Source organism: Lineus longissimus, chromosome 15 (assembly GCF_910592395.1).
Source record: "Lineus longissimus chromosome 15, tnLinLong1.2, whole genome shotgun sequence".
NCBI lineage: Eukaryota > Metazoa > Nemertea > Pilidiophora > Heteronemertea > Lineidae > Lineus > Lineus longissimus.
In genome coordinates this window covers 7,885,717-8,405,821 of record NC_088322.1, presented here as the reverse complement: position 1 = coordinate 8,405,821, position 520,105 = coordinate 7,885,717, and the positions used below count along the sequence as shown (strand labels likewise).

The window sequence follows — 520,105 nt, the reverse complement described above, 5'->3', positions numbered from 1 at the left end:
TGTCATGTTTGACGATCTACATATCCTGCTCGTGTGCCGACGAACCATTCGATAAAAACGAAACATGACCGGCCCATTAATTTAGTCATGTCTGTCAGAATCATGATCGCAAAAGACTTCTGAGGTAGTCCATTTGTCCTAATCACTCTTATGAGAGAGGTATCCGATCCACTACCTCCAGAGTGTTGACGATATGCAGCGGGTATATAATATAAATGAAAGCAGTATTCTGTCATCCACGCATGCAGGTTCCCTCCTGATGCCCAGAGACATTATAATTGCGGTGGCCGAGTGGAAGAGCTTCCGACTTGTAATCGGGAAGTGGGTTCGAGGCCTGGCCAGTGCCACTCGGTGCTTTTAACTAGTTTTGAGGAAATTCCCATGCAGCCTGATATTTCCCCTAGGGCTGACGTTACATAGGCCTCATTCGTTCACTTCCCACATGTCACTTACTTACTTACTTTTACTTATTTTCTAATGTCAATAATGATGTCGGACGTTGCATAGACCGAACGATTAAAATAGTACTTCAGTCGGTAATCAGATGGCGACTCCCATCAACTAACGGTATCTTGTCACTCTCATTGATCGAGCAACGAGAAATGTTAGTAATATTTATCTCCACATAGGAACTTTACGCAGCGTATCGTCGTCCATGACCTCTGCTAGCGGAGGTGCTGCGTTGCCCACGAACGGAAAGGGCTTGTACGACATACGTTGCGTTGTAAAACTAAGGTGAGAATAACGGTCACGAACTAAGTATCGTTGAAAATCATCATTTACGCCATTAAATAAAATAGGTCCTATCTACTTCTATTGCACACTTCGCCATCAAATAGAAAGAAAGGACGAATAGGCCGACTTCAAGGGCCAATTGGTACCTGTTACACCGTGGTTTTCCACGAAATAGTAGCAGCAATTAATATTGCAGCCATCAACTCACGGACATGCAAGTGACCTGAAAGGCACGGGTAAGTGAAAATGGTGATATTGTGTACTAAAATGCACGGGCAGTTTGTAAACTCAGAAGGCACGGGTAAGTTAAAGGGCGTTTTAGCACAGATTGCACTTGTGAATTCAGAGGCACGGGCATGTGAAATGGTTTGCCAAGCATTACCGGGAATACATTGGTGAGAATCCCTGGTCATGGTTGGCAATACATCATGCTTATACATTGTCTGCAGGCCGACATCGGTCGACATGGCGGTGTAGCTGAATAGATTGTCCCTCTAACTGAAGTCCAGGGTAGGTCTACAAACTAGATCTGCCACACCATGCATGCACTTGTGGTTTCAAAGGGTAGTCTCGTTCCTTTTTCAGGCGTCAGGCATCATTGCTCCATTAATGTCCTTCTTGCTTTGAACAATCTAAAAACTAAACTACACCGCTCTAATTCATCATCAGCACCCCCTGGTCGAGGAAACCTGTCTGTCGAACCCGGCACTGCCTCCCTGCTTTGAACAACCCACCAACACTCAACTACGCTGCACCAAATGCCAAGCAACTCATCTCCCAGGGTCGAGAAAAGCTCAGTATCATGTTCAAAATCATTAATCGCACCCTGAGAGCAACTTGTCTCTTCGGAAACCTGGAAATGGATGTTCCTCCGAAACCAAACAATCCCTGCTCATTTCTATACGGATCGTATGTGTGTAGCGCACCAGCCAACCCAGAGCTCTGACGTCAATGTGACGTCAGAGGTGCCTGGTAATCCGTGTGTGACGTCAACGCTAGCCTGGGAGCGTGAATCTCCCTCAATATGTACACAGAAGGCGACCAGGGGCCGAAAAACGCTGGAAAACTTAACTGTTAGGATCAGATGTGATGTTATAAAAATCTGTATTTATGACACGCAGGAAAATGGCGAGATTTTGCCATCAGCGCTGGCAATTTCTCTTCCAATGTTTAATCACCTGCGCTGCCTGGTCTGATTCATTCATGAATGTCTAGATGGGAATCGGTGGATGGTTCCTGATGCTGACTCTGTTGGTCTCAAGAACCAGTTTATGAATCAGAAGGATAAAACGACACTCTTTCATGTTTTTGCCGCTGCCTTCAGAACAGAATAGTTGACGATCGCATCATTTAAAATTTACTTCAAAAAACCCGATCGACCTTTGAATGTAACAGTCATCCTTCTGAGAAATGGCAAAGGAAGGGCAAAGGGGGCGGGAGGGCTGAGCATGTCAACAGGGGAATTGTTGACACGGGATCGTTCAGAATTGGAAGTTGCTCTCTGATCCGCAGCTTGTTGGGGCGGGTGGGGGAATTGACTCTCTAAAAAGGTCGAAGTCAATGCATTGCCCACACACCCTGGTTTTTGCTGTGATTCGGAATAGGAAGAAGGTGTGGCAGTTGATTGGTGTCATGGTGGATATCTCCTAACCTTGGGGGCCAAACCTTAATCGCCAAGTGTGGGTCCATCGCAAATATCACATACGTAAAGATGAACTCTACAAATCAAGTGCGAAAGGAAAATGGGGCGTTTGAGTGTGTCGGGGTGGAAGTCTCCTTTTCTGCGGGGCAAAACCTTCGCCAATTCGATAAAGAGAGGGCGACCTCGCTCTGCAATATTTTTTTCTACTCATCATACACACCAACATTGTGAATAGAATGCCATGGAAGGGCTATAGCTTTCTCCCAATATATCTTAGAAAGTATTAGTTGTTTTTCCTGTCAAATCAGACTTTGATCTCCATTTTGCGGTATATCATAAATTCAATGTGCACCCATAATACAGGTTAATGACGTATCTCCACAAATAAGAGGCTACTTTCCATACACAGGTCGCTTTTGAAGCTGGTGGCCCGAAATTGATTTCTAAGATTTTATCTATCTACTTTGGTTTCAAAACGGTTAAACCCCTTTGCTCTATCGCTTTGATATTCAATATTACAATATCAATGGGACGATGACACTAAAAACGTGGTAACTAATGACAAGTTAAGAGCATGGTACCCTATGCAGGTGAGGGCATGGTACCCTATGCAGGGTAACCTTCTCCAAAAATGTCATGGCATTTTAATCTATCACCGACTTCACGGTGTGGCAGCATCCGTTCTTTATAAACTAGGGCGAATCCGATCCTGTTATATGAAGGGGCTTATTATAAACCGCGAGATGAGAAATCGCGAAATCACGAGATGAGTAATCATTATTTTCTGCCACAAGATTTTCTACTTCACTGGACCATGACAATCACCATTTCTGAGGCTGCTGTCCATTTCTCCATTCAATGAGAGTAGAAGTAGTACGAAGACAATACAAAGGTTACATGCAACTGCATGTTCATCTTGACCACAAAGGTTTTTGCAACTTATCAAGATAAACTGTGAGTATAATACCACGAGGTTCAGGATGCTGCATGTATCAAGATTATTTTTACGTTACGCCTGGCGGCACAAGTCACTATGCACATGATTGGCCGATAACACAGGGCATGCAACTGGTGAACGTCTGGTCATCCCTAAAAATAGCGCGGGATGGTTTGACCATCGAAACTAGGCTATAAATTAGGTTAAATTCCACACATCGCACAGCAGAGTCTATTTCAATGGGCCAATCAAAACAAGGAGAGTTCCGTACTACAGCCTCGGTCTGATGAATGTTCGCGTTTTCAGGTTCCATATTTGCGGTATATCCTGTGGCGCATGGTACTCTCACCGAGGTTGACATCTCGCGATTTGGCATTCCGCATCTCGCGGTTTATGATAAGCCGCTATAAACAATGCGCTAGAACTGGGGGTATCCATGCGTTTCACAAGCCATGTCCAAAAATGCCTCACAACCCAAGCAAAAAAATCATTGGAGAGCCTAGTGAGAATTCATGTGATACCACAAGTGGCGGCGCATGGTGGCAAAGAGAGTCATTATCCTCCTGACTAGGTAAATCCAACACTTAAGGTGTCCCTTTAAAACCTGACGGATATTGAGGTTCAACAAGTGCAAATTTAAACAGCATAAATTTGCCCTTACCATCGTAAACACGCCTTGATTTTCGTTTTTTTTTTCGTTGAACGCTAATTTAACAAAACGTAATATTGATTGCTTCGATCAATAAGGTGGAGTTATGAATGAGACTTTTTTTATCAAAAAAGAACGCATACTAGTATATAAATATTTTCATGCAAAAGCCTGGATTAGTTTGTTATGGATCATAATTTCAGGCAAACCTTTTAAGACTCGGCAAGATATCCAGCAGTTATCATAACACTCAATACATTTTTCTGGGTAATGATACCGATGCAAAATGACAACAAAGGAAACAGTTACGTGGTTTGTATGATATACCAATATTGGTATGCGACTATCTATTCCATTTCACGAGAAAATGGCATCGCGTGCAAGAGCGCCGGTCAGCCATTTGACCTCGCGTGCAATGACTGCGTAACAAGACAAAAGGTCACCTAGTAACCGTTTGACCATGAGTGCAATGACTGCGTAACAGGACACAAGGTCACGCAGTAACCGTTGCAATGAACACGTACCAGGGCACGTCACCAGGTCAGCAATGAGCGTGTACCAGCATACCGGTCAACTGGGTACAGTTTGACCCGAGTGCACCCAGTCGAGTGGAGCAGACTCTTTGACCCCCGAGTGCAATGACCGGGTAGCATACCGGTCAACTGATTACATTTTTACCCCGACTGCTGAGACTACGTGATAGGACACCACCGCCCAGTTCAGCGCCGACTTCACCAAGTCCAATGACCTTCCCTACGATGGCCGCATGCCAGAACACGCAGTTTACCCGGTCATGATCATCATCGCTTGACCCACTTACACTGCACAACCCCCGCGGCGATCGATATCTCATAACAACGATCATGTGGCGTAGGCGTGGATACGTCCAGGGTCCCGCTCCTGAGAGCGCGATCAATCAAGGTTTAATTAATTGAACCATTTACTGGAGCTCCGATTCTCGGTGGTAGGTGATAAAGCTTGGAACCAGTGAAACCTTGAAACCAGTGATAAACCTCGGAATCAGTCCTAAAAATGCATAAAAACATGAAATAATGCCATTTGAACCTAAGGTGGTTACGAATCAATATTTAGAGATTATTTTTACATGATCAGATCGGAATTTGACGGTAGTTTTGACAGTCGCATATCCGATTCAATAATCTATATTTTAGAACAACCCAGTCATACCTCGCCTCCAGTGTACATTACTGATCTCCAAAATATAGGCATGCACGTCACGACACGCCCACCACACACCCATAATATGGACCAATCAGCGCTCCGCTTACTACGCCACCACACGGGGCCTATTTGAACTACGGAGCGGTGTGATCATACAGGGTGATACAGAGAAGATTGACTACATCATGCAGTACCGGCTGGCACTTATCCGTAGAAACGTAGATGAAGGTTTATTACCGAAGGTTTTAGCCGGGTTTGGAGATGACAAATGTGAATAAACTCCTTCGCTGTGAGCGATTTCGTACATATTCATGTACACATCGAGGGATGTAGAGATACTTTCGTGATGTAACCAGTTCTAAGCGGACAATTTTTTTTAGTGATTCCCGTGTGCATGTTTGTCATATCTACTGAGCTTTATCAGAGCATTATATATACAAATGATTCTTCTAATAAAAACGTTTTATTTTAGTATTATATGGAATACAAAACAATTACAAAAGCTTATTTTTGCTTTCATCGAAGAGCAATAATTAGATATTTGCAAATGGCGGCCCGTCATGAATATAAGTTTATTTTTTAACGACAACAACACATTTCCAATGCATTCAATGATGACGTCATCCTCCACAAAAAGGTTGATTCTGGAACTACTGGCAAATTGCTATCAATAAAATCAGCTGGGACGAGATTGGCAGTTGGGAGGGTATAAATCGTGGAAGGAACGCGCCCGATTTCACGCGGTACTTGCACAGTGATTCCACGGTTTAGTACTGACTATTCCAAGGTTTATCACTGGTTACATGGTTTCACTGATTCCAAGTTTTATCAACTACCATTCTCGGTCGCTGTTCTGTCTGCAAACGGTGACGTACAGGGCGTATCAACATGATGAAATCACTTTATAACAAACTAGCTTATCACCGGTAGATGTTTCTTGGCACCCACAATAAGACTGGTATACAATGAAAGCTCGTATGTGCACTGAGGCCATTCATCATCTTGAACCCGCAGCTCTACAGAGCTCAAGCCATCCACGAGTCTGCGCCGTCTTTTGCACCCTGTCTGCCACGTCTTACGTGCCCAACTTTCAAGGTCCACTGTTCTTCCCTAGGTTCCCTTCGTGGTCTGCATTGCTTTCTCTGTTCTCTAGACATGGTCAAACCACTCCCATCTTCTTTTTTTCACGTCGGTCTCAATGTTGCAGATTGTGGTCATTCCACAAGGTGTTCAAAGAGACCCCAATGTACCCCCCCCCCCCCACAGGTTCCTGTGTAGTACTCTCCTCACAACCCAGGCAAAAGATGGTTGGTGAAAGGATGCATCCTTGTCTGACCCTGGTCTTCACTCGGAGAAATTTCGAGAACGCTTGCTCTCACTGTCTAATCGCACAAAAGATTTGTTGACACGTTTCTTAGGGGGATTCTTCAACTTGAGTCGAACATTCCCAATGACCAAGCCGTGGTAACTGCCAACATCTGCCTCTTTTATTGCCCCCGTGCCAATTTCTCGTCATAACTTTCTGCACAACGACATCCTCTCCTAGTATTACAAGCCTTATAGAAAAATCATATCATCACCACATCAGCAATCTCCATCATATCATCACCACATCATCAATCTCCATCATATCAATCAAAATATTCACACTTACATTGTACACAAAAAAATCTAGAAGTATTTTTATTTCAGTAGACGACAAAAAGTTGCCTTAAAACCAAACTGGGAGTCAGATGTAGATAGAATAAAATCGTACGTCTTTAAATAGGATGTTATCGAGAATCTTGCCAATTATGCTGCTCAGAGAAATACCTCTTTAATTCTCTGATGAACATAAAGACTTCCTATTATTTTTAGGTATCGGTATTACCTTAGACCTTGTAAAATAGGACAGTAACCATGTGAGATCATCGAACTAAGCAGAAACGATATATACGTAGAAAGTTTAGGACCACCATTTATAAAATGATCAGATCTAATGTCTGAAATACTGTACTTCTTTCCCGCTTTAAGCTGTTTCACCCCCTGAATAACTTCCTGCACATTAACTCGATGATCATTTTGGCATTGACCAACACAGCAATTTTGTAAAATACTATCATTTAGACTCATTTTCATAATAATCATAATCAAATCAATCATATGAGCAACTTTAGGGTTTTCTGTTACCATGTCCTAATCTCTATTACAGTCAATAGCAACAAGAAACGCCTCCAAAGAACGAAAGCCATAGCTCTGGATGCAAGCCGTTGATGCCACGTCCTTCCCAGTCAACTGCCCATCCACCAAATACTCCATCCCGATCTTTTCCTGGCCCCAGTTGATCAATCTATCATGGACTGGAGTCGCTACCCCAGCAGCTAGAGCAAGTCCCTTGATATAGACCAGCGCTGGGATATCTTCCGTCGTAAAGCGATGCGTGAAGTCGGGGATAAAGCCTTTTTCGACAGCTTTCATCGGATGCCTTGCAAGACTGAAGGGCCTGTGCGTTGTCAAAACATGGTACAGGTCCCGTTTGTCGGTGATGTATTCGCTGTAGTTCTCGGAAAAAACCATTGATGTATCCCCTTGACTTCGTTGAGATCAACCTTCGGTGAAACTGTCATGATGGTTTTTGCCAGCAATAGACGTTCTTCGCTGCACTGCTCTATTGAGTCGGCGACCTCTTGCGTGATGCCCGGATAAAGAATCGGCGGTTCATCAACAGGTTCCCCATCCCAGTCCCCCCATTGTCCCTCCATCATGCAGGGATGGATGAACGAAAAATGTATCAATTCCAGTTCAAGGAAATGTTTTGCAAGGCATACCTTAGGCTCTGTTCCAAGCAGCGTCTGTATTGTGAATATAGGGTCAATGGTTGATGTCGTTCCTTTACTCAACACTACTGAACAGGTTTTCTTCGTCGCGAGAACTTCGGCTTTTTCACCGAACACTACAAACCGGCATCCCCATGGCATAACACATGCAAATACAGTTTTTATGTTCTCAGCCTTATCTCCGAGTATATCACGAACCTGAAGGGAGAAGCCAAGTTCTCCCGGGAGTGCTAGCAACAGGGCCCCGTCTTTAATGAAGGGTTTTATGGTTTGCAAGTACCTTCTTCGAGCACAAGCAGTAGCTACTGTAGTTAGGACCACAACATCAGCTCCAGCTACAGCCACTGCAGGATCTTTGGTGACGATGTCGGGTTTCGATTTGATCTCGGTCTGTGTACCATCTTTGTTGTTGACAACTACAGTAATGCCGCCAGCGTTCCCCATAGCCTTCGTCCAACGTTCAGCTTTATCGCCTGTCATGGTAAGGACACGCACTTCGACACCTTCTCGATACGCAGCCAGGCCTGCCATCACATGGCCGCCGTGGCCTCCTCCGCACACGCAAACTTTGAGAGACATCCTTTCAGATCTGTCGGTAGAATCAGGAATGAAATTGACCGATTGGAGCGAAAATAGATTTGCATCAATAATATAAGCTGCGCTTACACCACGAAATATTGGTGGACCAATTGCACTTACACCACCACATTGCCGCGACAAATTGGTTCGGCAATCCATTGCCGATACAAATTGCCGAGCGAATTTGTCCCACCAAGCTTGATGGTCCAAATTCGCCCGGCTTGTTAAAAGCTCGGCTTTGTCGTGGTGTAAGCGCAAATGGATCGGCAATTAGCTAGTTAGATGGTTCGGCTCCAGGCGGCGCTTTCGAAATGGCGCTTTCTGCCAAGGCTTTCCGCGTTCTGCTTATTGTTTGCGCGCCATCTGTAGCCGGATTTTATAACTAGCTGCAGCGCTGGTGTAAGCGCTTGGTGGATTTTCGATGGTGCGGCATTGGTTCCCGAACCAAGATTGGTGGTCCATTTTCAGGTGGTGTAAGTGCGGCTATAGTGATCGCAATAATTCATTTGGACTAATTGTTTCAATTTACAAAGATTATCTTAATTAACAATTAACATGATGCGGACCTACATACACGTATTAGGTATTCTGAACTCAATATCGAACCCAGCGATTACCGACACAATGCTGTACAACGTTGTAGGATTACCAGCAGATTCTGACAATTCTTATTGAAGAACTAAAGAGAGTTAATAAACAAGGCTGCGGGAGGAATATAATTGCCTCATTCTCATTTGATAGTTACACCAGCAACACTGAATGTCCACCGACGACTCAATAATCACTTCGGCATACTTTTCCAAATGCATCACTGGATGTACAAGGGAGTAATAGGTTCTCCCATTTGTTGTCGATATGTTTTTCTGTAGCCTTTTGGTGATAATGACTTGTCATCTCGAGAGTGCGTCTGCATCATCCCCCGACCGAACAATGATAGAACTAAAAATGTCCCCTTGTTGTCTTATCTGCTAGTTAGTTGTTGTTTTATTATGAAATAATTCAATGGCTGAAAAGGGAAGAAAGAGGAGAAAGACCAGACGTGTACATGTATATACTGATAGTACACCATTGTCTCTCTTGTTTGTTATAAAGGTTTGTTTGATCTTTGACGTGCTTTTAACAACAACAGAGCATTCACCAAGCCTGCACCCTCCCACAGCGAGCCTTTGAATCTTGTATTCAAGAGCCTACGCCGTTCGTTAAAAATTTGAAATTTGTTAATGAATTCGAAAATTTTCCATCGCGTAATTACGTGTAAACACACTACATATAAATTATTCAGCATTGTCGTTGTGTTGACAGCTACACAAAAACTATGAATACCAAGTTTCAGCCACAAATTCGGATGCATGATAACTGCACTACAGCATTCTGTATAACTGCATTTCTATTTTTCTGTAATTATAAACGGCGTACCCCTACAATCGGTCCAAGGGCCTGCTATAGACGGTGGTCTTGGTGAAAATCTGGGTGAATACACTAGCGATCATTTTGCGTTTTTAGTGATTCCAAATACTGCTACATGAACTTATAACCTATTCCGTCACCCTGCCAGATTTGCCCTCTATACCCGATACCTTACAATGAAAAAAACCATAGAACAAACTTTGTATGACTTTAAAAATAGGCTTTAACTTCAGCAAAAGACGACAATAAACCGTTGACTAGAAGAGTGTAACCGTATGCCTGATGAAATCGCAGCCATGTCAAAAATTGCCTCCGAAGACTTAAACAAATCATTATTAGATATTAGCAATAGTGTGACTCTTCTGTGGCGGCGCATAGTGACGAGTAGGCAAATTATCTCCCTTCCTGGCCAACTAATTCACACCACGCCCGAGCTGCCCCTTGAAAACCAAAGCTAATGTGGTCCACCCCTTCAATACTTGCAAGAAAACTTAGACCGGCATTGATTGTAGACTTAGTGTACATACACTACAAGGGCGAGAACTCGGCGACTGTATTTGCTGCAGAGATGAAGACATCCTGTCGGTTCCAGGGCCCTTATCAACCTTTAATTTACAGGGTGTGAAAAATAGTCTAGGTAGTCTTTAAATTATAACGGTTTTGAAGAAACTGTTCTAGCAATTATGCAGATTCTAACAGTGATAACCAGTAAGGGTAGTGTTTTGTAGGTTATTCCACGTTTAAAAGACACGACAGCCATTTTAGTTCATAAAATGGGCCATTTAAAAAGACACAGCGTAAAATATCATTTCTCCGATGAGCACGCCGCGTAAATTGGTCAGTTTTGTAAATTCATTAAATTTAACCGTGATTTTCAGGGCACAAAATGATGGTATAACTAAAATGTATGTGGAATTGATAGATAATTGGCATGCTGGTTATAACTTAGTTTGGCATGGTGGTAATTAATCTCATACAAAAATTAGTTATGATAGGTTTGGCAACGACACGTTGCGCTTTAGGGGTGACTTTTGGAAATGGGATTGCCTCCTCATATCGGTCATGAGAACCAAGACAATCAGGATGACAAAATACACTGCCCCGGGAGTCTAACCCGCGCCTTTTAATATGCCTATTTCCGGCCGGCCCGGCAGCGCAACGCAAACCCTTTGCTGTTGACAACGTCCCCTTTGGTGACATTGTACCCTTTGGGGACATTGTCCCCTTTGGTGACATGTGAGATTATTAGGAAAATGAAATACATCACTGTGTTGCAATAGGATGGACATAAGTGCATTAGACCATAGAATTGGCAGGAATTTACACAAAGTGCTGCAGCCTTCCTCAAAGGAATGTGCCACTCTTTGATGTCTTTCAACTCTCACGACCAAGAATGTCAGGGTCTAGTTTCGTATAAAAAAAACGTCCAATTGTCAACGGCGACCAATTTTGTTAGAAAGCATGAAATTCTTTGATGGTATGGGGACGGTTTGTTCAAGGTTTTTGTGAATTTCGGTCTGCTCTTTTGATGAAATTATCAAACCTAATGTCCCCATGGTTTACAATGTACGCCGCAATTTCCAAATTACTAGTTGTTGTAACATGCGCACAATGCCTTATTGCGTCATCAACAATTATTGCAATAATTCAAAAGTTTTTGGCAAAAGAAAAAATGGTTTCTTTTCTCTCTTTTCTTTTTGTTTTCTCATATCATTCTGTCATCGAGCGGGGCGTTGTTGAAGAAAATTGCCCCGTCTAGGACTTCATCCTTGAAAAACCAAGTCTCATTTTCTGTCTTGGTGGTGTCACTAGTGACGTCCCTTCATTATGGCACTTCCGATTGTCGATCACGACTCGGAGGGTTTAATTATCCTCCTTATATCATTGCATTGTTATTCCATCAAAAAGTTCCTGAATTAAAGTTTCAACTAATATTCAACATGTTATTTATCTCTTTTTTGATGGTTTTATAACTTCCGATATGCGTTCATGTAATTATCGTTCAAATTATGAGATTTTGATTGACTGATGTGACGAGACATCCAATAAAAGTTTGTGTACGAACAGCACGCTGCCTCTTGTTGACACTGAAGGTGCCGAAGTACCGCCAGAAGATCCCTTAGAATCAGTCTTGGTCCGTCACAGTATTTTGTAAATCTTGCAGGATCTGCGACGTGCAGAAATGCTGTCTGGTACTACGTCTTTCTTGTGAACTCTGACATATTGGGGACCAGGGTCTCTCCTCGTTTCGTCAGCGTCTCGATTTTACGGTCTAGCTTAAAGGGGTCCGCCGTTCGTAACTACTGGTGGTCCAGGGTGGACGCCAGTTCCATGTCCAGGAAACTGGCCGTGAAAACGACAAAAACAATATTTGGGATCGCAGTTTTTCAGTGTCTTCTGCACGACTCTGGAATAAACTACCTGATGACATAACGAAGATCGAAGATCCAGGTTTTTTTAAAAATCACCTAAAGTGTTGGCTGATCATGGGTATCTGTGATAAATCAGCTGTAGTGCTTTAACAGCAAATCGTACTGATGAGCGCTATACAAATGACAGACATTACTATTTTTATTGTTATTATTATTATTATGGTCTATTACCAGGAAAGACGATGCAAAACAAATCAACAGAAGGGAAGAAGATCGCTTTCTCATGTTAGAGCGGGCCACTTGTCGCTGAAGAAAAAAAGTTAACAGTTTATTTCCCAAGTTTGCCGCTTACAAAGTTTGCCTGTCTGATGCCAAATTCCTACCTGTTGGCATTTAGTAATTACCGCAGGATTTGAAGCAATCATCTGTTTATTGGCCGTCTCGGCTTTCCCACAAACTTTGACATATCGACAGCAGACAGATCCGGTAGATCTGGCGTCCCTTCGTCGGCGTCTAATACGGCGAACCAGACAGCAGAGGCGACAATATCAGAATATACTGTTCAAAAAGGCAAGGTATCTTACGAACTACGGGAGAACCTTTATATCCTAACAAGCTATCTCTGGCGCCGGAACGGCAGTGGCGTGTGTCATTTTTATGGAAACGACCACCAAAGAAAACCAACGATGTAAGCCTGTAATATGATGGTTCCATCAGTCGTTTTCTTCTTTCTCCTGCGCAGTTAGACAGTGCGTAGGGCAAAAATTAAAGTTGTTTTCAAAGTGCAGCGAAGAACCCTTCTCCATAAAACCTGCAAAAAAAGATGGTCAATGTCCGTTAGGATATTGTAGGGAACAAACTTGTTGATCTGTCTTTCATATCACAAGCGATCCTAATAATCGCAGGTAGGTAAAATTTGTTCGTTTGCGGGGCTCTTTAGTCATATTCAACTCACTCCATTGCATACAGCAATGTAGCACGCAGCCCGGCCGTTTGGCCTGGGACTAACGTGAAGGACTGGTTGTACAGCTGGCGGGACGACCGCATATTCATGATACAGTATATACGCCGTGAATAGAACCGATGTACTGTAAGATGGGTGGAGACGCTTATTGGCGACTTCGTGTATTCAATCGTGCCATCATCACTCCTGCCTTTAGTCTCCCTTTTAAGTTAAAGTTTAATTACCTGATATATATATATATACGTGACTTTAAGTTGTTAATGAGGGTTACCAAAAGCATCCAGTCGAGAGAAAGTCGGTCGAACTCTGGTAATGATCTGAAGAAATGACAACACTGCTGCCATATAATTCACAGATGATAGGAAAGATAAAAAATGTCATTCCCATACTCCCAGGGGCTTCTGCTCAACGGACCACTCAAAATGTCCCCGGTACCTGCGTGAAAAAACGGCGCCAAATCGTACATTTCCCGTATTCTACGTCACTGTCGCCTGGCAACATGTTTATCGAACTCATGCGGTGACGTCAGAGTCATCTTGAGGGCGGTATTGAAGATTATCGATCGAGGATGAAAGACATGAAGGTGCTTTGATTGAGACTCTTGGAACCCTGATGAAGGTGTCGTCTGCTCTGTCAAGGGGATGCAAACAAAGGGGGAGAATATTTACAAATCTGAAAACTTCGTACACCAGATAATGTGCACTTTATTCACCTTATAAAACATTAGAACAATACCTAGATGTTGGATACCGTACTGTAACTTCTTTTAAGCTGGTATCTGATGACAAGTTTGTTTTTCTTCACAAGGTTTTCAATGTCGACATGTTTACAGAATCCGGAGTTGTATTATGGCACTAACTGAGTGACCTTTCTGTGGGAAGCTTGCATCATGAGCTCCCATGTGTAACTACGTCATCACGGACTACACTACTTGAGAATGAAATCCAAGGCCACGAGTCGGTCAAGATATGGAAGTTTGCGACCTGCGAGTTGTTCAAAGCCAAGCAATTTAAGTAGGATTGAATCACTGTTGGCGCAGATCAGAACCCCAATATCGCTCAGTGCATGGGTCTTTGTCTCTATGTGTTTGTTTATATTTAATGGAATTATCAAACTCAATGTTGAATTGCGAACAAACCGCGTAGGGCTTTAAAACTCTTAAAACTATATGTAAAACCAAAAATACACTACTTTGAAGTAATGTGTTTTTGATAAAACTGAAAATCTGTATATGTACACCCGTCTCAGTTCACGCCACTTCGTCTCGAAGGACATTTGATCATCTAGGGTACTTAGCATTCTAAATTATGTTGCCATGACCCTGTGGATAAAGGTTTTTGCTACCAATTATTAAAAGCATGTCTCCTTTGCAAAAGGCTCATCCGCAGGTAATGTAAGAGGTATGAGACAAGACCACCATTGAATATTCGTAGGTTGGAGGTTCCAGACCTACCAATTAGACGCGAGTATGTTTTTAACTATCAAGTGCTTATTTGGAGAGGCATTGAAAGATATTTGGTGTGGCAAGTCTACAGATATAAAGAAAATATTTGATGAACAAAAATCAATTAAGAGGGGGCGTGTTTTGAGATTTTTCTGCCAGTTGGCTGAAAAGAGTGGAAATATCAACGTCTGTCCAATTTGTCGATTATCACAAAAATTCCGTGGTCGACTACCAGTTTACTTTTCACCATTTACTTGCCCGACTGTCCGGAATATCATATCAAAATTTCAGATTCACAACCCCACGCAGGATTTGATGCGACGCGGTCAAACATTGACAATTTAACTGCTAAAAGGCTTAAAAATCAATGGTGGTCTTGTCTCGTATACATTTAACATCGTCATTCGACCTAACAATTTACGCCAGCGTCTTGAACTCGTACACCACTCTTCACACTCCCCACCTCTGGTATAATCAGTATGAAGAAACTATTCCTCAAGAAGCATGGTCCCTGGATTCTGACCTGCGGAGCTGTCAATCCAGTCCTTTCATGGCGCACTTTACTTTTTAAATAGCGACATCCTCATCTCTTGTTGTGATGGACATAATGTACCAATTACGTCAGCAAATAGCGTAAGAAACTTTTCCCTCATCAGATACCTGGGTGACTTTTAGCGGCCGATGGGCACCTTTTAATTAGTAACTTTCCGCAGAAAGTCTCTCGAAACCAAATTGGCGCCCAACTCAAGTGGCAAGCAGAATGCTCACAAGGCCTGACGGTGTCCATCTCCCCTTGGCGAATGATTCATCCACATCCAGGCAGTTACAACACAGAAGAGGTAGGAGGATTGGAGGTGGAGTATGATAAGGAGGAGAAGAATTGGAGGAGAAGAAGAAGATGAAGAAGAAGAAGACGAAGACGAAGAAGAAGAAGAACGTTTTTAAAAACATCGAGTCAAACCTGGTGGATGATTGCCCCAGACTTTTGGGAATTTCGATGAAGGTAATATGGTTACAATAAAGGGTGGTCCAGAAAAAACGCAACAGGATACTTCCACTACCAGGGGGCTAAAATCATAGACTACAGTTGATGGGGAATCTCTCTAGGAGAGGAATGATGCCAAGATCACCCGATTTGGTTCAGTAGTTTTTGTTTTTGAGTCTATTTTGTGAAGCAAAGGCAGGCTTCATTCGCGCATTGGAAACATCGAACTGTGCCGGTAAATTGAACTTAGTAAGTAGGTGGATTAAATGTAACGTAATAATACTGATATGAGATAATGTTGACAAGGTTCCTAGTGACCATTTGCAACTGAGTTAAGGTCGTGTTAGCACGACCAGGCCTCAGCACACCACCGAGATGTTTGTAACCTACAACAGAAGCGTTCTGTTTTTCTGCATTGAACCTGGCCAAGGGACTTCAACCTTTCTTCAAAAAAACGTCTCTACAACAAAAACTACTGGACAGAATCGGTCTATCTTGGTATCATTCCTCTCCTAGAAAGATTCCCCATCTACAGGACGGTATCAATGGTTTTAACTTCATGGTAGTGGAAGTATCCGGTTGCATTTTTTCTGGACCACCCTGTATGTCAAAATGTGCCGAAGCAGTTGAAGGAAAAGGGCAGCCGTTGAATTAGGATACCACTGATCTTTGAAGAATACCCCTAACCTTTGTAAGAATAAACGTATAAAGAAATGTAGGTCAGAGGTGAAACAACCCGAATTTGCGCGGGGAAATATCCTGGTGAGTCAGGATGCGAGGCCTTTTTCGATAATGGCTGATGGCGAAAGGTTACACGCTCAGAAAGGCCAATGATGAGCAATCGCTTCTGATCTGATAGTCTTGATGTACCAGTGAGAGAACCCTGGATGATATGACACTATGGGTCACCAGTTATTTTGGTCATAAAATGTTGGAGAAACCCTAATTTGGTGGCATCCAGGGTGAGATTCCGTTGATAACGGAGTGAAGAAGCCAAAGAGCAAAGGTCCCCTCACAGACAAGATGAGTCACCACTTCTATCTGATTTTCTACGGCGCTTTGTATGCGCAATCTCCGATGAAAATAGAAATATTACGACTTGGAAAAACCAAGATCTCTATTGTCATTGTCGAGATGATGCTGGAATTGGCCATATAATCTTCACATTGTGCGGTTGCCACACCCTGATCTTTCCAAGAATGACGCAGCATTAATGCCATTTTATTCGTAAAAATCTTTCTCGCGTCCATTTTGCTTTAGTTGTTAACGTCACGATTTTTTGTTCTCTCGGGTGATGACGTCTATGCAAGTTTTTTCGCCATTTTGAAAGTGATGCTGGGTATGTTGAAAATCTTCAACGGTGGGAAGCGTTTTTACTGGTTTCGAGTTTCGCATCCTTGCATTTAAAGTTCAGTTACAGATTTGTTTAAAACATGTTCTGAAAGAGGTTCACTGTCAATTGCAATTTCGTGCACATTAACAAGAAAAACAACACGGTTATTATATATCAGATCTTGTTATCATAAGTGTGACTTAACAAATACATGTATATACATGTTCTAAATTATCAGCACATTTAACATATTGTATTTAGTATGGGGTTAAAATAAATTCAGCCGGCAGTAGCAATCTGAGATCAACGGTAAGGGCCGTGCAAGCGAGCGATTTTTGTCGCTGCGTCCTGCGTTTATAATCGCTGCTATGTGCGACAGCAAGATCGCTCGTCTGCAGATGATAATCGCTGGGTTTGATATTGAGTTCAGAATACCTAATACGTGTATGTGGGTCCGCATCATGTTAATTGTTAATTAAGATACTCTTTGTAAATTGAAACAATTACTCCAAATGAATTATTGCGATCACTATATTATTCATGCAAATCTATTTTCGCTCCAATCGGTCAATTTCATTCCTGATTCTACCGACAGATCTGAAAGGATGTCTCTCAAAGTTTGCGTGTGCGGAGGAGGCCACGGCGGCCATGTGATGGCAGGCCTGGCTGCGTCTCGAGAAGGTGTCGAAGAACGGTACGTGTCCTTACCATGACAGGCGATAAAGCTGAACGTTGGACGAAGGCTATGGGGAACGCTGGCGGCATTACTGTAGTTGTCAACAACAAAGATGGTACACAGACCGAGATCAAATCGAAACCCGACATCGTCACCAAAGATCCTGCAGTGGCTGTAGCTGGAGCTGATGTTGTGGTCCTAACTACAGTAGCTACTGCTTGTGCTCGAAGAAGGTACTTGCAAACCATAAAACCCTTCATTAAAGACGGGGCCCTGTTGCTAGCACTCCCGGGAGAACCTGGTTTCTCCCTTCAGGTTCGTGATATACTCGGAGATAAGGCTGAGAACATTTCAACTGTATTTGCATGGGTTTTGCCATGGGCATGCCGGTTTGTTGTGTTCGTTGAAAAAGCCGAAGTTTTCGCGACAAAGAAAACCTGTTCAGTAGTGTTGAGTAAAGGAACGACATCAACCATTGACCCTATATTCGCAATGCAGACGCTGCTTGGAACAGAGCCTAAGGTATACCTTGCAAAACATTTCCTTGAACTGGAATTAATACCTTTTTCGTTCATGCATCCCTGCATGATGGAGGGACAATGGGGGGACTGGGATGGGGAACCTGTTGATGAACCGCCGGTTTTTTTTTGCGAGCATCAAGCAAGAGGTCGCCGACTGAATAGAGCAGTGCAGCGAAGAACGTCTATTGCTGGCAAGAACCATCATGTCAGTTTCACCGAAGGTTGATCTCAACGAAGTCAAGGGGATACATCAATGGTTTTGCGAGAACTACAGCGAATAAATCACCAACAAACGGGACATGTACCATGTTTTGACAACGCACAGGTCCTTCCGTACTGCAAGGCATCCGATGAAAGCTGTCGAAAAAGGCTTTATCCCCGACTTCACGCATCGCTATATGACGGAAGATATCCCAGCGCTTGTCTATATCAAGGGACTTGCTCTAGCTGCTGGGGTAGCGACTCCAGTCCATGATAGATTGATCAACTGGGGCCAGGAAAAGATTGGGATGGAGTATTTGGTGGATGGGCAGTTGACTGGGAAGGACGTGGCATCAACGGCTTGTATCCAGAGCTATGGCTTTCATTCTTTGGAGGCGTTACTTGTTGCTATTGACTGTAGTAGAGATTAGGACATGCTCGGTGTTAAATGGTGATGGTTTCAAGGACATAACGGTATATACTATGTATATTTGTGAATTGCGGTGCCGACGGTTTTTGTATGGCTTTCATTCCTCGGAGTGTTTTATTGTTGGTAATGACTGTAAATATAGTGATTAGGACATGGGAACTGACATGACTGAGAACTCTGAAGTTGCAGATATATTTGATTTATGTACACATGGATTAAATATTGTGGCATCGACGGCTTGTTTTCCGAGCTATAGCTTTCATCTATTGGACAGTTTTTATGAAATTTATATAAAATTCCCTATATAAATTTGATATAGCAGTTTTTATATAGTGGTATATACACTGTCGGTGCTCTCATTCCATTTGATTATGTTTTCCGTTACATATATAGAGCTTAGGTTGTATGTTTGGGGGACGGCTGATGCTCCTCATTCCTGAGAAAAAGCAAATGAAAGAAAGAGAAGAAGAACTGAGAAGGCCGATGACATATCTCATTCATCACCATGGTGAGAGTGGGCGTACTGGAAAAAGCTCAATCCTATTTAGCATAATCGTATTTTACATTATCTTCAACCTCGGCATCAGATATGATTCCTTACCCAGTATACACCGTTGCTACTACCATTGAGCATGAGAACGAGGTTAAAGGGGACCAGAAATTATTTCCTTTCCTGGAAGATGGGCGATAAACTACGAACCTACATTATTATTTACGTCAAAACGAGGAACAGTGGGCACAGAGGGCATTGTCATACACTGTAAACTGTGGTTCATTGTAATCAAGGTGTTGAGAATATCCAGCGAAACAGGAGCTCACTAGTTTCCTGCGGGCCAGTTTCATTCCGGTGGTAACTTTACATGGTTTCTTCTCCAATAGTTCAGCTTACCGACCCGCTAACCTATATTTCCTTTCTGTCCTTGATAAAAAGAAAAATTACCAATACGTGAGTCTCATATCAAATACCAGTATATTGACATTTAAAATACGATATGAAAACTCGCAGGAGCGGTACATCGCAATGATAAAAGCATTCTACCAGTTGTTATTGTTGTTGAAATTGTCGTCATCACGATTGATGAACACGGCGTGTTTTCATAATGTGATGAGCTCCAATCATTTAGCTAAAGGTTGTGCACTGTCTTCCCCTCAGTTAACAAACATTATCCTGCTTACATGTAGCTATTTCTCTTTGAAAAAATTTCGTAAGGAGGTGTCCTCACTGGGTTACTCCGGTGCATATTAGAAGGTCTAATAGATCAGTGTCGAGTGCATATTTCATATCGTGTCAAATTAAGTACTGATACTCCCATTAGCATAACGACAGAATAGAGGGTTGATTTAAAAATGTTGTAAGTACAGCCTTGCAGCTCAGTGTCAACTTTAAACCTGATTTTCTCAAAACTAGATCAAGTCCACTCAGCATCTTTCTGCATGAGACCATTGTAGCTTAACAGTTTAAGCCGGATTCTCTCGAATTCATGCGCTTGCTTTGAAGTTCCTACAAGGTGTGCCTAAATCCGGGCTTGCTAGGGCCGAATGATGGGTATTCAAAAACACAAAACAAAAAGGGACCTTGTGTTTTCCCTCTTCTGTCTCCAGAGTCATCAAAGAAACACTCTTCGAGCGTGTGGTTACGCCCTGTTGAGTCGATCAAGGTCATATCTCGTCCTTGAAAGTATAAAGGTTATTTTTTTCTCGTTAGCCGTTCGTTTACAGAAAGGAGGGCCTACGCCTTCTTTTTTGCTCTATTGTAGTGTATATATAAGTTTAAAAGATGCTGAAGTAACAGCATACTGCGTCGCAAACATTGCAGGTGTAAGGGGACTTAGGAGGTATAGGTAAAACTTCCCCTCCCCCGGGCGTGTCCACGCGTCATATAGAAGTTGAAAGGAAGCAATCTGGGTTAATTGGCCTCCTTGGGTCTTCTCCGTCTTATGACTTGTACAGATGCCAACTTAGTGTCGCATGAATCCAGCCTCCAATCAGAGCTACCGCGTCCAGGCAATTTCTAGAATGTTATTTAGCCATCCCAATGCCTGGATGCCATCAAGGGCGTTTGTCTGGAACCACAGACCCACCTCACAGGAAGCCAACTGCGAGACTTACGATGTGTGTTTTCTGGCCCTTATAGTTTTGAAAAGTTGGCCGCAGGGAGTTGCGTCGAGAGGAGGTTATGACTCATACTGAATTATTGCCTCCGTAGCCTCCGCCCCTCGACGCACGTTGTCTGGAAGCTGAGCAATGTCAATACAAGATGCCTCGGCCTTGTCCATTGGGAGATCTTACCGCGACATGTCCGCACTTTAGTTGGAATTGTGCGTTGGTATCGTTCAGTGTAAATAGAGCATGCAATTACATTAATTTTGTATTAGATAGTTCATGCACGATTTATGTAGTCATTGCGATTCAGCTTGAAACAGGCCAATAAAACTATGTTGATTACCGACACGACTCGAAGAAGGCGACGACTGCAACTTGGAATTCAAGATGTTTGCTCATGCCGGAAAGGACACAGGGCCGTATTGACCTGTTTGGTCGGGGGTGGGGCAGTAGCCTCTCTAGGGAGGGGCGGACATCACTTTTCGTCTCAAAGTTGGCCAAAAACAGTCTTGGAATAACCCAGGCCATTACGAGCACTTCAACCTGCGACTTTTGGCACTATAGAGTTGGTCGTACTTGAACATTGACGGCACCGTTTCATAGATTTCGTACTATTTTAACGGATACCATAGTGTTGAACGTTCCTAGTTAACAAAATATAAGGCCTTTATCCTGGTACAAGTCGTATGCGACACCAAATTCCCGACACGTGGTCACCGTTCGCGGACCCATGCCTGACTGGTAACGGCCGGATTCCCAACGAAGATAGGGACGACTGTAGTCGAGACCTGTCTAAAGTATACATGTATATGGACCTTATCGTACTCTTCTACCAAGAACCTGAAACGACATAATGTATACTTTATAAAATATTCGTCTTCTATCGGGGACAACTTCACCAGCTCGTGTCTGGAATGAAAGGGCAGGCGCCTCTAAACAACCACTGCGTCTATAGGTTTTCCTGAGACGCTATACATCGCATGTTGCAACAACTAAACGTACGTGTACATGTCGTTCCGTAATCATGGTTATTGGCAAAAAAACTGGGGCTACGCCTCAGCCTTTGTCTTCTATCGGCGACAGCTTCACCTGACAGTTCGTGTCTGGATTACAAGACAGGCTCCTATAACACCCACACACACCTATACGTTTCAACAAGATTGTGCGAGAGGGGAGCTATAGCACTATAAAACCCCAATAGGTAATAAGTATAGCTTTTTATTTCCTCTGCACTGAAACAATTATTTAAAAGCAACAATTATGTTGGCCAGGCTTCATATACTAGTAGCTTAGTTTTAGCTTTTGAAGTTAGGATGCACATCGGGGACACCATCCGAGTTTCCAAGTAAAATCGGATAGGGTAAAGTAAAGTACATGACATTGTTTTGGCAAAGGCTACACACCACCAATAGATTTTAAGACATTTTCCTTCAGACATCACCTGCCATAACATTTTCCCAATATCTCACTCAAACCTAATATTTGTAGGGCAGAAAGACCTCATCCAGGGCATAAATCCATAGAATTTTTGACAAGTCATTACCATGATAATTTCAGGGTGTGTGGGTCTGAATTTTTTTCGGTCGATTTTGTCTTAATTTCACGCTGCAGCTTACAATGATACTTTCCTTCAAATTGCCCTGGACAAATCCACCCCCTGCATGGTCTTCTTTCCGTCATCCAGTCCAGGGACGCCATAGACTCCGTTCGCAAAAGACTGTATGTAACCACCTTACCACGGTAATGTGAAGGTTGCTAATTGAGGTTGAAGATTTCCTTAACGTATTGTCTGATCTGTTCACCAGTATTTTTGAATAGACAGATTATGACAGCTTCAAAGATAATGGTCTTCTGGGATGTTTTAGTGGTCTGTGGTATTGTAAGAATTAAAATTTGGGGTGGTGGGCGGGCAGGGCAGTACACTGCTAAAGCTGAATTCTCGTTTGCTGACGAGAGTCATAATCTGTCGTCTCCAATGTAACCTTGAACTTTATCAATAATGTACGAAGGGCTTGAGATCCTAACAGTAGGCAAATACGAAAAATTAGAAAAGATAAAAACAGTATTGAAGATCCTCCTGTAGTATAAGGAAGGGTAGCTATACCAACTGTCCATTCTGAGACATGTTATTGGAAAATGCCTTGATCCAGGGCCCGGTTGTTCAGAACAAGGACCGAATAAGTCAGGAAGGTTCATGTCCTTTAAAAGGATTATAAAATGTACTTGATGATAAGTTGAATTGAATTTTGTGGCAAACAATATTGCTAAAGGAAGACCTGATATGTATGTCTATTTCTTAACTGAGTTCAATTTTATTGTCAGACTATCCGGTACTTAAGTTTGGCTGAGGAATTAAAGCCATGATGTGAATTTGCGTGTACTTTCGCAACCAATTTTGCCCTTTAGCGTGAATTATCTTTGTGTATTTTCTGCGGAATTTGTATCATTGTAATATTATCGAGGGCACCACAGAAGGCTCTTTTTTAGAGAAAAGAATTTTCTGCTATCAATAGACCCATAAACCGAAATCCCACTTATTTGCCAATAAAAAAAACTTACACAAACGTTATATTGTATAACCCTGCAAGTATTTAGACTCGAAAGTTGACAGGTAGTGCGTTACATGTTAATTTTTGCACTAGAGTTCACCACATAGGATAAAAAAGCAGATACATCGTGCACTCGAGGTCACTAAGGCTGGGGATCTTGAATGTGCACTAGATTTCACCACATAATATCAAGGGGCAGCTAAAATGTGCACTCGAGTTCACTACAGAGTGTCAAGGAGCAGCTACAGCGTCAACTCGAGGTCACTAAGGCCGGGGGGGATATAGTATCAAAGGGCAGCTTCAATGTGCACTAGATTTCACCACAGAATATCAAGGGGCAGCGAAAATGTGCACTCGAGTTCACTACAGAGTGTCAAGGAGCAGCTACAGCGTCAACTCTAGGTCACTAAGGCTGGGGATATAGTATCAAAGGGCAGCTTCAATGTGCACTCGAGTTCAGCACAGAATATCAAGGGGCAGCGAAAATGTGCACTGGAGTTCACTACAGAGTATCAGGGAGCAGCTACAGTGTCAACTCGAGGTCACTAAGGCCGGGGGGATATATTATCAAAGGGCAGCTTCAATGTGCACTCGAGTTCAGCACAGAATATCAAGGGACAGCTTCAATGTGCACTCGAGTTCACTACAGAGTATCAAGGATCAGCTACATTGTCAACTCGAGGTCACTAAGGCCGGGGACATAGCATCAAAGGGCAGCTACAATGTGCACTCGAGTTCACTACAGAGTATCAAGGAGCAGCTATAGTGTGTACTCGAGTTCACCACAAAGTATCAAGGGGCAGCTAAAATGTGCACTCGAATTCAGCACTGGGACGTAGCAGACCTATCAAGGAGCAGCTAGAACGTGCACTCTAGTTCACCACATAGTATCAAAGAGCAGTAACAGGATCGCTGAAAAATCATTGAACTACAATTAAACAGTACACTGAAACGGAATGTAACGATAGGTCAATGAAATTCGCAAGCCATATGTCAAAAGTAGCATCGCAACACTTGCGAAAGTCACTATTAGGCCTACAGATCTGCGTCTGTTTGACATGACATCTGGCGGCACATACGGGTGTTTTCCTCCTGGCCATCTAAATCTCACGCCATGGTTGTACCGGCTTTTTTACACGCTTTCTTGGGTCGTGATGATACCGAGCTCTGATCGGCCTGGCGATGGGTTGTATCCTTGCCTGACAAAAGTCTAGGTCTGCCGTCAAGTTCCTCATATAACCACCTTGTCCAGTCAGGATGCAGGTTACGCCGTACCTGGGAAGCCTTAACAGGGGTCGGCGACCCTGGGAACTCATCACCAGAGGCTTAGACATTTAAGGACAGAGCACGGGATGGCAAGCTTATGTTGTCCATGTGTATCATGTCTGCATGGTGTTCTTGGTTCGAGCCACGTTGACTAGTCATCGGTTTGCTCGAGGACCAAAGTAAGCTCTTGACCCCTCCATTCTGAGATGGGGCTCATATTTACTTCTGTGTCGTTTGAAATGTCGAGAGGCGGAGTATATTGAAAACAACTAGTGCCAGGGTGTTGACCCGCTGATGGCTATATGGTCACTCCGGGGGTCACTCGACCAACCGGACTACACTCCATCGATGTGGGAGTTTCAAATTATTAATTTCATCCGACTCTATTATTTTACACTTCAATAAGTAATGGCAAAAACTTTGTTTAAAACTCTGTAAGGAAGACTGTTACCAGCCGCTACTGTCAAAATACAAGTTATTTTCTTTGTAGAACAAAGTCGGTGTAAACAAGCATCCAATAACTCAACAATATTTCGATCACACACGGATTTGCAGGAGGCCTTGGCAATTTCACGTAAACCATATGACCTTTGAAACAAAACGTCATCACGCAGTTAGTCAATACTCCAAATGCCACCGGGCAATAACCTTTGTCTCTTTGGCTGACATAGAAACGGGTGTAAAAGAAATGCAAGTCCCCCCGGAATCTAAGTCCGGTCATTTTGTTAAAGTGAATAGAGTCCTCGAGTTCCTTTGTTGAAGATTATGTAGCTTAACCAAACCATTAACCACATTCGTTGACAATACACAGCTATTGTATGGGGTCCTGCATTCCTAGGTCGTCCATTCCTTTTACACCGCTGTAGTGATCTTTTATGTTGCCCCGCCCCCCTCAGTCCGCGTGCACGCCCCAATTTTCTGTTTTGTGTTTAAATGAGGGGGTCAAATCCCCGAGGAAACGAAAAAACGGGGTACTGTTTCATAAAGATTTCTTGAAACTCGTCAAAAGTGTGACCACTTTACTTATATTATCTTGTTTCCAGTATAAAAACTCAAAATAATAATGATAATGACATGAAATAAATGGGTTAAAAAGGTGATTTCTTACAAAGAAATCCCCGAAAAAGGGGTTAACATTTTGATGACGATCCCCTGGAATATTGGTACGACCACTGCCCCACCCCTTAAATGTGTAGGGGGGGGGGGGGGGGGTGACGGCGGGTGCGAGTCCTTAATTGGCCCGTCTTGGATACGGAAACAAGAGTACAAACACCATGGCGAATTTTACGGCTTTCACCAGTGAAATGTTGTCAGTTGCTGTAGTCCCAGGGGTCTGACCGGTTGCGTACAAGAAACCTTGGTTACTCAAGAGGAAACTCAGTACAGATACTGCACCAAGGACGACAGGAAGGTGGTAACTGCATTCATCAGTCAGTGGTATGTTTTCCCACAAACTGTATCCGCATTTGTTGCACCCAGCGTGCAGTGACCACCGATTCAGCCACCGTACAGTGACATGTATGCTGTACCCATCCACCAATGACATGTTCCCGCGGGCATACTGCGCCTGTTAGGGGACTACCAGGACATGTTTTCCCGTCATATAGAATCTGCGATGGCCCGCCCATGGTAGAACCTACACGGCGCCAAATGCTTGAATTGAAGTGAGAAAAAATTCGTCTCAAAAATTTGTTTATCAAAAAAGCTTTTATTGAACCATCCAGAATCGAAGAACATTTCAATCTCTGCTTGTGGATAACATCGCAAATAAACTCTTAGTATCTTCAAAGAAAAAGGGAAATCCGCTGTCGGTATAAAATCTGTGCCCGGGAATCTAAGTCAACAGTCTTCTCCTCAAGGTCGCCGAGTCATTACCCTCATACAAGTACCGTGTGATACTGTCAACGAGATGAGCAGAAAGGTTCCTAGTGACGTCATCGGCGACCTGAACAACGGAATGTATTCCCTAGCAACGTAAGAAAATCACATGGAAGGATTTATCGGATGACGTCAGCAGGGATGGTATTCTTCACTGATGTGGTAGGCAGATTTTAAGGGCATCATTGGCGATGTGACTTTTGAAATTGGAACATGTCATTACTGTCTGCAGGATAAATTACTTCTCTTAATTGATTAGTGCGTACTTTGAAGTAAGTTGAGGTCATGTCATGTAACATGTCACAAACAGGTCACTGAGTGAGCAGTGGGAATATTTCTTTCCATCTGCCAGTGCCAGAGCAAAAGCCAAATTTTGAAATAAATCGGCCAAAACCAACTTACGAGATCCCTATTTCATTTACCTAAACCCCGCTGCAGGTCTTATCGATAGTGCATTTGGTGCATGCTTACTGCAAAACGGTCACAAGTCAAGGTCACAAGTGCTGCTTTCCAACCGTCAAAAAGCCCCTAAACGATAAAAAAACAACTAGAGGCCCATGGCCTTGGCGCTCAGCTGATAATTGCCTTGAATTGGCCTTACGAATAGATATCAAGCACTCAATATCGAGTGTGGGATATTGCGTCGATGTTGGTCTAGCTGTAGCTGGAGTATCTAAATATCAAACTCAGTCTAGTAATCAATGACTCGATAAACCAATAAGCGTGACATTGGAATTCTACAATTCCAGGTTTGACCAAATAACACCTCGCTAATGCTCTTTTAGCAATACATTAAATAACGACTCCCGTACATGCACACTCATATACTATTTCACGATTAGATGTGATCTTTCCTTGAAATAACCCTTAGCGATATTCCCTGGCTGTAAAGAGTTATGTTACCACCAACCAAAGTCCCAGAAGCCTGGCGGTACGACACTAACTAGCCCCATCACTGCCTCATCGTCTTGTCAGACCAAGGTGACCGTGTATCGATAACCGTGGAGTTCGGTCACTGGGCTGAAAGGAGGCCGAGGTTAATAACCCAACCTTCAACAAGCTACCCTGGTATACACCGTCGCCTCGAACATATGAATGAATCTCGCTTTTGACGTCATAACTCGCGAATGACCTGGGATGGGAAAATCAATACAGCACTTGATACGAAACAGCAGATTGAATCAACGACTGCTTCTCTGTTTATCAATGGAATTTGTTTGCAGTTACCATTGGTAATAAATGTGGAGAAATCAATCAATTCAGTTGGTATTTTGAACGTTTAAACATCAATATTCCAAGATTTATGTTTATTTTTTAAATTTCTGGTTATCACTCGCTGTCGCTGGTGCCTGTTTTGTCGGTGAATGTCTCGAATTTCAACGGCAATCATGAATCGATTCAATGGAAAGGGAATAACAAACATTTCATTAACAATGCCTAGAGCTATTAAAATATTGGATTCAGGTTCACGAATCTAAACAATAATATGCACCATCTTCTGCTGTGAGAAATCCGATGCATTTCACAGTTAACGGAAGAAGGCGGAGGCTACGATTTTACATTGAAAAGGGGAGCTTTGGCGTGGTATTGTTTACTCACTCATCCTCTGACAGAATAGAAGGTCACAAGGTAGGCCGATATCTCGTCATTTATAGCGGGCCCGCGAAAAACTGTCGCGCACAAATCGCATGACAAGCGATTTTTCACTTTCTCCCAACAGTCAAGACAGAGTATGTCTGCATGGTTCACTTTCGTTTTTTTACAGAATAGAAGGTCACAAGGTTGGCCAATATGTTGTCATTTACAGCAGACCCGCGATAAAACTGTCGCACCCATCGCATAACAGGCTATTCTTCTCTCCAACAGTCAAGACAGTGCATGTCGGCTTCACTTTATTCGCTATTTTTCTGTTATCGCTGGTCATATGTCATCTTGCTGCTTTTTAGTAGGTTTCACTGAATATGATTTGACACAAATTTACGTCAATTGCACAACTCATGTGCTATTTCTATCGTTTGAGTGCAGAGCGGCGTGCAATAACAACACTAATCACCATCATGCTGTCGTAAACCTAACTCTAAAAGTTGGGTATGGTTAGGTTTACACTGCAAGCGATTGCGACAGCGCATGCGGCTGTGCTTTTTTAATTCACCGGCCGCACTATTCTGACATCCAAACAATGCAATGTTTAATGTGTTGTTATAATTTACGCGAAATTAATTTGAATGTGTAAGGAAGGTTTCCGACCATTGAATGCACTGAAGCCCAAGCGATGAACTTGAATGGCACAACGCATGCGGTATTGCAAAACAACAAAAGCTTTTGTTGGCTCGGCCTTTCAGGTCCTTGACGCGTGCGTTCTCGCAATCGCACGCTGTTGAATCCTATATATACCCTGAAGGTTTCCACTGAATGCGATTTTGCTTGCATCGCACTGCGCATGCATGCGACATCGCAAATAAAAGTTTTTGTTGGTTCGCAAAAATCACCGCGCGGTGTGACTTCATGCGATGTCGAGCCCTTTGTTATACTCAAATCGCAGACAGTGAAAGCCTATCCCGAACCCTCCATTAAAAACCTATGTCGCATATTTTATCAAGATTTGCATGTTAGCTGAATTGTCGAACATGTTTGCAATTATTTTGTCTGGGCGCAAGTTGATTGGCTTCCCTATTGTTCATAAATTCCGGTCCGGCATCTTTCAATATTCCTTCCCCTCCACACTTCCTATAAAGTTCATTGGTAAGAGCCCGGCGACGAAAACTTGCCCTTTCGTTCCTATTTTTCCAACTATGTTAATTTGTATTCATCTGTAGATTCTTCAAGCCAATGTCTTCATTCCTCAAACAATAACTGTGTTACCCAGGAAACTGTCCACAGAGATAAAAATTCAAGGTCTTAGTCGTGCTGGAGATTGATTCTAGATCTAAGATGTTTGCACTGTATTTATTTTGACGAAGTAACCTTGGGATTTGATTCGAATGTAGAGACAGAAACAACTGATGACGTTTTCTCTGGGTTGCGTTCGTTAAAAATTTAGGGTTCTTTTTAATTTAAGCCTTGTGAAACAATGAGGCGACCCCACCATTCACTGAATTGAAAAACCCTTTGATGTTTTTCACAGGCTCAAAACACTTTGGATTTTTTCAATTCTCTGAAAAACCTCTGCGGGGTGCATATTCGTGCCTTGCTGAAAAACCCAAAAATTATTTCAAAAACTAAAAAATTCTTTAAGAGTGTTGGAACTTATGATGCACTCAGAAACAACAACACCGGATTTTACATTCTGGAGAAAGAGGAGAATCACGCCTTTCTATTGATTGGCTATATGACACGATTTGGTTATCTTTTTGCCAACACCCGAGGCGCTATACCTTTTTCCAATCTATAGGTGCTTCCTCCTGTTACAGAGACACGCCATCGACGCAACCTCGAGAAAACTCCCTCTTACAAAAATACCTCCCCGTGTTTGCTCCACAGTTTTGATGTCGCTGTCTTGATGACATCACATTTTGTGTTCCAAGGTGACAAGGTGCACGAAGCTGTGACCTTCATCACCAGAGCAACACAATGGAATTCAGACCAACATCAAGGAGATTAAGTTCGGCTTGTGTTGCGGCCCACCTTTACCTGGAGAATCAGCAGCAGCACATTTTTCGAGGGCATGTCGGTTCAGCTCGGTTCGAGGTAGGATTTCCCCGAAACTATATGTCCATGCCCGTTTGTATCGTAGTACGGCCCTGCGCCAACATTGTGCGCCTGCACGGGCTAAAAACACAAACGAAGGCAATTTTTACCTCGCAATTTCTCGAGTCTGAATGACTTCACATGCCAAACACTTTTATTCATACTGCAGTTTTGATATGGCTGACCACCAAATAGAAGTATTTTTCGAGCCATCTGATTGTAATTTTGAAAGCAAGGTTTTTGCATTTCTGTTCGTTAGATAGCTGACATTTCAGAGAAACCTTACCTACTGATCCTCCACGGGGTGACATTACGAAATGCACAAACCCAGTCGGAGAGTGCACTTTTGCCCGCCGCTGCATTTTCCACCAGACTTAGATTAGATATTGTCCGCGCAAGTTACCCTTAACTCACACAAAGAGATAGCTCAGAAACGATACCCCTGGAAATTAGGAAAAGCCGCATGGTAGCTGAAATTTGTTATGACAAGATTTCGCTGCGCTGATAAGGTGACAATTTCGCAATCAGCTATTAAGACCTCTCCCTCGTGATGTGATATCGGACTCATAAGCCGATTTAACCGCGCCGGCAAATGTTGCGTCAAAGCGCGTCGCACACTGGGAAAAATATGCCTACGCCACGCTGCACAGAGTGTGCGACGAGCTTTTTTGGCATGTTTTTGGGAGAAATCCGATATGTAGAAAAATATCTATCTCAAGCTGCATTTGTGTTGAAAAGAATATGAAATCTTGTAGTTGATTAACCTGTTTGTCCCAAGAAATTCAGTATAGATGATCGCAAAAAGATTGTTTACTCATGAAATGAATTGTGTCACGTGTCATAGTAAACAACTCAACTGCATAAACAACCCGCATGCCTTTCTTCATGACTAAACGCCTAATGTCAAGCCCACACTGACAATTGGAAACGCGCAGTTACAGGCACCCCCACGTCCCAGGCGACGGCATCCAAACACCAGCCAGCAGAAACAAATAAAAAGGGGAAATCGTAGAGATTATAGTTTATATTGCGACAATCCTCTCCCCGGGTAAGATGTGATACATCATTGGCCAGAGAGAACATCACTATTCCACGTGCCTGTGCCCTGATCGGGTCGCGCACTTTCTTTGATGACCCGAACTGACATCATCACCATAATATTGACGACGTCAGTGATATTTATCATTTCTGAAGAGAGCTTTATCAGGGAAGGACAGTTTGACAAAATAGCGCGCTACAGGTAAATATTTATCACTACAACGATTTTTAATTACTCTAAAACTTTGCAAAATTGCAAAATTACATTTTTTAGTTCGAGCCAGCGCGCATGAACAGATCAACTTAGTGCGAATCTGCGGCTTGCGACATTTTGTGAATCAACATGGCGCATTCTTTTGCGTGGGTGGACTGGAAAGGAAATTTAAATACGCTGTGCAGGCAATCTCAGATCAGTGTTCTGGTGGACAATCGTTCCCTCGGATCAGGTTTACTGTAAGGTTCATACTGGGACTTACTGTTGCAAGCTAACTGCTAGTGTTTTGATAGGAACAGCATATTTCTGCGGAGTTACCAAGTCTCTTCTAGACTCTCGCACTGCCCACGCACAATCAATACATTGCTCAAGCGTGCATTGCGTATGCAATACACAGGTGTACTCTCTGGTAAGTACAAATGCATGTGTCTGTGTTTACATTTTGTGAAGCCCTATTCCCGGATCTTTTCTTGGGTTTTGTCGTAATCGATATGATTGCGTGAATCAGTACTGATATGCAGTTTGTGGTTAGTTTTGTTTGTAGTTATGTGACTGATAAATCATACTGAACTGAGTGATACTAGAGGGTAGCTGGTAGCCTAATGCAATGGGGAGTAATGGCAATGCAGAATTTCATGAGATTTTTGTGTTGTCATGTGGTCCAGCTTTCTAAATGCTGGATTTTCCACAGGATATATAGTTATCCTTGCACCTGTCAGAGAGGAACTTCATAAAGCTCTTTGAAGACCACAAAAAACCAGCACTGGTAGCACAAGAGACCACATGCCAGTTGATTGCATACCACAATTTCTTTTGCTTGTTGTGCCAATAGGCCCTTTTCCAGATACGCCGGTACCACCTAGGGACGGCAAAACAAACTACATTTACAATAGGTTTTTACGATAAATTTTTTTTGCCGTGAAGATCTATTGTGAAGATGGTTTGTTTTGCCGACCCTAGGCGGTACCAGCGTATCTGGCAAAGGGCCTATATTTGGGTTTATTTTGGCTTTGAGTGACCACCTAACGACTAGCGTCTGCCAGGTGCAAGCTGTAGTGCCCCCGTGGCAGAGGTTATGAGAAGATCCTCTCCAATATTGTCCAACACGTAATGCATGCAATGCCAATGGACAGGTCTGACACTTGGCATCAGCAGTCTAAGCTGAATCCACGACTTGCATGCTTGGTCTTGTTTCCCATAGAGGACAAGAATTTAGTCAAAACTTCCCTGCTGGGGCCGAGTATTGCTGCTTAAGGGAAATATGGTCCTGTTTAACAAATGCATTGCACTTAGCAGTGCGGTCTTGTTGCTTAATGGTTGTGCAAGTGGAAGAAATAACATCACACAACCGAGACAGGACAGAAGAACGTTCTTGAAATTTGGCATGCAAGATACATATATATTCGAAATTGGCATGACTGTCAGATTCTGAATGATGTAGTACATGTAGTACAAGGGTTGCACTCTGCTCTCCAGAATGAGGCGTTCCGAATCCAACAGTTTGTGCTCAGCTTGCAGACCCTGCTGAGCTGTAGCGGATAAAATGAAGTACGTGTAATAATATCAACATAATTCTGCATGAAGTCTCTGCATGAAGCCTGAGTGAGTGTCTGCATTCTAGTTTAAATCACCTTCTCAATTCAAAATGCAAACAGTTTGCTTACATTCTCCTGTTGCAAACCTCCAAAACAATCAACCCTACATAACCCACGCTCTGTGAGGTAATGAACCCTTAGCAACCAACTTTGTTCTTTGCAGTTGTTTATCATCAGCATAGTGGTAACCCTTGCCAACGTTTTCAGCAGCTTCCTTGTTAGGTTGCTAAGGGCCTACACCTCCTGCAAAATGGTTTTAAAATGATATGATTATTCATTATTGTGCATTGTCGTCGCTATGATTTTAGTATAAAAATGCTAGACTTCCACTTCCAGTCCTTGTGAAAACAAGTCGGTGCTTGTGCAATATTCAGTTGGCGATTGTATGAGCTGCTGAGCACTATGTATGCACGACACAAGGATACCTAACATCTCGTGATTCATAATCATATGACATTTGTTGCATTTTGGTCTTCACGAAAAAAGTTGCTTCGTTTATGTGCTATGATTAGTAATTCAGCTATAGAAATCTGAAAAGGTAGGACGGAATGAATAGTCTGAAAAAGGCAGGGTTGCCAGTGGCAGTGTGTAGAACCTATTCACTCATTGCATGATAACATCCAACCAGAGTTTTTTGGAAAAGACACCGCAAACATATTCTTATCTTAAGCTTTTATAAATAAGTTTAAAACGTATACCTCTAACCCTGTCCTCGACCTGTGCATTGGGTTGGAGATCAACCTAGTTGAACTGCTGCCAAGTTTGTGTGGGGGAGGCACCACTTATTCACAATAGGCCTATTATAAAGGTAGACCTGAGAACTTTGTGTTGTATTGTATTGTACTAAAAATTGTAGGCCTATGAATGTACAGTAATTGTGCCTAGGGAGTTCAGCTTTTGTGGTTTTGGTTTGTGGTTTTATTTGCAGTGATAAAGAAAATGGTGCAATATTTACTGACATAACTGAGATACAGTTCAGGTCGGAAAGATGTGTTGTTGAGCGTTAGTTTCAGTTTTGATGCAGTGCAGGTCCAGCCAGTGTGTTGTTGAGCATAAGTTTGCTGCAGTGCTGGAAATTGTTGAGCATTGCTGCAATGAAGGTAGAAGGTTCGCTGCGACAACTTTATAAATTGCAATTGAATGTATCACATTTTAGTAAATTTTACAATATTGATATCATTCATAATCATTGTCTCTCACACTCACAGTGTCTGATTTTATGAGTTTTTTAAAAATGTCAAATTATAGGTATTAATATTTTTAATGAATGAATTATAAATCGCCAAGGCAGACGTGTGGTAAATGTACCTTGATTTTGCAAACTACATAGTGCACATGAAATTGCAGTAATAATCGGAAGTCAAAACTAGGGAAACGGCCAAAATATTTTCCCTGCTTTGGAGTGGTTATACTATCATTGTATCAAATGTGTACTTCATGGTCACATTCTGGTTTTACTCTTGTTGCTGGCTTTCGTCAAGTTTCTGTGGGATAATAAGAATAATGCTAGTCATTAGCGCTACATGCTATCGAGTTGGGGCTCGACTTCCGTCTTAGGCCTTGAACTTGACGAAGGTGGGTGTCATGGCATGCCTTGAAGTTGAACACGATAGGCTAGCCTAGGTATTGGATGAAAGGTTTCACCCTCTCCCAATACCCCAACTTGAACTGTTGAACCGATTTGCTGGCCTTGATTGAGCAAGATGATAGGTCTACTCAAGTCAACATCGGTATGATCGTGGGGGTTGATACATGTATTTCTAAGCGTTCTCCAAGCAGAATGTTGGGACAGTGTCTGTACGGAGACTTATTTCAAATCACGCAAATGCTGCACACAAAGAGATTTGACCAAAGAGATCACAAAAGTATCTGACTCCGAGTCTGTCTCTGAGTATGATTAACATTTATGCACCAGTTTGCGCCTCAATTGGATTTGTTGATAAGACAGTCATTTGGGGCTCTGATTACTCTACCATCATGATTGTGCATTGGCAACTCTTCAAGCCACTAATTAGTGGTGTTGAATCCAGTGAAAGTTACAGAATTCAGGTGGTGTGCTGTGACCTTGGCAAAGTTCTCCACTATGCTTTTTGTCCAGGCGCAGCACCCAGAGAGAATCTTTTTTCCCACTTTAGCACCCGGGCAAATAATTTAGCACCTGGACAGATTCATAGAGTTGGTAATGGTTTTACTGTTAGAGCACCCAGACAGATTTTGCTGCCAACCTGGACAGAAATGAAGTGCAAAATGCTGGAGGTTTTGTTTGGTGATATTTTGTGTTATATTCTGAAAGGGTGAAGACATAACGATTTAAAATATACATTGTAAATTGTTCATTGCATTTCAGTAATATCTTTCTCAGAATTTCATGCCTCATTCAACCTTTTTGTTGTGTATACAACATGGCTATTGATTTATTCTGCTTTATCTGCATTATCTCTTGATGACGTCGAGTCAATTCCAAGAATTTATTGTATACATCCTGGTGTGGTGGTTTCTGTCGCCACTCGTGCTGCCATCTTGTCAAGTATGGTATAACTATCAGCCAAAGCAAGCTCTAGCGATATCCAGATATATCAGTGCTCACAATGTTCAGGTGTTTTCCTTCAACATCTATACATGTAGGTGATTCCCCAGCTGACCGCCATGCTCTGTGGTCTTACTGATTTGACCTGCTTTGAAATCCTCCCTGTCTGACGTCACCAATTTAAAAGCAGTAGCACCCTGCCTGGAACCTGTATTAAATGCTATGTTGTTCCTTTCTCCTTCGAATCATCCATCGACAGATCAATTTCGTCGTTCAAGGGGCCCGCAAATCAGCAATTTAAAACACTACGTCCTGCAATGATGATCACATGCAACAAAACTTGCTTGTTTGCTGTGGGCATCACAGGTCCCTGCGATAAGTACATGTATCAGTGATCGAAGCAACTTGCGATCAATGTTAAACCCAGCATGACTGGTTTTACCTGCAGACGAGATCTTTTTGATGCGATTATAATTGCAGGTCGCCCAACAAAAATCGCTTTGGTGTTTAGTCCTGTTCTCCCCTAAATGTGGGATCGTTTGTTTGGTCATCAAAACTTGTGATTTCTGCCTCAACAGAACAGCCGTGAGCTGGGGATCCAAATGATGGTATATTTGGTATCAACTGCCAGGTGGTTCACTTTTTAGGGAGTTGGGTCTGGCTTAATTTGGCGATAAAATATTCCTGGTACATGCTGGTAGTGCTGGTGTACTGTGAGATATTTGAGACGCCTATCGGCCAGTTAACATCATAAGTCTCCTTTTAAACGTCATTTCACAACCCTTTGAGTTTAGCTAGGGTTTTAGTATAAGCAAGCACATGCAGAATCAAAGTGATATCACCCTGGGGCACATTTTAAAAACATGTTTCAAAAAGTACTTTGATAACTTTATAAAACCAATAACATTTTTTTTAATGTCTGGTTTCAAAACTTAAATGTCATCTTATAAAAAAATTATAGCGATGTCTGATAATTTTATTTGTCTCCTTTTGGGAGTGTGTAGTTTGCATTAATTTATACACTCCAGACCTAAAAACTCTTTTAATTCTAGGTGAAGGAAACTTTGGGTTTGAACCAGGGACCTCTGTCTGAGTGGCTATTCGAGAATCGAAGCCATTCTTCAACGGCTGCTCCCATTTGTATCCATCTTGGAGCGGAAACTTGCAAGCCAAGGCCGCCTCTCTCATCCTGAATGGAAACTTGCAAGCCAAGCTCACCCTCTCATCCTGAAAGGAACTTGCAAGCCAGGCCAACCTATCCCATCCTGTAGAAGGAGCCTTGCAGCCAAGCCAATCTATCTCATCCTGTAGAAGGAGCCTTGCAGCCAAGCCTATCTATCTCATCCTGTAAAGGAACCTTGCAACCAAGCCCATCTATCTCATCCTGTAAAGGAACCTTGCAAGCTAAGCCCACCTATCTCATCATGTAAAGGAAACTTGGAAGCCAAACCCCCGTACATTGTATCGCATCCTGCATTGGAAACTTGCAAGCCAAACCTTCCTCTCTCATCCTGTAGAAGGAGCCTTGCAGCCAAGCCCATCTATCTTATCCTGTAGAAGGAGCCTTGCAGCCAAGCCCACCTATCTCATCCTGTAAAGGAAACTTGGAAGCCAAACCCATGTACATTGTATCGCATCCTGTATCGGAAACTTGCAAGCCAAACCTTTCTCTCTCATCCTGTAGAAGGAGCCTTGCAGCCAAGCCCACCTTTCTCATCCTGTAAAGGAACCTTGCAAGCTAAGCCCACCTATCTCATCCATTAGAAGGAGCCTTGCAGCCAAGCCTAGCAGTATCTCATCCTGTATCTGAAACTTGCAAGCCAAACCTTCCTCGCTCACGGCTGCTCCCATTTGTATCCATCTTGGAACGGAAACTTGCAAGCCAAGGCCACCTCTCTCATCCTGAATGGAAACTTGCAAGCCAAGCTCACCCTCTCATCCTGAAAGGAACTTGCAAGCCAGGCCAACCTATCCCATCCTGTAGAAGGAGCCTTGCAGCCAAGCCCATCTATCTCATCCTGTAGAAGGAACCTTGCAGCCAAGCCCATCTATCTCATCCTGTAAAGGAAACTTGCAAGCTAAGCCCACCTATCTCATCCTGTTGAAGGAGCCTTGCAGCCAAGCCCACCTATCTCATCCTGTAGAAGGAGCCTTGCAGCCAAGCCCATCTATCTCATCCTGTAAAGGAACCTTACAAGCCAAGCCCACCCATCATGCCCACGTAAATCTAATCTCTCTTATATTCTCAGGAACATGATATTCCTTTACTTTAAAATCTTCCGTGTTCTCTTTTAGTTCTATTCTCAATGCAAATTTGGATACAACAGGTTGGCGGAGGATGGGCCTGTACACTCCTTGATTACCATAACCATCTTAATATCGGTTCTAAAACCAGACATAGTGTTACCAAAAATAGCTCTCATCGACTATTTTTGGTGCTCTCCCACCCACGCTTCATTACGACAATCTCGTTCTTGAGTTTCTCCTTCGATTGTCACAACAACGGTGACATGATGAAGTAAATACAGATTATACGCCCACACATTGATGAGTCACACGATGTCAAATAGTCGCGCTCACAGAAAACGTGTGCGCTGGGAGTAGAATGAGTGCATGACTCATAATGTGCCAAGTTACATCCCCCCTCACGTCATTATTTTACCAATAATCAATACAGCATGTATCTTGAGGTACGGGAAGGACTCGACGGCTGCATGCGAGTGCAAGATCATCAGATTGATTCTACTGAGAACATGAATGGGGGAGTCGAGTGTATGTTCATGGGAGAATTGCGTGGGCCGTTGGGAGAGATGACAGCATGTTATCTAATTCCTATGGTGGTATTACATGAAAAGCTTACTCATATGGTGGTATTACATATTGGCATCTAACGCCATTCTAACTGTCACATTAAATATTAAGATTTGTAAAATAATTGCATTAGTGGTATGGAAACGGGAAAATCTTGCGTCATATTGCTATCAAAGAAATTCTAAATCAATGATGGGAACCCTTTTTGGCAATACAAGATTTGCGTCGTCAATATTGTTCGGAACACCCTGCCTTCATATGTCTCTTTCAAAGAATCAACAAATGAATTAGTCTGTTGATAAAATCTCCCAAAATATTTTAAAGCCCCATCATATCAAAGGCTAATTTTCAGGAATTGATCAAGAGGTGAGCGAATAGGACTAGAGACCTTGATAATTAAAGACGATTTATTCGCAAGCAAAGTATATAGTGAACGCGCCAGTTAAAAGTTATGACAAGCTGTGGTGAACAATAATTAAAGTCCGATTTCAAAGCGTGGTGACATTCATCAAAAAACCATTCAAGACCACGTCCAGGACACTTCACGAAAAAGTGAACATCACAGATGCACACAAAAGGCTTGTGACCTGTTTTACAAAAAATAGATGTCCTGCATGTGACCTTGCAGCGCTCCCACAATATCAATCATCATCTTCTACCTTCTTTGCATCTGAAAAAATATTTTCTCATTGTTGGCTTCTGACCTGGGCATCTGCGTCCACAAAGACTTTTTCTCACACATGTCGTCCCCTTTCACACTTCGAGAGTCAACAAACAAGAAGCTTTAGATCCATTTTGGTCCGCAATATGACCAAATATCTCTCTTTGTCTGATACCTGAGTATTGAGTGATCTTTTTGGCCATGTAGTTTGCCAAAAAGAATGTTTGCAGATCACGTGAATTGATAATGCATCATTTTCATTGAAAATTCAAGCCCTCCCACAGTATCATATCCGTGTTTGAAAAAAAACCCACTGTGAATGAAATTTGATTTTTTCAATGTTGGTCATGTCAAGGTCCTTATTTTAACTTACTGAAGTTCGCAAAATGTATTATTCACATTCAAAGTCGCATGCTGTGTGGAGGCTATTTAGCCGGGTTTTCGTGCGTCAGTTTTACATGGGCCTATTACGTATTATAGGCCTTTTGTCTTTGCACTCATCAATCTGCTGAATAGCGTCATCACAGTATTTTGCATTGATGAAGACACTTCATTGATCTTGTTGGCAGGAAGATCCTCCCTTCTCTGCATTTCGTGGATATAGTGCATTGGAGGTCTTCTGTCATTTAATCCTGCCCTGCCCAAGGAGGAACAATTCTTTGCTCCCAAAGCTCCAACATAAACTAGGTTAATTTTTGGGGACAATAGAAACTTTTGGGGCTTTGACTGAGAGAGATGATAATTCAGTTGTGCTGAGATTATCCAGATTTCCTGGGGGTTGATTTCTCTCTTTGTCAGTAGTCACAGAAAGGAGCAGCAAGAACTATTGACATCCAGGGCCCGGTTTATCAAGCGGTGTTGTACTTGTAGACAAATACTAGCGTAGCGAGTACTAGCAAATTGCGCTAGCGAAGAGTATCGGCTCGATTGATGATCGAGTGATGACCCAGGTTCAACTCTCTGCTTAGTAGCTGCTCGGTTCCTCCACAGGTTGAGTTCAAATGATCACTTTGTATGTACTCTTTTTTGAAACCCCAGAATATTTCCTGTGGAGACCGGGAAAACAATAATCCCAAAGCACTTGAGAACGGAGAACGAAATAAAACCAAGACCATACCTCATATATAACATTGGCAAGTTCTCCTTATTTTGATCTTTGTGTGGCTATTGGATGTATTTCTGGTGTTTTCAGTAACAAGCTGAATTTTATCTAATCTCAAGGAGTTGTTTTGTATTTTCTGAAGTTAGCTTGCCCCCAAATGTGGAATTGCGGAGGGTTGGATCCGCAATTTCTGTCGGTGTCGGTATTAAATTATGTGCGGTATACGTAATCACACCACCATGGACGAGATTCAGCAAATTCATTCACTGCAATCACATAAATAAAAGCTCACACGGGCATAGATGAGTCAACATTGTAACTTCTGATACCAATTCCTCTTTACTTGACTTGTTAATGCTGTACCTAATAAGTGCAAAATGCCCGCATTCCCTGTCCTAGCTGCTATGCTGGAGCATACCACGACGCTGCATCAATGCTGTATCTTTTATTGGCGCTAATGTTCTTTAGTGATTACGCCTGGACGCTAACGTTTCATAACGATCTTGCTACCTGCATGTGCGATCAGAGTATTGAATGCGGGAGTGAATCATCCGCCACCCTCAATGAGATGGGGGTGGGATGCGTTTCTGTTTGTGTCTACGGCTGGGCGGCGTGTGGCGTGTGAGCTGATGAATGGGTACACATGAATGGGGACTGGGGCAGAGTGAACTGCAGAAGTTGTGCTGGCGGCTTTAGGTAACGTATGAAATTAACCGCATTTCATGAGTTGTGAATTCATTTTATATGATATTTCTGTTTCATTTTAATCTTTTTGCCCGGTCATGTAAAAATGCTGTTTTCCTTGAAATTGGGGCATGGGGGTTGGAGGCATGGAAAAGCCTAAAAGACACAGCCAAAAGGGGCATGCTCTGACAACTGCTTGTAATATCTTTTGAAACACTTCCTTCAGGGGTACACTGTTCATATTTACTGGTGGCTCAGGAAAATAGAAATGCAATTTTACCCAATACTGCAGTTCAGTTATTTTGGATACAATTTGCTAAAGTTTGATATTAATAATGTCAACGTGGCAGCATATTGCTAAAATTTAAATTCAGTACGTATTTGCGGAATTTGAAAGTTTCAAATTCAATCGCAAATGTTTAACTTTTATTGAACAGCGGAGGCCTTTGACACAAACAGACCTGCAGGCTGGCATTGGTGGGGACCTAGCTAACTTGAACATAAAAAATATACAGTGGCACGTCCCTTAGTGGACACCTCATTATTAAGGACAACTTCTCTATCAAGGACACTAGTTTTGGTTCCAAATTGGTAGTTTCCATTCAAATTGATCTCTCTAATCAGGACACCTCTCTATTTTAAGGACAGCACTTGCCAGTCCCGCAGGTGTCCTTAGAGAGGTTCAACAAACAAGTTTGTAAATGTCAGCCTCAACAATGCAGGCTATTTCCTTCAATTTTCCCCAACAAAACTGCAGGATGTGTTTTGCCTTGTTCTTGTCCCAGGGGCCAGATGGAATAGATGGTCAAGGGTGAGGAAAAAAACGGCTGGGGCATCCGAGGTAAAAATCTTTTTATCGTTGTTCTTTAGAATTCGACTTGATGACCCAGATAACACGGATTGAACTCTGCTGTCTGTGATATCAACACAATGTCGCCCCATTCCCCTTGTAACACTCCATGAAATGACACGTGTTTCATGAATGACCACGTGCTGCTTTTTGAGTCACAATATGATTGAGATACTGCGGCTTGTTGGGGCATCTGAGGTGGAGAGGATATTGTATTTTTTGGAGCATTTTTTTCTTGCCTTTGTGTGTGTGTGGGGGAGGGGGATTTGAATTCGATTTGATGTGCTTTGGTGATGCTTCTTTGCTAAAGCTATTCATGTAGCAGTTGGGCTCTTTACTTAACTTGAAGTCTTCCTTGATCATTAGTTCTTCTTGTTGAGGGAGGGGCGGGTATACTGAATTACTACCTATTCCCTGTGGATAACTGCTAACAAAAGATCATGCCCTGGAATTGTCTTTGAAACTGATGAATTGCCTTTTATGCCAATCGACGCAAATTTTGAAATGGTCATCGGTGCAGAAAAAAGTAAGACAATTCTAACCCTTTAATCATCAGAAGTTAATTTCCCTATAACTGCGGTCTCCGGCTTTCCAGGCCGGAGAAATTCAACTCATGCAATCTTGTGACTTGGATCACACATTCAAGCAGTATTCTCATCTTATTGTTCATAACATATCCTGATAAAACTATACAGGGAGTGTGATTAGTCTGAACTTTTCTTGACAGATCAGACTTCAAATAAGCAGATGCCTAAAGGCTTGTTTAGTTATCATTGTCTTTAGAGTTGTTGTCCTCGATAAGTAGGGCTTAGAGGGCTTGTCGTTAATATCCTTGACACATCATGTCAGTGGATGGTTTCTCCCCATTGCTGTGGGGTGTTTTGAATTGAAGCACTTCAAAATCTCATAATTGTCATACAAATACAACTGGTCAGCTCATGTCTGTCTGAAAAAATAATCTACGGTAATTGACCTAGAGCTACAATAATTGGCGTAGCGCTACATTAATTGCTGTAGAGCTACGGTTATCGACGTAGAGCTAAGGTAATTGACCTGGAGCTGTTTGAGACTGGTTACCGATCTCCTCAGTTGTCTTGCATTGAATGTGTGCAGAAGTCACAACAGAAGTCACAACAGATACTTAGATTGCCCTGACGAAGTTTGTATGTTCGAATAAAAACGAAAAATGAATTCTAGGATGAGGAGTGTCCCAAATAAATCACCTTCAAGTCGGTGTGATGTTATTATTTACCGACATGACACATGGCCACGTCAACCATGCACTCAACCATATTTTGCGTGGATGTCACCAAGTCCCTCAACACAGAAGGTTTTAAAATGAGTGCAACTCATTTCTTTCGCCTTGCTGGAGTTTTTTTTGCAGGAGAAAATATGTTTATCACAAAATTGTCTTTGATCGACAAAATATTCTGTGACCTCGCTCCTCACTGTACATGATGCATGCATGATGTTCTGTTCCCAGCCTCCTGGGTTCATCCGCTGAGATTTGTTTCCCCGCAAACACATGAATAGTCGACAGAAATCTATTATACTCTCTTGAAACTTAGACATATCTCGGGGGTATTGTTTCAGATTGTTGTACCAATGCCTGGAGATGTTTTTATGGTTGTCATGGAGAGCCATAGTACATGTTGTGATAGTAGTGCTTCATGATACACTCCCTGGTCGACCCTCGATTTTCAGACAGATTCAATGCCATTCATGATTTAGTCCTTACTATTTTAATACAGACTATTTTGAAGTGTACTTATATCATACTCCCAAATTCTAAAATTTAACATTCACATGACAAAACTAATGCAACTATCATGCACTGGTCAAGAGATTTTTCCTCTTTATTTTGTTGATTCCATAAACTTTTGCTGCGGAGAAGGAATAGAAATAAAATCAACCCCCGAAGGGTTGTCTCTTTTTAAAGTTGTTACGAATCCGTTGCGAAACATGTAATGTGCACAATAACTTTATCGATAACTTGACAGTTGAAATGTACATTGGACAGGTGAAATATGTTCGTTATGTTCTTTAGGTTCGTAGCCTGAAGCAGGGCCTGAAAGTTACCGGCATTTTACACAAAATCGTACCTAAAGGCTCGCATATGACATGTAACCATGAGAGCACCCCAACGTGAGCTGAATATATGAGCCTAATGGCTATTTGTTCCAGCAAAGGTCATTGAACCTTGGTTATTGTTGCATTATTTACTGCTGGCATGACCTTACCCCTCGCACCCAAAATGCGTGTGGCATGCTGCCGGCTCATCCTGAATAAACAAGGGCTACTTGGACTTCGTGCCATCCTACGAAAGAGCAGACCAGAATGGCATGACCTAAGATGCATGTGGCATGCTGCAGGGTCATCCTGAATAAACAAGGGCTACTCGGACTTCACACCATCCTACGAAAGAGCAGACCAGAATAGCATGACCTAAGATGTATGTGGCATGCTGCAGGGTCATCCTGAATAAACAAGGGCTACTCGGACTTCACACCATCCTACGAAAGAGCAGACCAGAATGGCATGACCAAAGATGTATGTGGCATGCTGCAGGGTCATCCTGAATAAACAAGGGCTACTTGGACTTCACTCCATCCTACGAAAGAGCAGACCAGAATGGCATGACCTAAGATGTATGTGGCATGCTGCAGGGTCATCCTGAATAAACAAGGGCTACTTGGACTTCACGCCATCCTACGAAAGAGCACACCAGAATGGCATGACCTAAGATGTATGTGGCATGCTGCAGGGTCATCCTGAATAAACAAGGGCTACTTGGACTTCACGCCATCCTACGAAAGAGCAGACCAGAATGGCATGACCTAAGATGTGTGTGGCATGCTGCAGGGTCATCCTGAATAAACAAGGGCTACTCGGACTTCACGCCATCCTACGAAAGAGCAGATCAGAATGGCATGACCTAAGATGTGTGTGGCATGCTGCAGGGTCATCCTGAATAAACAAGGGCTACTCGGTCTTCACACCATCCTACGAAAGAGCAGACCAGAATGGCATGACCTAAGATGCATGTGGCATGCTGCAGGGTCATCCTAAATAAACAAGGGCTACTTGGACTTCACGCCATCCTACGAAAGAGCACACCAGAATGGCATGACCTAAGATGTGTGTGGCATGCTGCAGGGTCATCCTGAATAAACAAGGGCTACTCGGACTTCACGCCATCCTACGAAAGAGCACACCAGAATGGCATGACCTAAGATGTGTGTGGCATGCTGCAGGGTCATCCTGAATAAACAAGGGCTACTTGAACTTCACGCCATCCTACGAAAGAGCAGATCAGAATGGCATGACCTAAGATGTGTGTTGCATGCTGCAGGGTCATCTTGAATGATCAAGGTCTCTCTGGTCACTTAGTCACTCGGACTGCATGCCATCCTATGAAAGAGTAGACCAGATTGGCATGACGGCATGCTGCAGGGTTGTGCTGAGTGATCAAGGTCTCTGGTCACTTCACCACTCGGACTTCACCCAATTCTTCGCAAAGAGCGGACCAGAATGGCATGACTTCAGATTTGATTGACCAAGATGCATGGCAGATGCTGCAGGCTTATCCTGAATAAGCAAATATTTTGATTAAGTATTTTTGTGACAAGCGATATGCAAATTTATTGTTATTTTGTGAGGGCTGATAATGATCTTGCAGCTGTATTTTAGATCAGTCTTGTAAAAAGTGGCTACACAAACCAGACGCAAACTAGTGACACAGACTACAGTTCCTGTTAATTTCTAAAATCTCATTTTATGAAAACCATAACCTCTGCCACACATCATCATTGGCATCGACTCTATGGACATCTTCATGCTATTAAAATCAATAATTGGAAAATTTCTGATTGGATTGCATGTGCGAATTTAATTTGTTTTTAGATTTCATATATCTTTACGATGCAAGCCACATGCAGTGCATGTATCTCTGTATCACTCATTATTCATTGCATGGGTAGCCTACCTTCATGTTAGTCGGCGCACATCTGGAGGCCTGGGCCACCCGGTTTGGTCTTTGGTGTTATATATTCTTTGTAAACAACAAAAAATATTCCGTGTTTATCATTCCTAATTCGTGAGATGTATGCGTTTGACACTGACAGTAACACTTCATCGTTCCCCATCCTACCTATGAAACATCCTAGCAACACTCCCAATTCCTTTCTCGCACATGCGTTACACCAATATCCCTTCCAATCCCTTTGCCCCCATGTGTCCTCAGCGAGTCACATGATTACCCGCCATCGACCTTGTCGTTTGCCGACCAAGATCCCGCGCTCTCCTGATTACCATACAACGTAGTGTCTGCCGTCAAAACGTGAATGGCAACGACGGAGATATGAATGAACCATTGATTTCTCCGAATGTAATGTTAATTTTCGTGCGAGAATCTTGTGGTTTTCCATTCATTTATTTCATATTTAAGAGCAGTCTTCAACAATTTTCAAACTGGGATTTACAATCTGGAGGATTTGGTAGGCTTCGTGAAATTCACGCAGGATTTTTCGTTGTGTTTTTCAGAAATCTTTACTGCCGGCCATGTGAGAAGCCTATAAGCCAGGAAAACGTCTGGTTGTCATGGTAACGAATCACCTCAGATATAGGGTCCATGCTCTACTAGCAAGTAAGGTTATTTTCTGTTGAGTTATTAGTGTTGTCTGGTTTTCTGTCTTGTCTGGTAGACAAGATAATTGGCAGTGCTTTCTTGCGAAATTTTGCGAGCTTGGTGTTGTTGAAATTGACTGAAGTGTAAACATCAAAATATATGCTGCTCTTCGTTTTTGCCAATCGTGGAAACTTCAGAAACTTCTTATCGAATTATCAGGTTTTTATTTTGGCAAATTGCTAAATTTCTTTCTGTTTTTTGAATCGGAAAGATTTTAATTTTTTTCAGATCTAGGTCATTAGCATAATGCGCAAGAATAATAGTGGGTTACATTTGAATTATACTACACTTAGAAGCCTATTCGGCCCTGTAACATGAGGTGATGTTAAAATCAAAAAAATAAATCCTTCTGCTACTTTTGACTTTCGATTCAAGCAAACACCTTAGGCTCTCGGTGCTCTAGTTTCATTCAACTTTTTTTAGCTCAGCTGTGAGGAGCTGGTATATACCATGAGGTTGTGAAAAATATGGCAATTGGTAACGGGGAAAAAAACGAAAGGTTATTCTGAGGGAATAATTGTTTAAGACTGATGGGGGCACCATGGCCAGTGGCCTTGCTCCTCTTGCTTAAAAGTATTCTTAGCCCTGATTTTGAAGTTTCGTTGGGTGACAATGATTAAAACGGCACTGAGTTGCGAGCACAAGAATCTAATCTTGGTAAAAAAAAGAATTATCTAATTTCAATCAATTTGTTTTTTCTATGCTTGCTATTGACACTGTGAGGGTTTCTTGCTTTCCGATGCTGGGGGCCAATTGAATTGGTATTATGACTCTCTCTTCGACAAGTAAAGTTTGCCCAAGTCTGTAAAGGGCACCAAAGATAAGTGACTTGCACATGGTTACAAGTGCTGTTTGTGTTTCCAGCATCAAACTAACAATGTTCAGACGACCAGTCTGAAACCTAACCAGTAAAGCATGCCGTGTCATATCACTTTCAATCGTGCTTTGCCACAAGCTGTTTGTATAATGGTATCGCCATCTATACAAGTTTTGGTCGACTAATGTTCTTCCATTCTCACTTGAGGTTCACCAAAACAACGTTATGTTGTCTCTCAATTGTCTCACGAGACTATTTACATGTTGGTCCATATCATGACTTTATAAAGTAGAACCTCTCCACTAAGGACACCCTCAGGACTGACAAATGCCGTACTGAATAGGTAGGTATCCAGATTAAAGAGGTTAAGATGAATGAGGACATCCAAGTTGTAGTGTTTCTTATTTCATAACATTTGATGGAAGGCTATACGTGTTCGAAAACAAATCACTTTAGACCTTTCACAAAAATTCTCCTGTTCTTAAATATGAATGAAAGACTTCCAAGATTTCAAAAGGCCTAATCGGGTATCTCAGGTGGTTAACTTTTTCAATATTTCATAGCGACTTGCCACATTCGTTCAATGTTCAAGGGTGGACCGCAGCATCACCTTCTACCAAACTGGCAGTGTTGGGAGACGTAAACTTTGAGCAATTGGCAAGTCAGTTGTTGTACATTGTATGTTGTCGGGCTCAAGAATGATGTCAGACAATTAACATAATGACGTGTCTGATGTCACTCGGGAGACCAACCTGAATTCACACATCACTTAATTTGTTCTTAGCGCGAAGTTAATTGATCTTGAAAATGCTAGACTTCGGCCGTGGGTGGCGTTTTGGTTAGGCCTTGAAAGAAAGTGATGAGCCCCTTATTTGAAGTTGCAAATAACTCCCCTGATATTTGTATATAAATAAGAATGTTTTTAACACATCCTTTTTGCCCTTGCATGGGCCTGTTACAGGTGTCTGAAAACAACCTCTGATGTTCATTGACCTTCTAGAAATGAGGAGTTTTATGCCTCGTGTGAGATGTGACAAAATTTTAGACGTGGTCCTTCGTAGACAGACATGAAAATGTCGCTAAAGATTTATGTTTAAAAATCTCCAAGCTATTATTAAAGCAACGAAAGGAACGCTATTATTGGAGATCTTGACACTTCCACCTCATTGGTAGACGATCACGTATTCTTATAGACTTCAGATCACGATTCTTAGCAACAGGCTTCATTCCATGACAAAATGCTAATGCAATATATATCAAGAATTAATAAAGACTAGTCTTTGATAATTCTAGCTAATATCTGTTGATTTTTGTTCTGAACATTAGTGGCACTTACATGAGGAAAAAACATGACAACATGATGCAAAAAAGTGAAATCACATCCACATCGCATTCTGATCCAAAAAACCACGCTGACCCATGCTCAAAACGACAACAACAACAAAATCTAGATTTATCCCAATACTGCAGACATCCAAAAGAAGGCACGATGGGTGTCATGCTGATCCAATTCTGATGTCCCCTTTCTCTTGTTGTGTCAACGGCACTAATACAAACACATTTATAAAGACGAGAAAATCAAGTTGGGATCAACAACAACGACCACAGCACTTCATCAACATTCGACAAAACCGTCAGGTTGTCACTACCCACCCAAAATTGGAATAGAAATGATGATCTTGTGTCCAATAGGATAGGAATTTGTCCTTTTCAAAAGTTGTTTACATATGTTACAGTATATTCTATTTTTAGCCCAGCTACATTATAGGTCCATATTTAGACTGGCATAATCTTGAAATTGTCATGTTGACCAAAATTTGTGTTTGATTCTTGACAAATTTGACACCAATATCCCCAAGGATATTACCCAGGTTAACATTACCTTATTTGGGTCATCTTTGTAATCCTTATGTTCGATTTTGAAGGTGTATCCAATGAAATTTCATGCCTTTATCACAATACTGCGCTATTTGCCCAGGTGGGGGAGGGCAGACCATGTAATGATGGTGTGGGATGGATTGTACTGGCTCTAAAACTTTGTATCAGAAATATTTCATAAAAGATTACTGTCGAACATCTTGACCACTATATCGGCTACGTGATCATAAAGTCCCTTTAAATGCAAAGGGCTGACCATAGGCACCACCATTTTAGAATCTTAAAGTAATTAGAGTTCCTTCAAAATGAAGTGAATGCCCATTTAAAACCTGGGAGGCTGTCCTTTGGAAAACAAAGAACAGACTCCCACCCTTGAAATTAACATTCACTTTGTTTTGAAAGAGATCTAATTGCTCAGGGAAATCAAATTCTAGCTAAAATGGTCCTGCCTTTTGTCAACCCTTATGTTGGGGATTGAACTTGATAATGGGCTAAGATGCTATCAAAAGACCATCCCTTTAATTCAGCAGACATTTTTTCGTAACTCTTCAAAAAGTGATTTGAAATCAGGTAAGGTTGCAAAAGAGAGATGAAGGAGGGCCCCTGTTTAGTTTTAGTAAAATGTCATCGGATTTCTCAGTTTCTCTTTTGCATCCAGGAATCAAACCCACAAGAATTACTTCTTGTGGGTTTACAGCAATGCCTGTCTCTCGCCATCAGATTCTGAAGTTCCATTTGTTGGATAGAAGTACACATGTGTACTGTGATTAAAATAGAACTATTGCACAAAAAACATTGGGTGGAGGAGGACCCCTGCTGTTGTGGCAAAATATCATCGTTGGATTTCTCGAATTTCCACCCGCATCAAGGGGATAAAATAAACGACCGATCCATGCAAATAGTACTTTGGCGCACCTGCTCCCAGCCTACACTGTGTTTGGCTGAATCACCCGAGGGCATATCGCTAGATTGTTCCCAAAATGAATAGATTGGCTAAATTTGAATATGATTTACTGGGCATCAACTTCAGATACTTTGTGTTTGGGTGTGAAATTTCATGAAAAATATTGGTTATTGTGTAATATTAATTTATTATTATTGAATGGCAGTAGTCACCGTTTACAACTGATGTTGGAGCCCACTCGAAACTTTGAATCGATTCTTGAAGAGAACCGACTCGAACATTGGCGCCAAAAACTATTTCTATTGACATCGATTCAAAAAGCTTTTTCAAAAAATGCTATTCAAATCAAACCATAAAATCGGCTACAAACATTCTTTATCACATAATTGAACTGTATAAAACGATGTGAAAAAAAGATCGAAATGTAAGATTATTTTGAGAACTATCTTGGCCAATTCACGCTACAACTGGCACAACCTCGTCACAATCGTCCTGTGGTGCTGACTCGGATTTCTCAGTAATTCAGTGCAGGCATCTTCCGAATATTTCAGAGAAAAAATCCTGCTTGCATTTGCAAATACATCAGGCACTGCCAGATTAAGAGATGCACTCATCATTGCCCTTTTTACATTATCATTCGGTTAATATTTCTGTGCAAAAGGTTGCAGCAAAATGACGTGACATATCCTCGACTAATCATCCCTCTGACGCAAGTAGCTGTTGATGCGGAATGTGCTCTACCACAAGATTCTAAAAGAATCAATTGCTTAATGATGTTTTGAATGCCAGCTTTACATTATCACAAAGCATATTGGGTTATTTTTGCACCAAATCGACAGAAAATAACAAAAAAATCATTAAATACCAGTATTTCCTTGGATTTGAGATATCAGAGTGGTATCGTTCCATCTAGGTATCGCATCCGACGATTCTGATCTTTAATCAGTGCTACAGTTACGTCAATTGTTTGTTTTTGTTGATGTTGGTAACCTTTATAATGAATGCGTGTGTTGGAGAATCCAGGGTTGAAATTGGTGATGAAAAGGATTTTCTGCTGTGGAGAGAATTGGCCATGTAGGGGTAGTTGAAAAGGCTATTATTAAGCCACATTTTTACTGGAATGAGTCTCTAAAATGTATGGTTGGCTGGTCGAAATTGAAAAAGAAATAAAGTTGAGACAAGTGAAAGTTGAGGGATGGCCCAGCTCCGTGCGAAAGTGTTCCTTTGGCATAGGTTGGAAAATTGTGCCATGGTTGATAGCCCAATGCAATTGCAAAAGTTCATGTTCTTTGGATGAGGCTTTGTTATCTGTGCCAATGAGAATGTAGCCAAACTCAAAAAGTGCAATATAAAACCCAGTGTTCTTTTGGAAACGCTTGGGTAAACTGTGCAATCGAGGATCAAACCCAACTTGAGTGCAAAAGTTATTAGAACTCTTTGGACAACACTTGGGGAAACTCCCCCCATTCAGTTGCAGAACTTAAAAGTGCAAAGCCACTGTTCTTCAGCAACGTTAGACAAACCGTGTTATCGAGTAGAACGTCGTGCCAAAGCCAGCATTCTTTCTCCACTGCTTTGCAAACTGTGCCATTGAGGACATAGCCCAGCTCTGGTGGGAAATTGTATCATCGAATCCTCATCTATCTTTTTCTCTAAGCCATGTCAGCGCAGTGATGCATTGTTTGCAGAAGGTGTAATATCGATCTTGAATAGCAATGACCTTTTGATGAAATTATCTGTTGCGATGCCTCTGTCTCCCGTTTCTCAACCCACAGTATGACATTTAGTCAAAGTTCATCTCGAGCTAAGAATGACCAGGACACTAGTGCATTGTCTACAGGGAATTGAGTTGAGTGCATTAAAGATGTAGGTCCTTATGATGACTATTAAGGTGAACTGTGTTATTATATTGATGACATCATCACTTATCCAGGGTTTAGAATTTTAAAGCTTGGTTACATGATATTTGGGAAAAATTGCGATCGTGATCATTATTGCTTGTAAAATCTGGGGACTCATCACTGTCTTCCCAGCATCAGTGAATCAAATGTCTTCAGCGTACCAATGCAATGGTAAAAAAGTTTATTGAAAGTTTGCATACAATCAACAATGTAATGTAGGATGAAACCGGAGCCCCAGAGGTAAAATGGTGCTGGTCTGGGTAATAGAATACACTTTTTAGGGGCAGAAGTTGCAACCAATTGAAAATTTTGTATCCTGTGCTGTACGTGCGTGAATTAGTTCAGGGGTATTGTTCTGTCACAGTATCAGAAAGGTTGTTGGTTTGAGTGAGTTCATCTTACACCTTTGTGTAGTAAGTGTACAGGTAGGCGTACATTGTGATCATGATGAACAATATCGTTTTGTGTCATGAAAACCATACAGCATAAACCTCCACTATCTATTTCCTTAAATTGTGCAGCATTATTTTACTCTTGCTCTTATTATTGTGAATCTCGTACAATATTATATGGATTTTCATGCATTCCGCAGCAAGGAAAAAAAATCAGCTTTATCGATATTCTGTGCACTTGCGTGGGTGAAAACACTCTGGTAGAATTGATGCAAAATATATCTTCTGGCGTACCTACAGGTCACATTGTTATTAGCCTGCATATTGCTCTCATGGTTGCCACTAGAGGTCAGGTCACAAATCCTAAAGGGTAGGCTGCTGGACATCAAAGGCTACTTACGTTCTACCAAAAGTTCTTGATGTTTTACTCCAGTGGTGTGTCACACTGTATATATGATTGCAAGTAACAATCTGACTTCCATCATCCCCTGGGCCGTGTTTTTTAAAACAGCATTTGCGCTGACTGGGTTGTTATCTTTAATTTGCAAAAATTTGTTAAATTGAATTATCTGAAACGAGAGAGAGAAGCCTTCTTCACCGTTGGGGATAATATGAATATTGTGATATTGAACAACCGGACCAAGATTGGTGCAGACTATCAATAAGGGGGTTAAGCAAGCAGTCGATTGAGTGAGGACAGCTTCATATATCACTATTTTAGAAATAAAGGTTTTTGAGCTTTTTAGGAAATGAAAAGCCCTAGGTTTAGGTTTATGAGATGTTTTTCATTCGCTGAAAACCATCTACGTTGCGCATATTTTTTGTTGTGTTCATCAAAAGCTCTGAAACCTTTCAGAGTGCAAGGTGCACTAATACGTAAAGGTCGGGGACAAGGCAAACCCCCCCACACTCCCCCTCATAAAAATGTGTTAATTTGATATATAGCACATATAGGTGTGAGTCTAAGGTGTTGGGTGACCTAGCTGTGGTAGCTGTGGCTCGTTGGGGCTTCGATGCGGGGGAGGAAGGTGAGGGGCTGTGAGGTGTGAGGTCGGGAAGTGGCGTTAAGTTCAAGGAGTTTGTTTGGTAAGCTCACAGGACCACTGAGACAAAAATATCAATCATCTGTCCAGCAGGGCCGGTTTTCCTGTGACGTGTTCCATTCTTTGGACGCATCGAAATTCTTCGGTGAAGTGGTTTTAAAATCATACCAATATAGGAACAACAGATGGTTTAACCCGTTCACTGGATCAAAGCGGCATAGTTGGCACAGAAAGGCCAAGTTGCAGGAGTGAGTGAGTGTTTAAAACCTTTAGCTAAAATGTCCAAACATCTCGTGAATAGACTGATGGAACTTTTTATCACGCTTCATTCCCACATGCTTATGCTTTTGAGCCGAGGTGATTATGTCTCTCGCAAATCATTTCCTTGTCGACACAGCCTCCCTGAGCTGTCTGCGGGGGTGGGTCATAATTACATGATACATGTTTATACACACTCCTTGCTCATGAGAAACATTGGTTAACCCACACCTAGCTAAACCTGTCCAAAATTAATGCCTGTCGTGGGAGGAAGAGCCAACACCGAATTAGTCATATTCAGATCCATCAAAGTAAACTCTGCATGTGGGAGGCGACACAACTATGCGGCATCACCCAATATGTAGCTATAATCAACCGTATTGATTCTTAACAATCGTGTTGATGTGAGCGATCATATTGTAAGAGGATCTAGTTGTATTATTTAAAACCTTGTAAATCTAGTAGGGGGTCATAGTAAAATAGATCTCACAGCCGTTAGCACCGCTTTGGAGTAACTGTTTTCGAGAAGTTGAAATTACCTTATGGATGCTTTGTCTATGGTATTTGTTATTGCATACTTCTTGGATTTTCATCTGCAGTCTCTTTTTCGAGATTGGGTTTTTGTGTCTGTGATCCAATCCAGGGGTCACGTTAAGTGTGAATCGGGGCCTACAGTTTGTATTTTGCGCATAATTAAGAAGAAAGTGAAATTTTGCACTTGTTCGTTTTGTGGATCAAGTCAGGCTGCAAAGACTGCAAATGTTAATATGCTGCAAAAATTGTCCAGGTTTATAGTACACTCCAAATTTTTGTTGATAAAAATTGAAGGTACAGATAAAATTGGGGTTGAACAATTTTTTAAATATCACCCAAGTGAGATTTGTCATCACCATTTCTCAGAAAATGTGCTGAATTTCAAAAATGTTTAGAACTTTATCAACATCCCTTAAGTTTCCAAAATCTGTCAGTGTCATGTTTGAATTGTTGCCCATGTTAATTGTGACGCATATAATATATTTTTCAAACAGCCTGGGGTGTCCCAGGGCTCTGTGTGTGGTTTGCGTATTCAAAGTTTATTCATAGCTCTGTTCTTGAGTGTGAATATTTTAAAAATACGGTTTTGTTTTGGCAAATGAATTTATGCAGATTAAACAGATTTTTTACAGTTATTCACTGTAGTGTAAAATAAGTGTCGGAAGAAATTCATTCGTTGAAACTTGCCCTGTCCTCTTGATGAAAAACAGCCCATTTAGAAAAGTGTACTGTAATCTGCTAAAACTGTTTGGCTGAAACGCTGTCATCAATAGTTTTGTCAACATTGTATTTTTGATATAAATAGCAAAAGAACAGGGGTAAATTTCTTATATGAAATCAGCCCAAAAAGGACATCTGCAAAACATTCTTTAAAATCATGCCAGCAATTTGTTGAAAGCTTCTTTTCATTATGAATTAAAAAATTCTTGCTTTTTTTTTTTTTCAGAAACTGAAGCCTAAAATATGTGATGCTTCTAAAGACGCCATTCATGCCTGGAACATCCATTCAATACATGCGTAAGTATACAGAAAAAGTTGAATGATATATTTGAATATATTAAGCCAAGCTGGTTAACCTATTTGGATAAATCTGTTGAAAGCTTTTGCAAGAGAGGCAACGTGATCGTGGGTCAAAAACCTTTAACATAATAAATTAACTTCACTCGTGATCTATGGCAAGTCATTTTACTTAAGATTGCCTCATCCCCACTCAGTTTCGTTGCTGTCACAAGCAAAAAAAGGTCTGTGTCTTTCCGAATGTCAGTGCACTTAAAGGCTTTACGTCATGGAAACTGTGCTGGTGGCACCTATAGCAATGCTATCTTATCCACCCAGGACAATATTCAAAAAAGGCCTGGCTGGACTTGGCTTACTATTCTCTTTTTCTTCTTTTACTTTCAGTTCAGTGGTAAAAGAAGTAAAAAAATTACGGGCAAAGTCTAAAGGCAAAGTTGGCAATACAAAGGCAGAAAATGTCCATCCTTCCAATGTCAGTAAAACTGGGACAAGCTCGGCAGATAGACACCAAGATGGAAACCAATCCGTTCAGCTGGCACCATTTAAATTCATAAACATCGAGACGGAAAATGTGTTCAGAATCTTATGGCTTTTATGCAGTAGAGTTTTCAGTCCACTATAGAAAGATTTTGCGATGCTTGAACTCGAAATGTGCTTGTCAGAACCGAGAGATCATTAGACAGACAATGTGAGAGTATGATGATGCGTATGTGCTTTTTAAACTATAAAACTTGTTGACTCGGAACACATGGTGAAATCTTTGATAACGATTTATATACTTGTCCATCGCTATGCGTCAGATGTGCTAACAGATAATAAAATCAGGGAAACAGGATGGCGTGGCACACGTGTGGGTCTTTCCGATACAGCCAACAACTTAGAATACATTGACTTTTTGTCGTAACTTTTCCATTAACTCACTATGATGGGTAACCAGGGTGATCCGCCAGAGAGCAATCAGAATGTCGTCGGGCCGTATCAAACACCCATACAGCCTGGTGAGGTGTTAAGGCCATGCGAGGGTGTTCCGGAAGGTTCTCAACGTGGAACAGAAACCATGATGCCAAGTGGAAGGGGTGGCTTGGGGCAGGAGAAGAAAGGTCAGTTGTCGGGGGTGCCATTCACGCAGCGACAACGTTTGCTATTGGAGGGTGCTCCTCATTCTAGTGAGCCGTATCGTGTTTTGTCTTCATTCGAGATCAGGGAGGCACAACAGTTCCATATGCAAGGGCAGTCGGCAGATTATTTATCTGTTTGGGAAAAACCTAGGAGTAAGTCAGAGACGGATAAGGAGACAGTGATGACGCCTGTTTGGGCCCGGCAGTCGCACACCGAGTTTGTGTTTCCCCCAACGCAGGAAAAGGTTGAGGAGTGTTATCCTAAACCTGAAAAGATGGGTTCTTTTCAAGGGCAGACAACTGTCGGTTATACTTTGCCAGAAAAGGTAATAAAGGTGGAAGAAAGCCAACAAGCAACGCAGGGTCTGTTGAGCCCCAAAATTGAACAAGATGAAATTGAAAAACAATCAGAATTAAGTCCCCTGCCAATGACACCAACGGGTCATAACCCACGACATCACAACTTTAAGAAGTACCTGCGGGCCAGGTATCTGTCCAGTCAGGAAAGTGCAGAAGGATTAAGTGACGTCGAAATGACAAGAGACGATCTTAGGGATGACGATGATGGTGTTTTTGAAATGGAAGGGAAGGAGGAGTTCCCCGGTGCTAAACGGCCAACATATTTGTCGGGGTCGCCAACTATAATGACATCAAAAGCGGGACATGTCTCAGGAGTTCAAATGGAACCTTTGGATTTATCTCGTTCACCTGTTACTCAAACGGTTGGACCAATGGACGTGCAGACCAATATCAAACCAACGCCCCCTGACCGTAAACCTCGTTGGCGGGATTTGAATTTGCGAGTTGAAACAGAAATGACTGCTGTCTCACCAGTTCCTATCAGTCCAAGATGGCGTACTCCGCCACGGAGCTCTCCGGTTAATATTGTTGGGCATCCGCAGTGCATTCAGTCACAGTTTCTGATGCCGGTTTCCTCTCCCGGCTTATCTCAATCGCCTGGCTTGTCTCCACGTTACTCTCCAACAACGTCCCCTGGACTGGCTTCTCCTACATTCCAATCCTATCTCGGTAGCCCAGGGATGGCCATCTTACAAGAGATGCCAATGCGTTGTGGCTCATTGACAGACCTCCGTTCACCCGCCCAAACTGGACAAGCACCACCTCACCGGTTTATATTCCCGCCTTCACCCGACACATTTGAAAGCTCGATCAAGCGTGACTCTAAGAGCCCATTTTCTTGCCCAATTTGCTCACAGGTTTTCCCGTCATATGACAATTTAGCTAAACACATGGCGAAGCATTTACCAACCGAGACGGTGCGTTCTCCTGACAATTCAAAGATACATTACTGTAAAGTGTGCAATAGGGCGTTCTCACGGAGTGACATGCTGACGCGACATATGCGCCTTCACACCGGTCTGAAACCATACGAGTGCAAAATCTGCGGACAAGTTTTCTCACGGAGCGATCATCTTAACACTCACCAGAGGACGCATACCGGTGAGAAGCCGTATAAATGTCCGCAGTGTCCGTACGCTGCTTGCCGTCGTGACATGATCACACGGCACATGAGAATCCACATGAAACGATGGAGTAAACGGTCGCCGTTTAGCTCGACGAGTTCTGACGACTCGGCGCGTCCATGGTCGAGTAGCGAGTCAGCAGAGTCGCACAGCGACCGGCATTTATCAGCCTCCTCGATGGAGAGTTCGGAACTCGATCCTAGTCCGCGTACCTGCTCAATGTCTAGTAACGAGGGTGTAGAATTAGAACTATCATCCCAGAGACCATGGCTTCGACACGACAGCGCGGATTTCATCGAATCTGCAGATTTTAGTGGGAGCGCCTCGAGTACGAGTCGGACATGGTCTGTGACAAGCCAGGATAGTGTCCTGGAGCCACCTATTGAGAGGTTTGAACAATGCTCAGTACGGTCTGACGACTCTCCACAGTCAAACAAGAGTTAATTTTAAACTGTTTGTATGATGTCTCTGGCAGTGCACAAGTTAACTTCATAAGGTCACCACACGTCTTTGATTTTAGCTCCCCCTTCCAAAGAAGTTCATCGTTCATTTTTTTAGCCTTCCTTAAAAAAATTCAAATAAGTTTTTTCAATTGACCATACTTTTGGTGTTTGTCCATAAATGATCAGGTACCACCACACTTTATTTATTATTTGGATCACAAATCGGTATTTGAAAAAAATTTGCCCCGCTTGGATTTTTGGAGTGAAAAAGGATAATCTGACTTTCTTTGAGATTTTTATCTTGTTCACTGCCATATTGACTTTTAGTGCCAACTAATAGAGCTTTAAACGGAACTAGTCTGGAAAGTTACAAGCTATAGAGGGACAAGAGAAAATGTATCTAGTGCTGACTCTAGTGGCAGTAAGATGAAGCTCAACTTTAATGACGACAAGACGAGGGGTTTTTAGATTAGGCAGTGCAAGGAGCAGATCGTGAATATAAAAAACGCACAAATTTTGGTGACATTCCTTGTTGCTAGGGCAACTTGACCGTTGCTGTAGCAACAAGATCGGTTGCTGTGTAACTGGGAGTGTTACTAAAACAATTGATAATGTACTGTTGTATAATGATGATTATTACTAGATGTTAATGGTTTTGATGTTTCGATGTTGAACATGAACATTATTTGTATCTTTATATGACACTTCCAGTGACGTTTGGAGGCGAGGCATTTTTTGTGGCTGTTATCAGGTCGAATTCACTAGCACAAATGACTTTTACTGTTTTCATGATTTTTGTACTGTCTTATTAAATGTACTATGGATAAGTAGTAGGCGGTTGTGATCATACAAGTTATGGTATGTTTTTTATTGTAAATACGAAAGGTGAATATTGTGTGTGCGTGTGTGTGTGTGTTTGCATGTCTTAAAAAGTCATCTGTCAGCATGGCCTCTCTGCACAAATTGAATGTTTTTGACCTGGGTTCAGTTTCAGGCCACTAGAGTGTGCTAAAATTGTTAAAATCATGTGTATACTTGCAAAAGTTTTGTCAAACTTGACATTTTATACCATCTCATGCAACTGATAACCTGGTGAAGTGAAATGTTTGCAAAAACAAAATGTGGTGAATTTGTTCATTTTCCTTCTCAAGGCAGGAGACTGGATTCCACTGCTGAGTTGAAATTTTCACAAAGTTTGATATTTGTGTTTGCTCACCTAATCGCAATGATAAACAGTTGCAAACAAATATTTCTCCTGAATATGAGGTTAACGCTTGGTTAAGAATTCGCTGTATCTCACTCCCAGTACCCTAACGGTTTAACATGTTGTTACATGTATAACTTCAAGAGTTAATAAAGACTAGTCTCTAATCATTCATAATAACATGTTATTGAAGCCCATCAATTCGTTCAGTTGTACTGAAAATAAATTAATAAAGCTACCAAATTGGTGTCCACTTTGTGAATTGCAAAATATATTCACCTATAAAGGTTCTCATATGAAATTTTTGTTATCTTAAAAAAGTGAGTGGTGGAATTTGTGTCATATTATGGTAGTATGAGGAGGATAGATTTTCCCATTGTTGAATTCTTTTTATTGATCAATTTATGAATTTTGAAATTTATCATATTTCTTGACCTTTCTCCCAATATTTCTCGGGTCAATATCCGGTTGCTATTTTTTTGCAGTAGTTTTCATTCTTTTGAAGAAGTGTATCCAAGGATGACATGATTTGGTCACATGATAACGATTGACCAATCAGCTACTACATAATGTGGTCACGTGACACTGATTGACCAATCAAGCAGCAGGATGCTCAATGTGTCTAATACTCGGCATTATCAATTGTTATACGAAATAAGAAATTATGAAATTTGTTTGGAAAAAAGATGGACTGCTGCAAAAATCGTATCGGATGTATTGTTTGGGATGAAGCTCTTGAAATAGTCCAAGCCTTTCAATGACAAAAAATTGAAAAATTAAGAAAATGTGTAAGTACCCTGTAATGTATTCAGAAATTTCAGAATTTAAACATAAATGTAAGCATTTGACCAGGGTGAAAACCACTATTAACCACTGTTAATAAAATCTATACTTTTGTGGAACATTCACGACTGAAACCTTTTTTTAAATCATATACTCTTACCCTTTCTTCGCTGCTGAACAAAGCTTCAATTTTTTTTACGTTATTTTTTTCATTATCACAAAGATATTTGTGCACATGCGCCCCGCCGCCTATTTTGGGCAACAGAGGTAAATTCTGAATTTGTAATTGAAAGGCTTGATGATGTTGGCATAATACACAGATGTCCTGATACTGTTTCTCAAAAAATCCGGTGGAATAAATTGTGTTTGTTATGCAGTTCTAACAAATTCTCGCGTGCCATGCCTACAATATTTGAAAAAGACTGTTGATTTTTGTCAAGTTGACCCTGTGAATATACTGAATGTATAAATCAAACTAAAATTACAATGAAAATGTGCTAATCAAGAGCTTGCCGCGCCAACAAACGTTTATGTCAAAATGTTTTGAGAATCATTGACTTTTGGAGAACTTTCTGATAAGTGGTCTTGTCAATAGGCTTTGGCAATTCTTAATAATTTGGTCAATTTTCATCTGGTAGAAGGTGGTTGGCAGAGTTCAAAACAGGCCTTTGTTCTTGTTTAAGTTATCTCTAGAGTGTGTTTCGACTGACCAGAGTGAAAATCATGGCGCAGTCTGTTCAAATACTGTTTTGGCCCAGAATTTGTCTCTACATGTAGTTATGGTGAAAAGTGCAGTGTGTGCTCAGTTAAATGGTGGTGATCTAGCAATAAATATAAGGATGGTTATATCTAAATTCTATTTTGAGTGCATTTGATGTGCATCCTCTGGTGGAACTAGGCCTGGCCTATAGGACCAGACAATACATGTAAATATTATAATGAAACTAGACATACTAAAAAAACACACACAATTTAACCGAGCTCAACCTGTAGTTACTGTTATGGTGAACCCGCACTACAATTGGTGGTCTGTTTGTAAAATGAATCTTTTTTATTGTTCAAAAATGTTTACACTTCCTCTGCGGTGGTTTGGTGCATCTACCTGTCTTGGTATATTCTTTTGCCAGCATGTAAAATCACTGCAGAGTTCTCTGTCTTTTTATAGCCCTGCTGTATGCCATTTCACCTTCAAATTAACTTACCAATTTCGAATTAACAAATCAAGTAAGGCTTCGACTTCAAAGCAGTCTGAATGACTCATTCAGACTGCTACTCTAAAATATACATTTGAAAAAAACCACACATTATTGAAGCAACATTTCCTAAAAAAGGGCTTGACTGCGTTTACATTTTCATACACTTTGGCTTTAAGAAGAACCTAAGGAGTTCATCTTGCATGGCTATCTTTATGAGGTTTGTGCATCTGCTTTATTTACGGCCCTACTACATTTGTTTTGATGTTTAGAGCCTAACCTCCTCTGAGCCCTGATAAGGTACAGAAGTGACACCCAACCCCCCCCCCCCCCACCCCGAGCGGCTACCATTAGCCATTTTTAGAGCCTAACCTCCTCTGAGCCCTGATAAGGTACACAAGTGACACCCCCCCCCCCCCCCCACCCCCAGCGGACTCCATTAGCCATGTTTAGAGCCTAACCTCCTCTGAGCCCTGATAAGGTACACAAGTGACACCCAACCCCCCCCCCCCCCACCCCCACCCCCAGCGGACTCCATTAGCCACTACCTCATAAGGGCCTGTTTTTCACACAATATGGGCTAAGTTTATGTTGAGTGTAGCTCTCGCCATCTCATGTCTGTCAATTTACAGACCTACATTTCAAACTATCAAAAATTGGTCAACAGATGTGTAGACGGAGGCTATGACCAATTAGTCGTGCCGATGTCATTTTCGCATTTGACTTTTGAGTTTAAATTAAAATTCAAAGAGCAGGATATAAACATTGTATTTTGTCGGTCTAAAGCTTTAATGTTATGTTTCAATGCTAAATACCGGTAAAAGTTTTTTGCTATTATTTGTAGGGATATTTTTATATAAACAGTGGCAGTGTTTTTTTTTTTCTCTCGTAAAATGAAAATTGGTGGAATTTTACTCTGGGAGTCTCGTATTTGTAATAAGGGATTGTTCTGTCAACATGTTTGCTGGTCAAACGGTCATTCTGTAATAATGTCATAATTGTGCGACGTTGTAAATTTGTCTGCGTTTATGTTTCGCTGCACCTACATCTCGGTAGTGGGGGGTTTCTAGGAGATTTTCACCCTGTGGCCAAGTTTACTGTCGGGAGGTGCCTGCACTTTCATAAAAGATCACATTGTATTCATGTGTACTTCATTTTGGTCTTGTTAAAGGCCTACGCCGTTCGTTTTAAATTTTGAATTTGTAATTAAATTTTGAAATGTCCAATTGCGAAAATACATATTAAATATAAATTTCAACATTGCCGTTGTGTAGACTGATATACAAATACTATGAATACGAAGTTAATTTGTACTCGTAATAACTGCACTACGGCATTGTGTACTAGTGGATTTCTATTTACCTGGACCACAAGTAATTACGAACGGCTTACCCCTTTAAAGGCCTTCGTCGTTCATTATGAATTTGAATTTTTGAATGTTTTTAGGGAAAATAATGGTACAACAACATTCAACAACACTGTTTTTATGCAGATATACAAATACCATCTACACCATGCTTTAGCCACAGGCCACTGAATCAAGTGTCAGTAAGGGGTCAAATCATTGTAAAAAGGGTTCAGGTAGAAGAGGGAGCAAGAAATCCAAAGAGATCGACAGCTAGGAAATTTCCACTTCACAAGTTCGCCTTGCATTAATGTACACGGGGTGAAGTTGTGAAGTGATAAAAATACTGAAGTTTCTTACCTTTCGGTCCCTTTCTTACCTTTCAGTCCTCTGTGCATTCCCTTTCCATCTTCTCCCTTAACCTTTCATGGACATTTTGCAATCTTTTCACCCCTTTATACTGACCCTTCATTCAGTGACGTGTGCTCCTGCAAATAACATAACAATGTGATTAAAATTAACCAATCGAGTTTCTATGTCGGTGTGTATTCAACGTGTATTTCAAAATAATTGAAAAATCTCAAATTCCAATTTCAAATTCCTAATTTTAAACGGATGTTAATTTGCACACAGTCACACTTAAAATGATAAAAATGTGACGTTACGTTTCTACTGTATTTTTGTAAGAAATTCTAAGCATATATTGATGGGGGGTACTTGGCATACGCCCCCTATCTGGTTCTGGTAAAATGCTTTACAATCTGATCAGCTTTAGTTGCACTAAAAATGTTTTGAGTGCTAAAATATGATTTGATAGGCGTCTCCATTCATAATGATCAGCATTTTCATGATTGCAAAGCAAAACAGGAGAGGGGGAGGATGCGCAGTGTATTCTGTATAATACTATGTTGCACACCATTTTCAAAAATCGGTATCTTGGGCCATGATATAAATCCAAGAGGAAAGCTGTCATTGACATGATTGATGAAAAAAATTGGGGGGAAAGTAAAAATGCTCTTGCCATGATGAATTGAATGCTGGTGATATCATCACTACTTGATAATAAAGTTTCCACCGAAATAGTTGCACGTCAACCGAATATACTGACTTTAATCAACTAATGGCAGTAGCAATTTTTTTTGATTCATCAGTTACGTCCTTGGTGCTGCTCACTTCAGTCCTGCCGCCTAGGAGGCAAATGATTATCTCAAATTGTCCCCTCAGCCAAAAGTTGTTGATAGGATTTTCTGGTTACTGATGTAAATATGTCTGGTTTAGGAACAACTTTTTTTGGAGGGAACTTTTGTCAGTCAAGCACCTCACTTCCCACGTTAAGAGCATTTTTACTTGGCACCCATTAAAAAACTAAATTTTTTTAGGATTTGGCCCATGGCCTATCTTCGAGTACTCTTTTGGGGGTAAGGGGGGGGGTCTGACATAGAGTCTAATGAAATATATATTTGTACTCTTTTAAAATGCTGTTACTTATTAACCCTTTCGCTGCGGGTGACGTGCATAGCACGTCAAGCCTATCTAGAATAATAATTCACCGACACTTGGTTGCACCCTCTCTAAACACGCCATACGCCCTCGGGATAATTATTTTTTTCCCAATAGTATAGATGGCAACACTTTTGAATACTTCTGACCGCTGCGATAAAAGTAAACTTCATTATTGGTATCGACTGTCAGTACGAGGTGGCGCTGCCCGAAAAATGGCTGCCGCAGCAAAAAGGTTAATAACCACATACTGGTAGTAATAAAATGCTCACGCCAGTTTATAATTACAACAGTTACTTTAGTGTTTTTACCCGGTCAGTTTCATTGTGCATAAGATATAAGAAAATAAGTGTGTTTTTTCAAAGAGCCAGTTCTCAATTTTATACCAATAAGCTTTTTATACATATATGCGTACTATGGCATAACTGAAATCCCTGGGCATTTTGTCGTGGACGATTGTTAAATTTTCACATTTAAAGATCATGTTATTTCATAAAAAATATGAGAATTGATTATTTTGTGTTGTATTTTTGAATGGTATGTTTGTTTCTGGAAAAGTTTAAAAGTGAATTTAGTGGATATTTTGTTTAGACTATATACTAAATTTGTCGGGCATTGTTTAAGTTGGATTTTATCATGCTGTACATTGATTTTTGTACCTCAGCACCCCTGTTGTCAAATAGTGGATTAATCCATGTGAAGCATTTTTTTGGATGGAGTAGTCCATTGTCGTGAACGAGGTATGTTAAGGTTAAGATATTTGGGTTTATTCAAACTCGTGAAAGAAATGTCAACCATTTTATGAAATATACAGGGTGTACCAAAAAATGCAGCTAATATTACCAATGAAGTGAAATAACGAAATACACCATTATTTCAACTCTCTGCAGTACAGGTATTATAGGTTTTACTTTCTTCATCATACTGTTTACTACAAGGCAAAACTGTCCTGCTGTATTTCTTTGGTGCACCCTGTAGATCTAACTGAAAACTATTATTTTACGTTACATTTTAAATCAGAGCTTTAAAAAATATCTGCCCATAGGAGTTTTGGGCAGATTGACACAAACAAGGAGGATAATACTATACTAGATTTTGTCTAGTCAAATACTTTAATAACCAACCTGGTGAATCAGCTCCCCAGCTTTCTGAGAATCATTCAGGCTTTCCTACTGAGTTAGCATAACCTGGGACAGGCCTGCACAAAATAGTTCATGCAAGAGTACACATAACTTCATTTCATTGAACACTCTACAGTCTAGAAACTCAGCTTTAATTGAGAAATGTACTCCCTTCCCAAGGTAGTCCTAGGCAGCAAGCTCGGTAGGTAGGTAAGTTGATTCGACATGGTGCGGGTCCCTTCTCTTCTTTCAAGGTTGAAGTTTCTTGGAAGAAATACATGTACATCTTTCACCAACTTGACTACACAACACTAACAAGTTCCTTTGTTAAAATCTTGATTTGCAGCACTGAATATTTTGTGAAAAATCTCATGCTGTTGTCGGTGTGAAAGCTATGAAATTTTTTGTAATTTTGTTTTGTGAAATGACAACATTGTTGCTTTACTTTGTTGGTTTTTATAAAGGGATGTGAAATATAAGGGTCAAAGAGGGACACCCAATAAGTGTGGCGGTCACATACTGGGATATGTACTGGGATATGTACTGTCCCTTTCTGCAGGAAGAACGCTTAATTATCATACGTGGACTGGGTCTAAGAAAAGGTTGACCTAAATTATTTCTACTGTATTATAAACTAAAAATTATGATTCCATATGTCCCCCAAAAAAGTCATTTGAACACTTAAAGTGTTTTTGGAGTCTGATATAAAACCATACTTTCATGCCTGAATAAAATGCTTGTATGATGATTTTACGATTTCTGGTTCATGAAAAAGTTGTGATGTCTTTTAAAGGGAGACTGTAAGCAGGAGCCAGGTGGGTCAAGTTTAGTTACAAGAAGTCACCAATAGGTGTCAAGTAATTTGGCATTACTCAAACTTAACCTAGGAGTATTCTGATCACTCAGTCAAACCAAAGCCAGTTCCCGCACTGGTTTAAAAATTATAGTTTCCTTAACTTATTCAGCTCCTGAAAACCACCAAGTGGCCCTGCTTACTAGCTTCTACCTGAAATAGCCCCCTTTAAGTGGTCCAGTCTCATCTATGATTTCATTTTGATTATATAAAGTGACTGCCTAGAAATTTCCAGAAAAAATTCTGCAGAAACTGTTCTTTGCAGTTGTGACAAAGTAACATGTATGTGTGACTACTTTATGGGTGGCCTGATGCAGTTTGTAATAATTAACTGTTAAAGGACTATACTTTGCTGTCTTGAAAATTTGCATTAATTTAGCGCCAAAACTGGGTTGAAATCTAACCCTGCACAGATTGATAATAAATGGTCAGTTTGCTCTTGAATGGCTGGGTGACCGCGTTCTGCTAGTGAAATGACTTTAGAATCAGAAAGAGAGAGAATTTTTTGAAATCGCTCTCACATTTATGGTTTGGTATACACCTTTCCAGAAATATGGGGCGCTGAATGTCCGAAATAGTGATGTCATAAGGGGAAACTAGGCCTTATGGTTGAGGGACAATGGAGATAGTCATGGTTGACCAACACACTTGAATGCCTTGAATGACGGACAAGGGGGAAAAAGTTAGTTCCAATGCAAGCCACCAATTTCGGGAAGCATGTATACCACCTTGGCAACAGGTAGACTGTATATCCTTTGAGGGTTATAAATGTGACTTGTTAAAATGTATAATATTGGTATTGGTCTGCTAATACATGTAGCTGGCCTATGGTGTTTTATAACTTTGTCGCATCATCAGGTAACCATATTAACATCAAGGTAGTCAGATGCTCAAGAAAAATTGTCAAAAGCACAAATTGACCAGAAAAAACATCCACTACAAAACTTTAGTATTTTATGGCTGGTTAATTTCTTAGAACTATCTTTGGTAATTGTTTTGGTGCATTTGCCTCTGGAAGTTAAGAATATGAGAGAGGGAAGTGGTCTCTGAATTTAAACAGCCTTATCATACAAAAATTGAGCAATTGAACTGCTGAGCTCAAGGGCCTAGGCCCTCAGAGATTGTCAACAGCAGCAAAATTTATATTGGTGTTAACAAGAATTTATAAAGACTATAAAGATTCTTGTCCTACGCCCACAACAAGTTGAACTACATTCATTTTCTGAACCCGTGACGTCAGAAAATGTGTTAAATGCCACCCACGAGAGCAGGGTCGAAATGACTCAATGCGTCCATTGCGATTGAGAAAAAAGCTAATTTCGTGCTAATCTGCCAAAATCCCAGGTTTACCGAACTGAAATGAACTCAAAGGAGGCTTGTTTTTGGAACACCCTGTAAAATAGATTGACCTTTGATTGAGTATCTTCTTTGAATTCATTGTGCCTCTTTTTGTATGACGCCTTGCAATAATTATCAGGTTCTTGCAAGAATGATAGAGCATTTACTTTCTAGAAAATATACTGGGTGTCTCAAAAACAATTTTCAAAACTTTGAAAAACAACAAAACCTAATGTTCTGTGCAAAGATAAAGAGTGAGTTTCCAAACAATTTCTAGTTTCCATCCCTTATTAGTCCCCCTCCCCTCATCCCCCTCACCCCCCCCCCCCCCCCCCCCCCCCAACACACTCACACCCTAGAAAAAGATAACCAAGTGAGTTCTCAAATCAAAGAGGGAAAATAGCCTGTTTTTGTAAACTTTTGGTTATATTCTCTGAAATCTGAGATCATGTGCTAATATTATTATACAGAGCCCTGAGCTTTGTGATGGTAGACTTTGGTATAGTATACTTTTTACAACTAAGTGGGTATTTTCTGGGATTTTTTACGGATTTTGATGAAAACTGCAAAACGCACAATTTTTGAAATGTGATGTGATATCTGTATGTTGGTAGTATTAAAGATGAATGTTGTATAGGAAAATGATATACAAGTTCGGTCTTGTTTTATTCTCAATGCAAAGCTTTGAGGTAGTTCAAGGAAACCCCAGGCAAGCCCCGTTCCCGCATTTGAATGTCCACATTGTCGGTTTGTTGTGAACCAGTCTGAAGGCAACTAGTAGGAGCCCACTTGGAGATAATGTAACAGAGGCCTGGTAAATCCTCTATTGATAAAAATAATGTTTTGTCTTGTGGAGTCGTCTAGTCTTAAAGGGACAACTTGGGCATGAGATATGTTGGTTTTTCATACAGGAACGACTTCCAGCAGGACCGTGACTTCTCCAAAGTGGACAATTAAAAAATTATTGAAAACTGCAATAAACAGTGCACTAGAATGGCGTGTTCCTAAAAATCCCTAAATATTTTTTTTCTCCCTGAAATGACCTAAAATTGAGACATTTTTTGGCATTTTCTATAAAAATCCCTAAATTTCTCTATTTTCCAGTTAAAACGTCGCTGGTGATTGAAGGTCTTTTGCTTGGAAGTGGAGTGTGGATCTTCCTTTGACCTTTCAAGTTCACCTACTGCAACAACACTGGAATCTTTTGGAATTGTCTTACATGTTCTGTACCATATTCGATCTCTGCTCCCTTAATATTTTGAAGACACACTCCTAAAAATTGACTTACCAGGTTCTGTACCATATTCAGTCCATCTGTTCCCGCATTTTGAGGACACACTCGTATATGCCGACTTACCAGCTTCTGTACCATGTTAAGTCTCTCTTCCCTCATTTTGTCGGCACACTCGTAGATGTTGGTGGTGCCAGGTGATCTTGATGGTTCAGATTCTGAAGACCTACAAGCCGATTTCCAAGCAACTGCCAGCAGACACTCACCATTTCATTATTTCATCTTACATGTCTAGTCTTATGCTGAGTTGCAGAGTAAGTAGCAAGAAACGCGCATATCCCAGGAAAGATTATGTACTTTAGTTGCAGCCAAGTCCAGAAGTATATCGGTTTTGGCAGTTATGGACCGATAAGGAACCGGCCAGAAACCGATAGTCGCCTCGTGTATTGCGCGGTTCGCAAATCGACAGCCGCGATGACCAATGGAGATGACCTAGATTTTGCAGTACACGAACCAAAATAAATTACGTTACGGACCTAGGTCATTTAGTGTACTGACCGACATAACATGCATCCTCGCGTCCAGATCAATCTAGAATCTGCATCTGCTTTTACCTACGCTATTCTCAACGCTTTCTTGATTTGACCTGGAATCGGGGTCGACCACGTGCGTCCCATTTTAGGAGTCGGTCGTATCAAATTTCAACATCTTGCGAATGGACTCGCCGCTATAAATCATCTAGGGCTATTTATCATTGTCAAAACTTTCTCGATCCCAGCGCTTTTGATCTTCATACTTGCCGTGGAAACTTCTTGGAGGGCGACAAACTCGCCCCAGTGTCATGCCGAAATTTAAAAATTTCAGAATTGTAAGGAACGAAATCTGCGCCTCTAGTGTCAAGATTGGGAGGGCGATTGCGCAGTCCGCTGTTTTGATCAATCAGCTTTCGCTGCTGATCATGACGTCAGGAGACAGCTGTCAATTAATGAGAGACTTTCCTTCTCTTTTGTATGGATTATCCATATCTAGTAACGGTAGTTAAATAATGAAAATTTCGCCCAATTATCTGAGATAAAATAATTTTGTTGACAAAAAAGAAGTAAAAACCGCAAGGCGCAAAGACTGGTCACTCCAGAACGTTCTCCACAGCGGACAGAGACTGGAGATGCAACTAATCAATATGCAAATAAACACCTGTTTCTTATCATAATGATGTGTGCCTCGGAGTAATCAACCTTTACTCCCATTTTGCCAACTTGGCCCATACTGATGAGATACCACTGACTCGGCCGCAACATTACTGTGATTTTGTCCGACCAATTCTAATTCTTTTAACCGATAGCCTTTTGCCGTTGGCTGTTGGTCGGACAGCACACGTCATCCCTTTCCCACAACTTACTCTTGACATCAACTGTCCGGCATCCTGAACCTCAGGCCAACACTCGGCACTTACGACCGAGCTCATGTAATGTGTGCGAAGGGATGAGCACACGACTGACTCTTGCTTTCGAGCATGTCAACTGTGCACCAACTCATTCACTCGCTCACTCCGGCAACTTGACATTTCTATGATGTCAACTGTGCCACCACATCCCTCCAGGCAGTAGGCCCTTCGGTCCTAGCCGCCTGCGCCATTAGCACTCTGCATGGCGGCTATGTACAACATCCATCCAGCTAGTCCGGCCTCGGCCCCTTTGCCATTTGCCTCCATGATTCTCCGGATGGCACTGGGACCCAGTACAGTGACATTTTATCCAATATTCTTTGAGGCTGTTGGAGAGGCTTCTTGTCTTAACAGTACCATTCTGCCCCCTCTAAGGCATACGTTGGTAACTAATGAATTGACTGCGAAATGAAAGCTGGTTAAACACAAGGTGTTTATTCTTCAGTCTTGGGTTTGGCGGAGAAAACTAATCTTACATAAGTCCCAAAACAATATCATATGTCTTTATGGCAATATTTATTACTGGGACCCAGTCCATGCAGTGACGTTCTATCCAATATTCTTTGAGGCTGTTGGAGAGGCTTCTTGTCTAAACAGTACCATTCTGCCCCTCTAAGGCATACATTGTTAACTGATGAATTTACTGCGAAATGAACGCAGTTGACCACAATGTGAATAATTCAGTCTCGGTTTCACCGAAAAGAAGGCGACATGTTATTATTTGATAATGTATAATGATCATGATAATTTGGAGACCGTGTGTGGGTGTTTGATCCAACATACGTTGATGTGATCGGAGATGGAAGTTTGCCATAGTGCCTTAAAAGGTAGGCTATAATAAAGTCAGCATTAGTATGCAACCTGGTGCTATTCTGATGGACCATATGGCCAGGAAAACTTAAGTGGCAGGTCTCTATAGTCTTAATTCAAGTTGCGATTGTCCAAGGTAAGGTAAGTCTTGCTGAAAGTTTATTGGAAGGAAATCTTGATCTTGGCGTTCCTGAGTTTGACTTTTAACTTGATCAGTCTCATGATTTCATGATTTTAAATTCAACAACCATTGAAATGAAGAAGAAGAAGAGCCACATGCATCAATTTCAAAGTATTGGTAGTTCTTTTCTATGAACAGCAAGGAATCCTTTTGGTTTGTAGTCAATGGTGGTGGGTAGCAGTGAAATGGCAATATGAATGTACATGTGGCACTTACTTGTGCCATTCTAACCCGACAGCCTGTTTTTAATCAAAATTCTCCATCTTTCCAGAGCCAAAAACAAAGACCTTCACTTGCCGAAGTATCAGACTCTAGTCCAGAAGAAGCACACCCATAACCACATGATCGAGAGTAGTAGTTACTTACCATCATTGTAAGACTATTTTGATAGATTGTGAGAACATTTTGCCAACTTTCAATGTAACTGAAAGCGAAATCCCCCAAAAGATCTTGTGACTGTCCTTGCTTGGATATCTTGTGCATGGGGATGCCAGTTGTGGAATCTTCCACCCAGCAAACTGCATGCAAGTTGTCGCAAAATGATAATCGTGGATCTAAAATGAGAACCCAGAAGATAAAAAATCTATGTGACTCACTTTTGCTTGAGCTGTTCAACCTGATTGGAGACTTCTCGTGGTTTCTGCACGGACTGCTTCGCCAGCTCGAGGGCCTCTTTTGATGTCTTGATAGCTTCGTCTGCAACCACCACGATGGCCTTTGAGGACTTCTCTTGCCTAAAAGAATAACACACAGCTACGTTTTAGTCCGACTATCGCATGTTCTGTGCAGCAACAGCTTCTGACCTTCACGCTTCAAACTACCACTGGTAACAGAAGCTGTAAATAGTCAAGTTCGATGCGGCAAATAGGAGAGGGTCACTGGTCCTGGATCTAAGTGCTCCAGATGGCTAGAAATCCTCCCTCATGGCTGCTAGTTCAGGGCATTTTGGACACTCTGTCGTATGTCACATCCTTCGAAGTACAAGGGACACACGATCTGCACCCTCGCAAGACGAGTTGCCCATACCAGGTAATGCCAAATCAGTTACCCCCAAGACTAACACTGGAGGAACAGGGTTGTCCGCTTCACTGCCCATACTCCCAGCAGTTTGAAAGTCCTGTGAATGTATTAGTGTCTTTTTCTCTCAAGGAGCTGCATTGGACACTGTGAGGTGTCACATCCTTCGAACTAAAGGGACACAGCTCATGTGCCCTTATCAAATAGCACTTCAGGTTAGTTATAGCTCAGTTATTTGTTTCATATCAGGTACCACTCAAGAAGTACTCGAGTTGTGTTAGTTTGAGGAGATGATATGAACAAACACCAGCAAATGCTTGGTCTTCAAGTGACGATTGCGGTTTACCAGTTACTCTAAGCACGGGTTACTCTGGGCAGAGATGGGGTGTCAGTGTCTCTCTCAAGAGCGTACAGCGGACTGTCTGCAGGATGCCTCATCCAATACTAAAGAGACAGGGCTTTTAGCACCTCTGCAGGAGCCTCATGGCCTAGTGGTTAACACTGCTGGCCACCACGCAATAGGGCCCGGGGAGAACCCAGGATCGTATGTCTGGATGAACCGGCGTGGCTTTCAAGGAACTACAATTCCTGGCTCTTCGCAGTCCTTCGAATGAGACTCAAAACCGAGGTTCCTTGTACCTGGTGTCTATGCCAGGGCAAGCTAAGACCCCACCAAGTGAGAAACATGAGTAGCTTGCGTGGACTCCATCTCTCTCGCCAAAGTCGGACCACTAGGCCAATAAACCCAATTGGCGCCTTACCGTAGTGGCACGCAGGATACGCTCATCCCGCCTTGGAGGAGGATTACTCGGAGATTACTAGGAGAATGACCCCTCCAAGTGCAGAGCGAACGCTGAAGAAGAAGAAGCACCTCTGTAGGGATAACCATACATCGTAAGGATAGGATACAACACAAGTTTGAATGTCCTGGAATAATTCGCGTCTCTTTACGAGACTAAATCGGACGCTCTGTAATGTCACATCCTTCGAACTCCAGGGACGCACAGATACACACATTGAGCGCCAGTTATTTTCCGTGAGTAGTGGAGAAATGGGACTTTGTCAGTAAAATTTTTTATTTAGGCAGATTTCGCAAGCCCTCACGAGCGAAGATGAATGAAAGATGGTCTGTGGTGTCATGAAATACTGCTTAAGTTCAGTTACGCGATATTCGTAAATCGGCTCAGTCATTGATACCATGATGACTATACAGCTGTAGGAAACCAGACAGAGCTCTTCAGAACTGTCGTCATACATAGACGTTGGTCTCCGCAAGGCTTGGAAAAACTGTCTCTTCTTCTCGATAGTCAACTGCTTACATACCAGTTGGCTATCTCATCCGGGGTTGAAACGGGATGCAAATTATTAAGTTACGGTACAGACTCTGGGCTATTTCGTCCTTGACCGCGGCTGTGAGGTATTTTTGGTGAAGAAGGTGCATTTTGTAAGTGCATAAATCTCACTTTTCGAGAGTGTCCCCCACGCTGAGAGACCAAAGGACAAGAGACAAAGGCTGATGATATGTCATTCTGGATTGAAACGGGATGCAAATTAAGTTAGGGTACAGACTCTGGGCTATTTCGCCCCTGTCCGCAGGCGCGAGTTATTTTGGTGAGTAAGGTGCATTTGGTGTCGTTTGGTAAGTGCATAAATCTAACTTTTCGAGAGTGTTCCCACGCTGAGAGACCGAAGGACAAATTAGAGACAAAGCCTGATGATATGGCAACTTTTATTGGGCGAGTATATAATATATACTACAAAACTTAGAATTAGTGGCCGGCATACGGAATCAGAAAAGGCTGACCGTAAATTGTTGCACGTGAAGAAAGTGTAGTGTGTTAATCGAACTTGTTTGGAGTGATCCGCACACTTATTGACCGAAGGACAAGAGACGAAGGTTATGATATGACAACATTTATTTGGCAAGTACATGTATATACATATGAATAATGCAAAACTTGGAATACAATAACACAACGTTGATACTGCTGACGCCGCTTGAGCCGCTTGAGCAAGCGTATCAAGGGATCAGTTGTTGGGTCAGTGCGCATGCGGGGCATGGGATGGAGGGTGGTGCACTGAGTGTCGATAAGGATGGGGGGGGGGGGGGGCAAAGACAAATGACAATAGCATAATAACAATTGAACAATGTACAAGTCGTAAGTAACCGTGACCGCTTTCAAGATGGCAAGAACGGATTGCTAACCAAAACAATGACATATTCTGATAACACCAATGGAGCATTCTCTTGTACTGTATTTTAGCCCAAAACCGCCCAATCAAAATGGTGCGGAGACTCGATTGACGTTTATTGTCTTCAAGAGGAAATTGATCTCAAAACTGATATGGGCCTAAAGTATAAATAATATCCTACCTAAAATATAGGCCTTCTGTTAAATTAGGCCTGCCTTAAGAAAAAAGAAAGGAAACCTACAACCAATTCCTCTTGAAAACAAATATGTAAATAAGGCTCATCCATGCATCATTTGAATGAAACAATGTCGAAACACATTTTTGCTGTGATCAAGAAATAGCTCCATTGTTGTAATGTTGCACTTCTTGTGCTGTAAAATAGCTCATATACGGTAAATGGATTGCCACATTGAAAACGGAACAAGAAATAGCAATATTCTGGATCAGCGAGTACATACATGAAGTGCTATTGAATTCAGGAATAAGCACATATTTTGCAAGGTTCACTTTTAACAAAGAGTAACAATGTTCGATGTTTAATTTTCAGGGTTGAAAACAGGTGAGTGTCAACCCATTCTGAGCCAACAGCATGAATTACAACAGGAAAAGGGTCAATTCCGTTGGGAACTGCTGTTCCCTGATCATGGCTCTTGACCACTGGCCTGGAATAGAAAGGGAAGATTTAGATACCAAGAAACATTGAAATATACAATTTAAGAAATTGAAGTATTAGATCATTTTTCGTGACGTTTTTGAAAAAAAATCTATTCTAGCATATCAGTAATAATGTCTATACACATGTTTATGTCTGTGACAGCCTCGTTCGCACTAATAAGATGAATCAATTCAATTGAATTGTCAGGCAATGGTGGTCAACCTGCCTCGGGTTTGTCCCAATATCAGTCACATGATGACGGACCTAAAGCCTCATTTCATCAACTGTAGCCAGCTTATCTAATTTTATCTCATTTACCTCAATTGTGTTCCACAAATCTGGCATCCTGAATATTTATCTCTCAGAAGTGGCCTCGGTCGCGTTGGCTCGATTCTTGGGACGGGACAGCGAAACCACACGAGATGGAGCAATCCACCTGAAAAAAATGGAGACAATTCGAATGCTGCTTCAGTGAACAATGGGCGATCTGTTCAGGAGACGTCTTTCAAATCGCCCATTGTTTCATAAACGAGAGCTGAACAGACAGTTCCAGCTACTCTTCGCAGATTTCCTTCTCCCAATGCATACATCGCGTTTTGTCTCGACCACAGTTGCATAGCTATTTACTTTAAGGTCACGTGCAGGTCTTATTGGTAATTGCTGGGGTGAAACTTGGTACTGCGGGACAGACTTACATGTCCACAAAACGAAATGTCACTGCTGGACTGATTTACAAGTCCACAAAACGCAGAATCGGACATGGACATCATTACCCTAGCAAGAACCCAATGTAACCCCACAAATAGGGCCGTTTATAATGTTTAAGACATGTTTATACAATAACAATGCTGAAGCTATTGCCTGCAGTGACCTTGCTAATGATTTTTATGTGGGAGGGGCCAGGGACCGTGACTGTTGATAAAGTCCTCACGATATTATGTTCGTCAACAATGGGGCACAGACTTTCAGATATTTTCCTGACTGACCTATATTACCAGTACAGTCCAAAATATATTTCTTTTTTTTGACTGACCTCTATTACCAGTACAGTCCAATATCGTTATATTCTTCTTGACCGACCTATATTACCAGTACAGTCCAATATATATTTCATTTTTCGTGACTGACCTATATTACCAGTACAATCCAATACATATTCTATTCTTCGTGACTGACCTATATTACCAGTACAGTCCAATATACATTTTATTTTTCGTGACTGACCTATATTACCAGTACAGTCCAAAGATACTATTTAGTCTGTATATTATTCTAGGGCTGGGGTGGGGGATGGGGAAATTCTCCAGTGACAAACTTTTTGATTGTCATTCTGGTAAAAAAAACACGTCCAAAGAAGATATTTATTCTCATAACTTTTAACAATGCTCGAAAAAAAACTTTTAAAATGTTCATGTGGCGAGTCGCCAAATGTACCGACTATACCTGTGGATCTAAATATATGTATCATCATTGAAATCCTCAGAGAAATAAAACCAAGACAAAAAAGGGTTCCATGCCCTTGGTTTCCATGTACCGCGAACGATGCTAACGATAGGATTTAGCTGACAGAATTTGACCACATGAACCCCTCCCTGTCCAGAAGACGCGGGGGTCGTCAGATCAATTTGAAACCGCCATGGACATCACTTCTTCCCCCTCACAAGTCGGTCGCGATGACCTCCATGTGCAAACCATTTTGGCTGTGGATGCCCTGGTAACCCATGTCGCCTAACCAGACATAGCGCGCTGCCTGACTAGAAGTTACCGCCTCTGAGACCCAGGGTTGAGACACTGGGGTCTGCCCCTAGCTGACAGGTGGCTGGAGATCCATATCATAGAGCATACCAACCGTACATAACCGGCTGGACTGGTACACCCTATCAGGCTCAGACTCCCCAACGGAGTCTATTGAGCGCAGCCGCAGCGCCAGTTAATATGGATGGATTTACGTCGTCAAATAACTGTCGACCTGATGAGCATTCGTTCACGGTACATAGAGTTTATCGGGGTTGGGGGCGAAGAGACAAGACCAGGAACTCCTATGGGGTCGCGGGCGCAATGCAACCCGAGGAACGAGATGCACCCAAAGTACAAACTCGAAAATAACTGGCTCATCCTTCGCCATAGGTGTCAAGTATGTACCACTTATACAGACAGGCGTCGTTAACGTTGGGTAACACCTCACAAGGAGCAATACCAAGCATTTTTAAGACCTCATATTTAGCTAAAAGGTGTGACAACAATGATAATATATCAGATCCAATACCAGTCCCTTGACCAAACCCAACCATTTCTTAAAAGTTCAAAGGACGTCGGGGCTTCTGAAAGAAAAAAGAATTTGCCATGACCGCTACGGTAGATAGATCGAAGTGATAGATGGGCTAACTGTCTATCTGAAAAGGGCGGGTAGCGATTTTTTTGTTGTTGAACCTTTTGGGCACTATAGTGTACATTTGTAAAGGGACTTTCAGCCAATCAGATTTCGACAAATACATGACGTCAGAAGTCTTAGAAACTTTAGAGCAGTTGGTGGAGCGCTCGTCAGAAATGGCAGAATACGATGTTCGATCCAAAGGTCGTGAGTTCGAATCCGGTTGTGGACAACATTTTTCTTTTTCTTTTTTACTCTTTATATTTTATTTTTATAATGCGTTTCTTTTCCCTTGTGATTTAGATTTTAGATATTTTAGTTATTTCTGCTGCCTGCAACATACCTACAGAAAGGACAATAACAATAGCCCATCTCCATGATCCAAGGGATAGTCCTTCAGATTATCATATTGAGCATGAATATACAATGAGACTTGTCTCATGTGAATGGTCTTCCTCCAGTAGGGATATGTTTCTCTGCAATGAGACTTGTCTTTCGATACTGCCTCGTGTGTATGGTCTTCCTTCAGTATATTTTGATACTGTATGCTTCAAATTTGATTAACAAGCACAAAACAATACAAGCTTAATTCTAAGTTTCATGATGACGCCCCGATGACGACACAGATTTATCAGATTCTGATTGGCTGAGAACCTACAAATGTACACTGTACTGCCCGAAAGGTTCAGAAAAAAATTTCGCGGGCGGGGCGATTAAGCAGGCGCATACAGTTAGATATTTAAATGGTAACAAAATGGCCGAAATTTATCTTCGCAAACCATCTTTATACTTGTATAGGAGCTATAGGTAAAACTCAATGGTGACGAGATTATTAATGCTCCCGAAAGATATTTTAAGTAGCCTAAGTCTTTTGTTTGCTGCTGGTTTGCTACGGCTTTCAGCAACTTCCTACCGACGGCACAAGGATATCTTTGAAAGCCACCACGTGACCGCAGGGCCAATGCAATTGTGTCATTATTCACATTTATCATCTACGTGACCACGCGAAAACATACTTAAAGCTGACATGCATGCATAAAAACCCAAACGACAAAGATAGAAAACACAAACGCCCGACCACCAAAAGACAAACTGCACTTGAAACATGATAGACACCCAGCGACAGGTCTCACTTGACTGCACAAACACAAGTTCATTGACGAGACGGGTCACAGAGAAAGAAAAAAATAAGAAGATATTCCTCGAGCGGGTTCGAACTCGGAACCCTCGCCATTTCATCCTTTCCGTCTTTTCTAATTTGGCCGTTAGGGTTTTTATGCATGCATGTCAGCTTTGGAACGAGTTTAGAATCCCCGATCACATCCCAAAAAAAGGTCATCGGTTGACTAACCAAGCACCACTGTTCAATGGATTTATAGTTGAATGCGATCAAACTACGTCATTTCCGATCGGGGATTCTAAAGTTTAGCCCATATGATAATTACCTCCCTCTAGCCTTTAGGATTTAGTGATCACCGAGACGATTGGTAATTTCTGCCATGTCTTCATGTAAATGTCTGAACTACTTCAATTGTATGCCTTTTCTTTCTGATCCGGTCAAGGTCCTCATCATACATATCACATGTCACAGTATCAAGGGCTGATTGGTTCAGAGATAGAATGTGTTATGAGCACGTGACACATTGCGCCAAGCAAGTGGCGTGTGACGTCATAAAACATGGCAGACATGACCGATCGTCTCATTTTCTTGCTGCCAGAACGATATAGTACCATAGATAGGGTATGGGTTAACAGTGTCCTCCTTTCAAAGGTCGGCTGAGCCGGCCGACTGTGGAAATAATTATTCAGAACAGCAGTGGCGGATTTAGGGGTCCCGCATGAGTCATCCCTCTTTGATATTTTATAACACCTCTCCTCAAGAACCCTCCCCCTCATTTTCAGGATTGCACCTTCGGCTCTATCATGAATTCTTATTGGTGGGGCAGCGCCCCCCCCCCGCTTCTTTCCCAAATTTCTTGATCCGCCACTGCTGCAGAGATGAGAAGTTTCAAAAGAATACATGTATGTGCGATCAAGGAAGTTTCGATAGAGAAAAATAACTCACCATGGTGGTGTTCACGTCGTATCTTGTGATAAACCGGTTGGGCAGCATTGGGTGTGCTAGACAGGACAACGTGTCTGGCGTCTGCAAGAAATGAAAATGAAAAGATAAGATAAGATTGTACATTGTATCAGACAATAGTCGCAAGATTTGGGGAGAAAAAGTTGTAGAGAAATCAAGCTGAACTCACCAATGCCTGAACCAGTGCTTCGACTTGGTGTCGACACAAGTGAACGCTTGTGTTCCCAAAACCGGTCTGTCATACCAGGAGCACAGCCAAATTCAACGCCCCCCGTATTGAGTACGTTACGTCAGAGAGGTTACCAAACCACTCATCTATTCAAATTGTGATTTTCAATCAAATTCATTGACCCATACACGAAAATGCTCACGATATAAAGCTGATTGGTCAAATACTGAGGTCACGGTCGGATGAACAGGAGTCGGACAACAAGTGACATAACTTCGCGGAACTTGGCTTTTGTGGTATTTTTAAACGAGTCTATATATACGTGACGTAACATGATTGTTGAAATTTATGGCCAGTATAGTATTCACACATGGTTTTTTTTTCAAGTTTGCGCACAGAGCGATTGAAAGTGGTCCGTTTTCGCGTACGTTGGGTGGTGAAAGTCCCTGTACAACTGTACACTGTACTGTCCGAAAGGTTCAGGAAAAAAAATTCGCTGCCCTGCAATCGATGTCTGGTTGTGACTTTGTCTTTAGTTTATGTAATTAGTTGGGTCTGTCAACTGTGCAATGAATGATGCTGCCCTAACCATTAGCATTATCAATGTCGTGTGGTTTGAAGATCTTCTTCTGCCACAAAAGAAATGATGACACTTGGAAAATTGGTTGCGACTGTCCCAAACGTGTCTTCGTAACATCATCTGACGCCACAGGGCGGACAAATGACTGTCCCAAACGTGTCTTCGTAACATCATCTGACGCCACCGGGCGGACAAATGAGGAACTAAGGAATCCAACATGTCAGCCTCCATGGTAACAAAAGTCCTTCGAAATATTTCATCTGAAACACTATTTTTATCGGATTCCTGAGCCTCAAAGTTCCAACATATCGATTCAATACAGTTAGTAATATACCTAGAAGTCAATGAGACCAATTAAGAAACCGAATATTCTGAATAGACTCTGTTTGTCAGCTTTTCTTGTGGAAAATATTTGCTTTTGTGTCCACTGCGCATTTCTGTGTGTAACGTGTACATGTATGCACAATGACAATCTATAGTATAGTTTTGTATGTGGTAATACTATCTTGGGTTTCACATTGTGTGGTGAAATCACCTACAATGCCAAAGGGAGACCATAGGCAGACGCCAGGTTAAATGTCCATATTATTACACCATTCCGCCATATCATGATATTACAATACATCTTTAAAATCATGAATAGCCATAGGCCGTCACGTGGTACTTATTGCTTATTAATTATTTAGTTTTACGGTTTCGAATATATCATGCATCTTTTTACAGGGTCAAATATTTTTCAACCGCAGAAAGTAATTAAGTGACAACATGTATGCGGTCAAGAAAAGTATGATAGGAATATCATGTAGTTCCAGCTTTCTTGTAGTGTAATATATAACCTTTGATAATAGGGCCTACCTGTGTCGCTGATGTAGCTAAAATTTCGACAGATTATCAACTTGGCAACTAATTCATAACACATCCATATTGTTCTAACAATACAATAACCACCCTAATACAATCGATGTACATAAGTAAATGCACCACAAAGGGTAAGGGCAGCAGTAGCACAGTAGAAGAGAGTCGGCCTCATGAGCAAGAGGTTGTGGATTCGACTCCCGACGGAGTCACTGCTTGGTAATAACATGGTATCCCAAAAAGCGCTTCGAGCAGGGAACCCTGGAAAAGTGCTTTTAGAACTCAATATTAGTATTTATATTGTATTAAGGGCTAAACAGTGGAGGACATTGATTCCACTTGTCAGTTGAGCCAGGTTGAAGTTTTTCAAACTCCAGTGGACGTGTCAATTCACTCCAAAAAAATTTACGAGGAGGCCAAGTTGACTATTAAAGGAGGCCTTTCATTTAGGATTTAAAAGTAGACCGAACATTGCGTCACTCTGACAGCCGAGGGCTATACTCTGAAAAGTTCATTTCACAAAATCAATGAGTTGTGGAAGTTGAAATGATAAAATAATTTGAAAACCAGTCGGGACAGAAATAATGGTTGATCATTATTGGCCTTTGATATCCGTTCTATTTCTGTAGGAGCTATTACTATAGTCCGTGAGACAAGATTGAGAGTGAACACGTGGAAGAGAGTTTGGGTCACGTTAGCCGTGATTGGTTATGTCCTCCTGTGGTATGCAGCGTTGTTCAATCATCGGCCTCGGGCGGTGTACACCCTGCCGGACCCGGCGGTTATCACCAACACGTTGGGAGACGATTCACAGAAAGAGTACTGTAGGGTAGATCTCAATTCATTAAGTAAGTAGTAGAAAAGACTACAGAACATATACATGTTAAACACAAAGTTATAATTTTTAAGTTGAGGTGTTATATGCCCAATGACAAGTTGATAATTGTATATGATTATAATACGAGGGTAGGCCTACATGTAAATTAATCTTGCCTAATTTGCATCTCAAAAATTCAAAACATAGAATAAGAATAAGAATGAATTGATCAGTTTTTACTTTTGGTCTCGGATAACACGAATAACAAGGCTGGCATCTGCAGTGAATCACAGGGCCATACTAAAAGTTACAGGGATACAATTTTCCCAGAGGTTTAATTCTGATGCAGGAGAATATCAAATATTGAGACAAGCGTACATGGTCGACTAGCACTCCCTTTAGCAGTTGTCCGCTGCTGCGGTTGTCAATATAAATAGAAAAGTTCCTAAATCTAAAATCTGTTAAGATAGCCACAAACATGATATGATAACCTATGATAACCTCTTTCAGGTAAGTGTGTCACACGCCAAAGGAAAAAAATATACATTTCTATTCTTTTTTTTCCAGCGTCCCAAAACATTGACATACTTGAGGACCCAGAGTATGACGACATCGTAAAGTCAAATCCGCAAGTCCAGAAGGGCGGTCATTGGGCGCCCAAAACTTGCTTGCCATTCCAAAAAGTAGCAATAATCATTCCATACCGCAATAGGTGGCACCACCTGAAGTTACTGCTGAAACGTTTACATCCTATGTTAGAGAGACAGCACATCGATTATAGGATATTTGTGATAGAGCAGGTAAGACATACTATGCTAAGGTGTAGTGGATTGGATTTTTGTCATTGTCAAGCGTGCAATCTGGCCATGTAAATCATGGCAGGTGATTAACAGAAAATGATACTCATCTGTTTTTGAGTACAAAAAATTACACGACTGCTTGTCTTGGCCCGGAAGCCCATGTGACGGCAATAAACTTGTATGTTTTTTTTTCTTATTTTGTCTCGATTGCTCATTTGTTTTTTAGTCCGGTACGAACTCCTTCAACCGCGGCATGCTCATGAACATCGGATACGCCGAGGCATTCCGTTACGGCTCGTTCAACTGCTTCATCTTCCAAGACGCCGATCTCCTTCCAGAGCACGACCGCAACCTGTACCTATGTGATAACGAGGCGAGGCATTTAGCATCCGCTATAGATGAGATGCGATACCAGTAAGTGTCGAATATAAACAATGACGAAAAGCAGAACAAAATGTTATAGCTAAATTTGATTGCATTCAAAACGGTTTATATCGTGACAGCGGATTCCTTACTCTACACCTAATCAATGTGATTATAGCCTCTCCCCTTGTTTCTGAAGTTTCTTTCAGTTTTCAATCAAATTTAAGGATCGCAAAGCCTCGCCCGCCATGGCATTTCCTCATTCATCAAAAATCCATTTCTGATCTAAAGCATCCACCATTCGTATGCTAGAGGTTCAAAATTGGTGTCGATGCTGTGCAGAAAAAAATGACTTTCCAAATTAGTGAGTTTTAACTCTAACTTTACTTTCACTTAATAATCTAATTGAAGATATATCTGCTTTGGCACTGAAAGTCCAACAGGGTTTCCCCTTATTTTCAGTGTGATGTACTACAACAATGCAGGTGGCGTCATTGCCGTCAATAAAGAAAACTACATCAAGGTGAATGGCTTCTCCAACAATTACTGGGGCTGGGGCCAAGAAGACGATGATTTTTCAGCAAGGTGAGGGGAATACTAGTAGATATCCTGAATTATGAGTAGTCCTACAATGCTGAAAAAGTGCTTTCATTCGAAGAGTTCATCGCAGATGAAATTTATCAATCCATTTTTGCCATTTTGAGAAAATGGGTTCAAAGTTCAAATTTTACAATGCGTTGCACCTTCAGTTGAAATTTATTGCTGCCTTCTTTTAACAGGACTGAAGCTGCTGGCCTAAAACTGACCAGACCGCCAGAATATATTGGTCGTTATAAAATGGTGCGACATTCCAAGGCTTCTAAGAGTGATTCAGGGTAAGTGAGACACAGTGTCCAGCATGGGTGTTCCCTATTCTTTCCAAGTGAACACCCTTTTCCTTTCGCTGTTCGGTTTGTTTAAAGCCCAAGGTTAACTCTGACGGGCAAGGCTGTTAATCTATGTTTTCATAAGTCAGCTGTTGACGGCCAGGGACATACATCTACGTTTAACTTTCAGTTCTCAAATTCTTAGTCTTTATGAATTCTTACTCTAATACCAAAAACTCATTACTTCAAACTATTGGTGAGTTGGGATGGCACGCACTGTTGCCAAGTAGGGTAGAATGGGATATTTGTATCCCTGGTTTAATTGTAACCCCTGCCTATGATATTGATCGATATCCCCATGCATCAAACAATGCAGGGGCTACAAATACCCCATTCTACCTTGTAACTGATACTTGTTGTTGCTGGTACCCAAAACATATGTAAGCCAGTTTAACTGCTCCTCACTTCTTTTGCAGGCCCAATTATTTCTCTTACTGGCGAGCTCGATGGAAAACCGATGGCATCAGCTCAATCAAGTCAGTCGGTTACAAGGTCTTATCAGTGTCAGAGGAGCCATTACATACAAAGATATTAGTCGATGTGGGCGATCCGCCCAATCAAGAGGATGTCATGGAATCTTTGAAGAATCAGAAACCGGAATCACTGCTCTGGTGGGTGTTTGACCTGGGATTGGAACCATTTTGAATCAGCTAGTTCAGAATGTGTAAAAGTTATTGTAAACCAATAAATGTTCGGGATGGTTCTATTTTCATGATTTGGGAGGCAACTTCCACTCTGATACATTACCGTTTAAATTTCGGCAGCAAACGCTGAATTTAGTCTATACCAAAAAAGGGGGCTCAGAAGGTAAAAAACTGACATCTGATGGTCAACCGGTGTGTTATTGGACATTTATTTTCAAGTAGAAAAAGCCAGAGCCCCTGCTGTGAACCCTTGGGCAAGAATCTGTATCGAACCTAAATTTGTTATGTGTGAAGTGGTATAACTGAATCAGTCGAGGAATTCATAAAATCCTTTTCATTTTCAGGTATTTGAAGTTCTACTTGCCTTGAAAGAGTCATGTCTGGTCAATTTATAAAGTGAAGGCGTCAGTACAGTGGTGTGAACCAGGCAGCATTTTTGCCAGCCGTGGTGTGGTGCCAGTCACATGGCTGGGTCTCGATGTGAAATGTGCGTTTCCACGCCTTTGTGCAGTATTAAAGGGAAGCTATGGGAATAAATTGATGCAGCAAAATCAAATATTTTTTATAACAAATACATACCAAGTTACATGACAAACAAATACTCTACACCAAGGATATGATGAATATTCCTAGATAGTGCAGAAAATTGCATTGAATGGGCAGTTTGCGGGGGTAGCCATGTTTGTTCAAATCTCCCGGGCGAATGACGTCATGGATGCAGTGGGGTTTTTTCATCAAGCCGAGTACTACTCGTTTCCACTAAGTTTCCACACCTTTTTCTGCCCTGGTACCTTGGCTCAAACGCATAGGGAACTAGACCTGCTCGTTCTTCTGCTGATGCACGGTTGTAATCGAAGGATTCATCGCCAGACGTCGACGAAGAACCCGAAGAAATCGAAGAACTGTCATCTGTCATTCCAAGCATTCGCCATTGTTCGAACAGCTGATTGTCACAATGGCTGCATCGATGACGTCATTGGCTCTCCGTTTGGAGGAGAGACCAGATTAAAATCCACCAAGATGGCGGCATACTTGATTCAAAAATAAGCAATTAAAATCATCCATTTCACTCATTAATGTTTGTTTATTTATAAAACCAAGAGCCACAGTTGTTTTTAAGAATACGCAGTTTACGTAGATGTTAAGGTTGTAACTGTTGGTCGAATGGGGAATCATTCCCATAGCTTCCCTTTAAATGTAGTTGGCATGGGAGGTTTTTTCATGCGAAGTGATTCAGACATTGATTTATAAAAGGAGGGCTGGTCCGTTGCAGGGTCTGTGTGTAGGTGCACATCTTCCATGCATGGAGCGTCAACCGACTGGAGCCTGAAGAATTGAAAAATCATTGCGACATCATCGCAAAAAGATGCAATTATTTTTGCATGCGGCAGCAATTTCAATTACTCGTCTGTAGGTGCGATAATCTTTACAGAACCAGGAGATGGCTAATTCTTCGAGAGAAACCTCAATTTGTACATATCCAAGAGAAGAGTACTGTTAAAAAGGGTATATGTAGTCAGGCGAGTGCATTGCAGATAAGTCTAAGAAAAACACCCAAATCATGGCTTTATCTTGTGACAAATCCCCTCTGTTTGTCTGTGCACTTGATGCAGACAAGTGTTTTTGATAGCATTAGGCATGAAGGATTATATTTCAAATTGCTTGATAAGATACCTGAGTGTCACGGGTTTCTTTTACGAAATTGGTGTAGCAGATCGTCTACTACAGTCAAATGGAATGGAAAGTATAGCCAGTCATTACGAGTATTGCAGGGTACCCGGCGAGGAAGTATTCTGTCCCCATACCTCTTCAACATTTTCTTGAGTGATATGTTGTCACTGGTTTCCAAGACTAGGAGAGGTGTGAGTATTGAATGATGATGAAGAGTAGAATTCTGTAGCGTTTGCGGATGATTTATCTCTATATAACCTAACCACTACACGCGTACTAGATTACAGGCACTTATTAATGTTTGTAACGGTCAAATCAGTAACATGAATGTGCTACAGGGCAATCTTATTAAACAATCTCTTGGCCTCAGTAGAAAATGCCCGATGACAAACCTGTTGAGAGCCTTGGGCATCCCAAGTATAGGTCGTCCTCGTGAATACCGGTATTATGTACCATTTTGAAGAGGCCTCTTGGGGTGCCATTTTAAATAGGCCTCTTGGGGTGCCATATTGCATGTATCATAATTGGCTATTTATACTCCATGAACAGTGTTATCTAAAAGTTATTGTATGCACAGGTCATCATAGTCGTTGGCTAAAGATCTGTAAGCCACACCAGCGGGTATTTCTAATGTTTTGTTAGTCAATGTTCCAGGGCAGCATGGGATGGGAAGCAGATTGTGGACTCTCTTCGATCATTCCTCCACTCCCCTACCTCTAATAATGGGAGCACTGAATTGGCCCTGACGAGGCTTTTAATTAAGAGTTTTAAAAATCTACTTGCCATATTTTATAAATGTATAGCCCTGACCAGGCCAGGTGTTTTCTTTAGTTATGCACATGTACCATTTTATGAAATGTATCATATATATGTTATTTCTCTTTTACCCAAATATGGGGTGCAATAATAACATTATTATTATTAGTATTAATGTCTTATGTTACTCTTTGAGAACATCATCCCTTGTATTGGACAACTGAAGACACCCCCCCCCCCCCCACATCCCTATTTTGGCAGCTTGCTTTGTGACATAAAGTAACATACTGTGTTGGCGTATGAGAGGTCTCTTCAACCTGTAAAGGCCTATGCAACATACGCACCTCAACTTAATGTTTCAGCCAGAAATCTGGAAAAGCAGGGCAGAAGAGGGCATAGTCTGAAAAAGGCAGGGTGTGTAGTGGGTTAATTTGAGGTAACAGGTTCGTGAGAAACAACTCTTAAACAACTTGGTTAATCTAAGACTAAATTGAATCTGCTTTATTATCCACAAACATATCATATATGGGTTACAAATATGTACAGGATGAATGCAATTACTCTGATTGGTTCAGAGAAAGGGATTAAAATCAGGAATGGTAATTAAGTCGTCTCATTGACTGCAAGAGGGAGGAGCTTAGCGGCAAGCTGCACTGCCTTATGTATGCTGACGATATTGTTATACTCTCAGAAACTGCCAGCGGTCTCCAAAAAGCTTTGAATGGCTTGAATAATTTCTGCTCCTCTTGGGGTATGACTATAAATGTTAAGAAGACAAAAGTTCTCATATTTAATAAGGCAGGAAGAATTGATAAATCTGTCTTCATGATTGGTCAACACCAGCTGGAAAATGTTGGTAAATACAAATATCTTGGTATTACTTTTCAAGCCTCCGGCGTTTTTGCTGAGGCAAAGCGTGATCTTCATAACAAAGCCCTTAAAGCTTTTTTTAAATTAAGGCGTATCTTTAGCTCTCAGCTTCCAAATGTCTCAACCTTACTCCATATATTTGACCACACTATACAGCCAATACTTTTATATGGCAGTGATATTTGGGGATGTTTTAACCCTATGTCCTCAAAAGTTAAAAGAGAGAGAGAATTTAAGATTGATAAGGGATTCGAAAATCTCCCCTGTGAGAACCTTCACATACTGGGTGTTAACACAAATGCCACAAATCTGGCCGTGTATGGCGAGTTGGGCAGACATCCACTGTATTTAATGATAGCCAAATCTATGTTCTCTTTCTGGCTAAGGCTTGAATCCTTGTCTCTCAACACAGTGGATGGGGAAATTAGTTCGAAGTCTATTTTAACCAGTGCCTTACAAGTTAGTAAGGATCTAGACAACAAAGGAAAACAGTCTTGGTTTTCTTGTATAAAATTTATTTGTGGTTGTCTGAATCTGGATGCAAACAATGCTGAAAGTGTTTCAACCTCCAGTCTTGTTCATAAATTAGGTGAAGAATTTTACAGAAAGTGGAAGCTAGAAATTTGGGATGATTCTCGGAATCCAAATGCTAAAAACAAATTACGCACTTATAGGTCCTTCAAAACGCAACTCTGCTGTGAGAAATATCTGACTTCAATTTCAAGTTTTTCTTTAAGAAGATCCCTTTGTTGTTTCCGCATTAGCTGTCACGATCTAGCCATTGAAAGAGGTAGATACAAAAAACTTAAAGTTGAAGAGAGGGTGTGTTCTTGTGATGGGACTTCAATAGAAGACGAGGTTCACTTTCTAACTGCCTGCCCAAAATATGATGCTTCAAGGAACGATTTTTTCTCAGTTATCAATGAGAACAACATCAACTTTTCAGGTCTCTCACCAGGAAATAAGTTTATCTGGCTTCTTTCAAATGAGGACCCTGGAATTTGTCAGAAGCTATCATCATTTTTACAGAAATGCTTTTCTGATCGCATAAAATAAGGACCTCCTCTCTCCCACCTACTAGTATCTACTCCAGGTTTGACCCCGGTAGTAGACTTTATATTGTTACTTTTGTCATGTATCCTTTGTATGTCTTATGTACTTTCAATCAAAATCATTGTATTTCTATTGTACCATGTGTACCTTTGCCCTCCGGGCCTCTTGATTAATAAACTAATTTGAATTTGAATTTGAATATAAACAAGCATGGTTACATACATAATTAGCTGGCGGCGACATTCTCCGGCCCAAAAAAGATGGATTCTTAGAAAATCTAATTAGAAAGTTAAGCTGATAATAACGTAAGTCCGTTGCGTTGTGTTTAAATAAGTTGTGAAGAATCTGTTGCAATCAACTGAACCGGGTAGATCAAAGCTAAAGTTATACCAGTCAAATTATAAGACGTCTGAAGTGGGCATCGAAACAAAGTACAAATAAATCTTAATCCCAAGATTAGTAAATGGAACACACAGTCTGGTCTGGTGTAGCAATTATCAATTAAGCTGTTAATCAAAGACTTGGCTACCTTGGAGTGAAGTGAGGCAGAATAACTACAAATGAGACTGCATGGTCAAAATGTAGAGTACACAATAAACAGGAAGTATACTGGTAGACAGGATGGTTACAGTACCTAAGACAAATTTAAAGATTAAGATGCATGAATGAAGAACACATGTTATCCACAGTTATTCCAGATGGAAAGAAAACATTGGTTATCCAAAGTAGCCAGAATGAAGTAATCCGTAGGAACCTGGGTGGTTCAATTCTTAGCAAGAGGAAACACATGTATAAATCCACAAATATGATACCGTATTGGCAAGTATTGGCTAGAAACTATTACTACAAACTAGATCATAAATGCAGTGAGTTAGTCCGAAAGTAATTATAAGTGACTAAATTATAAACACACTGAAATATATTGCAATCTTCAAACTCAGTGATTGATGCTAATAAATCCAAGATTGCAAGTGTCCAGTAGCAGTAAATCTACTATGTGTCAAAAAATTATGCATTAAGCGCACCAGACCAGTCCTTTATACGTTGTCGGGCTTCCAGAGCCGCTTTACGTGTTGGTCTATCTTTGACAACAGTGTCAGTGTCTGGAGTGTTACTTATATCCTCATCAGTTTTAATCTCAGACTGATTGTCAACGTTTACCTCCAGTGGGTACAGTTTTGTAATGGGTCTGTTGGTTTTGCCAGTGCGCGTTCTAATCTCGGCGGAACGCACAAGTCCATCATTGCCCTTGTTTAGGCTTTCAACAATGGCAAGTTGCCACTTGGGGCGAGGAAGTTGATCATTGTTAACCATGACGATATCTCCAGTGCGAATTCGGTTTACTAGTGCGCCTTTCCCAGAGAGATTGTCTTTTTCGCGTAATACTGCAAGATACTCCTGGGACCAGCGTTTCCAAAAGCTACAGTGGATTTTTGCCAGTCGTTGTGAGCGTTTTTGCAAGGTGTCCTGATCAAAGCTAGGGTCCTGTAACTCATCTATATCCATGGTGTAGTACGGTAATACTGTAATGGGGCGTCCATTCAGTAAATGTGATGGCGTTAATGGCGGAAGATCATTAGAGTCAGATGAGACATAAGTCAATGGGCGATCATTAATCACCGCTTCAATTTCAGCTAGAACAGTTTGTAGCTCATCAGCAGAAACAAAGGCACGGCCTAGCACCTTCTTTAGTGTCATTTTGGTAACTCCAATGAGGCGCTCCCAAAAACCCCCAAACCATGGGGCGCGTTTAGGAATGAATTTCCACTCAACTCGATGGCCCGCTAAGTAGGCCTGAACTTGAGGCGCTTTCATGAGTTTATGTAATTAATCCGCAGCTGAAAGGTACGTGGAGCCATTGTCTGAGAGCATTTTGCTAGGGAGAGACCTCCGGGCAGCGAAACGTCGGAAACAACGTAGAAAAGTTTCTGTACTAAGGTCCAATACTAATTCAAGATGGACTGCTCTCGTAACGGCACATGTAAACAGGCATATGTACGACTTGTGTTCCTTGCCTGCTAGAGTTACGTAACATTCTCCAGTGAAATCGCAGCCGGTAACAGTGAAGCTGGGGGCTTCATGCAATCTCATGGCTTGAAGTGGTGCGGGGATTGGCTTCTTGTAGGGTTTCCCGTTAACCCTTTTGCACATGACACAAGTCCTCAGTAAAGATTTTGCGTATTGTCTCAACTGAGTAATCCAAAACCGATGGCGGAGTTGAGTCATGGTAGCTTGTTGTCCTGAGTGTTTCACCATTGAGTGAGCGTCCATCACTAGGAGTTCGGTGAAGCGTGTTTTCGGTGGAAGTCGGATTGGAAACTTGGACCTGTAATCCAAAGGTGCGTTATGAAGCCTTCCACCCACACGCAGTATTTCATCAGCGTCAATGAAAAGGCGAAGTTGGCGCGACAATTGCCCAAGCGATTTCTCCTTTTTCCTCAGGGCGATGATTTCGCTCTCGTACGTGAGACTCTGAATGTCCTTTATCCATGACAGTTCAGCTTTACTGATTTCCTGAGCGGTGAGAACTCCAGTAGTTCGCTTATTACGATCGGTGCGGATGTTGTGTGTAAAACGCAGGACAAATGCGGTAACACGCAGCATGGAGGTATCACCTCCATGCACGCAGTAATTTTCCAATTGATGAGTGTCTGTTTGGGTCGATAATCTCCGCTAATCCTAGGCGCGTGGCTTGGCCTAGAAGGCACGTGGCCTTGTTGTCAACTTTCTCACGTGGTTCCTCGGCTACAGTCAAGGTATGCAGGATTTTGCTATCGCATAGTTTTGGTATGGGCCAGTTGCCTGTAGTTAACCACATAGGTCCGTGCCACCAAATGTCACTGGAGGCAAGTTGTGCTGAAGTTATTCCGCGTGAAATCAAGTCGGCAGGGTTTTCATGCGTATTGCAGTAATTGAACTCGTTTATGATACTGAAACTCTTGATCTCGGTGACTCTGTTCTGAACGAAACAAGGAAGTCTCTTATCACTTGCTAACCAGTGCAAAACGATTTGGCTGTCTGACCAAAGTACGCATTTCTGAATTTGCATCGGACCTTTCAGGCTGTTGTAAGCAAAGTTAATCAGGCGCGTGCCAAGTAAGGCTCCCATCAGCTCGGCGCGTGGTATTGTCAGCAGTTGTTTGACAGGGGTCACCCGGGCCTTGGAGATGACGAGAGATACAGTGTTAGTGTGAATTTGGCGTAGGTAGACCACCCCACCATACGCTTTGGCGCTGGCATCACAGAACACGTGTAGCTCATATGATGCGTCACTTGGCATGGAGTTGAAATATGGTCTGATGACGCAAGTGTTCCTGACAATCGATAGCTCTTGGCGTAAAGCGATCCATTGTTCACGAAGATCAGCGGGCAATGGCTCGTCCCAATCTAGCTGATGTGACCACAGTTTCTGGAGAAACATTTTTGCAGTGATATGGGTGGGGGACACATAACCCAAGGGGTCATACAGGCTAGATGTTAGTTTAAGGCATTCGCGTTTGGTAATCAAGTCACCATGGTTTCCGGTCAAGTAACTAGTCTCTTTGTTTGGGTACGTGATTACGTCATCGTTGGTATCCCACTGTAAACCTAGCACGTTCACGCTAGAGTTAGTGTTCACGGTGTGATCATTCGCGGCCAAATCGCGCAGTCCCTGGCTATTGCTGCTCCATTCTCTGAGATGGAATCCACTAGATTTCATGAGTTTGTTGGCCTCGGTGTAGTAATCCATGGTGATTTTATCATCAGGGCATCCACTGATGAGGTTATCGACATAAATGTTCTTTGTTATATCGTTTGCGATCCGATGCGTTTATCTCAAGATGGTGTTTGATGGTTGCGTTCAGAATGAATGGGCTGCACGACGCTCCAAAGAGGACCACCTTGAATTGGTAAACGTTGAAACTGCTTTCTGGGTCATCAGGATCGGAGAGCCATAGAAATTTCGTGTACGGCCTGTCATCAGACTCAAGCCCCACGTTCAAAAAAGCCTTTTCGATATCAGCTGAAATCGCTATGTTATGCGCGCGGAATCTTAACATCATATATGGATGCCAGATCATTCAGAAGTGGTGGCCCAGTCTCTAAACAGTCATTTAAACTCGGGTTTGCGCCAGTTTTGCAGGAACAGTCATACACTATGCGGATGGGCGTTGTCACAGAATCCTTAGCAACCGGGTGATGCGGCAGATAGTGACCTGTTTTGACATTGTCATCGGGAACGAGTTCAACAAAGTCACGAAAGAGCTGATCCTTGATTATCCTATCATACGTTTCCCTAATTTCGGGTTTGAGTCTACGTACCATGTTCCGTGTCCTCGCGTTGCATACGGCGAAATTAGTCGGCAGGGGTGGATGATCCTCTCTCCACGGGAGCTTGGCAGTGTAATGATTGTCTCGCATGCTGAGATGAGTTTCCGTATACGAATCGAACGTCATTTCCTTCTCCTTAGGGTTGTCTGTAATCCCGATGTTTTCAAGATCCCAGAATTGTTCCAATTTGGAAGTTTCAAGCGCAACATGACCACACAACGTATTTGTATCCTTGACAGTTGTTCGATGATGGGTATGCCCACAGAGGAGGTATCCTAATCTCGAAGATATAGCGGTGGGGCCTTTGCCGCGAACTATACGATCTCCAACGATTGAATAGTAATAATCCGCGCCGACAAGAACTGATATCTCGAATGGATTGGCCGTATTGACAGGGTGTGCCAGTTGTAGTCCTCTGAGGTGTGGTAAATCCGCGATGCGTTCATCGATGTAATTCCTGAGAGGCGTCGTTATTTTCGGGACAACTAGAGCGCGTATATGGACTGTCGATCCACAGGTCGTATGTACTGCAACCGTAACGGCATTTAGGCGTTTCATTCCCGTTGAGTTTGCGCCTAACGTCGAAATGTTCACCATCTCCGTATCCAACAGTGTACAACCTGGGTCAAAACTTATACAAAATAGGCCAAAGTCAGCCTCGTTCTGGATTGTCCTAGTTTGTGTACTATCTAGTGCATTCCAGTTTCAATGCACTATGATCTCAGATAGTGCTTTGATAGCTGGGGTCATTATTTGAAATGACTCTGACACAGCCCAAATCTTTTTTTACCTCAATAAACATGCTTAATATTGTTAGATACATACCACACTACAATCCTAATGCAACATGTATTCCATTTAAGCACTTTTGAGAGCATAAAATGCATTTCATTGTGAGTACTGTCCAACACACACCCCACCCCCAACTTCTAATTGGGATAGAAAAAGTTTCTATGTCTAAAACAAGAGACCATTGATGGGAGACCTTTGATTGACATCTTGGCTGTGGAATTCAACCACTTTTCTCAATGAATATGCACACCCCTTGATGTATGAGGCTTATGAATGGCTGGAGTCCACCCAGCACAGCCCCCTCCCCCTCAACTAAACTGTCAATAACATTCTTGGTGGTCAACTTGTGTATGGTATCATGATACAGCCTGGTACAGGGACCTTTCTGCTTGATTAATTACACACATTTGGGTTAATTTGTTTATACACTTGTCTGCTATAATCTCTCAAACTCAGCAGGCTGCTTGTTTGCAAGGCGGCATATTCCTTTGATCTTGTAATAGGGATAGATTTTGTTTCTGATACTTCAAGTGCAGAAGGTCAATTCCATGGTGTTGACCATGTCTTACTGTAGTGAATGAGTACAATTTACACCCTTTCTGGTCATCAACGAAGTGGCTATCACATTTTTGATGTTGCTTGTCCAGCTCATTATCAGCCGCTCATTAGCATATTGACCACAGTAACCATGATGAAACACGTGGTGGTGAAGATCAAGTGCTTCCTGCCTTGTCAATTTTGTTACATCTTTCCTGGTTCCAGTTCTTCTGAACAGGTTAAACTTATTTTGTTGTTCCTTTGGTGGATTATATTCTTACTTCTTTTGGATTATCAATGTTTCACCTTTGTAGGCCTATATTCATTCAGTGACCCTTACTTTGACTTATATTTTTCGACCAAAAAAGGAATATGGAATGAAATAATTGTTTGGATATTTGGATATTCTTGATTCAATGGATTAGGGATGTTGAGAGGGTGATTTTATTTATTGTACTGCAATAGTGAATTCAATGCACATTTCAGATGGACAAACTCCACTTTCCATGCATGGCACTATTATTGTTTACATTCCTAATATAGGTAAACTAGGACATATTATGCATGAATCTATGTCAGTGGGCGGCCAAGTTTATGCTAACCAGGTATACTAAACCGAGGCTATAATCTGCCAGCAACTGGGTCACTTTGGATATCAGTTACACTTTGGCTACCCAGAGCACTCACTGCAAGGTTTCGTTGATTTGAAATCCTAGTTTCGTGGCGGCCTCTGCTGTGATGAAGCTTTTCTGCGAGCCATCATCGAAAAGAAGTGCGACACTGGTTTTGTGTTTACTTATGGTGGAAGAAATGTCTGCTACTGCAGTTTTCAGACGGCTGATATCTGTTTGATGTGATTAACTGCAGTGTCATCGGGCGGTAAGACACATACGGCGGCCCGGAGGGGACATCGAGAAAAAAATAATAAACTCGCACTGCGACTTTTTAAACACGCACTGCGACTTTTTAAACTCGCACTGCGACTTATTAAACTCGCACTGCGACTTTTAAAACACGCACTGCGACTTATTAAACTCGCAGTGCGACTTTTAAAACACGCACTGCGACTTTTTAAACTCGCACTGCGACTTTTCCAACTGGCACTGCGACTTTTTAAACTCGCACTGCACGTTTCAAAACTCACACTGCGACTTTTTCTAATCTAATCACAGCCGTGCTTACAACGATACCCGTGTTGTTGAACTCCAACAAGGCATACTAAACCACTTCCTTCGCCTCGGCTTGGAAGCTATAGGAAGCTATGCACTACACTGCGACGTAGCCTATTCGCATCTATAGGGCCTCCTTTTCACATTTTATCCCATGGATGACGTCACACAGTTATATTTCCATCTCGGCTGGAATTATGCTGAAATTCAAGGCCTACTTTGGTATCGATATAACACCAGGATAAGTCTCCGCCACCTAAAACGGATACTCAAAAAGTTGGACCTTGGCAGGCGGAAAGGGTATTCTGATATATTGGAAGTTGCTGAATACGTAGAAGCACAGATCCGGGGCTCTGGTAGACAGCATGGGTACCGATGGATGCATCTGAAGAGCATACAAAACGTACTTCGCACCAATAGAGAAACTGTTCGGTTGTTATTGCTATTGCTGGACCCTATGGGAGTCGCTTCGAGAAGATGTGGTAAACTCGTTCGAAGAAGTTACTTCAGCAAGGGTCCAAACTATATATGGCATTTAGACTCGTACGATAAACTGAAACCCTACGGGTTCTGTATAAATGGGTGTGTGGATGGTTTTTCCAGAAATATTATGTGGTTAAACGTTTATACTACTAACAATGACCCGAGAGTTATAGCTGGATACTATTGACAAGGTAGGGGGATGCCCTTGCCGTATTCGTTCAGATCTAGGCACGGAAAACGGACACGTCGAGGCAATGCAGACATTCCTTCAACCAAACGACAACGAACTTCCCTTTGTGACTGGGACCAGCAAGCTAAACCACCGGATCGAATCATGGTGGGGTGTACTACGCAAAGAATGTGGTCAATTCTGGATGGATATCTTCCAACAGTTGTCATCTGACGGCTTATACGACGGAGACTTCATTAAAAAAAATATTCTCCAGTTCTGCTTTATGGATGTTATCCAGGTGAGTGCAGCGTTTTTAAGCGACAAGCGTAAAATAGAAACGATCCTATACTGCGGGGACCAAAGTTATATCAGGGAATGGGTGGTTCTTAACACGATTATCTAATGCTCTTGGAGAAGTCAAGTCATGTTTAGTACTCATCAGCTACCTTAACTGCAAATTTAGTATAGGCAGTGGTACATTGGCATTGTTGTAATACTTCAATCTGCTTCAATCTTTTCTAGACGGAGCTTGATGAAGTGGTAGATGTGTGGAACAACCACCTTATTCGACCAAGTCGGAACGCACACGTGCCGTCTGGACGTCCTCTTGTTATGTACAGTGTCCCAGAGATGTATAACGTGGATGTTTACTTGCAGGAAGTCGGCCAAAATGAGTTAAACGTGTGCATTCCTGATTGCATCTTTAAGGACCACAATGCGCCTTGCGATAGTGACATCTCTGAAATATGTAGCATTTTGATGGAGGAGAACAACCTTAATATGGACGATATCGACGCATACGAGAGATTAAATCTGTACACATGTTTGCGACGGCTTCTTCGAAATGAATTGCGAATTTAGGGAAGTAGGACCGACACCATTATGTGTTCACAATGCGAACACCATTTTTCCCTTTATTGGACAATGTAATTTGAAAACTGTAACTGCAACTCGAAATCGGCGGCAATTTTCGTCCCTAGTTCGATGAGGAAATCAGTAATGAATAGGGAAGTTTAATAAGTGTATAGTTACAATGTATACAATACATGTATTCGAATAAGTTCTGCTCAAATATGTTAGACTAAAGGACTCGACACCAATGTTTACACAATACATATTGTATTAAAGAAATTGAGAATTACTCCAGTAATTAATTTACTCTATATTTCCTATATACCATGTATACAGGCGCAGGGAAAATATGGACTGAATCAATCCTGTCCTTGTACATGTTCTATTGGTTTCAATTTTCAAGAACACAAACACGGCCATATTTGCTGAATTACAGCCACAAACAAATGGTGAATGTTGGCATGGGATAGCCCGTCGGATGTCGCCAGGAGATGACATTGGCAAATGAAAAGGGCTATATACCCGTTATCCTTTATTGTTGCCGAGGCGTCCTCTTCTGAGAATACCACAACGGCTACAATAGGAGTACAATGCTTTGAACTGTTTCCCCGACAGCCGACGGTTTATCCCGTGCACACAAAATATCATCAACGCTTTACGGCCAACAACTTTTGACCCTGTTTACATCTTGGGTACACTCTAGTAAGTTAACGTATATTCTAAAAAAATCACTTAACGGCCATCAACTCTGCGACCATATAGTTCCTGGATTACAATCTCTGATTAAGTATAAAAAACGATTAACGGCCACCAACTCTGCGACCATATAGTTCCTGGATTACAATCTCTGATTAAGTATAAAAAACGTTTAACGACCACCAACTTTGCGACCATCTGGTTCTGGATTATAGTAAAATATCAAAAAAACGCCGAAAGGCCACCAACATACTTTGCGACTCTATAGTTTGTTGGACTTCAAGACCACATTGAATTAGACAATGTCCATAACCCAAATCCCACTTTTAAATATGTTGGTAAAATCAGACCTGAAGTCTGGGAAGCTGTCGTAGTCTGTCAGAACACAGCCGCAGGTGTGGGCAACTGGGCAACGCGTATACCCCCCATTGCCGCTGATATCGACAATTACAGCGTCTGTAATTAGAAGGTCACATCCTGTGCAGAATCTGAGAAAATTCCCCATGTCCTGTGGGGATAACTCCCGAATGAACCGTTTGAGATGATTCCCAACAGCCGCTTGTGCAGGATTCATGTTTTCAGGCAGTTTGATTGTCGCGAGAATGGCCTTTGGCGTAGGCACCAGTTTCTTACAGATTTCCTTGTAGTTGATGTTACATATAAATGCCAGAACGGGCTTCCAGCATTCAATGATGAAGCTGGGCTGCTGTACAAGCTCCTTCAATGCTATTTCTCTTACGATTCGTTCAATGCTGGCGGCACATGGCATTCGGCGACACTCGTGTGCATCGAGTATGTCTATCAACTCCTCCTGGTCCACTGAATCAAAATTATCTAGCGCTTTGCGAAGTGTTTCACTCTCGCTGTCACCCACAAAATTCAGAAATACAGACACTACATCTGTTTCACTCTCGTTCCCGGATAGCGCAGCCTCCATGAATGTGGGAGCAATCGATGTTGGGAAGTAGCTGGCACTTCTATACCCCTTTACGGGGATTCTCGCTACTGCTCTCCATTCGTCCTCTTGGAAGTCATGCCTCAGAAAAGGCACTTTATACTTGGTTCCCAGCGTGTACTTGTCATAGAATTCCTTCCAGAACTCCGTTAAGGTGTCTCTTAGGACACCGACACCAACTGCAGACTCTTCTTCCCCATTCAGAAGAATTCTTTTGCATGTAATATCCTGCTCCATGATGCTACCATCTTTAAAGATGGTAATAAAGTCCGTCAAAACCAAGCTCTGGTGCACTTTGATTGTTGTCAGGCCATTAGAAGAGATCATCTTGCCTGAATTATGAACTCTTACAACTCAAGCGCAGCAACACATGTCGTTGTAAACACGGCTGTGATTGGATAAAAAAAGTCGCAGTGCGAGTTTTCAAAGTCGCAGTGCGTGTTTGAAAAGTCGCAGTGCGAGTTTGAAAAGTCGCAGTGCGTGTTTGAAAAATCGCAGTACGAGTTTAAAAAGTAGCATTGCGAGTTTAAAAAGTCGCAGTGCGTGTTTAAAAAGTCGCAGTGCGAGTTTATTTTTTTTTTCTCGATGTCCCCTCCGGGCCGCCGTAGACACATGATAGTCCTTTGGTGTCTGAATTGTTAGCAGCTGGTAGGTTTGGACCATCGGGTTTCTCTTTGCAAAGAGTAGAATGATGCTTTTGGCTACAGTGTTTGCATTTGTACTTGGATGTACAGTTACGGACTTGATGCGGTCCAAGACAGTTCCAGCACAACTGGTCTCTTTTTACGATATCTGCTCTTTTGTCAATGTTAGTAACAACCACACAATCCAGAGATCTGTGTGATTGTTTGCAGAACACACATTTGGATTCTCGGGCACCTCGTCCGGCATATCCAGTGGCCTGAGGTTTAGGCCTACGCTGTTTGAACTGTGAATTTGAATCACGCGTGAAAAACGATGCTGTAGCCATGCTTTCATTGAGTGTGTGCATCGTATCATTGGTCTCGGCAACGTCCATCGCCTCGATCTCCTTTGCCAGTGCCTCACGTAGTGACCTTAGAGTAAAGTCAGCTGTCTCGTTACTCCGGGTGAGCTGCTTCCTAGTATTGGGCGGGATTTTATCTAATAGCATTGGCACTATAAATAAGTCCCCATAAGAGTCTTCCGTTTTGTTGAGGGATTGCAGTCCTCTGACATAAGTTTCAATCTTGTCGACGAATGTTCTTAGTCCACGAATATCCTCCGACGGTCTGGGCAGCTCCCAGAAGGCGCGCATAAGGGCACTGATCACCTTATGTTTTTCCCCGTAACGTTTCCTCAGCAACTCCATGGCATGGGCGTAGTTAGCATCTGTTGAACTCAGTCCGGCAATGATGTCGGCGGCTTCTCCAGACAGTTGGGCTCGGAGGTATTGCAATTTCTGGACGTTGTCAAGGTTTGTATTGTTGTGGATCGCGGCGGCGAAGACATCGTTGAAGGTTTGCCACTGTAAGATGTCTCCCGAAAATGTTGGTAATGTCAGCTTTGGTAGCTGTACATTCTTCGTTCTTGGTGCGAACGTTGGCGCTGTTGGACTAGGTGGGACCGGTGGCTGAGGTTCAGGTGCGGGCTTTAGTGTCAGATGATCCGACAGTCGTTGTTCAATCAGTTTGAACGTTTCAGCCTTTCCCTCAAGTTCTGAGTTATAGTCATCGTACTCGACGATCACATCGGCGACGTGGTCGTCCTCGGTTTGTAGCAGGAGTTCTGCATCCAACTTCTTGATCGTTTTCCTTTTGGTTTCTAGGATTTGGAGTTTGGCGTGTAACTCGTCGAGGTCTTCTGGTGTGATCATAGCTCGATCCATTGCTTTTAGGGTGACCAAAATCTTATCAATTGCGGTGATAGTTTTGGTGGCTTGGCCCCTGTGGGCAGCTCGTGAGGCCTTTATCCGGTCGGCCATCGTGAATGTAATGTATCCTGGTCACGGCACCAACAATGTAGTGGGTTACATTGAGGTAACAGGTTCGTGAGAAACAACTCTTAAACAACTTGGTTAATCTAAGACTAAATTGAATCTGCTTTATTATCCACAAACATATCATATATGGGTTACAAATATGTACAGGATGAATGCAATTACTCTGATTGGTTCAGAGAAAGGGATTAAAATCAGGAATGGTAATTAAGTCGTCTCATTGACTGCAAGAGGGAGGAGCTTAGCGGCAAGCTGCAAGTGGTATAAACAAGCATGGTTACATACATAATTAGCTGGCGGCGACAGGGTGCAGCGCCCTGCTTCAAATGGAAATAAATTGGCTAATTAAGAAAAAAGCGGGGCAACAGAAGGAAATTTTAAAAAAGCCAGGGTACCGTGACAAGTTTTTTTCTATATGCCGGGGGGAAATGAAACTCAAGTTTTGCTATAAATGAAATTCAAACCTGACAAGTGTTTTCTCTATAACATTTGTGTCAGTGTCTTTGCACTGGTTGGTGGGTGGTGTAAAGTTTTTTTCCCCACATTGGGTGGATAAGTTCGTTGGCAGGCTGCTATCAAATATATTAAATTAGCGTGGCCTAAACCTGATATAATAGAGAAAGATTCATTTCTTTTTCACATAGGCAAAAACCGCCTGGTACCATGGGTACTCGCAATCCTCTGCGTCATAAAAATCCTGTTCTTGAACATCAACAAAGTTATTTTTCCTCAGGGCGTCAATATAGCGTGTTTGATCTGGGTCTCCATATTTCAGCGCTCCTTTTCCCGCTATCATTTTTACCTTATCAGGCACCAAGGCTGTAACCATGACGCCGTCTTTTCTCATCACCCTGTATATCTCCTTGGCTGCTTTATCCATATCTGGCCAGAAATAGTAAGAATTTGTATGGAATACTCTGTCAAATGTGTTGTCTTCATAAGGCATGCATGCCACGTCCCCAATGCAAATGTTGACCTTTTTGTCCTTGATTTCCTTTTGGAAACGTCTCGTCGTTCTTCTGACCATTTCGTCTGAGATGTCCAGGCCATGAACAGAACCGTCTCCTTCTGTCAAAACAAGACATAAAGTACTTGTAATATACCGATCCACTCGGCCTAGTGGTTAAGGCATCCGCCTCGTAAACAGAAGGTCAGAGGTTTAAACCCCATGCCTGGCACTTACAGATAGGAGTTTGGGAAATAAAGAGTGTCTAACAAGCCAAATCTGGCTGGCCATTTTATTAGGGGTGACACTGTACAAACTATATACATGTATACACTTTGTTGATGAGGCCATAGGGCGGGGGTCAGTTATATTTGCGGACAATAGAAAGCACGTTCGAATTAGTTTTGGTAATTGTATGTTTTGACTGGGCATTCTAAAACCTTATTGCATATTGGCCAACCATGAATGATTATCATCCTTCTAAAAAAATAATTAATACCTCTTATTAGAATTCCCTCATTAATGGCAGAGGCAAATTTTATCAGCAAAATACAGTCTCTTGGACAAAATTATGTATAAAGACCATGTTACCTTTAATGATATCGAGGACATGCTGGATTCCGTAACCGAGTCCAAAGCCGATTTCAAGGACAGTATGATTGGGCCGGACGTCAAGATGTTTGACAGCATTTCTTTCAACAGGCTGGTTGACTCTCTTTAGAAGGTACTGTTATGAGTGAATAATTAATACTGTAACTGTTAACTAACCTCCATGGAATCTCCCAGTATAAGGGGCCGTCCAGTTAGTATGTGTCTGAAGGGTGGGACCATGCAGGTGTCATTGTACATTTTAACCATTTAACTAAGGGGAAGAGGGTCAAAAGATCCACTTTCCTTCTTATATACTAAATAGATGGCTGAATTGTATATGAATGTTGGTTTTGCTCACAGTGATTCGAAGCAACTGGTGCTAATTACAAGAAAGAAAAAGTCCAGAGATACTATTATGTCTCCATGCAGGGTATGATAGTACATTAACCTCTGAATATTTTTATTGGTTGTAATTAAGGATATTTGCCTCAAAGTCTGTGGTTTTGCTGTTAAGATGACGAAAATTAAAAATGTCCGTGCACCTTAATCAATCCATCCCTTTTTTCAAGGGGACATCGATTGATTTCTATTCATGGAATTCATCTAAGGGGGATATGATGCCGGTGATAATTTGTCAAACCCATTTACCATGTTTGACAGGCTACTTTTTGGATAGGGCAGAAACTTGTCGATGCGACAATCATTTTTCACTTCTGTCCACAATGTTCTTTCGACCACCACGTTATTCAGACCACATTATGGATAGGACAGAAACGGGCTATGTGTATTTTTAACGATCAGTCTTCTCATTCGGCTGTGTCCCAACCTTACCGAGGTAATGGCTCCAAATATGCCACTTTCTGGTCTGCTGAGATTTCTTGCTATTCTATCTGTGGCAACCAATCTGTTTACAATGGTCTGAACAAGCCTATTCCACATGCCGAATGCGTACTGCTGAAAACGGACAAATGATGTATATTGTTAAGTTAAATTATGCCGTAAAGGGCCGGTGGCCTATGAATCGGTTAAGGGTTGGCAATAGGGACAACCATTTTGGCTTGGACCTGAGATCCAAAATCAATTATAACTCCTTCGAGATGAAGTGAATGCCGATTTTTTTGGCTGAGGGGCTGTTCTCTGGAAAACAAAGAACTGACCCCCACCCTTGAAATTGGCATTCACTTTGTTTTGAAAGAGATTCAATTGCCAGCCGAAATGGTGGTACCTGTGGTCAACAAACAAATACAGGTGTTCTTAGTTGTTTTGTTCATGCGGATGAAGTAAATCAGGTTACGAAACATACTCATGTCTTGTGTTGCTCTTTGAGAACATAATCCCTTGTATTGAACAACTGAAGACCCCCCCCCATCCCTGTTTTTGGCAGCTGCTTTGTGACTAAGGCCTACAGTAACATACTGTGTTGTCGTATGAGAGGCATCTACTAGCTGTACTAGGTGTTTGCAACATAATCACCCCATCTGCATGGCCGTCCAACACGGTTTGTTGATCCACATTCCAATATCCCTCCCAGGAAATTCGAAGTGAACTTGTCTCTGCAGAATGGTGTGACTTTGTTTTTAATGACCAAGGGAGGTTCTACTGTATTTGAATGGGTAGATAAGACCATACGGAATTAGTTAAAATACGTGCATGCTACTCACCTAACACTCACAGGCATAAAAGAAGCGGCAGAGCGTTGAGTGGTTGGATTAATATCGCCAAGTGGTCTGTTCAAGAATCAAATGAAAATAAATAATTTAGGTCATGAAAACTAAAATGAGATATTGTTGGCTTCCAGCTGATACATATGCCTAAACATTTGACTTGCATACATAGTTGCCCATTTTTTGCAATACACATGTACTATTCGTTTGTATTGAATAATTAGGTGATCTGTTTTATGAGGTTTATGGTTCGCAATATATACCTTTTGTTGTAGAACATTGCCATCGTCACAACAATGTAGATAAGTAAATAACTTATCCAATGGATTTTGGAACATTGATGGTCTGAATGAAAACATTTTAAATCTAAAGGCCTTTGTACACTAGTAAAATATAAGCAACATTTTTTGCAATATTTCCAGTTGCAACAAATGTTGCAAAAATGTTGCGAAGTGTGTACAGAGCAAAACGCGTCTTACAACATGTCGCAACATTGTTGTAAAATTGTTGCAAATTAATGCAATTCTTTGTTGCATGTTGTAAAAATGTTGCAAACTCTTCAGCCAATCAGAAATAGGATTTGCGTCATGTGATCCACCTGAGGTCATGTGACTTGAACAAGCGGCTGGTAGCAACTCTCAAGTGAGTGTCTTGCTTCGTAGCTGAAGACCCCCCCCCCCCCCCCGAGAGGCCTCTTCTACCTGTAAAGCTCTGTACACACTGACAACATTTTGGGAAACATGTTGGCCAACATGTTGTCCAGGTGTGATGTTATCGAAAATTTGGCCCTGTATACACATGACAACATTCGACAACATGTTGGGCAACTTGTTGTCGAATGTTTCCGTGAAATGAGGATTTTTGAGGGAATATTTTTGAGGTAAATTCATAAACAATGGAAGATTCCAAGAGAAGAAGATATATTGTCGGTGGCTCTGCCATAATTTTACGTATCCTGATTGAAAGACGGCGAAGAAGACGTAAAGATGAGAAAAGAGTGTGGACAAGACCATGGATTTATATGAGACACCAGCATGGGGCAAATTTTGTAGCTATTTCTAGAATAGCAGCTTTCTTTTTGTTCTTGTCTTTATATTCCCTGGATGTTACATCCCATAAACAGGCACAACTTTCCCATACTGCAATAAGTTGTTCAACTTTACTCAGTAACCATTCCTTGCTTGAGGCTGCCATTTTGACTACATCACATGGCTTAAGGTAGATCATGTGATTTGTGGCCTATTTCTGATTGGATAAAACTCGACAACATCATTAGCATCTCGGCAACAAAATTGATTTTGTATTATTTCGACAACATTTGAGCAACATTTGGCCAACATGTTACCGAATGTTTCCGAATGTTTCCGAACTGTACACACTGCCAACATTTTCGATAACATCGCACCTGGACAACATGTTGGCCAACATGTTTCCCAAAATGTTGTCAGTGTGTACAGAGCTTAAAGGCCTATGCAACATACGAGTGTTTCAGCCAGAAATCTGGAAAGGCAGTGCAGAAGAGGGCACAGTCTGAAAAAGGCAGGGTGCAGCGCCCTGCTTCAAATGGAAATGAATTGGCTAATTAAGAAAAATGGCGGGGCAACAGAAGGAAATTTAAAAAAAGCCAGGGTACCGTGACACGTGTTTTTCTATATGCCGGGGGGGAAATGAAACTCAAGTTTTGCTATAAATGAAATTCAAACCTGACAAGTGTTTTTCTCTATAACATTTGTGTCAGTGTCTTTGCACTGGTTGGTGGGTGGTGTAAAGTTTTTTTCCCCACATTGGGTGGATAAGTTCGTTTGCAGGCTGCTATCAAATATATTAAATTAGCGTGGCCTAAACATGATATAATCATGGAGGTATTATTCTTAATAATACCTCCATGATATAATAGAGAAAGATTCATTTCTTTTTCACATAGGCAAAAACCGCCTGGTACCATGGGTACTCGCAATCCTCTGCGTCATAAAAATCCTGTACTTGAACATCAACAAAGTTATTTTTCCTCAGGGCGTCAACATAGCGTGTTTGATCTGGGTCTCCATATTTCAGCGCTCCTTTTCCCGCTATCATTTTTACCTTATCAGGCAAGGCTGTAACCATGACGCCGTCTTTTCTCATCACCCTGTATATCTCCTTGGCTGCTTTATCCATATCTGGCCAGAAGTAGTAAGAATTTGTATGGAATACTCTGTCAAATGTGTTGTCTTCATAAGGCATGCATGCCACGTCCCCAATGCAAATGTTGACCTTTTTGTCCTTGATTTCCTTTTGGAAACGTCTCGTCGTTCTTCTGACCATTTCGTCTGAGATGTCCAGGCCATGAACAGAACCGTGTCCTTCTGTCAAAACAAGACATAAAGTACTTGTAATATACCGACCCACTCGGCCCAGTGGTTAAGGCATCCGCCTCGTAAACAGAAGGTCAGAGGTTTAAACCCCATGCCTGGCACTTACAGATAGGAGTTTGGGAAATAAAGAGTGTCTAACAAGCCAAATCTGGCTGGCCATTTTATTAGGGGTGACACTGTACGAACTATATACATGTATATACTTTGTTGAATAGGCCAGGGGCGGGGGTCAGTTATATTTGCGGACAATAGAAAGCACGTTCGAATTAGTTTTGGTAATTGTATGTTTTGACTGGGCATTCTAAAACCTTATTGCATATTGGCCAACCATGAATGATTGTCATCCTTCTAAAAAAATAATTAATACCTCTTATTAGAATTCCCTCATAAATGGCAGAGGCAAATTTTATCAGCAAAATACAGTCTCTTGGACAAAATTATGTATAAAGACCATGTTACCTTTAATGATATCGAGGACATGCTGGATTCCGTAACCGAGTCCAAAGCCGATTTCAAGGACAGTATGATTGGGCCGGACGTCAAGATGTTTGACAGCATTTCTTTCAACAGGCTGGTTGACTCTCTTTAGAAGGTGCTGTTATGAGTGAATAATTAATACTGTAACTGTTAACTAACCTCCATGGCATCTCCCAGTATAAGGGGCCGTCCAGTTAGTATGTGTCTGAAGGGTGGGACCATGCAGGTGTCATTGTACATTTTAACCATTTAACTAAGGGGAAGAGGGTCAAAAGATCCACTTTCCTTCTTATATACTAAATAGATGGCTGAATTGTATATGAATGTTGGTTTTGCTCACAGTGATTCGAAGCAACTGGTGCTAATTACAAGAAAGAAAAAATCCAGAGATACTATTATGTCTCCAGACAGGGTATGATAGTACATTAACCTCTGAATATTTTTATTGGTTGTAATTAAGGATATTTGCCTCAAAGTCTGTGGTTTTGCTGTTAAGATGACGAAAATTAAAAATGTCCGTGCACCTTAATCAATCCATCCCTTTTTTCAAGGGGACATCGATTGATTTCTATTCATGGAATTCATCTAAGGGGGATATGATGCCGGTGATAATTTGTCAAACCCATTTACCATGTTTGACAGGCTACTTTTTGGATAGGGCAGAAACTTGTCGATGCGACAATCATTTTTCACTTCTGTCCACCATGTTCTTTCGACCACCACGTTATTCAGACCACATTATGGATAGGACAGACACGGGCTATAATGTGTATTTTTAACGATCAGTCTTCTCATTCGGCTGTGTCCCAACCTTACCGAGGTTATGGCTCCAAATATGCCACTTTCTGGTCTGCTGAGATTTCTTGCTATTCTATCTGTGGTAACCAATCTGTTTACAATGGTCTGAACAAGCCTATTCCACATGCCGAATGCGTACTGCTGAAAACGGACAAATGATGTACATGTATATTGTTAAGTTTAATTATGCCGTAAAGGGCCGGTGGCCTATGAATCGGTTAAGGGTTGGCAATAGGGACAACCATTTTGGCTTGGACCTGAGATCCAAAATCAATTATAACTCCTTCGAGATGAAGTGAATGCCGATTTTTTTGGCTGAGGGGCTGTTCTCTGGAAAACAAAGAACTGATCCCCACCCTTGAAATTGGCATTCACTTTGTTTTGAAAGAGATTCAATTGCCAGCCGAAATGGTGGTACCTGTGGTCAACAAACAAATACAGGTGTTCTTAGCTGTTTTGTTCTTGCGGATGAAGTAAATCAGGTTACGAAACATACTCATGTCTTGTGTTGCTCTTTGAGAACATAATCCCTTGTATTGAACAACTGAATACCCCCCTCATCCCTGTTTTTGGCAGCTGCTTTGTGACTAAGGCCTACAGTAACATACTGTGTTGTCGTATGAGAGGCATCTACTAGCTGTACTAGGTGTATGCAACATAATCACCCCATCTGGCCGTCCAACACGGTTGTTGATCCAAATTCCAATATCCCTCCCAGGAAATTCGAAGTGAACTTGTCTCTGCATGCAGAATGGTGTGACTTTGTTTTAAATGACCAAGGGAGGTTCTACTGTATTTGAATGGGTGGATAAGACCATACGGAATTAGTTAAAATTCGTGCATGCTACTCACCTAACACTCACAGGCATAAAAGAAGCGGCAGAGCGTTGAGTGGTTGGATGAATATCGCCAGGTGGTCTCTGTTCTAGAATCAAATGAAAATAAATAATTTAGGTCATCAAAACTAAAATGAGATATTGTTGGCTTCCAGCTGATACATATGCCTAAACATTTGACTTGCATATATTGCACTCCAAAAATTAAATGGTGAAAACTAACTATTAATAGTTAAATGGTAACTACTTTGGGGCTTAGTATTGCACCGACTAATAAGTGGTTAGTTTAACTATTTCAAAATAGTTAATAAAATAACTACCATAAGTAGTTGATTTTTAACCATTTTATAGTTTCAATTTTAACCATTTTGATAGTGATCCTTACTACTTTATCCATCCAGATTTTAATCTGGATGGATAAAGTTAGTTAAAACTATTATGTACTTGTGGCTCCCTTTTTGGCGGATGGGCTAGTTAGGGTCATAATGAGGAAATCCGGGCTGTAACTGCTACTGTTTCTCTCAAGCCGACACCTATTCATCTACTTGAGATCGGCAGCAAGGAGGCCCGGATTTCCTCATTATGAGGGGTCCAAAATAACCAGTATTTTGGACAGTATGAGAACAATGAGTGATAGAACTAATGTCCAAAGAGCCTTTTGAAAGTGCATTTGCTACATATTGCCAGGGTCACATAGATCCCATCATTGGGTTGTATTTCTTAAAGGAGATAGCGTCCTACAACTAATTCTCAAAGAGATCAAGACTTATTGTACGGCGTTATCCTCTTTAAGCTAGGGTACACAACCATGTTGTCACTAAAAGAATTACCTTTTAATGAAAAACAAACACTAAACGCATTTAGTCTGATTACATCTACATGTATTTACAACAGAAATTTATCATTAACTATAGTTTTCAATTCATTACATTCAAATTTGTGACTGGCATTAAAAGTAGAAATCTATCAATGACAATTAAGTTAACAATTCATTTCACATTCATTCAATTTGAAAGCAGTAAAACGTTTTCAGGACAATAACCCCTTGATACATTGCCCCCTATACAGTAATCCCAAGATATCCTCACACTATAAATGGCCAGACCTTTGCAAATATCATAGGATCTTCCTCTTTATACTCTAGCAGATTTAGTCTGATTAACATCTACATGTATTTACAACAGAAATTTGTCATTAACTATAGTTTTCAATTCATACATTCAAATTGAATGCAGATTTAGTCTGATTAACATCTACATGTATTTACAACCTCTCCAACTCAGTCTCAGACATTGAGATATATTAAAATATCTCAATGATAAGAAATGTCTGAGACTGAGTTGGAGAGGTTCTATCACCAAAAGCCAACATTAAGGTTGCACAGTTACACTCATGAGAATGTCACACAGTCAGTAGGATATTCTATGTCAAGAACATACAAAGCCGAAAACGGGCCTCAATGGCCTTCAGCAGTGTCAGATATTCTAAAGCGTTCACTTCAATGATAAGAAATGCCTGAGTTGGAGAGGTTCTGTCACCAAGAGCCAACATTTAGGCTATTCTATGTCAAGAACATACTAAGCCTAAAACAGGCCTCAATGGCTAATATCCACCAATCACCTACCTTCCAACATCCACAGAAAACTTACTCAGCTAGTGTGACACCACGGGTGCTTAGGCAAGGAAAAAGCTCCTCAAACTGGTCACATTCTTACTCAGCGATACATGTCCTTTCTTGGATCTTACATCGAACACAAGCTCTTGAATGAATTGCCACACAATAATGCAGTTAGCAGGATATTCTATGTCAAGAACATAGAACGCCTTGAAACAGGCATCAAAGGCCTTCAGTAGTGTTGGATATTCTAAAGCGTTCTTCTCAATTATAAGAAATGCCTGCGTTGGAGAGGTTCTATCCCCAAGAGCCAACACGAAGGGCTGCACAGCTCCACTTGGGAGGTCCTGAAGGAATGAGGGGATATTTGTTGTCACCTGCAAGACAAAATAATAATGTAATATACATGTCAGCAAAGACCCCTCTAGACTAGTCACCTACTAAAAAACTATGGCCCTGTTAATTTCAAAATAATTCATCAGAGGACCACTTCTCTTGTTCATTTCAAACAATTTGACGCAAAATTATGAATTTGTTATAATACAATCAAAAATCTGTATGCAATATTCAAGGTCGCCATGCTCAAATCGCAAAAACTACATGTAGGCAATAACTCTATACCTGCTTGATACTGTATGAACGATGACATTGCCTCAGTCACGGATGGTCTGTGACCTTTTGTTGGCTTACTGGACTTTGCGCAATATTTCGCCAAAAAAGTATTCTACGCAACGGTCCCTAGGTGACTTTTCCTATTCATAATACACAGCCTGTCCATCCTAGATCGTGGTTACATGGGGAGTAATCGTTGTAAAATTAGGCCAAACGCAAAGACAGTTTACCCGAATACCACTATGTTTACGATGCGAACAAGCCGTGTAAGTCATTATCCAGCATTTTTTTCATTGAACATTTGCGGGTACACAGCGTCACAGGGAGCAGCATTGAACGGTAAACAGGTTCACGCCATATTCAGACAACGGCTTGTAACGGCCATACAGGAAACGATTCGTATCAAAAACCGACGATCACAACTTTTCGCTTGCTGATATTATACATTACGCGCATACATTACATTCAGTCATTTGAGCTTCCAAGCTTTGAGAAATAACAGGTCATTTGCGAATTCGGCGTGTAATTTTGGTAATTTACGTGAGTACATTTTCAACCCCGAAAAGTGTGATGAAGTTATGCTTTTATTTAGTAAAATTCGGTAGGCATGTCCAACAAGACATGTGTTTCAGCTGCCTAGGTGGGTGTGGGTAATCACTCAAAAGTCGTTCTCTGCAATGCATGCAAGCACTGCGTGTGTGTTTGATTTGTGTATACAATGTACGTTACCCTCTCTACTTCAAATGAATGAACCTCATAAGGGTTTGATTAATTAATTGTTTGTCGTACCTTCTTCGATCGACGTCCGAACAAATTTTTAGGCTAGAGTACCGGGGTAAAACATAATGGGCGCTCCCCCATTTCGCTCGTTTCGTTTCGTTGCGCAAAGTCCAGTAAGCCCCTTTTGTTGGCCTGGGGGGCAGCATGATCGGTAGAAGTTGCATTGCAACTACACTCTTTTCCGCTGGAAAATAACCATTATAATGTATTTTGGAAATGATACTCGGTTAGCAGTACTGGTTCCATTGGTCTGAATTCTAGTCCTCGGTGAAATAATTTCAATAAAACTGAATATGCTACCGTATGTATGCACTTATTAGCACACTGTCATGTGCTTATTAAAATAAGGTGCGCTAATACCGGCGCCTATACACCTTCATATAATTCCTCGGCTTATTTTGGAACTAGCATTTCCCTCCTTTGACGTCATAATACCCTTCATGGCTGCTGGTCAACCATGACTTTCACCTTTGTCAGTCCTCGACATAGGCCGATTTTCCTCTGATGACATCACTATTCAACATACAGCACCACCATTATAGGAATTGTGTATACCAGTATACAAATATAAATAGATGTACTTAACGATTATAAGCGAACATACGGTGACGTGACTAATGATTCCAATGAAATATTCATTCTTTTGTGTGAACGATTTCACAACCACGAGCTCACATGCACTGACCAGCATGCTGCTACTACAACTAATACTTTTATCAGACGCATTATTCTGAATTATCTCATAACAGATATGCACTCGGATTGGAGAAACTATGATAAAATCAATTACAATTGCTGAGTTCCTTCTTGACTGGAACCATCTCACGCCACGATGGCTTCGCGGAATTTGTGTAGCTGATTATTTTGGAGGCAAACACTGCAGTGTCCCATCTTCTGGTCATGAAATCATTGTTGGCAAACAGAATTTTGTAGATTGTTCGATCTGAAATAGACAACAAAGTCCAAAAACTAACAAATGAAATTGCATTTTTGGTGGGGTCAACATGTCGGCCCCACCCCAAGCCTGTCGGCTCAATGGTGCCCAATTGATCAAGCAGGATGTCATCAAGTATCCAATTTATATTCAACTACTTCTTTAACATAAACGGTTGACACTGCAGGTTTTGCTGGATAGTTTTGTGACTTCAAACAGGGATGGGGGGAGGTTGGCCCTGGGACTCAAAATGTTGAGATTTCAACACAGACGCAAAATTCTGTATTCACCAATTCGGCATTGGACAATTCCCAAAATATTGGCTTCGCGAAAGATTTTCCAGCCTACTGTAACTTTCAGACTCACCATTCCTTTATGTGTTATCAGCCTTGGATAAGCCTCGAGGACTGCTTTAACCGTCAAAGAGTCTTTAATCAAGTGCCCGTACCTCCCAACAGCGGTTTTACTCATAAAATCTTCTACCTGGGTGGCAGGGTTGCAATTGTACTTTAGCCATGCAACCATCTCTTTAAATTCATCCGATTCATCGCACTGAACATCTGTGGAGGTAAAGATGCATTTAAAAGAATGATGTCCTTTCATAAAACTGATGTGATGTCCCAGACATACTAGTTTATTATCCCCTTCGTCATTTAAGGCCGCCGTTCCAAGGCTCATTGCGCAGAGTTATTTTCATCGTGTATTTTAAGTTTCTAATATATTGGTCAGAGAAGTCCGGTTATATTTTTCAAAATAAATGGAAATTAACGTTAGCCTCGCTTTCAATGTACTTAAGTCTTACCAACACTTTCATCATTAACATCATCTTCAACACTGGTATCTTTTGCCTGTTCTGATGGGACTACGCAAACTCATTTCTTCTGGCTTTGGCCTCCCCTTTCCTGACAAGTTCAACATACAAAATGCCTCCTCATCAATGCCTTCATCTGAAAATAGATGTAGTCCTAAATGAAATGAAAATCATGCAAAAATGAAGGTTGCCATACCTTAAGCTTAATCTGGTGGTATTACGTATACTAAGTACTAGTAATTAATGACAACAGGCCAGCCAGTCAATACTGACATGCTTCCATAAAGTAATTCTTGGTTTGATCAGGATTCAATTCTACAAGAAAAAGAAAAAAAACCTCAACTCCCACAAAATGGACACAAAAAACGTTGTAGTCCAAAAGCACCACTCTTCTCAGCGGCCTACATGTAATAGAATAGTTTGCGGTTTTTGGAGTATTTTCAACATCCTGTGCAAATTTTATTGTAGCACTAGCCAATTTAGAATCAATAAAACAAATTTTGGAACAAAAAGATTCATCAACCACAATCATTCATCAACCACTGCTGCGCACTATCGCTAGCCTATGGTTGAAAAACCAGCACTTAATCTTGGCACACCCTGTTGTGAGACAAGCTTTTCAATACTATCAATACTACCAATTATGACCCCCCCTACTTTCGTCAAAGTTATAGAATTAACCCTAACCCTAACCCTATGCATTATAGAATTTCCATCTATCTAGGCCTACCACTCTTGTTAATGCAGGCACGCATTGTGTTCCTGCTAGGTATCCATACCCGGAACCCTGTCAAAAGGAAAGGATCATGCGGAGACCCTGCTGAGATCCGATATATCAATTCGATAATGTACCAGGTACTGTTATTCAATGTAATCTACAAGAGTACTCAATTTCGACCCGGCCATTTCATTCGATAAAAACCAGTTAAAAATACAGAGTTGGTAGATAATCATAAAGATATTTAGGAGAGGACAGGAAGAATTTGTGCATGAGTCGTGAGAACTAAAGGAAAAAGAGAACTAAAAACAGGTTTCGAATGGTGCGCGTTTTCTTTTTTGCCTTATGCCTCACAAAATTATCAAAAAATGTATTTTGTGCTGTCGGAAACATGAAAAAAAGAATATCTACAAAAGCTATATCTTACCCTTGAACACTTTAACCAGTTCTCCCATCCCCCATGAGGCCAACGTTTCCTCGACGTCCATTTCAAAGATCAGCGAAAACGAAGTTTGGCTTTTGAAGCGGGTTAAAAATGGCGGCGATCGACGCTGGACGTCTGCTGTCTGGGGGCGCATTCTGATTGGTCGAAGCTTACTACTTCAAGTGGTTAATTCACAAAATCAGTGATTCTGATTGGTTGGCTGATTTTACTACTTGAAATGGTAAAAAAGTATTCATGCTGTTTGGATTTCAAGTAGTAACTCTAACTATGAAAATAGTTATGTTAACTACTTATTGGTAAACGTATCGTTAACAACTTCAAATGGTAAATGATTTACTATTTAATTTTTGGAGTGTACATAGTTGCCCATGTTTTGCAATACTATTCGTTTGTATTGAATAATTAGGTGATCTGTTTTATGAGGTTTATGGTTCGCACTATATACTCTTTGTTGTAGAACATTGCCATTGTCACAACAATGTAGATAAGTAAATAACTTATCCAATGGATTTTGGAACATTGATGGTCTGAATGAAAACATTTTAAATCTAAAGGCCTCTGTACACTAGTAAAATATAAGCAACATTTTTTGCAATATTTCCAGTTGCAACAAATGTTGTAAAAATGTTGCGAAGTGTGTACAGAGCAAAACGCGTCTTACAACATGTCGCAACATTGTTGTAAAATTGTTGCAAATTAATGCAATTCTTTGTTGCATGTTGTAAAAATGTTGCAAACTCTTCAGCCAATCAGAAATAGGATTTGCGTCATGTGATCCACCTGAGGTCATGTGACTTGAACAAGCGGCTGGTATAGCAACTCTCAAGTGAGTGTCTTGCTTCGTAGCTGAAGACCCCCCCCCCCCCCGAGAGGCCTCTTCTACCTGTAAAGGCCTTTGCAGCATACGAGTGTTTCAGCCAGAAATCTGGAAAGGCAGTGCAGAAGAGGGCACAGTCTGAAAAAGGCAGGGTGCAGCGCCCTGCTTCAAATGGAAATGAATTGGCCAATTATGAAAAAAGGTAGGGCAACAGAAACTTGACGGGTCAACGAAAGATTCACACTCCACTTTGCAAACGACCTTCAATCACCAGCGACGTTTTAACCAGAAAAAGAGAAATTTGGGGATTTTTAGGGAAAACGCCGAAAAATTTCTCAATTTTAGGGCATTTTAGGGAGAAAAAAAATATTTAGGGATTTTTAGGAATCATATATATTATACATGATACATTATACTCTTGACTTGGGGACATTTTTTAAAACTCTTTATCACAATACTGAATAGTCTCACATGACCAAAGATATGACAATGACATTAGATTTACATGTACAGTACATGTATGCAGTTCCCCAACTGGGAATCTTTTCTTAATATTGCCTATTCATGACTGGCCTTCCAACTTATCTACATGTAGCAGCTTGCCCTGGAAAAATACGAGCGCCTCAAGAAAAACAGCAAAAATGTCATCGTTTTTATTGAAACATCGAGAGGTGGTGTGTATAGAAAATCACTTGTTATGTCGTCAGGATGCTAAAATGTATGCTTTCTGATCGATCTGAAAACTTGGACGACTTCATCCATCCCTCCATCCATAAATAACTATATAAATGGCCTTTGTAGACCTTTATCGCTCGTAGAAATACAAAAACGTGTAGGTCTGGTGCGCATGCGACTGACAAAGTGTGTGTGGTGTAGCAATTCAGATCCTTTGTGTTTCTTTTTTTCATTTTTCAGTGTTCGATATATATGTTCTCAATAAGCTCTCCCCCCCCCCCCCCCCCCTATAGTTTAAGTCCCGATTCCTCCTCAGTCTATTCAGCCTTATCTTGAACGTTAGCTGGGTCGGAGCACTGACGATGTTCTCTGGCAGACCGTTCCAAGTGTTGACTTCTCGCTGTCCAAATAAATCTGCCCGGATGGAGGTACGTGCTCTTTCCTTACCTAGTTTGTCCCATCATGTCCGTTCGCCCATGGGGGTACCTGTAACATCCAATCATGTCACCTCTTAATCTCCTGAAGGCAAGGATGGGCGGGTCCAATTGGCGGAGTCTCTCGTGATAAGGGAGCTTTGCTATTCGTTGCCCACATAGCATATCTTTGGTAGCCCTTCGTCGGATTTTCTCAATCGCATCAAAATCGTTTTGCAGCATTGGATACCATATGGAGCGTTTCCATACTCGAGCAGGGGCTCTACTAACGACAAATGCTGATTTTCCTGTTCTTTAGGGCCAACGTTCTTTTGATGATGAATAATACCCTGTTTGCATTTGCTGTTGTCTTTTCGATGTACAGATCCGGTTTTAGGTTCGATGCTATCCATACCCCCCAAGTCCTTTTCACCCGCTGTTTCGTTTAATCTGCTCACTGCTCCTTGTCTGTCAGTTATCGTATAGTTGAACAACGGTGGCTCCTAATACCTATCCTCAGTACCACACACGAATCAGGGTTGAACAATACCCCAATCGGTGGACCTTTTGGCAAGTGCGTTCACATCTTTTTGTAGATCTTCGCAGTCCCTTCTGTGTTCAATTACCTTACTAAAGGAGGTGTTGTCAGCAAACATTCCAAGATTGTTCCTAACTTGCTCCGGCATGTCGTTCACGAATAATAAGAATAAGGTTGGTCCCAATACTGATCCTTGTGGGACGCCACACTTTCCTACTGCATTGGTATCAGACACACAGTCTCCAACTCACACGCGTTGGCTTCTTCCTTCGAGGAAACTCTTCATCCAGGCATGGATGTTATCTGTGATACATTCTGAGAAAATCAGGAGTTAATGTTCGATTTTGGCCGAAAAATTTCAAGAAAGGTCATTTTGCCCCCGCCCCCTTTCCCCGATGGCCTTTGCCACCATAGGTTCTTGAAAGAAAATGGTTGTCCCTTTCCCGCAACTGGTCCCTCTTGACAACTTTACCATCTCTACGTCAATGTCAATGAATTGTCCGTTGATATGCCCGGCAATCGATGTCTGGTTGTGACTTTGTCTTTATGTAATTAATTGTCCGTCAACCGTGCAATCAATGCTCACTGCCCTTGCCAGTAGCATTATCAATGTCGTTTGGTTTGAAGATCTTCTTCTGCCACAAAATAAATGAATCACACTTGGAAAATTGGTTGTGACTGTCCCAAACGTGTCTTCGTAACATCATCTGAACAGACGCCACCGGGCGGACAAGTGACTGTCCCAAATGTGTTCGTAACATCATCTGACGCCATCGGGCGGACAAATGAGAAACTAAGGAATCCAACATGTCAGCCTCCATGGTAACAAAAGTCCTTCGAAATATTTCATTTAAAACACTATTTTTATAGGATTCCTGAGCCTCAAAGTTCCAACATATCGATTCAATACAGTTAGTAATATACCTAGAAGTCAATGAGACCAATTAAGAAACCGAATATTCTGAATAGACTCTGTTTGTTAGCTTGTTCTTGTGGAAAATATTTGCTTTTGTGTCCGCTGTGCATTTCTGTGTGTAACGTGTACATGTATGCACATTGACAATCTATAGTATAGTTTTGTAGTATATTTCAATATTATTGTCTTTGGTTAATTTGGCTAAATTGGCCACTCAGGTTAAGGTTTGTTGTTGCTGCACTGCAACAGGGCTTGCGTTGGTAACCGTATCCAGGCTGCTGGAGGCTGCATTGTTGCCTGTATATAATAATAAAGGGCAGCTCTCACAACAATCTGGGTCAGTTTCCAAGCCAGCCAGTCAGCTCCAGTGTATATTGAGATTGAGAAGTGATTATTCGAAGAGGTTTAGAAGAGTTAGAAGAAGTATAGAAAGGTAAATACAGTTATATCATTATTTAATGAGGTGTTCGTGTGTATTGTTTACCTTTGTTGCACAATCAGCTGACCATAGAACGAGACGGAGGTCAAGGACGAGTGACACAACGGACAGCGAAGTAGGAATATTACAGTTTCGTAGGCTTACTGGAAAAAACGGTATGGTTCCGCCTTCAGTGGAATAGGGAGCATTCATTGATGACTGAACTGGGTGCAAAATTTTGGCTGGCATGGATGGAACAAAATCCCTTAACGGAACCCATCCCACCATTCCAGGATAATAAGGATTAGGAATGACTCATGACATGTCAGGTATATCCTGTCAAAGTCTAAGGTCAGTCAGTTTGGTCTAGTCTGTCAGTTAATTTGTGTGATCATGAGAAATACACACAGTGAATTTCTCATCGAAATGACCATATCCGGATCCCAACCATAAACACTAAAAAGTCTTTTACTTTTCAGTTCAAAAGATGACGAACAATATATGAAATTCAGACTTGAACGTTTTTGAGGCAATCTAGCAGGAAAATCAGAGTCATGTACTTGTAAAGGTCAGTATACACTATACAGCACGTCTCCGAAAAGATCAGAACAAATTCGAACTTTTTTGCAGTCAGTCGTGCCATAATTCATTCTGCAACAAGTCTTGTTGATCTGTTGTAATATGACATTTTGATGTCTGTGTTAGGTCAGTTAAGAGGGTGGATGTAGGTTAGCTCGGAATACATGTTATTCAGCCCTTCAGGCATGCTGAACGTCCGGGCTGGTCAACCGCCATGTTCTGTTGCATTGGGCTGGTTGGCACATTTCGAGGTGGGCTCTCCCCGGTCTTACAAGATCATGGAAATGGCCACATACATGGCATCCAGGATCTCTGTTCATGATGTGACGTCCTTCCTAATGCCATTCCGCCATATTACGTCTTTAAAATCATGAATAGGCCATGGTACAAATTGCTATTTTTTTCTCTAGTTTTACGGTTTCGAATATATCATGCATCTTTTTACAGGGGTCAAAAATGTTCAACCGCAGAAAGTAATAAAGTGACAACATGTATGCGGTCAAGAAAAGTATGATTGGAATATCCAGCGTTCTTGTACTGTAATGAATAACCCTTTGTTTTCTTACTTGTGTTCTACTCAGTCAGATATAAAAAAATGTTGTCCATGACATTCTTGACTTGACGCCTCCCTTTTGCTTTCCCTGTCGTTAGAAATTTATACATGATAATACCAGCTAAAATTTTGACAATTTAAAACAACTTAACAACTTAATTCATAACACATCCAGATTGTTCTAACAATACAGTAACCACCCTAATACAATCGATGTACATAAAGTAAATGCACGGCAAAGGGTAAGGGCAGCAGTAGCACAGTGGAAGAGAGTCGGCCTCATGAGCAAGAGGTTGTGGATTCGACTCCCGACGGAGTCACTGCTTGGTAATAACATGGTATCCCAAAAAGTATGATTGGAATATCCAGCGTTCTTGTATTGCAATGAATAACCCTTTGTTTTCTTACTTGTGTTCTACTCAGTCAGATATAAAAAATGTTGTCCATGACATTCTTGACTTGACTCCTCCCTTTTGCTTTCCCTGTCGTTAGAAATTTATACATGATAATACCAGCTAAAATTTTGACAATTTAAAACAACTTAACAACTTAATTCATAACACATCCAGATTGTTCTAACAATACAGTAACCACCCTAATACAATCGATGTACATAAAGTAAATGCACCACAAAGGGTAAGGGCAGCAGTAGCACAGTGGAAGAGAGTCGGCCTCATGATCAGGAGGTCGTGGGTTCGACTCCCGACAGAGTCGCTGCTTGGTTCCCCTACTGGTCAAGTTCAAGTGAGCGCCTTCTGGTTACTCCTTGAAACCCCTGATTGATTTCTTGGGAGACCGGGGTCACCCAAAAAGTGCTTCGAACAGGGAACCGTGGAAAAGTGCTATAGTAGTCAAAATTATCAATTGATATTATTAGTATTATTGTCTAAGGGCTTAACTGTGGAGGACGTTGATTTCGCTCGTCAGTTGAGCCTGGTTGAGGTTTTTCAAATTCCATTGGACGTGTCAATTTACTCTAAAAATATTTACGAGGAGGCCTAGTTGACTATTAAAGGGTCCCTTTCTTTGAGGATTTAGTAGACCGTTTGTCCAGCTATGATAGCCTAATCCTGACCCCACTTTTGTTTGGCATACCACATTTACATGTACACGTAAATTCACAACTCCATTGACCTGTGTATGGTCGATTGTTATGGATTTTAAGATTCGCTGTCTGTGTGACGTGAAGGTGTGAACCTACCAGGAGTCAGACCAAACAAATGGCCTTCGAGGTGACAGGCGCAGATGCTAATTTTAAACATTGCGTCACTCTGACAGCCGAGGGCCATACTCTGAAAAGTTCATTGCACAAAATCAATGAGTAGTGGAAGCGGAAGTAATGAAACAATTTGAAAACCAGTTGGGACAGAAACAATGATTGATCATTATTGGCCTATAATAGCCGTTCTATTTCTGCAGGAGCTATGACATTAGTCCGTGTGACAAGATCGAGAATGAACACGTGGAAGAGAGTTTGGGTCACGTTAGTCGTGATTGGTTATGTCCTCCTGTGGTGTGTAGCGTTGTTCAATCATCGGCCTCGGGCGGTGTACACCCTGCCGGACCCGGCGGTTATCACAAATACGTTGGGACATGATTCACAGAAAGAGTACTGTAGGGTAGATCTCAATTCATTAAGTAAGTAGAAAAGACTACAGAAGATATACATGTTAAACACAAAGTTATCATTTTAAGTTGAGGTGTTATATGCCCAATGACAAGTTGATAATTGTATATGATTATAATACGAGGGTAGGCCTACATGTAAATTAATCTTGCCTAATGTGCATCTCAAAAATTCAAAACGTAGGAGAAGAAGAATGAATTGACTGGTTTTTGTCTCGGACTTTTAAAGAATAACATGGCTGGCATCTTAAATGAATCACAGGGCCATACTAAAAGTTACAGGGATACAATTTTCCCAGAGGTTTTAATTCTGATGCAGGAGAATATCAAATATAGAGACAAGCGTACATGGTCGACTAGCACTCCCTTTAGCAGTTGTCCGCTGCTACGGTTGTCAATATAAATAGAAATGTTCCTAAATCTAAAATCTGTTAAGATAGCCACAAACATGATAAAATCACCTCTTTCAGGTAAGTGTGTCACACGCCAAAGGAAAAAAATATACATTTCTATTCTTTTTTTTCCAGCGTCCCAAAACATTGACATACTTGAGGACCCAGAGTATGACGACATCGTAAAGTCAAATCCGCAAGTCCAGAAGGGCGGTCATTGGGCGCCCAAAACTTGCTTGCCATTCCAAAAAGTAGCAATAATCATTCCATACCGCAATAGGTGGCACCACCTGAAGTTACTGCTGAAACGTTTACATCCTATGTTGGAGAGACAGCACATCGATTATAGGATATTTGTGATAGAGCAGGTAAGACATACTATGCTAAGGTGTAGTGGATTGGATTTTTGTCATTGTCAAGCGTGCAATCTGGCCATGTAAATCATGGCAGGTGATCAACAGAAAATAATACTCATCTGTTTTTGAGTACAAAAAATTACAGAAGCCCATGTGACTGCAATAAACTTGTATGTTTTTTTTTCTTATTTTGTCTCGATTGCTCATTTGTTTTTTAGTCCGGTACGAACTCCTTCAACCGCGGCATGCTCATGAACATCGGATACGCCGAGGCATTCCCTTACGGCTCGTTCAACTGCTTCATCTTCCAAGACGCCGATCTCCTTCCAGAGCACGACCGCAACCTGTACCTATGTGATAACGAGGCGAGGCATTTAGCATCCGCTATAGATGAGACGCGATACCAGTAAGTGTCGAATATAAACAATGACGTATAGCAGAACAAAAAGTTATAGCTAAATTTGATTGCATTCAAAACGGTTTATATCGTGACAGCGGATTCCTTACTCATTACACCTACGGTAATCAATGTGATTATAGCCTCTCACCCTTGTTTCTCCCATGTTTGGATTTTGAAGTTTCTTTCAGTTTCACCTGATTTCTATTAAACTCTTTCATCCTGTACCGTCATCGGCCAGCATGTTTTCTTTTCATTTGTACCTTTTATACCCTAGTTCGTACTGTAATGCCATGTTGTTTTTGTGATCTACAGTTCTGCCCACATCACTGTACTATTTTGCTTGTTTGTATTTATTGCTGTGTAAAACCTTCCCCTGGCAGACCTTGAAGAATGGTAGCGTCAAAAGCTAGTCTCAACAAAATTGTATGTCGATCTACAAAAAATGATGTTATTTATACTTTCTATCTGATTTTGTCCATTATGAACAATTTCAAATACAGGAGAAAGTATATCGACCACTGTTTGTGGAAAAATCTTTTACTTTTACTCAGACTTTTGCTCAGATCACAGCATTGCCATTTGGAAGATTGGCCATGTTGGCATGTTAAAAAAAACAGTCGACTGGAAATGTTGGACCTGAGGCTATTGTGCTTGGTGTGACAATGAGTCTGGGGTTATTGGCAAATATCATGCAAGCAAATGTTCTTGGCCAATGGCATAAATTGCCTGACGTCATGTGATTACAAGTTATCACATGGTATCCGATCCAAAAAGCAATATCGGATTTTAAAAAATGTTTAAACAGATTTTGAAAGATTTTAATCCAATCAAATTTAATGATCGCAAAGCCTCGTCCGCCATGACATTTCCTCATTTATCAAAACTCCATTTCTGCTCTAAAGCATCCACCATTCGTATGCTAGAGGTTCAAAATTGGTGTCGATGCTGAGCAAAAGACATGACTTTCCAAATGAGTGAGTTTTAACTCTAACTTTACTCTCACTTAATAATCTAATTGAAGATATATCTGCTTTGGCGCTGAAAGTCCAACAAGGTTTCCCCTTATTTTCAGTGTGATGTACTACAGCTATGCAGGTGGCGTCATTGCCGTCAATAAAGAAAACTACATCAAGATGAATGGCTTCTCCAACAATTACTGGGGCTGGGGCCAAGAAGACGATGATTTTTCAGCAAGGTGAGGGGAATACTAGTAGATATCCTGAATTATGAGTAGTCCTACAATGCTGAAAAAGTGCTTTCATTCGAAGAGTTCATCGCAGAATGAAATTTATCAATCCATTTTTGCCATTTTGAGAAAATGGGTTCAAAGTTCAAATTTTACAATGCGTTGCACTTTCAGTTGAAATTTATTGATGCCTTCTTTTAACAGGGCTGAAGCTGCTGGCATAAAACTGACCAGACCGCCAGAATATATTGGTCGTTATAAAATGGTGCGACATTCTAAGGCTTCTAAGAGTGATTCAGGGTAAGTGAGACTCAGTGTCCAGCATGGGTGTTCCCTATTCGTTCCAAGTCAACACCCTTTTCCTTTTGCTGTTCGGTTTGTTTAAAGCCCAAGGTTAACTCTGACGGGCAAGGCTGTTAATCTATGTTTTCATAAGTCAGCTGTTGACGGCCAGGGGCATAGGTCTACGTTTAACTTTCAGTTTGAAATAAGGCCATCAGATAGCTCCCCAGTAGATATGATGTGTGACCCGTCACAGCAAAACGAGGTGCATAACGCACAGAAGATGAGTCTAAATTACACCAGGAGAAAATGGACGAATTTGATGTACTCAGAATTCACTAAAGGTAGACAACAGTGAAACGAACAACCAGCCTGTCTCAACCTGCCAAGCTCGGAGCGACCTGTGCCTGATTTTGCTGTGATGGGTCACACATGTGACCGTAAGTTGGGATTGCACTATACTGTAATCATTACTTATACCAAAAACTCATTACTTCAAACTATAGGTGAGTTGGGATGGTACTTACTGTTACCAAGTATAGTATAATTGATACTTGCTGTTGCTAATACCAAAAACCTATGTAAGCCAGCCTACCTGGTCCTCACTTCTTTTGCAGGAACAATTATTTGTTTTACTGGCGAGCTCGATGGAAAACCGATGGCATCAGCTCAATCAAGTCAGTCGGTTACAAGGTCTTATCAGTGTCGGAGGAGCCATTACATACAAAGATATTAGTCGATGTGGGCGATCCGCCCAATCAAGAGGATGTCATGGAATCTGTGAAGAATCAGAAACCGGAATCACTACTCTGGTGGGTGTTTGACCTGGGATTGGAACCATTTTGAATCAGTTCAGAATGTGTAGAAGTTATTGTAAACCAATAAATGTTCAGGACAGTTCTATTTTCACGATTTGGGAGGCAACTTCAACTCTGATACATTACCCTTTAAATTACGGCAGCAAACGCGAAATTTTGTCTATACCAAAAAAGGGGGGCTAAGACGCAAACTTTTTGCTTCTCAAATATTAGCCGACTACAGTACCCATGAATGATATAAGTCACGTACACTCGGTACCACTAGTCTAGGGCTTTCCAGGAAATGGACATGTGACATGTGTGAATAGGTTTTGTGCCTTTTTGGGAGACTCTCCGTGTCTCTTTTTGGAAATCGATCTCATCATGAATTCTTGTAAACAGGTAAGGCAAAAAACTGACATCTGATGGTCAACCAGTGTGCTATTGGATATTTATTTTGAAGTAGAAAAAGCCAGCTGTGAACCCTTGGGCAAGAATCTGTATCGAAACCAAATTTGTCATGTGTGAAGTGGTATAACTGAATCAGTCAAGGAATCTACAAAATCCTTTTCTTTTTCAGGTATTTGAAGTTCTACTTCCCTTGAAAGAGTCATGTCTAGTCAATTTATAAAGTTGAGGCCTCATTCCGGTGGTGTGAATCAGGCAGCATCTTTGCCAGCCATCGTGTGGTGCTGGGGAAACGTCAGGAGATGATGATATCGACCATGGAGTAGTCACATGGCCGGGTCTTGATGTGAAATGTGCATTTCCACGCCTTTGTGCAGTATTTATGTGGTTGGCATGGGAGGTTTTTTTATGCTAAGAGATTTAGACATTGATTTATAAAGCGAAGACTAGTCAGTTGCAGGTCTCGATGTGGAAATGTGCGTGTCCACGCCTTTGTGCAGTATTGAATGTGGTTGGCATGGGAGGTTTTTTATGCCAAGCAATTCAGACATTGATATTAAAAAGGAAGACTAGTAAGTCAGGGTTTCGATGGGGAAATGTGCGTTTCCACTCCTTTGTGCAGTATTAATGTGGTTGGCATGAGGGTTTTTTTTATGCGAAGAGATTCAGACATTGATATATAAAAGGAGGACTAGTCAATTGCAGGTCGCTGTTTGTAGGTGTGCATCTTCCATGCATAGATCGCCAACCGACTGGAGCCTGAAGAATGAGAAAAAAACCGTTGCGAAGAGATGCAATTATTATTGCATGTGGCAGCAATTTCAATTACTCGTCTGTAGGTGCGATAATCTGTACAGAACCAGGAGATGGAAATGCAGGACTTGTGATTCAATTCTAATCATTCCAGCTATTCCAAGAGAAACCTCTTGGTTAAGCAGTAGCGTCCATGATTGTGTGTTTTAATTTAAGAAAATCGGGATATTAATCGTCCTGTAAAAACCCTCTGTTTCCTGCCAAAAATATAATGTTTATATGATAGTTGAAATAATTTCAATGGAATATTTGCTAATTCAACTTATTTATGGTGTCTGGTGTAATTGTATTCTAAGGGGACTTTTCTACATGTAGATAAAGTGGTCACTAATAATGTACATTTAGGCATTGCTGCCTACACATACGGATCTTCCGTCGACTGTCATTGTGCGTACATGTATATCCATCCTTCACTGCCGATGAATTGCCCCCTGATTTGCCGTCAGAACGGCTTTTGTTATAGATTGCATGGTCGTCTCCTTGCATTCTCTTCCTTTCCCACTCGTCCATATTGCCGATGAATACCCCCCTGATTGGCTGTGCATTCCCTTCCTTTCCCACACAACATCACCTTGTGGCATGAGACACCCACTGAAAGCCATCATCGATGGTGGAAGACCAGGTGTTCAATGAGTAACAATGGTTATTGCTTGGGCCCTGTTCGGTCGGTGGTGAAAGGAAGAGACTTAAGGATTGACTGGTTGGCCCTGTTTTTTGTTTTCTGGAAAAGTTCGGCTTTTAAAGATGGTGTTAATTCTATGAAATACTTCCAAGCCAGTTTGGCAACAAATATTATCAAGTTCCTAGATGGCATCATGGTGCAGTTATTTTTAAAAACTAGTATCTGATCAGAAAAACCAAAAAAATCAATGTATGGGAATGACTCTGGCATTTCATGTGGAGCAGCGAATTCTGTCTGTGGAATGTAAAAGGCTATTTCAGACTTTTTGTTACGACAGTGAAACTTCGTAAAAAGTTATTGTCAGGGTGTTAAAACCATCCGGTCCGCACCAAAATTACCAGGGCAACAAACTTGTTATGTTGAGGAAAAGGTCATGGAAGTATCCCGAAGTTCTCCAATGTCCAACTTTTAAAAGTATGAGTTTATTTTTGGTAATAGCATACATAGGAAACAATATGATGAAACTGCTGCTTAGCTTGTAAATTCCTGCACTGTTTTGCATGAAAACAAGATATTGGAATATACATATCGCATGGCTTTTAATAATATGCTTGTTGGGATTTCATAATTCATTGAAACTGCTTCAAATTGACCACACACTGACAGATGTCTTTTGATGCAAGTATAAATATTTTTCATTTGAAATTTGTACATAACTATCCAAGAGAAGAGTACTGTACAGAAATATTCAAGGTCATTGTATTTCACAGTTCGCAAAACCAGTATTGAGGTGTATGAAAAAAAGTCAGTTTCAAAACCAGTTGTTTGTTATTTTCTTTTTTTGTAAAGATTTTGGAGATTGTGTCATACAGTCAACTATCTTGTAGGACAATCGAGGGTGGCCAATTTCTTGGTTGAAAATAAATAGCAATTCAATGGCTTGAATAGTGGACAACCATAACTTTCGGAACCAATGTGTTTGTTGATTTGCACTTGGTGCACCTGTCCAGGGAGGATGGAATAGCTTCTCATGAATATGATCCTTAAGTCAATTTAACTGTGCCCGAACAAGTAACTTGATAACTCGCACCTTAAGCTAGCACTCTAAGCTAGCACCCTAAGCTCGCACCCTTAGCTCGCACCCTAAGCTCGCACCCTAAGGTGTATGAAAAAAGTCCGTCTCAAAACCAGTAGTTTTTTTTTTAGCTCAGCTGACTCAGTCAGCCGAGCTTGTCAAATAAGTTGTTCAGTGGCGTCCGTCTGTCCATCCATCCATCCATCCATCCATCCATCCGTCCATCCTTTAAACACCTGGTGCACTTTTTGAATTGAGTAGAGCTAGAGGCCCTCAAATTAGCGTGTGAGTACATCAGGAGTAAGGGTACGTTGACACAAAAAATTGGAGCGATGCGCCTAAAAATAAGCATACTACGGCAATCGGAGCGTCAAGTTGAAATAGTGCAATTTCTCATGAATTATTCATTGGACAAACAACAGCTTATTTCCCCTGAAAGACAAAGATTTGCATATAATTATCACCAAAGGATTTTAAATTTCGACGAAGTTTAAGTGGTGTTATCACATGTTATGTAATTGGCAAGAAGCCAAGTGGTTTTCAAAATTCGCGGGGAACTACTATTATTACTATGCTCATTCAGGGTTTATGCTCGGTCTGGGCATTTGAGCTCTCGATTCGCGAAGTTTTAGACGATGATTTCGCCCAATATGGCTCAGATTTTTTAATGTAAGCAAGCACAAGGTGTTGTTGGTAGTAAACACCGCAATGGTAGACGTTATTGCTATCTAATTGGGCGTTTTAATCTAAAATCGCTGTTTTATTGTCTAAATTAGCGCTGATTAGAAGGAATTTCCCGCTAATGACGTCAACAGAATTCCCTTCTTCAATGACGGGTCGCTTCTGTCAATAACAATAAAACAACAGAAAATATGAAAATATGAAAAAATGAAAAAATGGCTTACCATTAGGGCCTATGCTAGGAGCGGAAATTATATTATTTTGTTTCTATTTGCAGGTTTTTAAACCTAGTCTGAGAGTTTCGTAAATAATTTATATTTCTAAAATCGATTCTTCGCATTTCTATATGTTCTGTTCACTTCTAAAGTGCAAGGTAAGTCTGTCATGTTTCTGTGATGCTGGTCGAAAAACGTTTAGATTGCGTTAAATATGCAAATATGCGTTTGATAATCAAGTGCCAGTGGTTCATTATCATGCACAGTGTGATGTATGGTTGGTAGTTTGTAAGGAATTCGGTAGCTTACACTCACTGACAGACATTTGATTTGTTCTGATGCTGTGCTACAGCTAGGCCTACTAGGGTATGTCTCACCTTGGATTTATTTCAATTGTTATATTTTGTCTTCGCTTTCGCGTAACCTATGCGTACCATAAATGACATAGGCCTAATAGTTTGTATTTTCCTGGTATCCACTATAAATCCATCCAGTGGGCCTGTTGGTATAGAGTATCAGACATGGTTGTGACTCCAAGACATGTAGAGACGAGTTCGTGACTCGGAGAGACGGGTTGTCCATAAAGAGATGAGGTTGTGACTCTGAGACAGGTTGTGCATATTGAGACAAGGTTGTGACTTGCAAGGTTGTGATTCTGGAGACAAGTTGAAGAATGTAAACTAGGGAGTGATGTCTGCTGTCTACTTTGTTATCTATTTTAAAAAAATTTGAAAAAAAAAGATTTATCTACATGTAGGCGTAGTGATTGTACAGCTGTTTGTATCAAGATATAAAGTAGTGACTGATGAATGATGAATCATTTATAATTTTTTTTTCTATTTTCAGATACCAGGTGCTGATACCCATTGTCTTCGCTGAATTTGGTGGCTGTTGTAGTATTGGATCGCAGGGTCGCACCTATTGGAAAAAGGTTGATTGCATCTAGGCAATCCAAGATCTATTGCCTCCGTGCAATCCAATAAACCTCTCAAAATCTATTGCCTAATCCAATAAGTCTATTTATGTTAACACTGCCTGTAATTGTAAACATTCATTTGTACGTATCAAAATATCATGCTTTTTACATGTCTGTTTTATTTAAGGCAACTCATAAAAAAGGTTATCCAAAACTAACCAGCTACTACTTTCACAAGCAACCATAATTTAAAGCAAAACCTTCTTCCTAAACATGGCAAATTTAATCTCGGATTACCTTTTTATTGACTCACCTTGTATATATTCTATTCCATAGCACCATCTTGATCAGGGATTCCCGTGTAATTTTTTTACTTTTACATTATATTCATGAATATATCTGATTCCCATGTGATTTTCTTAATTTTAATCAACCTTTTTAAGTAAATTCCAATCACCTGCTGGGCAGGTCAATCTTGAACAATAAAGTTTATTTTGTTTATCAACTCTTTGTTGTTGTCTTTTCTTCAGTGCAACTAACACCATCCCAAACATTTGACTGCATCAACACACTAGCCCTCCCTCCTGTTCACCAGTTCAGCTGAGCGCCAGGCCCTTGGGCCTCTTGTCTTTTTTTGTAAGCATTTTGATGATTGTGTCATACAGTCAACCATCTTGTAGGACAATCGAGGGTGGCCAATTTCTTCATGGTTGAAAATAAATAGCAATTCAATCGCTAGAATATTGGGTGGGTTGGCAGATGTTTCTTTCTTCTAATCCGAGTATACCCACTGATAATCTGATTCACATCGTTTGCATCAATATTTATTGTTACATTCTTCGATTTCATTACGGTTACAGCTATGATGTGTGGCACAGGGTCAAAGAGTGTTGGTTAATCTTATTTGTTAAGGCATCGGCATTAGTGTACAAACATCTAGATCTTAGAGTAACCTACTTAAGTCTAGATCGTGTATCGTCTTTTGTTTTATTAGTTCCAATCCACCATCAACGAACAGAACCACAGTTTAACATTAGCATGTGATCCATAAGCAGGGATAAAGGATGAATGTTGTTCTGTAATTGCTATTTCCTACTGCGGATGAGTAACTTTGTAAAACGTTTTTAAACCTCGCGTATTATTTTACAAGTGGTGACAGTAAAATGATAATGATTATGTTAATATATTTAGTACCGATTTCTGCCAAAGGAAGAATGAGTTAATTGTGATGGCGCTTCTTGAATCTTGAATGGTACTGTGCCTGACCGCGTTTCGCGTATTGATGGCACAGGGGTAGGTAGATATTACTGGTGGCGCTGGCTAGTTCCAGTCAACCACGGTTCGTGGAAAAAAGGAGTTTTTGAAGTCTTCCGTTGCGGTACGGATCACAAAAAGTTTGTTAGCGTTTTTTGCTCTAGTTCTTTGGGGTCCTGGTGTTATGTAGTCTTCCTTGTTAAGACCAGTTTCGTCGTTTACGATTTTATGCAGCATTTTAATTCGATTTTCTCTCCTGCGCTTTTCGAGGGTATCCTAGCCAAGATTTGTGTTCATATCATTTACACTGCTGTGCCTGCTGTAGTCACTGCATACAAACCTGGCTGCTCGTCGCTGGATTCTTTCTAGATCTTTTATGAGTTTTGCCTTGTGCGGGTCCCATATGATGCTGCCGTATTCCAGTCGTTATCTTACTAGTGTCTGGTATGCAATTGCCTTAAGTTCTTTTGGTGCGAATTTAAGTGTCCTTTTGACAAACCCAAGGGTGCTGCTGGCTTTTGCACGGGTTTTACTGATGTGGTCGTCCCATGTAAGAGAGCTCGAGAGGGTGAGGCCTAGGTATGGGGAGGAGCCGACTTCTTGCAGAACATGACCATTCAGTTCGTAAAGGTATTGTAGACTGGAGCGCTTGGAAGGGTTTGTTCGGATGATGTAGCATTTACTAGCATTAAACGACATCCCCCACTTGGTGGCCCACTTCTCTAGTTCAGCCAGGTCATGCTGCATAGCGTGTTGGTCTTCTATAGTCCTGATTGGCCTGTATAGGAGACAATCGTCCGCGAAGAGTCGAATTATTGATAGTACCACATCTGGTAGATCGTTTATATGTAGCAAAAAGAGTAAAGGTCCCAAAACTGACCCTTGGGGAACCCCAGAATCCACCGTTGCTATGTCGGATTTCTCTCCCTCTACCACTACCTTCTGCGTTCTACCCATAAGGAACTCCTCAATCCATTTAAAGATTGTGCCGTCTACCCCATAGTGGCTGAGTTTCTTCAACAAGCGCTTGTGGGGGACAGTGTCAAAGGCCTTACTGAAGTCCAGCACCGCTATGTCGACTTGAGTCTTTTTGTCCTTAAAGCCTAAAAGGTCGTGTGTTGTGGCCAAAAAAGCTGCGTTTCACATGAATGTGATCTCCTGAACCCGTGCTGTACCGGCGACAGCACATTGTGGGTGTCTAGGTGTTCCCTTATGTGCCTGCTGATAACATGTTCCATAAGCTTACTACACACGCATGTGAGTGAGACTGGTCTGTAATTCGACGCTGCATGACGGTCCCCTTTCTTAAACACAGGTGTGACATGGGCCTTTTTCCAGTCATCTGGGAGGACTCCTGTCTTGGCGGAAGTGCGAAAGATCGTTGTCAGCATTGGTGCAATCTCGGTTGCTGCTTCTTTTAACACTCGGTTGGGCAGTTGATCTGGTCCACTGGCTTTCTTTGGGTTGATTCTTTCAAGTAGTGCTCAATTAATCCCCTCCTCACTGATGTGTAGCTCCTCTATGCTTGGTTTCTTGTCCCCAGCTGGGGTCGGGATATCGTCTATTTGATCTTTGGTGTATACTGACTTGAACTGGTTGTTCAGTATTTGAGCTTTCTCTCTTGGCTTAGTGTGTAGCTTCCCATCCTGTCTTAATGGTGAGATTCCATTATTGTCATTCTTCTGTGACTTTACGTATCTCCAGAAGGTGTTTCTGTTTTCAAGGTTGAGCGTGTCAGTGAGGTACTTCCTGTGGGCTTGGTACAAGTCCCTCCTGGTCTTCTTCTTCTGCTCCTTATATTTTGTCTTACTGGCTGCAGAAGGTTTTTTCCTCATCTTTTTGAATAGTCTGTTCTTCTTCCTGATCGATCTTCTTGTAGCTTCTGTCACCCATGGTAAGTTCTTGCTTCCTGTCTTAACTGTCTTCTGTGGGACGTGACGTTTGGTTGCATCCATGATTGCTCCCTTCAAGGTTGTCCAGTTCTCGTTCACTGTTGCGCTGATGCATTTCCAAGAAATTTGACAAACTGGAACATGTTTACATTTATAGTTACTCCAAAACAGTATTTGCTATTTCTATCCTACTTTTATTCAGCTTCTACATCTTTTACATACATTTAATAGATAAAGTCTGGAATAAATTATGTGCTGGGGCTTTAAAATTATGAGTAGGGCTTTTATATAAGAATTACTGAAATATGTGCCCATCACAGTTCTATTCCCCATTGCAGTCGCAAATTAAAATACATGTACCTAAAAAACACTTAGGGTCAATTTCAAAAATCAATGGAATCTGATACAACTGTGTAATAAAAATTAGTGTCCGCGAAAAAAATTACTAATGTTAATGTCAGGCACCGAAATGACGGGCACTAACTTGTTGGGGTTATGGGGTAAATGAAACTTACGTTTTCTATATCAATGAAATTCAAACCAGACAAGTGTTTTTCACTATAAAATTCACGTGTTAGTGTCAACACGTGACTTTTGACACTGGTTGGTGGGTGGTATGAAGTTAGTTTCCCCACATTCAGCGGATAGGTTCTTTCAGGCCGCTATCCAAAATATTAAATTGGCGTTGCCTAAACATGATATAATAAAGAAAGATTCATTTCTTCTTCACATAGGCAAAAGTCGCCTGGTACCATGGGTGCTGGCAATCCTCTGCGTCATAAAAATCCTGTACTTGAACATCAACAAAGTTATTTTTCCTCAGGGCGTCAATATAGCGTGTTTGATCTGGGTCTCCATATTTCAGCGCTCCGTATTTCACTGCCCATTTTAGCTTATCAGGCACCATTATTGTAACCATGACGCTGTCTTTTCTCATCACCCTGTAGATCTCCTTGGCTGCTTCATCCATATCTGGCCAGTAGAAGTAAGAACATGTATGGAATACTCTGTCAAATGTGTTGTCTTCATAAGGCATGGATGCCACGTCCCCAATGCAAATGTTGACCTTTTTGTCCTTGATTTCCTTTTGGAAACGTCTCGTCGTTCTTCTGACCATTTCGTCTGAGATGTCCAGGCCATGAACAGAACCGTCTCCTTCTGTCAAAACAAGACACGAAGTACTTGTAATATACCGACCCACTCGGCCCAGTGGTCAAGGCATTCGCCTCGTAAACAGAAGGTCAGAGGATGAGCCCCTTTGGAGCTCTTTCTGTTGCGGCCCGTTGGTTAGCTTGTAGCTACTGATTTCTGCCAGGCGCTTGGCATTACAGATAGGAGTTTGGGAAGTAAAGAGTGTCGCATGAGCCAAGTCTGACTAGCCATTTTATTGGGGACGACGCTGTAAGAAACAAACTATATACATGGATATACTTTGTTGATGAGGCTATGGGGCGGGGGTCAGTTATCTTTGCGGACAATAGAAAGCACGTTTGAGGGCCTCCGTATTTAAGGTCTATTCATTTTTGGTAATTGTCTGTGTTGATTGGGCATTCCAAAACCTTATTGCATATTGGCCAACAATGAATGATGATCGTCCTTGTAAAATCATAATCAATACCTCTTATTAGAATTCCCTCATTAATGCAGAGGCAAATTGTATCAGCAAAATACAGACTCTTGGATAAAATAATGTGTAAAGACCATGTTACCTTTAATGATATCGAGGACATGCTGGATTCCGTAACCGAGTCCAAAGCCGATTTCAAGGACAGTATGATTGGGCCGGACGTCAAGATGTTTGACAGCATTTCTTTCAAAAGGCTGGTTGACTTTCTTTAGAAGGTACTGTAATGAGTGAATAATTAATATTGTAACTGATAACTAACCTCCATGGCATCTCCTGGTATAAGGTGCCGTCCAGTTAGTATGTGTCTAAAGGGTGGGACCATGCAGGTGTCATTGTACATTTTAACCATCTAAAGGGGAAGAGGGTCAAAAGATCCACTTTCATGCTTCCATACTAAATAAGTTGCACCTATTAAGCTGAATTGTATATGAATATGGCTTTGCTCACCGGAATTTGAGGCAAATGGTGCTAATTACAAGAAAGAAAATCCAGAGATACTATCATGCCTTCATACAGGGTATGATAGTACATGTACATTGTACCTTGTACATTGTCCATGCACCTTAATCAATCCATCCCTTTTTTTAACGGGACATTGATTTCTATTCATGGTATTCATCTTAGGGGATATGACGATAATTTCTCCAACCCATTTAGTTACCATGTTTACAGTCTACTTTGTGATTAGGGCAGAGACTTAAAGATGCGACGATTATTTTTCACTTCTGTCCAGCATGTTCTTCGGACCACCACGTTATTCAGACCACTTTATGGATAAGACAGACATGGCCTATAATGTGTATTTTTAACGATCAGTCTTCTCATTCGGCTGTGTCCCAACCTTACCGAGATAATGGCTCCAAATATGCCACTTTCTGGTCTGCTGAAATTTCTTGCTATTCTATCTATGCCATACAGTCTTTCAATCAGCATGGTCTGAACAAGTCTATTCCACATGTCGAATGCGAACTGCTGAAAACGGACAAATAATGTATATTGTTAGGTTCAGTCATGCTGTAAAGGTTCGGTGGCTTATGAATCGGTTAAGGGTTGGAAATAGGTAACACCCTTTTGGCTTGGACCTGAAATTCAAAATCAATTAAAACTCCTTCAAGATGAAGTTAATGTCGATTTAAAATCTGGGAGGCTGTTTTCGGGAATACAAAGAACTGACTCCTACCCTTGAAATTTGCATTCACTTTGTTTTGAGAGAGATTTAATTGCTTTTATATATATGTTTATTCGTACAAAGTACAATAAATACATGCTAATACACAAAGTGCACGGTGAAAACGCAGTGCGTTGACAACAATTATAGAGCCACAATTATTTAGCTGCTTTGTGACTTAGGCCTACAGTAACATACTGTGTTGTCGTATGAGAGGCATCTACTAGCTGTACTAGGTGTATGCAACATAAGCACCCCGTCTGGCCTTAAACAGTCCAACACAGTTTGTTGATCCAAATTCCAATATCCCTCCCAGGAAATTCGAAGTGAACTTGTCTCTGCAGAATGGTGTGACTTGTTTTTAATGACCAAGGAAGGTTCTACTGTACTTGACTGGGTAGATAAGACCATACATAGTAGGCTACTCACCTAACACTCACAGTCATAAAAGAAGCGGCGGAGCATTGAGTGGTTGGATCAATATTGCCAGGTGGTCTGTTCAATGATAATATTTTTAAAAATCGTTTAGGTCATGGAAATTGAAATTGGAAATTGTTGGCCTCCACCCGAAACAGATGCTTAAATATTTGACTTGCAAACAGAGTGGTCCATATTCATAAAGGACGTTTATCAGCTGATCAACCTATTTAGGTAAATAAAGAGCGCTTCAGTGTCGCGTTGTGGCAGATGTCTGATATGTATATCTAAATGCTTGTATCGTACTCCTTCTGGAACGAATATTTCAATACCCCTGCCTTTATCTAATTTCCTAATCCGAGTATACCCATCTATATTCACATCGTTTGCATCAATTGTTACACTATTCGGTGTCATTTCGATTACAGCTATGATGTATGGCACTAGTGTCTTGATTACCAAAGAGAGTTCGTTAATCTTGTTTTCAAGGAATCGGCATTAGTGTACAAACATCAGATCTTAGAGTAACCTACTCTAAGTCTAGATCGTGTATCGTACTCTATTATTCACAATGTGATCTTATTTCTGTTCCTGAAAAGTTGTTTTCAGTGTATTTTCTCCTTGAAATCGATCACTTCAGGTACTATTACTGTGCATACCTAGCTAAATTAGTGTCTAGTTTCGTCTCTGATGACATTTATTTCGTAAAAATCGCTGTTTTTTTCTAAAAAGGTGTTTTTGTGGTCATTTTGGCTGTTTATTTCGAGGGTACGGTAGGAGGTCATCGTTCACTCGATAACTCTTTTTAAAATGAAATAAAAGCGTTTTAAGATACATGATATGAATTGATATTAATATTCGTTAAGTGGGATTGTCGGTGGACGTTCATTGTTGAACAGTTGTGCTGGAATTACGAAAATATATCGATATCGTTGAGAGTTCATTCATTAGGGGCCTGTTCTCAATTTTCCTTACAACGCCTCTAGCACTGGGCAATTGCCACCATCTTGAAAAGCAGTGCCGCGGATGGCTATCGCATCGCCACTACGCATGAGAACACGATGGCTGCCCTGCGCTGCATTGATAGTTCGTAATAAATTCACATAAAAACACACCAGAAGATCTCCGATTTTATTTACAAAGATCATATTTTGTTATTTATTGATAAAACAAGCCATTTTACCACAGCAGGTGACACATATTAGGCCTGAATAAGACTTTAGAATTTGAAGTGGTGGTGACGATGCCGATATCCAAGATGGAGGAATTATACCAGTGGTCAAATCTCATCTATTTTGGGTAATTGCATCATTATTTCTTTTTGTGATTGGTGATTTGTAAAATTGAGAATGATTGAAAAATCAGTATTTTTTCACCCAAAGGCATGAGTGAACATTTGATAAGTTTATTGTGATTTAATTGGTAATTTGGTCGACATTTTGACAATTATAGGGAGCTCTTAAGCGAGCTTTATGGTTAAGGGTCGAATGCGTGTGTGTATACCGTCAACGAAAAAAACTTGACCCGGTTGACCGGAACCAGAAAACCTCTGCAACCAGGTGACATTTTTGCACGCAAATCGTATACGCTAATGCACAGCAATTTACCTGGGGAGAGATTTTCTTTTTCCAAACAATTCAGCGGGACGCTACGATGTTTACGCAGAGAAGCCGCTGTTCGGTTGAAGATTTCGTCAAAACAGGGCCGAATCAAAGTGTAACGATACCCTGGGGCGAATCGAAATGCATTAAACAACAAGCTGCATCGCTGCCAGAGATTATTTTTCTCTTTCCGCGACGAAATCGTGCTTTGAACTGGCAAAATTCCGCAAAAGATTTTCCGTCTGCTAACTTTTCCGTAGTTTCAAGCGCACCAACATGATCGGTCCGGGGCTGCCCGTTTCGACGACGATTTCGTCAATATCATGGGGTGTGACAATATGTCAACGGTCTGGTTCCATTAATAATGCAATAATCTTGAAAGTACATTGGTCTCAATGTCTATTTCCCCGTTTCCATGTCAAAATCCTACCGTGAAACCTGAAACCACTCGTCCACAACACTGGCCATTTTAATTTTCCGTAGAAAGCGCATGCGCACTTAACTCAAACGCACGCGCTACCCTCAGGTCTCACAAGCCGGTGCGGAGGCCAGGCCTACCTGCCTCCAAAAATGACGCGACGTCATTTCATGCATACCCCTGTTCCAGCGGCTGTAGACTTGGCAGTACGTTACTCTCACACAAACCAATACATTTCTGAATAGCATGTCTCTTGTATTGTAGAATACATCTGACCAAGTTTGACCAAGTGATCAGGTGTTAATCTTGAAGTTATAAGGCATAGAGGTGAAATTTTTTCAAATTTGCGTTATACAGGGTGTCTCATGCATTGTGCTACATCAGTCTATGCATGACTGTATGTCTAGGCGACGTTGGTCTTTTTGAATTAGAATATAAATCTTAATTACACTTGGGTCTTGGGATCATTATGCTTATCTCCGGGCAAAAATACCTATCCTTCTCCTGTTGTGTTTAGTTTCCCACATTCTCCCCACTTATTTTCTATACTGCGACAGCGTCTATTGGATCAACTGCCATGATGGCATCATCCTAACTATATCCCCCCTCTCCCACCCACCAACTACTCGCCATCAATCATTGACATTGTGTGCTAGCCAACTGCTTCTTCGGTAAACTGCCATGATGGCATCATCCTAACTATATACCCCCCCCCCCCCCCCACCGAGTCTTCTCGCTCACCATCCCTATTAACGAAGAGCTCCCTATCAAGGCCTGAGCCTTCCTCATATTATTTAGCAATATTTCGATAAATGCGGACCTGCTTCTTCCTCTTTTCGTAGTGACGGTGTTTCGATAACTCAGGTCAGTTTCACGGCAAAAATAAGTGGTAGTTTTGAAATTCGAATGTGCATTTATTGATGTAACGATAAAGTACATTTCCGAGAATAATTAGTGAAAGTTTCAGTAGGTGTCGATTTTTGTAAAGTAGTGTATAGGCGATGGATTGGCTCAGCCATGTGCTCGTGTGTCAGCGGGGCGCAAGCCGTCATGGGTATGGCAAGCCAAAGCGGAATTTATTCAAGACCGTGGAATTACTATTCAAGAAGTTAAATATATGTTCAAGACCAAAATATGTTCAATCCTGAATCAAATATTGTCAACCTTGAATCAAATATTGTCAACCTTGAATCAAATATTGTCAACCTTGAACAAAATATATTCAACCTTGAACAAAATATATTCAAGACTCACGTGACCATATTCAAGACGCACGTGACCACAAAAATTGATGACGTAGTTGCTCATGTTTTGATGCTTTACGGACTTTCCCGAACCCGCGTCCGGACTTTCCCGAACCCATGGTACTTGTGTTGCGTTTCGGAGCTCGAATTGTTCGCACGAGGTTTTGACACATGGTTGTACACGTACCTAGCCGCCTACACCTGACATGTACTGTAATCCTACACATCATGACATGGATGCCGAGTGAATGTCAGAGTCGATACATGTTTCACAGACATATCAGGCAAATTATAGGTTGAAAATGCGCAATGCCTGTCGTGAAACAGAACGCATCGGAAGTACCACAGATTCTACGCTCTACGTCATCAATTTTGTGGTCACGTGCGTCTTGAATATGGTCACGTGAGTCTTGAATATATTTTGTTCAAGGTTGAATATATTTTGTTCAAGGTTGGACATATTTTATTCAAGGTTGAACATATTTTATTCAAGGTTGAACATATTTTATTCAAGGTTGAAAACATTTGATTCAAGGTTGAACATATTTTAGTCTTGAACATATATTTCCTTCTTGAACTTATATTTAACTTCTTGAATGGTAATTCTAAAGTCTTGAATAAATTCCGCTTTGGCTTGCCATACATGGGGGATGTAGGCTACACTACAATGCACGTGATTGATGGTTGAACATTCACTCTCGTTGACAGTGTATTATTGAAATATTTGATTGTGATGATGGTGTATTGTACTAGGCCTTGCATGCTCCCAACGTGTGGCATATTTCACATTGATACTACCAGTATCAATTACAAAAAAATAGATTGTGAGTAACAATAGGCCTACAATACAATCAATGCTACATGTTATGAGGGTGGGAACGGGGAAGGGGGGGGGGTAACTGTCTCGACGTCCCGTTAGGAAAAAAGGCTTATCCCGTTTCCCAATATGCAATTTTAGCCGAATCGTGACGCAAAACACGGCTTGTCTCGAATCCCGCTAAAAAAGGGTGTCTATCCCGAATCCCGACAGTTATTTTCGGCCCATCCCAGTGTCCCGAAAATACCCGTTCTCCCCCTCATAAATAGTAGACCATATTGTCACATTGATGTTTTCTTTCATTGCAGTTAGACTTCGAGATCTACATTTTCGACAAAGGCCTGGTGTAATATTACGTACTTGATGAAGGTAATATTAATTTCTTCAAATTTGAAGCATGACGTTAATGGGGTACCAGCACAACTTCATTGACTGCTACGTGGCGCTGGTGGTAACTAAGGTATTGCATCGCTCATATCACTTGAAAAAAACATTTACCCTAGTTACGACCAAAGCTGCTTAGCAGAGGGCGATACCTCATCAGGAGCGCCACAATCATATCATTGGTGTGAAAGCATTTGTATGAAGTTTTTCAGTTCTCAATGTGTTCAAAACCTTAATTGTGAAATTGTGCACTTCGAATTCAAATTTACGTCACTACGTTAGTTTGACATCCATTGATGTCACGGTAATTTCACTGTTATGCTGTGCTGCTTTCAGGTTTAATGACACGAATGAGTACAAGTACATTACATTTTTCGACGAAGGCCTTCTGTAATTTCATACGCTTCTTACGGTTAGTATTGATTCATAATTTCTAGTAAAAAAGTTAATTTTGAAAGTGAAAAATATGTTACAATACAATAGACCTGCAAATACCATATACGCAAGTTTTGAACAAATATCACACATATTCCCCAGTTGACTTGTGATGATATTGATAATGGTGGTGGTGGTGTTATCATGTACATGGCTTCTAACGTAGTAAATGTTTTCTTTTCAGCAACATTCAATAGATTTATTTACTGTATTATCATTTCGACCAAGGCGAATTCGACACTTCAATTACACAAGGTTAGTAACTTTTGTTCACAAAATCCAAATTGAGGCAAATACAGAACAATCAAACTTAGTCATTCCAGTCAGTTACTGAAGCACAGTGAAAACTGTCGGGAGCAGTGCAACTGATGGCATGTCAAACTTCCAGTGACTGTCCCTGTCCATATATTTCAAGACCGTACAAATCTTGTAATCATTTTGTTTATGCAATGTACGTTATTATGTATCATTTCAGCACAATCAAACTTAGTCATTCCAGTCAGTTACTGAAGCACAGCGAAAACTGTCTGAATTAGTGCTGCTGATGGCATGTAATTACTCTACTACCACTACCAGTGACAGTCAATGTCCATATATTTTCAAGTGTGCGAAATTAGTACTCAGTAATTAGCAATTCTTTTTGTTCCCAATGCCCATCCATGAGAATATATTTCACGCATGTGACAATCATGTAATCATCCTGTTTTTTGTGTTCTATTCATGCAATAAATAAATTCAGTATTTTCAAATCATTGGTGCTACAAAACTATTCTCATTATAGATTATTCATATCTTATAAAATGCTGTCATGTCAAATTTTGTGTCCTATAAATCATTATGAAGTCGGCATTTTATATACAACTTTTGTACTCCTCCTAAATAAACATACAAATCTTGTTTTATGTAAACTTTGTATATGTGACCCGTCACAGCAAAACCAGGCGCATGTCGCTCTGAGCTTGGCAGGTTGAGACGGACTGTTTGTTCATTTATCTATTGTCTGCCTTTTGTAAAATATGAGCACATCAATTTCTTCCATTATCTCCTGGTGTCATTTAGGCTCATCTTCTGTGCGACATGTACCTGGTTTTGCTGTGACGGGTCACATATTCTATAGATATACAACACTCTAATGTCACAATGCCTCTCTCACTCGCTTTTATATAGCAAGATGTATGAATAAACATGACACACCAACTATGTACAAAATTGCTAACAAACTGCACCATTTGTCAGTACACCACATGAAATAGAGAGATATGTCTTAATTCTAATCTTTCATTAGCGACACCATTTCTTACCCGAGTGCCTCCTTCATTCATACATCTTGTACTTTAACTCAAGATACCCATCTTTGAATATTTTTAGTATACCAAGTACTACAATGTCAATGTATTGAAGTCATGTTCTTGTAGTGTTATTGGCTTTCTATTATCTTGTCAAAATACCACTTGGTTCTCGCAAAATCTCAATAAAAACAAATGCTATTGGATGTATTGCATATTCTAACAGCTATCCACTGTATCGATTTATCCATCATCTGTACTATTTGTCACAAAAATGTTATATTATGTAAATCATATTTCATTACATAATGCTCACTGCCAATTACTGCTGAACCATTCATATGTCATTTAAATAAATAATTTTCAACTTTTTAAAACCGTCTTATAGTACTGTTCTTGTCACTTAGCTGAACCAATTGCTCTATAGCATGAAATTTCCAGAAATGCCCCAGGGACTGAAAAGTGATGTTTTAACAGAGAGGTGTCCTAAACTGAGAAGTCGAGTTGAATGGAAACAACCAATTTGGAACCAAAAACTACTGTCCTTATTAAAGAGGTTGTCCTCAATAGAAAGGTGTCCACAAAAAGTAGGTCCACTGTATATGAAAGTACAAACCCTGGTACATGTAGTGACATCATCTACTGCTCGATGTGGACACCTGCAAATGCAGCGACAATGTCACATCAGTTATTTAATTCATCGTCCTTTGTGCAGATGGCACCACCCATCAAGCATGTTGGTGACGAATAGTGTCGCAGCATTTCGTCACCGAGCTTACACGAAAATGCACTGTCATTCATTCAGCCATAAGTGCAAGACTGTAGGGTTGTTTCCAACCAAAACATGTTCGAAATGTGTCAAGCATTCGGAACACCCAAAGACTGATTAGAGAAGTCAAAATTGAATGGAAACAACCAATTTGGGACCAAAACCAGTGTCCTTATTGGAAAGGTTGTCTTTAATAGAGAGGTGTCTACTAACGGAGGTTCCACTCTACATAATGTAGGAACCCTGGTTGTGACATTGTCCACTCCTCCAGCTGCACACCACCAAATCCACAACAATGTCACACCAGTTATTTAGTTCATCATGCTTATGGTCATTGTACTTTCATCTTATATAAAATGTAACTTTTTACACGGTTTCAATAAACGATTTGTAATTTGTAATTTGTAAATTATAAATTTCACTAATAATTTGACGCCGCCAATTCCACTGGTCTTCGAAATACGTAAGCTACACTGTTGACGACTATGACACTCCTCACAAACCACATTGTGAATCAGACGCCGATAGGCTTGTTGTTTTATTAGTTCCAATCCACCGTCAACGAACAAAACCACAGTTAAACATTAGCATGTGATCCATAAGCAGAGATAAAGGATAAATGTTGTTCTGTCATTTTCCTTCTGCGGATGAGTTACTTTGTAAAACGTTTTTAAACTTCGCGTATAGTTGTGACAGTAAAATAAAAATGATGATGTTAATATGTTTAGTACCAATTTCTGCCAAAGGAAGAATGAGTTGATTGTGGTGGCGCTGTGCATTTTCAGGAAATCATTCCAGGAAATTTGAAAAACTGGAACATGTTTACATTTATAGTTGCTCCAAAACAGTATTCTATTTGAAGAACTTAACACTATATGCTATTTCTATCCTACTTTTATTCAGCTTCTACATCTTTTACGTACATTTAGCTAAAGCCTGGAATAAATGATGGGCTGGGGCTTTAAAATTATGAGTAGGGCTTTTATATAAGAAATAAATATGTGCCCATCACAGTTTTATTCCCCATTGCAGTCGCCAATTAAAATACCTAAAAAAAACAAGAGTCAATTAAAAAAATCCATGGAATCTGATGAAAATTTAGTTTGGGTCAGGTCAGGTCAGCTACCTGCCACTGGTAACCTGTAAGCCAGTGCCACCTGTCTCAGGTGGGTGACTAGTCACCCAGGGCGGATGAGCTCATCTAGAGCCAACGGCCATCTATTTCTCCACTAGCATAGCCTAGTGGAAACTAGACACCCAGGCGACTAGACACACAAGTTACTAGTCACCTTGGGCAGTGGAGAAAGTTCTCCAGGGAGACTGGCCTCCTTATATCGGTAACATACTGTGTTGGTTTATGAGAGGCCTCTACTACCTGTACCAGGTGTATGCAACGTAAGCACCCCAACTGGCCTTAAACAGTCCAACACAGTTTGTTGATTCAAATTCCAATATTCCTCCCAGGAAATTCAAAGTGAACTTATATATGTATGTTTTTCTCGTAGATAATTGTTATGCAAAGTGCATGAACTTCAAACCTTAAGCGCAGCAATAGATATGACAGTTTACAATAGTTTTCTAAATTAATTTGTGCAGAGAAAATCTATAATATGTCCTATTTCTTCCTTTGATAGTAAATGATCACCGGACTCCCTCAATGTTAATAACTCTCGGATTTGCTGTGCGGTTTGATATGCGGCAGTGTTCTCATCAACTCTGTTTACAATAAGATACGAATAATTCATGCGTTCCACGTCATATTCACAAAATCCGTATTTCCGGCAAATTTGGATTAAACTTTTGCTAAGATTTGTTGCACTTCCTTTCAGTATTAAGTTCTCACACAATACCAAGTTGGTGTTATGGGATTTAAACATATTTTCAATATGCCTCATTGTCCTTCTTTCAAATTGCATCTCCATATTACATTCATTAATTATTAGTGGAATTAGATTGTTATGAGTCCTATACGGTAAACCCGTAATTTTCCTAACACTACACACTTCCTAATTATGCATTTTCAATATTAATAATGATATCTTGTGTCCCAGAACTGGAAGCCATACAGACAGGTTGCAAAACTCTTAAAAGAGAGTACGTGTATATCGAATTTCTGCATTTGCATGTCCGAAATACGCCATCACCATATTAGATATTGTTGTATAAGTCATTAATACCAAGGTCAACTCTTCTCCGCTGTACATCCGGACCTAACCAGAATCCAAGGTGAACCTCCGATTCCATTGCATATAACCTATTTCCGTCAAACATTATGTAGTCTTCTCGGGTATCTAAGCCTTTGGCAAACACACGAAATTTGCTCTTTTTTGCATTGAAAGTTATCTTATGATCTATCGAGAATGATTTGGCAATTTTTTTAACATCTTTGTCATCGACCAGATGGTGGGTGCAAGTATAATACTACGTCGTCTGCATAGGCGAATATACCAGTATAGATATGACCTATACGACACCCTACTTCTGATTCCTGCAAGCTTACTATGAGTTGATCTAAATACACATTAAATAGTAGGCCGGGTCTATTTGGCAAGCCGCTCGCCGAACAGGCATCTTTTTTTGTCCTGTTTGGAGAGCCGCTTGCCAAACAGCACTAAAAAGCCACCCTGTTCGGCAAGCCGGGCTTGCCAAACAGGGCAAAAATACTACCCTCTTTGGCGAGCCGGAGAGGTTACAACATGTTGGCCAATCAGAGAGCAGTGACGTCATATTCGAATTTATATGCGCATATTTAACAATGGTCGACTTCCCGTTCTCGATTCAATTTCTGTTACTAAACTCGGGTTTTGGTCAATAATCCATGAAGAAGCATGTACATGTACATCACTGTATGGATTTACAAAAAAAGTCATAAACGTGATTTAACTGATAAGCATGTTAAATGCATTAGTGTGCATTTCTAAAGGCGTTTCACTGTAACTCCAGTGTTGCTGACCGTGTTGCCACGAATGATAATGAGCTCCTGGATGGTTGAATATGCATGAGTTCGGCTCTCCATCTAGGGCAGAAAAAAGGAGCTGTTTGGTGAGCCGGGCTTGCCAAATAGTCACTTCCTAGTATTTTATCACTTCATTGACTACGGAACTACAGTCCGCTGTTAACATGACTTTCGTCCTTCTCCGCCAACTTAGTTTTCATCCCTGCAGACCGGTGTGACTTGGTCTTCAATGACCAAAGGAGATTCTACTGTAATTGAATGGGGAGATAAGACCATACGGAATTTGTTTAAGTACGTTAAGGTTACTCACCTAACACTCACAGGCATAAAAGAAGCGGCAGAGCATTCAGTGGTTGGATCAATATTACCAGGTGGTCTGTTCTAGAATCAAAATGTTTAAAAATCGCTAAAAAATATATAGGTCATAAAAAACTGTATTTGGATATTGTTGGCCTCCAGTCGATACAGAGGCCTTTACACTGGACTTGCACACAGAGTGGCCCATATACATAAAGGATGTTAATGCTATTTCTATCTTACTTTTATTCAGCTTCTACATCTTTTACATATAATTAGCTAAAGCCTGGAATAAATGAGGGGCTGGGGCTTTTGAATTATGAGTAGGGCTTTTATATAATAATTAAATATGTGCCCATCACAGTTCTATTCCCCATTGCTGTGGCCAATTGAAATACCTAAAAACACCAACACCAACTTGTTGGTGATATGGGGTAAATGAAACTTAAGTTTTCTTTCAATGAAATTCAAACCAGACAAGAGTTTTTCTCTATAAAATTTGTGTTAGTGTCAACACGTGACATTTGAAGTATGAAGTTTTTTTCCCCACATTCAGCGGATAGGTTCTTTCAGGCTGCTATCCAAAATATTATAAATTAGCGTTTTGCCTAAACATGATATAATAAAGAAAGATTCATTTCTTCTTCACATAGGCAAAAGTCGCCTGGTACCATGGGTACAGGCCATCCGCTGCGTCATAAAAATCCTGTACTTGAACATCAACAAAGTTATTGTTCCTCAGGGCGTCAATATAGCGTGTTTGATCTGGGTCTCCATATTTCAGCGCTCCTTTTTTCACTGCCATTTTTAGCTTATCAGGCACCACTATTGTAACCATGACGCTGTCTTTTCTCATCACCCTGTAGATCTCCTTGGCTGCTTCATCCATATCTGGCCAGTAGAAGTAAGAACTTGTATGGAATACTCTGTCAAATGTGTTGTCTTCATAAGGCATGGATGCCACGTCCCCAATGCAAATGTTGACCTTTTTGTCCTTGATTTCCTTTTGGAAGCGTCTCGCCGTTCTTCTGACCATTTCGTCTGAGATGTCCAGGCCATGAACAGAACCGTCTCCTTCTGTCAAAACAAGACCATTGGCCAAACATGAATGATGATCGTCCTTGTAAAATCATAATTAATACCTCTTATCAGAATTCCCTCATTAATGGCAGAGGCAAATTTTATCAGTAAAATACAGACTCTTGGATAAAATAATGTGTAAAGACCATGTTACCTTTAATGATATCGAGGACATGCTGGATTCCGTAACCGAGTCCAAAGCCGATTTCAAGGACAGCATGATTGGGCCGGACGTCAAGATGTTTGACAGCATTTCTTTCAATAGGCAGGTTGACTTTCTTTAGAAGGTACTGTAATGAGTGAATAATTAATACTGTAACTGTTAATTAACCTCCATGGCATCTCCCGATATAAGGTGCCGTCCACTTAGTATGTGTCTGAAGGGTGGGACCATGCAGGTGTCAGTGTACATTTTAACCATCTAAAGGGGAAGAGGGCCAAAATATCCACCTTCATGCTTACATACTCAATAGATGGCACCTAAGTTGAAATGTATATGAATGTTGGTATTGCTCACAGGGATTTGAGGCAAATGGTGCTAATTATCAAAAGAAAAAAAATCCAGAGATACTATCATGCCTCCATACAGGGTATAATAGAACATTGTACCTCTGGATTTTTTATTTTGTAATTAACACTATATGCCTCAAAGTCAAATCACTGTGGTTTTGCTGTTAAGATAACGAAAATTAAAAATGTCCATGCACCTTAATCAATCCACCCCCTTTTCTAGGGGACATTGATTTCTATTCATGGAATTCATCTTAGGGGAATATGACGATAATTTCTCCAACCCATTTACCATGTTTACAGTCTACTTTGTGATTAGGGCAGAGACTTAAAGATGCGACGATTATTTTTCACTTCTGTCCAGCATGTTCTTCGGACCACCACTTTATGGATAAGGCAGACACGGCCTATAATGTGTATTTTTAACGATCAGTCTTCTCATTCGGCTGTGTCCCAACCTTACCGAGATAATGGCTCCAAATATGCCACTTTCTGGTCTGCTGAAATTTCTTGCTATTCTATCTATGCCATACAGTCTTTCAATCAGCATGGTCTGAACAAGCATATTCCACATGTCGAATGCGAACTGCTGAAAACGGACAAATAATGTATATTGTTAGGTTCAGTCATGCTGTAAAGGTTCGGTGGCTTATGAATCGGTTAAGGGTTGGAAATAGGTAACACCCTTTTGGCTTGGACCTGAAATTCAAAATCAATCAAAACTCCTTCAAGATGAAGTGAATGTCGATTTAAAATCTGGGAGGCTGTTTTCGGGAATACAAAGAACTGACTCCTACCCTTGAAATTTGCATTCACTTTGTTTTGAGAGAGATTTAATTGCTTTTATATATATGTTTATTCGTACAAAGTACAATAAATACAATAAATACATTAATACACAAAGTGCACGCTGAAAACGCAGTGCGTTGACAACAATTATAGAGCCACAATTATATACAATAAATTCAAATTTCTAACTAGCTATGAACAAGTAAATTAATGAAAAGATATGAATTTTAGCACATTCCACATGAGGCACTTCGGCGGTAGACTCCCATCAACCAAGGAAATCACCTAAGATGTACATTTATCTCCTCGATTGCTAGGAATCCACCATCCGAATCCCTCATGTGGAGCAATTCCTGAATCTGAACGGCCAAGTTTGACGACGGAGATTTTAGATTTCAAGTTCTAGCCAAAATGGTGGTACCTATGGTCAACAAACAAAATATATGCGTTCTTTGTTTTTGGTTTTGTTCATGCAGATGAAGTAAATCAGGTTACGAAACATATTCATGTCTTATGTTACTCTTTCAGAACATAATCCCTTATATTGAACAACAGAAGACCCCCCCATCCCTATTTTTGGCAGCTGCTTTGTGACTTAGGCCTACAGTAACATACTGTGTTGTCGTATGAGAGGCATCTACTAGCTGTACTAGGTGTATGCAACATAAGCACCCCATCTGGCCTTAAACAGTCCAACACAGTTTGTTGATCCAAATTCCAATATCCCTCCCAGGAAATTCGAAGTGAACTTGTCTCTGCAGAATGGTGTGACTTGTTTTTAATGACCAAGGAAGGTTCTACTGTACTTGACTGGGTAGATAAGACCATACATAGTAGGCTACTCACCTAACACTCACAGTCATAAAAGAAGCGGCGGAGCATTGAGTGGTTGGATCAATATTGCCAGGTGGTCTGTTCAATGATAATATTTTTAAAAATCGTTTAGGTCATGGAAATTGAAATTGGAAATTGTTGGCCTCCACCCGAAACAGATGCTTAAATATTTGACTTGCAAACAGAGTGGTCCATATTCATAAAGGACGTTTATCAGCTGATCAGTCTATTTAGGTAAATAAAGAGCGCTTCAGGGTCGCGTTGTGGCAGATGTCTGATATGTATATCTAAATGCTTGTATCGTACTCCTTCTGGAACGAATATTGCAATACCCCTGCCTTTATCTAATTTGCTAATCTATATTCACATCGTTTGCATCAATTGTTACACTATTCGGTGTCATTTCGATTACAGCTATGATGTATGGTACTAGTGTCTTGATTACCAAAGAGAGTTCGTTAATCTTGTTTTCAAGGCATCGGCATTAGTGTACAAACATCAGATCTTAGAGTAACCTACTCTAAGTCTAGATCGTGTATCGTACTCTATTGTTTTATTAGTTCCAATCCACCGTCAACGAAGAAAACCACAGTTAAACATTAGCAAGTGATCCATAAGCAGAGATAAAGGATAAATGTTGTTCTGTCATTGTTATTTCCTTCTGCGGATAAGTTACTTTGTAAAACGTTTTTAAACTTCGCGTATAGTTGTGACAATGATAATGGTAATATATTTAGTACCAATTTCTGCCAAAGGAAGAATGAGTTGATTGTGGAGGCGCTGTGCATTTCCAGGAAATCATTCCAGGAAATTTGAAAAACTGGAACATGTTTACATTTATAGTTGCTCCAAAACAGTATTCTATTTGAAGAACTTAACACTATATGCTATTTCTATCCTACTTTTATTCAGCTTCTACATCTTTTACGTACATTTAGCTAAAGCCTGGAATAAATGATGGGCTGGGGCTTTAAAATTATGAGTAGGGCTTTTATATAAGAAATAAATATGTGCCCATCACAGTTTTATTCCCCATTGCAGTCGCCAATTAAAATACCTAAAAAAAACAAGAGTCAATTAAAAAAATCCATGGAATCTGATGAAAATTTAGTTTGGGTCAGGTCAGGTCAGCTACCTGCCACTGGTAACCTGTAAGCCAGTGCCACCTGTCTCAGGTGGGTGACTAGTCACCCAGGGCGGATGAGCTCATCTAGAGCCAACGGCCATCTAGTTCTCCACTAGCATAGCCTAGTGGAAACTAGACACCTAGGCGACTAGACACACAAGTTACTAGTCACCTTGGGCAGTGGAGAAAGTTCTCCGGGGAGACTGGCCTCCTTAGCCTTGGCCGGCAACTAGTCTAGGAGATGGAAAACTCTGATATAAAACCCGGGCAGATGCCGCTCGATCAGCCTTGGCCGGCAAGGCATCTAGGAGAAGGAACTCTCCAAAAAATAAACCCGGGGAGATGTCACTCGTTAGCCTTGGCAGGCAAGAATCTAAAGCGGACAGGTGGAGCCCGAGAGCCCTGACAGGCAGTCCACCTAAGGGTAGAGGAACCCCATACAAAGCCTAACCACCGAAGACGGAGGACACCAGCCGACACGGGGTGGGAGAAATCGGGTGTCCACGCGTAGCAGATGATAACCATGCAACAAACCTTAGATCGATGTGGTGTCGTCATTATGGGTAAACGACAGGTAATGACGATGCTGGGCCTCCAACCTCGAGGGGGCCCACCACCAGCTACTGGCACCTCTGTACCTCCCAATGTGACTGGGGGAGGGCAGAGTAAAGCTACTAGTCACAAGATGAAAATTATGCAATGGAATGCAGAAGGAGTACGACGTAAAAAAACCGAACTCCAATACTTCCTCAAGGCCCACGAAGTCGATGTATGCTGCATCCAAGAAACGCATCTCAACAGTGCACACCGGTTCTCTATCAGAGGATATGAATCCTACATGAGACAGGACAGAGAAAATCGCCCAAAGGGAGGGGCACTTACACTTGTGAGAAACAACATCGCGTCAGCAGAAACCAGAAGATCAGGAACAGCAGAAACCGAGTCGCTGACTGTAAGTCTAATCCTACCAAAGGATAACTTTACAGTATGTAATCTTTACTCACCAACTGACAAAGCAATGCTGAACGACATATCACCAGACTCAGAGGACTGGATCACTGTCGCAGACTTCAATAGCCACTCACCAAGTTGGGGATACCAGGACCTAAGTGGATAACAGACAACCAGTTGGTCCTCATAAACCAGCTAGACGATGAACCGACCTTCTACTCAAGAGCCTGGAGATCGACTAGCAGCCCTGACCTAGCCATAGCGACAGACAAGATACAGAAAATCACCCAAAGGAAGTCTGCGAGCAGTTAGGTGGCAGCGATCACAAACCTATAATCTTGACAATAGGCAAACAAGCAAAGCTAGAAGACCAGTATCTGCCGCCCGGCTGGAACTACAAGAAGGCCAACTGGCCTCTCTTCAAAACACTGACCAACAGGACAACACAGTCTCTCATACTCTCAAAGCGAAACGTTGACAGAAATGCAGCTGTCTTTAACTCCGCCATACTTGAAGCAGCAAAGCTTTCAATACCACGAGGGAGACGTAAGGACTACAAGCCGTATTGGAGTACTGCTCTGGACAACCTACACAAGCAACTGTGTGAAGCAAGAGAGATAATGGAGAATCACCCATCAGACCAAAATGTCGCCAAACATAACCAAGCTAAAGCACTTTTCAACCGGGAAAAGTTGCAGCAAATGCGCACTAACTGGAGTGAGAAAACTGCTTCCCTAAACATGGAGAAAGACTCACAAAAACCAAAACTCTGAATGATGACAACTGGAAAAGAGCCAAAATCACTCTACAAACTGAGCGAGGCCTAGTGACTGGTAAAGCAGCTGCAAACGCCCTCGCTCACAGCTATCAACAGGAGAGTGAAACCGAAGTCACCAGGGAGAGAACAAAAGAGCTGAGAGAGAAAATGGAAGAAATCAAAGGGAACACAACATCTAAGCCAGACGCATGCATGACTGAATCCATTTCCCTCCAAGAACTGGAATCAGCCCGAGGAAAACTAAAGATGAAGAAAGCCCCAGGCCCTGATGAGATTACCAATGATATGCTAATAAACCTCGGATCCGGAGCCAAGAACGTACTCCTCCAGATATTCAATCACAGCTGGAAGACTGGTCGAGTACCAACCAAATGGAAAGAGGCCAACATCACTCCTATACACAAGAAAGGCAAAGACAAGAAAAGCCCGAAGAGCTACAGACCTATACGCCTACTTAGTTGTGTCGGCAAGCTGATGGAGCGAATCGTCAACAAAAGACTTATTTGGTATCTAGAGAGCAAATCACTCCTTAACCATACACAGTCTGGATACAGGCAACACAGAAGCATTGAAGACCAGCTCGCCTACCTAGCACAATACATCGAAAATGCCTTCCAGGAGAAGAAACACGTCATTGCTGTCTTCTTCGATCTTTCGAAGGCTTTTGACAAGGTCTGGAAAGAAGGGCTTCTCCTGAAGTTACTCGAGATAGGAATCCAAGAGAAAATGCACAACTGGCTACGAAACTTCCTTCACAACCGCAGCGCAAGAGTGAACATTTATGGTAGCACCAACAACCTCGTGAATTTGAGAGAAGGAGTTCCACAAGGAGGAGGTATCTCACCCACCCTCTTTTTGGTGTACATCGATACCATCACAGCATCCTTTGAAGAACACATTGGCAACACACTCCATGCAGACGACCTTGCAGCTTCGACTGCCTGCTGATATGTATCAACAGCAATCAAGAGATCTCAGACCATGGTAAACCAAGTGGAACTCTGGGCGAAAAAGTGGTTCGTTGATGTCAACATTGCTAAGATGGCCAGCATCCTTTTCTCATTATCAACGAAGAAGAAAGAAATCAACCTTCACATGGGAACACAACCAATACCCCAAGTGGAATCAACCGTCTTCCTAGGAGGAACCATAGACAAGCGCCTGAGTGACATGGAACCCACACATCCAAGCAATCCAGGAAAAGGCTATCAAGAAATTATCACTGATGAAAAAGCTGGCAGGAACGACTTGGGGAGCCACGACCAAAATCCTCAGACAAGTATATATAGGGGCAGTAAGACCAATCATGGAGTACGCCTCTGCCACATGGGTAACTGCATCTGACACTACCAAAGCAAAGCTAGACAAAGTGCAAAATATGGGCCTTAGAACCATCCTTGGAGGAATGCGAAGCACACCAATTAGGGACATGGAGAAAACAGCTGCCATTCAACCCCTAGAGTTAAGAAGAGAATACAAGACTCTGACACAGGGAGAAAAAAGTAACCGGTTGAAGACCCATCCCCTACACCACGTGCTCCGAAAAGAACCGATGACGAGGCTGAAACGCAAGAGCATCAACACCATCACGAAGGCCCTGCAAAAGGAACACCAGGACATACTGAAAAGCGAACCTGATCTATGCGAAGACCTCACAATCTCCAACTGGTCAAGGGAACGTAAGCTTCCAGAGATAAAGCTCCATGTTCCAAGCCTCGAGCAAAAAGGATCCCAGACGCCAGAAGTCCAGAAGGTACTCACCCTCGAGATGATAGACAGAAAGTATCCCCATAGTACCTGGACACACGTCTATACAGATGGCTCATCTCAGAATGCAGTTAGCAATGGAGGAAGTGGTTTTTTTATCAAACTTCAAGACAGAAGCTCCCACTCCATATCCGTACCATCCTGCATTCTCTGCTCAAACTACAGAGCTGAGATGCAAGCCCTAAACTCAGCCACTGACTATCTGATCACCACCCAAGAAGGTGTAGGAGACAATCTCGTCTTGCTGACCGACTCTCTGTCTGCATTACAGGCCCTTATGGCTGCAACATCAGACCAACTGACGGAGAATCTAGTGAAGAACATGAGTAGTCTTCTTCAAGACAGAAGAGTAGTCCTCCAATGGATACCAGCTCACGTAGGAGTACCAGGAAATGAACGGGCAGATCAATTGGCGAAGGAAGGTAGCAAGCAGCACCAAACAAAAACCAGAATGACCTACCGGGAATCAAAAACATTACTCAAGACGAAGCTGAAAAACCAATGGAGAGACGACACTGATGGGTACCAGCCATGGAAAGACAGCATCCACCAACTTGACAGAAAAGGCCAAGTCTCCATCTATCGACTCCGTACAGGGCACTCGTGCAAACTCCACCAGCACCTGAAAAAACTCGGGCTCCATCCAACTGCTTCCTGCGAATGTGGACTCGGCGACCAAACGCCCAGGCACATTCTGCAGGACTGTCCCTTGATGAAAAGAAGACAGGAATTTTGGCCGGAGCCATTGTCACTGAAGACTAAGCTATGGGGAACAGCCGAAGACCTGCAACAAACAGCCGATTTTGTCGCGGCGCACGACTTGAGGTTTTAATGGTTATGAAAATCTGAACGCAGAAGAAGAAGAAGAAGAAATGCTGAAAATTTAGTTAGAGAACTGGTATTACGGGGTAGGACTGTTGAACTGAATGACATGAATGATGGTGTCTTACCACCTGCCCCTATGTATGCTTCAAAATAACCATTATTATTCTCCAGAAATCTGTAAACTGATACACAAATGCCTTTATTCTCTGCCGCTTTTGTGGATTTATATGTGACCCACCGTCATTGGATCTTTGATGGAATTCCCATTAGTGGTTCTACCATGGAACATCATAGGATGAATCTATGATAACCCATTATAGAATCTATGATGGGATCCGCTTGTAAAACATGGAGTGCGATAATCCACGGGAATTGTTATGTGAATCAAACCGGAGACAACCATATAACACTAGTCAATCCTGGTCGTTGAACAGCTGAATTACATCAACACAAGATGAAATTATACTTTCATCTCCATTACAAAGCGGTTGTGGCTGAGGTTAAGAAAGGCGTACACGACCACAAAATCGCCCAATCCTTGATATTTATGCCTTAAAGGTAAACCATTTATGTGACACATGATCGGATTCTCATATCGAAATAAGAAAGAAGCGCTTCTTTTACTATGGTATAGTGAAAGTAATATCATACTTAAGCCCACGATGAGAAGCTGTGACGTCAGAGCCATATCCAACATGGCAGCCGTAATAATATTTTCTCTCCATGTGCGCAGAATCAGTGATCCCTACGCAATACACGGGTATGGTTCAGCTCAAAGGACGACATCGTGGCCGAAGGCAAATCCACTGACCAATAAGTAGTTTTGTTGGTTCTATTCAATGTACAAATAACTTTCAATATGAAGAGATTTGATTGTGGCAGCAGTGTTGAGGTGACATTGACAGCCGAATACCCTAGGGCTGTGTCTTTAGCTTATTGACCCATCCATCTAATACAGATCAAGGAGATTCCTGCTTCAAGACCTCCAGCAATGTTTTACCCGATGCGACAGGTGGTGAACTCTCACGCCTTTACTGAGGGGACTAACTATTCCTCATTGCCTTCGCTAGACAAGATCAAGTTATTGGCTATGAGTACAGGCCAATGGTGATACCTCATCAGCAACTACTGACTTCGAGTCTGTAAATTTGTCAAACATTCATCATCTTAACAATTTCTTGCAAACATAAGTGCCTTTCCGTAAGGAACCACTTTGTACAGACATTGTACTCAACAAGCTAGTTCGAATTTAACTTCTATCAATTGCGTAAAAATGTGCTTCTTTCCAAATATTCCTGTCGCTTTTGTCTTTACATATAATAATGTGGAAAAAATCATGGTCAGTGGCGAGGAACAACTCCTTCAATCTTATTTGAAAGGGAGGAACGTAAATGTTAAGCACAAGCATTCCGGAAGTTAATTTAGTTTTGATGCGGTCTCGAGGGAGGCAAATAAATCTTAGAGCAACAAAGGACAAGGGCGCAGCCTTATTTCTAGTAGACTTGTACACAAGTATCACTAATCGCACAGGACGGTTTGACATATAATCGTAAAATATGGACCACATGTCCGGCAATGGAATTTGTATCTGTTTTAAAGGTTTGTAATCCGGATAACCCCAATAGCGCATAAATCGAGGTTCGTGTTTCCGAACCGGTGTCCTGAGCAACAGGAAATTTCCGTCAGCTGTAAAGGCAGGAATCGCAAAATCTTCAGACGAGAACATGGTGACCATATGACCCTTGCCGAGCTGAATAACAAAGTTCGATGAATTCATATGTATTATAGTATAGATCGACAATCTGACAATAAAAAGTCTTTCCTTGATATGACAACAAGTGACCGCGGTATTTGCGCTCAGTGCAGGCATTCTAACCTTTCTACCGAATGGGAATCTGCACTTGTCATCAGCAGCATGAAACAGCTGTCCATCAAATGTTCCAGTCACGAAATTAAATAGATTGTAAGTTATAGGTACTGTCCTGGATGCGGCAAAAACATACGTTTTGTACGATAAAGGTGTGCCAGTTCCCATACAGTACCGGTACCAACCAGAAACTATATGACTATACCTGATACGAAAGGAACTGTTGTGCATATGGTACACAATAAATCGTATATGAGGTTCTGTCACTCTTTTACTCATCACTGTTAATAAACCAGTTGTACTGCTGTAAGCCCATCTTGTAAAATAATATAGCTTAACCTTTGGTACGAAAGGAACGGTCTCCATTTTTCTGTAGTGCAAACTTCGTATTTCCTTCGAGAAAGCACAATGTATAGTTAGAATGGATAGAGGCGTACTAGAATGTATTGGGCCAGAAAGACGGACTTGGAAACCAATATGCACTGCTTATTAATGGCAACCCCAGATGCAGTGTCTGTGAATAACACTATAACTGACGAAATGATGTTACTTAAAAGATTAAAACAGAAACAAGATAATGTAATAGCAGCAGCATCTGCAGGTCAATTGAACTAGACCAGGTCCTGACCTAACGCATACACAATAATGTCGAAATCCTTCCAATGATGGTATGGACTTGCTGTGAAAGCTTGAAAATACTATAAGCTAGCTGTCAGCCTTTTATGCCATCAAGAAGTTTTTAAATCTATTCTATGAAATCCATTCGCATTTGATCTCCAAAAGAATGCATCTGATCGCATATACTAGTACTTTCTTTTTAATATTATTCACCTTGATCATGCAACACGGCAACTCTGAACAGAATGAAAAAAAACACTCTTCATTCGCGATGATAGAAGTGAACGACGACAGAATCACCTCTAATTTTTCGAAAAATACGCAAGTTATCGGTGGTAATGAATACTTTGTGAACAGTGTTTAACATAACGGCTGCAGCCGGTGGCGATGGAACTATCTCTAGCGGAGCCAAAACTGCGGTATATAAGGGGCCCATTCCTAATTTATTCACACACGGTATATGCACAGCAAACGAAGAGTAACCAAGTGAAAATCCGAAAAGAATATTACTTGGTGGGATGGTTACAAAAACGGACTTGATTGTTAGCATGAATATTGCCGGGTTCTTGATAAGCCCTTTGCCCACTCGATAATGATAAATAGAAACGTATTTGATCGAGGCGGAAATAAACAACATCGACTCCACCGAAAGAAAGAAATGATGCCACTTCTGTAAAGGCTTGTTCCTTTCACTAAATTCGTTAAAAAATACTAAGTGTAACGTGTCTTGATTCCCCTGTGTAAGATTATAGTTATAAAGCCTTAACGTTGTGGCGCCTTGTATTACTCTTGACCTACACATACGAGTTACATATACCGATATTTGAATCAGACTCCTGCCAAATTTAGAAGCGTCATGATCACACGGTGCTCTATCATGAATCATAACCGTCCCTGTGTATTTCCCTTTCACATAGCTATACATTCTAAATTCATTAATAAAGCTTAGGTGAAATATATAGAATACGTCAAGATAGCCTGCCCATGCTATTCCCACACGTGTGTAGAATGAAGAGTTGTGAGTAATGGTGTAAGAACACTGGTTTGAATTATAACCGTACACACAAGAAACGAAGTCTACTTGACCGATAAGTTGTTTTAAGACCAAAATACGACCAGTTTCTTTGTCCACGCGGAATTGTGTCGTGTTTTTTTCGTTCATAAGTAATGGAGGCACTAGTTTTGCTTCAGATTTCAATTGGAACCGAAAGAAAGGAGCCAACTAAATGTTATCATAAGTGTTATTCAACACTGTAACAGGCAGGAAAGAGTGTAGGGAGAGAGGGTGGAATTGCGGCGGAAGAATGGGTACATCCGGCGATCAGGGTTGACGACTGTCTGAGGTGTGAACGCGCATGATAAGAAGAAAATTCAGTCATGTTAATTACCAACACTTCTTAGAAAGATTGGAGACCTACACTCAGACAGAGGACACCATTGTATCATGACTGCTGCAACAGCAGGGCAGAAGGCTATGTCCATAAGGGGTGAGGGGAGAGGGGTTGGAAGTAGGAGGTAATGTGGCAAGTAGGTGCTAGCAACTTTCTCTATCGTTCTCCTCCTATCCTGTATTCCAATTTGACATGGAGCCGACACAACATTATAGTCTGCTTCTACAGATTTAGAAACTTTACACATATCGCCCTCATTTCTAAACTTTCTCTTGGATCAACCGTTGTGTCGGCTCCATGTCAAATTGGAATACAGGATTTAAGGACCCTATCTGAAACGAATCTGCACATCCTCTCCGGCCTTTTTAATCCATTCATAACTTCACTCCGTCGACAACCGCACCTGAAAGAAAGCCGAGCATACAGCGAAGTAAGCTCTGCTGAACAATATTTGTACATAGTTTAGCAAAATAAGTCAAATAATGTAATTCGTCACGCAAGCAACGTTAAAGTTGTGTCACTAACAACGTCACATGTCCGTCACACATTTTTTTATCAGAAACCTATCCTTCAAAAGTAATCATTTTCGGGAGCTATCGTGGTCGGAATGAAAGTTGTCATCATCATTGACGTCGTCCTGGTCCATAATTGGACCTTTATCATTGTCAAGAATCATTTGAGGTAGGTCTAAAACAATGAAATGAAATGAAATGATACATTTATGAAATTATGAAATGAGACTGACATGAAATTTTTCATCATCTCGAAGCTCACTTTAGAGAAACAGCTACGGGGTTATTTGATTTTCACCAAAAAGGAACCTCCTTCGAGGCAAGGCAAACAAACCTTTCTCTCAAAGATTCTACAAGATACACTTAAGTCCACCTCATAACTCCTAAAGCATGATATTCTCCTGTGGTTCAGTTTGCACGTGCCACCACCTACTCTCAGCATCCTAAGGTCGAAGGTGGAGCAGTTGGCTACCAAAACACACCTCACGGCACAGTCTAAAAGCGAGACACTAGCCACCTCCCCTATATCAGGTTTGTTGATTGTTTTTCCTTCAGCAAACATCAGAAATCCATTTGAAACCATTTTGAGATTCAGCACTGCTGATATAAGGAAAGCACCATTATAGTTACCCGGTATTTTGGACTAAAAGATAAGAAATATAATCAGTTTGATAACTGGCCTTAAAAAGTAAAGTAACCTTGGTTTGCTTTATATCTGCATTCATGGATACATATGGCACTTTGGAAAACAGACCCACCTGAAGCACATTATGTCAAAAAGCTATACGCATTCGCAATATTCGACTATTTGACAGAGAACAAATCAGTCTATACTTCAAAAAGGTAGTTGCTGCGCATGCGTTGCTGCTGGCATCATTCTTTCCAGCATGCTGCCACCAGCGCCACCTAGTCGTTTGAAATTCGCACTATCCAGGCATGGAAAAAGCCGAACGGTCCGGGTGATTCCGAAGATTGTAATTCAGTAAAATTGCTAAAATCACATATCACTGTAAAATGCAGATACGTTGCTTTAGACACTAGTTCTCACGCTAATGATGACAGTTTGCTGGCTGGAATTGGTTGTTTGTGGCAAAATTGGAGATTTTCATCATTTGTGACAACATATTATCAACCACACCGGGTGTATAGTTATTGTGATCAATCAGTTCAACCCATGCACGTTCACTGGGGAAGGCGAAAATATCGTTGTATCGATAAGGCGAGAATGAAATCAGTATACCTTATCAAGATAGCGTACAGTTCTATTTAAACGAAACTTTATTCTTTCATACTATAGTGTGGTATTGATTGAAAATCAATATACTGGTTTTGGGCAGCTTTTTCTTTAAGAGTTAGTGTTTGAACTAGATATCATAAACAAAAGCCACATCTGACGATGCAAAGTAATAGTTTTTTATATGTATAACGGTGAGATTATTATCAAAATCTGTGCGAATAACATTTGTCTAACAACTGGGCATGTTTAGGGTGAAATAACAATTGATGCTCGTGCAATAAGGTGGTTAAGTGACATTTTTTCATTTTGAGAAAATGGGCGAAACACGAGTTTACTGTATGAGCACCAGAATTGGAGAAGCCTACATAGTTGCTATTAAAATAGAAACTCTATTTTCACAAAAACAAAAGCTGATGTTGCTGATTGAACCTTCATCCTACAGCTCTAGGCCTACTGGAAGAAAGGGTCGCCAAACGTATGACAGAAATGACAAAGATGAGAAAAAAACACTGTTACCCTTCAAGGTCTATTACTATTATACCAGGAAACGGAATGTCTTTGTTAAATTCATGAATAAACAAAGACTGATATGCTATTGCCATTAGTGTACTGAATCTAATAGGGGCTAGGCCTACGCACTTCCTCTGTGTCAAAAAGGTCTACTCCGAAGGAAAGGGTCTCATGTTTGATGAACTGTTATTTGTAACCGAGTTCCTGATCCGTTCACTAACATTGGAGGATTAGGGTATACCATGACTTCAGGTTTGCTTGTGGTTCTAATTGTGTCTTCAGTCACAGAGAAAAATGATGAAGGGTGTAACATAGCAGTCTCTGATGATCAAAAGGCATCAAATAAGTTTCCATAGACTACAAATTTACAAAAGTGATTTACTAGGGAGAGGAAGACGTAGTGAAGCAACCTGGGTAGGTCGAAGACCTCATTTCTAAGATTGCAAACTGAGCCGATTTTTGTCCGCTATTTTCAGTTTTACCTATGTATTTAGTTGTAGAATAGAACAATTTGAAACATTTTAAGAGAAATTCCGACTTTTTAGGTTAATAGTGTCAAACGTCACGATTCAAAACATATCGCTCATGCCATTTTCCCAGAATTTTAAAAATGTGGTCGTGGCTGAGATTAAGAAAGGCGTACACGACCACAAAATCGCCCAATCCTTGATATTTATGCCTTTAAGGTAAACCCTTTATGTGACACATGATCGGATTCTCATAACGAAATAAGAAAGAAGCGCTTCATTTACTATGGTATCGTGAAAGTAATATCATACTTAAGCCCACGATGAGAAGCTGTGACGTCAGAGCCATATCCAACATGGCAGCCGTAATAATATTTTCTCTCCATGTGCGCAGAATCAGTGATCCCTACGCAATACACGGGTATGGTTCAGCTCAAAGGACGACATCGTGGCCGAAGGCAAATCGACTGACCAATAATTAGTTTTGTTGGTTCTATTCAATGTACAAATAACTTTCAATATGAAGAGATTTGATTGTGGCAGCAGTGTTGAGGTGACATTGATAGCCGAATACCCTAGGACTGTGTCTTTAGCTTATTGACCCCTCCATCTAATACAGTTCAAGGAGATTCCTGCTTCAAGACCTCCAGCAATGTTTTACCCGATGCGACAGGTGGTGAACTTCCAAGCCTTTCTTTACTGAGGGGACTAACTATTCCTCATTGCCTTCGCTAGACAAGATCAAGTTATTGGCTATGAGTACAGGCCAATGGTGAAACCTCATCAGCAACTACTGACTTCGAGTCGGTAAATTTGTCAAACATTCGTCATCTTAACCATTTCTTGCAAACATAAGTGCCTTTCCGTAAGGAACTATTTTGTACAGACATTGTACTCAGCAAGCTAGAAGCAGTTCGAATTTAACTTCTATCAATGGCGTAAAAATGTGCTTCTTTCAAAATATTCCGGTTGCTTTTGTCCTTACGTATAATAATGTGGAAAAAATCATGGTCAGTGGCGAGGAACAACTCCTTCAATCTTATTTGAAAGGGAGGAACGTAAATGTTAAGCACAAGCATTCCGGAAGTTAATTTAGTTTTGATGCGGTCTCGGGGGAGGCAAATAAATCTTAGAGCAACAAAGGACAAGGGCGCAGCCTTATTTCTAGTAGACTTGTACACAAGTATCACTAATCGCACAGGACGGTTTGACATATGATCGTAAAATATGGACCACATGTCCGGCAATGGAATTTGTATCTGTTTTAAAGGTTTGTAATCCGGATAACCCCAATAGCGCATAAATCGAGGTTCGTGTTTCCGAACCGGTGTCCTGAGCAACAGGAAATTTCCGTCAGCTGTAAAGGCAGGAGCCGCACGATCTTCAGACGAGAACATGGTGACCATATGACCCTTGCCGAGCTGAATAACAAAGTTCGATGAATTCATATGTATTATAGTATAGATCGACAATCTGACAATAAAAAGTTTTTCCTTGATATGACAACAAGTGACCGCGGTATTTGCGCTCAGTGCAGGCATTCTAACCTTTCTACCGAATGGGAATCTGCACTTGTCATCAGCAGCATGAAACAGCTGTCCATCAAATGTTCCAGTCACGAAATTGAATAGATTGTAAGTTATAGGTACTGTCCTGGATGCGGCAAAAACATACGTTTTGTACGATAAATGTGTTCCCATACAGTACCGGTACCAACCAGAAACTATATGACTATACCTGATACGAAAGGAACTGTTGCGCATATGGTACACAATAAATCGTATATGAGGTTCTGTCACTCTTTTACTCATCACTGTTAATAAACCAGTTGTACTGCTGTAAGCCCATCTTGTAAAATGATATAGCTTAACCTTTGGCACGAAAGGAACGGTCTCCATTTTTCTGTAGTGCAAACTTCGTATTTCCTTCGAGAAAGCACAATGTATAGTTAGAATGGATAGAGGCGTACTAGAATGTATTGGGCCAGAAAGACGGACTTGGAAACCAATATGCACTGCTTATTAATGGCAACCCCAGATGCAGTGTCTGTGAAAAACACTATAACTGACGAAATGATGTTACTTAAAAGATTAAAACAGAAACAAGATAATGTAATAGCAGCAGCATCTGCAGGTCAATTGAACTAGACCAGGTCCTGACCTAACGCATACACAGTAATGTCGAAATCCTTCCAATGATGGTATGGACTTGCTGTGAAAGCTTGAAAATACTATAAGCTAGCTGTCAGTCTTTTATGCCATCAGGAAGTTTTAAAATCTATTCAATTAAATCCATTCGCATTTGATCTAGATCCCCAAAAAAATGCATCTGATCGCATATACTAGTACTTCCTTCCTTGTATTATTCACCTTGATCATGCAACACGGCAACTCTGAACAGCATGAAAAAAAACACTCTTCATTCGCGATGATAGAAGTGAACGACGACAGAATCACCTCTTATTTTTCGAAAAATACGCAAGTTATCGGTGGTAATGAATACTTTGTCAACAGTGTTTAACATAACGGCTGCAGCCGGTGGCGATGGAACTATCTCTAGCGGAGCCAAAACTGCGGTATATAAGGGGCCCATTCCTAATTTATTCACACACGGTATATGCACAGCAAACGAAGAGTAACCAAGTGAAAATCCGAAAAGAATATTACTTGGTGGGATGGTTACAAAAACGGACTTGATTGTTAGCATGAATATTGCCGGGTTCTTGATAAGCCCTTTGCCCACTCGATAATGATAAATGGAAACGTATTTGATCGAGGCGGAAATAAACAACATCGACTCCACCGAAAGAAAGAATTGATGCCACTTCTGTAAAGGCTTGTTCCTTTCACTAAATTCGTTAAAAAATACTAAGTGTAACGTGTCTTGATTCCCCTGTGTAAGATTATAGTTATAAAGCCTTAACGTTGTGGCGCCTTGTATTACTCTTGACCTACACATACGAGTCACATATACCGATATTTGAATCAGACTCCTGCCAAATTTAGAAGCGTCATGATCACACGGTGCTCTATCATGAATCATAACCGTCCCTGTGTATTTCCCTTTCACATAGCTATACATTCTATATTCATTAACAAAGCTTAGGTGAAATATATAGAATACGTCAAGATAGCCTGCCCATGCCATTCCCACACGTGTGTAGAATGAAGAGTTGTGAGTAATGGTGTAAGAACCCTGGTTTGAATTATAACCGTACACACAAGAAACGAAGTCTACTCGACCGATAAGTTGTTTTAAGACCAAAATACGACCAGTTTCTTTGTCCACGCGAAAATGTGTCGAATTTTTTTCGTTCACAAGTAATGGAGGCACTAGTTTTGCTTCAGATTTCAATTGGAACCCAAAGATAGGAGCCAACTAAATGTTATCATAAGTGTTATTCAACACTGTAACAGGCAGGAAAGAGTGTAGGGAGAGAGGGTGGAACTGCGGCGGAAGAATGGGTACATCCGGAGACCTACACTCAGACAGAGGACACCATTGTATCATGACTGCGGCAACAGCAGGGCAGAAGGCTATGTCCATAAGGGGTGAGGGGAGAGGGGTTGGAAGTAGGAGGTAATGTTGCAAGTAGGTGCTAGCAACTTTCTCTATCGTTCTCCTTCAATCCTGTATTCCAATTTGACATGGAGCCGACACAACTTTATAGTTTGCTTCTACAGATTTAGAAACTTTACTCATATTGCCCTCATTTCTAAATTTTCTCTTGGAATTGTATCAACCGTTGTGTCGGCCCCATGTCAAATTGGAATACAGGATTGAAGGACCCTATCTCAAACGAATCTGCACATCCTCTCCGACCGCTTTAATCCATTCATAACTTCACTCCGTCGACAACCGCACCTGAAAGAAAGCCGAGCATACAGCGAAGTAAGCTCTGCTGAACAATATTTGTACATATACATGGTTTAGCGCAATAAGTCAAATAATGTAATTCGTCACGCAAGCAACGTTAAAGTTGTGTCACTGACGACGTCACATGTCCGCCACACATTTTTTCATCAGAAACCTATCCTGCAAAAGTCATCATTTCAGGACCTGTCGTGGTCGGAATGAAAGTTGTCATCGATTGTTGTCATCATTATTGACGTCGTCCTGGTCCATTATTGGACCTTTATCATTGTCAAGAATCATTTGAGGTAGGTCTAAAACAATTAAATGAAATGAAATGATGCATTTATGAAATTTTGACATGAGACTGACATGAAATTTTTCATCATCTCGAAGCTCACTTTAGAGAGAAGGCTACGGGGTTATTTGATTTTCACCAAAAAGGAACCTCGTTCGAGGCAAGGCAAACAAACCTTTCTTTCAAAGATTCTACAAGATACACTTAAGTCCACCTCATAACTCCTAAAGCATGATATTCTCCTGTGGTTCAGTTTGCACGTGCCACCACCTACTCTCAGCATCCTAAAGTCGAAGGTGGAGCAGTTGGCTACCAAAACACACGTTATGGCACAGTCTAAGAGCGAGACACTAGCCACCTCCCCTATATCAGGTTTGTTGATTGTTTTTCCTTCAGCAAACATCAGAAATCCATTTGAAACCATTTTGAGATTCAGTAATGATATTCAGACTTCAGCATTGCTGATATAAGGAAAGCACCATTATAGTTACCCGGTATTACGGACTAAAAGATAAGAAATATAATCAGTTTGATAACTGGCCTTAAAAAGTAAATTAACTTTGGTTTGCTTTATATCTGCATTCATGGATACATATGGCACTGTGGAAAACAGACTCACCTGAAGCACACTATGTCAACAAGCTAAATTATATTCAACTCATCTTATTTGACAGAGTACGAATCAGTCTATATTTCAAAAAGGTAGTTGCTGCGCATGCGTGGCTGCTGGCATCATTCTTTCCAGCATGCTGCCACCAGCGCCACCTAGTCGTTTAAAATTCGCACTATCCATGCATGGAAAAAGCCGAACGGTTCGGGTGATTCCAAAGATTGTAATTCAGTAAAATTGCTAAAACCACATATCACTGTAAAATGCAGATATGTTGCTTAAGACACTAGTTCTCACGCTAATGATGACAGTTTGCTGGCTGGAATTGGTTGTTTGTGGCAAAAATTAAATCAAGAAAAATGAATTTCATTTCAAGAATAGAACAGAAAATAGAGCACCGTCTAGGCAGCGTTGACGGCGGACCCTGGCCACCAAGACCCTGCCCTGCGAGTAGAGCTAGACTAGGATTTTGTACACACCGCCATTTTACTGCATTCAAACATAGAAAAAGATCTTCTTTTAAGGCATCATAAAGTTTGGATGCAGTAATGTCAACGGCCCAGATACTTAAAAGAGGTAAAATTGATACGTCGTAAGAAAACTCCAGTGCACAATGATATGAAACCGGTTCTGTAGAGTTCCAGATTCCGTCTTTCTTCTCAAAAACCCATTACGGTTTTCCTGAGCACCTGAAAAGGTATTCCACCGTTTAATGGTTCTTTAAGTAGCAAAATATAACTAAAAGACATCAACGGTGCGCGGACTGAACCCTGAGGTATACCATACTGCGAGGACTGAACCCTAGGGTATACCATACTGAGAGAACTGAACACTGGGGTATACCATACACAGAGAATTGACACAGCCTGGGGTACACCATAATGAGATGAATATACCCTGGGGTATACCATACCAAGAGGACTGAGCCCTTGGGTATACCCTTCTCAGAAGATTGAACCCTGGGGTATCCCATACTCAGAGGATTGAACGCTGGAGTACACCATACTGAGAGGAATATACCCTGGGGTATACCATACCGAGAGGACTGAACCCTGGGGTATACCATACTCAGAGGATTGAACCCTGGAGTACACCATACTGAGAGGAATATACCCTGGGGTATACAATATCGAGGGGACTGAACGCTGGGTATACCATACTCAGAGGATTGAACTCTGGGTCACACCACACTGAAACTTGCACTTCACATGTTGTCGTGGATTGCAACATGTTTTGTACGATAAAAACCATAAAACGGCTGTTACTGTATATTTTGAGCAAGTCCTTATTCTCACCCTATAGAATCCTATCAGGCTTGCCAAGTTACCGAGGAACCTGGCCTGGATAGCTGGGCTTGAGGCCTGGGAGCAATGACTGCCTCACAAGAAAAAGAGCTAAAATGTGCGCTAATTGATACATCTAGAAACATGGACAACTAAATTTTCAGGTAACTTATGAGCAAGTTACTCTGTGGTGCACCATGTCTATTTTCAATTCGTTTGCTATCCAATCTATAGGACAAACGGGTGGGGCATTTTTATTGATGCATGCTTGAAGACCCTTAATACCAGATGAGTACAACGATTATTTCGTTGAAAGATTCCATTACAATTTTCTCAACTTTATTGAATAACCGTTTCCTTTCCCAGGACAGGCCAGCTCGGCAAATTGGAAGGCCTGCCCCATTCCAGCAATCTGAGGAATTAATTTCCCAGGGTGATTCTGCCGTTTACAACTGTGTGGCCCATGCGTCGGAAGGCTTCGCGTAGAAGAACAAGCCGAGCGCACCCCAGTTGACCAAATGTACATGAGTGTCTCATGTTCAACATCCTTTTGTGGAAGAATAATGGACATTGGTACATGCATGAAAAGTATCATTGTAATTCCTCCAACGTACTCTTGATGTAAAATGTAGTTAGCTTTTGACGACTACCGTACTGCTGCTGCTACTGCTGCTGCTGCTATCCAGGAGAAACGTGGCCACCTCCATATGACCTCAACTTTCTCCTCAGCTTATTAGCTGGTGTTGATTCATGGCGATATCATATTTTTAGCTAAAATGCTTCTGTCAATCGATAACTTGGAGATTTTCATCATTTGTGACAACACATTATCAACCGCACCGGGTATATAGTTATTGTGATAAATCAGTTCAACCCATGCATGTTCAATGGGGAAGACGAATATATCGTTGTATCGATAAGGCGAGAATGAAATCAGTATACCTTATCAAGACAGCGTACAGTTCTATTTAAACGAAACTTTATTCTCCCATACTATAGTGTGTTTTAGTGATTAAAAATCAATATACTGGTTTTGGGCAGCTTTTTCTTTAAGAGTTAGTGTTTGAACTAGATATCATAAACAAAAGCCACATCTGACGATGCAAAGTAATAGTTTTTTATCTGTATAACGGTGAGATTATTATCAAAATCTGTGCGAATAACAATAACAATTGATGCTCGTGCAATAAGGTGGTTAAGTGACATTTTTTCATTTTGAGAAAATGGGCGAAACACGAGTTTACTGTATCAACACCAGAATTGGAGAAGCCTACATAGTTGCTATTAAAATAGAAACTCTATTTTCACAAAAACAAAAGCTAATGTTGCTGATTGAACTTTCATCCTACAGCTCTAGGCCTACTGGAAGAAAGGGTCGCCAAATGTATGACAGAAATGACAAAGATGAGAAAAAAACACTGTTACCCTTACTATTATACCAGGAAACGGAATGTCTTTGTTAAATTCATGAATAAACAAAGACTGATATGCTATTGCCATTAGTGTACTGAATCTAATAGGAGCTAGGCCTACGCACTTCCTCTGTGTCAAAAAGGTCTACTCCGAAGGAAAGGGTCTCATGTTTGATGAACTGTTATTTTTAACCGAGTTCCTGATCCGTTCACTAACATTGGAGGATTAGGGTTTACCATGACTTTAGGTTTGTTTGTGGTTCTCATTGTTGTCTTCAGTCACAGAGAAAAATGATGAAGGGTGTAACATAGCAGTCTCTGATGATCAAAAGGCATCAAATAAGTTTCCATAGACTACAAATTTACAAAAGTGATTTACTAGGGAGAGGAAAACGTAGTGAAGCAACCTGGGTAGGTCGAAGACCTCATTTCTAAGATCATGCAAATTGAGCCGATTTTTGTCCGCTATTTTCAGTTTTAACTTTGTATTTAGTTGTAGAATAGAATTTGAAACATTATAAGAGAAATTCCGACTTTTTAGGTTTATAGTGTCATACGTCACGATTCAAAACATATCACTCATGCCATTTTCCCAGAATTTTAAAAATGTGACTCGGTCACGTTTAACGCGAGGAGCAATCTGGATTACAAAATCGATAAAATAGTCTCATCTCTGACTGTCTGAGACACCTCGCCGGGGCATTCGAAGGTAAAACAAGGCCATGTCACTGCCAATTATGCTCATATCAAATGGTGAGCTCGTTATTTGAGCTTAAGTTATTTTTGATGTGGTAACAATTAGGCTATCCCTTCTTCAGGTATTACGATCTTTCCAACTTAGGATGCAATTAGCTTTTTACGGTTGAGGATTCTATATACTTGTGGATGACTGCTCTTTTAATGAACATTTGGCTGTATTCCAACTGCGGTACTCTCAACCTTGAAAGAAGTGTACATTGGAGAACTAATCAGTAAAAGGCGTGGATTAAAGGGTGCGATGAATTACCACTTCTGACAAAATGGGCCGGGTGATATGAACAAAGACTAGCAAATGCGTTTGCGATAATTTTGTACAGAAAGGCCTACTGTAAATGAACATGGAGTTTGAGATAAAGGCATTTGCAGTCTTTATTCATAACATCCATTGTGTACGGGCACGGACAGGCGTAAGGTTCGTGACCTTTGCTCATGTCGGCGCATTGATATCATAAAGGTAACAGCAGTTACTATACTGACATTTTGTACAATGTAATGACACTGATGATATTATATAGGATCTCTGTTTTGATACGAAATGGCACTTCCTCGCATACACCAGCTTAAAATTCAACAGAACCAGCCTATTCTCTAGTGTCGTTACACTAGTTAACTCAATTTTGGTCGGGTGCCTATTGTTCAACTTGGAACTTCTCGTTTACGACGATGCACAGTTAGAGTTAGCAGCAGTAGACCTATCATTCGACCATGGAACTGTACATCGCACTGTGTTTACGCTGTACTAGAAAAACATCCCAACGTAGGTTATTGTGAGCTGCATATTCCAAAAAAATTACAGTGAATTTACTTCACCAATTAATCATCACATCGTCTCATGAGATTACAAGCATCCTGTTCTTAAACTAAAACTAAATCTTTATCTTTATCTCATTGAACTAATCGCTACTAAACTATGTTATTTCGGAACTCCCTACTGGAAGTGGAATCTCTCGTCTTGAACCATCATACTCAGAAAATCGATTTCATCTCGTCAACACCTTTCAATCAAATTCAGCCCAAGCTTTTACTTGGGATCTCATAAGTAATCCTTTCAACAGATCAATGTCCTTTGCATGTTTTGCGTCACCAGAATGTTACGTTATTATTCAATCTCTATATGAAGGTGGTGTTTGGTGAGGATATAAGGCATGGGGTATAAGGGGCTGTGCAAGTTTTAATGAAAAGGCCAGGAGCCATTGTGCTCACCGTAGAGATATTCGGTGGTTAGGAAGCTGGTAAAGAAACATGCGTTTTGTAAAGGTTAAATCGAAAACCCGTAGGAGTTGTGATGTATTCTTGCTCGGAGTACCTACCACAAAAATATCATCGAAAACCCATAGGATATGTGATGTATCCTTGCTCGGAGTACCTACTACAAAAATATCATCGAAAACCCATAGGATATGTGATGTATCCTTGCTCGGAGTACCTACTACAAAAATATCATCGAAAAAAAGTCACTAATACATGTAATAAGCGAGATATCGCACTTCTAAATTTGTTAGATTTGGCCCCCTGGTGGCAAAGTCGAGAATCAGATCGGACCAAAATTCGTTTCAGATAGAGGTCACCTGACCTTGGGGGTCCTGTGTACAAAGTTTTAAGTTCCTAGTTCTATGGGTTAAGAAATGTGCAGACGACGGACACTGCAGTATTGCACCTATAGACTCTCCTACGGTGAGCCAAAAAGTCATCATCGACATCAGTGACATAACATGATTGCAAGTGTTTTTATCTGGATAGTTTATACTAGACAAGGTTGGATCCAACTTGGTCCTTGACAGGTATTCGAAAAAACTGGATCACTGGACGGCTGGATTTACTGGATTTTGACTCATGGATCACCACCGCCTGGATGGATAGCCCAGTTCCCTTACGTTTCCAACCATGTGCTTCATGTGCACACACTGCCACTGCCAACATGGATTCCTCAGTCTCAGACTCTTCACCAGATTGTAGCTGAAGAACCTCCTAAGTCAATTAGACAGTTATGACTCAGATGATAACAGCACGAGGCTGAGTATTGCAACGTGCATGGTAGGCCTACTGGTAGGATACACTACATTACACCATGTAGTGCTAGCTAGAGCAGCATGCGGCTGAGTATTGCAATATGCACGATAGGCCTACTGGTAGGATACACTACATTACACCATGCAGTGCTAGCTAGAGCAACATGAGGCTGATTATTGCAACATGCACGGTAACACTACAGTACAGCTGAAAGGGTGGATGTCGTCCTGGGTGCCGACAAATGGTACCCAGGTTCGAGATCGAATGGACAATAAGCACCCTGGGTGCCATTACACTAGACAAACAGCACCCAGCTTCTTTTTGCCTGGCTTACGGATCTTAGGGACGAGGACGTTTCTTGCAATTTCGTTTTATCTCGCGCCGTGGTACTTGCGGCATTAGCAGTGCGCGAAATAAAAAGAACAGATAAACAGAAAAAAACGCGTTTAGGCCTATAGGTCTTTGAAAGCACATTTCGGATGATTTATTCAGAAAAGGTATGAAGGAGGAGTATATCCAGGGAATGAAAAATTGTGTGATGACAAAATGAATGGATTTGCTGCGTATTTTTATTTTTATTTTTATTATGGTTATCGTGACACGTGACCTCCGTGAGCGTTGGGCCAACCTCGGTTGTAGGTATAGAAAAAGTGTAGAAGAAGAAGTTGGGTGCTGTTTTTCTAGTGTAATGGCACCCAGGGCGCTTATTGTCCAGTCGATCTCGAACCTGGGTACCATTTGTCGGCACCCAGGACGACATCCACCCTTTCAGCCTTACTATGAGTAGATCTAAATACACATTAAATAGTATCGGTGACAACACACCACCTTGCTTAACCCCATTTGTGGCGGTGAACGGAGTTGATACATTATCTGCCCACTTTAGGCTAATCTGTTGATTTGTATACGTGTATGCTAAAAACCGTGCTATTAATGGACATATTCCTCTACAAAGCAGCTTTCGAAATAGCTTCACAAAGTGCACACAATCAAAAGCATTGCTTGCATCCAGGGTTACGCAATATACCAGTGATACTCTTTTGTTATAGTATTTTATCACTTCATTGACTACGGAACTACAGTCGGCTGTTGACATGACTTTCGTCCTTCTCCGCCAACTTAGTTTTCATCCCTGCAGACCGGTGTGACTTGGTCTTCAATGACCAAAGGAGATTCTACTGTATTTGAATGGGTAGATAAGACCATACGGAATTTGTTTAAGTACGTTAAGGTTACTCACCTAACACTCACAGGCATAAAAGAAGCGGCAGAGCATTAAGTGGTTGGATCAATATTACCAGGTGGTCTGTTCTAGAATCAAAATGTTTAAAAATCGCTAAAAAATATATAGGTCATAAAAAACTGTATTTGGATATTGTTGGCCTCCAGTCGATACAGAGGCCTTTACACTGGACTTGCACACAGAGTGGCCCATATACATAAAGGATGTTAATGCTATTTCTATCTTACTTTTATTCAGCTTCGACATCTTTTACATATAATTAGCTAAAGCCTGGAATAAATGAGGGGCTGGGGCTTATGAATTATGAGTAGGGCTTTTATATAATAATTAAATATGTGCCCATCACAGTTCTATTCCCCATTGCTGCGGCCAATTAAAATACCTAAAAACACCAACACCAACTTGTTGGTGATATGGGGTAAAACTTACGTTTTCTATATCATTGAAATTCAAACCAGACAAGAGTTTTTCTCTATAAAATTTGTGTTAGTATCAACACGTGACTTTTGGCACTGGCTGGTGGGTGGTGTGAAGTTAGTTTCCCCACATTCAGCGGATAGGTTCTTTCAGGCCGCTATCCAAAATATTAAATTGGCGTTGCCTAAACATGATATAATAAAGAAAGTTTCATTTCTTCTTCGCATAGGCAAACGTCGCCTGGTACCATGGGTACAGGCAATCCTCTGCGTCATAAAAATCCTGTACTTGAACATCAACAAAGTTATTTTTCCTCAGGGCGTCAATATAGCGTGTTTGATCTGGGTCTCCATATTTCAGCGCTCCTTTTTTCACTGCCATATTTAGCTCATCAGGCATCACTATTGTAACCATGACGCTGTCTTTTCTCATCACCCTGTAGATCTCCTTGGCTGCTTCATCCATATCTGGCCAGTAGAAGCAAGAATTTGTATGGAATACTCTGTCAAATGTGTTGTCTTCATAAGGCATGGATGCCACGTCTCCAATGCAGATGTTGACCTTTTTGTCCTTGATTTCCTTTTGGAAGCGTCTCGCCGTTCTTCTGACCATTTCGTCAGAGATGTCCAGGCCATGAACAGAACCGTCTCCTTCTGTCAAAACAAGACACGAAGTACTTGTAATATACCGATCCACTCGGCCCAGTGGTCAAGGCATCCGCCTCGTAAACAGAAGGTCAGAGGATGAGCCCCTTTGGAGCTCTTTCTGTTGCGGCCCGTTGGTTAGCTTGTAGCTACCAGGCGCTTGGCATTACAGATAGGAGTTTGGGAAGTAAAGAGTGTCGCATGAGCCAAGTCTGACTAGCCATTTTATTAGGGACGACACTGTAAGAAACAAACTATATACACGGATATACATGTACTTTGTTGATGAGGCCATGGGGCGGGGGTCAGTTATCTTTGCGGACAATAGAAAGCACGTTTGAGGGCCTCAGTATTTAAGGTCTATTCATTTTTGGTAATTGTCTGTGTTGATTGGGCATTCTAAAACCTTATTGCATATTGGCCAACAATGAATGGTGATCGTCCTTGTCAAATCATAATTAATACCTCTTATCAGAATTCCCTCATTAATGGCAGAGGCAAATTTTATCAGTAAAATACAGACTCTTGGATAAAATAATGTGTAAAGACCATGTTACCTTTAATGATATCGAGGACATGCTGGATTCCGTAACCGAGTCCAAAGCCGATTTCAAGGACAGTATGATTGGGCCGGACGTCAAGATGTTTGACAGCATTTCTTTCACTAGGCAGGTTGGCTTTCTTAAGAAGGTACTGTAATGAGTGAATAATTGATACTGTAACTGATAACTAACCTCCATGGCATCTCCCGGTATAAGGGGCCGTCCAGTTAGTATGTGTCTGAAGTGTGGGACCATCAGGTGTCATTGTACATTTTAACCATTTAAAGGGGAAGAGGGTCAAAATATCCACTTTCATGCTTCCATACTAAACAAGTGGCACCTATTGAGCTGAAATGTAAATGAATGTTGGTATTGCTCACAGGGATTTGAGGCAAATGGTGCTAATTACAAGAAAGAAAATCCAGAGATACTATCATGCCTCCATACAGGGTATGATAGTACATTGTACCTATGGATTTTTTATTTGTAATTAACACTATTTGCCTCAAAGTCAAATCACTGTGGTTTTGCTGTTGAGATAACGAAAATTAAAAATGTCCATGCACCTTAATCAATCCATCCCTTTTTTCAAGGGGACATTGATTTCTATTCATGGTATGCATATTAGGGGACATGACGATAATTTCTCCGTCCCATTTACCATGTTTGACAGACTACTTTGTGATTAGGGCAGAGACTTAAAGATGCGACGATTATTTTTCACTTCTGTCCACCATGTTCTTCGGACCATCACGTTATTCAGACCACTTGATGGATAAGAGAGACACGGCCTATAATGTGTTTTTTTAACGATCAGTCTTCTCATTCGGCTGTGTCCCAACCTTACCGAGATAATTGCTCCAAATATGCCACTTTCTGGTCTGCTGAAATTTCTTGCTATTCTATCTATGCCATACATTCTTTCAATCAGCATGGTCTGAACAAGCCTATTCCACATGTCGAATGCGAACTGCTGAAAACGGACAAATAATATATACTAGCATTGTACCCGTGGCGCAGGCAGGTTCAAATGGGCTATACCTTGAATAGATTGAATTGCAATAAACATCTAATGCAATATCAAAGGAGCCATATCGAAGAGACAAATTAAACCAACCATTTGTCCACAGACTCGAACCTAGCTGTGGCGTGCTGTATGCGTGCATATAAAAGTATATCAGTTGGTCCGATAGAGATGATGAGGCAATGCCTCGTTCCTTAGTCAGCAATATGCGCCTTTTTATACGGAGAAGAAGGAGTACCCAGATAGGCCTTCACATGTCGGCCTATAACTTTAAAATGCGTGCTCATCCTACATGTAGCCAGGTCTCGGGCAAGGCACTTACTGGACAGGCAAGCTAGAAGTTCAGCACCGTGAGCAGCTCCCTGATAAGGCCATTTCAGGTTCAGCGCGCCTCTTCAGATCAAGTATTGAGAGCTGTGGTGAGCACATAAACATACCATGGTAACCTTCATTATCACGGGTTAGCTCTGGCTAACACAGCACCCATAAACAATAGACCACCAATTTGACCCCAGCTCCTTACTGCGGGAAAACCCAAGTCCAGCAACCGAAAGTACCAAAAATACATTTTTGTTTACATTTGAACTGCACACATACGTTTGTTTACAATTTCTTTCCCCGCGAAATCTCGAAGATCAGGTGACCTACAATCGTGGATTGAAAATAACATTAACCTTGGTTCAGCAGGTCAACGCGTGTACAGGCTGTTCCAATCACCCCCCTACAGCCAGCCGTTCAACAGGTAGTGTTAGTCACCCCACAGGGAGTGCAGGTGATTCATTAATCCCCTGCATAACTAAACAGCAATGACTTGGCTTCCGCGAGTGGTAAGGAGAATTGACTGTGTCCGATTAAAAATCCCTCATTACTGCTCCGCTGAAGTAAATTTCCGAAAATAAACATGACGTTGCATCAGGATAACATATCACCTGCAAACGTGCAAAATTTCGAGACGAAACACGACCCCCAAATGGCACTTTAGCGAGCCGCCTTATAGTATTATGATATAGATTGTTAGGTTCAGTCATGCTGTAAAGGGTCGGTGGCTTATGAATCGGTTAAGGGTTGGAAATAGGTAACACCATTTTGGCTTGGACCTGAAATCCAAAATCAATTAAAACTCCTTCAAGATGAAAGTGAATGTCGATTTAAAATCTGGGAGGCTGTTTTCGGGAATACAAAGAACTGACTCCTACCCTTGAAATTTGCATTCACTTTGTTTTGAGAGAGATTTAATTGCTTTTATATATATGTTTATTCTTACAAAGTACAATAAATACATGCTAATACACAAAGTGCACGGTGAAAACGCAGTGCGTTGACAACAATTAAAGAGCCACAATTATTTACAATAAATTCAAATTTCTAGCTAGCTATGAACAAGTAAATTAATGAAAAGATATGAATTTTAGCACATTCCACATGAGGCACTCCGGCGATAGACTCCCATCAACCAAGGAAATCACCTAAGATGTACATTTATCTCCTCGATTGCTAGGAATCCACCATCCGAATCCCTCATGTGGAGCAACTCCTGAATCTGAACAGCCAAGTTTGACGACGGAGATTTTAGATTTCAAGTTCTAGCCAAAATGGTGGTACCTATGGTCACCAAACAAAGTACATGTACATGTGTTCTTAGTTTTTAGTTTTGTTCACGCGGATGAAGTAAATCAGGTTACGAAACATATTCATGTCTTTTGTTACTCTTTGAGAACATAATCCCTTGTATCGGACAACTGAAGACCCCCCCCCCCCATCCCTATTTTTGGCAGTTGCTTTGTGACATAGGCCTACGGTAACATACTGTGTTGGTTTATGAGAGGCCTCTACTACCTGTACTAGGTGTATGCAACATAAGCACCCCAACTGGCCTTAAACAGTCCAACACAGTTTGTTGATCAAAATTACAAGAAATTCAAAGCGAACTTATCCCTGCAGACTTGTGTGACTTTGTCTTCAATGGCCAAGGGAGGTTCTACGGAATTTGTTAAAATACGTGTACTCACCTGACACTCACAGGCATTAATTAAGCGGCGGAGCATTGAGTGGTTGGATCAATATTGTCAAGTAATCTGTTCTAAAATAAAATCACAAAAAATGATTTAGGCCATGAAAACTGAAATGCCGAAACATAGGCCAAAACACTTGACTTGCAGGCCGAGTTGACCATATTTTGCAATACTATTCGTTTGTATTGAATGTTTAGGTGTTCTTTTTTATGAGGTTTATGGTTCGCACTAAATACTTTTTGTTGTAGAAATTTGCAAATGTCACAACAGTGTAGATATGTAAATATCTCATCCAATGGATTTTGGAACATTGATGGTCTGAATGAAAACATTTCAAATCTTAGACTAATAAACTCCACTATTCTGAAGTGAAAAAATCTCTTAAGAAATGTGACGTTGTTGGCTAATTTGAAACGCATTGTGGGCCAATTGAAGAAATTGCCCTTGAAGGTAATACAGCCTTTTAAAATTGTAGAAAGAAAACTCAAGCTAATACCCGCTTTTGTACCTGTTTAATCTGACCTTCTACATAGAGTGAAGATACTCACACCAACTACATCTGAAATCCAATGGCTAAAACTCTCTCAATCTGTATTTTATATTGATCAAGAAATTTACCTCTGTTTTGCATGCATCGCTCCCATGAGGTCAGGTTTCACACTTAAATAAAGCCTTTGGTAATTCATAATCATAAAGGATGTTGATCAGCTGATCAGCCAAGTCATCGCTGATCGTTTAATCAATAAAGAGCACTTCAGTGTCGTCGTGGCAGATGTCTAAATGCGTGTATTGTACTCCTTCTCGCGGCAATACCCCTGCCTTTATCTAATTTGCTAATCCGAGTATACCTATCTTTATTCACATCGTTTGTATTTATTGTTACATTCTTCGATGTCATTTCGGTTACTGCTGTAAGGCATCGGCATAAGTGTACAAACATCTAGATCTTAGAGTAACCTACTCTAAGTCTAGATCGTGTATCGTACTCTTTTGTTTTATTAATTCCAATCCACCATCACCGAACAAAACCACAGTTAAACATTAGCAAGTGATCCATAAGCAGAGATAAAGGATGAATGTTGTTCTGTCATTGTTATTTCCTACTGCGGATCAGTTACTTTGTAAAACTTTTTTAAACCTCGCGTATTATTTTACAAGTGGTGACAGTAAAGTAATAATGATTATGTTAATGCATTAGTACAAATTTCTGCCACAGGAAGAATGAGTTGGTTGTGGCGGCGCTGATGCATTTCCAGGAAATTTGACAAACTGGAACATGTTTACATTTATAGTTGCTCCAAAACAGTATTCGATTTGAAGAACTAAACACTATTTGCTATTTCTATCCTACTTTTATTCAGCTTCTACATCTTTTACATACATTTAATAGCTAAACCTTGGAATAAATTATGTGTTGGGGCTTTAAAATTATGAGCAGGGCTTTTATATAATAATTAAATATGTGCCCATCATAGTTCTATTCCCCATTGCAGTCGCCAATTAAAATACCTAAAAAAACCAAGAGTCAATTTCAAAAATCCATGGAATCTGATAATAATTAGTGTCCGCGAAATAAAATACTAGAGTTCATGACAGGGACCAAAATCAAAATGACAGGCACTTACTTGTTGCTGTTATGGGGTAAATGAAACTCAAGTTTTTCTATAAATGAAATTCGAACCAGACAATTGTTTTTCCCTATAAAATTTGTGTTAGTGTCAACACGTGACTTTTGGCACTGGTTTGGGTGGTATGAAGTTTTTTCCCCACATTGGGCGGATAGGTTCGTTGGCAGCCCGCTATCCAAAGTATTAAATTGGCGTTGCCTAAACATGATGTAATAAAGAATGTTTCATTTCTTCTTCACATTGGCAAAAGTCGCCTGGTACCATGGGTACAGGCCATCCGCTGCGTCATAAAAATCCTGTACTTGAAGATCAACAAAGTTATTGTTCCTCAGGGCGTCAATATAGCGTGTTTGATCTGGGTCTCCATATTTCAGCGCTCCTTTTTTCACTGCCATTTTTAGCCTATCAGGCACCACTATTGTAACCATGACGCTGTCTTTTCTCATCACCCTGTATATCTCCTTGGCTGCTTCATCAATATCTGGCCAGTAGAAGTAAGAACTTGTATGGAATACTCTGTCAAATGTGTTGTCTTCATAAGGCATGGATGCCACGTCCCCAATGCAAATGTTGACCTTTTTGTCCTTGATTTCCTTTTGGAAGCGTCTCGCCGTTCTTCCGACCATTTCGTCTGAGATGTCCAGGCCATGAACAGAACCGTCTCCTTCTGTCAAAACAAGACCATTGGCTAAACATGAATGATGATCGTCCTTGTAAAATCATAATTAATACCTCTTATCAGAATTCCCTCATTAATGGCAGAGGCAAATTTTATCAGTAAAATACAGACTCTTGGATAAAATAATGTGTAAAGACCATGTTACCTTTAATGATATCGAGGACATGCTGGATTCCGTAACCGAGTCCAAAGCCGATTTCAAGGACAGTATGATTGGGCCGGACGTCAAGATGTTTGACAGCATTTCTTTCAATAGGCAGGTTGGCTTTCTTAAGAAGGTACTGTAATGAGTGAATAATTGATACTGTAACTGATAACTAACCTCCATGGCATCTCCCGGTATAAGGGGCCGTCCAGTTAGTATGTGTCTGAAGGGTGGGACCATCAGGTGTCATTGTACATTTTAACCATTTAAAGGGGAAGAGGGTCAAAATATCCACTTTCATGCTTCCATACTAAACAAGTGGCACCTATTGAGCTGAAATGTAAATGAATGTTGGTATTGCTCACAGGGATTTGAGGCAAATGGTGCTAATTACAAGAAAGAAAATCAAGAGATACTATCATGCCTCCATACAGGGTATGATAGTACATTGTACCTATGGATTTTTTATTTGTAATTAACACTATTTGCCTCAAAGTCAAATCACTGTGGTTTTGCTGTTAAGATAACGAAAATTAAAAATGTCCATGCACCTTAACCAATCTATCCCTTTTATCAAGGGGACATTGATTTCTATTCAAGGTATTTATCTTAGGGGATATGACGATAATTTCTCCGTCCCATTTACCATGTTAGACAGACTGCTTAGTGGATAGGGCAAAGACTTAAAGATGCGACGATTATTTTTCACTTCTGTCCACCATGTGTTTGGACCACCACGTTATTCAGACCACTTCATGGATAGGACAGACACGGCCTATAATGTGCATTTTTAACGATCAGTCTTCTCATTCGGCCGTGTCCCAACCTTACCGAGGTAATGGCTCCAAATATGCCACTTTCTGGTCTGCTGAAATTTCTTGCTATTCTATCTATGCCATACAGTCTTTCAATCAGCATGGTCTGAACAAGCCTATTCCACATGTCGAATGTGAACTGCTGAAAACGGACAAATTATGTATATTGTTAGGTTTTCCTGTAAAGGGTCGATGGCCTATGAATTGCTTAAAGGTTGGCAATAGGTAACACCCATTTCGACTTGGACCTGAAATCCAAAATCAATTAAAACTCCTTCAAAATGAAGTGAATGCCGATTTTAAATCTGGGAGGCTATTTTCGGTAAAACAAAGAACTGACTCCTACCCTTGAAATTGGCATTCACTTTGTTTTGAAAGAAATCTAATTGCTTTTAGATTTAAAGTTCTAGCCAAAATAGTGTTACCTATGGTCAACAAACAAAGTACATGTATTCTTAGTTTTTAGTTTTGTTCATGCGGATGAAGTAAATCAGGTAACGAAACATATTCATGTCTTGTGTTACTCTTTGAGAACATAATCCCTTTTATTGAACAACTGAAGACCCCCCCCCCCCCCATCCCTATTTTTGGCAGTTGCTTTGTGACATAGTCCTACGGTAACATACTGTGTTGGTTTATGAGAGGCCTCTACTACCTGTACTAGGTGTATGCAACATAAGCACCCCAACTGGCCTTAAACAGTCCAACACAGTTTGTTGATCCAAATTCCAATATCCCTACAAGGAAATTCAAAGTGAACTTGTCTCTGCAGAATGGTGTGACTTTGTTTTTTTAATGACCAAGGGAGGTTCTACTGTACTTGACTGGATAGATAAGACCATACGGAATTTGTTAAAAGTACGTTAAGGTTACTCACCTAGCACTCACAGGCATAAAAGAAGCGGCAGAGCCTTGAGTGGTTGGATCAATATTACCAGGTGATCTGTTCTAGATAATAAAAATAATTTAGGTCATGGAAACTAAAATGATATATTGTTGGCTTCCAGCCGATACATAGGCCTAAACATTTGACTTGCATGAAGTCATTGCCCTTGAAGGTTATACAGCCTTTTCAAATTGTAGAAAGAAAACTCAAGCTTATAACCGTTTTTGTACTTGTTAAAACTGACCTTCTACATAGAGTGAAGATACTCACAGCAACTACATCTGAAATCCAATGGCTAAAACTCTCTCAATCTGTATTTTATATTGATCAAGAAATTTACCTCTGTTTTGCATACATCGCTCCCATGAGGTCAGGTTTCACACTTAAAGGCCATATATCAAGGTTTGAAAACATGCTTGATACTCATGAAATATGTTGAGGGTTAAAAAAACAAGATCCCAGACATTAAAAAAATTCTAATAATAAAGTCATTATTTAGTTATTTCAATTTTCAATTTTAAACTATTTGAATTTCCCACCACACACAACTTTAGATTAGTTCCACATGTGGCCGCTAGGGATTTTTTGATGACGTAGATCAGGCCAGTCAGAACAAAGCAAGATGGCTTCCGCATACAGTTCAGAGAGTGAGAGCAGTGAATTTGAGGATGTTTTGGTCGATACAGAAGGATATTTAAACGTTGAGCCGTACATGTTCGAGCCATTAATATCACTAGATCATAATGAGAGTGATCATTCGGACGAAAGTGATTAGAATTTGTGGTTAATCAATTTGCATGGCAGACCTGCCGATATAGCAAAGAAGACATTGATAGATGGTTGCAGATGCATAACATGTATGATTTTTGAACAGACTAATGTTGCACAATATTGTTTCACCTCGTCTGTGTTGTATCGCCAGTCTGCCAGTTATGTCATGACGCTGAACTACTATTGAAAAGTGACGGTATTATGCACAATCATCTTGACGTGACGATATAATGCCGTGCAACGTTAGATAGGCCTAGATGTCAGATGACAATATCTGTCATTGACAGTGGCTGTCAATGACACTGACCTGTGTCGCAGTCACCTTGCTATGGCTGGAACACAAGAAGACACTATGCGGTATCACAGGCCCCAATAGGGCCTACACATTATGTATAACAACCGACCTCAGCAGCCTCGGACATTAAATGCAATTGACATGGTTGGAACAGCCGTTTTTAACAAGTGGCATTTAGTATTAAGTTGGATGCAGATATCCGGCTTCATGTGATAATCCGTATCGATAAAGTGATCACTGCAAAGTTTGGCCGAAGGCCCAGGCTTCCAACACTCCAAACGTTTGCACTTCCGAATCCACAGCTTCCTCCTCTCTCGTTCAACTGGCTTTGGAAATTCATGAAAATGGGTCCCATCCGTCATTCGATTGTTCTTTGTGCTAGCCTTGACACAATTCGGAGCCACACAATACACCATAGTGAATGAAACACATTACTTCCAGGTGTGCATAATTAATTACGGCCCTCCTGCTTTTATGATTGCATGACATGTACAGATAGCCTGATCTACATCACAACTTTTGCTGAACCCGCCGCCTGGCTCTAACAAGCCAGTTGCTAGCCTGATTAGGTAATCAAGTTGTCAAACACATAATTGGCTATATCTTCAAAATGGATGGAGCTAATTGCATTTGGTTTTCTGTATTGTATAAAGTGTTAGGTACACTTTTGAAATCGTCTTACAGCAGAAAATGGCAAAAAACCTAGATATATGACCTTTAAATAAAGCCTTTGTTAAATCATAATCATAAAGGATGTTGATCAGCTGATCAGCCAAGTCATGGCTGATCGTTTGATCAATAAAGAGCACTTCAGTGTTGTTGTGGCAGATGTCTAAATGCGTGTATTGTACTCCTTCTACCCCTGCCTTTATCTAATTTGCTAATCCGAGTACACCTATCTATATTCACATCGTTTGCATCAATATTTATTGTTACATTCTTCGATGTCATTTCGGTTACAGCTGTAAGGCATCGGCATTAGTGTACAAACATCTAGATCTTAGAGTAACCTACTCTAAGTCTAGATCGTGTATCGTACTCTTTTGTTTTATTAATTCCAATCCACCATCACCCGAACAGAACCACAGTTAAACATTAGCATGTGATCCACAAGCAGAGATAAAGGATGAATGTTTTTCTGTCATTGTTATTTCCTACTGCGGATCAGTTACTTTGTAAAACTTTTTTAAACCTCGCGTATTATTTTACAAGTGGTGACAGTAAAGTAATAATGATTATGTTAATGCATTAGTACAAATTTCTGCCACAGGAAGAATGAGTTGGTTGTGGCGGCGCTGATGCATTTCCAGGAAATTTGACAAACTGGAACATGTTTACATTTATAGTTGCTCCAAAACAGTATTCGATTTGAAGAACTAAACACTATTTGCTATTTCTATCCTACTTTTATTCAGCTTCTACATCTTTTACATACATTTAATAGCTAAAGCCTGGAATAAATGATGTGCTGGGGCTTTAAAATTATGAGCAGGGCTTTTATATAAGAATTAAATATGTGCCCATCATAGTTCTACCTAAAAAAACCAAGAGTCAATTTCAAAAATCCATGGAATCTGATAATAATTAGTGTCCGCGAAATAAAATACTGGAGTTCATGACAGGGACCAAAATCAAAATGACAGGCACCAACTTGTTGCTGTTATGGGGTAAATGAAACTCAAGTTTTTCTATAAATGAAATTCGAACCAGACAATTGTTTTTCCCTATAAAATTTGTGTTAGTGTCAACACGTGATTTTTGGCACTGGTTTGGGTGGTATGAAGTTTTTTCCCCACATTGGGCGGATAGGTTCGTTGGCAGCCCGCTATCCAAAGTATTAAATTGGCGTTGCCTAAACATGATATAGTAAAGAATGTTTCATTTCTTCTTCACATTGGCAAAAGTCGCCTGGTGCCATGGGTAAAGGCCACCCGCTGCGTCATAAAAATCCTGTACTTGAACATCAACAAAGTTATTGTTCCTCAGGGCGTCAATATAGCGTGTTTGATCTGGGTCTCCATATTTCAGCGCTCCTTTTTTCACTGCCATGTTTAGCCTATCAGGCACCACTATTGTAACCATGAGGCTGTCTTTTCTCATCACCCTGTAGATCTCCTTGGCTGCTTCATCAATATCTGGCCAGTAGAAGTAAGAACTTGTATGGAATACTCTGTCAAATGTGTTGTCTTCATAAGGCATGGATGCCACGTCCCCAATGCAAATGTTGACCTTTTTGTCCTCGATTTCCTTTTGGAAGCGTCTCGCCGTTCTTCTGACCATTTCGTCTGAGATGTCCAGGCCATGAACAGAACCGTCTCCTTCTGTCAAAACAAGACCATTGGCCAAACATGAATGATGATCGTCCTTGTAAAATCATAATTAATACCTCTTATCAGAATTCCCTCATTAATGGCAGAGGCAAATTTTATCAGTAAAATACAGACTCTTGGATAAAATAATGTGTAAAGACCATGTTACCTTTAATGATATCGAGGACATGCTGGATTCCGTAACCGAGTCCAAAGCCGATTTCAAGGACAGTATGATTGGGCCGGACGTCAAGATGTTTGACAGCATTTCTTTCAAGAGGCAGGTTGGTTTTCTTAAGAAGGTACTGTAATGAGTGAATAATTGATATTATAACTGTTAACTAACCTCCATGGCATCTCCCGGTATAAGGGGCCGACCAGTTAGTATGTGTCTGAAGGGTGGGACCATCAGGTGTCATTGTACATAACCATTTAAAGGGGAAGAGGGTCAAAATATCCACTTTCATGCTTCCATACTAAACAAGTGGCACCTATTAAGCTGAAATGTAAATGAATGTTGGTATTGCTCACAGGGATTTGAGGCAAATGGTGCTAATTACAAGAAAGAAAATCCAGAGATACTATCACGCCTCCATACAGGGTATGATAGTACATTGTACCTATGGATTTTTTATTTGTAATTAGCATTATTTGCCTCAAAGTCAAATCACTGTGGTTTTGCTGTTAAGATAACAAAAAATTAAAAATGTCCATGCACCTTAACCAATCTATATCCCTTTTGTCAAGGGGACATTGATTTCTATTCAAGGTATTTATCTTAGGGGATATGACGATAATTTCTCCGTCCCATTTACCATGTTAGACAGACTACTTAATGGATAGGGCAAAGACTTAAAGATGCGACGATTATTTTTCACTTCTGTCCACCATGTGTTCCGACCACCACGTTATTCAGACCACTTCATGGATAGGACAGACCCGGCCTATAATGTGCATTTTTAACGATCAGTCTTCTCATTCGGCCGTGTCCCAACCTTACCAAGGTAATGGCTCCAAATATGCCACTTTCTGGTCTGCTGAAATTTCTTGCTATTCTATCTATGCCATACAGTCTTTCAATCAGCATGGTCTGAACAAGCCTATTCCACATGTCGAATGTGAACTGCTGAAAACGGACAAATTATGTATATTGTTAGGTTTTCCTGTAAAGGGTCGATGGCCTATGAATTGCTTAAAGGTTGGCAATAGGTAACACCCATTTCGACTTGGACCTGAAATCCAAAATCAATTAAAACTCCTTCAAAATGAAGTGAATGCCGATTTTAAATCTGGGAGGCTGTTTTTGGTAAAACAAAGAACTGACTCCCACCCTTGAAATTGGCATTCACTTTGTTTTGAAAGAGATTTAATTGCTTTAAGATTTCAAGTTCTAGCAAGAAAATAGTGTTACACGTGTTTATAATGAAAGGTAGTATTGTCGATGTTCCAAATCCAATACGCATGCCTGCAGGTAAAAAATTTGTCCAGATGAGACCGCATTAGGCCCGATCGCGTTTAGACGACCAAATTTGATCTGGATGCATCCGGATGCATCCGGATTAGCCCCGATGGAACCAGCAAAAGAGGTGGATCACTTGAAGACCCGATGGGACCACATGAGACCCGATCGGTTTGCGGACAGCATTCGGATTCGATCGGATCTCATCGGGCCTTTTTTCTTTCGTCTAAACGGCCCTCAGGCCCTACGGATTCGATCGGATCTCATCGGGCCTTTTTTCAGTCGTCTAAACGGCCCTATGATGTCTGGCACCAGTGTCTTGATTACCAAAGAGAGTTCGTTAATCTTATTTGTTAAGGCATCGGCATTAGTTAACAAACATCTAGATCTTAGAGTAACCTACTCTAAGACTAGATCGTGTATCGTCTTCTGTTTTATTAGTTCCAATCCACCGTCAACGAACAAAACCACAGTTAAACGGTGTATTCCTGTTCCGCCTATTCTTGTTTCGCCTAATTCCTTATTCGCCTATTCCTGTTTCGCATAACTCCTGTTTCGCCTATTCCTGTTTCGCCTACTCAAATGTATTGCTAACCTCCCCACAGACGTAGGAATATGAACCGTCCCTTACTATAGTGTTAAAGGCTATCATTAAGAATAAAATCTGAAATAATGGATTTAGCGACATGTCAATTATTTCAGTATTATTCGGAATAACTTTGGAAAATTATACATAGCTTACATAGGCTGATGTTTTAGCTTATTTTAAAAGGCAAGAAATAAAATAGTAAGGAAGTTTTACCCTTTCATTAGATTTGAGAAAGGTACTGTTGAAACTTTGCATTAAAGGTTTCCAGTAGTCGAAGAGCAAGATTTATATGTGGTTCATATTGATAGTACGTGGATATGTACTGTCCTAAAGAATTCACTAATTCGAATGATAATCTTTAAGTTTTGTTCTATTTGTCATTGTACTATGCCCTTTGGTGCGACAATAATTGGTCTTATGAATGACGATATCGTCATAAGCTGCACGTGAAATCATATATCATGATATGTATTTTCAACCTTGTTTGACTTGATATGAGCTGTACCTACATGTATATTATGACATGGGTTTTACAGCTGATTTTGATCAAATAATTATGAGAATGTACAGTATTATCTATTTTTATCAAAAACTCATGAATTCCTGTTTTTATAAAATAAACGACTGCTTTACTCTACTTAAAGGCCATATATCTAGGTTTGAAAACATGCTTGATACTCATGAAATATGTTGAGGGTTAAAAAAACAAGATCGCAGACATTAAAAAAATTCTAATAATAAAGTCATTATTTAGTTATTTCAATTTTCAATTTTAAACTATTTGAATTTCCCACCACACACAACTTTAAATTAGTTCCACATGTGGCCGCTAGGGATTTTTGATGACGTAGATCAGGCTAGTCAGAACAAAGCAAGATGGCTTCCGCATATAGTTCAGAGAGCAGTGAATTTGAGGATGTTTTGGTCGATACAGAAGGATATTTAAACGTTGAGCCGTACATGTTCGAGCCATTAATATCACTTAGATCATAATGAGAGTGATCATTCGGACGAAAGTGATGACAACCGACCTCAGCAGCCTCGGGCATTAAATGCAATTGACATGGTTGTGTAGCCACTGTACAGTGGATGACATGGCCATTTGGGTAGTATGAGTGTTGTGTGCATCAGCAGTGTATAAATCATGAAATAGTGTTCAACTCACTTCTTGATGTTTACGTTTTTTGGCTAACGAACGTTCGTTTGGAGGCTGTCGCATGTAAGTGGGGTTGGTCAAATCGAATACAGATGGAACAGCTGTTTTTAACAAGTGGCATTTAATATTCAGTTGGATGCAGATATCCGGCTTCATGTGATAATCCGTATCGATAAAGTGATCACTGCAAAGTTTGGCCGAAGGCCCAGGCTTCCAACACTCCAAACGTTTGCACTTCCGAATCCACAGCTTCCTCCTCTCTCGTTCAACTGGCTTTAGAAATTCATGAAAATGGGTCCCATCCGTCATTCGATTGTTCTTTGTGCTATCCTTGACACAATTCGGAGCCACACAATACACCATAGTGAATGAAACACATTACTTCCAGGTGTGCATAATTAATTAAGGCCCTCCTGCTTTTATGATTGCATGACATGTACAGATAGCCTGATCTACATCACAACTTCTGCTGAACCCGCCGCCTGGCTCTAACAAGCCAGTTGCTAGCCTGATTAGGTAATCAAGTTGTCAATCACATAATTGGCTATATCTTCAAAATGGATGGAGCTAATTGCATTTGGTTTTCTGTATTTTTTGAAATCGACTTACAGCAGAAAATGGCAAAAAAAACTGGAGTTATGGCCTTTAATCTATTAGTTTTTACTGTGTGTCAGCATGGTCCCATGGTAAAATAAGTCCAGGACTGTCCCCGCTTTCAAGGTGACTCTTTCAAAACAGTCATGGCATGGTTTGTTAACAAAGTTGATGGCATTTGATTAGTCAAATTGTCATCACATCGTTAGCATCATCCAATTGTCCCCTCACATTTTCCCCATAAAATGGACATGCATCCCTAAGGTTCCCCGTGGGAGAGTCGATTTATTGTAGGGGTACTGGAAAGTAGGCGAAACGGGAAGTAGGCGAAACAGGAAGTAGGCCAAACAGGAATAGGCCAAACAGGATTAGGCCAAACAGGAATAGGCCAAACAGGAATAGGCGGAACAGGAATAGGCGAAACGGGAATAGGCGAAACAGGAATAGGCGAAACAGGCATAAACCAGTTAAACATTAGCATGTGATCCATAAGCAGAGATAAAGGATGAATGTTGTTCTGTCATTGTTATTTCCTACTGCGGATGAGTTACTTTGTAAAACTTTTTTAAACTTCATGTAAAGTGGTGACTCAATAAAATTATAATGATTATGTTAATGTTTTAGCACCGATTTCTGCCAAAGGAAGAATGAGCTGATTGTGGTGGCGCTGATGCATTTCCAGGAATTTAACAGACTTTAGCATGTTTACATTTATAGTTGCTCCAAAACAGTATTTTTTTGAGGAACTTAACATTATTTGCTATTTCTATCCTATTCATATTAAGCTTCTACATCGTTTACATACAATTAGCTAAAGCCTGGAATAAATGATGGGCTGGGGCTTTAAATTATGCGTAGGGCTTTTATATAAGAATTAAATATGTGCCCATCATAGTTCTATTCCCCATTGCAGTCGCCAATTAAAATACCTGAAAATACTAAGGGTCAATTTCAAAAATCCATGGAATCTTATGGTGTGTTCACACTGGATGCGAATTGAAACCGAATTCCGTAGAGCGCTCTCCGGAATACGAATTGGTTAATCCAGTTTCAGAACGGTCGCGTCACACTGGTCCGAATACGCATTCAAATCGGTTTAAAACGCGCCACACTCAATGCATACTAACGACGCGCCATCTATTATTATTATCATTATTATTATTATTCATTAACCTCCCATATGAGGGAATAAAATTTCAAGTACAAAACATATAAGTATATAATATCACAGTATCACACAGTCATTATTAACAAGTTAAAATTGCGTAAGGTGCTTGACCATTTCCATCTCCCAGCCATGCCTATTGCCAAAGTTCGGGTCAAAGAGGGGTGTCCTCAGCGAGTCGACACCACCGTCGCTAAATGCGGAGAATCCCGGCCTCGCCCTCGAAAACGAGGCCAAAACCGGGGAAAACCGCGCCGCGACGATGTTGCTGATGTGTACCTTTGACCAACGAACCGGCGGCAACATACCTTGCCAGGAAATGGAAATGCAAGTCACGTGCAAGGGAGTTGATTTTTCCCTATTCTATGGCATAACGAAAAACGATTTGAGTTAATGAGATCATTTAAATACATCAGTTAACTAGTTCGGAGCACTAGTTCCCGCGGTCAAAGGTCACTTTCCATGCCCCGGGCGCATGCGCAGTGCGATCGAAAACCTTAATTCGTATCAAGCGCGTCACACTTGAAATCTCAATACGGTTTCGTTGATTCGGATTAGCTGATTCGCATTCAATTCGGTTTAAGAACCGTGTTGGTTAAAGCGGATTGAGATCGGTATGAACCGAATTGAGTGTGACGCCCCAATACGTATCAACGTTTTAATTCGAATTCAATTCGTGTTAAAACCCCAGTGTGACCACGGCATTATACAACTGTTAAATACAAATTTAGTGCCAGTGAAAAAAATACTAGAGTTCATGTTAGGCACCAAAATCAAAATGGCAGGCACCATAACTTGTTGGTGTTATGGGGTAAATGAAACTCAAGTTTTTCTATGAAATTCAAACCAGACAAGTGTTTTTCCCTATAAAATTTGTGTTAGTGTCAACACGTGACTTTTGGCACTGGTTGTTGGTGGTATGAAGTTTTTTCCCCACATTGGGCGGATAGGTTCGTTGGCAGGCCGCTATCCAAGGTATTAAATTGGCGTTGCCTAACCATGAGATAATGAAGAAAGATTCATTTCTTTTTCACATAGGCAAAAACCGCCTGGTACCATGGGTACAGGCCATCCGCTGCGTCATAAAAATCCTGTACTTGAACATCAACAAAGTCATTGTTCCTCAGGGCATCAACATAGCGTGTTTGATCTGGGTTTCCATATTTCAGCGCTCCTTTATTCACTCCGTCTTTTACCCTATCAGGCACCAATGCTGTAACCATGACGCTGTCTTTTCTCATCACCCTATAGATCTCCTTGGCTGCTTTATCCATATCTGGCCAGAAGTAGTAACAATTTGTATGGAATACTCTGTCAAATGTGTTGTCTTCATAAGGCATGCATGCCACGTCCCCAATGCAAATGTTGACCCTTTTGTCCTTGATTTCCTTTTGGAAACGTCTCGCCGTTCTTCTGACCATTTCGTCTGAGATGTCCAGGCCATGAAGAAATCCGTCTCCTTCTGTCAAAACAAGAAACAAAGTACTTGTAATACACCGATACACTTGGCCAAGTGGTTAAGGCATCCGCCTCGTAAAGAGAAAGTCAGAGGTTTGAGCCCCCTTGGGAGCTCTTTCCGATGCGGCCCGTTGGTTAGCCAGCAGCTACTGCCTTCTGCCAGGCGCTTGGCATTACAGATAGCAGTTTGGGTGGCAAAGAGTGTCCAGTCTCATTAGCCAAATCTGGCCGGCCATTTCTATTATGGGTGACACTGTAAGAACAAACTATATATATACACTTAGTTGATGAGGCCATTGGGCGGGGGTCAGTTATCTTTGCGGACAACAGAAACAAAGCACGTTTGAGGGCCACAGTATTTAAGGTCTATTAGTGCTTGGTAACTGTATGTTTTGACTGGGCATTCTAAAACCTTATTGCACAGGTCAAACATGAATGAACGTCCTTGTAAAATCATAATTAATACCTCTTATTAGAATTCCCTCATTAATGGCAGAGGCAAATTGTATCAGCAAAATACAGACTCTTGGATAAAATAATGTGTAAAGACCATGTTACCTTTAATGATATCGAGGACATGCTGGATTCCGTAACCGAGTCCAAAGCCGATTTCAAGGACAGTATGATTGGGCCGGACGTCAAGATGTTTGACAGCATTTCTTTCAACAGGCTGGTTGGCCTTCTTTAGAATGGACTGTAATGAGTGAATAATTAATACTGTAACTGTTAACTAACCTCCATGGCATCTCCCGGTATAAGGGGCCGTCCAGTTAGTATGTGTCTGAAGATGACGAAAATTAAAAATGTCCATGCATCTTAATCAATCCATCCCTTTTTTCAAGGGGACATTGATTTCTATTCGTGGATTTCATCTTAGGGGGATATGACTATCATTTGTCAAACCCATTTACCATGTTTGACAGAGACTTGGAGATGCAACGATTTTTTTTCACTTCTGTCCACCAATGTTTTTCCGACCACCACGTTATTCAGACCACTTCATGGATAGGACAGACACGGCCGATAATTTGTATTTTCAACGATCAGTCTTCTCATTCGGCTGTGTCCCAACCTTACCGAGGTAATGGCTCCCAATATACCACTTTCTGGTCGTCTGAGATTTCTTGCTATTCTATCTGTGGCAACCAATCTCTCAATTACGGTCTGAACAAGCCTATTCCACATGCCGAATGCGAGCTGCTGAAAACGGACAAATGATGTATTTTGTAGGTTTAGTCATGCTGTAAAGGGTCAATGAATCGGTTAATAAATTTGTAATTTGAATTTGATGAAGTGTAAAGAAAATATTCGTTAAAAGTTTCCAATTGCGGATATACGTAGGCTACTAAATACAAATTTCAACATTGCCGTCGTGTAGACTGATATACAAATACTATGAATACCAAGTTTAAACAAATTTGTATTCATAACGACACTACGGCATTGTGTATTAGTGGATTTCTATTTAACTGGCCCACCAATTATATCGAACGGTGTACCCCTATTAACGAGAGTGCTGAGTATTGTTCATTTTGGATGAAGTAAAGCAGGTTCCCAAACACGCATGTCTTGTGTTACTCTGAGAACAGAATCCCTTGTATTGGGCCACTGAAGTTTCCCTCATCCCTGTTTTTGTCAGCAGCCTTGTGAGTTACTATAACATACTGTGTTGAAGGCGGCGCCTGTACAGGAGGCCTCTTCTACGTGTTATGGCTTTAAACAGGCTGACACAATGCCGTAAAGCAGCTATTTATATACACGAATTTGCTGAAACTCGATGCTGATACTTGACCGGTAGTAATAGTATATTTGTTAACACAGGCATTACTGAAATTTATATCCAGTACGTATTTACACAATTTTAAATTTTCGAATTAAAAAACAAATTAAAAACGGCGTAGACCTTTAATAGGGAGGTTCTACTGTACTGAAATGGGTGGATAAGACCCTTATGAAATTTGTTACATGTCTACTTGCATAACAGGCATAAAAGAAGCGGCGGAGCATTGACCATAACATGTTGATGGTGAAAGTACTGTGGTTGGATCAATATAGCCAGTAAATACCACCGTTCTGGAAGAGAATATTTAAAAAGTCATTAAACTCATGAAAACTGCAATCCAAAGAACACAATTAGACATTGTTGGCCTCCAGCCCTCTCTATGGAGCTTACAAATCCTGTCCTTAACAGGGAGATGTCCTGATATCAGAGGTCAAATTGAATGAAATGACCCATTTTGGACTAAAATCGAGGTGTCTAAAAGGACTAAAAGGGAGGTTTCACTGGAGTGTGTAGTGAAACACAAGCACCAGTAATTAACCCAACAGTGCGGGTGTCCTGCTAACAGGGGTGTCTGTTAGGCAACGTACTCTCTACTATACAACAGTAGAGCATTTCACTGTTGTCGATATCGCATTAAACAGTGAACATTCTACTGTGTGTTTGCTTTTGCGCACATTCTCTGCGCAACGAAGAATACCATTGAATATTATATATATTGCATGTCAAGCCATAGAATAGTCAAAATTATTTGTCAGGTAAAAAATTATTTCACGAGGCTTAACTTTAAACCAAACCTTGAAGAAATCGGCCCAGCAGGTTTTGCACAGCGACCCAAACCACTGTCAAAGTGATTTTTAATCGGCGGATACGCTAATCATGTATGGAGCGAAGACGTGTACATTATGTACTGTAGACAGTGTGTGTTTACATTAGCAGACGATGTTTGTTTGAAGCGAGTCCAGGCCCAACTTGAATGCCTTGTACTTTCTGTTCGTGGATGTAACAGTCCCACCCAATGCAACCTACCTACTTTGTGGGTGTAATTCAAGACCCTGACAGTATCACTGTGCAACTTCCTGGCTTAAAACGCCGTAAATATGCTGTTTTTTATCGCCGATTTCGTCGAAATCTTAATGGCCGCCATTTGCAATATCGCGTCATCGATGACGTCAGCCGTGGAATAATGCAATAGGTCTCACTAGCCAGTGCAGTGGCCGGGCCTACCTGGCTCCACAAATGGCGCGACGTCATTTCATGCATACCCCTGTTCAAGTGGCTGTCGACCTTGCAGTATATCACTCTCACACATAAACTTATACATTTCTGAATAGCTTGTCGCTTCTAAAATACTTCTGACCAGCTTTCATTGTTATCAAGTAATTCAGTCATGAGAACATGGGGGCAGCACAATACATGAGACACCCTGTACATCGATGAAAATTTTGAAAATTTCACCTTGCCGCCTTATAATTTGACGATTAACATGGATGGTGAAATAATATTTTTATAAACTTCTACTTATCACCTTGAGAAAGCAAAATAATAACAATTTTAAATTTTGATACCAAAATAGGGTGTCGTTGCGGCTTTTCTTTGAGCATTTTGACCGCGAAGTCTCACCTTGAGAACATGTGCACTCTGACAGGAACCAGTTCATGTCAACATCCGATTGAGCTATACATAGCATGCGAGGCCTGGTCACTGCGGACGTGCACAGAAGAAGCTGATATTTTCCTCAAATAATCGTCAGAGCTACCTCTTCACAAAATACCCAGGACACCGACATTTGAACATGCAGCAATAGCGATATGATAGGCTTATCTGTATCCATGGTAATCGCCTGAGATCGAAGAACTTTTTTTTTAAAGGGGGACCAATGTTGACCTGATCACCACTGGCTAGTGAGACCATAGTCAAAATTATCGCATGGCACGTGGTCGTGAATGACGCGACGTGATTGGCTCACATACTAATGAGGTATGATAATCTGGAATATTGTTGAATGACCACGTGTTTTTAATTTGTTCTATAAATAGTTTTTGACTGTAGCCGAATAGACAATTTGAACTTGAAATTTTGACTCTTTTATTTCATTTTAGCAGTGAGGATGGGCGGCTACAGGCGGTATCATTTCCAACAACATGTCACAATAAGATACCTTTTTCCCCTATGTGCCAGGAGTATGAGGGGTTGGGCGGTTAGGTCCTGTCATTCCCAGCCGCCAGTCACAATCTGGTAAATTTTTGTCTCAAGTATGAATTTTGGCAATGATTATGGGTCGGGGTCCCATCATTCCCAGCCGTAAGTCACAATCAGGTAACTTTTTGTCTCACATATAAAGTTTGGCAGTGATCAGGGGTCAGGGTCCTATCATTCACAGCCACGAGTCACAATCTGGTAACTTTTTGTCTCACATATAAAGTTTGGCAGTGATCAGGGGTCAGGGTCCTATCATTCACAGCCACGAGTCACAATCTGGTAACTTTTTGTCTCACATATAAAGTTTGGCAGTGATCAGGGGTCAGGGTCCTATCATTCACAGCCACGAGTCACAATCTGGTAACTTTTTGTCTCACGTTTGGGCCCACTCATTGTTAGTTCAAGAAGCGGATAATAGATGGCGAAAGCATCTGGAAAACTGTGAACTGTCCACTGTGTAAGCGGAAAATGGAGACAGTGAAGAGTTCACTGTGCGGAGCATGCTCTGTGTTAGGGGCTGTCCCACTAGTGTGTCCAAGCCCCCGATTATTGGAACACATGCACCAGGATAGTTAGAAGAGGGCCGGCCAAGGTTATTGCAAAAACATCATTGCCGTATTTGCTTTTGCCATTTGCTAGGTTACTACATACTTACACAAAATTTATGTTTCACGTGTCTTGTCAAAAATCAATTGTTTTATGTGACCGAGACAGAACACGGCAGCCTTATCACCGTGGGGAATTAGTTCCAACTATTACTGAGAATCTTATCTTAATCTTGTGTCGTTCAACTGTGTGCACCTGAGACCAGTATATTTATTGAAATAACATGTGTCCGTCTGAAATTGATACCTCACTGTACTGCACACACAAATCAGTTCTTGCATACTCAGCAACATGTTTGCGCCCAATAGAACAAAAATATGAGGCAATTTTCTCTATGTGATGCAAATCATGCTAAAACCACCGAAGAACCTTCTGGTTTTATCAGATGAACACAACGCCATTTCTTTGGAAGATGCCAACAACACTGTTTTCAAACATCATCCGATCATTGACCAGGACATGCCAGCTCAGCAAGTTGGAGGGCCTATCTGATTCTTGGCAAGCGTGAAAAAAATGACAAGTCCAACGATCGTTGTAGTATGTACCAGGCATAATCCGCGAGTAATATGAAAAAATTATCTGAATAAAAAAGATGTATTTTGGCATTAAGAATACAATTCACAAAACCTTATACATGTAACTGATTTCATTTGTGCGCTCTCCAAGAGAGCAATCCTTTTTTTCATGTTTACTTAAACATATTTTGCATGTATTGTATTGTATATTGTATATTGTGTATTTTGCATGTATTGTATCGTCTCCTTCTGTCAAAACAAGACCATTGGCCAAACATGAATGATGATCGGCCTTGTAAAATCATAATAAATACCTCTTATCAGAATTCCCACATTAATGGCAGAGGCAAATTTTATCAGTAAAATACAAACTCTTGGATAAAATAATGTGTAAAGACCATGTTACCTTTAATGATATCGAGGACATGCTGGATTCCGTAACCGAGTCCAAAGCCGATTTCAAGGACAGTATGATTGGGCCGGACGTCAAGATGTTTGACAGCATTTCTTTCAACAGGCTGCTTGACTTTCTTAAGAAGGTACTGTACTGTAACTGTTAACTAACATCCATGGCATCTCCCGGTATAAGGGGCCGTCCATATGTGTCTGAAGGGTGGGACCATGCAGGTGTCATTGTACATTTTAACCATTTGAAGGGGAAGAGGGTCAAAATATCCACCTTCATGCTTACATACTCAATAGATGGCACCTAAGTTGAAATGTATATGAATGTTGGTATTGCTCACAGGGATTTGAGGCAAATGGTGCTAATACAAGAAAGAAAAAAAATCCAGAGATGCTATCATGCCTCCATACAGGGTATAATAGAACATTGTACCTCTGGATTTTTTATTTGTAATTAACACTATTTGCCTCAAAGTCAAATCACTGTGGTTTTGCTGTTAAGATAACGAAAATTAAAAATGTCCATGCACCTTTTAATCAATCCACCCCCTTTTCTAGGGGACATTGATTTCTATTCATGGAATTCATCATCTTAGGGGGGAATATGACGATAATTTGTCAAACCCATTTACCATGTTTGACAGGCTACTTTGTAGATAATGCAGAGACTTGAAGATGCTACGATTATTTTCCACTCTGTACACCATGTGTTCCGACCACCACGTTATTCAGACCACTTTATGGATAGGACAGACACGGCCTATAATGTGTATTTTTAACGATCAGTCTTCTCATTCGGAGCCGTGTCCCAACCTTACCGAGGTAATGGCTCCAAAAATGCCACTTTCTGGTCAGCTGAGATTTCTTGCTATTCTATCTGTGGCAACCAATCTGTCAATCAGCATGGTCTGAACAAGCCTATTCCACATGTCGAATGCGAACTGTTAGGTTTTGCTGTAAAGGGTCGATGGCCTATGAATCGCTTAAAAGTTGGCAATATGTAACACCCATTTCGGCTAGGACCTGAAATCCAAAATCAATTAAAACTCCTTCAAAATGAAGTGAATGCCGATCAGTTTAAATCTGGGAGCCTGTTTTCGGGAAAACAAAGAACTGACTCCTACCCTTGAAATTGGCATTCACTTTGTTTTGAAAGAGATCTAATTGCTTTTAGATTTAAAGTTCTAGCCAAAATAGTGTTACCCATGGTCAACAAACAAAGTACATGTATTCTTAGTTTTTAGTTTTGTTCATGCGGATGAAGTAAATCAGGTTACGAAACATATTCATGTCTTGTGTTACTCTTTGAGAACATAATCCCTTTTATTGAACAACTGAAGACCCCCCCCCCCCCCCCATCCCTATTTTTGGCAGTTGCTTTGTGACATAGTCCTACGGCCCAACATACTGTGTTGGTTTATGAGAGGCATCTACTAGCTGTACTAGTGTATGCAACATAAGCACCCCAACTGGCCTTAAACAGTCCAACACAGTTTGTTGATCCAAATTCCAATATCCCTACAAGGAAATTCAAAGTGAACTTGTCTCTGCAGAATGGTGTGACTTTGTTTTTAATGACCAAGGGAGGTTCTACTGTACTTGACTGGGTAGATAAGACCATACGGAATTTGTTAAAAGTACGTTAAGGTTACTCACCTAGCACTCACAGGCATAACAGAGGCGGCAGAGCATTAAGTGGTTGGATCAATATTACGAGATGGCCTGTTCTAGATTTAATGTTTAAAAAATAGCAAAAACATGATTTAGGTCATGAAAACTAAAATGAAATATTTTTGGCTTCAAGCCGATACATAGGCCTAAACCTTTGACTTGCAGACAGAGTTGTTCATTTGTTGCAATACTATTCGTTTGTATTGAATGGAACATTGATGGTCTGAATGAAAACGTTTCAAATCTTAGACTAATGAACTCCACTATTCTGAAGTGGAAAAATCTCTTAAGAAATGTGACGTCGTTGGCTAAGTTGAAACGCATTGTGGGCCAGATGAAGTCATTGCCCTGGAAGGTTATACAGCCTTTTAAAACTGCAGAAAGAAAACCCAAGCCAATAACCGTTTTTGTACTTGTTAAAACTGACCATCTACATGGAGTGAAGATACTCACACCAACTACATCTGAAATCCAAGCCGGGCTTGCCAAACAGGGCAAAAATACTACCCTCTTTGGCGAGCCGGAGAGGTTACAATCAGAGAGCAGTGACGTCATATTCGAATTTATATGCGCATATTTAATTTCTGTTACTAAAACTCGGGTTTTGGTCAATAACCCATGAAGAAGCATGTACATGTACATGTACATGACTGTATGGATTTACAAAAAAAGTCATAAACGTGATTTAACTGATAAGCATGTTAAATGCATTAGTGTGCATTTCTAAAGTCGTTTCACTGTAACTCCAGTGTTGCTGACCGTGTTGCCACGAATGATAATGAGCTCCTGGATGGTTGAATATGCATGAGTTCGGCTCTCCATCTAGGGCAGAAAAAAGGCGCTGTTTGGTGAGCCGGTGTAGAAGTTTAAAATGTCCTAGGATAAAATGTCCGGGAACAAAGAATTCTATTATGCGCTTCAATCTCTGAGCTATTGACGGTCAGTGTCTCTATAGAACCTTATTGCAGAATACAATAGGGCCGGACACTTTTTCCAGGGGGGACACTTTTTACTTTTACACCGGGCTTGCCAAATAGTCACTTTCTTTATTATTACATTCTTCGATGTCATTTCGGTTACAGCTATGATGTCTGGCACTAGGGTCAAAGAGAGTTCGTTAATCTTATTTGTTAAGGCATCGGCATTGGTGTACAAACATCGAGATCTTAGAGTAACCTACTCTTACTCTAAGTCTAGATCGTGTATCGTCTTTTGTTTTATTAGTTCCAATCCACCATCAACGAACAGAACCACAGTTAAACATTAGCATGTGATCCATAAGCAGAGATAAAGGATGAATGTTGTTCTGTCATTGCTATTTCCTACTGCGGATGACTTTGTAAAACTTTTTTAAACCTCGCGTGTTATTTTACAAGTGGTGACAGTAATGTGATAATGATTATGTTAATATATTTAGTACCGATTTCTGCCAAAGGAAGAATGAGTTAATTGTGGTGGCGCTGATGCATCTCCAAGAAATTTGACAAACTGGAACATGTTTACATTTATAGTTGCTCCAAAACAGTATTCGATTTGAAGAACTTAACACTATTTGCTATTTCTATCCTACTTTTATTCAGCTTCTACATCTTTTACATACATTTAATAGATAAAGTCTGGAATAAATGATGGGCTGGGGCTTTAAAATTATGGGTAGGGCTTTTATATAAGAATTAAATATGTGCCCATCATAGTTCTATTCCCCATTGCAGTCGCCAATTAAAATACCTAAAAAAACCAAGAGTAAATTTCAAAAATCCATGGATTGTGATAAAAATTTAGTGTCCGCGAAAAAAAATACTAGAGTTCATGTCAGGCACCAAAATCAAAATGACAGGCACCAACTTGTTGGGGTTATGGGGTAAATGGGGTTATGGGGTAAATGAAACTTACGTTTTCTATATCAATGAAATTCAAACCAGACAATTGTTTTTCTCTATAAAATTTGTGTTAGTGTCAACATGTGACTTTTGGCACTGGTTGGTGGGTGGTATGAAATTAGTTTCCCCACATTCAGCGGATAGATTCTTACAGGCCGCTATCGAAGGTATTAAATTGGCGTTGCCTAACCATGAGATAATAAAGAAAGATTCATTTCTTTTTCACATAGGCAAAAATCGCCTGGTACCATGGGAACAGGCCATCCGCTGCTTCATAAAAATCCTGTACTTGAACATCAACAAAGTTATTTTTCCTCAGGGCGTCAATATAGCGTGTTTGATCTGAGTCTCCATATTTCAGCACTCCTTTTTTCACTCCGTCTTTTACCCTATCAGCCGCCAATGCTGTAACCATGACGCTGTCTTTTCTCATCACCCTGTAGATCTCCTGGGCTGCTTCATCCATATCTGGCCAGTAGTAGTAAGAATTTGTATGGAATACTCTGTCAAATGTGTTGTCTTCATAAGGCATGCATGCCACGTCCCCAATGCAAATGTTGACCTTTTTGTCCTTGATTTCCTTTTGGAAACGTCTCGCCGTTCTTCTGACCATTTCGTCTGAGATGTCCACGCCATGAAGAGAACCGTCTCCTTCTGTCAAAACAAGAAACAAAGTACATGTACTTGTAATATACCGATACACTTGGCCTATAGGGCATCCGCGTCGTAAACAGAAAGTCAGAGGTTTGAACCGCCTTGGGAGGTCTTTCCGAAACGGCCCATTGGTGAGCCAACAGCTACTGCCTTCTGCCAGGCGCTTGGCATTACCGATAGGAGTTTGGGTAGCAAATTAAAGAGTGTCTAGTCTCATTAGCCAAATCTGGCAGGCCATTTTATTATGGGTGACACTGTGGGAAACAAACTATATAAAGGTAACATAATATGGGGCGGGGGTCAGTTATCTTTGCGGACAGCAGAAACGAAGCACGTTTGAGGGCCACAGTATCAAAGGTCTATTAGTGTTTGGTAATTGTATGTTTTGACTGGGCATTTTAAAACCTTATTGCATAGTTGCCAACCATTAATAATTAACGTCCATGTAAAATCATAATTATACCTCTTATTAGAATTCCCTCATTAATGTAGGCAAATTTTATCATCAAAGTACAGACTCTTGGACAAAATAATGTGTAAAGACCATGTTACCTTTAATGATATCGAGGACATGCTGGATTCCGTAACCAAGTCCAAAGCCGATTTCAAGGACGGCATGATTGGGCCGGACGTCAAGATATTTGACAGCACTTCTTTGCACAGGCCGGTTGACCTTTTTTAGAATGGACTGTAATGAGTGAATAATTGATACTGTAACTGTCAACTAACATCCATGGCATCTCCCGGTATAAGGGGCCGTCCAGTTAGTATATGTGTCTGAAGATGACGAAAATTAAAAATGTCCATGCATCTTAATCAATCCATCCCTTTTTTCAAGGGGACATTGATTTCTATTCGTGGAATTCATCTTAGTGGGATATGACTGTCATTTGTCAAACCCATTTACCATGTTTGACAAAGACTTGGAGATGCAACGATTATTTTTCACTTCTGTCCACCATGTTTTTCCGACCACCACGTTATTTAGACCACATTATGGACAGGACAGACACGGCCTATATTGGGTATTTTTAACGATCAGTCTTCTCATTCGGCCGTGTCCCAACCTTACCGAGGTAATGGCTCCCGGTATACCACTTTCTGGTCGTCTGTGATTTCTTGCTATTCTATCTATGGCATACAATCTGTCAATTACGGTCTGAACAAGCCTATTCCACATGCCGAATGCGAACTGCTGAAAACGGACAAATGATGTATTTTATTAGGTTTAGTCATGCTGTAAAGGGCCGGTGGTCAATGAATCGGTTAATAAATTTGTAATTTGAATTTGATGAAGTCTAAAGAAAATATTCGTTAAAAGTTTCCAATTGCGGATATACGTAGGCTACTAAATACAAATTTCAACATTGCCGTCGTGTAGACTGCAATACAAATACTATGAATACCAAGTTTAAACAAATTTATATTCATAACGACACTACGGCATTGTGTATTAGTGGATTTCTATTTAACTGGACCACCAATTATTACGAACGGTGTACCCTTATTATGGAGAGTGAAGAGTTTTTGTTCATTTGGATGAAGTAAAGCAGGTTACCAAACACGCATGTCTTGTGTTACTCTGAGGACAGAATCCCTTGTATTGGTCAACTGAAGATTCCCTCACCCCTCTTTTTGTCAGCAGCCTTGTGAGTTTCTATAACATTGTGTTGAAGGGGCGCCTGTACAGGAGGCCTCTTCTACGTGTTATGGCTTTAAACAGGCTGACACAATGCCGTAAAGCAGTTATTATACATACGAATTTGCTGAAACTCGATGCTGGTACTTGACCGATAGTAATTGTATATTTGTTGACACAGTGGCATTGCTGAAATTTATATCCAGTACGTATTTACACAATTTAAAATTTTCGAATTAAAAAACAAATTAAAAACGGCGTAGGCCTTTATTAGGGAGGGAGGTTATTGTATTCTTTACGACTTTATGCCAAAATACATCTTTTTTATTCGAGTATTTTTTTCATATCGCACGGATACCACCATCATGATACTCCTACCTCGTGTTTAAAATAGCAAAAGACGGAGTAGCCTATACCACTGCATATGTCAGGATGTTGCCTCTTATGTCAACTGGGACAAGTGAATGGAGAGATAAATCAATTCAGATACACCCTATATGTTCACTAACGTAATCATTTCTCTAATTAGTTATACAGACCATGGAGGTATTATTAAGAAATAATAATACCTCCATGTACAGACCTACCTCAAATCCCTATAATACCCCTTTGACCTCTTAGAACCCTATTTGAATTTCCCGCCAAATAAACTTGATATTCTTTTATTCTTTTAATTTACCCACAATTCCAATCGGTGCCACGTCGACGGCCATACTGGATCCGGTTGACGTCGCAGTGAAATATTGGAGAAATTTTTTCAAATAAAAGTGCCGATTTCTCAAAAATTTACTAAAAAAATGGGGGGGTTTCAAAGCTCACCAGTTCCTGGAGGAGGTACTGAAGGATATCACGTGCTTCGGGTAAGATTTCTTGCAAAGGTTTTGTCAAAATCGGCGTTTGAATATAGTGGTTGGCTCCTGTTTTCCTTGCACACGTTATAGCACGTAAGACGTTTGCATGCAGTATGAACATTCAATCGTGAATGCTCTGTTTTGTAGGCTGTGTCAACCAGTCCATCATAATGTCAGTTAAAAATGCTTAATGTGACAGATAAAAAGACATCATCATTGTCCATGTCTTTTGAAAGTCATACATTACACATGTTTATAAATATATGATTGATAGTGACTTAAGACTAGTGTTGACTGTTGTACTAGTGTTTGGTGTTGACAACATCCATTGCCAATGACCAGTGAATAATGACAAAAAGGTTAGTTGTTACCGAATGGCGAATACCAAGGAAAAAGTTCCTGAATAGAGTAGACAACCTGCGAAAAGTTAATGATTTGGCTATTTTGAAAAGGCCTTTTACAGGCAACATTTGTTTACCATGGGGAACGCCTTTACAATCCCTGATCACGACCCAAGAAAAGGTCATCGGTTGAATATAGAAGGGCCACTGTTCAATGGATTTATAGTTGAATGCGATCAAACTACGTCATTTCCAATCGGGGAGTGTAAATTTTAGCCCCATATGTCTTGAAAGCAACAATAGGCCCTTTGCAGATACGCCGGTACCACCTGAGGTCGGACCAACAAACCACCTTTACAATAGATCTTCACGGTAAAAGACGCCAGAAAATGGCTCGAGTCGAAAAATGGATTGTTGGTCTGACCCTAGGTGGAATGGGCATATCTGGAAAATGGCCTACAGACAAGCTCATTCAAGCAATAGCCTGAATAGGCCATTTTCCAGATACACCGGTAAGGGCCATGAAAGTAAACCACAATAGAAATGCACATTGGCCCTTTCGATTTTACGAGAATTCGTGCGTTCTCGAAAAAGCGCAATGGTGCAGACTGGTGTTAATTCCGACAGTGGCACCTGCATTTCATTTATGTGACACATTTTTGCGACATTTGTCAATTTTGTGTGTAACTGTCAGCCCCTACCTGTCTTTTCTCGGTTCTCGACCTTACTTGGTATTGCATTGACATGAAAAATCTAAGGATAGGAAAATCTTGCATCGATTTTTAACGTTTGGACAAAGAGACGTATGATACTGAATATCATTGCCTTCAATTGCATATGTATGGCTATGCCTTGTATACGAACACTTTGGAGTAGTTTAGCCCTGGGGGATCTAAAAGTAGACATAAAAAGTGTGCATTTCCTCATTTATTGTAGGTTCAGGAGAATTCACCAGGCCACCATGCTGGCCTTGAAGCCTTCTTTGATTTCATTGTTGCTATTGGAAATACAAGATTGGTGAGTACTAATTATAATATTTGCCAAAAAAATATTGGATTGTTTCTAAGGCGTTGTAAGGTGGCATTCATTAGGTCGTGTGGTAAATGATTAGGGATCTCAACTCATGCCCTTATTTAGAGGAAAGATTGTTAGATAATATTCTAGTTACCAGTCAACTCAACGGATGGCTCATCAAATCAACATCAAGAGAAGACCTCACTTGGACCCAACACAACAAAAGATACATGTAATGAGGCATTGACTCAAGCACTTTGGGAAAACACAGGTGGGACCTTTCAAAATGTCTCTTAGTCTTAGAGTTAGAAACTGGAAGAATTTTCAACACAAATTAGCATGTTGGCCATAGTTCTGTTTTACCAACCCACTGGGAACTGTTATAATGATATAGTGTACTATGTTTGTCCTTTATCCTCCACCATTCCAATTCATCATTGGTGTTTCACAGCTGGTCCGTGAATGAATGATTTTTATTGACATGTGACGCAACACCGACAATTTGTAAATTATCTAAATGTATTCAGAGTTTTCATTTGTTTTATTCACAGAATCAAGACAATGAGAACCTGAAGGACATATTGAAATCAAACGTGGAGAAACCCGTCAAAATGTTAGTTTATAGCAGTAAGGCACAGAAAGTTCGTGAGGTTACTATCATTCCAAGCCACACTTGGGGTGGACAAGGACTCCTTGGAGTTAGTATCAGGTAGGTTATTGTTTGTATGAAGTTTTATAAGAGTGGTTTTTTGATTGGAAATGTGTTGGAATTTTGTTGGCGGGGTGGTCCAAATGGAAAACCCTTGCAAAATTGGTTGCGCCTCCATTTTTTTTAAGGACATTGGACGTCTCCTCCATTGGAAGCTTGTGCTCGATATATTCGGTGATTGTTTGATTTTGTTTTCTTGCAAGTTCACCTGCTGCTAACTGCAATTCGAATGATCTTCCAAATGATAAACTATACTCGACCACTGGCCCAGAGCAAAAGGAACATGACCTGCACACACCTCGATATATACTGAATCTTTTGGAGACGTCTCAGAAATTTCTGGGAGTCTTGGAGTTCGTAAAGAGGATCGTTCTAAAGAGCACTCCAGACCAAATCAAATGTGATATTGCCTCAATTGATATTTCTATCTCTGTCTCCAGGTTTTGTTCATTTGATGGCGCCAATGAAAATGTCTGGCATGTCCTGGTAAGTGAGATCAAACGACTCTGAATTTTTGTTTGAGGGTCAGCTCAACTAAGAGTTATCTCCTTCAGTAATTTTCTGATTATGATAGTTGCATTAGGACGAAACATTGCTTCTTATACCAATTGTGCAACTGGGTGCTAATACATAAAATCTTCGGTTGTGTTCCAGGATGTGCAGCCAAACTCTCCAGCATCGATGGCAGGCCTCCTTTCCGACTCTGACTACATCATCGGAGCAGACTCTGTTTTACATGAGGTATGTAGTATTTTACTGGCTATAACAGTTCTTATACTGTAGTTATACTGTGCTATTACAGATGATATCTCATGCTTGGATATTGAAATTGAATTGGCTTTCGTGTATCCTTAAACAAAGCGTCCCAAAACCATCTGCTGTCAGTCGTCATCACATCTGACAAAAATCGCCATCAGTGGTGCCTGCTACAAAAATCGGTGCTTGCTACAACCTGTGATTAATATCAAATCCAGCCATGACTTGTTTTATTGCTCATTGCAGCAACTGTCATATATTGCAGTGATATAAATCACTTGTTTGTTGGTTTTTATTGAAATATTTACTATGAAATTATGGTAAAGATCCTAGTCAAACCACCAAGCTGAAAATACAGTGGAACCTCCCTTAGTGGACACCTCTCTATTAATTACAACCTCTCTATTTAGGACACCAGTTTCAGTCCCAAATTGCATGTTTCCATTCAATTTGACCTCTCTAATGAGGACACCTCTCATTAAGGACAAATTCTCTATTTAGGACACCAGTTTCGGTCCCAAATTGGATGTTTCCATGGGAAAACAAATTCTAACAAAAGTTTTCATCATTCCAGAGTGAAGATCTATTCACATTGATCGAGTCTCACGAAGCGAAACCCCTGAAACTCTACGTCTACAATACGGACACCGACAATTGTCGGGAAGTAACGATAACGCCTAACAGTGCCTGGGGCGGCGAAGGAAGGTTCGTGACCCTTATATTACTACATCTTACTTAGGATTTTTGGATTTCAGCGGAGGCCTGGTGTTTCCATTTGTTGCCCTATGGCCTGTACAGGACTTCAGGGTTAGGTGTCTTGCCCAGGACAAGGAGATAAACTATCACTGTGATGAATGTATATAAAGATGAATCTATAGATGACTCATTGGTGAGCCTTCCACGAGTTGAATTCACAAACTCCTGATTATGACCCCTGCACTCTCACTACTATGCCACTGACCTCTCCAGTCTCTATGCCTGTGGTCAAAAATCCTCAAAACTAATTGCAGCCAAATAAATGGCGCTTTTAGCTTCTTGCTAGAATTTGTTTTCTCCGCCACATTTCCCCCAATGAGTAAAAAGGGCTCAGTTGACTTCTTCCAGTAAAAAGGACTCTGTTGACTTCTTCCATGCCCAGATAGATGCATTTGGAAGTAACTTTTCCAAACCCAGGTGTCAATTTTTCTTTCAGTCTCGGTTGTGGTATAGGCTACGGTTATCTCCACCGCATCCCAACGCGGCAATTCCCCGACTCCAAAGAAGCCAAGGAGCTGGAAGAGTCACTTGCTAAGCGACCGAACGCGCCAGCAGACGGATTCTCTGAGGTAAACATCACCAAGCAACCTGTGCATGAGGTCGCCAAAGAGCCTGTGCAGGTTGTGGAACACGTTTAACCCCTCCGGGGGGAAAATGGAACAGTCCAATGTTGTCGATTTCCTGTATTTTGGTCGGTCTGTCAATGGTAAATAAACTTAAAACTGAACTGGATAAACAACAACCCCAGCTGCTTCGTTCAAATCTTAGGTAGGACAAAATGGTGAGCACTACTTTGCCAATGCGCTTGTTTACATAAAACCAAGAAGTTTAAATCCTTCCTTGGGTATTCAAACAAGGAACTTTTTGCTCTGAAATTCCACCCTGTTTTCCTCTCAGTATAAAAAAGGATCATACAATTTTGCTATTTCAGAAGCCCTCAGGTCCTATTAAGTTTGTGGAAAATGTTCTAGCGTATTAATTGTGAACAACCCAGGCAAAAAATTTTCTCCTTGCCACATTTTAGGCCTTATATCAAATTGGGAGGCATACATTTTTAAACAAACCAGAAAATTGAACCACAAACCATTTGTGACCCATTCCAGCAAAAACAGTCGCATGTCGCTCTGAGCTTGGCAGGTTGAGACGGACTGTTTGTTCATTTCACTACTGTCTGCCTTTTGTGAAATCGGACGACATCAGTTTCTTCTCTTATCTCCTGGTGTCATCTAGGCTCATCTTACACGCGACTGGTTTTGCTAGAACGGCTCACATTTATGACCAACCCAATATTCTCTGAATCAAAATATGGAGTGTTCCATTTTGCCTGAAGGGGTTGAAAGGTGTCAATGCAGTCCTCCTTGGGCCAGTGTACCATGGAGCTAACCAGAGAACAACCAGATATTTCCTATATTTTGTGTACCAATCGATATTGCGATGTAAGCAATAAAACTTGTTTGATTTTTACGAGAAAGACCCTGAGACTTTGTTGTTATTTTTCTGCTGTCCTCTGGTGATTTGGTTATCCTGGTCTTGGTGAGGGTTCCATTTACTGCATGATATTTCTGTTTCTCTAAAAAATTAGTCTTAAAGGGGTACATCGTTCGTAATTACTTGTGGTCCAGTTGAATAGAAATCCACTAATACACAATGCCGTAGTGCAGTTATTGTGAATACAAATTTGTTTAAACTTGGTGTTTATAGTATTTGCATATCAGCCTACACAACGGCAATGTTGAAATTTGTTTAAACTTGGTATTCATAGTATTTGTATATCGTCTACACAACGGCAATGTTGAAATTTGTTTAAACTTGGTGTTCATAGTATTTGTATATCGTCTACACAACGGCAATGTTGAAATTTGTTTAAATTTGGCATTCATAGTATTTGAACACGAGTGACGTAGGCCTTTAAACAAGTCTTAACTAAATAGGTGATTAGGAGGTGTTTTGTTACTTGGGCATCTGTAGAAAACTCGGATGTCATCAAACGTGTTCTATCTAAACTTCGAAAGGAACCACCAGGCTGTAAACAGACCCCGTTATCAAAGACTCATGAAGTGATTATCGATCTGATCCCCCGACACTCCCTGTGCTCACCATTCTAGAACTCCATGTTACACAGTGGGTAAAGGTATCAGCCTTAGAAAATACTTGGTCAACTGGAGAGGAAACTATGATGCAAAAGAAACAAACAAAAGACAAGTTCATTTTTAGTGGTGCAAGGCCTCGCTTTTGTTATTTGTTTTCCATTACACCTCACCAGCGCTGTGGTGGGAGGGCCCTGTTTCTTTTGTGTTACAAAGGTAGACAAAGACCTTTACCTACAGTGCTTCAGGAATAAGGTCTTAGAAGTTACGTGACTGTTACCAAGATGAGAGGTGGAATTTAGGGATAATCCCGAAATAGCCTTGATGCCACAGTTCAAAGTCATCTTGGGGTTAAGAACTTGATTGAGACCAAGAATTTCGTTTTTTCTTGGAGTGGGGAAGATGAAACAGTTTCTTCTTTTGTGGCATGAAGGTCATTTTGAAATTGTCACTTGATGATGCCAGGTTTTCGACTGCTTCCCACTTGAGTGAGATAATTTTGGTGAAATGGAATGAATTATCTACACTGCAGTCTCCTAAACAACCACAAAAAATCAACTGGGAACTTATCCAGTCTGTTAGTGTTACTGCATCTATTTTACAGGTGGCACTGTCTTCACCAATGTCTGGAACGGCACCAAATAGTACGGTTACGCCGTTAGGGAATCCCGAGTTGAACACAGGCGTGCCAACGATACCCGTCATACCAACATCTGGCTTGACGCAGAATGCAGCTTCATCGTTAAATACAAGTAAGAGTCTTAAAATTATTTGTCGCCTTTCCTTGAGGCTTGTGGCATACTGGCCAACCTAGGGTGTTCTGGTCCCGGTGGTGGTGGGTTGCCCCTTTGTACTTCACAGGTTGTGCCTTACCCCAGCGCTTCCTTTGACGAGCATGCATAAAATGACACCCCTGCAGCACCACGGACCTGCCATCTTATAATGACACTTGTTACAAAGGGTTGTGCAGGTAGGTCTTAAATTGAAAAAAGAAAAAAATGAAAAAGCTCCCTAACAGAGGAATGCGGGAACAAACCTGAATGTACATATTTTCATCCACTTCTGCAGCTAATTCTAACCTTCCTATTTCAGAGTATCCTGGTGCTTACCCGGGCGGTCTCCCAGCACCTTCTACCATGCCTAATATTGCTAATTTCCCCCCAATGCCGCCATTAACGACGCCTGTATCTTTAGGAAATATGCCGCCAATCTCAATAGGACAGTTACCGCCGTTGTCGGGCATGTCACCGTTACCGGCTATGACGTTTCCGTCAGGTAGGTATCATGTATATATCATAATTTGTGTGAGTACAAAAAGTGCAGGAAACTTTTAATCATTAAATTTTCATGATGCTAATACTTAAAGTTGGCCGTCATAGCCATTGAAAGGTTGCAAAACATTCAAAGGTCTAGTCTAGCTCGATTTTTGGTCATGGGTAGAACACATCTTTTGTCCTCTGTCAATCCATGAAAACTGCAATTGATGTGTTCTCCCTCTGGCTATGGACCAGTAGTCTTGCCATATTCTGTGCTACAGGTAAGCACATCAATCCCTGGCCATTTCATAACTAATAAACTTATTCTTCATTTCAGATATGAGTACGCCCATGTCTTTTCAAAATATGCCTCCTCTCCCGATGAACATGAATTTTCCAACGCCCTCGCCACTGCCGAACCTTCCCACGAGCATAGCGACCACGGCAGCGCCGCCTAACATCAATTCCACAATTACCAGTGTCGGCAAATTGAATATTTCTGGAACGGGAACGCAGGAAGCCGGGGATGCAACGACCGCGCCAGTAACGGAGACAACACCGGTGCAACCGGCACAACCGGAGGGAGCGGTTGACAGCGTCGGAGCGTAGATTTCACATCTTCTTTAGATTCTTGACTTTCTTTATGGTGTGGGATTCTGGGTAACGATATTCAGTGAGGAGAGGAGTGTGACTTTGAAATCGCGCGTCCATGAAATGTAAGAGATCGTAACACTGGTTTAGGCATTGGATGCTAAAGAAAAGTAATCTGATTACACACTTTAAATCACATTATTCATTCTTCAATTTTAGATGTTTTAGAACAGAATTTGATGCCTCATTGTCGGTATTGATTGTCTTGTCACAACTGCGAGGGTGGAGCTAAAATCTTGGTCAAACCTTGGCTCGGTTTTGGTCTACATTTTTGCTCGAACCTTGTGGTTAGGCAACCAATCCCTCCAGTTCTGTACCAGTTCCTTAAGCCTCGTTTGTCATCAGACCCCCAGGTTATTTGTCTGTGCTTTGTTTGTGTATGCCGTGACCGCCCTACGATGACAGTGTTGTAATCAACATGTTCATTATGCCGTTGATCGTTTTGATCTCTGTAAATAGACTCTCTTTTGTAGTGTGTACAAAATTCAGAATGTTAAAATATCTAACAGCAGAACTGCAGAATCCAAATCTTTGCAAAATGAGTAGCTACTTGCCAAAAGGTTCTCCTTCTTAGTGGCACTTCAAGGGCCGGACCAACCGCTTGAAAAAAAACTTCTGTAAAAGATAGCTGCATAAGGATCCTGTAAGAGCAACTCAAGGACCAGAGTTTTCTGAGTCTGTTGCGAAAATAAAGCTAACCCCTTACTATAACTATATTTCAACAAAATTCTCTCCTGCACTCCCCGACCCCCTCCAAAAATTCCTTACGTCAGAATCGCCTTAAAATAGTCAATGGGTTTTAGCGATGACATTGTTTCCGTTCCTACCTTTTCCAGCGGGTGGCGTTCATTTCGTTTGAACGTTGAAGCCTTTAGAGCAGGAAGAGGTGGTTATGGTCCATTAAGATCTTCGTGGTTTGGCTGTATAAGTGTTAAAAATGAGTTCTGGAATAGTAATTGAGGCTGACCACCAAATTTATGGGCGATGAATGAGTTATAACCAACCATATACTTGATTTGTATATACTTAATTTCAACTTTAAGCCAAAAAAGAGACCACTTTTTTGCCCTGATGTAAATAATAACAAATTATATTATGTTAACACTCATGTGTTCTAGTAGATGCTAATAGTAATATATTTATTTATCCCACAATGAGTGTATTCATTGTGGGATAATTTAATGGGTGAGAGGCAGGAGCTTAGTTCTATCCGAGCCGGCACAAATGATGATTCATATCACCCATTGAGGGATTATTTCAATTGCCTCCTCATGCACCTCACTCACACTATAATGCACTCAAGTTGGTCAATGGAACAGCTTTAGTCCTTCTCGATGTACATGTAGATTGGTTTTGTACATTGGCAGTTGAAGCAAGCTTATGTAAATCAAGTCTCACACGTACAATCTTGACCATTGTTGGCCTATTTATTGAGGACTTGGTCCAAAACATGCATGGAAAGTTCTTTTTGGTTGTGTAAGCCTGCGTGGCTCACTATTTGTAAATGTTGGTCTCACGATTTCTTCATATTGTAAAGATATCCATATTGTGAACGGTTCCTTGACATGCCAAATAAAAAATATTCTCAACTGCAGTAAAACCTCTCTATTAAAGGACAGCCGGGACTGACAAGTGCTGTCCATAATCAAGAGGTGTCCTGAATAGAGAGGTCATTTTGAATGGAAACAACCAATCGGGGACCAAAACTCATGTCTTTAATGGGGAGGTTGTCCTTAATAGAGAGGTGTCCATTAAAGGAGGTTCCTCTGTACATCTTTGTGAGCCTTACAGATATCATCTGGGGGAAGTCATCTTTAAAGTCGCCTCTTTCAAGTGTACCGCCACTGTGGTGGCTCTCTTGTGCAGATAGTAAAGAGTTCAATACCTGTGTTATTATATAAGGGGAAATGATGTCCCCAGGAATTGTCCGCTATTCCCTGTTACTTTCTCTCTTTACACTCTTTACTGGGAAATCGAAGTTATGAAAAATAAAGGTAAAGTTTATTTATACACGCTACATTGTTATGTTTTTGATCGAATGCCATTTCATATGAATTCATGTGAAATTGCATTTTGTCAGGGTAGAAGTGTGGGCCCACTAAATGCTGCTCTGCCTTTTTCACCATAAGGAAGCATTGGCAAAGAATGAGATGATGGAACGACCTTGGAAACTGATTCAGACTAATGGACCTTTTAAGCAGCATAGGCAAACTGGCGTCACTTGCAAGAAAAGTTTGGCTGACATCACAGGGGCCGGGGGCACCATTTCTTATTGCCATCAAAGGCATCTATGTCGGCTACAGACTCGGACTCGACGAAGGCAGCAATGATCATATTAAGAAGAGCCAGCGCCGCCCTTGCCTGGCCCGCCCACTACAGGAGTACAGCGAAGCGGATCGGAGCCTATTTGCATCATCTTCTTCTCCCTCCCGGTCCTTAATCAAGAGGTGTCCTGAATAGAGGTCATTTTGAATGGAAACAACCAATCGGGGACCAAAACTAATGTCTTTAATGGAGAGGTTGTCCTTAATAGAGAGGTGTCCATTAAAGGAGGTTCCTCTGTAAATCTTTGTAAACCTTACAGATATCATCTGGGGGAAGTCATCTTTAAAGTCACCTCTTTCAAGTGTACTGCCCCTGTGGTTGCTCTCTTGTCCAGATAGTAAAGAGTTCAATACCTGTGTTATTATATAAGGGGAAATGATGTCCCCAAGAATTGTCCGCTATTCCCTGTTACTTTCTCTCTTTACACTCTTTACTGGGAAATCGAAGTTATGAAAAATAAAGGTAAAGTTTATTTATACACGCTACATTGTTATGTTTTTGATCGAATGCCATTTCATATGAATTCATGTGAAATTGCATTTTGACAGGGTAGAAGTGTGGGCCCACTAAATGCTGCTCTGCCTTTTTCACCATAAGGAAGCATTGGCAAAGAATGAGATGATGGAACGACCTTGGAAACTGATTCAGACTAATGGACCTTTTAAGCAGCATAGGCAAACTGGCGTCACTTGCAAGAAATGTTTGGCTGACATCACAGGGGCCAGGGGCACCATTTCCTTTTGCCATCAAAGGCATCTATGTCGGCCACAGACTCGGACTCGACGAAGGCAGGAATGGTCATACTAAGAAGAGCCAGTGCCGCCCTTGCCTGGCCCGCCCACTACAGGAGTACAGCGAAGCGGATCGGAGCCTATTTGCATCATCTTCTTCTCCCTCCCGGTGAGAGTAGGGCTCAATTTACTCTGTGTTGTGATCTTGACCCTCACTGATTGACACTCCTCAGCTTCCAGACGACGCGCGTCAATATACGGTGACAAACGCGTTGGAAGTTCAGTATGATTTGAATTGGCTAGCTCAATGGACGTAACCTCACCAAGGCAACCTATGGTCAAAATGACACCGAAGGGATTTTCAGGGGCAAATTCGAAGATCCCCTCCCATCTGCCGCTTGCCTACCCCTCTGGGTAGCCTACCCCTCTGGGTTGACCTGTCCACCGCAGGACCATTTGGTTGTCCCTGCGCGGGGGTAGCACCTTTATTTGGGAAAGATTGCTGTGAGTACGGGAGAGACAGCATGGGGACACACGTGCGCAAAAAGAATTTCCCAGCTGTATCTGACCCATGCGGGTATCGCATCCGTTCAAATATCAGTTGAAAGAAATAATAGGCCTAGCCTATTAACAAGTCCATTGAAGCAATGAATCATGGTTTATGAACATCTTTGAATACCTATTCAGAAATAGGACCACTCCCTAATTTGACTGAAGTATGCATAATCGTCGCGCGACTTGGCTTTATTTCCTTGCTCATTCTATTATATCGACCCTAGCCCATCCACTCGACATCTTGACCCCTCCGGAGCCGTTTTCTCAAAAGCTGACTTGTCAAAATAATAGTTGCATGTGTTGTCGGGCGAAGCATGCGCTCCTGTCCCGACATGATGACAACTTTGTCTTCAAGGCACAGCTTTGGGATGAACATGGGGACAACATTCTCTTTCTTACTCATGCTGCTGTCAGTGAGCAATAATGGATAACCGAATCGGGCAAGGTACTTTCCCCGTGAGAGGCACTCACGTGAGATAGGTGCGACAGTCACAACCAGAGAAAACGGGACACCGTGAGGAGAATACAGTCACAATTAGACTCAACTCGGCGTACACCATCCCTATCTTATTTGAATAGGGATGGGGTATAACCCAAAATTATTGTTTCTTTATTGTTCACCGACGTGCCAACACTGACAGAAATATGCAACAGAAACAATACGGTGAAGGTAGCTTGCCCGATTCAGTCTGATTGTGACAGTTTCACCTATTGCGCTTGCCTCTGAGCATCTGTGACATATAGCGACAAGGTTGTATCCCACCACAATCCTTTCTTGTTCCATCTGTACGTGGGAAGAGATGGAACTGTATCTGCTGACCCATCCTGAGAGCAATGCAATCGACACAATAACAAATCGGACCTTGCAGCTTTAACGTTAGTCACAGCCAGAGCGAATAGCACCTTGATGGGTCCTACAGTCCTTCCAACGTGGTGAGAGAGACAATATTGTCACAACCAGACTGAATACGGCAAGGTACCTTCCCCATCTCTCTCACTGCGTTGGTAAGACGATGGGGGTCAACATGGTCCAATAGCTCTGGTTGTGACTGCCTGATCAATCTCACCGTGGCAAGACAATAAAGGTATCTGGCCTGGTTCAGTCTGATTGTGAATGTCATGTCTCTCTTACCAGATCTCCTCTGGTTGTGACCTTCTCACGTCACTCATCATATTGACAAGACGGTGGTACATGCAGGAGCAATGTCCCATCTTCTGTGTTTGTCTCACCTCTCGCCATTTTGAGGAGACGGAGAAGGCAGGTCCAGTTTTCTCTGGTTGTGACTGTCCCACTTGTCTCACCCTATTGAGAAGACGGTGAAGGCAGTCAGGTCCAGTTTTCTCTGGTTGTGGCTGTCCCACTTGTCTCACCCTATTGAGAAGACGGTGAAGGCAGTCAGGTCCAGTTTTCTCTGGTTGTGACTGTCCCACTTGTCTCACCCTATTGAGAAGACGATGAAGGCAGCCAGGTCCAGTTTTCTCTGGTTGTGACTGTCCCACTTGTCTAACCCTATTGAGAAGACAGTGAAGGCAGTCAGGTCAAATTGTATCTGGTTGTGACTGCCTCACTCATCTAACCATATTGAGATAGTGGAGGCAGCCAAGTCCAACCTTCTCTGGTTGTGACTGTCTCATCTATTTCACTACATAGGCAACACTGAAGCTGCCAGGTCCAATCGGGTGTTGTTGTGTTGTCACATATCTCTCAGTGTTGACAACATTGTGGTACCGAAACTGCATGGAACAGACCAGTACAGCAACTGAAACAGAACCGTAACAAAACGAAGGAATATCGCTGTTATTAATATTACATTGCTTTCTATATTTTATTGGAAGTTCTTGTATTTTCTATAACATCTTTGTACAAATATTACCGTATCTGAATGTTATCAACCCACCAGAACAAGACCAAACACTAATAAGCGTCTCTATAGCAGTAGCACAGTCATATCTGGTCTAGAAAGAGCAAAGACAACTATACAAAAGATAAAGAATTGATTAGCTACAGGTTGTTTTAATTAGCTGTGTTGGTAATTAGCTCAGGGCAACACTTAGCAGGCAAAATATTTTAAAATGTTGCAAAACTCTGCCTGCCGGCCTGTGACGCTGACTGTCACTAGAGTGTTGCATTGTTTTGACTGGGACAAGATGCAAATTTTGTTGGAGATTTTCATCAGGACGCATACTCTAGTGAAAATCAGCGTCGCCACCTTGACGCCACTTTGAAATTGGAGTTTATATATAAACTACAAATGAAATTGAGATAGTAGACATAGACATATTAACATGAAAATTGCAATATCTTAAAGGACCAATGGACTAATTAGCAGTTGTCAAGTGCGGGACATATAAATTCTTCCAAAACTCAACCATTTCTGAGCCATCTCACGCTATATATGTTTTGTAGTTAGATTGTTTAGGCCAAAGTGGTTGTCAGCAAATAACCTTGCATCATTCTGAGTTATACTGTTTCTGAAAATTTCTCCCAATCTTCTCGGTCTTTTATGAAAGGGAGACAATATTATGCAGGAACCAGGAGGGTCAAATGTCCGAAAAGTGTCCAATTAAGTCTCGACCATTTCAAACGATCAGATTATCAACACACATCACTATAAGGACCCAAACAAAACCCTGTTCACACACTGGTTACCTGGATACTTCCCAACGAATGGGTGCCAAATTTGTGTTTTTAATCAAGATTATTGCAGGCACTGTTTAGCAATTTTAGTGTTTCTTGTGGGAAAGCTCTTGAGTGACGCCCGGTTCGGACCCCAGCCTCGAGTGACGCCCGGATCGGACCCCAGCTGATGCCTAGATTACCCCTTAAATACTGACCTATGTAGTTACAAATTTCTCATCATCTCCCTACTCAACTAAGACAATGTACATGAAGTCGAAAGACATATGAATATACATTAGGACCAATTCACACAGTAGATACATCCCATCAGCGTAACTTTCAATTTACACCCAGCGAAATGTACAGCAATCTAAATACCAATGTGGTATATTTACTGTATGAATGAACATCCGTGACGTTATTGTACATGATATTACAGGGTGGCCCAGAATTATTTTCCTTTGGGAATAGAATTCTATTGTGTATCCATTGTGCGAGGGAAAATAATTCTGGGCCACCCTGTAGATCAGATCTTGGCACTTGACAAGAATATATAGAACCATGTTAAGTTGCATAAGTACATTTTATTTTTATTTGCAGAGCTTCTATTGGGTAATACTTGCAACACACTGGCGACTTAATCGGAAGTGTCAGTGGCAGCAAAAACATATAAGAGAGGTTGCGCATCATCCTGACTCCTGCATCCGCTACGAGTTAAACTGAGCGAGGGGAAGTCAAAAAGCAGGTTGTGCTCATCTCACGAGATCAAACTTGAAATATTGCTATACTTTTGGCGATGTAACATTTATATTCGACGTAGTGATCTCGTCTCAACAACAGATTAATAATGACGTTAAAGGGACACTAAAGGCAGCTGCTAGGTAGGCAAGATAAAGTTACACAATGTCGGCAATAGGGGTCTCTCCCATCTCACATTACATCAAAACTATTCACGCTTGTACAACGAATATACTAAGCGCTGAATCTAACATGACCCAGCTAGTGCCCTTAGTGTGCATATTGGTCACCCGAAGATGGCCAATTTAACCCCACTGCTCCTGCCTATAGTCCCCCTTTAAGACATTTGATGTGGTAATATGAGGAGAGGGAATCCCCTCGGAGTAGGAGTAGGAGCCAGGACGGTCCGCAACCTAAGTATTGCATTCGTTATGAGTAATAAACTTTTTTTAAAAGACCACCAATGACGTTTGTCTGTCGCTCAAGCGGTCGCCCTCTTCAGTTAGGCTACCCGTTTGCCCCAAACTTAAGTACATTTTTGACAGACAAATAAAGAAATTCCTTTAAGGGGTATGCCGCTCACAATTACTTGTGTTCCAGTTAAATAGAAATCTACTATAAATACACAATGCCGTAGTGCAGTTATTGTGAATACAAATTTGTTTAAACTTGGTATTCATAGTATTTGCATATCAGCCTACACAACGGCAATGTTGAAATTTATATTTAGTATGTATTTTCGAAATTGGACATTTTTATATTCAATTACAAAATTCAAATTTTTCAACGAATGGCATAGGCCTTTAAGTTGGAGTCATATAGGGTTCACGTTGTCACTTGTCATGATTCACTTGTCACGAGTTAACTGAATTAGGTTTGAAAACACCACGCGAGGATGAAAAGTGACCTCGTGAATCGTATGTCGCCCGCTCTTTGGAAATGACTTGTTTTTTCTTCATGTCACGCATGAAAAGTGACACGTCGAACGTGAACTCTATATAATCGTAGCCATAGGAGGAAACACGACATAAAACTCTTATGGCAGGAAATTTATTGCAAGACTGCACCAGATTATCTGTGACTTTGGCAGAACAGAAGCAGGCAGAATGGTTACTTGGGTTCAGTTTTTGAGCTGCGTATGAACATCACTGCACACGAACATGTGAAAAAGATAAACCTCTTACTTGAGAGGGTAAGCAGAACTGAAATCTGGTCTTCAATTTAAAATAACATACATGTACATGTTCAGTTGAACCACCCTCTGTGGACACCTCTGTTATACGGACAGTGACTTTCGGTCCCAAATGGGTAGTTTCTAAACATTTTGACTTCTAACCAGGACACCTCTCTAGTAAGGACAGCATTGAGAGTCCTAAGGGTGTTCTTGATAGGGAGATTCTACTGTATTTTGAAAAGTAAACTGTTGAAGAATTTGAAGTAAACTGTTGAAGAATTTGAAGGCTTGGAAATCAATGGGTAGGCATATCTCTGGCTCAAACAGTCAAAGCAAACAATACAACCATGAAAGTAAAATCAGCAGTTGCGAAAAAGAAAATTACAAAAGTGTATGAAATGGCCGGAACAATAGCAAAGCCAACTAAAATCACCCATGAAAAGTTTGAATGATGTAATATTGCATAAGTATTATTGAACATGTTCAAAGCCGGAAACTCTAGGTATTATTAAAGAGAAAAAGAAGAAAAAACGTCTTTCCACTCAAAATGTTGGTGTTTGGTTCCTTAAAGGCCCAGTTCCACTGTCAATCTGCTCTGTTCACTCACAGCATCAAAACTATTTTTGATAGCATGTAATTACGCGACTGAAGTTCACATGAACACATCATTGCATCTGTGACTCACTCGGAATAAAACTTCAGCAGTTCATCTCCTCAGCTTGAATGCAAATTCAAAATTACAAATTTTGACCGTACCACTGGACCTTTAACTATCTCTGCACTATCTTGAGCAAAAATTTTACATCAAGTTTCTAAGGAATGATGTAAAAACCTCACGCAAAGAAATACTCATACTCAACAATATCACTAAAGGCCTAGCTCCACTAATGCATTTCACGTCATGGTTTACACTCCATTCTCATTCATTGTACGTGACCATACAAGTGCTAAGTATGTTGCACTATTGACTCAAGCCCGCTGCCTGTGGAAATCGTCTGTCCAGCTGCAAAGCGGGGTGAGAAACGCCATTAATGGTAGAAAGAGGCATAGACATTATATAGTCATGCAGAGACATTTTCTGAACCAAAGACCCTAAACTTAAATGAACAGGTGCGGAAAAATACTAATACTTTCACAAATTCAGGGCCTGAATTTCAAGACTAACCAACATCTGGGAACTTTCTTCTGTAAAGGCCGTGCGAGATGACATCATCACATTAAGACGCCATTTTTAACATCAATTTACGTCACCAACCTACCCTGCACACTGGGTCGTCTGTGCAACATTGGCAGCAGTAAAGTTTGGTGACGTCAAGCATGACATTACCAACACTTTCCTGGCGACGTCAGCACAGTCTATTTGGAAATGGATTGATGTCCAAAATGGCCCTCCCAAATGACCCACTACCCAGCCTCTACACACTCACATTGACATACTGCAGGGATGTGACAGTGTGCAGAGCAAAAAACTGCCCCGCTGCCCTACAATGCAACAGGCCACAAAATGTATATGCCTCTAAAACGGTTATTTTTTATCTGATTTCGAAAATTCAAAGTTCTACCAAGAGCGGAGGCATATATCTTTCTGTAAAGCTCGAATATCTAAAGCATCAGATCGTCAGAAAATCTAACATCCTGTTCAGGAAAACACGAAGATCTCTTTTTGTTTGAATAGAAAATATGCTCAGATTTGATAAGTTCAAACTCTCCACGCCTTCGGTCTAAAAAAGACATGCAGCTTTCTTCAATTCGATCTGTTTCCATGAGGGTAGTGCATAGTACTCGCTCTTTGGCATCCCGAGGACTTCCTGCAACCAAGAAAGAATAAGTTCAGGTCAAGGTTGGTATTTAAAAGTTCAGTGCCCGGTTCTTCAAAATCAGTTTTGTCATCAATGGTAGCATTAACCTAAATCTAAAGGGCTTAACTGAAGGAGATAACACTGAGATACATTTATATTGAATGACCAGGCCCTGACAATGAAATGATATCATCAATATGTTCGCATCGAAAAGTTCGGAACACAGAGTAATTTCAAGACATATTTAAAAGGATGCCGTTCGTTATCACTTATGGTCCACTTAAATAGAAATCCCCTCATACACAATGCCGTAGTGCAGTTATTGTGTGTACAAATTAACTTGGTATTCATAGTATTTGTATATCAGCCTACACAACGGCAATGTTGAAATTTGTTTAAACTTGGTATTCATAGTATTTGTATATCAGCCTACACAACGGCAATGTTGAAATTTGTTTAAACTTGGTATTCATAGTATTTGTATATCAGCCTACACAACGGCAATGTTGAAATTTGTTTAAACTTGGTATTCATAGTATTTGTATATCAGCCTACACAACAGCAATGTTGAAATTTGTTTAAACTTGGTATTCATAGTATTTGTATATCAGTCTACACAACAGCAATGTTGAAATTTATAGTTAGAATGGACATTTCTAAATTCAAATACAAATTCCAATTTTTAACGAACGGCGTAGGCCTTAAGGTAATACATGCATGTATTTTTTGCAGAAATTCTCTACATCATTAAATGTTTTCCATGCAGACTTAGGATTCTACTTCGATTGTTAATTGCGGTGAAATGTTTAGCCATGTTCAACAATTGTGAGATTATAAGACTGGAGTTAAGACCAAGCTTAACAATGAATTTGTCCCATATGATATCAACCGACATACATATATTCTATCCATTGAAAACTCTGGAATAATTTGTTGTGTTAAGCAGGACCTAAACCCAACGGTATTATAATTTACCTGGAAATCTTCTTCACTAAGGTAAGACTCGATTTTGGAAGCATCCACACCATCAGGTAGGGGGCGCTCTTGTAGCTCATCAAATGTGTAAACAGTCCGCGATAACATCGTCAATATGTCTTTCATGCGGAATAAGCCTTCCTTACGTCCGTCCTGAAACAACAACAAAATGGGGGTAAGACGACAGTTCACATATGTCTCGATGAATCAGTAAAGTGTCTTGCACAAGACCATTGGAAACAGTCAACATTGTGTGGTTGTCTACATCGAAAGACCACAAATATCTTCCACCTTAAACCAGGTTGGTCAGACATAAAATTTAAATAACATGTAAAGTGTCCAGTCCAATAGACATAAATTGAAGTGATATGTAAAGTGTCTTGCCCCAGACCATCAACACCAACTCACCTTTAGGTTTGCCTCCTGTGCCTCCTCATCCACCTCCCAGGTAGGGAACAGGTTCGTAAAGTGAATCGGTTCTAATCCTGCATAGACAAGATATGCAGGGGGTGGGTTTGACGGGTTCTTTTCTGAAAATCATAGAGATTATTTTTTATTATCTTTCTTCTCTGTCATGGCAAAATATTTTTTTGAGTCCCTGCTACCAAGTACAAAGCTTTGAATGGCGCTCTGGATGCAGCTCATGTCACTTCAACACGTCAGTATGAGAGGAAACCTAGATCTTACTCCATTTATCATTTTGGGCAGCGTCACACCTGCTCCAAATTTGACAAAATGCTGGGTTTACATACGATTCATGTTGTCACTTGTAAAGGGTTTACATGTCACATGTCATAAGTACATTTGTTAATTGACTTAGGCTTGAAAAACATGACATAAAGTGACATGGGGGTGACAAGTGACAGTGCGAATCTTATGTAGCCCGCTCTTTGGAAATGACTTGTTTTTACCTAAAATGACAAGTTATAAGTGACATGTGAATTCTATCCTGAGCAACTGAGAATTCTATGATTGGGAATACCAAGACGATATCTAGAAGTTCTCCTAGATCATCTCGATGGACTCCATAGGTGATATCACAAATCCTTACCCTTGCAGTAATGCAATGTCGTCTCCATTGCACATTTCCTATTCAGGTTAAACCTGGCCCTCGCGGACCCTGTACTGACATTATCACTCTCCTCATCACCTTCGGGCCACCAGCCCTGCCACAAGATCACTTCCGTCTCGTGGTCGAACAGGAACAAAGCTGGAAGAGAGAAAGGGCATGTAAGACGATTAGCACTGAGGGAAGCTCCCACGTCTCTACCCGGTTAGACCAATTTTCTCCAATGCCCTGGCCAGCCAACAGCAAGTTGACAAATGATTTTCTAGCGTGATGACTGACTTATCCTCCCTGGTTACAGAGGGCACCACCAAGCCAATAACCTCAATGGGAACCAACTGTACAGGCAATACATACACAGGAGAAGCAGTCTATTCATTGAAATAGGACTAGAATACCAGTTTCTGTGAGCTCTTTGGCATACTCTTTGCATATTGCTGCCACAAGTTGCATGGCACACAAAGAGACAAAAAATATTATCAAATTTTCAAAACCTACTGACCGATGGAAATATCTCGATGAGCACTTTCTGATGGTGTCACTTTCATTATATTTGAAATTGATTTGTTTATTCTTTCTCAAAAATACCTTGCAGCCCAAAAACCTTTGTAGAATGCTTACCCGGCTGTGTGACCCTGTAGAGATCAGCTTGTAGGAATGGAAAAGGTGTACAGACATCACTTCTGGATGGATTCAGGTGTTCGGAGACCTCAAATGTACCCGCTACACTGTCCATGTAGAAGAGACGAGGTGTGTGACGGAAGACAAGGGGGTCTGCAAAAAGAGTGGATAGAATGCTCCATGAATAACTCAAGTAGCTTAAGAGTAGAGTGGAACCTCCCTTAGGGGACACCTCTCTATTGAGGACACCCTCTGTATCAAGGACACTGATCCTAAATTGGTTCTTTACATTCAATTTGACCTCTCTAGTCAGGATACCTCTTTGCTAAGGACAGCACTTGTCACTGCCGAGGGTGTCCTTAATAGAGGTTCTACCGTATTTAGATGGTGTTACCACCAAGTTGAACAGTGTTTTTTTTATTTCAGCTATTACGACATAATCATATTTCCAAATTCTCAAAAGACTGCCAAACAAATGTTTTCATCACAACCCTAAAATCATAGTGTCATATCTCGTGACCAATCTCAAGTCCATATCATTATTAGCCCATTTCAGTCATTTTAGGGGAAAATGTTCCCATTTCTGCAAATTACACAAAATCATCTCGAAGCTTACCTCTCATCAAACAGTCGTATTGACTCCTATCCATGCTGTCCATGGCCGACCAGAATTCTCGCCGTTCACGCCCCTCTTCAACCTCGGTCATCATGATTACAGCACCTTTGTGTAGCCCGACCTCTAGCGGGCACTTCTTTGCTAGACGTTGAGCGATCTTTAAAGCAATGTTCCGCGTATAATCAAATGACTTGGCGCCATGCCAGACGAATAAATTCCCAGTTAGCACGTTGAGCAAAAGAAACGTAGAACGACTACGCAAATTCGCTATACAACACGTAACCTCCATTAAGTAAGCCTCACTGTCAATTTCATTTCGTACGGCAAATAATCGCCAGTCACCTTGCGTATTTGTCGACTCATCCTCGCGTTTTCCTATATGAAGAATCATACCACCGTCGAATAAATTCAAGAAACACGCAGGCTCGCGGCCCTGAGTAACGCGAACTTGTGGCCCACGCTCTTCGTCCAGTTCGACAGTCATAAGTGCCGAGGCACCTTTTTCATTAATCGTAGAATCTCTTCCTTGCCAGAAGAAATACGCACAGCGTTCCCGGCCGGTTAGCGATTGTCGCGCTGCTTGCCCCTTCAAGTTCTTTAGACCACCGGCATTGATCATGTATTGCCACCGGACCACATATGTGTCGCCTCCGTGGAACTGCCCAAAGCTGTCGGCGTGTAATTGCAAAGTCTCATATTCCATCACGTGCCACATCAGGACTTTGATAGTGATGACATCAAACTCCTTCTTCAACCCCTCAAAAGACTCAATCCTGAAATGCACAAAATATACTTTTCAAATCTCAAAATTAGTTTACCATTCGTTCACTCACTTTGAGGTAATATCAGTGACTAAATATTAATCAGAAAACCATATTTCATGGCCAAATTAATAAATACATGTATAGAAAAGAAATCTGAACACTTTGATGTTTCCTAAAAGTAATCTAGTTTTTACAATTTGCCTTGAAAGTGCCACACACACAACAAACTTACCATTTCTTTCCCCGTCCTACGTTACTTCCTTCTAGCACCAATGTTACTGGGTTGGTTTTCAATGGAATCATCAGTTTGGCATCAAATGGCTTCAGATCTAATGCAACGTCGGTCTGTTGGAAACGAGACAGTTAGAGTTATGCAAAATGTATGAAAGGGGAAGCAGTATAACTTGGGTAATTTGTAATGGAAAAAAAATCATTGAACAGACACATACAACCATGAATGGATTCAACCTGCCCACAATAACCCACCTTGGTTGGTTCGGAATCGCCGGTCTTGACCTTGATAATCCTGTTCGAGTCCGGCCAATCCTTAAACTTCTCACGGAACAATATCGTCTCCATGTTCTCGTTAATCTTGGCCAGTAAGCACCATTTTGGGCGTGTGTCGCCCTTCAGCGGAAGACCACCGTCCTCTTCACCTGAAAAAAGAGATTTCTGTGATCATAAGCAAATTTCGTGAATTATCTTTCTGATTACTCAATTACTTATTGTTGTTTACGCTCAATCACCCACCCACTCACTCACACACTCTCAATCGCTCATTCCTACCGGCACCATGGCATTGGCAACTGGCAGCAGTGATGGGCCGTTCTCAGTTTTCGGTTTTCTGCCTTCTGAATGTGGTAACATGTCTTCACTGGCTACTCCAGTCTTTGATATCGATCATCTTCAGAAACACCACTGCAGACTTCATTTCGTCTTTCGAAGGTGGAATTTCGTGAACAATGAGTAACAATAGCGTGATCGATGCTACGACCACGAGCATCTACACTTAACATTGCTATCAAAAAGTTACAAAAATATGCGCAGTCAGAGTTTAAAACCAACAACCGAAAAAGTTATAGGATTCAAGCAGGAAAATATCGAGTTGATAGCTGGGCGTCAGCTAGGACATTATTATTAGCTCCAGCAGACGTAGGATTACCTGTTCCCAAAATCAGACCATAGCACTGAGCAGAAAGACAAAGTTGCAAAGATGGACAGCGGAAGGGATATTGTTACATTTGCCAATTGTTGGGCACGAGAATATACACAGCTTTTGTAGATATCTACATGTAGAAACTTGGTGTTATACGCAAAATAACTATGCATTTCCATAACACTAAGAATTGATATCAAAAACTAAGAATGTGGAAGCAGTACCATGAATACTATGATATATTATCTGGCGCTATGTTCCAATTTCTGAAGATAGGGGGCCTTTACAAGACAAATTCGCACTATGTGATGGCTGTTGCTTGATATATTGGGCGGGTGTTGCTTGATTTTTGTCACAAAATATTTCTCAAATGGTTAACCTAATTTAGAAGTGCTTGATAAGCTACTGGGTATTATAATGAGGTTCTAAAACCCATCTAAGGCTGGAGTTATGTGGGGTTCACGTTGTCTCTCGTCATGATTCACTTGTCACGAGTTCACTGACTTGGCCTTGAAAACACCACGTGACAGTGAAAAGTGACATTGTGAATCGTACGTAGCCTGTTCTTAGGAAATGACTTGTTGTCACGCATAAAAGGTGAACAGTGACACGTTACATCACATGTGAAAACATGAACTCTATATAATCACAGCCTAAGACATATCAGTACCCACTACTGTGCGCTAGCATGGCATAGGACTTCATACTATGACAAAATGCCCTATATGTTCTCCATCTGAGAGTTCAAAACTAAATGTTGAGTAATTTTGTTCATCTTGATAATGTTTCTCCATCAAAGTAAAAAAACAACAGTATGAGTTCACAGGAACCGTCCTTTAAAAAAAGAATAATCTCTTGGATTTTCTGAAGTTCCAAATTCTTAGTCTTTATGAATTCTTCATTGTACTTATCACCACACAGAAAGACAGCGGGTCAAAGAAGGAGTGCTCGAGATAATGCTGGCCCGGCACTTATGGAAGTCAGACCGTGTTTCTGTACATTTTCAGATGTACATCTGCAGCACCCCTATGGGTGAACTCTGTAATGATCATAAGCACTGTCCCAGCACTTCCTAAAGAAACTCCTCCTTTAAATGCCAAGACCAATACACTGGGTTAGCGAGCACAATTTCATTAAAGGAGTACACCGTTCGTATTCACTGGAGTCGAAGGAAAATTTTCAAATTCAATTACAAATTTCAAATTTTTTGACAAACGGTGTAGGCCTTTAAAGAACACAGCCTGGCTCCTCCCACACACAATACATACCAGGCTTTTGCTTTATAACTGCAAAACAAGTTTTCAAAAACAACTCATAATTTTTTGTGAAATGTACCCGAAAACTTATTTGCCTTTTTCCAGTTGAAGCGCGTTGTACAATGGGTGATAAGAATCTAGACTCGCAAATGCTATAAGATCAATTTTGTACAGAAAGGTCAAGTGTACAATGTACATGGCGTTTTAGATAAAAGCATTTGCTAGTATTTATTCATATCACCCAATAACACTCGTAATGTAAGAGGAAAATTCAAAATAAAATATTGAAAACTGAATAATTCTAACAAAAGTATTAGAAAAGTTGACATCACACCAAATCTGACTGATAACAAAGTAACTTCATGCATCAAAATTGCAACGAAAAGATACTTCAGAACACAGCAATTAATGTAACAGAGCACGTGGGCAAATCAAGAACTTCGTCAGAGGTTAGAGAGCCAGAAGTGTTTCTTCACAGTGAACTGCCCAAATTTCTGCCGGAACATTTTTGCAATTTGCAAACATAAAATCATTATCATTTTACTTTGAAAAACCAAAAGGAATTTCATATGTCTGTCAAGATAAAAATTAGTTTAAAATCAAATTTTCGCAGATCATACAAAAATAAAGAGATCCAAAAATGTACAGGTTTACCGCACATGAAGAAGAAACAGGATTTACAAGTCTACTTTTTTAACCCAGTCTGGCAATGACTATTTTCTACACATTGGACTATCACTCTCCATGAAGTCCCCCATGTGCCCCAAACTTAACCAAGTTCCTTACTAGAACATTACCAGTGGTTCCTTACCTTTGAATGGCGACAACGGGCTGATCTCCAACTCGGAGTAATCGTACCCTTGGTCCCACACCTGTTTTGCTAACTTCATCGCCATCTTTCTCTTCTCGGTCGAGACCTTCTTCCCGTGCCACACGTACATCTCCGTGCCGAAGTCCAACACGTAGATCTGAAAGAGATAGGTCATGTCAGAGCAGTATGGGAAGGATGATGGGCTGAGACAGTCAAGTACCCCACTGGTTGGTGGCTGGTACCAGACAGTTGTTAGACCTTATATCTTCATGTTGAAATATCAGTCAAATGAAGCCGGTCTTCTTAAATGTTGTCTGGGAATTTGGTTCATACTCCCGTCAATATTGTGGCACTGCTTCAAAGTTGTATAAGGAGAATCGCGTTCTTCACGATTTCCAAAAATATGCTATGGATGACGACAACAGGTAATAAATCAATGCAAAACCAGAATCTTTTCCTACCTCTTCACTCTTCAGCATCTCGTGTCTGAGCGGCATGCCCCAAAACTCCTCCACAGGGATAAGTGAGCTCCCCTCCACGCGATACACAATATTCGTCTCTGTGAGAAACGTCTCATAGAGGAGATCCTCGTCGTCTGGTCCAACGTCCTGGTAGTCGGCAACGCCATCTAGCAGTTTCCAAAACGCATCGTGAGCTTGGCCGCGCGCCTCGTCGATTGTGATTACCCCACGACTGCTCCCCTTGAAACCGAGATCTTTCTTTTGGAAGATTGTCTGGGCTATTTCTTGAGCCTGGAGGCAGAATGTTGATAATGATAGAAATAATGCTTTCTGAATTTGAAGCCAATTATGACCAAGTCCTGCCCTAACTTCTGGACTAAGAGAGACACATTCGGTCTTAAATGTTTTCTTCCGCTTATAACTAATGGATACATCAGTTCTAGGCTTACCTTTGCTTTTTCGATAACGTTGGAGAATTCTCCCATCCAGCAGAACAGCTTGTCAGACGAAACTAAGATGAAGCAGTCGCCACTGTTCAGTGACTCCGCCTTCGGTTCGACCAATCGGAATTGGACTTGACGTCGACCTGAAAAATGGTAAAATAATTTAAGGGCGATTGTATAAAGATTGTACATGTAAATACATTTATAATACACAACTTTTCTTTGGTGCAAAATTCAGACTAAAGTTTGGGGTCAGGATACACAACCATTCTTTTGTGTTCAATTGCAACTAAAGTTTGGGGCCCAGTACACAAAACCATACTTTTGTATACAATTTCAACTAAAGTTTGGGGCCCAGTACACAAAACCATTCTTTTGTATACAATTTCAACTAAAGTTTGGGGCACAGTACACAAAACCATTCTTTTGTATACAATTCTTTCTTTTTTTGCGAGTTTAAATGGGGCCCACTATACACTTGGTATATATAGTCTTTGTAAATCTGTAACCGTCTGCACAATGGCAATTGAAATTTATATTCAGTACCTATTACGTAGTTACAATTTTCAAATCGGAAATTTTCAAATTCAGTTTTTAAATTTTACAAACAGTGTAGGCCTTCAAATTTTAGTAACTTTCTACTCACCCTTGATCTGCATTAACATAATGTCCATGTAAGGAAAAACGCGCAGTCCTCCCTTAGTTTTTGATGCTGCAGTAGGAGCGGCTTTCTTCAAAGAAATGTCAGCAAAGTTTACCTTGGCAGCGATACCGGCGATGGCCGACTGGTCGAAACCTTTCTGTTGACCAACAACTGAAACAAAATAGAAGACATTTTTTAACCACAAACTGAGAGCTTATAGCCAATCAAGGACAATTGGCACCTAAAAGGTTAAGCCATTTATGGTGAGCTTATACAGGGGAGAGACATGTTTCTTCAAAAGTTCAAAAAGCAATACGTTATAAAAACGGATCTGTAAGCATACTGTCTTGTTCCAAAAAGTATTGCAGCATAAAAATTTCTTTGGGAGGCATGAAGAATTCCCAAGATGCACAAAATAAATAGCCCCAATTATCAATAAATGATCAATGGGGGGGGGGGGGGTGTCAAATAAACAAGATGGAAAGACGTACTCTTCTCCTTCTTGACTCGTGCCACCTCCTTTTCGGGAATACCCGATTTAACACCTTCCTCGTACGTCATCTTGATATCTTTCCGCTCCGCCAGAGCACGCAGAGGATTCCGTGACGTCGGCCGCGTCCTTTTTGGCTTGATACGCTTCTTGTTTTGAAGACTGAAAAATATTTGCATAAACTTGATATAGTGATATATTCTGCCACAGGAAACAAAATCGGCATAAACTTTTCTTAATGAATGACGCAGAAGCCACAGGGATGCTAGATACTTACATATCCTGTGAGTAAATAAAAATGTCATCTAATGCTTCGTCACTTATTTCTAATGTTCTTCCCGGTGTATCTTCGGTTTTTGATGTAAAGAATGATTCGGTGTCGTCAAAGGCTGGAATTTCAATCGTCTTCGGGGATAGATCCTCGTCTCCGTTTGTGGCAGTGTGGGTCTTCGCAGCAGCAGCCGCTGCTAAAAAATAAAGAAGGGATAAATTTTTGTATCACGTTTTCCTAACAGATGGCAGCACCATAGACACCCGACGGCAATGTGTTGAAAAGACAAGAGACAATGAAAAGATGTGATGTTTAGTCAGTATTTGCAGAGCACATAATTCAGATGTCATTCTCTGAAGTGGATTTGTTTAAATAGGGTTGGAATGGTTTTATTCAAACCAAGCGTAACACACTGCAAACTCGTCATGCTGAACACCTGCAAAACCAGCATGGAACAAAGCAGCAGCAAATGGTATTGGGGGGGGGGGGGGGATACCTTGCCAAATCTAATAAAAAAGTCAAAAAAATATCCTTCGCCGATTCCTGATATGAAATTTTGGTCAAATTCCTATCTGACCTGATCTGTTGACTCTCAAAACTAAAGGGCTATGTTATAATATTGGATGCCTGCAACAGATGGGTTTGAACCACAGTCAAAGTTGATCGAAGTGGTGTACAATCTGCCACACTCCTGACCCTTCCACTCCCAAGCTACTGACTCAAAGCTAGGTAATGTCATGATATTGGAGACCACTAAAGATAGATTTTAAACCACAAATTTGAACTTGGTCAAAGTGGCGTACAATCGGACAAAGAGCTGACCCTGCCACTTCCTATAGCTATGTCTAATTCTACGCCCTACACCGTCGACTTACTCATGGTGTTGTCAGTGATGGTCATCATCGGCAGTGATGGTTTACTAGGGGAGACTGGTGGGGTAGGTGTCGATACCGTATCACTTGACTCAGAATCTGTAAAGCGGAAAGTACTGAGCAGGTGAACATGCACATTGCGCAATCAGGACAACTAAAAGACTTAAAGAGTAAGTAGAATGGAGCCACACTGCTTTTCATTTCTGTAGTAAAACGATCCAGAAACTTCTGAGCAGATATCAGGTCGCAAATAACTTCTACGGGCCCTTTACATTTGGCTAGCCATTCCCACCAAAAAAAACCTGCTCTGGTCGTTGGAGGCCGCCATTTACATGGTATGATGTCACAAATTGTATGCTTCATCATATCGACCTCTATTGCACTGAGTTGCATAAATTTTGCATGTACCCAACCCGTCGGTGACACGAGGACGTCCTTCTTGGATTTTACATGACATTACGTCATTTTCCAAAACATGGTCGACGTCTGTTTCTGGCGCCAAGATATTTGCCCCATGAACGGCCGATTTATATCTCCAATAAAGGTCATGTGGCAATATTTCGGCGCAGAAATTTGGTCAGTTGTGATATATCGAGTTAATGTCTCACGGGTACACTGTATTTCGAATGATTTTAAAAGCTTTCTACTTACTCTTTAAAACACGAAAAGTATTAGTAAAACGCCATGCTTTTTCAAAACTACAACACTGACTTAGATTATAAAACGCATTTAACAGGGGCAGGTGATGTTCATATTCAATGATTACACTTTACACACTCTCATCAAGCCGGGTTTCAATTTAGTAACCAAGTTTTGAGTTCTTGCACTGAAATGCATACAATGTATGTTACAGTCATGCGACTATACAATGTAGGTATTACGTCTTGCATCACATCATTCTCGCCATGAATCGACTCTTTCTATACAATATTTACCCACAAGACACCATGCACATAGCAACAAACTATAAACACCGCAAATATTATGATATCCGGTTAAGTAACAGTAGGTGGCGCGCCGCATATAAAACAAATCCACACATCTCTTCCGATAGAATTTTCCGGCAATCCAGCTAATCTACACGAAACTAACCATTTTTCAAGTGCACAATGCCAGCTTTTGGTCGCTTGTTTCGTCGGGCTAGTAGGGGGCTGTCGGGAGCCATCTTTTTACCTGTAAAACATGCAATGGTAGTAGAAGGGTTAATTTGGGTAAACATGCATTATAATGCATTGTTGAAGCTTCTGAATGCACTACAAATGGGGGAAACCGCAAAGGAGGATTATTTTCAATGCGCCAAAGACAAACATCTACAATTATAGTACACTTAAAGTGTATTTCGCACGATCAGCGTTCTAGCCCACTTTCAGCGTCCAAGAAAATGCACCGTCACATTTCCTGTTCAAATCTCTGAAGCAGATCAGCTCACCAGACTCACCCTGCTGAACATGTGTACAATTGTGTTCCATTTACAAACTTGCATATGGGAATTCCACAGTATGACTCGATGCACCAACTGCTTTGATATCAACTGCAGCGCTGGAAATGGTGGGGCCTTGTATTGCCTGTGCGAAATTCACTTTAATACGTTTTTATAATGTTTGTGCACAAAATTTTTTCATCCAAGAAAACTGCCCTCTTTTTAAAAATTCATCTCCCAGCTCTGCAATAACTTTACACACAACCTCCTTCAATTTGCTAGCAACAAGACATATCATTAAGAGATCAATGTGCACTTTATTTTCGATGCATTGTTGAAGCATTTGGAATGCAATGAAACCAAGTAAGGATCTACAGCAGCCTATATAATTTAAACAGATTTATGCCTTCCATCAAAATAGCAAACAAAACTGGGCTTGTACTGTGAAACCGATCAGGAGCCACAAGATGTTTGGACAGCAACACAATTTTGTGCTGAAATTTTTTAGTGGGGCATCATGACGAAAACATCAAAGTTCGGATAGCTCCTGACTTCTTTTATAGCCTTAGCTACATTTTAACATACATACAGTACATAGGTAGCACGAGAGACAAAATATCATAGGTTGACTGAAGAAATCCCTAGCACTGAATGACATTTTGAAAATTGACTATGAATTGTCCTTGCATTTTTAGAAAATAGCAATGTCGCTGAAATCCTGGTGCTGCCCATGCAGTGTACAATATGGCGACATGAAACAATTTCTTGCATTGGTTTGGTCTAGATGTATTACACAAAGGTGTGCCGTGTTGGAACATCAAGATTGGTACACTACATTAAGGTCAGGTGGTACAGTTATAGCCCCATGACAATTATTGCCTCTTAGAGCATCACTGTGTATTACACTGTGTATTACCTGCACTTTCTTCACAGGTGGGGTATTACCAGGGATACACTTGTACCTATTTACCTCACATGTTGTATGGTAACAATGCGGGAATGCGCTATAACAAAAGGTATACACAGGCATCTTTTTTGAGAACTTGCATGAAACACTATTCCAAAATATCGCCGACTCTGGTTTCAAGCTGGCTTGAACCACTACATCCTCGCTCATTTTCTATATGGGCTGCATGCTTTTTTCTCTTACATAAAAGCACCTCGCAAACAAGAGATTTTTGTTGATGCAACCTGCGATATGTCTGCTTGTAAAACCAGTCAATTCTTGGGTTGATATCTATTGCAGGTTGCAGCAACGACCAATTTTTGTCACAACACCTGCAACGCCCACCACAAAGAAATGACTTTCAGGTCCCTGTGATAAAAATCTCTCGTTTGTGCGGAGCTTTTAGCTATACTATAAGTCGCAAGCATTATCCACTATTTCCAAATGCACCTATTTCAAGTTGCATCTTTTGAAAATTGAGGCGGCATGCAATCTCATATGAGCCCCAAGTGTGACATTCAGGCTAGTCTTTTTGTGGCTTTGGGAAGGGCATCTATTTCTGGCAAAATTTACAAATACAGTAGAACCTCTCTACTAAGGACACCCTTGGGACTGACATTTGCTGTCCTGATTAGAGAGGTGTGCTGATTGCAGTGGTCAAATTGAATGGAAGCAACAAATTTGGAACCAAAACTAGTGTCCTTAATAGAAAGGTTGTCCTTAATAAGAGAGGTGTCCGCTAAGGGAGGTTCCACTGTTCAAGTACAGTAAATATCTTTATGAAATGAATCATTTGACTATGAATTTGACTATAAATAAATAATGAAAGAAGGAATATATGAATTAATAAATGAATCAATAAATGACCTGATTGAAAAAAAGTAATTTAAAGGAGGAAACAAAGCACCAAAGCCCTCTGTCAATAGATGGCAATCATGGTCCCTTTCAAGATGATTTAGTGATAATAGTATGGACAGAGCACCCCAAGGCCACTGAATCGTCGTTTCTTGCTGTAATATGATTGTTTGTCTCATAATGACCTTTTTTGGATCAGATACGATGTGATTACTTGGTGCAGCCAAGTTTAGAGAGTGTAAACGAGTAGAGTTTGCCCCCCCCCACCCGCCCAAAGTAAGATTTGGAAATTTAAGTGCCAAATAAGCATTTTTGGGGCATCTTAGGGCTAAAATTAAAAGCAGACATTGGCTCTAGGGGAGAGGCCCCAGAAAAATTGTTGCTATCCGACAGAACGGGGCAATATGCCACTGCAATTTGTCATAAGATGCAACACTTTTCATTGCATTAATGCCACAATCCCTTCAAAATATGATAATATAATAAAAGAAATGGAAAGTATAAAAAGAAATTTCAAAAGCCTTGAGGAGAATTAAAATAGAAACAGGAAAAGTCATCATGTGTTTGTTTAACAGTTCGACCTCAGTGGCAAATATCTGGGAGAGGGTACACAAATCCAACAATGTCAGGATAGAAATTCAGGCACCACCAAATTTGATGAGTTGTTTATGTTGTTGTGGCTGTAGTCAAAATTGAGTCAACATTACTATCAAAATCGGTCCATAACCCAAAGATATCAGTCTTGGTCCAAATTTGCAGATTAGGTCTAAATTTGCAGATGGATAACCTAAAATGAGTACCAGTGGAAGATAATTTTGGCTTCAGATATTTTAGTAGTTTGAGTTCCTGTGTAAAAGATGCTGCAGATGTATTGTGTGGCCCAAACATGACTAAATTCAAGATTTAATAAATTCGCTATATCCAATGATATCATGTTTAAAACTTGCACACATTTGTAGCAAGCCATTGACTTTATTTGTTAAAAATGAAATGGCCAGGGCCATTGTGCTCACCTCATGTGGAGGAAAGATGGATAAAGAGCATGGTCTTGTGTCATGTAGTGTTAGGTTTGATGTAGGTCCAAGCAATTACAATTTCCCCAAAATGGCCAATTTACAGTACATTCGACCTCTGTGACCTTGAAAAGTAGGTCAAATCAAAGAAGACCCGGGTGACACATTGAATGGTTGTTATAATTAGATGTACCTATGATATAAAATTGGTGCCAATCGGGCAAGTCATTACTAGGAATAATGGCATTTTGAAGAATATAGGATTTGGCCCCCTCCCTTGAGGCCAAACGGCAAATCAGATCGCACCAAACTTCAGTACCTGAGATCACCTGACCAAGGGGTACATGTGTACTTAATTTGTGATCAATAGTCATTGCAGTTAAGAAACATGCCATAGTTACGGCCTGACGGCGAATTTACGCCATTTGACCTCTGTGACCTTGACAAGAAGGTCAAATCAAAAACCTGTGTGACATATACTGTATGGTGGTTAGATGTACCCATGATATCAAATTGGTGGCAATCGGGCAAGAAGTTAAGGAATAATCACATTTTTAAGGTTTTTGGATTTTGCCCCCTGGTGGTCAAGTGGTGAATCATATTGGACCAAACTTTGGTCCCTGAGATCACCTGACTAAGGGGTAAATGTGTACCAAATTTGGTATCAATAGTCATTGCAGTTTAGAAACGTGCCATCGTTACATCCTAACGGCTAATTTACACCATTTGACCTCTGTGACCTTGAAAAGGAGGTCAAATCAAAAACCCGGAGGATATATGATGCACCTTTGCTAGAAGTACCTACCACATTTTTTTCAAAATTTCCCGACTACTATTAAGGGAGATATTGCATATTTTCACTTTTAACGTTTGGCCCCCTGGTGGCCAAACCATGAAACGAATCGGACCGAAACTTGGTCTCCCAGGTGTCATTACATAAGGGTACATGTGTACCAAGTTTCAACTCAATAGCTCTAACAGTTACGAAACGTGCCCTGCTAACGGACGACGGACGACGACGACGACGACGACGACGACGACGACGACGACGACGACGACGACGGACGACGGACGCCACGGTATGGGATAAGCTCACCTCTGCTAAGAGGTGAGCTAAAAATGTGAATATTTGGTGTTTTATAATTTTGTCACTGTAAGAATAAAATGCTGTGTCCTAAAATGACTTCCCTGATGACAGGTATCACTTTTGATGCTACCAACTGCCTTACATTATTGTCACCTGTTAATTAAGTGTCACACCTGGCACTCTAGCCGGCTAGACGGCTGGTCCAGTGCAGTTACTCAGGGATCTAGGTCAAAGTCTAAAATTGGTCATTCTTCCTGGAAATTTCTTGAGAGTTGGATGGTCTAATCCATTTGGGATTCTTTGAAAAAACAGGTGTCTTTGGGAAGGAAACACTAGTTTTTTTAAATTGAACTTATGGAACTGAAGGAGAAAATATCCAGTGCCTGGGAGGATATTACTCATAGATGAAGTTAGGTAGTGTACTTATTCTTGGAAAAACAAGATTAGGAGCAGTTTGTTGGCAAGAAGAAGGACACATTGAGGATTTTTTCAAGTAAGATTTGGGTAAGTACAGTTTCAGTATTCTGGCAGAGTAATTTGTGACACAATTTTTTCAAATTTTCTTCACTGTGACAAAACTATCAAAGCTGAAACCTCGATATCTTAAAGGGGTACGCTGTTCATAATTACTGGTGGTCCAGGAAAATAGAAATGCAGTTATACATAATGCCACAGTGAAGTTCTTATACATACAAATTTGCTGAAAGTTGGTACTTGTAGTATGTACATGTATATCTGCCTACACAATACCATCATTGGCCAAACTGTAAAATAGCGCAATATTATGCTTTAGCCCAATGAATGGGGGAAAACCCCTTAAGTGTTACCTATTTCTATGCCTATACAGATACACGATGAAATGCATGCAATTGGACATCGGGAACGAGGTCTGCTTCTTCCAGTTAGGGAGTGTTCATTATTTGGCTAGATGCATTTACCACACAAGATTTACCATTAATATAAAAGCACGAGGACGAACTTATAGCTCTGATATTTTCTATTTGTTTACTAACGCTAACCCAATAAGAAAAAAAACACCAGAATTAGGCCTACGGGTAATGTTAGATTGACAACTGGGGCGAGGCAATCACAAGCCAGTGTGTTTACCTTGGTTTCATAATATGTCGTAAGATGGCGGGTTGGTCGCTAGACTGATCCCGCAACCAGCACCCGGTCCCGAGGATCGACGACTGTACAGTGTACATCAAGCTCCTGTAGGTTTATCACAAGAGATCAGCTAGACTTATCGACTTCTGCCCTACACTTCCTGCCTACAAGCCTCAGAAAATAATGATTGCTCCCGAGGCGTAATATTATGCTAAATCGGCGTAATGTTGCGCTAAATACAGTAAGCCCAAATCATTGATGCTCAGTACGTATCTACACAATTTAATACCTAACAAACGATGTATGCCTTTTACAATTGATAGTCAATGACTAGCCTATGAAAGTGTACACATTTTCAGTATGACATCTTTCAATGTCACAGGATTATCGACTTATGAATTAAGTTACATCTTTTTTGGGCCACCCAGTACATCTGTAAAGCGACACAAATAGTTCATTTTTGTGTACATTATTATATGCACTTAAGAAGTACCCCTGAACACGAACTCTGTGAAATACAAATGTGCCAGCCGGTCAACATTTAGATTATATAGTAATTCTTACTCGTCCTTTGACAATAATATTTTTGTCTGCTGAACAGCAAGACCACAGGGAAACTTAAACGCATCAAATTTCTATCCCCGACACAGAAAAGCAGTAAAAGTTGCCACCAAGGTCAAAAGAGGGCGCTATCTCTTCCCGTAAGCTAAGACTACCAATTAGGGTCACTTACGCAGCCTCATAACGGGCGACGCGGAGTGAGACTCGCGCGTCGGGCGTTTTCGTCCTGAGAGCAAAATAGTCAAATTCTGAATATTTAGTACGAATGAGCAATCGCAAGAAAAGTAAATGTTAGAAATACAAGCCCTATTTTCAGATTAATGCATGCAAAATTCCGTTAGAAATACCAACTCGACGTAATAAATCGATGTGAAATCTTAAATGAAGTTATTTTCTCAAACGTTTAGAACCATGAAGAATTTCACCCCCGACAGTAACCATCGACACCACTCACCTGACGCAGATAATTTCCCTTCGACCGTAAACTGCTTGACGTCTTTCTCCTCAACTCGTCCTCGCCAACCTTCGCCGGACATTTCCAACGACCCAATTAGATCCGTAATACTCTTCGGTCGTTCATTTCGATCTTTCTTCTCCCGCCGCTTGACCTCGTCGCCGACTCCCGGCTTCTGGAAGTCTTCGTCTGTCTTGCTGACACGCTTCTTCCAGTCTTCTTCGCCTCGGGTTTTGAGGACTCGCAGTCTGAAACATAGGGGGCGACACATATGTTACATCCAAAGTTGGTTTATTTCTGGATGATTTCAATTGTTACCGAAGGTTTTCTCGACGACCACTTACCACATTTTACCCTCGAGGCAGTCGTTTATTTCAATGGGGGATACCTTTGAATATTTCTCACCTGTCAGAAATCGACATCTTTGACATGTCTACCTCTTCATGTTCTCTCTCCACCACTTTCTTCTCTCCGACCGTGATTGGTTGTGTCATATGACGAGCCGTCATCGCTTTCCCCTTACGTTTCTCCGGCGTCGTCTCGGGGGACTTGGATTCGATAGGCTGTGTGTGGAAGCGCTCTTGTTCTTTCCGTGCCCGTCGCCTTGCAATGGCATCATTTGAACACTTAACAGGGGCGGTTTCGTCCGAGCTTGACGTCTGAAAAATTACCACAAGTTTTCATAATCATACTACATCTGAATTCATAATTTGTAAGAAAAGACAAGTTTAAAAGATCTAAATCACCATATGACATTTTACGACAGAAGATTCACAGATCATGAGATATGAAAACAATTCAAATTTAAAGTTTCATTGTCAAATCATAACTACACATGAGGTATGCGAATACCCGCTTTGACTTGAAAGAGAATTTGTATTTTTGAAAAGAACATGGACATCTCTTGAATTTTCGGCTCAATAATACAATTTTGATAATGCAGATGACGTACTGGTGGTTTCTCAACAGCTTTCTTTGGTATGATCAATGGCGAAGTTCCAAGTGGCGCCCCCTTCTTCACCTGGTCCTCATCACTACTCGTTATCGTCTCCTGATCCGGCTTCTTCTTCCTGATGTTAAGTCCAACACGTGATCGTTCGAAGCTCCCCTCACGTTTCAAAATGCTACGGACCTTCGACTGGTCTTTGGACTCGGGTTTGAGATTTTTGTCGTTTTGATCGGCTTTGGTGGGTTCTAAAAGAGAAGATATGATGATTCAAAAACGGGTGCGTGTTTTCATGGTCAGGTTTAAGGAATTGATATCAAACTGAAGGCATTGGTTGTCAGACCAAACACCGCACAGTGCAAAGGTTTTTGTTGAAATGACGGCTCCACCCAAGCAGTGGCTCCAGAGCAGTGTTGGGTGAGGCAACCAAAACGACAGTGAGATATAACCTCAAACTTGATACATTTTGAGCCACCAAGTCCGCTAGAGCATTTTACTCAAGGTAGCTTCATCTGGAGGTCTAATGAAAATGTACTTTGACGGAAGGGGGTCAGATGTCTTTTCACCCTGTTCACGACAGCCTAGACCCTTCAACAGGAGGGAAATATCTTACCTTTTGATTTTTCACTCTTTTCCTTTGCTGCTGCACTGGCTTTGGCTTTTGCCTGCGACTCTGCTAATACAGTTTCTGCATGAAGGGCAGCCAAGTCCCTCTGAGCGCTCAGGGGCATACCACTCAGGACGCCCTCATCTGGGGGTTTGATCAAGCTGCACGCCAGCGGAGAGATCTTGGCAGCTTGTACAACCTCTTCGGTAGTGACCGGCTGGAAAGAGGATGAGGGAAACATGAGTAAAATGGAACACTAATTTGTCTTTGGATGAGGTGGTGGTAGTGAGGGGGTCAAACTGTATGCAATTGGACAAATGTGGTTACATCTTGCACCATCTCTTCGGTGCTGTAGCTATCTGGAGCGAGAGGGCATTTGAGGTTAAGATGCAAAATTTTAAGTTGCTGCAAATGAAAACGAGAAACTAAAATGATTTTACACTGTGAAAATCTTGAGGGCTGTGTTAAAAAATCTGTTATTATTTCGAGAGTGAGAGAAAATCAAATTGTATGGAGTTGGTTTATTCTTCAAATGATTGGCTAATTAGAGAAGTAAGATTATTTTTGCAATAATGATTGGTGGAATTCTTCTCGTTTCCTTGATCGCTATAGCAACAACATATATTAGAGGTAGTGTGGTTCATCAAATCAGTCAACCCTTTGTTTGACAGGCCAATTTTAAAGAATGGCCTTGTGTGAACTTCTTAAAGGAAGTTGGGTACTCTGATGAACTTCCTTCAAACTCAGTTATGCCTGAAACCTCCTTCCGGAATACTCTTTTCCGGGCAGCCCGGCACACCAGGGTCATCTTCATGCTCCACACTTTGCATGTCAAGTACCATAGAGAGGGCAAATCAGATTTTATATTTGGTGATTCAGACACTGATAAAAGTAAGATGGTAAGCAGGGTATAGCCCTGGGTAAGTGGAGGTGGTGGTGGTGATGGTAATGGTGGTGGTGGTGGTTGTTGTGGGGCATTCAAAAACCTGCTCCCTCACCAGACGATACTCATGTATTCCCTTGAAAGGTAGCCCAATGCCACTACTAACGGGGCAAGGATATGTGAGCATTGCACTGTTAGGGAACCTTTCCATCAACCCTGCTGATCCTTCACCGTGCAACATTTTCGACAACAGTATGCTGGTACAATTAGCAAATTAGAATGAATCAAGTCACAACTTAATTGCGTAAAATTACACTAATTGCTGTAGTTATGGCATTTCAAGAATTTCCGTTTGCACAAAATTGTTTTAAATGCTTTTTGTTGATTTACAGAACAGATTTTATCAATCAATGCAATGGACAACATACTTCATGCGTGAAAGTCTTCAATGGCCTAGATTATATCAAGGTTCATAAAATATTTATCCAAGTTTTAAAATATTTTGAACGATACGTAATAAGTATGACTGAACATGATGGTTTTCTGAGGGCCTGCTCAAAACATTTTCAAGTGCCGCACATATAGATAGCATAGGACATGTATAATTTGTCGGCCTACATGTACATGTGCATATTAAAATAGAACCTGTAGACCTTTAACATGTTTAAGCAGACACTGTGTTGACGCTATTAAGAGTTGACCAGAAGTACTGCCATTTTGGCTAGACCTCAAGATCCTAAAGCAATTAGAACTTTCTCAAAACATAGTGCATGCTCATTTCAAGGGCTTGAGTATGTTCTTTGTTTTCCAGAGAACAGCCTTCAGTGAACGCCATGTCAAATCTTGCCAAATGTATGATTATAAAGCTCCTGAGTAGGAAGTATACAGGGAAACATCACAATTACCTGAGAGAAAGTTTGCAGCCGACACCCTACAAAGGAACCCTTTTGACCTTTATCGAAACATCACCAACAGCCGGCAGTAAATTCAACGACTCCTTGGTAAAGAATTATAAGGAAAAACATACTGTGTATCCATATGAATCACCCAACCTCCAGTTGTGATATTCCTTGAATATTAGAAAACCACGGCAACAGCCCACATGCATAAATGTAATAGGCCTGACCTTGACAGACTGCAATATCATAGGCCTACATATTACATGTAATTGTTTACATGCACTTCACCAGATATAAAATATATTTCATGACACAATCTGTGCCAGTCTCGACTAATTATGTCATAATTTGACAATAGCGCTGTGGACATTAGACCACTATAAATCTATAGGGTAAACAACACGACCAGGTAAATAAGGACGAAATGATCAAAATACTGAAATTCGTACCGGTATCGATAAAGTACAGCGCTCACAAGCACACAAGGAGATGTATTGCCAAAATAGGTTAACACCAGTAAGCGACAACATTTGTTTTGAACAGCTGAGCCCTGATTAACACTTGCCTTGAAATTCCATCTGAGGGAGCGGTTAATTTTCTCAGAAAACGAAGAACCCTTTCTCAGTTTGGGACGGCCTGAATACTCCATGGCTCCAAACATCTACTCTGAATTTACCCGCACAAGTAAGCCAATGCTGTATAGACCTGACATACATGTATTTTATTTGATCGACATGACCTATGTGATGATAAGAAATGACTGACCGTGACCCTCTTGTGACATATTGATCCCATCGTGCAGCATAGTCATCTTCTTCCAAACCCGGAATTGAGTATACCAAATGGGGCAACACATCATCAGTTGTGAAAATAATACAACATAGAAACATTTTTGAGTAAGAAATTGACATGGGTTGGAGTTCAATTGAATTGGAATTTAAAGACCCTCATTACAGTACCGGTCAAAAGTATAGCATTTAAAAATGCACATATCCACATTAGTCTTTCACAGTGCTTATCATGAACATGGCTGTTGTTGGTGGGCGTTAAATAACAAAGGCCTTGTACTTTATATGCAGCGTGACAAGCTTATCTGGAGACAGGCCTTTACTGTCACTGACACACTCCTTTGGGTTGTTTGACATTTTTATGTGTGATTTGTGTGATGGTCCGATTTAGATCGTAAGATCTGCAATGATTTATCTCGACAAGGAAAATGTCAACTACTTCAAGTTTCAAAGATTTCCTGCAGGTAACTTGACACCTTTTGATGTTTCTAAGAACTTTGCTGAACAATCTTGACTTTTCTATCAACGCATAACCAATACAAGGTGTCACAAAATTTATGTACTTGTGGGGCCTGACTGATGTGTAATTTACAAATACCTCACGAATCAGAATTTTTCACGGAGTGGATTGCAATATCAAGCTTAAACCTTTTATTTTGAAAAACCTTGTAAAAATGAACCATGTAAAGTATGCAGAAATCAACGAATATTGACTAAAAGCCCTTCAAGAACCTAATAAACCTTTTCTTACGAAACAAGCACAACAAAAATGTCAATACCATGAAGCTATCACCAAAACAGAAACCAAGAAGAAACCTTTCCCTCAAATGTCAATTAATGAATACGAAATTGAAATCAACTGCACTTCCTTGACCCAAATATGCAAATGTAATTAAAAAAAACCCAAATAAAACCTAACCTAACCCAAATGAAACAAAAATAGCAATATCAACAAAACCTAAATGAAACATCAATCACCAAAACAAAACAAACAATTGTTCTAATATTACCCTATGAAAACGGCCAATGAACGTCTTTTCCTTTTTAGTAGGGTGCGACGATTTATAAAGTGCAAAAAATGCTCGATCGAGGCTGTATGCGTCTCTCTTTGCTTCGAGGTTGTATTTTTTCTCAGCGGCAGGCAAGTTGTCCAAATCTTCGTAGAGATCCACGTTAGTTTTGCCATCGTCATCTCCTGATTCTGACGTTGTTGTTTCTAAAACATCCGAGTTCGGGATTTCATCACATTCGAGCGTCCAGTTGTCCAAAGCACATCTGTCACAATCGCCTTTTTCAGTTTTCGTCGCGGGACACTCGCCATCCAAATTAACGTGGTTGTCATGTCCAAACATTCTATCATTTCCCAGAGCCTCAATTTCATTTCCTGGCACCTCACTTTCATTTCCTGGAGTCTCATTTTCATTTCCCGGAGCCTCCTTTTCATTTCCCGAAGCCTCGTTTTCATTCTGATGCAGTCTCTGATTATTCACATACGCGACAACGCGCGGTGGGACATTCTCTCTTCGCTCTGCTTTCAGTGCTGTCAAACTTGACTTCCGGAGGGCGCTGCTTTTCCGTTTCAAAATAAACTGGTCAAAACTCGACGTGGACTTGGCGATTTTGCTCTCATCATAATTATCCCACCATTCTGATGAGTAACTGACATACGAATCACTTCGCTGGCTCTTCTGCAGTTCGTAAGTGTCACTGCCCTTGCTTGAATTTATACACCCCATTTTTACTCTCTTTTCGTCTTATTTGATTTTTTCACTCCGCTGATCCAAAATTTGGCCGGTGGGCTACATCTTGAGAGAAGACTCCAGGTGAAAGCTGGCACAAACCTGTGCGACATCGCAGTTCATCTTTGTAATTATCTAAGTCTCTTTTTCCGACTTTCTTCAAATCTGAAGTTAATTCATAATTATATCAGAAACTTTTATGGGAATCTTGTTAGATATTTTTGAAACAAAATCATAACAAAAAGAAGGCAAAATAACAATGCAGCAACTTAAATGAAGTAAATTATAACATATATTGAGTCAGACATCAAAAAATCATTTTCATATAAACAATCAAGTAACAAGTGTATTTTTTTCTCTTGTAAAAAAATAAACCTATCACTTCATAGATTTTATTCTGGGCTATTAGTACTGTACATTTGATACCTAATAAAAATATTTCTACAGTTCCTCAAAGTGGACAGTGTACAGAAATAACCTGCCCGGTCAACAACATGAAAAAATTGTGATTTGCTAGCATACCTCCAAATAAAACAAGGCAACCTCCAAATAAAACAAGGCAACCTCCAAATAAAACAAGGCAACCTCCAAATAAAACAAGGCGACCTCCCTTCTGAACTCGTTTGGTAGGATAATTACTCCGAACAGTGCAGTAGTATTGCATAAATCCTATAGTTTAGTATCATATTAATCAAAATGCCTCATGAACATGGTGAAAGTAATCTCAACAGATTATTTTTTCGTAACTGCGCCTGGCTATCAAATCTAGCTGTCCCCCGGCCAAGCAGCAACCAACCAGTATATCGTATTTGTATTGACATGTACCATTCAATTACACAATGGCAATGCAATATATTCCAGCACTTATAAGTCTACTAAATCTCCAATTTGAAAATAAAAGTTACATCCCAATTACACCAAACAACACACTACAATCTGACCTTATCACATCAGAAGTAGGGTTCCAAGATGACTTCCTGTCAACAAAATTCAAAACATACTCCAGTCTCCATCATACATATCATATGATATAAAGCTGTCTATGTGTAATACAGATGCGCATGAAATCAACAGTGTAACATCCTTATACATGTAGCATACTGTAGGCCTGCATATGATAGGCCTATCATAAATCCATACAGGGCTTGTTCATAATTCAATGCCAATCGGGAAAAAAATAATGCACATGTTGTGTACAAAACCATATCCATCATCGATGGATGTAAATACACGCCCTAAGAAAAATAGATCAATACTATGAAGTATAGATATTATTGACATAATTGGTCCAACAGCGATTTATTTCAACAGCTGATTTCATCCTCATTCCGGTAGAAGTTGGTTCACATAGGATTTTCAAGTTGTTTCATCGTTAAGTCACCAATAGGATAAAACTACCTTTGGGCCCAGTAGTTATTTGGTAATCAGAATTACCCAATGTTGCAGTTGAAAGTATTTTGCTTCCCAAACTGCGTTAGTTCATTTATAATAATTTAAAGAAACTCATATGATAGCCCTCTTACTCTTACATTCTTTCATCCACCTGGGCAGACACACTGGCCATTTACACAGGGCCTATTAACACATACTTGAACTTGTATCAACAAATTCATACACTATCAGCACAAACATTCAACATGTTCTCAGACTGTTAGGCCTATCAAAAAACGAAGGACACTTGTGATATGATGCATAAGGCATACACAGTATTGGCCTACCTAATGGAAAATGCAGGTATGGGAGACATATGCCAGTATGGTTACAAGTAGGTCTACAAATCGGTGTCGAGTTACATGTAGGCAGCAGATTATCAACTGATCTTTATGGGTGTATCAAAATGCCTAGTTTTTGACATGACATTGTTATTCTGATACCAAGGAACAGTAGATATACCTGGTGGCAAAACAAAGAACTACAATTGTGACCTCTTTCAGCAAAACCAGGCACAGGGGATGGTTGAGACGGACTGGTTGTTAATTTCACTTTGTCTGCCTTTTGCCAAATCGGAGTACATCAATTTCTTCCATTATCTCCTGGTGTCATTTAGGCCCATCTTCTGTGCGAAACACCCCTTGCTCCTGCTGTGATTGGTCACAATAACTAAAATTAAAGCACTCACTTTCATCCAAATTCTGAATCTAAAGGCCAAGGGCTAACATCCAAACCTAGGCAACCAAATGATGGGAGATTCATATCAACTTTGATAACAATAACACCAATACCATCATTTGTATGGTGATATGGCGTTTACATATCATATACAACAAAGCTATTAATTTCAAATTGAATGGAACGGTTATATCAGATCCATCAGCATCAATTGACTTTATTGTTAAATGGGTTCAATCTGGATACAAACTATGTGATGCATCACTGCAGTTTTTTATAAAGACCAATGATGATCATGATAATGGTTATCTGCATAGCCTGTAGGCCTGTGCTTACTGAAGTGTTTGTCCATGGGCTACTGTCCAGGCTACATTGAACCATGACTTACTGGTCCATCTGACAGATGTAAAGAGCCAGAATTTTTAGCCCACATGGCTTGCGACCTCCTGCTTGATAGGTTGGCGCAATAACCATTAGGCTATCATATTCATACCATGTCAATTGAGTCGAGAGTTTTTGGGATATTTCGAGCAGAAGGGTCACTGGATTTTGTTGTTATGAACTACCAATTTTGAGTGGTGTTTTTTGTTTTAAAAACCCCCTCAAGGATGAACTGTCAACTCTAGACTCAAAGATTCATTGGGTAAAGTTTGTAGGGTAGTGACACATAATGATCGTCAACAAAATCAAAAAGTTCTTTTTCGTCTGATTAAAATATTGCCAGGAATATACTGAGAAAATGCAGCAAAATATTATTATGAACCTACCAGACTTGGAATCCATCGACCTCCGACCCGGCGATACGACATTTTAAAAACAATCCCTATCTAATGGTTAATCCTTAATCAGTCATCACAAGGAGCTGTCCAACAAATGAAAAGATACAGAGCGTAATTTTGGACATTCCAATCCGAGCAGAAGGATCAAAATATTATCTTCTCAGATAATTTTTTAGAGAAATTTAGAATCATTGAAGATCTTTCAAAGTCAACAGATTTTAATGATTTCTGCGAGCGTTGTTGGTTGATCTTAATAAAAAATCACTTCAATGACTAAGTCATTTAGTTTCAGAAGAAAAATGAAATATCCATAAGTCATTAGTTCACGAGTTATCACTAAAGTTCAAGTGAGTTGGTCAAATGTTATTTGTCATAACTTCCTGAATGAGAGACATGTCACTTTCACACAAGTCTATTTCTTATCTTAGAGTCTAACGAGAATTGTCAGAACAATGCCTATCCGAGTTCAACTTTCTGTGATGTGAATGATTCCAAGGCCTTTCATGATCCTAAAGACTGAGTGTCAGAGCAAAAACATGAAATCCATCAAAATATCCGAAAGATCTATTCCAACTTCTAATGACAATTAGCTTAAACTCTGCTTCGTCATAATTTGAGTTCACGATGAGTTCTTCAAACCTTTTCTCTGAGCTGTGATTGGTGATCAAAGCAATTATTTTCTGAACCCTGAACAATTTCCCATCAAAGATTTGTCAATTTATACACAACAAAGAGGATTACTTCTCCAAAGAGTTAATGTCAACTCACTTTGTTTGTTATTGGACTATTTGTGGATTATTGTGTTTTTTTCGAGACAACATGGAATTGTTCCAATTCCAATTAGCTTCAAGTACAAAATTATTGATGCTAATATTATTGTTAAGATATTTTAGCCAAGATGAAAATCACATCCAAATCCACAGTCTCCTTCCTGCATATGAGTCCAAAAAGATAAAACTGTCTAATTTACAACTCATTTACATTTATCAGATACATTAATCTCAAAATCAGTCTTTAATCCAGAAAACTTTTCCACAATCTGCACAATCATTTGGAGTCCCCACAAAAAAAAGACAAATAAAAGAATTGTTACGGTGATGCTCTGGTATTCCTAAACTGTTTTACCTCGAAAGACTCTCAACAAAAATCACATAACAAAGAAAAATGCAGAAAAATCGACAAACACAATGTTATCCTGTAGGCCAATCAACTACGATATGAAGTCCTCACTGCCTGATTGTATAAATGTTGTTTCACGATCCAACGCACAAAAGTCAATGTCATCAGGATACATCATAATGTACTAATCTGTTCCGATGCACACCTGAAGTGATAATGGCCATACATGTCATGCTACAAATCTTTTGTATGGTGGAAGAGCTCTCGTTGAATTTGGGACGACACACTCTGGTCCCTACACACTCTCCACTATTGTCAGATCTGACTCAGACCTTTTGTAGAAAGAAATCTGTAGGAATGAGAACACCCTGGGTACGGCTGTGTTGAGGAAGTGTGCCCAGGTGTCCAAGTAGTTTAATTCATAACGGCTGTCAAAAGTGTAAACATCGGATGACTTAGGAAATATTAACCAGAGGAAGGAAATATTATTGTAGGAAGTTGTGGGCCTGCTTTGTGGAATAGGTAAAAGTAGTCAGATATTCAAAGATTTTATGACGCAAAGTAATTAAAGACAAGTCAATGTTAAAAGTCCTCCAGTAACGCAGAAGATGATAAGTCCCAACACTTCAAAACTTATACGATTTCCTGACCTGAAGTTACTCCAATATTGATACTTGAGAAATGTGGAAAGTTTTTTTCAATAGACTTTAAGGGGCTGAACTTGTAGGACAGGTCAAGTCAACCCAACAAGGTTTCCGACCTGAAGCGTCGGCAGTGTTAGGTGAACAGACTTATTTTCTTGTGGTTCAGGTAAAAAGAAATAAAAAAAATTGCCATAGTGTAGTTATTGTGCACACTAATTAGCTGAAACTTGGCATCTACAATATCAGTCTACAACGGCATTGTTGAAATTCAAGTTCGTGGAGTAGGCCTTTGAAGATCAAGTGGGCCCACCGACTGCTCAGTCCGCCCAGATAAATATGGCATCACCTGACTAATGGGCGTTTGAATGTCTACAAAACCAGAAAAGGAAGCTCTTTCACACTCATGAAGATCATAACACAACCTACTTTAGAAATATCACCGTCATCCTAAAATGCTATTTTTTGAGCCGGAAGTTACATAACCGCCCAAAATTAAATTGGAATCTTTTCCTCACTTTGGTCTCTGTTGCCTATTGTATTCGCTGATTAAATCTGGCAGGATTTCATGCCAGATGTTGTAATAGCATCAAGTCTAAAATAAACGTCCATTGTGACGTTGACATCATCACCAAAAAAATGTCACAATTTGCGAGGATTAAAAATAACTGTGTCCTGGTTTGCACAAATAGGATGGGCAAGAAATTTAATGACCGAGTCTATGGGGGGGGGGGGGGGGGGGGACGAGGGGGCAGGGGTGCTGTAATGGTTTTCAGGGTCAATTCTGCTGCAGTGATTCCAAATATAAAGCAAGAGTGTAGTCTGTTCTGTTTGTGCATATCATCCTGCATGTGTGAATACACTGTGCATAGAGGTGCCATCTGTTGGCCAACAATGACACCAACAGTTACCTCAGAAATGGGACATCAGACAATCCACATTCATTGGCATGCCACCTCGTTAACTCCTTGACCCCTTGATTAGTAACACTAAGTATCAATACCAGTTACTAATGATGTCTGACTGAAAATGAAATTTGAATTAATATATGACTTGTATCTGAAATTAACAAATGTTTTGATGAATGTTGGCTTGATTCGATTGGGTTTTTTTGACTGAATCCAGAGGACTTTATTTGAAATATATTCACTAGTATCGAACTCAAAAACAAATTGTTGTATGAATTTATTAAGAACTTTGAACTTACGTCGCTGTCGTTGAAACCAGCCACCATCTTTGCTTTGGCCGTACCATCTTGTTCCGTTTGTCGAAGAGACATCAATATATTTTTATAATCCCCCTTCGTTTTCTGGTGCAACTCCCTCACAGCGCTATCCGATGACGAACGAGGGCGTCCATCGAGAATTTCCAAATCATCATCTTCAAGACCATACGCTGAACACCGGCGTTTCTCGAGTATATTCGGTGTTCCATCCAATTGCTCTAAATCTACTGAGCTGTTACAATTTTGATCATCATTTTCATTCGAATCATCAGAATCTGGTTCGTCTATGAATCCAAATCCCTCAAAATCACCTGTCAGACTAATCTGAGAAACTAAAACCTTCTCCACTTTTTGCGGCGAGATCAAATCTTCATGAAAACTAACCCTACGATCGGATTTACAAATGTACTTTACTGCCTCAGAGTCATTTTCATCATCACTTTCTAAACTCTTTGACCTAGACTCACTACTTATGCGCTCTCTTAAGCGCTTTTCATATGGCGTTTCAAATTTAGGCTCATCCTCCCAGACCGTAGCGGGTTCCCTATCCGAAGTCTTGCCAAGTTTCACAGACTTTTCCGGACTTTTCTCACACTGAAGTGTCTGCTTTGCTTCCAACCAATGTTCAATGTCAGAAAATTCATCATCCTCATCAGACACCTCACAAACCTCGTTCCCTGCCTCCAGGGGTTCAACATCCCCAAGGGACCCAAGAAATTCCTGATCAGAATTGTCGATGAATTTGTTCTCGGCCTCAACAAATTTTTCTCGAGTTTCCATCAATTTTTCTTCAAGGTCCTCTCTTTGTCCTCCAACCTCCAGGTCATTTGGCAACTCCGCAACACTGCCATGGAGCTTGACTGCTTTCTGTTCATTCACGTTTTCAGCAGGAGACGACTTTTCAAGACTATCACAAGATTCTGGTGAAACATCATCGGTGCTACTCTCACCGGTAACCCCATCAATGAGCACCAAAGCGGGCGGACTATGCATACTGTCCACCACCTTGGCTTCAACAATAAACTGATCACTTTCACTACTGTTTTCTGGACTCACTCCAGCTTCATCAAAATCAGTACTAGAACTGTCCTGAGTAGTGCCACTGAGACTTACTATGCTGCTCCCGACACCAACACCAGGAGCACTATTTTCAAATTCAGTGCTACTTAAGATTTCAAACTCTCCCATGATGTCAACAATATTCCTAGTTTTTGGCTCAGTTTCCTCTTCTTCTCTCCTCATTTTGGACGGTGACACTGCCTCAGATTGACTATCAGTTCTCATCTCAACTATCTCAAACTCCCCCATATGGTCAATCACAACTTTTTCTGACTGACCCTGAACTTTATTCAAGTTAAGCTCAAGGTCAGCTTTCCTATCAGACTCAATGACCTTGACATCATCACAAATGTCAGCTTGCTTCTCCTTCTTTGGGCTCCTCTTGCCCCTGATAAGATTAGCAGCCCTTTCCACCCGAGCTGCTGACGACCCCTCAACCTCACGCTCCCTTTTATCTCTCTCCAAATTCTCCAACCATTCTTGGTTCCTCCGTTTACTAGGGCTCCTCTCGACCTTTGACCTCTCCTTGACCTCTGAATTCTCATCCTTTTGAGACTCCTCTTTCTCTAATTTTTCTTTTGAATCCCGCATGCTAGAACCCCTTGCAACGTTCACTCCCCTCTGTTCCTCCCTCTCTCTCTGCCTATCCGCCTCTTCAGCTTCCCGTTCCAATCTCTCCTTTTCCAGTTTGGCCTTCCATTCCTCCTGCCTCATCCGGGCACTTGCAGTCCTTATTACAGGTTTCCTCCTCTCCCTCACTTGTGACTCATCCCCCAAATCCCCCTCTTGATCCAATCTCTCCTTTTCTATCCTATCCTTCTCTATTTTTTCTTTCCACTCCGATTCACGTTGTTGTATACTTGCACTCCTACTAACAGGCTTCCTTTTCTTAATCGTTCCATCAGTCTCACTTTCCAACTCTCTCTCAAGTCTCTCCTTTTCCAATTTTTCAATCTCTGCCTCTTTTTCCAATTTCTCCCTTTCAACCTTTTCTATCCACTCCTCTTCCCTCTTTCTAAGGCTCTCACTCCTGTTCACCGGCCCCTGCCTTTTCTCTTCAGACTCAATTTCCAACTCTTTTTCTAATCTCTCCTTTTCAATTCTTTCAATTTCTGCCTCTTTTTCCAATCTCTCTCTTTCAACCTTTTCTTTCCACTCAGATTCCCTCTTTCTAAGACTCTCACTCCTGTTCACTGGCCCCTGCCTATTCTCTTCAGCCTCAATTTCCAACTCTTTTTCTAATCTTTCCTTTTCAATTCTTTCAATCTCTGCCTCTTTTTCCAATCTCTCCCGCTCAACTTTCTCCTTCCACTCAGATTCCCTCTGTCTCACACTAGCACTCCTAATAACCGGCCTCCTTTTTTCCTTCACCTCACTCCCTTCCACAGCCTCCCTCTCCATTTTATCCCTCTCTACCTTTTCTCTCCATTCTTCCTCTCGCTGCCTCATACTTGCACTTCGTTGAACCCGAGGCCGTGGCCTCTCCACATCTGCCTCGTCCTTCTGTTTAATCTTCATTTTGGCCTCTCTCTGCTGGAAACTCTCCCTCTTTCTGTCCTCATCCTCCTTCTCCTTCTCCGCATCCTCAGCACCAGTTTCCTTTCTTTCCCGTTCCAACTCTCTCTCTCGCTCCAACTCCGACTCCCTTTCCAATCGTTCCCTCTCTAACTTCGCCTTCCATTCCTGGTCACGATTCCTAAAACTTGCCCTCCGAATGACCTTCTTGCCATCCTTTTTTGATAATTCGGGCTCAACAGTCATCTGTTTCAACTTGTTTAATATCTCAGCAACTTTGACAGGCACCTCCGGCTCAGACTTATCACTCTTCCCTCCATCATCTTCCTTTTCCATACTATCACCAGATTCAAATCTCCTCCTAGCATAAGCTGCTGAACCAGGCTCTGTCATGTTATCATCATTTCCCTCCCTTGGTGAACTAACCTTATCCTGTACATTCTGAATATTAGCATTAACTTCTCCGGACATTCTTCTGACCTGGCCCGCCCGCGGCATCACACCCCTCGGTGGCTTTGGTGGAGCAGGTTCATCTGAACCTTTCACATCAAATTGTCCAACAATATCCTTAATAGATCTACGCCTTTCCTGTTTCTCACCATCATTTCCCCCCTCCTGCCCAAGATTTGCATCCAGTCGCGAGTTCACTGAACTACCATCAGGGGCAGCATTTTTAATATCATTAATTGCCGCTAAACGTTTGCGCAAATCTTGCGACTGCGCAGGTGGCTTGATGTCCATGTCGGCCTTCTGGCAGGACACCAAATGTTTAATCCGGTCCCCCACACTCAATTCTGAGGGGTCAACATCATCCCCCACCTGAGAATTTGGATCATCATTGTTATTGTTCAAACTCTGATGCCTAGCTGGACTGTCAGATTCATTGTCCAAGTTCGTCTTAGTAACAGTCACAGCAGCAGACCTATTGGAAACCTTCCTGGGAGAATTAGGCATGTCCTCATCAAATGACTTAATTCTATCTCTTATTGACGGCATACGTTCCAACTGTGGCTCAGGGTCCTCTACATTTGGGCCACCCTTATTTCGACTCACTATCTCTGCCTCCATTTTTTGTATCCTGTCCTTCAATTTAACACGTATCAAACTTGACCCTGGTGCATATCCAACACCATGAGTATCCTCTGTCTTCACAGCCTGACTTAAATTAATACCAGACTCCTTGTCCGATTTCCCTAGCCTCCAACTGTTATCCCTTTTTAATTTAAAAGAGTTTCGTCCCACAGAATCACGTTTTAAATCCTTATTGAAATCTGCCTCATGAATCTCTTGGCTTGAGCCAGAGTCTGAATTTGACCTTTGTTTCTCCTCAAATTTATCTCTAATGGCGCTGGTATCCTTTCCAACAGCTCTAAGCCTCTCCCTCAAAGCCTGTTTAGAAGTATTCACAGTCTTAGCTGTGCCAATAGAAGAACTTGGCTTAGATGCTGCAACTGCACTAGGCTTAAAGAATCCAAACAACTTTGTCTTAATCTTGTTCCCAATCCCTCCAGTTCTATTACCACCCTGAACATGAGCAGTATCAACTTCATGCACCTCCTTATCTCGCTTGGTATTCCTGGCCCGAAGTAATGCACCAATCTCCCGTGTCTGCGGTATGCCGTAATCCACCTGCCGTTCTCCCACAGTCAACCCTTGATCACCTTCCAAAGGTTTCGCTTTGCTCTTTGGCAAACCTGCATCAAGTACCGAAGTACGCCTTGCGAAAACAGACTTGTTGTCGCTTTTGAGAACTGCTCCACCAGCAGATACTGGTTCCACCTCCTCAACTGTGACAGCTGTAGGTATCCTCCCCTGCAAATTTGTGTCCAAAACAGAGCGAATATCAGCCAAACTGTATCTGCCTTCACCCACTTGTTGACTGCTGCTTTCTTCTGCGGGTAAACACGTCAAATCAGCAGCACCTAGATCAGAGTTATTTCCCTGTGTGTTTTCTTTAGCCTCTACAGAAGAATTACTTGATCTGAATGTGCTCTGTTGTGCACCAGAGTCGGATTTCCGTGCCTGCAACTTAGGCCTATTACCTGCATCACTAGCTAAGTCTATTAATTCACCCTTTGTCTGTTTTCCTGCATTTTCTAATGGGGTGTCTGTATCTTGGCTGCTGTTCAAAGACCCGTCCTGTTTCTCTTCGAGTTGGAAACGTCTACCAACCGGCAACCTGTCGCGCGATATACGAGAGAAACGAGTACGAAGATTCTTTTCAACAGTCTGCCGAGAAACTGAATTAACAGCAACTGGGGTTTCTTCAGTGCCAGTTACTATTTGCAGGCTAGGGGTAGGTCCTACTCGGTCAGGAGAAAGTGTTTCAAGCTTCTGATCAGTTGTTTTCTCCTTGTCAATGGGACTGGATCGAACATCTGTTGACTGACTCAAATTAAGCTTTTTATCACCTGAATTTTCACCGTCTTCTGCTGCAACAATAGTACTGTCATTTACTGGCTCAGTCCTTAACAATGGTACAGTTGTTACACTTTCCAGTGGTTCAACAGACACAGACTCTGTGTCGGTTTCAGATGATTCGTACTTAGGATATTCAATGAGTCGATCTGGATTTATAAAATGTACCTGTTTTTCATAATACGGTACAACAGTTCTGCCACTCTTGAATGTTTCCTCAGTGTTCCCAGTGTCACTGTTAGGTCCTATATGGACTAATGTTGTTGCATCACTGAGTTGTCTATCAGATGCATTCCCTGTCTCATCAGTAACATGAATTTTAACTTTATTCTTCAAATGACCAGGTCCTTCCGAATCTGAAGACTGACTGAAACTGGACTCGGTGATGCTGGTTGCAGAGTTTGAAAATTCTTTGGAATCGGCACTTGAATCCAACTGGCTTAAATCGCTGTCTGAATTGGGTGACTCTGACAGCTTACAATTGTCATCAACTGGTACTTCATTAGTTTCAGCTGGCTGTAGTGATTCGACTTTTGTTGAAACAGTAGCCCTACACAGAGGATCTGCGGAACCACTGTCAAAGCTAATTCGTCTAGTAGCAGGAGTAACACGTACAACTTTCTTATAATCCTTCACATCTGGTCCATCATCTTCATCTGAATCAAAGGTAAACCTCTCTGTTAAGCCAATCTTTTTCTTTGATCGGCCCAAAGGAAATACCTCACTCGGTACAGAATCTGACTCTAAATTCTTCTCTAGGACAACTTTTATAACCTTCTTGACCTGTCCAATTTTCAGATCACAAGGGCCCGAATCTTTTGTTGCGAGTTTCTCCTTTCTCAACGGCTTTGTTTGGACAGTGTCACGTCTTCCAACTTTTGGACTTCTATTATTTCTGATGCGCCTGTCAGGTTTTGGACTATTACTTTTGTCAATGCGCCTATCAAGTTCTGGACTACTTTTTCCTAGTATGCGCTTGGCAGGTACTGGACTGCTATTTTTTCCGCTAAGCCTCTCAGTTTTTGGACTGCTTGTTCCAAGGTTCGTGTCAAGTTTTTCTCTACTCCCAACAGGACTTTTCCTTCCCTTAAACTTGTCTAATGACAGAGTACTTTGAGTATCCTTGCTTACAGTCAACCTACTGTGGGTATGACCCCTGCCTACAACACGTGAAACATCAACATTTACTTCACCAAAGCTCTCAGATTTCTTGCCAGCATCAAGAACGTTGCTATCTTTATGAATTTCAGAGTTCTCAGTGTTAACACTTTGCAAATCCTGACAACTCACCACAGCCAAGTCCTCACTTGTGACATTTCTAACTGCAGCAAGGAGTTTACTTGTGCGAGTTGGCTGGGCTGGCAAATCTGGTAAAGTTCGTTTCCGTCTTTGGGTGGATGAACTTACTTTATTAGCAACAGTTCCCGGACTTCCAGGCCGGGGTTTCTCAGTTAGCAAATCCCGATTCCGGATAGACTTTTCCGACGGCTGCACTGAATCCAATAGTTTGTTTCTGTCCAAATTACGGGTCCTTGAAATGTTACGAGTTATCCGAGCATCACTAGTTGGCCTCTGCAATTTCTCCTGCACAAGCTCTGGACTACTTGGACTCAAATACTGTGATCTTGCCCGTGAGACTCCTGAAGTATTCCGATTGACCTTCCGCCTCAGAGACTGATAAGTCACCTCAGAATTGTCGCTATCTGTGCTTTTTCCTAGTGTAACAGATCTGCCAAATTTTGGAGATCTTGCACCAGAAATCTGAGGATTGCACTCACTATCCTGATTTTTCCTGAACTGACCAGACCTTGGAGGTTTTGGTGGTCTGGTGTCAGATGTTTGAAAACTGTTTTCAGAAATTTGACTTTCAGAAGCAGTCTTACCCACACTAACGGGCCTCTGCTTCAGACGTTCAGATTGATAACTTCTATCCTTTTCAGTAGTACCAGCAGAACTCCTTTTCCCCTTTTCCAAGTCAGCAGTATTCCTCAGAGGGGACCTCCTCCTCGCAGTCTTGGAAGATAAAACCTTAAAAGTTTGTAGTCCTTCTTTTACCCGAGCGGTGACCCCTGCAGATTTAAAAGCAAGCTTGTCATGCCTGTCAGCAATGCCATTATTGGTGACAGCGGCGGGATAGCCTGAATACCTCGATCTTTGTTTATATTCATTTTCTGAAGGACCTAAATTACTATCGGAACTTTCTTTAGTGCTAGCAATGGGATTACCTTTAGAAGTCATGCTGGCAGACAAATAGGCCTACTCGTAGGCCCTTTAAAGTTATTTGATGAATATCAAAAGGAACTTAGCACATTGTTCAAACAGAGTCAATATCCTGACCAATCCTCAACATCCTTAAAATAACACAATCACATGTTTTTGTAAATCCTTTCGAAATCAAATTTGCACCAATAATTCTAAAAGCCTAAACGAAAAGTCAACATAATTGGCAAGTAAGAAGATGACCACAATACGAAGTCCATAGACAATTAGCAGAGAATCCTACTGCATGTACTCTCCATTGCTTCTAATGGCAGACAAATGAGTTGAACTTGAATACATGAAGGGGTTTTCAACATGTCTGAAATTTCATTGGATGTCTAAAACTAAGTCAAGTCCCCGATTAGAAATGTACAGATCCTATGGTTTGATTGGGCGGTTAAAACAACAAAGTTGAGTTTAGATCAGGTAGGTTGACCTAGGACATCACATGTCACTTTATCTTGTCCAGGAAATACATGTGTGTCTTCACTGACAGTGTATTGACAGGCTTGTTATACTATCACAGGTATTCCAGCCTGGCTCTCCATGAAGTACTGATCAAAGTCATGTTGTCTACAATGGTTTTTCCAGCTGTGCAGTCCATAAGGGTGGTCAGGTTTAATTAGTTGTTTTCATTATAACCATTATTATAATGACTATGAGTTGTGTTGGAAGTGATGTGGGTCTGTAATCAAATTTGGACAGGGCCTACTATCGTATAGGTTTGTCCAGGTGCCAATTCAGTAACACACCAAATAAAGCTTGGTAAAGTTACTGGATGCGATTCCCCAAACCGTCTTCCCATCATGAGAGTTAAGACATTCCAACTGGCTCTTTCGCAGAAACCCAATAGAGCATTTGGAGATGTGGTCTTCGGAAAGAGGAGCTATGCATCAATGTACAAATATGACAATGTGCAATACACCAAAGTTGGGACTGGGAGCATCCCTTTTTGCTAAGATCTATAGTTTACTCAAAACTACGTATCCAAAAGTGGAATCATACAGATAATAGTCACTGGTCAAACTGTTAGGCTATCAAGTAGCCACTAGTTGAAGAATAGCCTCCATTGTTCCATGGATAATTTTGAATGCAAGGTCACAAGAACATCTGTAAACGACAACAACTTGGTGGTCAGACGAAAAGAATATATTCCAGACTCATTGTCGTCATGGCACAACACAAGGAAGAGAAAGTCAGAAACGTGATTTTATCCGACGCAGAAAACTTCAAAACGTTTGACTGTGCGCTTTGCCAGTATTAAACTCGATCTTGTGATACAAGTAAATCTAGTCTTGTAAGCATTTTATCTCAGTCTGGTAATCACATATAGGCTTTCGTATGGCAGAGTTGCTCTATCTCCCAAAAGGATTAGCAAATTAGGCCTGAAATCGGGCCGAAATTAGTCAGCGACGGTTCAAAAGGTAATAGGCCGAGCAAGATTGTAAATAGCCCATGCTTTGAGTCGTATTCTAACAGTTCGGTGGAGAATTTTGAACAGGACTTATTGGTAGATTGGTTCAAGAATTCATCATTGTTTGTCAATGTCAAAATCATTCTTGTCAATATTTTTAACAAGGTTTGGACGATTTGATTAAAACCCTGTCCGCTACAAGAGAATACATGATTATCCTCAGTTTTGTGCTGAAAGGCTTGGTTTTAGTATTGTCGAATGTGTTGAATTGGTTGTGGACATCTTGTCAATGTTCCCAGGCCTGTTCTACATGTTATGTGAGATTTGATAACCAGCAGAAGGAGTGGTCTGTGGGAGAGAGTGTCCAATACTTAATGTTTGTTGTTGATCTTTTCCATATTGGGCAGTTGATCATGCCTCCCATTATAGCAATCATACCGCCCTCCTCCAGCTGGTTTTTGAATCTTTTCAACATTCTTTTCAACATTACCACAGAAAGTGCCATACAATAGAAAGTGTCATACACATGGAAATTATAGTTATTTTTCATTATTTTAGAGTCTAAAGGGTTAAGATAATGTCTATAGACAAGGTCTGTTTCCGCAGATAGTATTCTTGAACTAATGACCACAGGCTAAGAATCAATAAAGCTTATATGGCGTACTACCGGATATGTGCTACTGGTATTACCACAGGACAATGTAACCCTGAAAGACTATTTGCTAAATATCAATCAGAAAGGAGAACTGAAATTGGCCAATAGGTCAGTGTTAAATCGAACACCACATATTGCTGGTCGATAAGTTAGTTTGGAAATGCATAACATCGGAAGCATTTTCTAGTCGTTAGTGGGCTGTTAAAAACATCCCAGTTTTATAGGGCTATTCCTTTACCTTGAGAACTGGTTAAAGGAGGTGTAAGCTACCCATATATATATATTAAATCAACTCCAAGCACCAGTTTCCTTCTCCTAGAATCTTGCCAAAATGAGTCCCGATGGAAATCAAGGGAAGTGTGCCGAGCACTTTTTTCATCAATTCATGATGCCATTTTCTTCAACTGCAGAAGGGAATACATGATATGAGAAAGTCACATAGAACTCTAATCGAAAAATTAACAGGAAAATCCTCCAACATGCGACCCTTACAGGATGGTGAATCTTGCAGTGAAACCTACATGTATTTCAGATGATGATGAAAAGCAATGTAGCTACTACTGCTGTAAGGAGACAAGCGATTGCTAACAATTACCATTATGCTAAAACAATCGATAGCACAATGGCAGTGGTGTCAGAGGGGACTCTCAATCAGACTCCCCATGCTAAGCAGGCCAGCACAAGATGTTAAAATGTGCTGCCTCAGACCTCAGACGAGAGTGAGTTGTGCCAAGTTCTTACTTGCACTGTCTGAGACGTTGATGTAGCACTTATGGCAGATCAAAGGTGCAATAAAATGTGTGGTGATGACAACTGTCTATTCTTCATGATATGATGGGTAACGGAAGAACTAATGCAGAGAGGCAGAACTTACAGTTCTGCTCAAGAATAACATCCTCTGTTGGCAGGCAACACTTGTGCCACACTGGCTTCTACAATCATGTCAGAGCATGGTTTTAAATGCATCAGTCATAAAAGTGTGTGCGATGACAACTTTCCATATTTCATGGTAATGATGGGTAACGGAAGAACTAATGCAGAGAGGCAGAGATTACAGTTCTGGTCAAGAATAACATACTCTCAGTTGGCAGCCAACGCTTGTGGCACACTGGCTTTAACGATCGTGTCAGAGCATGGTTTAAAATGCACCAGTTGCCATTGCCATATAAGAGACAAGGTGTTGACTTTATGGTGCTGATGAACAAAACAAAATTCTTTTACATTGCTGACGTGACTTCCGACAAAGGTACTTGGCCCAATGCAAATAGTTGACAGATAGATCATCAACACTAATTATATAATTGTGGTATCTATGAATTACTGCCATCAATCAATAAGATAATTAGTCGTTATAAAAATTCTCACTTTTTTATGCCGATTCATACCAAGGTCAAAGTATGAGGGATTCACCTCAAAACAACTTTTAAAGCTAAAGGTTATCCTGTTGCACGAGTACTGATAACCACAGCCTAGGTCATAAGTAACATAACTTGTCAAGTACAACAAGCATGCAATAATGCACAACTACAAACTTCATAATCTATTGCAGGATAAGTGAAATTGGCAGCTGGTGTTGGGTGTTCAAGAAGTGGGCAAAAACATATTTTTTTCTGAAATGACGGTTGGCATGAATATCGTACCATACAATAAACCTTACTGCTGACCAGCATAGTATGTAGGCCTGCATTAAAAGTATAAAAGGCTTCCCGTCTTATTTCTTTAAGGTTATCCCATTACTAGCTATGAGAACACGATTTAAAACCTAAGCGGATTGTACATGTTTTAGCAATCATATTTTATTTTTGATTACAGAATGTGAGGTTATCCCACTAGTGTCACCAACAATGCTGAGGCTAAAAAATAAACAAACTTCTATGATTGGTTTTGAATGCAAACATGTAACAGTATGAACACTTAGCACCAGCTGTGCACTGATTCCTGTTGCGAATTGCTGCCGAAAAAAACATTAACATTTCTAAATGCCAAAACAAATGATATCAATCTCCATCAGAATCTCCCTAATCTACTTTTGACACTAATTTCCAATCCAATCTATGCCTCCTCTTGCATCTCCATTTGTGCTAATTAAAATTGCATCCAAATTATCTAGAAATGCAAGATGAGCCATATCAGTCGCGTAATGTAATTCCTCCTCAAGGCATGTAGTAAATCCACATCATAACTGCACGATTCTGTGTTCTTGGCTGCACTGGATGCAACTCTCCTCAGCTGCACGGTTGTTTTTTAAACCGCCTTTTAGCATTATTGAGATATACAATGTAGTAATCAATTCGGATTAAATCAAAATTTGAAATCTTCAAAATGAGTCAACTCATTTCTTCCGTCTACTAGAGTGCTATAAATGTCACAAAAATTTCAAAATCCACAAAATGAGTGCTATCGACTTTTATGCCTTTCCTCGGTTTTAATGTTCATGACATACTCCATGTGCAAATCCGGATCCAGCAAGGTATCATAAATCACTTGAATATTCCAGGAGAGATCAATAAAACAGTCTGAACATCATAACCAGTACATGTTCTGTGTTAACACAACCGGTACATATTCCACGTAAATGTGCACCATATTGCATTGTCTGTGTTGTGTGCGTGTGTCTAGCTATAGTTATTTACCAATAACACACTATGGCTGTTGGCCAGAAATCTCAGAATTCCAATTTCATGTCAGTTGCTTATTTTGTGATGTCCTCAGTGCATGCCTGGTACAATTGGTGTAGTACATGATAACACACTGTCTGTGTGTGCATGTTTACCACATCGGCAATTTTGAGAAATCCTTAGAAAATGTCGTCTTTAAGATCTATCACCACACAAATGGTACGAACAGAAAGTAATGTTGGAAAGCTTTCCAATGAATGGTCATGTCAATAGGTTTACTAATGGTACCATCCGAAAGTATGAGCTAGAACTTTCCAATGGATGGTCATGTCTCCCAATTTCTTAAACAATTTCTATTTTATGCACCTGGCAACAAGTCATATCCTTGAAGAATCGAATGAGTTAGCCTCACCAGTCACTTCCATACAATAGATGATAACCCTATTGCAAGGAATGGCCGCTACACATGTACATGTACATGTATCTCTGATCTCATGATCACATATTATTTTGCATGCTCCAGTGTTAGAAGACATAGAATTCAAGAGTCAGCAAGATCCAACAGAAGATTCGCTCCCAAAACTACCACAGAAAAAGTGATTCAATCATTTCCAGGAATGACAACAGCCGCATGTGATACTTAGTCCACAATGTATCAATACAGTGTGTGACACGTCTAAGAATACATAATTCAATGGCCGTATGTCTCCAACAGCCGAACTGATCTCAAAACGCAGAATCCAATAAAATTTCCGCTGAGAAGATTATTCAAATCCTACAAAGGCAAAATCATCACCAAAAAGCACAGAATATGAAAAAAATGAACCAAACCCGTCACAGCATCGCTGTATCCCTAGAATCTGTAGATATTGGACACAGACGCCGGGCAAATACGCCTGTTTTCTGCGGCTGTAGAGCACTGACTGCAGAAACCAATATGACTGTCGACGACTACATGTTGCTAGGGATGGGGAGGCAATTCCCATGGAAACAATGCATTGGCAAGGTTAGTCCAGATTTGCTGGGGGGGGGGGGGGTTCGGGTCAAGTTAAGTCAGGGTCACTTTTAGAGGAAAAGCGGTAAAATTGAAACTGTAATTCAAGTTATGGCCTTGGGCAAAGCACTTAAATACCTGGAATGAGACATTTCATTCAAACAACAACCAGAGCATGATCTTAAAACATCAATAATTATGACCACAGTAAAAAATATGAAAGTTAATGGTATTGTATTGTTCCAGATAAGTAGAGCAACACAATTTCATTTTATGAGAATGTGGCCTAAGGCAAAACGCATGTTATTACAAGCCACAGCAATGACATCACTTCAACCTAACAAACAAGGCAGTATCTACAATATTTCAAAGTAGATGTATAGTTCAGATTGGTAGTGTCATTCTCTATTAAATCAGACATGCTATTCAAGCATATTCTCTCTGCCAGTATTAACTTATGAATATTTAGAGGGGGAGAAAGTGCAATGGGCTGGGGGAATTGCAAAAAAAATTTTCAAGACAGGTACTCCTCCGTTTTTGTAATGCTGAAGAGAATACCGACTACATACTGTATGAGTTCTCAGGAATATCATATCAATTTTTAATATCAAGAAGTGGCCCTGAAAAGGCACTGAGTAACGAAAACTGTAAATTTTTCATACACACGATTAGTGGCGAGGATCTGAAGTGAACCAGATGGAAGTTCATCTGAATTATTGAGTCCTTTGTGCTGACAGACTTACAGCAGGTTAAATGAGTGGCTTTCGAGAATGGAGTATTTTCCCTCCGTACTTGGATTCTATCATTAATCCAACAGCTCATGAAAACAAGTGCTCTCAACAAGTGTACAGTCCTAGCCAACTCAACAGACTCTGAATTTTGCCCCACTCCATTCCTCTTTTGAAGGTGCACGTATGAGGTGCAAGGTCTTCTCTCCATTTCATTTCATCTCATTTTAATGAAGAGTGAATTGCCCGAGGCCACAAACTAACACCTGCCAACAGGACTCCTCCCAAAACAACAAGACTACGAACATGATGGATTGAATTTCATAATGCTCAACCACTGACCTTTCCATAATGCTCAACGACTGACCTTTCCATATACCATAATTCAATGCAAATTTTTTTTAGTGAGTAAGGGTTTTACTCGAAACATGCATTCATATTTTACAAAAATATTTTCAAGATTGCATGAATTCAGTATGCCCTGTTTGCTCAAATTTCCACTATCAAAAGACACCCCACTTGACTCGCGCATATGATATATTCAAATATTTCGATATGAACTCCTTCAGAATTCATATTTCTGCTCATAGAATTTTATGCATGCTGTTTTCTAAGCACACATTCACATGAGATATTTTAAGATATTTCCGATGCTTATATTATGACAGTACAATGAATGCCTTCATAGAGACATGTTTTGCACATAAGTTCATGTACATAAACATGTATAGAGCTAAATCTTAAACGGCTTGACTTGCAATGTGAATGGTGCAGTTAGCTAAATGCGATACCCCCCTTAACAAAATTGTGCTGGCCAAATTAAGATGGGTCCCACAATTTCTAAAACTTCAGAAATAACCCACTTTAACATTTCTGTTGAAAATATAATTGGCCACTTTTCCAAACTCAAATAAACCTTTTATGATTATTAAGGCCAGTTTAAACAAATCGGCCTACTTAACCTAAAATGGTAAAATATGTGCAACAGCAAAGGTCCGATACTAAAGGGAATTGATAATTTTTAATGCTATTCGTCGTCTACCTTTGCTTTATATTAAGTTCTTACAAGGGGATCAGTGATTATTTTATTGCTCGATTCATATGTTATTTAAGGCTTTTGTTGACTGTCACTCGCTGAATTCTATTCAGCATATTCCACCCAAATACTCCAGTTTCACTGATATAAGACCAGTTTTAAATAACTACGAGATCAAAACAAAGGCCAAGCACGAATATGATGTCATGACGGACAACTTGATGTCGCCAACCCAATGTCTATCCAAATCGAACATGTCGGATGACATGGAACGCCTACATGTGCATGATATTTCGGCTTGAATTGAATATTCAGAACTGGTCATTGATTGGTGACATCAAGCATCTACACCAAGTGGTTTGACATCAGAATATAATTATATATTGGAATTTAACACCAAAAACATGTTACATGACAACAATTGCAACAGGTCATGGAGTCGTACTAATTTTTTTAGCCATGACAGTCTATGCGAAAAACGACACTTGTAATAAACCAGTCAAAAATAGGAAATGCAAAAGGTTCAGAACTGGCTAACCCTATTGATTGACCATTCCTTATTTGGACAGCTCACACCTCGATCATATTATTGGAGTTATGATTACTCATTTTCAACCTCTAGAATTGTGAAAACCTACTGACATGACCATTCGTGAATTGAAAAGCTCTTGATAGCACATTCTGATGGTACCATTTGAGTCACGACAACTTATTTTATGATTCCCCCCCACCCCCAAATAGTCAAAGTCCTTCAATAATTGAGCATGATACTTCCCAACACTTGAGCATTCCTTCCACAAATGTAGAATCTGAAAGTTATTCCCCGATCTCCTAAATTTTCCATAAACACTGAATATTATCTCAGTCGACAGGACCGAGAAATTGAAGCAGCTATTTCTTCATCATTACATATGAGATTGAAGCCTTCCAAGCAGAAACTGGCAATTTCTTAAAAGTTCCATTGCATCCTCTGGTTAAATCTGCACATTTCATTGCATCCTCCGGACAAATCTGCACGTCCACTTCATTCACTGAATCTATCCAAGTGACTTTTCCATCCATCATCGAAATGAAATCACAACTCGCACACAGATAACAACAAAATTGATGAAACCAATGCAATCAAACCTGTATTCAATTTATCCCATGAAATACGATAAAAACAACCGTATGTTTCTGAATGTGTATAAATTCAAAATTCCTCCAATTAAACCAGCAGGACACTTTTTTAAAATTCCAACAGGACATCCTCAATATGAGGAAAACTGCTTTATGAAAGCATGCTAGACATTACAAGTATGAATCAGGTGTTTAGGCTTTTCCACAAAGCGTTCTCACCCCCTGAGCTATTTTGACCCAGGTTATAAGAATGCGCAATTGTGTATAAACTGCGATGATGTTGTACAGGTTTCTATTGGCTATGATAATTTCATTGTATTGACAAGACCTCTGCAAAATTTTCGGAGCGTGGGCCGATTTTCTGCAAAATTTTTTCATAAAGTAGGCAGTAGACACACAACAGGTGCCATTGTGTACATCAATATTTATGGCAGAGATTTCAAATTAATTAACCCTCTGGGTCTGCAATAACATTATTTTGATAAATTGAGTGTTTGAAGCAAACAACTTTCCCTAAAGAGAAAGCTTGACCAATGTTTTGAATGGGCTGGGGTGAGATCAAAAGGGCTAATCATACATCATGTACATAGGGACTAATGCTATATGCTGCGTGTTAAGCTTAAAGGGTGGGGTAAAAGGGCCTAGAATAGCCTAGCTTGTACACAGCTCACTCATAAAGCAAGAAAATCCTCTATTACCACCAATGCTATTCTTGAAGGAAAAAGTTGAAAGAGGTCAATACAAAACTCGAACAAAAGTGTGGCATAAGTGGTGCATGGTATATCACAGTAGGCCTAATAAGAAAGTTCAGGCCTTGGGCGATGCATGTAGACGTATAGAAAGAGTGTTTAGAAACATTTATCGCATTTGAGTTTTTTGCTATTTTTCTTGACGTCTTTGAATGGTCCCAAAGGTGTGGTGTGCAGGAAGTTGTTGGTTGGTAAAATCGAGTACATTTATGGCACAATCTGGTCCCATCCCTGTTTCTAGCTTGGCCGATTGGGTTTTTGAACACGTGGTCATCAGCTTTAAAGTGAATTTTGCACGAGCACCACAATGTCCATTGCCCGCGCCAGTGGAAGTCCTTTCAGGAGTTTCAGAATAGAACACCATTCTGTCTACATGTTCAGCAGGTGGAATCTAGCTAACTTATCTGCGCTGGAGTTTAGATCAGGAAATGAAAAGGTACATAAAAATGTAGAGGTAGGCTAATATGCTAATCGTGCAAAATTCACTTTGATGCACTATTTATATACCAGACCAGCCAAGGTGATCAACCTTGTCTCTTTTGTAAGGATTCAATAGACCACCAATGGCTAAACATGATTGCTTTTAAAGTTTAAACCCCAAAAGACCTTCACAGACAAAAAACCAACAAACCGGGTCCCAGCCTAACAACTTAACCCTAATTTTGCAATCCAAAAACATTTACAACTACTTTTATCTCACCGAAACATTTAATTTGGGACATCCGCAAGAATAATATTGTCCCATAGACGAACAGAAAAAGGGGCCAATTTAAGGATCAGCTTGGACCCATCTATCAGGCAAAGTCAGATGTCCACCGACAATTTGACAAATCTCTTGAAGTAATCTTATGTTTTTAAAGAGCTGTTTCAAGTAATGTGTTGAAAACCTACAATTTAAGACTATACAATATTTTCTTTAGGTCGCTGGCTTTGTTCTCAGATGTGAACAATCGTGGTGCATGGATTTCCAAAAATGTTTAATTTGGCAATTTCTCAGTAGTTTCCGATGTTCAAAACCTACAATTTTGACTACAATACCCCACGATGCGAAGTCCTTACAAGCAAATACTGTCACTATGTGTAAGTCATCATTCTGACGTATAAAAGTTGTTTCAAACAAGTAATTTTCTTATATTGACCTTTTCACACTACACCTCGACTTTTCCAGCATAACGCAAATTAAGATTCGATGGGTGATTCAAAGTTTGCTAAAGCTCCTTGTCTCAGCTCCCCCAATGAGTGCAGAGGATAATCCCTCCCAGGGGAAAACAAGGCCACCAGTCCTCCAAATTTGAGAACCACAGAAGGACATCCATCTATGTTAAAGGGACTACTTGGGAGTGTGATTTACCTGGCCAGGCGGAAAACACCCCTGCTTGCCAGCATGTGCCACCAAATAATGGACGAAAAATCTGAAAATTGTGTTTTCACAAACATATGGATGGGGCTGCACGGCAATAAAGGGGTGGGTATATAATTAACCAGTATCAGCTCAAGGGACAGTACCAGTGAGAATCCTGAAAGAAAGTGATAGAAGTTTATATCGTCTCAAAAATGTTTTCTTGTAATTGATGCTTTTTGCGGTGTGCAAGTGGTTTCTCAACAAGCCAGCTCCTGATTTGCCTGCCCAATAGATTCTAACAAGAACATGCCCTCTACAAGATAAAGCTGAGTTGATCGTGACAGTGAATAAAAAACTTAAGTGCTGCTATCTACATGTGGTTAGAGGTACTGCTATCATGGCTGTGGGAATTTCACTTACTTTCCTACTCGGAAGATGGTGATACTACTGATAAAAGCCAAAACTGATACCTCGGGCACAATTTGACAAATCAAATAATTCTCGATACATGATAACAAATACTGTGATGAATTACTAATATGAAACAAAAACTGAAAAAGAACCACAGGCATTCAAAGATATTCTGAAAGAAGAAACAATAAATGAAAGATAAAAATATTTTTTGAGGCCCAGTAGTTCTGACAATGATATTTTGGTCTTTTAAAGGGGTCTGTTCGATCAAAAATTTGAAAATTAAACTCGAATTTTAAAATTTCTTATGGTGTAAATACCCACGAAGGCAGATGGGTTTATATGTAGACAAAATGGATACAGAAGTTCCAGGCCTTTTCAATGATTTGCAACATTGTAGTTAGTGCATTTTCACTTCTACAAGATGCTGAGTGATCCCCACCCTGAAATAAACATCTAAATTGGTGGCCATGACACAGCCTGTAATTCAAATACATGTTTTGAAGTGATAATTGATAATAAATGTTGCTGTTTCATGCAAATGTAAGAAGAAAGTCCTCACAAGAGTTTTCAGCTAAGCATAATGAACCAATCACTGACCAAGTGTGTCAGCTGACCGGTGTAATGCTTTCGGTTTTCTAGAATATCTGCCGCAACATGACAATTGGGACACTGACATAAATGATGAAGCTATGGGAACAGGCGGCACTGTGTACAGTATGTTTTAAGGAACTGTACACAGTGCCGCCTGTTCCCATATCTTCAGACACTGATATAAATGAGCCGCTCTGTTATCTGGCGATCCCCAAACAATTACTGAGAAATGAGAGAGACATTTTCAAGAAAGAGCGAATGCTTTATGACGATAAAGACCTTCTTTGGTTTACATGAAGTAAAATATTTTTAGTTATACCAAAATAACGGTACAACATAAATATTTTGAAGTTGCATGTTGAATACTCTTGTGAAGAACCTTCTAAACATTCGTGGAATGAGACGAAAAATACCTTCCGTCCAATTTTGCGGATGAGGATTTCATCCAACTTTGAAATGAGGATTTACATAGAAAATATAGTCAAAACAAGAAATAGTTGTGAAAGGGGGTCAAATCTGCATGAGCCAGGGGGTCAAGTTTGTAGTCTTCAAGTGTCCAGTAGGCACTGCAGTTAGGGGCCTGGGTTGTGTATATTTAGAGATAACTATATTCCTCTTACAAAGCATGAACAGTTCTTCCGCATTGTGAGATAGAAGAAACCCCTATTGGCAACTTCATGCAACATATCATGGTCCCCTGGCTCCTGCATGTATCTTCCCTTTAAATGTGTTCACGAGATGGCAACACAAAAAGTAAGCTTACATGTACAAATGTAGATACACGTTTTTAGCGAAACAAAGAGCCTGTTTCAAAAAAAACACCATTCATGTTTTCACTATTACACATTTTTTAAAAGTCTAGAATAAATGATTCCCACTCATTTTCAACGCATTTATAAATTTCATGTGCAATAGCCGCCTCTCCCAAGTCCCCTGTGTAATCATAAAAAACTATTTCAAACGCCATAACGGAAATAATCCCTCCCATAAGAGAATACAGAAACTAAACCTACCTGGGTGGCAAATCTCGACTGCAATCGCCTTGTTTTTCGTCGTGTAACAGGTGCATCACGTTTCGGTGGAGGTTTTTCTTGGTTTCGCTCGGAGAAAAGTTTCATCTTCTCGGCGAGGCTGAGTCTGGAAGGATCAAAACCGTCAACATCAGAAAAAGATTCTAAATCGTAAACATACTCATGGAGTTCGGGGTCATATGTGTAATAATGTCCATGACCTTCCCTGGTTCCGGCAATGTCGCTGAAATCTCCTAACTCGTAATCGTTTTCGCTGTCATATTCATTATCGTCATCATGATCATGAAAGTGACCATCAACATCATTGCCAGCATCATCTTTATCACTATCGGCATCATCGCATACATTATCCTTGTCATTATCATCACTATTGTCATTATCATTATCATCACCATCGCAAACATCATCATCATCATGGTCATTACAGAAGTTATAACTTCCAACATTGCCATCACTATCATCATCATCATCACTAGCACCATCATCATCATCAACATTATCATTGTCATCATCATCTTTTTCAACATCATCTTCATCATCATCGTCATTGTCAACTTCTTCATCATCCTCATCACCAGCATTAACATCGTAAACTCCAGCATGAACATCATCATCATCATCATCATCATCATCATCATCATCATCATACTCATAGTCAATATAGTACTCATCTAATTCCTCGATACTATATTGACACATATTCGCCGTTTCGACAGTATTGTCATGCTGAATCACTGTCACGCTATCCGACCAACTTAACCGAGGAACCCTTGGCGTAAATGCAACAGTTTGACATGGTTCTGTGTAGCAAGATTTAAGCGGTGAGAAAAATAGACGTTTTTCCGCCACGCTTAAGCGAGACGGGTCATTGTCATCAATGACAACTGTGCGATGTTCATAATCGGAAGTTTTGTATACAATTCTGCTGCCAGGGGGCGCTATATATTCATAGTCATCATCTGAAAGATTGTCTGAACTATTGCCTTCGTCGTTGCCATCGCCAGGGGAGTCGTCGCGATTGAATATATTTTCATAATCGTCCTCATCGTGGGTTTTGCGTTTTTGGGACAATACGCTAGAGGGCTCTGGTGTAAATTGTAAATCATGACGGCTGCAAAAATCTTTGACGTCTTCGTCTATGTTGACGTAGAAGTTTTCAGAAGTATCATCGCCGAGATCATAGGTGACTGGGATGTCATCAGTTTGCTTGGAGGACTCTGTGACATCATCAGAATACACGCTGTGTGTGATGCTATCATCAAGCGCTGGGAAATTAACATAATCGCATTCGGTCTCACCAACTTTGGTGACATCATCACTTTTTGGGGAGCAGTTTGTGACATTATCATTTCCTGAGACAACACTGTATTTTGCAGAAGAATGTGAGACATCATCAAATTTCGTGGAAAAGTTAGTGACATTAATTGCCATTGCAGAACATTGCGACACTACATCTGTTTTTGCACAAGATTGTGTGAGATCATCAGTTTTTGCAGAATATTTTTTGACATCATCAGTTTGTGTAGCGGAAAGATAAAGCGAGTCAAACTCAGCAGTGTCCACTAGGTCAGTATTTTGGCAACCGACATCAACAGATTTCTTGGTTTGCTCCTTCTGTTCTAACTCCTCTGTCTGTGTACAACTGTCAGAAACAGATCGTGAGCTAACCGACTCAGACAGCAACGAACTCCGACTTGACCTGCGACAAAGTCCTGTGCAGCGCTCCTCATAATTTTCCATGACCGCAGGGTCATCGTCAGAGCGGCACAACTCTTCCATAAAACGGTCGAATTCTGCAAATTCGCACTCGCAAATTTCTGGAGGTAGAAGGTTTTCATTTATATCAGCCTTTTGATCAAGGGACTGGGGATGAGAAGTGGTTTGAGTTAGGTTCCCTAGGGGCTCAAGAACGGTGGTGGCTGATGATATTTCCAAGTGAACCGATGACCGCAGATTTCCCTGCAGTGTACCCAGTACCTTTGAGCCAATTTCAACTGCAGGATCAACAAGTGTTCCCAGACTCCCATTGCAAATGTCTCCTTTCGCTGGTTCTACATCTGGATTTTGTGGAATAGGTGAGCTAACTGCGTCTTTAAAACTCGCATTGGATGAACAAGTTTTAAAACTTCCACTTGACAAACTTGAGCTAGATACTGCCAACACTTGTGGGTCTGTTCTATGCACGATAACATCACCCTGGACACTCTCAGATTTCCCACTGCCATTTTTGACAACGACGCTCCGTATATAGGAATTTTTGAATGAATCGTGATGATATGCAGATACGAAATGTTTCCGTTGACTCTCCAGAGGGCTTGAATCAGTCACAGATTCAATTGTATTTGGAATGGCACAGGTAGATGAATTCTTACTAGATTTCGATGACGAGTTGCTGAGAGGAGTTGTAGGTGAAACATGACTGGTCTTGGATGAAACTTTGGCAGATGATCCAGATGAGGTCTGACCAGGCGACACGTTTCTTGCCGATGAGACACAACTGGAAGATGAAGCAGATGACTGTGAAGTCTGCCCAAACGATGACCCAGAAAACTGACTGATTCTGGAAAGACTGGAAGAACCAGACGTGTGGCTTCCGGATCGAGAATCAGAACCTGATGATAACTTGGCGGAAGATTTTGTTGAAACTTGCGTCGTGAGTGAACCAGAGGATAACTGGCCAGGTGATGAATCACTTGACGTCGGCGGACATGCCTCTGTTGACTTCTTCATCGCCTGCTCCTCCTCTTCTTTGGCTTGAATGACTTCGGTCAGGAACGAGAAAAGTTGATCGAAATTCCGGTCGGAATTTTCCTCATCATTCTGTTGCACCTGGATGCTCTCGTAATTGCCTTGGTCAAGTTCGCCGATTTCTTGATAATCATCATCCTGGTCATTTGCCACAACAACGTCTTTTTCTGGGGAAGACTCCGGAGTATCCGACAACTGCATGTTGACAAGTTCATAACACGAGTCTGTTGAACCGGTGTCCCCAATTTTCAAAAGCGACGAAAAATCAATGGGTGTTTGGTCCTTTTTTCCAACTAATACTGTTGTGTAGCGAACATCATCTTTTCCAGGACCAACGCAGTTATCATAATCGGGCTCTTCCTGATCAGTTTCTGCGAAAAAGTTCATCGTTTTTTCACCGCATAGCGCAAGATCTGCGTACGTGACTTTTTTTCGGGACAGTGCCAATTCTAAATTTGTCTTCTCTTTCCTTGCTAGCTCCAATGACTTGTCAACATTACCATTTGTTTTATCCAAAATGTTGTCATAATCCTGACCTAGATCCATCCCTAAGATATTTTCATGGCTCGCGTTCCTCAACTGGTTATCGATCGCTGTACCTTCGTTTAACAAATTATGAATACTCTTGTCTATATTTTGAATGTCCGTTTCATCAAAAGTCTTCTCGATTACATTTCCTAGCATTAAGTGTGTCGGCCGTGGGCTCAGCTTTGCGCCTGGTCGAATCGTGCTCAGGTCACCCATGTTCTCACAGATGGAATCACGGGCCTTCTGAGCGATAGCTTTTGCAGTGTTTCGGTCCAACTCTTCTTTCAGTTTGGCAACATCATCTGCCCCCCACTCACATTCGCTGTAACCATTCGTAGTGGCCCGACCACTGTTGTCACTAACACCAGAAATGTCCAAGTTTTTCCGATTCAGCAATTTTTCATTTTCATTCTGAGCAATGCTGAAAGTATCCAGTTCTAACTCAGCCAACATCTTTACAACTTCGTCTGTTTTCCAGTTACTGATTTCGGTTTTTACTTCTTCCGTGACTCTCTCAATATTTGTTGTATCAGCGGATTGTTTCTTTGCCAGATCAATATCTGAAACTTCTTCACTGATACCCAAATCGGCAAACAACTGCTCCAATGCTCCCTTTGGGTCGTCTTTTTCAACCGGTATAAGGGCTGCTTTCTGCCCTCTAACACTCCTAATCTTGCTCGATTCCTGCCCGTTCAACAACTCGCGCAAGGAATTGATTGGGAAAAATGGGCCGGACATCCCAGCGGATGGGCGCCTTTTTGTCATGGAATCATAGCTATGAGATCTTGGAACTGAAACATCCTTTCCATCCATCCCTTGCCTGTTAACTTCATGAGAAGGTTTTGACTTAGAAGACATTTGAACACTTATGCTTTTGCTTAACTGGTTGTGCCACGGAGCATCATAAATTACTTCAGTATTTTCAGGTTCTTTGGAGGGAATTTCAGAAAACTTATTGTCTGTCTTTTTCAGGGACAGACCGAATTTTACCCCTGTTTTGTTTGTGCATCTGTTCTTTTCCTGATTCACTGTTGTTTTAGCATTATCAACAAGATCGGTTTCAACCTGGCTTGTGGAATCTTTCGTTATACAACTAAAACCCTGAGCCCTTGCACTTGAAGATGTGTCAAACTCAGTTAGTATGGCAGCAATATTCTCATTACCAAGAGTAAACACATCGTTCGAGCTGGGCTTGACTACAACCACTTCTTCTACCTCCTTTTCCCCCGGAGTGTCCTCTGCATCACTCTTATTGTCAGAACTTTGCCGTACATCCTCTGGAACTGGCACCACAACTGTGACTGTTTCATCTGCAGATACCTTTTGATGTTGGTTAGAGTCTGTGCCTTGGACAGTGCCCCCTTCCTGCTTGCACTTAAATCGCTCTGGGCTCGCCATAATACGTAACCTCTTTGAGAATCTAGATAAACTTGAAGCTCGTTGAGTAGGTTTTGTTGCAGTCTCGGGTGTTTGAGTAACCTTTTCTGGGGTTTTAGTAACATTTTCAGGCATTTTGGCAACTTTTTCAGGAGTTTTAGTCACCTCTACTGTCTTTTCAGAAGATTTTGTCGGGGACATTTTGCTGAGTTTAGTTTTGAAAATTTTCTTCAAGCGAAATTCTGGCAAAGATGTGCTTTTTGGAACAAGATTTTTCAGGATTTTTGGAGACTTTAAATCGTTTTCATTTCTCGCACTCTCTTTTTCTGATTTTGTTACTTCTTGCTCTGATTGGTCGCCCGCCCAAATGTGAGTTGGTTCTATTACGGGAATCCCCCCAATTGAATCGCTTGAAACTTCTACCCCATCACAATACGCTAGATCCTCCCTTGTACCGAACGAATCCATAGATTTTGAGCCGGATTCAAAACCGGATGGAATGCGGAAACTGACAGTTGTTTCAGACTCAGCAGACCCAAAGTCAAATGCCCGACTGAACCGCTTCGGGTCTTTGTTCCCAGTCGGTCCAAATTTCACATTGTTACCAGCAGTATCAGAAGCGGTCGAACCAAACCCTTGACGACATGGGACACCTAGCAAGTTTGTCTCTTCTGTACAGCGTGGACGCTTTTTGAAACTGAGGTTAGGCAGAGTTCGACTTTTGAACATTGAGCCCGGTTTCTCCTTTGATGGCGTTTTGAATGACAGTACGGGACTTTGTTTGGTGTGATCATTTGGAATGGCGAGAAAATCTGACCGCGAAAGCGACCCATTTGATAGTGAGCTGCTTGACACTGAATATGTATGTAAAATGTCCCATGATAAACTTTTTCCAACTGCACACGCATTTGTTTTTTCTTCAAACTTTTCATGGTCCCATGGTTGAGGTACACTTGTGGCAAAAATCTGGTGTTTCATGTTTACTTGTTCGTACAAGTCAGAATTGAGTTCGCAGATAATTTTATCAAGGTCAAAGTCATCCAAATTGAAACTACCCACAGGTGATCTTTTGTTTTCGTTAGAATTATCATAACTCATTGTTACATCATCAATTTTTGCTGCGAGTTTTGCTCTGATCTCATCAAATTTTGGGTTTTTAATCATATTCACCCCCGCCTGACCATCTATATTACTTTCTGTAGTATCGACTGCATATTCGAATATCGAAATCTCAGGTGGTAATATTTTCAATTCTGACCCCACAATGTGATTTTTGTTTACAACGTCTTGATCAAAATTCATTCTCTCCCTTGTTCCCTTTTCAGTGAAAACTTCTGAATCGTCACCAATAGATGGCAGCACTAATCGTTCACGATTCAGGTTAGCGTCAGAGATGCTATAGACCCCAGAGCTAGTCGTTGAATGACCCGTATGCTGTGATTGTCTGGCAATCTTATCTTCCTGTTCGGAATTTTCACAATAATGACCTGATTTTTCAAAGAAACGTTTCCGAGCAGTTTCTTTGGCTTCAATTTTAGGTGGCCTACTAAATCCTTTTTCAAGAATATCCGAATCAGAATGACACTGCCGCAATGGCGATGACTCCATGTCGCCCACCCCAGTGTTAAATACATCCATGACATCGTCGAAATATGCTGCCATTCCATCCATTTCGTTGATTATGTCATCCATATTTGTGAGGTCAATCCCACTGTCAATGCGTGGCGCAGCCATTTTGAATTCTCTAGTGCACGCAGATTCGATAAAATCAGTAATCCTTTGAAAAAGTTTAGTGTATCCTCAGTGAAATGCAGTCCATACCGTGTTCTCAATTGGGACTTTTAGAAAGTTATCTTTTTTTTCTCAAGAAAGGTTTGTATACTATGGGACAAGTCCTGCCTCATCCTTAGTTTGTGTACAATTCATGTATCCTCTTGAGTTCAGTTCAGTTCAACTTGAGTTTTTCAAATTCAGCAAGATACAGGATCAAGCTTTCTCATTGAATTTTTTCAGAACAGTCAAGTTCTTCGCGCTTGCATAACTTCAGCAATGTTATTGGACAAAAGAAACATCAGTTTGTGAATCCATAATGGCACTCAATTCGATCAAGTTCAACTCCAACATTTCAAGTTCAGCATGCAACACAATATGTTATCACACACTTGCTAAATGTTCGTCATAGATGGGACTTCTTGGACTGTAGAATGTAGCATATATCAAATATCATGAATGTCCAATATTTTGCGAAAGAGATCGAAATTTTTCTGTGGACATCCTCCTTGAAGATGGGTACAACTGGAATGGCAATGGATTCACTTTAATTTGACTTGGATCCAAAAATTATCTTAATAATTTGTGAAAATTCGTATTTTCAACTTTTAGCCCGGTGGTTCATTGGGCTTAGGATTTTGAGTCCCGTTCTGGATCGAAGTCAAACTAAAAATGTAAATGCACCAAACGAAACTCAGAATCTGGAGGACCTGGTATTGGAATTATGACTCTGACTGAATCAGCAAGCACTGAACCAAGAAATTCAAATGGATGTGGACAGGATACCTTATGGACGTCTTCTGAGGAGAAAAAGGGTGAATTACTGCTTGATGTCACTAAAGCGCACTGCAAAATTAGTGCACAGGGGTATGCAAGTCTACTGTATATAAGTTATTGCTCCAACCAGCGATAAAATCATACGGGTCTTTTATCTTACATTTTTCATTTTTTTTGCATGAAATAAAGAACACAGGTATTGCAAAAAAAAACAACTGTTAGCCTGCTGCCCACTTAAATAAAGTGATAAAGGGCCATGATATTGGGTATTCTTAAGTCACATCCAGCAGTAGCATTTCAACTTTCTCCTCCTTTAAGACGTGGGATTTGACGCAACTAAACAAATGTTGACTTTGGAGATGGCACCTAAGATGTGGATCAAATAAGACCTGAATGCAACAAGAGGTTAATGCTGAGGAAACTTCAGTTGAAATATCCAATATCGTATACATAATATTCAAGGAATATCCAGTCCATGAATGTACAATATCAGCTGTTTTAATAGAAGGAGGACTCGGATTTGGGACACCAAAATTCCGCTAACTGTCACCAATAAAGAAATGTTCATGAGAGAACACATCTATGCATGCTGGGCAGATGTATACAAAACTTCAAAACTCAAAAAATTAACTTTCCCTACTCCTTGTGCTTCATCAACTAAAACAACTGAGCCAGAATTGCAACCGAGATACACAATTAACCATTACAACCCCAGTTTTCGAGTATACATCCAATGATGATCTCCATTTCCGTTATCCATGATTCATTTGTTTAGAAGGCAAATCCAGGAATGTGACACAAACCACTTGTTACCAAGGACTCCACCAGTGACACAACTTGACAAATTTCATAGCAGCGTAAAGCAGCGTAAATCCAAAGATTTTGGTCCAATTTACAAAATCCCACAGAAAGCTCTCATCAAAATATTTTGATCCAATTCACAAAATTCCAAAACCTGTTATCCTAAGTCTTTGGTCCAAATCACAAATTCAAAGATTTTGATCGAATTTACAAAGTTCCAAAGCCGTCTTCCAGAGATATTAGTCCAAATTACAAAATTCCAAAGCTGTTGTCCAGAGATATTAGTCCAATTTATAAAATGCCAATGCTTTTATTATCCAGCAACTTCGGTCCAATTCACTAAACTATTCAAAGCAGTTCCCTCTGAATATCTCAGCAGCCTGTCTCACCAATGAAACAACTGTCTTGCTTGACAAAGCAGCATCTTTGAACAACTCTCAAGAGCTTGACTCGGACCTGCTGAGTCACCAAGAGGAATGTAACAGAAACCAGTGTCACTGAGGACAGGAATATAGAACACAAGCTGGTATCGCTTTGAAAGGAATCTACACACAGTAGGCCTATGCTCTCCCTCAGAATATTCTGAATGAAACAATGATGGCATTTTGCCATAGCTCAGAGGCTGACAGGTCAGTTCTCTATGGATGCATTTACAACCACTGAGGCTTCAGATGGGATGGGCGTCTTGATTTAAAGGCCAAGTACCTCTGCATTAATCTATGGCATCACTTTGGTACAGGGGTCACGAGCATAGTTTTTTGCTTGTTTACAAAGTTGCCTGATATGAACCATATTCATCACTTTGATCAAGAAGTGGTTTTCCGTCAGTTCCAAGATTTACTCTGCAACTCCTACTGAAGATATATTACATTCCAAAGACACAAATCAAAATTGAAACAAAAATTTGACCACAGATGCACAATTATCCAAATTTTCACTAAAGAAATCTCAACAGGAGAAATTCAAAGGATTCTCAAAATTTCATCATGCACATGAATAGCCCAGTCTCGATGAAATGGCCTCTCAAAATGGTTTTACATAGCCCAGCATCAGTGCGTGTGTATATCCAAGTAGTTTTAACAAAAGAAGCCCCCACAGGAGCAGAAAATAAAAATATCCAAACGAACAAAGACAATCTCTGACACAAGCAAATTGGTCACTTCTGGGCACACGTTCCATCATGTCGCCTCTCTTCAATGAAATTACGGGGTCCCGCATATAGGCCTATGAAAATGAATGGTAATTTTCCAATCAGTTTTCACAATGACAATACACAGGGCAGAAGCAACAAATTATCAAGGCGCAATTTTGTAATTTCGGGTGATTCAGCATAGTTCAAATAACTGGACAGTGATTGCATTCCGAATAAAATTGGCCAGATGAGTAAGTAAGTGCATTGGTGTGCAGGTTCATGTACATTACCACAGTATCCTCAGGGTGAGATGGCATTTGACCGTCCTTGTTCTGAAGCTTTGAGAGTTATGACAAATTTGCCCTTGTAATATTTACCAACAATAATTTGTCCAATGCATAAATTTTCACTCCCCTCCCCCGCAAATGCTATGCAGCCAACACACTAGTATTTATGGAACAAAGTCTTTGTGATGACCCCGCTGTTATATAACTTTTGATAATGAAGGATGTTTTCTTGGAAGCCCCCATTGCCTCCCTCGCATACATGTATCTCAGTTATTACTCAGCTTTATGGAAGTATCCTTGTGTGGACCCCCCCCCCCCCATTACTCTCGTGACTGTATCCCATGCCTTTTTCTATTCATTTGCCTAAAACCTCTAATAAAACAGAATTTTACCATCAAATTTGTGTGACATGAGCGACATCCCTGCAATGCAACACATAAAAGCAAATGACGTCAAATATAAAAGTACAAGTAATGTCACGATTTGTGTGTGATGTCATTTGTTTTTTAGTTTTTCACTTATTTCTGAAGTTGCTGCCTTTACATCATAGGAACCAACCGTTATTCCGTTATTATTCATATCACAGCATAAAAAGTTTCATCTTCTTGATCTACATATGATTTTGAAACAATATCACCAGTCACTCGCTGTACTGAAAGCGTTTTATCTGAGCCTTAAAACAGGAATGATGTAGGCTACAACCTCATTCTTTTGACTGTACAACCGCCACTATTATAACCAGACAAAAACCAGAAAAAAGATCCACAACAGAGTGAAACATCAACCCAATTGTCAAATATGTCGGGATCAATCCCAGATAAATTACTGATATTCTAACAAGTAGGCCTAATTGTCAATATATGTTGAATTGGTTTGATCAAATGATTGTTATCGAGTAAATATATTATCACGTAGTTCGTATTATAATTTTTTTCTTTTCGATTCACATTTTGTGCCATTGTCGCTGCAATAGTTATCATGCATTGTATTCTGGTCTACTGCTTGTGAAACAGCTGGTTTTATCCATCCTGAGGAAATCAGGGGTTAATGTTCCAATATGAGGTACGTCTGGGCCGGAGCAAAGGGCCGCAGAATTGAACAGACAGATACAGGGCGAAACAGAATGAAATACTGGAAACCACCAAATATTTGTGGGTCTTCTATTTTTTGTAGATTTTGCAAATATCACCGATTCGCAAAACTGATTGCTGTGAAAAGTTTGCTTTTTGATTGGAAGAACCAAAAGAAAGCTTGTAGTTCTTCAGTGGAGAGGTACTGTGATCACACACCACCTGGCAAAGATATACGTGTCAACTTCCCTGGCAACAATACTGCACAGGACAACTTAAATATTTGAGCTTATTGAAAAACAAACGGATCAGCTGTCTCAGCAGTTACTGAGTCAGAGGCTTGAAAAAACAAAATGTTTCTTTCTCAATGTTTGTAAACAAGCGGCTGTGCGACTTCCTGAAAAGGTCAGTTTCCAAACAGTCTAGAGAAAGATGATATGTGTTTTTAAACAATATATGTTGTCAACACAGATGTCTGTTGAAGGAAACGTTTTTTGACGAGAGGCCCAGCAACCTGGTTCTGAGCTGCGCATTGTATGACATGTCAACATTGGGAAAAGTGGATAAATTGATATTGTTGATGGGGGGGGGGGGGGGGGGAGGGGCTGCGCACAATTATCCAAGGAGCAATTTGAGGTAAGACGTGCCAAGATTTCTGTCCAATAGTTGTCAAGTCAACTCACGACACTGCACCCAAACCTAAGATCGACAACTTCACAAAAGACTTCAAGGCTGCAATAAATGACATAAACATGATAAAAGCTCTTGCAATTAGGTGGGAAAAAGCAATTACTGCAGCAGAAAAATGTGACCCTTTGACAGCTTTTTCTCTCCAGTAATTCTTTAAAGACAAAAAGATACATTACACAGCTGTGTTAGGCCATTTAATATGTCCTTGAAAATACTAACCCTTTATTGTACTACTTACTTTAATGAAGATTCAGAAAAATACTCGAGGAATTTTCCTTGAACAAAATTTAATCATGACACAGGTGGAACCAACGAAGATTTTAATGGCAGACAAGGGAGCTTCCCATCTAATGGATACGTCAATAGGTTTATGACTTATTGAAAATTTTCAACAATTGCAAGAGGCATAACCTTTCAAGCAAACAGCTCTACAGCAGAAAAGACTCAAAAATATAGATACACAAATACATTTGCTTTAGTATTCCTCGCAGATTAATTGACCATTTTCAAACAATGCATGTTTGCAATTAAAAGTCAATCACTACATCTTTGAAGGGTAAATTTTAGCAACAATGTACTAGAAACTTCTGGCTAGCCTCAAATTTAACCGCAACCCTTCGTCTCCAGCCAAGACAAGCAAACCAATAAATCAAGCCCGACGACGAGCGCATACTGATATCCGCCAATGACAGAATAATACAAATTGGAAGTTGGCGTGATGTCGAAAAACCATGATAGACTGACAGACTCATAAAATGTGCTGTTTGTCATCGTTATCTAACCCAATGTCATCACTATGTTCCCTATCTCAGAGAGGCAGGGTGTAGACCAATTTATTTTCCAGATTGCTCCCCGGTCTCTTCTGGTGATGAAGTTGCTATGTGGATGATTGGTATTCAGGGTGTGAGGTGAAGATGTGGCCTCATCAATTTTCCAAATTTTTGTTTTGTGGAATAGGTCATTAGCATGACGAACTTAGAATTGTGTCATAAGGCCCAAGCTGTTCATTAAACATCTTGGAAGATCACACGTGATGATTTGGGGTCTGGGATCTGAGTGGGGCCAATATTTTGATTAATATTTTTAACTCAAACTTTTGAAGAGATACAAGAAAATAAAACCTGAAGATTTAATCAAAATCCTTCCAGAAATTAGCGGTACAGAGAGTTAAAATCAAGAACTGAGTAACCGACATGTAACTGTTTACTGCAAGATAAGCTAAAACCATTACTTTATCGACAGAAAGAGGTGATTTATTTTTAACCTTGGAAACCACTTGTTAAAAAAGATCAATGGTATTGTACCTAAAGCTGCAGTGGAGCAGATCATGAAACCTCATTTAGTTTCCTAGTTCATGGCTTGTAGGCTAACATCCAGTTAATCACCACTAAGCAGTATACCTGTCGATACAGGGTGTACCAAAGAAATTGGGTTCAAAGATATTTCCAAATATTGTTTGTAAGCCTTAGTCCAAATGTCTCATACAGAAGCACTTGATGAGAAATCAACCCAGTTAGGATACCAGGGCCTAAGGTGAACATCACCTATATATCACTCAGTGGCCCATCTGTGCAACTTAATGTCTCTGAGCAATGAACAGTTTCTGGTAAAGTTCGACAAGTAGAGCTCATCATCTCACTTCTGTCTTAAATTTCTTCATAATTTTTGCTCTCACGTCTAATAATGAGAGCACTTCCCCCCCACTGTTTAGTCTGCCGATGGTGTATTTACTATCGCTCCACGCTCCATTGTCGATTTCCAATTAGCGCCATTAAAAAATAATTCAGGCATCAAGAAGGTATTCCTCTCGCTAATGAATAAAGGTAGTATATTACCGAACAAACTAGTTGGTGCTAAACATGAGTTATTTCTGTTTGGATTTAATATGTGAGTTCACAGAGAAAATGAGAAAAATGGTGTGTTGTTTTAAAGGACTGGGCTTTTGTTCCGTTTTTTTCTTCAACTGGTCTGGTGTGAGAAATATTTGGTAGGGTGGTGTAACATTTTTGAATAGAAAACTCATAAAAAATGGATTGGTGGAAAAACTAAACTTTCATCTGGTGGTCCACCGGACCAAAATGAGCAGCAGTGAAAAGACACCGGGGTGGGGAGCCTTTTTGATTAAATCATGACAAACCTAAAGTTCATGGCCAAGCTTGTCCGCTACAACAAGCACTTGTTCAACTACCCGGGAGCATGTAACAAAATACGAAACTTATCAGCACTGATAATAGTTGCAACAACATCATCTAAAGGATTGGGGAAATAACAGCAGGTGAATCTTCTTTATTATCATATTGTTTTACCGCCACCTGCCTGTGTGGAATAACACAAACCCATACTTCCAACTCCCTGTGGAATGATACAGGCGGACTTGTAACAAGTTGTTGTTGATATCGTGGTGCGATATGGTTCAACAGGACAAGATGCAAACTTGAAACTACAATCAGTAACATGTTGGTGGGTGATTCTAATCAATATTTGAGTCTTGTTTTCTCATGAACTGGAAAGTGCGAGTATATTTTTGCAATTTGCAAAATCCTTTAAAAAAAGAATGTTAAAACGTTGGTGACAAAATCCGTTTTGAACAACTGGGCCCTGGAAGCCAAATTGATTGGACACGAGATTAAATTAATTTAGTTTTTTCTCTCTTCAACTGATGGATGTTTAGACAGACTAAAGCTTTTAGGCGTTATAGCCAAGATTACAAATATCAAGCAAGACTTCCAGAAATAACGCAATGTACGTCAGAGAAACGGTAAGATATTCAGCTATCAGCAGTATGTCGGAAAAGCATTTTAGGATGATATTATTGGCCAAATACCATTCATTTTAAGACATTTTTTCATAAGACCTGTACTCCAACACGTTTTTAGGCCTATCAGCATCAATATTTTTCTTTCCTTTTATCTAGAAGCAATAGGTTCGGAAGTACACCAATCCAGTCGATAAGAACTCCAAAATATGTGGTTGTTTGCATTATAAACCGTTTAGCGTGTTGGGTCAAGAAGTACAGCCGCCAGTAGATTTTGTCTTACGTCATTGGCAGGCTATTAAACAGACACCTAACATCTCAAAAGAAATGCAGAAGAGAATTCCCTTCTTTTATGATGCATTATCCGCGATGATGGAAAACATTCATCGGTCAGATAGAAAGGCTAGGCAATTGAGGAAAGATAGCCTCTCAGCCTCCGATTGCAGATGAGGAGAATTGGAACTGCTTCCGTCACTGGCCTGAAACCCAGATTTCAAATGGCTGAAGGTAAGAAATTCATTGAAATAAAAGTACACTACAAGTGTTTTCTTCCATGATCATGGTTGTTTTTTATCCAATCATTCATCAGCCTTTTTTTCAGGGTACACAGACCTCACAATATCTTTTAAGAGACATCATCATCTCCTCAATCAACTGAACTTTGGAACAATTCCAATCCAGCTCTGGCCGAAGATACCCAGGAACTATTCACAAGCTAGACCGAAGGTACCCTACATTTTTATCTATATGCACCTACTTTGCACTCAAAATCGTTCGAAATGTTGAAATGCTCATCACCTTTTTTTACTCTTCGAGAACCTGTATTAATAGACAAAAGAATATTCAATGGTATGCGTTTTATGAATCGCGATAAGTTGTATTCCCAAGGCTCTTGCTTTACCAGTACGTTGTGTATTTTTATTTCAATCCCCACATGTTGGTAATCAATCTAAGATAAAATACTTCCACTTCTGGTTGTGCAAGTAAAAACAAAATACTCAAAAATACTGACGGAAGTACAGGTAAACTTGTGAAGTCTGGGATGTATTCAGCAAAAGCTGCCATACATTTTAAAAGATTTTTAAAACATACCATTCATGTGCCCAATATGCAGCATTACTTGAGAGTACTATCAAATATAACGGTCAAAGATCAAAATGACTATGTCAAAGAGTCAAACATACTACCGTATTGGTAGTCAAAATCACTAAAAGAGTCAAATATGATTAACAGTCAATGGTCAAAATGTCACTTAAACATTTTGTTAAATCCAAGAATCAAATGATGTACCATAATAGCCAATATGCGGACAACACCTGTTGACATGACCATTCATTTGAAAACTCTCAAAGAGCACTTTCTAATAGTACCATGTCTTAACTGACCAATCATGATGAAAGCTCTAGTTGAGCACTTTCTTCTGGTACCATTTCTGAACCTATCGCCATGACCAAGCCCTCGAAGAGCACTTTCTAATGGTGCCATTTCTAAACCATTCATTGGAAAGCTCTCCAGAATATAACCAAAAAGGCAATGGTCAAAATGATTCTCTCAAGTCTACAAGTAAAATAGTCCCACAGAGGTAAACACATCAATAGACAAAATGAGGAAAAGTCAAAGGACAAGAGTTAGTCCGATTTCAAGACAAAAGAATCAATGGCTTTACAGTTTACTCTCTTAATACCGAATTGCATTTATAAAGATTTCCTCTCTTTCTATGCTGCATCTTGTTTGTAATTATTCTAATGTCAATAATTCTTATCTTGCATTGTCACGCTGCAAGATGATTGATTAATACTTAATGTTCAGATTACGAGGCAAATTATCATTAACGCTCTATATCAACAATTCGGACTGTTATATATGAGAAACATAATGGAAATTTACGATTGTCTTAACATATAATACCCATATCCATGACCATTAGAAAGAGCTCTTCAAGAGTATGGTCATGTCAACTGGTTTAGACATGACACCATTAGAAAGTGCTCTTTGAAAGCTTTCCAATGAATGGTCATGTCAAAAGAGTTATACATGGTACCACCAGAAAGTGCACTTCGAGAGCTTTCTAATGAATGGTTGTTGAAAATTCTAAATGTTGGTTTTGGGGTTACTTATGTTTGATATGACACTTAGAGACTCTATTGTCCAGTGCTTAGAGTGCATGTCTTCTAACCAAGAAGACTATTTTAGTTCCAATCGTCAGACTCAAAAGATCAAGCAAGGTGCCCTGCTGCTTCTCCCTGGTTCCTCAAAAAGGGTTAATTTCACAATAACCAACATGAAAAAAGATCCTGACTTCTGACAAGCTGACAATCAGGGGCGTATGAAGTGCATGCCTGTTTCAACCAATTTTGTTTGTAATTGTACTGCAAAACACAACAGAACTGGGCCAATATGATATGGCACTGTTCAAGAGTGACATTCTCAGGTAATTGCACATTTTTTCAATAAGCACTTTAATGCTTATTATCATTTAAGGTCAGGTTGTTTTTAGGAGGTTGACCCAAAGGCAATTAACTGCATCTAAATGAAACATGAAGTTCCGGAAAAGTTTTGAAAATTTAACTCATTTGGAATGATTTTAGATGTGTCCGAGTAGAGCAATGGGAACTTGGGCTGCTGTTGAATCCAAGGTCCTGACGTAAACAGACACAAACTGTGTGATGGAGAGGGCTTTACCATGTCCCAAAGGTGGCAAAGGTTGGACAAACAAGAAGTCCAAAGGAAAACTGTATGTACAGCCAGCCACCAAGTTAACCTTGAAATAGACCCAACACAAAGATAGGTAAAAAAACTTGCATTTGACTTCATGATGCACCAATTCCTTTGACACTAACTGAGGGGCAGAATGCCAATGTATTGCTTAAGTTAGCCATGACTGGTATGTTTGCTAGACAACAAGATACCCAGCAACCAGTCAACAAACCTGATAAGTTTGTTTCCACAAAAACCGGGTTTCACCAAATCAGTGACTTTGTTGCCAAGTTTTAAACTTTCAGTGCCAATTTTCAAACCACTTGATGATTTCGTACTGTGACATCATTTGACACTGAGCATGTCTGCAATAAACACTTAACATGACTCAGACACAGCAACAAGCTTCAAAGTATACTCCAAAACAGATCTCAAAATACCTTTTTATTGTACCTCATCATGAAAATGTGAGACTGGAGGAAAACAATTTCTATTCCAACAAAACAATATTCAGTAACAATCTTTTTTATTGAAGTTTGAAGTTTGGATGCAGCTCTTATTTATTACCCACTTGACGATAGCATCCTGAGAAATTATTAGGTACTGAGAATATTTGCAATAAACTCTGAACGTGATTCCCGGGTCGACAAAGAATAAAACTTCCAACAGGACTTGAGACATCTTCTTCAAACATCTTTCGGGTGACTTTGAGATCGAAAATGACTTAATTTAGGACTTTTGACTCAAAAATTGTAATTCATAACTTTTTGGAAATGAATCATCACATCCAATATTAAACGTATATTGTAGGGCATTGAGGGACGTACATTTCATGATAACACTATACTGTTGGGCATGTGGTAGGTACATTTGATGACATACTTGACCACAATGACTTTTTGGTGAAGCAAAAGTTTACCAAATTTGCTCATTATTAATTGGTGACAGACTTAACATAATGTTTGCTGCCAAATTGGTTAAACTGATTCAAAAATACAAAATGATTTCTGCCCAAAATCATCTATATTCATCTTCAAGGAAAATAGAAGTCAGGGAAATCCTTTGAACCAGAAAAGAATCAACTTAAATTGCCAAGTCATTTATTATTTATTATCAGAATGGTATCAATGTCAATATGGACATTTTCTGAAAGACATTTGAGACTCAAAGGTTTCCTTAAATTCAAAACAAACGACTTAAATTTCATTGCCATGGTCATATCTCTTAGGGGCCATGATAAAGGTTTGAAAGTCACAACATTCTTTCAACTGGAACCACAATCAAATCAAGATTTGCAAGTCATTTCTTATTTGCCTCAACCACCCCAAAGGAAATCGGAATGGAATCAATGGCCCGTGGGCCTTTTCTGATATACATTTGAGAAATGACTGGAATCATTTGATGATATGCTCAAAGAATCCATCATGACCAACCATCTTCAGAAATATAAAACTGCCAGTGCATTGATGTGATCAGGTGAATAGACAAAACCACGTTTTTTATTGAGAAACATGTGCTCTATCTCAGTTGGTCTTCAAAGAAGCTACCAAACAAGCTCTGAATACAGATACAAATCGGAGCCAACCCAGAGTGATTTGGTTCTTGAAGAAACCTTATTGCTGCATTTTTGTTGTTACCTTTTCCTTAAAAGATGTGAAATTAATAATCAAACACCAGGGAATCTATCTTGTTGCAACAAAGCAAAGCTAAAGATGATTTGTTTTATTTTTCATCTACAACAGAGGTCACACCGGTGGCTGAGTAAATTGAACAAATAGTTCTCTTCAAATTTATTGTACAATTGTTCACAATCTGGTATTGACATTACTATAAGTGATCTGATAAAGAAGGTCTGTAGCTAATTTTAATGTCAGAATTGTCTTTTTGAACATACTAAATTATGTTTTTAAATCAAGGTCAAAGGAAGTAGTTTTTGGCACCAATGACGTTTGGGTTGATTTCTTTGGAATCGCTTTGAAGTTGCAGATGTCGACAAAAACTTACTATTGAGAAAATATGCATATGGAAGGGGGTGGGGGTGGGGGAAGAAGATCACTTTAAATAACTACATCATTACAAGCCTGGATACTTAGCTGGGTTTTTTTCTCTTGTTAGTGCAAGGGACAGAGTAACCAATACAAGTTGTGGGCAAGTGACCGTTCAATCTCTCCTGGGAAAAGAGAAGGATATTTCTAGTTGGGAAAGGTACCCAATTCTTTCGACAAAGAATACACCCGGGGGATATGGTAAGCATAAGATTTTCATTTCATTCGCATGACGTTGGACCTCAGGTCATAACGTTGGGGTGAATAATGTTGAGGTGAATGACCAATTCATGGAAATATCTTGAAACTGCCGCACGATAACAAAAAAAGAGTGACAGGGTGTGATGAACAGTAAGACATAAAATGAATGCTCTACAGCTTCTTAGTCTTGAGGACGACATAAATAATGCATAGCCAAATATCCCATATTTCGTAACCTGAAAGTAGAATATTCAGGCACAATATCCGTGGTTGATAAATACTTATGAAATATGCAGGGAAACTTGCCAGTTCATGAAACTAATTGCACAACAGTAACGTGACTTTTTGTAAGGAATATTGACTGAGGAAGCTAAGACGACATATAAGAAATGCTGTACATTTTGCTCCGTAAATTACTTGGCGACATGAAACTTTTTTGCAGTAATAGGTCATAAATACTACTCACAGCATTTCTTATTGTGTGGTCTTACTTAGCTTCCTCTTCTTTTTACCACCAAATATGACCAATTTTGTGATTCTGAAAAGGTCTTCACATTATCTGGAACCTCATAAAGTGGAGATTTTCAAGAAGACAAGGGATATCTATTGCAACAAAGCGCAATAGCTATCACATGTGACTAATAGTGCTTGTCTGTAAGGGGTCATTTCAGGTGCCTGTATCATGTGTATGAATAACTGGTGACTGCTGTCATGTGCCTTTCAAAATCTTTGATGACCAATCTTTCTAAATGAAAACTATTGTGTGTCCCTGCAAAAAAAATGCTTAGCTGTAGTGCACTTGACCGCTAAAAGAAAACCTTCTGTACCTTTCAACCATTGCTCTTGCTATAGAAAGTTCATAAGACAGCACTGTCATACCAAGCGTGCAGCGATGGGCTTCTCATTGGTCATTCAGGTTTTAAGGGTTAAATCAGTAATTGGATAAATGTAAAGGAAAGCAGCGTGTGTTTATACAAGTCAGGTGCAAGTGGAGAGATAAAGTATCTCAATGTTTCATCTTTAATCGGCTGATTTATCAAGGTGCTCTATGACTCCACATCAAGGTGGAGATGGGAAAGTAAATCACTAGTGAACCATGGAATGTTGGCCCGTTTGAGAAATGTCATGGTGAAAACATGCTGTCAATGAAACTGTGGTATTTGCTTCATCAGAGAAGTCTCATAGTCTAGCTCTATCACACAAGAGAACCCTGGGTTTGATCCCAGGATTGTATTTCTTGACGAACCACCATGGTTTCAAGGAACTAAAATATCTGTCTCGACTCTCAAACAATTCAAAAGACATCAAGCACTGGCTAGAAATTAAACATAAATGATTAATGTGAGGAAAATTTCTATAAGTCCCTAACCTAATTACAAGCTGAAAATGGAGAATTCCATATCAAAGAAATAAAATATGACTGTTCCGAAAATAGCTCACTGAGTGGCAATGAAAATATTTTTTTCATGACATAATTTGGTACTGTTGCTCGCATAACTGCCATATCTTCTGTTTACAAAGTGCGCCAAGATTACAATGTCGAATTTCATATGCTTAGTACGCAATATATTGCAATAAATGCGCAAAATGTCCCATCTTTCTACACTCACAATCATACTTGAATAGTTATCATACGGTGAAATACTGGACTTGCCTTTTTTTCAAGGCCCAAAGACAGCGCTCGCAATGCGAAAAATCACCTTTCCTGGTCAAATGGATATCCGACAAAGGCACAAATCGAAAGTTGCTGCATGATGTCAGACACAGCCTTGATTGTGACGTGTCTGACATAACCGATGACTTGTTGGGTCACATCATTATTGGGATTGTTAACTGTCGAAGGATAGGGCATTAAATTAGCTTGAACCCAACCTGAATTGTAGTTTCTCTTGATGCTTTGAGCTTGAATTAATGATAAATTTTCTTTTACACTTCCCTATTTTACATAGAGAAGCCAGGCCCTGAGCCAATAAAAACCACACCTGTTTTTTTCCAACTTGCTTCCTGTCAATAGTAGTTACTGGAGGACATGCGAGGTACTAATTCACAACATGAAGTGCTTTGAGGTTGATAAAAGTTTACCTGTATTCAGTTTCAAAAGAATTTCAAAATATTCTAATGTTTTTTATGTTTCGAGAGAAAGAGAAAGGGTTAACAGCTCCTCACATCACTGACAAACCAAGATTTAAAGCTCTTTAAACACCCAAATCTGAGGAAGAAAGCAACGATTTGGCAAAAAAAGCAAGTCTGCCCTTAGGGGGACAACCAATAAACTTGGTCACCAAACCTCGTGAGGCCAATACTATCATATTCAAAATCCACACCAACAGCACTTGAATTCCCAAAAGATATTGACCATCAAGAAGCAATGACCTGTCATGCCGACTTGAGGAAGTAAACATTGAACATATCCAGACACAGCGAGTTCACACCTGCTGAACAAATTTATGATAACCACGCCATCAAGACAAGTATCATATTTTCCTTTTTGCACATAATTCCTCGAAGAATATTTGATTTGGTGACCCACTTGACTGTTACCGTTATGTAATCTTGAAGAAAACGACATTTATTTCCACGAATATTGCATTTGAACTCCTCACTGTTATCCGTGCAAATAATTCTGCTTCGAAAATAATCCTCATGAAAAAAGTGAGGACAGTGGCCTATTCAGGTGCGACCCTCATTCGCACGTGTGCAGTTTGAAAGATCAGATGATCCGCGAAATGATCTGCTCTCCCTTAAGAGAGGGAGAAAAGAAACCCCATCTTCGTTGGGTTGATTCCATGATCAATAGACGATGTACACATAGAAGCAGTCTTGTTTAATATCAAGTGGGAACCTCTGACGCCACTGGAGCCAGGTGGTGCAGATACTGATGAGAGATGGGCAATTCATTTCTGAAACCAAGTTCCATTTCAAGTGCATAAAGGGAATACACTTAAGTTACATGACCACAGAAGACTAGCCAAAGGGGTGGATTCAGGAGTTTGAGAAAGGGGGCAAATGCCCAGGTGTCAAAAAAAGAGGGGTGCTCAAGTGACTCGGATGACAACTTCCCAAATTTCATAGTCAATTGCAACAGTCCTCAAATTGATGGGGGAGGGGGGAGGCAGTGTGTCAGTGCCAGAGCCTAAATATTTTGGGGTAGATGAACTTGAGGGCCAAAGGAACGGAGGGAACTGCAAACGTTTCCAGCAGTTTTCCATTTCTATTTCGAATGTTCCGTGTGCACACCCAAACCAAACCCTTCCGCAACAAAAAAATGCAGATTGTTTTTCTGATCCACAACCGACATTGCCACGACACATCATTTCCTAATATTGCATCTTATCCGATACATCTGAAGAATTGGCTTCTGACAGAAGACTTTCACACCAATATAATATGCATATATGCACAAGAAGACGAGAGTAGCCGTCACTGCAATTTCCCTCGTGACTATTTGTGAAGTTCTATCTCTTGAAGGGCTAGAACCTCAAACGAAAATAGCGGTTCAGAGGCCATAGTGACCAGCAGATGACGTAATCAAAAGAAATATAGCTCTTTTGGATGCAAGACTCTATATCATTGACCCAAGTAGTGCCCTTGTCATCAGTGCAATGGAAAGTATAGAGTGTGTTGATGGAATCAGTTTTAGGCAATGTCGGCTAGTATATTGTAACAGACTGATATCAAAATGTCATCCCATACAGCCTCTTTACTTTATATCTATTATTTTCAGGCCTGATATCTTTGTGGGTTTTGCAACAATTTCAAGTAGAGCTAAATCCCTGATAGAGTACATGAACACATGTCTCCCAGTCCACTGTCCCATGCTGTAGCATAATACACAGACAGTAGAAAAGGCCTATCAGTGTTCTGTTCATAGTTATTGTTCATTAACTTATCGATCCACGAAATGACATTTGAACACCTGTTCAATATTTTCTTCTTTATGGCTAGTTTTGATTGCATTGGAAAATCGATTAATACTATATCGTCATATTGTCATATTGGACAAGGGCAATCCATCACCATGACAATAACCTAGGCCTGTTGTGCTGGCCACATGGATGCGTGGCACTAATATTTTATGGTATTGGGTTCAGTCAGGTAGAAAACTGAGTCGGTCAGGGGCTAAGACAGAGGTGTGCCCCTGAGAGAGGATGTGACCTGGACAACTACCAAAAATCACAGACCACTGCAAAGAGGCATACCCGCCTGGCTGTTCCGGACTGTCGCCAGCCTCGACAACATCTAGAGGAAGCTACCAGTCCTAACAGCCAGCTGGTCTAGATTACTGTCAGCCCCCACAACATCTGGACAAGGCTAAAAGTACTAAGTGTATCAAGCTGGTCTAGACTACTGTAAGCTCCTACAACATCTAGACAAGGCTACAAGTCCTAAGTGTATCTGGCTGGTCTAGACGACTGTAAGCCCCTACAACGTCTAGACGAGGCTACAAGTCCTAAGCGTATCTGGCCAGTCTAGGCTATTGTCAGCAACCACTACATCTAGAGGAAGCTACAAGTCCTCAAAGTGTATTTGGCTGGTCTAGACTATTGTCAGCCACCACTACATCTAGAGGTACAAGTCCTCAAAGAGTAATTGGCTGGTCTAGACTATTGTCAGCCACCACTACATCTAGAGGTACAAGTCCCTAAAGTGTATCTGGCTGGTCTAGACTGTTGACAGTCACCACTACATCTAGAGTGTATCTGGCTGGTCTAGACTGTTGTCAGATGCCACTGCATCTAGAGGAAGCCACAAGTCCTCTAAGCATACCCCACCAATCACCAAATTGGAGCACTTAGTGTATGATATAAATATCGACCAGGTCAACACTCCAAGTTCATGAGTTATTTGGCTGGGAAAACCCTTGAGATCTATCATTTTGCATCATGACAAAACACACAAAATGGGATTGTCTCAAGAAGTTTCAGCTCTTTGCAAAGATTTATCCCAGAGACAAATATTGATAGATGTTTTTTGCATTTTTCCAGAAGAACAATTGCTTGAGGAATATCAACACCACATTGGCGGGCCCTCTGCACTAAATAGAAATAGAAATAGAAGGGTGGAGCTAAAATGTGTGCCTAAACCTGACACACTTAAGCCAATTTTTTGGGAAGAATTTGAGCTCCACCTGATGATAGTTGTTGTAAAGTTAGTATGAAGGGCTACAGCACACTTCGCCTACTTTAACCCCATAGGATCAAAGACCTCAATACATGTATATCCTTTTGGCAAACAAGTACACTACACTAAGATCAAGATACTCACATTTATCGTTTTTTACGGTTATTTACTTTTTAGTAGATTGTCTGATTTCGCCTCTGATTAAGAAAGTTATCTTGTTGGTATTCATTTTATGAGAAACGCCTCTCAGAGACAAAAATGTTTTGAGCTTGTCAACAGTTTGAGATGGTCCCTAATGACTTTTAAGAAAAGTACACATTTCAAGATGATTTTGCCTCTCTGACTTTCTAATTGGTAGGAAGAGTATGCCTCTTTGAATACTGGTAATGCATGAACTTGTGTAGATTCCTGAATAAGCTATTACGGCTTGTCACCTTGTGCAAGTTCCTTTACTTTGCTTGCTGCATCCTTATTCAAATGCGATGTAAAGGTGATGACCAATCATAGAGCCTCTTGAGAGCAGACACAAAAAGACCACTCTCCTCCATCAAAAGCAGTGAAATCTACAATACATTTTCTGCAATGGAAGCAGTCGTATTTGACTTCATCTACTAACATACGTTCCATCAACCGGATCAGAAGTGAAGCATTAACTTCTGAAATAACTCAGTACGCATATTATCAGTGTCCTAGGTAACGGCATGATTTGCTCATTTTCCGATACCCCTGCAGATTAAAGACCATTCATCAGGTCGCAATATTGCAGATGGATATCGAATTCCTAAGCAGAAGGTGATCACCACATACTCAAAAATTAATCTGGACTAAAAATTTTGAAGATTTCATCATCGTTCGTTATTTTCCGCGTCTACACGTCTTCAACGGTCAATATATCAGTCTGATCTCGAATTGAATTCCTCCGGCCATGACAGGTAATGATTTTGGACCTGATTTATAATCGTTGAGGATGACATGGAATGAATGCTATTTAGTGATCAATAGAGCCAAAGAAGAATGGCCATTAAGAAACTATTTTCGCCAGTTAATTCCCCTAACTTATAGCAACTTCTTTCTAACTTGTGCAATGATTTCGAATAAAATCGATCAGCCTGTGCAGACGATGACACAGAATGAGTAGACCGTTGGACCATTCCAACTTGATTTATGATCGCCGAGGATGACATGAAATGAGCAGATGGATACTGCTGAGATAGGTAGCAATGAACAGAGAAAAAGTCTTGAACATTGGAAGATCAATTGGAAAATTGGAAGAAAACAAGAAGATTTATAGATCAAAGAGGTAAGTTGGAGGTAAGTTAGGTCTGTTAGCTATCCCTCGCCTCGCCAAAAGTCCCAGAAAGTAGTTTTGGGTGAGCTACTTGCAATCTAAATGCCATCTGATCTGAATCCTTAGCAACGTTTTAAGCCCAAAGATAATATTATCTATAAGATAATATTATTTATAAGATAATATTATCTATTGAGGACTAAAAAACTAAATTCTGAATGTTTCCAGAATAATGAATGGGAACGCTACTGCATCCATTACATTTTAATCAAATTGAAACAAAATCCATCTGAGCAGATTTTGGCCTAATTGCTAAAACAATCTTGCGAATTTTTAATCCAATCTACGTAAAGAGACAAATGTGTTTTTGCCAATGACTTCAATTAGAGTCTGTACCACCCACGGAAGTCGTTACAGTTTCAGTTTGCGTATTGGAGTCAGAAAGACTGCCCTGAGCACTTCACAAAAAAAAGAGCTTAGGTAAAATATACCCGACTAGATTCTGAAGAACTCTGAAAATTCATGTTATCCGCACCCAGAGCCCAGGGTGCCTAACATAAACACAGTATCAAAACATCTGGGGGCAAATCTTTCACCTGGAGTCGATTTTATGTTGTCGAATGCCAGCTGTGATCACGTATGATAAAAGCATGAATTCTTTCTGGTGCGAAATTCAAGATGATCACAAATTGTTCAAAAATACAGTTCTCTTCATAAGTAACATACTTTCTGCACACATAGTTCTGTCAACATTTTGCAATCATGTCTTGAGGGATTCTCAAAGGACACTTTGGTTGCAATATAGCAGTTTACAATGCATGAAGCACTGTGCCTCGTTTTGGCAGCAGCGGTTATGGTTAGGCAACCCCACAGATCATACAAATAAACAGTTGCACTGATAAACACTTTAAAGTTTATCGTAAAAGTGAATAACCACTTTTGTTGTTTACAGAGCAACAAAACTCTCCCGTGGAGAAGCGTCCTAAAATTGCCTCAGTATCTAACAACTTCCAAACCGGAAATTACCAATTAATGCTCTACCCAGCGGGGGCAAATTATCTGGCTGACACTGTACTATCTCCTCCATGAAAATTCTAGGCTGATAAGTGTACTAGGCATTACAGAGTAATGAGAGGAAATTATTCAATGGAATTTTTAATAATGCCAAGGTGACAATTTGCATTCCTTTCAATTGAGTTTTTTCTGGTCTTCACTGGAGTGGCACAGGGTCATTAACCCTTTCAAAATATGAATGCGACTTTGGTCACAGAAAGTGGGAGAAAGTGGGAGAAACCTAAGTACGGTTTGATGGAGTGGCACTGGCCCAACATGGGTTGAAATTCTCCTATTGTCCTACGAAAACATTAGATTCATAAAATTGATCAGCAAGTCCAATGCCATGAAATTTAGAAATGCTCCTGTAGTGTGTAGAACATCAATATACCCCCTCCCCAAGAACAAACATTAAACAGCAATGTCTTGATAACAATCTTGGGTCAACAAAGAAACAAATTGTGTTTACTTTATATGTTTCTATTGCAATATATTGGCACCCTCGATTTTAAAAGATACATTTATGTCAACATAAAATTTGTTAGACATTCAAATTTGAAGACCTTTCAAGAGTCTATTTGAAAGTAAGACATAAGAGACAAGGAAAAACTGTGGCACCTATAATGCTGGCAAAAACTTAAACCATACATTTGGTAATGTTAAAAAACAATGGTTATTAGCATAGCTTTTGAAGCAATTACAACTTGGTTTGGAAATGAGAGTGTGGGATATTTTGTGCAATTTAGATCTGCCGTAAGCCGAATCTCAATTTCTAGATTTGATGTTATGAATAATTCAGTAAAAACCTTAATTACTTTTGTCTAGTTTAATTTGATTGATGGAATGCATGACCAATTATTTGGACTGAAAAGCAGAGAAGATGACTGAAGCGATGGACTAGATATGGATACAGTGAAAAATGCTGACTTTGCAAAATAAATGTGCTAACTTTGCCATCTTGAAATATCTCTTTATATCTTTTTCTATCCCCAAATAACAAATAAAACAAAATGAAAGGTGGTTTTGTCAAAAAGTATTTCGATTGTGAAGAGAGAATAGAAATTATATTTTGATAGCACCTGTTATCTGTCTTTTGGCAGATATTTTAAGGTAAGAGAAATACAGTTCCCCCGCCCCCATGTTTTTAATGTCGTGGTATTCAAAATCACACTGGTAGAGTGCAAAATATGCAAAATGAGACAGTGTGTAAACCCGTAAATGTTCATATGCCTGCTATTTTGGCGTTTACAGATAAACGCCCAGCAGCGAAACAGAAAATCTTATCGAAATAACTGTTACAGGGTTGTCAACACATGCCGGCTATGAACAGAGATGGGGGGATGCAGCTATCACACGCATACGATCGAGTCCTCAGTTCCGAGAACCCCAGCAGAAGTCACGTGACATCAACACGACGATCTTTAGTCTGCTGAAGAAGATTGTAGTGTACAGTCGAAGATTTCAGGTGAGAAAACCTTACTGCCTGTGGTAAGAGAAAATCTTCCCCTCATGCAGGATTCCAGGCTGAATAACCTCTATGAATTTAGCTGAATTAAAGGTATACCAAAGTTGCCATTTAACAAAACTAAACAAAATGGCTGCGATCATTTCCAGGTTTAATGCAAGAAATTTATGATGCCAAAAATCATACTAACACGATATGTCCAACTTTTCCAAATCCATCCATTCTGAACAAATTATCGGAACTTTCGTTCAAAAAAATCTGAACTACATGCACAGTCTAATTTTCACTCTTATGTGAAATAACTTGATTTCTGAATACACCAGATGTGAATTTGAATACAGCAGTGCATCATACACTGGCAGGCTGATTTATTTTGGCTATGGCTTCTAAGTACTTGAATATTTTATTCATAGTTTAGACCACATAACTAATCGACGAATTTGCGAGTACATGTAGTTCGTCAAGAGGTTTCCGAGCACTTGCTTACTGTTTTCCTGTTACCCCTGAAATGTAGCTTTATCACTCACAATGATTCGATCCAAAGTAGCTATTCATCAGAACTTGGTTGGTCTATCAATTAATCACGGGTGACTTCACACTTGAAGGAGGAATTTTAGGAACTATTTCCAATAAACATTTCTAGGAAAGGTGTGTTTCAATAATTGTTGCAAAATCATTACAAGTTAGCAGTGGTTAAGGCGACAAGATACTTTAAACTTTAATTGAAAATGATGTGTAGTAGAGACAGGGGACAAAACATGAATATTTGAAGTTTAATACTGGCCTATAGTTAGGTTAAAAAATGTTCCCCTGTGGACAGATAGATGGACCGCTGGGACAGCTGAAGTGACCAGCAGACAAATGACAGACAGATGGACAGACAGATGCCACTCGAATAGCTATTATATTCAGCCACTTTTTATTTTGTGGATCGAGGTTACTCGTGAATACGCACAAATATTCAGCTGTTTTCAGAATGGTCATGAGGACATGGAGGACCAAGTTTTGCTCTGACTGGAGAATTGAACTAGCAAATGAAGTGAAAGGCAAATGCAATGCTTCTGCCATCTGATGAGCAAAGAAGAAACTCCTCTTCAGGTTCCTCCAACAAGCATTTGGAATTTGTATGGTATTTGATCCATTGCACGAGAATGCAACAAGAAGTCTGGCCTGCAGACACTGTCTGTCTAGGAAACATGGCAGGGAACAAAGTAAGACCTGAAAAATAATTGCAAACAACAAACTGCTGGTGATTCCGATGACTGAAATTTGTATGGAATTTTTTCCGTTTGGAAGGGGAGAGTTTAAACAAAGATAAGGTAATTGTGTTTGCAGATATTGCCCTCACAAAGTCCACTCACAAGATTTCAACACCTGAGGTGAACTACTTTTCGATAGGCTTGTTGCTAATGCCTATACGCAGAAACCAAGATTGTCTGACTTCTAGTTCTACAGATGTAGCGTTCGCCAGACAGACCCACGTGGATGGATGGATGGATGGACCGCCAGACAGACCCACGTGGATGGATGGATGGATGGATGGACTGCCAGACAGACCCATGGATGGATGGACGGATGGGATGGACGGACGGATGGATGGATGGATGGATGGATGGATGGATGGATGGATGGATGGATGGACTGACGGACAGACAGATACCAGTAGGCAGATTGACGAATGGATGGGCGGATGGACAGACTGACTGACAGACAGACGGAGGGTATTTGGCATTGCTTGCATGAAAACGCATCCCACTGGGTCAGTCAACAGCACTGAAAGGCTGCAATAATTTATAATTCGCTGGGACAATGATGATGACGATGACGATTATAGAACTTCTGGAGAAAAAAACAGCAGATGAAACAGGATGTAATTCAGACAACAATGTAATTGATGGAACTTCATGAATATTATATGACACTTGCTGAAAAAATCAACATGCAAAATAGGCCTGCACTTGAGCAAAGGAATCATTCAGTCAGAACATGACAGACTTATTTGCTCTTGCGTATGACTAAGTCTATATTATTTGAGGGCCAAAGTCAAGACGCCCCATTTTAGATGTTAAACATTGCAACGATCAGAACTTATGTGTTCTGCTAGAGATAATTCTTTCCAAGATTATTTTTTTGAAAGATTATTTTAGTTCTTCCACCTCCCATTAGATAGAAGCACTGATGCAAATTTCCCCACCAGCCAGTGATAAGATTATTACGCATGCTTCCCTAAGCATGCAAAAAGTAGACAACCCAACTACCTCCGATTCCAAAACACTCAATCGCATAACTACAAACACGTCATACATGTAGCATTCTTTCTTATTTATGATTTATCTTAACGGGACATAGATTGAATGTCTACTGACCCCACAGGAACAGATTTGCCAAAGTAATTAAACTAAAGCTAGCACAAACTCCTGTTATTCCTGCTTAGTTTGAGTTGTTGGCAATTGGTAAACATTGGTGGTGTTAGAAACTTAAAAATAATTCCACATGGGTTAGAGAAGAAATTAGCCTACATTCTAACCCACAAGGGAAGATGGCGAGAAATGGTGAAGGCCTTATGCCCCAGCACCTGGGACGAAGAGAACTAATTAAGTAGTAAGTAAGCTAACCCACAGCATTGACAAAGAAAGTAAAAACTGATTTTAGAGTATGTCTATAAAATATTTCAGGACATGCTGGATTAAGAAAACGTAATCAGATGACAGAAAAAAATGCTATTCATCATACGACTAAAGGAGGAACAGTATTGTTAAAACGTTTGAAGGGAACAGTTCTAACGTATGATCAGATATGACAAATGCATTTTGATAGAGATGTCAATTTTGTCAACCATGTCAACTAAATACAACGCAGACAATTTTGTCTGAAATATAAACGGCAAGTACAGACAAACCTTTCTGTTAAGGACACCCTTGTAACTGACAATTGCTGTATCTAACAGCGAGCTGTCCCGATTACAGTGGTCAAATTGTATGGAACTAACATCACTGTTCTTGATAAAGTAACCTTAATTAAGAGGGTGTTGTCCTAACAGAGGTGTCTGATAAGTGAGGCGCTACTGTGCAGAGATGACATCAAATAATGGATAAATAAAGATGTCGGTCATCTTTGTAGCATGCTAATGGACCATGGGATACCTGTAATTTTCCCTTCAAACCATTTTAACAATGTTAGAGTATCTCTTTGGCAACTCCTATCAAATAAGGTGCTGGCCTACGATTCTTCAAAATAACTTACGTCGTGTGCTCGTCTTCAAAATTTCTATGATAATGAAGACACAAATAAAAGTTAACCCATACAAAAAGATGCCGAAGGTGATTAACGGAAAACATTATGCCGTACATGTAGGTGATAAAAGGAAACGTTTGGTACTAAAACATAAGTTCCATATAAATCTTTGTTGAAGAGAGAGGATTTCTGCAATTTCACTTTCCAAACAATAAACAACAACTTAATACTGATCGCAATCTGATAATCATTTTTCAGCAGGTGTTGGAAAGGATCCATCTTCTCAAAGAAATGTTGTGCAGTGGCGGGGCCAACATCTAAAACCACACTTAACAAATAAGAACTTTACATATAGGTCAGGTGCACACAGTGCTTCTGCCATTTTCAGCAAAAATCTCACGGTGACAGACAACACAAGATAGACAGTGGACCAAATCCCAAACGGGGCTTAGTTTTAGAATCCGTGACCACATTTTAGAGCAGAAAATGTGCTCTTTCTGTTAACAGTGTAGTGAATGTTCCAGGCATTAATTTTCGTTGGAGGAAGTTTTCGATAAATTGCACTTACTTCGAAAGAGGATCCGACTCCTTCGCGTCGTCCTTGATTTTCTGTTCTTCAATCTCCTGCATCACTTCTTGCTTCTTCCCCTCGATGTCAGTTCCAGAGCTGCTCGATCCCGTCACATCGTCCGAGTCTGTCTTACTATTACTACCACTACCATCATCTTTATCATTGAACAGCGCCGCCTGCTTGACCTCATCTGGCGTAATCGGCTGGGTTCGCGAACGTTCCCGCTTCTCTTTCTTAATGAAACGTTTCGCACCTATTTTTCTCACTGGCGCCTCATCCGACCCACCCTTTGCAAACAACGACGCTTTTTCAAAAACGCTCATCTTTGCTTTTTCGTCCACATGGTGTTCCTTAGTCTCTGCTAAGTCTATCACCGTTGGAGGAAGCGGTTTAAATGCCTCCAATTCAGCCGTCCGATCCCATGCAACAAGTTCCCGTGGCTCCTCCATTTCCGCATTCAGATTCAAATTCAAACTCTTGGGTTTAATCTCAGTTTGGTACGATGTTCCAATGACACCAACTTCAGGAAGTTGTTCACATGTTGGAAGAATTTTGGCATCAACAGAAGCCCTCCTTGGCCCGTCGACAGAGTCCTTTGAATTACTATCCTTCCACAATCTACCATCTTTCTGTGGTTGACCATCTTTAAATGACCCACTGTCTTTCAGTGATTCACCATCTTTTCGAAACCTACCATCTCTTTGTAATCTGCCATGTTTTCGTGAGCCAGCACTTCTCTGTGGCACGCCATCTCTCTGTGACTCACCATTTTTCAGCGAATCACCAACTCTCTTTGGCTCATCTACTTTCTTTAGCTCATCAACTTTCTGCGGTTCACCATCTTTATGTGATGTAACATCTGTTTGCAATATGCCATCTTTCCATATTGCCCCAGCTCTTTTCGGTGACCTCTCCCGCCCCAACCTCGGCGAACGCTCCTTCTTAAAACTATCCACAGTCAACATTGGTTTTTTAATTTCCTCTGCCGCTTGCGTCAAAATGTTTTCAAACTCTGCATCTTTTTCAGCAGGCGGGACATCCTTATCTTCATCTTCCGTCAAATCAAACAGCTTTTCAAATTCTGCCTCGATGTCATGAATTTCCTGATCACTCAGAACTCGATCTGAGTCGCTACCAGATTTCTGGAGTAAAGACTCGATCTCTCCATCATTAGCACCATCAACATTTACAACTTGTACAGATGGGATCGATGAAATCACAGGTTCTGTTTGTGCATTAAGAGAATAGTTCCTGGACAGCTCATTAGGGGATTTGGATCCCGACTTCACAGACCAATCTGGTTCGACAGGGACTGACGATATAACAGGTCCTGCTTGTGTTTGATATGAAGAGTTCCTGAAGTTGTCAGTAGAGGGCTTAGAGCGCGTCCGAATCTCCAATCTCTCCTTAACTTTAATCCCCTCCGACAGTCCTCTGGCAGAGGAACTTGGGACATCGATTTTCAAAACAGCAGCAAATGATTCCGACTCTGGAATGTCCGAAAGTTCATCACTTGTGATTGGTTGGGTTTTAAACCGAGGCGATGATCGGCGATTGATAGTTTTTGCCTTGGGCGACAGATGTTGTGGAAATTCTTTTCTACTTCCAGGGCGCAGGGCCGGTATTGCCTCTAATTTCTTGATGATACTTTTTGAAGATTTGGCATTGATTTGGCGTCGGAAGTCGATGACACTGGCTAGTCTGCAAAGACAAAACATATTCCTGTTAATATTACGACTCAAGTTAAGGAGGCGGGGAGGGCTATTATTTCGAAAATGGACAAGACCAGAGGGAGAAGACATACACACTCTGGAATGTAACAACTGAAAACATATTATAGGCATTAAGTTAAATTTTCAAGGAGGAATTGCCATCTGTCGAAACTGGTGCAACCCGAATGACAAAAAGTTGTGGAATGCTGGGGACAGAACCTAACCTTAACACTACTGATGAAACAGAAACTACCCAGGTACATACTTTTGGATGGGCCTACCATTTTCTCAGAAAAATACTCAAAAGAACAATGTTTGCACTACACACTAACTTCCTTCCCCTGGATCACTCACCAGCAGAATATTTTGCTAGTCATAGCCGATTGGCACTTGTGATGCACTTTGATAAACGAGCATTCTCCTCAATAGACATGATAGACGTCTCTTGCGCAAGTAACCATTAGAAATACCATGACTGGAACTGCTAGAACCAGGTACAGGTGAAGTACCCAGACGAGGAGCTGTGAAGTATATTTACATGCAGGCCTATTAATTGCCAATGATGAATGAAGATACCTTGTTTTTATTTCCTTAAGGTTGGCTTTCAGTGAAAACTGGTCATGGTGATTATTTGAAGCATTATCATTGGACTTCGTTCCCAAAATGCTTACTCAAACCAACACCCCTAAGTAAATGATAAGTGGTTGGACAGACAATAACCCTTAACACGAATGAAATAAATTTCCATGGGGCCTACCTGTCAAACGAACAACATCATGGAAATACAAATCCTAGAAGACACAATCAGTTTCCAGCCCTGACACAGCCAGGGGTTCCAATCCCTTGTCACTTGGCATTTTGAGAGCAAATAATTGATGGTAGGACAGACACACAGTCCACTGACACTGACACAAATGTCCAAGGAGCCTACCTGTCAAACAAACCAGATAATGAAAATACAAATCTTAGAAGACGTGATCAGTTTCCATGTAAATCATGAGCCATCAGGTACATCAGAAGCAATGTTTCAGTCAAGCATTGATGTTAATGTACTTCACAGAAGCCACACACATAGGCCTAGGTATTAACATCCCACACGGCATGTGCAGCATCGTAGGCCAGGTGGAAGAAATTGTCTGGTTTTTAGAGCAAAGAAGCACCATACAACTCTCAAATGTTATCTTCGTTGAAAAGCTGCAAGCAGATTGAGCAAAGGCAATAACCAGAGGTTAAACCCACACCCCACAAAACTGGAAACCTTTATAGTTACCATTGATCGAGTTTCATGTTACCAGCAAGAGTGGATCAGTCGATACTTCTCTATGTCCTAACAACATCGACCGAGCAAACCTTAGCCTGAGACAGCAAGAAAATATCAGCAGGATACCAAGACGGAACCAAGATGGCTCATCCAGGTATTAAAAGAATGGAAGCCATCTATGAGTGAAATGTAACAGCAGTTGCCTGAGGCAATGCGATGCAGTCGTTAAGCCGTCAGACTATGTCAGCAATTCAAATATCATAGTTCGATAACCGACACAGATATCACCTTGGTTGCGACGTTGGGAAAGGCAGTTCACCTAGATTGGCCTATGCTTTCGATGAGAAGTAGTGAACCCTTGATATCTTGTAACTTGGAAAGCAATAGTGAGGTACACGAGTACCCCCACCCATTCCTGGTTGAAGCTGAAGGCACTTGGCTGATAACCCTCACAAGCAACCAACCTTAGTGGCACGGTTGAGAGCAAATACAGAAGCAGTCCAGAAAAGTAGCATGATTAATGCAGCCTGATTGATGCAGCAAGCTGGAATGCTTGCCAATTTACCTCGGTCCTGATCAGTGCCTCTAGAGGTGGAGCACTCTTGTTGGGAAACAAAATGGCCGACTTATTGGGTCAGCCCTTGATGCTTCCGACATTAAATCAGTCGTGACGTCAAAACAGCAGAGGCTGACCCAATAACTTGGCAAAGTTTGGTGCCCATCTGGAAAGAGACAAATTGGATAAAAAATACTTGTGCGTTTTGTCATTCTACCCAGACAGTTCAGAATAGATGCACAGGTTTAATCATTCCACTAGCAACAAGACAGTTTTACAGCTGCCTTTTCAAAAGGTTGAAGGAGAGACGATAATATTGCCTTGAAGATCCTTATGACATCTTGGAATTTGAACCCCTAGGGGCTGTTATTATACAAACCAGTAGATCTTCCTGCAAAAGCATCCTCTGATGAGTAGATCCAAACTGCTTTCCACCTAAATTTCCACCATGAACTGAACAAAATTGACACAAAATTCAGCAACTCGTGGCCAAAATCAGGGCAAAACAGGAAATATGCCTCCTAATACAAAACATCGAACCTTCTTATATCCAAAAACTTGACCAGCAATTCTGCAAACAACAAACCTAGACGGTTCCGACACAATATTGACATGAAAATTGCTGCGTCGTGTTCATGATAAGCTACATCATAAATGTACATCTCCTAATTTATCCTGGTTAATGGGCCTGAGCATCAAATTTATCGTCCGAATAAATAGATCGAAAATTAGCCAATTGATCAAGTGATTATTGGCATTTTCCGGTCAATGTCACCCGAGGGATGTTTAATCTCTGTGGTGGATTAACTTTAAATATTGTCTCAGAAAGGCATGTACAGTGTATGTTGGCTTTGACAAAGAGTAACATTTTAGCCGTTTAACCCGTTATAATAAAAATTTGTTTGATATTCTACTATATGTCGCAGTGACGAATATTTTTTCGTCACATATGTTTCCAAAAAAGTTATCAAGTTCATCATTGAGCAAGAAATGAAACACCAAAATGCTGGAAATTGATGAAGACTCATTTTTTTATTTTTGGCCTGCTTGGCATAATTAACAGTTCTTGAGAAATGGCCAGGGGCAATACCAGCTGACTGAAACAGGGCTACATACATGAAGATCTAAAAGCTGTTTGTTGACCAACATGAACTCAGGGCCGTAGCTAGAGGGGGACAGGGGAGTATTTGCCCCAACTCCAAGGGTCACAACCCTAGTCAACACTAACACTTAAAAAAAATTCTCAAGGACCTAGATTTCTGTGTCACATGCATGTATCTATGGCAATGAGTGATGTCTGCATGTACATTTAACTCCTCAAAGGAGAGTTACAATCAGTCAGACCAAATTAGTCAATACTGATGGACATGCACTTTGAAAACACTTCATGGAGGAGGATATAATCTGGATTAATATATCTACATTGATCCAACTGATCACTGATCGATCTCGAAGTTGATGTGAAAAGGTTTAACCCTGTCAAAAATTGTGTTTTATCCAATGTTGATCGTGATGGTACCATCAGAATGTACTTTTCAAGAGCTTTCCAATTAAATGTCATGTCAATAGGTTTATTATGGTACCTTCCGAAAGTGCTCATCAAGAGCTTTCCAAGGAATGGTCATGTCAATCATTGGCCGATATTTATAAAAGACTAGTAAATGCTTTTACTTTAAACTTCATGTACATTTACACTAGCCATCTCTGTAGAAAACTGTAATAAAAGAATTTACTAGTCTTTATAAATATCAGCCATTGTCTTGGTTTTTGATAATCTTTTTTCGTTGTTTCTAAGTTGCTTTTGATAATTTATTTGTCCTGCACTTGAGTGTCAAAATCACTCCAATAAGTCTCTTCCTCTTTATAAACAACAGAAAGTTTTAGTCATCTCTTATGCTGTGTTCACACACACATTAAATGTCAGCCCGGTGTTGTGCTGCCATCTAGCCCGACACTGATAAAGTGCCCAAACAATCCTGCATCAGGCATACGGAGCAAGCTGGCAGCACCAAGTGAGCGGGTATAAACACCACTTGGATTCCCTTTAAATCTGAAGCAGAAGGGAAGCACCACCATGTATTATCTTCTCACAGGACATTTCAGATTGTGCAGCCAGCTGAAAAGTATCAGGGTGGCAAACACTTCACAGTGGTCATGTAGTGAGGCAGTACTGACCGTATATCGCACTCGCCAAGACTACACTCTGTCTGAAGATGAGTGGAGAACAACCCAGTCAATGGATCAAGATGTCAAGACAAAACAACTGTGGGGAATTAGGGAGATCGAAAGGCACAGCCAATTCCTGACATCCACAGACCTAAGAATATGATGCCGTCATCGAATACAAAGAGAAAGAAATGGACAACACCTTCGTTCTTCAATTGACAAGATTTGGTCAAGCTAAGGGTCAGTGAGAGCTGGAAACTAGACAAAAACAACCTCTCACCTATTCGCCTCAGAAACTTCATCATCTGTTACGGGCATTGTTGCCGAGTGCCAATCTCGTTGTCGTGGTTTCTGTTGCTTCCTCCGTGCAATCAGTGGCTCCAGGGCTGCGTCAGTTAACTTGGCCATCAGTTGCTCATCAGAGATGCGGCTAGATTCAGGCTGGGTCCTCTTTGGTAAAGGGATCTCACTTTGCTTGGTGCTGAAATGAAGAGCTTTGTTTTAGCCCTCTCATCACCAGCCATTTCGGACATTGAGATCCTGGAAGGACCTCGACAGCCTTTCATACCACACTCCACAGTGTAAAATCCTGTCTCGAACAATAGGCACGGATTCTCACCCTTTCTTAACAGAATTATTTGAAGATGGCAGGACTGGGACCTTGTGTATATCGAGTGAAGGAGTACATGTACCACTCTGTGGGTCAGTGGTACTGTAGGGGTGTCATTTTATGCACTCCGGGGGGTAAACTGACCTGTCAAGTTTCAACTTAGGTGTGACAAGACCAGAACCTGTCCGTGATCTCAGCGGGCTGCTGCTATCATCTTCTATCTTCGTCTGCATCTGGAATATCCGTGACTGGACCGACACAGCCTCATCGGGGAATTCCCAATTTTCCTCAGCTTGCGCTCTGAAAAAGAATATGGAAAGAGTTGATATTGGTCACTTCTTTGGTTAGAGTTGGAATTGTTGGGCGGCTAAAAAAATGGAAGTCAATTAACTTCAGCAACAAAATTCTCAAATTGGTGGATTATGAAGATTATTTGACCCAAATTATGATGTTTGGATTCTCTACTGGAAATTTTCCATCTTAGCAGCAATCTCACCATGCGCTTTGCACATACCGTATCATTTTGATTTCATCTGCTGCAGAAAGGGGGCGTGGACTGCTAGACATCTGCTCGGAATTATCATCTTCCAATCGTCGTGCCTTGAGCGCAGCCGACAACTCGTTACTATCGAAAGTGTGAGATTTCTGGTAGAGGGGGCGCCCCGACTGCTTTCTTCCTGCAGGTGAATAATCTGCCACATGTAATTGAAAAGATCCAGAAGATGCATCGAACGACTTTGCCGCACTGGCGTCGCCAAGTTTAGGCGTCACTGTGGCTTTCTGTTTATCAGTTAATGATGAGTGACGCCCCTTAGACACTGGGCTCTCTGATTTCGCAGACCTGTCAGAAATTTGTGAGAGAAATTCTGGTAAATTCAAAGCTGCAGTGTCTGGTTCCTTCTCGTGTCGTTTTCTGAAAATGTGTGTTGGTTCTGATGCCGTCTCGTCGGTATCATCTTTATGTTTCATAATTGACTGTAGTGTGAGGTGTTCGAGAGCTTCCGATTCCTCCAAAGATGGCCGCTTCAAGATACCAGAACGAGGCTGATCGTCGATGTCATCTGGATTCCGGCACGGCGATAAAACCGATTGATGTGGCTCAGCCGGTGACTGGGATCGATCCCGTCTTTTCAAAATCGGCCTGACATCATCTTCATCATCATGAATTTCCAACTCATCCCCACTCATTGAGTCGCGTTTCTTTAAAATCGAGATGGGCCGAATTTCCTCGCATGAACCACGTCTCGAAGAACTCGCCGAGTCGATTTTTTCAGAGTCACCAGAATCACGTTTCTTCAAGATGGACGTCATCCGGAGTTCTGGTTCGGATGAACGCCGTTCAACAAACTCTTCTGATTCACGTTTCTTAAGTATCGAAGCCGGTTTTCCATCTTCTCCAGAACTTCGGCGGCTCCTCATCGGGGAGCTGGTGGCACTTGACGTATTATCTGCCGAATCCCGCTTTTTAAGAATTGAAGATGGTTTGTGGTCACTCCACGAAACTTCTTCAACTTCCGCAAAATCTCTTCGTTTTAGAATTGAGGGTCGTTTCCCATCATCATCCTTATGTTTAAGTATAGAGTGCAATGTTTCTGCTGACTCGGCACTTAATGCCTCTTCTTTATTCTTAAGTATGGACACAGGTTCCTCAGTGTCATCGTCCACATCCAATGACTTTACCCGTAAGATCGGAACTGGTTCAACCGATTCTGGCGATACTACTCCCTCAAGAGATTTCCGGCGCAGAATTGGCAATGGTTCTTGTATTTTGACTACACTCTGTTTCTCATCCGGTGACTTTCTACGCAAAATTGGAACAGGTTCTTTTTCTGCGTCTGGGATTTCTGGTTTTAGTATCGGGTGGACTGCCTCTACGGTACTTGCTACCGCTGGTTGATTGTTGCGTTCACCAGACTCCGATCTTGCCCGGCGATTTTTTAATACATTTTTTAATTCTTCATCCTGGATTCCATCATCACTATTGACAACATGCTTCGCATTTCTCGGACTCCATTTCGTATCCAAATTATCCAATTTCGGACTCAGTAACTTTTTATCAATTTGATTCTCAATGGTGCCTTTTCGACGGGAAAGAATACGCGACAACTCATCATCAGGGCCACTAGACGAAGTATCCGACGAAAATTTACTCGGTCGACTCCTATCACGTAGACTTGATGTCCGCCGAACCGGCTTCGTTAAATTTCTCTCCAGTGAGGCTTGAATCGGCTCTTCCTTACTCGTATACAACCGTCCACCTGGCACAAAAATTTCTGCCTTGAGAGCAGGTTCTGCCCCGCCACCTGCAGGTGAAAACATGAACAAATGAGATGGCCGAACCGGAGACAACTTTTCTTCTGTCGTCGCTTTTAATGGTGTCGTCCTAATTGGCGATGCTGTCTCCCGCTTGCTGAACTTTGGTGACGAAATTGCCTGCGGTGTCGTTACCGTTTCTGAATCCGGAGTTGGATGTTTCTTAAGTTTCTCTGAGACGTCATGGTTACCAGCCGTTATGAGTTTAATCTGTTTTTGAATGTGATCCTCTTTTCCCGCAGTTGGTGGGGTTTCTGTTTCGGGCGAACGTTCCTGGTCTGGGCTCACCTTCTGTTCGACCAGGCGGCGATGGGAGAACCGATTCAAAATGGCAGTGATCTGGAACGAGAATTGAAATGGTTCAGTCTTATAATGAGAACTAGATATGAATTAGATCTACAGTTTGTCTCCTATACACTGAAATAGAATCTATAGATTTCTATCTGACACCTACTTAGCAGAAGTGTGTCTAGTTAAACATTCATAAATTGCATTTCCATTCATATCTATCACACATATTTATTCTTATTTCAAGTTATTTCTTGAACTTTTATGATCAAGAATTAATAAAGACAAATCTTTATCAATTCTTTTTGTGACTTGATGTTTATTTTGGGAGGTCGGTACGTTTATGCAAATATTTTACCACTTGAGATGTGGAAATGTTTATATAGAAGTGGTAAACAAAAACGAAAGGGAAAATACATAAAGTGACAAAATTAATAAAGATATTAGTAAATGAAATATCTTTGAAGTATCTTCTAAGAATAGAAAACAAAGGTTGGCCGTTATTGGAAGAAGTGTTTTGAGAAAGTTGTAGGAAAAAATCTAAGAAAATAATTCGCTCGTCAAGTTTTATTTAGTCATGCTAGTAATTACTACAGATAATTTGATGAAAGTTTACCTTGGATTTAATATGTCAAAATAACTGACAGCATGGATGGAAGTAAGAAACTTTCAGTGCATCGGAGTAAATTGTAGCGCAGAGATGTGCAACATGTATTGCAGCAGCCCTTAGACTTGTGACAGTCCCTGGCAAACTACCGGTACATGTAGTGATATTTATTGCATGCCTAAGCGACAAGTCCACAACCATGTGGTCTAACTGTGCCAGGTAGTAAATATAGCAATCAATGCAGTATTGCCAATCTGGCCAAAAAAATAGCAATTTTGCTCAGAAACTACATGTAGTGATCATTTCATTGCACATCGGACTAATGTACAATAATCTCAAACCTGTTTGACATCTATTGCAGGGCACAGTGATGGATGTTTTTTCTCATGATACATCACTGAAAATTGTTTGTGCTACTGAATATCCAAGAACTTTCTGCGTAAAGCGGGTGACGATGTCTCAATCTACTACTATTATGCTAACAATGAAAAAGCTAACTCCCAAGAGCGCTACCTACATACCTTCTCCTGTCGTATTTCAGCTGGTGTTATGGCCGTGTCGGATTTGGGGGAGGCGTTAGGGGTCACATTCTGGGGGACGAAACCGATGGGGTGAAAAAATTAGAAATGAACAGGGCAAGCATACATCACTGCAAATGAAACACTGATGGGAATGACTTTATTCGATAAGCATGTATCCAAACTGAATACATTTGCAGCTTTAATTTTTCATGCTAACATTTGCATTTTGCGTCTTGTGCAAATCGCTGAAATGTCAGGCTTGACAAATGAATGGGTTTACACTACAGCATGCATTGCAAAATCATGGAGGGGAAAAGAGGAGTGCATGCCCCGACGTCCCGCTATAGAAGGGCCCCACCCCAATTCCCAACAGCACTTTTTGGCTGATCTCAGCATACCGCAGAAGTCCTCATGTTTTATATGATGGAAATTTATGGAGAAAAACATGCTACAACATTTCATGCAAGTTTGGAACAACGTATCATGTTATTCCTGAAGTTTGATTCGTGCATGAGACTCAGCACTTGGACGACAAAAATCAGAGGTATTTCTGGCAACTTGGTTTGACTAATAATCTTTCATTCAAATTGATTCAGTAGCCATGAACCAACTGCCCTTAACCCCTTCACTGCCTGTCCCTGGTAGCATCGGGCATAACCTCAATAAACTGCCTCCCCTTCTAGTACCACGCATCCCACTTAAGAATACTAGTGATGCCAACTGCAAATCGCCACGTGAACTCTGGAAGTTCGTCTAAATATTGCAACAGTTCTGGTGGTGCCATCACCAGCATCTTCGTCACTAATTTTTCCAAATAACATTATTTTTAATAATTGCTTTTCAATCATGGCAAGGGGTGCCATTGCCACTCCGCAATGAAAGAGCTAGAATCTGGTCACCTAGTCCAAGCAAACAACATTCTCACCTCAGGGCCTTCTGATATATCTAGTGCTTGATTGTATTCCTCTGTTGTAACAGGGGTCGTCTTCGTCCTTGGTGACACCCCACGACCTTTGGGATCCTCGCTGAACACACTGCTGGATTCGCTGGTTCGGCCATCTTAAAGAGAAAACATTCAAAGTGTTTCACTTTTAAAGATAATCTTCTCTCACAGAACCACATACATATTTTGGTCTGAAAAAAAAAGTACAGAGTGTTACAAAAAGAAACCAGACCTTGCCAAAAACGGTTCCGACACATGACCTTTACGGAACCGACCTTTACATGTATACATCTTCAATCAGCTGAAATAAACTTAGGGGCCATCCTTAAATTGATTGATGCCACAAGAATGCCAATTTCTTTTCAATTGTAGTATAATTAGCTAGTCAAGCCACTGATATTTACAAATATGCCATGAAAAATAGCATATATTTTCACTATATCTCTGAATGCCCATCACATAGGTAAAGTTTAGGTTTAATTGAAGAGTTATCTGACTTTAATAGTGATCATTTATTTGTTTATACCTGCTGGGAGGAGAGTTCTTGGGTCGATTTTCATCAAAACCAAATACAGGTTTGAAAGCACACTGACGCTCACATAGTGAAATTACAGTTGACACAGGTTTGAAAGCACACAGATGTGAAATAACGGGAAAAAAGATCCAGACTGATAAGAATTTGATCTCTCAGTTGATTAGACTGGACAGTTGATATGGCGCATACGTGTATCGGTGAATAAGTCAAAGGCTCACAGGCCAGACTGATAGTATTTAACATTTCAGTTGGTTAAAGTTGGCAGCAAATGAAACCCCTGCCTAAATGTATGCAGCCATGAATTAACAAAGACTTGTCTTCATTAATTAAGAAGGACTAACGTGGTACTTGGCCCTTGCTCGTTTTTAAACATCACTCTAATAATCATCCATGAAAAACAGATGAATAATATTCACTCAGCATGCAGATCAACACAACTCATATATCCTACCCTTGTGATTCTTCAGCAGCGACAGCCCCTCCCCATGATCTCCAGAGACGGAGAAGCAGGGGCAGCACAATCGGGCAAATATAGAGGTCATCATGGTTTCGATACTCCACAATATATCAAGATCTACAATATTCCAATTAAGTTGCAGATAATCCAAGTATGTCCACACTTAACTTTATCCTAAAAGTCATATTCCAGAACCCAGCAAAACATAACTACTTCCTCATCTTCCATAGAACTTAGCAAAAACTGAAACACGTAATTTTGTCGATGTTTTCACAAAGTGACCAAATTTTTCATTTTGAGAAAACTCCACTCAAAGATTCCGTATAGTTTGAATGACTCTGTGCATTAGATATGAAAGAGTATAATGGCATGAAATGCATAAATAGAGGGTAAAGAGTTATGGAATTGACATTGGCTTTGAATATCACCATGATTATTGGTGTGTAAGTAGACATGGCTAGTACAACTCAGATGGTGCTGTTATCTCCATTTCAGAAAAATTGCAGACTGGTCACTATGTGAAATCAATGACGATTTATATCAAGATCATGCCGAGCAAATATGACAAAAGAGACCCGGAGATAAGAACCATCCTGCAAGTCATATGCATTAACCTCATACACATCAAAACAGAAAAAGAACATTAGGTTTATCAGAGATGAGAGAAACCTGATTTATCGCCACCTCAAAATGAATCGGAGACCTTGTATGTTACTGATACGTGGCAGAGAAGTGGACTGTGAAATTGAGTGACAGTCCAGATGATGTGAGACAAACACCCTCGATTACTTCTACAAGGTAGAACTTCAGACATGTCAAAAAAATCTGGCTTTATCATGCCCTAAACAGTCCCTCTCATAAGGTTATGGAGTGGGGTGTACCTTTAGCTCCAGGAACCAATGCCTCATCAGCTAAAAGTAAAAAGTTCTGAAGACTACATGTAGACTTTATTAATTATTCCTAAAGTTATCCTCCTCCTCCACAACAAGTACTCTGAAAGTTTCGTGAAGTAGTGAAGATTGCTCACTAAAGTATAATCCTATTCAAACAGAACAAAAATATTCAAAAAATATTCAAATGGGCAAAACAGTTCATGACAAACTAAAAATCCATGGAAAATTAATGGAGTCCACCACGAACAAAAGAAACATCTTAGACAGAGCATCATAAGAATCACTGATGAAACACTTCCGATGGATAAACTACACCATTGGAATTACTTATGAAGTCCTTTGTAATTTTTCAAATTGCACCAACGAAATGAAATGAAATCCTGGATTGTGATTTTTAACTGCACTTCAATTTGATTCCAGAGCAAGTTCCACTATGAGCACTGAAATCGACAATATCAAACACCCCAAAACAATCCACAAAGCCACCAAAAAAACTACATGTATATCTGATCCCTCCGGTATCATGAATCTGTATCAATATTTGAAAAGACACCACGTTTCATGAAAGGGAGATGTAGGCCTAAATCATGAATAATCAATTCATAAACAATACTATCCTGAACTTGCAACCTGACTAAATATTATGAAGCGGCCATCTTAAGGGCATCTGGCTATTTAGCAGGGGAGGTGAGAGTGAGGTCATGGGGATTTGGAGTAACATCAGGTGTTAGCCCCTCAAATGTATCACTGGAGGAAAATACGTGCTAATTAATGTTACCCAGTAATTAGTAATTAAAGGTGTATCAGGTGGGGGATATGTAGCCATATATCTGGGATTATGGGGATATCATGGGTTTAACCTGCTTAGAGTCTGATTCACGTAGTATTAAAGGTCTACTCTGTTCGTTCAACAATTTGAAAATAGACCTCAAAATGGAAAATTGTTATTTGTGTAAACACACACTGAATACTACATGTATAGACTTTGACAAAGCTGATGTGTAGACAGATAAAGAAATACTGCAAATACCAAGTTTCAGCAAATTTGCATGCATAGTAACTGCACTTAGGCATTGCGCATTTCTATTTCCTGTGCCACCAGTAAAGACAACGAATCAGGAAATGGAATCAGATCAAAAACATCAAAAATGTATCCAGTTCCAATTGCATCCAATTCGAATCGCATTCTATCCGACTATTTCTAAATAAATCGGAGACACATATACATATACACTTATAAACAAATACTGCTCCTGCTGAAATAGGCCTTCTCAAACTTGAATCCTCACATATTAATGTATCACATTCCATTCAAATTTCATACTATATGACAATCTCTCATCAGTCCAAAGTACATCTATAAACAAATATATAATAAGTTTATCCATCAACAAAGCAAACACATTTCGAACAGTTGTCAGCCAGTAACTGTTTCTCACAACACAATTGTACTACAGGCCTATTGCAAGCATACTCTACTTTCACCTGTGTAAGGTCACTCCAATTGAGGCATCCCTGTACAAGTATTGAATGCTATCATCACCGCTGCATTGCTAGGCCTGCCCGACCTTAGTTATCTGATGAACTGTAGTTACCGTTAGATACACATTGTTCTGTATGGACAACAAACAAACCGTTGTCACTGACCTCACATCCATGATAATAGAGTAATTAGTGCAAAAATATTCAATATTCATTACCCTTGTGGGTGATGTACATGCTGGTGCATAATGAGATTCGCATCTGTGAGGGTTACATAATTTACATGGGCCTAAAGGGACAATATTGGTGACCCAAGGTCATATGCGTGACATCATATCATTATGATGAGAGGGGTCGTCGTCGTCGAGGGTTGGACAAGCGGCTTGGCTATTTACCATCGACCAGCTTACATCGAAATACACTTCTGCTCAACAGTAGTATCATTCATCACTTCATAGTCATAGTTCTGAGCAGAAGTAAAATTACTGGTAAAGTGCATCTGTCCAGCATCACAAGTTTTTATCAGTTGCCAGCTGAGCAAATTGATGGCCTGGGCTCTGGGTTGCTAGACCATGCCAACTATGGTGACTACGGTGAGTACGAAACACACTAGGTACAAGTTTGTGGAACGGAATGTTGCAAGTCGCAAGAGATGTTTCCTATCACCAGAACTGTAGTAATAGCTTTCACTCCAATGCACTACTAAATCGACTCCATCCAACATGGTTATTTTTTGCTAATAATAGTTGCATTTATCCACAAATTAATGATGAATAATAACACTGTATTTACTCCTGCTGTAATACAGCTTTAACACTTGGTGCATTCTGATTAATAGCAATTATCATTATCCCAACCCTGCAGCCAGTTTCATTCAGCATTTCGAGTGCTCTCCACAGCTTTTCAGGCATGCCATGAAACAGAGGCAAATGCAGTGCACAACATGCTACGCATGTCATCCGCACGTCACAGGGCCAAGTATATGACGTATCATGCACGTCACCCACAGTGAAAGGGTTAACAGCCATGGTCATCAGTAGGTTTAAACTTACTTCGATCACAGCAAAATTTTCCAGTTAGACCTTTACAAAACATCTCGCACAACATAAAAGTTTATATACTTGAACTTTTACGATAGCTCATTGTTCAACGATGACAATTATATCTACTTCTTATCACAGAATTATTCTTTCTTTGTATTGAGCTCTTTTAAAGTGCAGAGACGGTGTGTGTATGTCTTTATCATATAACTATTAAAATACCAAGGTATAGAACAAACGGATCCAACTAAACTGTTTTTAAAACATTAGATTGCATAACTTTTGCAAGTTCTCTTTTGGCAGCATGTGATGGACGGCTGCTTCCTTGTTAAAGACGAAGTCACTTGGCCGATAAGTCCTGAGGGCATGCATGGTAAGATAGTCGTACTAAAGAGGTGATGATTTATAAGGAACTTGTTGAGATCAAATCTAGGTATGTCTTCTTTGTTCTCCTTTCCCGTGATCTGAATGTCATATCCAGGTCAGGTCCCGGTCGGCCATCGAGAACACAACTTATTCTATAGGCTTTGTTGTCGAGAAATCAGGAAATCTGATTGATCCAATAATGCCTTTATTTGGGAAGTGATATTTTGAATGTCTGCAAAATGTGAGTGTTATCAAGATTTGGTGAGATAATTGGCCTGTGATGGGTTGTTCGTGTACGAGTGGTGCAGTGCACAATCACAATGGTAACTGCCATCTTGCTGATCCGTGGCACTGTCAGAGAAAGTTGCCCTCCCTATCCCACGAGTGCACCTGGATTGACCATGTATCAAACCCGGGACCTTAGAGGTGACTGGTGCTGATGTTACCACTGTACCAATCCAATAGCCCAAATCATTGTGATCAGGATTAAAGGGAGAGGGACAAATTCATGTTCTGGAGGTGTGCAGCAACGAACCCCGACCCCAGGCCCTAAACATCCATGCTTCAAACAGTAATACACACCTGACCACACATTTGGCAACAACACAACCTTCCCAGAGGCGCTGGTAACTGATAGCATGTATTAATAGCAAGCGATAGCGTAGAATAGCTCAGAGGTTTGAACCACGCTCAGACTTCTCATAAAAATTGTTTTTGTTGACATTGCGAGATTGAATTGCTATGTGTGTTTTCGTACCCACCACACTGATCAGCTGATAGTGGTGAAGCTTTCATAGCCGAGGTGTTGAAATACTTGATTGAAAGAGACATATAGATATCAGTTGCTTTTACACGAGGACAGTTTTAGCCCTCCTCACCTCGAGCCACTTGAAGCCGGATCACCTGTAACTGGCTGTAACTTTGCGCTGTCTACACGGAGACGGATCAAATCGCCGGCCCCAGGTCAGTTCAGGCCACTTAAACCACTAACCCGTCGCATGGTGGCGCATGTTTTCATGAACTGCTATATACCGCACTATTCGATTTTAGTACCGTGCGCAAAGTGACTCGAGGCCAGATCGGTTCTACACGAGAGATTAAGAGTCTTGAAGTGGCTCCAACCCGCCTCAAGTGACTCGAGACTGCAGTGCTAACGCGCCTCGGGTCAGGTCACTTGGAGACGGTTCTATTTCGTTCTACACGATAAAAATTATCCTGACCCGCTTCGAGCTGGCTCGAAGCCGGTTCCAACTGTCCTCGTGTAGAAAGGCCTAATGTCCAAGCAGAATCAAGAAAGCCAACTGATACAACAATACATTAGAAAGCTCTCCATGAGAGAGATCAGAACTTGTTTTTCCCATTAGAACTTGAACAGCCGACAACAAGTGCATTTGACAGGTTCAAACAAATTAGCTGTTTGAGTTAAAACTCTACTGCTACTAACTACTTGACCATCCACATCCTAGGGGAGAGACAAAGTACTTCAGTCCCCAAAAATTGCATATTTCATTTGGCTCATACTTCTTGGTATTTATCTTATGGTTCGATCTTTAGCAAAGAACTATAAAGAAGTAAAAGCCTGAAGCTCTAACCAGAAATGTGGGCGGTGTTATTTGGTATTCGAAAGAAAAGCATCATTGTTGATATTGATGAGTTGGGTATGTCCCCAACCCACATCGGTAAAATGATGTAGGCCATACCTTCCATGCTGGAGGCATCTGTTCCAAATCTGAAATAAGATCAGTTAGCTCCACCTCCCTCATCCAAAATAGTGCATTTATCATGTTTATGATTTCTCAGGGCCATGCTTTTAAAACTTCTTAGTTAAAGCTTTTTTTTTCAAAACAGGTAAGGGTGTCTCCTCCACATCAATTTCAAACTACAAACTTAACTAGTAAAAGAGAGCAGATTATCCTGATAAAATTCTAAGAAATAATATGAAAATAATCTACCTACCCATCATTAGTAATAACGTCCAAGAAATTCGACACTCCTTGACTAAATATTCTGCCCGAATCCAGAACTGAACATCGAGACCTTGTAAATCGCTTTCAAAGACGTTTTACCCGTGTCTTTATGATCATATATATCACAACTTTTATGTTCGAACAGCAAAAGGAAATCATTATTTCCCATTGACATGATTGAAGGATAGGCCAGTGACACCAGGCCTGTGTGCCTGCACTCTCTATGGTTCAGTGGGCAAGAATTTATTAAAGCAAACTTTGTATTGCTCACTTGAAGAGGCTTGATCCAATTAAATTAGTGGCTCTCTTCAATGAAATACTCTCCTTACCAGAAGTAAGCTTGCTCACTGCATGCGGCATGACAATCAAAATAATCATTTACAGCAGCAAGTTACATACATGGCCAGTTGCAAAAACTTTCACATGCATAAGCCGCACTTACACCACCTGAAAATGGACCACCAATCTTGGTTCGGGAACCAATGCCGCACCATCGAAAATCCACCAAGCGCTTACACCAGCGCTGCAGCTAGTTATAAAATCCGGCTACAGATGGCGCGCAAACAATAAATTGCATGCGCAGAAAGCGCCATTTCGAAAGCGCCGCCTGGAGCCGAACCATCTAACTAGCTAATTGCCGATCCATTTGCGCGTACACCACGACAAAGCCGAGCTTTTAGCAAGCCGGGCGAATTTGGACCATCAAGCTTGGTGGGACAAATTCGCTCGGCAATTTGTATCGGCAATGGATTGCCGAACCAATTTGTCGCGGCAATGTGGTGGTGTAAGTGCAATTGGTCCACCAATATTTCGTGGTGTAAGCGCAGCTATATTCTCAGCTCAAGGATTTTAATTTTTTTGTAGAATGAGCAATGCAACTATTAACGTGTGCCTTGTACGCCCCCTCTTCAAGTAAGACGCACTCACGACAAACAACACACCTCTTTATCTTGTGGTAAATCTTCGACATCCGATCATGATGGCCAAAACTTGATTGGCACGTCAACCTGCCCGTAACACTTCCATCTGACGAGGACTCACTTTTTGGTCAAAAATACCCCCCCCCTCCAGCCATTTATAAGTTCTGTTAAAAAAACACAAACACCATCTTCAGGGTGAAGATGGAACTGACTCATTCAACGCGTAGGAATCAGTTGCGAAGCGATTCCGACTATTGGAAATTTTTGAGTGGGTCGCGAAGTGCTAAAAAGGGCTTACTTTTGGTCACTTTTCAACCAGAAAAATTAGGGAGGCGCTCTCAATCCAGCTCCTGTGATTCAGACCTGCTTCCTAACAGAGAATACTAAGAGAGGAATACTGGCCAAATGACACCACCGAAACCACAAATCTTTGGGGCTCTGTGGCAGAACTCTCGTTGACAGCCCACTTTGTAACCAAAAAACAGACTGACTGTCTAGTGTGCAACCGAAACTGAAAAGTAGAAGACGAAAAAGCTTTAATTAAGTCACTGACTCACCATCTTTATTTAAGTCCGACTTTCGTGCTGCGGCCTTCTCCCTCCTCCGTCGAGCGCGTGCCTCCATTTTTGCCTCCAGCACTGCAAAATCATTCGCGATTGTATCCGCAATTTGACGCTTCTCGTCCAAGCGGTCAGAATCTGTCGACTCGCGTCGTATGTATCTTTGGCGGGCACGCACCCGACTGCCGCTAACAGAGGAGGTTGATGGCTGCGGCCCTGCAGACTTGTCCGTAGCACCACTTTGTGTTGCATCATCACTCGGCTCTTTCTTCACCTCCGAAACAAACCTGCAAAAATTTCAATTTGCGGTTTAAAATTAAAAATGGGATGGTATCTTGGTATTAGGGTTACACCATGAGGGGGTGTTCACTCAATGTCCAAACACAACTTCATGGATACTCTAAACCGTAACCATTTTTGCACTTTTAAATCTTGCAATTTATAAACAAATTTGGAAAAAACAAATTTCCCTCGTCTTTTCCACTCTAAGTTGTTTTTTCATGAAATTCATGCAAACAAAATGCCCATGAAAATTTGGCATGGTCTACAGTACACATTCTGGACTACTGCAATCTGTTGGTACAAGTACGGCGGGGTTGGGGAGGAGCTACATGCTTTTTTGTGCTTTCAACCGAGACACATATCCGTCATGTCTATTTTCTACAGAGAGAAGGCATTTATGAGTCCAGAAAAAATGTATTGCCATCAAAGTGGCCACGCAAAGACTCAAATCACCTCACAAAAGTTTGAATGCATACAGAAATTTCAGGAAGGTGTTGCCTTCTGAAGCATTTATGAATCTAGAATGACAAAAAACGTTAGAATAACCAAACGCTGTCAACAATTTTCCAACTTCTCAGACCATTATCGACAGTTTTGCATTCAAGCAAAAAATGACAGCCTACCTTACCTGTTCCCCATGATAATATCTACCGAAACCAGCGAAGTTCCCAGTAAAAGTGGGCACGAAGAAAACTTGGGGCAGGCTTCACAGCTTGCCAGATCAGATAAAACGATAGTAAAAGCACACTTAGAAATTCTACCACTATCGCTATCAGGGAGTTTAATAGCTATGGCTGTTGATATACGGGGAAATCTTGGAATTCGTGAAGACTACTTCATATCATGATATTATCCCTCAAACACACATTGACCTTTAGACCACATGTATTATCCAAATAACTATGAACTTTCAGCACTTTGACCACTACATGTACATGTAGCCAAGATCGACATGATCAATAGGCATTATTCAACAACTGTAACTGGTAGGTATACAATCCCAATTTTCAGAAGATATGAATATATATTTTGGGAATTAGAAAAGTCGGCCTTACATATCAAGGTGATAGAAAACCAAATTTTCCGATCAGTCATTTTTTAACATTTGTCTGATAGTTTCGCCTCAGTATCTTATGATCAATCGCCTGCATCTAAGGTGTCCGTCAAAGTCAAACAAATGGTTTTTGTTACAGGCGATAATTATCACATTTGGCAAAGGTTTTTTTGTTAGCAGTTGCTGCTGGACATTGCATGTGACAAGAATCCGGCATCTTTGCGATTTGCAATAAATATCAAACTCTGCGTTAAACGATTTTACTCACAGATAGGGAATACTTTTGCTGCAGATGAAAGAGATAATTATCGCAGGTCGGACTGATAAAAATCTCTCGTTTGTGTGGCACATGAGTGAGACCAACAAGGAACCTGCATCTTGGGTGAAGGAATCAAGTTCTGATCGATCAGAAACTACCTGTATTCGATACCAGCTGAGAAGGCAGACCTACTCATTGATAGAGTGTGCTGGAAACTTCAGACTAAACACAACCAGACTGATTTACCAGCCACCTGAGCAGTCAGGGGTGATCCAAGGTGAGTGCAGATATCTGTCTGTAGGAAAATTAATTATTTGATTTCGTAATGGAAAATTCAACCAAAGCTGTTACTGGTTTTTTGTCTTACCCAAGTTGACTTCTTTCAGAAGTTGATTTCCTTCCAGCATGTTCTTCCATAGCCTCTCCCAATCGGCCCGACACACGCTCGGACTCCCCAGGCCCTAATCCATTACTGTCATCCTTCGAAATGCATTGACGACTCTTATTGGAATCTGTCACATCACTACCGCCAAATTTTGGTTTTTCTCCTTTTAATTCATCACTACTGCTACCGAACCGACGCGAAAGGCGTAAACGAGATGGTTTTAAATCTATGTCCCCCTGATCGGTCGAAGTCGAACCTGACCCGTATCTACTCGCAAGTTGTTTACGTCGCTCAGCTTTATATTTTGCAATCCGTTCGGCGCGGGCATCAACTTCATCTTGCGCAGCTTCTTGCGGTTTATTTTCCTTGTTTGACTCTCCATTTTTTATATCAGCACCAGTGGCAGTTAAAATACTGCCGAGCTCAGCAGTTTTTGAGCGTCCCGACAATTTCGTGGCCATTCTCCGAGGGGAATCGAACACACCATCCAGGTCATGGCCCCCCGACGAAGGAGAATCAGCTTTCCCATCCGCCGAGTCCCGTTTATCAAAAGGACCAATCGTAGCCGGTTTAGACGATCTAGTATAATGAAACGATGGACTTGTTTCAACTGTAGATGCCGATTTAGAACCGACAGGTGATCTACGACTAGGGGAGGGAAAGGTACCGCCCACTGGGGACCTCCGTTCGGGTACCTGGTGAGAACCAGAATATGCCGAATCTACGTCTAAATTGCGGGAATATTGTGTGTCCTGTCTTACAGCACCTAAAGATTGCACAGGCATTGTTTTTGACCGTTGCACCCGTGGTGACCTTTGACCTTTCCTTCTGGGCGGGTGCCGCATATGCATATCCTCGTCCGAATCGCTATCAACAACAGGTGTGCGTCGTGAATAATTCTTACGGGAACTCAAACGTCGCTCTATTGTCACATCCTCCGATCGGTACGACTTGGATTGTTCGTCCACCTTTGACCTCGCGTCACGGCGATCCTCATCAGCAGTTCTGGTCCGGTCGCGTAACCGATCGGACTGGCGGTCGTCGTGGTAACTTACAGAGGGTACATCGTCACGCGCGCCAGAGTCTGAATACTTTCTCGTAGAGGTATAGGGTGTTGTGCTTGGGGTGTCTGAATATTTTCTTCCCGATATGTAAGATTTTGAGCCAAGGGTGTCTATGGAATCTGAATATTTTCGCGATGCCGTATATGAGGGCCTTGAGCTTTTTGTGTCAGCGTAGTGTGATTGCCGCAAATCATCCTGGTCATATTTTGATCTTGTGCTGGAGCTTGGATAATACTGAGGGGAGTACGGAGGCTGGCTTCGACAGGATGCATCACTTGACTGGTTCTCGGCCCTGAAACACAAAAAAGAGCATAGAAAATATTTATATCTCAGCAAAATATTTCAGTTAGATGGCAAACATCTAGTAATCTGCCTAAACCCACCTTCTACTTGGAGTATCATATTCCGTGAAATCTGTTGAATGCGACCGGCCTATCCTGGTGGATGTTGGACGGCCGATATCGAAACTAGGGCTGGACTGAAGCGTGAACGGGGAAGACATTGTGCTGTTATCGAATGTGTTGGAGCGACCAACATAGGACGAACCACCAGTGGAACCTGGAAGAAAGTATTATGCCTTTAATGATAGCAGCTCATTGCTCAAAGGATATTCTTTGCACAGAGTGGTTAGGTGAAGTAGCATTAGCATGGTACGATAGACTGTGCAAGTGTACAATAATGGGCGAGGCCTACAAATGGGGACAAGTCAACCTGGTCCACAGGTAGCTTTTGGCGCAAAGTAATATTTTGCAGTTGTATGAATTTGCAACTTTTGCATACCTTTGATTTAAATCCTTCCCCTAGTTTCATGTAGCGTTCTTATAACTACAAGTATGTGACAGTAATACAAATAAATATGATGAGATATATTCTGACCGAAAAACTGAAAGAAATCTTGTAGGACGCCAAAATAAAAATCGTCGAAATTATATGTTTTCAGAATTTTGGCAAATTGCAAAAAATGTTAAAGTGCAAAAGTTCAGTAGTGTACAAAGTGTACCAGTGTTCCTTGCAATGGGTAGGCACATTGGCCACTGGCTGTTTCATTTTATTATCTACAGTATGATACTGACCTATTTTGTAATCTCTGACCAGTGATCCTGGCATAGATGTCCGCCGCCCATAATCAGTTGTTGATGGCGGCTTATATGATGAGGTGGGCTCGTCCGACGATCGCGACACGAAGCGTCTTCTTCCTGTAAATAGAGAAGTGAGAGACGTTTCATTCAAGAGGCTCAGATTTGCTGTCAAATTTAGGCACGGATCCGGAGGTGGCGTATAGAGAAAGTTCCTCCAATCTTGGAAAAGAATATTGAAGCTAAAAGAACGGTTAAGACAACCTTACCAAAACAGTTTCGTTGATCAGGTATCCTATTAAACTCCATTCTCTAGATTGAAATCGGACCTTTATCCAAAAATACAAGTGGGTCACGAACGAGCCGACACAATAATAACATGACATGACAATGTTAAAGTACAGTTCATATTTACAAAACCTCAATGACCTGTTTGGATCATTTGATTAAATTTTAATCACAAGGCTTACCTGAAACCTGATTGGGATTTCACGAGACGTAAACTGGTTTGGTTGTGGTCGTTTCACATTGTTTTTACGTTATTTTATTTACCCTTTTGCAGTTGGTGACGTCCATAGCACTTGGTCGCAACCTCTTTTAACACGCAAAATGCACTATGGATAGTTTTATCATTATAACAGTGTAGATGGCAATACTTTTGATCCAGTCAGCACAAGATTGCACCGGGCGAAAAAGGCCTGCCGCAGCGAAATGGATGAAACTGACCTTCTCGTAAGCCCAGAAAAGGTGCACAAGAGGCTGCACCCCCAAGCGGAATTGAATCTCCATGAGTTCAATTGAGGAAAAGTTGAAAGTTTTGTTTTAATAATTTTTTCCTTCTGATTTTTTTGGCATACAAAACTTGACATATACTCTCAACTCAGCTCTATAAGACCAGGTTGATAATACTGCCCAATAGCACATTATGATGTTTATTTACAAGGATATTCATCCAGGTTAGGGGTGTTAGGCCTATACGAATTCTCGTCAGACCTCATTGGTTGGAATCGTGATTTCGGGTAATCCTACATGTATGATTAACATATAATGGGCGGACAAGAAATATATGATCTGGTCTTATACAGCCGAGTTGAGAGTATATTCAACCACTTGTTGACATATATATTCAACCACTTGGTCTCAAGCTCGCACCATGCACATAGATTAGGTTTGGATTTAGATAAGGGCACTTCAATTACAAGAGTTGACTTTTGTAATCTTTTGATTCAATAATCACACAAACAATACACCAATTAGAGGACATCGAGACCACATGAATTTCACAGCAAACCAATACATTCTGAGGGACAACCTCACAGTAAAGTGAATACACTTGTGTCTCCATCTCGATACAATGAAGAACACTACAAGATGGAGCCAATTAATCAGAGAATCTTCTTTTTGGGACACCAGCTGGGCCGAAAAAAACTAATGGAATGCATGATTCTACCCATATTTTAACCAGATTTGGGATCATTAGGTCAAACTTGCATCCGGAATTAGTTAAAGGGCCATTCTTAAACAGGACGTCAGACTCTTTTGTCCAGCAGATGTTGATAAAGGGAAATATTTCACATCAATGCACTTGTGGTTGGTTTGCTCCTTTTGACAATCGTTCTGTTCCAAAATACATGTATACCATAGCTTTGTACGCTTGCCCCACTGCCAAAAACAATATAGCTTTGTATGCTTGCCCACTGTGAGAAGCTTCCAATCCACTGCCAAACCAGGCTTGGTACCAGACGTAGAATCGTAGACGATCTCTTTTGCCAATCATCATTTTCCGAGTGATTAGTCCCAGGACAATCTTAGACACAAACCAGTAAAGTATGATTACGGTAATTATCCTAACGAGAAAGCTATTTTAAGGGAATCTTCTACAAAGAATAGATCTTCAGTGAGCTGACATATGATTCTTAACTGATGACCCAATGGCTGGCCCAAGTTATGGTCTGTGTAGAGATCGAAGTTAAGACCTTCCACCTCCAAAAAGTTCCTTCCCGGGCTGAGGCTGAGCACTCAAACCAACCAAGCTGCAGCTCCCCCATAATTCAGCCCCCCCCCACCCCCAACAAACGTAAACTACTTATACCCTTCAAACAAATCTTTATGTCCATCTTTATGTCCATTCAGAGCATTGGCAAGTTGAGAGTGCATCAACACATCAAATAACCATGCATGCAAATAAATGAGCACAAAAAGGGACAGAAATTGGACAAAGCTGATCGATAATCCCCTTGCCCAAGGGTTCTCAAACAGAGGAAGGGCTCGGCTAAATCAATAGGGGGTCACCCACAGGTTAAACCCCCACAGCAAGAGATCCATGGATTATCCAATTATGAAATGACAAGAGCTGGGCTTGAATGTGGCAAAAGTGTGCTCATCTCAGTTTATCATGTTTACGATGCACAAGATGTAACTGGACCGTAGCAAGCTTTTTGGTCACTGTGCCTCAGCCATCTCAAGGGAAAGCCATGTAATACGTTTGAGGAAATAGTTGCTGCTATTTTACCGTAAACCCCTTCAATTTTGTGGCCTAAAATGTTCGCATAAATAGCCTTTTCAGAGTTTGCTTCCATTTATTTCAGCAAATAGGTGAATTTTTGAAAGACCAACCATTCAGTTGAACATTCCGCACACCTAAACTTTGCAATTGTACCACCCCTTCTAAAAATATCAAGCTCGAGAAAAAAATGGGTTTACAGTAAGTCGTTGGACCAATGCGGTACCATCTTGACGAACAAGGTTTTTGCATCTTATCAAGATACCCAGGGCCAGACTAGACTTAACAGGAGTGTAAGACCATGAGGTTCAATATCAACAGAGACAACAAACACAGCATCCTATGACCAAACAACGTACAGTTAATGTCTAATCTTCACCAAACATAATTTGTTGCCACACCATCAACAATTCCAGTTTTATAGCTCCCAAAGGAGTAATAACGAGGCCTCCAGGACTACAGGACCACACGTATGGCTGAGGAATACAACTACGAGACAGACAATTCTTGCCGCGATTATCCACGATTTACTGTCATCATTATACAGGCCAATACATCAAGGATTTGTGAGATATTGACAAAACATCAATACCATGCAGCAAAATACCCATCCCATTCCTATAGAAAATTTATCGTAGCCAAAGCTTTTCCAAACATGCTGAACCATTTTGCTGTGGATGCCGGTTCTATGAGTCCAATGTTGAATAGCCCACCTCACATGCGTCCCAGTTGTGGGGAAAGGTTGCACTTTTTTTTACTGACATAAACTGGCTACTTTCAGAGAGCCTAATCCCAATCCCAATTCTAATCCTAACCTTGACCCTGACCTTCCCCTCCAACTGGGATGCACAGAACTTGGAACAAACAGGACCTTGGACACATCGAGATGAACCTATCAAAGGGTACAGATAGTGTCATAGCTTACTTACACCGACTGATCCAAACCAAGATGACAGCTATATAGGTACCAAGAATTCTTCCGTGGTCACAAAAATTAACGACGCCAGCAACATAATATGGGCAAAATAACAACAAACACATAAATATGTATCTCCAGTGCAAAATGTGACGATCGTCTCATACCTAGGTAAATACAAGTATCAAAGTGGCCCCATACCGATCCTGAACGTCACGAGTACAATTATCAGCTTGCAAAACGAACAGTGGACATTATATTCCCAATCAATGAGGCTCGGCGAGAAGAACACGGCACAATAAATCAGTCCATGAACAACACTGGGAGTCCAATCTTGAACCAGATTGAGAAGTATCGTCATGAGCACAATACCATGTTTGGGACCTGTCATATGTCAGTCTGTTCAACACAGGCCTATAGTAAAAGAAGGCCTAACATTAATGTCAAAAACTGCCAGGGGGCCAGGAAGAGATAGAATCAATATGATTCTAAAACCACTGGAATGAAGACAACATTTAAAGCTTAATAAATTGTGACTACTTTACACCCTATTCATTCGGTGCCATTATGTAGCTATTTTACCACAAATTAATGCTATCATTGACCATGACAAACTTATGTGCCCTCAAGTTAGAGGTCTCTACAAATAACAAAATTGCGTTTTAAAATTAAAGCGAATTTGAATGAGCAATACAATGCCCTATCCGCCCCCCCCCCCCGCCTCAGTCGGTATCAAAACAGCCGATGCATCATCAAGTCATTCAAGAGTTTCTGAATGGAACTCTATTGTCCACATCTTCATCAGGCCAAATCTAGCAAACTGATCTGCATCAGACTTTTAAACAGGAAATGAGAAAGCACATTTTCTCGGGCGGTGAAAATGTAAAAATAAAGCTATAAAGCACTGATCATGCGAAATTTCCTTTAACCTACTGAATTTGCATGTTTCATTCATATGGGCGGAACCCCAAACTATTCCTTGCAGATTTTTTTGCAAAAAGAGGGGCTGTACCCCTCCCAACCCTAAACCAACACATTACTTGGTTCCCAAAGCAAAATAGGTCCTTGCAAGTATGAGAAGGGACAAAATAACATACACACATCAAAAATAACACGTCTATCATGTCTATTGCAGGGAGCCAAATAGCCACAGCAAAAATTTGAGTTTTTTGTCATGAACCCCTTGCCCTTTGCAGCACTCACCTGCACAAAAATGCTTCTAAAATGCTCAAGTTTGAGTCCAATTTTGAAAATTCAAACATCTGCAGAGAGTGGAGACAGAGATCATTTGATTCCAGTTGTCAGATATAGCATTTAGCAAGAGGAAAAGTCTGAAATCTGCCTAAATTCGGAAACTTGACGTACCTGCAGGAACAGCGACTGAAAACTAACCAACTTGACTTTACAGCAAGTTGACCATAACAAAACGCAAACCATAGAATAAAACAAACAATTTCCCAAACAAAAAATATCCGCACATATTATCCCCAAGTTAGATACCTGGTGCACATATTGGGCATGAACAAACTCAAAACTGCCTGTAAAAACAGCCTGGAGTTTACGCACACATTACGCAAAGTTAGCATTCCTGCCTTTAAAAGAGAAGGGAAAATATTTATATTTTCTCTAAATATATTTTGTTAGCCATTTAAAAGTTGACTATGCCAAAGTTGGCAATCGGTGTTGGGATTTCAGCTAATTTCATCAAAGATTTAGGGTAAATTTTATAACACATAACATTACATTGACAGTTTCGAAATCTTCCAGGTTGGTTTAATATTTTCTCCCCTGGGTGGGTAGGCAATAAGTTGACCAATTGGCACATTAAATAAAACAGCAGCCAAGACCCAACAACATTGGGACACAAACCGCAGAGCCAAACAGACAAATTCTAGTCTTTTTCAAGGGTCCAAAGGCCCACGAAGGATCCATTACGGACTTACATCCACATTAGTGTTTTGCAATTATATGCGCCATTTTCACAGGCACTTGACCGTGACCCGCAATCTTCAGGTAAAACTCGACTAGTTCACTTTCGAAGTAAAACAGGGTCGCTTATTTTGTGCAGAATGTTCAATGCAAATAGATATCCATCAAACACACAAACAGGACTAAGGTGGCTGTTTGCAGAAGTCAGATACTACATCTGTGATGCTAATCACTGCTGCAACAGTAATTTTGACACCCAATTTATTGGGATGTAACACCCCAATACCAATAAAAGGAAATCACAAAAAGGTATTGGTATCTAAAACTCCTTGACGTGATTGCTATGACTCTATGAGTGGTGATGCGTTATTCCGTTAATTGTCAGGAGGAATGAAAATTTAGTCGCAAGTTCATACCAAGAGGCCAACAGACACATGCAGTAGAATATCTCTATTAAGAACACCCCTGGGACTGACAAATGGTGTCCTTGATTGATAGGTATCCTGATTGCAGTGGTCAAATTCAATGGAAATGACCAATTTCAGACCTACTGCAGTGTCCCTTACAGAAAGGGTGTCCTTATCAGAGAGGTGTCCGCTATTGAGGGAGGTTCCACTGTACCAAAATGAACAGCAAGTACATTATTGATGCCCAAGCTGACTGCAATACATTTTTGACACCCAATATATCTTGTCATGACAGCCAAATAAGCTTACCTGAAATAGGAAATCACAAGAAGGCATTGGTGTCAGAAACTCCTTGATGTGATTGCTAGGAGTGCCAGATGCATTATTTCTCCGATCGCTCAGTGTTAGAATTATAGAAATATAGAACAAGTAGGAAATGAGATGTCGATTGATGGCAGAGCAATAAGACGAATGTCATGTAATATTGATGCGATGAAATATGGGGGGGGGGGGGATTTTCCTATTCGGGATGCAAGGATAGGCCAAAAAATGTCCAGGACTTATGGGACACCCGTATTATAGTCCGACCGGGGAAATTTTAGGAGGTTTAAAAAATTGCAACAGGGCCTGCCCAAATCTCCTGTTGAGAATCAGGATGGGGGTTGAGTGGTTTCACGGCCAAACCACTTCAATAACGTATGTGACTTCCTCTTCCAGGCAGTTATCCCAGCTCAAAAAGTTTCAACGTTAAAACAACATGAGTGCCATCTTTGAAGAAAGTTAGGAACTGAAACAATTTCTCCGCTAAAACCCATTGTAAAACAATTCTGAATTGGGTATTCAGATTCCATATATGTTCTGAATTGTGTGGTGACAATTAAATCTAGATTTTGGTAATTTTGATACACCCTGTATCAGCACTAAACATAGAACATCCAGACGGCACTCCTAGTTTGCTCTCATAAAAACAGGAATCCGTTATTCGCCATGTGACTAAAAGTGATTTATTATGATAGTTATTTTATTGATTATCACTTGTGGGACATAGCAGTACCGGATCTTGTAAGGTGATCATGCTATTACACTGGAGGATGGATCTGAGAAAGGGAGGTGTATTTGGGCCCACAATATTATGCACAGAGTTTCTAGCCCCCAAAAGGGGCTTAATTTTTCGTGACAGCATTTGGGGGTCATGTTTAAGTAAGGTGAATGAAAATAAAGCGTATTTTGCCACCTACATGTAAGAGTGAAGTGTTAAACTTAATTTTTCACAAATTTTGACATTTTTCTCCGATGTCGGTGAAAAATTTCCAGACACTGCTCTACGATGTGCTCCGCACGTCTTACGCAGCGAAAGGGTTTAGATGATGACGTGCTGTCATCCGCAGTGGAAGGGTTAAGATGCAATACTTCGGTAGGAAGCTATAAAGAGATGAAGAAGGAAGATTCTTGGAATAATTGTAGTAGTTTTATTTAACAGACTGCTTTTCAGAAGGTAATACCAAGGATCACTGGCCAATTTCTGCCACCTCCGAGCTCGCTTTCTAAGATCGATTCATTTTATTCCTGCTTTTGATCTCAAGTTCACCCGTTTTCAATCAAGTTAGACCACAACTTATTCCTGGCGGATTCCTTTCACCAGGACACATCACAAAGGAATAAGATAACATTTCAAGATAAGTGTTGGCTGTAATCATAAGGAAAGCTGTATTAAAAGGAGTAAAATAGGTGAAGATTCTTGGAAAAATTACAGCAATTTGTCCAGGTTGGGTCGGATTGATAGCCTCAGTTGGATATATCAAAAGATTCTCAACCTATCTCAAGAAAATAGTCAGGAGGCAATAGTGTTGCAGACTTGGGAAAAGCAAGGTTTTAGACAGATAACCTGCCTCACAAATCGTTGGCCAACTTTTTCTCATACTTTTTCCTTTGGACCTTTATGCCAAAGTCACACGTAACACACAGTACAAGTAATTCCTGGACCATTATGTTAAAGCCACATGTCATACACAATACAAGTCATTCCTGGACCTTTATATCAAGTCCCAAGTCGTACATAATACAATTCATTGCTGGAGCTTTATATCAAAGCCACACATCATACACAATACAAGACTTTATGACCTACCTGTATATCAAAGCCATATGTCAAACACCATACAAGTCATTCCCCAGACCTTCCTTCCAAGTACCATCATACACAATACAAGTCATTCCTGAACCTTTATATCAAAGTCACACGTCATACACAATCAAATCATTCCAGGACCTTTATACCAAAGCCAAGTATTCAACCTGGACCTTTATAACAAAGTCACACGTCATTCATAATACAGGTCATTCCTGAACCTTTATATCAAAGTCACATATACTACTACACAAAACAAGTCATTACAGGCCAAGTCCTTCTACCAGGACACAACAAAGGAATTGGTAACATTAGGATCAGCGCCAGGAGCAATTCTCGTGAGGGAAGCTGTAAGGATGTTAAGTAGGCATATTCTTGGAAAAATTGCCACCATTTGTCCTGCTTGGTGTCGTATTGATGGATAGTGGTTGAAAGGATGTCGGCAATAACTCAAGAAAACGACCGAAGGAGTGATGCTTTGAGGACAAAAACATACTGTTTCTCGATTTGTTTTGACTTGAAGGGATATGGTTACCTTCAAAGACCAAGTAATGACTATTGAAAAGCCACCTTGGGCAGTGGCTGGATCAACATTGGTTGACCAGAACATGATTGCTTGTGATTCAGGGAAAGTTGGATCTACCATAAGGTAAACTGAACTCGACCAACTTTGTCTATCTAACACCAGCACCAGTGAAAACCACAAATGGACTCTGAGCGCAGTAGAAGAGGAAGACTAGTACCCTCCTCAAAGAAATGGAATCCAATCTATAAGAGCAGGCAGATGCTGTAGCAGCTCTGAACATCGGCATAATTGATTACTACAGAGACCAGAACAATTATTGGCTGAACAGGTCCAATTATACATACTGAAAGAAAGAGAACCAAGGGATCTGGAAAAATGCTAGTTTATAGATCAAAACAATTTATCACTTTCTGCATTCCAAATCAGTGTCATTGTTGCTGCTAAGGTCATTTTGCTTTGCAGACAGATCCTTTCAGATACAACTGGTAGCTTTCAATGTTCCCCGTATCTCAGTGTTTCCATAGTGAAAAAATAGCCCGATGGAGAGACCATGATTTTTCAAAAGGGGAACACAGAGAAACATGCTACTGGTGTTTTCATATGTTCCATAACCGATTGGCAGCGGCAGCCATTTTCTGGCTGTCATCTGCACATCATAGGTCATGTATACGATGTGCTATGCATGGCATCCGCAGCAAAAGTGAGAGGAAAACGTCAGAAATGGAAACACTCAAAAACGTTACACCAGATCAGAACACCAGTTGTCAGAGTAACTAAATGACAACCACATGTCTCCCTGCTGCAACAAAAGAGGAGACTGACATGTTTTGGCCATGTTTGCCGCACAAAGCGAACTGATTGAATGGAATCAGCGTGAGACAGCTGCAAAAAAGAAGACTTTTAGTGGGTCTAAGGAAAATTAAGGAGCAAAAAAATCCATCTGAATTTGCCAGAAACTGCCTGACAGGATTTGGGATTGGACGTTTTATGACTTGTTGGACTCGTACCCCTTTTCCCGTTTGGTTCATTTACTTACTTGGCCAGCAACCTCACACTGCCTTTACTATCTTCCTTGTGCTTGGAAGCCTCTGCGATACCATCATACTTGAGAGATATCATCATGCCATTTCCTGCTCACCAATGTATTCGCAGGTTGCATTGTTGTGATTCCAATGGCACTCCATCTAAATGCTCCTTCAATTCCCATCAAGTTCTTATTATGAAGATAGATAGACCTGTGTAGTTTCTTTGTTGACTTCCAGAGTGTTTGCAACAAAGGAAATCTACAGTATCAAGAGCTGGGAAACTTCGGTACTTCATCCTTGTTGCTGCCCGTATACCGCAATTTGGAATCCAATCATACTCTATCTTAATGCTTCATGGTGAAAAAAATTATCTGAGAGGATGAATAGATGGGAACTCTTCATCTGGCATTTTACCCCAATAATTCGAAACTCCACCATGATAACATACGCCATCCCTTGATCATCCCAAGGTGAATTAGAGTAACAGTAAGAGTAAGATAAGGTTAAGCGAGACTCAAAATTGTCTGTGTCAGTGGCAAATCATACATCATGTACATTAGTGTTGTGAAATCTGAATCTTAAAACCAAGGACGACAGTGCTCGCAATGCCCAAAATCGTGTTTTCAGGGCCAAAGAATTTCGATCACGTGACAAATCAAGGAAGATATGACATCACCCGGGATGTCACGCAACACTCAAGTCGTCACGTGATCGGAAGTTAATTGCCCCTGAAAATGCCATTTTTTGGCACAGCGAGTGCTGTTGTCAGACCTTTAACAAGTCGTAGGGGCAAGTCCTGTACTGTGGCAACCTGCTTTATCCAGGGGGAAACAAAAATGTCCATGCCTTTTTCTGCAGCACAGTCAAGAAATGCAGCTGTCGTACAGACATTGAATTAGGTCTTGCAACCAAAAACGTGGAACCTGACCAACACTGGTGGAGCAAATAAACCAAGTCCAGGCTACAATAAAGGAAGATCCTCGGCTACTTGATAGATTCATTCAAAGAACAGACCATGTTCCCTTAGAGGGGTCCATTAACTTTATCAGAAGCAACAGTTTATGGTAATGCGTGGAGCGATATGCATGGTTCGCTGATAAATCGTGTAATCAATTTGGAGAGGAGTCATCATGGGAACCAGAGATGAATGAAAATATCTGAAAGAGAAGAACTCCATAATGCCAACTCCATGTGGGCCGGTCCGGGCCTAGACCTGCACCGGCCTAGACCTGCTTACGTATCTTTTGATGACCTTTCGCTCAGACATGCATCCCTTTCCTTCCCCCCTCCCCCCCCCCCTGATGCTGAAAACAAAATTGTGGACTCATCTGTTGAATTTAGAATAGAAATAAGAATCTGATGTACAACGAGTTAGACAGCTGTGGAATAAAATTCGCAGAATACCGATAATTCATACCAGAGAAATTGAATAAGAAATCTGTCCAGTCATGCTCAGAGAAGCCAATAAAATGTAGAGAAATATGAGCACTTAGCTTGAAACACCACACCAATTTGTGGCACTGTACTGATACATTTAATTCCAATCGGAAATATTATTCTCTGACAACACGTGGGCCGAACATCAACTCAACAGCTGTTGGAGCTCAGATTGTACAACATGGGAAAAAAATCTGGCCAATTTTCTAGCAGTCCTTTACAACATGATAATTTCAACACAAATGGACCTGTTTTAAAATGTTTAGCCTCCCAATACGTAGTGTAGTGTAAACTGTGAAGTGTTTCATTTTCGAGACTTTTGTAGACCAAGATCAACAAGGTTTAAAACGCATTAAAATGATTCCATTTTGGCATCAAATTTGTCTGCCGCCAATTTGAAATTTGAAAGTTCACAAAGTTTATGTGTCACAGAAATCGATTCGTGGTTTACAGTAAACAATAATTGTGGTGTTGTATTATTACCTTTATCAATATTCGATGAGACATAAAGTCACGTGTTCCGTTGTATTTTAAGCAGTGTCAGACAGAGACAATGCCTGAAATACAAAGGCTTTCAAACCTGAAAAGCAAAAACCATTTTGAAGTTCACTCCATATTGATCTGAAATGTGAATTAAACCAAATACATGGTTAACTTCGTCGCGAGCTGTATTAATAATGGCCTTGTACCACTAATATCTAGAAAAATGCTTGGATACCAAAGTGGTGCTGACAAAATTCATTCATAATGAAAGATATTAATTATTGAGCGAGACGAAACCACAAAGGGATGTAAATGATGCTTATCTCAGTCACAACAGCACAATGGGCATATGTAAGTCGACAGCGTGGGGTCATAATTTCTAATCAAATCAGCTGTACTAGACCTTCAATACTAAATGAAAAAATGTTCTACTTACAGAAATGGCACGTTAAACACCTTTTGCAATGGCCAATTCAAAAACTTTTCTGACAATGATAATTTAATAGGATTTATTTTGCGGTGATATGGAATTTGAGCAGAGATTAATCCCATTGGCCCACTGAATGGTTTTAGAAGTGTATTTCTTCAGAATAACCATAAACACTGAAGAAGGGTAGAATATCCCATTGCGAATTCATGCTTTCGGCAAATCTCAAATAACCTCGTTGGCGTTACAGTTGCCAGACCAATCCAACTTTTCTTCAAAGGGAGCATTTCAAGTAAATGTCATAAAGTTATCCAGTGAACTGACATTCCAGACAGCAGTTCATTACATCACCATCTCATTGATAAACCATCATGTGAGAATACACCCCCTTAAATTTCATTACTTACTTTGCCTCCGGAGGGCGCACCACTAAAGTACAGTTGTACCTTTATGGTCTTATGGTTGCTGATGCTTATCACTTGTCCAACATTGTTTACCTAAACAATGCTTAAGTGGAATGAGCGCATTTCGTAGTCAGAAGAAAACTAAGACATGGCAAACGCTTTTCGAGAACTGATATTTAGGGCTTTATCATAAGCACTAGATCCATTTTCCTTTAGGAACTCTGTCCACTGCAAAGGAAGGAGTATGTAGATGATTATATGGCTTTCATCGCTGTACATGATGCATACCGAGGACTTGTGTCACTGTGTGCCAACTGTGTTTCCTGTTAATTCAGATAGATGGCGCGGTGAAGCATGATGTGAAAGCGTGGTTGTAATGCAATAGAAGTGTGGTTGTAATGCATCCCGTTTTGGATTTTCAAGAGGTAATTGAGTTTGAGGTTGTGAAAAATCAGATTCTTCAATTTATTCTAGTTGTTTTCGTAAAATCCTTGGATTTCATTCTGTTTCTCATGTTCAGTGCGATTTCCATCGTGTTTAAATTCCAATGTCTGTAGGTTAAGCTATGTTGAACAGATCCCATGTACATCTTCTTCTACAGCAAAGTTCAATCCATTTTTCACAAACAAGGTGTGTACAAAGCATTGACTGAAATTCCAAAAGGTCTATTTTGTGCCTGTAGACCATGAAATTGTGTCGGCAATGATAGGGTTAAAGGACACATCGCCAATATCCTGGTACTTCTGTCCCACTGACAACAACTTTGTCCCTCTGACAATAACCTGACACAGTTTCATATTCTGAAAAGGAGATCATCGCAAAGTCAACATCATAGACAATATGAACAATCATCTGACACAGATATTATTTTTATGAAAAAAAGAGTGTACTCATTTTTGTAGCGCACAACAAAATGGGTATTTAGGCGGCAACCTCAAATGGCTGCTCTCAGAGTATACCACGGATGACTGACACACACAACTAATTGCAAAATGTTGAGCAATTTAAATGCACATTATATCATAAAATGTTGAGTTTGTTTATATTATTTGTTCATAATAGTCCACTTTTGCTATTACCTGTGCAAAAGTATGGATATGTGGATAGAGACAGAAGGAGAAGATCTTGTGTACAAGGCATCTTATGATGGGGAAAAACCATTGATTTCTAAGAAATACTGTCACCGTGTTTTTTCGACACATAAAGACAGACTCAGATGAGTATCAGACACAAAATGACAGAAGGGGCCAACATGTTTCAATACACCATAAGGAGACAAGATATGGTAGTATTAGATCTTTGTGTACACAGCATCTTATGCAAGGACAAGACATTGGTTTCTGAGAAATAATGATAACCTGTTCTTTTGACAATACAAGACAGGACACATGACACACGATTAAATCAAATATTGACACAAGGGACCAACATGCCCCAACACAACATTAAGATGCAGAGACGGGTGTACCACGTCTTTGTGTACACAGCATCCATGCTACAGACAAGACACCGGAACCGGTGTTGCGGAAATGTATAAAACGTACTGACCTTCCCACCTATAACTGAAGCTATAGGCAAAACTCATCGCCAGTATCCAAAAATAATCCTCAACTGAGCGAATTTTGGTGTGTTATTGTCTAAATGTCATATCGTAATCCTATACTGAATGACTGCCGACACTGCTTGACAATAGCCGACAGTAGCATGTGCACATTGTACACAAAGTCACGTCAAAAGCGGATTGACGACTCGCGAGATTCTGCGAGTTAATAGACTATGTCGTCTGCTTGTGAGATTTGCCGGGGTCAATATAGCGTCTCTGCATGTAATGTTGTTGTATATTGATGTATTAAAGCAATGTAGCAAAGCAATTACTGATACTTTTTGAAGTTACTTTGAGCAAAGGGCTCCTAGCAGAATGCATAGTCTCTTCAGCGGAATAGATTTACTCCAAGTGTACACGAGAACACAGCGAATATCTGACAAGACTATATCCAGTCGTCTCGTATTGATATCATCAGCTTTGACATTTCTGAGTTACTCCAAGTCAAAGCTTCCAATTCTGATCTGGCAGAATGCAATGTCACGCGTAGCTTTATCAGCGAGAGAGTGGAAAGTGAGGGTACTCCAGCACATCACAGTGTACATGTGGCAAGAGTCCCTCTGCATGATTTGTGGGGTCAGCATCGTTTGCAGTTACCAGCGGTGCAGGGTGAAAATACCCTGTACGATACTTTCACCATCGTTCACAATGATATAATCCAAGGGTAATAATGAAAAGTAGTTGAGTGAACATGTGAAAATACACCAGCTGTGAAATTTTGGTTACAATGTAGGTCATGCATCAGCTGGACTACATGCAACTTGTTACTCACAAAAAACAATACAGAGTAAATACCAGGAGCCAGCAGTCCCTACCTCTCAACATTGGTTGGGAGAACCTCGTTAGTGGCATACATAATGCCTTACGAATTGACATGAATAATTAATGGTATTGGGATTCCTTTACTAATCTTTACAGAATGGTTTTGTCACACTGGTACAATAATGAGAGATCATTTGAGTTCTCTGCAAGGGTTGTTCTTTATAAAGAATTGTCCCAAGATGCGTGAGATGATTGAGATAGAGCCAGTTCAGGATGAGGCAGAGTTTTTTAACATTCCTCAGTTGAATTGATAGCGAACAACAAAGTTTAGGATTGGGGCAAAGATTTCTTCTTTCCGCAGTTCAACCTGAGCAGAATGGACAACTTTCATCTAAATTTAACAAATTGTATACAGCCGATGGCCCAGGATGTCAGAGATAGTGTTCAAGGAGATTTCATGCGCACTTGTCGTCTGTACCCAGAATGGTAAATAACTTTATCAAAAGCTACAATGTGATATCAGTGCAATGTAACAGAAAAACATTGACGATTAAGATCAGGAGCAGGCTACAACATTTCCAATAAATCTTAACCTGAACTGTTTCAAAGTCTTTTCAAATTAGGAAAACCGTGTTGCTGCATATTCTTAATCACTTCCAAAAAATAGTCGAGCTCCGAAGCAATGCAATCTGATAGTATTACTGGTACAAGTAGTTTATGTCATAACAGTCTAAATTGTGTATCTGCAAACTCCTAATTTTGCAATCGAGTCAAATGTGATGGCCAACATAAGTACTCTGTTCGGTCAAAAAATTAGAATTTATCTTGAATTTGAAAATGTAATAATTGTGTGAGAAATATCGATCTAAAAAATACTATTGTGTAGAGTACAAACACCATAAACATCAAGTTTTAACAAATTTAAGTGCATAATAACTGAGCCACAGTGATGTTTATTTCTAGTTACCTGAGCCACAAGAAAAACTAAATTATCGCAGGCCTTTTAAAAATTAAGTATACCAAGCAAAGTCATCCGGTGCTAGCGATTAACTTCAATTGAAAAGTTTCCAGGGTGAACATGCAAAGATACCTGTTGCTGTTGATAATAACAATTATAATATCCACCTGTTGCTGTGTTAATTAGCACCAGAAGTGTACAGTTCCATGCCTCAGCCTTAGTACAAAGGTAAGCGAGATCAAGAAAATGTCTACACCGGCATGCAAGGGACAGTAACAATGAAGGTAGATTCTACCTTCTACCTTCTACTTTCATGCCTCCTCCTGCCACAAAAAGAACGAAATTCCATTCTGTGACTCAGGCTTTTTCATTCCTGCATCATGAACTTCCCCTGCACTGAGAAAATGAGACAACTCCACTCCATCAGCAGCTATTCCAATGAAGACACGCATGTGTCGTAAGAGACAATAAAGCCTGTGTCAGTCTCGCAGATTTTGTGACTTCACAGTTGGAAAAAAGCAAAATTGAGGGATAAGGGGATACAGTAATTTGAATCGTGACACTAATAGCACCATGCCTGCTTCCAGACGTCATGGTGACTGGCAACGAAAGGGTTGTGTGGTTGAAGTAAATCAACCCAAACCATGAGACAGACTTTGGTCTGCCCCAGAATCCTGAAACTTCATAACAAAAGAGCACAAAACCAAACCTACCTGTGGTGTACATTCTGACACAACTGGTTATGTGAGGAGTAGGCCCGGGAGTAGGCCTACTGTAGGAACCAAATCCCAATCAACTGATACATCACAATATAAACCCATTCAATGGGAACAAGATATGCATAAAAAGTGTGCTCAGTTTATGACCAATTAGACAATTCTGAACGGCTCAGCCTAAATGAATGGGATGGCATACCAGTGGACAGTACAAGACTTGAAAACGTTTTTCGGGTAAACTATGATATGCTTCAAAGTATGTGACAAAATGGAAACACAAAATATAATCTTTCTACAGAGTACCGTGGAACCTCTCATAGCAGATACCGAGCTACTTAAAAGGACACCCTCTCTGTTAAGGACACTAGTTTCGGACCCGAAGTGGTTGTTGCCATTCGATTGAGCAAGACCTCCCTAATCAGGACGCCTCTCAGTCCTGCGGAGGACCACCACAGGAGTCTCTACTGTTATTGAATGTTGTTTGTTATGGTGTAATCATTCCCCATTAAAATAGACTTGTTATATTATGGAGAGTGATTCATCTCTCTAAAACAAACTCAAGAAAGTGAAAAACAGCTCTCTGGCAATTTTCAAGAAATATGAAAGCCTGACATAATGGCCAACTACTTGGTAGCATTAGCCGAAAGGGAACTCAAATTTATAATTTTCAATTCGATCAATTGACTAGGCATTATATCTCCCTTATTTTATTTAAGAACGTCCTCATGGGGGAGGGGGGGTCGGTGAAACTTGAGTATTGCACCCTTCTTTCTTATCCCCACAATCTATTGGCCAGTGGATCGGAGCAAATTCGCCAGGACTATTATCCCAATAATCAATCATTAACGGCTTGCTGGGTTAGACCAATTGACTGATAGTCAGGCGGCGAACAACTCGAGACCACAAAGCAGTTAGTGGCTCCATCTACATTGACATGGCCCAACTGTCCGAGGACCTTAACTTACATGTATAAAAGGGAGGGACAGTTTGGGAGGTATTTTAAACTTGAGTCTGTATTTTTCTAGCTAATGAATAACATGTTTGGCAAACTTGGACAGTTCGACTGAATTCTAGAATGATTCTCATCAAACTAAAATTCATGCCTCCTGTGATCAAACAGACACGTGCAAAAAAGGTGACAAAATAAATTAATAAATCAAGGAAAAGCTAAAATCTTCAAAACAAGATGACAACACCAATGACTTCAAGCCTATCATTACCTGACCATCTGTAACAGAAGCAATACACCATACTCATTCTTAGAGTTCAAGGTGTGTCCTCCAAGCAGAAAGAAATCCAAATCTGTGAAAACTTTATTCAGCAGAATCGTCTTATCCAACATCAATGCCTCGATAGTTTATTTTTAAATTTCAATGCCAACGATGCAACGTGTCAACCTATACATATCTGAAATCTCGAGTTTATATCCTCCCAAATACGTTGACGATAAGAATTTAAAATCTTTCACAACAAGTTCATTGTTTCAGCTGCTAAAGAGAGGCTCCAATTAATTCCATCATCTGTCCTCCAATAAAGTCTGTATCAATGAGGTAAAATTCCCAGCTCTCTCTCTCTCTCTCGAGTCATACTTTGGTCACAATGACTGAATGAGAGCGCATATAGGAGTAAATCAGCAAAACCGGTTAACTGGCTAATTTTGAACTAAATGGACTGGTATTGTGCTTTGCTAAAAACCACAGTAATATGCACTACTGGGCAAGAACACACACCAAAAAGGATAATAGAGCCCAAGAAAATCTGCAAATTGGAAAACTGGCACCCGAGATGAACCATGAACCAATGCCTGCATCCACTGAGCAGCCGTTTGATGACCTGATGAGTTTACTGCTAAAGACAATGTGGCCACGCACTTCAGCCTCAATTTTATCCCTACTTAATCTTATGGGGCAGGCAATTAGACGTAGCGGGAACGGAAATGTCCCATGCCAATTATGCGATTCCAATATTCGAGCATTCACGCTGCTGAAGTTATTCATCAGAGTTCCAACCCATTTTCTTGGGTCTGGTCGAGCGTGCCCAAAATACAGGGTATAGGAAGCGAACTCTTAACCACAAAACGCAATCTAGGCAAAGAAAAAAATCTATCTGTCGGGTATTCAATGATATCCCTGCTCAATATCAGAAACAATTCTCAAACAGGTAGCAGCACGATTTGTCCTTCTTTAGTGTTTCCCAGAATCAGGTGGGAAGCTGTGCCCTGACTGTGTTTCCTGAAACGATCACCGCAACACAATGCAGGGAACGATGCATAGAAACCACAGTGAAACTATCACTTGATTATAATGACCCCACACAAACAATCTCGTTTTAATGCATAACAATTAATACGATAGCCCAATTGACGTGCTTGATGGATGGTTGCCACTGATGCAGATTTCCTTGGAATCGATTGAACTGCAGTGGAACTCGGTGTATTATGCACAGCTCATTAAGCTAAGTGGCCATCGACCAAAAGACATCTTTTAAGCCGTAGACTGGCTAATCTTGACTGGCAGAAAATCATAGGAATACCAAAACAATTCCAGTCAACCCTGATATTAGGAAATCTTATGTCCTGCCAGTGTCCCAAAACACAAAGTTCTGCTTTGATTGCATGACAGGGGCGCATCCAAGTAGGTGCCCCAAGTGTGTGCCTCCCATATTTTCAGAAAAACTTCTTTTTAAAGATCAAGAAACATAGATAAACAATCCATAACTATAGCTGTGCACAGCACTTGCCGGAGGAATTACAATACCAGATCCGCACAACTGCACCAGCCCCTCCCCCCCCCCAAGGACTGACAAACAGGTTTCTGCCCCTGCCCAATGTTTTTGGACCTTTTAAAACCAGAATATCTGAATGCTCAGTTTTCATTTGAAATATTAATCCGTACTAATCACTCAACTCAGATAGAATCCAGAACGAGAAAAAGTCAAAATCCTCCTTTACGAAAATCTGAGAAAGAAACTCACAAGACGGAGCTAATATAACACCAATCCTCCTACAATGTATGGGTAGCCAAATGCTGCTGTCCCAAAGCCAACTGTTGATACGGGCACATGCACAGAATATGAAAACTAGCTTTATATATTGACTGCGTGACTACTTTGCCTCTCTAAATGCCATAACGATGATGAGATGGTGTTAAAGACAGCCACCAGATTGCTTTTCAATGGCACTTTAATCGAGTGCAACGAAGCGAAATTAAACATCATGAATATTTGTTGGTGTGATTTATTTGAGGCGAGAATTTTGCTTTGATTGAGTAGAGTAAGGTGTCAAAAGCTACCTCATCTAGAATGTTTCTAAAATCTGATAGTGGTGATTTCATTGAGATGATAATGATGATGATGATGATGATGATGATGATGATGATGATGATGATGATGATGATGATGATGATGATGATGATGATGATGATGATGATGATGATGATGATGATGATGAGACGATAACGATGACGAAGACAAAGATGATGACAACGATTATGATGATGACGATGATTATGATGATGATGACGATGATGATAATGATGACGATGATAATGATGCTGATGGTGTGATTTCCGTTAGTAGGTGATCACTGTTTTTCTCAAGGTCAAATTCAAAGGAAACAACCAGCTTGGGACCAATGCAGTGTCCTAATGGAAAGGGTGTGCGTAAGAGAGAGGTGTCTGATAAAGGAGGTTCGAATGTATGTTATATTCCTTTTTTGAATCCAAACTAATTGTCACGTGAGACTAATATGGCTGTGTTTCTTTGAAGGGTAGTAAAAAATGATACTGCAGCTAAGGAGATGAACATACATACCTATGACTGCAACATACATGGTCAAGAGATAATCCAAAAGCGATAATCCTCAAAATAATACTGTCTTTACACCATTTGATTTGTATCCCTAACTCGAAATCCTCACATCAGAATCTAGTCTGCAATGTCTAACTTTTTTCCAGCATGAATGGGTCGAGTTTTAAGTTGGTTTTGAGGACACATCTTGCATGAACCTTGGAAGAGATAGGGTTTCATGATTGCTGCATCCAGACACTGCCAATGTTGTTGCTTCTTTGGTGTGATGTCCTGTTTACCAAACAAGGACTCTCCCAATTGGTGTTTGCTCTTGGCCCTGGGCATTCAAATGTTAATTGATGGAGAAGAACTGAACAAGAGAGGATAGAAATCCTAGTGCTGAAGAGAAAGCGGGAGGGCTTGGTAACACGCAGAGGAAATCAGTGCCCAACATTTCATACCAGGCAGGCTCCCAGATGGAACCCACATCGAAGATGATGTCCAGGCAGACCCCCCAACACTCGGTGATGATCTTTAGAAAGAGGCCTACAGCTGTTCTGGAGGTAAATTAAGGCAGCAGCACAAGACTGTGGAGGCGAAGAAAGACTGTGGCCCTTATATGAAAGAACCAGAAAGACCCCATTGCACTTGGAGGCAATCCTTAATGAAGACGATTCTAAGAGAGTGAGAGAAGTTCCTGCAGCTGTCACAGAGGCAAATTGAGGCAGCACCACAAAACTGTAGGAGGTGGAGGAAAACTGTGGCCCTTAGATGGAACAATCAATTAGACCCCTCAGCACATGGACACCTTCCTTAGAACTTTACGATGAAGTCCTCACAGCACTCTTGGAGGCCAATTGAGACAGCAGCACAAGACTGTAGGAGGCGGGGAAGACTATGACCCTTAGATGGAACAACCAGAAGGACCCCTCTGCACTTGGAGACAATCCTTAGAGGAGACAATCCTTAGAGAAGACAATCCTTCGAGAGTGAGGGAAATTTCTGCAGCTGTTATCGGGGCAAATTGTGGCAGCAGCACAAGACCGTAGGTGAAGGAGATTATCCATAGAGAATGAGAAGTCCTTGCAGCTGCCATGGAGATGAACTGACATCAGCATCACAAAACTGTAGGAGGTGAAGGAAGACCGTGCACCTTTGTTCCAGACAGACAGAGCCAGCCGGTATAAGTCAATTAAGTATTCTGACTTCAATTTACATGTCAGCCTACATCAGTACAGGGATCAAGTGAGGAGAAGATGTGCAAGTGGCAACTGGATCAGCATAATGATTGTTGCAAAGCAGGCTATCCAACTTCAGGGAGGAACTGAAGTACAAATGGGACTGACCAACACAACATGAAGTACAAATGGAACTGAACAACACAACAGGAAGTAACTGGAACTGATAAACATACAAATGAATCTGACCAACACAAAGGGAAGTACAAATGGAACTGACCAACAAAACAGGAAGTAACTGGAACTGATAAACATACAAATGAATCTGACCAACACAACAGGAAGTAAAACTGGAATTGACCAACACAACAGGAAGTAACTGGAACTGATAAATATACAAATGAATCTGACCAACACAACAGGAAGTAAAACTGGAACCGACCAACACAACAGGAAGTAACTGGAACTGATAAACATACAAATGAATCTGACCAACACAACGGGAAGTAACTGGAACTGACCAACACAACAGGAAGTAACTGGAACTGATAAACAAACAAATGAATCTGACCAACACAACAGGAGGTAACTGGAACTGACAAACATACAAATGAATCTGACCAACACAACGGGAAGTAAAACTAGAACTGACCAACACAACAGGAAGTATAAACTGGAACTGATAAACAAACAAATGAATCTGACCAACACAACAGGAAGTAACTGGAACTGACCAACACAACAGGAAGTAAAACTGGAACTGACCAACACAACAGGAAGTATCTGGAACTGATAAACATACAAATGAATCTGACCAACACAACAGAGAGTAACTGGAACTGATAAACATACAAATGAATCTGACCAACACAATAGGAAGTAACTGGAACTGATAAACATAAAAATGAATCTGACCAACACAACAGGAAGTAACTGAAACTGACCAACACAACAGGAAGTAAAACTGGAACTGACCAACACAACAGGAAGTAACTGGAACTGATAAACATACAAATGAATCTGACCAACACAACAGGAAGTAACTGGAACTGACCAACACAACAGGAAGTAAAACTGGAACTGACCAACACAACAGGAAGTATCTGGAACTGATAAACATACAAATGAATCTGACCAACACAACAGAGAGTAACTGGAACTGATAAACATACAAATGAATCTGACCAACACAATAGGAAGTAACTGGAACTGATAAACATAAAAATGAATCTGACCAACACAACAGGAAGTAACTGAAACTGACCAACACAACAGGAAGTAAAACTGGAACTGACCAACACAACAGGAAGTAACTGGAACTGATAAACATACAAATGAATCTGACCAACACAACGGGAAGTACAAATTGAACTGACCAACACAACGGGAAGTAACTGGAACTGATAAACATACAAATCAATCTGACCAACACAACAGAGAGTAACTGGAACTGATCAACACAACAGTGAACTGGCAAGCGACAACGGGGGGGGGGCCAAACACTGCCGCTAGCCGGAAAAGGTGGCACGCAACGTCCTAACACAATTGTATCTATGAAGATAAGCAAGTACACTTCTTCATGATCTATAAATGACCAAAGCTCCCAGGTAGGAGTTTATCCCGGGTCTCTAGGTGCATAGCTTTATCGGTCACCTCGGCAACGCAATTTAATCAATTTCCACTAAGTATTTAACAGTTGAGGGAATCACACATGAAGAGTTACTACCGAAACAACCAGAATTAATCACAATCAGTATTTACCATAAAGCTGTGTAAAGCAACATGCAAACGAGCCTTTTATTGTTTTTGTAACCTACGACAGAGTAATGACAACAAGTCAAAGGGATCTCGCAGAGCCAACGTTTCAGCCCACTTTTTAAATTTCCTTGGGCGATGAAAATGAACCTTCTCATTTCCCGTTTATAAGTCTGGGGCATATCAGTAAACAAGGCTCGGCCAAATGAACTTGTAACAAAATAGGGCCTGCAATAGGGTTCCATTCAGAAACTTGATGATGCACCTATTGCTTTGATGCCGATTGAGGCGGGATGTTAAAGGGCATTGTATTGCTCCTACGAAGTTCACTTTAAGTGACTACAATTCAACAGATTAGCAACCGCATTCCAACCACATTTGTCGAGGTTTCATGGCTCAGCCGCAGCGACTAAAAGTGCTTGTTTGCACGGCGCTTAAGACACATGACATTCAAAACTGGATCGAGCTGGTTGTGATGGGTATTTCCAAAAACAGGGTAAAAAAGCAGGATAATTAATAGACAAGGTCATGAAAATATCCAACACTATCCAATAATGCCTGCCTTGCATGAAACTATAGCCTTCAAGGTACAACGAATCCCGGTTTTAGGTCCAAATCAAAAGACTTTGGAGACAAAGTCACACAAAAAATGAGGGTCTCCTGGATATGAAACCAAATTTAACCACTGAGTTCTACTAGCAGGTTTTATCTGATCGAATAACATACTACCTACTGTGAGAGAGCCAGGATGAGATCGGGGGTAGGGGTGGGGTGTGTCAGGAGCACAAAGCAAAATAGCTCGACAAAAACTCACCAGGCATGCAAGCAAGCTGCTAGAGCATAGGACTTCCTTCAAACAACAAATAACACAGAACAATTACAGCAAAGGAATATCCTCCTTTCCCCAAGCAAGCCAGAGCTACAAGTAGGCCTACATGAAATTACTGTACTCAGTCTACAACCTAGTCGGAAGGATATGCACTCATTATATACATCCAAAACACTTGAAAACCCAGCTGAACAAGTTCGTACTATTGGAAGGAACAATTCGATGCAATGCATTCCAAATGAGGGACGAGTGACATGATATTTTTACATTAAAGTTGAGTTCGAAATTTATAAGGGCCACTCGATCAAAAATTGAATCAGCGGCCAGTGGAGGGAAGAACATATTTAAACATATTCTGACATTAACCAAGTTGAGTCATGTGCATAGTTTTAAAAACACTGGAAAGTGAGGGACTGTGTTTCCTGTCTATGGAGGAATGATGTGTTTATCATTTATGTTATTAAGGATGCTAAGTTTTTTTCTAAGAAGTATCATCAGAATTCCTTGAAACTCATTATAGATATATCAATGAACGCTTACTCCTGCATTGGGTTTTTACCGGGCCAACCAAAGCTCCTCACTTTACAGGATCTGAGGGACCACCTCACTAAATTTCATCTCCGACTTGCACAAGTTAGACGTTTCGGTGAAAGAGCAACAGGACCTGGCAGTCATACTCAAACTCAAAGAAAAGTGACTTGCCTGAAGTGTCCATTTTAGTGAGTCAGTCTGACACCTTTTTTTAAAACAACTGACCACAACACTAATTGCTAATCTGAGACAGAAGTTTATGTCAGACATAGCTGCGCATGATGAGCAGTATTGCCATCTATGATGAAATGAACAAACTGCAGTGTCAACAAATGCTAGTAATTTCTCAGGCTGGGTCCCCCCAAAAATTCAATTGCTGTTTTTTTTTAAATTTCAAATAACTAATTGACCAGGATGTATTGTTCTTGGATTAAGTCTTAAAACACTGTCTTGATCCATCATTTCCCCAATAAATCCAAGATAACTTTCAGGGCTTTAATATTAGAAAGATTTCATACATAAAAACATTGACACAACATGTACCCCCCTCTGAATGAACACGCTCAATATAATGGGCAAACTACATGTAGTTGATGATAACCTATCATGTGTTATCATCATAAAAACTATGGAAAATCTGTAGTGGTTGGTAGCTCTATGCATTATACTGAACAGTCTGTAGCTTACATGACGAAGGCCTAAAAAGAAAATGCACCATACTGCTGGCTTAGTTGGATACAATACAATTACAAGGATGATAAAATGATCGTCAGTTCCTAAAGTAAAGAGACAAAACAGACAAACTAGTTTATGATAACCTATTTATCACCGCAAATGTGTACCAGGTACATGTAGGACAATTGATAATTTACTATTGTGTACACACGAGAAGATGATAAACATGGTAGTGTGGCAATGCCGGAAAGGAAGGGAGCGAGCCCCATCCTCCTTGCCCAAGACCAGAACTCAATTTATTGACGACGTAGTTCCATCCCTGCTAGAACTGGCCGCCATGCCGGGATTACATCTATTATGTCATGTAATTGTAAGTCTCATCAGAAATTTCCATAAAAAAACATGATTCTGGCTATCAGCTTTCATTGGATTTGGACGTAACAAGGTTTTAAAAGATGGCACCCACAGAGCCCAGAAAGTAGGTCCAATAGCGATGATTTTTTTCCATGTCAAGTAATATGTCATCAGACACCCACACACCATTTTAACTTTCTAGACTCAATGGTGAGCAAAAGTGCCATCATGTTGACGACAGACGATGGAAGATGGACAAGACGGACAAGACATGATGACATTTAAGCTCACCCATGTCAGATAAAAATTAGTAATGGTGGATAAGCTGAGCTTCAGGCTATTTTCCTACATGCCGTCTTGACTCTGGCATAGGTTTCCCAAGATTTCCTCTCAAAAACATTTAAAATTAAAATCTTTGGAAAACTATGTACAGAGAGAAAGGAATTTCTTGACTACCTTTGATCCACTGAGTTATTGTCACACTGTCGATCTCAGCTGAGTCAATCATGTGTTGTCTTTCTGTAGGCTTGAGGCCTACTGACATTACTGACACTGACACTAGTGACTGTGACACTAACACTAGTGACAGTGACACTGACCATGTGAAACTGACAGTGTAGATGTGGACAAATACGACACTTAAGAAGTTGGCCCGAAAATTGTGGCGGTATGTTTGAGTATAGTGTCGCGCGTACCGGATATGACCTGTAAAGCATATCTGGTTCAAAGAAAACACTGCGTTGCCCTCAAAACACTGCGTTGCGCTCAACTGCCTATAATCATGCTGTGAATAAATTAACGATCCCGCCAAATATGCACGATTTGGAAACGCCGTGTTTTCTTTGAAGGTGAGGCCATATCCTGTACGTGCGAGACTATACTCAAAACATACCACCGCAACTTCCGGGCCAACTTCTTAAGTGTCGTATTCGAAGAAGTTTGTTTTGGTGCAGGATCGCTGTGTCTCTAGGCATTGTCCGAAGTCGGCTTAGGCCTACTTCAGACGTGATCTGATTGTGCACATTTGATTTGTTTAGGCGCTGATTCGTCTTCTTCGAAAAGGCCTATAATAGACCCTTTTAAACCAGGCAGAGGAAGTCATTGCGGGCCCAAACAAACCTAAATATAGGCACAACGAACGAAAGATCATGTGGTGTGCGACCATGCGGTATTTTGTCTGCTGCTTGTTTGTTTTGGCCTTCAGTGGCTTCCTCCGCCTGGTGTGAGGGCCTCTAGCCTCTAGGCCATTACAGCATTGTATAGTGTACACACAGTGATATGACATATATAACGTCTTCAATTTCCTATCACTGTGACTGTGGTGTACACAACTTTACAACATGTAGGCTACAACAACTTAACTAACAAGCATGAAGGCAGAGTACAGTAAAGACGATGCTTTGGGTGATAAAAGCTATTTGGCGAACGGACAACCAAATAGGCCTAGGCTAAAAGACTATATAATAATGTACATTTGAGAACATACACACCGATTTCTTTTCTTTCCACCTTGGCGTAAAGTAAAGGAGACAAAAAATACGAAATGACAGAATATCCTGAACTGAACTAAGGGGTCAGCAGGCTAGTTCATTTCACAAAGGGAATTAAGTTGTTTATAGCGATGAAATTATTTAACCAAAATGAAATATTCCGAATATGTTCATCATATATACTTGTAACATATCATTACCTTTACATCAAACTCTCTTGAAATCAATATTTTAATCTTGATACTGATATCATAAAGGATAATTATTCCTCTCACCCCTAATCTTGCTTTATGGTTGAGCCCATAGGTCAAGCACTATTGTTAACTCCGCAGGTGGAGAGTTCCAAAACATTACCACGTGCGTCTGAAGATTTGCGGGAGATTTAAATTTTAAAGGGAAGAGGCTAGAGAAGCAGGTCCAGGACAGATTGCCGCGAAAATTTATGAATAGTTTGGGAAGCTGGCTTGACATCCTGACAAATCCGGCCATCGATCACTCGATATGTGGCCTCGATATGTTTACTCCCTCAATCAGAAAGATGCGTAAGGAGTAGGCCCTGTTTGCAAGAGGATGCTGCAAGAGGATGTTATAAGTTTCCCGAACTTTTTATAAATTTTCGCGGCAATCTGTCCTGGACCTGCTTCTCTAGTCTCTTCCATTTTAAAGGGACAAACGTTGGTTTCTCATTCAAAGGTAGCTTCCAGTACGACCGTTACTTCTTGTTACGGCCAAAACTCTACTCTTGGTTTTATTTACAAACATTTTCATATGCACCCGGGTCACTGTCTTTAGGTCAAGCCTATCTTTAGAATCAAGGTGAGACACAGGTCGTTGGTCCCATAAGAGTCTGCGTCAAGCATCAAAGAGCATCAGAGCCCGTACCTTGTGTCGATTTCAACTGAAAAATGGTGATAAAGCTTGTAATAAATAATGTTAAGTGCCAGGCCATGAAGATTAAATAGGACTGAAGTTTCGGTAGGTGATATTTGATGTACTTCTTGTTTAGTTTTGAGTGCCTTATGGAGTTAAACTGAGGGTTGAAGATTCAGCCATTGTCTTAAAGATGCTTACACGTATGTGTGTGTAGTCTAGCACAACTAGTTATATGAATGGGTCTGTTAAGCAATAATTTGGCTATGAAGCATTAATTTCCATGAAGTTAACAACACATTCAATGCTATTCTGGAGTTATCCTTATCCCATGCTTGGTCTTAGTTTGATGACTACAATGTTTAATTGGTGTTTCAAGTTGTATGTGTTGTGCAAGACAAGGGGGCGTATATGGGTCATCTTCCAGCTATAATGGCTGCTTTGTGTGTTGACAGTATTGATAGTGAACTAGGCTGCTATTGTTGTGCATGCAATTGACTTGGGTTTCATTCCCAAGCTTAGTGTAGCTTCTTACTTGGTGATGCTGGCATATTTGGTTGCCGTGTTTTGCCATTGATAGATCACTGATGCAAAATACATGACGTTCACAGCGCCCTCTTTATTTGAGTTGTTGAACTAATTGTAAAAATCTTGTTGTATAATGAGTTTTCTATCACTCATGGTTGCTTAAATTTGTATTTTGCAGTCAATCTGAATTAACCTAAATGGGAAGATAATGAAGAAATATTACATGAAAGAATGGTTGTTCAGCATTTTCGAGCTAAGCCCATGGTCAGCACATCATTGACGAAACAGGTTTGAAGAAAGGATTGGTACTCATAACAGGTATGGCTTTAAATTTTGATGCTAAGGGAAGAAGCCTGAGGGCCCGAAAGCCAACAGAGAAAGTAGCCGAATATTCGAGAGAGTTAAGGGCAGGAAACTTAAATAAGGTTTTAGAAAAGACTACCAGGGGTGTCTCAGGTATTAAAGATCTTCTTGAAGCAGGGGCCTCTCCTTCCGTTATAGCGGAAGGGTACAAGAACTGGAGGGTGGACTACAAAGAATGTTTGAGTAGTTATGAGTCATACAATGAGGTATTACCACATGATTTGCAGAAGCAGGACAAAGCCACCTTTAAACAATATGCAAAGGACCGATATAGTAATTTCAGAAAGGAAATGAGGTCATGGATAAAGGAACAAGACGTTAGTACAGACATAGGCCCTTGTGATAGCGTTTCCCAGATTGGATCTTGGGGATCACTGGTGTCAAGAACTTCAGTAAGTTCCATCTCTGTTGCTCGGGCCCAAGAAGAGCATAAGAATAAGATTATTGAGCTTTCAGCTAAAGCAGCCGGTCTGAAGAAGCGTCAGGTCTTGGAACAGGCAAAGTTACGACTAGTGATGGAGGAGGCACAGTTAAAGCTTCAGGAGGAAGAAATCGAAATAGATACGGAGTTGGCCATCTCCAATGCCAAGGCCAAGGTGTTGACTCAGCTGGAGTCAGGGAGTTACCAGGCTTCCATGGCGGAAATCAAGTTGGCAGAGCAAGAGCCCAGGGACCATTCGCAGTGTGCCAGCCCTATCAAAGCTGATCAAGCTCCAGTGAGAGAGTCTGCAAAAACATTCGCTCCAAATCGAACACACACAGACGAAATTTACACACCACGTTCCCTTGAAAACTTTCACCACAATGGAACTACCTATTACTATCCTCCACCAGCTACCCAGACGGCATCTAATGATGTACTTGTAACAATGATACAGGAGATGAAAAAGCCACAGTCAGACATCAAGAAATTCTCAGGAGACCCTCTGGAATACAGACGTTTTCTGAGACAATTTAATTCCCGCATTGTGGCCAACACCATCGATAGCGAAGAAAGGATAAATTACCTTGAACAGTATACGAGTGGCGAAGCTAATCGGATTGTCATAGGCTATGCATGTATTGATGCTAACAACGGTTACCCAGGTGCCCTTAAAAGGAGTTAGAAGAACGCTATGGTGACCCAGAAAGAATAGCACATGCCTACATAAAGAAGGCCCTAGAATGGCCAATGGACAAGGCTGAAGATGCCAGAGGTCTAGATGAATTCTCAATATTTTTAGTAGAATGTGAGAATGCCGTCCAAGTTGATGGATCAATCAAAATTTTGGAATATCCAGACAACCTCACAAAGCTGGTGCGCAAGCTCCCATACTATCTTCACGACAGATGGAGAAACATAGTCGGCACAATTAAAGAAAGGAAAGGCATCGTGAGATTTGAGAACCTAGTCGCCTTTGTTAAGAAGGAAGCCAAGAAGTCCATCGACCCGGTCTGGGGCCGTGCAGCACTTGCAAAGGAAGACGGAAGGAATAAAGAAGCTCCCAGAGGTGGGAAGCCAGCGCCAGTCCAGGGAAGGTTCCGAGCCAAGGGAGCCTTTGCCACAACAACTCCAACAACTCCGATACCCAAGAAGCAATGCCTCCACTGCGCAAACCCACAACACAGCATTGATCGATGTGACGCCTTTGCTGCTTTACCCACGTGCGAAAGAGTCGAGATCGTGAAGGCAAAGCGAGCATGTTTTGGATGCCTAAAATTAGGTCACAGGAGTAAGGAATGTAGAACGCGGCTAACGTGTAGCCATTGTCAGAAGCGCCATCCAACGGTCTTGCATATGGATGGAGAACGTCCATACCAGCCATCCACCAAAACAGAAGAAAGGAAGATAGAAACGGCACCATCCAAGCCTACTGTGAACTTTGCAGCAACAGAAAGTGATCCAGAAGTTACCATGGCTATTATACCAGTCAAGGTCAAGCTCAAGAGCAGCTACAGAACTATAGACACATACGCCTTCCTAGATCCCGGCAGTACCGTCAACTTTTGTTCAGAGGAGTTAATGAGGAAACTAGGGGCCGGTGGGAGGAAGACAAGGATTACTCTAGATACCATGGGAACAGAGCATACAATGCAGACGTATGTTGTCAAAGACCTGGAGGTTTGTGACATCGAAGGCCATAGCTCTGTGGACATTTCTAAATTGTACACGAAGGACAGCATCCCAGTGTCGTCCCGTCATATCCCAAAGAAGGAAGACATAATCAAGTGGCCCCATTTGAATGAGGTGAATCTTCCAGTTATCACAAGCGAGGTCGGCCTCCTGATAGGAAACGGAGTTCCGGATGCCTATTCACCTCTGAAGTCCCTCACAGGTCCACCAGGAAGTCCTCATGCCGTTAAGACGCGACTCGGTTGGGTTACCTGGAATGTAGTTCGCAGTAGCTGCAACAGACCAGATATCGGCCATCCAGTAAACCATGTTGAAGTCACAGCAGTCGAAGAGCTAGAAAAGCTAGACAGACTAGTGAGAAGCTCCATCAATCTAGATTTTCCTGAGAAGGGAATAGAAGAAACTGAGTTTTCACAGGAGGACAAGCAGTTTATGAAGTTGATGGAAGAATCCATTCATGTTAAAGATGGTCATTATGAAATGAAGCTACCCTTTCGAAGAGAAGATATCCGACTACCGAACAACTACACCCAGGCCATGCAGCGTCTTTCCAGCCTCAAAAACAAGATGAGCCGGAATTCCAAGTTCCACCAAGATTACAGAGTTTTTATGCATGAGATTATCAACAAGGGATATGCCGAAGAAGTCCCAGCAGATGAATTAAATCCAGATGACGGTAAAGTGTGGTACATCCCCCACCATGGGGTGTACCACCCAAGAAAGCCTGAAAAGATACGAGTAGTCTTTGATTGCTCAGCAAAGTATGCTGGAATATCTATTAATGATGTACTACTTCAGGGCCCCAACCTTACGAACAACCTGGTTGGTGTTCTTCTAAGATTCCGTCGTCATCCAGTTGCCATCCTAGCTGACATCGAGAAGATGTTCTACCAGGTTCATGTAGCTGAAGAAGATAGGAACTACTTGAGATTCGTATGGTGGCCTGATGGGAGCTTAGAAGCAAAACCGAAGGTATACCGCATGAAGGTTCACTTGTTTGGAGCAGTGTCGTCCCCAAGCTGCTCCAATCTGGCTCTACAAAGGACAGCAAAGGACCACAAAGAAGGCTACCAAGTTGAGACGATCAATGCCATGCTGAGAAGCTTCTATGTCGATGATTGTCTCGAGTCCATTGAATCTGAAGCAAAGGCAGTGGCACTCATCAAAGAGTTAAGAAAAATCTGCCAAGAAGGGGGTTTTAAGCTGACAAAGTGGCTCAGCAACAGACGAAGCGTTTTGGATTCCGTGCCGACGGAGGAAAGAAGCAAGGGTGCCAAGACTCTAAACTTAGATGAAGACGACTTGCCGACTGAGCGTACCTTAGGAGTCACCTGGCAAGTTGAGACAGATTCCTTCAGTTTCCAGATAAATATCCAAGATCGCCAAGCAAACAGAAGAGGAATTCTCTCAATCATAAGCTCAGTCTATGATCCCCTTGGTCTTGCAGCTCCATTCATCCTACCAGCAAAGATTCTGCTACAGAGTCTTTGTCATAAGGGCCTCGATTGGGACCAAGAAATATCCGGAGCAGACCTCCAGAAATGGCAAATATGGATACAGGACCTACCAAAATTGGAGAACCATGTCGTACAAAGGTGTCTGAAGCCACTGGACTTTGGAGATGTGAGCTCAAGCCAGCTCCACCATTTCGCAGATGCCAGCGAAGTTGGGTATGGTACCGCCTCCTACATCAGGCTAGAAAATACCAGTGGAAACGTCCATTGTGCTCTTCTGTTAGGCAAGGCAAGAGTAGCCCCACTCAAGAAAAACACCATCCCTAGATTAGAACTGGCTGCTGCAGTCACCGCCGTAAGGATGAACCACCTCATCGTGAAAGAGCTTGACTATCCAGTTGATGCCACTTACTTCTGGACGGACAGTACCGCAGTGTTACGCTATATAAGGAACAAGACAAGTCGCTTCAAAACATTTGTGGCAAACAGAATTGCTGTTATCAACGAGGGATCAACACTTGAACAGTGGTACCATGTTCCCACGAGTGAAAATCCAGCAGATGATGCCTCAAGAGGCCTTCCAGTCAACCAGTTTCTTGAGAATGGTAGATGGACGGGTGGACCAGACTTCTTGCTGAAGCCCCCGGACGAGTGGCCAAAGTTAAGTTTTGATGCAGATACAACCACAGAGGAGGATCCTGAAATACGGAAAGAGTCTAAATCCGCAGTGAATGCAACTATCGTCGATAGTACACCATTGGCTAGTCTATTTGAGAGAGTCTCCAGATGGCCAGTAATCAAAGGAGCTGTCGCCCGAATGCTGAAGTGGAGAACAACACAGACGGGAGAGGATAGGCAAGCTAATCCCACTGTAAATGACCTTGAGGAGCCGAAAGGAAAATCATACAACATGAACAGAAGAGCTTCTTCTCGGATGAGATCAACGCCATTGAAAAGGGTATAGAGCTCCGACGGTCCAGCCCCATTCAGAATTTAGACCCGCTAATGGAAGATGGAATTCTTCGGGTCGGGGGCCGACTGAGTAGAGCACCAGCCTTGTCATTTCAACAGAAACATCCGATACTGATTCCAAAGCAGTCCATAATCGCCACCAGGATAATTGAGAGGATTCACAGAGATGTTGGTCACCTGGGTAGAGGTGCGGTCCTTACGAACCTAAGAGAGAGGTATTGGATACTGGGAGCCATCAGCCTTATAAAGCAGTTCATCGCCAAATGCGTCATATGCCGTCGCTACAGGGCCAAAGCTTTGGAACAGAAAATGGCAAACCTACCAATAGACAGGGTGATCGGAGAGGAACCACCATTCACAAGAATTGGGATGGATTATTTTGGCCCCTTTGAGGTGAAGGGAGGCCGAAGCGTTTACAAGAGGTATGGAGTTGTATTCACCTGCTTTGCCATCAGAGCAGTCCACATAGAATTAGCTCATACGCTCGACACCAGTTCCTGTATTCAGGCAATAAGGAGATTCATGGCTAGAAGGGGAGCTCCTAAGGTCATTCGCTCAGATAATGGCACTAACTTGGTTGGGGCCAAGAGAGAGCTGCAAGATTCCATCAAGCGCTGGAACAACGATCGCATAGCCACCTGGCTGCTCCAGAAAGGCGTAACCTGGGAGTTCAATCCACCAGCTGCCTCTCACTTTGGTGGTGCATGGGAGAGGCAAATACGGACGATCAGGAAAATCCTGTTCTCACTCCTGCAAGAACAAGTCATCAAAGTCGATGATGAGGGTCTCGCGACATTATTCTGCGTAGTCGAGAACATCATCAACAGCAGACCGCTAAGACAGACTTCAGAAGACCCAAGCGATCTAAGACCATTGACACCAAACACGCTACTGACAATGAGGTGTGAGGCCAACCTACCGCCCGGCCTCTTTGATAGGAAGGATTGTTATGCTAAGAGACGCTGGCGACAAATGCAGTTTCTGGCAGACGCATTTTGGAAGCGCTGGTATTCAGAGTACCTACCAACCCTACAAGAGAGACATAAGTGGAGGAGAACATCGAGAAATGTAGAGCCTGGAGATGTCGTGCTCGTAATTGAGAATTCGGCACCTAGGAATTCATGGTTGCTCGCGAAGGTCGAATTAGTCAAAATCGACGGCAGTGGTCACGTGCGATCAGCCAGCGTACACACATCCCACTCTCTCTTGGACAGGCCTATTGCCAAGCTATGTCTTCTAGTAGAAGGTAACAAAGGAGAAAATGAGCTTCCAATTGCTGAAGAGACGTAGCCAAGAAGACTCAAGAAGGGTAACAGGGTAGGCTAGCTTCACCGCCGTCTGCCAAAGGAGCACATGTGAGGCAACTCCTTCCCTCTGTAGCCTACGGGTTCCCTTGAGCAAGGTTTAGTTCCCGTTAAGCTCTCCAGCATCTGGGTTACGATGTCTCAAGTCTCATCCCTCTGAGAAGCCAGCATTAGTACCTATGGTAGATGGACGACATGTTAGATGACCAAGCCACAAATGGAGGTCCACGATTTGCATCAGGTAAAAGAGACTCACCAGGAGAAAATGCTCTCGAGAGACAATTTGATGATTATTGACATTTTGTTTAGTTAAAGGAAACCCTAGGACTCATTTAGTATTGTGAGCTTGTAGTAGTGGTCAGGTGTTTATTAACCATTTAGTTTAGGCCTTTTTTGAGAAATGTAATTGGATAGTAATTGCTTCGAAGCCGCTACTTCGCAATTAAGGGGCCGGGATGTTACGGCCAAAACTCCACTCTTGGTTTTATTTACAAACATTTTCATATGCACCCGGGTCACTGTCTTTAGGTCAAGCCTATCTTTAGAATCAAGGTGAGACACAGGTCGTTGGTCCCATAAGAGTCTGCGTCAAGCATCAAAGAGCATCAGAGCCCGTACCTTGTGTCGATTTCAACTGAGAAATGGTGATAAAGCTTGTAGTAAATAATGTTAAGTGCCAGGCCATGAAGATTAAATAGGACTGAAGTTTCGGTAGGTGATATTTGATGTACTTCTTGTTTAGTTTTGAGTGCCTTATGGAGTTAAACTGAGGGTTGAAGATTCAGCCATTGTCTTAAAGATGCTTACACGTATGTGTGTGTAGTCTAGCACAACTAGTTATATGATTGGGTCTGTTAAGCAATAATTTGGCTATGAAGCATTAATTTCCATGAAGTTAACAACACATTCAATGCTATTCTGGAGTTATCCTTATCCCATGCTTGGTCTTAGTTTGATGACTACAATGTTTAATTGGTGTTTCAAGTTGTATGTGTTGTGCAAGACAAGGGGGCGTATATGGGTCATCTTCCAGCTATAATGGCTGCTTTGTGTGTTGACAGTATTGATAGTGAACTAGGCTGCTATTGTTGTGCATGCAATTGACTTGGGTTTCATTCCCAAGCTTAGTGTAGCTTCTTACTTGGTGATGCTGGCATATTTGGTTGCCGTGTTTTGCCATTGATAGATCACTGATGCAAAATACATGACGTTCACAGCGCCCTCTTTATTTGAGTTGTTGAACTAATTGTAAAAATCTTGTTGTATAATGAGTTTTCTATCACTCATGGTTGCTTAAATTTGTATTTTGCAGTCAATCTGAATTAACCTAAATGGGAAGATAATAAAGAAATATTACATGAAAGAATGGTTGTTCAGCATTTTCGAGCTAAGCCCATGGTCAGCACACTTCTCCATGCTACACTCCGGACGCATTGGACCGGCCTCATTCTGTCGCCCGGTACGGCATGGTTTGTCAATGTTTGCCATAAGGCGATCCAAGCGAGTGGAGGCCATGGGATGGAAGCGAAACGTCGTGAGTTGATGGCGGGAAGCGAATTTTTTTTCCTGAACCTTTCGGGCAGTACATTGTACATTTGTACAGGGACTTTCAGCCAATCAGATTTCGACAAACAGACGTCTTAGAAACATTAGAGCAGTGTTGGTCGAGCGATTGTCGAAGGTGAAAAAGGAATAGCAACTAGTGAGCAACAACAAGTAGAACTCGTGTCACAACACTTCCAAAAGATCTTTCATCAAGACGACCAAGAAGAAATACAGTACATCCAACCACAAGAGATGAGACATCCTTTTACTGCTAAAGAAGTCCAACAAGCTGCTAAGACCCTTGGTAACAACAAAAGTGCGGGATGTGATGATCTGAAAGCCGATCTCATCAAACACAGTCCTACCATAGTCTTTCAAGAAATAGCTGACATCCTAAACCACATGGCAAAGACAGGCGAACACCCAACGGAGATAAAACAAGGAATCCTAGTCCCTCTTCCAAAGCCAGGAAAGAAACAAGGACCACCGCAGAACTTAAGACCCATAATTCTACTCTCGATACTGCGTAAAATCCTGGCCATAATCATGATAAGACGAACTGCAGCAAAACTCAATGATGCCATCCCTATTACCCAAGCAGCATACAGATCCGGACGCAGCACCACAGAACACGTTTTCACTCTAAAACTCCTAGCAGAAAAAGCAATAACATCTACAGATTACGAAATTCACATCCTACTCCTAGACATGAGTAAAGCCTTCGATACAGTGAGACGAGCAGATCTAATCAAAGACCTAGGAGAAGTACTAGAAGAAGACGAACTCCATATGTTTGATCTACTCCTACGAGATGTCCAAATAAAAGTCAGATGCGGGAAAACTTTCGGAGAAAATTTCAAAACCAATATAGGAACACCACAATGAGACTGCGCCAGCGCCATTCTCTTCACACTGTATTTAGCAAAATCCATCCAAGAAGCCAGACCACCGAACCCTCCACACCTCCTTGATCACAACTATCACAGAGCCAATCCACAGCCAGAGATTACCCCTCCACATCTCCAAGACCATAACTATCACCAACCAAACCCAGCCAAAAAACTCAACATTGATCAACAGTATGCAGACGATATAGGATGGGCCACAACAAGTAAAGGAATCAGAAGCTACGTCAAAGAAAACATCCCACCAAAACTAAAGAAGAGAAACCTCCATGTCAACCTAGAGAAAACAGAAGAATTTACCATCAGCCGAACAGGAGACGAGGAATGGAAAAAAGGCAAATACCTGGGAAGCCACCTTGACACGGAGAAGGATATAAAGAGAAGAAAAGGCCTAGCCATGGACGCCTTCAACACCCTATCCAAATACTTCAACAACCCAAGAGCCACAACCAGAATCAAAATGAACATCTTCAGAACTTTCGTCACCAGCATTTTTCTTTACAACAGTGAACTCTGGACCCTCACGAAACTACTGGGAAACAAAATCGACACCTTCCAAAGAACCCTCCTGAGAAGAATAATTTATGTCAAAAGAGCAGACAGAATCTCAAACCAAGAACTGTACCAAACAACCAAAACCCACTCATGGAGCCAAGATGTAAAAAGGAGAAGACTGAACTGGCTTGGACACCTCCTAAGACTACCAGAGGGAACACCAGCAAAACAAGCCATAGATGAATTCCGAAAGCCGACAAGAAGACCCAGAGGCAAACCAAGAACCACATGGATGAGCCAAATAAAAACAGACCTCGCTACTATCAACATAAACTTTGATATAGATCACGTGACCGAACTGGCAAATGATAGGGCGGCATGGAGATGCCTTGTGACGCGCGCAATGTCAGCCAATGACGGAAAGCGTATTTGATGATGATGATGGTAGAGCGCTCGTCAGAAATGGCAGAATACGATGTTCGATCCAAAGGTCGCGAGTTCGAATCCAGTTGTGGACAACATTTTTATTTTATTTTTTTTACTTTATATTTTATTTTTATAATGCGTTTCTTTCCCTTGTGATTTAGATTTTAGATATTTGAGTTATGCTGCCTGCAACATAGGCCTACCTACAGAAAGGACAATAACAATAGCCCATCTCCAAGATCCAAGGGATAGTCATTCAGATATCATATTGAGTATGAATATACAATGAGACTTGCCTCATGTGAATGGTCTTCCTCCAGTATGAATATGTTTCTCTGCAATGAGACTTGTCTTTCGATACTGCCTCATGTGTATGGTCTTCCTCCAGTATATTTTGATACTGTATGGTGAGAGCAGCGTTATTTGAAGCATCATTTTACAGAAATATCTATTGATATAATGGCAAGTTCTACACAGTATAAAATACTGATATAATGGCAAGTTCTACACAGTATAAAATACAAACAAAACTATACAAGCATAATGGGTTCAAAAGACACAAATAGAATAGCCATACCTGCTGTTTTGCATACAGTAGTCAAAATTTATCATTTCGTGCAATGTGTTTTTTCAAGACTGATTGTTTTCAACGCGCTTAACTAGACAATGCGGTGCTTTCTTCAGATTTATCGGATTCTGATTGGCTGAGAACATGTGTACAAATGTACACTGTCCTGCCCGAAAGGTTCAGGAAAATAAATTCGCTACCCGGCCATTGCCGGTCCCAAGCCCAGCCGTAAAAAGAGGCGAGGGTTGCATTGGCCGTGAAGCTAGCGCCCGCAACCCTTAAAGGGATACTATGAAAGTTTCAAGTCCATAGCCCCAGTGGTTACGAAACGTGCCGGGCTAACGGACGTGAGCAAATATTGCTCCTGTCCTAATATTTTTGCAGACCAGTGTATAAGAAAGTGTTAACATGAACATTATGGATTGGAGCATTCGGCGAGTCATCACTGCAGGTATCTGGGTTGAGGAATGCAACCAACGATATTTAACTACAGGTAGGAATCTCCATATGGTTCAGCTGCTGCGCTTGAAGTCTGCACCATTCTAAATTATACGAAACTATGAAGCCAACGAGGTGTTCACGTAAGACCTAACAGTACCCTGTGGACTGAATCAACAACAACCTCTTCAAGGGTGTCCCACCTTTACGTGTTTATGCATCCACCTCTCCGAGTGAATCAAGCCTTATACCAATATATGTACGAATCTAGTATGGACTGTACGTGCATATCCAATTGCACATGATATTTAAGCATATTCGGAACCACGTCATTAAATTATTTATTTATTTATCTATTCGTACACATGCGCCATGCGGTACATTTACAATAAGGAGTGCAGGTGCAGGTAAAAATTCATCCGTGAATTAAGAGACCCGGAGCATGGGCGTCGGGCCTCCTCTCCGAATGCGGAATGCAGATTGCTCCCGCATGGACACACTGTCACGCGTTTACACGTAGTTCATGTAATATTTCTATTTCATCGTTTTAGTTCTGCAAAAGTCGTTTCTGCACATCGTGCCAGTGGCGTCAGAAATCTTGCCAATACTATCTAGTATAAATCTAATGTCATTTCATAGTTAGCAATGTCTGCTTCACATGCTCTTTTCCAGTTAGGACCGGTAAACGCGCAGCCTTTTTCTGTTTCATGTACTTGATTGGTAATCAAGTCAGAGTGATCTGATGGATTATCAACCTCACGTCTTACTTTATTTTCATTGATAAACTCAAACAGAGTTTCTGAGACCATGAAATAGTCGAGTTTTGATGTGGTCCCATCAATTTTGCTTTCGAATGTATAATCAATATCTTTGAAATAGGTACCTAGAAACAGGGACTCCTTTGCGATAGACTACACTACCTTCCATTTCTGCACAACAAGGCTGCAACCAAGAATCTATGTTTAGGTTTTCGAACTTATTACATTTTTTTTCAGCACTTGAACGAATTGGTGTGTACATGTACGCTTTGATTTCTCGCGAACGCCAAACTTTTTTCGATCCATGGCTGAAATAGCTTTGATAAGGGGACCTCCATCCAAACTAAACTGCGAGAACATTGCATCTTGATACAAGGCCTATGCCAAAGATGACAAAACGAGGGCTGCATTCGGTTACAACATTCGTTTGAAACTTAAAAACTGCTCCGTACCTCAAAGCAATTAGAATCCCCTTTTGGACCGCGGCATGAATTCATTCACTCAGGTTTAGTTGTGTAGCTTTGAGACACCTGTTTTCACTGATTCTCCAGGGCCTGGTAAGAAGTACATGTATATGATGCTACCAGCAGTAACCCGCAGTCTCGTAAATTAACTTAAGAAGTGATGATTATTTCACAAAATCCTCCGTTGTCAAAACGAGGCTAATACACCATCCAATGAAACATTGTAAACAGGGTGTTTTTACACTCTTAGGAGGTTCCTCTTGACACTCTTAAAAATTAAAGATTTTGAGGTGTGTTTTTTTCGGCTAACACAAATATCATTCTACACTCCAAAAGGTTAATTGGGAATGGAAAGCCTTGCATCTACTGCGTTGTCCCTGATAAGATAACAATACTAGACGCATACATGTACTACCAATTAACTGTAGATGTGGATTCCTGGAAATCCCCATCCTTCATCCTGGATGAGATACATCATGCAGGTATACATCTGTATACATCAATAAATTTTCCTTGGAAACAAGTCGTTGAAAAAATATATCCAAATATTTAATATGCTTTTCACACACACATGATCATGTTAAAAGTCTTCTTCTTCATGACTAAACATGTTTTTCTCTTAAAGGGTCAACTTGGACACGAGATATGTTGCTTTTTCTGCAAAAGTAGCTTCCAGCAGCCCCATGACCTCTCCAAATAGAGGATTTTAAAAAAATCATTACACTCCTATTTTCGGACGCCTTATTCATAAAGACTAGTCTTTATGTATTCTTGCTTCAACGCAGAGTACATGTTTCTCTCCTGTTTTACATGCAAGATTTGTCTAGGCTTCCAGTGTGCAACAGCTCGATGGAGAACATATTAATTGATAAAAATGACCTACCTTTGCGGTCGGTGAACATGATATATCCAAAGACTGTCAGTCAGTTCAAATTACGATTGGTTGATAATTGTGACCCCTTTTAGTATATGTTGTTTAGTTGATGTGCTATACTCCAGTGAAGCTAGACAGCCTATAGCCTACTCCGTGGATTTTGCACGTTCCTCATCTGATTACCACAATATATACTGTGTGCAAGTAATACGTTATATACATCCGTTTGTAACGTCGGCCACAACCCTTTCTGGTCCTATTTTCGGACGCCTAATCACTTTCCGGATACCAATTCCAATTTTAAATCTCGATGGATAAAAAGGAGAAAAACCATGTAGAAATAACGTTTGTAAAGTGCTTGAGGAGTGTTTCTTTTATTCTTACTAAACACTGGTAGACTAAAATGATCGCATGGAACCTGTTCAATGTGTTCGCCGGGCTTCCGCTTTCGGCTGACGTATTTCTATCACAGTTGGGCGAAATAAATGCAGGCTAGATAGCCTGCACGCTGCCGTTATTAATATCGCCTCTTTGACTTTTTTCATACCTTTTTAAACCTATTTCAGGGGCGCTGCTATCTTTTGATCTTGGAGATAGGGGAGGAGGCAACTTTCTGAAATTTTTCGGCCAGAATCATTATCAAAACAATACAGCAGTAATAGTCGAAACAGTTAGAGTAAAAAACCGTGAATTGATATACATGTACACTGTAGTGTGTACGCTACGGTACACGTAGAGCCTACATGTAGCCTGTTATTCATTGCGGTTTTTTCCACCATTGACTAATAGTGCAAGATAAGTTTCCTGTGCGAAATGCGCATAATGACATACCAGACGAGGTAATATACAAAGGAGTTTGTTTTCCCGAAAAATATCTGTGGCCGGGTGCAATAAAGGGAAAATTTAAGCAGCAGATAAAGTTACACAAAGTCCCCAATAGGGGTCTCTTACATCCCACAGTACCTCGAAATAGTTCACGCTTGTACGAGGAATATATTTAGTGCGGAATTTGACACGACCAAGGACCATAGGACTGTCTAAAATTTCAAAAGCAATGTCCAAAACTGCCTCGCAGCATTCGCGAAAATTATTATCAGATCAGCATTAGTGTGATAACACAAGTGGCGGCGCATGGTGGCAAGCAGTGTCATTATTCTCCAGGCCACGTAAGTACTCCGCCCAAGATGTCGATTTCAGTTCGGCAAAAAGTGCAGAAAACTTTGAAACTTTGTCAGGAATGTAAGTTCTGAGTACACGGTCCATTATTTTCAGCTTGTACCCTCACCAAAGTTTTCATGAAAATACCAAAAACAGATTATCTGTTTTTGAAAATACTTATACTTATTCATACAATTTACTGAATCTTCGATTATTCGATTTTCTACGAATTTTTATCTACCAGGACGTGACCATATATGGCCTTCTATCGGCACACTGAACGGAAAGGCCACCAACATCACCAAAGGCGCGTAGTCTCTGGAAGATCTGACTGAACGATTTCCTGTTGGGTCTTCCAAGATATCAGCGCTTGGTGACAAACTCTACCAATAGCCCTCGAAAATGATAAGAATAGACAGGGACGAAGTTTGGAACCAGAGAATGGAGGAGTCAATACTAAAAAGCTGTTTTGGGGGGGAATGTAACATCACATTCGATTTATTTCAAAATGAAAATAGAGTGCGGCCCAGGATGGATTCGAACCCTTTCGACATCGGGTAAAAGAATCACTGTTGGCAGTGTAACCGTCTCGGCCAACGAGTAACATCGTTGGAGAGGCATCACAAATCGTCTTTAAACAGCATTACATGACTTAATTTCGCGAAATAATAGAGGTTGAAAGCCTTTCAATTAAGCAACGAGATAATCGAAAGTGCTTTTGCTGAAATTGGCCTGACCAATTTAAGTTGGTACAATGAGACTAGTGATATTAAGAAATATATACATGTATATATCTTAGAGGGCCTCTCAAAGATTTTTTGGATGCAATGCGAATCGGTGGATGATACGCAAACCGATGTTGGCATTTTGTGATTGGTCCTTTTCGATTATCTGATGACTTGTTTGACTCCCGAGGGGTAACGGTAACATTTGGCCCACTAACTGGGGAACGTGGCTTTTTCTCTTCGACTACCCTAGGCAATGGACGCATTATCAGGGATGTTGGTAATTTCTAAGGTAAATCCAAGTTTCCGCTTATTCTACTGCAGCCTGTGCTGCTGAATGTCCAATACATGTAGTTGGGATTCAGTCATGAAATTCATGTCCCCTTCCTGATATGGCCCCACAGCCAATGCAGGTCATATCCCGTCTTCTCTTCTGTTTACTCCAAGGTGTAACCGGTATTCTTTATTCTATTGATATTTTAGTATGTAGCGTACGAACACAACCTGCATATATCAACGTTGGCAAAGTAATATAACCTCCACTAGAAATGCCATCAGGTATTACAATAAACTAATTTCAATTTCGTATATAAATGGCATAAATATTCGAATATAAACCTAAATGGAAAACGTTACACGTAGGCTTCACGACCCCATGTTCATTTATACATTTTACCACCTGGTGCCACGTTAGTGTTAACAGACCACGTCGACCAGTTTAGCTGCATACAGTACTGCGCCCTTAGGCATTTTGCACCTTTGCTTCTTATCATGGCTAACGATCCAGCTTCCAAATCACTTGAAACAGCAACATTATCTGGAGACGACTACAAAACAGATTTCGACCCCAAAATCTTTTTGGAGAATTATCACAGGGATGAAAGCCGATTCATCAACAAGTTGTTAGAGATGTTTCATGGGCTCACAGGTAAGAACCAGTCTGTTATAATATGTTGTTTTTTTGGCATACATGTGGATGAAGTTCCATGTTGATTTAAAATACTTCAAAATATCAAAATATGCCAGGTGTGACGGCCATCATGTAGCCATGATTTCTAGAGGTGGAATCTAGGTACTAAAGGTACAGGAAAAAAGGTACGGAAATAAAGGTACAGGAAATAAAAGTACCGGAAATAAAGGTACCGGAAAAAAAGGTACTGGAAAAATAGGTACACAAAATGGCATAAATAGGTAAAAAAGGTACACAATAGTTTTTTAGATATCATTTGAATTCTCCCTTTTTCTATTCATAACTTTAACTTTATTTGTTGCGTAAGCATTGCATAGGCCTTAGAACTAGGTATATCAAATTTCCAGTGTACCGTTATGGTTTTCAAGAGTGAAAACACGGCTATCAAGATCATGATGATAGTAAAGATTCTAGGACAATTCCCTCTACAAAAGGGTTAACCGATAAATGTACCAATGTTCAAGTTAAATTGCAATTAATCAATTAACATTCATCATAGAGCTGGACCCAATTAACAATGTGCCTGGCCAATTAGGTCTTAACAGACAAATCATTAGATTTAAGACCAAACACAAGCTTTTTAGGGAAATTGGCGAGAATCTTCATGTGAAATGCCAGGTAGGATGCCAGGTGCGCCCCCACCCCCCTTTCCCAAGATCCTGGATCTGCCCCTAATAAGAATACGACTCGAGTATTTTAAAATTTAAGAGAACATGAATGTACATGTAGTTATTACCAAAAAAAACGTCAGCTCCCCTGTTGGGCAACTTCTTCCATGAATTTTCCTCAAATTCATTCCGTAACAAAATTGTCTGCAATGTATTAAACTATTTTAAGGCACCACCTTAGTCACAGAAGAAGAAAAGATTAAGACATAGGCCGAGTCTGAAACAGTTGAAGAGAATGATATCCTGAAAAAAAATTGTGTACCTTTTTTACCTATTTATGCCATTTTGTGTACCTTTTTTTCCGGTACAATTTTTTCCGGCACCTTTATTTCCAGTACTTTTATTTCCTGTACTTTTATTTCCTGTACCTTTATTTCCGTACCTTTTTTTCTGTACCTTTTTTTCCTGTACCTTTTTCACCGTATACCCTGGAGGTGTCCAGGTAGTTTTGCCCATGGGATGTCCGTTTTCAAACAATGGAGTAATTTTAGTGGCCTTAGTCTTTCAGCCTTGGGGAAGGGGAGGGGGGCTTGGGGTTCACGGTCAAATTCTAAAATGATCAATGAGTCCATGTTGAATTAAAAGACTTCAAAATGGAGACAAGACCACGATTGATTGTTTAAGCCTTTTAGCAGTTAAATTGTCAATGTTTGACTGCGACGCATCAAATACTGCGTGGGGTTGTGAATCTGAAATTTTGATAAGATATTCCGGACAGTCGGGCAAGTAAATGGTTAAAAATAAACTGGTAGTTGACCACGGACATTTTTTGATAATCGACAAATTAGACAGACTTTGATATTTCCACTCTTTTTTAGCCAACTGGCAGAAAAAACTCAAAACACGCCCCCTATTACCCAATTAGCAAAATTCGAAATTAACTTTTTCATCAAATAATTTCTTTATATATACATGTATATACATATATGTTTATTCGTACAAAACTAGTACAGATTGTTGTGCATAGTACAGATCAACTTGTCTTTGAACCTTAGTGCATTACAAAAACGTATCTTATGTATTGTTAAATAGTGCAAAGGAAGTCTATAATTTGTCCTAACTCTTCCTTTGATAAGAGACAATGACCGGAATCCCTCAATTTTAGTAGCTCTCTGATTTGCTGTGCCATTCTAAATGATTCAGTGTTCTCATCAACTCCATTTACAATTGAATATGAGTAATTTATGCGGACAGCGTCATATTTACAAAAACCATATTTCCGACTGATTTTGATAAAGTTTTTACTCAGGTACGACGCGCTTCCCTCCAGTAACAAGTTCTTACATAACATTAAGTAAATGTTATCTGATTTGAATATATGTTCGATGTATCTCAATGTCCTCCTTTCCAAAAGTGTCTCCATATCACAATCACTGATTATAAGCGGAATTAACTGATTATGAGTCCTACTCGGTATACACATAATCTTTCTTACACATTTCCTCCATGCTGTATATACATTTTCAATGTAATGAGATGTTGTGTCCCAGAACTGAAAACCATAATAGACAGGTAGCAAAACTCTTAAAGAGAGCATATCGAATGTCTGCATTTGCATGACCGAAGTACGCCATTACCATATTAGTCTTTTTATATAGTTCATTAATACCAAGGTCAGCTCTTCTACGCTGTACATCTGGACCTAACAGAAATCCGAGGTGGACCTCCGATTCCACTGCATATAACCTATTTCCGTCAAACATTATATAGTCTATTACGATATCTAAACCTTTGGCAAACACAATAAATTTACTTTTTTTCGCATTGAATGTTATCTTGTATCTAACGAGTATAATTTGGCAATTTTTAACATCCTTGTCAACGCCCAGATGGTGGGTGCCAGTATTATTACGTCGTCCGCATAGGCAAACACTCCGGCATAAACATGGCCTATGCGGCACCCCACTCCCGACTCCTGCATGCTCACCAGTGGGTGGTCTAAATACAGATTGAATAATATCGGTGACAATACACCACCTTGCTTCACCCCATTTGTGGCGGTGAACGGATTTGATACGAAATCTGCCCACTTCACGCTAATATGTTGATTTGTATACATGCAAGCTAAAAACCTTGCTATCGTTGGACATATTCCTCTATTAATCAGCTTTCGAAATAGCTTCACAAAGTTTACACAGTCAAAGGCCTTGCTTGCATCCAGGGTGACACAATATACCGGAGATCCTCTATTGTTATAGTATCTTATGACCTCGTTGACTACAAAGCTACAATCTGCTGTCGATAAGTTCTTTTTGAAACCGAACTGGGCGTCGCAAGACGCCAGTGCCTGGCTATGATTTCTGATGATGACATTGTCTAATATCTTCCCCAGAACGCTACTGAGAGATATACCGCGGTAGTTTTCTGAGGCGCTTAGGGATTTCCTACTGTCCTTAGGAATTGGAATTACCAAAGTTTTCAAGATTTTTAATATCTGTAGACTTGCCACAGCAAATATTTTTTCAATACCTCTCCAAATATGTACTTGAGAGTTAAAAACATGCACTCATCTAATTGATAGGCCTCGACCCTCCAACCTATGAATATTTACTAGTGGTCTTGTCTCAAATATCAAAATATGCCAGGTGTGACGGCCATCATGTAGCCATGATTTCTAGAGGTGTCCAGGTAGTTTTGCCAATGGGATGTCCGTTTTCAAACAATGGAGTAATTTTAGTGGCATTTGTCTTTCAGCCTTGGGGAAGGGGAGGGGAGCTTGGGTTTCACGGTCAAATTCTAAAATGATCAATGGGTCGTTCCCATACCCGACCCCCTTTAATACCAATGGCCACAAAATGTCAGCACACCTTTCCTGATAACACTGTCTGGCACCTGGAGCATGTATTCAATTAGGCGATATGGGAATTATGCAATTAGGCAATAGGCAAATAGGGTAATTAGGCGAAGTGACGACTGCAAAATGGCAATAGGGGAAATGGTTATGTAGCCGATAGGAATGACCTTTCACAGCACGTATTATATCAATTACTCACGCAAACACCTGTTGTAAATGAAAACCATGATATTACTATAAATGCAGGGACAGACAGGGAGTAAATGGCTTAGATGATACAAAATGGGGAAAGATGAAAATGTACAAAATAATACAACACTGCACTAACCTGTTGTAAATGAAAACCATGATATTACTATAAATGCAGGGACAGACAGGGAGTAAATGGCACAGATCTGTAGTGCCAAAGGCCTACATTCCCTGAAAGATTAACATAACAAAGCCCCATAGGCCTAGAAGGAATAACTATATTAGAATAACTAGGCCTAGACCCTTTAACCCCTTAATACATGGTAACACATTTCCCCCCCAACAAGAAAATTTCTCCCGAAATTTAGTGAAATTAAGTGCAGCAGTGAAAATGAATGAAATGGATGAAGAGATGATGGACAACACCGGACAAAGACAAAGACAAGACAAGCAGCATCAGTTTGGAATTCCGTTACAACCACAATTATTGTTAATATGGCTGAGAAGTTCCAACCCTGATTAAAGCACATATGACGTACATTTACGTGCTCTTATTAGCACATATTGTACCCAACAAACCAACATCAACAACTAGATATTCATAATCTGTACGACGTACTCTTTTTAGCACTCACAGTACTGAAATGAACAAATTGGAAATCAACAGAAGAAAATATTGAAATTCTTCTATCTCTCAAAATCAATTGGTGGCCTGGAGCGAAAAATACAATGAATTACATGTATAATTAATTCAAAGACCCACAACCCACCAAATGACCACTTACAAGGCAAAATCATGAAATACTAGTCAGAATTTATTTATTTATTTTTTTTTTTTTATAAAGAATACAGAATTATATCGCAGCATGACTAATCATCCTGATATGAAATGAGTTATTAGAAGTATAAAACTGACTGCACAATCTGGCTATGATAATAGTCGAATCGCAGCATCCAAGGCGATTGAATTGGCCTTGAATACTGGATCCTGTAGAATCTCACGAAGCATCGAAATTTTTAACTGCCAATCTGGAACAGACACTTGACCAGACATCACCCAATCACCAGATGTCGTCCAAGCTGGCTGACGTCTTGTACGCTGAGGACGGGCTGGTCTGACAGGCAATGGTGATGATCTGGCAGAAGACCGAGAAGAATCAGACAAGGAACTGTCATCAGTCTCATCGTCAGAACTCTCAACCACCTTCGTGTAAGGCAAAGCCGGCGTAGGCTGATCCACCTCAGATTCACCCTTATTACTCAAAGACCTGTGGGGTCTAGGAACAGGTTTCACTGTTGATGGAGAATCAACCGCCCTCTCGGCTGCTGGAGAATAGGAAAGTTCCACGCCAGAGACTGGCAATAGCAGATTCCGGTGGAGAGTTTTCTTCACCCCTGAATCGGAAGATACAATGAAGACAGGAATCTCCGAATTCGGTTGCTCTAAAATCGTGAACAAGTCATCTTCCCACTTGTTCGCAAGCTTATGTTTGCCACGATCACCAAGTCTACGAACCAGAACCCTATCGCCAACCTGCAAGACAGCACCTCTCACCCTAAGGTCGTAATTGCGCTTCTGTCTAACTCGAGAAGCCTCCATCTCCTTCTGAGCCAAGGAGTAAGCACCTGCAAGACGTGAACGAAGGTCATCCACAAACTTGACCTTGGAGGTAGAAGAAGACGAAGAAAGAAGAGTCCCAAAGGTAACATCAGCAGGGAGACGGGGCTCGCGGCCAAACAATAGATAAAAGGGAGAAAATCCAGTAGAGTCATGGCAAGAGCTGTTGTAAGCATGAACCATACTAGGGACAAACTTTTTCCAATCCTTTTTACTCTGAGAAGGGAGTGTACCGAGCATATTCAACAACGTGCGGTTGAACCTTTCGCACAAACCGTTGCCCATGGGATGGTATGGAGTGGTTCGGGACTTTGAAATATTCATTATCTTACACAACTCCTGAATGACCTTGCCCTCAAAATTTCGCCCTTGATCACTATGGAGGCGTTCAGGAATTCCATAATGCACAATATAGTTATCAAACAGCACTCTGGCTGTGGTAGTCGCAGTTTGACTCCTAGTCGGTATGGCCTGAGCATACTTGGAAAAATGATCCGTTATGACTAAGATATTCTCATAGCCATGAGAAGGTTCCAAGGACAAGAAGTCCATGCAAACTAACTGCATTGGTGCAGTTGTGGTGATGTTCACCAGAGGTGCACGCTCAGGCAAGTGAGGCGACTTCCGCCGAATACAAGAAAGACAATTATGAACGTAACGCTCGACATCTGAAGTCATACCAGGCCAATAAAACCTACGTTTAATAAAATCTGTCGTCCGATCACGACCGAGATGACCCAAATGGTCATGAAACCCTTCTATGACTTGTGAACGAAATGCAGATGGAACGATGATTTGTTGATATGGTTGGTCATTGATGATAGTATTGCGACAAAGCAAACCATCAACAAGAGACAGATTAGACCAAAAGCGACATAAACGAGATAAGTCTTTGTCCTGAACATCGGATAAAAGACTTTTGCTTGGACATTTATCAGACTCGACCCAAGAAATTAACCTACTCGAAGTTGCATCAGCTCGCTCGCAGATCAACTTTAGGCCAAGGAGAATCCTCACAATTCATAGTCAAGTCTGGTATAGAAAGACAAAGTGAATCAACAAACCCATCAACATGTGATGACTGACAAATAGCCTGAACACTCTCGGACTCAACCTTTTCCCAAGGGATTCGAGAGAGGCTATCGGCATCGACATTTGATGTTCCAGGTACGTACGAAATATCAAAATCAAAACAAGAGAGTTCAGCCAGCCAGCGATGCCCAGTGGCATCCAACTTGGCCGATGTAAGAACGTAGGTCAAAGGATTGTTATCAGTTTTCACTGAGAACCGATGACCGTATAGATAGTCATAAAATTTCTCAGTAACGGCCCATTTGAGGGCGAGAAACTCAAGCTTATACGCTGAATAATTCTTCTCAGCCTTGTTAAGACTACGGCTAGCAAAAGAAATGACACGCCGATGACCATCCTGAACCTGATATAAAATAGCTCCAAGCCCCGTAGAGGACGCATCTGTATGGAGTTCAAAAGGGAGGGAAAAGTCAGCAAAGCCAAGAACTGGAGAGTTTGATAAAATCGACTTCATGTTGTCGAAGGCCGACTGCTGCTCCTCTCCCCAATAAAAAGGAGTACAAACAGGTTTCTTGGCTCCCTTCTTGGTCTTAGTGCCAGTAGGAGGAAGAAGATCATTCAATGGACGGACTAAGGACGAAAATCCCTTGACGAAACGTCTATAATACCCCGCAAAACCAAGAAACCTTCGAACGTCCTCTGACCTCTGAGGAACAGGCCAGGAGGTAATGGCCTCAATCTTATCGTTATCAGGCTCAATGCCAGACGCTGAAACAGAATGACCCAAATATTTAATATTCTCCATAAGAAATGAGCACTTAGAAGGTTTGAGTTTCAAACCGCACTCCCTCAAACGGGTAAAAACATGCTCTAAGCGCTCCAGATGCTCCTCTATGGACCTTGAAAAGATGACGATGTCGTCCAAATAGATAAGGCATTCACGCAGATGAATATCCTGAAGGCAACGCTCCATCATACGTTGAAAAGTGCTGGGTGCATTGCACAAGCCAAATGGAAGAACATTAAATTCATAAAACCCAAGATTTCCAGCCGTGAACGCCGTCCTTTCCTTATGACTTTCATCAAGTTCACATTGCCAATATCCACAACGGAGATCAAGAGAGGTAAAATACTTGGCACCAGATAAACAATCAAGAGTCTCATCGAGACGAGGCAAGGCGTAAGAGTCCCGGATGGTACGGCGGTTAAGCTGACGAAAATCCACACATAGGCGGAGACTCTTGTCCTTTTTACGCACCAGGACCATGTTGGAAGCCCAAGGACTCTTAGAGTGCCTGATGACACCTGCCTGCAACATTTGGTCCAGATGTGACCTCACTTCATCAAACATGGAAGGTGGAATACGACGAAAACGTTGTTTAAAAGGGATTGTGTCATTTAACTCAATGCGATGGGTGACTAGATTGGACCGATCAAGATCAGTGTTTGATAAAGAAAAGACATCAGAATACTTCATCAACAAGGAACGCAAGTCAGACTGAATAGTATCTGCTGAAATGTGTGACAAGTCAATGGCTTGTAGCAACTGGTTTTGATGTTCAGTGTAAGGTGAAGCCTGGACTACACTATCATTCACCAAATTCAAAGACTGAATAATTGAAGGTTGATAATCTGAAGGAATACAAACAGAAGGATCTAATGGATCACGCTCCGACACAGACTCTGCCCGAACAAGACGACATAGGACAGTACGTCCAGGAATCGTGACAGCTTTCCTACTGTGGTTATAGACACAACAACCAACCCTTTCCTTTTTGTGTCCATCAAGACCAAGAAAGGTGGGTACAATTATAACATCACCAGGCAATCGGGCACCAGGAATAGCCTCAGCCATCACCGAAGTTTCACCAAGAAGACGACCATGGGTGCTACAGAAACCAGAGACCCTGGCCTGAGTATCTGGAGGCAAAGTGACAGGACTCAAAGTCACAACATTTCCAACAATAGCATTACGGGAAGTGACCAAAGCGGAAATCGCAAGTTTCCAGGGCTTAGGCAAGCTTAACCCAGGATCAAAATTACAAAGTGAAAGGATGTTGGTGCCAACCAAAACAGGAACCTTGAAATTGTAAGTGGTATCTGGAACGACCAGCAAAGGTATGTCAAAGTAACGATCAGAAAAAGGACGTTTCACTCTAACCTCTATGTATCCATGGTAAGGAAGTCGTGCACCATTAGCACCGCGAACTTGTAACAGGTTGTCTAAGGAATGCAAGGGAAGATCAGCGAACTGATTTTGATACGCTGAAACAGAAATTGTGCTGACCATAGAACCAGTGTCTAAAAGACAAGTGAAGATCTTGTCTTCAATAGAAATATGTGACTCGTTAGAGTTGCCAACAAGTTTTGATGGAAGTTTTTTAGCCTTACTGATAGGACCCGGAATGGGACGCCGAGTTTTGACAACAGGAGGCGGAGACCTTTTACGTGGTTTGGGACTGGTTGACCTCAAAGAAGAACGACTTTCACGCAGAGGAAAGGGACCATCAGAAACATGGCAACCAAAGGGAGGTCCCTCTACTCTGGTGCCTTCGAGTTTGTCGAAGCCTGGATTTGGGGTTTTGAAACTAGGGGTTTGGTACATTTCCTTTTATAATGGCCTTTCTCCCCACAGTTGAAGCAAGTAACATTTTGTAACCGCCTGTAAGTCAATGACTTCACCTGGGTGGCCAATTGATCCACCTTCTCTGTCAATGATGCGGACTCAGGCACTGTCACTTGCTGAGACTGAACAGAAGTGACACTAGAAGATTTAGACATAGAGACTGAAGTTGGTTGAGGTACAGAAAATTCCACTTCAAGAATACGAGCCTTTCTGACAAGTGCCTCGTAGGCATGCCCGTCATCATAGGAATGACGAAGGCCAAGGCGTACACGCTCATCTCGGATACCTGACCAGAACTTGGTCCGGAGCATGTCGGCCTTGGAATTGGAAATGTCAGATTGCTCCGACAGAGTTGTCAATATGTCTTCAAGACGACAACTCCAGGAGGCTATATTTTCCTCGGTCGACTGCCGAGCAGAATAAAACTGCTCCAATAACCTCTCACTAGGTAACACATTGCCAAACACAATGTTGAACTTAGTGAGGAGGTCTGAAATAGTGACATCCTCACCCATGTTCATAAGAACATCAGAAGCTGGAGAACGCAGGGACTGGCGAATGGCCTGCAGAACAATGAATTCCGACTCCGATCTCTGGAGGCAACGAACCTCATACCGCCATTGGTTAAAAGACACTGTATTCTTTGACTGAGTACCCGAAAATGTTGCAATTCTTGGTTTAGTTAGGTACATGGCTTGCCCAGAGGTACTAACACCAATTGGTTGCCTATCAGCAGAAGGAATCCTAGAACCCTGACCTGAAGAAAGCAACATGCCCTGATCAATGATAGGACCAGACAAAGCACTATGTCTCATTACTGAAGAAGGAATAACAGTAGATGAACTTGATAAACCAGCACCATGTTGATCTATAGTTGATGATGAGGCGCGGTGCCTAAGGAATGGACTATTAGGATCATCAACCATTGGCTCAGAATAAGTCAATTTCTTTCTAAAATTATTGGGACAAAACCCTTGAACAGCAGAAGAAGTCACAGAATGAGGTACAATATTCGAAGGAGTAGGAGTGGGCATTGATCTACCCAAATTGAAGTCAGGCGGTGGCATATTAGAATACGATGTTCTAACAGCATGAAAACCAGTTCGCTGAAGTGAAGGAGGAATCACAGTGGGAGAAACCAGAGTGACACCTAATCCTGACGTAGAATGAGTAGAGGCTGACCTGCCCAAGTCGGCGTGTGCTGTGGAAAACATTGGACTAGACACGGACCTACTTAAATCCGGTGAAGGGGAAAACATGGAACCATGTGAAGATTGGCTGGGGCGACCAGAACCAATCACACCAGGATTTGGTGAAGTCTTATCAAATTGAACCCTCCGTGGGTCTTGCCTATGGCCAAAAACACAGCCCTCCTCCAATGAGGGATAGGCTGAAGTCTCAAGAGGAGTACTGAATTGAGTATGTGCTATTGAATTATCCTGGTTGCTGTAAGAGAAGGAGGGATCCTTTGCTATTTCAAGGCACAGTTTTTGCTTCATTTTAGGACTCAGGCCTCTCAATTGGCTGATCAAACCTTGAACCTCAGACTCATCTATGGATTCTATGTCCACACAGGTGGAGTCCTCCCTTTTTAACGACATGACGGACAGATGACGACGAACAATGTAGGTTGAAGAACAGAATCCTAATGTAGGATGTACTAAAATATGTCAATTAACGGACTTTTAATGTATAATATGACGGACTGTTGTTTTAGTATAATAATAATATGAGATATAGAATTCTCCCTTATTTTATCTCATATATACATGATGGACTGACACTGACTGCAAATGACTGAAAAATATGACAGACAAACAACAAGCATATGACTAATGGAGGATTAACCACATAATTTTGAATGAATGAATAATGCAAACAATAATAAATGGATGATTAATCGAAAAATGAATGAATTGAAAATGAATGAATGGGTGAAATGAAATGCAAAATAAAGCCTATATGAAATAAACACACCCCGTAACCAGTAATTTATTTTCCCCAGACTCTGATACCAGAGCACAAGAATTAACTAGAGTTTAACCTGAACTCAAAGTGAAAACCAGAATTCAAAACCAGAATTCCTAACTAAAAGAGTTGATGGTCAAATGTGTTGCCCAAGGACGTAAACACCAAAATACCGATCACAGGTAGTGCATCATACACAAAAGAGCAATACAAATAAAATAAAATACCAAGTAATGAAATCAGATTACATACATGTAAGGTAATTCTAAATACATTTTACAGGCAGTGATTTGTAACTGAATAAAATGCACAGAATAAGATGTACATGTTTCACATGCTACCAGAACTGTTCACACTTACAAAATCAAAACACAACAGTCACAGAGCCAGTTGATCACAATAATTATTCAATCCAAAATGAAGCGAACGTATTCCATTACGACGCGAAAGTATTCTAGCGCAACGCGAAAACGTACAGAATAGGGTTAAACAAACAGCGCTGAAGGATCCAGAATGAAATTTTAATCGTATACGAATTATCTCACAGCCGTCGACGTAGTGGCCATCTCGATGTCAGCTTGGAGTGGTTTCTTACAGGTGGTATGGGGCGTGTCAGCTTGGGTGCGTGAGATCTCGGTGGAACCTCCAAATGTAGCCGATAGGAATGACCTTTCACAGCACGTATTATATCAATTACTCACGCAAACACCTGTTGTAAATGAAAACCATGATATTACTATAAATGCAGGGACAGACAGGGAGTAAATGGCTTAGATGATACAAAATGGGGAAAGATGAAAATGTACAAAATAATACAACACTGCACTAACCTGTTGTAAATGAAAACCATGATATTACTATAAATGCAGGGACAGACAGGGAGTAAATGGCACAGATCTGTAGTGCCAAAGGCCTACATTCCCTGAAAGATTAACATAACAAAGCCCCATAGGCCTAGAAGGAATAACTATATTAGAATAACTAGGCCTAGACCCTTTAACCCCTTAATACATGGTAACAGTTATATAAACCATCGATCAAGTATGGATTAAAGAATGATCGTTATAACTTAATGTCACCGAAAGTTTTTAATGGAGTTCATCGGCGGGTTCCGAATATGATGATGATGATGATGATGATGATGATGATGATGATGATGATGATGATGATGATTACGAACATTATTGATGAAATATTTATGTGCATTTTTCTTCAGCTGCGGCAGGAATTCGTGATGGTAGCAGACTCCTTGATGTAGGGTCTGGCCCGAGTATCTATTCTGTCATTTCCGCTGGAAGTCGATGTTCAGAGATCGTCTGCTCAGATTATGGAACTCAAAATCTGGATGAAATCCTAAAATGGGTGAATGGTGACCCTGATGCCCACAACTGGCAACAATGCTTCGAATACGTGTGCTCACTAGAAGGAAAAAGGTATGTACGATAATATGTTTGAATTTATTTGCTGTTAATTCGAGGCGCCTCGGTTTTGACCTCCATTTTACATGCAGCGGTGTTTGGTGAGACGACAAATAAGTCCAGTTCGATATCAATTCTTTACATCACTCGATTCTTGGAAACCGCTTGAAACACTATGCCATGTTGCCGACCTTACCGAAACTTTGTCTCGTTTCAGCGATGAATGGAAACTCAGACAAGACCACATCCGGCAAGCAATCAAACTGGCCGTACCATGTGATGTTCACCAAGACAACCCATTGGCTCCGTTGGTCTTGGAACCCTTCGACGTCATCACATCCAGCCTCTGTTTCGATGCAGCGTGTTGTGACGAATCATCATTCAGGAGTGCTGTTAAACACGTGATCTCACTTCTCAAGCCTGGGGGAACATTCTTCATGGCCGGGGTTAATGGTGGAACGTTCTACTATGTCGGTAACAAGAGGTTCAACGCCTTGCCATTAACCGACGAGATAATCGAAAGTGCTTTTGCTGATGTTGGCCTGACCAATTTACGTTGGCACAGTGTGACTAGTGACATTGAGAAATATACCTTTGAGGGCATCCCAGCTGATTTTTCTGAAGTGTTTGCGGTCAGTGCAACGCGAATCAGTGGATGATTCGCGAACCGTGAATCTCACACTGAAGTCCAGCCACTAGCTATAAACATGGTCCTCCTATATGGATCGTACAATGTAGATGGACATCTAGCTGACAGCTCCTCAACGTAACGAGGCTATGTATGGTTTTCAAACTTTTTCATTTCTGGTTCTAGCGTTTCTTGTATTAAATTCTGATTTCTTTCTTAATCAGTTTTGGTGAGTGAAACATACCCTCCTTTTGGAAAGCTATTCATTTTATGTTTGAAGGCAAATTCTACGGTGGCTGTAAAAGGCCACGCAAAATCTTTTTTTAGAATGCCCGAATTTATTTTTTATAACTCGAGCGCTCGACTTATATCTCGAGCGCTCGACTTACGTAAAGGTCACGCAAAATCTTTTTTAGAATGCCCGAGTTTATTTTTCATAACTCGAGCGCTCGAGTTATCATAACGACCAGACGGATGATGACGTATTTCAATTAGGTAAGACTATACCACAAACTTCTCTGCTAAAACGCACCGAATTTCAAGTTGGGTGAGACCGAGATTGAAGAGATCAACAACGATGGACTGCATCTTGATACAGCCTCATTATGATAACTCGAGCGCTCGAGTTATGAAAAATAAACTAAAAAAGATTTTGCGTGACCTTTACGTAAGTCGAGCGCTTGAGATATAAGTCGAGCGCTCGAGATATAAGTCGAGCGCTCGAGTTATAAAAAATAAATTCGGGCATTCTAAAAAATATTTCGCGTGGCCTTTTACAGCCACCGTAAAATTCAGTAACGTGAGCCGTCAAATTGTCGGCCGATAGCTGTCATTGTGATATCATGAGCAACGAAGCATGAGTAGGTTTTGCAATACACACGCATTGCATTAGCGCAATACAGTACAACCTCTCTATTGCGGACACCCATGGGACTGGGCGTTGGTGTTCGTAATGTCGAGGTGACCATCGGCCGATAGCTGTCATTGTGGTATCATGAGCAACGTATCATGAGTAGGTTTTGCAATACCCACGCATTGCATTAGCGCAAAGTACACTACAGTAAAACCTCTCTATTGCGGACACCCATGGGACTGGGCGGTGGTGTCCGTAATGTAGAGGTGACCTTAATAGGGAGGTTATACCTTTATTAAACTACAAATCAAGCTTTATTCTTTGCAATTAGAGCACAAGAGGACAAACCACTCAATGGACTGCAATTAATGTTAGAATATACAGTAGCTTGACAATGTGGTGCACAGTGAAGATAATTAATCGAAACATTCGGTTTTAATTAGGAGAGCAACGGACATTAAATTCACTCCACCCTGTAATTAACTGAACACAGTGTCTAATTATGTTCGTCAAATACCCAAACTTCACACCCGTTAGGTCTAATTGACTACCAAAGTGAACACTGCAAGTCATTGTTTTTGTTTGCTCTCCGTAATTGTGAGGTGATTGGTCCAAAAAGTCACCATGGCCGTGCCCGCAATTCGGAGTAGAGAGGTGTCCGCCCTATAGAGGTTTTGGTAAAAGCAAATGACTTTGAAAAAATCGGGACTGAACGAACATGTCCGTGCTGCGGAGGTGTCTGCAAGGGGAGGTTCTACTGTATTCATATTTACTAGCAAATACCCATGCTCCGCACGATGTTGAGGCGAGTGATATGTTGTGAATTTGGGTGTGGCCATGTAGGGCTTACGCTAGTCAGTTGAAGAGTCATTGTCTGTGGAGGGTATGTTGAGCTGAATTGTCTTAGGAAGTGATGTATGCATTTAGTTTGTTATAGGATTTCTTTAAATACTACATTCCTTGTTATTGTTCTTTCATCTCGCACTTCTTGAGTGTGTCGGATGAGACTAAAAACCGTGGTCCCTTGTACCTGAGTGTCTATGCCAGGGCCAGTAAAAGATTCCATATAGATGGTGGAGTCCATACCTCCGGCAAAAATCCAATAGGGTTACGACGCCGGTAATGATATGATATGATATGATATGATTGAGTGTTGGTGGTGTCGACTTAGACGTATACGTGTTTGAATGTCCTGGCTCTGGAGAAGGCCATTCACAGTTGGGCACGAGCAAAGAACAGGCACGTGTTGGACTAAAAGTAAACCCGAGCAATAGCACAATGGGGAGAACAAAAGACAAAGTGGCATATGATAGAGGTGCCCATCGTCCGCCTGGGGGCCAACCGTCGCTTGAAGAAAAAAACTAAAAGAGCTCATCCATCCGTCGGGGACCAACCGTCTACTCTATTCGCCGGGGGCCAACCGTCTACTCTAGTTGGAAGGCCAGTTGTTTGGGGGGGGGGGGGGGGGGCAGGCCGATCCACCGTCGTTGTGCGTATATCTATCCTTCACCGCTAATAACTCCCCCCTGATTGACCGTAAGAAGGGCTGTTACTTTATCGGTAGTCTCCCTGCATTCCCTTCCTTTCCCACGCGTCCTATGTCGCGACAACACTAACATTACACTCACTCGTGGTTGTCGCACGAGACACGCACTGAAAGCCATCATGACTGAAGACCAGGTGTTCAATGAGTAACGGTTCCAGGGATGCTGACCTGACCCAAATGCACAGTGCTTGTTGTATAGAACGAGGGTAACCTGATCCGGAGGTTGGCAGTATCAATTCAGGCCGTCAATCGATTACTTTGTGTCGAGCAATTTGATTGGCCACCCGTTTATGATGGTGCGTCCGACATATTACCTGGCGGGAGTTATCGGCTGTGAATCGAGGAGACTTCAGAGCTGATATTCACCGCCGGTAAGTCGGCATGGAGGGGGGGGGGGGGGGGGGGGTAGGTAGATCTAATTTGCAAGCGTTGAGTATTAGAACGCTGTACGTGCAGGGTTATTATGCGTCACGGATCATGTTCTATCGTCGGACACTAAACAATGGGAAACCACATGGGATGAGTACAGGAGTCGGATTGAAGAAAACACACGCTGATGTGGCCTCCAGTATGGTAGTGCCCTCTACCAGTAACTTTATGTACACATCGCAGACACTGGAAAGAACACTACATTTCTAGTGTGTCGAGGCATTGAAGTATTCCGAATTTCATGTAAACTGTAAAATCAGAGTCTTTCAAATAGCAAATTCCACCTAGCGGTTAATGAAGAGATACGCCAAACACGGGTCTAATCTATACAATAAGCAAGGACGTGTGCTTTTTTGTCACACTCCTTCTGGAGATTGGCCACGCGTAGGCCGTGACACTCCATACCAACGGAGAGGAGAGTGTACGGGTTGCACTATGTTTGTAGCGAAAGAAATGCGGAAGTCATCGATTATAAGGGGTGACAATAAGGGTTTTAAGTTCTGATCACCCAATTCTCCCAACAGCACGTTGTGGAATGTCAAGGGTCATGAACACATTACCAAAATTAGTTCAGATAACTGATAGCATCAACATATACTGGGGCACTCTACTATTCTTAGATTTTGATATTTAGCAGGCTCAGAGCACTGGTGCTGCTGCCACTACCTGAAAGGGTCAATGGTTAGACTGTATAACATAAAGTGACTAACCACTGGCTTGCATATTAAGGAAGCATTTTCTGGAGGTGGAGGATGTTGCCAAGAGGGCACTCCCAGTCGGGGGGGGGGGGGGGGGTGTTAAGAGAGCTCTCCACCAGTCTGGGGGTTGGGGATGGTGTCAAAAGGGCTGTCTAGGGGGATGGTGTCAGGGCTCTCCCCCGTCTAGGATGGGAGTAGGGGGTTCGTGTCAAAAGGGTTCTCCGCTAATCTAGAGGGGTTGGGTTGGCGTCAAATGGGCTCTTTTCTTCTGAGGTAAAACGAAGGTCCCCAGATAATAGAATTTGCAAATTTATATTTTTAATCCAATTAAGGCTTTGCCCGGAGGTGGTTATATACCTGGGACTCTTCATCAAAAATTGAACTGTTCCTTCAAAGGCAGTGCTACATACACAAGAAGCATCATCACCTAGTATGCAGCATCATGCACCTCATGGTATTATACTCCCTATAAAGATAGCCGGCGTATACATCTTGATAGGATGCAAAAACCTTTGCAGTCAAGATGAGCATGCAGTTGCATGTAGCCATTGTATTGTCTTCGGCCTACTATCATTGAATGGAGAAGTGGACAGCATCATCAGAAATGATGATTGTCATGGCCCAGGAAAGTAGAAAATCTTGAGGCAGAAAATAATGATTACCCAATTCGCGATTTCGCGATTTCGCGATTTCTCATCTCGTGGTTTATAATAAGCCGCACAGAAGCGCACTGATCGGTAAACGCAGAAAACCTGGTGCAGGACTCAAGAAGCACAGGCCTAGGTCGGGGAGGTTAGCTGCTTTCTGCGCCCGTAGGCACTTTGCACCATTGCTTCTTATCATGGCTAACGATCCAGCTTCCGAATCATTTGAGACGGCAAGATTATCTGGAGTCGACTACAAAACTCATTTCGACCCCAAAATCTTGGATAATTATCACACGAAGGAAAGCCGGTTCTGCGACAAGATGTCAGAGATGTTTCATGACCTGATGAGTAAGAATCAGACTGTTATTCAAAAAAAATTGTTTAAGCATACATGTGCATGAAGTTGCATGTTGATTATTATAAAGTCAAAATATCACAATATGCCAGGCGCGGCGGCCATATTGTAGCCATAATTTCCGCAGGGGTCCTTCTGGAGGGGTTCAGGTACTTTCGCCCAAGGGAAGTCCGTTTTTAAACAATGGAGTGAATTTACTGGCCTGATATAGTGCCCTTAGGCTATTATCTAATTGAATTCATGTATCAGGTGCGAAACTGTCAACCTCATCTGATTTATTTTCTTGAAAAGCTAAAATGTCAAAATCTTTAATGCAGTCGATGGAATCGGCCTGTTCTAACCGGTTGTTCAGTCCGCACACATTTCAACTCAGAACTTTAATCCGGGAAAGGGAGTTTTTGCAAGGCTCGGAAACGCCAACGCGAAAGCCAATCCAATTGTGCGAGCTCCTGAGGTCACGCGAAACAGTTCTCCCGAAAGTGCGTGACATCAGGATATTCTCTCAATTTCAAATGAAAGCCATTTCAAAAGGCGATCAGATGGCGCTTTTTAACGAATGACCAATTAGTGAGCACACCACTGGAAAGGCCGTGGTCCCCTTTTTCTACAGGATCTCACCTCATTTATTCAGTGAAAACAAGTCAGTATTTAGCGCAGGATTCGCTCGAAGCACTTGAGGTTAAAACATTTCAAACAAAACCCCAAATTTCAAACAATAGAATAGAATAGAATAGAATAGAATAAGGTTTATTGCTCAACAAAATTACATTGCGTAGAGCACATTTGGATCAATTTCAGTGATAGCTATTTCAATACTCTACACGCTACACACAATGCAGGTTGCTGACCTACCTGCCTCACTCTGCATCTGTTCCTGTGGTTCTGCTACTAGATGGCAGTGTATTTTAGGAATTGTGTATAACAAGCGATCGGGTGCGTTATTTACGAAAAAAAGTCCACGAAATGTGTGTACTATCTTAATACAAGTACCATACAGCACGCTGCATGAAATTCCACCTGTTGTTCAATTGTTCTCTACGTGTGCGAATAAATAAATAAACAAGCCCTTCGGCGACATAAATTCATTTGGTTGGATAGTTAAATATTTCTCCGGTTGTGACCACGACAACACTGGTATTAAGGGGCCTGCTTTATGTGGCGAGGAATCATTTAGGCCAATGTTTTTGTGTGATATTGGGAGATTTAGAAGGCATTATCGAGTAGTCATGCCCTAAATGAGGCAATGGTGAATTTAGGAGGGTTGCTCATGAAGTACAAGTCCCAAGTAGGATATTGATCATTGCGGCTTTTGCCATTTTCACTTTACTGGAAAATAACATTTCTATGCGAAATGCACATCATGATATGACAGACCAGGTGCTGCAATAAAAAAAACTGCGCTTACTGGAAAAGAATAATCGTATAAAACATAATCGGGAATGCAAATTATTTCCATGCCCACGGTAAATATTCAGACAACTGGTTGTAACGATGTGTGTTTCACTCACTTCATTCAAAAGTTTGGCCGACACACTTGGGGATTCAGTATGGCAGGTTTTGGGGAAAGGTAGATCATGAGATGCAACAAATATCTACTAGTCCTGGCGGAAGTTCTGAAGTGTCGTAATTTAAATTTTCTATTGTGGCGATTTGGACCATTTTGGGAAGAACACTACGAGCTTACTGATTTTCCTAAAATATGCATGACGACACATCATGCTAGTGTCATCAACCTACTCTCATTGGGATATTGTGCTGTGACGTGAGTGACGTCATCGCGGTGCGAGAGGACTGATCGCGGCCGACGCAGAAACAAAGCTGCATCATTTACATTTGGCGACGTTAGCCAAAAAAAATGAAAACGAAGACCCTATGTCAACTTTAAAGCCTGAAATCACACTCACAATAGACTCCTTCCGTCTGTATAGGGCCTTCATCCATGTGCATAACTTACCGCATTCAGTGAATCCGCACAACAAAATTCCATTCCGGCCACAGGTGGCCAATAGGGGTCTCTCCCATCTCTCAGTACGTCAAAACGAATCACGCTTGTACGAGGGATATTTTAGTGGTGAATCTTCAATTTTTTTTCTATGAATTTTATAAAAGTACACTGGATTATTTTGAAGTCGAAATCGTAATTACCCTCTTAATCGAAAATAGTGTTAAATGGACTCTATATGCAGGAGCTAGGTAGGCAGGGTGAAATTATCCAAAGTCGCCAATTTGGGTCTCTCCCATCTCTCAGTACGTCAAAACTAATCACGCTTGTACGAGGGATGTATTTAGTGGTGAATCAAAATGACCTTGTGCCCTACTATGCATATATATATCAAGTCACCAAAGGATATCCACTTTAACCTCCCTGCTCCTGCCTATAACTGGGGGGGGGGGGGGGGGGGGGGTCCACTCCAACGATATAGATAATGAGAAATCCATTGGCAACACAGGCGCATATAGCAGATGGTTTTACCAAAGACATTTTTGATTCATTTATTCATTAAATAAAAATACCTTTTCGGACATTCTTTAAAGAAATAATAACCAAACTGTTCTGAAAATTGCCTATGTGTCTTTATTTGTATAACTCTGCCAATAGCCCCCGGAAATGATAAGAATAGACACGGATGAAATTTGGAACCAGAGAATTAAGGAGTTTATAACTAAAAAGCTGTTTTTGGGGGGAACGTACAATTACATTCGATTAACATGTATGTCATTATGTATGTCAAAATGAAAATAGAGTGCGGCCCAGGATGGCTCGAACCCATGACTGTGTAACCTTTCGACATCGTGTCAAAGTACATGTATCACTATTGGCAGTGTTACCGCCCCGGCCAACTAGTAACTTCGTTGGAGAGGCATCACAAATCGTCTTTAAACAGCATTACATGACTTAATTTCGCGAAAACAAAAAGGTTCAAAACGTTTTCACAAAGGAACTAGATAATCGAAAGTGCATTTGCTGAAATTGGCCTGACCAATTTTAGTTGGTACAATGATTTTTATGAATTGTTTGCGGTCAGTGCTGTGCGAATCAGCGGATGATGCGCAAACCGATAAAACAATTGTGGTATCATGACTGAGCAACGTATCACGAGTAGCTTTTGCAATACACACGCATTGCATTAAATACTCAGCGCTAAGTACACTAATGATATAATGATAGGCCGGGTCTATTTGGCAAGCCGCTCGCCGAACAGGCATCTTTTTTTGTCCTGTTTGGAGAGCCGCTTGCCAAACAGCACTAAAAAGCCACCCTGTTCGGCAAGCCGGGCTTGCCAAACAGGGCAAAAATACTACCCTCTTTGGCGAGCCGGAGAGGTTACAACATGTTTGCCAATCAGAGAGCATTGACGTCATATTAGAATTTATATGCGCATATTTAACAATGGCCGACTTCCCGCTCTCGATTCAATTTTTGTTACTAAACTCGGGTTTTGGTCAATAATCCATGAAGAAGCATGTACATGTAAGTAGTTTATGGGTGACTCTGGATGATGATTGACCTAGTTAGGATTGCCCTAGTTTCAAGTGACCTTGACCTCCCATGACCTTGACCTTTAATTGACCTAGTTAGCATTGCCCTAGTTTCAAGTGACCTTGACCTCCCATGGCCTTGACCTTTAATTGACCTAGTTAGCATTGCCCAAGTTTCAAGTGATCTTGACCTCCCATGGCCTTGACCTTGGAGGATAGGAATGCTTTGAGAATGACCTTGACCGAGAAAGATGAGTGTTTGCCCACTCTTGTCCTTGAAACGGTGAAGGTTATTTTCAAACCATCTGTCACATTTGAAATGAGGGTGCATTGGTCAATTAACCCAGCAAATGACCCGAGGCAAGGGCCTAAAACATGTGCTGCAAAATGCACAGGCATAACAATGCATACAAAATTACCAACCATAGGCCCTATATCTTAACTTCCAAATTACAGAAAAATTATAAAGATAATTAAAATAAAAAACTCACCAAACTTTGCTCCATTGGTTCACTTTAAATCCCACAGATTACAAATCCTTAAAATCCAAAACTTCCAAGAAGAAATTGGAAAAGAAAGGGAACAACATCCTTTCTAAACCTCCTCCACCATCTTCAAGTCCAAAAGAGGCCCACATAGAATGTAAGGGGCTACCTAGAGGCCCACAGAACCATAACCAATCAAAAATGTCAAAAGGGAGGCAAATTTAAAAGGTCCAAACCAGAGCTGCCTCCTATCCTAAGATTTTGAAACTAAATTAAAGACTGGGCTCTACAGTGTCCTTGACTTCCAGGGTCTTATTTTTCCAGGGGGAGGGGGACACTTTCTACTTTTACACTGGCACGTTCCGAAACATCGCCGATGCGTGCGATCCATAGAAATGTGTGGTATTTTCCATCACCAGGGCATAGACAAGCGTCCATAGAAATTGTCTCTACTCATGTTGATGTCCGGCTGTCAAGATGTCAAGAGAAAACATTGTATTCATTCCGTATCTTTCTAATGCTGTATTATAAAACACTTGAATAAAATTGTTGTATTGCTATTTTTGCATCACGTTTCCAAATGAATGCGTGCAGAAGTGTGACAAAAGAGGCGTCCGGTATAGTGACCAGTAGGTATTGTGCATGTCTTCCAAGCTTCAGGGTTTTTACCCGTTTTTGGGTCGGGGTCATCGCTGGTTGGGATGTAAATGTGAAAAGTGTTATTGGTTTCGTTGACATTGCTCCAGGTGCGTGGATATTTTATCTCCGCAAGGCCGACCTCCCAATTTTCAGCAGAGCCGAGTCTGATGGCTGCGCTGAGCTGCTTTGTGTAATGACCTATTGTATTGTCGGGAAAGTATTTCAAGGAGCTATTGCAGGGTAAAGAAACATAAAAATGGTCATTAAAAGTAGTCATTTTGCCTTAATTGGGAAAACGTTTCTTGGTTAATGCACGCGTGTTCTCGGGTATTGATGGATTCGGTAACAAGTAACCTAAACAGCTGCACAGGAGAGAGAGATCCACACAGTACTTTCACCGTTGGCAATAGCTATATCAATGAGAGCAGTAACGATCACTATGTAAATAATTATGATCTGGGCAAAGAAATTATCTCGGGTTTAGGGACATTGTGACCAAAAAGTTTCCAATTCTTCTGTTGTGAAGTGATTGAATCGTTGCCGTCGCCTTCCTTGTTTTCAGATCCGCGTGTCATTTCTGCAATCATGCTTTGTTTACTCAAATATCAAACGTGTCTGTGACAGTGTAGAATAAAACATAGATGTTGAACGTCTGCCTTGCGCACCCAACTGTTGAACTTTGCTGGATATCCATCCCATTTAACTAAATATTCTTTTGTTCTACCCATGCCGCGTTCTGCAAGTATTCTCTCGAATTTATAGGTCTTTTCTGGCGACACATCTACTTTCTGCAGCTCTTTTTCGTAGAAAGTGCCTAAGATGTTTTCACCTTGCGCGTCATGGACGCCGTACAGGGTTGGATGACTTTTAACGCGTCTTTTTATAGTGAAGATTTCTGTTGACCAGTTGGGTAAATAAGATTTTTTGGAATAGCATTTTTGTCTTGCCAATCCTTACCTTATCGCCAATTTCAAATTTGAATTTGACGTTTTTTATTGATAGGTTTTCTTTTGAGTAGAGTACGTGCCAAACGTCATCTGCATTACCCTCGTTCACCTCGCTGGGTTTCCTCTTGATGCTCCTATGCCACATGTTGTTGTATGAATGTAGAAGTTTCTGAAGAATTGACAGGTATGACAGAGTGTTCTGCCGTGTAAAGGCACAAAACATGTGTTATTTGAAAGTTATGTTGAAACACTCGATTATAGCTGCTTTAACCTCATTATTCGAAGTAAAAAAATTGATATTTTCTTTTTTTAGAAAGGCTTGAAATTTCTTGCCCAGAAACTCACCCCCCTTATCGGTTCTTAAATTTTTTGGTTTTCGCTTGGATGTGGCAAATATTTTAGAGAATGCATCCACCTGTTCTGCCCCTGTTTTAGTTCTTAAAGGGACCACCTACGCGAATTTCGAAAGCGTATCGATCACTGTGAGCAAATATTTATAGGGTTTATTATATTTGACTATTCTGCACAAATCAACGAGATCCGCTTCCCACTGTTCGGCGATGTCGGCGACAACAATACGCCTTCGTTTGAAATGGCGACGGATCGGCTTGTGGAGCGTGTATGTGGCTTGACTTCTTAACCATTTCTTGATGTCAGAGGTCGATATCTTACTACCGACCACCCTCTTTAAGGTATTTACACCTCCAAAACTACCGGAAATACCTGGTGTGTAATAGATCTTTTTCAATAGCCTGGCTGCTTTGTCACTACCACGCTTCCCAGCTTTCATTTTTGTCGTCATGTTTTCATGTGGAGAAGATGGTATCAGGACTGTCGAATACAGGAGAACTCTGTCTGTGAAACGTCGGAGAGTTCCAAGAAGCTAATGGGTCTCTCCTCCTCGACTTGGGCGTTTTATTGACCCCTATCCCTCACCGAAAAGCAGTGTGATATCAGTCAGGATTCAGTCAGGTTGCAGTGTTACCTCACATTTTTATGGCAGTGTTGAAATCAGTGGAAAGCAGTCATAGGGAGTGTTTTTCAGTCACGCAATACCAAAGCATACAGTTATACAGCAATCAAAAATAGAGGGTAGGGAGTCATAAGCAGTGGTAAGACAGTCAAAATCAGTGGTAAGGCAGTCAAAAGCAGTGCTCATTTAAATATTAAGGCTGACTGATTTCCACTGCTTTTGACACTGAAAATGACTCCCCACTATGCATCATGCACAGGGCTGGCAGTGGGGTTCAGTGTTAATTTAAATATTTCGCAGCACACTGAATCCACACTGAAACACCACTGATTTTGACTGCCATTTCCAAAACCTCTTGGAGGGAGCAGTCATTTTCAGTGTTAATATGAATAATTTATTTAATGGCATGCAGGCACGGATGCCGAGAAACGAGGTTTGGGGGACGTGACCCCCCTGTGCTGATGACAACCAAAGAAATTGTTCGAAAAAGCAAAAACTTCTAGCGAACTGTTACTTTTGCTGTCCTATTTTAGACGGTGTGTTTGCGTCCAATATGGCAGTGATGACGTCATCTGCACAAATAGAGGACATCGCCATTGTATGATGACGTGACACAGTAAAAAGATGACAAATTCACGTCCTTGACCTACGTCATTGCAAACTTTGTCATAATGACAGTGGTCAGATGGGGTTACTAGACGATGGGGTTACTTGAAACGACACATGGCACATAGCTACTGTCAGTGATGTCAGGGATTGAAGCTAGATCAAATTGACTTCCAAATAAAGTAACTGCACGCAGCCTGTAGAATAATGATCTACTGATTGATGTGTATTGAGCTCCCATGCAGATAATTTGCAGTGTATGCATACATTACAATTAACACCTATAGGGCCTACAGTAGATGCATGAAGATACATGCAGATATCTTGCAGTGTATGCATGCATTACAACACCTATAGGGCCTATACAGCCTTCTTGATTTGCTGAAAATACAACTTCAGTGTCTGTCGAGATTACCCTTTTTGCATTCATTTGGCTCCTTATGTGTTCCAATTCAAACTGACTAAAACTCCCCTCTTCTCATATTGAAATTCGGGTAAATATCGAGAAATATGAAGAGGTACCACGATTTCTTGAATGTTTGACTATCAAATTCAAACTTACGAGCTTCCTGTCTCAGGTTGCATTATGGGTGATATTTAACACTGAATTTGACTGCAATTACCACTGCTTTACACTGCCATCAAGTCTTAATCTCACCAGTCATAAAGCAGTGGTTTTCAGTCATGTTGAAAATGCCACGGGTTTCGATCAGAGTTGGAGAAGTGGAAATCAGTGGTCTTTCAGTCATAGGCAGTGTTTTTGAAATACGTCGTTCATAATGATATGCAAGTGGCAGTGCTTTGCAGTGGTCTTTCAGTCAAAATCAGTGGTTTTAAAACATTAAGAAAAAATGATATGCCTAAGACAGTCATATGCAGTGGGGGTTTCAGTCAAAAGCAGTGTGATGCAGTCCTTTTCAGTGCACTGCCTTTCGGTGAGGGATACCCTCCCTATCATTGAGTTTGAGTTTTTTCTTCCATTCCCTGTTCGTAATCATGTAACTGGATATTTCACCCTTACCATCGAGATAAGATAGGACCGAATCAACGCCGACAGGAGGGCTAGAATGTTTTGCGTTTGAAGAGGCGTTTTGTATGACCGACTTGATATCGCTTCCTTTAATGACGTCTCCGTTAATTGAAATTTCGCCGCTTTCGTTCCAGCTAAATTTTGGGTCGTCCAGCAATGCCTGTACTAATTTTTTGGCCTTTGGTTTTGAGTACCCGGGTACTTGCTGCAATATCGCCTTGGGGGAAAGAGGAGACAATACGGAGGGCTGGGCAGCCATTTGGTTTACAGCAGTTGTATCCGCAGCTTGGGCAGTCGTTGTAACAGCATTTTGGGCTTGCCCTATTGTTCCAGCGTTTAAATCTAGTGATGGGGAATGTATTGTTCCCAAGTACTTGCGAAGCAACTGCGAGTATGCTGTGGCCTTGTCATACTCACTCATAGTTGTTGAGGACAGTATTTTTTGCATTTCTTGATCAATACCCATTGCGTTGTATGCCTGGGGTTTGGTATCCTCTTTGTGGCGTTGCTGATACAGATATTTATCTACCATCTCATGAGGTATTAACGCCATTTTGCGCATCTGACTCATTATGCGGCTATTTATCAACCACCAAAAATACTTCCAATGGCTCTAATCACGGGGCCTAGCAGTGCTCCAAGAAAACCACCCTTTTGAATGATCCGTTTTCGTTCCTTTAACGATGTCTTCTTGCACGCTAATTTACGGAGGGAGTGCTTGTGTTTCTTCAGACATTTAAATTGATTTCTATTAAGGGGTACGTTGCCTTTTAAACAGTTGCTCGCAGACTCCCCCACCGCATTAAGGAGCCCTTTGTCGGCTGTTTGAAGAATCTGGCGTCTTTTCTTAGCCTGAGCAGATTTCAGTGCTTTGAGTTGGCGCACGTAATGTTTAATGTGATATTTTGCCATATCGAATAATTGATGCTAAAATCCAAGAATAGATATCCAAAGGGTTGACGCGTCGCATCGGCAAAAGCTTCGGGAAGGGCTTTAGTATTACCAGGAGAAATTTGCTTTGCCAAATGTGTGATCTGAGACACGTCTCTTGGATTTTTGAATAACACCACATAATTAGAATTCAAGCTTATGGTGCGCTGCTGTCTCCCGTGAAAAAAAAAGTTCTGTACGATAAAGATGGCTCTCCGGTTCAAATGATGACAATCCTTGGTGAAGATCTTTGTGACTTTTTCATCTGTTTCACACATTAAATCGTCGATAATGAGCAATGTTCGCTCATCTACAGATGTATTTTCAGAAAAATTCAGACCAGAGACGAACTCCACATTTGGAAACGCTGCAAACGCCTCCTGCCATACGCCTCCATAGCACCAAACAATTCTATCAGGTGGAGGGTCAATAGTAGAGGCAGCATTGGATATCAATCGTTGTACAAAGAAAGACTTCCCGCACATGGTAGGCCCTGCTACTAGACATGTGAATGGATGTTTCAAGAGAAGGTCTCCACTTGAAATATGCATGCTGAGATCTCGACTAATATAATGAGGGATTCAACAAAAAAATACTGTTATAGGTTATAGTGCAACTATCTAGAGCAAAAACAGATAATGATCTATTGTACCGTGGATGTTGGTGATAATGATGATGATACATTCTGTAATAGTGCTATCAAGGTATTATAACTGTTTTCTGGCGCAGAAACCATAATAGATGACACTGGCAATAATTTTTCAAATAACATCCCTTATAAAATGACATATATGTAAGCACGATACAGTTCAATGATGTTTATAAAATAATAATAGCAGATGTACAATGATGATAATAGCGCTCAAGGAGCGCGTAAACTTCACTATGGTGAAATAATGGTTTATGCCTGTTTCGCCTATTCCTGTTTCGCCTATTCCTGTTCCGCCTATTCCTGTTTGGCCTATTTCCTGTTTGGCCTATTTCCTGTTTCGCCTATACCTGTTTCGCCTACTTCCTGTTTCGCCTACTTTCCAGTACCCCTACAATAAATCGACTCTCCCAGGGGGAACCTTACGGATGCATGTCCATTTTATGGGAAAAATGTGAGGGAACAATTGGATGATGTTAACGATGTGATGACAATTTGACTAATCAAATGCCATCAACTTTATTAACAAACCATGCCATGACCGTTTTGAAAGAGTCACCTTGAAAGCGGGGACAGTCCGGGACTTATTTGACCATATGACTATACTGACACACAGTAAAAACTAATAGATTAAGTAGAGTAAAGCAGTCGCTTATTTTATAAAAACAGGAATTCATGAGTTTTTGATAAAAATGCATAATACTGTACATTCTCATAATTATTTGATCAAAATCAGCTGCTATTACGTAGCCAGTTACTGACTAAGACAAAAGAAAGAGAATCTACAATATAAAATGCAGGTCTGAGAAACCTTTCTCAAATCTAATGAAAGGGTAAAACTTTCTTACTATTTTATTTCTTGCCTTTTAAAATACGCTAAAACATAAGCCAATGTAAGCTATGTATAATTTTCCAAAGCTATTCCGAATAATACTGAAATAATTGACATGTCGCTAAATCCATTATTTCAGACTTTATTCTTAATGATAGCCTTTAACACTATAGTAAGGGACGGTTCATATTCCTACGTCTGTGGGGAGGTTAGCAATACTTTTGAATAGGCGAAACAGGAATAGGCGAAACAGGAATTAGGCGAAACAGGAATAGGCGAAACAGGAAGTAGGCGAATCAGGAATAGGCGAATAAGGAATTAGGCGAAACAGGAATATATTTATTGACATACGGATAAAGCGATGTAAAGTCGACATATTTGATGCTTTCGTTTTCATTGCATTTGTGATACGCATAAATATAAACATTATCCTCTAGGGCACCCAGTGGTGTACCGGGGTGAAAATCTGCAAAAGGTTGACGACCCACTGAAGTGCGAAGGTCTTATCAAATGTAAAGTATTACCGCCAAAGCAATTGTATTTTCCTGTTTGACCCCAGAGGACGGGTAACAAGTTGAAGTTTTCACTTTGTGCGAAGTGTGCGGAGACGTCGTCTAAAACGTGTGACCATTCAGACGATGAGTGCACTCTGATAGGGACATGGGTTATATTTGAAGTCAGAAAAGCGGTCGAAAAGGGCTATCGTCTGGTGCGAACATACGAAATTTGGGATTTCGAGCAAACAACCCAATATGATCTTGAGAAGAAAGAGGGCGGTCTATTTATGAGTTTCATTAATACTTTTCTAAAGCAGAAAAGAAGAAGCTAGCGGTTGGCCCGATTGGTGTGAGACCGAAGAAGACAAAAAGAAGTACATCGATGATTACGCGCCGCACGAGGGGATCACTTTAGACCGTTACAATATCAAATATAACGCAGGCATGCGCAGTACCTACAAGGCAGGGATATGTGCGTTGTGGGGAAAATTCGGGCAACGAAATAACTTTGTAAAGACATTATATACAGATAGTCCAGAGGTTTATATCAATAAATTGACCAACGATAGCATTGAAGTAACAGATTCTCAATTAGTGAACGAAGAATTCGTTCTTTTGAAATACCATGAGAAGACTGAATTCATAGAAGCGTGTCCTTACACAAATTGTGTTATCGCAGCTTACACAACTGCACATGTGCGGCTGTAATTGTATGAGGAGTTGAAAAAACTTGATCAACAAGCATAATATTTTGACACTGATAGTATTATATACGTGTACGACAAAACAAACAAAAAACACTTCAACCCACCCCTAGGCGACTATCTGGGGGATTTCAAGGATGAGTTGAACGGCGCATCCCTTGAAGAGTTTGTTTCAGGGGGACCAAAAAACTACGGGTATCGCATCAAATAGAGTAAAGAGACTGTGTGCAAAGTCCGAGGGTTCACCCTGAACTATGGTAATAGTCAAAAAATCAATTTCGAAACCATGAGGGACTTGGTACAAAACCTGAATTTTTCCGACACCCTTTCGGTCGAAAATCCTTACAAAATTCGGCGACGTAAGGATTTCAAAATTACCACAGTTCGGGAGGTGAAAAAGTACGGCTTAGTATACGACAAGCGTTACCTGACAGACGATTTCTTTACATTGCCTTTTGGCTATTAGCTATTATGACATCTCTCCCTCACGTGTATTATTTCGGTGTATTCCTGTTTCGCCTATTCCTGTTCCGCCTATTCCTGTTTCGCCTAATTCCTTATTCGCCTATTCCTGATTCGCCTACTTCCTGTTTCGCCTATTCCTGTTTCGCCTAATTCCTGTTTCGCCTATTCCTGTTTCGCCTATTCAAAAGTATTGCTAACCTCCCCACAGACGTAGGAATATGAACCGTCCCTTACTATAGTGTTAAAGGCTATCATTAAGAATAAAGTCTGAAATAATGGATTTAGCGACATGTCAATTATTTCAGTATTATTCGGAATAGCTTTGGAAAATTATACATAGCTTACATTGGCTTATGTTTTAGCGTATTTTAAAAGGCAAGAAATAAAATAGTAAGAAAGTTTTACCCTTTCATTAGATTTGAGAAAGGTTTCTCAGACCTGCATTTTATATTGTAGATTCTCTTTCTTTTGTCTTAGTCAGTAACTGGCTACGTAATAGCAGCTGATTTTGATCAAATAATTATGAGAATGTACAGTATTATGCATTTTTATCAAAAACTCATGAATTCCTGTTTTTATAAAATAAGCGACTGCTTTACTCTACTTAATCTATTAGTTTTTACTGTGTGTCAGTATAGTCATATGGTCAAATAAGTCCCGGACTGTACCCGCTTTCAAGGTGACTCTTTCAAAACGGTCATGGCATGGTTTGTTAATAAAGTTGATGGCATTTGATTAGTCAAATTGTCATCACATCGTTAACATCATCCAATTGTTCCCTCACATTTTTCCCATAAAATGGACATGCATCCGTAAGGTTCCCCCTGGGAGAGTCGATTTATTGTAGGGGTACTGGAAAGTAGGCGAAACAGGAAGTAGGCGAAACAGGTATAGGCGAAACAGGAAATAGGCCAAACAGGAAATAGGCCAAACAGGAATAGGCAGAACAGGAATAGGCGAAACAGGAATAGGCGAAACAGGCATAAACCATTATTTCACCATAGTGAAGTTTACGCGCTCCTTGAGCGCTATTATCATCATTGTACATCTGCTATTATTATTTTATAAACATCATTGAACTGTATCGTGCTTACATATATGTCATTTTATAAGGGATGTTATTTGAAAAATTATTGCCAGTGTCATCTATTATGGTTTCTGCGCCAGAAAACAGTTATAATACCTTGATAGCACTATTACAGAATGTATCATCATCATTATCACCAACATCCACGGTACAATAGATCATTATCTGTTTTTGCTCTAGATAGTTGCACTATAACCTATAACAGTATTTTTTTGTTGAATCCCTCATTATATTAGTCGAGATCTCAGCATGCATATTTCAAGTGGAGACCTTCTCTTGAAACATCCATTCACATGTCTAGTAGCAGGGCCTACCATGTGCGGGAAGTCTTTCTTTGTACAACGATTGATATCCAATGCTGCCTCTACTATTGACCCTCCACCTGATAGAATTGTTTGGTGCTATGGAGGCGTATGGCAGGAGGCGTTTGCAGCGTTTCCAAATGTGGAGTTCGTCTCTGGTCTGAATTTTTCTGAAAATACATCTGTAGATGAGCGAACATTGCTCATTATCGACGATTTAATGTGTGAAACAGATGAAAAAGTCACAAAGATCTTCACCAAGGATTGTCATCATTTGAACCGGAGAGCCATCTTTATCGTACAGAACTTTTTTTTTCACGGGAGACAGCAGCGCACCATAAGCTTGAATTCTAATTATGTGGTGTTATTCAAAAATCCAAGAGACGTGTCTCAGATCACACATTTGGCAAAGCAAATTTCTCCTGGTAATACCAAAGCCCTTCCCGAAGCTTTTGCCGATGCGACGCGTCAACCCTTTGGATATCTATTCTTGGATTTTAGCATCAATTATTCGATATGGCAAAATATCACATTAAACATTACGTGCGCCAACTTATAAAGCACTGAAATCTGCTCAGGCTAAGAAAAGACGCCAGATTCTTCAAACAGCCGACAAAGGGCTCCTTAATGCGGTGGGGGAGTCTGCGAGCAACTGTTTAAAAGGCAACGTACCCCTTAATAGAAATCAATTTAAATGTCTGAAGAAACACAAGCACTCCCTCCGTAAATTAGCGTGCAAGAAGACATCGTTAAAGGAACGAAAACGGATCATTCAAAAGGGTGGTTTTCTTGGAGCACTGCTAGGCCCCGTGATTAGAGCCATTGGAAGTATTTTTGGTGGTTGATAAATAGCCGCATAATGAGTCAGATGCGCAAAATGGCGTTAATACCTCATGAGATGGTAGATAAATATCTGTATCAGCAACGCCACAAAGAGGATACCAAACCCCAGGCATACAACGCAATGGGTATTGATCAAGAAATGCAAAAAATACTGTCCTCAACAACTATGAGTGAGTATGACAAGGCCACAGCATACTCGCAGTTGCTTCGCAAGTACTTGGGAACAATACATTCCCCATCACTAGATTTAAACGCTGGAACAATAGGGCAAGCCCAAAATGCTGTTACAACGACTGCCCAAGCTGCGGATACAACTGCTGTAAACCAAATGGCTGCCCAGCCCTCCGTATTGTCTCCTCTTTCCCCCAAGGCGATATTGCAGCAAGTACCCGGGTACTCAAAACCAAAGGCCAAAAAATTAGTACAGGCATTGCTGGACGACCCAAAATTTAGCTGGAACGAAAGCGGCGAAATTTCAATTAACGGAGACGTCATTAAAGGAAGCGATATCAAGTCGGTCATACAAAACGCCTCTTCAAACGCAAAACATTCTAGCCCTCCTGTCGGCGTTGATTCGGTCCTATCTTATCTCGATGGTAAGGGTGAAATATCCAGTAACATGATTACGAACAGGGAATGGAAGAAAAAACTCAAACTCAATGATAGGGAGGGTATAGGGGTCAATAAAACGCCCAAGTCGAGGAGGAGAGACCCATTAGCTTCTTGGAACTCTCCGACGTTTCACAGACAGAGTTCTCCTGTATTTGACAGTCCTGATACCATCTTCTCCACATGAAAACATGACGACAAAAATGAAAGCTGGGAAGCGTGGTAGTGACAAAGCAGCCAGGCTATTGAAAAAGATCTATTACACACCAGGTATTTCCGGTAGTTTTGGAGGTGTAAATACCTTAAAGAGGGTGGTCGGTAGTAAGATATCGACCTCTGACATCAAGAAATGGTTAAGAAGTCAAGCCACATACACGCTCCACAAGCCGATCCGTCGCCATTTCAAACGAAGGCGTATTGTTGTCGCCGACATCGCCGAACAGTGGGAAGCGGATCTCGTTGATTTGTGCAGAATAGTCAAATATAATAAACCCTATAAATATTTGCTCACAGTGATCGATACGCTTTCGAAATTCGCGTAGGTGGTCCCTTTAAGAACTAAAACAGGGGCAGAACAGGTGGATGCATTCTCTAAAATATTTGCCACATCCAAGCGAAAACCAAAAAATTTAAGAACCGATAAGGGGGGTGAGTTTCTGGGCAAGAAATTTCAAGCCTTTCTAAAAAAAGAAAATATCAATTTTTTTACTTCGAATAATGAGGTTAAAGCAGCTATAATCGAGTGTTTCAACATAACTTTCAAATAACACATGTTTTGTGCCTTTACACGGCAGAACACTCTGTCATACCTGTCAATTCTTCAGAAACTTCTACATTCATACAACAACATGTGGCATAGGAGCATCAAGAGGAAACCCAGCGAGGTGAACGAGGGTAATGCAGATGACGTTTGGCACGTACTCTACTCAAAAGAAAACCTATCAACAAAAAACGTCAAATTCAAATTTGAAATTGGCGATAAGGTAAGGATTGGCAAGACAAAAATGCTATTCGAAAAATCTTATTTACCCAACTGGTCAACAGAAATCTTTACTATAAAAAGACGCGTTAAAAGTCATCCAACCCTGTACGGCGTCCATGACGCGCAAGGTGAAAACATCTTAGGCACTTTCTACGAAAAAGAGCTGCAGAAAGTAGATGTGTCGCCAGAAAAGACCTATAAATTCGAGAGAATACTTGCAGAACACGGCAGGGGTAGAACAAAAGAATATTTAGTTAAATGGGATGGATATCCAGCAAAGTTCAACAGTTGGTGCGCAAGGCAGACGTTCAACATCTATGTTTTATTCTACACTGTCACAGACACGTTTGATATTTGAGTAAACAAAGCATGATTGCAGAAATGACACGCGGATCTGAAAACAAGGAAGGCGACGGCAACGATTCAATCACTTCACAACAGAAGAGTTGGAAACTTTTTGGTCACAATGTCCCTAAACCCGAGATAATTTCTTTGCCCAGATCATAATTATTTACATAGTGATCGTTACTGCTCTCATTGATATAGCTATTGCCAACGGTGAAAGTACTGTGTGGATCTCTCTCTCCTGTGCAGCTGTTTAGGTTACTTGTTACCGAATCCATCAATACCCGAGAACACGTGTGCATTAACCAAGAAACGTTTTCCCAATTAAGGCAAAATGACTACTTTTAATGACCATTTTTATGTTTCTTTACCCTGCAATAGCTCCTTGAAATACTTTCCCGACAATACAATAGGTCATTACACAAAGCAGCTCAGCGCAGCCATCAGACTCGGCTCTGCTGAAAATTGGGAGGTCGGCCTTGCGGAGATAAAATATCCACGCACCTGGAGCAATGTCAACGAAACCAATAACACTTTTCACATTTACATCCCAACCAGCGATGACCCCGACCCAAAAATGGGTAAAAACCCTGAAGCTTGGAAGACATGCACAATACCTACTGGTCACTATACCGGACGCCTCTTTTGTCACACTTCTGCACGCATTCATTTGGAAACGTGATGCAAAAATAGCAATACAACAATTTTATTCAAGTGTTTTATAATACAGCATTAGAAAGATACGGAATGAATACAATGTTTTCTCTTGACATCTTGACAGCCGGACATCAACATGAGTAGAGACAATTTCTATGGACGCTTGTCTATGCCCTGGTGATGGAAAATACCACACATTTCTATGGATCGCACGCATCCGCGATGTTTCGGAACGTGCCAGTGTAAAAGTAGAAAGTGTCCCCCTCCCCCTGGAAAAATAAGACCCTGGAAGTCAAGGACACTGTAGAGCCCAGTCTTTAATTTAGTTTCAAAATCTTAGGATAGGAGGCAGCTCTGGTTTGGACCTTTTAAATTTGCCTCCCTTTTGACATTTTTGATTGGTTATGGTTCTGTGGGCCTCTAGGTAGCCCCTTACATTCTATGTGGGCCTCTTTTGGACTTGAAGATGGTGGAGGAGGTTTAGAAAGGATGTTGTTCCCTTTCTTTTCCAATTTCTTCTTGGAAGTTTTGGATTTTAAGGATTTGTAATCTGTGGGATTTAAAGTGAACCAATGGAGCAAAGTTTGGTGAGTTTTTTATTTTAATTATCTTTATAATTTTTCTGTAATTTGGAAGTTAAGATATAGGGCCTATGGTTGGTAATTTTGTATGCATTGTTATGCCTGTGCATTTTGCAGCACATGTTTTAGGCCCTTGCCTCGGGTCATTTGCTGGGTTAATTGACCAATGCACCCTCATTTCAAATGTGACAGATGGTTTGAAAATAACCTTCACCGTTTCAAGGACAAGAGTGGGCAAACACTCATCTTTCTCGGTCAAGGTCATTCTCAAAGCATTCCTATCCTCCAAGGTCAAGGCCATGGGAGGTCAAGATCACTTGAAACTAGGGCAATGCTAACTAGGTCAATTAAAGGTCAAGGTCACTTGAAACTAGGGCAATGCTAACTAGGTCAATTAAAGGTCAAGGTCATGGGAGGTCAAGGTCACTTGAAACTAGGGCAATGCTAACTAGGTCAATTAAAGGTCAAGGCCATGGGAGGTCAAGGTCACTTGAAACTAGGGCAAGGCTAACTAGGTCAATTAAAACCATCTTTCTCGGTCAAGGTCATTCTAAAATCATTCCTATCCTCCAAGGTCAAGGACATGGGAGGTCAAGGTCACTTGAAACTAGGGCAATCCTAACTAGGTCAATCATCAGCCAGAGTCACCCATAAACAACTCATGTACATGACTGTATGGATTTACAAAAAAAGTCATAAACGTGATTTAACTGATAAGCATGTTAAATGCATTAGTGTGCATTTCTAACGGCGTTTCACTGTAACTCCAGTGTTGCTTATCGTGTTTCCACGAATGATAATGAGCTCCTGGATGGTTGAATATGCATGAGTTGGGCTCTCCATCTAGGGCAGAAAAAAGGCGCTGTTTGGTGAGCCGGGCTTGCCAAATAGTCACTTCCTATTCCATTATGATAATACAGCAATGACATCATTAATGTCATACGCTGCGGACAATTTCCTTATACATGTACATATTTCACAATCTGGTGCCACTTTAGTGTTCACAGATCAGTGCCGTGCTGTGCTATTCTATAAGAATATCACAAAAGGTCATTGAATTGTAAATAGAACAGCACAGAAGATCAATGATTTGTAAACACTGATGTAAACCTGGTGCAAAACAACAGAAAGACCAGGTTAGCTGCATCAGAACTGCGCCCGTAGGCACTTTGCACCATTGCTTCTTATCATGGCTAACGATCCAGCTTCCGAATCACTAGAGACGGCAAGATTATCTGGAGTCGACTACAATACACTTTTCGACCCGAAAATCTTTTTGGCGAATTACCACGGGCGGGAGAGCCGATTCTGCGACAAGTTGTTAGAGATGCTTCACGAGCTCACGGGTAAGAACTAGTCTGTTCTTTAAAAGGTATAACTGGATGGCACCAACATGTTGGTTTAGAAGGTCTAAGTATGCATTAAGAAAACAATTAATTTAAAAAAAATCGATTTCAAGCAATGTGGTTCGTTTTATCGAAGGCCGAGCGATCTCAGGAATATCATGGCGGACGGTGCAGTGCATTTGCTTGTGAATAGTTTCTTGAGATATCATGCGAAATATCAATTGATATGGTGAATAGATGTGTTTTGTTCGGCTGTAGTGCCACGGCCGATGCATCGAGTGCTCTTTCGAAGCATTCATTTCCGAAAAAAACAGCAATTCGACGTCAGTTGGTGAAGTTTGTACAAACAACGAGAGCGGACTTCGTGGATCCGAAACCGACCAACACTTCGGCCGTAGTGTGTTCAAAACACTTCACTGACGATTGTTTTGAAGTACCATTATCGTTTGCCCAGAACGAAAGTGGTTTTCAGAAGAAGTAAGCACATTTTGATTCTGTAGCCCTAATAAATTCCTATTATTTAGACGCGGCGCAACTGCAGAACACCCGGGACACTCTGTGCTAAATGGTAGGAATGTGTACATAATGTACAGAGGGACAGAGTGTACATAATCATAAGGTACAGAGCTACTACTGTCCCGGTGTTATGTTTTTGAGTGTTTCTATTTTTTGAGTGTTTCCCCTCATTGTTTGGGAACGCTAAAATATAGATTGACAAGTTTTTCTGTGTTTCCCCCTATTGAAAAGTCATGGTCTCTCTAGCTGCCTATTGTTTGGAAACACTGACACATGGGAAACAACCACAGATGTTACACCGGCTATTCTGTAGTAATCGAAATGTTATTGTGTTGAATACTCAGGTGATGTGGGCATGTACATGGTTATATAGCCTACATATAAGCCAGGCCTGACATTGACATGGTATTCATGGTATTGGTAATGGTAGGCCTCTTCACTATAAATGTAGCAAGCTGTAGCCAAGTAGGTTGTGCATATGCATAGGGCCTTGCACGCAGGCAGGCGGACAGAAAATGCATGCTGTATACCGTCTGCAGACTGGGGGTTTTCTCATGAGTCAATAGAATCTAAGGTCTGGAATTAGGGGACCATATCAGCAGTTGCTTTCAGCCAACTTCTGTATTAAAATTAAGATCTGGAATTAGGGGACCATCTCAACAGTTGCCATGTGATTTTCACACTAAAAAATAAGAGGCCATTTCAGGTATATGCCAAACGGTAGAACAAAGATTATCTAGGCCGTTGTGCAAACAGGCTTTGCTATACACCACGAGTTGGGGTGTAGGCCTAAATTCCTTTAACTGTGAACCAAGTGCATCCACTGGCACGCTACATGTATGTGTGACTCGCACGGATTTAGCACGTAGGGCCTACATGATGCTAATCAGCTAGGATGTATCTTGTGACCAGGACTGTAGTAATAAACATTTGCCTAAAAACATTTTTTATTTGGCCTAACAACACCTGTTTAGAATGTCAAAGAGACCAGTATTTTCACTAAACATCAAGAGACAGAGGAGAACCGTCAAGGTGGGTGTTTGATATACAATGGTTTTCTGTTCCCTGGGTTTCTTCATTCTGTTATCTTTAATTATATCAGAGTCTTTCTATACTTTGTATAGAAAGACTCTGATTATATTTACCCATGTCATTCAGCACTTTTTATCATGAAATGCTGCCTTTGAAACGAACCCAACCTTGCCGGCCAATCCACCAGGCGCACGAGGCACAACAGGCCGATACAATATACATGTTCTGTATTAAGTACGTCATCTGTCATGCACACCCAAAAAAAATCTTCCTGCAAGATGATTCACAGGTAATTCAAATATAAGAAAACAAACTTTGAAAAAAAGTTGGCGCAAAGCAACTACTGATATGGTCCCCTAATTCCAAACCTTAGATTCTATTGACTCATGAGAAAACCCCCAGTCTGCAGACGGTATGCAGCATGCATTTTCTGGTCTAGTAGTCTTGTGTGATGTGTCATATGACTTCGTTCAATGGTTATGACATTTCCACTTGGCACTCAACTATTGTACCCATCAATGTAGTTTTTTAAAGCCTACATAAGCATAAGCATACATAATTATGCCAAACTGACCGCTCACATTCACATGTTAATATGTTTCTACTTGTAGGCTAGTTAGCTGGACTCCACTTCAATGAGAACAGTGGCAGGGACCAAGCCAAACTCGAGAATGGGGCAGAACAATTCAACGTTTCATTCCCCAAATTCAAGAAGGGAGGCTTTTCAGTGAAACGTGTTCTGATCAAGTGCACATTCAGTAAGTCTGTATTATTTTGTTCTAAAAAAATAGGCCAGGTGAAGGAATCTATGATGTTCCCCTGCGGATGAGTATCATTTCCAAAGTAATACTACAGGGTGGTCCATGAAAAGTGTCCCTAGCCAGTCTTTCAAGTGAATGGGGAAACGCTTCAAAACATCCTGTAATTAGAATGTGCTGGCAGTTTACAAATGAACACATATATGTAATTTGAAATATTGACCAGCCCCTTTTCCAAGGTCACCGCTGACTAATTGCTGTTCATCACCACAACTGTCTTTTTTCAGACTATGTGACTGAACTTCAGAAAGAGGTGTGCAGAATCATCCGAGCTGGAGAAATCTGTCAGAATGAAGAACCCCCACCCCCACTTTCCAGCGCCTTCGAACATCCGATAAGCAGGAAGCCATCAACAGATACCGGAGTGGAAAACGCTACGTGGAGCATGTGGGGAAATAACTTGTGTTGGACTTCTAGATTCCAGTGTAAACTGTATGTGGTGGGAGCATATTTGGTTTGACGATCATCAAGTTGAAGCTATCACAAATTGCATGCCCGGCCTTGGGCCTAGTCATCATTGATTTTGTACAGGTCCTGTTTAACAAACATAACATCACCAGTATTGGCATTTTATATGAGCAATGTATTTAAAATTTGAAACTTTAAAATTTTGTACAGATTAACAAATACATGCAACTGAACACAATATTTCTTGTTCGTCAATGTCATTGTACTTCATGGTCACAATAGCCAGTGTCTAGTCAGAGTCCCCGTGATGAAAACCTCTGAATTCAGCATCCTCCTCGAGTCCGGGGGGCATGAACTGTGCCCTTGTCCGACTCACTGCACATGATGGCAAAACCACACGGACATCCCGCCCCAGAAACCCCCAACACCACCTCGCTAACTGTCTGTAGCTGATGTGCCGCATCCTCTTCTCATACGGCCCATCATATGCTGCCCGACCATGCTGCTGTCTGTATTGAAGCCAGGCCACCTGCAGGACATGATGGTCCAGGCAAACTGACATGAATCCTGGGTATTGGATGATACATGTCGTCCCCTCGGCCTCTATCTCTGCCATCTTGTCTTGAACCCTTTGGATCTCGTGGCAGCACGTACATTCATTCTCTTTTTGCTGGATCTGGCAGTTGTCGCAGTGGCACCTGAAATGATAGCAATATAGGCCTGTATTTATCATATCAGTGACAGTGACATTGTAGTCATGAGATTAACAAGCAGTGTCATGGTAGTAGTACATGGTCGACCTTATTCACGAAGTAAGTCCACGCAACGTTAATAAGAGCACACAAATCTTTTGTGAGTTGGGATTGAACAAAAGGACACCCGCAAACGGACAAAAGCTCATGCACTGCGTAAAGTCATGAGGCCTTTGTGAATATGGTCCCTGGTATACGGTACCGGTAGGCTATAGATAGTTGGCGATGGTACTGGTACAGTGGTAGGTAGGTAGGCTCTTCATTTATAGTGTTCAGTGGGTGACAGTGCTTGAAAATAATGGCCTCCGTCTCCAACATGCTGGTCACGGGTGTCTAGATAAAACAATAAAACTGTAATATTCCATACCAGTCAAGATTATCTCGCCTCGTTGGCCGCTGTTCTTCTTCTGCTACTACAGCTGCCTGCGCCTGTACATGATGATGCTGTACTTCCACTTGTTCAGGTACGGGTTCAAACATGTAGGGTTCTATCGGTCCAGGAACTGGCTCTGGATCCCCAACATCGCCGAATAACTCATCATCATCACCACTATCGTAATCGGCAGCAAGAAATTGGCTGAGAGCAGACGATGAAGTACATGTACTGCAATCGCTACAAATTGATGAAGAATCGCTTTCGCTGTATGCATTCGCCATGTTTTGTTTGGTTCTGATATTTATGAGGTGCCTGAGATGACGTCACTTCCTGTCTGGCCGACGAGTTTGCAGGTGGCGGGATTTACAATTTACAAACGCTGATTATGCTGAACCTGCTAAATCAATCATGTTGGAATATCAGTGTATACCTTATTTAGTTAGTAAACTTGCCATTATATAAAAAGAATGGTTTAGGGTTCACGGTCAAATTCTAAGATGATCAATGGGTCTTTCCAATACCCGACCCCCTCTAATACCAATGATCACAAAAAGGATATTAGTCAGCACGCCTTTCCAGATAATACAATCATAGGACGTGACTAATCTGGTACATGTATTCAATTTGACGATATGGGAATTATGCGAAATGACAATATAAACCATCGGATCAAGTACAGATTAAAGAATGATATTAACTTAATGTCACCGAAAGTTTTTAATGGAGTAATCGGCGGGTTCCGAATATGATGATGATGACGACGACGACGACGAACATTATTGATGAAATATATACATGTATGTGTATTTTTCTTCAGCTGCGGCAGGAATTCGTGATGGTAGCAGACTCCTTGATGTTGGGTCTGGCCCGAGTATCTATTCTGTCATTTCCGCCGGAATTCGATCTTCAGAGATAGTCTGCTCAGATTATGCAACTCAAAATCTGGATGAAATCCTAAAATGGGTGAATGGTGACCCTGATGCCCACAACTGGCAACGATGCTTTGAATATGTGTGTACACTAGAAGGGAAAAGGTACGTACTGTAATACGTTTGAATTCATTTGCTGTTAAGTTTTGACCTCCATTTTACATGTAACGCCACCCTTGCGGTGTTTGGTGAGACGACCAATAACTCCAGTTCGTTATCAATTCCTTACACCACTCGACTCTTGGAAACCGCTTGAAAGACCTTGCCCTGTTGTCGACCTTACCGAAACTTTGTCTCGTTTCAGCGATGAATGGAAACTTAGACAAGACCACATCCGGCAATCAATCAAACGGGTCGTACCATGTGATGTTCACCAAGCGAACCCATTGGCTCCGTTGGTCTTGGAACCCTTCGACGTCATCACATCCAGCCTCTGTTTAGAGGCAGCGTGTTCTGACGAATCATCATATAGGAGTGCTGTTAAACACGTGACCTCACTTCTCAAGCCGGGGGGAATGTTATTCATGGCCGGGGTTCTGGGTGAAACGTTCTACTATGTCGGTAAAAAGAAGTTCAAAGCCTTTCCATTAAGCAACGAGATAATAGAAAGTGCATTTGCCGAGGTTGGCCTGACCAATTTAAAATGGTACAATGAGACTAGTGACATTAAGAAATATACCTTTGAGGGCTACTCAAATGATTTTTCTGGATTGTTTGCGGTCAGTGCCACACGAATCAGTGGATGATGCGCGAACAGTGCACATCACACTGAAGTCCAGCCACTAGCTATAAACAAGTTCCTCGTATATGGACCGTACATTGTAGATGGACATCTAGCTAACAGCTCCTCAATGTAACGAGGCTATGCATAGTATTCAAAGCGATTTTTCATATCTGATTCCAGCGTTTGATGTATTAAATGTCCTGCCTGGGGACATTGTGATCATCTGGGAATGATTTAGTGGAAGATGAAATGAGGGGTGTATAGGCCCCTATTCAATTGTTTGTTAATTTATCTACAGAGGCTCTCTCGCATGCTCAAATAAGGCTTTGTAGTTGGTAGCAAACCCACATGTTCGTCTAAAAAGAAAAGAAAAGAAAAGAAAAAAAGACCAAGTGACGAATATCACTGCGACAAACTTGGTATGAATGAAGAGGTCTATTGTCGGACACAAATATAGGAACCCAAGCAAAAACCAGTGTGCAAGCAATTATTGAAATGGAAATTTTGAACGTTCCTCATATGATTTTATATACCACAATACTATTTGCAAGTAATACTTTATTACATAGATCCGTTCGTGAAAGAGACAAATATGGGAGACATTATTTAAGGTGTTTAGGATGAAATGCAATAAACTCTGTCTTATCGCCATCCTGCTTCAGTCCATTTGTCTTTAACCAGGGTTTCAAGTCCTGGACACAGGCTTCTATCGAAGCAATGGCAGATTGCCAATTGGTTTGGTATATATACAATACAACTTGGAGCCAACCACCGGTCCTTGCGGAACACCGTATTTTAGATAACTGTCATCTGATACATGCTCCCCAACTTCCAGAGACTGCACCCTTTCGTCTCGACAAGGGAACGAAGTCACGGTAGGTTTGGTAACCACTTCGCCGGGGTGAAACCTTCTACTCTGTCGGTAACAAGAGGTTCAAAGTCTTTTCATAAAGCAACGAGATAATCGAAAGTGCACTTGCTGAAGTTGGCCTGACCAATTTAAGGTAGTACAATGAGACTGGTGACATTAAGAAATATTATACCTTTGAAGGCCTCCCAAATGATATTTCTGGATTGTAACGAGGCTATGCATGGTTTTCTAACTTTTTCATTTCTGGTTCTAGCGTTTGTTGTATTAAATTCAGATTGGTGATTGAAGTATACCCTCCTTTTGGAATGCTATTCACTTTATGTTTGAATGCAAATTCAGTAAGGTGAGCCGTCAAATTGTCGGCCGATAGCTGTCATTGTGGTATCATGAGCAACGTAACAGGAGTAGGTTTTGCAATACACACGCATTGCATTAGCCCAAAGTACACTACATGTACCTTCCATTCCTGCACAACAAGGCTGCACCCAAGGAGATATGTTTAGGTTTTCGAACTGATTGCATTTCTTTTTTCAGCGTTTGAACGAATTGGTGTGTACATGATTTCTCGCGGACGCCAAACTTTTTTCGATCAAACGCTGAAATAGCTTTGATAAGGGCACCTCCATCCAAACTAAACTGCGAGAACATTACATTGCATCTCGACACAAGGCCCATGCCAAAGATAGCAAGACGAGGGCTGCATTAAGACACAACATTCGTTTGAAACTCAAAAACTGCTCCGTACCTCAAAACAATTAGAATCCTCTTTCGGACTGTGGCCTGAATTCATTCACTGAGGTTTAGTTGTGTAGCCTTGAGACACTGATTCTCCTGGGCCTGGTAAGAAGTACATATCTATATCATAATACTATAAGGCGGCTCGATAAAGTGCCATTTGGGGGTCGTGTTTCGTCTCGAAATTTTGCACGTTTGCAGGTGATATGGTATCCTGATGCAACGTTGTGTTTATTTTCGGAAATTTACTTCAGCGGAGCAGTAATGAGGGATTTTTAATCGGACACTGTCAATTCTCCTTACCACTCACAGAAGCCAAGTCGTTGCTGTTTAGTTATGCAGGGGCTTAATCAATCACCTGCACTCCCTGTGGGGTGACTAACATTATCTGTTGAACGGCTGGCTGTAAGGGGATGATTGAAACAGCCTGTACCTGTTGACCTGCTGAACCCAGGTTAATGTTATTTTCAATCCACGGTCACCTGATCTTCGAGATTTCGCGGGGAAAGAAATTGTAAACAAACGCATGTGTGCAGTTCGAATGTAAACAAAAACGTATTTTTGGTACTTTTGGTTGCTGGATTTGGGTTTTCCCGCAGTAAGGAGCTGGGGTCAAATTGATGGTCTATTGTATATTGGTACTGTATTAGCCAGAGCTAGCCCTTGATTATGAAGGGATTTTCAAATTAAGGTTACAATGGTATGTTTATGTGCTCACCACAGCTTTCAAAACTTGATGTATCTGAAGAGGTTTTGGAATAAATAACAACTTTGTGGAGATGACGTCAACTGGAGAGCTCCAAGTAATCTCTTCGCCGAGAAGTCCATCAGTAATGTCTCTGCATTATTACCGTCACGAAAATTGCCGAGCCACCTCCCACCTCCGCTACCAACCAATCAGATGTCCTGTTCAAATGGTCCCTTCCATGCGCGCATCATCCAGGATTGACTCGAATCCTTTCGACATCGGGTAAAAGAATCACTGTTGGCAGTGTAACCGCCTCGGCCAACGAGTAACATCGTTGGAGAGGCATCACAAATCGTCTTTAAACAGCATTACATGACTTAATTTCGCGAAATAATAGAGGTTGAAAGCCTTTCCATTAAGCAACGAGATAATCGAAAGTGCTTTTGCTGAAATTGGCCTGACCAATTTAAGTTGGTACATGTATTTCGTACACGAACTGGCGCAGATTATAACAAGCGATTGGGTGCGTTATTTACGAAAAAAGTGCACGAAATGTGTGAACTATCTTAATACAAGTACCACACAGCACGCTGCATGAAATTCCACCTGTTGTTCAATTGTTCAAATCAATAAACAAGCCCTTCGGCGACATCAATTCATTTGGTTGGCTAGTTAAATATTTCTCCGGTTGTGACCACGACAACACTGGTATTAAGGCGCCTGCTTTCTGTGGCGAGGAATCACTTAGGCCAATGTTTTTGTACGATATTGGGATATTTAGAAGGCATTATCGATCAGTCATGCCCTAAATGAGGCAATGGTAAATTTATGAGGGTTGCTCATGAAGTACAAGTCCCTCCCCCGCAGAGCAATATTGAATGTGCCTCAGTCCAAGTTTAGCAGGACCCAGAGATGGCAAGAAAACTGCATTATTTTGCACTTATAGATTCCAAATTATTTCTTGGGCAGGGCCCTCGTACCAACCAAGTTTTCAAGATGGCATCTCACTGATTCCCACCCCTTCTAAGGATTTCTGGATCCACCACTGTCAACTAGTTTCAATCCGATTGCATGGGAGTGAAATATCATACCTATGGAATTCCGAGTGTTAAGAATCATCATTCAGAATAGGGCAAAATGGATATCACACGGAATGAGAATGCACTACCCTACTATAGGATGTGGTAACTGCATTTTGCTTCGAAGCATTAAAAACCGTAAATTGACATAGTGTGTAGGCTACATACGTATATTTATGGCATACCAGTAGGATATTGATCATTGCGGGTTTTTTTCCATTTTTAATTTACTGATTAATAACATTTCTATGCGAAATGCACATCATGACAGACCAGGTGCTGCAATCAGAAAACTGCGCTTACTGGAAAAGAACAATCGTATAAAACATAATCGCGAGTGCAAATTATTTCCATGCCCACGGTAAATATTCAGACAACTGGTTGTAACGATGTGTGTAACGATGTGCGGTCAAGATGAACATGCAGTTGCATGTAACCATTGTATTGTCTTCGGCCTTACTATCATTGAATGGAGAAGTGGACAGCATCATCAGAAATGGTGATTGTCATGGTCCAGGAAAGTAGAAAATCTTGTGGCAGAAAATAATGATTACTCAACTCGCGATTTTGTGTTTTTTCATATCACGGTTTATAAAAAGCTGCACAGAAGCGCACTGATCAGTAAACGCAGAAAACCTGGTGCAGGACTCAAGAAGGACAGGTCGGGGAGGTTAGCTGCTTTCTGCGCCCGTAGGCACTTTGCACCATTGCTTCTTATCATGGCTAACGATCCAGCTTCCGAATCATTTGAGATGGCAAGATTATCTGGAGTCGACTACAAAACTCATTTCGACCCCAAAATCTTTTTGGATAATTATCACACGAAGGAAAGCCGGTTCTACGACAAGATTTCAGAGATGCTTCATGAGCTAATGGGTAAGAATCAGACTGTTATTAAAAAAATTGTTTTTGCATACATGTGGATGAAGTTCCATGTTGATTATTAAATGAAATGGCCAGGGCCATTGTGCTCACCTCTTGTGAAGGGAAGCTGGATGAAGCATTAGCATGGTTTTAAATGTAAGAAAGAAATGAAGTAATGTTTTACAATGAAATTACATGAGAGATAAAATAATGCGTAAGTTGAATTTAATTGAGGTGACTACAGGTATGACAATTTTTGTGATCTGACCAGTAATCGTTAAAACAGCAGCAGAACAAAAGCTTGAAGCAGCAAAACATGCAAGGCATGCCTACCAAAAGAACAAATAAGCAATTCCATGCAACAAGTCATCAGCATTAACACACCTTTTTAAAAAGATGAAACGGCCAGGGGCCATTGTGCTCACCGTAAGTATTTTTAGTAGACAGTTACAGAAAGTGCTACAGTATGTAGGCCTCTCATAATTTATACATGCATCTGTGACCAGTTCAGAGCCGGCCCTGGCCAAGTGGTGAATCCGAGACTTGTGGTTCCAAGCTTGTAGAGTCCAGGTGAAAATGATAGTGAAGAAACGTGCCACTCCATGACAATGGTCACGGTGAATATATTTTTAACTTTGACCTCAGTGACCCTGACAGGTAGGTCAAATAACAAACCAGGGTGATATGTGATGTAGACACATCCACCTGACCATAACAATTTCATCACTCGTTACACTACAGCAATCGGCAAAAAACGATTTCCAAGATGGCCGCCTAATTAAATCTATGGCACCAAATAAATCAAATGAAATGGCCAGGGCCATTGTGCTCACCTCATGTGGAGGAAAGATGGATAAAGAGCATGGTATTGTGTCATGTAGTGTTAGGTTTGATGTAGGTCCAAGCAATTACAATTTCCCCAAAATGGCCAATTTACAGTACATTCGACCTCTGTGACCTTGAAAAGTAGGGCAAACCAAGAAGACCCGGGTGACACATTGAATGGTTGTTAGAATTAGATGTACCTATGATATAAAATCGGGCAAGTCATTACTAGGAATAATGGCATTTTGAAGAATTTAGGATTTGGCCCCCTCCCTGGAGGCCAAACGGCAAATCAGATCGCACCAAACTTCGGTACCTGAGATCACCTGACCAAGTGGTACATGTGTCCTTAATTTGTGATCAATAGTCATTGCAGTTAAGAAACGTGCCATAGTTACGGCCTGACGGCGAATTTACGCCATTTGACCTCTGTGACCTTGACAAGAAGGTCAAATTAAAAACCTGTGCGACATATACTGTATGGTGGTTAGATGTACCCATGATATCAAATTGGTGGCAATCGGGCAAGAAGTTAAGGAATAATCACATTTTTAAGGTTTTTGGATTTTGCCCCCTGGTGGTCAAGTGGTGAATCATATTGGACCAAACTTCGGTCCCTGAGATCACCTGACTAAGGGGTAAATGTGTACCAAATTTGGTATCAATAGTCATTGCAGTTTAGAAACGTGCCATCGTTACATCCTAACGGCCAATTTACACCATTTGACCTCTGTGACCTTGAAAAGGAGGTCAAATCAAAAACCCGGAGGATATATGATGCACCTTTGCTAGAAGTACCTACCATATTTTTTTCAAAATTTCCCGACTACTATTAAGGGAGATATTGCATATTTTCACTTTTAACGTTTGGCCCCCTGGTGGCCAAACCATGAAACGAATCGGACCGAAACTTGGTCTCCAAGGTGTCATTACATAAGGGTACATGTGTACCAAGTTTCAACTCAATAGCTCTAACAGTTACGAAACGTGCCCTGCTAACGGACGACGGACGACGACGGACGACGACGACGACGACGACGACGACGACGACGACGACGGACGACGGACGCCACGGTATGGGATAAGCTCACCTCTGCTAAGAGGTGAGTTAAAAATGAAGAAAATGTAAGATAGAACTCAGAAAAGAAAAAAGGAAAAGATGAAAAATAAAAATATTTTTGGCTGTCCTTTACCGGGGTTTGAACTCACGACCTTTGGATTGCCACAATACGAGGAAAAACCCACAAAACATGCAATTTCGGCCATATTTGAATTCCGATCTGGCTGAAACTTGGCATACAAATAGTGGCTTCTTAGATGCATCATTACACAAAATTAAAACTCTTTACATTGAACAACGACAAAACGTACCAAGAACGGTAAAGTTTTCAACTTTGACCTCTGTGAACTTGAAAGGTGGGTCAAATCAAAAACCTGTAAGATATGTGATGTATCCTTGCTGGGAGTACCTACCATGAAACTTTTATCAAAAACAAATCAGTAATAAGCGAGAAATCACACTTTTTGAGTTTTGAGTTTGGGCCCCCTGGTGGCCAAGTCAATAATCAGACCGAACCAAAATTCAGTGTAAAAGGTCAACTGACCTAGGGGGTCATTTGTTCAAAGTTTCAAGTTCATAACTGTTGCGGTTGAGAAACGTGCCATAGTTACACTCAAACGGCAAATTTACGCCATTTGACCTCTGCGACCTTAAAAAGTAGGTCAAATCCGAAAAATCGTGCAACATCTGAGGTAACCTTGCTAGGGGTCCCTGCCATAAAAATTTCATCAAAAACAATTTGCTGATAAGCAGGCTATTGCACTTCTTACTTTTCTGTTTTGGCCCCCTGGTGGCAAAGTCAAGAATCAGATCAGGCTGAAATTCAGCACCAGAGGTTATCTGATATAGGGGGTTATATGTACATGTACCAAGTTTCAAGTTCATAGCTTTGGTGGTTGAGAAACGTGCCATAGTTACACTCAAACGGCCAATTCACGCCATTTGACCTCTGCGACCTTGAAAAGTAGATCAAATTAAAAACCCGTAAGATATATGATGTATCCTTGCTATGAGTACCTACCACAAAAGTTTTATCGAAAACAAGTCACTAATAAGCGAGATATCACACTTTTTAGATATCCACATTTGGCCCCCTGGTGGCCAAGTAGAGAATCAGATCGGACAGAAATTTAGTGTCACGGGTCATCTGACCTAGGGGGTCATGTGTACAAAGTTTTAAGTTCATAGGCCTAGCGGTTAAAAAACGTGCCACTGTTTTTGAACTAGGATACGACGGACGACGACGACGACGACGACGACGACGACGACGACGACGACGACGGACGACGACGGACGACGGACACTGCGGTATCGTATAGACTCCCCTACGGTGAGCCAAAAAGTCCTTTGGTTTACAGATGACCCATTATGGAAATGCTTAGGAATAGGATAATTATGTTGTTTGCTTGTGTCTAGTACAAGGAACAACCATCATCTGAAATTCCTAGGGCTCTGTAGAGGTTAATTAATCCTGCATTTGCCTCGGCTTAGACTATGACATCCCACTTAGCAGCATTTCAAGGCACCCTCAGGGGAGAGTCCACTATTAACATTTGGGGCCCTGCTGGCTAAACTGAGAATCAGAAAAAGACTGCAGTTTAGTCTAAGAGTATAGGGGTACATTTGTACCAAGTTAGGGATCTGTAGCTAAAGCAGTGACAAAACGTGCCGTCATTGTAAAATGGCGGTGCCATAGGAAAACTTTGACCTCTGTGACCTTGAGAAGTAGGTCAAATCAAAAACCCACATTTATGAAATGTATCCTTGCTAGGAGTACCTACCATAAAAATTTTATGAAAATCAGACCACTATTAAACGAGCAATCAAACATTTTAACTTTGGACATTAAATTTGGCCCCCGGGTGGCCAAACTAAGAATTTTTCAAGATGCCCGCCTGGCACCCATATTGGCTATCTCATTTGATAAAAAATCAAGGATTTAGTAGAGAGTACATAGATATACATGTACATCCAGATCAAATTTGGTTGCAATCCGATCATTAGTTTCGGAGTAATAGTACTGTGTTTATTTTTCAAGATGGCTGCCTGGCGGCCATATTTGATGTCCGAACGGCCGAAATTTTAGGGGTGGAATAGAGAATCCCCAGATACATGTCCACACTGGTTTAAAACCTTCTAGCTAAAATAGATAGGAAACATGCTACTGTTCAGTGAATCAGCAAACTTTGACCTCTGTGACCTTGAAAAGGAGGTCAAATCAAAAACCCGGAGGATATATGATGCACCTTTGCTAGAAGTACCTACCATATTTTTTTCAAAATTTCTCGACTACTATTAAGGGAGATATTGCATATTTTCACTTTTAACGTTTAGCCCCCTGGTGGCCAAACCATGAAACGAATCGGACCGAAACTTGGTCTCCAAGGTGTCATTACATAAGGGTACATGTGTACCAAGATTCAACTCAATAGCTCTAACAGTTACGAAACGTGCCCTGCTAACGGACGACGGACGACGACGGACGACGACGACGACGACGACGACGACGGACGACGGACGCCACGTAATGGGATAAGCTCACCTCTGCTTAGAGGTGAGCTAAAAAGTCAGAATATCACAATATGCCAGGCGCGGCGGCCATTGTTTTTGGCATACATGTGCATGAAATTGCTTGTTGATTATCAAAAATGTCAAAATATCACAATATGCCAGGCGCGGCGGCCATTGTTTTTGGCATACATGTGCATGAAATTGCTTGTTGATTATCAAAAATGTCAAAATAACACAATATGCCAGGCGCGGCGGCCATATTGTAGCCATGATTTCCAGAGGGGTCCTTCTGGAGGGGTTCAGGTACTTTCGCCCAAGGGAAGTCCGTTTTCAAACAATGGAGTGAATTTACTGGCCTGAGATAGTGCCCTTAGGCTATTATCTAATTGAATACATGTATCAGGTGCGAAACTGTCAACCTCATCTGATTTGTTTTCTTGAAAAGCTATTAAATGTCAAAATCTTTAATGCAGTCGATGGAATCGGCCTGTTCTAACCGGTTCTTCAGTCCGCACACATTTCAACTCAGAACTTTAATCCGGGAAAGGGAGTTTTTGCAAGGCCCGGAAACACCAACGCGAAAGCCAATCCAATTGTGCGAGCTCCTGAGGTCACGCGCAACAGTTCTCCCGAAAGTGCGTGACATCAGGATATTCTCTCAGTTGCAAATGAAAGCCATTTTAAAAGGCGATTAGATGGCGCTTTTAGTAACGAATGACCAATTAGTGAGCACACCACTGGAAAGGCCGTGATCCCCTTTTTCTACAGGATCTCACTTCATATATTCAGTGAATACAAGTCAGTAATTAGCGCAGGATTCGCTCGAAGCACTTGAGGCTAAAAACATTTCAAATAAGACCCCAAATTTCAAACAAGACCCCAAAATCACAAGAAAACGCGATTTTAAAAATCTTTCTTTATAGGTAAATCCCAAAATGCCGGTTTTCACGGGAAGCACAATAGCTAATGCTCGAGAAAAATGCGTTAAAAAATGTAGCTTAGTCGGCTCATTTTCGTTATATTTTGATTTTTGTATAAAACAGGAAAAAACACACAAAACAGGACAGTGCAACAGCTGATCACCCGGCTGACACACATTCCAATCTGATGACGCTTAATCTATTGAAAAGCTTTTGCACCCGGTTTCAGGAACTCTGCATGTCATGTCCCAACTCGGACAGGTGCTAGTTCAGTGGCTATGATAGGCGGAAGAATATCCAACATTTTTGGCTCACCTCGTCAGGGGTTGCAAGCCGGATGAATATACGGAATCGCTTCGATGCTACCTGAGCACGATGTCGAAGAATGGAATAGGCGTTGGCGTTTGCGTTTCGGGGGGTTGGGGAAAACGCAGTATTGTTGTTAGAGTCGTTAGTTTTTTTGTCGACCCACGGCTTCCTAGGGGTTCGCCTCCTTGTCGGTTGGGGGGGGGGGGGGGGGGGTATCACGCCGATCATCCGCTGCCTAGTCACCATGGGCTAATTTTCACATATGCGTTATCTTCACCGGACAATTGATGCTGTCAACCGTGATTTTCCTTTCTTCGACGTATAACACGTCCCTATTTCGTGATGCACGACTACCATCTGATTTAGCCTTTTTGTTGTATGGGAAAAACATTTTGCGCCTGTCGTTTACGACTTTTGGAAATTCTTCGTGAACTTGTACTTCGATCCCATCAGGTTTCTGGTGTATTGCTGTTTACTTTGTATTTGTCTGTTCTGGAGCAAAACTTCATCACAAAAGGCCGGGATCCACCTGCATTAGAAGCCAGAGACTTTCAGACTTTATTTCCTCTTTTTCTCTGCACAATTAACTAATTTTATCGTTTGTCTCTTGTGTGCTAACCTTCACACCGTGAAAGCTTTCGCTTACCAACTTCGTAGTTTCTCGTTTCTCAGAACATGTCTAGCACCTGGTACATGTTTTCCATTAGGAAATATGGGAATTACCCAATTAGGCAATAGGTAAATAGGGCAATTAGGCGAAGTGACGATTGCAAAATGGCAATAGGCGAAATGGCAATATAAATCATCGGATAAGGTGTGGATTAAAGAATGATCTTAACTTGATGTCACCTAAATTTTTGATGGAGTTCATCGGCGGGTTCCGAATATGATGATGATGAAGATGATGATGATGATGACGACGACGACTACGACGTCGAAAATCATTGATGAAAAAAAAACAAATGTGTATTTTTCTTCAGCTGCGGCAGAAATTCGTGATGGTAGCAGACTCCTTGATGTAGGGTCTGGCCCGAGTATCTATTCCGTCATTTCCGCTGGAAGTCGATGTTCAGAGATCGTCTGCTCAGATTATGTAACTCAGAATCTGGATGAAATCCTAAAATGGGTGAATGGTGACCCTGATGCCCACAACTGGCAACGATACTTTGAATATGTGTGCAAACTAGAAGGGAAAAGGTAGGAACGTACTGTAATATGTCCTAGTGTAATTATACTATCGTTAGCCTCATAGCATAATTGCCTAAGTCATATTTTGGCCAAAATGTGAAAATTTTATGTCTATGTCACTTTTCTGTGTTATTCAAGCATTGTTTACTTATTTAATGGTTTTAAAAATGTTGAGACATCTGTTATAAGTTTTTGTTAAAGTTCGAATAAAAATTTCCTAAGCGTTGTCTAAAAAAATGGTTCTTTAATTTTTCTCAAAACCTTCAATATTAATATGAGTTAGGCAATTATGCTATGAGGCTAACGCTATGATATGTTTGAATTTATTAACTGTTCATTTGATGAGGCGCGTCGATTTTGGCCTCCATTTTACATGTAGCGCCACCCTCGCGGTGTTCGGTGAGACGACCAATAACTCCAGTTCGTTATCAATTCCTTACACCACTCGACTCTTGGAAACCGCTTGAAAAACCTTGCCCTGTTGTCGACCTCACCGAAACTTTGTCTCGTTTCAGCGATGATGAATGGAAACTCAGACAAGACCACATCCGGCAAGCAATCAAACGGGTCGTACCATGTGATGTTCACCAAGAGAACCCATTGGCCCCGTTGGTCTTGGAACCCTTCGACGTCATCTCGTCCAGCCTCTGTTTAGAGGCAGCGTGTTCTGACGAATCATCATATAGGAGTGCGGTTAAACACGTGACCTCCCTTCTCAAGCCGGGGGGAATATTATTCGTGGTCGGGATTCAGGGTGAAACGTTCTACTCTGTTGGTAACAAGAGGTTCAAAGCCTTTCCATTAAGCAACGAGATAATCGAAAGTGCATATGCTGAAGTTGGCCTGACCAATTTACGTTGGTGCAATGAGACTTGTGACAGTAAGAAATATCCCTTTGAAGGCCTCCCATATGATATGTCTGGATTGTTTGCGGTCAGTGCCACACGAACCGATGTAACAGCCTCTGCTTAATATATTATTTGTGATCACGCTATCATAATTTTAGTTTAGTGACAAGAGGTCAACCAACTGTTGGCCAGATCTAGCTGAAAAACACTGTAAGTAAATATTCAAATACAAAATGCAAAATAGAATGTGATCTCATGATGTTATTGTAGATGAGAGTAGACTGCCTGGGCCAAAACTAAATAAATAATGAAAGCTTAGTACCGGATATAATAAGTAGTAAATGGTCTCATAGATTTTTTCCAGAGAAAGACATTTTTTTAGTAATTCTATGCCTGAAACTCTCATCTTTATAATAATCATAAATAGTAAAGGATCATTAACACATTTACAAACGTAAACATCTGATATCAATCACCTTCTTTGAATATTGCATGAATATAATATGCACGTTGGCTAGATAAAAAAAAACACACAGTTTTTGATGTTCTGTGTTGAGGTAAAATATCAGAACCCCGGACACCACTTGATATTGAGGAACATGGAAGGTTACAGGACGAACATATGAAAATTACAGGAAGAGCATAGAATTACAGAGCCTGCACATTTACTAACGTACCTGTACAACACTCTTGAAAATGAGGTTTTTTTAGCTTTTGAAAAAAATGAGGGTTTTTCAGCAAACACAAATATGCATCCGTCTCTGCTCTTCTTTTGGTACCTTTTTATGTGTACATGTATTTCGTACTCGAACTGGCGCAGATTATAACAAGCGATTGGGTGCGTTATTTACAAAAAAAGTGCACGAAATGTGTGTACTATCTTAATACAAGTACCACACAGCACGCTGCATGAAATTCCACCTGTTGTTCAATTGTTCTCTACGTGTGCGAATAAATAAATAAACAAGCCCTTCGGCGACATAAATTCATTTGGTTGGATAGTTAAATATTTCTCCGGTTGTGACCACGACAACACTGGTATTAAGGCGCCTGCTTTCTGTGGCGAGGAATCACTTAGGCCAATGTTTTTGTGTGATATTGGGAGATTTAGAAGGCATTATTGATTAGTCATGCCCTAAATGAGGCAATGGTGAATTTATGAGGGTTGCTCATGAAGTACAAGTCCCTCCCCCCGCAGAGCAATATTGAATGTGCCTCAGTCCAAGTTTAGCAGGACCCAGAGATGGCAAGAAAACTGCATTATTTTGCACTTATAGATTCCAAATTATTTCTTGGGCAGGGCCCTCGTACCAACCAAGTTTTCAAGATGGCATCTCACTGATTCCCACCCCTTCTAAGGATTTCTGGATACACCACTGTCAACTAGTTTCAATCCGATTGCATGGGAGTGAAATATCATACCTATGGAATTCCGAGTGTTAAGAATCATCATACAGAATAGGGCAAAATGGATATCTCACGGAATGAGAATGCGCTACCCTACTATAGGATGTGGTAACTGCATTTTGCTCCGAAGCATAAAAAAGCCGTAAATTGATATAGTGTGTAGGCTACATACGGTAGATTTATGGCCTACTAGTAGGATGTTGATCATTGCGGTTTTTGCCATTTTTACTTTACTGAAAAATAACATTTCTATGCGAAATGCACATCATGATATGACAGACCAGCTGCTGCAATAAGAAAACTGCGCTTACTGGAAAAGAACAATCGTATAAAACATAATCGCGAGTGCAAATTATTTCCATGCCCATGGTAAATATTCAGACAACTGGTTGTAACGATGTGTGTAACGATGTGCGGTCAAGATGAACATGCAGTTGCATGTAACCATTGTATTGTCTTCGGCCTTACTATCATTGAATGGAGAAGTGGACAGCATCATCAGAAATGGTGATTGTCATGGTCCAGGAAAGTAGAAAATCTTGTGGCAGAAAAAAATGATTACTCAACTCGCGATTTCGTGATTTCTCATATCGCGGTTTATAATAAGCCGCACAGAAGCGCACTGATCAGTAAACGCAGAAAACCTGGTGCAGGACTCAAGAAGGACAGGTCGGGGAGGTTAGCTGCTTTCTGCGCCCGTAGGCACTTTGCACCATTGCTTCTTATCATGGCTAACGATCCAGCTTCCGAATCATTTGAGACGGCAATATTATCTGGAGTCGACTACAAAACTCATTTCGACACCAAAATCTTTTTGGATAATTATCACACGAAGGAAAGCCGGTTCTACGACAAGATGTCAGAGATGCTTCATGAGCTAATGGGTAAGAATCAGACTGTTATTCCAAAAAAATTGTTTTAGCATACATGTGCATGAAGTTGCACGTTGATTATTAAACAAGTCAAAATATCACAATATGCCAGGCGCGGCGGCCATTGTTTTTGGCATACATGTGCATGAAATTGCTTGTTGATTATCAAAAAAGTGAAAATAACACAATATGCCAGGCGCGGCGGCCATATTGTAGCCATGATTTCCGGAGGGGTCCTTCTGGAGGGGTTCAGGTACTTTCACCCAAGGGAAGTCCGTTTTCAAACAATGGAGTGAATTTACTGGCCTGAGATAGTGCCCTTAGGCTATTATCTAATTGAATACATGTAGGCCTATCAGGTGCGAAACTGTCAACCTCATCTGATTTGTTTTCTTGAAAAGCTAAAATGTCAAAATCTTTAATGCAGTCGATGGAATCGGCCTGTTCTAACCGGTTGTTCAGTCCACACACATTTCAACTCCAAGCTTTAATTCGGGAAAGGGAGTTTTCGCAAGGCCCGAAAACGCCAACGCAAAAGCCAATCCAATTGTGCGAGCTCCTGAGGTCACGCGCAACAGTTCTCCCGAAAGTGCGTGACATCAGGATATTCTCTCAATTGCAAATGAAAGCTACAGTACAACCTCTCTATTGCGGACACCCATGGCACTAGGCGTTGGTGTCCGTAATGTAGAGGTGTCCTTAATAGGGAGGTTATGCCATTATTGTCCAAAACGTGGATTCATGTGTATGAACACGGGGGTCGTGAAGCTAAGTCTGCGTACCGGGGTATTACATATTCCATTTAATTTTGAATATTAACTACTTCAAACAATTTGATGCAATTTATATGCGAACTTGAAATTACTTTATTGTAATACCTTATGGCAATTCTAGTGGATGTCATATGAATTTGCCAACATTGGTATATGCAGGTTGTGTTCGTACGCTACATACTACATAGACAGCGTACATCCTTAATTAGTTGTTTTAAAGCATTTGATTGAGCTACTACACATCAAGTTTTATTATTTGTAATTAGAGCACAAGGGGACAAACAACTCAATGGACTGCAATTAATGTAAGAATATACAGTAGCTTGGCAATGTGATAAGAAGTGAAGAAAATTAAACGAAACATAGGAGAGCAACGGACATTGAATTCACTCCACCCTGTAATTAACGCTGAACGCAGTGTCTAATTATGTTCATCAAATACGCAAACTTCACACCTGTTAGGTCTAATCGACCACCTAAGTGAACACGGGAAGCCATTGTTTTTGCTTACTATCCGTAATTGTGAGGTGATTGGACCAAAAAGTCACCATGGCCTTGGTGCAATTCGGAATAGAGAGGTGTCCGCTCTACAGAGGTTTTGGTTAAAGCAAAAGACTTAGAAAAAATCAGGACTGAACGAACATGTCCGTAATGCGGAGGTGTCCGCCTGGCAGAGGTGTCCGCTAGGGGAGGTTCTACTGTATTTCAAAAGGCGATTAGATGGCGCTTTTTAACGAATGACCAATTAGTGAGCACACCACTGGAAAGGCCGTGATCCCCTTTTTCTACAGGATCTCACCTCATTTATTCAGTGAATACAAGTCAGTAATTAGCGCAGGATTCGCTCGTTGCACTTGAGGCTAAAAACATTTCAAACAAGACCCTAAATCACAAGAAAACGCGATTTTAAAAATCTTTCTTCATAGGTAAATCCCAAAATGCCGGTTTTCACGGGAAGCACAATAGCTAATGCTCGAGAAAAATGCGATAAAAAATGTAGCTTTGTCAGCTCATTTTCGAAATATTTCGATTTTTGTATAAAACAGGAAAAAACACACAAAACAGGACAGTGCAACAGCTGATCACCCGGCTGACACACATTCCAATCTGATGACGCCCAATCTATTGAAAAGCTTTTGCACCCGGTTTCAGGAACTCTGCATGACATGTCCCAACTCGTATAGGTGCTAGTTCAGTGGCTATGATAGGCGGAAGAATATCCAAAATTTTTGGCTCAACTCGTTAGGGGTTGCAAGCCGGATGAATCCACGGAATCGCTTTGATGCTACCTGAGCACGATGTCGAAGAATGGAATAGGCGTTGGCGTTTGCGTTTCGGGGGGTTGGGGAAAACGCAGTATTGTTGTTAGAGTCGTTAGGTTTGTTTTCGACCCTCGGCTTCCTAGGGGTGCGCCTCCTTGTCGGTTGGGGGGTATCACGCCGATCATCCGCTGCCTAGTCACCATGGGCTAATTTTCGCATATGCATTATCTTCACCGGACAATTAATGTTGTCAACCGTGATTTTCCTTCCTTCGACGTATAACACGTCCCTATTTCGTGATGCACGACTACCATCTGATTTAGCCTTTTTGTAGTATGGCAAAAACATTTTGCGCCTGTCGTTTACGATTTTCGGAAATTCTTCGTGAACTTGGTACTTCGATCCCATCAGGTTTCTGGTGTATTGCTGTTCACTTTGTATTTGTCTGTTCTGGAGCAAAACTTCATCACAAAAGGCCGGGATCCACCTGCATTAGAAGCCAGAGACTTTCAGACTTTAGTTCCTCTTTTTCTCTGCACAATTACCTAATTTTATCGTTTGTCTCTTGTGTGCTAACCTTCACACCGTGAAAGCTTTCGCTTACCAACTTCGTAGTTTCTCGTTTCTCAGAACATGTCTAGCACCTGGTACATGTTTTCCATTAGGAAATATGGGAATTACCCAATTAGGCAATAGGTAAATAGGGCAATTAGGCGAAGTGACGATTGCAAAATGGCAATAGGCGAAATGGCAATATAAATCATCGATTAAAGAATGATCTTAACTTGATGTCACCTAAAGTTTTTGATGGAGTTCATCGGCGGGTTCCGATAATGTTGATGATGAAGATGATGATGATGATGACGACGACGACTACGACGTCGAAAATCATTGATGAAAAAAAAATGAAACGGCCAGGGGCCATTGTGCTCACCGTATAGATATTTGGTGCTTTGTAATTCATCCAGATTAAGACACATTGTACATGTATAGTATATAGGTCAAACCAAAGTCGGTATGACATGTGATGTATCGTTGCTTGGAGTAAGTACCATAAGAATATCATCAAAAACAAGTCAATAATAAACGAGATATTGCACTTTTTACCTATTTTAGTTTTGGCCTCCTGGTGGCCGAGTTGAGTACCAGATCAGATCGAAATTCGGTGTCCGAGGTGACATGACGTAGGGAGTCATGTGTATCAAATTTCAAGTTCAAAGCTTTAGTGGTTAAGAAACGTGCCATAGTTACAATCAAACGACAAATTTACGCCATTTGATCTCTGTGACCTTGAAAAGCAGGTCAGATCAAAAACTCATATGATATGTGATGTATCCTTGCTAGGAGAACCTACCATAAAAATGTTATTGAAAACGAATCACTAAAAATAAGCAAGATATTGCACTTCTTACTTTTTCCATTATGGCCCCCTGGTGGCCGAATAAAGAATCAGATCAAGCCAAAATTTGGCATCAGAGGTTATCTGATGTAGGGGGTTATATGCACCAAGTTTCAAGTTCATAGCTTTAGTGGTTAAGAAACGTGCCATAGTTTACACTCTAACGGCCAATTTACGCCATATGACCTCTGTGACCTTGAAAAGTAGGTCAAATTAAAAACCCGTATGATATAAGATGTATATTTGCTATGAGTACCTACAACAAAAGTTTCATCGAAAACAAGTCACTAATAAGCGAGATATCACACTTTTTAGATATCCACATTTGGCCCCCTGGTGGCCAAGTAGAGAATCAGATCGGACAGAAATTTAGTGTCACGGGTCATCTGACCTAGGGGGTCATGTGTACAAAGTTTTAAGTTCATAGGCCTAGCGGTTAAGAAACGTGCCACTGTTTTTGAACTAGGATACGACGGACGACGACGACGACGACGACGACGACGACGGACGACGACGGACGACGGACACTGCGGTATTGTATAGACTCCCCTACGGTGAGCCAACAAATGTGTATTTTTCTTCAGCTGCGGCAGAAATTCGTGATGGTAGCAGACTCCTTGATGTAGGGTCTGGCCCCAGTATCTATTCCGTCATTTCCGCTGGAAGTCGATGTTCAGATATCGTCTGCTCAGATTATGTAACTCAGAATCTGGATGAAATCCTAAAATGGGTGAATGGTGACCCTGATGCCCACAACTGTCAACGATACTTTGAATATGTGTGCAAACTAGAAGGGAAAAGGTAGGAACGTACTGTAATATGTACTAATGTAATTATACTATCGTTAGCCTCATAGCATAATTGCCTAAGTCATATTTTGGCCAAAATGTGAAAATTTTATGTCTATGTCACTTTTCTGTGTTATTCAAGCATTGTTTACTTATTTAATGGTTTTAAAAATGTTGAGACATCTGTTATAAGTTTTTGTTAAAGTTCGAATCAAAATTTCCTAAGCGTTGTCTACAAAAATGGTTCTTTAGTTTTTCTCAAAACCTTCAATATTAATATGAGTTAAGCAATTATGCTATGAGGCTAACGCTATGATATATTTGAATTTATTAACTGTTCATTTGATGAGGCGCGTCGATTTTGGCCTCCATTTTACATGTAGCGCCACCCTCGCGGTGTTCGGTGAGACGACCAATAACTCCAGTTCGGTATCAATTCTTTACACCACTCGACTCTTGGAAACCGCTTGAAAAACCTTGCCCTGTTGTCGACCTCACCGAAACTTTGTCTCGTTTCAGCGATGATTGGAAACTCAGACAAGACCACATCCGGCAAGCAATCAAACGGGTCGTACCATGTGATGTTCACCAAGAGAACCCATTGGCCCCGTTGGTCTTGGAACCCTTCGACGTCATCTCGTCCAGCCTCTGTTTGGAAGTAGCGTGTTGTGACGAATCATCATATAGGAGTGCTGTTAAACACGTGACCTCCCTTCTGAAGCCGGGGGGAATATTATTCGTGGTCGGGATTCAGGGTGAAACGTTCTACTCTGTTGGTAACAAGAGGTTCAAAGCCTTTCCATTAAGCAACGAGATAATCGAAAGTGCATATGCTGAAGTTGGCCTGACCAATTTACGTTGGTGCAATGAGACTTGTGACAGTAAGAAATATCCCTTTGAAGGCCTCCCATATGATATGTCTGGATTGTTTGGGGTCAGTGCCACACGAACCGATGTAACAGCCTCTGCTTAATATATTATTTGTGATCACGCTATCATAATTTCAGTTTAGTGACAAGAGGTCAACCAACTGTTGGCCAGATCTAGCTGAAAAACACTGTAAGTAAATATTCAAATACAAAATGCAAAATAGAATGTGATCTCATGATGTTATTGTAGATGAGAGTAGACTGCCTGGACCAAAAATAAATAAATAATGAAAGCTAAGTACCGGATACAATAAGTAGTAATTGGTCTCATAGATTTTTTCTCGAGAAAGACATTTTTTTAGTAATTCTATGCCTGAAACTCTCATCTTTATAATAATCATAAATAGTAAAGGATCATTTACACATTTACAAACGTAAACATCTGATATCAATCACCTTCTTTGAATATTGCATGAATATAATATGCACGTTTGCTAGATAAAAAAAACACACACAGTTTTTGATGTTCTGTGTTGAGGTAAAATATCAGAACCCCGGACACCACTTGATATTGAGGAAACTGGTTGAATCGAGCTTTACAATATCTAGTATAGCATATTGGAATTCTCTCCCACGTCCTCTCAGGACCAGTAGGCCTACATCGATTGACTCTTTTGAATGCAACTATAAAAAGCTTTACTTCCCTCAAACTCGGCGTGATTTTGGGGTAGGACTGCGAAGGTGTTCTCAGCTATTGTGTAGATTTCGTATTAATTTTACAACACGAAATATACTCCAAAGTAAACGTTGCGCTTGCCAATTGGCCAACGAAACCTACACTCACTATTTCCTAGACTGTCCTCGCTATGCGGAATCCAGGAATTTAGTACTAACAAATCTAGCTATCACATTAGAGGGTTCAACAATCCGTCTCCCGAGGTTGTCAAAAAGAGAAACTGTATACATGTATTTGTTAATCTATGGCATTCAAGATATCCCCAATCTGAGCACATCTATATTTTCTCGTGTACACAATTTTTTTATTCAAACAAAGCATTTCACCTTCTAACCTTACGACCATATGTATTCTTGACTGTATACCCACAGCTACTTACGCCGGCGCTACTTACTTTGTATTACGGGTATAATTGAATCAGCAACTTTTGTATTTCTTGTTCATCTGCACCGTCCATCGTTTGTTATTATAATTATGTAATAAATATTGAGGAACATGGAAGGTTACAGGACGAACATATGAAAATTACAGGAAGAGCATAGAATTACAGAGCCTGCACATTTACTAACGTACCTGAACAACACTCTTGAAAATGAGGGTTTTTTAGCTTTTGGAAAAAATGAGGGTTTTTCAGCAAACACAGCGTACTCGAACTGGCGCAGATTATAACAAGCGATTGGGTGCGTTATTTACAAAAAAAGTGCACGAAATGTGTGTACTATCTTAATACAAGTACCACACAGCACGCTGCATGAAATTCCACCTGTTGTTCAATTGTTCTCTACGTGTGCGAATAAATAAATGAACAAGCCCTTCGGCGACATAAATTCATTTGGTTGGATAGTTAAATATTTCTCCGGTTGTGACCACGACAACACTGGTATCAAGGCGCCTGCTTTCTGTGGCGAGGAATCAGTTAGGCCAATGTTTTTGTGTGATATTGGGAGATTTAGAAGGCATTATCGATTAGTCATGCCCTAAATGAGGCAATGGTGAATTTAGGAGGGTTGCTCATGAAGTACAAGTCCCAAGTAGGATATTGATCATTGTGGTTTTTGCCACTTTTACTTTCCTGCAAAATAACATTTCTATGCGAAATGCACATCATGATATGACAGACCAGGTGCTGCAATAAAAAAAACTGCGCTTACTGGAAAAGAATAATCGTATAAAACATAATCGGGAATGCAAATTATTTCCATGCCCACGGTAAATATTCAGACAACTGGTTGTAAAGATGTGTGTTTTACTCACTTCATTCAAAAGTTTGGCCGACACACTTGGGGATTAAGTATGGCAGGTTTTGGGGAAGGTAGATCATGAGATGCAACAAATATCTACTAGTCCTGGCGGAAGTTCTGAAGTGTCGTAATTTAAATTTACTATTGTGGCGATTTGGACCATTTTGGGAAGAACATTATGAGCTGACTGATTTTCCTAAAATATGCATCATCACTGGAAATGAGCGACATTGTGAAATAGTTCCCTCAGTTCCTAATAGATGGCAGCGCTATGCGTTGACGTCATACCCGCGCTGTTGTTTCGGGGGCGGTATCATCGCGGCAACGTTACACGCTCCTCCAACACTGAAACCACGCTATTGCAGAACCGAGCGAACGTGTATGTATCTGGAACTGTTGTCCATTTAATTCCATTTGCTAGGGTGGTATTTGCATTGATTCCGGCTTTGTCTTTATAGCATAAAATTGTCCTTTTCTGTGAGCAATTCAACACTGTGGAGACGGCCCCACCAAGCGATCTCGCCATCTAGCGGCGGCCTGTACTAACAACGCTGTTGACCTGGAGTCGAGGTTTCTAGTGTTGAATGTACAGGTTCTGAACACTTCTAAGGTAAATGGGGTCAAGGTTTTAAGCTTTTGTCACATGATTTAGCTAGAAAATGGTGGCGGCAAGCAAACTTGATGAAAAAAGGCAAAAAAACTTCGGATTTGCATGGATTTTTAGTATCAAAAACTCGTTCCCAGTGGGAATAACGTCATTCTGAGTGAGTAATTTGTCTCTTTTTTATAGAAAAAGTGCACAAAGGTCTTATATCGTTCGTAGTAGCTAATTTGATACATAAATCCTGGAGTATTTCAACTTTGAAAATTGATCTGGGGATGCTAATGACTTTGCTCTGATTTCGAGAAGAGAGGTCATTTTCGACCTTAGGTCAGCCAACTATACACAGTAAATTCCTTGGTTGTATACAGCTCGGTGGTCTTGCCAAACTGTTAAAAGTGCACAAAACTCACAAATAATTTCAACAAAATAAGTTGTATCAAATATTGGCTATGCAATTTAAGGCTCCATACGATCTGGATCTTTAAAAAAAAGTGGTTGTGGACGCAATTTGATACTATTTTTGTAATGCTGTAATGAATTTTCCATTACCAATCGGCTCCATATTCTCCTTACTTTATTCAGCCAATGGGAAGCAATGTCGCTCACTTCCAGTGATGTGACGACACATCATGCCAGTGTCATCAACCACCTCTCATTGGGATATTATGCTGTGACGTGAGTGACGTCATCGCGATGCGAGAGGGGCGTGGCCAACTGACTGATCGCGGCCGACGCAGAAACAAAGCTGCATCATTTACATTTGGCGACGTTAGCCAAAAAAAATTAAAACGAAGACCCTATGTCAACTTTAAAGCCTGAAATCACACTCACAATAGACTCCTTCCGTCTGTATAGGGCCTTCATCCATGTGCATAACTTACCGCATTCAGTGAATCCGCACAACAAAATTCCATTCCGGCCACAGGTGGCAATAGGGGTCTCTCCCATCTCTCAGTACGTCAAAACTAATCACGCTTGTACGAGGGATATTTTAGTGGTGAATCTTCAATTTTTTTTCTATGAATTTTATAAAAGTACACATGGATTATTTTGAAGTCGAAAACGTAATTACCCTCTTAATCGAAAATAGTGTTAAATGGCCTCTTCATGCAGGAGCTAGGAAGGCAGGGTGAAATTATCTTAAAGTCGCCAATTGGGGTCTCTCCCATCTCTCAGTACGTCAAAACTAATCACGCTTGTACGAGGGATATATTTAGTGGCGAATCAAAATGACCTTGTGCCCTACTGTGCATATATATATCAAGTCACCAAAGGATATCCACTTTAACCTCCCTGCTCCTGCCTATAACTGGGGGGGGGGGGGGGGGGTGTCCACTCCAGCGATATAGATAATGAGAAATCCATTGGCAACACAGGCGCATATAGCAGATGCTTTTACCGAAGACATTTTTAATTCATTTATTCATTAAATAAAAATACCTTTTCGGACATTCTTTAAAGAAATAATAACCAAACTGTTCTGAAAATTGCCTATGTGTCTTTATTTGTATAACTCTGCCAATAGCCCCCGGAAATGATAAGAATAGACACGGATGAAATTTGGAACCAGAGAATTAAGGAGTTTATAACTAAAAAGCTGTTTTTGAGGGGGAACGTACAATTACATTCGATTAACATGTATGTCATTATGTATGTCAAAATGAAAATAGAGTGCGGCCCAGGATGGCTCGAACCCATGACTGTGGAACCTTTCGACATCGTGTCAAAGTATCACTATTGGCAGTGTTACCGCCTCGGCCAACTAGTAACTTCGTTGGAGAGGCATCACAAATCGTCTTTAAACCGCATTACATGACTTAATTTCGCGAAATCAAAAAGGTTCAAAACGTTTTCACAAAGCAACTAGATAATCGAAAGTGCATTTGCTGAAATTGGCCTGACCAATTTTTAGTTGGTACAATGATTTTTATGAATTATTTACGGTCAGTGCTACGCGAATCAGTGGATGATGCGCAAACCGATAAAACAATTGAAAACTTAAGGTGAGCCGTCAAATTTACGGCCGATAGCTGTCATTGTGGTATCATGAGCAACGTATCACGAGTAGCTTTTGCAATACACACGCATTGCATTAAATACTCAGCGCTAAGTACGCTAATGATATTATGATAATACAGCAATGACCTCATTAAATGTCATACGCTGCGGACAATAGTCTCCCTTTAACGCGTTTTCAACTCTACAGCTTTTCCAAAGAGCAAAGAGTTCATGACCGGTCATACACTGACAATTATGTATCTTCACACTGTACAATCTGGTGCCACTTTAGTGTTCACAGATCAGTGCCGTGCTGTGCTATTCTATAAGAATATCACAAAAGGTCATTAAATTGTAAATAGAATAGCACAGAAGGTCACTGATTTGTAAACACTGAAAACCTGGTGCAGGACAACAGAAAGACCAGGTTAGCTGCATACAGAACTGCGCCCTTAGACAATTTGCACCATTGCTTCTTATCATGGCTAACGATCCAGCTTCCGAATCACTTGAGACGGCAAGATTATCTGGAGTCGACTACAATACACATTTCGACCCGAAAATCTTTTTGGGAAATTACCATGGGCGGGAAAGCCGGTTCTGCGACAAGTTGTTAGAGATGCTTCACGAGCTCACGGGTAAGAACTAGTGTGTTCTTTATAATTTTTGTTTTTCTTTTTTGGCATACATGTGGATGAAGTTCCATGTTGATATAAAAATCTTAGGGTTCACGGTCAAATTCTAAGATGATCAATGGGTCTTTCCAATACCCGACCCCCTTCTAATACCAATGATCACAAAAAGGATATTAGTCAGCACGCCTTTCCAGATAATACAATCATTATCTCAGGACGTGACTAATCTGGTACATGTATTCAATTTGACGATATGGGAATTATGCGAAATGGCAATATAAACCATCGGATCAAGTACAGATTAAAGAATGATATTAACTTAATGTCACCGAAAGTTTTTGATGGAGTAATCGGCGGGTTCCGAATATGATGATGATGACGACGACGACGACGATGACGAACATTATTGATGAAATATATATGTGTATTTTCTTCAGCTGCGGCAGGAATTCGTGATGGTAGCAGACTCCTTGATGTAGGGTCTGGCCCGAGTATCTATTCTGTCATTTCCGCCGGAATTCGATCTTCAGAGATAGTCTGCTCAGATTATGCAACTCAAAATCTGGATGAAATCCTAAAATGGGTGAATGGTGACCCTGATGCCCACAACTGGCAACGATGCTTTGAATATGTGTGTACACTAGAAGGGAAAAGGTACGTACTGGTATACGTTTGAATTCATTTGCTGTTAAGTTTTGACCACCATTTTACATGTAACGCCACCCTTGCGGTGTTTGGTGAGACGACCAATAACTCCAGTTCGTTATCAATTCCTTACACCACTCGACTCTTGGAAACCGCTTGAAAAACCTTGGCCTGTTGTCGACCTTACCGAAACTTTGTGTCGTTTCAGCGATGAATGGAAACTCAGACAAGACCACATCCGGCAAGCAATCAAACGGGTCATACCATGTGATGTTCACCAAGCGAACCCATTGGCTCCGTTGGTCTTTGAACCCTTCGACGTCATCACATCCAGCCTCTGTTTAGAGGCAGCGTGTTCTGACGAATCATCATATAGGAGTGCTGTTAAACACGTGACCTCACTTCTCAAGCCGGGGGGAATATTATTCATGGCCGGGGTTCAGGGTGAAACGTTCTACTATGTCGGTAAAAAGAAGTTCAAAGCCTTTCCATTAAGCAACGAGATAACAGAAAGTGCATTTGCCGAGGTTGGCCTGACCAATTTAAAATGGTACAATGAGACTAGTGACATTAAGAAATATACCTTTGAGGGCCACTCAAATGATTTTTCTGGATTGTTTGCGGTCAGTGCCACACGAATCAGTGGATGATGCGCGAACAGTGCACATCACTGAAGTCCAGCCACTAGCTATAAACAAGTTCCTCGTATATGGACCGTACAATGTAGATGGACATCTAGCTAACAGCTCCTCAATGTAACGAGGCTATGCATAGTATTCAAAGCGATTTTTCATATCTGGTTCCAGCGTTTGATGTATTAAATGTCCTGCCTGGGGACATTGTGATCATCTGGGAATGATTTAGTGGAAGATGAAATGAGGGGTGTATAGGCACCTATTCAATTGTTTGTTAATTTATCCACAGAGGCTCTCTCGCATGCTCAAATAAGGCTTTGTAGTTGGTAGCAAACCCACATGTTCGTCTAAAAAGAAAAGAAAAGAAAAGAAAAGAAAAAAAGACCAAGAGACGAATATCACTGCGACGAAGTTGGTATGAATGAAGAGGTCTATTGTCGGACACAAATATAGGAACCCAAGCAAAAACCAGTGTGCAAGCAATTATTGAAATGGAAATTTTGAACGTTCCTCATATGATTTTATATACCACAATACTATTTGCAAGTAATACTTTATTACATAGATCCGTTCGTGAAAGAGACAAATATGGGAGACATTATTAAAGGTGTTTAGGATGAAATGCAATAAACTCTGTCTTATCGTCATTCTGCTTCAGTCCATTTGTCCTTAACCAGGGTTTCAAGTCCTGGACACAGGCTTCTATCGAAGCAATGGCAGATTGCCAATTGGTTTGGTATATATACAATACAACTTGGAGCCAACCACCGGCCCTTTCGGAACACCGTATTTTAGGAAATTGTCATCTGATACATGCTCCCCAACTTCCAGAGACTGCACCCTTTCGTCTCGACAAGGGAACGAAGTCACGGTAAGTCTGGTAACCACTTCACAAAATAAAGAAAACGTGGGCGAATTTCTGGTGCCCTCAAATACGACGACCGATTATAATTAATGAGTGTAAGTCTTCGATCTGAATATCAGTCCATATTGTCTTGCGCTCCACACACCTTTCTGTGGTGGGAATAGAAGTAACCTGATTGTCGTAGTGTCGGCTGATGCTTGTCATTCCAATACCATGAGTAGCTTTGCAAACACGCGCATTTCTTTGTTTTAATACTCGGCGCAAGTACATTTTGATTTTAAGTATCGAAATAAGTTGACTGGTGATACACTTCTGACAATCAATATACAAACACACATATGGAATATCACTGGACTGTCAATAGGAGGTCACAAAAGGTCCCCGAGAGGTAAATAGTACAGTAGGTCACTGATCTGTAATCAATGAAAGCCTTGTGCAGTACACCATAAGGACAGGTCCCGTCGACCAAGTTAACTCCATACAGCGCTCCGCCCCCAGGCACTTGCACCATAGCTTCTTATCATGGCCAACAACCCAGCGTCCGAATTACTTGAGACGGCAAGATTATTTGGAGTCGACTACAAAACACATTTCGACCCCAAAATCTATTTGGAGAATTATCACACGACGGAAAACCGGTTCTTCAACAAGATGTTAGAGATGTTTCATGAGCTCGCGGGTAAGAACCTCCGTTCTTTTAATTTGTTGTTAGTTTAGTTCAAACATATTTTATTCAACAGAATAAGGATTGGACGTACCTTTCAAAGAAACTTATAAATGTCCTTTCCCTGATACAGTACAATGTCTTTCACAAATGGTGAATAAATAGACATATATTTACATACAGGTGATTTTAGTGAAAGATAAATGGTGGCGTTTTGTCAAGAGTTCGGAAAAACCGTTCTTACATGGGATTGGGTGGTAGCGGCCTTCGAAGGGTAAAGCCATTTGTACGAATAATAAAAGTCTGAACAGCAATCATGATAGATTAATTTTCTTCTAAGGTAAAACGAAGGTCCCCGGATAATAGAACTTGTTGTAGTTTTTTTGCATACATTTGGATGAAGTTCCATGTCGATATAAAAAACTTCAAAATATCAAAATATATATGCCAGGTGCGGCGGCCATCGTGTAGCCATGATTTCTAGGTCCAGGTAGTTTTGGACGTGGGATGTCCGTTTCAAACAATTGAATGGATTTAGTGGCCTTTGTCTTTCAGCCTGGCGGAGGGGGGCTTGGGGTTTACGCATGCTAACATTAGAGAGCCTACTGGGGATGGCGAGGTTAGGGGAAGGCGTAGTCCACCGCACTCGTTCATTTGGCCCAAGCAAAAATGCCACTTTTTGATGAATGGCACGACGATGTCTTCAGAATATGCATCTTTTGGGGAAAAAGAAATATCTTAGAACTTCTTGCGCAGGAAATTCATATAAACCTGCTGCACGTCAACTGCACGTATGGATCCGTTGCATGCTGTATCTTTAAGACATTGATATAAGCTTATAAATGAGAACATCATCAATATAAGCTTTAACATTTATGTCGTGAAACTCCAGGATAAGATCCTTTTTGTGAACTGGTGGTAGCTTTTTCTCCCTCTTTGTTTGCACACGGTATTGACAAATTCAACATATTACATGTAAAGCATGTCTATGTTGGTCTATCTCATTGCTAGGTTCATCCATAGATAATAACAATGTTACTCGTTAAAAATCAAATTAGCACGTTAAATTCTCAGTAAAAGGGTTTATACAAAAAAGTTGACGGCTTCCTGAGAAATTGATGCCGAAAGTTATAAGATGTTGCAGCGGAGACGATCAATTCATAGATTTCCTGGACCTAGATTACATAACTAGGTCAGACGGGACGATGTTTGCTGACGTTATCGTTTACTATCAGGTCTGAAATAAATGTTCATTTTACGAGGGGAAAGAACTGCTGTACTTTCCTGAGCACAAAACGATCATTATCTAGCATCTGGTACGTGTATTCCATCAGGCAATATGGGAATTATGCAATTAGGCATTCGGCAAATAGGGCAATTAGGCGAAGTGACAATAGGCGAAATAGCAATATAAACCATCGGATCAAGTATGGATTAAAGAATGATCTTAACTTGATGTCACCTAAAGTTTTTAATAGAGTTAACCGACGGGTTCCGAATAGGATGATGATGATGATGATGACGATGACGAACATTATTGATGAAATATGTATTTTTCTTCAGCTGCGGCAGAAATTCGTGATGGTAGCAGACTCCTTGATGTTGGGTCTGGCCCGAGCATCCATTCCGTCATTTCCGCCGGTAGCCGATGTTCAGAGATAGTCTGCTCAGATTTTGCAACTCAAAATCTGGATGAAATCCTAAAATGGGTGAATGGTGACCCTGATGCCCACAACTGGCAACGATACTTTGAATATGTGTGCAAACTAGAAGGGAAAAGGTATGTACGATAATATGTTTGAATTCATTTCCTGTAAATTCGAAGCGCCTCGGATTTGACCTCCATTTTACATGTAGCGTCACTCTCGCGGTGTTTGGTGAGACGACTAATAACTCAAGTTTGGTATCAATTCCTTACACCACTCGACTCTTGGAAACCGCTTGAAAAACCTTGGCCTGTTGTCGAACTTACCGAAACTTCGTCTCGTTTCAGCGATGAATGGAAAATCAGACAGGACCACATCCGGCAAGCAATCAAGCGGGTCGTACCATGTGATGTTCACCAAGAGAACCCATTGGCTCCGTTGGTCGTGGAACCCTTCGACGTCATCACATCCAACCTCTGTTTGGAGCCAGCGTGTTGTGACGAATCATCATATAGGAGTGCGGTTAAACACGTGACCTCACTTCTCAAGCCGGGGGGAATATTATTCCTGGCCGGGGTTCAGGGTGAAACCTTCTACTCTGTCGGTAACAAGAGGTTCAAAGTCTTTTCACAAAGCAACGAGATAATCGAAAGTGCACTTGCTGAAGTTGGCCTGACCAATTTAAGGTGGTACAATGAGACTGGTGACATTAAGAAATATACCTGTGAGCGCGTCTCATTCCCAAGTGATTTTTCTGGATTGTTTGCGGTCAGTGCTACGCGAATCAGTGGATGATGCGCGAACCGTGAACCTCACACTATAAATAAGGTCTTCGTATATGGATCGTACAATGTAGATGGACATTTAGCTAACAGCTCCTGAATGTAACGACGCTATACAAGGTTTCGAAACTGATTTTTCATTTTTGTTTTAAATGAAATGTCCTGCCTTGGGACATTGTGCTCACCTGGGAATGATTTAGTGGTGGTTGTAACGATTTATCTTTAGAGGCCCTGTCGCATGCTCACATAAGGCCTAATGTGTGTAGCTTTTTTTCTAACCATGCCTCCGAGCCTCAGGATAAAATGTTTTCGGGGTTCAGGGACCACGTTCATCAAGCTCTATCCCAAGTAGACCATCTAACGTTTAAGTTTGCCTGACTTCTCATCTTGACCTAGGAACGAAGTCACGGTGAGTCTGGTATAACCACTGCGCAAAACAAAGAAAAAGAAAAAAACCTGGGCGATTTCCTGGTGACCTCTGAAACAGAGAACGGCCTGGTCAAAGCTACTGATTTATTAGCGGAAAGTCTGGAGAAAATTGTGATCTGAATACCAGTCCATACGGTCTAGGTTTTCACACACCTTTCAGTAGTAGGATTGGAAAATACCTGGTTATCGTTGCGTTGGCCGATCATCCTCGCCGTGCCAGTTGGCAATCATTCCCGATTCCACATTTTAGGATGCTCTCATTATTGCCTTGGCCCCAAATGTTTAATCGCTATAACAAGAAATTTTGTAAAACTTTATCCAGCCAAAATATCACAAATTTTTCTCGAAAGAATGTTTTCAAATATTAAGAAATTAAGATTCCAGACCACACAAACTTGGTGAACATTCACCATTTTTGATTATGTTTGCATGCACTATTTTGCAAAGGGCTACACAATTCGCGGCAGTTGACATGATTGAACAGGAAACAACCAGTCTACAACCAATCAGGGAGCAGCTTGAGATTTCAATGTCGTGGGAATTGCCCATTTCCTTACAAGAAATGGCCATTTTGTTAGTTCATACTTACCTATGGAACACTTTTGCATGTTACTCCATTTGGGCTCAAACACAAGAGTATCCCTTTAATTTTCTAAAGGGAGAACTGAGTTAACAGCTCGGCCGCCAGGCGGCGCCCTGACCGATCCCGCGAGATCGCGCCGATCTCATGCCGCCATATTTAGTCTTTACTCTTGAGCGTTAATAAAGAGTATGTCCCGTTTGTGGGGACGGCGGGAGGGCCGTGTTCCATAGGTAAGTATGAACTAACAAAATGGCCATTTCTTGTAAGGAAATGGGCATTTTGTGTCATTCAAACTTACCTATGGAACACTTTTGCATCGAATCCCAGCAACCTATTGGAGGTGGGAAACGAGGACTTACCTAAGGCTGAGCTGTTGTTCCATCCAGGAGGCACCACCGGCATATTAGCTAAGGAGGACCGCCAGGGGAAAGAAATGGGGAGAACCGGAGGACCGGTATTTTGATCTCGGTATTACAATCATATTATAGAGAGTAATAGACCCATTCTCCGGAAAGCGCTAGAATTGCGTAATAAAACCATCTTCTTTCCGGCAACAGAGCTTAGAGCAAGTAAGGCATGTTGAAGGGTGTAGAATGAATTATTGCTAAACAACAATAAGAAATTGCGTCCTTTCTAGTCTACTAGGGGTTGCCTGGATGTTGAAGATAGGGCATATCAAAAATGGCGCAAGATGCGCGTTTGACTCTTCAATCGGGCTTCCCCCCCTTTTTTGATCTAGCCAGGATCAAACAACATGCCCCGCAGACACAATCGGGCCGATTGTGTGCATGCCATCTACGAGGGAAGAAACATCTCGTAGGTAAAAACGAGAGAATGTGGAGTGATTACTCCAACATGCAGCGGAAACGACTTCTTGAAGAGCAACTCCTCGGTAGTTAGCCCAGGAGGTGGCTAGTGCTCTAACTTCGTGCGCTGAGATGTTAGCTAGCGCACGAAGATCAGAGGAAGTCTTCAAGGTGTTGTAGGAAAGACGAATAGTCTCCACAATCCACCTTGAAATAGTGGCGGCCGCTATCTCTCGTTTATTTCCCTCCTTATAGGACAAAAACAAACGCTCTCTCCCCTGGCGGATACCGGGAGGTTTTGTCCTATTTATGTAGAACTTTAGGGCCCTGACGGGACATAAAGTTCTGTCAGGAAGATCATAAGAGATCGTTCCTGACAGAGAGGGAATAGTAACCGGGGGCCGAGAGGCGGCCGGTCCCTGGTTCTTCGTCAGAAATCCTGGTATAAAAGCCAGGATAACCTCCCCTCCCTCTCTAAAAGCCAGCTTCTTAAAAGAAAGTGCATGGAGCTCTGATCTCCGTTGGGCGGTAGCCAAGGCTACTAGAAAGACCGTTTTGAGTGTCAGATATTTCATGGATGAAATAGACATGGGTTCAAAAGGATGCCTCATGAGCACCTTAAGGACAAGAGAAAGGTCCCATTTAGGGGTGTTGTGAACCGGTCTAGGACGCTCTAATAACATTCCTCTGAAAAGAGGGGTTATTTGGTCCTCCCAACGAAGATCCCAGGTGCTTAAAACACGGAGGGTAGAAGCGATGGCGGACTTGTACCCTTTTATAGCCGTGACAGATAGTTGTCTTTCCGTGAATAATTCAATAAGGAAATCAACTAATCTGTATATAGAGGGAGAGATCGGATTAACTCCGTTCTCCATGCACCAGGAAGTGAAGGTAGACCACTTTCCTTGATACACATCAAGGGTAGACCCCCTTTGAGGTGCGGACATGCGCTTGACAGCGATGTCCGAAAAGCCTCTCTGGTGGAGATGCAACTGGATAAGTTCCAGGCGTGAAACTTGAAAAATCCAGGGTTCTGGTGGTAGCATCTCCCCAGGGGGTGCCACAGGAGGTGCTTCCAAGTAGGAAGACTCCTGGGGTGATCTATCAGGAGCTCCAGCAAGGCTGGGAACCAGGCCTGATTTGGCCAGCAAGGTGCGATGAGAGTTATTCTCACCGGATGGCTGGTCAAGATCTTGTTCAGGACTGGTTGGATGAGAGGGAGGGGTGGAAACGCATATGCGTTCAGCCCGACCCAAGAGGCTGTAAGGCTGTCGACTTCCAGGGCCTCTTCGTCCGGAAGTGGAGAGTAATAGATGGGAAGGCGATTGTTCAGCCTGGTGGCGAACAGATCTACCTTCGGAGATTGCCAAAGGCGACAAAGGTCGTCTACAATCTCCTGATGGAGTGTCCACTCTGTCTGAACTAGCTTGTTCTGACGGGACAGGGCGTCGGCAAGGATGTTGCGATTGCCCGGTATGTGTCTGGCACATATCGATACTCCAAGGTCGGCACAAAGATGGTAAAGCTCCCAAGTTAGCTGGCAAAGAATGCCGGACTTTGTGCCTCCCTGTCTCCTGACATATGCTACTACTGTAGAATTGTCGGAGAACAGGGTTACTCTCCGATTCCTCAGGCGAAGGGAAAGAGCCCTCACGGCAAGAAGGACAGCCTTCATTTCCAATATATTTATTGGAAGAATGGTCTCCTCCCTTGTCCTCTTATGGACATGTCCCCGTTGTTCAGATGTGCTCCCCACCCTAGTAGGGAAGCATCTGTGAACAGGGACACTTCTGGGGGCGGTGGAGCAAGATCTACACCGCTTTGGAGACGAGTCTCCGACTCCCAGAAGTTCCAGACGTTCTTGAGTAGGTATTGAGGTATCAATACCAACTTGTCTAATGGGTCCCTGTGGGGTTTCCATAGAGACATTAGAAACATCTGGATGGGACGCATATATAGACGGCCAAGGGGGATTTGGTCTGCTGCCGAATTCAGAAGTCCCAAAAGGCTCAAGCATCGCCTTGCGGGAGCTTGAGTCCTTCCTCTGAATTCTGCGACGAGATGAAGAATTTTCTTTATCCTGTCTAGGGGGGGCAGCATTTTCCCTATGGCCGTAAGGAACCGAACTCCAACGTAAACGAAGTCTTGGGATGGTATGAATTCTGACTTTGTTTCGTTGATAATCCAACCTGCGGAAACTACTTTTTGCTTTAGAACCTGAAGTTGTTGCAGTAGTAGTTCCCGCGATTTGCAACGGAGTAGCCAATCGTCTAGGTAGTGATGGAGCTTGAACCCCATCACGTGAAAGGGAGCGACGAAGGCTGTGACTATCATCGTAAAAATTAGGGGTGCCGATGCCAGACCGAATGGCAGGGCCCTGAATTGATACGTCTTTCCTTCGTAATGGAATCGAAGGAAGTGTTGATAGTCTGGATGGATCGGTACATGTAAGTACGCATCCATTAAATCCATCGATACCGCCCAATCGTTGGGCTGTATCGCCGTTGCTATAGACCTGGTGGTTTCCATCTTGAAATGAGGAACATTCAAGAAGGTGTTTAACCTGGAAAGGTCTATGATCAGCCTCCATGTCCCTGCTTTCTTGGGAACCAAGAAAACGTGGCTGTAAAAGCCGGGGGAGCATGGATCTTGAAGGACCTGGATAGCTTGCTTCTCCAGTAATGTCGCGACCTCTGCTTGGAGGGCAGAGGCCTTGACTGGGTCCTTCGGTGGCTGAACTGGGGTTGGATATATGGTAGTCGGGGGGGTACGGTTGAAATCTAGTTTCACTCCGTACCTCAACATGTTTGGGACTGGGGACCCCTTTGGGCACCAATCGTCCCAAATGTCTGCAAATTTTTGCAGACGGCCCCCGACTACCGGAGTCGGCTCCTTTTTGCGTCCGGGAGGAGAAAGGAGGGGGGAGTCACCTCTTCCGGCCAGCACCCCTTGGGCGAAAGGAGTGCTTAGTCGGACCGGATCCACCCTGGTTAGAGGAAGTATTTTTCCTCTTTCCAGTCCGGCGACCCTCCGCTTCCCGTCGGAAGGATCCAGCAGGAGCAGGCTGACTAGGCGGGGTAGGCCTAGGCAGGACCTGCCTGGCGTACGGGATTGAACCCGATGCCTGCTGGGGCCTCTCTATCTTTCTAGCGTTAGGTAGAGAGGTCTTGGCCCTCTGTGTCGCAGTGGGGGCATATAATTTGTCCCAATCTTTCTGTGCTTGAGCCGCCTCTTGTACAGAATCTGCGAACAGGAAAGAACCGTCCATAGGAGCGGTTCTTAAGGCCCCTTCCAGCTGGAGGGATCTGATGACATTGAGAGAGCCCAGTGCGGCGTCTCTACGGAGTAGGACGCTATTTGCTGCGGTCTTGGCGGACAGCGCAATAGCGTGCCTAATCGAATGTGACAAGGATGTCACAAGCGATTTTGTGTCATCAGATAGTGACTCATTATCTTTTAGGGATCTGGCTAGGGCCAGGTTAGTGTGCTCTGCGTAGGAGAGCACCGCTAACGTGTTTTTGGCCAGACCCTCTTGTGCTCTAAGGTCTCGGTAAGCCGAGGAGGAGGTCACCCTAGGCACGAGTTGGTCCAGCTGTACATCGTCCTTTAATATGGAAGTCGATGCTGCAGCTGGACAGCCGGCCGAGCTGACTCGATAATAGTCAGCGCGGTACTGCCTAACGGGAGGAAGTTGTGCCGTGAACAACTTCCCCGGTTTACACCAAGCTTCCGGTCCGACTGCCGGAAGGACAGGGATGGAAGTACGTTGGTGGGCGCCTTGTGAGTCTCTGATTGTACGCTCCAAAAGTTCAGAGACTGCTAACACCGACGGGGAGGGAGGAAGGAATTCAAGTGCCCGAGTGGAGCCTTGAGAAACCTGTGGATTGGGATCCACTTCCTGTCCCCAGAGTGAAAAGGTCGGTGTTGACAAGGCTGGCAGTTCCGGCGGGGTAGGGCACAGATCCTGCGGGAGGTACGCTCTGATCAAGGATCTGAGTGTCCTCATATCCGACAGGATACTGGCCTCCTCTGGTGACAGCTCCTCCTGATTGGGGGAGCGGTAGCCTGGCTGAGAACTCTCGTTCGCAGAAAATTCCTCTAAAATAGAGGAGTCGGATGGTGGGTATCCGATGGGACCAGGCGCACCAGAGGAACCGGAACCCTGCTCCAGATGGCTGAGTCTATCAGAAAGACCTGCTACCATCTGGATGAGCTGGGACAGTTGCTGTCCCGACTCGGGTTCCGGACCCGACGTGCGGCTTCTCTCAACGACGGGCGGTTGAGGCGAGGGTGAGCGCATAAGCGAACCCTGGAAGCCGTATGTGCGGGCGAATGGGTCTTCCGGAAGCGGAAGTTGCCCATATTCTGAACTAGAGTTCAGATGTCCTCTCTGCGTAGCTCGTTCCATGGGAACGACGCCTCTGCTACGAGGAGGGGGTGGCACTTCCGGTTGGTTCCACCCAAGAGGTTGGCCAACGTAGGAAGGTGCCTGCATTTCCGGTAGGACGAAGTCCGAAACCGGAAATGCCCGTAACTCCTTCGCCGGTATGGAGCTACCGGAAGCCCTTTTAGAAGGAGGTACGGAGGGCGGAAACGCTGTTACCGAAGACGCATGGCGTTTCGGAGGTGGCGTTATAAGGTCCGGCCCTACTCTACTGTGTCCGTGAGGACTGGGGTTATTTCGCAGTAAAGACTGAGAAAAACCCCCAGTAGAGTCTTCGGTTACTGCAAAACGGGAACCCGCGTCAGTAACCGGAACTGCAATCGGCGGACCGGAAGCAGGGTGCTCCCGCGGGTACAAAGGGCTTGTACTCGGGGGAGCGGACGACAGGGGAACCGGAAGGTTCCCTGAGGTCCGGGGTATATTAAACCCTTGGAGACTTATTGGTTGTAAGTCTCCCTTGGGACCACAGACATTAATAATGTCAGATCCCGCATCCTTCGCAGCCGCGGCCGGAACCGGAACTCGGCTGACGGAAGGGGTGGTGGCGGGAGGTTTGCTAGACCTCCGGGTTATATGCCCGGAAACGGAACCGGAAGAGGGTTTAGGCGTCTTCGCGGCCCGTTTCCCGCCACCAGACGCATTCCTTTGTGGTGAGACAAAGGATGCCGTCGGAGGTGTACGCCATATAAAAAATGGTACCAATGACAATAAAAACACTGGGAACCCCAAGTAGGCCAGAAAGGACGCAATAATTAATGGAAAGGAAAACATGCCTACTTGAATTAAACACTATTGCAATGGATCTGAGTCTTGTTCATTACAATAGAGCGGAGAATAGCCTACTTAACTCTACCCTACCAAGATCAAAATAATGGAGCCGGGTCGACTAAGCTAGCTAAGAAAATGTCTATAATTAAATAGACTGGACAATACTAATGCCAAGATTAGTTTGGCGGTCTACTCCGTAGGTGAATGAACCCAAAAATCGTCTAGACTTGGCTGGTTGAATTTGGTTTTAAATCGAATTCACGGCAGCTTTTGAAAAAACGATGTGCTTCGTAGAAGCACAAGAGTAAAGACTGAATATGGCGGCATGAGATCGGCGCGATCTCGCGGGATCGGTCAGGGCGCCGCCTGGCGGCCGAGCTGTTAACTCAGTTCTCCCTTTAGAAAATTAAAGGGATACTCTTGTGTTTGAGCCCAAATGGAGTAACATGCAAAAGTGTTCCATAGGTAAGTTTGAATGACACAAAATGGGTGGCGCAATTCGATGGAGTAGATATCGTAGCGAAATTCCAGAGAAGTGTGTATGTAAAAAATCACAGATCTATTCTGCAGGTGAGAGAGAAAGGATGGATAATTGAATTTTAGCGTGTCTTACCTGAAATTTAGAGCAGTTTTGGTGATTGAAACATCCCCTCCTTTTGGAATGCTATTTATTGTATGTTTGAAGGCAGAGTTAGTAAGGTGAGCCGTCAAACTGTCGGCCGATAGGTGTCATTGTGGCATCATGAGTAACGTATCATGAGTAGGTTTTCAATACACACGCATTGCATCAAATACTCGGCGCAAAGTACACTATTCATATTTATGATTAAAAATAGTAATTATGGCTACACATGTTTGTAGAATTAACATGACATAGGCAACAGCTAGGCAGGCAAGATAAAGTTACACAAAATCGCCGATAGGGGTCTCTCATATCTGACAGTACGTCGAAATGATTTACGCTTGTGGAAATAAAGCCTAATATTTTTGTGGAATATATTTAGTGCTGAGTCTGACATGACCAAGGGCCCTGCCTATAGTCTCCCTTTAACGCGTTTTCAGCTCTACAGCTTTTCCAAAGAGCAAAGAGTTCATGACCGGTCATACACTGACAATATACATATTCACACTGCACAATCTGGTGCCACTTTAGTGTTCACAGATCAGTGCCTTGCTGTGCTATTCTATTAGAATATCACAAAAGGTCATTGAATTGTAAATAGAATAGCACAGAAGGTCAATGATTTGTAAACACTGAAAACCTGGTGCAGGACAACAGAAAGACCAGTTTAGCTGCATACAGTACTGCGCCCTTAGGCACTTTGCACCTTTGCTTCTTATCATGGCTAACGATCCAGCTTCCGAATCACTTGAGAAGGCAAGATTATCTGGAGTCAACTATAAAACACATTTCGACCCCAACATCTATTTGGAGAATTATCATCAGCAGGAAAGCCGGTTCTATGACAAGATGTTAGAGATGCTTCATCAGCCAGTCTGTTCTTTTAATATTTTTTTTCCATATATACAAAAAAAACAACAAATACATGTGCATGAAGTTACATGTTGACCATTAAAAAAGTCAAAATATCAAAATATGCCAGGTGCGGCGGCTATAGTGTAGCCATGATTTCTAGAGGGGTGTTTACTTCGATGTTTACTTCATGTACCCTACTCGCAATTCCTTACGAAAGAATTTCTGTATCCCACCGGCAGTCTTTTCGTCAGCAGTTTCATCAATGTTTGTCAACCGTTGACCTGCACTACAAGCCAGTGACTTTCAGACTTTAGTTCCTCCTTTTCCCTGCGCAATTACCTATTTTTCATCGTTTGTCTCTTGTGTGCTAACGTTCACTCCGTCAAAGCTTTCGCTAACCAACATCGTAGTTTTCTCCTTCCTCAGAACTCGTCAAGCACATGGTTCATGTATTCAATTAGGCAATATTGGAATTACTCAATTAGGCAATAGGCGAATAGGGCAATTAGGCGAAGTGACGATTGCAAAATGGCAATAGGTGAAATGGCAATATAAACCATCGGATCAGGTGTGGATTAAAGAACGATCTTAACTTGATGTCACGGAAAGTTTTTGATGGAGTTCATCGGCGGGTTCCGAGCTTGATGATGACGACAATTATTGATGAAATATATATGTGTATTTTTCTTCAGCTGCGGCAGGAATTCGTGATGGTAGCAGTCTTCTTGATATAGGGTCTGGCCCGATTTGCTAGTATAATATATAGAGGATAATACAGCATTGCGTTCCTAATCAGTCAGTCACTGCTGACGATATACATTATGCACACTTATGCACATATTGTCTGTTATTAAAAAAAAAGTTTTGCATACATGTGCATAAAGTTCCAAGTTATTTATTACGCCAATCCAATTGTGCGAGCTCCTGAGGTCACGCGCAACAGTTCTCCCGAAGGTGCGTGACATCAGGATGTTCTCTCAATTGCAAATGACAGCCATTCAAGGCGCCTTTCAATGACTGACAATGATATCCAGCATTTTTTAGGGGTTGCAAGGTGGATGAATCCACGGAATCTCTTTCAAAGCTACCTGAGCACGATGTTGAAGAATGGAGTAGGCGTTGGCATTTCGGAAAACGCACTATTGGTGTTAGAGTCGTAAGTTTCCTGTCGATCCTCGGCTTCCTATGGGTTAGATTCAAAGTCTCCTCCTGGTCAGTTCGGGGTAACACGCCGATCATCCGTTGCCTAGTCACCATGGGCTAATTTTCGCACATGTGTTATCTTCACCGGACAGTTTTTAATGTTGTCAACCGTGAACTTCCTTCCGTTGACGTATAAGAAAACGTCCCTGTTTCGTGATACACTGCTTTAGCCTTCTTGAAATATTGGAAAAATATTTTGCGCCTGTCGTTAACGATTTTCGGAAATTCTGCGTGAACTTGGTACATCGATCCCATCATCAGGTTTCTGGTATTGCTCTTCACTTTGTATGTGTCTTTTATTGAGTAAAACACACCACAATAGGCCGGGATCCACCATGCCACCGCATTCAGTACCTGCATGTGCGCCACCTCGATGTTTACTTCATGTACCCTACTCCCAATTCCTTACGAAAGAATTCTTGTATCCCACCTTCAGCCTTTTCGTCACCAGTTTTCGACAGCAGTTTCATCAATCATTGTCATCAAGCGACTTTCAGTCTTTACTTCCTCCTTTCGCCTGCGCATTAACCTAATTTTATCGTTTGTCTCTTGTATGCTGACCTTCACACCGTCAAAGCTTTCGCTAAAAAAACAACTTCGTAGTTTTCTCGTTTCGCAGAACATGTCTGGCACCTGGTACATGTGTTCAATTAGGCAATAGGCGAAAAGGGCAATTAAGCGAAGTGACGATTGCAAAATGGCAATATAAACCATCGGATAAGGTGTGGATTAATGAATGATCTTAACTTGATGTCACCTAAAGTTTTGATGGAGTTCATCGGCGGGTTCCATGACGATGATGACGAACATTATTGATGAAATATATATGTGTATTTTTCTTCAGCTGCGGGAGAAATTCGTGATGGTAGCAGACTCCTTGACGTAGGGTCTGGCCCGAGTATCTATTCTGTCATTTCCGCTGGAAGTCGATGTTCAGATATCATCTGCTCGGATTATGCAACGCAAAGTTTGGATGAAATCCTAAAATGGGTGCATAGTGACCATGATGCCCACAACTGGCAACGATACTTTGAATATGTGTGCAAACTAGAAGGGAAAAGGTATGTACCGTAAGATGTTTGAATTCATTTGCTGTAAATTCGAAGTGCCTCGGATTTGACCTCCATTTTACATGTAGAGCCACTCTCGCGGTGTTTGGTGAGACGACTAATAACTCAAGTTCGGTATCAATTCTTTACATCACTCGACTCTTAAAAACCGCTTGAAAAACCTTGGCCTGTTTTCGACCTTACCGAAACGTTGTCTTGTTTCAGCGATGAATGGAAACTAAGACAAGACCACATCCGGCAAGCAATCAAACGGGTCGTACCATGTGATGTTCACCAAGAGAACCCATTGGCTCCGTTGGCCTTGGAACCCTTCGACGTCATCACATCCAGCCTCTGGTTAGAGGCAGCGTGTTCTGACGAATCATCATTTAGGAGTGCTGTTAAACAGGTGACCTCACTTCTCAAGCCAGGGGGAATATTATTCCTGGCCGGGGTTCAGGATCAAACCTTCTACTCTGTCGGTAACAAGAGGTTCAAAGCTTTTCCATTAAGCAACGAGATAATCGAAAGCGCATATGCTAAAGTTGGCCTGACCAATTTAAGTTGGCACAATGAGACTAGTGACATTAAGAAACATACCTTTGAAGGCCTTCCAGATGATTTTTCTGGATTGTTTGCGGTCAGTGCCACACGAATCAGTGGATGATGCGCGAACCGTGAACCTCACACTGAAGTTCAGCCACCAGCTATAAACATGGTCCTCGTATATGGATCGTACAATGTAGATGGACATCTAGCTAACAGCTCCTCAATGTAAAGAGGCTCTGCATAGTTTTCGAACTTTTCTTCATTTCTAGTTCTAGCGTTTGTTGTAGATGTATTAAATTCAGATTGGTGATTGAAGTATACCCTCCTTTTGGAATGCTATTCATTTTATGTTTGAAGGCAAATTCAGTAAGGTGAGCCGTCAAATTGTCGGCCGATAGCTGTCATTGTGGTATCATGAGCAACGTAACAGGAGTAGGTTTTGTAATACACACGCATTGCATTAGCCCAAAGTATACTACATGTACCTTCCATTCCTGCACAACAAGCCTGCACCCAAGGATATATGTTTAGGTTTTCGGACTGATTGCATTTCTTTTTTCAGCGTTTGAACGAATTGGTGTGTACATGTATGCTTTGATTTCTCGCGGACGCCAAACTTTTTTCGATCAAACGCTGAAATAGCTTTGATAAGGGCACCTCCATCCAAACTAAACTTTGAGAACATTACATTGTATCCCGACACAAGGCCCATGCCAAAGATAGCAAGACGAGGGCTGCATTACGATACAACATTCGTTTGAAACTCAAATACTGCTCCGTACCTCAAAACAATTAGAATCCTCTTTTGGACTGTGGCCTGAATTCATTCACTGAGGTTTAGTTGTGTAGCCTTGAGACACTGATTCTCCAGGGCCTGGTAAGAAGTACATGTTTATAATGCTACCAGCAGTAACCCGCAGTCTCGTTAATTACCTTATGAAGTGATGATTATTTCACAAAATCCTCCGTTGTCAAAACGAGGCTAATACATCATCCAATGAAACATTGTAAACAGGGTGTTTTTACACTTTTATACACTGGTAGACTAAAATGATCGCATGGAACCTGTTCAATGTGTACATCGGGCTTCCGCTTTCGGCTGACGTATTTCTATCACCGTTGGGCGAAGTAAATGCAGCTAGATAGCCTGCATGCTGCCGTTTTTAATATCGCCTCTTTGACTTGTTTCATACCTTTTGAAACCTATTTCAGGGGCGCTGCTATCTTTTGATCTTGAAGATAGGGGAGGGGGTAACTTTCTGAAATTTTTCGGCCAAAATCATTATCAAAACATTACAACAGTAATAGTCGAAACAGTTATAGTCAAAAACCGCGAATTGATATAGTGTGTACGCTACATACGGTACACGTAGAGCCTACATGTAGCCTGTTATTCATTGCGGTTTTTTCCACTATTGACTAATAGTGCAAGATAGGTTTCCTGTGCGAAATGCGCATAATGACATACCAGACGAGGTGATATACAAAGGAGTATGTTTTCCCCAAAAATATCTGGCCGAATGCAATAAAGGGAAAATTTAAGCAGCAGATAGGCAGGCAGATAAAGTTACACAAAGTCCCCAATAGGGGTCTCTCACATCCCACAGTACCTCGAAATAGTTCGCGCTTGTACGAGGAATATATTTAGTGCGGAATCTGACACGACCAAGGACCATAGGACTTTCTAAAATTTCAAAAGCAATGTCCAAAACTGCCTCGCAACATTTGCGAAAATCATTATCAGATCAGCATCAGTGTGATAACACAAGTGGCGGCGCATGGTGTCAAGCAGTGTCATTATTCTCCAGGCCACGTAAGTACTCCGCCCAAGATGTCGATTTCAGTTCGGCAAAAAGTGCAGAAAACTTTGAATCTTTGTCAGGAATGTAAGTTCTGAGTACACGGTCCATTATTTTCAGCTTGTACCTTCACCAAAGTTTCTCATGAAAATACTAAAAACAGATTATCTATTTTTGAAAATACTTATACTTATTCATACAATTTACTGAATCCTCGATTATTCGATTTTCTACGAATTTTCATCTACCTGGACGTGACCCTATGTGGCCTTATATCGGCACACTGCAGGTCAAGATCTACGCCTCTCGGAAAGGCCGCCAACATCACCAAAGGCTCGGTGTCTATGGAAAATCAGACTGAACGATTTCCTGTTGGGTCTTCCAAGATATCAGCGCTTGGTGACAAACTCTACCAATAGCCCTCGAAAACGATAAGAACAAGCCTATCGGCGTCTGATTCACAATGTGGTTTGTGAGGAGTGTCATAGTCGTCAACAGTGTAGCTTACGTATTTCGAAGACCAGTGGAATTGGCGGCGTCAAATTATTAGTGAAATTTATAATTTACAAATTACAAATTACAAATCGTTTATTGAAACCGTGTAAAAAGTTACATTTTACATAAGATGAAAGTACAATGACCATAAGCATGATGAACTAAATAACTGGTGTGACATTGTTGTGGATTTGGTGGTGTGCAGCTGGAGGAGTGGACAATGTCACAACCAGGGTTCCTACATTATGTACAGTGGAACCTCCGTTAGTAGACACCTCTCTATTAAAGACAACCTTTCCAATAAGGACACTGGTTTTGGTCCCAAATTGGTTGTTTCCATTCAATTTTGACTTCTCTAATCAGTCTTTGGGTGTTCCGAATGCTTGACACATTTCGAACATGTTTTGGTTGGAAACAACCCTACAGTCTTACACTTATGGCTGAATGAATGACAGTGCATTTTCGTGTAAGCTCGGTGACGAAATGCTGCGACACTATTCGTCACCAACATGCTTGATGGGTGGTGCCATCTGCACAAAGGACGATGAATTAAATAACTGATGTGACATTGTCGCTGCATTTGCAGGTGTCCACATCGAGGAGTAGATGATGTCACTACATGTACCAGGGTTTGTACTTTCATATACAGTGGGCCTACTTTTTGTGGACACCTTTCTATTGAGGACAACCTCTTTAATAAGGACAGTAGTTTTTGGTTCCAAATTGGTTGTTTCCATTCAACTCGACTTCTCAGTTTAGGACACCTCTCTGTTAAAACAGCACTTTTCAGTCCCTGGCGCATTTCTGGAAATTTCATGCTATAGAGCAATTGGTTCAGCCAAGTGACAAGAACAGTACTATAAGACGGTTTTAAAAAGTTGAAAATTATTTATTTAAATGACATATGAATGGTTCAGCAGTAATTGGCAGTGTGCATTATGTAATGAAATATGATTTACATAATATAACATTTTTGTGACAAATAGTACAGATGATGGATAAATCGATACAGTGGATAGCTGTCAGAATATGCAATACATGCAATAGCATTTGTTTTTATTGAGATTTTGCGAGAACCAAGTGGTATTTTGACAAGATAATAGAAAGCCAATAACACTACAAGAACATGACTTCAATACATTGACATTGTAGTACTTGGTATACTAAAAATATTCAAAGATGGGTATCTTGAGTTAAAGTACAAGATGTATGAATGAAGGAGGCACTCGGGTAAGAAATGGTGTCGCTAATGAAAGATTAGAATTAAGACATATCTCTGTATTTCATGTGGTGTACTGACAAATGGTGCAGTTTGTTAGCAATTTTGTACATAGTTGGTGTGTCATGTTTATTCATACATCTTGCTATATAAAAGCGAGTGAGAGAGGCATTGTGACATTAGAGTGTTGTATATCTATAGAATATGTGACCCGTCACAGCAAAACCAGGTACATGTCGCACAGAAGATGAGCCTAAATGACACCAGGAGATAATGGAAGAAATTGATGTGCTCATATTTTACAAAAGGCAGACAATAGATAAATGAACAAACAGTCCGTCTCAACCTGCCAAGCTCAGAGCGACATGCGTCTGGTTTTGCTGTGACGGGTCACATATACAAAGTTTACATAAAACAAGATTTGTATGTTTATTTAGGAGGAGTACAAAAGTTGTATATAAAATGCCGACTTCATAATGATTTATAGGACACAAAATTTGACATGACAGCATTTTATAAAATATGAATAATCTATAATGAGAATAGTTTTGTAGCACCAATGATTTGAAAATACTGAATTTATTTATTGCATGAATAGAACACAAAAAACAGGATGATTACATGATTGTCACATGCGTGAAATATATTGTCATGGATGGGCATTGGGAACAAAAAGAATTGCTGTTATCAGCTGCATTGGTAGCGATTGCTTTAGCTGATTTTCAGAAACTGACAGGAATGAGAATGTTGATATAGTGTTGAAAAAATATTTTTATAACATACATTGCATTCAAATAACACTAAGAAGTAGACGAGTACTAATTTCGCACACTTGAAAATATATGGACATTGACTGTCACTGGTAGTGGTAGTAGAGTAATTACATGCCATCAGCAGCACTAATTCAGACAGTTTTCGCTGTGCTTCAGTAACTGACTGGAATGACTAAGTTTGATTGTGCTGAAATGATACATAATAACGTACATTGCATAAACAAAATGATTACAAGATTTGTACTGTCTTGAAATATATGGACAGGGACAGTCACTGGAAGTTTGACATGCCATCAGTTGCACTGCTCCCGACAGTTTTCACTGTGCTTCAGTAACTGACTTGAATGACTAAGTTTGATTGTTCTGTATTTGCCTCCATTTGGATTTTGTGAACAAAAGTTACTAACCTTGTCAATTGAAGTGTCGAATTCGCCTTGGTCGAAATGATAATACAGTAAATAAATCTATTGAATGTTGCTGAAAAGAAAACATTTACTACGTTAGAAGCCATGTACATGATAACACCACCACCACCATTATCAATATCATCACAAGTCAACTGGAGAATATGTGTGATATTTGTTCAAAACTTGCGTATATGGTATTTGCAGGTCTATTGTATTGTAACATATTTTTCACTTTCAAAATTAACTTTTTTACTAGAAATTATGAATCAATACTAACCGTAAGAAGCGTATGAAATTACAGAAGGCCTTCGTCGAAAATATGTAATGTACTTGTACTCATTCGTGTCATTAAACCTGAAAGCAGCACAGCATAACAGTGAAATTACCGTGACATCAATGGATGTCAAACTAACGTAGTGACGTAAATTTGAATTCGAAGTGCACAATTTCACAATTAAGGTTTTGAACACATTGAGAACTGAAAAACTTCATACAAATGCTTTCACACCAATGATATGATTGTGGCGCTCCTGATGAGGTATCGCCCTCTGCTAAACAGCTTTGGTCGTAACTAGGGTAAATGTTTTTTTCAAGTGATATGAGCGATGCAATACCTTAAATACCACCAGCGCCACGTAGCAGTCAATGAAGTTGTGCTGGTACCCCATTAACGTCATGCTTCAAATTTGAAGAAATTAATATTACCTTCATCAAGTACGTAATATTTATACACCAGGCCTTTGTCGAAAATGTAGATCTCGAAGTCTAACTGTAATGAAAGAAAACATCAATGTGACAATATGGTCTACTATTTATGAGGGGGAGAACGGGTATTTTCGGGACACTGGGATGGGCCGAAAATAACTGTCGGGATTCGGGATAGACACCCTTATTTTAGCGGGATTCGAGACAAGCCGTGTTTTGCGTCACGATTCGGCTAAAATTGCATGTTGGGAAACGGGATAAGCCTTTTTTCCTAACGGGACGTCGAGACAGTTACCCCCCCCCCCTTCCCCGTTCCCACCCTCATGACATGTAGCATTGATTGTATTGTAGGCCTATTGTTACTCACAATCTATTTTTTTGTAATTGATACTGGTAGTATCAATGTGAAATATGCCACACGTTGGGAGCATGCAAGGCCTAGTACAATACACCATCATCACAATCAAATATTTCAATAATACACTGTCAACGAGAGTGAATGTTCAACCATCAATCACGTGCATTGTAGTGTAGCCTACATCCCCCATGACGGCTTGCGCCCCGCTGACACGACGAGCACATGGCTGAGCCAATCCATCGCCTATACACTACTTTACAAAAATCGACACCTACTGAAACTTTCACTAATTATTCTCGGAAATGTACTTTATCGTTACATCAATAAATGCACATTCGAATTTCAAAACTACCACTTATTTTTGCCGTGAAACTGACCTGAGTTATCGAAACACCGCCACTACGAAAAGAGGAAGAAGCAGGTCCGCATTTATCGAAATATTGCTAAATATAATTGTCAAAATGTCGACCAAATTACCAATTAAATCACAATAAACTTATCAAATGTTCACTCATGCCTTTGGGTGAAAAAATACTGATTTTTCAATCATTCTCAATTTTACAAATCACCAATCACAAAAAGAAATAATGATGCAATTACCCAAAATAGATGAGATTTGACCACTGGTATAATTCCGCCATCTTGGATATCGGCATCGTCACCACCACTTCAAATTCTAAAGTCTTATTCAGGCCTAATATGTGTCACCTGCTGTGGTAAAATGGCTTGTTTTATCAATAAATAACAAAATATGATCTTTGTAAATAAAATCGGAGATCTTCTGGTGTGTTTTTATGTGAATTTATTACGAACTATCAATGCAGCGCAGGGCAGCCATCGTGTTCTCATGCGTAGTGGCGATGCGATAGCCATCCGCGGCACTGCTTTTCAAGATGGTGGCAATTGCCCAGTGCTAGAGGCGTTGTAAGGAAAATTGAGAACAGGCCCCTAATGAATGAACTCTCAACGATATCGATATATTTTCGTAATTCCAGCACAACTGTTCAACAATGAACGTCCACCGACAATCCCACTTAACGAATATTAATATCAATTCATATCATGTATCTTAAAACGCTTTTATTTCATTTTAAAAAGAGTTATCGAGTGAACGATGACCTCCTACCGTACCCTCGAAATAAACAGCCAAAATGACCACAAAAACACCTTTTTAGAAAAAAACAGCGATTTTTACGAAATAAATGTCATCAGAGACGAAACTAGACACTAATTTAGCTAGGTATGCACAGTAATAGTACCTGAAGTGATCGATTTCAAGGAGAAAATACACTGAAAACAACTTTTCAGGAACAGAAATAAGATCACATTGTGAATAATAGACACGGATGAAGTTTGGAACCAGAGAATTGAGGAGTCTATAACTAAAAAGCTGTTTTTTGGGGAATGTAACATCACATTCGATTTATTTCATAATGAAAATAGAGTGCGGCCCAGGATGGATTCGAACCCTTTCGACAACGGGTAAAAGAATAACTGTTGGCAGTGTAACCGCCTCGGCCAACGAGTAACCTCGTTGGAAGGGCATCACAAATCGTCTTTAAGCAGCATTACATGACGTAATTTCGCGCCATAACAGAGGTTGAAAGCCTTTCCATTAAGCAACGAGATAATCGGGAGTGCATTTGCTGAAATCGGCCTGACCAATTTAAGTTGGTACAATGAGACTAGTGACATTAAGAAATACATATATAGCTTTGAGGGCCTCTCAAAATATTTTTTGTTTGCAATGCGAATCGGTGGATGATGCGCAAACCGATAAAACAATGGAAAACTTAAGGTGAGCCGTCAAATACAAATAATATCAAATCATTTGCAGCAGTTAATATTTAAACCTAAATGGAATACGTAATGTGTAGGTTCACGACCGCATGGTCATATATACATTTTACCACCTGGTGCCACGTTAGTGTTAACAGACCACGTCGACCAGTTTAGCTGCATACAGTACTGCGCCCTTAGGCATTTTGCACCGTTGCTCCTTATTATGGCTAACGATCCAGCTTCCGAATCACTTGAGACGGCAACATTATCTGGAGTCGACTACAAAACTCATTTCGACTCCAAAATCTTTTTGGAGAATTATCACAGGGATGAAAGCCAATTCATCGACAAGTTGTTAGAGATGCTTCATGAGCTCACAGGTAAGAACCAGTCTGTTATAATATGTTGTTGTTTTTTTGGCATACATGTGGATGAAGTTCCATGTTGATTTAAAATACCTCAAAATATCAAAATATGCCAGGTGTGACGGCCATCATGTAGACATGATTTCTAGAGGGTAACCGGAAAAACGCCGACCGACCGACCGACCGACCGACCGACCGACCTGCCGTCATATGCAGTATCCCTTTCGCTTCGGTAACCGGAAAAACGCTGACCGACCGACCTTCCGACCTACCAACCCAAGGAGTTTCGTAGTTGAGTCACTGGTCTCATAAGTCAATGTGATATATCCAATCCACGATAGCAGGTCATGTGAAATGAAATTGTAAACAAGCGCACGTGCGCTGGTCAAATGACAACAAATGCATGTTGCGCGTTGCAGTTCATGCATTGCATCGGTCGAGACACTCGAGTAGAAAACTACAGTGCATAGATTAGGCCCAAATCATGTTTTTATATCCACCGACCATGTAGACAAAGCATATCTTTAGAGTATCGTTATCAGTTCCTTACCGCGTGGGCTCGTTTTCCCGGTATAATTGACTGGAGATGCTGCTGCCAGACACGTCGGACTCCATCACGTCCATTGCGCTGGGCACTACACAGATACATGTGCTATAGAGAAGCCAAAGGGATACTGCATATGACGGTAGGTTGGCAGGTCAGTCGGTTGGTCGGTCGGTCGGCGTTTTTCCGGTTACCTTTCTAGAGGTGTCCAGCTAGTTTTGCCCATGGGATGTCCGATTTCAATCAAACAATGGAGTAATTTTAGTGGCCTTAGTCTTTCAGCCTTGGGGGGGGGGGGGGGGGTTGGGGTTCACGGTCAAATTCTAAAATGATCAATGGGTCGTTCCCATACCCGACCCCCCCTTTAAAGGCCATATATCAAGGTTTTTTGCCATTTTCTGCTGTAAGACGATTTCAAAAGTGTACCTAACACTTTATACAATACAGAAAACCAAATGCAATTAGCTCCATCCATTTTGAAGATATAGCCAATTATGTGTTTGACAACTTGATTACTTAATCAGGCTAGCAACTGGCTTGTTAGAGCCAGGCGGCGGGTTTAGCAAAAGTTGTGATGTAGATCAGGTTATCTGTACATGTCATGCAATCATAAAAGCAGGAGGGCCTTAATTGATTATGCACACCTGGAAGTAATGTGTTTCATTCACTATGGTGTATTGTGTGGCTCCGAATTGTGTCAAGGATAGCACAAAGAACAATCGAATGACGGATGGGACCCATTTTCATGAATTTCCAAAGCCAGTTGAACGAGAGAGGAGGAAGCTGCGGATTCGGAAGTGCAAACGTTTGGAGTGTTGGAAGCCTGGGCCTTCGGCCAAACTTTGCAGTGATCGCTTTATCGATACGGATTATCACATGAAGCCGGATATCTGCATCCAACTGAATATTAAATGCCACTTGTTAAAAACAGCTGTTCCAATCATGTCAATTGCATTTAATGCCCGAGGCTGCTGAGGTCGGTTGTTATACATAATGTGTAGGCCCTATTTGGGCCTGTGATACCGCATAGTGTCTTCTTGTGTTCCAGCCATAGCAACGTGACAGCGACACAGGTCAGTGTCAGTGACAGCCACTGTCAATGACAGATTATTGTCATCTGACATCTAGGCCTATCTAACGTTGCACGGCATTATATCGTCACGTCAAGATGATTGTGCATAATACCGTCACTTTTCAATAGTAGTTCAGCGTCATGACATAACTGGCGATACAACACTGACGAGGCGAAACAATATTGTGCAACATTAGTATGTTCAAAAATCATACATGTTATGCATCTGCAACCGTCTATCAATCTTTGCTATATCGGCAGGTCTGCCATGCAAATTGATTAACCACAAATTCTAATCACCTTCGTCCGAATGATCACTCTCATTATGATCTAGTGATATTAATGGCTCGAACATGTACGGCTCAACGTTTAAATATCCTTCTGTATCGACCAAAACATCCTCAAATTCACTGCTCTCACTCTCTGAACTGTATGCGGAAGCCATCTTGCTTTGTTCTGACTGACCTGATCTACGTCATCAAAAAATCCCTAGCGGCCACATGTGGAACTAATCTAAAGTTGTGTGTGGTGGGCAATTCAAATAGTTTAAAATTGAAAATTGAAATAACTAAATAATGACTTTATTATTAGAATTTTTTTAATGTCTGGGATCTTGTTTTTTTAACCCTCAACATATTTCATGAGTATCAAGCATGTTTTCAAACCTTGATATATGGCCTTTAATACCAATGGCCACAAAAAGGATATCAGTCAGCACGCCTTTCTTGATAACACTGTCTAGCACCTGGTGCATGTATTCAATTAGGCGATATGGGAATTCTGCAATTAGGCAATCGGCAAATAGGGCAATTAGGCGAATTGCAAAATGGCAATGATGATGATGAAGATGACGACGACGACGACGACGACGACGACGACGACGACGACGACGAACATTATTGATGAAATATTTATGTGTATTTTTCTTCAGCTGCGGCAGGAATTCGTGATGGTAGCAGACTCCTTGATGTAGGGTCTGGCCCGAGTATCTATTCTGTCATTTCCGCTGGAAGTCGATGTTCAGAGATCGTCTGCTCGGATTATGCAACTCAAAATCTGGATGAAATCCTAAAATGGGTGAATGGTGACCCTGATGCCCACAACTGGCAACAATGCTTCGAATACGTGTGCTCACTAGAAGGAAAAAGGTATGTACGATAATAGGTTTGAAATTATTTATTTATTTGTTAATTCGAGGCGCCTCGGTATTGACCTCCATTTTACATGCAGCGGTGTTTGGTGAGACGACAAATAAGTCCAGTTCGTTATCAATTCTTTACATCACTCGATTCTTGGAAACCGCTTAAAACACTATGCCCTGTTGCCGTCCTTACCGAAACTTTGTCTCGTTTCAGCGATGAATGGAAACTCAGACAAGACCACATCCGGCAAGCAATCAAACTGGCCGTACCATGTGATGTTCACCAAGACAACCCATTGACTCCGTTGGTCTTGGAACCCTTCGACGTCATCACATCCAGCCTCTGTTTCGATGCAGCGTGTTGTGACGAATCATCATTTAGGAGTGCTGTTAAACACGTGATCTCACTTCTGAAGCCTGGTGGAACATTCTTCATGGCCGGGGTTAATGGTGCAACGTTCTACTATGTCGGTAACAAGAGGTTCAATTCCTTGCCATTAACCGACGAGATAATCGAAAGTGCTTTTGCTGATGTTGGCCTGACCAATTTACGTTGGCACAGTGTGACTGGTGACATTGAGAAATATACCTTTGAGGGCCTCCCATGTGACTTTTCTGAAGTATTTGCGGTCAGTGCAACGCGAATCAGTGGATGATGCGCGAACCGTGAACCTCACACTGAAGTCCAGCCACTAGCTATAAACATGGTCCTCGTATATGGATCGTACAGTGTAGATGGACATCTAGCTAACAGCTCCTCAATGTAACGAGGCTATGTATGGTTTTTAAAGCGATTTTTCATATCTGGTTCCAGCGTTTGATGTATTAAATGAAATGTCCTGCCTGGGGACATTGGGTGATTTCAAAGTTGGTTTTGGTTTAGTGTTGGGTGTTAGTGTCAGTTTCTACCCCTAAAAACCTATGTCTGGATAAGACCAATTCGTGGATTTAGTTTAACACCAACACCTGGTTTTATCTAAACACCGAAAACCTTGGCTGAAACTAAGAAGAGGTTTTATTCTGCAGGTAAAACTAACACCAAGATGGACAGAGATAAAACCTTGGAAAAACCAAACATGCATGTTGTTGTCGTTGTTACTGTTGTTTCACTATTGTAACCGCTTCCGATCTATATAAATTTGTCTTCTTCTTTCACGTCCATCATTATTCCCATCAGCGTTAAAAATACCAGCAACTACTTCTTGAAATGGTACGAACAACATGATTTTTTTTTCTTAACACCAACACCAACTTTGAAATCCACTCGGTGTTAATGCCTAAGGTGTTAGTTTTATTGGTAATACAAAATGCACTACAAATCTTTCAAATATAACACCGAGCTGGGATTAAGATCAGACCTTGGTGTTCCAATTGGTTTCAGTGTGAAACTAAAACCTAATTTGAAATAGGATAATGCTAAAACTGAGTGTCAAAACTAACACCAGAACTGATTTCATTTCTGGTGTTGTGGAGAGTTTTAATTTTAGTCCCGGTGTTAGTTTTTGACACTAAAACCATCCCTTAGTTTTAAGCTAAAACCGGACATAATGCTGAAACCAACAAACACCGACTTTGAAATAAAACCCACTTCATTTCAATGCTGGTTTAATCAAGGGTTTTAGTGTTCCATTTAGTTTTAAAACTAAATCTAAGAACTGAAATCACCTATTGTGATCATCTGGGAATGATTTAGTGGAAGATGAAATGAGGGGTGTATAGGCATTTGCCGAGGTTGGCCTGACCAATTTAAAATGGTACAATGAGACTAGTGACATTAAGAAATATACCTTTGATGGCTACTGGATATTTCTGGATTGTTTGCGGTCAGTGCTACACGAATCAGTGGATGATGCGCGAACGGTGCACATCACACTGAAGTCCAGCCACCAGCTATAAACATGGTCCTCGTATATGGATCGTACAATGTAGATGGACATCTAGCTAACAGCTCCTCAATGTAACGAGGTAATGCATGGTTTTCAAACTTTTTCATTTCTGGTTCTAGCGTTTTTTTCTATTTAATTCTGATTATTTTTCTTAATCAGTTTTGGTGATGGAAACATACCCTCCTTTTGGAATGTATTCATTTTATGTTTGAAGGCAAATTCAGTTAGGTGAGCCGTCAAATTGTTGGCCGATAGCTGTCATTGTGATATCATGAGAAACCTAGCATGAGTAGGTTTTGCAATACACACGCATTGCATTAGCGCACTACAGTACAACCTCTCTATTGCGGACACCCATGGGACTGGGCGTTGGTGTCCGTAATGTCGAGGTGACCATCGACCGATAGCTGTCATTGTGGTATCATGAGCAACGTATCATGAGTAGGTTTTGCAATACACACGCATTGCATCAGCGCAAAGTACACTACCTCTGTATTGCGGACACCCATGGGACTAGGCGTTGGTGTCCGTAATGTAGAGGTGACCTTAATAGGGAGGTTATGCCTTTATTAAACTACACATCAAGCTTTATTCTTTGCAATTAGGGCACAAGGGGACAAACCACTCAATGGACTGCAATTAATGTTGGAATATACAGTAGCTTGACAATGTGATGCCCAGTGTAGATAATTAATCGAAACATTTGGTTTTAATTAGGAGAGCAACGGACATTAAATTCACTCCACCCTGTAATTATAAACTGAACACAGTGTCTAATTATGTTCGTCAAATACGCAAACTTCACACCTGTTAGGTCTAATTGACTACCTAAATAATTTGAAGCCATTTATATGCGAACTTAAAATTAGTTAATTTGCATTTCTAGTGGAGTTAATATTAATTTGCCAACATTGATATATGCAGGTTGTGTTCGCACGCTACATATTACATAGACAGCGTACATCATTATAGTAATAAGCGCGCAGCAGGCTTTTCTGCGAAGCGCTACTATGGTTAACGTGCATACGACGTATCCAATGTAAACAATGTTTCTCAAGTCCATGGATTCGTTTCAAATGGCTTAAATTTGACTTAAAATGGCCGCCAGAAGAGATAAACGCGCGAATGAAGCAACTCGACTATTCTGAGCTCCGAGAGAGAACCACATGAATATTCACACTGTTTCTTAATCACACTTCAATTTCAGGGGGTTTACCCCCCCCCCCCCCACATATGTGTTTTGATTTTTGATACTTTAGTAATAATATCCAAAAGATGCTTAAAATGGATATAATCCCGAAATAATAGGGTCGTTTAGACGACGCGAAAAAATCCGGATGCGTCCCGAATCCGGATTAATTTTTCGTCGTGTAAACGCAAAAAGATCCGGATCAATGTGGTTGCATCCGGACTAAAAAGGTACCATCGCCTTGGGTGGTTTTAATCCGGATTCATCCAGATTCGATCCAAATGCGGTCTTTTCGCCTGTCGTCTAAACGGCCCTATTGAAGCAAAAGACGGGCAGGCGTTTCGAGAAGAAGGGCAGAGACCTGTATTCATCCACGACCGGAAGTGTGGCACCTTATCAAAATGTCAAGTTGTGGTAAATACATGGCTGGGATGGACCAAAGTGGAATTAATTCTCAATCTGTGGTTGATTCTTAATCTACAGAGTCAGGCCATCACAGAAATATGCTTTTTTATAATATATTTAAGAAAATGTCGTCTCACTGGTCAGTTTAGAACTTGTACTTTGACAGGGCCATATCAATGCGCCAGTGACGTTTTGATGGATATGGTGTACGGAAATCTTTTTTTCTCAGGCAATCGGTATTGGAATTTTTTAAAACTTTATTATGCTATTGGCAAAGGGTTCTTCTTGACACATATAAAATTTTGTGCAGATTGATTGGTCCAATGAGTACTTTTTTTACCAAAACCTATGCACAAAAATGTGCACGTAATGTACACATGTTTTAATAGAGGACTTGGGCCAGAAAATTTTTTTTTTTGAGATTTCAATAAACCTTTTGAACGAATTACAAATGGGCCGTGGTGGGATCCGAAGACACCTTAAGGAGGAATGTATATTTTTATGGGGTACCATTGGTTTTGCAGATCTTCTGTTTTTTTCTAAAGAATAATCAATATTCGCTAGCAGGCTTTTTATGCTCCCAGGTATGAAGAGGGTTCTATGTTCCTCAGGTTCTTTGTTCATCAGTCTGGTGTTCCTCAAGAGTCAAGTGTCTTCCAGTCCCTTGGCCTGCAAAAACCCTTTCCCGAATGGTTAAAATGTTGGTGGGGGGAAAAACCTGATCCCAGACCCCTTGAATTGGTTGCCTAGGTACGACCACAAGCAATTGTCTCAAGGAAGCCACCAGCACGACCTCTTGGAAGTCTTGCCAATATCATGCCAGTGAAAAGGAAGGGTAATGATCGTTGAGGGTTGCAGTAAGGGTACCATCAAAGGAGTACCTCTTCCTCGCTCTGGGTTAAACGTGTCAAAGGACTGCACCATCATGAAGGTTTGGAGGTTCCACTCGAGCGCCCCGGGGTAAGCAGCTCAGAAGGACTAATTGAGAGGCCAATAGGGGGGTTGAGGGGCCTTTCCCCCAATGCACTAGCTAAAACATGTCAGAAGGACGGGGGTTGGGGGGGGGGGGCTCTCCATATCGACAGTTGCGTGAGTTCAATAGAGCTTGCACTTTACATTAGAATCTGCCAGAGTGCCAGACTATCTAGTCCGGACACCTTTCGGGGGGGGGGACATTTTCCATTTATTTGCCGGCTATTAATGATGAAGGAGTTGAGTTACTGCTAAAGTGATACACGGAGAAAACTGTCTATCAAAACAAAAAATTGGCGGAAGGAACTATAGCAGATTCCCAACCAGGGGGTTTGGGGGTTTCCCCCGCCCCCCCCCCCCCAACCTTAAGGCGCTGCGCGCTTACTAGGGCACTGCACTGATAATATTACTTGTTATTAGAGCACAACAACTCAATGAACTGCAATTAATGTTACAATATACAGTAGCTTGGCAATGTGATGCACATTGAAGATAATTAAACAATGCATTCTGTTTTAATTTGGAGAGCAACGGACATTAAATTCACTCCACTCCAATTAACTGAACTTAGTGTTTAATTATGTTCATCAATTACGCAAACTTCACACCTGTTAGGTCTGATCGACTACCAAAGTGAACACTGGAAGCCATTGTTTTTGTTTACTCTCCTTAATGCGGTGATTGGTCCAAAAAGTCACCATGGCCGTGCCCGCAATTCGGAGTGGAGAGGTGTCCGCGCTATAGAGGTTTTGGTTAAATCAAATGACTTTGAAAAAATCGGGACTGAACGAACATGTCCGTACTGCGGAGGTGTCTGCAAGGGGAGGTTCTACTGTACTCATATTTACTAGCAAATACCCATGCTCCGCACGATGTTGAGGCGAGTGATATGTTGTGAATTTGGGTGTGGCCATGTAGGGCTTACGCTAGTCAGTTGAAGAGTCATTGTCTGTGGAGGTATACTATGTTGAGCTGAATTGTCTTAGGAAGTGTATGCATTTAGTTTGTTATAGGATTTCTTTAAATACTACATTCCTTGTTATTGTTCTTTCATCTCGCACTTCTTGAGTCTGTCGGATGAGACTAAAAAAATATATATTTTGTACCTGAGTGTCTATGCCAGGGCCAGTAAAAGATTCCACATAGATGGTGGACTCCATACCTCCGGCAAAAATCCAATAGGGTTATACGACGCCTGTAATGATATGATATGATATGATATGATTGAGTGTTGGTGGTGTCGACTTAGACGTATATGTGTTGGAATGTCCTGGCTCTGGAGAAGGCCATGTACAGTTGGGCATGAGCAAAAAACAGGCACGTGTTGGACTAAAAGTAAACCCGAGCAATAGCAAAATGGGGAGAACAAAAGACAAAGTGGCATATGATGGAGGTGCCCATCATCCGCCTGGGGGGCCATTGAAGTAAAAAAACTAAAAGAGCCCATCCATCCGTCGAGGACAACCGTCTACTCTATTCGCCGGGGGCCAACCGTCTACTCTAGTTGGGCCAAAAGGGTTATTGTCGTCCTGGGTGATGCACAATATCACCCAGCCTCTACCTGGGTGATGCATAACATCACCCTGGGTGACATTGTATGGGCCGTGAAAACCGCAAAAAATCTGTACATGTTTTTGTAAGCGGTCGTCGCTCGCGCAAACTTGTCTTGCATGTTTTTGTGAAAGAGGACGTCGAAGAACGCGGTCGTATATCAAAACAGACGTTGGGTGGCGCTCGCGCAAACTTCCCTCACATGTTTTTGTGAAAGAGGACGTCGAAGAACGCGGTCGTATATCAAAACAGACGTTGGGTGGCGCTCGCGCAAACTTCCCTCACATGTTTTTGTGAAAGAGGACTTCGAAGAACGCGGTCGTATAAAAAAACAGACGTTGGGTGGCGCTCGAGACGGGTCATCCTATTTAGCGTCCAGTGGCGACCAATGGCGTCCAACGCAAAATAATAGGGTGTATATGGTTAAAAATGTTTTCAAGCTCCTAAAACACTTTCAATAAACAAGATTTAGAAGTTTGGTGGAGTTTGCGAACCTAGTTTTTGAATAATTATCACCAGAAAACGATCTTAGTATGCGTCCAGCAAAAGCACTGGACGCCATGTTTGTTTTAGCTGCCGTTCCTCGGGTTTATAGAAAAAGCGGAATCGGGATCTGGCATCAGGTTGGCATACTAAGATCGTTTTCTGGTGATAATTATTCAAAAACTAGGTTTGCAAACTCCACCAAACTTCTAAATCTTGTTTATTGAAAGTGTTTTAGGAGCTTGAAAACATTTTTAACCATATACACCCTATTATTTCGCGTTGGACGCCACTGGTCGCCACTGGACGCTAAATAGGATGACCCGTCTCGAGCGCCACCCAACGTCTGTTATTTTATACGACCGCGTTCTTCGACGTCCTCTTTCACAAAAACATGTGAGGGAAGTTTGCGCGAGCGCCACCCAACGTCTGTTTTGATATACGACCGCGTTCTTCGACGTCCTCTTTCACAAAAACATGCAAGACAGGTTTGCGCGAGCGACGACCGCTTACAAAAACATGTACAGATTTTTTGCGGTTTTCACGGCCCATAATGTTATGCATCGCCAGATAGAGCATGGGTGATATTGTGCGTCACCCAGGACGACAATAACCCCTTCAGCTCTAGTTGGAAGGCCAGTTGTTACTTTATCGGTAGTCTCCCTGCATTCCCTTCCTTTTCCACGCGTCCTATGTCGCGACAACACTAACATTACACTCACTCGTGGTTGTCGCATGAGACATGCACCGAAAGCCATCATGATTGAAGACCAGATGTTCAATGAGTAACGGTTCCAGGGTTCCTGACCTGGCCCAAATGCACAGCACATGTTGTATAGAACGAGGGTAACCTGATCCGGAGGTTGGCACTATGAATTCAGGCCGTCATTCAATTACTTTGTGTCGAGCATACACAAGAAGCATCATCACGTAGTATGCAGCATCATGAACCTCATGGTATTATACTCCTTATAAAGATAGCCGGTGTATATCTTGATAGGATTTAAAAACCTTTGCGGTCATGATGTACATGCAGTTGCATGTAGCAATTGTATTGTCTTCGACCTTACTATCATATCACAATATGCCAGGCGCGGCGGCCATAGTTTTACTTTTTCTACAGAATCTCACCTCATTTATTCAGTGAATACAGGTCATAGTTAGAGAGCCAGCTCAGTTTCAATTACACTATTGAGAACGAAATGTTTGATGTTCTTATTACATTGAGAGTGTTTGGTGATGGTATAAAAACGATTTCTTGCATGTCACATTCCTGGTCTGAAGGTTGTGTAAACCCTTTAATACCCCCCAAAAAGCATGTTCAATTACACTTTGGAGAACAAAACCTGAAATGTCTTTTTAAACATCTACTTTGACCACTGAATGATAAAATGTCACACAAGAAAAAAAAATCACGGGCGATGGGTACCCAAGAAGGCCCTCAATAAGGGCCCAAAAGGGTATCAATTACACTTTTGAGAACAAGTCTGCAACTCACACAAATTAATCCCACTTTATCACTGATTACAAAAATGTAACACAAGAAAATAAATGTACTGCGACGTTGTACTGATCGTTTTCTGGTGATAATTATTCAAAAACTAGGTTTGCAAACTCCACCAAACTTCTAAATCTTGTTTATTGAAAGTGTTTTAGGAGCTTGAAAACATTTTTAACCATATACACCCTATTATTTCGCGTTGGACGCCACTGGTCGCCACTGGACGCTAAATAGGATGACCCGTCTCGAGCGCCACCCAACGTCTGTTATTTTATACGACCGCGTTCTTCGACGTCCTCTTTCACAAAAACATGTGAGGGAAGTTTGCGCGAGCGCCACCCAACGTCTGTTTTGATATACGACCGCGTTCTTCGACGTCCTCTTTCACAAAAACATGCAAGACAGGTTTGCGCGAGCGACGACCGCTTACAAAAACATGTACAGATTTTTTGCGGTTTTCACGGCCCATAATGTTATGCATCGCCAGATAGAGCATGGGTGATATTGTGCGTCACCCAGGACGACAATAACCCCTTCAGCTCTAGTTGGAAGGCCAGTTGTTACTTTATCGGTAGTCTCCCTGCATTCCCCTCCTTTTCCACGCGTCCTATGTCGCGACAACACTAACATTACACTCACTCGTGGTTGTCGCATGAGACATGCACCGAAAGCCATCATGATTGAAGACCAGATGTTCAATGAGTAACGGTTCCAGGGTTCCTGACCTGGCCCAAATGCACAGCGCATGTTGTATAGAACGAGGGTAACCTGATCCGGAGGTTGGCACTATGAATTCAGGCCGTCATTCAATTACTTTGTGTCGAGCATACACAAGAAGCATCATCACGTAGTATGCAGCATCATGAACCTCATGGTATTATACTCCTTATAAAGATAGCCGGTGTATATCTTGATAGGATTTAAAAACCTTTGCGGTCATGATGTACATGCAGTTGCATGTAGCAATTGTATTGTCTTCGACCTTACTATCATATCACAATATGCCAGGCGCGGCGGTCATAGTTTTACTTTTTCTACAGAATCTCACCTCATTTATTCAGTGAATACAGGTCATAGTTAGAGAGCCAGCTCAGTTTCAATTACACTATTGAGAACGAAATGTTTGATGTTCTTATTACATTGAGAGTGTTTGGTGATGGTATAAAAACGATTTCTTGCATGTCACATTCCTGGTCTGAAGGTTGTGTAAACCCTTTAATACCCCCCAAAAAGCATGTTCAATTACACTTTGGAGAACAAAACCTGAAATGTCTTTTTAAACATCTACTTTGACCACTGAATGATAAAATGTCACACAAGAAAAAAAAATCACGGGCGATGGGTACCCAAGAAGGCCCTCAATAAGGGCCCAAAAGGGTATCAATTACACTTTTGAGAACAAGTCTGCAACTCACACAAATTAATCCCACTTTATCACTGATTACAAAAATGTAACACAAGAAAATAAATGTACTGGCAGTTTTAGACAAGAAGGGTCCTTAAGGGACAAAAAGGGTCACAATTACAGTTTTAAGAACACATCTGAAATTTACACCAATGAATCCCATGATAACACTGATGATAAATATGTAACCCAAGAAAAGATAAACCTTGGCATTTTTTATCAAGAAGGACTGCGGTAAGGGTAAAAAAATGGTATCAATTACACTTGGAGGAACAACGCTGAAATTCAGAATAATGAATCACACGTGTCCCCTGATCATAAAAATCTAGCACAAGAAAAGAAATTTCCTGGCATATCTGAACAAGAAGGGTTCTTAATGGTCAACAAGGGTCTCGCTTACACCTTCCAAAATAACCAAGGATTAATGTTCTTGATAAGGTGAGTATCATAATGAGGGCCATTTACGGGGTGGTAAAAGTCAACTGGGAATCAAGAAGTGCCTTCTCCCTGCTAGAAGGGTCTGAATGATACCAGATATTAGCTGGTTACTTTACTTTTTACATATGCAAAAAGACCAAGTGAAGATAATTGGGTGTGTATAACAAATTTTAATGACTTTTATTACATGTAAGCTTTCCTGAAATGATGAAGAGGTTACTACAATACAAGGCAGATAAGGGATGTAAAAACACTACTACCATCAGATTCATGATTGTCTACAGATGAAAAGTATCAGAAAGAATAAACTGGTTTAAAAAGCTTTTAAAAGCAATACACAACGGTGTTTTATCATGAACAATTATTCAAGCAAATAGACCAATCTACATGTAAATGAACCTACAAAATACATTTGAATATTTTCATGAAAACGAATAATGAACACTCAAACTTTACCATACATTGTTTTCACAAACACTAGTTTGAACTCAACTAAAAATGGCTACTAAGTAGTACAGATATTAAAAAGAACATGCTGCTACCATGCCCCTCCCCCTCCCCCACGTCAAAGTCTTATATTTCTTGATTCACTTACAAATAAAATGATATCCTTCTTATCCATTTTGTCATTCATGGTACTCATTTATATGTTTATATCTTGCTCGATATCATAATGATATTTATATGATCGTTATCGTATCTATGTGATGAGGGTTGAAACTCGGTTAATTGTTACTAAGTTTAGTAATCTAGTCCGAGTCGACGTCATCAGTTTGCTGGACAACCTCACTGTCTGAGTCATCGTCATCATCCACGTCAAAGTCATAGTGCTCAGGCAGCATGTCTCCCTCCTCATCACTGTTGTCCGCCTCCGTCTCATCTGGTAAAGCACTATCGGGCATCTGCTGGCATGTGAACCACACGATCTTGTAGGAGCTCTCATCATCGGGGTCCACTCCCCCCCATCCTTGATTGGGTTCGTCTGGCACCAAGTTGTCACAGGCTGCATGCCAGATCATAGCAACATAGTTGCTCCTGTAGATTTTCTGCCTGACAACATTCTCGCACGGTGGAATGCAACTTGCATCTAACCCCTTCAGTCCGGCAAACAGATTCTTTCCTTTCTTTGGTCCAAAGGCCTTCTCAAATATCTTGTGTCTATGCTGGTTTAGAGATATTTTCTTGTTTCTTGCTCCATACATCATGGCAGTGTATTCCTCAATGACCTTGCATGTGGCATCGTTGACTGGCCCTGTGGCTAACGCTGCGAATGCTTCCAAGAATCTATCATCTTTTTCAGCAATGGCAAGTGGACGCTTTTTTCCCTTCCTGATGAAAGCCGCAGTGTAATCGCAGCCTGTGTACGAGTGGAATCCTGGTAGAGCCTTGCAAACCTTGGAGCCAACTTGCGTTGCAATGGAGGTGATGTTCACAAAGCGCCTCGTCCCACGACCCGATGAACCAACATCCATCCACACATCCATGGACATCTTGTGGCATTGATGGAGAAGAATGACAAGAATGTCGGTGTCCGTCGCTCTCACTACCAAGTCTCCTTCTCGCAATGATGAGTTAGCATCGGCCATGTGCAAGCATATTCTTGTGTCCGCTTCTGGGTGGTTACATGACAAGTGTGGAATGGACTCGGCTATTACCTTCCCATTGACCCCTCTAAATCGAACGCACTCCGAATCGGCCCCGACATAGAGTTCCCTGCCATCGAGAATGGCGGCATGCCACTCTCCGGCCCAGGCTTTTAACAGAAACCGTGGCAGTTGTTGCTTGAATGATGAGGATCGGAGAGCCTTTTCGATGTCACATGGACGGAGCTAAAGTCTCATTATCATCAGATCTAGGATGAAACTGAGAGGCAACCGCACTAAAGTTCTTGTAGCACTTGCTGTGGTACCCATCAGTATTGGCTGGACACTCTGGCAACGCATCAATTACTACCTTAAATTTTGAGGAGTGATAGTTTCTCATGTTCTTCCTTGCCTCCGCAGCACGCTGAACCACGGTCCACTTCTCTGCTTGCCACTTCTGTAACTTCGTAGCTTCGTTGGGTAGAATGTGTATCAGACAATTTGAAGGCACTGACTCAGCAGCAGGTGTGGCTGCTGTAAGGAAAAAAACAACATACTTGTCAAACTAATTAAATGATGAAACTGGGATGAAAATAAAACGAGCCACAGCTACATTTAGCTTTATTGTTCATATCCAACGGGAAACCACAGAAACAAATATCCTACAAACCTTGGTCAGACGTAACTGTTGTCATTCTGTTTGTCAAGTTTGAAGGCACTGACTCAGCAGCAGGTGCGGCTGCTGTAAGGAGAAAGCAACATACTTGTCAAACTACATGATGAAACTGGGATGAAAATAAAACGACTTGGAAACAAATACATTTAGCTTTATTCGTCATATCCAACGGGAAAGCCACAGAAACAAATATCCTACAAACCTTGGTCAGGCGTAACTGTTGTTATTCTGTTTGTGAAGTGAAGGGGATTTTTTGCATTTCCTGCAAGAAAGAACATATTATTAACGTAGGACAACCCTTCTTATAGCGAGAAATGAAAAATATTCATAAGTGCGACACGGAGCCGGCATCTATGATAATCTTAGTCAATTATCCCTTTACGATATTATGAAACACTAAAATGGTTTTTGTTCATTGGAATGAATCTTCCATGTTGTCGATGCATGCGGGCAAAAGAATTCGATTTAACTAATCCTTACCTTGTATTTATCTCAGCTTTTAATCAGTGTTGCGAAAAATACATCGTTACGTAACTGATCACGACACTTTCCATCAGATTCCGATTTACCTCATGCCAAGGAAATTAAATATTGACTTGAACACCATCCCAGTAGCATTTCACCACTGCATTGATGTGGACACGTCCCTTGTGATACGGCCTGACACGTCTGATCTTATGATCAGAAGTAGGACTAAGAGATAGGACAGTAAAACAGTAGGCCTATTACTATTATAGGCATCTGTAGGTCCTGTTGCTATTCCATTAAAACAGGTTGGTGACTCACAAAATAACTAAAAATGTTTACAGAAAATGAAAATGAAAACTTATCATTTTATCATGAATGGTACTAGGCATTAAAAGAAGCGAGCTTCGTGTTTTACAGTGACCCCTTTGACCATTAAGAACCCTTCTTGTTCAGATATGCCAGGAAATTCCTTTTCTTGTGCTAGATTTTTATGATCAGGGGACACGTGTGATTCATTATTCTGAATTTCAGCGTTGTTCCTCCAAGTGTAATTGATACCCTTTTTTTACCCTTACCGCGGTCCTTCTTGATAAAAAATGCCAAAGTTTATCTTTTCTTGGGTTACATATTTATCATCAGTGTTATCATGGGATTCATTGCTGTAAATTTCAGATGTGTTCTTAAAACTGTAATTGTGACCCTTTTTGTCCCTTAAGGACCCTTCTTGTCTAAAACTGCCAGTACATTTATTTTCTTGTGTTACATTTTTGTAATCAGTGATAAAGTGGGATTAATTTGTGTGAGTTGCAGACTTGTTCTCAAAAGTGTAATTGATACCCTTTTGGGCCCTTATTGAGGGCCTTCTTGGGTACCCATCGCCCGTGATTTTTTTTTCTTGTGTGACATTTTATCATTCAGTGGTCAAAGTAGATGTTTAAAAAGACATTTCAGGCTTTGTTCTCCAAAGTGTAATTGAACATGCTTCTTGGGGGGTATTAAAGGGTTTACACAACCTTCAGACCAGGAATGTGACATGCAAGAAATCGTTTTTATACCATCACCAAACACTCTCAATGTAATAAGAACATCAAACCTTTCGTTCTCAATAGTGTAATTGAAACTGAGCTGGCTCTCGGTCTATCAGCAATTAGCGCAGGATTCGCTCGAAGCACTTGAGGCTAAAAACATTTCAAACAAGACCCCCCAAATCACAAGAAAGCGCGATTTTTATAATCTTTCTTTAGGTAAATTCCAAAATACCGGTTTTCACGGGAAGCACAATAGCCAATGCTCGAGAAAATTGTGATAAAAAATGTAGCTTAGTCGGCTCAATTTCGAAATATTTTGATTTTTGTACAAAACAGGAAAAAACACACAAAACAGGACAGTGCAACAGCTGAGCACCCGGCTGACACACATTCCAATCTGATGACGCCCAATCTATTGAACAGCTTTTGCACCCGGTTTCAGGAACTTTGCATGACATGTCCCAACTCGTACAGGTGCTAGTATAATATATAGATGATAATACAGCAATGCCTCCATGATATGTCAGACACAGCCGACCATATCCATAATGCAAAATAGCGTACTCCAATCAATCTATTGGGGGTTGCATGTAGATAGCAGCAATAAGTCCTTAAATGCAGTTCATTTCGTGTTTAACCTTTAATAAAACTTCAGCAACGTTAGATCTTTAATGTAGTTCAATCATCGTGCCCATTTAACTAAGGTATATTACATTTTTCAACTTTGCCCGCTCCATGGGTATATGCTAGTATACATAATGCATACTACATGGGGGTAGTTGTAAAACAAGAAACACAGAAACGAAACAGAAACACAGAAACACAGAAACGAAACGCAGAAACCAGTCTTGTGGCGAATTCTGGTCTGCAGACTCCATCTTGTTGCCATGGTTGTGGCCGCGAACGCGGGTGTAACTAAAACTGGTATTCAGTCGGAATGGAAGGAGGAATGCTCATTTCCCAATACCCCTTTTAGCCTCATCAACGTGTGCGCAGATTGGCAGCATCCGGCCTTGATCGTGCCCCTGACAATCCACCATCTGTAGGGCATGAGGACTTTATGATCGATATGAGCCGCCAGTAAGTCGGCATGACCAATGACCAGAACACGACCATAGGCCTGCTAGGAATGTACAATAGAACATGACTCTCTATTCGAAGGACTATTTTCTATTTACACTGACCTCCCCAATACACTACATGTATGTACTACACGGCGTAAGTAGAAAGTTGTCCTTCGAATAGCGAGTTCTGTTCTTTTGTACATTCCATGGCCTGTGCACGACACTGGGCTGAACTTCCCTACTGCAACCTCATTAACATAAACAGATATTTAAAGGGACTATTTAAAGGCAGTAGCTGGGCAGGCAAGATTGAGTTACTCCAAGTCCAAGTCTAGTGCCCGCCCGCCCCCCCCCCCCCCCCCACTTTACTCTATTCTAGTCGCCAAAATTGGTCTCTCACGTCTCACATAACGTCGAAATGATTCACCCATGTACTGGTACCGTACCTTGCATTTAGTGCTGCATCAGACGGGATTTGTAGGATGATCCTGGTACTTCATGTAAATTGAACACTACAAGGCAAGATGTTGCTCTGAACCTTCATTTAAAATAACATGCTGTAGGAATCGAATCGAACCTACCAAAGTACTACACCACCACCTCAAAAGACTTCACCCATATCGTGCCGCCCCCCCCCCCCCCCAAGTTGCTCCATGTATCCCCTCAACAACTCTATTGCATTCCGGCTGGCCGCAACCCACCAACCTCAGATTTTACTTTTAAACGACAATAACAACGGATTGGGCAAGGAAAGTATCGGCGTGCCGCTTGATTCCAACTTTTATGAAAACCCGTTTGATTTTCGTTTTTGCGTTTCGTTTCTGCGTTTCTGTGTTTCTGTTTCGTTTCTGTGTTTCTTGTTTTACAACTACCCACTACATGGACACCATCTGGTACCACGTCCGTGTTTGCATGAATAGCGTAGAAGCGCACCGATCTGTAAACGCAGAAAACCTGGTGCAGGACCCCAGAACGACAGGTCGGAGAGGTTAGCTGCTTTCTGCGCCCTTAGGCACTTTGCACCATTGCTTCTTATCATGGCTAACGATCCAGCTTCCGAATCACTTGAGACGGCAACATTATCTGGAGTCGACTACAAAACTCATTTCGACCCCAAAATCTATTTGGAGAATTATCACAAGCAGGAAAGCCGGTTCTACGACAAGATGTTAGATATGCTTCATAAGCTCGTGGGTAAGAATCAGTCTGTTATTTTTAAAAAAGTTTTGCATACATGTGCATGAAGTTCCATGTTGTTCATTAAAATGAAATGGCCAGGGCCATTGTGCTCACCTCATGTGGAGGAAAGATGGATAAAGAGCATGGTATTGTGTCATGTAGTGTTAGGTTTGATGTAGGTCCAAGCAATTACAATTTCCCCAAAATGGCCAATTTACAATACATTCGACCTCTGTGACCTTGAAAAGTAGGTCAAATCAAAGAAGACCCGGGTGACATATTGAATGGTTGTTAGAATTAGATGTACCTATGATATAAAATTGGTGCCAATCGGGCAAGTCATTACTAGGAATAATGGCATTTTGAAGAGATTAGGATTTGGCCCCCTCCCTGGAGGCCAAACGGCAAATCAGATCGCACCAAACTTCGGTACCTAAGATCACCTGACCAAGGGGTACATGTGTACTTAATTTGTGATCAATAGTCATTACAGTTAAGAAACGTGCCATAGTTACGGCCTGACGGCGAATTTACGCCATTTGACCTCTGTGACCTTGACAAGAAGGTCAAATTAAAAACCTGTGTGACATATACTGTATGGTGGTTAGATGTACCCATGATATCAAATTGGTGGCAATCGGGCAAGAAGTTAAGGAATAATCACATTTTTAAGGTTTTTGGATTTTGCCCCCTGGTGGACAAGTGGTGAATCATATTGGACCAAACTTTGGTCCCTAAGATCACCTGACTAAGGGGTAAATGTGTACCAAATTTGGTATCAATAGTCATTGCAGTTTAGAAACGTGCCATCGTTACATCCTAACGGCCAATTTACACCATTTGACCTCTGTGACCTTGAAAAGGAGGTCAAATCAAAAACCCGGAGGATATATGATGCACCTTTGCTAGAAGTACCTACCATATTTTTTTCAAAATTTCCCGACTACTATTAAGGGAGATATTGCATATTTTCACTTTTAACGTTTGGCCCCCTGGTGGCCAAACCATGAAACGAATCGGACCGAAACTTGGTCTCCAAGGTGTCATTACATAAGGGTACATGTGTACTAAGTTTCAACTCAATAGCTCCAACAATTACGAAACGTGCCCTGCTAACGGACGACGGACGACGACGGACGACGACGACGACGACGACGACGACGACGACGACGACGACGACGACGACGACGGACGACGGACGCCACGGTATAGGATAAGCTCACCTCTGCTAAGAGGTGAGCTAAAAAGTCAAAATATCAAAATTTGCCATGCGCAGCAGCTGTTTTGTAGCCATGATTTCTAAAGGGGTCCTTCTGGAAGGATCTAGGTACTTTTGCCTAAGGGTTGTTCGTTTTCAAACAATTGAGTTGATTTAGCTAAAAGTGGCCTGAGACGGTGCCCTCATTATCTAATTGAGTACAAGTATCAGGTGCGAAACTGTCAACTTCATCTGATTTAGTTTTTGGAGTGCTAAAATGTCAAAATCTTTTTATAGTCCAAGAAATCGGCCTGTTCTAACCGGTTGTTCAGTCCACACACATTTCAACTCAAAACTTTAATTCGGGGAAGGGAGTTTCCGCAAAGCCCCCGAAACGCTAACACGAACGCCTGTCCAATTGTTCGAGCTCCTGAGGTACCGCGCAACAGTTCCGCCAAAGGTGCGTGACATCAGGATGTTCTCTCAATTGCAAATGACAACCATTCAAGGCGCCTTTCAATTAATGACAATGATATCCAGCATTTTTTGGGGGTTGCAAGGTGGATGAATCCACGGAAACTCTTTCAATGGGTAGTTGATAAAGCTTGGAATCAGGGAAACCTTGGAACCAGTGATAAACCTTGGAATCAGTCCTAAAAATGCATAAAAACATGAAATAATGCCATTGGAACCTAAGGTGGTTACGAATCAATATTTGGGGATTATTTTTACATGATCAGATCGGAATTTGACGGTAGTTTAGAAATCAGTCGCATATCCGATTCAACAATCTATATTTTAGAACAACCCAATCATACCTCGGCTCCAGTGTACATTACTGTTCTCCCAAATATGGGCATGCACGTCACGACACGCCCACCACACACCCATAATATGGACCAATCAGCGCTCCGCTTACTACGCCACCACACGGGGCCTATGGTCTAATTAGGGAGTTTTTCCCAAATGTACGCGATGATGACGTGCCCCATTAAGCCATTAACAGGACGTATCATCTATTTTAAAATGCGTTTCCAAAGTGAATGCATGAGGACAACCCATTTGTGTCGTATATCACTGGAAACGCCTGATTCCCCTGATTCTGCAGGATGTTATAAATCATAAGCGTCGCATTTGCTCCTAGCTCTGTTCACCATCCCAAATGGCAATATTGCCAATTGGGCCGGACAATCACGAAAACCCCCAAGTATTATACATTTCTTCCTGAATAATTCTTACAATGACCATTCTCCCATGAAAGACAGTTGCTTACGCTACACAAAAATAAAAAAAAATCGAGGGTCAACCATTGAACTTTTGAGATATGTTGAATTTTGCACAAATCAGCGCAAAACGCACCAACTGGCACTGGACGGCATTTCAACACGGGGCGACGCACATCCCAAGTTCAGTGTACGCATACGTCGGCAACAACAGTAAAATGCGTAGTTTCTTGTTAGCCGCCTATTGAGTAGCGCTCTAGGTTTCAGAAACTCCAAAAAACATGTCTTTGCCAAAACAACTGCTAAATCAACACTGACAAGTGACATACTGTGAGGACCGAGAAATCAATGATTTTAGGAACTACTGTGGGGGGGGGGGGGGGCGCATGAATAAAAAAAACACTCCCTAATGAGACCTATTTGAGCTACGGAGCGATGTAATCATACAGGTTGATACTGAGAAGATTGACTACATCATGCAGTATCGGCTGGCACTTATCCGTACCTCATCTTTAACATGACAAAAAACGTAGATGGAGGTTTATTACCGAAGGTTTTAGCCGGGTTTGGAGATGAAAATGTGAACAAATTCCTTCGCTGTGAGTGATATCGTACATCTTCATGTACACATCGAGGGATGTAGATATCTTTACGTGATGTCACCAGTTCTGAGCGGACACATTTTTTAGTGATTCCCGTGTGCATGTTTGTCCTATCTACCAAGCTTAATCAGAGCATTATATATACAAAATGATTCTTCTAATAAAAACGTTTTATTTTAGTGTATGGAATACAAAACAATCACAAAACCTTTCTTTTGCTTTTATTGAAAAGAAATCATTAGATATTTGCAATTGCGGCCCGTCATGAATATAAGTTTATTTTTTAACAACAACAATGCATTTCAAATGCATTCCATGATGACGTCATCCTCCACAAAAAGGTGGTTTCTGGAACTACTGGCAAATTGCTATCAATAAAGTCAGCTGGGACGAGATTGGCAGTTGGAAGGGTATAAATCGTGGAAGGAACGCACCCGATTTCACGCGGTACTTGCACAGTGATTCCACGGTTTAGTACTGACTATTCCAAGGTTTCACTGATTCCAAGCTTTATCAACTACCCTTTCAATGCTACCTGTGCACAATGTCGGAAAATGGAGTAGGCGTTGGCCTTTCGGAAAACGCACTATTGTTGTTAGAGTCGTAAGTTTCCTGTCGATCCTCGGCTTCCTATGGGTTAGATTCAAAGTCTCCTCCTGGTCAGTTCGGGGTAACACGCCGATCATCCGTTGCCTAGTCACCATGGGCTAATTTTCGCACATGTGTTATCTTCACCGGACAGTTTTTAATGTTGTCAACCGTGAACTTCCTTCCGTTGACGTATAAGAAAACGTCCCTATTTCGTGTTGCACGTCTACCATCTGGTTTAGCCTTCTTGAAGTATTGGAAAAGTATTTTGCGCCTGTCGTTAACGATTTTCGGAAATTCTGCGTGAACTTGGTACTTCGATCCCATCATCAGGTTTCTGGTATTGCTCTTCACTTTGTATGTGTCTTTTCTGGAGCAAAACACACCACAATAGGCCGGGATCCACCATGCCACCGCATTCAGTACCTGCATGTGCGCCACGTCGATGTTTACTTCATGTACCCTACTCCCAATTCCTTACGAAAGAATTCTTGTATCCCACCTTCAGCCTTTTCGTCACCAGTTTTCGACAGCAGTTTCATCAATCATTGTCATCAAGCGACTTTCAGTCTTTACTTCCTCCTTTCGCCTGCGCATTAACCTAATTTTATCGTTTGTCTCTTGTATGCTGACCTTCACACCGTCAAAGCTTTCGTTAAAAAAACAACTTCGTAGTTTTCTCGTTTCGCAGAACATGTCTGGCACCTGGTACATGTGTTCAATTAGGCAATAGGCGAAAAGGGCAATTAAGCGAAGTGACGATTGCAAAATGGCAATATAAACCATCGGATAAGGTGTGGATTAATGAATGATCTTAACTTGATGTCACCTAAAGTTTTGATGGAGTTCATCGGCGGGTTCCATGACGATGATGACGAACATTATTGATGAAATATATATGTGTATTTTTCTTCAGCTGCGGGAGAAATTCGTGATGGTAGCAGACTCCTTGATGTAGGGTCTGGCCCGAGTATCTATTCTGTCATTTCCGCTGGAAGTCGATGTTCAGATATCATCTGCTCGGATTATGCAACGCAAAGTTTGGATGAAATCCTAAAATGGGTGAATAGTGACCATGATGCCCACAACTGGCAACGATACTTTGAATATGTGTGCAAACTAGAAGGGAAAAGGTATGTACTGTAATATGTTTGAATTCATTTGCTGTAAATTCTAGGCGCCTCGGTTTTGGTCTCCATTTTACATGTAACGCCAACCTTGCGGTGTTTGGTGAGACAACCAATAACTCCAGTTCGGTATCAATTCTTTACATCACTCGACTCTTAGAAACCGCTTGAAAAACCATGGCCTGTTGTCGACCTTACCGAAACGTTGTCTCGTTTCAGCGATGAATGGAAACTAAGACAAGACCACATCCGGCAAGCAATCAAACGGGTCGTACCATGTGATGTTCACCAAGAGAACCCATTGGCTCCGTTGGTCTTGGAACCCTTCGACGTGATCACATCCAGCCTCTGTTTGGAGGCAGCGTGTTGTGACGAATCAGCATATAGGAGTGCTGTTAAACACGTGACCTCACTTCTCAAGCCGGGGGGAAAATTATTCATGGCCGGGGTTCAGGGTGAAACGTTCTACTATGTCGGTAAGAAGAAGTTCAACACCTTTCCATTGAGCAACGAGATAATAGAAAGTGCATTTGCCAAAGTAGGCCTGACCAATTTACAATGGTACAATGAGACTAGTGACATTAAGGAAAATGCCATCGAGGGTCGCTCAAATGATTTTTCTGGATTGTTTGCGGTCAGTGCCACACGAATCAGTGGATGATGCGCGAACCGTGAACCTCACACTGAAGTTCAGCTACCAGCTATAAACATGGTCCTCGTATATGGATCGAACAGTGTAGATGGACATCCAGCTAACAGCTCCTCAATGTAAAGAGGCTATGCATGGTTTTCAAACTTTTTTTCATTTGTGGTTCTAGCGTTTGTTGTATTAAATTCAGATTGGTGATTGAAGTATACCCTCCTTTTGGACTGCTATTCATTTTTTGTTTGAAGGCAAATTCAGTAAGGTGAGCCGTCAAATTGTCGGCCGATAGCTGTCATTGTGGTATCATGAGCAACGTATCAGAAGTAGGTTTTGCAATACACACGCATTGCATTAGCCCAAAGTACACTACATAGACCTTCCATTCCTGCACAACAAGGCTGCACCCAAGGAGATATGTTTAGGTTTTCGAAGTGATTGCATTTCTTTTTTCAGCGTTTGAACGAATTGGTGTGTACATGTATGCTTTGATTTCTCGCGGACGCCAAACTTTTTTCGATCAAACGCTGAAATAGCTTTGATAAGGGCACCTCTATCCAAACTAAACTGCGAGAACATTACATTGCCTCTCGACACAAGGCCCATGCTAATGATAGCAAGACGAGGGCTGCATTAGGATACAACATTCGTTTGAAACTCAAAAACTGCTCCGTACCTCAAAACAATTAGAATCCCCTTTTGGACTGTGGCCTGAATTCATTCACTGAGGTTTAGTTGTGTAGCCTTGAGACAGTGATTCTCCAGGGCCTGGTAAGAAGTACATGTTTATAATGCTACCAGCAGTAACCCGCAGTCTCGTAAATTAACTGATGAAGTGATGATTATTTCACAAAATCCTCCATTGTCAAAACGAGGCTAATACATCATCCAATGAAACATTGTAAACAGGGTGTTTTTACACTTTTATACACTGGTAGACTAAAATGATCGCATGGAACCTGTTCAATGTGTTCATCGGGCTTCCGCTTTCGGCTGAGGTTTTTTATCACCGTTGGGCGAAGCAAATGCAGGCTAGATAGCCTGTATTAATATCGCCTCTTTGACTTTTTTCATACCTTTTTAAACCTATTTCAGGGGCGCTGCTATCTTTTGATCTTGGAGATAGGGGAGGGGGTAACTTTCTGAAATTTTTCGGCCAGAATCATTATCAAAACAATACAACAGTAATAGTCGAAATAGTTATAGTCAAAAACCGTGAATTAATATAGTGTGTACGCTACATACGGTACACGTAGGGCCTACATATAGCCTGTTATTCATTGCGGTTTTTTCCACTATTGACTAATAGTGCAAGATAAGTTTCCTGTGCGAAATGCGCATAATGACATACCAGACGAGGTGATATACAAAGGAGTATGTTTTCCCCAAAAATATCTGGCCGAATGCAATAAAGGGAAAATTTAAGCAGCAGATAGGCAGGCAGATAAAGTTACACAAAGTCCCCAATAGGGGTCTCTCACATCCCACAGTACCTCGAAATAGTTCACGCTTGTACGAGGAATATATTTAGTGCGGAATCTGACACGACCCAGAACCATAGGATTTTCTAAAATTTCAAAAGCAATGTCCAAAACTGCCTCGTAACATTCGTGAAAATCATTATCAGATCAGCATTAGTGTGATAACACAAGTGGCGGCGCATGGTGGCAAGCAGTGTCATTATTCTCCAGGCCACGTAAGTACTCCGCCCAAGATGTCGATTTCAGTTTGGCAAAAAGTGCAGAAAACTTTGAATCTTTGTCAGGAATGTAAGTTCTGAGTACACGGTCCATTATTTTCAGCTTGTACCTTCACCAAAGTTTCTCATGAAAATACTAAAAACAGATTATCTATTTTTGAAAATACTTATACTTATTCATACAATTTACTGACTCATCGATTATTCGATTTTCTACGAATTTTCATCTACCTGGACGTGACCCTATGTGGCCTTATATCGGCACACTGCAGGTCAAGATCTACGCCTCTCGGAAAGGCCGCCAACATCACCAAAGGCTTGGTGTCTCTGGAAGATCTGACTGAACGATTTCCTGTTGGGTCTTCCAAGATATCAGCACTTGGTGACAAACTCTACCAATAGCCCTTGAAAATGATAAGAATAGACACGGATGAAGTTTGGAACCAGAGAATTGAGGAGTCTATAACTAAAAAGCTGTTTTGGGGGGGGGGGGACGTAACATCACATTCGATTTATTTCAAAATGAAAATAGAGTGCGGCCCAGGATGGATTCGAATCCTTTCGACATCGGGTAAAAGAATCACTGATGGCAGTGTAACCGCCTCGGCCAACGAGTAACTTCGTTGGAAGGGCATCACAAATCGTCTTTAAACAGCATTTACATGACGTAATTTCGCGCAATAACAGAGGTTGAAAGCCTTTCCATTAAGCAACGAGATAATCGGGAGTGCACTTGCTGAAATTGGCCTGACCAATTTAAGTTGGTACAATTAGACTAGTGACATTAAGAAGTACATATATACCTTTGAGGGCCTCTCAAAAGATTTTTTGGTTGCTATGCGAATCGGTGGATGATGCGCAAACCGATAAAACAATGGAAAACCTAAAGGTGAGCCGTCAAATTGTCGGCTGATAGCTGTCATTGTGGTATTGTAACAGTGTCCAGAAACACTGTTTATTCTATATTTGAACTTTACCCTTCTATGCCCAGATACATACGATTTTAGATCAGACTTGTGGTTATATATTTACTAGAGCCAACCTGGTGGCCGTCAAGGTTAGCAAACATACCAATACCCCATGAAATGGCAACATAAGTTTTTTTATCACCAGCTTATCATCCAATGTTGGCATTTTATGATTGGTCCTTTTCGGTGACCTGACTTGTTTGACTCCCGAGGGGTAACGGTAACATTTGGCCCACTAACTAGGGAACGTGGCTTTTTCTCTTCGACTACCCTAGGCAATGGACGCATTATCAGGGACGTTGGTAATTTCTAAGGTAAATCCAAGTTTCCGCTTATTCTACTGCAGCCTGTGATGCTGAATGTCCAATAGTTGGGATCCAGTCATGAAATTCATGTTCCCCTTCCTGATATGGCCCCACAGCCAATGCAGGTCATATCCCGTCTTCTCTTCTGTTTACTCCAAGGTGTAACCGGTATTCTTTATTCTATTGATATTTTAGTATGTAGCGTTCGTACGCTACATACTAAAATATCAAATATCAACGTTGGCATATTAATATAACCTCCACTAGAAATGCCATTAGGTATTACAATAAACTAATTTCAATTTCGTATACAAATGGCATCAAATTATTTGAAATAGTTAATATTTAAACCTAAATGGAATACGTAATGTGTAGGCTTCACGACCCCCAAGGTCATATAATTATACATTTTACCACCTGGTGCCACGTTAGTGTTAACAGATCACGTTGACCAGTTTAGCTGCATACAGTACTGCGCCCTTAGGCATTTTGCACCTTTGCTTCTTATCATGGCTAACGATCCAGCTTCCGAATCACTTGAGACGGCAACATTATCTGGAGACGACTACAAAACAGATTTCGACCCCAAAATCTATTTGGAGAATTTTTTCAGGGAGGAAAGCCGATTCATCAACAAGTTGTTAGAGATGCTCCATGAGCTCACAGGTAAGAACCAGTCTCTTCTAATATGTTGTTGTTTTTATGGCAAACATGTGGATGAAGTTCCATCTTGATTTAAAAAAACTTCAAAATTTCAAATATGCCAGGTGTGGCGGCCATCATGTAGCCATGATTTTTAGAGGTGTCCAGGTAGTTTTGCCCATGGGATGTCCGTTTTCAAACGATTGAGTAATTTTAGTGGCCTTAGTCTTTCAGCCTTGGGGAGGGGGGGGGGGGGTTGGGGTTCACGGTCAAATTCTGAAATGATCAATGGGTCGTTCCCATACCCGACCCCCCTTTAATACCAATGACCACAAAAAGGATGTTAGTCAGCACGCCTTTCCTGATAGCATGACGACGACGACGACAATGACGATGATGATTACGAGCATTATTGATGAAATATTTATGTGTATTTTTCTTCAGCTGCGGCAGAAATTCGTGATGGTAGCAGACTCCTTGATGTAGGGTCTGGCCCGAGTATCTATTCTGTCATTTCCGCTGGAAGTCGATGTTCAGAGATCGTCTGCTCAGATTATTCAACTCAAAATCTGGATGAAATCATAAAATGGGTGAATGGTGACCCTGATGCCCACAACTGGCAACGATACTTTGAATATGTGTGCAAACTAGAAGGGAAAAAGTATGTACTGTGATATGTATGAATTCATTTGCTGTAAATTCCAGGCGCCTCGGTTTGACCTCCATTTTACATGTAGCGCCACCCTTGCGGTGTTTGGCGAGACGACCAATAACTCCAGTTCGGTATCAATTCTTTACACCACTCGATTCTTGGAAACCGCTTGAAAAACCTTGGCCTGTTGTCGACCTTACCGAAACGTTGTCTCGTTTCAGCGATGAATGGAAACTCAGACAAGACCACATCCGGCAAGCAATCAAACGGGTCGTACCATGTGATATTCACCAAGAGAACCCATCAGCTCCGTTGACCTTGGAACCCTTCGACGTCATCACATCCAGCCTCTGTTTGGAGTCGGCGTGTTCTGACAAATCATCATTTAGGAGTGCTGTTAAACACGTGACCTCACTTCTCAAGCCGGGGGGAATATTATTCTTGGCCGGGGTTCAGGGTCAAACCTTCTACTCTGTCGGTAACAAGAGGTTCAAAGCCTTTCCATTAAGCAACGAGATAATCGAAAGCGTATCTGCTGAAGTTGGCCTGACCAATTTACGTTGGTACAATGAGACTTGTGACAGTAAGAAATATACATTTGAGGGCCTCCCATGTGATATGTCTGGATTGTTTGCGGTCAGTGCCACACGAATCAGTGGATGATGCCCAAACCGATAAAACAATGGAAAACTTGCCTATCAAATATACGTACAGTATATAATTCAATTCAATTTATTGAAATCCATGTGTAGAAACAGAAATGAATACATGTAGTTTTTTTCCTATCGTTCTGGCGACCGGTATAGTTGTGTCATCAGGAAAAGGTTGAACACATAGATTAACAAAAAATCGGAAATCCCCTCAAAGAATGTGGCTTTACAAACGGCTTTCAGCCAATGTGCATACATTAAGTAAAAATACTGTAAAGTTTGCGATTAAAGCGGTCGTGGCGCGAAACCGGTGTGCAAGGGATAGTAGTCCTAGGGCTGATAGTCCGTGTAACAATAGCTCGCATTGCTAAATGTTTTGGTTAGGGTTAGCGGTACAATAGATCATGCTGCTTAATTGATCAAATACAATGCTACCGGACTATGACTCCAGGGGGACTATATCCGCTGTCACACCGGCAATATGGAAAATCAATAATAACACATGTTCAGGGCCGTTTACATTCCAGGTTAGTACACTATGAGGCACACTGTGACATGAACCTCTAGGCCTACAAGTTCAATGGAAACGAACGAGTAGTTCATAACAAGGCGCTCTTTATTCGAAAGAATGGGTACTACAGCTCTTCGTCGTCGAGAAAATGCAGATCATTGTCCTCGTCATCATGGTCATCATGGTCATCAAAGTGTACAATGTCCTGGTCTACGTGTTCAGGGACGGGTTCATCAGCCTGAAGCAGGCCACATGCTCGCCAGGCGGTGTGAATTGCCTCGGCGGTTATCCGGGCCCAAGATTCGCCAATCAAACTTAACACTTCACCCCTTGTTATGGGAGGGGAATTCCCTCGCTCATCGTTATGCTCAATCTTCCACGCTTTCCACCTTTTGCGGAGATTACTTTTGAAAGATCTGATAATCGTCGTGTCCAGTGGTTGCACTAAAGGTGTGCACCTCCCCGGTATCATCTCAATGAAACCGGGGGCATCTTCAATTTCCTGGCGGATTTGTGCATTTCGGTGAGCGGGGAACATGTCCCATATCAAGAGAAATGGGAAGGCGTCACCTGTAAAAGGAAGAAGGCATACGTTGACCCAAGAAAGAATAGTCTGCCAACTCGCCCAGCCCGTTTCAGATCCGCTAACTTGTACATTTTCAGGAGCGTTTTCCCTCAAATTTTGAATTTCGTCGCCATCTGCGACGAGACCCTTAAAAATGACACTTGCTGTCATTTTTCTGCCATCGAACGTAATTCCAAGTGTTACGGTGCAACCTAATTTAGAATTGCCGCGAGAAGTTCGCACGTCAATTTGCTTCCTGCCCTTGACATCGTACGTGTACTGGGGTGCCATATCCCAAAGTGCAAAAGTTTCATCCATGTTCACGACTAGGTTGATTCCATTTTCCTCAACATTCTGAGCTACGTCATCCCTAAAATTCGCCACAAGTTGCCCAGCGTTTTCTGGTATTGTTTGCGAACCTTTGCATTGCTTCCTGAAGCTAAAGCCATTTCTTGTTAAAAATCCGCTCAGCCATCCTTTGCTTGCTCTGAACTCAACCAGTTGAGGCCTACTATCCCGGTACTCTTGCTGCCGCGCTGCTGGAAGCTCTGCCCACTATTGATTGAAAAACCGTTGTCCCTTCTCCACCAAGTCTTCACCGGGTACTCCCTGCTACCGCCTAGTCTCTGCCCACTCTCGTACGTGTCTGTCCACCTCGGGCCAATACGCTGAAAGAATAAAGAGTACTAATTTTCCAAAAAAAAATAATGCTTCCGAATTCTAAATTTTACATAACCACACTCCTCTGTGAGAGACTAGTTTTGGCATTTTAATCGAAGGTAACACTCACCAATCCCTCTCTCTCTTTGTCTCTGCATGTGGCTCTGCCTTGTCGTGGCTACCCGATGTCTATCTCGGAGATCTTCCTCGTTAAGCCATCGGCGCATAGTTGTTGCAGGGATGTTGTGAGCTCTTGCAAACTCTGTCGCAGTCACGCCGCGAGGAACCCTGATGTTTTCATTTTGGTAATCATCGATTAGACGATTTTTTTCTTGAATTGAGTATGACCTATGGCGGCGAGGATATTGTGCCGCGGCAAAAACTTCATCATCATCCTCAGGTTCAGGATCAGCATCACCAACAGCGTCACCTCCGTTTTCCATAGAAAAGGCCAAGTGTGCCAGGAGGCAAAAAACACAGATTACTTTCTTCAGATTCATGGTACAATACATGTACTTCACGAAGAGTCGCATGACATACAGTAGGGCTTTAAAATTTTTCCCTTTAAAATTACGTGACACTAACTTCATTACCTTATCGATTTTTATTTACAAAAGGTGAATAGCCAGTACCCCTAGTTTTACGCACTCGGCCTGGTTATTCCAGTGCATTCAAATACCGGCCCATAACATGAACATTCATAGATCTTCTGTATTGCCGGTTTCGCGCCACGACCGCTTATCGCAAACTTTACAGTAACTCCACTGAGTCGTACCCAACACCGTATGTTATTGCCGGTAAGCTCTAGCACCAGCTCGTAATGCAGTGCCCCTCGCGGAATGCAATGCAAGGGAAAGATGCTAGTGAAAGAAGTTGATCCTCAATGTGGCCTCTTCAAAATAGTTTGCAAAGTGAACACTGCTTAGGGCACTGCTCTGTCACTTTATATGAAACTCGGGAAATTATCTCTAAGCGCATAGGCACTATTGTTCCTATTTTTAAAAAGCCTAATTTAAACCCTAACATTATGTGCTAACTATCCTCCAATTACCATAAGTACCACTTATTCCAAGATGTTCGAACTTTTACTAATTCCTAAGGTTGACAATTGCGGCAATACACAATTTGGTTTCAGGGAATCCTTATGTCGCAACATATTTTAATACAAAAGGGTGTCCAGTTTTTACCTGCAGCCTCGATGCAGAAAAATGTTTTGATCGAGTCTGGCATGCAGGGCTATTTCATAAACTTTTACCACGAATTCCACTGTGCCATCGGTTAGTTTTATACAATTGGTACTCCAAATTGAAGGCAAATGTGAGATTGCATGGAGTGGAGACGGCTACTTTCGTGATTACCAAAGGCATCCGCCAGGGGAGTCTCGTTGACCCATATTTTTCATTATGTTTATTGATGACTTGCTGTGTGATCTTTCGAATTCTGAATGTGGTGTCAGGATAGCTGAACCTCTAACAAATAAATAAATAACCGCAATGTAGCTAAGAGGCCTCGGTATATAATGCTGTATAATGACTTGTACATTTGGTATCGATACACATCATCTGCGGCCGTTACCGATTGTCTTTACGAAATCTGGCCCCAACATCGTAACAAAGGAATAAGATGCCGTCATTGATAAAATCTGTTATCACGATCGAAGTGACGCGTTGATTTCAACTACGTGTCACTGCTATACACAATCTAATGACATACTTTAGAGCGTCGTCGTCAAGAAATGACGCTGATAATGTTTTGTGATTAGTGCAGACATTTACAAGTATTTTGTTAAAGGTACTATTTTATCGTAGTAACGTTGCACATAGTATATTCGGATGGATACTAATAGTCGTTGAGAGTGCATTGGAAATAATAACTATCTAAACTGATTCACTGCATAGAGGAATTGACTAAGATTATGTGCTGACTTAGCATTCTAATGTGCTTCGTTGAGTTTGAATGAGGGTCAGGGAAGACTTCTGAGTTATAAGTTTTTTAGGAGACAAAATAACTACGTGAGAAGACAATAGTTTCGCCAGAGGGGTGAGTAAGTGATACGGACCAAGGTTAGAAATATGGCTTTAAAACGGCTGCTATGCGGACTTCTAGTTGTGATCTGTATGCACATGATTCGACTAGGAAGTGGAAATGTCTATTCGGCAATTTTCGATTGAAGGAGGTCTTGAAGGAAGAAATCAAGACCACGAAAATGGTCTTGGGAAGCCTGAAGAAGTTTGATAAGAGGACAGCTGCAGAAGGAAAAGTGAAAGAATTTGCTGGGTTTGTCTAGCTTGTTTATTATTGTGTAATACCACCTCCCCCAACATTAGTTACCTGGCCCAATGAAATGGTATGGGTCATCCAGATTTGGCTAATGAGGCACTCTTTTTTCCCAAACTCACTAAATTGCAAGCCACGCGCCCGGGTGAGAAGTCAGTTTGTACAGCGTTAACCAAGCGGCCGTAACTGAACTCGAGTTAGTCTGGCCTGGCCCACAAGTGGACGGGAATCGGCCTCGTTTAGTGTAGTTTCATTTGCCAGGCCGAAAGTAAAGTAAAGTTGGTCTATCGACCTGAGCTTCACGAAAATAACATGAACATGAACGAATGCCCTTAATTTTCCGGTCACAAGAACCAGTAACGGAGATAATAGGGAGTTGCCGCAAATCCCCCGAAACGCCAATGTGAGGCGCCTATCTCATTGCTTGACCTTCCGATAACATAGTCGAACAATGGGACAAGCTTTCACGTGGACGTTTCGGGGGCTCTTCTTGAAGGGAATTTTCGCAAATCCCCGATACGCCAACACGAACGCCTATCTCATTGTTTGACATCCCGATAACGAAGTCAAACAATGGTGTAGGCATTCACGCTGTGCCTTGGCCGGGTTAACACTAAAACTCACGGTGTCACATGTCAAATATCACCAGTCACATTTCACTTTTCACTTGTATGTTTGTTCGTCGACTCACACTTGAATGTGACAATGAACTTATGTAGTGCGCTCTTGAGACATTTCTTAAGAGCGGACTTTTTTTTCTTCATGTCGCGCGTAGCACCTTTTAATTGAACGTGACAACTGAGATAAACCCGTCCATTTTCTTCAATTGTCTGGCATCTAAATTTTTCAGGTTCATCGAGAAAACAAGAGCAGAACACTCAAAGATCAAGCCCGATTCCCTGGAGACATACATGGAACACCCAATCAATATTTACCACGTCATCAAACGCATGATCAATGATTGGTCGGAGAAAGTGGAGTCCCTCAGTCAAGTGGCTGACATCGACGTTCAGGGTAACGCGGCTGAGAATGCTCACCCCGAACACCCGATGCGGTTCATCACGAGCTAAGCGTCGAATTCTAAAACGCTTTGGTTGCTGCATCGTATTGTTTGCAGGGCTTAAAACATTGTGTCTCCTTTTCGTGGCTGTGGTTATGGCGGGGTTATGGTTAGGCAATCATTGTGATAAACACCATAGATCCTTCCATGAGCCCATCAATGATTCAATTTGTACGATGGAAAGTGTTTCCAGTGTAGCAGTAAGCCAGCATACGCCCCCTCTTCCACCACCACCCCAATTGGAAATTAACCTTCCCATAATCTACATCATTTGCAGCATTTCAGGCCTCACTGGACACTCTAATATACAGGGCAGACCATTGGCATCGCACAACAGACTTTGAATTCGTCACTTTACAACTGATCTCAATGCAAGCCGTATATCTTTTGAATATCACGGAGATCGCTACGGGAACTCTCAATGGAACACACACGGACCCGCTCACACTTAATGAGATCTTCTCGATAAGAAGGTCGGCGTACGATAGGAATATGTTCTAAGAAGCTAGCTTGTGATTCAGGGGGCTGCTGGACTGCTTCGAGCGGGGTATGAAAGGAGGAGTAGCTACAAAGAGGAAGACATTAAAGAATTTGGCAAGCACTTATCATCGGGTAAGTAGAACACCTATGGCGGTCTAAACGACTTTGTTTACCTGTTACCCACATTTCATAGTCTATTCATAGGTAACGGCCACATTGCCCCAAAACTATAGGCAGAGATATGTGGTCAAATTGTGGTTTTTATGCGACTAATTTGAACAGTTATGTGACTTAGTTTTGTTTTGTTTAACGATGAATTTGTTCCTGCTATAATGTGTATTCGATATGCTGTGAGAAAGGAAAGACCCCTATTGGCGAATTCACGTAACTTAATCTTGCCTGCTTGGCTGCTGCCTATAAAAACCCTTTATGGAGATTAAATTAAGCGAAAATGTACACATACAGAATTTTCCTTCTTTTTTCATAGAAATATTTCGCTTTAAAGAGATGAAAATTAAGCCCTTCGTAGTACGGGCTCTATTTCTAAGCTAACGCCTAGAAAATTCTACCATATTGGATAAAACCAGAGGTAGTATGACAATATGCAATATCCCCTTTAAATCCGCACATGTCTACAGGTAAACAAAAAGTGACGTCACACTGCGCATGCTCACTTGGCACCGCCTCTATAACCTCACACTCACCAGCCCTTCAATCATCCTTCTTTCATGGAGACCGATCCCCAACAGGATAAAATGTGGGGAGGACGGGTGGATAAAGTCGTAGAATTTCTAGGCGTTAGCTTAGAAATAGAGCCCTTACTACGAAGGGCTTAAATTTCTAGCGTAACGCTCTAGAAAATTCTACCATATTGGATAATACCAGAGATAGTATAACAATATGCCAGACTTGTCAGCGGAAGGTGGGATTTTATACCCAAACCACCAACCAAAACAAAACGAAGGCAGGAGTGTGAGGAGTTCTTTCTGACCCAGGAGGGAAAATTTTAAAAGGCTGTTCACCAAAAGATTAGCGAGTTCTCCTTCCTGCTACGGTCGGATGCAGTCTGCTGGATCCGTCAACCTGTGTTTGAACATCCACTAGGTAATGAGACGTGAATGTAGTCTGCCTGGCCCAAGAACCTGCCAGCAGAATGTCCTCCACTGCCAGACCCGCCGCGAAAGCCCAAGATGCCGACATCCTACGCACCTCGTGGCCCCCGGCTGAGACATTGCCCGCATAGGCCAACTTGATCACCTTTTTAAGCCAGGAAGAGATAGTTCTGGTACACACAGACCCTTCCCCCCGACATTTAACAAACAAACGGGAGCCACTGGCCCACCCATTTGTACATGAAAGATAAAACTTAAGCATCCTCGCAGGACAGAGCAACCTATCTGAGCTGTCTCGACCTGAGAACCGATCATGTCTTGGAACGAAAAATGGTTTCGAATCCGTGTTTGCCGCCTGGGTCTTAGCTAAAAACCCAGGGACAGTCCGAAGATGCACCCCATCATCCGAAAAAATTAAGTCTCGCTTATCTCGCGAAATAGTATAAAGCTCGCCTGCCCGCTTTGTACAAGCCAAGGCAAGCAGAATACAGTTTTCCATGTCGCAAAAACTCTTTGCTGGACAGTATCAAACTCAACAGGCTCGAATGGAGCTTTCGTGAGCATTGATAACACCTTTAAAAGATCCCACTCTGGGACTCTATTCCTCAATTGACGCCTTTCAACTGAAAAATTCTGAAGAAGCGCGGTTAAAACGGGGTGACTTCCCACCGAATAACCATCAATAAACCCCAGAGCAGCCGATAACGCTGACCGGTGGTTTGCAATAGTTGCTGGCAATCTGCCCAACTCTTCAAACATATATACAAAATAATCAGCAATCAATGAAATAGAGACCGACTGTAGAGGCTCGTCCCATGAAGAGAGCCAAGCCGAGAATGTACCGAAATGGCTCTCGTAGACGGACAGAGAAGACTTCCTCTGAGGTCTAACTGCCCTAGCCGCAACCTTCTGAGAAAACCCTCTCTGTACCAAGGAATTCTCGATAAAGACCAGGCATGAAGAGCCTGGGACTGGGGCTGGGAGTGAAACACGACCGACCCCGGTTGTCTGAGTAACCGACGGTGAGGAGGTAACGTTAGTGGAAACTCCACCAGCAGCTGAAGGAGAGCTGGAAACCTAGACTGCGCCGGCCAAGCTGGTGCAATCAGGATTATTATCAAGTCGGATTTGTTGACTTTCCTGAGAATGTCGCGAATCAGAATTCTCGGCGGAAACGCGTAAGCCATCAGGTTGTCCCAAGAAAGAGACATGGCATCGACCGCCCATGCTTGATCGTCTGGGAAGGGGCTGACATACAGAGGTAGCTGATTGTTCTTGTAAGTCGCAAACAGGTCTACTTGCAGAAAACGGAACAGAGCAAAGATCTGACTGAAGACTGATTTCGCCAGCGTCCACTCGGTCTCCAAGACACGATTCTGTCGACTGAGACTGTCGGCCAGAACGTTTCTCTTGCCTGGTATAAAGGCTACTCTGAGAAAGATCCCCTGTTCCTGACAGAAAAGAAAAAGCTCCCTGGTGAGCAGGTAGAGACTCAACGACTGGGTGCCCCCTTGTCGACGAATGTAGGACACCACAGTGGTGTTGTCCGAAAAAATTCTGATGCATTTGCCTCGAATCTGATTCAACAAAGCCTTGATTGCTAACAGGACCGCCTTCAGCTCCAGGAGATTGATGTGAAGGCTGGCTTCCTGCTCTGACCACTGACCGGACACCGTCTGAGTGCCTAAGTGGGCACCCCAACCCGATAGACTGGCATCGGTAATAAGGGTCACGACTGGCTCGGGAGGATGCAACGGATCCCCGGCCATCAGATTGTCCTCGGACTCCCACCACAGAAGATACTGGAAAAATATGGGCTGCAGCGGCACCTCTTTTTCTATGTGATCTTCATGGGCTTTGAAAAAGCACTTGAGATAAAACTGCAGTGGGCGTAGATGAAGCCTCCCCAGTGGGATGAAATCTGCCATGAAGTTGAGGAGCCCCAGGAACGAGAAGAAGCTCTTCACCGTGACCTTCCTGTACCTCTTCAGATATACGACCCACAAGCGGACCTTCTGAACTGACTGTTCCGTTGGGAAAACTAGTCCTTGAATCAAGTCGAACAGGACCCCTAGATGTTCGAAAACCTGTCTGGTAGTCAAATGTGACTTCTCGAAATTGATCAGAATACCTAGAGCGTCGGCTAGCTTGAGGAGAAGCTGAAGCTGACAACACAGGGTTGCTGGACACTTGTTCCTGAGGAGCCAGTCGTCCAGATAGAGATGGATTAGAAATGCCAGCCTCCTGAGATAAATCGCCATCGCTCTCAACACCTTTGTGAAAATGAAGGGAGCAGTCGCCAGACCGAAGCACATTGCTCGGAAGCGAAAAATGGTGTCCCCTATCCAAAACATTAGGTATTTGCGGAACTGAGGATGCACTGGCACGTGGTAATATGCATCTTTCATGTCTAGGGACACCACATATTCCCCATTGTTCAGCTGTGCCCTTATCAAATGGACGGACTCCATCTTGAAATGGGGCACCGAAAGGTGTTGATTTAACGCTTTTAGATCTATCACAGGCCGGAGGCCCCCCGACTTTTTTGGAGTTACGAACATATGAAAGTAAAACCCTGCCTCCAAACCTGAGGCGGGGACGATCTCTATGGCTTTCTTGGCTAACATCAAGTCTACTTCTCCTAGCAAGACCCGTCTCTTGGGAAAATCCCTTGGTAAGGCAATGGGACGAGGGTGCCTTGTTAAGGGGGGGGGGGGTAAGGATTGGAAATTCAGCCTTAAACCGTGAGTTACCACATCCATGACCCACTGGTCGGAGCCTATTCGAGCCCACATGCCCGCAAACTGCGCCAGTCTGGCCTCCACTGGAAAACCCGAACCGAGTGGGAGCAGGGAGGGTCCCCTGATATCAGGGACGCTGCTTTGGTGGAGGCAGCATCTGTGTCCTGCCACCCCTGCCACCCCTAAAGCAGTTATTGTTGCCAGCCCTAGCTGGACGAGAGCTACCGCGCCCACGCCCCCTAGGAGCTAGAGTAGGCGTCGCAGTGAAAGACTGAGACGAACTCGTATGATAAGGCTGAGACCTCCCAGAGACAGAATTCGAGGAGGACTGAAACCTAGGCTGTGACCTACTGGATTGTGCAACAGCCTGCAACTTATTGTGTTGAGCTGTGAATTTCTGCAGGGTAGGCACCACCTCCCCAAACAGAGAAGGAGGCACGCCTTCCTTCTGTACAATAGGCTGATTTACCAGCCACTTCTTGGCTGCATTAAACTCAGAATCAAGCTTGGGACTCCCATCCTCCTCTGGGTTGGAGGGATGGTTGGAAGAGACATCTAAATCCATCCCATCCCCGGCTACTGAAAATCCAGTATGGCTGGGAGCGTGGAGGTAAAAAAAGTCACCATCCCCTTCTGGGTCTGGTGATTCCGACCTAAAGACTGTGGATGGGACCTCAGCCTGAGGAGGTTGGGTAGCCGGGGCTCCCAGAGCAGCCTGGGGCGATTGTGACGCCCGACCAGCTGACATCAGTGGCTTTACCATGGCCAAAAATGACCCCATCATCTTGGTGAACTGGTTAATGCCCGGTGCTGGAGAATGACTACGTCTCTGGCGCCTGCGACGAGATCTCCACTCATCATCTGAACTAGATGAAACAGTGTCCGAGGAAAGCTTCCTGGACCTCCTACGTGACCTTGAGCGAGCGCGAGAGCGGGACATTTGCCTCGTGGGCGACAAGGAAGGAGACCTACGGGTACGAGGCGAGACTCCCAGACCCGAGACAGGGGAGGACCAAGAGGTAACTGGGGGGGGGGGCTCCGTAACCTTAGGATCTTCTGACAGCAATGGCGGCAGAAAATCCAACTTATCCCGACCAGAAAGAAAATTGCTCGTAGCACTACTTCCTGAAGCCTTAGAGAGCGACTGTTCCTTCCCCGAGGACCCGACACCTGGCTTATCAGATTGACTCTGACAACTGGCGGATACTCTAGAATTTGAGGCCCTACCAGCAGTAGAAGTGGTGGAGGAAGAACCCTGCCTACTCTTCTGTTGAGAGCCTGCAGTGGTACCCTTACCAGTAGAATTCCTAACCATTCTAACAGATGCTGCGTATGCAGAACACTGCCGTAGAGTGTATAGCATGTAATACACGCAAAATGCACGTGAAAACAGCAAGCTTGCAAAACGAAGCACCATGCACCAGCGTCGAAGCTGAGCTATAGCCCTCAGAACCTGCAGCTTTGGTTGCCGTAAAGACTACCTAAAGAAGCAGAACTAGCAAGCACAAAAAAGAAAAACAATACCTGAAAGTGGTTCAACGGGCTTCCCGGCGGGCTGGCTGTCTAGCTGAGGCGAAACCAAGATCAACGACGTGACACTGATCGATTTGTAGACGGTACTAAACCGAAGTACCCCGACAGCCTCAAGGCGGGTGCTGATCTAAACCGGTCAAAAGCTCAAGAAAACTTCCCAAAACCACATATAAAACGCAAAAAAACTTCTTAACTATTAAAATACTGTAGACTACAGATTAAAACACGTCCGTGCAGGAGCGTGTCGACAGGAAAGAAGGATGATTGAAGGGTTGGTGGATGTGAGGTTATAGAGGCGGTGCCAAGTGAGCATGCGCAGTGTGACGTCACTTTTTGTTTACCTGTAGACACGTGCGGATTTAAAGGGGATATTGCATATTGTTATACTACCTCTGGTATTATCCAATATGGAAGAATTTTCTAGAGCGTTACGCTAGAAATTGTATTTGTTCCTCATTTTCAGTATGAAAATTATGTCGAAGCAATTGAGACGGTAAAGGAAGCACTGGCGAGTGGTAAGTAGTGCAGATGTGTACATGAATTGTTTGTGTCAAATGAAGGTCACGCACCTCTATTACACCAATCAGCACGAAAATAGTCCAGTTTGAGATCAATGCGTGTAAAATCCCCAGTACGAGAATATGACTGTAACTCCATCCGCATCCGTAAGAAGTCATTTTCGCATCCATGAATTCCAACATTTTTCTACCGCGTTGGCCCCCAAATTTGCATTCGATCTGGGAAGTTCACCAGCCATAGCTATTGAAAGTTAGATAGTTTAAATGCACCTATGAATTATGCCTACACGAGATTGTAGAAAATCTATAAACGTGAAACTGATTTTTATATCCGTAGGTAGAGTATCAGTGTTGTGAACCTGAAAGTGGACATAAAATGTTATGTCCACGAGCAGGTTAAATGTAGCCATGTCCAATACCAGGTTAGATGTATCAAAATACGTTTATGAGGATCAAGGGATACAAATTATGCCTAAATTTCTAATAGTTGCTCTATTCTGAGTCGCAGTAAAAATCTAGTCAATAAATACCTTATCGTCATTATGCCAAGATACACAACTTGTTAGGGATATCAATGCCATGCCGAAATCATGAAGCTAACATAGCTACCTGCCTAAATGTACCATTTGGCCGAGAAACATTCATGACAAAGGATATGTTGTAACATTGCCTAGAAAATACCAGCGGCCAATAAGAGACCTGATAAAATGTTTAATTTGATAAACTAAAACATGAGTCAGCCGGCAATTGGTGTTCTGACAAGATATACGACCACCAGAACAAAATATTGTTAATACAAGCAGACATTCTAGACCACCAAGTTGAAGACCGTTCGAGTAGACCAAAATCCGAGGCGTAGCCGAGTATTTGGGACGAAATTTCAGAGAATGCCAGATTGTGCATCATTGTGTACTCGATGATCTGCGAACGCTCTTGCCCACAAGCTCTGATCATGATGCCGGTTTTATAGACGAGTTTGTTACCGGGACGATCCTGATGCTCCTGATGCTGGGAGCATCTGGTTCTCTACTGTGGCCAAGTTATAATAAACTGCACAAGACTGGTCATTCAAATCCTTGTAGGCGATGATCATATGTGGTCCACAGACATCCAAACTTATTGGAGACTTTGCCTTTAACCCAGGCCCTCGCTTCAATCCGTTTTTATCAGTCAAAATGAACTCGTCATAGGTGAGTGGAGTGTCCTCAGCCTCCAAGACCTTCTTAAGCCTGTAGAGTTTAAGTTCCGCACAACCCGTCATGCCAATGACGAACATGTCCGAATCGTTGCCGAGGGTGAGGTCGATGACGTTGAAGTCTGGGATCTTGTGCTCAAACTCGCCTTGTTTGGTGATGATGGTGAGTCCTGCGCCTTTCACCGAGTACGGGAACAGCCTGCGCCAATCGCAGGTGAAGATCACGTAATGCCCGCAGATTCGGGGGTTCGGGACTCGTTTCGTCGGCAGTGTGTGGATTATTTCTCCCTTTTCGTTGATAACGAATATGCTTGCGGGCCAGACGTCTTCGATGACAAGGAAGAGACCATCCAAGCCCACAGCAATGGATCCCGGATCTTTGAGTCCGTGAACCTTGAGAGTCTTAATCGTGCCGAGAGATGGCGACACGACGACCAACTGGGGCGCCTTTTTCCGTAACAGTACAATCTTGTTATCTGGTGATGATGCCATGCTTACCAATCGGTCGATGAATTGACACATTGACTTTTCAATCACTCGATGGACAGTTGGGACATCTTTTGTCCATATTAAGACTTTCTGCTCTGTTTCGTTTTTGCAAAGAGCCGCGAAAATTCCCTCTTTTGTCACAGTCACAGTAAGAATGTCCCCGTCGTATCGCGGTGCTGCACCAACGTCGAAATCGAAAATCTTTCTCGCGTAAAACGTGATCAAACTCCCAAGGTCATCTGAGGAATGTGAGTAGGCCGGCATCCGGGACAGTTCCCTTTCGTACGACGTCGTATCCATATCTTTCTTAAGCCGTACCGTCATATCACGAAGCAGGCCTGCAGTTTTGATGAGGTTACGATTGCGGTTTGAACCAATCATCTTTGCGGACTTCAACCTTTGACCCATACGAATGGCTGTGCACAGCTCATTTTCAAACGTGTTGGAATTGTCTATGCTAGATTGTGCTTTCGAAGTCTTTTCGTCAGAAATTGAATCAATCTGGTCCAACAGACAGATGGTCTTTTCCTGCCTGTCAGCATCATTTCGATCAAGGCGAGCACCTTTCAAATCCAATGCCTTTAACATTTCGAGTAGCACCGTTCTCTCTCCGGCAAGTTTTTCCCGCTCCAGTAGGTCCGGGGCGGCGAGAACGTTACTCTGAGCAACGACTGCAGACTTCAGAGCTTCCTGTCGGTTATGGAATTTGCGGTTAAACTCGCCGATAGTCTCCCTGCTGGCTCTCAAAGATTCCAACATCTTCTTCTCTGCGAAGTCTAGCATGGTACCCAAGTTCTTCAAGGATTCCTTGATGATTGGTTTAATATCCTTGACGTTGTGAGACCCATTCGCCTGCGATCCGTGCTCGATCGCTGCGCAAACTTGGCAAACGCAGCTCTTACAAACCATGCAATACAAGTCCTCTGGTTTCCCGTGTCGTGCACACAACTCGACAAGGACGTGTTCCGCAGTGGCTGTAGCTGTCTCGTGCTGCCGCTTACAAATGTCACACATGGTGATATACTTGCACGTCTCGCACATACAAGTAGCCTGAAGTTTTCTACCAGTGACACTGCACATGGTGCACGGTACGGTGGGTTCCTGCACTGCATTGGGATCCGCCTCTGAGATTTCAGACGTCGTCGGCTCCCTGTCACCCCGGAAAATCTCGACAAGGTTGGCAAGGGTGAAATTGGTCTTCAGTCCACTGACTCCTTCCCTCGGCAGGCAGCATTCTGCGCGGCATATCGGGCACCTGAACTGGGTACATGGGTCGTCACCGCACTCGACCAGCTGTAGTATACACTCCCTGCAAAACGTGTGGAGGCAAGGTCCAACAACCTTGGGTTCCCTCAGCAGATCTTTGCAGATGGAACACTCTAGCTCCTTGCGAATGGTGTTCTTACTCATGATGTCACCTATAAAACGACGAGGAAATAAGGTTACTCAAACGACCCTTTAAACGATAGAGATGCATTTCAAAGTGAGATTTTAGAAATGTAGGTAAAACCGTAGCGGGATTATATTTTGTTGCACATCGCCGCTGTTGTGTGACGACCAATATAATTATGATATCTCCATGTATGCCACGTATCATCTGCTTCATCAAATGGGTTACCCGCGGCTTTTCAGCCAAAAGGATTACTGGTCTTCCAGAGGCCATCATGCTTTTTGAAAATGATTTTAATCATGAATATCATCAAACCTATATTTACCATCAACTTACTTCCTTAAAAAACTCCACAATCTCAAAAGAATCACAACACTATTTCGGTTTTTTTTTCTAGGAGTGAATTATAACAGAAAGGTCTACTACACACCAATAATACTTCATTGCACTTTATAATAATATTTTTCTAACACGAATATTAATCGTTAGGGTATTGATAGTTACATTCTACAGTAGAGGGTAAAAGTATTTTTGATATCAGAAATGTAGTCATCATTCAACGAAGAATTTGGCGATATTTTTTTACCTAAATTCATGGACTAACGCGAAAATAGGGAGGTTGTTCAGTCTTATTCATACCTACCTTAACAAAATTGCTGAAAATCTCGCCACTTCTTTCCCGATATCATCCTTTCCAAACAAGTCTGGCTTTCACCGATCCTCTTCGATATTTGAATCAGACTGACAGGTTTAGCAAACATGTATATATGCACTCAATCTGTCCAACTACTTCCTTCTTTCACGTTGTGTTCAAAATAGTATATCATATCTACACTGTATAATAAATATGTTAAACCATTGAACTGAATACGTAAATCAAAATTTTATGAAAGGGGAAAAAGGAAAGTTCAAGATAATTTTAAATGCCCGATTAAAGGAGAACGTGTTGTGGTCTTCCACCCTAAACGTTATAGGGTCTGCGAGATTACACGCGACTAAAGCGAGAGGACGCCGTCCCTCTATCATGTTGATGTTGCTGGCAAATGGGTTTTGACCAGAGCAGTCGAATAGCCAAAACGCACCATGTGATGTCAAGTGGTTCTTCTTGCTCTGTTTACTGCTTAGCTAAGTACTCAATATCAACAAAATAAAAAGTACCCAAATTGCTGCCGTTTTAAATAAAAAATAACTGCAATAACTCTTGTCACAAGATGATTATGTAACATATTGGCTGGCGGATGTAGAAATGTAGTGGTTTGAATGAGCCAATCATAATGCTGAGAACGAATTTGGTCATAGGGTTGGATAAATTACTGCAACAGGAGTTTTCTTCATACAAGAGGTTTGATGCCTTGAACATGCCCTCTGCGGGAAAAACGTTACAGACTATGGCAATTGTGACACGTGATTGTGAGGTGGTCGCGCAAGTGGCCGAGTTTTTTGGCCAAAATAGTTCTCCCTTTAAAATCGTCGTACTGATTGACTCAGTGATTTGATAAAGACTGTTTTCATGTTTGCCCGAAATCGTCTTAGTGAATGAGATATAAAAGAAATATGATCAAAAGAAGGTAATTGTTGGCAACACCGACGTCAGTAATGGCGGATTCCAGTCTTTGATATTCGCTTCACATGATATTCGCTTTCGATACTTCCCGTTTGCACTGAATGCTTTCGTGTGATCAAAGCCCATGATATTCTGACCTCATTCTGCAAGACGCGTTCGTCCAGTCATTTTTCTTGATTTACTCATTCATTGCGCGTAAAGCTATTCCCAAATCAGTGACAAAGTACTCCGTTCGTTCATCATTAGAAATTAAGTAATTTTTTAATGATTTCAACACTGCTGTTCTGTACACAGACGCATGTGTATACTGTACTCTCCATATACTCTGTTTCTTCACGTATTTCATCTTCCTATACCGCTAATACAAAATAACAGTGTCCATACATTAGGTGGGGTACGCAATAGGGTTCACAACATGCGAGGCGGTTTTTCTTTCCCCACGTGATGAATGGGCATTGTTCATTTGCTCCGCCTCGGTCACGCCATGACTAAAGCCCAAACACGATTGTCTGGTAATACAACCCATTTAATTAATTTAAAATCCCATCGACCAATGGTAGTGGACTGCAAGTATTGGGTGTCTCTGGTCATAAGTCTGCGCCACGATCTGAGCCAATCAGTCCAATCCACTAGGCCTAACCTTTGTATTAGGTATGCGAGGTATTCATCCCTTCGGGCCTCTTAAATATGGCGCCCAAAGACGGTATACGTGAGGAAACAGAGTACTATATACATGCGTATAGTCATTTATATTTTTCACACGTGGTCGACTTGTAGCATTATCAACAAGGAAGTCCTAGTATACACCTTTCCAGAATTGGGGCGCTGAGTGTCCGAAATAGTGATGTCATAAGGGGAAACTAGGCCTTATGGTGGAGGGACAAAGGAGATAGTCATGGTTGACCAACACCCTTGAATGCCTTTGATGACGGACAAGGGGGAAAAGTACATGTAGCATAATCGACTTCGTAGAATTCTATACATAGTCATAGACAAGGCTGGGCAAACTTTCTGAAGTTGATCGCAGTTGTGCAGTCATCAAAATATATGCTATGCAATGTATAAATGTGATACATAGATAGAGAGGCGTAGCCCGGATTCCAAGAGGGAACGTCGACAAAAATAAAGGGATTTTCGCGGAATAAACTGAAAAGATCAAATGTTTCATACGATGCGAAGAAATTGCTAACTGTAAGGTTTTTGTACGTAAGTTGTGTGTTTCACTCATACAAACTTCATCGTTACTGTGCATAAACAGATTTAATTCAATTAATATTTTCTTGTTCGAAAATCGACAGGCATGCTCTGTACCATACGTTTGTCGCGCGTCTAACGTTTACGGAGCGCCTAAAATGTCGGTTTTGGGGGCTCGACATTTGGGCAAAGGAACAAAGCAATGATATCCACAGGTTCTTTTATAGGATAGGCTACACGCGGGATTCCTGCAGGTTTCTTTGGATTCAAGACTTCATTCATTCAACGTCATAACCCCTAGACTAATACAAATTACACAAAGTTTTAAAACATTATCGGTAATTTTCATTCAGAACAGGTTTTATTTCATGAAAAATGTCTGTATCGCTGAGAAGAAAATGTGTTTTTCCATTCTTCAGCGTTAAGCCGCTTCCACAAACCGGTGGGCCCGAGCTGACCACTGGACCAATCACACCTACTAAAAGACCAGTAGGCCCAACACCGAAACCAGGTAGGGAATCCTAACGCCCACAACATGTGTGGCGAGTCTAATGGTTACGTGTATGAGGCGCTATGTGGGAATTTAATTCCCATTTGACACAGATAGAAAACGTAACCAAAAATCATCCCATCTTAAAACTGAGCCGTCACTCCTAGTCTTTCGTACACTGCTTAATCAAGTACCACCTTTTTGGAGAAGGGAATTTCGTACAACAGAGCAACCGGTGTAGTAGGCCAGTCAACTCACTTAGGGCATTTTCTTTGTTAAAATTTGAAAAAGGAAGAAGTCCCATTCTGTCCAAAACTGCACACTTTTAGAAATGACATTAAATCCTTTCAGGTACGAAATTCACATGCGCAGGAAAGCCTGATGGCACCTACCCGGATCGAAACGATTGCGCATCATTTCAAGTGAGTGGCCGTGGGATCGCCTTTCAGAAGCACTGCCCAGCTGAACTCGTGTTCAGCCCATTAACATACAATTGTGACTGACCTGCAAATGTTTCATGTTGATGAAAGACTCTCATCGTATTTTGTAGACATTTTATGATGATGGAGCTTAACATTGCACTCTAATACAGTTTTGAATATAAATTCTTTACAAGGATCGTGGTTTTTATTTTTTGCACACTGTACAAGGATCATGGTTTTTGTTTTTGCACGCTGTTGAGAACTGTTGTGGCAACAATGAATAACTGTCACCCGCTAGCATGAAGACAGGCTGTGCGAAAATCTCAAGTCCAACTGTGAAACCAACATCTAGTCAGCCTGAACCCTGACTTGTATACCCCGAACGAGATAATCACGCTCCTCGTTCGAATCATCATCTACATACGGTTTATACACAAAGTATTTCTGTTTAAAAATCAGGAAACAGCCTAGCCAAACCAAGGCAAACAGAACAATACTACCCACACATGCAATGGCGATAATCTCTGCATATTCCAAGACCGCTGATTGCAGTACGATCAGCTCGAAATACTTTGTAGCTGCACCTATTTCATTCGCGGCAACACAAGAAAAATTTCCAGAATTATCCATGCCCAAGTCCTTTAGTACTAAAGTTTGGTTGTAATCCCTCATGATAGTGCGGTTTGAAGGGAAGGGGTTTCCATTTAAAACCTGCCAAGTGACGTTCGGCTGAGGATCGCCCCACGTGACGCATTTAACCGTGACGTCATTTCCGTCGTATGCTTCGACGGATACGTGGCAACAATCTTTGATGTAAGGGACGCGGCACAATGTTTTGTTCGTCAGATTTTGTAGCTGTTGCCCTCTTACGTCCTGCGGAGAACTACAGGTTATGTTATAGTCTAACTTATGCGTCAATATCCACACTTTTAGCGGGAGCATGAAGCAATTACAATTCCAGGGGTTGTCGCTGAGTATAACTTCGGCAGAGGAAACAGGGTACAAACACTCGGGAGTAATTTGCGTCAGATTGTTGTTTGAAAGATCGACCTCTTTCAGCCCGTCAAGTCCTTCGAAAAAGGAGTCCGCAATGGAACCCAGGAAAAGCCCTCGAATGCTTAGATACTCCAGCTTCTTCAAACTGGACAAGCCCAACAGTTTTATGTCAAGGTACAGGTTATCTGAAAGGTCCAGACGGGTGAGGCGTTGGAGGTCTGATACAACTGCCTTTTCGATCAGACGGACGTGCGAATCTCTAAGGTAAAGTTCACGTAAAGACGAAAATGGCTTTAACTTTTCTGATGTGATTTGTTCAATATTGTTGAAAGAAAGGTCTAGAAATACGAGGTCATTATCAGCCACAAGGCGAAGCTCCTCGGCGGGGAATTCATGAATATTCAAATTGCTGAAATTGATATATTTAAGCTGCGGCATGCCGTATAAGATTGTGTCGGGCAACCTTCCAATCCGTGAGGTATTTGCAACATTCAAACTTTCTAACTTGGCAAGAAAACGAAAGGGTTTCTCTGAACCGTAAATTGCATCGAACATTTGCATGTTGTTTGAAATATCTAGAGATTTAAGATTCTTCAGGCCGTAGAAACTTCCTTCTGAAATTGTCATAAGCCAGTTGTTCGAGAGATCTAAATGTTTTATAAGCTCAGATTTGCTGAAGGTTTCGTCCTTAATGAACTCAATGTGATTCCAGCTCAAGTCTAAAACTTCATACGTTCCGCCATTGAAGTACGTATCCTCCAGTATTTTCATATTTGATCCAGTTATGTGGAATTCCTTTAACATTGGCAGCTGCTCCGTCCATTTGGTCGTGTGAGGGGCGTAATAAAATGGATTTCCATTGATGAAAATGTACATGAGATTTCGAAGGCCGAGAAATGCATCGTCATCAATGGCGGCGACTTCACAAGGACCAATCATAATCCACGCGACAGATGCTAAGTTGGTCAAGTTGAAGCCACTTGTGCTAAGACGCGAAAGGGCGCTGTCGACTATTGTTAAATTGGTTGTGTCCGAAGAGATCTGCCGTAAAGCCGTGTATAGTGTATCGTCAGTCAGGTCAGTGCACTTCGTCACGACTATGCTGCCCTCCCGTATAGTTTTGCAGAACAATTCGGGATCTTGATGTTTACCGGCGCCATCTAGTATCACGAAGTATGACGATACCATAAATAGCAGCACCTGGAGATGTAGCCCTCGCCCAGAGCTTTTGGTCGCCATGGTACAGCATCAAAGCCTGAAAAAATGGACAAAATGTTCTTAATGTACAAGAAAATGAGAGAATCCGAGAGAATCTGCGCTACCTAGGGAATATCCTTGACTGGTCTTCTATTTATAACCCCGTGCTCAATCCCAATCTGCATCTTTTCACAAGCAGAACTGCGACTTTAGCTAAGATATTGACCAATCAGAACTGTGGCTTGAAAGCCCCAGGTCAGGTGATTTCTAATAGGCCAATAGCTGAAGGATCGCTCAACCAAAATTTGTGCTTAAGGAAAGTGGCGAATGACCATGATAAAGTAGGTCAAGGTCGAAATAATGCGTTTAATATAATGTTCGTGACCTATGACAAATAATTAGGGTGAAAAAGAACAACTAGAGATGTTACAAGATATTTTCATATTTAGCAGAAAAAAACCCTGTGCGGGAAGCATTAAAATTTGCTCGCGAAAATTTCATTTTGGGATGGAAGTACCCCTTAAGTGTACGGCGATGACAAGATATCACAGATCCTTCACTCCAACAATATGCAGAGAATTGACCGGAAGGCCTGCATGATAATCTAGCATCAAACAAAGGTTGGGCCTACCATGTTGCCAGTGGACGGAGAGAAGATGAACTACATGTAATAACGAGTGCTATCAAGACACTGTACAATGAATGTCATGGAAGTCTGAAGAAAAATTCCAGATTTTGTTTCCATGCAATTACGCGTGCTTTATAATTAATAAACAAGGCACCCAGTCTGTAGGTTACCGAGGTATACATTTATTTTTTCGCATGTGTAATCGTATGCAAAATTTGTAAGTTCTGTTCAAATCACTGTCGACTGCGGCGCTGATGCAACGTCCTCAATGACAATGGCTAAACAATGAACAGCATGTGAGACACTGATCATATATTCTTGACAAATAAAGTGCCAAGTGCTAATGCTGATCACTACATTTAAAATTGCGAAGATGACTACTTACGTTCAAAGCTCTCTCCACACATAAGCCAGATGGACTGAGGCCATGTGCCTGGAAATGAATGAAGTCATGCACAGGACTGCCAGAAGTACCTATTACAATGCATCACAACCACAGTGTACACATTGATATGTCATGCATAGTTTTATTCAGGTCATAATAACTGGCACAATAACTGATCAGATATTAGACAGGCCTTGTCAAAGTTCAACAGATCGGTCATGTACGCGGCGACTTCAATTGATTAACAAACAGGAAAAGCATGATGTAGGTTTACTTGGAGGGGATCTGTGTAAAGCGATGGCATAAGCTCAGCTGAAGAAGAAATGCGGGTTTTGCGAAGTTTATTACATCACATCTTTATTGGCTCGGCACTTGATTAAAGGCCAACGCTGTACGTAAAATGGAAATAAATTTCAACATTGCCATTGTGTAGACATATACACAAGAACATGTACTATAATACCGCGTTTCCGCAAAGTTGCATGGATGATAACTGCAGCACGCAGGGCCAAGAATTAATAAAGACTACCCGCCGGTGCGTTCTTAATTACTTCTTGGCTTTGTTTTATTTCTATTTTCTATTATCCGCTGACACACGATTGAATACGGACGGAGTACCTCTTTAAGAGTTTTACTCGCATGTTAGTTCTAAAAATATTAGTGGGATAACATTTCTTTTCCTGGCATCTCGACTTAAAACACACTTTATATTCATTTGTTCTTTAAATATTACTTACATTTGGTTCGAAAGACAATGGACAAGGCGTTTAATAATCTGACTAATTTTTAAATTTTTTTTGTAAAGGTAGATTATGATTCAAATACAATCAAATATACGTTATAACAATCGTTCTTATTAATGTATAGTTTAAAAGGTCACGCACATGTAATAAACGTCTAAGTAATCCACATCCACATCAGTAACTTTGTCCAAATCTTGATCAACGAGGAACGCTTTTACAACCAAACAGATTCATCTAAGCCTGTTAAACCATAAAATTTTTGTTGTCCGTCATTTGTGATGATTTCAATGTTAAGGGACCTGACCATAGGCGGCGCTTTTTTCATTGATTTTCACATCGGCACTACTTCTTGGTATGTACGCTTAAAACCCACTGACAGGAACATTATGTGCATGTAGCGATCTAGAAACTCAAACAATACTAGCCTCATAAGCTAAACTAAATTCGTACATGATTTTTTGAAAAAAAATTCAAAATGTTAAACCCCCATCCAGTACAGAATTAAAGCGACCATTTTCCTCGACCGAACCTTTTATTACAGGTGTACGACATAAAACTTATTGTATGTTGTTATATTCCTTTATATTTGTTAAAAAATGAATTTCCACTTGGGTTGCAATTGCTGACGAATTCAATCATATACATGTACATTCAGTGATGCAACAGCAAAAGCTGTCACAATTCCAAGAGAAATACCGATAACTGTTATCTCAAAAAGGCCAGGACCTGGTTGTTTAAAACAAATTTTGTCACTAACGCTTACTGGCTTTAACTTAACTTCTCCTTCAGTTAAGCCCTTAGACTTAACGCCAAGTTCAATTAACGCCTAGCGACAAAACTTGTTTCGAACAACCGGGCCCTGATAGCATGTCGTCATTCTTATAGAGTTTCAAGTGTATCTCGGAAACAAAATATTCAAACCAATTTTCACTGGTTAAGGAAGAAACAATGCCAGAATGTCGTCGGGAGAGGCTCCAGAATTTCAGTACTGACTAGATTAGACCGGGGATGGCCCGCCCCAAGTATGATGTACAAGTAGCGGATCGGAGCCTATTTTAATTGGCTATAACTAGAGATACTCCATATTTGCAGTAAAAATGATATTGATTTCAGTCGAACTAGAACATTTTTTATAGTTGAAATTCATATTAGGTTATGATGACAGCATAGGGGCACCATATTGATTGTCGTGTGCTGGTTTACGTTGATAGTCGATTGCGGTACCTGTGGGTCCTTGACCGAGTTGGTTATCGACTATTAAACCTGGACCCAAGGTATACTCGCTTGAGCACTGATTTTGTATCTATCAGTTATTTCAATGTGATTATCGACTTTCTTATTAGTTAGAGGTTTACTCTACGACACCTGGAGAACAGCAGTATCGTGAACGATAACGCCGTTCTACATGCATGCAAGTCGTGACGATATTCGGATTATTTCTTTAGGTTATATTCCAAAACGACATTGGACTTCCTCATCCAGGCATCGTATCGCCCTTCGGACATCATAAGGCATCCCGAACGTAAAATCCTGTGGATGATTTCATTCGGACCCTTGCAATGAAATGATTTTGTTGTTATTCTAGCTGCAGGAAAAGAGGCAATTTGTCATTTTTCACGTCAGTTTCCAAATCGAGATGGCTAGTTTACGGTCCACTTCTTTTTGGTCGTTAATATCGCTGCAGATTATACTAACATCGTGTCAAATTCTTTGCGTAAATGCAACAATCCTACAACACTATTGCGCATGCGTGGACGAACCTGGCGCGGGCCTGACCTTGACATGTAGAGGGCTGAACCAAACTCTGCTGGCTTCCGTTATTAGAGATTTCCCTCGGAATGTGACTGGGTTGACAATCGTCTCATCTAATATTGGGACACTAAGCACCAACACGTTCCAGTCCAACACCAGCTTTCATTTTCTGGACACACTACAAATAACCAACTCCATACAAGTAATCGAGGACGGGGCATTTTCAGGACTGACGTCACTTCAGAAGCTAGTTATACATTTCAACCCTTTGTTGAAGAATATCAGCATTCTGAAAGGCATCGAAAACGTGCTGCAAATTTATATCACGAACAACAGTATCATGTCAGTCCCAGCTGAGGCATTCGGTAGCACTTCCCGCGTCTCAACTTTGTCACTTGCTGGGAATAGGATCGAATCCCTGTCGTCCGGACTATTTCAGACCCTTGGGTCGCTCCAGGAGTTAATCCTTGACGACAATAATATCACACACATTCAAACAGGGACGTTCAAAGGTTTAAAAGTTTTAACAAAACTTAGCCTGAATGGTAACGCGGGATTAAAACTTACAGACGGCGATTTCCGATATCTTTCAAACTTGAAAGAATTGACCCTTAATGGTATCAAAGTAGGCGCGCCCCTCGTTCTTCCCAGAAATATTCTAAGCGGATTACGTTCTCTGGCGACACTGGAACTACAAAATAATTCGCTTGAAACATTCCCTTCAAATATTTTGCAGCCTGTCTTGCCCAACATGGCAAGTATTGATGTCTCTCAAAACAAACTAGGTCTGATAGACCCAAGTGCCTTCAAGGGTCTTGAAAAGTTGAAGAAACTCGACCTATCTAAGAACAATTTGAGCTTAATTCCAAAAGAGACTTTCAAATTTCTTCAAGGCTTACAAAAGCTGAGGCTGAAATTCAACAACATGACATTCATAAAAAACGACACCTTTACGGGACTGAACAGTCTGATTACTCTGGATATGGGTAACAATCACATCAACGAATTTGAATACGACTGTTTTCACGGATTGCAAACTGTGCAGAACCTGTATCTAAACGAGAACGAGATGACGCAAATTAGGCCAGGAATATTCCGAAATCTCCCCAAGTTGATCTTACTCATGTTGGACACAAATAAATTCCAGACCCTGTCGCCGGAAATGTTCACGGGCCTCCTGCGCATGACCGTTAAATACGGTGTCCCCCAAGTGAGCTTTGGAGACAACTTCATTGAGTGTAACTGCAGTATGCGAGTTATGAAGGATTGGATGTTACGCAATGAGGCGCGTATACATCTTATGGTATCGTGTACTTATCCCGAGAAATTTCGTGATCGATACGTTGAGCAGATATCAGATGACGAATACGGCTGCTCTGCACCGAGTATTGACGGCTGCTGCAATAACACAGTGAAGTTGAAAGTGCACAGAATGGCCAAGATCACATGCACGGCGTCCGGTAACCCTCGGCCCGAGATATCGTTCAGCGTGGTGTCCGGAAACCCTTTCCCAGAGAACAAGACGATTTTCTCGCAAGATGGCGTGGTGATGATTTTGAACGTCACGTGGGATACATCCGGGGTCTTCACATGTGACGCAAGGAGCATTATGGGTATTTCTACATCTTATTACCGGTTGGTGCCAGAAAAGAGTGGTAGTAGTCCCTTGGGTGTTTGGATTGGTATAGGAGTGGGTTGTTTTATTTTACTGTTGATATGCATTATGAGTTTGACCTATATATTGAACTCAAGAAAATGTGGTTTGCCGAGTCGGAAGAGGACTGATGACACTACACTCGTAGAAAATGGAAACTATTCCGGTTTTTAGACATAACCCTTTGGTAACCGGCTGAGAGAGAGAAAAAAAACACGCGAGCTTGCGCATCACCCTTACACGCGATGGTCGACGATTTTTTTCGTCTTCTCAAAGATTTCCTTCGAGCTGAAACGTCAAGAAGACAAAACGGTTCTGACTTCCTGTTGCCTTCAGGCAATGTTTACATCGAGTTACACAGTGAAAACGGTATACGGACACGTCGGTGAACAATAGCTTTGATACCGTGGAGCTCATATAAACCAGGCCTTACGTCCGTTTGAACGAGACGCTCACATGGCTGTCCTATCACAATTACACAGTTGTATTTACATAGGATCCACGTTGCAACTTGTCACGGTACAAGTCGCTGGTGGAAAAGATATGAGAGTCAAAAGAGATATCGTGAATCGTATGTAACCGGCTATTTAGCATAGTCTTGTTCATTCTTAGAGTGACACGTCAGTAGTGACAAAGTGACTGTATGTAAATCGTACATTCTGTTGGAACAATGACTGCATTGTAGGTATAGTTTTAGCTATTTGGACGAGAAATGGTTTTTGAAGATCCTTTTTTGCTAATTCATACTATGGGTTCGCACAAAGCCAAGTTTACAACATTAAGCAAACAGCCATTCATTCACGTTCGCTGTAGTTAGGTCAGGTTCGACCCATGTCAATACTTCTCAGTACATGTAATTAACATGACTAATTATGACGCTTAATTACCAGTAATGAGCATAATACTGAGAACACTGCTGTACATCAGACAAGTGATCATGAGAGCATAATTTTCTCAATTTCCCAATGGCAAAATATAAATTACAATTAAAAATTATGGTGCATATTGTTGATGAGGGATTATAAAAAAGGTTTGCGTGCTAAAAACCTTACACTCTATACATCAACAACATCTGATATATATTATATCATTCATGCAAGTAACAATACTAAGAGACTGGTTACAGACAGAGACAATGGAAATATACGGTTTGTTCAGAAAGTAGAGTATGACTTCGAATTATATTTGCGTATGTGACAGCCAGGCCTCGTGTACTGTGTATTGTTATTCATTGTATGTGCATTTTACGTGATGTATGTAAATTGGTGCCAGGTGCGAAATCATTCTGGTGCACTCCGGATCGTCTACTGTGTATTATTCAATGTACATCGTTCACGTTCTGAAGTCAGTTTAAGTTTTGTATTCAATGAGGATTGATTCAAATAGATATTTCCTGCTTTTTTGAGAAACATTTCTTTGGTGTGGTGTTGAAGTTACTGCGTGCCATGCTGTTATGGATTCAATCGATTCGTTCGTGATATAACCCCTGTGATATAGATTTCGCTATAAAGATTATTCGGGTTTCTCAACCAATGAGTACGCGCCATTTCAAGTGACTCCACAGGAGCAGTTAGTGGCAGTAACAGCAGGCCCTACGGGTGCTGCCAATACTCAGAAGGATTCTGCCTTTGTTGCTACTCTTGGAGACTGCTTTCTCCGACAAATACACTCTTGCTAACATATATTTCGAGCAGGATACGGACCTTAACGAGTGGTCATGACGTCATTATAAAAATGAGACCACATCGACTCCAAACGAAGCAATAAAAATTTGAAAAGGACGCTACTTTGTAGATTTGAGGAGAAATAATCATGAATAACATTTTCACTGCAATGATATTGGCAGCATTCTGCATTTTGTATTCATCAGCAGCGGACCAAAAAGCGTCGATACGAAACTGTTGCCAAAATCACATCCGGGCGACAGAAGGGGATGAGGTTCGCATCGAATGCATAGCTAGCGGAACTCCCAAACCCGTCGTTTCGTACGCAGTACAATCTGGCGACCCTCTTCCGAAAACGAAGACATACTATTCATCATCGAACATGATTGCGACGATCTATAATGTCGAAATCTCGAATAACGGAGTCTTCATTTGCTCTGCACAGAACAAACTAGGGTATGCCTTATCCGTTTACCGACTGACTGTCCGGCCGGCCCGGCCTTGGAGGGCAGCATGGGTCACCGTCGGACTTGTCGTGCTGTTCGCCGCCCTGATCATTCTAACAGCGTGCGTTTGTGGCTCAAAAGCGGACTGCTTCAAATCATTCAAACTTGGTATGATTCCACCTATAAACTTTCATATTTAAGTGGTATTTTCTCGCCAACTGGATGTGAATTCTTCCCGGCAAAGTGCAACTTAAAATACACGGTAAAGTCTATGTAAGAGAGTCGTCGTTAGGGTACTCGGGACGAGGACGCTGCGTCGATAGGCCGGTCGATGCCCATAATCTTATTGTCACTAGGGATGCACTTTTGATTGAATTTAGATTTTTGAATAAAATGCTTTAAAAATCATTATAGCCAATGAATTTGTCTTGCATACCATATGAATTTGTCTTGTTCGAATTTTGTTTGTTCTACGGTTAGGGTTAATGGAGGAGTACACTAAGCGACCAATGTCATCATCTGGAAGAAATACGTATTTTTCCTCAGGTATAGATCACCACCTTTAGGAATGTTTATATGCAACACGAAGGGACTAATATCATTTAGTGGTAGATATCAGTATCGTAATCATCATCAATCACCCTCCATTGCCGGTGTAGAAGTTTAAAATGTCCTAGGATAGAATGCCCGGGAAACAAAGGATTCTATTATGCGCTTCAATCTCTGAGCTGTTGACGGTCAGGGTCTCTATAGAACCATATTGCAGAATACAATAGGGCCGGACACCTTTTCCAGGGGGGGGGGGGGGGCATTTGTTACTGTTACACCGGCCTATTCCTACGGCGATGACATTTTATTCGAGAAATTATAAATTCTCATAATTTCAATAGTGGCGATGCGAAACCAGTGCCGTATTGGTAAAAGCGCCGGGCTCATAATGACTAGAGATTGTGGGGTCTACTCCGCCTTTGTCTCATTGAACAAGACACTCAACCCTAAAATTGATTCGTTTTTCGATTTACAAGTAAAAACGAGGCTTCTTTTACCAGTGTAGGAGAGAAACATGAGCATAAGTTGCGATAGATATCTACCTCATAGTTCAAGAAGTCCAAGACGGTGAGTAAAAAGAAGGCCAATAAACGAAAATGGCACCTAATCGTAGTTGTACTTACTTAAAATGCTGATTCAATTTTTTTTTGTGGAGGAATACGGCCTGGAGAATAACACCTCAGTCCAAGTGCAGAGCGATTTATCAAAAAGAAGAAGATACCCACGAAGATACTGCACTCTGACACAACCACGACGCCTACTGGAAAGTAAATAAACTATCAAACTAATGGATTCATTTTATGCTTATAAGTAATAAATCGATAACATTATTAATGCACTGACACAATGCCACCGGTATACTTTGACAGAAATTATACAGTATGCAATTCGAAGACCAACAAACGTCGCCATAGGAACGAAAACGCAATTGAACAAGATGGCGACTGTCATGATGTATCGTGTACAATCATGGCTCTCTTGGATATTTAGCGGGATCATCTTATTGCTGTGCATAGGTGAGAATTTCTATGAAATCATGGGAAAGCACTTGTGTTAAGGCCTAGTTCAGAGCTCTAGTACAGATTGTGGGACTTGTTGGAAGTGTCAACTGTATGACTTGTCCCCCATAGCCTTATAGAAGTAAGGGTTTTCAATACAGCAGACACCACAGTGACGATAATTAAGCCCATATCCTGTACTAGTATACACTAACATGTACAAGGCCTGTAGACTAAAGTATCAAACCATGTATACCCATAGGCTTACGTTAATGACAAATCCTTCGCTGGCAATTTTTCATCGATCGCAATGCCTATAGCAAAGGTCCACAACACTGTGTCCTGACAAAATATCTGAACATGTATTTGTTTATTGATATACTAGAATAGGACAATCGTATGTATTTAGTGCGCTCAATACAAAAGAACGAACTCAATCTTGAAAATCTGGGTTAATTCTTCAATCAGTCGTCGCTTATTTTTGTTTTTGATTGTTTACCGATGACAAAGTCATTACATGCTCTTCGAAGTTTTTGCCGATGGTGATGTCAAAAACATAAAAATAGAAGAAAAGAAAATTAGTTCACACCGATTTAACAGCATTGTGGCAGGCTGGCAGTAGCTAGAATCAATTGTGAGATGGCCAGGGTAGCTCATCCTGCAACACTTGTTCTTGTACATGTCAACTGGTTGACATGTTAGTCAACCATGTCAGAATGGCATCGGCGAAACTTTCAATCGATAAATCTGACACCTGTGGGCTTATCCTCTCGATAATACCTACCGACCATTGGCATTCTATCCATCGCCACACTGTACACCAAAACCACTTCCTCAAACCTGCCAGGGGCGTAGCTAGAGAGGGCAGTCTTCTGCCCCTCCCCCAAGACCAGAAAGCCAGCTACGGGCGTGGATTGCCGACAACAATATACCTTAAATGATCGAATATAGGTAATGAAATCTAATAGAATAGAATATAAATCTGTTAGTGGTTGCCTATATCTGGGAACATCTCGTCTGGTCTTAATTGCAATAGAAGTAGTAAGTCACCCCCCCCCCCCCCCCCCCCAGTTGCGTCAGTCAAGAACCAATTCGCTGGTCTGGGATGGATTGGCCGGGAATCGAAGTTAGACGAAGGCAGGACGATGGCTGTTGGTATGCTCGTGCACTATCGATTCGCATTATTGATCTCCATGCATTTTACAGTTGTATATACTTTGTCAGTCAATTAGGAGTGCTAATAGTTCAGGCTAATTCCCACTGAGTAAACTGATGGCATGAAAGCGCATGGGATACGCCTTCACGACGGCGTTTCGGGCGCATCGGGAAAACCCTCTATTGAAATATGTCAACACGATCGTGCGTTGATCTTTCAGGTTGTAAAACATTATAAAATAAGGAATGGTGTATCGTCCTTAAATTAAAATTTTAAAAATTCTTACCGCAGATTTAACGCAGTCTGCCCGCTCTACCAGATCAAGGTCATCGGGTTCGCGCTATACACGTTACAGAAGTACAAGTTATAGGTCGTCTTACTCTGCATCAAGGTTAGTACCGCCAGAGTCTTTCAAATAAATTTACTTGAAAGACTCTGGTACCGCTAAGCTTATAAAGGTAGTGTCCCGGCCGAATATAGCATTACGCCTTGTCGTAGGCCAAACATCAACAAAAATATATTGAATACAACGGTATCAAAAACGCGATTTTCAAAAAGATCTGTCGCACACTTTTTCCCACACAGCCTATACTGCGAAAATCAGCGCAATCGGTCAATGTTCAGTCTCCGAATAACTAAAGTATACTTTTACGAACACAATTTTGTCGCCAAAATTACGTCACGGCTGCTTTCATGCATTGTTGCATTGCTGACCTCACGGTTGCGCTGGAATTGATACCGAAAACA

The 520,105-nt window shown here is 41.2% G+C and overlaps 28 protein-coding genes and 2 long non-coding RNA genes across 73 annotated transcripts; 15 read left to right on the top strand and 15 right to left on the bottom strand.

Moving 5' to 3' along the window:
- Positions 1–7,637: 7,637 nt before the first annotated feature.
- Positions 7,638–8,540, bottom strand: LOC135499408 (octopine dehydrogenase-like). The gene has a single exon (XM_064790152.1). It carries the CDS (start codon positions 8,538–8,540, stop codon positions 7,638–7,640), a length of 903 nt encoding a protein of 300 aa, XP_064646222.1.
- Positions 8,541–31,753: 23,213 nt separating this feature from the next.
- Positions 31,754–61,819, top strand: LOC135499746 (zinc finger protein 232-like). Of its 2 annotated transcripts, XM_064790687.1 has the most exons (4): positions 31,754–32,017; positions 46,381–46,483; positions 55,199–55,269; positions 55,654–61,819. In XM_064790687.1, the coding sequence occupies exon 4, from the start codon at positions 56,192–56,194 to the stop codon at positions 58,313–58,315; it is 2,124 nt and encodes a 707-aa protein (XP_064646757.1). In that variant the 5' UTR covers positions 31,754–32,017; positions 46,381–46,483; positions 55,199–55,269; positions 55,654–56,191; the 3' UTR covers positions 58,316–61,819. The 2 variants fall into 2 exon arrangements, with proteins under 2 accessions (XP_064646757.1, XP_064646758.1); XM_064790688.1 differs by lacking the exon at positions 46,381–46,483.
- A 12,410-nt stretch (positions 61,820–74,229) lies between these two features.
- LOC135499318 (uncharacterized methyltransferase YdaC-like) lies at positions 74,230–103,551 on the bottom strand. 5 transcript variants are annotated; one of them, XR_010449291.1, is made up of 7 exons: positions 103,433–103,551; positions 102,602–102,737; positions 101,867–102,132; positions 79,619–79,699; positions 77,471–77,503; positions 75,501–75,618; positions 74,230–75,189 (listed from the first exon to the last, which is right to left on the bottom strand). XR_010449291.1 is itself a non-coding variant. In XM_064790051.1 (6 exons), exons 1-5 carry the CDS (start codon positions 103,538–103,540, stop codon positions 75,544–75,546), a joined length of 666 nt encoding a protein of 221 aa, XP_064646121.1. In that variant the 5' UTR covers positions 103,541–103,551; the 3' UTR covers positions 74,230–75,189; positions 75,501–75,543. The 5 variants fall into 5 exon arrangements, 3 of the variants coding, with proteins under 3 accessions (XP_064646121.1, XP_064646122.1, XP_064646120.1); XR_010449290.1 differs by having other exon boundaries at positions 75,501–77,503; XM_064790051.1 differs by lacking the exon at positions 77,471–77,503.
- LOC135499712 (beta-1,4-galactosyltransferase 1-like) lies at positions 80,604–87,388 on the top strand. The gene is made up of 9 exons (XM_064790649.1): positions 80,604–80,706; positions 81,109–81,169; positions 81,870–82,088; positions 82,625–82,857; positions 83,084–83,271; positions 83,683–83,805; positions 84,000–84,095; positions 84,563–84,757; positions 85,135–87,388. The coding sequence occupies exons 2-9, from the start codon at positions 81,151–81,153 to the stop codon at positions 85,157–85,159; spliced, it is 1,098 nt and encodes a 365-aa protein (XP_064646719.1). The 5' UTR covers positions 80,604–80,706; positions 81,109–81,150; the 3' UTR covers positions 85,160–87,388.
- A 2,604-nt stretch (positions 103,552–106,155) lies between the features above and the next one.
- LOC135499319 (uncharacterized methyltransferase YdaC-like) lies at positions 106,156–111,765 on the bottom strand. 4 transcript variants are annotated; one of them, XM_064790053.1, is made up of 7 exons: positions 111,747–111,765; positions 110,967–111,124; positions 110,355–110,722; positions 108,747–108,819; positions 107,913–108,035; positions 107,079–107,214; positions 106,156–106,610 (listed from the first exon to the last, which is right to left on the bottom strand). In XM_064790053.1, exons 5-7 carry the CDS (start codon positions 108,018–108,020, stop codon positions 106,171–106,173), a joined length of 684 nt encoding a protein of 227 aa, XP_064646123.1. In that variant the 5' UTR covers positions 108,021–108,035; positions 108,747–108,819; positions 110,355–110,722; positions 110,967–111,124; positions 111,747–111,765; the 3' UTR covers positions 106,156–106,170. The 4 variants fall into 4 exon arrangements, with proteins under 4 accessions (XP_064646123.1, XP_064646124.1, XP_064646125.1 ...); XM_064790054.1 differs by lacking the exon at positions 111,747–111,765 and having other exon boundaries at positions 107,913–108,032; positions 110,967–111,268; XM_064790055.1 differs by lacking the exons at positions 110,967–111,124; positions 111,747–111,765 and having other exon boundaries at positions 110,380–110,451.
- On the top strand, positions 111,461–127,256 carry LOC135499317 (beta-1,4-galactosyltransferase 4-like). 3 transcript variants are annotated; one of them, XM_064790049.1, is made up of 9 exons: positions 111,461–111,497; positions 118,902–118,990; positions 120,974–121,192; positions 121,708–121,940; positions 122,147–122,334; positions 123,401–123,523; positions 123,719–123,814; positions 124,414–124,608; positions 125,174–127,256. In XM_064790049.1, the coding sequence occupies exons 3-9, from the start codon at positions 120,979–120,981 to the stop codon at positions 125,196–125,198; spliced, it is 1,074 nt and encodes a 357-aa protein (XP_064646119.1). In that variant the 5' UTR covers positions 111,461–111,497; positions 118,902–118,990; positions 120,974–120,978; the 3' UTR covers positions 125,199–127,256. The 3 variants fall into 3 exon arrangements, with proteins under 3 accessions (XP_064646119.1, XP_064646117.1, XP_064646118.1); XM_064790047.1 differs by lacking the exon at positions 111,461–111,497 and adding an exon at positions 117,897–117,999; XM_064790048.1 differs by lacking the exon at positions 111,461–111,497 and adding an exon at positions 118,011–118,437.
- Positions 127,257–132,642: 5,386 nt separating this feature from the next.
- LOC135499714 (phosphoethanolamine N-methyltransferase 2-like) lies at positions 132,643–135,868 on the bottom strand. Of its 4 annotated transcripts, none has more exons than XM_064790653.1 (4): positions 135,694–135,868; positions 134,943–135,068; positions 134,179–134,314; positions 132,643–133,627 (listed from the first exon to the last, which is right to left on the bottom strand). In XM_064790653.1, exons 2-4 carry the CDS (start codon positions 135,051–135,053, stop codon positions 133,185–133,187), a joined length of 690 nt encoding a protein of 229 aa, XP_064646723.1. In that variant the 5' UTR covers positions 135,054–135,068; positions 135,694–135,868; the 3' UTR covers positions 132,643–133,184. The 4 variants fall into 4 exon arrangements, with proteins under 4 accessions (XP_064646723.1, XP_064646724.1, XP_064646722.1 ...); XM_064790654.1 differs by having other exon boundaries at positions 134,943–135,065; XM_064790652.1 differs by having other exon boundaries at positions 135,705–135,868.
- Positions 135,869–138,537: 2,669 nt separating this feature from the next.
- Positions 138,538–143,008, top strand: LOC135499717 (uncharacterized). The gene is made up of 5 exons (XR_010449329.1): positions 138,538–138,564; positions 140,070–140,130; positions 140,482–140,557; positions 140,765–140,835; positions 141,056–143,008. It is a non-coding gene; the product is annotated as an uncharacterized LOC135499717 (long non-coding RNA).
- Positions 143,009–145,938: 2,930 nt separating this feature from the next.
- Positions 145,939–149,267, bottom strand: LOC135499715 (putative methyltransferase YrhH). Of its 3 annotated transcripts, none has more exons than XM_064790656.1 (4): positions 149,125–149,267; positions 147,942–148,067; positions 147,123–147,258; positions 145,939–146,965 (listed from the first exon to the last, which is right to left on the bottom strand). In XM_064790656.1, exons 1-4 carry the CDS (start codon positions 149,128–149,130, stop codon positions 146,523–146,525), a joined length of 711 nt encoding a protein of 236 aa, XP_064646726.1. In that variant the 5' UTR covers positions 149,131–149,267; the 3' UTR covers positions 145,939–146,522. The 3 variants fall into 3 exon arrangements, with proteins under 3 accessions (XP_064646726.1, XP_064646725.1, XP_064646727.1); XM_064790655.1 differs by lacking the exon at positions 149,125–149,267 and adding an exon at positions 148,940–149,052; XM_064790657.1 differs by having other exon boundaries at positions 145,940–146,965; positions 149,114–149,266.
- A 4,067-nt stretch (positions 149,268–153,334) lies between these two features.
- Positions 153,335–154,555, top strand: LOC135499407 (uncharacterized). The gene has a single exon (XM_064790150.1). The coding sequence runs from the start codon at positions 153,335–153,337 to the stop codon at positions 154,553–154,555; it is 1,221 nt and encodes a 406-aa protein (XP_064646220.1).
- A 17,650-nt stretch (positions 154,556–172,205) lies between these two features.
- LOC135499647 (phosphoethanolamine N-methyltransferase 2-like) lies at positions 172,206–177,362 on the bottom strand. 2 transcript variants are annotated; one of them, XM_064790526.1, is made up of 4 exons: positions 177,254–177,362; positions 175,068–175,193; positions 174,236–174,371; positions 172,206–173,687 (listed from the first exon to the last, which is right to left on the bottom strand). In XM_064790526.1, exons 1-4 carry the CDS (start codon positions 177,287–177,289, stop codon positions 173,245–173,247), a joined length of 741 nt encoding a protein of 246 aa, XP_064646596.1. In that variant the 5' UTR covers positions 177,290–177,362; the 3' UTR covers positions 172,206–173,244. The 2 variants fall into 2 exon arrangements, with proteins under 2 accessions (XP_064646596.1, XP_064646597.1); XM_064790527.1 differs by lacking the exon at positions 177,254–177,362 and adding an exon at positions 175,567–176,286.
- Positions 177,363–178,383: 1,021 nt separating this feature from the next.
- Positions 178,384–182,410, bottom strand: LOC135499699 (putative methyltransferase YrhH). Its single transcript, XM_064790628.1, has 4 exons — positions 181,401–182,410; positions 180,540–180,665; positions 179,709–179,844; positions 178,384–179,551 (listed from the first exon to the last, which is right to left on the bottom strand). Exons 2-4 carry the CDS (start codon positions 180,648–180,650, stop codon positions 179,109–179,111), a joined length of 690 nt encoding a protein of 229 aa, XP_064646698.1. The 5' UTR covers positions 180,651–180,665; positions 181,401–182,410; the 3' UTR covers positions 178,384–179,108.
- Positions 182,411–183,861: 1,451 nt separating this feature from the next.
- Positions 183,862–186,056, bottom strand: LOC135499756 (putative methyltransferase YrhH). Its single transcript, XM_064790703.1, has 3 exons — positions 185,785–186,056; positions 184,954–185,089; positions 183,862–184,796 (listed from the first exon to the last, which is right to left on the bottom strand). Exons 1-3 carry the CDS (start codon positions 185,893–185,895, stop codon positions 184,354–184,356), a joined length of 690 nt encoding a protein of 229 aa, XP_064646773.1. The 5' UTR covers positions 185,896–186,056; the 3' UTR covers positions 183,862–184,353.
- Positions 186,057–186,658: 602 nt separating this feature from the next.
- LOC135500002 (phosphoethanolamine N-methyltransferase 2-like) lies at positions 186,659–198,435 on the bottom strand. Of its 9 annotated transcripts, none has more exons than XR_010449381.1 (5): positions 193,183–195,334; positions 192,283–192,405; positions 191,764–191,899; positions 190,461–191,209; positions 186,659–189,550 (listed from the first exon to the last, which is right to left on the bottom strand). XR_010449381.1 is itself a non-coding variant. In XM_064791102.1 (5 exons), the coding sequence occupies exons 2-5, from the start codon at positions 193,222–193,224 to the stop codon at positions 190,767–190,769; spliced, it is 744 nt and encodes a 247-aa protein (XP_064647172.1). In that variant the 5' UTR covers positions 193,225–193,278; positions 193,379–195,335; the 3' UTR covers positions 186,659–190,766. The 9 variants fall into 9 exon arrangements, 8 of the variants coding, with proteins under 8 accessions (XP_064647172.1, XP_064647173.1, XP_064647177.1 ...); XM_064791102.1 differs by having other exon boundaries at positions 186,659–191,209; positions 193,183–193,278; positions 193,379–195,335; XM_064791103.1 differs by having other exon boundaries at positions 186,659–191,209; positions 193,183–193,278; positions 193,576–195,335.
- A 1,509-nt stretch (positions 198,436–199,944) lies between these two features.
- LOC135500004 (uncharacterized methyltransferase YdaC-like) lies at positions 199,945–203,503 on the bottom strand. The gene is made up of 5 exons (XM_064791111.1): positions 203,377–203,503; positions 202,678–202,746; positions 201,991–202,113; positions 201,471–201,606; positions 199,945–200,918 (listed from the first exon to the last, which is right to left on the bottom strand). Exons 3-5 carry the CDS (start codon positions 202,096–202,098, stop codon positions 200,476–200,478), a joined length of 687 nt encoding a protein of 228 aa, XP_064647181.1. The 5' UTR covers positions 202,099–202,113; positions 202,678–202,746; positions 203,377–203,503; the 3' UTR covers positions 199,945–200,475.
- On the top strand, positions 203,285–212,988 carry LOC135500001 (Golgi reassembly-stacking protein 2-like). Its single transcript, XM_064791101.1, has 10 exons — positions 203,285–203,417; positions 204,686–204,766; positions 205,315–205,472; positions 205,913–205,958; positions 206,127–206,213; positions 206,803–206,933; positions 207,421–207,553; positions 209,676–209,823; positions 210,164–210,346; positions 210,665–212,988. Exons 1-10 carry the CDS (start codon positions 203,355–203,357, stop codon positions 210,934–210,936), a joined length of 1,302 nt encoding a protein of 433 aa, XP_064647171.1. The 5' UTR covers positions 203,285–203,354; the 3' UTR covers positions 210,937–212,988.
- Positions 212,989–216,387: 3,399 nt separating this feature from the next.
- LOC135499312 (supervillin-like) lies at positions 216,388–366,435 on the bottom strand. 13 transcript variants are annotated; one of them, XM_064790036.1, is made up of 35 exons: positions 366,321–366,435; positions 325,410–325,532; positions 324,720–324,894; positions 323,255–324,628; positions 321,290–321,579; positions 313,055–313,188; positions 312,130–312,198; positions 308,915–311,052; positions 308,545–308,700; positions 308,071–308,271; positions 302,093–303,796; positions 301,534–301,557; positions 270,468–270,591; positions 240,368–240,578; positions 239,761–240,002; positions 239,214–239,467; positions 238,809–239,056; positions 238,527–238,580; positions 232,458–232,538; positions 231,369–231,464; positions 230,500–230,689; positions 230,224–230,384; positions 229,736–229,903; positions 229,096–229,232; positions 228,647–228,937; positions 228,186–228,342; positions 227,387–227,404; positions 225,449–225,618; positions 225,195–225,307; positions 224,199–224,971; positions 223,583–223,735; positions 222,947–223,105; positions 222,304–222,425; positions 221,896–222,048; positions 216,388–220,929 (listed from the first exon to the last, which is right to left on the bottom strand). In XM_064790036.1, the coding sequence occupies exons 1-35, from the start codon at positions 366,337–366,339 to the stop codon at positions 220,843–220,845; spliced, it is 10,569 nt and encodes a 3,522-aa protein (XP_064646106.1). In that variant the 5' UTR covers positions 366,340–366,435; the 3' UTR covers positions 216,388–220,842. The 13 variants fall into 13 exon arrangements, with proteins under 13 accessions (XP_064646106.1, XP_064646109.1, XP_064646110.1 ...); XM_064790039.1 differs by lacking the exon at positions 366,321–366,435 and adding an exon at positions 352,235–352,310; XM_064790040.1 differs by lacking the exon at positions 366,321–366,435 and adding an exon at positions 328,999–329,033.
- Positions 270,616–292,132, bottom strand: LOC135499901 (serine-rich adhesin for platelets-like). The gene is made up of 3 exons (XM_064790936.1): positions 291,905–292,132; positions 270,724–277,433; positions 270,616–270,628 (listed from the first exon to the last, which is right to left on the bottom strand). Exons 2-3 carry the CDS (start codon positions 276,870–276,872, stop codon positions 270,616–270,618), a joined length of 6,162 nt encoding a protein of 2,053 aa, XP_064647006.1. The 5' UTR covers positions 276,873–277,433; positions 291,905–292,132.
- A 2,425-nt stretch (positions 366,436–368,860) lies between the features above and the next one.
- Positions 368,861–383,912, top strand: LOC135499839 (nicotinamide N-methyltransferase-like). The gene is made up of 3 exons (XM_064790812.1): positions 368,861–369,122; positions 381,276–381,492; positions 381,695–383,912. The coding sequence occupies exons 1-3, from the start codon at positions 368,966–368,968 to the stop codon at positions 382,134–382,136; spliced, it is 816 nt and encodes a 271-aa protein (XP_064646882.1). The 5' UTR covers positions 368,861–368,965; the 3' UTR covers positions 382,137–383,912.
- A 21,385-nt stretch (positions 383,913–405,297) lies between these two features.
- On the top strand, positions 405,298–411,828 carry LOC135499895 (nicotinamide N-methyltransferase-like). The gene is made up of 3 exons (XM_064790928.1): positions 405,298–405,622; positions 410,342–410,558; positions 410,758–411,828. The coding sequence occupies exons 1-3, from the start codon at positions 405,466–405,468 to the stop codon at positions 411,197–411,199; spliced, it is 816 nt and encodes a 271-aa protein (XP_064646998.1). The 5' UTR covers positions 405,298–405,465; the 3' UTR covers positions 411,200–411,828.
- Positions 411,829–415,168: 3,340 nt separating this feature from the next.
- On the top strand, positions 415,169–424,064 carry LOC135499892 (nicotinamide N-methyltransferase-like). The gene is made up of 3 exons (XM_064790918.1): positions 415,169–415,426; positions 422,020–422,236; positions 422,743–424,064. The coding sequence occupies exons 1-3, from the start codon at positions 415,270–415,272 to the stop codon at positions 423,197–423,199; spliced, it is 831 nt and encodes a 276-aa protein (XP_064646988.1). The 5' UTR covers positions 415,169–415,269; the 3' UTR covers positions 423,200–424,064.
- An 823-nt stretch (positions 424,065–424,887) lies between these two features.
- On the top strand, positions 424,888–491,262 carry LOC135499893 (nicotinamide N-methyltransferase-like). Of its 7 annotated transcripts, none has more exons than XM_064790924.1 (3): positions 424,888–425,366; positions 451,451–451,667; positions 451,881–452,507. In XM_064790924.1, exons 1-3 carry the CDS (start codon positions 425,210–425,212, stop codon positions 452,320–452,322), a joined length of 816 nt encoding a protein of 271 aa, XP_064646994.1. In that variant the 5' UTR covers positions 424,888–425,209; the 3' UTR covers positions 452,323–452,507. The 7 variants fall into 7 exon arrangements, with proteins under 7 accessions (XP_064646994.1, XP_064646990.1, XP_064646996.1 ...); XM_064790920.1 differs by lacking the exons at positions 451,451–451,667; positions 451,881–452,507 and adding exons at positions 429,373–429,589; positions 430,096–432,276 and having other exon boundaries at positions 424,905–425,366; XM_064790926.1 differs by lacking the exon at positions 424,888–425,366 and adding an exon at positions 437,728–437,810.
- LOC135499894 (nicotinamide N-methyltransferase-like) lies at positions 435,292–437,586 on the top strand. Its single transcript, XM_064790927.1, has 3 exons — positions 435,292–435,662; positions 436,097–436,313; positions 436,513–437,586. The coding sequence occupies exons 1-3, from the start codon at positions 435,506–435,508 to the stop codon at positions 436,952–436,954; spliced, it is 816 nt and encodes a 271-aa protein (XP_064646997.1). The 5' UTR covers positions 435,292–435,505; the 3' UTR covers positions 436,955–437,586.
- LOC135499887 (uncharacterized) lies at positions 454,637–459,294 on the bottom strand. 2 transcript variants are annotated; one of them, XR_010449367.1, is made up of 5 exons: positions 458,338–459,294; positions 457,603–457,666; positions 457,175–457,251; positions 456,898–456,967; positions 454,638–456,677 (listed from the first exon to the last, which is right to left on the bottom strand). It is a non-coding gene; the product is annotated as an uncharacterized LOC135499887 (long non-coding RNA). The 2 variants fall into 2 exon arrangements; XR_010449366.1 differs by having other exon boundaries at positions 454,637–456,967.
- Positions 459,879–464,517, top strand: LOC135499628 (nicotinamide N-methyltransferase-like). The gene is made up of 3 exons (XM_064790505.1): positions 459,879–460,122; positions 462,655–462,871; positions 463,079–464,517. Exons 1-3 carry the CDS (start codon positions 459,966–459,968, stop codon positions 463,518–463,520), a joined length of 816 nt encoding a protein of 271 aa, XP_064646575.1. The 5' UTR covers positions 459,879–459,965; the 3' UTR covers positions 463,521–464,517.
- Positions 478,413–485,908, top strand: LOC135499607 (nicotinamide N-methyltransferase-like). The gene is made up of 3 exons (XM_064790478.1): positions 478,413–478,707; positions 483,220–483,436; positions 483,650–485,908. Exons 1-3 carry the CDS (start codon positions 478,551–478,553, stop codon positions 484,089–484,091), a joined length of 816 nt encoding a protein of 271 aa, XP_064646548.1. The 5' UTR covers positions 478,413–478,550; the 3' UTR covers positions 484,092–485,908.
- A 1,055-nt stretch (positions 491,263–492,317) lies between the features above and the next one.
- On the top strand, positions 492,318–507,249 carry LOC135499846 (prolyl 4-hydroxylase subunit alpha-2-like). Its single transcript, XM_064790820.1, has 6 exons — positions 492,318–493,002; positions 493,853–494,016; positions 494,340–494,674; positions 500,392–500,443; positions 506,698–506,789; positions 507,120–507,249. Exons 1-3 carry the CDS (start codon positions 492,818–492,820, stop codon positions 494,561–494,563), a joined length of 573 nt encoding a protein of 190 aa, XP_064646890.1. The 5' UTR covers positions 492,318–492,817; the 3' UTR covers positions 494,564–494,674; positions 500,392–500,443; positions 506,698–506,789; positions 507,120–507,249.
- LOC135499844 (uncharacterized) lies at positions 500,870–504,293 on the bottom strand. Its single transcript, XM_064790817.1, has 2 exons — positions 504,164–504,293; positions 500,870–503,548 (listed from the first exon to the last, which is right to left on the bottom strand). Exon 2 carries the CDS (start codon positions 503,538–503,540, stop codon positions 501,426–501,428), a length of 2,115 nt encoding a protein of 704 aa, XP_064646887.1. The 5' UTR covers positions 503,541–503,548; positions 504,164–504,293; the 3' UTR covers positions 500,870–501,425.
- Positions 506,531–510,732, bottom strand: LOC135499845 (leucine-rich repeat and immunoglobulin-like domain-containing nogo receptor-interacting protein 3). The gene is made up of 2 exons (XM_064790818.1): positions 510,397–510,732; positions 506,531–509,441 (listed from the first exon to the last, which is right to left on the bottom strand). The coding sequence occupies exon 2, from the start codon at positions 509,423–509,425 to the stop codon at positions 507,539–507,541; it is 1,887 nt and encodes a 628-aa protein (XP_064646888.1). The 5' UTR covers positions 509,426–509,441; positions 510,397–510,732; the 3' UTR covers positions 506,531–507,538.
- Positions 510,733–512,528: 1,796 nt separating this feature from the next.
- LOC135499785 (leucine-rich repeats and immunoglobulin-like domains protein 1) lies at positions 512,529–517,095 on the top strand. Its single transcript, XM_064790739.1, has one exon. It carries the CDS (start codon positions 512,776–512,778, stop codon positions 514,717–514,719), a length of 1,944 nt encoding a protein of 647 aa, XP_064646809.1. The 5' UTR covers positions 512,529–512,775; the 3' UTR covers positions 514,720–517,095.
- Positions 517,096–520,105: the final 3,010 nt, after the last annotated feature.

Coding starts and splice junctions, on each gene's coding strand:
- LOC135499607 (XM_064790478.1), top strand. CDS start 478,551: ATGGCTAACGATCCAGCTTCCGAATCACTTGAGACGGCAACATTATCT. Junction 478,708..483,219: donor TATGCTTCATAAGCTCGTGG/GTAAGAATCAGT, acceptor ATTTTTCTTCAG/CTGCGGGAGAAATTCGTGAT. Junction 483,437..483,649: donor TGCAAACTAGAAGGGAAAAG/GTATGTACTGTA, acceptor GTCTCGTTTCAG/CGATGAATGGAAACTAAGAC.
- LOC135499839 (XM_064790812.1), top strand. CDS start 368,966: ATGGCTAACGATCCAGCTTCCAAATCACTTGAAACAGCAACATTATCT. Junction 369,123..381,275: donor GATGTTTCATGGGCTCACAG/GTAAGAACCAGT, acceptor ATTTTTCTTCAG/CTGCGGCAGGAATTCGTGAT. Junction 381,493..381,694: donor TGCTCACTAGAAGGAAAAAG/GTATGTACGATA, acceptor GTCTCGTTTCAG/CGATGAATGGAAACTCAGAC.
- LOC135499647 (XM_064790526.1), bottom strand. CDS start 177,289: ATGCTCCGCCGCTTAATTAATGCCTGTGAGTGTCAG. Junction 174,372..175,067: donor TATTTGGAGCAATTATCTCG/GTAAGGTTGGGA, acceptor CACTCATTACAG/TACCTTCTTAAGAAAGCCAA. Junction 173,688..174,235: donor TGTCCTCGATATCATTAAAG/GTAACATGGTCT, acceptor TTGTTTTGACAG/AAGGAGACGGTTCTGTTCAT.
- LOC135499699 (XM_064790628.1), bottom strand. CDS start 180,650: ATGTGGAATAGGCTTGTTCAGACCATGCTGATTGAAAGACTGTATGGC. Junction 179,845..180,539: donor TATTTGGAGCCATTACCTCG/GTAAGGTTGGGA, acceptor CACTCATTACAG/TACCTTCTTAAGAAAGCCAA. Junction 179,552..179,708: donor TGTCCTCGATATCATTAAAG/GTAACATGGTCT, acceptor TTGTTTTGACAG/AAGGAGACGGTTCTGTTCAT.
- LOC135499846 (XM_064790820.1), top strand. CDS start 492,818: ATGCGGACTTCTAGTTGTGATCTGTATGCACATGATTCGACTAGGAAG. Junction 493,003..493,852: donor AAAGTGAAAGAATTTGCTGG/GTTTGTCTAGCT, acceptor TAAATTTTTCAG/GTTCATCGAGAAAACAAGAG. Junction 494,017..494,339: donor GGCTGACATCGACGTTCAGG/GTAACGCGGCTG, acceptor CATCATTTGCAG/CATTTCAGGCCTCACTGGAC.
- LOC135499407 (XM_064790150.1), top strand. CDS start 153,335: ATGGGCCTTAGAACCATCCTTGGAGGAATGCGAAGCACACCAATTAGG.
- LOC135499845 (XM_064790818.1), bottom strand. CDS start 509,425: ATGGCGACCAAAAGCTCTGGGCGAGGGCTACATCTCCAGGTGCTGCTA.
- LOC135500001 (XM_064791101.1), top strand. CDS start 203,355: ATGGGGGGGTTTCAAAGCTCACCAGTTCCTGGAGGAGGTACTGAAGGA. Junction 204,767..205,314: donor CTATTGGAAATACAAGATTG/GTGAGTACTAAT, acceptor TTTTATTCACAG/AATCAAGACAATGAGAACCT. Junction 210,347..210,664: donor GGCTATGACGTTTCCGTCAG/GTAGGTATCATG, acceptor TCTTCATTTCAG/ATATGAGTACGCCCATGTCT.
- LOC135499318 (XM_064790050.1), bottom strand. CDS start 103,540: ATGTGGAATAGGCTTGTTCAGACCATTGTAAACAGATTGGTTGCCACA. Junction 102,738..103,432: donor TATTTGGAGCCATTACCTCG/GTAAGGTTGGGA, acceptor CACTCATAACAG/TACCTTCTAAAGAGAGTCAA. Junction 102,133..102,601: donor TGTCCTCGATATCATTAAAG/GTAACATGGTCT, acceptor TTGTTTTGACAG/AAGGAGACGGTTCTGTTCAT.
- LOC135500002 (XM_064791102.1), bottom strand. CDS start 193,224: ATGTTATGGTCAATGCTCCGCCGCTTCTTTTATGCCTGTTAT. Junction 191,900..192,282: donor TATTGGGAGCCATTACCTCG/GTAAGGTTGGGA, acceptor CACTCATTACAG/TCCATTCTAAAGAAGGCCAA. Junction 191,210..191,763: donor TGTCCTCGATATCATTAAAG/GTAACATGGTCT, acceptor TTGTTTTGACAG/AAGGAGACGGATTTCTTCAT.
- LOC135499715 (XM_064790656.1), bottom strand. Junction 147,259..147,941: donor TATTTGGAGCCATTATCTCG/GTAAGGTTGGGA, acceptor CACTCATTACAG/TACCTTCTAAAGAAAGTCAA. Junction 146,966..147,122: donor TGTCCTCGATATCATTAAAG/GTAACATGGTCT, acceptor TTGTTTTGACAG/AAGGAGACGGTTCTGTTCAT.
- LOC135499895 (XM_064790928.1), top strand. CDS start 405,466: ATGGCTAACGATCCAGCTTCCGAATCACTAGAGACGGCAAGATTATCT. Junction 405,623..410,341: donor GATGCTTCACGAGCTCACGG/GTAAGAACTAGT, acceptor ATTTTTCTTCAG/CTGCGGCAGGAATTCGTGAT. Junction 410,559..410,757: donor TGTACACTAGAAGGGAAAAG/GTACGTACTGTA, acceptor GTCTCGTTTCAG/CGATGAATGGAAACTTAGAC.
- LOC135499893 (XM_064790920.1), top strand. CDS start 425,210: ATGGCTAACGATCCAGCTTCCGAATCATTTGAGACGGCAATATTATCT. Junction 425,367..429,372: donor GATGCTTCATGAGCTAATGG/GTAAGAATCAGA, acceptor ATTTTTCTTCAG/CTGCGGCAGAAATTCGTGAT. Junction 429,590..430,095: donor TGCAAACTAGAAGGGAAAAG/GTAGGAACGTAC, acceptor GTCTCGTTTCAG/CGATGATTGGAAACTCAGAC.
- LOC135499785 (XM_064790739.1), top strand. CDS start 512,776: ATGGCTAGTTTACGGTCCACTTCTTTTTGGTCGTTAATATCGCTGCAG.
- LOC135499628 (XM_064790505.1), top strand. CDS start 459,966: ATGGCTAACGATCCAGCTTCCGAATCACTTGAGACGGCAACATTATCT. Junction 460,123..462,654: donor GATGCTTCATGAGCTCACAG/GTAAGAACCAGT, acceptor ATTTTTCTTCAG/CTGCGGCAGGAATTCGTGAT. Junction 462,872..463,078: donor TGCTCACTAGAAGGAAAAAG/GTATGTACGATA, acceptor GTCTCGTTTCAG/CGATGAATGGAAACTCAGAC.
- LOC135499894 (XM_064790927.1), top strand. CDS start 435,506: ATGGCTAACGATCCAGCTTCCGAATCACTTGAGACGGCAAGATTATCT. Junction 435,663..436,096: donor GATGCTTCACGAGCTCACGG/GTAAGAACTAGT, acceptor TATTTTCTTCAG/CTGCGGCAGGAATTCGTGAT. Junction 436,314..436,512: donor TGTACACTAGAAGGGAAAAG/GTACGTACTGGT, acceptor GTGTCGTTTCAG/CGATGAATGGAAACTCAGAC.
- LOC135499319 (XM_064790053.1), bottom strand. CDS start 108,020: ATGTGGAATAGGCTTGTTCAGACCATTGTAAACAGATTGGTTACCACA. Junction 107,215..107,912: donor TATTTGGAGCCATAACCTCG/GTAAGGTTGGGA, acceptor CACTCATAACAG/CACCTTCTAAAGAGAGTCAA. Junction 106,611..107,078: donor TGTCCTCGATATCATTAAAG/GTAACATGGTCT, acceptor TTGTTTTGACAG/AAGGACACGGTTCTGTTCAT.
- LOC135499844 (XM_064790817.1), bottom strand. CDS start 503,540: ATGAGTAAGAACACCATTCGCAAGGAGCTAGAGTGTTCCATCTGCAAA.
- LOC135499892 (XM_064790918.1), top strand. CDS start 415,270: ATGGCTAACGATCCAGCTTCCGAATCATTTGAGATGGCAAGATTATCT. Junction 415,427..422,019: donor GATGCTTCATGAGCTAATGG/GTAAGAATCAGA, acceptor ATTTTTCTTCAG/CTGCGGCAGAAATTCGTGAT. Junction 422,237..422,742: donor TGCAAACTAGAAGGGAAAAG/GTAGGAACGTAC, acceptor GTCTCGTTTCAG/CGATGATGAATGGAAACTCA.
- LOC135500004 (XM_064791111.1), bottom strand. CDS start 202,098: ATGTGGAATAGGCTTGTTCAGACCGTAATTGACAGATTGTATGCCATA. Junction 201,607..201,990: donor TACCGGGAGCCATTACCTCG/GTAAGGTTGGGA, acceptor CACTCATTACAG/TCCATTCTAAAAAAGGTCAA. Junction 200,919..201,470: donor TGTCCTCGATATCATTAAAG/GTAACATGGTCT, acceptor TTGTTTTGACAG/AAGGAGACGGTTCTCTTCAT.
- LOC135499408 (XM_064790152.1), bottom strand. CDS start 8,540: ATGTCTCTCAAAGTTTGCGTGTGCGGAGGAGGCCACGGCGGCCATGTG.
- LOC135499756 (XM_064790703.1), bottom strand. CDS start 185,895: ATGTGGAATAGGCTTGTTCAGACCATGCTGATTGAAAGACTGTATGGC. Junction 185,090..185,784: donor TATTTGGAGCCATTACCTTG/GTAAGGTTGGGA, acceptor CACTCATTACAG/TACCTTCTTAAGAAAACCAA. Junction 184,797..184,953: donor TGTCCTCGATATCATTAAAG/GTAACATGGTCT, acceptor TTGTTTTGACAG/AAGGAGACGGTTCTGTTCAT.
- LOC135499317 (XM_064790049.1), top strand. CDS start 120,979: ATGACATTAGTCCGTGTGACAAGATCGAGAATGAACACGTGGAAGAGA. Junction 121,941..122,146: donor GGATATTTGTGATAGAGCAG/GTAAGACATACT, acceptor TTTGTTTTTTAG/TCCGGTACGAACTCCTTCAA. Junction 124,609..125,173: donor AAACCGGAATCACTACTCTG/GTGGGTGTTTGA, acceptor TTTCTTTTTCAG/GTATTTGAAGTTCTACTTCC.
- LOC135499746 (XM_064790688.1), top strand. CDS start 56,192: ATGATGGGTAACCAGGGTGATCCGCCAGAGAGCAATCAGAATGTCGTC.
- LOC135499714 (XM_064790651.1), bottom strand. CDS start 135,675: ATGGTCTTATCTACCCAGTCAAGTACAGTAGAACCTTCCTTGGTCATT. Junction 135,069..135,462: donor GCCTCTCATACGACAACACA/GTATGTTACTGT, acceptor GTCCGTTTTCAG/CAGTTCGCATTCGACATGTG. Junction 133,628..134,178: donor TGTCCTCGATATCATTAAAG/GTAACATGGTCT, acceptor TTGTTTTGACAG/AAGGAGACGGTTCTGTTCAT.
- LOC135499312 (XM_064790029.1), bottom strand. CDS start 257,773: ATGACTTCTAAAGGTAATCCCATTGCTAGCACTAAAGAAAGTTCCGAT. Junction 223,736..224,198: donor ATACGACTGTTTGATGAGAG/GTAAGCTTCGAG, acceptor CTCTTTTTGCAG/ACCCCCTTGTCTTCCGTCAC. Junction 223,106..223,582: donor CTACAGGGTCACACAGCCGG/GTAAGCATTCTA, acceptor TCTCTCTTCCAG/CTTTGTTCCTGTTCGACCAC.
- LOC135499712 (XM_064790649.1), top strand. Junction 83,272..83,682: donor ATAGATGAGATGCGATACCA/GTAAGTGTCGAA, acceptor CCTTATTTTCAG/TGTGATGTACTACAACAATG. Junction 84,096..84,562: donor GCTTCTAAGAGTGATTCAGG/GTAAGTGAGACA, acceptor CTTCTTTTGCAG/GCCCAATTATTTCTCTTACT.
- LOC135499901 (XM_064790936.1), bottom strand. CDS start 276,872: ATGGCTGCGCCACGCATTGACAGTGGGATTGACCTCACAAATATGGAT.